This window comes from Schistocerca serialis, chromosome 4 (genome assembly GCF_023864345.2).
Source record: "Schistocerca serialis cubense isolate TAMUIC-IGC-003099 chromosome 4, iqSchSeri2.2, whole genome shotgun sequence".
Lineage (NCBI taxonomy): Eukaryota > Metazoa > Arthropoda > Insecta > Orthoptera > Acrididae > Schistocerca > Schistocerca serialis.
Genome location: NC_064641.1, coordinates 104,754,616 through 105,331,331, shown reverse-complemented (window position 1 = coordinate 105,331,331; position 576,716 = coordinate 104,754,616). Strand labels below are relative to the sequence as shown.

Below are 576,716 nucleotides of genomic sequence, written 5' to 3'. Positions count from 1 at the left end.
AGACATAAAGCATCAACAGCTTGAAGTCGTCCAATTTGTCTCAGTTCAGAAGGAAGGAGTTTAGCAATCAAGTCATTCACAAACAGTAAGCAGTAAGTGTAGTGCACACATCTGAACTTGTTTGATTTTAAAAGCAGTTGCAATGTGCAGGTTAAGCAAATCAGGCAACGGAGAGGAGTAATGCTGGGGAAGTGTGTGTTGTAGCGAGTGTCTGTCCTCACTGACCGTAGTTAGCTTTCTTATGAAAGAAGAAATTGTGGGTAGCACTTAACGATGCACCACAAAAATGGTTCATCATTCATTATAACACACACACACACACACACACACACACACACACACACTAAATATAATTCATCTTTCTCATCTTTCATCGTTTTAAAAATAAAACTGTTCTACAGCCTGATTGAGTGCCTTGCCACTTACAGTTGTTCCACTTTTATATTTTTAGTCACCAGCAAATTTTTTTTTTTTTGTATTTATACAGTGATATCCAGCAATATAAACTTGTACATGAATGTATAAACACCTGAGGATGGGCACAAGCCCGTAACCGGCCGTGTGACAAATAAATAATCTTTTATTGTGACTGGTAGCCGAAAGTTTTCTACACCCTGTTATCATATGATCTCTTATATTTTCCGCCATTAATTCCACTTTTCTTTGCATAGTAGGCCTTGACAGAGGCATGTAACTGATGGTTGCTGTTGCCTCTGACTTGTTTTTAAATGTGGAAAACTTAAACTAACTAGCCGCCAGAAAGCACTCATTAACAACTGTGCCATCGTCAAAAGGTTTTGCATGTTTTATCAGTACTTCTGATCCCCAGTATAATGCTATGTTATTGAATGACTTTTCTCTGTAGGCTTAAAAAAAAGACAGCTATCATTGGAATTCATTTTTAAGATTAGAAAGTTCCTTTCTCTTCAAGTCACTACCAATGACTAATTCCGATTCGAAGTCTTTGTCTGCAGTGGCGTTCGATATTTACCTTTTTACGTATGGCTGAAGCAGCATTACATATCAAACATATACACCTGTCTTTATGCATTGTAACAGACAACTTTTCTTTCCGCCCACCATGGAAGTGGTATGTTTTGCTGCCTTTAGCTGTTTTCAGAAACGCGTTAGTAGTGAGAACTATAACTTGGTGCTTGGACTGCCTAATTCTGGTAGGCACTCAGCAGCGGTCTACAGAGCGTAGTTGCATGCAGGTGTTGCTTGCCTACTGTGTAGGATACTATTCGCCGATGTGGACTGCATTATCGCTGAACTGTGCTGTCACTGTGGTGTGTGTTCTTGCGCCATTTTGATCGCGATTGTTTCGAAAATGAGTGATGAGGCGGTTGTTTGACATGTCAGTAGAAACACCTATCTCAGTGTCGATAACAATGATATCTGATGAATACCTCCGTCGAACACAAATGTTATTTCGTGAAAGCTGGAACAAACAGGTTTGTGTTGCTTGGTGGAGGCGGAGACGAATAGGCGGAAACAGTGTTGTCAGATTTACCGCCTACAAATAGCGTGCAAAACACTCGTTATCCACGAAATGATATTTTACAAAAAATAGCTCTTCTAAACAGATTTCGCTCCAAGGTTTTGAAAGGTCGAGTCATAAAGCAACGGCGATCGACCGGTCGATCACGACCGACGTGTTGAGCATCCCTGACCCACGGACTTAACTGACACAGCGATTTTTCGATGGGCGACACGAACCACGCGGACTCATTCAGAAACGTTCACCGACAGACTCCTATCAATTATCTGCTGTGAGATACAAATTATTTGTGCCTAATTCAGAGTTAACAGAAACAGATCATACATGTTACGCAATTATACATAATTATTGGGTCTACCACTCAAAAAAATCTTAGCTTTATTCTACAAAAAATGTTTTTACAAGAGAGATTAGTGGTGGCTTGCTATTTTTGCTGCAATTTCTAGGAACAGTATATTACTTAACTAGATTTCATTGAAGCAGGATATTGTTCCAAAGCCATGCAGACTCTATTTACTAACTCACCTAGTAGTAGTAGTGAGTTGTTGTTGTTATGTAACCTAACAGACATCAACTTACACAGCACTCTGACATACAAGACCGACATGAACAAATTGAGTTCTCCGGAAGAGGGATGTTCATGTGGATAATTACTAAAATGGGTAGCGCCACAAGCGGCGCTGGACTTCAAGTTGAATAACAAATCCTCTTCCCCAGGTGGTGTTGGTGAAGAGAGATCTATATCTACTCTTTCCTGTCTTCTTTTGTTCTCTTCTTAAATTATACCACAAATTTATAATTTACTACTTCCAAATTCTTCCTGCTCTTGCCTTCTTCCCAACTGCATGAACCCTGTTTTGCCTCGATTAACTTTGAGCCATACCTTCTGTGCACAATTGTCCGTTTTCTGGTACATTCTTTTCAACTCGTGCTTTGATTCACCTAGTAGTACTATGTCATCTGCTATGCGTGATAATTGAAGTTACCGTCCATCTCTACTCCAGCCCACTCCTGTTAGTCCAGTCAAATTGCAAAAATACTTTGCAAAAGGTGGGGTAGAAGAGTTTATTTTTTCAACTCGTTCATATGGTTGGAAATATTGGAAAACCGAGTTTTGCCAACAAAATTTCGCTTGGTAAAACTTTCTGCAGTCAAAATTTTGGAAAATTTCGGCCTTTTTTCCGTTTTTTTAAAATCTCAGTTTCATTTGCTCCTATCGCTTTAACGTCTATTTTCTCTTTTAAAGAGCACAAAATTCTCTATAAATTTGATTCTTGCCATTGTTTTCTACTCCCAATATCTAAGGCGCTACAGCGCCTCAAAAAATACCAATTTTTCAAATTTTGAGCATAGTGGCAAGATACCTTATTTTTGAACACTATTTTTTCAGTTTCTGTTTGTGTAGTATAAATACATTATACATCATGTTATATTATGGAATTTACCACCTCACTTTCAAGTATTCAATTTCTCTGTATGCAACATGAGGATTGCTGGGCGCCCAACTATTGTGATTCTTACATCACTACCTGAAGTTCACTATGGGCCACCTCAGCCCTGGTATTTGTAAAACTATAAATATAAAAATACATCATAAGAGACATAGACACACACACACACACACACACACACACACACACACACACACACACACACACAAAATAAATTGTCTCAGGAAACTGAACTATTATTAGCTGCAAAAGGCAACCTAATTAGGTAGGTAATTATTCTTGTGTATAAAAGCCACACAGTTGACGTTAAAAATAAGTAGCTTTATTACAATTAAAATGCATTGTCAGTTACTAAAAAATGTTGACAGTTCTGGGTGTGTAATACTTGTAATATCGCACATTAGCGCACTTGAGACAGATATGAGCATCACTTCCAACGTTCCCCCCAGGGGATCCACAACTCTTTTGTGGATACGTGCGTAGCGAGCACGGGGCCCCGAGCTAATGTGGCCTTCCTTCCTTTCCGGGCTGCATACCTTCCCTTTCCGCATCCTTCCCCATCCCCTGTCTTCACCCCCCCCCCCCCTCACCTCTTGCTCTTTCCTTCACTTTCTCCCCCTCTGGGAGTATGGTTTGCGCCTACGTCCGGAGACGGACGCTTGTAAATGTACCGCATTCTTCTTCTTCCTTGCTTGTATGTCTTCTTCCTTCCTTTGTCCATCTCCTTTCCTTACCTCTTCTCTTTACCCTTTTCTCCGCTGCGGCGTTTGAGACCCCCTCTTCTTTCCTTTCCCTTTCTCTTTCTTCCTCCCTGTGCGTGTCTGAAGGCCGACCCACGCACTTCCATGCGTAGCCGGTGACGGGGTAACGCGTAATTCCCCGCCCCGGGTAGACAGGTAGGACACGTACGTACCCCCTGGTAAAGGCCAGGCCCAGGGAGGGGTGATTACCCGAGCTGATACCTTCCGAAAGTGCCGATTGGTCCCTCCGTCCGTATGTCGGGAGGTGTGACCTGAGGTGTGAACAATCACCTAAGGCGGGTGTGCCCTCGGTGAGGGCCCCCACAAGGGAGGAGCGCGCCATCGGAGACGCCGGTAATCATGGGGGATTCTTCCGCAATGGTTTCCTCACCTTCCACTATGTCTGCTCACAAACGTAAGTTCACTGAGTCTCAGCCACAGACGGTTCTTCCATCGTTGCCACAGTTCCTTGTTGTTTCTCGGTCTGACGAAGGTCACGACTTTTCCACGGTCAACCCTTTCATTATTCAGAAAGGTGTCGACGCAATTGCGGGTCCTGTAAAGTCTTGTTCCAGATTACGGAATGGTACCCTGTTGTTAGAAACACACAGTGCCCTCCAGGCTCAAAAATTGCTGCGTACTTCTCTGCTCCACACCTTCCCTGTCCGGGTGGAACCGCACCGTACCTTAAATTCCTCGCGTGGAGTCGTTTATACACGCTCCCTCGATGGATTGTCTGACGAAGAAATTCAGCACTACCTGTCTGACCAGGGCGTCACCGCTGTTCATCGGGTTATGAAAAGGGTTGACTCGAACATCATTCCAACCCGCACTGTCTTCTTGACTTTTGACAAAGTTCAACTCCCATCAAAAATCAAAGCAGGCTATGAGATAATTTCCGTTCGCCCTTATGTCCCAAACCCTACGCGTTGCTATCGATGTCAGCGGTTTAATCACACCAGCCAGTCCTGTTCCAATCCGGCCAAATGTGTTACGTGTGGCAGGGATGCCCATGAGGGTGCTTGTCCACCTCCATCCCCTCGCTGCATCAACTGTATGGGTGACCACGCTGCTTCCTCTCGAGATTGCCCCGTTTTTAAGGGCGAAAAACTCATCCAGGAAATAAGAGTGAAGGAAAAGGTGTCGACCTTTGCTGCTCGAAAGTTACTCGCCAGTCGACAGCCCACCGTGCCTCAGAAAGGAAAATACAGCGCTGTCCTTGCTTCTTCTCGGCCAACAAAGGAGGCGGCCACGCAGACTTGCGACCTCACATTTAGTACCACGGTCGTCAGATCGGCCAGCGCAAAGATCGCCCGTTCAACCTCACCTCTTTCGCCTGCCCACTCTATGGCTCACCCTTCGTCGGGTTCTGCTAAATCTCGAGCCCAAAAGTCAGACGCCAAGACTACAAAAAAAGAGCATTCTCGTGAAGAGTTTTTACGTACTGCAACTTCACAACCATCGGTTCCTCCTTCATCTAAACATACCTCCAAGAAGGCTACGAAGAAACACAGTTCCTCTCCTTCTCCGCCAAGGCGTGTCCCATCTACAGCACCACCTGGCGGAAATCGCCCTCGGCCATCTTCTGTGTCGCCGAGGCGCACTGTTGGTGGCCGGTCAACTGGCCGATCGTTGGTGGCAGGAGCTGCTCCTGACCAACCTATGGATCAGGATCTTCTGCCTTCGACTGAATGCCATTCCATGCTGTCGGTCGCAAGCTCTGAGCAGTCGTTGAGTTGACAGCACCCTTGGTGCCGTTCCTCCATTTTCTGTTCACCCTATGTCCATTATCCACTGGAATATCCGCGGCATTCGCGCCAATCGGGAGGAATTGTCGATCCTCTTACGATCCTACTCGCCGGTCATCTTCTGTCTTCAGGAAACAAAGCTGCGTCCCCATGACCGCTTTGTTCTCCCTCATTTTCAGTCCGTCCGGTATGACCTCCCCTCAGTTGAAGGCACTCCAGCCCATGGAGGACTCATGATTCTGCTCCATGATACTCTCCATTATCACCCAATCCCCTTAAACACTTCCTTCCAAGCTGTCGCCGTCCGTCTTTCCCTTTCTGGATACACGTTCTCTCTTTGTACGGTATACATTCCATCGTCTACACCAATGGCACGAGCTGATCTCCTTCATCTTCTTGATCAGCTTCCACCCCCCTATTTGCTGGTTGGGGACTTCAATGCCCACCACCCGCTTTGGGGATCTCCACATCCTTGTCCACGTGGCTCACTATTGCTAGACGTCTTCCACCAAGCGGATCTAGTCTGCCTCAACACTGGGGTCCCTACATTTTTGTCTGCCTCCACGGCAAATTTATCCCATTTGGACCTTGCGGTCGGTACTGTTCCGCTAGCTCGGCGCTTCGAATGGTTCGCCCTTGATGATACACACTCGAGTGACCACTTTCCATGTGTTCTTCGACTGCAGCCTCAACTGCCATATATGCGCTCGCGACGCTGGAAGTTTGCCCAAGCCGATTGGACACTTTTTTCGTCTCTAGCGACATTCGATGACCGTCGCTTTCCCAGCGTCGACGATGAGGTCACACATTTTACCGACGTTATTCTCACAGCTGCGGAACGTTCAATACCACGCACCTCCGAATTGCCCCGGCGCCCTCCAGTTCCTTGGTGGAACGAGGCCTGCCGTGACGCAATACGTGAGCGGCGACGTGCTCTTCGCATTTTCCGTCACCATCCAACTTTGGCCAACTGTATCCGATATAAGCAGCTCCGTGCGCGATGCCGTCGCGTCATCCGCGATAGCAAGAAGGCAAGCTGGAAATTCTTTACTAGCTCATTTAACAACTTCACTCCCTCCTCGGAAGTTTGGAGTCGGCTTCGACGGTTCTCAGGCGCGCCTAGTTTCTCCCCGGTCTCTGGGCTCACTGTCGCGCATGATACCTTAGTGGACCCCGTCGCAATTTCTAACTCATTGGGTCAGCACTTTGCTGAGATTTCGAGCTCTTCAAATTACCCGCCAGCGTTTCTCCCGAAGAAACGTGCAGCAGAAGTGCGGCATCTTGCTTTCTCCTCTCAAAATCGCGAAAGCTACGATACTGTTTTCTCCATGCGCGAACTCCAACATGCACTCTCTACTTCTCGCTCCTCCGCCCCAGGACCGGATGGTATCCATGTCCAAATGTTGCTGCATTTATCAACCCATAGCCTGCGTCACCTCCTTCGCCTTTATAATCGAATTTGGACCGACAGTACCTTTCCCAGGCGATGGCGGGAAGCTATTGTCGTTCCCGTTCCGAAACCTGGAAAGGACAAACATCTCCCCTCTAGCTATCGCCCCATTTCTCTCACGAGTAGTGTCTGTAAGGTTTTGGAGCGTATGGTGAATTACCGTTTAGCTTGGTGGCTGGAATCCCGCAGTCTTTTAACACCAGCCCAATGCGGATTCCGAAAGCATCGTTCTGCTGTTGACCATCTTGTTGCTCTCTCCACTTATATCATGAACAATTTTCTCCGGAAACGCCAAACGGTAGCAATATTTTTTGATCTGGAGAGAGCGTACGATACCTGTTGGAGGACAGGCATCCTCCGCACACTGTTCTCTTGGGGCTTTCGAGGCCGGCTGCCCCTTTTTCTTCGCGAATTTATGGCAGAGCGCACATTTAGGGTGCGGGTGAACACTACTCTCTCCCGTACTTTCTCCCAAGAAAACGGGGTACCCCAGGGCTCCGTGCTGAGTGTTGTACTGTTTGCCATCGCCATTAATCCAATTATGGATTGTCTCCTTCCTGATGTCTCGGGCTCCCTCTTTGTGGACGATTTTGCGATCTACTACAGTTCTCAAAGGACCAGCCTTCTTGAAAGACGTCTTCAAGGATGTCTCGATCGCCTCTACTCGTGGAGCATCGAAACCGGCTTCCGTTTCTCACCCAGTAAGACCGTTTGTGTTAATTTTTGGCGACGTAAGGAGTTTCTTCCGCCCTCCTTACATCTAGGTCCTGTCAACCTTCCGTTTTCCGACGTCGCTAAATTCTTGGGTCTTATGTTTGACAGAAAACTGTGCTGGTCCTCCCACGTTTCCTATCTTTCGGCTCGCTGTCTGCGTTCCCTTAACACCCTCCGTGTCCTGAATGGTACCTCTTGGGGAGCGGACCGGGTGGTCCTTCTCCGCCTCTATCGCGCCTTAGTGCGCTCGAAATTGGATTATGGAAGCATAGTCTACTCCTCTGCTCGGCCGTCTATTCTTCGGCGTCTCGACTCTATCCACCACCGTGGATTACGTTTAGTGTCTGGAGCTTTTTACACCAGCCCTGTGGAAAGCCTTTATGCTGAGACTGCTGAACCTCCGCTGTCCAATCGGCGGGCAGTCCTTCTGAGTCGTTATGCTAGCCATCTGTCTTCCATGCCTGCTAATCCAGCCCATAACCTTTTTTTCGACGCCTCCTTTGATGTCGGGTATGCAGGCCGCTCCTCCTCCCTACTACCCCCGGGAGTCCGCTTCCGTCAACTGCTCCATTCTCTTTCCTTCCGCTTTCCTAAAACCTTCTTGACAACTTGGGGTACAGCACCGCCTTGGCACCGTCCCCGGATCGACTTGCTCAGAGACCTATGTCAATTTCCCAAAGATGGTACCCCTACACTTGTTTACCGTCGGGCATTTGCTGCTCTATGTGCACAAATGACGGAAGCCACATTTATTTACACCGATGGCTCGAAAACATCGTTAGGTGTAGGGAGTGCCTATATTGTTGGCGACACCCCAAATCACTTTCGGCTTCCCGACCAGTGTTCGGTTTATACTGCAGAGCTTTACGCTGTTCTCCAGGCTGTCCACTACATCCGCCGCCATCAGCGGATACAGTACGTAATCTGCTCAGATTCTCTCAGCTCTCTCCTAAGTCTCCAAGCTCTTTACCCTGTGCACCCTCTGGTCCACCGGATTCAGGACTGTCTGCGCTTGCTCCACCTGGGGGGCGTCTCAGTGGCGTTCCTCTGGCTCCCGGGACACGCTGGTATCTGTGGAAATGAGGCGGCCGATATAGCGGCCAAGGCTGCAGTCTCTCTTCCTCGGCCAGCTCTTCAGTCTCTTCCGTTTACCGATCTACGGAGCGGTTTATGTCGCCAAGTTACTCAATTATGGCATGCGCATTGGTCAACACTTCCCCACAATAAATTGCGGGAAGTGAAAGCCGTTCCTTGCGCTTGGACCTCTTCCTCCCGAACGCGTCGTCGGGAGGAGGTAATTTTAGCTCGACTCCGGATAGGGCACTGTCTTTTTAGTCATAGACATCTTTTAAGCGGTGATCCTCCCCCACTCTGTCCCCACTGCTCTCAGCTGTGGACGGTCAGACACCTTTTAATTGAATGCCCCTATTTTAATCCGTTACTCTCCCGTCTACAGCTATCGCCTGATCTATCGTCGATTTTAGCAGATGACACGCGCTCAGCTGACCGCGTTCTACAGTTTATTAGTGACAGTGAAATGACGTTAGTCATTTGAAGCTTTTTTTTTGTGGACAACCAACCCCTTTCTATAGTGGACTTTTAAGCATTCCTTCTGCCTTTAGTTTCTCCAATTTTCTGACTATGTTTCCATTGCTGCTGATTTTAAATTTCGTTTTTTTCCTGTTTTCTACGTCACGGGCTGGGCGCTAATGACCATAGAAGTTTTGCGCCCTAAAACCACAAACAAAAAAAAAAAAAAAACTTCCAACGTTTTGATGGGCCAGGTTCCTCAGTGTCACCAGAAATATCTTGAGTTACGGATTCAGGGTCTGTACCTACAGTTGCTCCCAGGTTGACCTCTTCTTTAAACAGCGAGTCAGCCTCAGCAAGTTCGTTGATATCTTCAGTGGTTTCCTCAACATCCTCCATAACATCTTCTTCACTGTCTTTATATAAAAATTTTTGCACGTTTTCGCAGTTGACCCCAATACATTTCTTGCAAATTGAAGAACATTTCAAACCCGTTTTTCTGCAGGAGCACGCTCCGCCACAGTTCAGCTTGCATGAGCATGAAACAATGTGAAGAAGTGCTTCAGGTGCTGGATCTTGGCTCATTATAACGGGTATTGGACCTTGGTCACTGTGATTCCAGCCCCATTTCTCAGGAGGTTTCCAGTTTCCCATCCAACTTTGGACTTGTTGGTAAGTCCGCAACGAATGATGGTGTGCAGCATCTAGTGTAGGTGTCAACCGTGCAAGATTCGGTTTGCTTTTTGTGGCAGACTTGGCGAATAGCTGGTACCGCAAATGGTCTAGTGTGTGGGAACTGCTGACACCTCCACTATACAATGCGATAGTAACCTGTTTTGTTGCTGTTATTATTTCTTCACGGGTAGCATGTGGTTTATTGAACGTGCAAAGTGCTGAGGTTAGGTGTTCATTTTTCGCAACAATATTGCAGCAGTTAATTTTTCCTTGACCAAAAAAAAACGGATGTTGTATCACATCCGCTAAAGGCGTGAGTGAGCAGAATATATTCACTGTAAAACTTGTAAGATGCAGTGGAAAACGACTTTTCTTCTGCATTTCCTCTTCCTCGCTTTAAGAAAAATAAGTTTTCAATGCCTTGCCCCAAACAGGTCATGAGCACAAGCAGGTCAACATCCTCTCCTACAATGACAACACTTCCAAAATCTTTTGTTCTTGAAATGGCAGATGTTACAATCATAACGTCAGCATCTTCTTGTGGCTGGTGCACTTCAACGCTACACTCCAGAAATTCCTTTTTAAGAAATGTGATCAAACGCATCTTGTTTCGTTCGTTGTACAAGAACTTGTCCTGAGGGACTTGGTTCACCATCTCTGATTCAACCACAACGTCAACCGAAGAATGTTTTTTGGACCTACGAATCCTCTCAGCACTCTTTGTGCTACATTTGTCTCCCTCACATGGATACCCATCAAATACAATAGCAAATTGAGATCCAAATTGACGTTGCAGGTAAGAAACATAGCTTTGGGCTATTGACTTAAAGCAAACATTTCGAGTCCAAGTCACTTTGTGGATAAGGTACCCTCCATCAAAATTTCGTTTGGCATATGGCAGTCTTAACTGCTTGGTTAAAAAGTCATCAGAATTCCCTTTTGCACATAAGAAGCATTTATCTTTGAACTTCTGACCTTTTTCCTGCGACCGACGTAGCATCTACATCTACATCTACATCTATACTCCGCGAGCCACCTTACGGTGTGTGGCGGAGGGTACTTATTGTACCACTATCTGATCCCCCCTTTCCTGTTCCATTCACGAATTGTGCGTGGGAAGAACGACTGCTTGTAAGTCTCCGTATTTGCTCTAATTTCTCGGATCTTTTCGTTGTGATCATTACGCGAGATATATGTGGGCGGTAGTAATATGTTGCCCATCTCTTCCCGGAATGTGCTCTCTCGTAATTTCGATAATAAACCTCTCCGTATTGCGTAACGCCTTTCTTGAAGTGTCCGCCACTGGAGCTTGTTCAGCATCTCCGTAACGCTCTCGCGCTGACTAAATGTCCCCATGACGAATCGCGCTGCTTTTCGCTGGATCATGTCTATCTCTTCTATTAATCCAACCTGGTAAGGGTCCCATACTGATGAGCAATACTCAAGAATCGGACGAACAAGCGTTTTGTAAGCTACTTCTTTCGTCGATGAGTCACATTTTCTTAGAATTCTTCCTATGAATCTCAACCTGGCGCCTGCTTTTCCCACTATTTGTTTTATGTGATCATTCCACTTCAGATCGCTCCGGATAGTAACTCCTAAGTATTTTACGGTCGTTACCGCTTCCAATGATTTACCACCTATGGCATAATCGTACTGAAATGGATTTCTGCCCCTATGTATGCGCATTATATTACATTTATCTACGTTTAGGGAAAGCTGCCAGCTGTCGCACCATGCATTAATCCTCTGCAGGTCCTCCTGGAGTACGTACGAGTCTTCTGATGTTGCTACTTTCTTGTAGACAACCGTGTCATCTGCAAATAGCCTCACGGAGCTACCGATGTTGTCAACTAAGTCATTTATGTATATTGTAAACAATAAAGGTCCTATCACGCTTCCCTGCGGTACTCCCGAAATTACCTCTACATCTGCAGATTTTGAACCGTTAAGAATGACATGTTGTGTTCTTTCTTCTAGGAAATCCTGAATCCAATCACAAACCTGGTCCGATATTCCGTAAGCTCGTATTTTTTTCACTAAACGTAAGTGCGGAACCGTATCAAATGCCTTCCTGAAGTCCAGGAATACGGCATCAATCTGCTCGCCAGTGTCTACGGCACTGTGAATTTCTCGGGCAAATAGGGCGAGCTGAGTTTCACATGATCTCTGTTTGCGGAATCCATGTTGGTTATGATGAAGGAGATTTGTATTATCTAAGAACGTCATAATACGAGAACACACAACATGTTCCATTATTCTACAACAGATTGACGTAAGCGAAATAGGCCTATAATTATTCGCATCTGATTTATGACCCTTCTTGAAAATGGGAACGACCTGCGCTTTCTTCCAGTCGCTAGGTACTTTACGTTCTTCCAGCGATCTACGATAAATTGCTGATAGAAAGGGGGCAAGTTCTTTAGCATAATCACTGTAGAATCTTAAGGGTATCTCGTCTGGTCCGGATGCTTTTCCGCTACTAAGTGATAGCAGTTGTTTTTCAATTCCGATATCGTTTATTTCAATATTTTCCATTTTGGCGTCCGTGCGACGGCTGAAGTCAGGGACCGTGTTACGATTTTCCGCAGTGAAACAGTTTCGGAACACTGAATTCAGTATTTCTGCCTTTCTTCGGTCGTCCTCTGTTTCGGTGCCATCGTGGTCAACGATGACTGTTGGTTCCTGAGGATGTCGAAGGCTAGCTGCTATCATTCTCTCATTAATGTACTTCTTGTAGCGTGCTTCATGCACCATCACTTCACTGAGCGTTTTCAAAAAACGGGTGCGAGCAGACTCCCTGCGTTTAGCAATACAATCGACAAGTGTGCTCAGTCCTTTCTTTTTCACATTGCATCCACCACTCACCACAGTTTTTTCGCAAATGAAACACAAATTCATGTCAGACATACTCATTTTCAGCACCACAACATATACTGAGTGGAAGCGACTCCAAACTGTAGGACCCTTATTATTGTGTGCTAATAGCTGTCAGCGCGCTGTGAACAATCACTAGAGATAATTGCTTTCCGCCCGCCAAAGAATAAATACGTTTTTGTCTGCTAAAGAACAATTCCTACATACTTTTTCTTATAACAGATCGTTAACGTCAATCAACTGTAGAAACTGTACGGCACCTGCATGCAATCGTATTACATATTGTAAGACAAATAAACTTCACGCAATCCGACGTTGAATGTGTTCGTACTTACTGAATATGATGCTGTTTGTCCTGGCCCTGCAGCAAAGTGAGATGGTAAATTCCAATGAATAACATGATGAGTAATATGTTGGTACCACACAAGTAGAAACTGAAATAACAGTGTTCAAAAATTAGGTAATTTATCACTTTGCTCGAAATTTGAAAAATTGGTATTTTTTGACGCGCTGTAGCGCCTTAGATATTGGAAGTAGAAAAAAATGCTAAAAATCAAATTTGTAGAGAATTTTGTGCTCTTTAAAAAAGAAAATAGACGTCAAAGCGATAGGAGCAAATGAAACTGAGATATTTTGAAAAAACTGAAAAAAGTCCGAAATTTTCGAAGTTTTTTGACTGCAGAAAGTTTTCCCAAGAGAAATTTTGTTGGCAAAACTTGGTTTTCTAACCTTTCCAACAATATGAACGAGTTAAAAAAATAAAATCTTCTACCCCACCTTTTGCATGGTACAGGCTTTTTTTCTGACAATTTCACTGGACTATGTTGCCTGCACTCTTTTATTACTTTCTCTAAGATGACATTGCCGGCCAGTGTGGCCGAGCGATTCTAGGCGCTACAGCCTGGAACCGCGCGACCGCTACGGTCGCAGGTTGGAATCCTGCCTCGGGCATGGATGTGTTTGATGTCCTTAGGTTAGTTAGGTTTAAGTAGTTCTACGTTCTAGGGGACTGATGACCTCAGATGTTGAGTCCCATAGTGCTCAGAGCCATTTGAACCATCTAAGATGACATTGAACAGAACACATGAGAGAGCATCCCCTTGTCTGCGGCCTGCATCATTCTCACTAGCGTCTCAGGGATTCTGAAGTCACGCATTGCATTGTCTAGGCTATTTCTGTGGATGCTGTCATATGTACATCGAAAATCGACGAATAGACCGTAGATATCTTTATCATATTCCCAGTGTTTTTCAAACAATTGTCTTGGTGTGAAAATGTGATCTATTGTCGATCGGTTCGATCGAAAGCCAGTTTGGTACTCCTGTGTGTTGTTCTCTATGAATGGTTGCAATTTTCTGAGGATAATGATGGACAGCACCTTATACGTTACATTCAACAAGCTGATTCCTCTGTAATTACCGCATTCCATTTTGCTTCCCTTCTTGTATATTGGACATATTATAGCCAATTTCCATTCTTCTGGCAGTGTCTCCTTCTCCCATATCAACTGGATCAGTTCATGTATCTGTAAGTGTAAGCTCTCACTGCCTCCTTGATTAATTCTGATGTTATTCTGTCCTCCCCTGGGGCTTTGTTGTTTCTGAGTCCTTTGATTGCAATCTTCACATCTCCTTCACTAACTTCCCATTCTTCTTCATCTTTCCTTTCCTCCGTAGTGTTTGCAGATAATATGTAATCTGGGTCTTGGCGATTCAACACCTCTGAGAAGTATTCTTTCCATCCTTCTACAATTCTTTCCTTGTCATTTATAAAGTTGCCGTTCTTATCTCTAATGAAAAAAGTTGGGCTCTGAAATCCACGTTTCCGATTTTTTATGTATTGGGAGAAATGCCGCGAGTTCTTGTTTTGGCTCTCTGCATCAACTTGTTCTAGCAGACTGGTTAGATATATTCTCTTCCCTGCTCGTAGGATTCGCTGCTTCTCTCTTTTGATGTTGATAAAATATTCCCTTTTCTGCTCATTCTCACTGTCAGCTAGCCATTCTCCCTCATCTTCCTTCTCTTTTCTGTAGCCTTCTGGCATGTCTCGTTGAACCATATCCTCTTCTTCATTATCTTCTTTCTTCCAATATATCCTCCGCTACACATACACCGTGGACTTTATTTCTTTCCACCTTTCCTCCACGTTCTCTCTTGGTTCCAGGGTCTCTAGGACCTCAAAACGGTTTTTGATTTCTATAGCATATTGTTCTTTAATGACACTTTCTCGTAGTTTCTCAACTTTCAAAGTAGGTTCTAGTGTCCCCTTCTTCTTATGTATGTAGGTGAGCATGAATTTAAGCCTGCAAACAACGAGGAAGTGGTCTAAAGCACAGTCGGTTCCTCTATACGACCTGACGTCCATGACTGTATGGCTATAGCGCTGGTCCACTAAGATTTCAATAAAATATGTATATGTGGTGTCTATTCTTTCGGAGAGTTGATCACCTCAGTGCGAATGCAGAGCATTCTCGATCGCCTAATACCACGATTAATGAGGCTAATGGGCATTGGGCACTGCATCGGTAGTTAGTGGAGAAGTTAAGAATTTGAGTCTGACGGGCGGCGTGCTCGGGTAGTCCATGCAGCTGTGATGAGGATCACTGTGTCCGCAGGGTGCAGTCGTTAAGGCATGTGCATGGTAAGCGGAAGACGCGGCTTCGAATGTCGGTCTGGCACAAATTTTCAACTTTCCCCACTGATTCAAATCATTGCCACAGGCAGCTGATGTTATTCATTCTTTTGTGTCTTAATAAAAATTGTATGATACTCTCACATGGTGTAAAGAGACTGTCGCAACATGTTTTATACCGTTGTAATGATGTCCTGTATGCGTAGCAAGTATGCGCATGGAGTTCATACATCTTCAGGAAACTGTTATCACAACGGAAGATAGCAGCAGTATGCTGTAATCGGTGATGTGAATATTTGTACTAATTAGGTGACCGTGACAAAATAAATTATAATTTGAACGTTTATAAAGTCGCATACTCCCATTTGATTGCGTATCAATCCTAAAAAAGGGTTAAAGTTATCACTGCTGAAATGTCAGTAATTGAAGTTGTTTATGCAGTTTATTTAGTGTTCTTGCGTCTTCCAAATATTATGCCAATAAAACGCTTTTTCTGTTTCACCTTCCCCGCAAAATTTTTATAATGATTATTCCAATTTAAGTTGAATTTAACTGGACTCCAAGACTCTCATTCGAGTCGACAACCGGTAAAGGCGTGTCATTTATTGCGTAACAGAAATTCAGTGGAATTCTGTCAGTGGTCGTGTGGAGGGCAACGTAGTAATTTAAAACATTCAAATTTAGTTGCCACTTTCCACACCATTCGGGTCTCATTCCTAAATCGTTTTATAATTAACCTTTGTGTGTCATTGTAGGGAGTCATCAGTCAAAAGCGGTAAATGTTTGATAAATCTTGCACCACCCATAGCTTCGTAATTCACTTATTGTACTCCTGAACTATACAGGCAAAGGCGCTCGCGTCTGCTTCCTTCGTGTATATGGAAGGTTGCGTGTTGATGATAGATTTTAGCACGTTTATTCCGAGTGTGTTGCGTGTTCATTCATCCCTGGCCGTCGTCAGATTGCGAAATATCACCTCGCGAGATGAGTCGCGGCGCTGATTACAGATGGCCTTCGCGACGCTGTAGGCGGAGCTACCGCGAAGTTGGTTCGTGCGTTGGCTGCCAGGTGGCTGCCGCGTTGCCTCGACGACAGGAATCGCCGGCCGCCGACAGATGGCCGCTGCAGATTTTCCGCCCAGCTGCTGTCGTCACTTCCGCATTCCGGCATCCTCTCGCGTTAAAACGCGCGCCTGTCAGCAGAACGCGTTAAATGACACACGTGTTTCAGCCGGCGGTTCTAGAGGGCGTTGTGCTCGCCTTCTACCGAGAAGAAACACAGTTTTTTCCTCATGAACTTTGGAGTTTTTCGGAATTAATAGTTGTAACAAGCCCTTCGAAGGATTGATCTAGATTCGCCCACTATGGTTGCGGTGCATTGCTGTGTTAATGAACTCGTGGGTTTTCACAAGTGTACATTATTCTAGACTTCATGACGGTACGTCTTCTGTGCCAGGGCTGCACCGAATTCGAGTCTTGTTTACATCTGAAGCCAGCCCCCCCCCCCCCCCCCTGTGTCTGGCTGGGAACGGTTGTTGAAAAGGAGATAGGAGGGAGATGAGCAACATGGGGTTGGAGGACTGATTTCCTGTATAGCTACTTCAGTGTAAAAAAAATGAAATACATGTATGTAGCTAAGCTTAGATTACGGTTAAAAAGAAAAGAAATGCTAGTGAAAAAACAGAAACCGAGAGACAATTCCAACACCGGCCTGACGATTGGTTAACACAACGCTTCGATTTAAATATTGTGGTTTCGTCTTGCCGTGCGGGTCTAACGTTGTTCGCCTCTGTTCTGAGTTTGTTTCAGTTCACGTCAGTCTGTTTCTTTGTCTACATCTACATATACGTATACGTCTACATCTACCTTTACATTTACATCTAGACCTGTATTTCGCGAGCCACGTTAAGATGTGTGGCGGAGTGTTCTTCTGGCATCACTATTTGCGGTGGACAGTAGCCTTAATGCACCTCCTCCGCGTCGTCCTTAATTTTGATGTTTGTGTGTTCACAGTTTCCACCCTTATACCTTCTTGCATGTTCATGTCGCCCTTATCATATGCCTGGTGTGTGGTCTCTCCCTCCCTCCCTTCCTCCCTCCCTCCCTCTCTCTCTCTCTCTCTCTCTCTCTCTCTCTCTCTCGCTCTCGCTCCCTCCCTCCCTCCCTCCTTGTGTCTCTGAGCGAGAGCTGTGTTCTTATGAGTGATGTATAGTCTCCTGTAAACTGAAGAACGAGCAGCTGCGTCACAAGAAGCGCCTACAGGTTTTTATCAAATTATTGTATAAACTCTTCCGCGCTGCGCCTTTTAAATTAGTGGTGACCGAATGCTGAGACATGCCTGGAAAGTATTCCATTTTTCACAAAATGTGTGAAATTTAGAAGGAATATAGTGTTTGTAACGAACATAACAAACACGTAAAATGCGCACGACCAGAAGCTACGTCGATCACTGCACGCCGCGCGACGCTGCTCCGTGGGAAATCCGTTCTCATCGCGTGCGGCAGCTGTAGCCGCTTCGCCCTCCGCATGCGCGGTTTCCTCTTCAGTCTACACACAGACTGCGTGTAGCGGCGCGACTGGAACGTGCCGTTCCTCTCAGGACGCCGGCGCTGCTCGCACTTCCCGCCACGGCAGCCTCTCAGCCTTTTCGGCCAGCACGTCTCCTGGGAAGTCTCTGTTTGTTCGTTTCCAACTGTCGTTCACGATAAAGATTCGTAAAAGTCGATGTCCACGAAGTTGCAGGAGAGACGGTAACGGAAGCAGAAAAAAAAATATATAGAAACACAGAAGCCGAAGTATGGTTGCGAAACTTCCTTTAGAAAGGTGAACGGGAACCGTAAAGGTCATACGGGGTCCCTTTCTCAAGTAACTCGTCAAGCCGAGCTAAAGTTTTTAGAGTCCAGAAGCGTGTAATAAGAATTACAATATTTGTGGTGTGAACTAAAAAACATCCTGGAGAGGCCTGGTTAAGGGGCCCACTGCTTCCCAATATCTTCATCCCGTAATAGAATTTGTCATAAATAGTACAGCTCTTTTTTGAAAACTAACGCCTCATTTCTTAGAATTAGTACTAGAAATATTGCTTATATTCACGTACATTTGAAGTGCTTTTCTTTCGTGCAGAAAGGTGTCCATTATCCATTCCGTAGAAATGATGGAACACGTGAGGCAATACTAACCTTACGACTTATCTTAGAAGAAAGATTAAGGAAAGGCAAACCTACGTTTCTAGCATTTGTAGACAACAACATCCAGGAACAGAGAATTTCAGTAATTTGCTAGCAGCCATAAAAAGTTTCATTATTAATAAAGTTTAGTTTAAGAGCAGCCTACGCGATTTGTTGGTGGCGATTTCCTGCTTCATTGACAAATTTATTCATGTGTTAGTAATAACATCAAATAATGCGGGTACTAGTACAGTCACCCTTCTTTACAAACTGAATGGAGTAACTGATCAGTTTGAATAAGTGTTGTAAACTGTTTTTGTATTTGATGGTGGGTAGCCATAATATCCTAAGCATTTGCACGTGCACCTCAGCGTATTACACATTTGCACGTTTTGTTACAAGTGTGTTATTAACTTTTTAATGTAAATACAGTTTGAAACTGTTTTGACTAATTTCATACCCACGTATCTGTGGAAGGTGGATTGGAATATATCATTTTCTTGTTAGGTATGTGTTATGTATTCCTGTTTTATTACGTGTTTTACATGCTTGAGGTGCCCTCACTATGGATCTTTGGCAAAAGTAGTACATGTAGTGTAATCTAAAGCCACATAATGTAGGTGGGCCTAACAGGGGGAGATGAGCGTGTACGGAGGGTGAGGGTGGTGGGAACGGTGAGAGGTTGGTCTGGCTGGCGAAAGGACTGTGACGGGACTGTGGAGAACGTCACCGTACACCTCACCAGCCACTTGCTGACTGTCACACAGAAATCTCACCAGTAAAATCTGGCAAATACGGATGTGTACAAGCATTTGATTTTTCCAAGCTCGATCCGTGAGTGAAAGGTGAAGAAACGTCACTATATGGTTGAATGAGTAGTAACTTCATCCACTTGTTCCCAGTAATTAGCTGGATACAGGTATCTGGGCTGTGTTCCAGGTTAAGGTTTTGAAGAAACGCTTGCGGAAGGCCACTTCGGGTTTTATGCTACTGTCGTTTTAGGACGGTTATTAGACTTTTGTGTGTCCTGTACTTGTGTCGTCGTGTGTGATGGTTTCGCAGGTATCAAGTAGTGGAAATCAGTATGAAGGCTTGCATATTTGTAGGAGAATTAACATTGTCGGTCGGAATAGTTGCGCATAGTGTTTATGTGTGGTATCACTTATCGATACCACCCTACTAGCGTACCGCAGTTGGCAACAGAATTGCAGGTTTCCGTCCAACGCCGCTAGCGGTCGCGAGGGATGTGGCAGACCCAATGCTACGCGCCCACTGACCACAGCTCCACCAGCTCTGTACTTTGAGCGCAGTGTAGGACGGCCGGCGGCAGCGACTCTGTCCCACTCGCACTTGCGGCTCCTCCCCTGTAACATCGAAAGCTGGACTCGTTTCGTGTTGCATCATTTGTAATGAGTCTTCATACGTTTGGAGTTATACAAGTAAATCTTCTGATAATATTCTTCTGGGTGTACAGCCGGATCATAACGTCATCTTGACACGCTATTTCAGCGCTCCAACTGGCCGCTATCTTTAGGTGAGAGTGCTGGTACATGATCTCGCCGGAACTGACTTCTCAGCGCGAGCGGCGGCCTCTACATAGGCCGCAGAAGGCCCACAATGCGTGCGCGAGAAGGTGCCGTAACTGCCCTCTAGCGCAAGTGAACATAGAGCGCCCCAGTGGTGGAAACAGGCGAAATCGAGATGCCGCTATCAAAAATTGAACATTATTCCGACGATCGAAACACAGACCGTTGTTTTTTAATGTCTGATAACACCGAGTTCCAAGTCTTACTTAAAAGGTAACCCTTGCCTTTATTAATAAGATTATCAGATAATCGAATCTCTATGGATTCTTTTAAAACACAGTCCCAGTAGCGAGATGCAGGTGCAACCATCTGTGTCTCGTCATACAGCATTCTATGTCCCTCGGTGAGACAGTGCTCTGCCCCTGCAGATTTCTCAGGCTGAAACAACCGTGTGTGCCGCTGGTGCTCAACACATCGGTCCTGAATGGTCCGGATTGTTTAACCAATATAAGCAAGGGGTCCCGCTTCTTCCGATCGTGAGTAATTTGGGTGCTCCTACCTATAATCTAGCCAAGTATTTAGCATCAGTTCTAGGCCCCCACGTCGGCAGATGTGAAAGTCATATTCCCAATTCTATGGTGTTCATTCAGAGATTGAAGTCTTTGTCTCTTAGTCCCTGTGATTTGCTTGTAAGTTTTGATGTCGTGTCGCTTTTTACCCGGGTTCCTGTGGAAATATCCTTGCAATTAATTGGTGAGAAACTGGATGAGGAAACAACCAAGCTTTGTTCGCTAATCGTTTCAACTCCTGACCAGCTTTCCTACGATGACAGTTGCGGCACCACTCTGTAGCCCACCTCATCTCACCACTGTGTTCGAAGTCGTACACATCTTCATTCAGTAGTATGAGATCCAGTATTCTGACAAATGCAGTCAAATGGTACAGCATTTGATGTCAGTAGTACAGTATATGATAAGACATAAATGATTCAGGTGTTGCAGGCTGGAAGTCTGTATAAAGGCAGTCAGCTCTGTGTGGTGAGAGTGTGCGTGTACGTACCTTTACTGCAGATATGAAACTGACATCATTGGCGACAGTGCGTGTTATGTACATGAACCACGCGGAGAACAGTTATCGTGTGATGAAAAAGCAAAAAGTCAGTGCGTACAAGGAAATGGGGCTCTCAAATCGTAGAATTGCCAAGAAGTTGAACTGCTGAAGTACAGTGACAGATAATTTCTCTAGATTGGGCGCACGATATGGCAGAACGGAAAATTATGGGTGAAGTAGAAAATTGCCAGAGGCATGGAAAGGGCTACTTTTACTCAAAGCAAGAGCTACAAACCGTTATTCTTCTCAGCTTGTTGCTGATTTGCAGATGGCAGTAACTACTAGACGTGTACGACAAATTTTGTGACACGACAGACATCTTGCATTCAAGAAACGACAGCAGAAACCTGCTGTAACACGCAAATATAAACAGGATGGATTGGACTTGGATGGAAAACATACGTCATGGACTTCAGAATTTGATAAAGTGATCTTCAGCAATGAGAAAAAGTTTCATTCAGCTGGGCCGAATGGGTTTCAGTATTATTAACATGATCTGAGAACAGAGAAACAGGTAAGCAGAAATTTTGGTGGCAGCCTTTGTGCACTAGTGGTAAATCGGACATTACTTGGCTGAACAATAGAATAAAGTCTAACATGTACGTTGAAATGCTAGAGAAAGAATTGATTAAAATGGATGAGGATCAAGGAAACAAAAGCCTAATGTCTCAACAAGATAATGCTTCTGTGTATGTTTCTGCTGCAACCAAAAATTGGTTTACACGTAAACATATCGTTGTCTTGCCGTGGCCTGCTCGCATCCCGGATATGAATCCCACGGAAAAAACATTCGGGAATTTGTGCAAGGTGTTTTCATCGCCGTGGAAGGCATTTTGAGTCTGTATATGAGCTGAGAAGTGCTGTGGGAGAACAGTGGGCGACAATTTCACTGCAGTAACTACAAACCCTAACAAAATAAATACAGAAGAGAATTTTTGAGGTAATTGGAATCAAAGGAGGTTGGACAAAGTCCTAACAATGCAATAACACAACAGGACAGTGAGTGCCTTTATACGAAATTCCGTCCAGGAAATGCAGATGCCTTATTTTGTTGCGTGTGGTATGAAAAAAACTATGTAATTCAGTCACGATTGTTTATGCCGTGAATGTATCGACTACTTTCATAATAAATTCGGTGCACGTATGCTTTCGCAGGAACACTTTATACTGATTTCCACTGCTGTGGGACTGTCGTTGTCCGTGTTAAACAGTCTTCTTTACAGACAAGCGTTCGCTTTCTGCTTTCCATTACGTGTACGTGTTACGACCTTTGTTTTCGTCACAGGCTGTTAACAAGTGTCGAGGTGGCGCAGTGGTCAGAGCAGTGAAGTAGACTGCATCCAGACCCGGGTGGTCCAAGTCGTCGTCGGTCTGGCTCACAGGGAAAACTTGCTCTCTCCCCCCCCCCCCCCCCCCCTCACAACTCTGCCCTGTTGCAGCTTGTTGCCACGTCTCTTGTGGCTTCCCTCGATGAAGAAACTGTGAAAAACACACAGGCGACACTCGTCTGCAAGGCAGGTTACAGAAGTGGTCCGTATAATTTCCATCCTATACCATTGACGTCAATGTCTTGGTAGAGTCGTATGATATGTACTGAACACAAACAAAATCAAGAATCTCTTCCGTCTCAACCAGCATGAATTCTGAAAACTCGCACCGTGTGAAAACCAGCTCGCATTTTTCTCCAAGCAAATAACGTCGTGGTAGTCACGGATCAAGTCAATTAATTCATTGGCTTCCAAAAAATATTGCACCGAGTACCACAAGGACGCGTATTAACGTAAGTATGATCATATGGCAGTTCAGATTGACATTCTCGTTGATCGAACATCTCTCGGTAGGCAGGAACAGCATGTTCTCTTGGATGGAGAATCATCGACAGATGCAGAAATAACTTCAGTGTTCCCCAGGTAAATGTGTTGAGACATCATATATCTTGTGTATTAATGACCTTGCATACTATCGATAGCAACCTCAGACGGCATTTGCGGGTAATGGAGTTGTGTATATCGAGGTTCAGTGTGAAAAAAGTTGCACAAGTATCCAGGCCGATGTTTATAAGATTTCGATGGGGTTCAAAGAGTGACGACTTGGTTAGAATGTTCAGAAATCTACGGGGTGAGTCACTAACTATTGCCAACTAGAATAACTCCGAAAGTATGATAGGAGCTGAAAGGTTTATGGGACAAAAGTTGCATGGGACAACGGGGGCCATAATATGACGTTGGTTTTTTGTTGCTAGGTGGGATCGCTTCGGAGATATGAAGGTCAACCTTGTTTTTTTTAGATGAGATGCTATAGTTTGGTGATTATTTTCTGATAGCGGATATCAACACGAATCCAATGATGTGTAAGAGTAAGGTCTTTGAAGGTCGACGAAGGTCACGAAGGTGGCATGAACGTCCATTTACTGAAGGTGTTTGCAGTGATGACTGTTGGTATCAGCGTAGTGTTGCAATCTTCTTATCGTGGATTGAGTGGTATTCCGTATCACATCGGCACTTATCGAAGCACATGCTCTGACAATTCTTTCTCGCTTATCTTCAGGTGTAGTTGTAACGTCTTTATAAACAGTGTCTTTTTCGAACCCCCACAAGAAATAATCCAGAGACGTCAAGTCTGGCGAACGAGCCGGCCACGACACATCTCCTCCGCGTCAAATCCAACGATTTGGCAATTGTCTCTGCAACTCATTCCTAGCCATCAGCAAAAAATGTACAGGACGTCCATCGTGTTGATACCACATTCTGTTTTTGTTCCTGAAGGTATTTCTTCCAATAACAAACCTAATGTTTTTTGCAGGAATCTGGTGTACTTCCTACCATTAAGATTTCCTTCGATGAAATAGGGGCCTATAATTCTGTCCTGCAGAATCCCACATCATACATTCACCGACCAGGGTTTTTGGTGTGCACCTTGGCCGCAGCCAACATGGATTTTCAGTTGCCCAGCGATGCATGTTACGCAAATTAACATTTCCATTGTTCGTGAAGGTAGCCTCGTCAGTAAATAAAATCAAATTAATAAATGTGTCATCCCTCTGAATCTGAAGTTGAGCCCATCGGCAGTATTCAATGCGACACATACAATCCGTACCAGTTAATTCTTGGTGGAGACTAATATGGTAAGACTTATGCCAGATTCCCTTGCGATTTGACGCGAACTAACACAAGGGTCTGAACCACAGTGGCAAGGTACCAATTTCCCTTTTCCTCGTTAGTAACTTTCTTTTGCCTGATATGTTTCCGATGCGTTGAAGATCCAGTTGTTCTCAATTTATCATACACATATTTAAATGTACGACGTGTGGGGTGAGTACGTTGAGGATATCTTTCAACTAATAAGTCTCCAGCTCTCACTGAATTTCATTGGAATCCACCGTAAATGAGAAGAATATCGACTTTTCTTCGAAGGAATACATCATTCACATTCGCTTGATTCGACGATACTATTCTTACTGTTACTGTTAATGTTGTATTGCGAAACCGTCGAATGGTGTTTACATGTCAATGGCACTTTAGATGAATACGCCGTATTCGGCAAATATTTACTATTTGCATGATATGCGAGAGAGAATTGTCAGCGCATGTGCTTCGATAAGTGCCGAAGTGATAAGGAATACCACTCAATCCATGATAAGAAGGTTGCAGCACTGCATTGATACAAATGGTCATCACTTCGAACACCTTCTGTAAATGGACGTTCATGCCACCTTTTTGACCTTCGTTGCTCATCTAAGACCTTACTGTTACACATAATTGGATTCGTACCGATAGCCGCTCTCAGAAAATAAACCGAACTATAGCATCCCATTTAAAAAAACAAAGTTGACTGCCATATCTGTGATGTGACCCCACCTAGCAGCAAGAAACCAACATCATATTGTGGCCCCCGTTGTCCCATGCATCTTCTGTACGACAAACTATTAAGCTACTATCATACTTTCGGAGTTATTCTAGGTGGCGATAGTTAGTGACTCACCCTGTATAACTGTGAGCATCAAAAAGTGTAGAAACGCAGTACTCTTCCTATAGTAACAGCATCAGGCAGTTACAGTGGGATTCTGTCGTCTTGTATAAATATGTAGGGTACGAATTTGGAAGATATGAAATGGATCGACCACATAGGTTCAGTCGTAGGTGAGATGCATGGTAGACTTGCTTGCCGTCACAGGATACTGGGGAAATGTAAAATAAGTAATGGGATATTGAAGTATGCAGAGAGGAGTGGCTCTAATGGTCACGGTTTTCTTTGACGCGTTAGAGAGCGTTACGGAAATGTTGATTAATCTGAACTGGCAGACACTCGGAGATGGAGGCCAGTGATCCCGCTACAGCCTGCTTACAACATTTTAAGAACTAGTGTTAAGAGAAAGATGTTGGACCTACTTGAGCCATACGCATATGGCGAGGGTGGGGACCGTGAAGACAAAAAGGGATTAGAGTAATTAAAGCTCTCACAGAGACATTCAAGCAGTTGTTCTTCCCTTGCTCCAGGCGCAATTGGATACTGTGTCTCCTACATGAATTTCACAGTGGTTTGCAGAGTGTAGGTGTAGGTGGAGATTGGGAGACGTTGCGCGTAGGTTTACTTGTAGCATACAATTGCGTCTATAGCCACACTTTACGAACAGAATTACGTCGGCCGCGGTGGTCTAGCGGTTCTGGCGCTGCAGTCCGGAACCGCGGGACTGCTACGGTCGCAGGTTCGAATCCTGCCTCGGGCATGGGTGTGTGTGACGTCCTTAGGTTAGTTAGGTTTAAGTAGTTCTAAGTTCTAGGGGACTTATGACCTAAGATGATGAGTCCCATAGTGCTCAGAGCCATTTTTGAACAGCCGTCGTTTCCCCCTTCTGTGTTCCACTCGCGAACTGAGTGTGGAAATAACGACTGTCTCTTATTTTGCCCGTCGTGCTCATTTCGCAAGGCGTATGCCGGAAGACGTAAATGTTTTGCGACGCTTCTTGGCACTTGTGCTGTTGGAATTTCAACCGTAAGCCCTCCCAGAATGTACAACGCGTCTCCTGCAGTGTCTGCGACAGAACGCCCCGCTCCTCGTTTCATCTTATCTACCTCTTATTTTGATCCAGCCTGATAAGCGACCGTTGCAGAACGAACAACTGTTCTGTAAGCAAGGAATTATGCGTCAACAGTGTGCATCTTCAGCTTTTCGCGGCGTTATGACGCGACTCACTCTGAGGATGGGCGGACGGTACGCGGCCCAAATATCGGTGGAAGAAATTTTATTTGCGCGGCTGCATGCCGGAAGTTTAATGGACTATTTTTTATTAGATTTGTTCAATTGTATGTCAGCCTGGCATGTGCTTTTCCTATAGTGAGTTTCCAGTCGTCATTACACTTTTAAGTTGCTCCGGACGATTATTCGCAGCTATTTTAGCGGATTGTTACAGGCTCTTCGTATTTCTTCCTACCTTCCTTCCATAGCCTCTGTCGTTCATCATACCTTTTTTCGAGCAGAGCGCTGCGAGCTGCGGAACAGTGCCCCGTACCTCCGTTAAGTTACTGCGTACCATGTGGTTGTCCTGGCGGCGTACGGCACGTACAGGCTGAACACGCACACACATCACCGTCGGCCCACATCATTGATTGTAGTTCGTGCTGTGCAGTGTCAGGTTTCTGATCCGTGTACATTTGCAAACTGCAATCCTAACATTTTGAATGAGTTAGTTTCGTCAAAAATGGTTCAAATGGCTCTGAGCACTATGGGACTTAACAGCTATGGTCATCAGTCCCCTAGAACTTAGAACTACTTAAACCTAACTAACCTAAGGACATCACACAACACCCAGTCATCACGAGGCAGAGAAAATCCCTGACCCCGCCGGGAATCGAACCCGGGAACCCGGGCGCGGGAAGCGCGAACGCTACCGCACGACCACGAGCTGCGGACTTAGTTTCGTCATGTGTACGCCCGCAGACTCGACGACCTCTATGAATGATAAAACCATTTTAAATGTCCATCATAGGCTGTCAGATACTACATGCAGATGAACTTTTGGTCGGTTTCGGCTTGTGGCCATTTTCGAATGCAGTTGCGTCGGTGAAATGTGTCGTATTCAAAAAAACTATTTACTGCTATGTACGAACAGATACTTGCAGTATTTGATGTTCAAGACGAAATATCAAAATTTTAGTCTTGTCGTTGTGGGCACATCTTACTGTTCCCAGCCAGCAGTGAATAGTTTTTAAATATAAACACGTTTCACCGAAGCAGGTGAATCGAAAAATACCCAATAATGTAATACATGATGCAATAAAGATCATCCGCATAAAAAGTTTGACAGTCTACAGTGCACATTTAAAATGGATTTAGCATTTATAAACTTTGAACAAAGGTTAACAGTTAACATTCTTGAAATGATATATTTGTCGAGTCTCATACTTTCCTTGACGATTGGTCAATAGGTAGGCTTATGACGATTACTCGGAAATGGCCAGAGTAAAGAAAATGATGTATTCAATAAATCACAAAGGGTGTTCTGTTACGTACATTAATTCCTTAAGATATCAAACAAGAAGGAATATTAACAAAGAAGAAATGAGCAGGTTGAGACGAAATTTACGGTGTATGCATACTCAAGTGTAGATTTTGCAACGTACAGATGCTATTAGCCGAAAGGCGTACTGCACGGCACGCGTTTATGCGATACCCACTGTGAACGGGAAATATCGGTTTGTTTCTCGTTTGAAAAAATGCTTTTTAGTTTGCAATTTTATGTATTCATTCCATCGTGTGGAATTTAATGTACCAATTCCATAGAGCGGCCTCGATTAAGCTATATCTTAATTCAGTGTGACGACGTGTCCTGCAGTCCTTTCTTCACTAGGACGTGTTCCCCTCTGTATCTGTCTCGTGCGTCGCGCTGTGTGTGTGCTACCGCTGTGCAGCCGCGGCGCCGAGTCGCTGATGGGGCCAGTACCGGCTATCTCCCGTGTTTTGCTGTCATTTGGTAATACCTATCGTTAAACTGTGTGTCGCACTGGACAAACGTTGGCGCGCTCTATCGACTGGACACGTAAGTCACCAATTTAAGGTGATTTTACTCGTAACGACAAAAAAACCGACGTTCCGGCGAGACTGGGCTTCATTTGGAACTCGTGACGAGTAGTATTTCTTTGGGCTGATTGGAAAAAGAAACTGAAGGTGCAGACGTGTGCTAAAATGTATGACACGGGCCCTCTTCCTAAACTAAACTACTCTGTCTTCTGAAGATGACCTCGAATGAACGTACTTACGAGAAGCGAAGAAAATACTAACAGTAGAAATGCACCAATACCTTGTGGAAGTTTCAGTTATTGTACGAGCATTCTAGAAAGACACCGGACGAGGCTGACTCGCCACAAATCTGAATACCTCCCCCAGTAATGACTGCTGTGGCTAGCTGACAACACGGACCTTACTGAGTCTAACAGGTCAGTGGATAAAACGAGAGTGCCAGAAAACTTGACAGGAGAATGAAGTGCAGTCTCTAAATGGTGATCAATTATTAAATTAAATCATAGAAATGAATGATAAGCTACACAACTCGCTTTTAGCACATAAACGCAAATTGCCGTCACCTAATAAATACAGAAATAATGCGCTTTTTTTGTCGCACGGATACAACAGTGACGTTGCCCTGCGTTCAGTTTCCGTTTGACGCAGCACATATTTTCTCACGGTGGAGGTTGCATGAACAAGAATACAGCAGTTTTAATCTGCCAGGAAGTTTCATATCAGCGCACACTCCGCTGCAGAGTGAAAATCTCATTCTATTCCCATAAGGTTCCAGAGCCAAAAAGAGACTTCATCTCAGAAAAGGTCTGCTTAAATGAAATGTGATTTGCTCGTCGTATTCACTTCAGACTCTCAGTAAATAGTAGGTGTATACGTTGTAGTATTAATGTCAGTGCAGCAATATGGTATTAATAATTTGGTTAAGTTGTAAGTAAAAAAGTATTTCGTTAACTAGGTATTTGTGAACAAGGTTTCTTGAGATGAAAAGTGAATACGATTTTATTCCAGTCGATGTTTTTTCAAATGGGTAGACACCGAAATCTCGCGCCACTCATTCTTTTCTGCAATGAAACAAAACTAGGGGGTACCAAAAAGAAACAATCAAACGTGGAAAATGAGTGTCTCTATAACAATGTCATGTTTTATATTTGGATGGAAGAAATGTGGAAATCGGAAGTTTTACATAAACTTTCTTGCAGTAAAATTAAAAAAATGAGTAAGTATCCTAAAAATTAGTCGTCAAACAAAGCATGTAAAAGTTAAAAAATCTACGAATAAAAAACCATTGCTGCTCGTTCTGCTTTGCCAAACAAAACAATTAGATGGATTGCGAGACGTTTGTATTCTACACAGCACACGAGAAAGAATGTGACCGACTGACGGCGACCGAGGCGGGAACGAGACCGATTGAAGTGAACATTGGACGAAACGACCGCCACTTAATTGAACGACTGTTCCTGAGAACTAGACCGACCCCGACCGAAGTTAACGGCTAACGATCGTTGCTTCGAAGTCACTTTAGTGAACCGTAGCTTTGGACCCGTTCGTTCGAACGGCCTACCTCTGGAGGACAGGCCAGCATTTCGCCGACGGCGTCGGTAGCAGACAGCTGGCTAGCGCGTAAACACGAGAGACAGAGGGCGACGCGGCTGACGGCCCATCTCTTATGCCGGACTGCTTTCGGTCGCCGGCGACTTTTGTCGACATGCGGTTCCTGGAAGCCGTGAGCCGCCGGTTGCGACGTCTGCAGGCGCCTGTTGCGAGGCGTCGAGGCTCAGTCGTGACTGACGGAACGGGCCCACCTCGCAGCGGGTACAGCCACCCAGTGTCTGGCAGGTAACGGCGTCCGTGGCGTAACGGGACAACGGCACAGGTGTACGCATGGAGACATTGTAATCTAGCGGGGAGGGTCGAACCCGACGAATCACGTTTCGACACACCGGTCGCGGACCGCTCAGACGTAACTACTCTCAGAGGATTTAGGCACCACTCTTAAGTACTCAGAGACCGTGACGCGGGACCCGTTTTGCATCACGGAGAACCGTTACGACACTCGACACTAAGGAACTTCCACTGATACGTATCGCTTGTTTCCAACAAATCGAAGAATTAGTGCTGTCAATCAGTTGCAGATATACTTGGAAGGGAAGGCACTTGGCAACTGGGGACTGCGTTTCACGGCACCGTTTCCTCTCTGTGCGCTCGGGTTGCAATAGCGCACTTGTTACAATATTTTGTGTGAGAATTTTCCTAGCGTTGTGTGCTACCATACTGTTTGACACAGTGCCAGCGTACGCATGGCGAGCATCGAAATTAACCGCCAAGACAAGCGTCATTATAAACACAAACCAAGTTTGCTTTCCGTCGCATGTCGGATTGAAAATATATGCGTGCAGAAAAATGTTTCTTATGCAGCGTGTATGGTGCGTAGGATACCTCTCCATTGCCTGGGTCCATAATGAGTACCATCTGACACATTGAAGGTTTCTCAAGGCAGGCAAAAGATGTTAGAGTTTCCGAGAAACAGAAAGGAACAGAGACACCAGCAAATGTTGCTTAACACTTGTGTGTGTGTGTGTGTGTGTGTGTGTGTGTGTGTGTGTGTGTGTGTGTGCGTTTTTAGTATCTCTTAGAGAAGACTTTAGTACATTCGTCTCAGACCAGGTTGCTAAGCGGCCAGAACCAATAAAACAACCAGCAACGTGACTGTAATGTGTAGACACCATCTCTGCTACCTTGACGACGGCAGACCTACACAGCTCCAGAAGCATCGGCGATCTGCGATGATTTCAGTACCGCTCACCGGCTATACTTCGCAGGACACCGATGACACCACCTGGAACGACATATCAGTGCGATCTTCTTTTTCTGTTGTATAAGCGGAAAACTGCGGCCTTTTTGGATCAACGGTGATGTTTGGGCGAGAGATCTTGTAAAAGCCATACACATTTGGTCGCCCATGAGGTCCAAAGGACCGTAGATTAATGGCTCTGACGTTGCTCCCGAGTTCCTTGGCTTCGGGCAAGCGTTCCAAAGGCTCCCCACTGTCGCTAAGCGAGCCGAAAATACGAGGTTTTAGAACGTTGGACCAACTCTCTGACTGCATGCATGACGCCCTAATGCGTACATCTCAACACGTCGTTCTTAAAAAGACGTTGTCATCAATGTAACTTCTAAGTGTACAAGTAGCTCTGGCAGTGTCGTACGGCCGTTACACCATGCAAATGATTTAGTGGATAGCTTCAGAAGCCTAAAGAGACTTCGCGACGAACGGTGTCATGTGTATCGTAGCAACAACGCCACACAATTTTCCTGTAATTTTACTGTAATTATCAGAAGATCATCTGGGGGGCGACGGTCGGTGTAGGGACCGGCTGTCTACCCACAACATACATAAGTGCAAGAAAACCACACAAAAAATAAATCCATAAATTATTATCTGGTCTTCCACAATGACATAAAAGGCTAGTAAGCACCAGGTATTTGTTTCAAGAATGAAAGAGATAGAAGTGGCTTAAATAATACTGAAAATTGTGACATATTTGCGAAAAATTTTCTTAAACAGTTAAATTACACAAAACCAAATCATAAATTAAAATTCTCACACTTCTGTCGAGAATCGAGGAACATATGTGCCAACAACCATCGAAGAAATCAGAACAACAATTGAAACTGTGAAAAGTAACGATTCCAGTGGGGAAGATTCTATAACAGCTAAACTTTTGAAATGGTCAGAAGCGAAGATTATAAAAGATTCAGAAATGTATTTTGAGAAAACGTGGAAAATCGCCTTATGCCTTTTCTTCATAAGGAAAGTGACAAAAAATATGTAAATAACTGCAGATGAATACCTCTGCTACCAGCTGCCAATAAAGTATATTCAGATATCCTACTCAGCAGAAGAGAACAAATTCGTGACCAACAATTAAACGAATATCACACCACTTTTAAAAAAGGCAGGTCCTATTCAGAACAAATAATCATTTTGATATTTATTATCTGTCACATACTACTGAACTGTAAACACTTGGGTGTTAACATTTGTGGATTTTAATAAGACTTTAGACTGTGTCGATAAGGAAACTCTATACAAAGTAACGGAAGAATTTGGTGAGGTTTAAGGCAGGGTGGCCGCGCGGGATTAGCCGAGCTGTCTACGGCGCTGCAGTCATGGACTGTGTGGCTGGTCCCGGCGGAGCTTCGAGTCCTCCCTCGGGCATAGGTGTGTGTGTTTGTTCTTAGGATACTTTAGGTTAAGTAGTGTGTAAGCTTAGGGACTGATGACCTTAGCTATTAAGTCCCATAAGATTTCACACACATTTGAACTTTATTGTTAAGGCAGGGTGATGGGAAATCTCCACTCCTCTTCAGCTGTGTGTTAGGAAATATAGTAAAAATTTGGAATGATAAATTGAAAGAATACCACCAATAAAACTGGGGAAGAAGAAACATTGTACACAGGTAAACTACCTCGCATTTTCAGACCATACTACTGCATTACCTGATAATCTTGCCGATACATAAATATAAGTCTGTTTCATATGACAGGTAGACAGTAGAGCAGGTTTAAGAATGCAGAGAAAACAAAATTTATCATTATCAAAAAAAGTGTACCAAAATGTTTACAGACAGATATTGGTCAAATAGAATAAGTTAAAAAAAAGTCGAATTATTTAGGAAGATAAACTAAGAAAACATGTTAGAAAAAATTGACAATTGAAATTATACACAAAATGGAAAGGGCATATGGAATAACAAAAAATGTTTACAATAAAAAGTGAGTGTACAAAAATAATGTATTACAACACGGCAGTGAAACCAGAATTCTTCTAGCTAGTGCTGATTTATAAATTAGACAAATGAGAGAAGAATCATAATGGAAATTTTAGATGCAGTAACAACCAGAGAAGCCTGGAAAATCAATAACGAAATGTGTCGAAATACTGAAAAATAAAGGAACAATAAGGAATGGGAGACTATTTTGGAGATTTATACACCAATAACGGTATGTGTACAAACCAGATCAAGGATCCCTGAGAAAGGAAGCTAACAACAAACTGGATCCGGAAAATTCAACAAAGATTTATAAATACACAACATAAAAGCGAAAGAAGCGGCAGAATGAGAAATTTGAAAAAGGAGCTGTTAAATTTGGAAGAATTGCAAGGCAGAAGCAGTAAGATATCAGGCGTGAAGGATCCTTTTTTCTCAAAGAGACAGAGACCATCGGGAGGAGATTAAAGCTTATTGGAGGAAAAGAAAGAGGAACAGAGAAAGAATTGAAATCGTCACGTGATTCCCAGTTGGCCGAATCGAAAGGGGGGAAAAGTATAGCGGAAAATTAAATTGTGAGGGATAAATCACTGGATCCAGTAACATCCGCAAATATCAAGGAGTAAGCCGCCAGAGCGACCTGTAGTTGAAGGTCGATGTGAAAGTAGTGTAGGAACAGTAAATTCCAGCGTGAAATTTATTTGAAGAGTTGATCTACAAAAGAGATGATTTACAGAACACCTCTTTCTTAAGTTAGTCTGAGACCCATACCGGCTCGGGTTAATACACTCCTGGAAATTGAAATAAGAACACCGTGAATTCATTGTCCCAGGAAGGGGAAACTTTATTGACACATTCCTGGGGTCAGATACATCACATGATCACACTGACAGAACCACAGGCACATAGACACAGGCAACAGAGCATGCACAATGTCGGCACTAGTACAGTGTATATCCACCTTTCGCAGCAATGCAGGCTGCTATTCTCCCATGGAGACGATCGTAGAGATGCTGGATGTAGTCCTGTGGAACGGCTTGCCATGCCATTTCCGCCTGGCGTCTCAGTTGGACCAGCGTTCGTGCTGGACGTGCAGACCGCGTGAGACGACGCTTCATCCAGTCCCAAACATGCTCAATGGGGGACAGATCCGGAGATCTTGCTGGCCAGGGTAGTTGACTTACACCTTCTAGAGCACGTTGGGTGGCACGGGATACATGCGGACGTGCATTGTCCTGTTGGAACAGCAAGTTCCCTTGCCGGTCTAGGAATGATAGAACGATGGGTTCGATGACGGTTTGGATGTACCGTGCACTATTCAGTGTCCCTCGACGATCACCAGTGGTGTACGGCCAGTGTAGGAGATCGCTCCCCACACCATGATGCCGGGTGTTGGCCCTATGTGCCTCGGTCGTATGCAGTCCTGATTGTGGCGCTCACCTGCACGGCGCCAAACACGCATACGACCATCATTGGCACCAAGGCAGAAGCGACTCTCATCGCTGAAGACGACACGTCTCCATTCGTCCCTCCATTCACGCCTGTCGCGACACCACTGGAGGCGGGCTGCACGATGTTGGGGCGTGAGCGGAAGACGGCCTAACGGTGTGCGGGACCGTAGCCCAGCTTCATGGAGACGGTTGCGAATGGTCCTCGCCGATACCCCAGGAGCAACAGTGTCCCTAATTTGCTGGGAAGTGGCGGTGCGGTCCCCTACGGCACTGCGTAGGATCCTACGGTCTTGGCGTGCATCCGTGCGTCGCTGCGGTCCGGTCCCAGGTCGACGGGCACGTGCACCTTCCGCCGACCACTGGCGACAACATCGATGTACTGTGGAGACCTCACGCCCCACGTGTTGAGCAATTCGGCGGTACGTCCACCCGGCCTCCCGCATGCCCACTATACGCCCTCGCTCAAAGTCCGTCAACTGCACATACGGTTCACGTCCACGCTGTCGCGGCATGCTACCAGTGTTAAAGACTGCGGTGGAGCTCCGTATGCCACGGCAAACTGGCTGACACTGACGGCGGCGGTGCACAAATGCTGCGCAGCTAGCGCCATTCGACGGCCAACACCGCGGTTCCTGGTGTGTCCGCTGTGCCGTGCGCGTGATCATTGCTTGTACAGCCCTCTCGCAGTGTCCGGAGCAAGTATGGTGGGTCTGACACACCGGTGTCAATGTGTTCTTTTTTCCATTTCCAGGAGTGTAGAAGAAATGAAGGGCACCCACAAAAGAGCGGTTCGTTTCGTGACGTGGTCGTTTAGCGAGCGCGAGAGAAGTACGCACATTCTGAAGAAATTACAGTGCCAGACGCTTGGAGATAGACTTTGTGCGTTAAGGAAGGGGCTACTGTTGATATGCGGAGAGCGCACGTTGCAAGAAGAGCATGGCGCCGTGTTATGTCCGACCACACAGTTCTCACGAAATGAGCGAGACGGGAAAATCGGGGAAATTAGAGCTTAGAGATGGCCTATCGGCAGTCGTTGTCCACAGGCAACATCTACCACGAATGGAACAGGAAAGGAGAGAATCTATAGTGGTACCAGAAACTTCCTTCGCCAAAAACAGTAACGTGACGTCTGGAGTACGAAGGTGGTTGTTACGTGCAGGTAGCAGAAGTACCATGGCGGAGAAATTAGAAGATAATTTTTGACTGCTGTGACAAAGTAACAAGTTGTTGTCGTATGTCTATTTACAGTATCGTTCGTGAATGCGGTTCTCGAGTAGTCCACTAGGAGGCTTGTGCGCTGTGAGCTCCGCCTCCTCGTCGTTGGTTTCTCAGGGTCGCAGCAGATAAACGCGTTTGAACCAATTGCTACATTTCAGGTCTGAAAGTAGCATTGTCGTCAGGCTAGAGGATGGGTACCAGTTACAATAGACTACAAAGGACACGCATAACGATCGACGTGTTAACTAATAAATTTCTCAAATGATTGCTAAGAGCGCGTGTCTTCACAGGTCCCGCGTATATTTATAATAATTCCCCAGTGTGTTATCACAGTGGCCGTTATCTGTTAGTACTGTGACATCTGTCATTGTAATTTAACACTGGCGCTATACGTGGCGAGCGAACACGTCTTACCGATGAAGAAGCGGTAACCTGCGTGTCTCCACTCTGCGCTGTCCGTGCAATAAATAATTCGTGCAGCCGCTACTGTGCTGTGCTTTCCTGACAAATGCAGCTTAACTGAATGCACTAGTGTAGAGTGAGCTGAATAACTAAACTACAGTGAATGACTGCAGATTCTAACTGTCTAATTAAAGTACTTCTGAAAGTGGGTGTAGTATGCATACGACACGGCCGCGGTCATACTATATCTTTTACTTTGCTGGTCTTGTCCTTGGTTGTCCTCGAGACGGCAGTGCAGTGTCTGATAAATGAGTCAGTCCGGAACCACGCGGCTGCTACGGTCGCAGGTTCGAATCCTGCCTCGGGCATGGATGTGTGTGATGTCCTTAGGTTAGTTAGGTTTAAGTAGTTCTAAGTCCAGGGGACCGATGACCTTAGATGTTCTGTCCCATAGTGCTTAGAGCCATTTGAACCATTTGATAAATGAGTCGCAGCCCATCCGCAGCTTAATACTTTGCCGGTACGGCAAGAGCGCCATCTCTCGAACATGGTGGCTGTCTTGTGTTTAGCTGTTCATCAGTGTACAGGAATGTACCTAAGGTGACTGAAACACATTGTTTGTGCTCGAATCTAGGCCTACGCATTGCCACTTGGCAGATATCTATACGATATAGAAACCACCACACAGTTTTTGGCCATCACGGACTAGAAGTAAGCTACGGGACGTTCTGTGTGGATGTAGAAGTGAACAGTTGGAGTGATGTGCTGGCGGTTCAGGTATGTTCTGCTGGCAGTGGGCGTCTCCATGCGGCAGTTTATAGGCTGTGCCGGATGGCCGTCGTCGCGATTGTAATATTCAGTTCATAATGAGGTGTAAATGCCTCATTAACAGAGAAGCCAGCAAATGGAAACTATTTCGTATCTCCAGCCCACGTACAGGGCTTCTTAATTATCGGTAGAACCTCGGACTTTTGTAAGGAAGGAAGATTGAAGTTTACCGCACGGTCGAAGACGAGGTGTTTAAACAGAGCCGCGAGCACGGAATGGGTGAAGGATTGATGAAGGAAATATACTGCGCAGCTATCAAAGGAACAGTTAGGGGAACTCGCCTTAATCGATTTGGGGAAGCAATGGGAAACACAAGTCTGGATGGTCGGACAGGCATTTGAATCCGACTGTGAGTCCAGCGTCATCTTAACATCGTGTTCGTCACCTCGCTCGGTTCATCAGTTTTGACTCAGGCTTTCGAATGCGTCGTAACTCTTACTTGTATGGTACGAATGTGCGGCAAGGCACAGACTGTTGTGTTATGTCTCATTTTGAGGGTGCTTCGCGTTAGTATTTATTGGGCTTCATTGGAGCATATGCTTATTTTGTATTTGTGTGTAAAATGATGAACAGTGGGAAACGTAATGAGTACTGGCGGAATACGGAGCATTTTCACTGGGCCTGGTAGCATGATGATGATGATGTTTGGTTTATGGGTTTCTCAACTGCGCGGTCATCAGCGCCCCTACAAAGTTCCAATTTTTACACAGTTCAATTTTTATTATCCAGTCGAATATAGCCACTGTATCGAGTGATGGTGATGGTGGTGGTGGTGGTGGTGGTGATGATGATGATGAAATGAGGAGGACAACACAAACGCCCAGTTCCCGGGCAGAGGAAATCCTCAACCCGGTCGGAAATCCTCAACCCGGTCGGAAATCGAACCTGGGACCCCGTGATCCAGAGGCTAGCCACTAGACGACGCGCTGTGGACGCCTGGTAACGTGAAAACTCTGCGGGCTAATGCGGTGCCGGTGGCCGCTGCGTGCTGTGTTCGGGATAAAGTGAGAGACTGTGAGTAGTAGCTGCACTAGTGTGTGTGTGTGTGTGTGTGTGTGTGTTGCACGGTGGCTGAATTTATAGCTGCGGCGCGCGCCGTATTGTCACTTGGGCAACGTTCCGGCCGGCCGGCCGGACGAATATCTGGTGTTTTATATCTGAACGGAAAATATCGGCGGCGAGGGCGATGCTCCTGGCCTGATGTATGGCTGGCTGGCGGAGCAGCGCCCTGTGTCGCAACGGCCGCGCCCCCACGCCCCGCTGCTGCCGCCGCACTGTGCGGAGACCCTACGCCGCAACCAGCCGTCTGGCTCCATCCAGGGCGGAGCGCCTCAGTTCAGTTCCCGGTACTACCGTGCTGGCGGTCCGAGCTCTGACAGCCGTCGGAAGATTGTTGATTGCGAGGCGCTTCATCTTTGTCGTTCTTGCAATCTCCAGCCCAAGTACCTGTTTGTCGCTGCAGCTTTCCATGCTGCTGTATCCTCTGCAAGCCTCTTCGTCTCTGCATAACTCTGCAACTTGCATCCATTTGAACCCGTTTATTCCACTGGAGCCTTGCTCTTCCTGCAAAATTCTTATCCTTCCCACTTTCCTGCGTTACAAAGTTGACCATTTCTCGATCTTCGCGATCTGTGTTGTTAACAAGTTCCTTATTTTAGTCAAATTCTGAAGTACAGTTTCCCCGAATTCGGTGCAGTATCTTCTCGTTACGTACGCGACCTACCCATATAATCTGCAAGATTCACCTGTAGCATCACATTTCAAAACCTTCTATTCTCTTCATATCGAAAATGTTTATCGTCCAGTTTGCACTCCGGTAGAAGGCTATACTTAACACAAATACCTTCAGAAAAGACTTCCCAACCCTTCGACTTACATTTGAGGGTAACATCTTTCTCATTTCCAGAGACGCCTCTCTTGCTATAGCCAGTCTGTATTTCCTATCCTCTCTGATTGTCAGTTATTTTGTTATCCAAATAGCAAGACTCGTCGACTACTTGTAGTATCTCGCTTCCTGATACATTTCCCTCAGCTACGCCTGAATTAATTCCAACAGATCCCATTATCCTTGTTACTTTCGTTGATGTTCATCTTGTAACGTCTTCTCAAGAAACTGTCCATTGCGCTCAACTGCTCTTCCAAGTCATTTGCTATGTCTGACAGTATTACAATGTCAAAAGCAAACCTCAGATTTTCTTATTTTTTCTCCCCCTTCTCCCTTCACAAAAGTCTGCTTGGCTTCTTTTACTGATGTATGATTTCTGAACAACGTGTGAATGACATTTAATGTCCCGTAACTTATCTCACCTGCCTTCTAAATTTCAAAGAGTATTTTTCAGTCAACAACTCGAAAAGCTTTCTCTAATCTACAAATCCTATGAACATAGTTTTACGTTTTTCCTACATTCCTCCGGAACCCAGATTGATCTTTCCCGGGTCTGCAGGTGCCAGTTTTTGCTCTTTCCTGTAAATACTTTGTGTCAGTATTTTTCATCACTGAGTTACGAAACTGGTAGCTCGATAATATTTTCTTGTGTCTACTTTGGAACTGGAACTGTTTCATTCTTCTTGCTTGTTTCACCTCTCTCATACGTCTTGCGTACCATGTGAAATACTTTTGTCGTGGCTGGCTCTCCCAAGGATCTCAGTAATTGTGGGCGAATGTCTTCAACCCCTTTCAGTGCTCTGTCAAATTCTTCTTGCACTGCCGTACAATCCATCTCATATTCAGCTACTTCATCTTCCCAGTGTATAATTTTGCCTTCTAGTTCATTTTCCTCATGTAGCACTTCTGTATATACTTTACAGCTTCCACCTTGCTCTCTTTTAGTTAATATTGTCTTATCGTCTGAGCTCTTGATAATCGTTCAACTGCTTCTCTTTTCTCCAAAGACGGATTTAATTTTCCGGTAGGCGGCATCTATCTTTCTCTCAGTCATGCATGTCTCTTCAGCTTTACAATTCTCTTCCAGCCATTCCTGTTAGCCATTTTGCCGGCCGCGGTGGTCTCGCGGTTCTAGGCGCGCAGTCCGGAACCGTGCGACTGCTACGGTCGCAGGTTCGAATCCTGCCTCGGGCATGGATGTGTGTGATGTCCTTAGGCTAGTTAGGTTTAAGTAGTTCTAAGTTCTAGGGGACTGATGACCACAGCTGTTATGTCCCATAGTGCTCAGAGCCATTTGTTAGCCATTTTGCGTTTTGTGTCTGTGTAATTTTTAGATGTTTGTATTCCCGCCTAATGTTTCTTTGAAACTGTGATGATGATGTTTGGTTTGTGGGACGCCCAACTGCACTGTCATTAGCGCCCGTACAAGTCCCAGTGTTTACACAGTCCAATCTAGTCTCTGTCACGAATGTTGATGATGAAATGAGGACAACACAAACACCCAGTCCCCGGGCACTTTGAAACTGTCAACTCCTGGTTCGTCCAATTTATCGAGACCCGTTCCTAATATACTACCTTTCCGCGCGTTATTCAATTTTAGTCTGCTGTTCATAACCAGTAAATTATTGCCAGAGTTCACATCTGCCTTTGAAAATATTGTGCAGTTTCAAATCTGGTCTCGAAAAATTTACGATACCATTGTGTAAGCTACGTGAAATCTTCTGGTGTCTGTAAGTTTCTTCTCTCATGACTCTTAACCAAGTGTTAGCAATGATGATATTATGCTTTGTGCAAAATTCTGCCGGTCAGCTTCCCCTTTCATTCCGTTCCCACAGTCCATGATTTGGCACCATTTATCCTTCTCTTCATTTTTCTACTATCGATTTCCGGTCCCTCATAGTAATTAAAGTTTCATATCCATTAACTATGGTGTATAAATAATTTCTGGTACATGTTGAATTGAGTGAACAGCCTATTGAGTGTAGACTATGGATTGACGGTAAACAGTATAAAGACGAAAGTATTGGTTTGTGTATATCTTCTTGGGCAGACCTTTGTAGTCCACTTTTAACTACAGCGGCCTCTGTAACAGGCTGGGTGATTCGATTGTCAGACGAGAACGAAAGAAGGCAAAACTCTTTAGCTCTGCGTGTTGCAGAGGAGTGTGGTGTTCTGGCGACCTTCCAGAAGACGATTGCGTTGCGTTACCTTTTATTTTGCGCACTTGAGGGGAATTGTTTCTTCTTTGCCTAGCATCCTGCTTTCATTTTTAATTTATTTGGTAAACCCTAAAAGTTCCGGTACTCGCATCAAGAAGTTCATTGACCCGAATGTTCATTAGTGCTTTGTCTCCAAAGGCTGGCGTGAGCAACATGTGTGTCAAACGTCGTGAAATTAAGGTGTTGTGATTACATTCGAGGGCAAACAGACAATTGCACTGCGTTTGGCTAAAAGCTGACCACAATTACAGTCCGTAATTCTGATTTGATTTTTGGAGTGTAATTCTAATATGATTTTAAGAGTGATTTTCACACTGCTTGCCGGCCGAAGTGGCCGTGCGGTTAAAGGCGCTGCAGTCTGGAACCGCAAGACCGCTACGGTTGCAGGTTCGAATCCTGCCTCGGGCATGGATGTTTGTAATGTCCTTAGGTTAGTTAGGTTTAACTAGTTCTAAGTTCTAGGGGACTAATGACCTCAGCAGTTGAGTCCCATAGTGCTCAGAGCCATTTGAACCACACTGCTTGTTGTTCAGATATGCCTGCCAATTACTAGTTTTGCAGTTGCTTGTAAGTGTGTTCTGCTGTGATTATTTCTTTCGATTAATTGTGATTACAGATTGCGTTACAAAATTGACTTTTGCTTCTTGGATATTCATTTACAATAGTCAGCTCTAGGTTTGAATGGCATCTTAAACGAACACTTCTGGCGGCTCCCACGCAAGCCACTGGTATTATTTACGAGCATCCTAAATTCAGCCAAGGGAAGCACCCCAGTTGCCATTGAAAGCGATTTTAAAATGTGGACATGTCTGTTTCCCCACCTGTAGGCGCCATTTACCTGTACAACTCTGCAATTGCGTGTATTCGAAAACTGAAGATTAATTGATGTCACAAGCACATGTCGCTGAGGGGAAAAGTAACGTGCAACAGAATAGTGGCCATAAGAATCAGTAGAGTTATAACTCAGGTGTTACTTGGTACAGTTGTAAACATTTGTCGGGAACAGTATGTGTCAGGACATAAAGTAGTTTCAGAGTCGCGTTTTGCAAAAAACAGTGGATATTGTAGTATAGTAACGTTCTACCCTTGTCCGTCATCGATGAGGAAATGTGGAGTTTCAGTGACGCGATTAAAGTAGAGCGGAATCTAACAATGTGCGAATTTGGCAGGAGCAATATATGAACAGACTACATCATTTCCACACTACAGTAGTGAGACCAAAAACAATGTTGACCGCGTTATTGAGATCTTTGCCACGAGCTATTCCTTTCCATTGTGTTTTAATCACCTCGTTGAAGGGAAGAGCGTACGGTAACACAACAACTTTTGTGTGGCTCTGTAGGTACTGCATGTGCTAATACACATTGTTTCAAGCAGATGTTAGCTTATTTCCACGTACGGCTCTCGTGATTCTGCCGAACGTCACTGTCTGTCACACTGCGACTCGAACTTCTGTAGTCGTTACATTCGTTGATCTTCAAACGCTGACTGTACGCAAATGGATGGAGAGCTTTGCAGTTAGATAATCCTGACAGCTGGTAGAACAGACACACATCCGCATTTTGGAATCATTTTCCTTTCTTTATCCGTTCGAACTGGGGTCGTTTTGTTGTCAATAATGAGAGCGTCACGCGTTCCAGTAGTCGTAGCCGGTACACCGCCGGCTGGTTCAGCAGCTGTGAGCTCTTAACGGGGCGGTGAAACCGTCGGTGACGAAATGAAGGGCTAGGTGTTTACGTCGAGCAGTGGTGAAAAGTTTTGACGGGAGTGGGATCTCGCGTTGTGTTGCGTAGTGTTTGGTGAGGCAGCTCCGGCGTCCCTGCTGCTGCTGGCTGCCTGTGTGTCGGCGGGTCGTCACTCACGCTGCCCGCCTCCCGGACCCAGGGCGGCAGTCAGAGCGACTGCCTCGCGTCCGGACGTTGCCTCGTCGTTAGCAGTCCAGTACCTGGTCCGGGACGGCGCCTGTCCTCCCGAGGGAAAGCCAACTTGAAGAATGTGACACGGCCGTTCCTCTTCTCCGTGAACATGCACTACCTGATCCCAGGTATCCGGGCGGGCCCGACCCTATCTACCAATGTCGTTAAACCCTAATCCTCGTTTCTTCCCTGTTCGTATTTTTGCCTTGACTAGTAAATCGCTGTGCGCTCTCTTGCGTATTTCTGCAGATCCTTCCTCTGCGATTCTTTGCAGAAATGAGTACTACTTTCACAAACTGGACAAATTCTCGTCCCTTTATCCGTTTATACGAGCGTTGTAACTTAACTAGTGGCAACTATTTATTCACAACCGATACAAAAGAGTTACATGTTTTCACCTGTTACTGTCGTTCAAAGTAGTCACCGGCGTTGTGTAGAACCTGTTGCCAGCGATGTGGAAGGCGTAGAATACCTTTAGCAGAGCCTGTTCTGTTGATGGTGCGAATGGAGCTGTCTTATATCTGTCAAATCTCTGGAACAGTTCTGACGCGAATGCCACGAAGTGGCGCCTTCATCTTCGGAATCAAATCAGAGTCACAAGGACTTAAGTCGGGGGTCCTATCGACCGAACAGATAAGCCACAGCTTGCGCAGTATGTGCCCGCGCATTGTCGTGCAAAATGATGGGTGGGTTGCGCAGAAAGTGTCGCCGCTTCTTTCGCAAAGCTAGCCGCAGGTGATGCTCCAAAAACGAACAGTATTACTGTGCATTGACGGTCTGCCGTGGAGGAACATAATGCGTTAGGATAACACCACCACAGTCATACACGAGAATCATACCGTTACGTTAGACCGCTCGCTCACAAGTGACTGTTTTTCCTTTTTCCCTCGATTGCGCGCACGCCGGTGCCGTGGGATGGGCGACTCCATTTGCTGGGAGGTACGGTTGGTATGTCAACAACGGGTGCTATCAACGACTATAGTAGATTCCATTGCATAGTGTCTCCACAGCAGTGTTGCCACTATTTAAGTTCCAACTTACGTAGACACGAATTCGTGGGCGGGGGTGAACTAGTTTCCCCAACAAGTATTGTGCTGACGCTTTGTGTTCTGTGTGTTGTCAGGCACCGATAATGGGTTCGCGTGGTTCGGGGTGGGGGGTCGGTGTTCGATGATTTGCAGAGTATATATTGTCATCGTCCTGTATCTAGAATTAGATTCAGGATTTCGTTATTGTTGATCATTAGATAGCTTAGTTTCATTGCCGATTCTCCGTGTCCGCAGCTGAACCCCTCCCCCTAGTTCTCCTTTTGCAAACAAAACTTACCGTCACTGCCGTCTTAAGGTGCCGAAAATATATAAAATATTTTAAGATAGTGGTAATGATAATTCGTATGCAACTAATGTAAGAATAGTAGTAGTAACAAACTTACAACTTTATACAGGATAAAATAGAAGTCTGCACAGTAGCACAACAGTCGAGTCCAAGACTCTCGGTGTTCCGCAGTGTTTCTGTCCAACCGCTGTTGAGCCGTCAGCTATGCCAGGTAGTGTCTCTCTCTCTCTCTCTCTGTGTGTGTGTGTGTGTGTGTGTGTGTGTGTGTGTGTGTGTGTGTCGCGCGCCATTACCGATCTGCAGAAGGGAAGGGCCGGCATCCCTGGGGAAGCTCTGTCTGCCACACGCCTCGCTTCGGCCCGTCTGGCGTCCTGCCACGCCAAACAAACGTCCCGACTCACAAAGGTTGAATACCGCGTCATTACTCGCCGTCCAGCACGAGTATGCGTTTTTAATGTGTGGCGCCGGAAACTAGAGTTGTTTTCGCTGTGGTAAGTACGATTTGCAGTCGCAAATAAATAATACAAAACACTCTCCGCGATAAAGTTTACTAGTTGGCACCTCGTTAAGGCGACGCGCTGTAGAGGTCGAGTGTTAGCGTCCGCAGACGGAAATCTGAATCGCCAATTTTACCAGAGGACCAGGAATTTAAAGCACCCTATGGTGGTTCGGGTCCATTCGGATTTCAATGAGTAACAAAATATGTAGAGAAGCACTTATTATCGACAATTGGCACACGCAAAAGGAAATGCACATGTTCGGCTTTTAGTGTAAGAGGCGCGGGGACCCTGACTGAGTCCTGATTCACAACTGTCGTCTCTCTCGCCGTCGCGAGTGTCCCGTTACCCGTCCTTTTACCCGTCCTTGGAGGGGTGACGCCCTGGCCGTTGCCCCTCAGGTACAAATAACTTGGGACAGGGCAGTACTCTCCAGTGACTCGTTCGAGGATAGGTCCAGCAGTCCCCCTGTCTCGGCGCCGCGACTTGCTTGGCGGGTGGACGAACCGAGGCCTTTGTACGCGGTGTTTCACTTTATTAACATCTGGTGAACAGCACTGGAGATCTTCCAACAACGACTGTATTAACTTGTCATTAATTATTTTATTTTCTGTTGGAGGCAATAAAATATGTCTTTTGCTTACGATCGGGTCTTCAGAGACTGCAAAGAAGACATTAAAGCCGACTTACAGACACGAATTTTAAAAATCGCATCTTTTGTACCTGGCAAAATGTAGTTTATCATAAACGTGAAACATGATCCATTCTTGCTCATCAACATATGAAACGTGTACTTGAGATGCGTTGCCGTACTAAGTAAAAGATCAGTGTTATGAATACACAGGTGACATTAGCTGTACATACGAATAGCTTCTCCTCCGTCTCGTAGCGCCTGCAGGCGCGCGTCTTTTACATGTCGCTTCAAAACGTGGAAACAATATTCTTTATAACTATGATTCTGCAGATCGTTGTGTCAAGTGGTATATGATAATTACGAAATGCGTATTAAGAGGTTCTTTAAAACAATAAGGAATGTATCGTTAAAAAAAGCTAATGCCACAACAAACAAGTTTTAAAGGTGACAATGCCTAACGTGATTTTTCTGCTTAATACAGAATGCGCATCATAGAAGACGGAAAGCAGGATTTCAATTTTGTAAAAAACTAGAAGCACTCTAGTGTTGGTACGTGAGGGGTGATACCGTACAACGCCTCGACGGCGCTGCCGATCACCTGCGACTCGGGCAGTGCTGTACAACACCTGAGTGCGGGCATACACGGTGCTGGGCCGCGAGTTCAGGGGCACCCAGTCTCCGGGAATACAGGGCGCAAATTGCACAGACCCTTGTGTGGGTGCAAGTTTCACTACGTGCATATTTCATACGTTCTGGTAACAGGCTGGACTCGCATTCGGGAGGGCGACGGTTTAGGACTAGTGCTGCCCTCCTGGCTTAGAGTTTCCGAGAATTCCATAAATCGAAAAAAAAAAATGGTTCAAATAGCTCTGAACACTATGGGACTTAACATCTGAGGTCATAATTCCCCTGGAACTTAGGACTACGTAAACCTAACTAACCTAAGGACACCACAAACTTCCATGCCCGAGGCAGGATTCGAACCTACGACCGTAGCGGTGGCGCGGTTCCAGAGTGAAGCGCTTAGAAGCGCTCGGTCACAATGACCGGCCCATAAATCGCTTAAGGCACACGCTAGCGTGGTTGCTTTTAAAACGAAGCGGCCCACATCCTTCTCCAGCCTTACTACATCGTATATAGTGCTATGTTGCCGATAGGACGTTAAACAGTAATCTTCCCCCTTCTTCCGTCTTTCCTAAAACGAAGTAGTGCGTAGGAATATGCTGTTTACATATCTACCTGAAGATCGAGATACTACCGAAAAATGACATGCAAGGAACAGTAGCGCAAAAGCGTTTTATCGTTGTTTATGAGCAACTGGAGCAGACGTAGCCAGCCAGTTGTATTCATCTGCCGACCCATCTGGAGGTGGAGGCCAGCGGCGGCGACGGCAGAGCGTACTGTGTGTTGTAACTCCCCCACACACAGATTCTCCCCCCCCCCCTCCCCTCGGCTGCCTCCTTTCCTCTGCTGAAGACCATGCTTTCCAGCCGAAGTAGTACTTCGTTTCCCAAGGCGAGAATACTGTAGTAATGAGAAATGGATAACTCTGTTTTCGGACAAACGTCCTTCCGTGGAACTGTCTTGTCAGAACAACTAAGTTGCATCTTCATATCCCAAGCTTGTACCCTTCGATCTGTGGGGCTCTAGGAAATGTCCCAGGATGCTATCCGCCTTCAAATCGTAATCTTGCAATTTGTCTACTCAGTCTGTCTAGATCTGCATCTACATTTATGTGATTGCTCTGCATTTCACAATTAAGTGCTGGCAGAGGGTTCATCGAACCTCCTTCGAGCTATTTCTCTGCCGTTCCTCTCTCGAATTACTCGCGGGAAAAACGAACACTTAAATATTTCCGTGCAAGCTGTGATTCCTCATATTTTATGATGATAATCATTTCTCCCTGCCTACGTATTTTCAGATCGTGAGGAGAAAGTTGCCGGTTGAAATTTCATGAGAAGTTCCTGTCGCAAAGAAAAACACCTTTGTTTGAAGAATTGCCACACCAATTCACGTATCGCATCCTTGGTACTCTCTCCACTATTTCGTGATAATGCAGGACAACTAGTCTTCCTTGGACTCCATCAGTCCTATCTGATCCGCAACCCACACCACAGACAAGTACTGCGGAAGAGGGCAGACAAGTATAGTGTAAGCAGTTCCTTTAGGAGGCCTGTTACATTCTGTGAGTGTTCCTCCAATAAGTCGCAGTCTTTGGTTTGCTTTCTCCTCAACGTTATCTGTGAGATAGTATCAACTTAATTCATTCGTAACAGTAATCGCTAAGAATTTTGATGAAATTACAGCGTTTAGAACGATTCGAGTTGGCTACGTCCTTGTGAAAATGTTTCTTATCCAGCTTCGCTGAGGAGCAGCATTTCATCGACTTAATGCGCGGGTTTGGCGGAGTAACATTTGATAAGCGTGCTGTGTTCAGTAACCTGTTAGACGAGGCTGAGCCCCAGTGGAGCACTCTTCAGATTATTCGTAAAAGAATAATTTCATTAACTACGTACGTTTCGTCAGAGTCACTGTGCGCACTCCTTTACGACGTGGCAACGGAGAATTTTTCGTTGGAGTACTGTCTTAGTGTTCGGTAGAAAGATTTGTTAATATTAAAGAAGTGGGTGTATGGCGTGGCAGGTTTCTACGGCTTAGTGACTTGCCTGAGTGGAAGCTCTGATTTTCCTCCCCTGTCATCTGTACTTGAGCAACGGAGTATTTTATGGTGGACGGTATAACTTGTGTTGGCGGAAAATGACCCGTCCTCCCGTTCGGGAACTTTTGGCGTCAATTACTCGAGCTTGCCTGTTGTGCGGGACTACCGGCTTGCAGGCGCAGCGGGACTGCCGGATTGCAGGCGCAACAGGTGCACCAAGGAGGTATGGCCGCTGTTCCCCGTATACTAGCTCAACTCGGAACCCCACCTGCATAAGTTTGGAGCTTATCCAGGGATACTTTCTGTATATTTTTCTGTAAGAGACCCGTGGTGTCCGGCGGCTTGTTACAGAGTTGTCATGTAAACGGAGTGCTTGTCAATCATGCGGTACTTGTGTGAACAACATAAAAGATAACGTATACGACGAGCAATTTCCAGTGAGAGGTCGAAGCTTTGTTCAGCACAGGAAGGAAATAACATTATAAGAAATCTTGATCAGACGTTTGAATTTTGAACGAGCAGTCTTCATACAAAGAAGAAAAAGGGTAAATATATGGTAGACATAATATCGGGGCATTCTATGTTAGAAAACAGAAGATACTAACTATCTTAAAACGAATAATGAACACAAGTCTTTAGTAATTATGGGCCATAGTATTAAAAAGAAAGGCATCTTGAGCACTGCCGATTTTGTAGTAATTCCTGTAATCGATGTGAGACTGGCCTAAATAACGATGTACGGCCCTTGTGCCTTCCCTGAATGTATCTTCACGATGAAAGGTCGTCATAAATATTTCTATTACGATTTACCCTGTTACCCTGAGGCATTGCGAATGTTCAGTCCAGAACGGTAGCTACCGGGAAACTGATGCATACTGCTAACTCGAGAAAAGCAGCACACGGCAGCGACTAGTAGAAATTCCAGTCACAATGTATTTCCATTGAAATTTGACAGACCCACGAGCCACTATTATGTAACGCCACTCTCCACCGGCTGGAGAACGTATAACGGACGAACCAGTGAGACTTGAGACACGGAAAGAGAGAAGAAAGGCAGGAGACATTTCTGGTAGAGTTGAGGTGGCCGGAAACCCAGTATGAGACTGGTTTTCCGCTGGAGCCGGTGCAGAAGTGGAGACGCCACCGCCGGCTGGTCCAGACGTTGTTTGCTTGCGTCGCATCGCAGAGTGTTCGGACGATAAGCGTCGCCACACATAGTGGATCGCCGCTGGCCGCATCCTTACCAGCTGTCGGCCGCTGCCCGGTTCCACCGGTCTCCTGTAAACCGCAGTCTATGTCTCCGAACTCTGCAACTTGCCCACAGCGAGAAGACCGGGCGGGTCTAACGTGCCGTTTTACTTTATTATAACGTCTAGTGAACAGGACTGCACATACTCGAAGAAGAACTGTTACACTAAAAATATTACAACCGTAAGTGATAATACATTCCTTTATCTGTCTGACGCAACAACAAATGTTTTTTGCTTAAGACTGGGTCTTCAGGAACTGCAGTGCAAAATATAAAAACTGAACACCTGCCTGAACGGGCCCATGGAATGGTTCCATGCAAAAGTAATCACCACACGCGTTCAGACATGTATCCCACTGGCACACGATGATGTTGATCATGATGATGTCAGGTTTGTGGGGCGCTTATCTGCGCGGTTATCAGTGTGTCCGTACAATGTCCCAGTTTTTACACAGTCCAATTTTTACACAGTCCAATCTAGCAACTGACACGAATGATGGTGGTGGTGGTGGTGGTGGTGGTGATGATGACAACACAAACATCCAGTCCCCGGGCAGAGAAAACCCCTACCCGGCCGGGAATCGAATCAGGGACCCCGTGATCGAGAGGCAGCAACGCTAGCCACTAGACCACGAGCTGCGGACACTGGAATACGAGACGATCAATACTTGTTCCGTAGAACGCGGTCGGCCACTGACGGATACACAATCACACCTACTCTTGCACTTCCTCGTCTCACTGATACCAACGTCCACGCACGTCTTTCTTCAGGTCGCCAAAGATATGAAAACCACGCGGTGAAAGGTACTGGCTGTAGGGAGGTTGTTGCAGTTTTTCCGCTCGCCTGATTGGCAGTGTGGGGACGGGCGTTATCGTATAACAAAGTCATTCCGTCCGACAGCATCCCTGAGCGTTTCGGATTCACAGCGCATCGCAGTTTCTGCAAAGTGTTTCCATAGTGCTCCGCAATGATTGTGGTTCACGCTCGACGAACTCTACGAGCAGAGGGTCACTGCAGTCGACGGAGCAGCTGATCATTAGCTTACCACACCTTGTCTGAGCAGCTATGGAGTTTTTCGATGGGGGAGATGTGCGATGTTTCTACGCTGTCTTTACCATTTGCCCTCGGGTGTCGGAATGCCGTCGGACAGAATCATCCAGTTACACCGACAAACCCCCCCCCCCCCCGCCCCTCCCCCATCATACAGCCAGTCGGACGAATGCTACGCTTCAAAGATTTTTCGAGAAAATCTGCAACATCCTCGGTAAAGCCGGGATCTTTCGCCGTATAATTTTCATATTTATGGCGATCTGTAAAAAGAAATGTTTGGACATGGGTTTCAGTCGGACGAGAAAGTGAGAGACTGTGTGTGGTTGTGGATCTGTGAGCGGCTAACCGCTTTCTACGAAACCGGAACTGACCGTCTCGTCTCCCAGTGAGATAAGTGTCTTACCGTTTGTGTTGATTGCTTTTGAATGGTCCCATTTTGGCGGTTTTTATTCGACTGCCCCACATACAAACACACAATATAAAAACACATACAAACACACAATATAAAAACACATACAAACACACAATATAAAAATCGTATGTCTTCTAGTTGATGAAGCATACTTTAAAATAAACATAAAATAAAATATGTTCCATGCCCGTGGATCAGCGTTTGGTACCTGTAATGTACGCAAGATGCTTCGGCATACTAACTAAAAGGCAGGGAATATGCCCGTGTGTAGGTAACGTAGGCTGCACGTAGCTGCTCCTCCCACTTCTGCGCTACATCCGTGTCCACTGTGTATGGCTTCAAAATATGAAAACAATTTTGCTTATAATTCTGCGTATCATTGTGAATAATGCCAAGGTGAAGATATATATGCATTATAAAACTGCATTAAGTAAGATAAAAGACAGAGGTATGTATCATAAAATAAGTAAAAGCAGGTATGGCAACGCTACGTTGATATGTGGTGGAGCTCTTGCTGTTTAGTGGCTGGTCGTTTGCACCGCTGCTCGCACAGGGCGACACGGCACGGCAACAGCAGGTGCCGGCACAAGTAAAGTGTGGCACCCATTCTCTCTGGCTGCTTTTCTTCTGCGAGATGGATCGCCAGTTCTTCACAAATGTCAAGCAGCCTGCCTTTTTCTGTTTTGTGCGTCATTTCCGTATGCTCTTCAGTGTTATCTATGGTAAATTTCTCAGTACCAAAATTCCGACCAGGTGCAGTTTTGTTGCTATTATAGATATCATTCTCCAGCCATCTGTCTACGAAGTAGTGGAAGAAGTCAGAAAGCTTGGCGACATCTGATGGTTGTGCATGTATCTTCAAGTTGAAGGAATGCCAGAGCAGCACAGGTGCGAATTCGCAGACTACTTTTCTGCATTCTTGAATGAGTCCAAAATCTTGCGGCGCTTTATTCCCTACATATTTAGAGGAAATGGCATCCATGCACTTCAACCGATAGAAGCACAACTTTTAGCGCAGAAATCTGTAGTAATACGAAATCGAGGATGACATTTTTAACATTCTATTCTGAAGCATTATCTATTACATTCCGTGAAAGACAGATATATGTCTCTTTGTTTGGTAATAAAGCCAGCGCCTTCGGATGTATGTTTGTTTCATTTTTTTAACTTCCAAAGTTTTCATTAATAGTATATGTTTTAGAAAATTGATTACTACGGTGTTTGAAGGTCCCATCCATAAAACAGTCTTGTTCACTTTTTATAGGCTTATTCCCGCTCTTCCACTTTGAACTATGATCCTTTATCCAAACTTGTAGTCATTTCAAAGAAAACTGCTACGCTTTTCGTAGTTACTACTCCTGTATCAAGATCAACTTCTTGCCGTGATTCTGGCTGTTTCTGATTTCCGCGTGATGTTGCATAGTGTTGTGGAACGTCCTCTTCGTTGCTCGCTGTTCTGAAATTTCAGTAACAAAATCGTAACCTCGATTTTGCAGGTAACCTAACTCTGCGGGAATGGTTTCAGAGGTCGAAGTCTCTTCCTCTATTGCTTTCGTCTTCGCCGGGTCTTGTGTACTTTAACCGGGCCTCATGCGAAGTTACGCATTTATGCTCGTTTGAATAAGTATCTTACAATCCTTGGTCTTAAGTATTGTTTGGCAGTACGTCATATCACAGCCTGTCTGCTTTCGTTGTCTTTACCACAAGAAGGTATCCTTCGTAGTGGCTGGAGGGCTTGCAGCGGACGGTCGTTGACACTTCCATATCGGACCTATACAGGTATCACACACAAGCCGCATAAGTTGAACACTGCTTGAAGTGGCGTCCACTGGCGCTGGACTGGCACTCTCAGCGTGCAGCTAGACCGCGACCTAGTGTGCGTCTGCGTCTACACACGTACTCCGAAAGCCATCGTACACACGGTGCGTGGCGGAGTCCGCCGCCGACCCGGTCGCTAAGTCCCGTCGTCTTGAAAAGCCTCGTCTCGTGACATACGGCGTCAGCGTATTTATGACGCAGTAAATTAATATCAGTACTTTATTTCAGCTTGTGATCCGGTGACTGTTCTGTCGTCAGTTAACGTGAAGCTCTGAATCTTGTAAACTTTCTTCTTTGTGTTGGCGTATTTTAACCGTTTCTGAGCTGTATTCTACGAGGCGGAGGTAGAGCACCAGCGTAAATGGGTGTGGAAAACCTCCTGAAAACCATACTGTCTGGCCACTGTACGAGACGAGCGGTCGTTAATCCGCCGGGTCTAGCTCACCTCCTGCTCTCGCACGCTAGCGCGCCCCACGTTAATCTTTAGGAGCCGATAACACGTGTGTCTCACGTGTCACCCTGGTAAAACGTCTCGGATGGATCTTGCTGTGTGAGCAGGTGGTAAACTTTTTCTTTTTGCTCAGACAGTCTTATGAATGTAAAGCTTTTGTCGTCTTGTTTATACTTATTTTCAGTGTTTCAATACGTGTACTTACACATGTTAATGTTCCATTAGTTGATATCCCGCATTGCTGTACAAGAGTGGCAGCACCTCTTTCTGGGTTGTATGTACTCTGTAACACGTCTTAACTGGCCTGTGATAACCACCCAGCCGCCCAACTCAGTGAATTAATTCAACACTTTAAGCAGAAACTAACCATGAAGAAAATTATTCTACAGATTAAAGAGTCAGTTTTCATTTGAGTAAATCAGAGTTGCAGGCAAAACATTTCGGTCCCCGAAACTTGGACCGAGGCCCAAGACGCCTTCACAGCCTCTGAAGTTTCTGATAGAAGTTGTGGTCCACCGTCTATACTACTGGTGATTCACGAGGCGAATAGTGCCCCCATATCTGTTGTGTCACTGTGTATTCGTAAGGCGATCATTATGTGACGTCCGAAAAAAAGTAAAAAAAAGACTTCCAAGTAGCTCCACACAGCGCTGGATACATCAGCCGTTTTGGCGGTGAGATGATGATCATTGTGGCCAAATAGACTTCAGACCTTAGGCGGCACGAAGCGGTGTCAGGAGAATGAACTCAGTGTAGCTTTCTTCTTGCAAAGCACCTTCAGTCCTAGTACTGATTTGATGAGCACGCCACGATACCCTGTCTGGTGTGAACATCTTCATCTCCGCATACGTGCTGCAACCTACATCGATTTTAACCTCCTTACTGTATTCACGCCTTCGTCGTCTCCTTCTACAATTCCTTCCCCGCTCTCCTCCCCCCCCCCCCCCCCCCCCTCTCTCTCTCTCTCTCTCTCTCTCTCTCTCTCTCTCTCTCCCCCTCCTCTCTCTCTCTCTCTCTCTCTCTCTCTCTCTCTCTCTCTCTCTCTCTCTCTCTCTCACACACACACACACACACACACCTTCCGTTCAATACGAAATTGATCATTCCTTCATGCCTCTGGATGTGTCCTGTCAGTCAATCTATTCTTTTGATCAACTTGTGCCACAAATTTCTTTTTTCCCTGGTTCGATAAAGTATCTCTTCATTACTTACGAGATCTGCCCACGTAATCTTCAGCATTCTTCTCTAGCATCACGTTTCAGAAGCCTCTGAGCTCTTCTGGCCTTCACTGCTTGTCGTCCGTGTTGCACGTCAGTACAAGGTTACACTCCTCGCAAATACCTCCAGAAGAGACTTCCGAAGCAGTTAGACTTGTATCTAGTGGTAACAGATTTCTTTTTTTCAGAAACCCTTACCATGCTACAGCGAGTCTGCGTTGTATATCCTATGTGTTTCGGTCATCGTCAGTTATTTTGTTATCCAAATAGCAAACCTCGTAGACTACTTCTACTGTCCCACTACCTAATATATTTCCCTCAGCTTTGCCCAAACTGATTCTGCTGTGTTCCGTTATCCTTATTACTTTCGCTGACGTTCATCTCATAACATCTTTTCGAGAGACTGTCATTGCGTTCGACTGCTCTTCCATACCATCTACTGTCTCTGCCAGAACTACACTCTCATCGGCAGACGTCGAAGTTTTTATTCCTTCTCCCTGAACTTTATTTTGCTTTTCGAATTTCTCTTTGGCTTTGCTTGTTGCTTGGTCTTGTGCAATTTGAATAACGGCTACAAGCGTTTCTGACTCCTTGTCAGTCATCGCTTCCGAATGACAACTTCGGCTGCACCTGTTGTTGGTAATTAGGTTCAAATATCGCTTTATTTCGCACCGAGTGGTTCGCAATTTCTCATATGTAGCCATTTTCGAGTGATAATATAATACAACTCATCACATATTGGATTACAGTCGAAGCATTGGTAAAGTCGCTGTTCATACAAAGTTAACAGCATACTGAAGTATGTGTTACGCAACGCCACTACCATTGAAGAAATACTTCGTGTCGTGTACTCAGTTGTGTATCCGACGATACCCTACAGTTTTTATAGTAGTGTGTCGTGATGAATGCTCAGAGTGTAACACAGGGGAATATTTACTTTTATGTGTATATGTATTTTATTAATTGCAGTATACAGTCACTTCACAACTGAAGCTCTGCAGTAGTGAAACCAAAATAAACTATTTTACTAGTCCGACCATTAAGAGCCAGAGCAGTAGTCAATCCAAAATAAACCATGTTCTTACACCGACCGTTAACAGCCAGTGTGGCGCATTTTCATCATTCATAAAACTGGTGGCGGCTGTGGATTAGAGCTGAAATACGGTGGAACGTGTCGCACAAGCGTTTTGCGTGTGATTTCCGTTAGAGGTTTCGCGCTTTTCCACAAAGCTTACAACAGGCTTTAGCCTACCGCTAGCACATACGAGGTGTGGCTAGAAAAAAACCGGACTAGTACTGGTGAAACAATAAAACGAATGCAATAAGGCTGAAAGTCGCGTGGCCTGTCACGTGACTCTCGCTCCGCCTAATGCTCGAGTTTCATCTGCCTCCTGCACTCAGTCTGCCCGTGGCGTCTGTTTTAAGTAGTTGACGTTTTGTCTGTGCCTCGGAAAATGTTGAGTGTACAGAAAGAACAGCGTGTTAACATCAAATTTTGTTTCAAACTAGGAAAATCTGCAAGTGAAACGTTTGTAATGTTACAACAAGTGTACGGCGATGATTGTTTATCGCGAACACAAGTGTTTGAGTGGTTTAAACGATTTAAAGATGGCCGCGAAGACACCAGTGATGACACTCGCACTGGCAGACCATTGTCAGCAAAAACTGATGCAAACATTGAAAAAATCGGTAAACTTGTTCGACAAGATTGCCGTTTAACAATCAGAGCAGTGTCTGAGTTAACAGGAGTTGACAAGGAAAGCGTCGAACAAGTTTACCGATTTTTTCAATGTTTGCATCAGTTTTTGCTGACAATGGTCTGCCAGTGCGAGTGTCATCATTGGTGTCTTCGCGGCCATCTTTAAATCGTTTAAACCACTCAAACACTTGTGTTCGCGATAAACAATCATCGCCGTACACTTGTTGTAACATTACAAACGTTTCACGTGCAGATTTTCCTAGTTTGAAACAAGATTTGATGTTAACACGCTGTTCTTTCTGTACACTCAACATTTTCCGACGCACAGACAAAACGTCAACTACTTAAAACAAACGCCACGGGCAGACTGAGTGCAGGAGGCAGATGAAACTCGAGCAGTAGGCGGAGCGAGTCACGTGACAGGCCACGCGACTTTCAGCCTTACTGCATTCGTTTTATTGTTTCACCAGTACTAGTCCGGTTTTTTTTCTAGCCACACCTCGTATTTTACTTGTTCGTGACGTTTCACATCGCTTCGTGGTGCTATTCGTGAGTGAATAATGCGACTTGCTCCAGATGTTGACCACTAGTTCGGGACATTGTGTCCACTACTGTTTCGAGAGCAGCAGAAGTGATGAATGCCGAATGTGTTTTGAGAGACGTGGAGATACGGCGGAGTTGCCCCGCGCGGACTGTCGGTCGGTGCTTTGAGTTTGTTTGGGTTGGGAGCAGAGAGAGGAAGACAGAGGCGGTTTGGCACGGGCTAGAGGCCTGTTTTTCGCTCTCGCGGCGGACCAGAATACTCGGATATCCCATTAGCCGCCGCGCGTCTTATAGATACACAGTTTATTGGGCGGGCGCCCGCCCGCTTTCGCGCTTTCCCTTTCCGCCCGCCGCCGCTGTCCCCGTGTCCCCGTGTGATGTAGCCGCCCACCTCGTTGGCATCGCACCGCCGCCGCTGCCAGGGAATGCGCCTCGCTTCGCCTCGCCACGTCTCCCCTGTCCGCAGGCGTCGCTACACGTGACAGTGGACAGCACTACAGCAGCAGCACGCAACTACGTAACGACTGCAGCGTGTTGCGCGCACATTGTCGGACGCACGCGCTACTGTTCCATTGCACTATTGGATACAGTAATAAACCGTAAAGTACTAAACAGTAATTGTCGTCTAAAGCGGGACGACTGCAGAAGACGAGATGTAGGAAAGGCAGAAGCTGGACTGAGGCTACTTTGCAGAATCCCAGAGAAACCTAATTCCTCCACGAGAGAAGTTAAAATGGCTCTGAGCACTATGGGACTTAACATCTGAGGTCATCAGTCCCCTAGAGTTAGAACTTCTTAAACCTAACTAACCTAAGGACGTCACACACATCCATACCCGAGGCAGGATTCGAACCTGCGACCGTAGCGGTCGCGTGGTTCCAGACTGAAGCGTCTAGAACCACTCAGCCACAGCGGCAGGCACGAGAGAAGTGCCTCGCAGTACACTACATTACTACTAATCAGTCTGCAGTGCCATGCCAAGACTGGAGAAAGCGCCGACAATCTCCATCGTGTGAAACTTGTTTCTTTAGGCCACAGTAATCTTCGGATACGTGGCGTAGCTAGATGTAGCCCGAAAATCATCGCGCGGGGACCTGTGTGAGCGTCTTCGTGACTTGGCGGATGGGAAGTTCGTGCGAAGGCATCGCTAGTCGGCCTTGCCCTCCCCTCCCCTCTCTCCCCCCTTTCTGCCCTTCCCTCCCCCCTCCAACTCTCCCTCTGGGCGGGCATCTTTCATTATGTGAACAGCCACTGTAGGCTGTTACCATTGGGTGGGGCTGCGTCGAACGGGGAATGCAGTCACCTACGGGGTATAACAGTAGCGTCCTCCAACTTCAAGTTGATGACAGATGAAAGGCAACGTCGTTCCTATACGGCGATATACATACATTAAAAAAAGTTTTGTATCAGTTCCGGAACCTGTTCAGAAAATTGAAATATAGATCAACATAAACATCATATCCACCCTTTTTATTGTTCATGAAAACCACACATTGCATGTTGTACCACCATACAGCGAGACCTTCTGGGATGGTGGTCCAGACTGCTGTGCACACCGATATCTCTGATACCCAGTAGCACGTCCTCTTGCATTGATGCACGCCTGTATTCGTCGTGGCATACTATCCACAAGTGTGGTGTCACCGCCAGACACCACACTTGCTAGGTGGTAGCTTTAAATCGGCCGCGGTCCATTAGTACATGTCGGACCCGCGTGTCGCCACTTCAGTGATGGCAGACCGAGCGCCACCACACGGCAGGTCTCGAGAGACTTACTAGCACTCGCCCCAGTTGTACGGACGACTTCGCTAGCGATGCACACTGACGAAGCCTCGCTCATTTGCAGAGCAGATAGTTAGAATAGCCTTAAGCTAAGTCAATGGCTACGACCTAGCAAGGCGCCATTAGTAACATTGCATGTATCTACAGAGTCTCACTTGTATCGTCAAGAGCGATGTACAACAATGATGGATTAAAGTTAAGTATTCCAGCAGCTACGTACTTTTCTTTATAGCATTCATTACGTATTCTGTTTCAGACCTATCTCTAGCCTGCGAGGGTTAACGCGTGCATATCGGCTTCCTCACTCAGGTAGTGTTCGTAGTGTTGGCTAACTGCTAACACTACACACAAGTTCATCAAGGCACTGTTGGTCCAGATTGTCCCACTCCTCAACAGCGATACGGCTTGGATCCCTCAGAGTAGTTGGTGGCTCACGTCGTCCATAAACAACCCTTTTCAGTCTAACTAGAGAACATGCTGGTCACCCTAGTCGAACGATGTAGTTATCCTATTGTTGTCCGTGAGGACGAATGCCTCGCCAATATGCTACCGATATGTTTGCACTATCGGGCGAATGATGGCAGTCACGTATCGTACAGCCGTTACGGCACCTTCCATGACCACCAGCAGCGTACGTCGGCCCCACGTAATGCCACCCCAAAACAGCAGGGAACCTCCACCTTGCTGTACTCGCTAGACAGTGTGTCTAAGGCGTTCAGGCTGACCGGGTTACCTCCTAGCACGTCTCTGACGATTGTCTGTTTGAAGGTGTATGTGACAGTCATCGGCGAAGAGAACGGGATGCCAATCCTGAACGGTCCACTCGGCATGTTGTTGGGCCCATTTGCACCGCGCTGCATGGTGTCGTGGTTGCAAAGATGGACATCGCCATGGACGTCGGGAGTGAAGTTGCGCATCATGCAGCCTATTGCGCACGGTTTGAGTCGTAACACGACTTCCTGTGGCTGCACGAAAAGTATTATTCAACATGGTGACGTTGTTGTCAGGGTTCCTCCGAGCCATAATCCGTAGATAGCGGTCATTCACTGCAGTAGTAGCACTTGGGTGGCCTGAGCGAGGCATGTCATCGACAGTTCCTGTCTCTCTGTATCTCCTCCATGTCCGAACAACATAGTTTTGGTTCACTCCGAGACTCCTGGACACTTACCGTGTTGAGAGTCCTTCCAGGCACAAAGCAACAGTGCAGATGCGATCGAACCGCGGTATTGACCGGTGGCATGACTGGAACTGTTGGCCTGTCGGACCTCCTCCGTCTAATAGGCGCTGCTCATGCATGGTTGTTTACACCTTTGGGCGGGTTTAGTGACATCTCTGAACAGTCAAAGGGACTGTGTCTGTGATACAATATCCACAGTCAACGTCTATATTCAGGAGTTCTGGGAACTGGGGTGATGCAAAACTTCTTTTGATGTGTGTATTTAAATTTGGTGGGAGTAAATGTAACAGTTTGCTACGAAGAATTTGTGTTCTACGGATAGGCAAAAATTAGTGAAAAATCAGTTCCGTAATTCCGTATCCTGATACTAACGAGGGCTGTGTACTGCAGAGAAAGTGAAGCGATTTCTGTTTTCCCTGCTAGCATATTCTTCGATGACGTTAATAGCCAGTATCCTTTGAAAATCGTCTCCCATCTCCACACTTTGTATGTTCGATCTGTCATTATGCTTCTTATAAATTTTTGCTTTATCGTTAGAATCAAGGAAATATTTCAGATCAGTAAAATGTAAAAGTCGAGTCCTTATCGAAGACAAATTACGCTGATGACGCAAATATATAAGCGAAGTAAGACAGATGGGGAATCATTCTAGGGATGATACAAGTAAGGAAAGCCTCTGACGTAAGCGACTTTGACGAAGGACAGATTGTTACTGATCGCCGCCGGGCAACCTTCATTCTTGAAACGGCTGAAGTAGCTGCTGGTCTCGTGAAAATCTACGGAAATTGGAGTACGATGAAACCACGAGTAGGAGACAGGGTGTTGGCTGCACACGCCTCATCACAGAACGTCGAGAGCAGACACGTGCGTGCTTCGTAAAGCGGGATAGCTGTCGCTTTGTGGCACTGCAACGCTGGTGCACAGACGGGAGTTTTGGAGCGCTCCGCTCAGTGCATTTTGCTGATTGTGGGCCTGTACGGCAGGCGACCCCTACATGTTCCCACGTTGACCGAAAGACATCGTCAGTAACTATTCCAGTGGGCACGGGATCGTCGATACCGGACGGGAAATCAGTGGAACTGTGTTGCCCGGTCGGAGAGATGACGTTTCGTCTCATACCACGTCGGGGGTCGTGTCCGGATAAACAGTCACCGGCTGCTCGGAAGACGCCCCGCGCCATTGACACAATACGGTGCGGGGGGACATCGTTCTGGGCTCGCCTGGGACTTACGGTAGAGATCGAAGGTACCGTGCCAGCAACGGACCACCTGCATCCCTCGATGCCTGCTGTCTTCCGGCAGAGTAACTTTCCGTGTAACAAGACCAGAATGGTGCTACAGTGGTTCGAGGGCCACGGTAGTGAACTCACGTTGCTGTTTTGATCACCAGATTCGCCTGATCTGAGCTTGTTGGTACGCACGTGGGACGCTATCGGGTGCCAGCTCCGCGGCCAGAAACCACAATCACCGTCCCGTAATTTACGGAAACCGCGTGACACCTACGTAGCCGTCTCGTGCCACGTACTCATAAAAGCCACCAGTGACCTGTGGCACCCGTGCCACTCAGTGCCGTTGCTGGGTGGCGTTCCGAAGGTGGAGGTAAACGACCACGCTACTGAGTAGGTGGCCGTCATGTTTTGGTCCGTCATTGTGGGTTCGACGTGTCATTGTGGCTCTGAAAGCTTTTTGTCGTACTGTGAGACACTACAAAATATTTTCCTGTACATACGTTTCAAGAGAATAGAATATACGAGGGTGAGTCAAATGAAAACCTTAAATATCTTTTTAAATATTATTTATTGTGCAGAAGTGGTACAAAGCTGTATCACTTTTCAACATAATCTCCCCCACGCTCAATGCAAGTCCTCCAGCGCTTACAAAGTGCATAAATTCCTTTAGAAAAAAATTCTTTTGGTAGTCCGCGCAACCACTCATGCACTGCGTGACGTACCTGTTCATCAGAACGGAACTTCTTTCCTCCCAGTTAGCACACTGGACTCGCATTCGGGAGGACGACGGTTCAATCCCGTCTCCGGCCATCCTGATTTAGGTTTTCCGTGATTTCCCGAAATCGTTTCAGGCAAATGCCGGGATGGTTCCTTTGAAAGGGCACGGCCGATTTCCTTCCCCATCCTTCCCTCATCCGAGCTTGCGCTCCGTCTCTAATGACCTCGTTGTCGACGGGACATTAAACACTAATCTCCTCCTCTCTCCTCTTTCCTCCCATTGCGTCTTTGAGTCGTCCAAACATACGGAAATCACTTGGGGCAAGGTGTGATGAGTATGGTAGATGAGGAAGACACTCAATATGCACGTCTGTGATTGTTGCAACTGTTGTACGGGCAGTGAGGGGCGGTACATTGTCATGTTGCAAAAGGACACCTGCTGACAGCAATCCACATCGCTTTGATTTGATTGCAGGCCGCAGATGATTTTTTAGGAGATCTGTGTATGATGCACTGGTGACAGTGGTCTCTCTAGGCATGTAATGCTACAAAATGACGCCTTTTTCGCCCCAAAAGAGAGTCAGCATAACCTTCGCTGCTAATGGTTCTGTTCGAAACTTCTTTGGTTTTTGGTGATGAGGAATGGCGCCATTCCTTGCTCGCTGTCTTCGTTTCCGGTTGGTGGAAGTGAATCCAGGTTGCGTCCCCAGTAATGATTCTTGCAAGGAAGCCATCACCTTCTCGCTCAAAGCGCCGAGGAAGTTCTCCACAAAACATCAACATGTCGTTCTCTCATTTCAGGGGTCAGCTGCCGTGGCACCCATCTTGCAGACACTGTGATACTGGAGTACATGATGCACAATGTAGTGTGCTGACCCATGACTAATCTGTAAACATGCGGCAATGTCATTCAGTGTCAGTCGGCGGTTTTCCTTCACTATTACTTCAACTGCTGCAATGTTCTGTGGAGTTAAAACTCGTTGTGCTTGACCTGGACGGGGAGCACCTTCCACTGAAGTCACACCGTTTGCGAACTTCCTACTCCATTCGTAGACTTGCTGCTGTGACAAACATGCGTCACCGTACTGAACCTTCATTCGTCGATGAATTTCAGTAGGTTTCACACCTTCACTACGCAAAAACCGAATAACAGAACGCTGTTCTTCCCTGGTGCAAGTCGCAAGTAGGCGGCCATCTTTATACTGATACTGCGACGGTATGTGTGCAACTGCAACGTGCTGCCACTTACAGGCCATTCTGCACGCTGTTTGAAGCACGCTTACCAACTTTACAGGATAACGGCGCGAAATTTCGATTTGTTATTACAAATTTAAGGTTTTCATTTGACTCACCCTCGTAAAAACCGAACGCTTATCGATGTTAAACAATGTGCAGTGGAATGACAAGACATGTAACAGTTCGGCGAGACGTACTGTATTTCCGTATAACAATTATGTACCACGTAATTGGCATTTGACAAGTTAAAAGAATCAACAACAGCGATACGAGAATGATGCTATCAGAAAGATACATGAGACAGGGAAAAACGCGACGCCGTAAGCTGTCAGTCAGTCATGAGCGCCATTAGTATTTCTCCCACACATTGTATAAATCTACGATCTAGAGAAACGGAGACAGCGTGACTCCAGCGTGGATTTCTGAAAGTTGCTCAGTGTTTCAACGTGTGCATCTGCATATACAAAAATCATTGTTCTACAAGTACAGACCGGGAGTACATTTACTAAATAAACCAGAGGATTGCGTTTAGTTGCAGGATACACCGTACTAAATGAAGTATTTGTATAATAATCACCAGTCCGAGTGCCGCATACTTGAACTTCATTACCAGCCTCGTTGGTCGGCGAAAAGATAGGGTGTTGCGAGGAGGGAGGTGCTTAGAAATGACCGACCGTTTCATTTCGATGTCATTTCACTACGTATCAACTCATTTACACACACGCAAGTATGTATGCACGCACGCACGCACACACACACACACACACACACACACACACACACACACACACACACACACACTATACGTCAAACTTGGCAGACAGTCTGCCAGTGAGCTCAGCAGGACAGAGGGAACACGTCAGCTTGTCGCTTGCGTCGAAGTCTGCTTCCCGCAGATTGACAACATACCTCTCTTGTCCGGCCGCTGCCAAATGCTCTGGCGGAAACATCTGCTTACAACCAGTTGAAGAACCTGATGGAAAATTAGTTCGAGGTAACACAAAACATTCCACTGAGAACAAGAAGGAACAGTGTCAGACTATCTTGTAAAACTAAAAACTATATACAAGAGGGTCCACAGCTGAAACTACTAAAATGTGTATGATAATGACAACGCCGATTATGATTGCGGGAGAATGGGCCAACAATGCAGGGAACTGCAGACTAGAACAAAATGGCACTTCGTCAAATTACTTTCGATTTCACCTTTTACCGAGCGAGGTGGCGCAGTGGTTAGACACTGGACTCGCATTCGGGAGGACGACGGTTCAATCCCGCGTCCGGCCATCCTGATTTAGGTTTTCCGTGATTTCCCTAAATCGCTCCAGGCAAATGCCGGGATGGTTCCTTTCAAAGGGCACTGCCAACTTCCTTCCCCATCCTTCCCTAATCCGATGAGACCGATGACCTCGCTGCCGGCCGTTGTGGCCATGCGGTTCTAGGCGCTGTAGTCCGGAACCGCGCGACTGCTACGGTCGCAGGTTCGAATCCTGCCTCGGGCATGGATGTGTGTGATGTCCTTAGGTTAGTTAGGTTTAAGTAGTTCTAAGTTCTACGGGACTGATGACCTCAGCAGTTAAGTCCCATAGTGCTCAGAGCCATTTGAACCATTTTTTTGACACACTTACATTGCTTTAAATCAGGTAGGGCGTATCAGTTCACGATGATGCTCATGAAGCGACATTGGAACTTTGGCTTCTCTGTGTGTCAGGGAATTTTCGTCTTGAAAAATGCAATCCCTTGGTCAGAAGCACGCCTCTACCATTGAATGAACATCACCTACGGCAGCTATCGGACACTTCACGCCACGGCTGGTAGCTAGGAAACCTGGCGACACAACGGCACGTCAGTGCATTCCACTGTGTCACCACTGTGATACAGTACCACGGTGCCGTTTTTCAACGTTTCAGTTCTTCTCCGCACGTGGTACATTTCTCTGTGAACTGTGTGGGTGATGTTGAGATACTCCAGTAGGCAGCAAGATCTTCAGATCTGTGCTCAATAGAACGTGCGTAGGACCGGCTCAGACGTTACTTCCTTCCTAGTGCCAATATCTAGTTTCTTCCAGTAGAGACGGTTTTATGACACCATTTCCAACAGACCAAGTGCATGCTTCCAGGCCAGAGAGAGGGCAACATCGCACTGATAAGTGGGCCCATACATACAAGTTTTCGTCATTTTGGCTGGAAAAAAATCAAACGCCCTCTAAATACGCTCTGAAGTTTCATTTCGTTTCCTTCTGAGTGCCCCCTCCACTTTTTTGTCAGGCAGCGTATTTTTATCCTCGACGTGTTCGTTCCGATTTTTACAGAATTTTACTAAATAGTAACCCCGACACTCATTTCAGTTGCAATTGTGTTATTATTAAAGGCTGTCTATGGAGTCGTCATGTCGATGTAATTTGACCAACTCCCAACCAAACAGTGATCTCTCTTCCAAACCTAGTCCTAAATGTGCGCTATGGATCGGTATTTAATCGCAACTTTCATAACAAGACAAAACATGTTGTCTGTTCTGTTTGCGCATATACGTCGAAACACGTCATATGTCTGCGTGACTAAGAAAGTCTTTCCGCCACTGATCTGTATGACTGAGTTACCTTGTCAATCCCATATGGTTAATGTAGAAGGTGCTAGACGTTGAAATGGAAAACAACCGCGCTTTCGACGGAGGTCATTACTGACAGCAGACATATGTGGAACCAGAGACTTCGTCGATTCTGTGACTTTCTAGATGGCAATTTGCCAGACTAGGGCCTTCGGATCGAGAGTGGTAGAGTTAGTCTCAACGGGGGAGAGGTGCACCGCACGCGAGATGCGGCTGCGAGTGTAGCTGATCACGTATGGGTAGCGTACAAGTTGAAGGTATGACTCAGGATAAACGTATCTACAGGGGCCCCCAGAAACACTAATATTGTCGGACTTTAAAAAAATCATTAAAAAGACGGAAGTATCAAGGTATTTGATTTAAATTGTAGAAGCATTCGAAAGAAGTGTCACACAGTTTGAAGCGCTAAACAAAACTTGAGGGACCACAGAATATTGGGCACCGAGATTTGACTAAAGCCGGAAACTAACAGCGGAGAGAGTTTCGCAACCGATCCAAGTCTTTTCCTCGTAGATGAGTCCCATGCGATGGGAGATTGTGTATTTGTAGTAGCAGTGTATTGTTGTTATTGTCGTTTTGTTGTTTCTGCTGCGATTTTCGGTCAGAAGACTGGTTTGGTGCAGCTCTGCCCACAGTGAAAGCGTCTCTGTATAACTGCTGCATCCTACATGCATTTGAACCTACTTGTACTGAGGGCTGGCTCCCGCTCTACTGTCTTCCCCCATGCCCCCCTGCCCCCCTTCCACCCCTCCCCCCCCCCCCCCCACAAACACACCGTCATGTGCCGGCCGGTGTGGCCGACCGGTTCTAGGCGCTTCGGTCTGGAACCGCGCGACCGCTACGGTCGCAGGTTCGAATCCTGCCTCGGGCATGGATGTGTGTGATGTCCTTAGGTTAGTTAGGTTTAAGTATTTCTAAATCTAGGGGACTGACGACCTCAGATGTTAAGTCCTGTAGTGCTCAGAGCCATTTGAACCATCTGAACACCGACATCTGCTTCGGTCAGTTGCCTCGAGATGTGCTCTATCAACTGGCCTGTTCCTTCAGTCAAGTTGTGCGATAAAGTTCTTTTCTCCACAGTTCGATTCAGTACCATGCAGTAGTTAATTTTACCTACCATCTGTTCTGCCTACTACAACCACCGGCGGTTAACTTCCTGTCCAAATAATTTTTAGTGTCTCGTTTCGTAATCTGTTTGAATTTCCTTATTTTAAATTACAGGCCGAAAACTTGTTGTCTTAATCCTTAACTGCACTCACAATTCGGTCCGACTTTAGTAAAATGGTTCAAATGGCTCTGAGCACTATGGGACTCAACTGCTGAGGTCATTAGTCCCCTAGAACTTAGAACTAGTTAAACCTAACTAACCTAAGGACATCACAAACATCCATGCCCGAGGCAGGATTCGAACTTGCGACCGTAGCGGTCTTGCGGTTCCAGACTGCAGCGCCTTTAACCGCACGGCCACTTCGGCCGGCCCGACTTTAGTAACTTCGTGGCGTATTTTTCGACCGGAAAAACAAAAACCATCCGAAACTTTTTTACTTCTATGTTTCGCTAAACTGTTGTTAAAGAATCAATAAAAGGAAGGCTTCTATTTAAGAAAAATCAATCTTTGTTTTAAAAAAAGGAAACACAATCTTCCCAACATTATGTCACAGTAAAGATGGCCTCTTAAACAGAGTTTTTGAATTAAATTAAAAAACGAAGAAAAGCTACATTCATGTTCAGAAACAGCAGAAAGAGCACAGGTAGATCCAGTTTTCAAGAAGGGTTGTCGAGCAGATGCGCAAAACTATGGGCCTATATCTCTGACATCGATCTGTTGTAGAATTTTAGAACATGTTTTTTGGAAACCCAGAAACTAATCTGTAGGAATCAGCATGGATTCCGGAAACAGCGATCGTGTGAGACCCAACGCGCTTTATTTGTTCATGAGACTCAGAAAATATTAGATACAGGCTCCCAGGTAGATGCCATTTTGCTTGACTTCTGGAAAGCGTTCGATACTATTCCGCACTGTCTCCTGATAAACAAAGTAAGAGCCTACCGAATATCAGACCAGGAGTGTGGCCGGATTGAAGAGTTTTTAGCAAACAGAACACAGCATGTTGTTCTCAATGGAGAGACGTCTACAGACGTTAAAGTAACCTCTGGCGTGCCACAGGGGAGTGTTATGGGACCACTGCTTTTCACAATATATATAAATGACCTAGTAGATAGTGTCGGAAGTTCCATGCGGCTTTTCGCGGATGATGCTGTAGTATACAGAGAAGTTGCAGCATTACAAAATTGCAGCGAATTGCAGGAAGATCGGCAGCGGATAGGCACTTGGTGCAGGGAGTGGCAACTGACCCTTAACGTAGACAAATGTAATGTATTGCGAATACATAGAAAGAAGGATCCTTTATTGTATGATTATATAATAGCGGGACAAACACTGGCAGCAGTTACTTCTGTAAAATACCTGGGAGTATGCGTAAGGAACGATTTGGAGTGGAATGATCATATAAAATTGTTGGTAAGGCGGGTGCCAGGTTGAGATTCATTGGGAGAGTCCTTCGAAAATGTAGTCCATCAACAAAGGAGGTGGCTTAAAAAGCACTCGTTCGTCCTATACTTGAGTATTGCTCATCAGTGTGGGATCCGTACCAGATCGGGTTGACGGAGGAGATAGAGAAGATCCAAAGAAGAGCGGCGCGTTTCGTAACAGGGTTATTTGGTAAGCATGATAGCGTTACGGAGATTTTTAGCAAACTCAAGTGGCAGACTCTGCAAGAGAGGCGCTCTGCATCGCGGTGTAGCTTGCTGTCCAGGTTTCGAGGGGGTGCGTTTCTGGATGAGGTATCGAATATATTGCTTCCCCCTACTTATACCTCCCGAGGAGATCACGAATGTAAATCAGAGAGATTCGAGCGCGCACTGAGGTTTTCCGGTAGTCGTTCTTCCCGCGAACCATACCCGACTGGAACAGGAAAGGGATGTAATGACAGTGGCACGTAAATTGCCCTCCGCCACACACCGTTGGGTGGCTTGCGGAGTATAAATGTAGATGTAGATTTAGTGTAGATGTAGAAAAAGCAGAACACCTTGAACGACTAGAGATAGGACGTTAATATTCACAGGACATGTGCGTTAATATACTCTGCAGAAATGATTAGCATTTGAACCATATCGGCCTGCGGATTCAACGTCAACACCGATATCGCTGCGCAACAACATGTACCGGTAAAATGGGCTTGCTGCTCTCGTCGCTATAAACCGAAGGTAATGAATCAGTGTGACTTGAGCAGACGTGCAGGATGCCTCGCAGACGTATACACGAACCGTACCGTCATATCTGTGTTTGAAAGAGGGCGCGTTATTGGCATGAGAGATTGTGATAAATCCATCCAGGAAACTGCTGCTCGTGTGGGACTAAGTGTTTCGGCAGTGGAACAAGCGTGAGCCGAACGGTTCACGGAAGGCGGTAGAACACGACTCCCCCGAGGAGATCGGGGCATTGCAGGACAGACCTGCGCCCTCCTCGGCTCTGGCGCAATAGTGGAACACCCTGTAAACTACCAGGGGTGAGAGTTCGTCGCCGTCTATCAAGGCTTGGGTTACGCGCGCGTCGTCCACTTCTCCGCCTACCTTTCACTTATGTGCAGAAACGTGTTAGAAGGCAATGGTGTATTGGTTCACGTCGTCACTGTGAACAGGAATGGCATCAGATAGTGTTTTCGTACGAATTCGGGTTCTGTCTGTCTGCAAATAATGGCCTCATTTTGGTTTGCCGCAGACAGGGGAGAGGCATCATAGTGACTACAGTCACACAAGACATACAGCGCCAGCTCAAGACCTTATAGTGTGAGGTGCAATCGGGTAAAACAACAAACCACAGTTGGTGCGAATTCAGAGCATTGTGACCAAAGTGATCTAGGTGAATGACATCTTGATACCCGTACCCATACACTTTCCGACCAACATCCCAGACGCCATTTTCAGCAAGACAATGCACGGTCACATGTTACTGCACGAACACGTGCCTTCTTGGTGGCAGAGCATGTCAGCCTTTTGCTCTGGCCCGCTAATAGCGAGACTTGTCGCCAACCGAAAGTGTGCGGGATTTGGTGAAACGACCGGTGCGGCACTGTGACCCAGTGCCAACCACCACAGACGAACTTTGGAACCGGATGAACGCAGCATGGATGGCTATGCCACAGGACGCCATTCGCGCCTTGTACGCATCGATGCCGACACGCATGGAACAATATATTAGGCCAATGGCAGACGCTGTGCCTACTAAGCAACAGGACACAGGCTGAATGTAGGTGACTGAAATGCTAATAATTTCTGCAGAACATACTAGTGTACATGTCCTGCGGATCTGAACGTCCTCTCTCTTGTCATTCTAGGTGGGATGTTTTTCCTGAACATGAGTGTACTTCAGCAATTTTCAGAAACCTATTTTGAGATAAAATATTGATCAATTAAGCAAACTACAAATAAGAAAATAAACGGTGACTTTCAGTTAAAAAGGTAGTAGATACACGAACGAACCAAATAAGCACTTGTTATCGTTCATCACAATCAAGATTTATCCTTTTGTCAATGGAATGCATTTTGCACACGAATGTTTGGCACTTAGAACATCTTTTGGGAGTTTTTGTGTCTTTAAGGCGTAGACATGTTATGTGGCATCCTGACACCTGACTTTTTTGCTGACTCTGTCCCGCTTGGCCTTGCACTGCAGATTCGTCGACCTTGCTGTCGTTTTCGCAATCTTTGCAAAGCCGGCCGGTGTGGCCGTGTGGTTCTAGGCGCTTCAGTCTGGAACCGCGTGACCGCTACGGTCGCAGGTTCGAATCCTGCCTCGGGCATGGATGTGTGTGATGTCCTTAGGTTAGTTAGGTTTAAGTAGTTCTAAGTTCTAGGGCACTGATGACCACAGATGTTGAGTCCCATAGTGCTCAGAGCCATTTGAGCCAATCTTTGCAAAGAACTTCGTCCATTGCACTTTGAAACTTTCTAGAAAAATTTTTGGAAGTAATTTTCCTCTCTTTAATATTTGCTTTGATCAGTGCGATACCGATTTGTTTTATAAAATCTCGAAGCACATCTTGCTGCTCTGATTTTTAACCACAAAACATCCAGAATGTGCTACTGTTTCTTGATTTCCTACGCGAACATTTTTTTTTCTGCACTTCATCGTCCTCTGTTTCACTGACGGTTTCATGATCAGATATTTTCTGTTTGATTGTAACTAAACACGGCTGCACGTTGAAAAGAATCTAGTTTATCCAGTGACTTAGCTGTCTTAAGTAGCTAACAATAAGTCTAAAAGTTGATCATCATTTAAACGTAGCTCCATTGTGTCTAAAAAAGTTAAAAATAATTTGTGAGGACAAATAAAGAAAGCAACATTTGTAACTTTCATTGGTATATTTCGACCCCAACTGGTAGGTACAAACGGAAATAATGTTCGCTGGTCAACAAGCGCCTACTCAGTGGAAAAGCATAATCCGTACTAAGATTGCATAGAGACGGAGTGGCATTGTTGCAATAGGAACGGAATTGTAAACGATAGGGTGACGCGAGAGGCAATAAATTACCCCATGAAAGTAGCTAAAGGTTGTTCTTTGTTTATTTTGCTGCCTGTCTTCGCTTTTTCTTTCTCCGATTTCCATGCAAAAATCGACTACATTCGTTTTTCGTGTGGTTTGATAGCGGTTACACTCATTACCAGCTTCATATTTTCTGACCAAAAAATCAACATTTTCTATGAAATACCACTATTGGCGAAAAAGCTAGTCGATAAAGGCGGAATAGTTAATTAAAAAGGTCATAAAGTAAGGCAGTCAGTTCGATGCAGTTGTCTGAATTTGCCTGGGCTTCCTAATCAAAAGGAGTAATTCGGGGACTGGTTGAAACGGCGTGGAACCGCGTGCAGCTTTCCTGTGGTGTCAGAGAACTAGTTCCGGATATGTGGCACGGATACTAGGGTTTTATTTATCGTCCAATCCTTATAAACCACTTGCTGTGGCAGGCTATGGTAATTTTTCGAGCTGCTGTAGCATTCGTGAGTGGATAGATTTTTATATTACAAAATGATGCTGTCCTTTCAACAATGTGCGAAAGAATAAAAACTTTGCTATAATCACCACCGCCGCCATGATCACATCCACCACTGCGACGAATTTCCGTGGATCCCGGTGAAGTACAGGACATCCGCAGAAGATCACCGATAGTTTCTGTTCGGATCTCTGATTGAGATTTCCGTGTCGTCGAGGGAAGGATGTGCAGAGCATAGTTTTTGGAACGGTACCCTGCAGGGATACGGCGAAAAGAAAGTGTAAGATAAACAGGTTGAGCGACGTGTTGTTGGCAGCGGGCAGATGTCGGAGTTTCTCTCTCTTTATTTTTTTTCACCCTTTTATATTTGGCGCGGGCCCTGCGGGAGGTGTGGAAGGTGACCGCTGGCAGAGCCTCTGTGGGCGTGGCGAGCCGCGCCGCGCCGGCCCAGGGACTGTTTGGCGGGTCTGCCGCGTGTTTACGGGCAGCAGCAAGGTTACACAAACACGGCCGGCCCACATAGCCGCCCGCCAGTGGGCGTAACTGCTGCTTGCTGCCGGCTGCAGCCACCGTCCCGACCTTCCGCGTCTCCGCGTCTATCGCAGGTATACAAGGCTCCCCGCCTGGCTAGCCGCGCGGTGTAACGGGAGGGCGTGGCGGTCCCCGGCACGAATCCACCCGGCGGATTAGTGTCGGGGTCCGGTGTGCCGGCCAGTCTGTGGATGGTTTTTAAGGCGGTTTTCCATCTGTCTCGGCGAATGCGGGCTGGTTCCCCTTATTCCGCTTCTTTTACACTATGTCGGCGATTGCTGCGCAAACACTGTCTCCACGTACGCGTATGCCATAATTACTCTACCACGCACCCGTCTGGTACGAGACGTTCCGGGGGAGGGGGCGGGGCGGCGGTCCACTGGGGGCCGAACCGTACAATAACCCTGGGTTCGGTGTGGGGCGGCGGTCGGGTGAGTGGACTGCTGTAGCCTGTCGTGGGGTTGTGAACCACTGAGGGCTACAGCGGGGACGAAGCCTCTCCGTCGTTTCTAGGTCGACAGTTCCTTACAATACAATACACTCGAGGCTCCACGACAGACGACCTGCGTCCAATGTCGGTAGAAGTCAGGTGCCACATACCTCCACGCCACGCAGAATCGCTGTCGTACTGCGTTGCAAAGGTGTACCAACTTGCTGTTACGTAGGTGGTGGCAGTGTTTTGTCTCATCAGAGTGTAGGCGCTGTTACACATCCGAATCTCTCTGTCTTCTTTCACTACGTAGCCCCAGGAGGAGAACAGGGGGTAGCACTGTGTTCGTTGTCCACTTACTGCTTTCGCACATGCTCAGAAATCCAGACCTCTGCTGTGTACGACAACCCCGGCAGCCAGTCGTCTGCTGACGAAGGCTGCAAACATTTTCGAAAGCTCGAGTTTTAACTAGAACGTGACGCGGCTTGAACATTTCGTACACCTCACCCTGTTACATGTACCGACCGACCACTGTGTGTTCCTCAGCCCACAGGCGTCACTGGATGCGGGAATTGAGAGGCATGTTGTGGTCAGCACATCGCTCTCCCGTTATCAGTTTTCGTGACCGGAGCCGGTACTCAACTGGCCTCACAAGGGTTGAGTGCAACCCGCTTGCCAGCACTCGGCAGACCCGGACGGTGACCCATCCGAGGCTAGCCAAGTCCGACAGCGCTTAACTTCAGTGATCCGACGTGAACCGGGGTCACCACTGCGGCAAGGCCGGTGGCCGGTCTTCACGAGGACATACTTAACCAGCTGGCGGAAGAATTGGAAAGGACCTTCCTCTAGTAGATACCATAAAAAGGAGTCCTTAATCCTTATTCAGACGAGACCTAATAGACTCCAGTTGTGCCACGCCTGAGTAGCACACCGGCGAGTAAATTTACCTCATTGTCGCGTGCACTGTGCCATCTATGGTCGTAGCTGCGTATGCAACTGGAAGAAATCGATTTATTGATAAATAGATAACTCGGGTTCAGGAAATACCGTACATGTGAAACAACCTGACTCTTTATTTTCACGAACTAGTGACTGCCACCGGCAGGTGATCTCAGATTGATTCCATAGTTCTACATTTCTAGAGGGCTTTTGACGGCGTTCATAACGCGACTTCTAATCAAATTCCGTGCGTATGGAGTATTATCGCTATAGTTGTGTCTGGATCTGTGGTTTCCTGTCAGGAAGGCCAGACTCCGTAGAAGTCGACGAAAAATCATGGAGTAAAACAGAAGTAATATCTGGCGTTCCCCAAGGAAGCGTTACTGGCTTTTTGCAGTTCGTGCTCTATACTGTATAGACGATTTGGAAGGCAATCTTAGCAGCCCTATTAGACTGTTTGCTGATGATGCTGTCATTTTACCGTCTAGTAAAGTCATAAGGAGATAAAAACCAATTGCAAAATGGTTTAGACAAGATATACGTACCGCGCACAAAATTGACAGTTAACTCTAAATGATGGAAAGTGTGAAGTCATCCACATGAGTACGAAAATAAATCCGTTAAATTTCGCGAGTACGATAAATAACATAAATATAAAGGCTGGCAGTACAACTAAATATGTAGGAATTGCTACTATGAACAAATTAAATTGGAAGAATGAAACAGATAATGTAATGGGGAAGGCAAACCAAAGACTGCGTTTGATCGGCAGTACACTTTAGAAGATGAAACAGTTCTGCTAGAGAGACTGACTACACTACGCTTTTCCGCTTGCTAGAGTATGGTATCCTTCTGTAGGTAGGATTGACAGCGGACATCGGAAAAGTTCAAAGAAGGCAGCTCGTCTTGTGTTATCGCGAAATAAAGCGAGACGGTGTCGATCCTCAAAACGAATGCGTTTTTAATGCGGCGAAGTCTTTTTGCGAAGTCTCAGTCACCAACTTTCTCCTCCCAATGCGAAAATATTTTGTTGACGCCCACCTACTTAGACAACGGAACTGCGATGGAAAGATTTAAGTGGTCTTTTATTCTAAAGTAGAACGGTCGAGAAAATAGACTGTAAGTGGTTCTGTGAATCGTCTGCCAGACACTTTAGTGTGAATGTTAGGGTGCAGATGTGACCAACGTGAATAAAAAAAAAAGTGGAGTGTTCGCCCACAAAACCCAGAATCCGCTGACGCTGTTCCCTTCGCAGAGAGACAGTGAAACTAAAAAAGTGTATACTCCGTTCATCATAAGAATAAACCTGACGTAAACACACACAAACGCAATGATTGGTGAGCAGCCGTTGCACACGTACACTGGTGTTGTTACGCTTTTGGAAGTATGTTCTACTTATGTATTAGATATCTTGTATTAGATATCTTATTACATAGTTTCGTAAAATGAAACCAAGATATTCCAATGCATTAACAGCCATCAAAGTTTTTATTAATCACGCTGTAACTATGTAGCTTTTATTGTAAAAATCGTGTGCAGTCACAGCCTGTGCACTCTTGTGCTCTAATTGCCGTGCTGTTATTGCGCAGTGTGAAAATGGCTGAGGCTGCTTCCTGCTCCGTAGTGAAACACGCGTGTGGAATACTGTTAAAAGTGCCGAGAAATGAGTCGTTCTTAATGTTTTTCAGAAATTTACAGAGATAAGTTTTTCCGAGTGACTGTATTCGATTCAGTTGAGGTGCGTATTCACAGTGCATGTGTAGCGGAATAGTAGACTAATAATGTGGTGCGGTTCATAGATCGCTGGTTCAAGTCTTCTCGCCTTGGTCATTTTTTGCGTTCGATTTGTAGTAATTACATCACGTTGTTATAAAATGCGTAATTTTTTTTGAATAATGGACGTCTTTTTGTTTCTAATTACATATTGCATGCGAAATTTCTGTTTTCATTTCAAATATAAATTCTTAGCTATCGATATTTTGTGAAAGATGGTTGGTAAAGGTTACTTAAATTAAGAAAAAATAACAATTTAATTTTTCAGGGCAAAAATGAAAGAAACAAATATTCCTTTAATTTTGACTATGTCCGTTGTTTTATAGCACAGTTGTAGTCTCACACGAACCAGAGTGGTAAGTGTCGTAGAAACAGAAAAAACAATCATTTTCACAATATCGAGCACACCATACACATGCTGCATTTTTATATTTATCACTGTACAATTACAGTATCAATCCAACAGAACTGATGCGGAGCCAAGTTAAGGTATTTGGCCCCAAGAAATAACAAGACTGTTAAGCTGCCAGACGTACTGGACTAACGCACACAGCTTTACCACATGTTACTGTCAAACGTTGGCGGGATATAGAAGGACACGTCATAAAAGGAGTGCTTCAACACTCAACAGTACGGTGAAATCCCTGCAGTAAGTTTTTGCATCACACACAGCTCGCTCAGAAAAATTGCCCTGTGTTTATGTTAGGAATTTTCATCACTCTTCTTTGTAATTAGAATGCTATGTCAGGTGAGAACGAGAGCATTTTGTACTTTCCGTTTGGTTACCTAAGAAGCGTGCGGTAGTGCTCCTGGAGTTTTGCCGAATATTATTTCATTCTCGGTAAAAATTAAATGACATTCGAAGCATGTTGTTTCGTTGCTCGTCTCTTTTTACATCTGAACTGCAACTGCTCACATCATTGCAGGTTAGTTGAACCAGCTGGCTGCCAGTGCTGCCCAAGTTAAATGCGTTACGAAAGCTATTGTCCCGCATTATTGGCTTAGTCTATGCACGTCTAAGACAGAATAAAAGGTACTCTTATGATCGTACTCGACTGCACTGGACACTGCTCTGCTTCCGCTCCGCGTGTAACGAAATCCAGTGAGATTCAAGGAGACGAGGAAGAATAAGCGATGTAATGTTCACATCATGTTTATTATTATGATGAACAGGATGTAGTACAGGTGAGTTGGGCCAGAGAGCGCTCCTGAGCAGGTGGCGGCTAGACGCTGGCCGCCCACACCGTGACGTGTGTCGGCCGTGTCGTCACAGCAGGTGAGGTGACGCGGCTCCGCAGCAGGCTTCCGTAACCCTGCTGTGCTCGCTCACCTGTTCATTTGTACTCTACAGGTGTGCTGTTCTGGCTAATGAGGCATAAAACGTCGACTGACACATGTTTTGTTAACATTGTTGTATCCATATATGTTGCTGAAAATAATAATACTACACTGAACCGTATTGAAGAAAATTTTTATTTTAGTATTCACATATTGTAAATTCGAAACAACTGACATTTTCAATGATGCATTTTTCTTAGAAATCATTACATTATTTTTCTTTTCTTACATTTTTTTGTTACTTTATTGATTGCAGTTTGGACACCCGCCAGGGTAGCCGAGAGCGCTAATGCGCTGCTTCCTGGACTCGGGTAGGCGCGCCAGCCCCGGATCGAATCCGCCCGGCGGATTAACGACGGCGGCCGGTGTGCCGGCCAGCCTGGATGTGGTTTTTAGGCGGTTTTCCACATCCCGCTCGGTGAATACCGGGCTGGTCCGCACGTTCCGCCTCAGTTACACAGCTCACAGACATTTGCAGACGTTTGCACTCTTCCGTGGCTTACACTAGACGCAGACATCTGGGGTGCACTACTTACACCCTTGGGAGGGGAGGGGGGGGGGGGGCGGCAGGAAGGGCATCTGGCCACCCTCGGCAACTACCAATACCAAATCAATAGTAACACAGCCGACCCGCGTGACGCGGGACACAGGTCCCACGAGAGACATTGATTGCAGTTTGGACACTAGCAGTCACATGAATATCAGTTGACCAACAACGTCTATGACTCTTCTCGTTGAATTATAATTCAAAATCAAGTTTCACTTCTTATCAACCCTGCTACTAACTTCATCATCATGGTCGACTGCGCTCATTAGCACAACATTCTTATTTCTCATAGGAATATAGTTCACCACAGTAGTGTCATTTGTGAAGTAAAATGAACAGCTACAAATCTCCTTCTTGGTCGTATTTTGTGGAAGCTCTGGCTTCTTTCTCTGTATAGTTTCGGACTTTTTAATGTCCTTTCCAGGGACAGATGTCCAAAATTGTGTAACGTAAAAAAAGTTGTCACGTGTGACAATCCGACCTCGCAACTCAGGAGTGAAATCTGCAGCGACCCTCACACCTTGACTTACTTTTCTTTTTTTTCCCCACTCTGCTCTCTGTTGCTGTATAAATTTGGGCTTTCATTACGTATGAAGATTTGTCGTCACACTGAGTGCATATTTTGATCCCGTATTTTGCTGCTTTGTTTGGTGTATACTGTTTGACTGGACAGAAACCTCTAGATGCCACTAACTGCTCGTCGACAGTAACATTTTCCCGTGGATTATGCACTTAAGCAAATACTTGTACCACCTTCTCCCAGATACTACAAATTGTATTAAGCTTATCACTATGTCATCTTTCCTTTTACTGGATTACTTATCAAATCGCGGGACATGCTTTACCTTAGAGGATGTTTCCTTGAACATGGCTCTAGGAATATGTTCCGCCCAGTGTCGTTATCCCACAAACTTTTTGTACATTTCCGAAATGATCAAAATACACCCGCAAGGAATAAGAGTCCTAAGTATGGGTGTAAAACACAATCATAAATGTTTCTCGACGTCTATTATTTCATTTTGAAGCGGCAAACAAAATATTACACGGACGAAAAAAAAAAATCGCAACACCGGAAAGGATTTGTACAACATTGTAAATCAGGTTTGCTTTAAATACACACTATAACGGTCGTGGGCGTTGGTAAACTTGGGGAGTGGACGTGATGAGTTGGTGTCAGCCAAGAATGCCTTTAAGGTGACAAAGACGTCATTATTAACACCTCTCTGAGTTTGGACGGCATCCTGTAATACGCTACGAGAATAATGATAAAATTAATAAAATATTCCCGGGTACCAAGCAGCGTCGAGTGGTTAAGCGCCCACGAGCTCTCGGCAGAGGTCTCCTCTACCATTGTCGAGCACTAAAAAGTGGCAGAGGAGATCTATAATAGATAGTGTCGGAAGTTCCATGCGGCTCTTCGCGGATGATGCTGTAGTATAAAGAGAAGTTGCAGCATTAGAAAATTGTAGCGAAATGCAGGAAGATCTGCAGCGGATAGGCACTTGGTGCAAGGAGTGGCAACTGACCCTTAACATAGACAAATGTAATGTATTGCGAATACATAGAAAGAAGGATTATGTGATAGCGGAACAAACACTGGTAGCAGTTACTTCTAAAATATCTGGGAGTATGCGTACGGAACGATTTAGAGTGGAATTATCATATAAAATTAATTGTTGGTAAGGCGGGTGCCAGGTTGAGATTCATTGGGAGAGTCCTTCGAAAATGTAGTCCATTAACAAAGGAGGTGACTTACAAAATACTCGTTCGTCCTATACTTGAGTATTGCTCATCAGTGTGGGATCTGTACCAGGTCGGGTTGACGGAGGAGATAGAGAAGATCCAAAGAAGAGCGGCGCGTTTCGTCACAGGGTTATTTGGTAACCGTGATAGCGTTACGAAGAAGTTTAGCAAACTCAAGTGGCAGACTTTGCAAGAGAGGCGCTCTGCATCGCGGTGTAGCTTGCTGTCCAGGTTTCGAGAGGGTGCATTTCTGGATGAGGTATCGAATATATTGCTTCCCCCTACTTATACCTCCCGAGGAGATCACGAATGTAAAATTAGAGAGATTAGAGCGCGCACGGGGGCTTTCAGACAGTCGTTCTTCCTGCGAACCATACGCGACTGGAACAGGAAAGGGATGTAATGACAGTGGCACGTAAAGTGCCCTCCGCCACACACCGTTGGGTGGCTTGCGGAGTATAAATGTAGATGTAGATGTAGATCTCTGCCGACAGCTCGTGGGCACTTAACCACTCGACGCAGCTCGATATCCGAGAATATTATTAATTCACTAAGACCATTTTTAGTTCTGAGAAAGGCAATCGCAGCGATTTGGGATTTTAGTTCACGAACTTTCTCCAGGCTGACTTGAAGCTACTCGGAATGCTAATCATGCCATCTGTATACATGTACTCCTTTATCGTTCAAAAAGAAATATCGCATGCACTCGGCACTAGACGAGGAAAACCATTTGCACTTGCATAGCACTTCCTGAAACTTTACACAGGAAACTGGGCACAATTTTGCAGTTTCCATTTTCTGTAGACTTGTAGCAGAACTGAAAATTATGAGTAATACTGCCGAGAATGAAAGGCGAAGTTGGGAAGCTTACTTGAGGCATACTCCATGTACCCTGTACAGGAGTTGCTCGTAGTAGCTTACAGGCTTGCCCTGTAAAGTAAGCTTATCGGGAAAAAGGTGCTGGTCGCCTACTTAGGAGAGCATAGTGGCCGCTATGGAGCGTTGCAGGTGGCTGAGAAGTCCCTGTGTGTCTGTGACAGGCGGTCGTACGGAATGAGGAGACTCGACAGAGCGGCAGAAAGGAGTCGCCGCCCTTCGGCGTTCCCGGGACCACACCGTGAATGAAGTTAGATGATACGTGTGAGTGCGGGCTGTCCAGGTTGTCTATAGGGGACGGTGTGCCACACGCAGCCATGCAACAAGGCGCAACAGTTATCGTAGACACACCCTCACTGACACGGACGGCACATGAGGGTCACGCCTTGCAAATGACAGTCGGTTTGAAACCCGACGAGAACTGCTGTTGTCAGTGATTGCTCTGTTCCGTCTCAACCAGTTTTCGAGCGAACGGCATGCAGTAGACATTTGTTGGCGAGTGCCTTGCAAAAGGCCATTTCTCACAGCGGCACGTAAGGGTTGCATTTCATGTGAGAGTTTTATGCTATCGGTATTACTCGCAGAATTGTGTACACTACAGGCGAATTCTCTCTGATAGTTACTGTCTGGTAGTTCTTTGCGAGTAGTTTCTGTAGATGTCTGAGAGTCTTGCGAGAGCAGATGTCGTAAGCGTATACACACAGTAGGATGAAAGTGTATGTGAGAAGCGAGATTTTTCTGTCGTATTTCTGTGCGTGGAGGAAGAGGTTGCCATGGAAGAGTGTCGGGCTGCAGATGCACTTTTAATACTTTTAGTGTCAAAGAAGAAAAGTAAACGAAAGTGTTCGTGTTGGTACAAGAGCGGGTTAGGCAGCGGGGTGATTTCGTAGCATGTAGAGTTTGCGATTGAAAATCCACAACAGTATCGAAACTTTTAGAGAATGACCGCGATAGAGATGGAAGAAATACCGTTTATAATTGGACCCAAAATTGCTACTCTAGACGCTGTTATGCTTAAATCCATTTATCTTAAAGACAATCTGCTTGCGACAGTAATATTTCTAGCATCAGCTACGTTTATTCTCTTTAATGTATTGGAAGGTAAAAATTAGGATGAAATAAAGTTACACCAATTTCATCTTTATATCCACGGACTTTTAAATCCCATATAGGGCGGATATCTGATACATGAAGCATTTCCGGAGCGTTTTTATTCGTATCGGCTTTAGAAACCGCTCGTAAATTCCGGAAGGTCTGTTCTTCAACTCTCTGTATAATAGGATAATCAGTAAATATCACTTCATATAAAATTATAGATACTGCTGTATTACTTGAAACTAAATGGCAATTTTCAGAGTTCCAGAACTATTACTGTGAAACACAACTCCATTTGTTTTTCTATCTTAATTAATCTGTGTTAAAAAACTGTTTTGTGGGATTCCTTGAATTGTGGAGGTTCTGGTAAATTTCTTTTGCGGAGGTGTTAAAAACTATAATCACTTCAGCTAACATAGTTTGCTTCTTATCTCAGTTCCTGTAGTCAGTTAGCGGTACATTCCGTACAGTGGAATTAAATGAAAAACTTCGTCCTGAGTCCACTTCCTGGCAACTTTCTTCATAACATTTGTTGCCGAAACATGGCTAACATTCACTCGCAGCGCGTATCTACCGGGCGGTACTCTCAACTATGCTCCCAGTGCCGGTACTCGTCTATAGAGCGACTCGTTGAAGTGGCGCAGTGGATTGCGCGATGGTCTGCCATTCATAGTTTCGGATTACCGTGGGGTCGAACGTCTTCAGTGACATTTTTTTCCGGTTGTTAATACTACATAATATGTCTATGATGTTTCTGTATGTTCTTTGCTGCGTATCACTGTTGATGTCTAGAATTTTCGAAATTCGTTAACTGCTCGTGCACCGAATAAGGTGGCGCAGTGGTTAGCACACTGGATTCCCATTCGGGAGGACGACGGGTCAATCCCGTGTCCGGCCATCCTGATTTAGGTTTTCCGTGATTTCCCTAAATCTCTTCAGGCAAATGCCGGGATGGTTCCTTTGAAAAGGGCACGGCCGACTTCCTTCCCCATCTTTCCATAATCGGATGAGACCGATGACCTCGCTGTTTGGTCTCCTCCCCCAAAACAACCCAACCCAACTGCTCGTGCTGCTCGTTTAGAAAGTGAAACAGACGATTTCCTCGCTCTTAAACACACCACGGGCACATAATGACTCAAAACACGCAGTTTCGTGGGTACGTCTGTGGAATGAGTGTAAGGGTACTGCAAAATACATTAGCAAGATGTGGTAGTGTACAAAGTGTGAAATACGGCTCAACTCTGGGACGCAGTACCGCTGCTCAGCTCTTTCCGAGTACTCTCAGCTCTCCCGACAGTGCCGGTATAGGTTTTTTTTTTTGAGAGCTACGGCGAGCAACTCTCGAGAGACGGAGGTTGCCTTCTACACGAGAGGTCTAAACTCGCAGAGAGCGAGTGTTCTGACAGTGAAATCCTCCCCCACCCTCGGACGCTGCTGGCGAGGCGTCTCTCGGCGCTGTTTGCACCACACGTACTAAAGCTCTCTGAGAGTGAGAAGCTGGACGTCTTCAGTGAGCCAAACGACGGAGAAACTGCACAGCTGTTGATTCAAATGGCTCTATACTATGGGACTTAACATCTGAGATCATCAGGCCTCTAGACTTAGAAATACTTAAGCCTAACTAACCTAAGGACGTCACTCACATCCATGCCCGAGCAGGATTCGAACCTGCGGCCGTAGCAGTCGCGCGGTTCCGGACTGAGCGCCGAGAACCGCTCGGCCACCGCGGCCGGCTGGCCTCTATCGATCTTCTGGCAACCTCTTTGCCACCTGCTGTGCTGGCGCCAGTTTACGATGGCACACTTACCATATTTTTTTCTAATATTTGTACTCCTTTTGCTCGTTAAATTCTATTATCAACATTTTGTCAATTATATAATACTTTGATCCACGATTGTGTAACTTTGTCTTTCAAGATACACAGTTCTTCATGAATTAAATACGTTCATTTTCGTCAGTTACAGATGTTACGTAAGTTCTGTACAGCATGTTCTGAGACATTTTAGAACAATGGGTGTTAGGGTCGCGTATGATATTAAAGTGTAAATAAGAATGCAACCAGGACTGCTGAGACATTACAGGGACACCGGCTTCCTTTGGCGAGTCGGTTAACTGCGCAACTGCGCCATATTTTACAGCCAGGCTTAAGTCGCTACCAGTGGAAATAAAGTTGCAAACGGAGTGCCGTGTTGATACATTCTAGCAGTGTGCTTTGAAAAGTCTTAGCGAGGCTGTCGAGATTGAGTTGGACAGGTTCTGGAAGAGCTGCCAGGACAACTCGAAAGCCAGCGGATGCGATCAACCAGTCTTGTGAGAGAGGGAGTGCAAATTCTGCTGGCGGGCTTAGAAAGTGCATCGCCCCCGACAAGTAAATATTTCTCCGTGCTCTCACTTGGCATTCCGAGAGGACTGCCGCGGAATTAATTGTCTGAGTCAGGGCAGCGCCGCCGCGAATATTAATAGCGAGCCACACTCCCCGAGTACAGTGCTGCGTTACGTCGCACTCTCTCCAGTGCTGCCGCCGGCGTGTCGCAGCTGTCCGCGCTACACCATCCTGTGCAGGCCTCTCAACTTCTGGATCGCTACCAGATTCATCTCAAGCTGCTCACTGTGTTAAGACCTTCCTCTTCCTATGCTACGTTAACCCCACTTCCCTACACTATTCCTCGATGCCTCAGGATGCATCCTACCGGCTTATATTTATTTTCCTCTAACTGGGACAGAAACGTTTCTTCCCTCCAATTCGACGCAGCAGCTGTTCATTAGTTATTCGAAGTACCCATCAGTTCTTCATTTCAACAGTCACTTTTCAAAATTTTACATTATCTCCTGCCTCTGCTGTTTGTCCTGCACATTTCACTTCGATATAACGCTACACAGCGGACAAATGCTTTCTGACAGCACCTTCTGATACATTTGTATTCGATTAAAATATATTTGTCTTTTTCAGACAGGTTTTTCTCGCTGTTGCCGGTCTGCATTTTATCCATTATACAGTTGCTGTCTTCAGTTTTTTGATGCACAAATAACAAGTGGTTCAAATGCCTCTGAGCACTATGGGACTTAACATCTATGGTCATCAGTCCCCTAGAACTTAGAACTACTTAAACCTAACTAACCTAAGGACATCACACAACACCCAGCCATCACGAGGCAGAGAAAATCCCTGACCCCGCCGGGAATCGCACCCGGGAACCCGGGCGTGGGAAGCGAGAACGCTACCGCACGACCACGAGATGCGGGCGCACAAATAACAAAAATCCTCCACTGCCTATTGTATCTCTTTTCCATCCGACCTCCTTTGGCATCGCATGCTTTAATTCCACTCCACTCTCTTACCATTGATTTATTTTTACTTAAGATTTTGTAGCCAGTTTTCCAGACACTGTCCATTCCATTCGACTCCTTTTTCAGTTCCTCTGCGGCCTCTGACGTAATTAAAATGTCATGGGTAAACGTTAAAGATTTTATTTCTTCCCCCTGAACTTTAACCCCCGTTTCTTACTCACACTTTTATGAGCTAATGACATCAGTTTGTGTAAAATGTGTTCTATACGGATTATTATATCGACAATATTAAATCAACTTTCAGACTTAGTACGGCAGTAATTAGTGGAACAAGTATTTTTAACGTGTGTTTGTTTTTTTTTTTTTACAGATGGACCAGAAGACCGAAGAGAGGTGACGCAGCAGTATCAGGTAGGCAACTCCGCGGCTAGCTGTACAGCGTGGTCAGCCGGTCGGAAACATTTTAGGGTACTGGTTAAAGAATTTTTATTTCAGTGGTACCAGGCGTATCGTTCATTTTCTCAGCGTAAGTTCTCAAAGTGACGCACACGCCTGGTGCAGCCCGTAATAGTGAGCACCACGCCACTCCTGCTGAATAAGTTGGCATCTGACAAAACGAGCTACTCGCGCTACCCAGAGAACGAACAGGGAACTAAGAGACGGCTCTCGCGCGTCGCTGGTGGTCGCTGGAGCACCTTGGAGGGCTGGACACAGCGTAGTCGCCCTCATCTGCTCTAGGGTAGGGATGGCGGGTGCCGCTGAAACAACCGGTTGTGGTTTATATAGTTTTTTCCATCAGTTTAACTTGACTGTAAAAACAGCTCAAAAAACAGTTTGAGATAACCGATTTTCCGTTTTTTGTTCGTACTATTTCCTGTAATAAACGTAGAAATCGAACAAAGACTGAAAAATGTTAACACTATAAGTTTCAGGATACATAGAATCAGAATATTAAATTAAAAAGCTAATGAAAGAAAACATAGTCTGTCCGCTATTCGCTGCTTTTCTCGAAAAGTGGTAAGTTTTTTTAAATAGTACAGAAGTCACCAGTATTCTATTGATTCTGATTTTTTGAAACTCTGCTCAAAAATCGTGTTGTAATCGGGGATCGTATCACTAATTGGGCATTACGAATAGTGAGTGCTAAGCGGTGGAAATTGAGGTTGAAGAACTCTATTTTTCGTCGTAATTTGTCCTTTTCCAAGGGATACAAGCAGATAAACACATATTATGTGGACACATACAGCAGATCAGCTATTTTGTATTTTTATTGTCTACTATGAATGAATTGTTGCTAAGTTTTTAATTTATTACTTTTACCATAATTTCCTTACTCTTTCATTCTTTCATAGAAATGTCAGATAAGTCTTTAATCTTCCGAAACACAGGAAGCATTGTACTTCATTGTTATATCACTTCGTCAAAATATTTCCTGACAGGGGTTGGTGCCATTCTTCAATACAACGGATATTCGGCGACGATAGCGAGAAACTACCGCATAGACCAGGTGGGGACCGAAGTCTTGCACACTGCATGTATACGCGTGCCTGAAACCACGACTCGCGGCAACAGGGACATCACAGTGTTGTCTCAGCAATGCTGTATCAATTTTTAGGCCCTGTGTTTGTTGCTCGTTTCTGTCTGCACTGTCATTAAAATAGCCCGGATTGCTTTTCCCATATACTACAATAACTGAATATTTAAAAGCCATGCAAATTTTACGAATAAAAATTACTCTTTTTTATAAAAAAACTTTACTTAAAAAAGAAAAACTTTAGCACTGCTGCTATGGCTAATTGGTATTTCGGTATTTTTCTCGGGTCTTAGTAAAAAGTAACTGTTACACTGCTCCACCCAGTAGCCTGAATACTGTGCCCCAGTATGACTACACAGTGTTCATACAAGGAAACTAGATATCCATGTGCATGAGCCAATGGGAACTATTACAGGCACACTAAAGTCCACACCCTTCCCTTGTTGGACACCATTAGTAACATTTCACCACGTGAACTGCTACGCCAAAAAGCAGCCAACGGAGACAGGAGGAAGCTGCATTTCCCAAGACCTTCCATTTCATACAGTCTTACATGAGCCTCCTCAAGACCACGTAATATCACGCACTCCACTGTGGCATAATGGAAGAAACAACAAGAAGTTTGGCGTGAGAGAAGAGGAGATGCAATGCTGCAAAAATAAGACATCATAGTTTTCAAGGTCCGTCTGCCAGTCTGCTAGGATTGGATCTGGAGAGAAGTGAGTGGACAAGACAGAACAGGTGTAATGCTGTTATCCACTAGTTGGGACTCCGAAACATTCCAGAGGAAGACTGTGGGGCCGAAGAACAAACTGTTCGGTAAACTGTCAGACACTGCCCTCTGAGAAAGTACTCTGTAGCCAGCCGTCGTGGCCAAGCGGTTCTAGGCGCTTCAGTCCGGAACCGCGCTGCTGCTACGGTCGCAGGTTCGAATCCTGCCTCGGGCATGGACGTGTGTGATGTCCTTAGGTTAGTTAGGTTTAGATAGTTCTAAGTCTAGGGGACTGATGACCTCAGATGTTAAGACCCATAGTGCTTAGAGCCATTTGAACCAAAGTACTCAGTACCATTCATTGACTTCATTAATTCCGTTCGCTCTTGGCTTCATTTACTACATACTGAACTCTGTTGAAGCATGGTTCTAATTTTATAGTTTAAATGTTCTACATTTAGTTTATTTGAATTGTTGATTTTTCAGAATTTAAGCATATTAGCTTTGTGCCTATATTCTTAAATGTACAATTGTAAACCGTATTATTCTTAGTATTCGCTGTTGTCACCATACGATATATAAATAAAGTAAAAAAAGCACCTGTTGTAACCGAGATCAAATAAATAATGAAAAATGCTTAGCTTTTTTAATCATGCAGAGTGCGTGTGCCGGCTGAATTTGGTTCGGGACAATTGCACCTGAAAAGCAGTTTGTGGTGCGTCATTCTTATAGCGACTTCGACAGTCTACACTGCTCTAATGCATTTTGAGAGCTTGTGTGCGAGTATCATTAGATTATTTGCCGGCCGGCCGCGGTGGTCTAGCGGTTCTAGTCGCGCAGTCCGGAACCGCGCGACTGCTACGGTCGCAGGTTCGAATCCTGCCTCGGACATGGATGTGTGTGATGTCCTTAGGTTAGTTAGGTTTAAGTAGTTCTAAGTTCTAGGGGACTGATGACCTCAGATGTTAAGTCCCATAGTGCTCAGAGCCATTTGAACCATTTGATTATTTGCCGGTTAGCTGTTGTTACTAATGTTTCGCTCTACACTTCGAATACACAGCCAAGCTGAAATATTTTTAAATGTTTCCTTCACTTCATGAGTCAAATCCTACTAATTTTGCCTTGAGTAAAGCCAACATGAGGAAGAAAAAAAATTTTTGTGCTCTAGTTTCAGTGATACACAAGAGGTAGAAGTATTTTTTTTTTTTTTTGACGGGTTAAGAGAAAACAATAAATTTTTATTACATATGCCAACAACGTGGGAAAACCATTTGACATTTACTTAATGACAGTTACATTCGAAAAGTCCTAAATTGATGAAAGACTGCCTAGCTGTTGGTTGCGTCTGAAGAGGACATTGTTATGGCCTTATGAGATGGTTGTCTCTTCGCTTGCATTTTCTGAATTTCGGAACACCCCTAGACACAGACCAGCTGTAATCCGCAAGTGGATTCATGTCAACGTATAACACTAACGTGCCGTGAAACACGCTAAGTTACCCTCTGAGAGGATTTCGATAATCGACCGCACGTGTGTGTAATGAAAAAGGGATCGAACTAAAATTTAGAATTTGGTGAAATTAACAGAAAAACCAAATGAGCTTTAATCTTGAAGGTTAACGAAAATGGTAAAATCATTAATGAATGAAAAAACTGAACGATCGCCAGTCCAATTAGGCACATTAATTTGGAAATATATATTTGAGAAAATTGAATGTTGGTTTTGAAGTTACTTTTATTGAGATTTCCCTTTGAATAGCGAACAGGATACAAACTGACAATGTGCACTCTGTACTGTATGTAGCAGCAGTTACCAATAACACACGCACGCGCGCGCGCGCACACACACACACACACACACACACACACACACACACCAGTAAGTTATGGGGAGCAAATTTGCACCAAGCTCATACTAATGACAGCCACACTCAAGAGCATTACTTATTCAAATACTGAAATGTCACTGTATGATGTGCAGAATTAACACGAGGGGCTTCTATCTTGACTGACATGAAAAACTCAAATAGAGATGAATAACATAAACACACTGCTTAAGCTCCTCTTTTCTTAATAGGTGGAGAATATGATGGGGACCCAGAAACTTGTATAGTTTCACTAGTCAAAGCTCTTTAATTATTACGATAGTAAAGACTAACTCTTAAATCTAATCATTCACTTAAGCTACTTTGCAAAACAGTAAAATCCAACACTGGGCTTAATTAACTTCAAGTACGGAACTTTTCATGATGGGTACCAAAGACACGACTTCTTTAAAATTGAGCACAATTTTTCTTCTATCAATACTACCGTAAATCTGTTCATTAAAGATTTATATGTACTTGAACTTCACTTTCTTATTAATTAATCTTTGAATTTTTGTACTTAAATTTCCTACCTTTACAATTTCACTGGGACTAGTTCATTAACGAAGCATCCAGTGTTACTCTAACTTTTACTACTCCTTTTACTTCAGACAAAAAATCGCTTTTAAAAACATGAATGCAAGAATTGTTCATTTAAATCAGGGTACTCGGTTTTAGTAGCACTTAGGTGAGGATCCTGCGTAGGTTCGTGATTAGGATTGAAAATATGGTTCTGGACACGAATTTATTTTTTATGTGATTACTATTGAAGCAACACACAAATTAACTGGTCCATGCCCATAGACATTACTTAACTGAATGTATGAAGTTTGTGAAGCAGTGGCGGGGATTGGTGGCAGGTGCAATGGCGGCTAACTGTACTCAAGGCTCTTGATGTGCGAATGCTCAATAAATTCTCTTCTTAGCGTCGGATTTTCAACATACTAGAGTCATTCTATTATTCCGTGTAACGCAGCTTCCAGTTGCCTCTCTCAGCACCGTCTGCTAAGGCTAGCCACATACTACGTGTCGTTCACACAAAGGAGCTGCTCAGTTCGACCGCCAAACCCCCCCTTTTACATCGCGCCATGCCACTTTCGTTGCGGAGGGACTTCCCTATAGCGTTTACATGTTACAAATACAAGTGCCCTAAGCATGAACAAGTTTTTAACAAACATACTCTTTTTCATAAAGAGATTCATATTATAATAATTTAAAATTTCAACATATTATTTTGCTTTTTTCATATATGCATTACAGAACTCTAATTTTCTTGCCACACATCAAGGAGTTTAAACAACACAAAATACTCACTTCATAAATTGTAAATACACAGTTACATAAAATAAACCTATTCCTAATCGATATAAGTGTTACAAACGGCCTTGATACCCTTGTTGTATTACAGAAATATCCTGCTGAAGTCTTTCTCCGTGTTCATCAAACAGCTGCACAACCGAATTGTAAACGTCTGGGTATGAGTGGAGAAATTGGATTTTACAGCACATGTTGTATACGAGTTGGTGGTATTTTTGCTGAAGTACTGTCACCAAGTGACTGTAGTTTTCATTTCATTTGTTGCCTAAAAATCCACAAATGACTATAGCTTTCCAAGCACCCTTTTGTTTCCACTCGAAAGTACAATCAAACGCAGATTCCTTACATGATGTCCAATTTGTGGCTCAACAAAAACTTTCCTTAACTTTTGTATTACTTTTTAACGTAGGAAATTTATCTCTTAAGTACTTAAAGGCCTGTCGTTCTCGGGTTATACTTTTGGCAAAATTTTTCATAATACCTAGCTTTATATGAAGGAATTGGAAAAGAACATCTTTTGGGCCCAGGAGAGGCTCGGCAATGATACTTTTCTCACCGGATTTAAAATTTCTTGCGGGTCAGTCTACTTGAATGTAATCTGATCTCCTATCGCTACTGCCCCACATACATAAGAAGCAGCGCTATTTACTGTAAACCAGTTGCATTCCTAGGACTACAATGATGACACTTAGGGTCATCACAGATTTTGCACTAGTGTTCAGCATATTCGATTGAGTCGAGGAAGGCTGCCAATGGACTGCCATGTTGACATTAGGAATAGAGGGGAGACGGTTGCCGTTGGGAAATGATACAACTTTTAGTCTAAGGTTGGAGGATTCCAGGGATAGCCTCCATTCAGTTGATTTCATTGCTGTAATCTTGAGCTTAGAAGTTTTGCCTTCTCCTTCGACAAATCTAGGTCTAGAATGAAATCGCTCAATTCTACTTGACTCAATCTTTGCGGCTTCTGAATTTATTCGTCAAAATCAAGGTCGTGGGATGTGCAAAGTTGTTGGTTTCTTCTTCTTCCACAATGACTTCATTTTCTACTTCAAACTCATAATTTTGCTTAATTGAGAAACCGACCCTAATAGGTGGAGTCAAGCAGAAATAGCAATTACCTGTAGGGTTTGTAGGCTTCCACTAAACCATAGACTCAGTAAAAAAGCCATAGATCGGCTTTTTTTTAAATTTTTCAGCCATTCTAGTAGTAATATAAGTGAACAAAAGTTGAATCATATACGCAGAGCACACGACTTATCCTGGTCCGCGACCTTCTTACCGAAGTAATGCAGATGGGCAGTCTCCACAATAAGCGCCCAATGACGTTTTTGTGATGAAAATGTTACTTCACCACACATGTAACAAAAATTTATACATTATCGTGGCATTTGAACAAATTTTACACTTCAAAAGCAGTCAAAAACCAGAAATTCTGCACTAATATGAAACTCACAGTCGCAGCAACAGTAATAATGTTTGTAAGCCGCAAACAGGTTGAGAATTTTTTTTTAATGCCAAAAATAAAACTACTCCAAACAAAGAAAGTACAGCGGGAAGAAATGAGATGTCATTGTACTTGCAAACCAAGAGCTGATCAGCCATTTTTATGGTGATTTTTGAATTCAACATGTGGAAATGTACGAGATGAGCTATTTTTCATTGTTTGGCAGTGATATTGTTACTGAGTAATTTAGTTTGTAGCTAATTGAGTTGGGCTTTGATGTACGCTTTTTGATGTACGAGGTCTGTTCAAAAGATTTCGGAACTTTGCCCACAAAATTTTTCTGCGTTCATCTTATTGTGCATGGTCTCCTTCGAAATACTCTCCTCCAGAATTTCTACACGTCTCCCAACGCCCTTTCCACTTTCGGAAGCAGTCTTGATGCGCCTCATGCTGGATCGCGCGAGCGCCGCTTGCGAATTTTCTTTTGTCTCGACTATCGTTGCAAATTTTCGACCTTTCAGTGGGATTTTTAACTTTGGAAATAGAGAGTCCGCATGGGCCAGGTCTGGGAAGTACGAAGGATGAGGCAGCACAGCGATTTCGTTTTGTTTGCAGTAGTCACGCACCAACAGGGACGAATGTGCGGGTGCGTTATGGTGATGCAAGCGCCGTGAATTGTCGTCACATTTTCTCGCAGACGTCTCGACATGTCCCGATAGTGCCATCGATTAACAGTTTGTCGCTGTGGCACGAATTCATGATGAACTAATTCTTCAAAGTAAAAAAAAAAAAAAAAAAAAAAAAAGTCAGCTTGGCTTTGACACTTGACTTGACCTGGCGAGCTTTTTTTGGTCTTCGAGAACCTTTCTCGATCCATCGTGAAAATTGAACTTTGGCCTCAACGTCATAACTGTAGACCCACTTCTCATCACCAGTTATGATTCTCTTAAGGAAAGTCTCGTTCTCATCTGCGCGACGCAAAAGCTCTTCATAGACTGCGAGGCGAAGGTCTTTCTGGTCTCGACTCATAAGCCGTGGGACGAACTTGGCAGCAACTCGACGCATTCACGATGCTGTGTCAGGATTTCATGACATGATCCAGATGAATTGTTACATTCTTCTGCATTCTCTCGGACAGTCAAGTCTTCGATTGGCACGCACAATTTCGTTGACATTCCTGATATGAGCTTCGCGGTAGACGTCGAACGGCGTCTTCAACGAGGGTCATCTTTAACTTCCGTCCGGCCATTTTTTAACCGTATGAACTATTCGTTAGACGGAGTACGGCTTAAGCATCATCACCGAAGGCTTCCTGCATCATTTGATGTGTCACTATAAAGATTTTGTTGAGTTTCACGCAAAATTTAATGTAGACAGGTTTCTCCTTTGACTCTGCCATCTCGAAATTCGCAAAGTGTAAGATACAGCGATCTACTCAGTACAGCACTGAACAATAACTAACAGACATACAAGAATGTAACTTCCAGCAGTTACACATTCAAATCCAGGCTTGTACAGGGATGCCAACCGCATTTCGCTCCAACACACCATTGGGGCGAAATTACGAATGTTCCGGAATTTTGTGAACAGACCTCGTATTTAGCTTTCTTCTTTGAGATCGTGTGTTCGATTAAGTTTTGATTCATCTTCGTCTAGAGACTGTACTTCCAAGAAAAAGATAATACGCGCCCTAGGGAAATTAAAGTGAGAGTGCTGTGGTGTCAGGCGAGTTGCCCGTGACCGCCCCAATTACCGCCAGGTCGTGGGCCAGCCGGTGTGGGTGGCGGTTACAGGCTTTCTGGGAGTATCGTGTCGGAATCGATGTGTGTGTTACTCGAATCTGGCCCAGAAGCTTTGGCGTGTCATACCAACACATTGCAGTGGGAACTCGTTACAGTTCGTCTTATAGATGCTAGGTTTGGAGGGTTTATTTGTACGTAGTCTGATAATCTACTGCGCAGTTTGTTGCCATAGAACAGTGAGAGTCTCCCATTGCCCAGCCGAAGTGAGGCAGAAGTTTCTATGCGTAAAGGTGTGCAGGCTTAGTTTTGTCGTACTTATTGCTTTTTTGAGATCTTTGTGTCTTTTAGAGCAGGCTAGAATCAGTTTACGACAGATGCTGGTTTGTGCGTTTCAGTTTCAGGCTGTCGCGTACTATCATCACTGCTGATTAGCCACGTCTGGTAATAAAACACCGCAGTATGTCGAGGTCAGTCGTCCCGCAGTGAGCGTTATAGCAATTCTGTTGGAGGCGCTGTGCCCAACCTGTGGTTGGCGCGTCGCCTGCGCGGGACAGGGGGCCTATCCGACATGACGGAAGCCTCAGCAGCTCCACCAGGAAAGCCCTGCTCCTCCTCCCCCCCCCCCTCCCACACACACACACAGACACGCGCTCCCTTTTCTACGTTAAGCATGAACGAGAACTGCCTTCTGCGAGGGTCGTTCTTTCTCTTTGCACTCTGGGATTTTGGAGTGGCCTATCGCGAACTAGTGTTTTTTGTAGAGACAGCAAGCACGTCGAGCCGCCGTGTTCTCTTAGAAATAGCTGCCCCAATCGGGTAGTTTCCGACCGACGCCCCAGTTGCCATGCGCTGATTTTCCGGGTTTGCGGTGAGGCGTGGTGGGCTATTTATTGCGTAGCACAATGTAGCCTCACTTTCTGCCGCCCTAACACGGCGTAGTTAATTGACTAAATTTTTGCGCGTGCATCGGGCACTGCGAGCCAAGTGGCGAGTGAATCAGGCGGCCGGCCGTGCCAGCGATCGCACCGCCAGGCTGAGGCCGGAGATTGGGTGGCGCGTTGCCAGGCAACACTGTGTGTGTGTGTGTGTGTGTGTGTGTGTGTGTGTGTGTGTGTGTGACTGGCGGCCACTCGTCACACAGCGAGCCTGCCGCCTGTAGGGAAGCACTTCTCGCCGTGGCGACACCGCTGTGCAGCGGGTAGCGAACCGCCACAGCGGCTGCAGCCAAGTTTGAACACACAGTTTGGCCGTTTCCTGTGCAGCAGTACGCCGAGGATACCTCCGTCTCCATAAACGTAAAGCTGCCCTTGCCCGATATAGGATCGTATTCAGTAGCTTCACAGTTTTACTCCACTGGCTCGCTGAATTTTTGACTAATAGAACCCCGCACGTTCTACTGGAATTTTCAGCGGAAATGGAAGTAACGTAGGGAAGCGCAACATCACCTTTAACCCCCTCAAAACACGTAAGAGACTTACGAAACAAGAGAAATAAGTTGGCTGTCTTCGTTAGTAATGCTCCAGCTAATCGGGTCCCCGCGATCTGCCCGCTTTGGAACTCTGTTAGGTCTTTCATTGCACGTCGACTTCAGCCTCTGAATGCAAAAACGAAGTGTGGACTATGAGCCGTAGTTGTGTCCGGCCCTTCGAAAAGCGCGCCAGGCGGAGTGCTTTCGGTTTGGCGGGCTGTTTGGATCGCTACCGCCCTTTGGCGGGAGGTGGAGCAAGTGTACGGTCGCGTGACGATCGAGGAGTACGTTCTCGGCCCGAGCGGGGCCCTGCTGTTGGGGGTCGTCGACTGCTCGCCACGTGCTTTGGCCGACCTCTTGGCTGTCAGGGGCTAAGTCTGCCTTACCCGCATGTACGTGGCTTATGAAGCTTAGAAGGCGTGGTGCAGGAGATCAGCGCGAGGGACCGTATGTCTTCTTATCGGCCGTTGAAACCACTGGCAGCGGTTGGCTCTGACGAGCATTTGGACGTGCGACGTGTTCCCGGCGCTGTGGTGGAGTGTGAGAAGTTGAGTACTGTTTTTATAAGAGAAGGCTTTCAAATTCTGGTGAAGTGTATGAGTTTCTTCACCAGTGGTTTTGTTGGGGTCTTCCCACCACAGTTTTCTTTTGCCTTCTTCGCGGGAATGTGGTAATTGCTTCTTGGTCGAGTCGTTTTCATTCACACCTCGATTGGGTGATTTAGTGTCGGGGTCGCGGGTCTCTGTGGTTCGGAGTCTGTGCAGGCACCGCCCTTGCTACATCTTCTGGTTTTGAGTAACTCTGGGAAGTTTCGGCTTGTAATGGAGGTTTTGGGGCTGATCTGCTATCGCCCTGTAGACCACCAGTAACTATTCCGCCTATTGCGATTTGGGCCCCTTTACACGTGTCACTCCTTCACAGAGCTAAGGAATTTTTTTTTTTTTTTTTTTGGGAACTGCCTTTAATGTGAAGGTTTGTGTCCTGGCTTATTCACATTTATCTTGTAACAAATATAAGTTATCTAACTGGCGAGAGATAGCCATTTTTGCTTAGTACAAGCTAGCTACTTAAAGTTGTTTTTGGAATTGTTCCCTTATTGATATAACAAGTTTAAAATCTTCTTATTGTTAACGTCAAACCTTGCAATATTCTTTACGTGGAGCTATTTTTAAAAGAGTTTTTTAACTGTTGTCTTATATGTATATGTCAAGTTTAAAATCTTATTATTGGGAAGTTGTTAACTTCATACCTTGCAATCTCCTTTTCATAAACAAAATTTGTCAGCTATTGGAAATTGTTTTTGAAATTGTTCTTTTAAAAAGGTTCCAGACTTAAAAATTTATTATTGAGAAGGTTTAAATAAAAAGGTATCTTTAGGAGTGCGTGTTATTTCACCAGCACCTGCTGGCCCCTACTTCCACGATAACGTTTTAGAATAACGTGTGTACTTGAGCTGTTGTTTGTGAACCGCCCTAACTGACGGTTCAGACTACTCGTAAACAAGCTGCACTGTTGCCTAGTCCGTACTGAACATGCAAAGTGCAACATGACACGTGCCTTACCTGCGTTGCTGACCGTCAAACACAATCATCCCATTACGTATTACTACCACTGTTCACATTATTTTGCCTATGCCCTCTATCGTCTTTGGACGGTTGTAAGTAAATTCTGAGAGACTTGGACTCAATTTGTATTTTCTGCAAAGAATGGTAGCCTCGAAACTTCCTGGCAGATTAAAACTGTGTGCCGGACGGAGACTCGAACTTGGGACCTTTGCCTTTCACGGGCAAGTGCTGTACCGACTGAGCTGCCCAAGCACGACTCACTATCCGTACTCACAGCTTCAAATCTGCCAGTACCTCGTCTCCTATCTTCCAAACTTCGCAGAAGCTCATAATGGCAGCCTTCTTTAAATGATCTCACACACACACACACACACACACACACACAGAGAGAGAGAGAGAGAGAGAGAGAGAGACCGATAGTGCACACGGAGTTGGCGCAGTGGTTGCCGCACTGTATACGCTTTTCGGACGAGGATGCGTCATATCTGTGTCTCCAACCATCCGCGATTTCTTTAAATCACTCAAGGGAAATGTTTATATGGTTCCTTTGGAAAGGTGCGGCCTATTTTCCTCCCCATCCTTGAAACAATGTGTGCTTGTACTCCATCTCTAATGATATCGTTGTCGATCGGACTTCAAACAGTGGTCTTCCTTCCTTACCACAGTATACGGTTTACAAGATTAGGGCTGAATATCTGGAGCCCGTGATATAGCACAGATACTTAGGGTACGTACTAAGAGACGATGTGAAATGGGACGACCATGTAAATCCAGTACTGAGACAGGTGAATGGAAGACTTGGTAGACGAATATATGTAGACCGAAGCGACGAATGAAAATTTGTACCAAGAATAGGATTCGAGCCCGACTCTCTTGCTCACTAGGCAGATGCGCCACCCTGGCAGAGTGGGTTTGCACAAGTGCAAGAGGCACCGAAGCACAATGTTCCAGTTTAGGGGAAATACGAAGTGGGCTGAGGCGTGAATGAGAATTTGAATTGAGGCGGGAGGCGTGCTAGGGTAGCCCGTGCTTTCGTGTGAAGCCACTGTGCCAGGGTGGCGTAGTGGCCAGCGCATCTGCACGACGAACATGAGACCCGGGTTGGAATTGCGGCTTGGTATAAATTTTCATTCATCGCTTCAATCTGCTATATACACCACGGATGTTTCAGGCCTGAAACGGTCTCTGAAACCATACCGTTTTATTTGATTGTTAGATGTGTTGGAGACCGCTAGAACACTGTATCTTGTCACTTGTTTTACGCATTATATTTTTTCATATGTGAGGTGTATGGGGACCTTACAGTGGATTTGCAGTAGTCTCTGTAGAGTAATAAAAATCCTGAAACAGTAGAGAAAAGATAAACTACCGGTACTATTCATAGGTCTTGGAACTTTTTGCATTATCCGTTATGTATCCTTGCGTGTGGGAAACTGAAAGAGGAGATACCGAGGCAAGTGGAGTATTTAGTAAAGTGTTCGGCATTATTGTATTTTTTTATTTTATAGAGGCGGTCACTAAGTGCAGTCGGATTTGGCAGGACGTTGCGACATTGGTACGTTCAGAAGTCCACGTGCAGCGACAGTGGAGCAGTCCGTCACTCGGAAATAGTTGAAGAGCTTACGTGAATCGTCTCCAGTTCTCGACCGAGAACGTAAAGCGTTAACTTTGCGCTCCCGAAATTTTTCGGTAAGATATGACCAACGTCTCTGTTTGGGGCAGTTGTTATGTGCTTTACTTACACGGGAGACGGCAGGCACTTGCAGTCGGTCTACTCGAGCACAGCGAGAGGAGCACCGGCGGGCTTCACGAGTCGGCGTGCTGCGTCGCCCGCCGAGCCTCTCGGCGCGGCCGCTGCCGCTGGCGACTTGCCCTCCCCTCGTCGGCGGCGCTCTCCACTCCGCCCCCTGCTGCGCCGCCCGCGTTTGGCTCAGCCTGTTCTCAGGGACTTCGTGACGAGTGCCCCGTCCAGTCGCCGCCTGCCCCGTGCTTTCATTCATATGCAGGCACACTAAGAGTCATTCTTCTCTCCTTCTTTTTCCTCTCCTCCTCCTCCTCCTCCTCCTCGCGCCTTCTCGTTGCAATGGTCTCCGCTTATTGAGTCAGTGCAAGTACACAGTAGTGCTCCTCAAAAAGTAGTCCTCCTTACAGCATGCGTGATAGTTTCAAATGATAATAAAAACAGCGAAAAATATCAGACATCAGTTCTTTTATCAACAACATCGAGGAGTACTTTCCAAAAGCGAGTTGTCAGTTACTCGTTACGAAAGATAACAACACTAATGTTAAAAGCAAGTCGGAGAAAAAAGCTATTTTCTACTTGAACATATGAAAAAACGTAGTTGCGTTTGTAAATGTGATCTGAACTAAATTCCTGGTACATTGCCAAGGTCTACAGGCGCGTGTAATCAGTATTTTATTGTGGAAACAAAAGATATTTAACGATAAAAAATTAAAGCGCGGTTAGCGGTGTGTGAAAAAATTATGATATCATTTGCGGTGTGATTATCCTGTGGTGCCACCTTGCGACGCACGGCAGGGCGCGCAAACTCGCATACAGCTGGCAGATCGCTTGAAGACGTGACTGCATACCCCGCAACATCAGGAAGGCGGTGGTACTGACAGGCGGCATGCCCCACATCTCGGTCTGAGCCACGGTGTGCTGTAACACTTCCCCATATTCGCGCACTTTATACATTTTCGTGGTGCATTTCGTACTCTACTGCATTTTCAGTATTTATTTTTACTTATTGTTTTAAGAGTTTTGTTTGGTGTCGATCTGTTAATCTATTGACTCAATAATCAATTGCATTTATTGCCACTGGGACGCAAATGACGGCATTATTTATGTCGTAAGTGCATCCAGGCCAGCTGCTCGTAGAAAAAACGACACCGGCAACAGAGTCGCACGCTTAGCTAGCGGTCTGAATTCCCACCTGTTGTTGAGCTCTGTCGGCAACTGCACACTCTGTTACTTTTGCTCCTGAGTACCTGGCGATTTCGGCGACATATCTCGCATACGCTAACTTCCGCACATCGGCCACGACAGACCTCTTCACGTCTGTCGTCGTTACCGTGACTGCAGTTGTGTTTGTTGCTCATAGCCACTGCTGAGACAGACGCGCTCTCATTGTGCTGCTGTTTGTTATCATTGTGACAGCCGCGTTTGCGGTCGTCCTCATCGCCTCTCGAATAGGCACAGCGCCGCTCGTCTTGCTGCTACCCCCCATTGCGCCTTCCTTGCAGCACTAGCTACTGCTCGGCACTGCTGTGCTCTCCTGGTTAAAAAAAAATTGTGACTGTTTCGTCAGGTTATAAGAAGGTGTGACAGTGTGTAATGGGCGGCAGCACTTGTTGCAGTTGTTTAAATTTTTGGCTGTTTCCACAGTTCACCGCGGCGGTTGAGCCGCTTCTGTCGTTACATAACATACGATAAAGTAGCACAACACGCACGCGGCTACTTCACACCTAGAGTGAATCGCTGCCGCCTGCACAGGCTGCCCTATGTTTCTTCCTGTTGCACGCCTTATTGCTGATCGGATGCGTTTTCCACGTTTTTCGTGAGGAACGTTTATCTGCTCGGCTGAACGGCGTCGGATATACATTTTTCACTGTCGAAATTAAACATTGTTCTACTGCCCAAGACTCTGCTAATAAGGATCACGCGAATAAAATAGGAAAATGTAATGCTTGGCAGCAGCCACGTGAAAAGCCCTCATGAAAACACTAGACTGACTTCCTACAGTAGCTAACAAAGTTTGACGAGAATGAGATTTTCACTCTACAGCGGAGTGTGCGCTGATATGAAACTTCCTGGCAAATTAAAACTGTGTGCCGCACCGAGACTCGATCTCGGGACCTTTGCCTTTCGCGGGCAAGTGCTCTACCAACTGAGCTACCCAAGCGCGTCTCACGACCCGTCCTCAGAGCTTCAATTCTGCCAGTACCTCGTCTCCTACCTTCCAAACTTCACACAAGCTCTTTTGCATACCTTGCAGAACTAGCACTAATGGAAGAAAGGATATTGCGGAGACATGGCTTAGTCACAGCCTGGGGGATATTTTCAGAATGAGATTTTCACTCTGCAGCGGAGTGCGCGCTGATACGAAACTTCCCGGCAAATTAAAACTGTATGCTGGACCTTTCTTCCAGGACTGCTAGTTCTGCAAGGTATGCAGAAGAGCTTCTGTGAAGTTTGGAAGGTAGGAGACGAGGTACTGGCGGGGCTGAAGCTGTGAGGACGGGTCATGAGTCGTACTTGGGTAGCTGAGTTGGTAGAGCACTTGCCCGCGAAAGGTAAAGGTCCCGAGTTCGAGTCTCGGTCACAGCACACAGTTTTAATTTGCCAGGAAGTTTCAAAGTTTGACGAGTTTACAAAGTGTGAAGGAAAGTGTGAGCTATTTTGACTATCTCTTGTGCGTTGGATGGATGCAGTAACGTGTTAACACTGTCGGGGTCTGTATTTTGTTTTCAGTAATTTGGTGCGGAAGGACTAGGCGGAGAATTCTCCCAGCAGGGCGTGTGGGCTGGAAGCGTTAATATGAGCGCCCACTAAACAGATGCGGTGTGTTCCCGCCTACGTGGCCTGCACCGGAGCCGGTGCAGCGCAGGTTGGCGAGATTGGCCGGCCGCCGTGTCCCCAAGGCCAGAGAGAGAGACGGGCAGAGAGCAGCGCGCTATTTCAGGGCGGCGAACGGCGGTCCGGCCCGTAAAAATAGTCCGGGGGTGCCGCCAAGGTCCGCGAGTGAGGGCGCACGGCGAGCCACCCGCAGGTGCGTGCGTGCGTGTTTGTCCACAGCTGGAGAGTCTGGAGAGCCCAGGCCGCGCGGTGGCCGCTGGCTGGCGATCTCCCAGGGGCGGTGCGGAGGCGTTCCGGAACTTGGCGTCGGCCAGGTGACCCGCGCGGTCACACCGGCAGCCGGATAGCTCTGACCAGCTGTCAGCTTTTAGCCTGCCGGCCAGCTCACCTACCGACGAAGACGTCCTCCTGCGTGTTGCGTGCCACGCGTCGTTCTCCGTCCCACTTGCAGCCGTCCATCGAACACCCAGTTCGCACCCTACTTAACCGACCCTGGCGCTTCCTCGACGTTGTGCGAAGTCTGACCCGCGGCCGGTCACGGCGCGCGAGGCAAACTGCTCGGAAGGTTCAGCAGGAAACATTAGTTGCCGGACCTGCCTCTGTTTTCTGCACTGCTGCATTACCTCTTTAATACCTCTCATTCGGTACTCTTAAAATTGGGCGCGCTGTCAGAGTTCAAATGGCTCTGAGCACTATGGGACTTAACAAAAAATGTTCAAATGCGTGTGAAATCTTATGGGACTTAACTGCTAAGGTCATCAGACCCTAAGCTTACACACTACTTAACCTAAATTATCCTAAGGATTAACACATACACCATGCCTGAGGGAGGACTCGAACCTCCGCCGGGATCAGCCGCACAGTCCATGACTGCAGCGCCTGAGACCACTCGGCTAATCCCGCGCGGCGGGACTTAACATCTGAGGTCATCAGTCCCCTAGACTTACAACTACTTAAACCTAACTAACCTAAGGACATCACACACATCCATGCCCGAGGCAGGTTTCGAACCTGCGACCGTAGCAGTAGCGCGGTTCTGGACTGAAGCACCTAGAACCGCTCTGCCACACCGGTTGGCGCTGTCAGAGTAAAGATCCGTTGGATAGTCACAGACTTCGCCGCCGAATACAATACTAGACAAGCTGTTAGTGAAGTCTACGGAGTTTCAATTAGAATTTAATGGGTGGCGGTAATGAGTTGCGATATTTGTCTTATAACCGAGCGAAACCAGCGGAAAAAACCTTACGCCGGCCGGTGTGGCCGTGCGGTTAAAGGCGCTTCAGTCTGGAACCGCGTGATCGCTACGGTCGCAGGTTCGAATCCTGCTTCGGGCATGGATGTGTGTGATGTCCTTAGGTTAGTTAGGTTTAAGTAGTTCTAAGTTCTAGGGGACTGATGACAGATGTAAAGTCCCATAGTGCTCCGAGCCATTTGAACCATTTTTGAAAAACCTTGGTCACAACTGCAGCTTGAGAACTACTTTTAGGTTACTTCTGCGGTATCCTATCCCACACAAAAAATCTGGAAGCTTAGTGTGTGTGTGTGTGTGTTTTGCTCTATACGTGTAGGAAGTTGACGGTCTGCTTCACGTGTGCAGTGTACCTATCCCTCTGAGTTCCACCGTATTAAAACCAATCTACCTGAGGGTCGCTAGCCTGGCTGTGTTCCGCGAGACAGCGTTAATCTTGTCAGTTGTTCAAAGCCAACAACTAGTGCCCTGAAGCTGTCTCGCACCGTTCAGGAATATCCCCGAGATCGTATCGCTGGACTGCATAACTTACACCGCGAACAGTAAGTATACCAATGCCTGCTGATGCCTGTTGAATTCGACGTAAAATTTGCACAAAAACGAAACAGAATAATAGTTTGAAATCAGTGCGTTGCAAGTCACAAAAAACACTACTCTTCATGTCTCCACGGAAACAAACGGCGTCTACAGGCCTCAGTTAGACCAAACCGAGTCCTTCTTTATTTACAACGGCACTTCGGGATGATTAAAGACTCCACAATCTCAAACTGGCCTCTTCCTACCAATGTTATGCGCACACCCTAAACGGCAACATTCCTTAATAATAATAATAATAATAATAATAAAGCCAGTGCACACGGGAAACGGACTTGCTGATTGGAAAATGTACTTGATGGGTCACTTGAGGAAGACTGCCAATCGACACCTCAGTTGCGCAAGCTCCGGTCAGCTCCCGAAGTTGTTGTAGGAGCTGTATTTCCCACGGGTAGTATACTGCATCTTCCTATCAGAACGTGTGGCAAGTTTGTGTTACATCGCTCCACACCGTAACACCTCAACCAGTAAAACATTTTCGACAGTGTTCCTGATTGCATCACGTGTTCCCAGCTCTCGCCATATGATGGTAAATATGGCGTTCTTGAACATGTCCAGTTCGGTGGTCCGTGTGTTACAGTGTTGGGAGGCATTATACAGGGTGATTCAAAAAGAATACCACAACTTTAAAAATGTGTATTTAATGAAAGAAACATAATATAACCTTCTGTTATACATCATTACAAAGAGTATTTAAAAAGGTTTTTTTTCACTCAAAAACAAGTTCAGAGATGTTCAATATGGCCCCCTCCAGACACACGAGCAATATCAACCCGATACTCCAACTCGTTCCACACTCTCTGTAGCATATCAGGCGTAACAGTTTGGATAGCTGCTGTTATTTCTCGTTTCAAATCATCAATGGTGGCTGGGAGAGGTGGCCGAAACACCATATCCTTAACATACCCCCATAAGAAAAAATCGCAGGGGGTAAGATCAGGGCTTCTTGGAGGCCAGTGATGAAGTGCTCTGTCACGGGCTGCCTGGCGGCCGATCCATCGCCTCGGGTAGTTGACGTTCAGGTAGTTACGGACAGATAAGTGCCAATGTGGTGGCGCTCCATCCTGCTGAAATTGTGGAATTTGCAGCTCTCTGCTAGCTCTGCGAGTCGATTTTCCTGGGCTGCGAACAAATGCTTGCTGGATGCGTGCTACATTTTCATCACTCGTTCTCGGCCGTCCAGAACTTTTCCCTTTGCACAAACACCCATTCTCTGTAAACTGTTTATACCAACGTTTAACACACCACCTATCAGGAGGTTTAACACCATACTTCGTTCGAAATGTACGCTGAACAACTGTCGTCGATTCACTTCTGCCGTACTCAATAACACAAAAAGCTTTCTGTTGAGCGGTCGCCATCTTAGCATCAACTGACGCTGACGCCTAGTCAACAGCGCCTCAAGCGAACAAATGTACAACTAAATGAAACTTTATAGCTCCCTTAATTCGCCGACAGATAGTGCTTAGCTCTGCCTTTTGTCGTTGCAGAGTTTTAAATTCCTAAAGTTGTGGTATTCTTTTTGAATCACCCTGTATTTCGTGGGCGTACTGACCTCCAAGACTTTGAACAAGATGCACTCGTCTGTGAACGCTATCGTGCCACGGGACTCTTTCTCCGTGTGCGTCATTTCAGTGGTGCATTGGTCCCGGCTTCATTTTTATGGGTGACAATGCGCGCCGGCGTCGAACTGCGCAACTGGGGGAGCTCTGGGAACGAGAGGACATTCGGCGAACGGAGCAGCTTGCCCGTTCCCGCGTCGTAAATCCCATCGAGCGCGAGGTGCGTTGGAGAGCATATAGTAACGACCACCTGGCAGTTCTCAGCGCCGCCGGTGGCTACCACAAGAGCTCCTGAGGTTCGTCTGAGCAGTTGCCAGCGGGCTCGCGCGCATGCGCAGAGCCTCTTACGAGCAGCGTCTGATCCAGTTTCTGGCTGCTTGCTGCGTGGCTGTTGGCTCTATGAGCTGTAGCAGCAAGCGGCCAGATGCTACCCGGAAAAATTGTTCTGGCCCGCCCAAGCTCCCAGATACGCGCGTGCGCAGAGCTGTCAGAGTTGTAGTGAGGGTAACTCCGTCGTGATTTTGCTCTTAGTTTACAACTTTCACGTGAGGCGAAAACGGATTTTTGTGCTAGGGAGCAATTAAGTGAAATGAAACGTATTCACGTAATCACGGAAAACTCAAGTATGTTATTAGTTTAGGTTTTCTGATTTTATTTTATTTCCACGTTGTTAGTAATCTGTGAGCGACATGCCACTGTGCTGCAGATGGTCACGTGATGTCTCAGTACACACGAAATTCCAAACGAAAATGCGCCGAGAAGCGTACGAACAGAGCAAACACCGAGCACGGATTCCATACGTCATCGTAACTGCGCATGCGCAGTAACGTGTTTTCTGGCCTCTGACAACTGCTCAAAGAAACTTGTTTCCAACTACATGACTAGTATGGGAGCACGTTGCAAAGTATACATTGCCGTCCGTGATCATCACACGCACTATTGAAGAACATGTCCCGCCTTTTATAATGTTCATGGGATCGCTATAAATCGCGGTAGCTTACGTATAATGTACGAGGCGTGCTAAAATATCTCAATAATTTTATTTTTACATGAAAGCCTGTTCCTTAATCTACTTTTCTACATAATTTCGGTCAATATTGAGGCACTTGTCATAACGTTGTACCAGTTTTTGAATACCCTCCTCATAGGAGTCTGCCGCGTGTCTTGTTAACCACTGCATCACCACTGTTTTGACTTCGTCATGAAGACGCTGACCGGCCAGGTGTTTCTTCAAGTGCAGGAACAGATGGTAGTCCCTGGGCGCAAGATCGACGCTGTACGGAGGATGATCTAGAGTTTCCCATCGAAAAGATGTGATGAGATCTTTGGTCTGATTCGCCACATGCGGACGGGCATTGTCTTGCAGCAAAACGATGCCCTTGCTCAGCTTGCCACGTCTTTTGTTCTGAATTGAACGGCACAGATTGTGAAATGTCTTACAGTAAGCTGCTGCATTGATTGTCACATTACGAGGCAGAAATTCCACAAGCAACACTCCTTTTCTGTCCCAAAAAACTGTGCATATGATTTTCCGAGCAGAAATTGTGTGCTCGAACTTAACTTTTCTGGGTGAATCTGAATGCCGCCATTCCATGGACTGTTGCTTTGATTCTGGTGTGACGTAGGGAACCCATGTTTCATCTTGAAGAAACACCGGGGCGGTCAGCGCTTCAAGCCGATAACGAAGTCAAACCAGTGGTGATGCGACAGACTTCTATGAGGAAGGTATTCAAAAACTGGTACAACATTATGACAAGTGCCTCAATATTGAGGGAAATTAAGTAGAAAAGTAGATTAAGGTACAGGCTTTCATGTAAAAATAAAATTATTGAGATATCTTAGCACGTCTTTTTTTTTTAATTTCAAAACGGTTCTTACTTAAAAAACACGCGTCGTATTATTACGTTCCAAGTTTCATCCAGGTTTGTTACTTGTCAATGACACGTCATCCGAAAGTTACTTTCGTCTTTAAGTTCCGCACACTGGTGTAGTTCAAAAATGTTCAAATGTGTGTGAAATCTTATGGGGCTTAACTGCTAAGGTCATGAGTCCCTAAGCTTACACACTACTTAACCTAAATTATCCCAAGGACAAACACACACACCCATCCCCGGCCGGGACCAGCAGCACAGTCCACGACTACAGCGCTCTGGACCGCTCGGCTTATCCCGCGCGGCGACTGGTTTATTGTTCTTCAAAAAAAAAAAAAATGGTTCAAATGGCTCTGAGCACTATGGGACTTAACAGCTGTGGTCATCAGTCCCCTAGAACTTAGAACTACATAAACCTAACGAACCTAAGGACATCACACACATCCATGCCCAAGGCAGGATTCGAACCTGCGACCGTAGCAGTCGCACGGTATTGTTCTTCCTCGACTCAGCCACCGCTCTTAGGTTCACAGCTGTAACTGGACGTGGTGCGGGTCTGTGTGCACACTGTGTCACTGTCGGCGACACGTGGTTCACAAGTGCTTACAGGACTGAGAGTTTTTTTTACTGTATGTTGCTAACGCTGGCTGATGCAAATTAGGACGTTGGCGTATCATGTTGATACATCGGCGAGAGAGATATATTTGTAGATCTCTAGGTTCTTCACTGTCGTGTTGAATGTTTGACTTTTTTCCCGTATTTTGTGAACAGGACGCGGAGAAGCAACGGTTTTTGACTTCCTACGGGGAACAGCACGTGATGATCGGAATATTTTTCTCACTGATGATCTTTGAACTGTTATCCAGTATTTTCATCTTGGGGATCATCTCTGGAATTAGCAAAGAACCGGTCATATTGCATTGACTTTCAGCGGTGCGCATTTTCCTATGCAGTGGTCGGATATCGGAATGTTTCGTGGACTGCATGTACACAAATGATTTGTTATTGATTTCGGGCCGGCCACAATTTCAGCCAGTCTAATGGGTCAGAGCGAGTGCGGCGGTCCTCATTAAGAGTATTTTGTGAGTGTAGCAGTGCAGCAAAGTGATCAGAATGATCGTAGAAAGCCTCTTCTCTAGAATCAGCGCAACGGTACGTCGCACAGTGTTGACTCGGCCGCCGGCCGGGGTGGCCGTGCGGTTCTAGGCGCTGCAGTCCGGAACCGCGGGACTGCTACGGTCGCAGGTTCGAATCCTGCCTCGTGCATGGATGTGTGTGATGTCCTTAGGTTAGTTAGGTTTAAGTAGTTCTAAGTTCTAGGGGACTGATGACATAAGATGTTAAGTCCCATAGTGCTCAGAGCCACTTGAACCATTTGACTCGGCCGCCGCATATCGCTGTAGTGGTGTATGAGGGAGAAGGTGGCTGGCAGGTGCCTTCCAGGCAGACGCGATGGGGTACTTGTGCGACGTTGCCAGTGGCTGTGCTCTCTGTTCCACATAACTTGCTCAGCTCTGTTGTCTATCCTGATAAGTGGCAACGTTGGGGTAAGGGCCACATGGGCCACTATTTCTGCTTCGAACTCTGTCTAGGAAAAATTTCCATGTGCTGTGATCACTGCCACTTCGTAACGTATTACCTGATGTGTACGCTGTATGCCACCCATAGCAAATACTACATTGGCTAAATACCTTCGCCATACTTTGTTGACATCGCTAAAGGCTGCTTCACACACATCAGTCACTCGCCTGCCGTGACCAGTTCCTTATATCGGCGACTTGTTTGAAGGCGTTGTTCTAGGAATTTAAAGTGCAGTGTTCCCGCTAGACCGTGGCGTGACGGTGCAAACCGTGCTTCCGTCGAGGACGGGCCGTGATCGCCGTATTTCTCGCGGCCAAAATTTCGTCACCTCGTGGCTGTGCACGGCAAAATTGTTGTGTTGTCGTGCAGTGGTTTATCATCAGAAGCATTAATGACGAAAAATTTATTGATCTAGTGCGCAGCTATTCTGTGTTGTATCATCTCTCCAATCCCACATACAGACACAGAGCTGAAGAATACTCTCTGGAATGAAATAGGAGCAGAAATAAAAACAACTAGTAAGTTTATGATTTTACATCATTGAATACAACCAGGTAGGTGAAAGATTGAGAGAATTGTCTAGAACTGTAACATTTTCTTCCCATATGCGCCGACGCAGCAACAGTGTAGTTACATTGAGCGTCTAGGTTGGTTGGTTGTTTTGGGGAAGAGACCAAACTGCGAGGTCATCGGTCTCATCGGATTAGGGAAGGATGGGGAAGGAAGTCGGCCGTGCCCTTTCAATGGAACCATCCCAGCATTTGCCTGGAGCGATTTAGAGAAATCACGGAAAACCTATATCAGGATGGCCGGACGCGGGATTGAACCGTCGTCCTCCCGAATGCGAGTCCAGTGTGCTAACCACTGCGCCACCTCGCTCGGTGAGCGTCTAGCAGAGACAACAAAGTTACAGAGAATGCCTGTGTATATTTAAAGAACAGTGACTTGGTATTCGAAGGAGCCTGAATAGAAACGTGTTTCGCATCCAGAGCTCCTATACAGTTGGGAAAGTTCCACATTTCATTAAAAAATTTCTTTGCCATTTTCTTCCACATTTCTTCTGTCGAGTAGGCATCGATTCGTCCGTCATATGTTGTCTGTAATTGTCTTGCAGGTTTCTCGTACAATCTGAACCATGTTATGTCCCATGCGATAACTAAAGGAAATCGCTCCTGTGAACGGGAACGCGTTATGCAGATCTTGGTGTCACTCGCCACTCGCGTCCATCTAGAAAAGTTTTTACTGAGTTGAACGAAGCCTGATATATTCGACGATGCCCTGTGGCTACACTGACTAAAGGATCCTTCTAAGAAATACCAAATTAAGATAACCTGAAGATGCCTAAATAAGGCGAAACGTGTAGTTGAAAAATAAAAAACTAAAATTGCAGCCAAGACTATTTTTAACCAATACTGAAATCGTCTTTAGCGTATCTCCAGTGGCGATATGTCTGGAAAAGGTAGACAGTCGGGATATAAGAAACGAAGATTTCACAGGTGGTCTTAGGTGTAGCGAATGAGTGTCGCGCGGAAAAGTAGAAAAAAACTGAAGAGGGTACAACAAAAGCCTATAATGGTGAATGTTGATTTCATATATTTGATTACCAATAGACTGTGAAAGTGAGTGTTTATTAGATAATACCAACTAACTGCAAGCAAACGGCGAGCGCTTTCCTGTGCGTAATGGCTTTCTTCCTGTGTATTCCACTTTTTCATTCGACCTTCCAGCTTGTTCAGTACTAAGACGTGCGAATTTTCTCACATTCTCAAATATTCATAAAACTTTGCTCCGCCGTCCGTCTGTTCACTGCTCACAGTGACAAATTCTCCTTCTGTTTCTCTATCTTCCCAGGCCTGATGTAACCGCTTCCGTCTTTTCACTCCTTTTACCCCCTCTTCATCCAAAATCACAGCTATCAGCATGAGATCGTCGTGCGAGAACTTGGCCACCCCGCCGTTCGAGTGCACTGCGACACGCCGAAAGAAACATTGGCCGGTGCAATCAGGGATCGGTCGCGGCGCTGTTGCGTCACTAGAATATGTGTGTGTATGTGTGTGTGTGTGTGTGTGTGTGTGTGTGAAGCGGCCTTAACCCTCTGTACGCCGACCGCGGCTGCTGCGCGCCGCCCCGCGACCCGCCCTCTCACGTGCACAGCGCACAGTGGCGGACTCGAGGTTGACGCGGGAGGGACGCCTCGGCCCTTTGGAAGCCAGACTCGGTTCGGCGGCGGAAGGGCGCGGGGTATTTGTGGCGGACGCGGCGCGTCCATTAGCGTCCTGCTGCCGTTGTCGCCCGTCCCTTGTTTTATCTGGCCGGCTCTCAGATCGGCTCTGCCCTTCGAGGTGAAATACTGGCGCCGCTCGGGCACGCGCACCGGACCGCCGCTCGGAGGAAAAACAAAAAGCGCCCGTTTTACTTTTACTCCGGCAACGAGAGCAGCCACAGCCAAGTCGCACCCCAAACAGAGCGGCCAGTGCGGGGATTAAGAGCTCTTTGATCGGGGCTGCAGGAAAATAAAAATAAAAGCGCCGCACTGAGCCAGAATAGCGCAGTACGGAGACACGGGCGCGTATTAATGTTCCGCTCTTACGAAACACTCTGCAGAAATACGGAGTCGGAATCCGCGGCAGTCGGAGCTGCGTGAGGGTTTATCGCCGAAGTAGCGAAAATATTTTCGGAAGGCCCCGTGAGAAGTGGCACTGCAGTTAACACGGCGTGTGTCGCAGGCGAGTGTGTTAACACATAGCGAACTCGAGACGCAAATTACGACGTTCGTGTCGCTATTTTCCCGGAATTTATACCCCGCCCGCCGCCTTAGGTTGTATGGCGGAGGGTATGTAGTGGACCGCAACATTTTGTTTCCTGTAGCACTCCCCCCCCCCCCCCCCCCCCCCCCTTAGTGGTTCGCGGTATGAACGGCTGTAGATAAGCCTTCTTATACGATTTCTCCTCCGGGGCAGTCCGCGAGATGTGTCTGGGAGGATTGAATGTGTTTCATACTCCTCTTGGAATGATTGCTTTCGAAGTTTTATCAGAGAAGCTCTTTAAGTGAATCACGTGGCCTCTCTTGCAGCGTGTGGTGTATACACCTCCCTCATCAGGGAGTGTCGCGGCAGGTTATGTTGTTTCGTGATCATATTTTTCGAGTAGGGCGCTATCTTAGATCAGTTGTATTGCCGCTGCCGCTTCATTCTTGTGTACTATGGGGATGACTTAGTCGATTTCCGTTTTCTGGACGTCATACCAGAAGGACGCATTAATATTTCGAGGCGGTAGAACGCCGTATTCTAAACTGTAACTTTATCTGTCAATAAATAGGCGAGTTCTTAATATAAATACTGCCTTACCGATTCTTTATTTCTATTAATCAAATCCAGCAACTTTTGCTGTTGTACAAAAATGTACGGATGAATCTTTAGCACGTGCTTGAAGCGGCACCATTTTCCTGGTGCTAAGCAAACAATCTGATGACGCCGTTTCAAAGTAAAAAGGAACAAATGTTACAATCTGGACGACGGGGAAGAACAATGAAACGAAACGAGGAATTCGCAAACGCACCTCGGGTGACTCCGTTGTTCTGCAATGGAGGTGAGTACCGGATGACGAACGGCAGCCATTGGCCGATAAATGTCGAGAAATCGTGAGCGGACTCAACTACTGACATAAGAGGAAGCGGGAGAACCATGGATAATGATGTTAACTGTCGTAATTTCTCATAATGTATTGTACTTTACTTCCACTTCTTGCAGAGAATACGTCAGAAATCAGTTTTACTTTCCAAATTTGTGTACTGTAACCAGATGTATGCATGACATCATAATGATGAAATGGAATTTAATTGTAGAGCAGCTATCCAAGTTTTCGTGTCCTGATTCTACCAGGTTTCAATACAGCGTGACTGAATCGACACAGTCTCTTATATTAATTTTTGAATATTCTGCTAAGTGCCAATTTCATAGATGTGCAGTATTCAACAGTAGCACACTATCTCACGATACTAAAAAAGGTGCTGTAACAAGGAAGAACTGTTGCCTCATTAAGTCCGATGTACATTAAGTACAATTTAGATCTTGCTATGTTTCATTGTCCTTTTAAATATAAAAATTTTAGTTTTGTGTCACTATTCTTGTGAATGGTATAAGCTGTGCTGTATCCCACTTTGAGGATTTAAAGGGAGGAATTTTTTTCAGAAAAGAACATTTTAATAAATGGTTCAAATGGTTCTGAGCACTATGGGACTTAACTTCTGAGGTCATCAGTCCCCTAGAACTTAGAACTACTTAAACCTAACTAACCTAAGGACATGACACACAGTGCGGCTGCTACGGTCGCAGGTTCGAATCCTGCCTCGGGCATGGATGTGTGTGATGTCCTTAGGTTAGTTAGGTTTATGTAGTTCTAAGTTCCAGGGGACTGATGACCACAGCTGTTAAGTCCCATAGTGCTCAGAGCCATTTGACATGACACACATCCATGCCAGAGGCAGGATTCGAACCTGCGACCGTAGCGGTCGCGCGGTTCCAGACTGAAGCGCCTAGAACCGCTCGGCCACTCCGGCCGGCGAACATTTTAATATAAGATACGTTAGTTAGCGATAGAAATATAGACTAACTCTGGAGTGGCGCACTGTTTGTGTATTGGTACGTGTGTCGTGTAGTTATGTTCAATTCTTTTACCACTGTGTATCAAGTTTTCCATTACAATAGGTGAACGAACATCAGTAAATTATACGATATACGGTTTACCACTGGAATTTGCTCTGCATCTCGGTGACGTGTACTTAACAGACCAATGACGAAAAGCGCAGCTTTTCTTTGTATCTTGTCCACTTCCTATATTAATCCTATCTTGCAAACTTTCCACATTGACGACTTATACTAAAGAAATGGTCAAATACTCATTTCTGTAAGCGATCTTTCTTCTTGGATCAGCTACATTCCCATTCAATGCACGTCTAGGGCTTCTACATCTATTACCGCGACAAAACTGCTCCCTGAGAGTCGTAGCTTTCCACACTGACTAGTAATTCTTTCATGTGGTACATCCACTTTCTGCTTTTCTCTGCACTCGTAACATTTTTTCTTATCAGGAAACTACCGCTGACCGTACACCGCTACAGCTGGTTGGGGCCGTGTACGCGTGGTGCACACATTGTCGGAGAGTGCGTACAACGCGAGTTCCGCGTCACAGGGCGTAAAGGAGTGACCGACTGAGGGAGCTGTCTTGTCTGTGGCGATCGCAGAGCTCTGGACGGTGTTGACGCACTGGACGAGAGCTGGCACGGTGCCCGGCTCGGGTGCCGTTTGGCCAATTACTGGTGTCACGCGCTTAGCAGCGGCTGTCCGGCGTAGTTACACGCTCAGAAGTGTGTCGCTGCCCCCCACAGCGGTGCGGGCGGCTGATTGGCGGGGCACGGAGGTGCCCAGCCACACCCCAGTAGAATCTCGCAACATAAAGCTGTTGTAGGAGAAGCGGATGCCTCGCTGAGATTTATTGGGAGAATCTCAAAGAGAAGTAATTCATCCACAAAAGCAGTGGCGTAGAAGGCGCTTGTTCGACCGACTCAGTGTGGAACCATTACCAGTTGGGATAAGTAGAAGAGATAGACAAGATACAACGGAGGGCGGCGCGTTTCATTACAAATGCGCATAGTAAAGATGAGAGCTTTGCTGTTCAACAAACCCCTGTGGCAGACGCTGCAACAGAGGCGCTGGAGTCCTCCATCACCGAGAGGTGCACTGATGTTGTTGCCGTGTTCAGTCAGAAGGCTGGCTTTGGTGCAGCTCTCCATTTGAACCTGCTTACGCTCCCCCCCGCCCCCCCCCCCGTTCATTTCTTTAGCAAAGTGACTATTTATTGATGCCTCATTGTCTATCCTATAAACCGAACCCTTGTCTTACTCGAGTTGTCCAATAAATTTATTTTTTCCTCAGTTCTATGCAGTACTTCCTCATTAGCTACTCGATCTACCCATATAACCCTCAGCATTCTATTGTAGCACCAAGTTTTAAAAAAAAATTACTATTCTCTTCTTGTCCAAACTATTTATTGTCCACGTTTCACTTCCTTACAAGACAACGTTCCAGACATATACAGGGTTATTCTAAAGGATGGACCCATTTTCAAAACTGCCTGTTTGTTCAAGTAAAAATGCAAAATGAACAAGCTTTATACCAATGAAAAGAAGAAGTTTCAAAGCTTTTTTCATAATGGTTGATATCAATTTAATAAATGTAATAATTTGTAATTAATAAGTTTTTAATAATTGTTTAATAATTAGAAATGCCATAAATGTTGTACACGTTCATTGTGGCCACCGTTGGCTGCACGGGAAACATCTACGCGGTAGCTAAACTCGTCCCACACACGCGAAAACGTATCTGCTGTTCCTGAGTGCGCACAGCGGTTCCTCAGATCGTTCAGAGTGGTCGGTAGAGGCGGACGTGAACAGCTTCCTTCACATAACCCCATAGTAAATAGTCGCAGGGTGTGAGATCTGGAGATCTAGGTGGCCAGAAGTGCAGAGGCAGGTCCTCAAGACCCATGCGACCGATCCAGTGTTGAGGAAGGGAGTCATTCAAAAAGTCTCGTACATCACGGTGCCAATGGGGCGGAGCTCCGTTCTGTTGGAAAATGAAGTGCTGGGAATCTTCCATATCTTGAGGGAATAGCGATTGTTCCAACATGTCCAGGTAAGTGATTCGCGTTACAGTTCTTTCCGTAAAGAAATGTGGCGCATAAACCTTTGTACGGGGTATGGCAAAGAACACATTGATCTTCGGTGAGTTCCTTTCGTGTTGCAATGGTGAATGAAGATTTTCCAAACCCCATATGCTAACGTTTTTCCACTAAGGTGGAACGTAGCTGCAGAAATGCATCATCTTCCATCTTTGCTAGCACATAACCACAAAATGCGAGACGCTTCTCTTTGTCATTGGAATTGAGAGCCTGCGCAAGTTGTAACCCCCCCCCCCCCCCCCCAGAGGGCTCGGCACTCTTTGACGGGTTCGTGCGTGGCTACCACAGGGCCTCAGCCTTTGCAGCGTTTTTTCTGTTCCGTGCTGCATGTCTATCCTCTTGCTATTCTTCTCCCACTCCCTTGGGGAACATGTCTAGGATGTTATTGGGAATGTCCTGCATTGTCTGTCGCTGTTGTAAGAACAGTCTCACCTTTGCTTTTCGCTCCCTTTTCCTTTCTTAGTTTCCTTTCTCCTCTCGTCCCTCCGCTTAGGCCTTTAAGGTTCAAATGGCTCTGAGTACTATGGGACTTAACTGCTGAGGTCATCAGTCCCCTAGAACTTAGAACTACTTAAAACTAACTAACCTAAGGACATCACACACATCCATGCCCGAGGCAGGAGTCGAACCTGCGACCGTAGCGGTCGCGCGATTCCAGACTGTAGCGCCTAGAACTGCTCGGCCACTCTGGCCGGCGGCCTTTAAGGTTCCTCATTTTCTTCTTCCTCTCTGTGCGCTCCTTAAAGCCGGCCTAAGCGTCTGACGCGTTACAGGTGACTGGGTGACGTGTAATTCCCAGTCCCGGGTGGACAGGTAGGGTTCGCACGTACCCCCTGGTTCAGGCCAGGCAAGGGAGTGGTGATTGCCTGAGCTGCAACCTTCCCAAATTGCCGATTGGTCCCTCTGCTAGGTGTTCAGGAGGTGTGATCTGAGGTGTTCACAATCACCAAAGGCGGGTGCGCCCCCTTGTGAAGGGAGCCCCCAGTTGGAAGGAGTGCGCCATCGCAGATACTGGCAATCATGGGGGATTTTCTTGCAATGAGTCAGTCATCTTCCCAATCAGCGTCTACGAAACGTAAACGTAATGAGGCTAATGGTTCGAAGACCCTCCCCTCTGCACCACAGTTCCTCGTGGTCTCACGTACTGAAAACGGTCAGTCCTTCGCAACGGTAAATTTGTTTATTATTCAGAAAGGTGCTGATGCAGTTGCTGGCCGTTTGAAATCCTGCTCTCGTTTACGGAATGGCACTTTGTTTTTGGAGACTGCTTCTGGTTCTCACGCACAGAAACTGCTTGCTGCCTCGCATCTCCACGGCTACCTTGTTCTTGTCGAGGCCCATAGAACTTTGAATTCGTCCCATGGCGTAATTTACACCAGGCTACTCGACAGTCTAACCGAAGCCGAAATCCAATCTTACCTCTCTGATCAGGGTTTTATTGCCATCCATCGTGTAATGAAAAAGGGAGATTCCTCCTTAGTGCCCACCCGCACTCTTTTCTCACCTTTGATAAAGTGGTGCTGCCGTCCAAGATCAAAGCAGACTATTAATTTACCACAGCCCGGCCATACATTCCGAACCCGATGCGCTGCTACCAGTGTTATCGTTTCAACCGCATTAGAATGTCTTGTCGACACCCAGCCAAATGTGTAACCTGTGGTAGGGATACACACGAGGGCAATTGTCCGCCTCCTCCTCCCCGCTGTATCAAGTGCAATGGCAGCCATGCCGCCGCCTCTCGGGATTGTCCCGTGTATCTTGATGAGTGGGCTGTCCAAGAGATTCGGGTGAAGGAAAAAGTGCCTTACGCAGTAGCTCGCAATTTACTGGCTAGTTGCAGACTCTGCGTTCTCCCGTCTGGCACCTATAGTTCTGTTCTCGTTACCCCTCGCTCCATGAAGGGCATGGCCACACTCACATGCGACTCAAATTCAACTCTGAGGTTGTGATATCGCCCAGTCTCAAGGTAGCATCGCTGTCCCCTCATCCCGCTGTGGAACAAACCGTCAAACTTTTCGTCTCAAGGGGTAAAGCCACCAGCTACACAACCAGGGCACGAGCAGTGTTACAAACAATTAACGGCTGAATGCCGGAATTACAAGTGGGGAAGGCAATAAAATGTTAAAACATTAGGGTAAATTTTAGACAATCTACATCTATACTACATCTATACTCCGCGAGCCACCTTACGGTGTGTGGCGGACAACTTGTCCAAATAAGACGGAGTGATCCACAGATAGTGCTCCCTGGATCGACCTGAGTAAGGTGACTACATCTGTGTAAGCGGTGAGACAGGCAGCCAAGAGTTGTACTACGTAAGAGGACGGCAACTCACACTACGGGCAGCTTAAACGCCGACCGACCGACCGACTAACCAATCCGCCTAACGTCCGATCACCGGTACAACGATGGAATATTTTTAGGCAAGGGCGAAGAGATGGACAGCACCACGTCTTCAGGAACACACCCAAGGCCGAAGGAAACACTAGAACCAAGGTGGACCGCCCAAAACATATGCACAGTACAATTCAAGAGGTTGTCGAACTACACGCTGTGTCGGACAGCATCAACACAACGAGGAAAGGTATACTGCCGGAAAAGTACGCTAACCTCCTGCAGGTAACTGGAGCGTTAGCGGCCACAAGGCAGAAAATACCACTGGTTGCACTTCACTAATAAGAATAATACTAAATCCAAACTAACATCAAGGAGTAGAAGGCGGCTAATAGCTTCCGCCAACCTGACAGACTCCACTTGTTGCGGTTGGTCACACCGACCCTGGGAGCAGCAACACGCAAACAACAGCGAGATCTCAAACAGTGGAGGTTTCAATACTGGACATGGTTCACTCAACTTCAAACGTCCTGGGTTCGGTCGTAGGCTACAGCCCCTCGGTCCGACAGTGCCTGCACGCCGCCAGCGGTTCTGGCCTGGCCCCGCGCTGCGGACCTCCTTCGTGCTCCGTCGGAAGAGATTAGCGGCATAACTGACTTTCTAATGAGGGATCGCATAGACGAAGAAAGAAAGAAAGAAAGAAAGAGAGAGAGAGAGAGAGAGAGAGAGAGAGAGAGAGAGAGAGAGGGGGGTTACTAGTATCAAACGTTAGTCTTGACTTCAGAAGGAAATGTATATGTCTGGAGCATAGCATAGTATGCAAGTGAATCGCACTCTGCAGAGAACTGTAAAAGAAGAGAATCAAAGCATTCGAAATGATGTGTTACAGAAGGATACTGAAAAGATAAGTAGGGGGGGGGGGGGAGGAGGAGGAGGAAGGTTCTTTGCAGAATCGGTCAGAAAAGGAATGTGTGCAAAATACCTCACTAGGAGAAGGCACAATATAACGGGACGTCAGGGAATAACTACCAGCACTATAGGGAGTCACAGGCAAGAGAAAACTGCGTTATATACATTAAATAATTCAGGACGTTACATTTAAGTGCTGCTGTAATAATAACATAAGATGACGAGAAAGGATATGATAGTGGGTCGCATCAAACCGGTTAGAATATTGATGATGTAGACAAAAATAAAAAAGTATTTTAAAAAGTACTTGAGTCGTTCAGTACCGAGAATGTGGCCCAAGTTTTCGGTGGGAGTGGACTTTGGCTTCTGGCTATGCAAACGTGGACTCTTAAGCAAGTGCGACTTAATTTCAACAGTATGCACCATACTGTTACCAGAGTGCGTGCGTAAGACAAAACACACGAGGACTCCGCGCTCAGTTTTCCATATGACTATGCAAATGAATATAGAATCAGAAAATAATTTCCTAATATATGTGTACCGTCTAATGCAGAGTGTCGTATCAAGAATGGTCAATATTCAGGCATATAACAGGAACAATCAAGTGAAGAGGATGTTGACAACTCGGGTCCATGGCTTCGTGGGATCTGCGCCACACTCGAACCTTACTATCAGCTGTTACTAATTGAAATTGGGACTCATCTGACCAGGCCACGGTTTTCCCGTCGTGTAGCGTCCGACCGATACGGTTGTGAGACCAGGACAGGCGCTACGGGCGATGTCGTGCTGTTAGCAAAGGTACTCTCGTCGGTCGTCTGCTGCCACAGCCTATTAACGTCAAATTTCGCCTCAGTCTACGCAAACGCCTCTACTGTCGGTCGTTAAGTGAAGGCCGTCTGCGTTGGCAGTGGTGAGAAGTAATGCCAGAAATTTGGTAATCTCGGCACACTCGTGACACTGTGGATCTCGGAATACTAAATTCCCTAACAGTTTCCGAAACGAAATGTCTCATGTGTCTAGCCCTTGTACCATTCCGCTCTCAGACAGTGTGTTAATTCGTCGTGTGGCCATAATGACGTCCGAAACCTTTTCACACGAACCACCTGAGCACAAATGACGGTTCCGCCCTTTTATACCTTGTATAGGCTATGCTACCGCCATCTGTGTATAAGCGTATCGATGTACTGTGACTTTTGTCACCAGAAAACAGTGAAATATTAAACAAAATTTAAACATTTATCTAAACGTATATTCAGATAGCAATTTACTTTTTATTAAAATTCAGAATTTATTTCAATATTTCGCAATAGAATTGAAACCTTTTCGCTGTCCCCCAACCAGTAAATTATTACTCGAGCGTTTGTTAATATTTGACAGCATTTGTTAGGATAAATTACACTTGGATGATGTGCTTCCGGGTGATTTGCCGAGTTGTCCTTTCCATTTCGTGCGCAATATCGGCGACCGACGCAGCCGTCCCCTCGAGGTGTCGCGAGTTTCGCTGTTACGTGGACTCGCTACCTGGACTGTACCCAGACTGTCAGCTGGTGTCGGTGTTTACAGCCGAGTCTGACGCCTGACGCTCCCTGCGTCCTTTAATGCTCTTCTGTTTTCAGAGCTCGCGCTGGTATTCCGTGAAACGTAAATTCCCCAGCGCTTTCCTGCTCTGTTGGGTATGATGGACAGCGAGATTTTAATAAACTGAGAGATCGCTTAAACTACACATTGTTTCTTTATAATTATGGCGCTAAGGTATAATGACAGGACAATTTCTGAGACATCAAGGAATCGTCAGTTTAGTTTTGCTCGGAAGTGTGGGGACGTGAAAATTGCAGGGATAAACCGAGAGAGGAGTACAGTAATCAACTCCAAATGGACGTGTGTTGCTGTAGTTATTCGGAGGTGAAGAGGTCTGAACAGGACAGAGTTGCATGACGAGCTGCATCAAATCAGTCTGCCTACTGAAGACGACAACAACAACAACAACAACAACAACAACGTATCGGACCAGAATCCTATTACAGATAATGAGTTCTGTGAAACACTTTCTAACATTTGTCTATACATTCACTAGATGACTTGCAATGAACACGAGGGTGTTTTTGTTTTAGGCCTTTTTTTGTAAACGTAGAGCGGCGTCATCTTTGCTCCTTGCTGCTTTCGCTTCCAGTGATTGTTCTGCACAGCTAGAACTTTGTCGTGCCGTTTCTTTTGTCAGAATCGCAATATGAGAGCAATAGGGACCGTCATCTGTTGCGCAACGCATTATAATCAAGCTTCTCACAGCAGACAACGTAGAACCGTCCGAATTGTTGAGAAGAATTGTTGCACACTTCGTGGACAACGCCTTGAGAAAGATTCAAGTGTACATATGGTAGGAACGGTTTTTGTGAGGACGAGAAGCAGCTCACCGACGTCTCTCGACGACGGGCATGACTGAGGAGAATACTCATATTCCCAGCCAGCGTATTGAAGACGGTCGCCGAGTAGCAGTTGCAGAAATTGCTTGGCGTAAGCTACGGTAATGATCAGACAACCATTACTGACAACCTCGGACTTCGGCAAGTGTTCGCTAGGTGCGTGCCTTATCTTCTTGCCGCATCGTGTCGAGGTGTGTAAACGGCTACTGACGCGTTACCAAACTGGAGGGGAACATTTTGTGCACAGGGTTGTGACCTGCGATGAAACGTGGGTGCCCCGTTCCACCACAGAATCAAAAAAAGCGGCGTAGATTGGTGCAAGAAGTCGAATCTGCACCCGTCAAAGCTAAAAACTTCTCCGCGGGGAAGGTTCTTGCAACAGTTTCTTTTGATTTTAAAGGAGTTCTGATCGATTTTCTCCACGAACGTATTATTGTGAACAATTCATACTATTGCCAACTTCTGAACCAAACAAAATATGGATATTGTGGGGAAAAAAGGTGGGTGTTCAGAACCTGGGATGCGATCGTGCTTCATGAGAACGCTGAGCTATACACAGCTTCCCGAACTCAACAAAAGACTGAGGAAATGTTGTGGACCATATGAGACCCTACTTCGTACAATTCGCTCTTATCTCCCTGCGATTTTCCTTTGTCTGGATCTCTAAAGGAAGCGGTCGGAGGACACAGATTTGACGACGTTCGCATGTGGCTGTTGTCACAGCCACGTACGTTTTACGAAAACGGGCCCGAGAAACTGCCTGTCCGCAGGAAGAAATGTGTTTCCTGTTCAGGAGGTTGGTACTGCTTAGACTTCGCGGCATCCGCTACCGTGTAACAACGGTACTAACCCGCTTCACTCCGCGGTGCGCCTAGATGGTGGCAAAGGCAACACCTGGGATGAATCCTGAATCATTAGCACGGCGTGCGGTCTCTGCTCACTTGTATTCGGCTGAGCCCGTTTGGACGCAGTTGAAACTCGCAGTGCGTCATCACAGACTCCCTCCTCGCACGCTTTATGACGACCGTTGAAGAGTGCGACAGGTTTGGCCAGCGGCATGTTGACCTTCCTACGGGCAGCATTCCAAGGAGTATGCAAGCAGGTTACAGTGTATGGCGCGCAGCAACACTGTACTGAATGTTAGCCAGCAGAAGATTTTGATTTCACAGATATGCAGAGTTTACTGTCGAATAGACCGCCTTTGTCTCGGCTATCAGTTTTATTTTTATAGTTTTATAAACTTTACCGTTTCATTCCGTGTGCCCCTCGAGTTTAAGGTTCAAGACGGTCGCTGTAACACAGGTGATGCGCAGTTTTTTAAATTACGTTGTGAACAGTAACGACTGCGGATTGAGTGGAATGTCGTACGAAAGCTTAAAGAGACAGCGAGTCGGAGTTGAAGTGAAGCCTGTAACACACGTGTGTAGGGTTTGCATCGGAGTGCTAATGGCGTCCCGTCGCGCTGTACACACTTTTGTGACACCAGCCCTTTGCCTATAGCCTTATATGACAGAGGAGAATTTAATACCTGTTAGGAATAACTTATGAGTTAAATGCTTGTAGTAACGCTTTCTAGTAGACATAGAAAAATTAACGATTACAGCCAGTTGCCTTGAAGGAGCTTGGCCTTCAGCCTGCTAATTTGTTTCGTATTCCGTTACTCGCTCTTTGTGTTAACGCTTTGCGCTACAGCCTTTCTTTAACAATACTTTCAGAAGATAAACGTTTCACATATGGATTTATCGAGTGAATGATTGGGGTTTCTCTCTTTGTTCGTTTGTGTAAGGCCATGTGGCATTATTGAGCCCACGTTATTGCCATGCGTTTCGTGAATTATTATGGAGTCCTTTAAGTGAAATTTTATGTACATTTCTCTCATTTTAAGTATTGGAGAGCACACTAAGGAACCCTTTGTCTCGGTGGCCTGTGTTTAAGAAGATTTCGCCGCGCGGGTAGCCGCGCGGTCTAGGCGTCTTGCCATAGTTCGCGCGGCTCCCCCCTCAGGAGTTTGGTCCCATAGGAACTTACCAGAAATTAGCAAATAAGCTGATCTAGAGAAGTCTAATATAGATGGAAAAATGGACACACCCTTGGAATGCATAAGAATTTTTCGTTGCTTGTAAGTTAATCTCTGGATTATATTAATGATTGATGCTGGGAAAATAGAGTTTTCTTCGCCCCCAAATGCGTAGGTGGCAGCTGAATTTTGGAGTGAGTCTATTACCAACACGCTGTAATTGTGTAATTCCGTGGGATAGAAAGTTTGCAGGCATGTATGTCATTAGCATTCTACAATTTTGAGGTAACCATCTCTCGCGTGTTCTATTTACATTGTTTCTGTGGTATACATTTCAGAACATATTGTCATCATTATCATCATCATCATCATAATTTAAGACTGATTATGCCTTTCAGCGTTCAGTCTGGAGCATAGTCCCCCTTATCAAATTCCTCCATGATCCCCTATTCAGTGCTAACAAAGGTGTCTCTTCTGATGTTAAGCCTATTACTTCAAAATCACTTAACCGAATCCGGGTACATTCTCCTTGGTCTACCCCGTCTCCTCCTACCTTCTACTGCTGAACCCAGAAGTCTCTTGGGTAACCTTGTTTCTCCCTTGCGTGTAACATGACCCCATCATCTAAGCCTGTTCGCCCTGACTGCTACATCTATAGAGTTCATTCCCAGTTTTTCTTTGATTTTCTCATTGTGGACACCCTCCTGCCATTGTTCCCATCTACTAGTACCTGCAATCATCCTAGCTACTTTCATATCCGTAACCTCAACCTTATTGATAAGGTAACCTGAATCCACCCAGCTTTCGCTCCCATACAACAAAGTTGGTCGAAAGATTGAACGATGCACAGATAACTTAGTCTTGGTACTGACTTCCTTCTTGCAGAAGAGAGTAGATCGTAGCTGACCGCTCACTGCATTAGCTTTGCTACACCTTGCTTCCAGTTCTTTCACTATGTTACCATACTGTGAGAATATGCATCCTAAGTACTTGAAACCGTCCACCTGCTCTAACTTTGTTCCTCCTATTTGGCACTCAATCCATTTATATTTCTTTCCCACTGGCATTGTTTTCGTTTTGCAGATGCTCAAAAATGGCTCTGAGCACTATGGGACTCAACATCTTAGGTCATAAGTCCCCTTGGAGATGCTAATCTTCATACCATAGTCCTTACATTTCTGATCTAGCTCTGAAATATTACTTTGCAAACTTTCAATCGAATCTGACATCACAACTAAGTCATCTGCATATGCAAGATTGCTTATTTTGTGTTCACATATCTTAATCTCACCCAGCCAGTCTATTGTTTTCAACATATGATCCATAAATAATATGAACAACAGTGGAGACAGGTTGCAGCCTTGTCTTACCCCTGAAACTACTCTGAACCATGTACTCAATTTACCGTCAACTCTAACTGCTGCCTGACTATCTATGTAAAGACCTTTAATTGCTTGCAAAAGTTTGCCTCCTATTCCATAAACTCGTAGAACAGGCAATAACTTCCTCCTAGGAACCCGGTCATATGCCTTTTCTAGATCTATAAAGGATAATTACAATTCCCTGTTCCACTCGTAACACTTCTCCATTATTTGCCGTAAGCTAAAGATCTGCTCATGACAACTTCTAAGAGGCCTAAACCCACACTGATTTTCATCCAATTTGTCCTCAACTAATACTCGCACTTTCCTTTCAACAATACCTGAGAAGATTTTACCCACAACGCTTATTAAAGAGATACCTGTGTAGTTGTTACAATCTTTCCTGTTTCCATGTTTAAAGATTGGTGTGATTACTGCTTTCGTGCAGTCTGATGGAACCTGTCCCGACTCCCACGCCATTTCAGTTATCCTGTGTAGCCATTTAAGACCTGACATTCAACTGTATTTGATGGGTTCCGACTTAATTTCATCCACCCCAGCCGCTTTATTGCATTGCAATCTATTGACCATTTTCTCCACTTCCTCAAATGTGTTCCTATTTCCATCATCATTCCTATCCCATTGTACATCGAAATCTGAAACATTACTGATTCTATTTTCACCTACATTGAGCAACTCTTCAAAAAATTCCCTCCATCTGCCCAAGGCATCAACAGGATTCAACAGCAGTTTTCCTGACCTGTCCAAAATACCTGTCATTTCCTTCTTACCTCCCTTTCGAAGACTGCTAATTACACTCCAGAATGGTTTTCCAGCAGCTTGACCCAAAGTCTCCAACCTGTTTCCAAAGTCTTCCCAAGATCTTCTTGGATGCTGCAATTATCTGTTTGGCTTTGTTTCTTTCTTCAACATAACTTTCTCTGTCTACCTGAGTTCTAGTATGTAGCCATTTTTGATACGCCTTCTTTTTCTTTTTACAGGCTGCCTTGACTGTATCATTCCATCAAGCTGTTTGCTTCATCCTACCTTTACAGACTACTGTTCCAAGACATTATTTAGCCACTTCTAGTACTGTGTCCCTGTACCTCGTCCATTCCTTATCCAATGACTGTAATTGACTACATTCAACTAACTGGTACTTTTCTGAGATCACTGTTACGTACTTGTCTCATTTCCTTATCCTGAAGTTTCTCCTCTCTTATCCTCCTACATATGGACCTGTCCTCCTGCACTTTCGGCCTCACAATACCAATTTCACTGCTGATTAAATAGCGATCAGTGTTATCAAAGAATCCCCTGAATACACGTGTGTCCCTCTCAGTCTTCCTGAATTCCTGATCTGTTATTATATAGTCAATGACAGATCTGGTTCCCCTGCCTTCCCAAGTATACCGGTGAATGTTCTTATGTTTAAGAAGGAGTTTGTGATTACTAAGCACATACTGGCACAGAAATCCAAGAGTTGTTTCCCGTTCCTGTTGACCTCCATATCCTCTCCAAATTTACCCATAACCTTTTTATACCCTTCTATTCGATTTCCAATCCTGGCATTAAAATCACCCATGAGCAGAACACTGTCCTTGTCCTTTACTCTAACAACCACATCACTGAGTGCGTCATAAAGACTATCCATCTTATCTTGATCTGTCCATTCACAATGCGAATGTACTGACACAATCCTAATTTTCTTGCTAGACACTGTCAAATCTATCCACATCAGTCGTTCGTTTGCATACCTTATTGCAACTACGCTGGGTTCTATTTCTTTCCTGATGTAAAGCCCTACACCCCATTGTGCTATTCCTGCTTTCACTCCTGACAGGTAGACCTTGTATTCTGCCACTTCCTCTTCTTTCTCACCCCTTACCCGAATGTCACTAACAGCTAAAACGTCCAACCCCATCTTACTTGCAGCCTCTGCCAGGTCTACCTTCTTCCCAGAGTAGCCCCCATTGATATTAATAGCTCCCCATCTTGTTACTATTCGTTTGCCGAGTCGTATCTTAGGAGTCCCTGGTTTGTCAGTTAGAGGTGGGACTCCGTCACCTCCAGAGGTCCGAGGCATTTTGCTCTGATTGTTGCCAGCATCATATTTAAAGTACCAGGGAAGTAGGTTGCTAGCCTTACTTGCCCCGAGTCCCATTGGGTTTTCCCCCTAACGGCTGAGAGACTAACCGATGGATTTGGTAGTCTTTGCCGTGTGAGCACAAAGGTGACCACGACTCAGAATATGTCCGAGATGCCCAGCCTTATTCCACAGTAACTGGTATCCCGACTGTCGGGACCACTTACTTGGCCACTCATACGTTGCCTGTGGTTCATGAACTAGGACATGACAACAAGAACCCAAACCATGAACCACATATTGTCATTGTCAAGAGAATTTTGACTAACGTATTTAGTGTCTGAGCATTCTCTTGTTGCTGAATGTCTCTGTACGCGTCTGGCACATGTGGTCAGGACGGTGGTTGTCTGTAGCACGACCATTTACTGGCAAGTATTGCACATTACCACTTCTATTTCAATCTACTGTTTCAGCGAAGGTGCTCTACTAACAATATTGCAAGTGAATAACTGCCGTGTTGTTCTGCATGGCTGTAATGACGGGCACTCGTGTGTAAGTACGGAACAGTGAAGTCAGAAACATCACCCGGCGCACGTTTTTTGTCAAAGAATGTGGTAAAATAAAGTTGTAATTCATGATTTTGTCCTGAGTCGTTTCCGATGAGACTACGACTCGGAAAACATACCTCTTCAGGTTGTTAGAAGCTGATCTTCATTCCTTTTTATTTCTTTTCATTCGGCTATTGAGCGGTTCCGTCGTCTTCGAAGAAGGTGTGTACTTTAAAGTCTTCAGCGCATATTCACAGTTTTTGAAGCCTGTCTGTTACGTCAGTAGAGGAGGCAGGCTCACAGCTCAAAAATGGTTCAAATGGCTCCGAGCACTATGGGACTCAACTGCTGAGGTCATTAGTCCTCTAGAACTTAGAACTAGTTAAACCTAACTAACCTAAAGACATCACAAACATCCATGCCCGAGGCAGGATTCGCACCTGCGACCGTAGCGGTCTTGCGGTTCCAGACTGCAGCGCCTTTAACCGCACGGCCACTTCGGCCGGCCAGGCTCACAGCTAGGGTACGTTTAAACAGCGGGGCTGTAGTATGGACCTGCTTCGAGGCGGCTTGCGCGTGTACCATCGTGAGCCGCATGCCTGCGGCGTTTAATGTAGTTGCTCCGTGCTCGTTAGCGGCATTCGCGAGACAGGTTAGGGTTAGGAGGAACAAGGTGACTTTTGGGAAGGCGTGTGTCGCGCTGTTTTACGTTCCCCTTGTGGCGGCTGTGCAGTTGGGCGGCGTGCCTGAAATGTGTGGCGGCATGGCGGCATTAAGACTGTTTACGCGACGGCCTGACTTGCGGACACCTGGCGGGCATTTTTCTGACGCCGCGGGCAGCGCGCCAGACCAGGCCGACTGAGAGGGGGGAGGAGACAGGGAATGAGGGAGGGAGGGAGGGAGGGTCAGTGACGTCTGAAAGTGACCGTCAGTCACTCTCGTGGTATTTGTAAAAGCCTTGCTTGTGCTTTCCAGCGCGCTCAATGTCTGTCTCTTTAAAGTATGTAGACTCTGCCGCGCGGCGTAGCTGCGCGGTTTGAGGCGCCATGTCACGGACTGCATGGCCCGTCCCGCCAGAGGTTCGAGTCGTCCCTCGGGCATGTGTGTGTGTGTGTGTGTGTGTGTGTGGTGTTCTTATCATAGTTAGTTTAAGTAATGTGTCAGACTAGGGACCCATGACCCCAGCAGTTTGGCCCCTTAGGACCTAACACACATTTGGACATTCTTAAAGTCGACTTCGTCAAGAATGTTTGGGAGTTGCATCGAAGTGCTTTGGTAGATCGATATATGAGTTCTTAACTTCACGTACCTTAAATATAAACAACTACAAAAATTCGATTGCCAGGTTGTCTCGTTGTAAGTCAACGATTTTGTAGTGACGATAACTTTTCACGGCGTAAGAGCCGTGACATCGAACGAATTAAAGCCGAATGAGAGCAGATCCACCGGTCTATCGCCCAGTGAACGAAGACTAAAACAGGGCGACCAGGGGCAAAAATTCGCTTAGTAACAAATTTTGGTACTGTGGTAGGGAGGACTGTCATGAACTACGTACTGAAAATCCCCACCTTTGGGGCCGTTTAAAGCTCACTTTTTAGGTTTTTTCTGAATGACTAGAACCGCGGCTTCTAGCGAAAATGTTTATCAGTTCAAAGTTAAACTACATTAAATTTCCTACAAAAGAAGTCCGATTCATTTTTTCTGTAGAACTAATAGTTTCTGCATTGCAGAGGACCGAAAAATCGCAAATTATTAAAAATCGTCTTTTAATGGTATGAAATTAATGTTAATTGTTAATTAAACTGACTGTACCGTATCTATGTGCAGTAGAACCATATTGAGCGACAAATTGTGTTCTGGCGGTGTGACTGGTGGTATTTGGGGTGTGTGGGAGGGGGGGGGGGGGGGATTTAAGTGTGAAGGAAGGCAGGTCGGAGATAGAGGCCACTCAATTCATTCATTTGAGCGTCTGCAAAACGAAGAGCGAGCAAGTGAGTCGCCACTCTCTCTACGCCACTACGTCGCTGGAAACAACTACGCAGTTATAGCGCCCCTTCCGCAGCACGCCTTGTCAATCACTGGTGACGCAGCGGGGAGACGCGCCTGGACAGAGTTTATTTTCCACAAAATGCCTTGTGCTAAGCATGTTTGGGAAGCGTTATTTTCCTCAAAATGCGTTAACGTTAATTGAAATACAGATATTAGTTACTAATGAAACTACACGTACAAAGAGAATCTACATAAGTCTCTGCACACCGCCTTGCCCTGCTAGCAGGGAAATTGAGTGACAATCATTCCGGACGACTCTTGTGGCTTTCTTCTGGGTAAAGATCAGTTCTCCCACCACACGAGAAATGACCGTTTTTCAGTTTACATACACAATAATCGACTACATACTGCCCAGCATTTGCTGTACAGTTCTCTTTTGCGTGTAGACAAAATAACTTCACTTTGCTCCTTTTTAAATAGTGGAGTGACTTTCAATTTGTTCAGTGAGTAGTTAATTGCCGTAATTAAAAGAGTTTTTGTATAAAATATGTTCATATAAACAATGACAGAAGTGTTTGATGTGTGAGTGTGATTTCAGTGCCTTATGCAGTGTTGGTGAGAAAGGAGTACGTGGGTTGGTAAATGCTGATTCTTTGACAAAATATGACAAAGCTGATAGTTTCAGGAACAAGAAACTCGATGTTTTTCATGCATCTTGCAGAAAAGAGTACAACAGAGCTAGGGCAGTTAAAAGATTTCTAAGAGAGGCTTGATTTCAAAACTAGCTGCCTATTATGTGCAGAAGTTATTGATGATGAATTTTTTGATAAACAGAAGGAAAAAGCCCGAAAACGGAGACGAAAAGTTGACAGTGTTAGATCCTTCAGTTACGATAATACAATTACAGTTCGTGCAGAGGAGAAGATGGATGAATGGGGAGACCATGCGAAGACGTACCTACTGGGTTGGGGATCTACACGATGCAGATGCAAGATATCACGAGGACTGCTGTAAAAAGTTCTTTACAGGTTCAGCACCTAAATCTAGAAAAAGGTAGACGCCCTGACGATGAAGGAATTAATGCGTCAATTACATAGAGGGGTATGACGACTGCCAGTTCACCTTAGATGAGTTTTTGGGGCAAGTTTCGGGAACATTACCTTATATAAAGACAGTCAAGGACAGACTGAGAGAAAAATTTGAGGACCGCATTCTTTTCGGCACAATCTGCACCAGGAAAACTGTTGTGTGCATTCGTAGTTCAGGTGAAATTTTTTTTTGATGGAGCGTTGTATTCCTCAAAAAGTGAAGACGACGAACAAGCAGAACGGGAAAGAATTGTTAAAACTGCTGCCACTATAATCTTAGAAGATGAGTCAGTGGCGTACGACGGTTCAGTTTTTCCACTTTCTGACAAATTATGTAGTGGGACTCGGGAAATGGTACGTTGTGCACTTCGTGTATTCATGAGTTGCATTTCAGCTAAGAAAAGGGGCTAAGAAAATTTAAAAGAAGCTGACACCTATATCTCACGCCCTCGACCATTCACATCACCTATAATATTACGCTGTAGCCCTCTTCATCCACAGGAAGTTTGAATCAAAAATTGTGATCAATCTACTGGCTGGTTTGGGATTAAGTGAAACGTATTACGCAGCACTACCGCTGAAGGTGTCAACTGTCTACCACAATGAAGAGCGTGCCCCAAAGTGGAACACTTTGTCAGTATAGATTCAAAGTGTCGATTTCAACGTCTGCACTACCGACAGATGGAATACTGCTCACATGGTAGGGGCATCGAACGCATCACCCCAGCCTCAGCTCTCCCACTATCTGAAGAGATCTAGAAGCCTGAGTCGGCTCCCTCTGCCGTAGAGGTCGGTACATGATTAGTTCAGATCCACCTGATATATTAACACCCTCCATGCCAGCCAGATATGTTATGGATGTGTGGGTGAGTGCCTCCGTTCCATACAGCCCACTCTACAAGTGCCAGCTGTTTGTAAGTGGAAGGGATTTATGAAGTCTGCCAGTAAAACAATAAGAGGTGAAAGAAGTGTAGTAAATTTCCTACCATTCATTAATTCATCACCAGGTGACTGCAATACAGTGTACTCAGCTTTACAATACGCCGCTAACGATAGCTGGCAGCAAGGTGCCGTAATTTGTTTTGTTACTTTCGACCAACAGCTGCACATAAAGGCTCCAGAAATCCAGTCTGGGATTATTTCCGTGAGATCGGGGCGATTTCATATACTCATGTCGTACATCGTCTGTGTTGGTCACATAATGGCGCCATCTGGGATTACAGAAGTGTTAAGTTTAGTTTGTGTTGCAAATTCAGTTGACAAGATGTTAACTAGACACGCTTACAGCAGAGGCGTTCGAACACGTTCTTGGCCAAGGTGTTTCAGTTCATATCATTCTGGAAAGCGCCAGTGTCTCAGGAGAACAAGAGAAGAGTGTTATCAACATTTTGAGCAATGTAGAAGATATAATCGTACATAGATATAAAAGATATTATTGTGCAAAAAATTGAGGGAGATACTTGTTTGACATTATTTTTAAATAAATTTAAGAATGCGTTGGTTCGTCTAAGGGATAATGGGACAAAGTAGCGATGGACGAGACCGTGAAAAGATTTGTGAGTGGTTCATTGGCCATCCTCCTTTTCCGAAAATGAATTCACGTATGTCTCTGTCGACAGGGATAATGGGAAACTCGAAAAGAAAAAAAAAATACGCACCAAGCCCTAGAAATTGGTACCAGAATCAATCAAAGTTATATTGGTTGTAATTTTGGCGACACAATACAGTCACAGAAGAATGTGTTGCTGTCTTTTGCCAGTATGAACAACGCCATAAAAATGCACTGTGTAACAGTAACTGTAGACCCTCTGACAATTTTCCCAAGAAAAGTTGTTGCAAAAAACAGTGATGAGGATATTGTAAAGCTTATGGGAGACGAATTAGCTGTATTCTACTTTGCTCTTTTTAATAAAGAGGGAATGAGGAGAGGAAAGGAATCTTCTCTTTGCGATACTTTTCCAGAGGACAGTTATGCCATTCGTGACTTAACAACAAGCGCCAATGTAGTTGATAGAGGCATTCTTTTTCACCACGTGAGATGGAATGTCGGCCCCAAGTTTCCTGTGCTTTGCAATCAGTAAATAGCCTGTTTACTCAAACATTATGGTCAAAATTGTACTGTGGTTTTTGATGGTTGTTATGACGTCAACGGTGCAGAATGAGCACAGCAAAAGAGAAGGGTACTCACAAAAAACTTCAGTTGACATCAATTTTAATGAAAGCATGACTGTCACTGTTCGACAGGAGCATTTTCTCGCAAACGAAAAGAACAAAACCAGGCTTATAGAACTACTCGGTGACAAAATGACAGCGAGGGTAATGCACACGTCAAAAAAAGTTTTGCATCACCCCGGTTCCCAGAACTCCAGAAGATGGACGTTGACTGTGGTTGGTGTATCACAGACACAGTCCCTTTTAATGTTCAGAGATGTCACTAAACCCGCCCAAAGATGAAAACAACCATGCTCGAGCAGCGCGTATTAGACGGAGGGGGTCCGACAGCCGATAAGTTCCAGTCATTCCATTAGGAAGGAGGTGCACGGCTCGTGTTGTTTGTAGTTCAACCATGCCTAGACTGTCAATACAGCGGTTCGATCGCATCCGCATTGTTACTTTGTCAGACGTGCCAACTCTCCCGATTTAAGCGGGAGACTCCCGAGTTTTCCTTCTTCCTCCCGATCTCCCGACAGTGAACACCGATCTCCCGATTTTCAGAGCAGTTTCAATACTTTCCTTACTATTTGAAAATCCTGCGCCTTCGATATATTGGTGGATGACAAGGTATGTCTGCTACTCGTCTATGTTAACTTGGTAGATAGCGGCAGTAGGCGTAGCTCTCGCTTCGTATCTACAAGGAAGTAAGGAACTTATCGTTGGCAGCGTTCGGAGACAAATGAATATCTTTCAACTTGTGCCAATTTCCTCCGCTTCTGGTAGCACCAGCGCAGTCGTAAATTTATCGTGGACAAGGAGTAATGCGGAATGTGAGAGAATTTTTAGCACAGTTACAAAGACCAAAACTCAGTTCAGGTCCATGCTTTCAGAAACGTCTTTGGAGAAATTTTTGATTTTAAAATCAGTTCAAAAAGGCAAGTGCTTTGAGCAGAAATTTAGTTCACAGTTTTTGAAGAAGCCTAAGTCAGCTACGGGTGTGCTGAATAAGTAACTACCGTAATCAGACAAATTCAGACTGATAAACTATTCAGATTATTTGCTAAGCCTAAGATGTACATCCTGTATAAAATTGATTTAAATTTGGGAAAGATGTATTACGGATATAAGATGCCATGCAAATAAGGGTTGCATTATGAAATGAAAACGTGTGATCATTTAACAGTGATTTACTCATGCAAAAACTGTGCTAATGTCAAAACAGAAATCTAATATACGTTAATTTGTTTCCTTGGATCGTAATTTAGAACTGTAGTTCTCTCAAGAGTGCTTCATTTGAATGTGTGTGAATCCAAAGAAACATGAAGAGCTCATCATTCATATTGTTCAGCATGTTGAATGATAAATTATACAGTCCGAAGGCTCAGGGATGTCCATTATTTAGTATTTACATGTAAATAATAAAACAAATGTAATTGAATTGTTACAGTTATTGAATACAGTTATTGAATTATTACAACTTTAATCGTCAGGGATGTGTTGTAATTCACAATAGTACACCGCTAAAATTCTCCTGATTTTTCACTTTTGAAAGTTGGCATGTCTGCTTTGTGCCAGGAAGGGCTCTCAACAAGGGAAGTGACCAGGCGTCTCGGAGTGAACAAAAGCGATGTTGTTCGGACATGGAGGAGATACAAAGAGACAGGTACTGTTGGTGACATGCTTCGCTCAGTCCGGCCAAGGGCTACTACTGCAATGGATGACCGCTACCTACGGATTGTGGCTCGGAAGAACTTTGAGAGCAACGCCAACATGTTGAATAATGCTTTTCGTGCAGCCAAAGGATGGCGTGTTACGACTCAAACTGTGCGCAATAGGCTGCATGATGCCCAACTTCACTCCCGACGTCCATGGCGAGGCCCATCTTTGCAACCACCCACGATGCAGCGCGGTACAGATGGACCCAACAACATGCCGAATGGACCGCTCAGGATTGGCCTCATGTTCTCTTCACCGATGAGTGTCGCATATGCCTTCAACCAGACAATCGTCGGAGACGTGCTTGGAGGCAACCCGGTCAGACTGAACTGTCCAGCGAGTGCAGCAAGGTGGAGGTTCCTTGCTGTTTTGGGGTGGCATTATGTTGGGCCGGCGTACGCTGGTGGTGGTGATGGAAGGCGCCGTAACGGCTGTACGATACGTGAACGCTATCCTCCGATTGGTAGTGCAACCATATTGGCAGCATATTGGCAAGGCATTCGTCTTCGTGGATGACAGTTCGCGTCCCCATTTTTACACATCTTGTCAATGACGTCCTTCAGGATAACGACATCGCTCGACTAGAGTGGCCAGCATGTTCTCCAGACATGAATCCTATCGAACATGCCTAGGATAGATTGAAACGGGGGTTTATGGACGACGTGATCCATCAACCAGTCTGTGGAATCTACGCCGAATCGCCATTGAGGAGTGGGACAATCTGGACCAACAGCGCCTTGATGAACTTGTGATAGTATGCCACGACGAATACAGGCAGGCGTCAATGCAAGAGGACTTCAAGAGGACGTCCTACTGGGTATTAGAGGTACCGTTGTGTACAGCAGTCTGAACCCCATCCCCCGACGGTCTCGTTGTGCGGTGGTACGACATGCAATATGTGGTTTTCATGAGCAATAAAAAGGGAAATGATGTTTATGTTGATATCTGTTCCAGTTTTCTGTACAGGTTCCGGAACTCTCGGAACCGAGGTGATGCAAAACCTTTTTTTGATGTTTGTAGAAACAGTTGTTATTAGAGGCGATGCTGACTGTACTATTGTGAGATGTGCGTTAGAAGAGCTGCCTTGCACCCCACTATCACGGTAATAGGGGGGGGGGAGGGGGGGAGACGTCGACTTGATTGTTCTACGCAATGCTTTGTCACGACCAGGCGCTAACACATACTTCGCGAAGCCTGGAAGAGCAAGGTTGAATCCGAAATCCATGCATTTAGCGTCTATGACACGATCTCCGGCATTTGCAACAAAATCAATCGAGGAATGGTTAAGCTGTTCAGTAAAATTTCTGGGCAAATGGAGGCAATATTCGACATATTCGCTAACCCCTCGACACCAGCAGAGAAGGTGGCACAGGCTGGTGAAAAAATGTTTCCAGAAATTCACCAAGCGCCTGATATCAGCGGGATCTGATTAAACTCCGGCATGGTACCTTGTCAAAAGCATCAGCAAAGCCAAATACAGTCCTCGCCTCACTGCCGCCAACCACAGGAGCTGCGCATCAGCACTCTTTTAGAGTTTGTTTACAGGTTTTTGTTTTTATATAACAATTTTTACAACGCCATTTCTTGTTAAGTTACAGGTGTTTGGTTACTTATTTACAGATACAGTAATGGCTCAACAAACGCCAACCGCAGACGGACTGGGGATGGAACCAAGGGGACTATACATTGCTCTAGCCAGCGACAGTCAAAGACGCATTATCCCTCAAATTATACTGAACAACATCTTTTGCTGATGTTTTTCTGGGTGTGCGGGACGATGTGAATTACATGTTCCACGGCTTCCGGTACGTGCCGTGGTATGTGCACCACTACTCGATCTGCAAGTTGATAACGATGAAGATTCAATTGTTGATTTTTGAAATCTACCCATACAAGATAAAATGTTATTTTCTAATAAATTACGTAAATTTTGTGTTATTTCCAAGTTCAGTGAGCAGTAAACATTAATTTTATCCCATTAAAACACTGTTTATTATGAACTGAGATTTTTCCATCCCCTGGAACCCGAAAACTGTTAGCTCTAAAGGAAAAAATGAATAGGATCTTTTTTGTTGTAAATTTAATGTTGTTTCATTTTCTATTGCGAAACATTTTCGCTAGAAGCCAGAGTTTTCCAATTATTACGGAAAATCCTAAAAAATGATCTTTAAAAGCCCCCTCCTCCACTCTCCGATCCCAACGCCCACCCCCACACAGGTGGGGATTTTCAGTATGTTTTTCACGACACTCCGCCCTAACACTGTAAAAAATTTGCGAGTACTTAATATTTTTCCGTTAATTTTTCTTCTTTGACTGGGCTCCTAATGGTAGATGCTGAAGCCCTTAGGCGATGGTGAAGGAAGCGACTTAGTGGAAAAAAGTTAAACGCCTTTTAACTTTGGTAACCCACGTCTAAGTTAGCGTGACAGTGTGCAGGCATGGTGTTTCGACGTGTATGCTGCCTTTCGCAAGTGGTGGTGGGGTCATGCATGCGAGAACCCTCCTTAATACGGCCCGGGATTTGCCGACCGATCAGGGGCAGAGAGCACTCAGGTCGGTTAGAGGCGACCACTCACAGGCTGCCCGTACCTCCTGACAACAACCAACCGAGCGCCGTCAACAAGTGGAACTGGCAGTCCGCGGGAAGTTGAGTAAGGCCAGACGAAAAGGGGAAGAGAAAAATTACAAGCAATGTCTTTCCTGGACGTTGGAGGAAGCAACCGAAAGGAACAGCGCCCCCTCCCCGCCATTCCCCCCCCCCCCCCCATTTACACGCTTGCATAACCACAGTATTCTAACTTGTGTTCACAGTCGTAGTACTATGTGATGTCACACTTCTTGTTAAATAGTCTAAATTATTATTGTTGCAAGTTGTACTAAATCTATTAAAAAGATTGCTAAAGAGCTTACACATATTAATGTTATTGTTATAAAATCCCAGTAGACCATGCTGTGTGGAAGTGACAGCAAGTTGTGTCTTTGAGAGGGAGGGGGATGAAGGGAGGAAGTAAGCAACCGGGACAGCCTCTTCCAGAACGGCCTGGATCCAGCGAGGCCAGTGACCGCTGTCACCACCTGAGCGCCGCATACTAGAATTTCGAAATAAAAAGCGTGCGTGTGCCGGCTGGGGAACGCGTGACCGTCAGACGGCGGTCGCCGCGGCAGCCAATTGCCAGAGTCGTCGGCCCGCCGGCCACAGTCGGTTATTTCGCACGCCGCGAGAGTGAGTGTCAAGGTCTGGCCGCGGTCTATTGATAGCGGCTGGCGCGGTCCCGCCCCAGCGGTTGCCGTTTATCCGCTGCCCACCTGCCGGTGTCTCGCCACCGCTCTGTCTGACGTCTCTGCAAACTCCACTTCATTCCATTCATGTAGCGTCACGAGACGCTCTCCTCAGCTCACGCTGTGCGCCATTAGTTCTTTCAGTGAGCGCTAGAGCGTAACGGAGATGCCGATCAAATTCCAGTTGCGTATGCTACGAGAGAGACATTGTGCTTTACAGACAGGATTACTGTTAAGATTATCAGAGCGTGAGACATTGGGGATACGAAAGGAGCATGCAACATCCTAGAAAGGATAGCTGAATCGTAAAGAGGTGACTGTTGCAACACAGTACCACACCTGCTGCCACTCAGCCAACTGAGAGATTATGGCAGATACCTTAATTCAGGGGTGAATGCAGAACTGCTAAAGAGGAAAGAAGAATTAGGTGTAGCAGGCAGCTTCTGATTCCAGTTAAAGATAATTTTTTTGTTCGTCATTACAAATTTTCTGTTTGTTGACGCAACAAACAAGCACCTCACTATACTGATGAGTTGTTGATCTCTTCCTGAGGAATATCGCCCCAAATTCTGTCCAGTTGGCGCGTTAGATCGTCAAAATCCCGAGCTGATTTGTAGGATCCTGCTCATGAAGCTACAAACGTTCTCAATTGGGGAGAGATCCGTCGATCTTGCTGACCAAGGGGTGTGGCAAACACGAAGACAAGCAGTAGCCCAGGATGGCTTGGCATGAAGGGCAACAAAACGGGGCGTGGAACATCGTCGACGTACCGTTGTGCTGTAAGGGTGCCGTCGGTGGCAGCCCAGGGGGCTCTGCTCTGAAAAGGAATGGCACCGCAAAACCATAACTCCTGGTTGTCGTGCCATATTATGAGCGACAATCAGGTTGGTGTCCTGCCGCTGCCCAGGACGTCTCCAGACACTTCTTCGTTGACAAAAGTTGATGGTGTTGGGACAGCAACCAGCCACAAATTTACTTTCAGTTCCTTTATTCAAAGGATACCGTTACCGGTTTCAAATCGTTGTGATTCATCCTCGGACGGTTTACACGCTTTCTTTATGACATATAAATAATACGTAATTATAAACACGCCACACACAGATGGTTGCGTTACAGATTTTCGTTGCATGTGACTTACGTGAATGTCCGTTTGGATTTTTTGTTTTCATAACATTCGTCCAACAGATGTGAATACATCCCCACTGCATTCTTATCGTAGCACACGTAAAATTTTTCTCACTGAACACTTTAGATTTGTCACTGAGAAGATTTCTACCACACACCACATGTTTTGATACATACAAAGAGCTTACAAACATGAGTATCAATGATGCAATGGTATATCGTAACATTTGGCGATGATGTCCTATGTTTGGAAAGAATCATATATTAATTTACGCAACTGTAATGCCTTTTACAGTAGTACAGAGATATTGATTTTTTTAGTTGATATTGTTACATTAATTATAAAGTTGTTATATATATATAGTACTATTTTACCTATACGGTACTATATATATATATATATATATATATATATATATATATATATATATATATATATATATATATATATACTCCTGGAAATGGAAAAAAGAACACATTGACACCGGTGTGTCAGACCCACCATACTTGCTCCGGACACTGCGAGAGGGCTGTACAAGCAATGATCACACGCACGGCACAGCGGACACACCAGGAACCGCGGTGTTGGCCGTCGAATGGCGCTAGCTGCGCAGCATTTGTGCACCGCCGCCGTCAGTGTCGGCCAGTTTGCCGTGGCATACGGAGCTCCATCGCAGTCTTTAACACTGGTAGCATGCCGCGACAGCGTGGACGTGAACCGTATGTGCAGTTGACGGACTTTGAGCGAGGGCGTATAGTGGGCATGCGGGAGGCTGGGTGGACGTACCGCCGAATTGCTCAACACGTGGGGCGTGAGGTCTCCACAGTACATCGATGTTGTCGCCAGTGGTCGGCGGAAGGTGCACGTGCCCGTCGACCTGGGACCGGACCGCAGCGACGCACGGATGCACGCCAAGACCGTAGGATCCTACGCAGTGCCGTAGGGGACCGCACCGCCACTTCCCAGCAAATTAGGGACACTGTTGCTCCTGGGGTATCGGCGAGGACCATTCGCAACCGTCTCCATGAAGCTGGGCTACGGTCCCGCACACCGTTAGGCCGTCTTCCGCTCACGCCCCAACATCGTGCAGCCCGCCTCCAGTGGTGTCGCGACAGGCGTGAATGGAGGGACGAATGGAGACGTGTCGTCTTCAGCGATGAGAGTCGCTTCTGCCTTGGTGCCAATGATGGTCGTATGCGTGTTTGGCGCCGTGCAGGTGAGCGCCACAATCAGGACTGCATACGACCGAGGCACACAGGGCCAACACCCGGCATCATGGTGTGGGGAGCGATCTCCTACACTGGCCGTACACCACTGTTGATCGTCGAGGGGACACTGAATAGTGCACGGTACATCCAAACCGTCATCGAACCCATCGTTCTACCATTCCTAGACCGGCAAGGGAACTTGCTGTTCCAACAGGACAATGCACGTCCGCATGTATCCCGTGCCACCCAACGTGCTCTAGAAGGTGTAAGTCAACTACCCTGGCCAGCAAGATCTCCGGATCTGTCCCCCATTGAGCATGTTTGGGACTGGATGAAGCGTCGTCTCACGCGGTCTGCACGTCCAGCACGAACGCTGGTCCAACTGAGGCGCCAGGTGGAAATGGCATGGCAAGCCGTTCCACAGGACTACATCCAGCATCTCTACGATCGTCTCCATGGGAGAATAGCAGCCTGCATTGCTGCGAAAGGTGGATATACACTGTACTAGTGCCGACATTGTGCATGCTCTGTTGCCTGTGTCTATGTGCCTGTGGTTCTGTCAGTGTGATCATGTGATGTATCTGACCCCAGGAATGTGTCAATAAAGTTTCCCCTTCCTGGGACAATGAATTCACGGTGTTCTTATTTCAATTTCCAGGAGTATATATATATACACTCCTGGAAATTGAAATAAGAACACCGTGAATTCATTGTCCCAGGAAGGGGAAACTTTATTGACACATTCCTGGGGTCAGATACATCACATGATCACACTGACAGAACCACAGGCACATAGACACAGGCAACAGAGCATGCACAATGTCGGCACTAGTACAGTGTATATCATCCTTTCGCAGCAATGCAGGCTGCTATTCTCCCATGGAGACGATCGTAGAGATGCTGGATGTAGTCCTGTGGAACGGCTTGCCATCCCATTTCCACCTGGCGCCTCAGTTGCACCAGCGTTCGTGCTGGACGTGCAGACCGCGTGAGACGACGCTTCATCCAGTCCCAAACATACTCAATGGGGGACAGATCCGGAGATCTTGCTGGCCAGGGTAGTTGACTTACACCTTCTAGAGCACGTTGGGTGGCACGGGATACATGCGGACGTGCATTGTCCTGTTGGAACAGCAAGTTCCCTTGCCGGTCTAGGAATGGTAGAACGATGGGTTCGATGACGGTTTGGATGTACCGTGCACTATTCAGTGTCCCCTCGACGATCACCAGTGGTGTACGGCCAGTGTAGGAGATCGCTCCCCACACCATGATGCCGGGTGTTGACCCTGTGTGCCTCGGTCGTATGCAGTCCTGATTGTGGCGCTCACCTGCACGGTGCCAAACACACATACGACCATCATTGGCACCAAGGCAGAAGCGACTCTCATCGCTGAAGACGACACGTCTCCATTCGTCCCTCCATTCACGCCTGTCGCGACACCACTGGAGGCGGGCTGCACGATGTTGGGGCGTGAGCGGAAGACGGCCTAACGGTGTGCGGGACCGTAGCCCAGCTTCATGGAGACGGTTGCGAATGGTCCTCGCCGATACCCCAGGAGCAACAGTGTCCCTAATTTGCTGGGAAGTGGCGGTGCGGCCCCCTACAGCACTGCGTAGGATCCTACGGTCTTGGCGTGCATCCGTGCGTCGCTGCGGTCCGGTCCCAGGTCGACCAGCACGTGCACCTTCCGCCGACCACTGGCGACAACATCGATGTACTGTGGAGACCTCACGCCCCACGTGTTGAGCAATTCGGCGGTACGTCCACCCGGCCTCCCGCATGCCCACTATACGCCCTCGCTCAAAGTCCGTCAACTGCACATACGGTTCACGTCCACGCTGTCGCGGCATGCTACCAGTGTTAAAGACTGCGATGGAGCTCCGTATGCCACGGCAAACTGGCTGACACTGACGGCGGCGGTGCACAAATGCTGCGCAGCTAGCGCCATTCGACGGGCAACACCGCGGTTCCTGGCGTGTCCGCTGTGCCGTGCGTGTGATCATTGCTTGTACAGCCCTCTCGCAGTGTCCGGAGCAAGTATGGTGGGTCTGACACACCGGTGTCAATGTGTTCTTTTTTCCATTTCCAGGAGTGTATATATATATATATGTATGTATGTATAAAAAACAACCCACCCTTGGGTAGACAACCAGGAGTGATGGTTTGGGGATGCCATTTCTTTTCATAGCAGGACCGCTTTGTTCGTAACCCGTGGTGCATTTACAGCACAGATTTTATTCAAAATAATTAGTTATTAAAATAAAATTAATTAGTTAATCAGCTGCTTCAGTGCAGTAATTCATGAGGTAAAGAGTAAATGAGATTTTTACGCTATTTTTCACTCTCTTTTTCAAATGCGTAGGCCTAGGCGCATGGCTGCCCCTTCGCAATGGATACCACACTTCACCCAAAGTCTTTTTTCGTGCAGTGGAACTATACTAGGGGCAGGAGAAAGAAAAAAAAATCAAAGTTGAAGAACAAGAGCCACTATACTGTTTATGTTGTGCAGAACAGCTGACTGACGCATCGCTCTTGGTATAGCGGAGTGGGTTTGTGTAGGTGCCAGAACGCCAACTCCTGGTTGCGGGTTGGCGTGATTTGTAAGCACACGAACTGCGGGCATCTACTGTACTGCTCTGTCTCCAGGACTGCTCGTTTAAGGCTCGCCTACTTGTCTCGCTAGCTAGGATATCATCACCATTGAAGGTACGCTGACCTCGTAGTGAGCAGTTTCTTGCGCCACTCTGCGAAGCTTAATTCCATTTGATTGTAACATTTGCAGTGACTAGTAAATAAAATGATTAGGTGTCCTAACGGCAGGAGTAAAATTGGCGTATGGTACAGTTATTTTCAGTCCACAGAATTGTTATGGACCATAGCTAGATTGATTGTATTTATTCGGTACAAAACTTATGCTGATGCAATAATTTTCTTTTCATGCCACGCACAATTTAGAGAGTAACATGCTTGTTGTATTTATGATTATGTCAGGGTCACTTTCTTGGATGTTACTTTGAGACAAACGGAACAGTAACATAGGCGAAATTTCTCTTTTATTCAGTGATAGTTATTCGCAATGTGACGCGTCCCAAGGACGTAGCAAAACGGAGGTCCGAATCCCCCCCGACCCATCACCTAACTGCGACACGACCTGGTTGCATTTGCCGTGTTGTGAAAGTGAAAGATTTTTGATTTTAAATCATACGACCAAAAAGGTATAAGCACTATCGATAGTCAGCGAAGTCATAGATAATTTCAACTATCGATATCGCTATCGGTTATCGCCCATCCCTACTTGAGGCAAGACGAACTCTTTACATTGTTGGCCGTACTTTAGCTCAGTTATTGTTTTGCTAATCTGTTCAGATCTTACTTGGAGTTGAATGTAATATAGGTGCTGCCGCTTTTTTTTTTTTTTTTTCATGCTGTGTTCTGTTAGGACAGTTTCTAATTTTGGATAAGTTTGTAACAAGAAAGAAGAGGGAAGCCGATTCTGAATCGTCCACTAGGATTATTCTAAGTTAAAAATACGTACGCACCACTATAACAGCCTAGTTACCTACCTACCACCTACAGCTGTTTAATGTTGGCACTGTAGTCGTTATTTGGAGACTGGTAGAACTTCGAGGTTGCAATATTATAGCATTTCAGACGGCAGCGGAACGTTAAATACAATTACGAATAACGTTATATTAAAGTCAGTGCACAAAGATACACTTGGATTTGTCCTTGCCGCCCAAAAATCTCATTGAACAACAAAAACATCACCCAAACGTCTACGGTTCTATGCCAGATGGCAAAATATCGTCCCTGGTCACCGAGCGGTACCCGGTTATGGAAAACCTGTTCCAATACGAAACGATGGGGAGAGGTCTGTAGAGAGTACGATAGAAGGGGTTTGTAATGACAGCACCGTCTGTAGTTCGTTCGTTTCTATAAGATTTGATTTCGTTAGAGTCGACTGTGTTCTTTCGTCCGAAGTCTATTTATGCCCTTGTAAAGCTATAATAACTGAAGACATGAGGACATGCACAATTAAATCTAAAAATGAGCCTGCGTTTCATGCATGCTGAAAGGAAAAATATGCCATATCAGAATTCTTTCTTTTGTCTTATTTTATTTTAAAACATGTGCGGCAACGAGTACTTCCTAAACCTCCACCCACCGGAGTTGCTCTGAGCTTTCGGGCACTGAGCTACAATCCCTGGATTCGGAAGGTGAGGTGGTTCGAATCCATTCGTCTGGAACCTTGAATCTGGGTTTCTGTGGTATGCCATTTACAGTTTAGGCGCATGCCGGTGTTGATCCAGTACTGTAGGACACAGACAGTTCCTTCCGAATTCCTTTCTTTTCTGACTGACTCCAGTTCTCGTAAAGATGCAGCTTGACTGCTTATATGGAAGGAGTTGCATCGAAGACGAGCTGAATATCTTGTGGAAGACTTCCAGTACTGAAAGCCAGACCATAAATAAATAATAATCCAAATTCTCCTCATTTAGGCTGATCTGTTTATCTGCTCGGACATTCTTTGATGCATAAAATCATCGTCCTATATTGCAAGAAGTGACAAATGAATACTTTAATAGGGAAATTTGGGGAAGAGTAAAGTTGAATACTTTCATATCACTTGCATTTTCGCCACCAAAAACTATATACTAGCTTCTCTGTCGAACAGAACAATATTACATCTGTTTTTTCTAACAACACTGTCGGTAATAGTGATGGTGTCCCAAAATATTCACGCTCGTTCCTTCCTGATCACTTCAGTGGTTTGCCGAATTACAGCACCCTTAAGTAACCAGTTTATACCTTTGCTTGATGAAAATTGCAAGATCATTGTCGAATAAAATGGTTTATCGTTCATCATGGAAATTTCATATTTTACCGGCAAAATTGAGAAAATGCACTATTTTGCACAATGACGTAGTATTATGCACTGTTGTTGTTTTCAGTCCTGAGACTGGTTTGATGCAACTCTCCATGCTGCTCTATCCTGTGCAAGCTTCTTCATCTCCCAGTACCTACTGCAACCTACATCCTTATAAATCTGCTTAGTGTATTCATCTTTTGGTCTCTATGATTTTTACCCCCCACGCTGCCCTCCAATACTAAATTGGGGATCCCTTGATGCCTCAGACCATATCCTAGCAACCGATCCCTTCTTCTAGTCAAGTTATGCTACAAATTCCTCTTCTCCCCAATTCTATTCAGTATCTCCTCATTAGTTACATGATCTACCCATCTAATCTTCAGCATTCTTCTGTATCACCACATTTCGAAAGCCTCTATTCTCTTCTTGTCCAAACTATTTATCGTCCAGGTTTCACTTCCATACATGGCTACCCTTCATACAAATACTTTCAGAAACGACTTCCTGACACTTAAATCTATACTCGATGTTAACAAATTTCTCTTCTTCAGAAACGCTTTCCTTGCCATTGCCAGTCTACATTTTATATCCTCTCTACTTCGACCATCATCAGTTATTTTTCTCCCCAAATAGCAAAACTCCTTTACTACTTTAAGTGTCTCATTTCCTAATCACCCGATTTAATTCGACTTCATTCCATTATCCTCGTTTTGCTTTTGTTGATGTTCATCTTATATCCTCCTTTCAAGACACTGTCCATTCCGTTCAACTGCTCTTCCAAGTCCTTTGCTGTCTCTGACAGAATTACAATGTCATCGGCGAACCTCAAAGTTTTTATTTCTTCTCCATGGATTTTAATACTTAGTCCGAATTTTTCTTTTGTTTCCTTTACTGCTTCCTCAATATACAGATTGAATAACATCGGGGAGAGGCTACAACCCTGTCTCACTCCCTTCCCAACCGCTGCTTCCCTTTCATGCCCTTCGACTCTTATAACTGCCACCTGGTTTCTGTATAAATTGTAAATAGCCTTTCGCTCCCTGCATTTTACCGCTGCCACCTTCAGAATTTGAAAGAGAGTATTCCAGTCAACATTGTCAAAAGCTTTCTCTAAGTCTACAAATGCTAGGAACGTAGGTTTGCCTTTCCTTAATCTTCCTTCTAAGGTGAGTCGTAAGGTCAGTATTGCCTCACGTGTCCAATATTTCTACGGAATCCAAACTGATTATGCACTAAAGAGAGAAAAAAGTGATTAATATGCAGGATTAAAGTGTAAAATACGACATATTAAGTATAAGAAATTAAAGTTATACCTTACTTCATATAACGTCAAAATATGCCCCAGGAAACCCTGAGGCTGGCTGTTGCTGTGACGTGGCTCAAGTCGTATTGATTTGTTTAAAATTACTGAAATTTTACCCGACACGCATGGATAGCCGCACCCGTTGGCATGCCGCTTCCGGGATTCGGGGAGGCGATAGTCAACATTATATTAGAAGAGTGAGCTGTGTTTTGGTAGCAAAGAGATAATACATTATATTAGAATTATTATTCGTTTGGATATAGAATGAAGTTATCCCATTGCTAAATAAAGAAATATTCAAGTGTGCATTAGGGTATTTCTTACGTACTGTTAAGACTGTAGGTTCTGCTTTTTTGAGAAAAGCTTCTCATGCTTCATTTTGTAGACCGAATGCTATTAGTATGAAGGCCTTTCGAATCCAAATTATGCAAATAAAATTTAAAAAAATAAATAAATGTGTTACCTGAATAAATGTAAACATGAACCTTCTGCAGTCGACCGCCCCCCCCTCCCCTCCCCTCCCCCCCCTCCACTCCACCACTTCCTTTGACAAAATCTCGACTACATCCTTACGCGACGCTACTTTTGTGTTAAATGGGACTATGTGGACTCACTGCTTATCGTTATGACTGTGGGGAGACCTGTTTTGCTCACAATGCCTCTTGGAAGACTCTGCAACAGTAGCTGAACAGTTTGACACAGAAGTGCGTCACGATAGGGGAGCATCCTCCTCTATGACCTTTCTCTATTGACGCAGTGGAAAATTTGGTTTGCGCGTGCCCACCCGTCTAATTGGCTAGTTCTGAATCCGCTGCCTCTATGTCCCTCAAGTCTGGCTAAGGTTGCTCACACTGGCGTCTGTCTCCGTTGTGTATTACGCAGGCCGACGACGAACTTGGGTTTGTGCGCACCCGCAGTAGCCGTCGGTACCACTCCTGACTCTTTGGGGCACACTGCGAGCTGAACTAACAGACTTGAAGTCTCTGTATCCAAATATTGAGAATAGCGATGCAGTTTCCTGCGCAATCCAGTCCTAGCTACCCTTGAATAACCTAGTACGAGGTGCGACAATAAAGTAATGAGACTGATGTGAAAAAAATGTAGCTTACCGTTTTAGTCACGTTTAGTGTTGTCTCCTTCAAAGTGGTTCCCTTCTGATTGCACACACTTTTTCCAGCGCTTCTGCCATTGATGGTAAAATTTCTGGAACTCATCTTCTGTAATATCCTCCAAGACCCTTGTCACAGCTTTTTGCACATCTTGTGTTGTTTGAAAATGGTGTCCCTTGACCGCCGTTTTGACTCTTGGAAATAGAAAAAAGTCGCACGGAGCGATATCTGGTGAATAAGGTGCCTGTGGTAGTACTGAAATTTGTTTTGACGTTAAAAATTGCTGTACTGACAGAGCGGTATGGGATGGCGCATTATCGTGATGCAGAATCCAATTATCAGCAATGTAGACACGGACACGAAGAACTCTTTTACGAAGTCTTTCTCAAATTTCTTTGTAGTAATATTGGTTAACTGTTTGTCCAGGAGGCACCCACTCGTTATGAACAATTCCCTTGGAATCAATGAAGCACGCAATCATGCATTTCACTTTTGACTTTGACCTACGAGTTTTTTTGGTCTGGGTGATCCCTTTGAGCACCATTGCGAACTTTGGCGTTTTGTCTCTGGATCGTACTGAAAAAACCAAAGTTCATCACCAGTGATAACACGGCTCAACAATTCTAGATTGATTTCCGTTTGCGCTAACAGATCGGCTGTCACGTTTTTCCGTGTTTCTCTTTGTTGTGGTGTGAGATTTTTGGGGACCATTTTTGCATAAATCTTTCTCATACCAAGATCTTCAGTTATTATTAGAAGACGAACCGTTTTTCGATTGATGTTCAGTTCGATCAGATCGTAAGAGTTCACGCACCATGGCCAAGTTGACATCCGTCCGTGAGGTTGATGGTCGTCCACTGCGGTCTTCATCTTCAACATTCGTTCTGCCTCCACTAAACATTTTATGCCAACGAAAAACGTGAGCTCTTGACATAACCTCCTCTCCAAAAGCCTTCTGAAGCTTTAGTAACTTGTCGCCTCGTTTTCACCCAATTTAACGCAAAAAGAAATGACATACCCTTGCGCAATATTATGCAGTTCCATTTCCGTGACGAGAGACACAAACACGTGTTAACTTATTATGCACAACTCACGACTAAGCAGTTGCATTGAAGTGCCGCTTGGACTAAAAGCAGCTTCTAGACACGGTCAAAGATATTGTGCCAACGCAAGCCTGCAGGGTTGCCACATCTTGCAAGGAAAATCAGTCTCATTACTTTATTGTCGCACCTCGTTTGATTTCCACACAGCACACACGATACTTTCTCAGGAACAATGCGCCACACATCCTCGTCTGACGCAGTAATCATCTTCGACATGGCTAGCTGGTGGTATGAATCGTCTCCTGTATGGCTTCTGTTGTCCCTTCGTCCTTCTCACGCCTTCGAGCAGGTGTTATAAAATCGTCGAGAAACAGCATCAATGACATATGGCTCTGAGCACTATGGGACTTAACTTCTGAGGTCATCAGTCCCCTAGAACTTAGAACTACTTAAATCTAACTAACCTAAGGACATCCCACACATCCATGCCTGAGGCGGTATTCGAACCTGCGAGCGTAGTGGTCGCGCTGTTCCAGACTGTAGCCCTTAGAACCGCTTGGCCACTCCGGCCGGCAGCATCAATGACAGTGCGCGCGAAAAAGTCTTCACTACTTTTCCGGAAAAGCAGTTCCACAGCTAAACTTTATTGTTTATATGTTATTTACTTCTATTTCTTTCTTTGTGACTTGTCTTGAGGCCCAGTCCGATTCTCGAGTGCTTATCCGTGTAATCAGCCAAGCTGTGAAGCTGGGACCAGGCACTGTCACTGGCAACAGTTGTTGTTGTTGGTGATGATGTTGTTGATGATGACGGTGATGATGTTGTTGTTGGTGGTGGTGGTGGTGGTGGTGGTGGTGGTGGTGGTGATGGTGATGATGACTATGCTGATGCTGATGCTGATGCTATGGTCTTCAGTCCGAAAAGTGATTTGATGCAGCTCTCCGTACTAATCTATCTAATGCAAAACACTTCATCAGCTCACTCGATTCGCTTTTGGGAGGACCACGGTTCAAATCGGCATACAGCCATCCAGATCTGGGTTTCCAGTGATTTCTGTAAATCGCTCCAGGGAAATGGCGGGATGGCACCTTTGAAAAGACAAGTCTGAGCTTACGCTGACCTTGCTGTTGACAGGACATTAAACACTGCTCTTCATTCTTCCGATACCAACACCCACCTGCACCGGCTGTCTGTATTCATCCTGTGCCATTCCTGTGTAATATTAACCTCCCACACTGCCCTTCATTATCAGTTTTACGACTGCATCATGCCGTGGGATGCGACGTATCAACAGATCTCTTCTTTTAGTGTTGCCACAAATTCATTGTTTCCACAGTTCGATTCACAAACAGGGAGGTGTAGCTGTTGAACTGCTTTTTCCAGAAACAATTCTGCGAGCTTGGGACCCACAATAACGAAATAGGTTCAAAAATGGTTCAAATGGCTCTGAGCACTATGGGACTTAACTTCTGAGGTCATCAGTCCCCTAGAACTTAGAACTACTTAAACCTAACTAACCTAAGGACGTCACACACATCCATGCCCGGGGCAGGATTCGAACCTGCGACCGCAGCGGTCGCGCGGTTCCAGACTGCAGTGCCTAGAACCGCTGGGCATGAAATAGGTAATGCATTTATTTACCTGTCATACTAATGCATTCAAACCATTATCTGATGTGTCCAATCGAATAAACGCTATGTGCATGTTCCATCTCGTACCTGGCCGTGTTCTCCGAGTCACAACTGCAGAAGATCTTCATACGCAGACCGCCGTCCGTGTGAGGCGATACGGCCCCCTCGTGTCCAAACAGGGCAAAGTGCTCAGAACACGAACCCTAGTCAGTCTAAATTACTGCCCAGTGTGCTGGGGCAGAAGAACGTACTGTTGCGGCTTGGCTAATGGACAGATGGTTTTGCAGACCTGTTATTCCGCACTGACTTTTCTTAGACTTAAACGCCGCTCGTTTCATCTACTTCGTCACAGAGAAGAAAACGAATGCTCCGTCTGAGGTAATAGTTTCACCATTACAGGCGCTACGACTACACAGTTGCCTTCACTTAAGTTCTTTTCTGCTTGCTTCATCCTCTGACGCTTTCAGGCTCGCTGTGTTTCGGAGAAAAGTGTTCCTGTTGTTCTTGCTTTTTCATCGGAGAGATCCACCGCTTTCGCTATTTATTCCTTGAACCTCTCTCTGTTTCCTATATCGGCCTCTTCTGGTAAGCCAGTATCTTGTTTTAAACCGTTTCTTGTTTCATTTTTTTAATGTATCTATACAAAGCCATCCTTCTGCCGTGGCTGAGATCTTTTCAAACTTTGATCTGAAGTGAAATGTGAACTCATCTGATTTTAATCCCCCAATTCCTCCCCACCCCCCCTCGCCTCGCCGATGATGTGCCATAGAACTTTGTTTTTGCTGTATTTCTGAGAGTCCCTCTCTGGCAGTTGTGTTTGCTTGACATAAATGTTCTGGTTTGACTGAGGTACATTAGTGTAACAATTTGGCATTTGGCGTTTGGATTTGCCAGTGTTCTGATATAATCTGAATGCCGTCTCCATCTTTCTGGGTTTTTCTTCTGTTGCTCCGTTGTCATTGAGGTTCTGGCTGAAAATTATTAATGTATTTGTACATGGCTTCTAGCTGTTGAAGTATTTATACGTAACTAAAGTGGTGTTTAATGTGTTCACAGATCACGTAATTATTTGATACTTTCAAAGTGAATTATTAATTATGTATTGTCATTTTAAATAACACAAGTGTATTAATTTTCGTAGTTTTTCTTTTTCAACAAGTGAAAATATATAATGTGCTGAAGATGTTCGTAATTGACAATCATTTCGCAGTCTTAGGCATGAGAAGGACGAAGGGAGAACAGAAGCCATACAGGAGACGACTCAGACCACCAGCTAGTCATGTATAAGATGATTACTGCGACAGACGAGGATATGTGGCGCATTGTTCCTGAGAAAGTATCGTGTGTGCTGTGTGGAAGTCAAACGAGGTGCGACAATAAAGTAATGAGACTGATTTTCTTTGCAAGATGTGGCAACCCTGCAGGCTTGCGTTGGCACAATATCTTTGACCGTGGTATATAAGCTGCTTCTAGTCCAAGCAGCACATCGATGCAACTGTTCAGTCGTGAGTTGTGCTGTGATAAGTTAACATGTGTTGGTGTCTCTCGTCACGGAAATGGAACCGCATAATATTGCGAAACGGTATGCCATTTCTTTTTGCATTAAATTGGGTGAAAATGCGACGACAACTTACGGTAAGCTTCAGAAGGCTTTTGGAGAGGAGGTTATGTCAAGAGCTGACGTTTTTTGTTAGCATAAAATGTTTAGTGGAGGCAGAACGAATGTTGAAGATGAAGTCCGCAGTGGACAACCATCAACCTCACGGACGGATGTTAACTTGGCCAGGGTGCGTGATCAAAGATTATCTGTGTAAATGATTGCAGAAGAACTGAACATCAATCGAGAAACGGTTCGTCTAATAAGAAGTGAAGATCTTGTATGAGAAAGATTTGTGCAAAAATGGTGCCCAAAAATCTGACACCACAACAGTGAGAAGCACGGAAAAATGTGGCAGCCGATCTGTTAGAGCAAACCACAGGCACCTTATTCACCAGATATCGCTCCGTGCGACTTTTTTCTATTTCCAAGAGTCAAAACGGCGGTCAAGGGACACCATTTTCAAACAACACAAGATGTCCAAAAAGCTGTGACGAGGGTCTTGGAGGATATTACAGAAGATGAGTTCCAGAAATGTTACCATCAATGGCAGAAGCGCTGGAAAAAGTGTGTGCAATCAGTCTCATTACTTTATTGTCGCACCTTGTATGACCAAGCCTCATCCAGTTCGTGAACAAACGTCTCTCTCTCTCTCTCTCTCTCTCTCTCTCTCTCTCTCTCTCTCTCTCTCTCTCTCCCTCCCCCCCTCCCTCCGTCTCTCCCCCTCCCTCCCTACATCTCGCCCTCCCTACCTCCATTTGCTCCTCATTTACATGTACATGTGCACTCTGCAGGTGTGGTGAAGAGTTTTTCTGGTACAATTATCACTTCCACATTTGTTTCTGCTTTTCGTAAATGCTGTACTGGGAAGAACGACTCCCGGTAACCCTCTGTATGGGCTCTGTAATTTCTCAGATTTTCTCGTCTGTGTCTTTTGGAGGTAATGTGTTGCCCGACACCTATTGTAACGTGCGCTCACAGTACTTTGAGTTCCCTCCCTGGCACACAGCGCCTCTCTTCTATGTGTGCCACTGGGATTTTTTGAACGTCTCCGTAACGCTCGCGTGCTTGTTAAATTATTCTTGACGAAACGTTTCAGTCATCGGAAGAAACTACATATGCCTCTTCAGGTACTCAGACGACGAGGAATAATCTTCAATCGGCTTAATGAATGTTTTGTAAGGTACTTCATTCATGAACGAATTACGTGTACTTAATATTGTGCCAGTAGTTGACACTCCGGCGTCTTGGTTTTGCTGCAGCTAGTTTCAAGGTGGTAGGTCTCTCCAGTCAGTTATATATAGATGTCTTACAGCAGTTATTGTTTCCAGTGATTCATCGCTAGTGGCGTAATCAAAGAGTAGTGGATTTACCCGCCGTACGTTACATTTACGTTGACTCAGGTACAGGGTCCAGTGCCGGACCTTGTACCAGTCGTCGATAGTTGCCAGTTAACACTGTAGTATTCTGACTTTGCAACCGCCCTACAGGCAGCTGCGTCGCTCGCGGAAATCTGCAGTACAGGTTTCCCCCGTCACCTGTGTCACTTACTTACATTCTGGGAAGAAGCGGCCTACAGCACTGGATTGGGACATCCTATCGATTCCGTCCTGTTTAAAACAGCGTGAAAAGTTGTACACGATACAGACGGGCGCCTCAGTGACATCGGTGATGTCTCCGAACCAGGGGCGTCCGCCGGTCAGTGCCTGCTTTGATAACGAGTGGGCCAGCCACTCTCGTGGTCGGAGAGTGCGGCCACGCGGCAGGTCCGAGGCGACTTTTATTTTAGAGCTCTTCTTTCCGGCCTGTTTCTCACGCGCAAGGAGACGAGGGAAGACACCCGAATAGAAAGCTAATTCCGAGTGTCAAGCCGAACGCCGCGGCGTCGCTTTGAACGCCGTCCAAACGGTGTCTGGCGACTACAGCCGGCGGGGTAACCGGCGCGGTGCATCGCTGCTGTCCGTCGGTCACACCTGGACACGACTTCACCGTGCTCGAACTGCTGCTGGCGCGTACCTAACAATGTGCTGTACAACGCAGCGGCGCAGTGGCCTAACGTGTGCTCTGCTGACACCGGAGTTTGTGGTTTTAGATTTGTTCGTCTAGTTAGGGACAAATTAAAACTGTATGGAGAAACAGCTCATAAGAATTAGCTGCTTCCGTAGCCAGAGGCGTTCATCCACGCGTGTGTCACGGCGCTCGAGATTCAGGCAGCCGGTTAGAATGCGGTCGAGGAAGACGTTTTCACCGCCAGTATTTGCGAGGTGGCGACGCACAGTTCCTCACGAGCAGGGAAGTGTTCTCAGCTAGTCCTGACTGCTCTCTGAGTAATCCGTCTCGCACTAACTGCATTCCTGTGTACTGAGTCTAATCAGGTCTCTCTATAACTTTTCAGCTTGTTGTATGGCGTCCTGCTTTTAGGGATACAGATATGAATACAGCTACGATACATTGAATCCTACTCTCAGCCACCTCCGCTGAACTCAGTACCGTAGGTGAGGCTGTTACGCCGCTCGGCTGTCGTAGTGGGATTGGTGTTGGGTACCAGCAGAAAAGCCGCGTTGGCGATTTGTGGGTTCGCCTCACGGAGTGAAGCAGTACCAGTCGCGGCGCCTTCCCGTTGACGCGAACAGGAGTTATTCGATTATCATCATTGTGTAGTATGGAGTTGTATATTTTCTGTGTATGGTGAGTGAACGGTATCTTCGAGGACAACGGCTATTTCAAGTGAAAATGTGGTTGTGTGCGTATTCCTGTACTCTTGAGTACGTAGGGACATTTTTCAAGAACTCGAGACATAATAAACTCAAGTGTTGATCATAAATTTCTTAGTTTCGAGATCCCTTTATTGAGTCTATTATATCGAACAGTGACAGTACCAGATTGAGAGTACACTTGTTACATGGGCATACTGTTACGGAAGTTACTACAGTGATACGCGTAAGTCGGGAGTACAACGTCTGTCCAAAAATTCACGACGCTGATTTTATTCCTGGCGTATAGGCAACGTCAGTGCAGTAACTACGGGGCAGCCTGCACTGTTGTGAACAGGCAGTGTTAAGTAGTGGGCGTGTGACTATAGTCGTGTCACAAGTCACACTGGAGCGACATGACGTTTTGAAGAAGAGAAAAGTGTGTGTAATGTTTGTGCTGCACACCTTGACTCCCGAACAAGAGAACTAAGTACGGACGCCTGCTGCGACTTGAACTGCAAAACACCGACCATTTTTTTCGGGAAGCCCCTGTTCTCCACTGCGCTTAACGGCCTCTGCAGAGTTGTCGTGGAAACGCCAGACTCCCCCGAATACTGCCCGGACAATCTCACATTTCCCTGTGTACTTGGACGCTCTGTAGTGTCGTTGGACGACACGGGTTGCTATCCCCAATTGCTCCCTCAAACTAGCCGCTCTGCACGGCCACCTCGAAGTTCGTCAGTTGTCAGTGTATATATAGTGATTAAAAAAAAAGTTTACAAACTCACATGGCACATCGGGCTTAGAATAAGGATTAGTAATAACATAAGAACCGAGGGTCGCAAACGGCACGAGAGATCGCTGCTATACAGAATGGATGGAGCGCACGGAGACAAGTCGCCACTCACACCGTGGGAGCGGCGGGAGTAACACGGTTAGCCGACTACACGTACTGCGAAATGGCTGAGATGCATGTGATTTACGGCGCGGCCATTTGCAGTGGTGGCGAGTGTATCCTGCGAAATATCCCGATAGAGGGGTGCCGTGCCACACGCTATTCGCCACTCTGCATCGCCGTTTGTGCGAAACCGGTTCGTTCCGTGTCCACAAGCCGGTCGCCAGCGAACAACACGGTCAGCTGCGGCGGAAGAGAGCGTTCTCGAAATGGTGCAGCGTGCACCGTCAACAAGTTCACGAGTTCTACCCCACGCCACTGATGTCCCACAACACTCCGTCTGGCGCATTGTACACGGCGGAGGCCTGCATTCGTTTCATTTCCAACGCGTCCAGGCGTTGCAACTGGTGGACTACAACAAGCGCAAAGCACCTGCACGGTGGTTTCTGCACGAATCCGCTGCTGACCGAAGCTTCAAAGCGGGTGTCGTCTTCACCGATGAGGGTGCGTTCTCGCTCGAGGGTGTGATAAATGTTCGCAACCTCCATACGTGGGCGGATGTGAACCCACATGGCACACGTAAACATGCCTCACAACGCAAATTTACCCTTAACCTGTGCGCTGGGGTAGTCGGAGACTGTTTAACTGGGGCGTATAGTTTCCTGGACCGACTTGATGGTCGCACGTATCGTGTATTCCTGCGACAGGTTGTGCCTGACATGCTGCATGATGTTCTCGTGTCTGTTCGTCGCCGCATTCGATTTCATCCGACAAGTGAGGGCACATCTGCAGACAACCGTTACCGGCCGCTTGATCGGTCGCGGTGGGCCAGTCCCATAGCCACCACCGTCACCCGATCTGTCCCCAACAGAATTTTTTCCTGTGGAGGTATGTCAAGGACCTTCTGCATGAAACACCTGTTACATCACCGGAGGACATAGTGGGCAAGGCTGTTGCAGCAGCAGGATGTGTTCAAGATGCACCAAATGTCTTTGAGAGGGTGCGTCATTCAATGCAGCGGTGATGTCAGGCCTGTCTCGATGCATCTGGACAAATCTCTGAGCGTCTCCTGTAGTGGGCGTCCGTTTGTAGTATGTGACTAAGTAACTGCAATGCCATTTAGTTGCTCCGGATGGCCTTTGCGACACCCAGTTCGTATGTGACTACTGATCCTTGTTGTATGCCCTATGTGCCATGTCAGTTTGTAAACGCTTTTCTGAATCGCCCTTTAGATCAACGTGCAGCGCTCGAGATACGGGGGAGGTGAGCCAGAGTCCACGCGACGGGATAACGAACGCTGGTGTGGTACACCGACCGTCCCGGGTGTAGTTTTTAGACAGTTTTCAACGCTACTTTAAGCTAATGCTGCGCTGGCCCCCCTCTTCGTCTCAGAAACATTTCTGCCTCAAGGCACCCGCTACATAACCTGTTGAAGTTGGCGGTGTATTTTTGTGTGGCGTTGTATGTGTAAACGAACACGCAACAAGGTTAACACGATTCAGTACCTCAGAGATCGGTTCACACGATTCCGACAGGTGGCCAAATGCCTCGTCATTACCTGAAGAATGCGGTGCCGTAAACAGCATCCGCCCACCATCCCATACGATGAGATACGCCAGGAAAGATATGTAGACTGGGTTTCCGCAAGACAGCTCCAGTAGATCTTCGGATAAATCGCTAACGTGGCAGTTCCGCCTGATGAGGTAGCGACGGAGATATGTATTAGGAAAGTGGTGCATTCCGCGGGGGCTGCTTCCCGCCTCCGGGACGTGTTGATTGGCTGTGGCTCCAGCGCTGGAGCGGTGCCACCTGGTGGCGGCTAATGAGGCGAGCAGCCGGCTGGCGCCAGCGATGTGGCGGCTGCGGTAAACAGCTCGCTTATAGCTGCCGCCAATTAATGCGGCACGCGACGGCAGGAGGCGCTTAGGGGGGGGGGGAGTGACATAGCGGGGCAGCGGATCCGCGACCGGGCGAGTTGATGCTGACGCTGTAGCTCATTAGGAGAAGGTAATACAGACATCAAAGCAAGTGTATCAGGAGGTAGAACCAGAGGTGAGGAAAGCAGGATAGCATTATGAGTAAACGATACACTGGTAACAGATGTGCGCAACGTAGCAAACCTTTTTAACAAGCATTTCATGACCGTTACTGAAAAGAAGCGGTTGTCAGGGTTAGTAGACGCTGCCGTCGAATATGTGAGATCAGCCATCACAGTCTTCAGTAATGTAAGACTCTCATAACACCAGCGTAAGTAATGCCCACCGTAAGATATGTAAGATAGAAGAAAACATAGTATTTATTAAATTTCAACAAAATTAATTAATGCATTTCTTAGTTTAGTAACATATTAGGTTATTTGTGTAAATAATTATTTATCACTCGAATGTTTCCCGATTGACTGAAATATGCTGAATTTGAAGCCTCTATGAGAAGGGAGGGACAGAAGTTTCAAATTACTATCACATTTCGCTTTCTACAGCACTCTCGAAAATTTCAGGAACAGTGACATATGTGATACAAATTGAATGTCTTTCACACATACAGCGAGAATCTCGTAGTTAATTGCAGGCAACTGGCATGTTCTGTGGGCTGTATAAGGCATTTGACTGCGTAAATTACTATACATTTTAAAATGAACTGAAATATTATGGTAAAATGCATCTTTTTAAATAAATTGAAATATTATGATGTAACAGAAAACGCTGCAAAGTTGTTCATATCGTACCTCCAGGTAGGGTGGCCGAGCGGTTCTGGCGCTACAGTCTGGAACCGCGCGACCGCTACGGTCGCAGGTTCGAATCCTGCCTCGGGCATGGATGTGTGTGTTGTCCTTAGGTTAGTTAGGTTTAAGTAGTTCTAAGTTCTAGGGGACTTATGACCTCAGCAGTTGAGTCCCATAGTGCTCAGAGCCATTTGAACCATTTGAACCTCCAGGTAGGCAACAAAGGGTGTCACTCAGAGAGATTCCTGTATTAAACGATCACTGAGCAACCAACTGGGAGCTGATTACATGTGGTGAGGCCCGTGGTTTCATTTTAGGACGCTTACTTGTGTATGGTAATGACCTTTCATGAGTAGCATTATGAGGTAGCAAGTTTTTCAGGAAGTTTGTGGTAAGGTCTTACGGGACCAAACTGCTAATGTCATCGGTCTCTAGGTAGCAAGTTTATTTAGTTTGCATTGCTACGATCATTGTAATACGTAGTAAAGCAAGTATAGTTGATCGATTAAAAAAATTATATTCACGAGCATTAACATTCCTATCTGGTCGCCCAATCGTTGATATTCCTATATTCGCACTATATCACACCAGTATACGAAGCTTGTTACCACTTCATGTAGAGAATTGGGTTGGCGCCGTTAAATTGTATTGTAGTAGTTGCTGCTGCTGCTGGCTGGTTCACTGCTGTATCTTGATGTTAATGTTGGCTCTATATGTATTCGTCTAGGGGTAAAAAGATGAGGTCCCGTGTTGTTGATGTGCTTGTTGATAAATAATGAACGACAGCATAAGTGAACGTCAACTATTTATTGGCATGGTAGCCGTCTTAACTCCGCTGACCGCCCAAAGGCGTAGTCACAGTACAGAGTAACACTTCTTTTACGACATCTTTGCATTGTTTTTCCACGTAAGACAATAGCATACACACTTTACAGAAGTTCTATCAAGACTGAGCTGACGAGGCTTCTTGCTGCTTGTATTTATAACCTCTTCAAATAACTACTAAAAAGAGATGTGGTTCTTAAGTCAGGCATCCATCTGTTATCGTAATTTGTGCAAAAGAAGTTATTAATTTACATCGAGCTACATAATTTAACAGGTCATTAAAATGACAGACAGATTTGTCAACTTGTCAGAACAATACTTTGTTGCAAAAAGGCCGTTTTTCAAAGGTACATCTATTGACTTCTCTCATTGCATACATAAGTAAATAACGTGAATTATTAAAAATTACAGTGGTTCTCGTTTAAAATAGTTGTGTTTACGTGAATAATGAGTGAAAACAGTCCTAGTGAATAAATAGGTTTCACTGGGTAATTTTTATTTAAGGAGATCCAAAATACGTAAGTTGACCACTATTATTCGCATTTCATATTAATAATTTCAGTTGAATATAGTGTTTTTACATAATGACATCTGCTGTATCAGTGTTCAAGTGATGTTAACTTTTGTGTGGGTCAGTTATTAATTATATTTTAATGGGTTGACTGTTTATGTAGACATATTATGCAATCATTGCTAACATACACAATTACTTTTCTATTATCATAATTGCTAGTTAAACTGGTTAAATTAGGAGGGCATCGCATACTTCTTTATAATAAAGCCTTTAATAGGTTCCGTTACACTAGGTAGCAAGTTTGTTTAGTTTGCAGTGCTACGAACATTGTAATACGTAGTAAAGCAAGTATAGTTGACCGATTAAAAAAAAAATCATGACCATTAACATTCCTTGTTTGTTTTCGTTTGCGTAGGATAGAGCGCTAGTGTGCCTTATGTAAGTAAACTAAATGAGCCTGATTTAGAAGCCAAAAAACAGATTTTTAGCAGAGTGTCGTGTACGAAACGGCCTTGTGACATGTGTCCTCATATTCTACTTTATGGCAGGTAGGTTAATACATGGTACTTTGCCAGCTCTTTGTCACTGACTTTCATAAGATACGGTACATGTAGCTCAGAAGCTGTAAGAGGTTCTCAGTTTTGCAGTATTGTGATAGCAATTTGATAATAACTGGAGTTAAAATCTTCTGGGCTATTAGGTCGCGTCATGTTTCTTCTAAAATGATCGACGTTTCGACCCCTCTGCTGGGATCTTCTGGTGTCCACTACTGCTAGAAGTGTTCTAGCAGTAGTGGACACCAGAAGAGCCTGAGGATGATCCCAGCAGAGGTGTCGAAACGTCGATCATTTTAGAAGAAACATGACGCGGCCTAATAACCCAGAAGATTTTAACTCCAGTGACAACGGCCACGAAAGCTTACAGACTTACATAATTTGATAATAACTTCAATTGTCAGCGGCATGTCACAGAACTGCTTAGGTAACTAAACAACTGTTTATTTGTAACGCCGATGTTGTTCGACACAGCTTACATAAAAATAAGAAAGCTTGCCTGCACACTTTCATTCCCCAGTGCTAAACGGGATCATTATTTGGGCTTGTAGACGCGTGGAACAGCATTTAAGTAGCTTCGCAGCACCACGCCCGACGCTGGTCCTGGGGAAGTGCATGGCGTTGCGTGGCGCCCGGAGACAGTGCACGCACACGCACACGCAGTGTGCGGGCAGGCGGCGACTGCGTCAGCGGAATGGGGTGGCGCAACCGGCCTCTAACAATAGTCTCCTGCTGCTGCTGCTGCACCTAGCGCGCAGGCTCGCCTACCCGTGACGTGGCGCAGCCGTGGTTGCTCGCAGGGAGAGCCCGTCTCACCACACACGACTGCTACCCCACATGCATGAGGCCTGTTTGGTGTGGCTTCATTACAGAGAATAAGTCACACAGTAGATAGTCAGTCTGTACAGTACATTTGTCTGACTCCACTATGTTCGTAATTCTGTCTAAATAAATGTTCCTCTCACTTATTATATTGTAAGGTGCAAAGAAAAACACCTTGTATCTATACACATAGGAACTTTCACAATCCCTGTACCATGCTTCTAGGGACAGCAGAGTGGACTTACTAAATTGTTGACAAGGAACCCATGCCCGAAACATTTCCTTTTGGATATAAAACGCGTTTGAAGATGGCATCATCTCCGAATCTGCCGTTTCACTGTACGGCATATAATTATAGATTTCCATAACGTACGTATCAACCGAGCGAGGTAATGCAGTGGTTAGCACGCTGGACTCGCATTCGGGAGGACGACGGCTCAAACCCGCTTCCGGCCATCCTGATTCAGGTTTTCCGTGGTTTCCCTAAATCGCTACAGGTACATACCGGGATGGTTCCTTCGAAAGGTCACGGCCGACTTCTTTCCCCATCCTTCTCTAATCCGATGTGACCGATGGCTTCGCTGCTTGGTCCCCTCTCCCAAATGAACCAACCAACCGTATGTATCTAGAACATTTCCTCAATCCGTTCAGCCCACTACATGAAATGGGAAATACATTTGGCAATAAACCTATTCATGGAACCAGAAGCCACTCTAACAAAACAGTAACCATTTTAATTGTATGAACTGTGGGTTCTTTGTGAAACATCGTAAATTAACTAACCAAAAACTGTTTTTTGCCTTATTTCCCAAATTTTATTATGGTTACTGCACAACGTAGGGTTCGGGTTATAAGCCCATTTTCAAGTACATTACTGCTTCCAAAGATGCTAATGCAAAGATAAACGTGATGATAAGGCAAAGATAGTCATCTCAACTTCTTAATCTATCTATCCTTGGCTTAATGTCAGTCTTCAGCACAATTTCAACAGATTACGGAATACAGGACCGGCTGCGCGACTGGGTTTAGGGCTTCCTAGTAAGTACTACTAGCCAGCGCGTGGGAAAGGCTGGCGTGCGAAAGTAACTTCCGGACGGTGTTGTTGTGTTATTGTCGAAGTGACGTGTAACTACAGTAGTGGATAACGCTGGAAGCGTTTGCAAGTGCGAAATTTGCAGCAAAAAATGGTTCAAATGGTTCTGAACACTACCGGACTTAACATCGCAGGTCATCAGTCCCCTAGACTTAGAACTACTTAAACCTAACTAATCTAAGGACATCATCCACATCCATGCCCGAGGCAGGACTCGAACCTGCGACCGTAGCAGCAGCGCGGTTCCGGAGAAGCGTCTAGAACCGCTCGGCCACAGCGGCCGGCGGGAGAAGCAGAAATGGAATTGGCGACGAATTTACCTTCATATCAGATAGTATACGAAGTGAAGGTATCCTGCTATTTTAGAAGCAAAATAACGATCGACGCACAAAGCAAAGAGGACGTGAGAAGGAGACTGGGACACTTGTCACCAAAAGAAGTCGAAACTTCTGGGAGTCTTCGTCCGGAGCACAGTTCCGTGTGGAAATGAACCATCGATTTTCCACAACTGAGTATCTAACATTTGAGGTGTGACGTTACAGGAGGATGCTGCAAATGAAGTGAACTGATGAGATAAGAAAAGAGGAGGAGGAGGTTCTGAGCAGAATCGATGGAAAAACGAATGTTCGGTGAATACTGACTGCAGGAATGGACAGCGTGGCAGGACGTGTGCTAGGATATTGGTGAACAGCTTCCACAGCTTTAGTGGGACTCATAGGGGGCATGACGGGTAGCGGAAGGCAGAGATGAGAGTGTATTGTGACGATGGTTGACTGGTGTTCTCCAGCACACTCGCGCCTGCACCAGCGTTGTGCTCTGCCACAGGTCGCCGCCTACTGATCTGTACAAAGCGAGAAAGTGTTCGACCACCAAGTTCTGTTACGAAGGAAGGAAGATTAGGGTAAATTTCTCTATTCACGTCCATAGTCACAAATTTTTTGACATCAGATTACCAGTTTTGGTCCATAATGACCATGATCAGATCATGTTTTATAAAAACATGAGTAGCGACGTCTGGTGAACCTACAATACAAACATTTTGTGGCTACTGTATGGCAGTTTGTTTTGAACAGTAGTGCTGCTCACAAGATGACTCTTGCATACGCTGTTATTTATATATACACTCATGCTCATAAGTTAAGGATAATGCTGATACAAGGTGAAACAACACTCTGGTGGGCGGTTTGCGGGTTTAAATCACCTCGGGGTATGACCATGCGGTGGATTTGACCTGCGATAGTCGCACGGTGGCGCTGGCAGCAGTCCACATACGCAGAGGTGTGTTGGTGCATGTCAGAGTACGGTGCAGCGAGTAAGTGTGCAGATACCCCCTGCGGGTCCGGGGTAAGAATAGGCCCGAGGTATTCCTGCCTGTCGTAAGAGGCGACTAAAAGGAGTTTCAACCGTTTCGGCCTTCCATGTGATGGTCCCCCTTGGGGTTTTACCTCCATTTTTCAAAATTCTTCAGAAGTACGAGCCTTTTGGGGAAGGACACCTTACGTGGTGTACCACTGGTCCTCAGTGCACTAAGACCTTGGGACTCAGCATTGTACCGGCGTTGTAACCATACCCACTATTCCTCAAATTGGGCCTAAACGCCTTATGGGATGTACAAGTTACGCCCATAGTGCGTCCCCATCTGCACCTACATTCATTATGGACTTTCCATGGCACCAGAAATCCAGCACGGTAGCCATCCCGTTGTGGTGGGGTCGTCATGTACCCTCTAGGTTGTAGCCCCCTGACAACACAGGGATCGTACTGCCGATACCTGAGCTGCACCCTCCCCACGTCGGCCAAGGAGTATATGCCTGTCTCCTTGGGGCATCAGGACCCCCGGCAATGGTCATCCTGCCAGGTGGCCCTTGCTGAGGCTGGGTGGCGCCCGTGGGGAGAGCCTCTGGTCGGAGTGGGTGGTATCGGGGCGGACGTTTCGCAGATGAAACGTCAACACGTATCAGGTCGCTCTGCGGCCGAGTCTTTCAAAAGGAAAGGTACTGTCTCTAGTTCTGGTTCTCCTGCCCTTTCCCCCTTGGCCACTCCCTGGGAGGAGGGACAGGACCGCCGGCTTGGGGCGAAGTACTTCCCCCGCTATTTGGTCTGTTGTCGAACCGATGGGGGGACGTTCGCCACCTCCAAGCCCATGTTCTTTGTTCAGCACATTGAGGACATCTTCGGGGAAATCGAGGCTCTCAGTAAGATGCGTTCGGGGTCCGTTCTTATAAAGACCACCTCCGCCACACAGTCGGCGGCGCTCCAGGCGTGCGACCGCCTAGGGGATATCCCAGTGTCCATTGTCCCGCATCTGGCACTAAATAGGACTCGGGGGGGGGGGGGGGGGGGGTTATTTTTCATCGGGACCTCCTGCTGCAATCTGATGAGGAGCTCAGGGCCAACCTGGAGCGCCGAGGCGTGCATTGCGTCCGGCGAGTCCAGCGCGGCCCCAAAGACCGTCGCATCGACACCGGGGCCTTTATCCTCGCCTTCGAGGGGGACGTTCTCTCGGAGAAGGTAAAGGTGATGTGCTACCGGTGTGACGTGCGACCTTACGTCCCGCCTCCTATGCGCTGTTTTCGGTGTTTGCGCTTTGGGCACATGTCGTCACGGTGTGAGGCTGAGCCCCTTTGTGGCGATTGTGGACGTCCTCTTCGTGAGGAACATACATGCACCCCACCACCTCGGTGCGTTAATTGTCCTGGCATCCACTCGCCTAGATCCTCAGACTGCCCCGCATATCAGAAGGAGAAGAAGATACAAGAACTCAAAACTTTGGATCGTCTCTCTTATTATGAGGCCAGGAAGAAGTATGACAGCCTCCATCCCGTGCCGTTGACCACTTCGTTTGCCTCAGTTGTGTCCCCTCCTTCCGCGGTATCCTCACCCCTATCCTGTCCCCCCTCCGCCTCCTCCCCCCATCCGGGGTCTCTGCCTCTGCCTCCCAAATCCCTCCCTTCCAAATCCTCCTCCCCCGTGGCCCCCGCCCCCTCTGCCCCAGGGGCCACCCTTCCTCCTCCTCCTCCCCCCCCCCCCCCCGCCGCCTGAGAAGCGATCCTCTTCTCAGGCGTCCATCGGGGAAACGTTCCGGACCCCAGCTTCCGAGGTCCGGCGTTCCAAAACGGACCCCGCGCGTGAGGACCTTCTTCGGGTCCAGCCCACCACCCCTGTGCCTCCTCGGACTTCCAAGAAGGCCTCCAAGAAGAAGTCTCTATCCCCCTCTCTACCCCGGCGCGTTTCGTCTGACGCTCCATCCTTGAGTCGCTGCTCCCGGCCGTCCTGAGTTTCGCCGGGACGCTCTGCTGCCAGGCGCTCAGCTGGCCTCTCGTCGGCAAATGATGCTGCCCCTCCTACACCACCAGGGACAGCGGCCGCAGCTGGCGACGACTCGATGGAACAGGATCCGCCTCCCGCCGGTTGTAGCGTTGTTCCCTCGAAACCTGGCCCTCCGCGGCCGTCGAGGTGACCAGCTCTTCCCCCGTCTCGTTCCCTCTCTTTTTTGACTAGCGATGGCCTTGTTACGTTGGAACATAAGAGGTATTCGATCTAATCGGGAGGAATTACAACTGCTCCTCCACCTGCACTGTCCGCTCGTCCTTGGTCTCCAGGAAACCAAGTTGCGCCCGACTGACCGTATTGCCTTTACCCACTATACCTCGGAGTGGTATGACCTCACCCCTGTGGACGGTATCCCAGCTCATGGTGGGGTCATGTTGCTCGTTCGGGACGATGTCTATTACCACCCCATCCCATTGACCACCCCACTCCAAGCAATAGCTGTCCGTGTTACTCTTTCTGCTTTTACTTTTTCAGTTTGTACCATCTACACTCCATCGTCATCTGCTGTTAGTCGGGCTGACATGATGCACCTGATTGTTCAGCTTCCCCCGCCGTTTTTATTGTTTGGCAACTTCAATGCCCATCATCCCCTTTGGGGCTCTCCTGCATCCTGTCAAAGAGGCTCACTCTTGGCGGATGTCTTCAACCATCTCAATCTTGTCTGCCTCAATACTGGCGCCCCGACTTTCCTCTCGGACTCTACTCATACCTACTCCCACTTGGACCTCTCGATCTGTTCTACCACTCTTGCCCGTCGGTTCGAGTGGTATGTCCTTTCTGACACCTATTCGAGCGACCACTTCCCCTGTGTCGTTCGTCTCCTGCACCACACCCCATCCCCACGTCCTTCGAGCTGGAACATACCGAAAGCTGACTGGGGACTTTACTCCTCCCTGGCGACCTTTCCGGACCACGATTTTCTCAGTTGTGACAGTCAGGTCGAATACCTCACAGCTGTTATCATCAATGCTGCCGAACGTTCCATTCCTCGTACTACCTCTTCTTCACGTCGCGTTTCCGTCCCCTGGTGGAACGAGGCTTGTAGAGACACTATCCGTGCTCGACGACGTGCTTTACGCACCTTTCGCCGCCATCCTACGTTGGTGAATTGTATTGGATACAAACGACTCCGAGCGCAATGCCGTAAAGTCATCAAAGACAGCAAAAAGCTTGTTGGGCCTCTTTCACCAGCTCCTTTAACAGTTTTACTCCCTCTTCTGTCGTATGGGGTGGCCTGCGCCGGCTGTCGGGCATTAAGGCCCACTCCTCGGTACCTGGCCTGACCTCAGGTAATGAGGTCCTCGTTGATCCTGTGGCTGTCTCCAACGCCTTCGGCCGGTTTTTCGCGGAGGTTTCAAGCTCCGCCCATTACCGCCCTGCCTTCCTTCCCAGGAAAGAGGCAGAAGAGGCTCGGCGACCTTCCATCCACTCGCTGAATCTGGAAACTTATAATGCCCCCTTTACTCTGCGGGAACTCGAACGTGCGCTTGCACTGTCCCGGTCCTCTGCTCCGGGGCCAGATGCCACACCTTTCTCTGGCGGGCAAAAGCTTCCTTCTTCGTACCTACAATCGCGTCTGGACCGAAGGTCAGGTCCCCATGCGTTGGCGTGACGCCGTCGTTGTTCCTATACCCAAACCCGGGAAGGATAGACACCTTCCTTCTAGTTACCGCCCCATTTCGCTTACAAGCTGTGTCTGTAAGGTGATGGAGCGTATGGTTCATGCTCGGTTAGTTTGTATTCTTGAATCTCGACGGCTACTTACCAATGTCCAATGCGGCTTTCGTCGCCGCCGCTCCGCTGTTGACCACCTTGTGACCTTGTCGACATTCATCATGAACAACTTTTTGCGAAGGCGCCAAACGGTAGCTGTGTTCTTCGATTTGGAGAAGGCTTATGATACCTGTTGGAGAGGAGGTATCCTCCGCACTATGCACAGGTGGGGCCTACGAGGTCGCCTGGCCCTTTTTATTGATTCCTTTTTAACGGATCGAAAGTTTAGGGTACGTGTGGGTTCCGTATTGTCCGACGTCTTCCTCCAGGAGAACGGAGTGCCTCAGGGCTCCGTCTTGAGCGTAGCCCTTTTTGCCATCGCGATCAATCCAATTATGGATTGCATTCCACCTAATGTCTCAGGCTCTCTCTTTGTCGATGACTTCGCGATCTACTGCAGTGCCCAGAGGACATGCCTCCTGGAGCGCTGCCTTCAGTGTTGTCTAGACAGCCTATACTCATGGAGCGTGGCAAATGGCTTCCGGTTCTCTGAAGAGAAGACGGTTTGTATCAACTTTTGGCGATATAAAGCGTTCCTTCCGCCATCCTTACATCTCGGTCCCGTTGTTCTCCCATTCGTGGAAACAACTAAGTTTGTAGGGCTCACGTTGGACAGGAAACTGTGTTGGTCTCCGCATGTCTCTTATTTGGCGGCCCGTTGTACACGTTCCCTTAATGTCCTCAGAGTTCTTAGTGGTTCATCGTGGGGAGCGGATCGCACTGTCCTGCTTCGCTTGTATCGGTCCATAGTCCGATCGAAGCTGGATTATGGGAGCTTCGTCTACTCGTCTGCTCGGCCATCCCTCTTACGCCGTCTCAACTCCATCCACCATCGGGGGTTACGTCTTGCGAACGGAGCCTTCTGCACTAGTCCTGTCGAGAGTCTTTATGCTGAAGCTGCCGAATTACCATTGACCTACCGGCGCGACGTACTGCTGTGTCGGTATGCCTGCCGGCTGTTGTTTATGCCCGACCACCCCTCTTACCAGTCCTTCTTCGCCGATTCTCTCGACCGTCAGTACGGGTTGTATGTGTCTGCCCTGCTGCCCCCCGGAGTCCGCTTGCGTCGCCTGCTTCGACAATTGGATTTTGCCCTCCCTACCACCTTCAGAGAGGGTGAGAGCCCGACACCACCTTGGCTAAAGGCTCCGGTTCATATTTATCTCGACCTCAGCTCACTCCCGAAGGAGGGTATACCGGCTGCAGTGTATTGCTCACGGTTTGTCGAACTTCGTGCTCGACTTGCCGGTCACACCTTTATTTACACCGATGGCTCCAAAACTGACGATGGTGTCGGCTGTGCCTTTGTCGTCGGGGCCGCCACCTTTAAATACCGGCTCCTCGACCAATTTTCCAGCTTTACGGCCGAGCTTTTTGCTCTCCATCAGGCCGTTCTGTATGCCCGCCGCCACCGCCATTCATCGTGTGTACTATGCTCCGACTCACTCAGTGCTCTGCAGAGCCTTGGAGCTCCCTATCCGGTCCATCCCTTGGTTCAACGGATACAGCAGTCCCTCCATTCTTTCGCTGATAATGGTTCTCCTGTCAGCTTTCTGTGGGTTCCCGGACATGTAGGAGTGCCTGGGAATGAGGCTGCGGATGCTGCAGCCAAGGCTGCAGTCCTCCTGCCTCGGCCAGCCACCCATTGTGTCCCGTCATCTGACGTTCGTGGGGATGTATGTAAGAGGCTTGTGTCGTTGTGGTGGGATGCTTGGTCATCCCTCCAAGGAAACAAGCTCCGGGCAGTAAAACCGCTCCCAACTGCTTGGACAACCTCCTCTCGACCATCTCGGCGAGAGGAGGTCCTTCGGACCAGGTTTCGGATTGGGCATTGCCGGTTTAGTCACCGCTACCTGCTCTCCGGTGACCCAGCCCCGCAGTGCCCTTGTGGTCAGGCATTAACAGTGCGCCATGTTTTGTTGTCGTGTCCCCGCTTTAGTCAATCTCGTGTTGTCCTGTCCCTGCCATCTACTTTACCGGATATTTTAGCTGATGGCGCTCGAGCAGCTGCTCGTGTTCTGCGTTTTATAACTTTGACTGGCTTGTCCAAAGACATCTAACCTTTTTACTTATTTTATCTCCATCTTTGTCAGGTCTTTCTGGTGTCCCCCCTCCCCTTGAGTTTTACTAGATTCCATGTGCTCTAACAACAGTGACTGGGCGCTAATGACCTCAGTAGTTGAGCGCCCTTAAACCCCACCAAAAAAAAAAAGTGTGCAGACGATTTCAGACGTGCTAATGGTGACTGTGTGTTGGAAATGGCTCAAAGAACACATATTGACGACGTTATGAGGGGTAGAATACTAGGGCGACTGGAGGCTGGTCAAACACAGAAGGTCGTAGCACGGGTCCTCCGTGTGCCACAAAGTGTGATCTCAAGATTATGGCAACGACTCCAGCAGACAGGAAACGTGTCCAGGCGCTACAGTACGGGGCGTCCACAGTGTACAACACCACAAGAAGACCGATATTTCACCATCAGTGCCCACAGACGGCCACGCAGTACTGCAGGTAGCCTTGCTCGGGACCTTACTGCAGCCACTGGAACAGTTATCTCCAGACACACAGTCTACAGACGACTGAACAGACATGGTTTATTCGCCCAGAGACCTGCAAGGTGCATTCCACTGACCCCTGGTCACAGGAGAGCCCGTAAAGCCTGGTGTCAAGAACACAGTACGTGGTCATTGGAACAAAGGTCCCAGGTTATGTTCACGGACGAGTCCAGGTATAGTCTGAATAGTGATTCTCGCCGGGTTTTCATCTGGCGTGAACCAGGAACCAGATACCAACCCCTTAATGTCCGCGAAAGGGACCTGTATGGAGGTCGTGGTTTGATGGTGTGGGGTGGGATTATGATTGGTGCACGTACACCACTGTAACAAGTCAAGTGTATCGGGGCGTCATTTTGCACCAGTATGTCCGCCTTTTCAGGGGTGCATTGGGTCCCACCTTCTTCCTGATGGATGATAACGCACGGCCCCACCGAGCTGCCATCGTGGAGGAGTACGTTGAAACAGAGGATATCAGGCGAATGGAGTGGCCTGCCTGTTCTTCAGACCTAAACCCCATCGAGCACATCTGGGATGCCCTCAGTCGACGTATCGCTGCACGTCTTCAAACCCCTAGGACACTTCAGGAACTCCGACAGGCACTGGTACAAGAACGGGATGCTGTACCCGAGCAGCTTCTCGACCACCTGATCCAGAGTATGCCAACCCGTTGTGTGGCCTGTGTGCGTGTGCATGTTGGTCATATTCCATATTGATGTCGCCGTACATGCGCAGGAAACAGTGGCGTTTTGTTGCACATGTGTTTCGGGACGGTTTTCTCAACTCATCACCAATACCGTGGACTTAAAGATCTGTGTCGTGTGTGTTCCCTATGTGCCTATGCTATTAGCGCCAGTTTTGTGTAGTGCCACGTTGTGTGGCACCATATTCTGCGATTATCCTTAATTTATGAGCATGAATGTAGATGTCAGGTAGAGACTAATTTTAAGAATGCTCAGGAGCTGTACAATATCATGGTTCACAAAACACCCGTTGCACAGATTCTTGAGTATTGCTGATCAGCCTGGGATAGTTACCATGTAGGATTAACAGAGGAGGTAGAGAACGTCAAAAGAAGGGCGGGACGTTTCGCCACGGGTTCGTTTAGTAAAGAGTGAAAGCGCGGAGACGTTCATCAGACCGCAGTGGCAAACGCTGCAAAAGTAGCATCGTGCATCACGGAGATTTTTCCTGTTGAAATTTGGAGATCATACTTTGCTAGAATAGGTGCTGCAACCTGTTGCATGTGCTGCTGCGGCGTTCCTTGCGGAGGAATGGTCTGACGCAGCTCCGCCCTCTGTAAGCCTCTTCATTCCCGAGCAGCCAGTGTAAAGCTTACATCGATTTGAACCTGCTCACTGTAGTCCCTCTCCATTGTATTCTGGAATCGTTGATCATATTAAATGTGGTTGGAAATGGGCTGATTGGACACCGTTTTAAAACCTCAATAAATAAAAATAAAAAATAGAGGGATCGCAGGATAGTGCTGATCTGGAATGACAGAAGTTAGCCACCGATAATATTTGGTGCTCCCCATTCGCCGAGTCTTTGTTAGAACTAGACTGCAACTGGGCACTATGTAACCAGAAGTCGCGACAGCGTGGCGCTTGCAGAATTCGTCAGGGTGAAAGAACAGTGGCTTATAGGGAAGAGGTGTTTTGTTTGCGTTACGCTCTCCTGAAACGTTAAGCGGTTTCTGCCGTCAAGGAAGATTTATTTACGTGGCTGCTGCGTTAGCGCGCTTCGCCGAGTGGTCGTGTTGCCGAATGGCGCGGGACGGCTGCTCGTGCGCGACCGCGGACCTGGAACTGAGTTGGCGCGCGAAATTTTTTTTAGGCCTCCCGATCACCCTCGTCCCGTGTGACGTGTTCCCTCTCGTGTTTCCGTCCGACCTCTCTTTTCTCGCACGTATGCTGCAAACTCCCTACTTGCTAGTTGCTTATTCAGCTATTTGTGAAAGCTGCATGCACGCAGTGGGTTATACCCCGTTTTGAGAAACTGCTTCACCACCCGTCACTTTTCAAGGCCTGGAAAACGTGAGCGATACGTGTTTCCTTCATCTGTTTAGTAGTGATTGGTATACTTAACACCTCCTCTCGTGTATCAGATAGTTATATCAATTCTGTAACTGCAGTTCAGGATCTGATACCTCAAGTGTCTTGGCTGTACCTATGGGTAACACTAAATATTCATATGTGTGTGTGTGTGTGTGTGTGTGTTTGTTGTCCATAGTGTGAGTTAGTTTAAGTACTGTTTAGGCTTAGGGACCGATGACCTCTGCAGTTTTGTCCCATAAGACCTTACCACAAATTTCCAACACTAAATATTTCTCCCCGTCAGCTGTACCACCCTGGAACAAAGCGTCCAGTAAGTGTCCAGTAAGTTGCGCCCGATACTTAAACCGCTCTTTGTTCAAGCTGTACTTGCCATAACCGCCGCAGTCTCCCACTCGACCTTAGGCCAACTGTGTCTTTACGTTCATCAGGGAACCAGTAATGCTAACTCTACCCATGTCTTTCTCATCCCTATCTAGTTCGCTTTTCTTTCGCCCATCTGATCTGCCAATTTTGCCGTATCATTTCTCTCTCACTCCGTCGGGTCAGTTAACTTCTTTCCAGATTTCCTTTTTTCCTTACTACCTCCATATATCTCGCTGTTCGCAAGCAGTTGTTCCCGTTCCGCAGAAACAATGTGATGAAATTATTATTGTTGTTATTAAATCTAGGTCGTGTACTACGCTTACTGTAACGTTACGTCGCTAAGGACGTCTGCTTAGCGCTGATCGCGAGGCGCTGATTTTGCCAGGTGAAACAAGTACACAAGTAAATCTGTCTGCCTGAAAAGCGAGTTGGCTTGCCGGCAGCAGAGACTTAGCGTGGTCGCTCAGCATGTGCAGCAGAATGCACGTGGCGCGTGAGCGGTACGTGTCAGCGGTTAAAAGCGGCGCGCACCACTCACTCGTTTGCGGCGGCGTTGCGTCGCGTCGCCTTCCCGCGCTTTCCCGCCACCCTCTCACGGGAGAGCAGTCGGCTCTCCGTCTGAACCCGTGAGGCTGCGGTGCGTGGGCGGTGCCGAGGTGAGGTGTCCGGGTGAGGCGGTCGCTCACTCAGCGGAACAGCCCCGCCTGCTCACTGCTCACTCACACGACAGCAGACTGGCTGCACCGCAAGTACGGGGTGTTCAAAAGTCTCTCCACAGTGCCATATGATTATAAGCCGCGCGTGCCGTATGCCGCAGTGAATATACCGAAATGAAACTCACTGAAATACAAGTTATTAATTTATTGAATATTCATTTTTACTGAGATAAACGAAACAGTGGAATGTTGGGAGAGTCCATTTGAAGGGAAGTCACCCAGGCACGCGATAATACGGCACGCGCGGCTAACAATCATACAGCACTGCGGATAGACTTTTTGAAGCAGCAGTCCCCTACTGTCACTAGGCGGCCAATGCGCGCCCGCGCACTCACACACACACACACACACACACACACACACACACACACACACATACATTTACGTTGATGAGCCAAAACTTTGTGACTGATCACCGGCGTAATAGTGTTTTGCTCCACTTTTGAATCGCAGCACAGCAGCGATTCCGCGTGCTGTGGATTCCACACCTCCTTTTTAGGTTTCCAGAGCTACGTGGCACAAGATGGCACACGTCTTCAATGCCCGTAAATTACAAATCAGTGGACTGTGGGCTTGCAGGTGGGTCCCGATAACATCCCAGGTGCGTTACATCGGTTTCAGATCTTGGTGGCCAACACGTTAACTTGAGTTTCCTGTCATGCTTCTCAAACCACAGTATCACGATTGTGGCCTTGTGACACGTACAGTTACCGAGCGAGATGGCGCAGTGGTTAGACACTGGACTCGCATTCGGGAGGACGATGGTTCAATCCCGCGTCCGGCCATCATGATTTAGGTTTTCCGTGATTTCCCTAAATCGTTCCAGGCAAATGCCGGGATGGTTCCTTTGAAAGGGCACGGCCGACTTCCTCCCCCATCCTCCCCTACTCCAATGAGACCGATGACCTCTCTGTCTGGTCTCCTTCCCCAAAACCAACCAACCGACACGTACAGTTATTCCGCTGGAAGATGTCGCCGCCATCGAGGAAGACGTCAGAAGGGTGAGCGGACGCAAGTGGTCCGCAGTATAGATGCGCAAACTCGTTCATCTCTAGGAACTAGTTCGCTGGTGGCCTGCCCTTTCTGAGATATGTTCATTTCACCTCATTCACCGTTCCTTTTTTATCTACTCTACGGCGTGTTCAAAAAGTCTCTCCGCAGTGCCATATGATTGTTAGCCGCGCGTGCCGTATCGATTGTTCGCCTGCCTGGGGTACTTCCCTTCAAGTGGACTCTCCCAACATTCTAATGTTTCGTTTACCTTCGCCACCGTCAGTAGTATCGTTGGTGTGTGTCGTTATGGGTTGACGTGAATTTTAAATTTAGTTCCCTTGTTCGTTTGTTTCATTTTTGTCACTGTTAAAATGCTAACAATTGAAAAACGTGTGCTTTTAGTCGAACAAGTGTTCAAAGCTGGCGGTAAATACACAGTTTCAGTTCGTCAAACATTTAATTCAGTTTTCCCGGAGACAACACTCCCACATCGCGATACTGTGCGAGATTTGGTTAACAAAGTTCGAAGTACGGCTTCAGTGACAGATGCACCGAGAAGTGGTCATCCTAGCGTTTTGTCTGAGGATAAACTAATCGATATTTACAATAAAATGTCAATGAGTCCGAACAAGTCAGTAAGAAAACTCGCCCAGGAAATCGATGTTAGTGTCGGAACGGCCCACACAGCTGTAAGGAGAAAATTAGAATTTTTTTCCGTACAAAGTGACAGTCGTGCAAGAACTGAAAAATACTGAGCATTGCAAGAGACTGCATTATGTTCAACAAAATGGAAGGGATATTCTTAATGAAACGTTTTTCACTGATGGGTCGTGGTTTCATTTATCCGGGTACATGAACTCGCAGAATTCTCGTATGTGGAGTACTGCAAATCCATTGTGTATTCATGAGGAACAACTTCATTCCGTGAAAATAGGACTTTGGATTGCAATTTCTAGACGTCGGATTGTGGGTCCCATATTTTTCAGTGAAACAATAAACGCAAAACGATTCTACAGTGATATTCTGTAGCCATTCATAGGAAAACTTGTGTTAAGTGAAATACTGAATGGTTATTTTCAACAATATGGTGCAACCGCGCATACAGCTCCCGTTCCAATGTCACTGCTTGATGATGTTTCTGGTGATCGCATAATTTCACATGGACTTTGGCCTCCACGATCGCCTGACGTAACACCACCTGACTTTTTCTTCTGGGGTGCAGCGAAAGCAACTGTCTATAAAAACCGTCCAAAATCCATCGATGAATTGAAAACTGCAGTATCCACTTCCACTGCTTCTGTTACAGCTTGTGCTTGGAAACATGATTAGACGAATTGAATTGTGTATTCAACAACAGGGGTGACACTTTCAACATTTAATGTGAAAATCTGTAAGTAAAAATGAATACTCAATAAATTAATAACTTGTATTTCACTGAGTTTCATTTCGGTATATTCACTGTGGCATACGGCACGCGCGGCTAACAATCATATGGCAGTACGGAGAGACTTTTTGAAAACCCCATATAAATTTGTATGGGCTTAACCCTTGAAATAACAACACATAACAATGGCAATACATCTCACTATATATTCTTCAGGAATAGTAATGAAAAGGTGCTCAATTAAAGGGATGGTAAATATTCATTCCAGTGTATCAGGTAATTCCAGTTGTTTACCAGTGGTAAATATATTTACCATTGTTCCTTAAACAGTTAAAGGAGGTCAAAATGGAAAACCAGAAGTACTGTACCTAATAACAATACAGGGATCAGCGCTGTGGAAGCGGGCTTCTATAGTTTCATAGAGAATGGTGAGTAATTTTGGGATTTCACGAGAAATAGTTCTGGATACACTTTCTGCTGGTTAATATCCATAAGACGATCCGATCCGCCTTCTTTCAGTGCGATACTGAATTGATACAGAACATGCGCACGCGCTTCTCCCCCCCCCCCCCCTCTCTCTCTCTCTCTGTATGTGGGTGGGGGTGTTGGGGAGGGGGTGGCCACGCATGATATAAGTTCATTTTGTGATGATCACCTTTCAGTAGAGAGGGAGACAGCTGTGTACGCCAGTGCCCTGTAATCACATTGTAGAATGTTATCTTAAAAGACATTACTGGCTTGGAACCGGTCGTCGTTCAGTACTTTGCACGATATTTGGACTCGGTACCTGCCAGTTGCCGCGCGGTATTAGACGAGCGGTCTATGGCGCTGCAGTCGTGGACTGTGCAGCTGATCCCGGCGGAGGTTCGAGTCCTTCCTCGGGCATGGGTGTGTGTGTTTGTCCTTAGGACAATTTAGGTTAAGTAGTGTGTAAGCTTAGGGACTGATGACCTTAACAGTTAAGTCACTTAGGATTTCACACACATTTGAACATTTGAACGTGCCAGTTATCCTCAAGTGAGCCATCGCAGACCGACAAAGACGTCTCCAGTTCCACAGTTTATTAGTGTCTTGCCAGTATTCTGCACGTGCGTCAAGTTTATGGCGACAGACTGACCACACCACGTGGCAAGCGGCGCCTTCTCTGGTGGACTGCGTGACTCTTCTGTTCTCAGGTTTGGCGCTCGCCGCGGCCGTCGTCTTCCATTTGAGCAAGTTAGCGACAGTGGACGCTGAATGGGGTGTGCAAAGAACTAGAAGTCCAGATTTCGAGAAAGGCTTTCAGTTGAACTAGAACTGACATACGCCGAGAACAAAACGAACTACAGCCGAAGGACGGTGGAGCTGGAACGAGAAACGAGTGACCGCCACGTCTAGCGCGCGCTATCAGAACCAGAGCTTTATCGCAGGCTGTTGCTGGTGTCTGCGGGCCTGGCCTGTGTCCGGCGCGAGGTCGGCTCTTCCACCTCTGCGGAGGAGGTAAGCGCGTGCCGGACAGCCAGACGCGGCAGCGGTAGCCCGTGCCCGTGCGTGGATGCCCTGTCGCTAGCGCCGTCGGCCGTATTTTGACAGCAGCGGCCGTTTATTTACGCCCGCGCGGCGCGGCCCAGTCGCCCCACAAATAGAACGGCCCCAGTCCAGTCCCCCCCCCCCCATCCCCACCCCCTCGCTGATGTAGCAACATGGCTTGACTGACGCCGCCTCCACACAACAATACTGTTATTACTGACGGGCAGAAGCACCCGCCGAAATGTGCCGTCCGTTCCTCCGAGCCGAGCAAGGGAAGGGAAGGGAAGGGAAGGGAAGGGAAGGGAAGGGGAGGGGAGGGGAGGGGAGGGAGGGGGAAAAGCACAAAAATAACAGCTCTTCACCGACCCCCCCCCCCTTCCGACATTTCGGCACCACGCCGTAAACAAGGACCTACCATCAATCACCGAGAAGCAGAAATATCTGCTATTACAATAGCGTGTATTCAAAACGTATTTTGTAAAGCTGTTCCGATAAAACACAACCTAAATCGTAAACGTAAATATATACTCCGTACGCGCTAACATCACAGAACTGTTCATCATAATTTTACTCGACACGTTAAACAATAAATATCTTGTAGATATCTGATTTTTAACAAATTAGTAGTAACTATGTCGCATTTAAAAAATATGAATACCGGGTTTCTTCCTGCTGAAGACTTGTTCACAGGACACAAGACCCATTTTCCGGAGTTCGCTTTGATCCAGATCCATGTGATACTTATCGAATTCTGCAGTTGATCGAGAATTTTGATAATATTGTAAGGCGTCCGGATTCTGCAGACCTTACATGAACTTGTTCCATATAGACAGTACGATACAGTATGAGATCAAATGGCTCTGAGCTGCCTCGTGATGACTAGGTGTTGTGTGATGTCCTTAGCTTAGTTAGGTTTAAGTAGTTCTAAGTTCTAGGGGACTGATGACCATAGATGTTAAGTCCCATAGTGCTCAGAGCCATTTGAACCATTTGGCTCTGAGCACTATGGGACTTAATATCTGAGGTCATCAGTCCCCTAGAACTTAGAACTACTTAAACCTAACCAACCTAAGGACATCACACACATCCATGCCCGAGGCAGGATTCGAACCTGCGACCGTAGCGGTCACGCGGTTCCAGACTGAAGCGCCTAGAACCGCACGGCCACACCGGCCGGCCAGTATGAGATCCTCAGAAAATAATAATTATATTATATCAACAAAAGGCAATTGCAGTAATCTCACGTACGGAAAACTAACAAAACAATATCTACCAATGTGGATAGGGGCATGAATAAATAAGTTAAAGTGAAACGCATTTTGGAGACGAACCGAGCAGGTGGTCAATGGCATCGGAAAACCCCACTTAACAAGGGAACAGCGAGCTTCAGCGCATAAGGGATAAGATCAGAACAATACATTATTCCTTTTAACGTAAATATGGCCGGGACTGAGGGTAAGTGGCTGGACGGCTTTAACAGGGCTAAGCTGCGACCCGACAAGAAAAATAAAAAATGGCTCTGAGCACTATGCGACTTAACTTCTGAGGTCATCAGTCGCCTAGAACTTAGAACTAATTAAACCTAACTAACCTAAGGACATCACACACATCCATGCCCGAGGCAGGATTCGAACCTGCGACCGTAGCGGTCGCTCGGCTCCAGACTGTAGCGCCCAGAACCGCACGGCCACTCCGGCCGGCCGACAAGAAAAACAAAATTCATCTCTAACAAGACGGCGATTCGCTGAAGCCATACTGGGCTACACAGACGTGGCACGGTGGGGAGATCCCCATTACATATAAGCATTTTGGGAACTAAAATTTCTAGAAATATCTCTCTCGTCTTGCGGCGTACCGCACAAGTGTGTGGACGATACGTTTGACGTATCATGGCGACAGATAGCAAAGAGGTAGTTAATTATTCCTGAGGGAATTTTTGCGGCCAAAGAAATAGTGCACATCGCTCCAACCCTTAGCGAGTGTGCAATAGCCATTGTTTTGACTAGGGAAATATTAACTTTCTACGGAACGCAGGAAAGTTGAGACTGAGTGAATTCAGTCAAGGCCAGAATAGGGGATTAGCGTTTCGGATCCAGCACGGAGACAACGCTGTTGCAGATGCCGCTTAGTAAAGTACCATCATGCATTAGGCCACAGTAAATGTTGAGTCGAGATTTTGCTCACTCCAACTTGCGTACGCTTTGAACATTGAATATCAAAAGCTAGGATACTAACCTACTCTTACATTGAGCACATGAGTTTTTTCAGTGGTTTGTAAAGTAAATTTATTCTCCACCAACTCAGTGCATTGACCAGCTATGACATTGTAGATGTAAATGAGCTAATGAAGATTTTAATCATTCTTTCCTGGGATAACAATTTTTCGTACGTAGAGTTAACGATTTTAATAATAATCAATTCAATATGTCCAAGAGTTAAATATTTTATTGAGTGTTGAAAGTAATTCAACGCGATTGTTGTGTATCACTTGACCCCTGAAAGCACAGTTGATCAATAATATGTAGAATAAAAAAGGGAATAGCTGTTTTGTCTTTCTAGAATAGACCCCAAACTTTCACTTTTATTAATTCATGCATTCTAGGTAACTGACAGCAGATAACTACGATCTGCACATGATATTAGCTGATTTACAGGGTCAGGTTCATATTCATATAGAATGTCTGTTTAGCACGCTGGGCTTGGGAAGACATTTCATATGCTTTGTCCACTTGCGCGCTAAGTGGTAAGGTATGTTTGTACACATTAGTACACTCGCTGTGCAGATACAAAGTGCGGACAATCTCACAATATGATCGCGTTTCCTTGTTATCTTTGCTTTCTTAATTTAGTGTATTACTGTTGTGTGAGTCCATGGGCCTTGCATAACAAATCGGAAGCTCCAGTCCCCAATCCTCGATCGGTCCTGGGATTTTTTAAAATCTTTTCTTGGTATTTCAGCTCTATCAGTGGATTGTTAATGTTAAAATCGAGAGCTGCGCTATCAGTTAGAGTTCACATTAAACTGTTTGTCGCTCTATAACTGGTTAAAAGGCCGCAGGAAAGTGAAGTCTTACCACTCACAGCACATCAGGTACTAGTAAAGTTCTGTGGTTTCCAGTCCAGTTTTTGCGTTCCACTAGTCCACTTCTGTGCTGCAGGCAGAATCAGAAATATTCTTCCTACCATGTACAACACCTCCTAATACTCTCGTAAACGAGTAGGAGGTGTGTATTCTAGTATTGCCTTGCAACAAACAACTGCAGAGCTCTTGACTGTGTGTCCCGGCGGACCCGGCACGGGTGGCGGCGCTGCGGCCCACAGTGTCGAGTCCCGACCGTGGGGCTTGCTGTTGGGTAGAAGCGTCCAGACAGCTAGAGGAGCAGCTGTTAGACCTACATAGGTCCCTTTTCCAGGCAAGTCAGCTTGCGACCGTACCTGACGGTTACTGCAAGTGTAGCTGCTCTTCGGAAACAGCATCGCACACGAGCAAACCACCTGCTTATTTAGCTGCGGTTACTCGCACTTTAGGTACTTGGGCTGTCCACGGTTCTATTTAGAAACATAGCTCGATTTAGTCATAGGATCCATCCGCGCACGTCTGCTTTCATGCCCCGCAGCTAAGCAAATAATAACGCATAAACGTGATCCTGCAGTCAAATAGTGTATGCATGACTAGAATTGCGCAGTAATAAAAATCTCCAGAAATAAAAGTTAAATGAATAATTTAATAACAACGATTCTATTCTGACGCCTGTAATTTGTGTAGACGACAGAGAATTGGGTTGAATAATGTTTATTCAAGAAAGGACATCTCAAATAAACGGGAAGTGGCCCTACGATAGTCAGTTAAAATTCAGACAGAAAATACCATTACCAAATGCAGTAAAGCTACGTTGAGAGCGTTGCGAGAACGGCTGCAAAATCCCCAAACTAAATAGTAATCAAAGACTCACGAAAACTAAGTGATCACAATACACAAAAGATTCACCAGCTCGAAATAGTTCAGACTTCAAAATGATCTGCAGACTAGCAGAAACTTCGTCCATCCTCAGTTCCGTAATACAAGCGGAAATAACTGACAGTGCTAATCTGCAGCACTTTCAGACCTTTAGAAGTATGAAGTCGCTTCAAAAGCTGTAGTATTGTAGCAGTCACTCAGCGCCCGAGTCTGTTACCGACACGAACCAATATCACACGTTATTACAGGCTGGTCCATCTTCGAAAACGAACAGAATCGCTCCCTTGAGCTCTTCACAACAAAAGTTCCAGTCCCCACTTGTCTCCCGTACTGTTCAACTACTGTCTGGTTTTCCATTGGCTGAGGGCTGTTCCTAGCAAAAATATATCATTACTAAATTCTATAGACATGATTTAACTCGACCACTTCGCGGTCTAAACTAATACATTATAGAATATATAAGTAAAGAAATGTTATCAATATTTGCTCACTCAGACCATTCACAGTAACTACAAATAAAGGTTTACTCATAAATATATAAGCTAGTATTCTTACGCAGCTGTACTGACGCCGACAAGGAATTGATATTAAAAATTATTAAAACAATTATTTATGCTTTCTTGAGAGAAGGAACTTTGGTTCTCTTTTCACTTGTGGTGTCCACTAACGCATGCAATTGACGACTTTTCAACTAGCAGAGTTTTTTTACTAGCACTTGCGATCAACATTTAAATAAAGTTACTATTGAAAATATTGTTCTGCCATTGGATGCGCCTCTCTCTCTCTCTCTCTCTCTCTCTCTCTCTCTCTCTCTCTCTCTCTCCCCCTTTTTTTATTTTTTTTTTTTTTTGAGCTCATAACTTAATTCACATTTCACTTTATACTTGAGTATAAATTATTGCGGATTCTCAAAGATCTGTAAGGAGCCATCTTTCAGCTCGTCTGACGCTTCGCTATTTTCGGTGCGTTTCCTGCACGAAGGCCGTGCGAGCAACAGCCGTCCAGATTCCGTCTTGGGATTCACTCATTTCTGGCGACGCTGCTCGCCTTTGTATCTGGACTCGCTCGTACTGGTCACCTTGGCGGATCTGCCGCGGAACCCCCGCTAAGGTTCGGCTGAACAACAGTTTCACCTCACCTCGTACCAATACTGGTGGCCGATTAACTCGCCTAACGATACAGGCTGGCAGATTAACATAGCCTCATTGAAATTTGAGCAGTATTTATACGAGACTGCCCCATGTCAGCACAGTGGTTACCGTGTTCCACCTCACAGCATCGCTGCGGCGTGGACAGGAGAATTCCGGTCATCCTAGTCGTAGTGGTTCCGTCTCTTTGCCGCGTCCGTAGTTCGGCGCTGGGGTGCCCGCCTCGTCTACGGTGTGAGCTCGTGGTGCACCTGTAGTACTGGCGGTATCGGAGGTCTTCCCTTGTCGAAATTCCATCCAAGCTATTACGCCTTGACCCGCTTTCCTCTGCTTCTTGCCTCGCCAAGGAAGGTGTCCGAATTTTTCTTCGCTTACGCCGAGTAGATTACTTCGCGGTACAACATGTACGTGTCAGAAGTAATGGTTTGGTGCAAAAAGATCAATCCAGTTATTCGTGTCACACTAAGTGCACAGTACTCTACTATTTCCACATCGTGCAGAGGGCGATGGTGAGGAAATTAACGACTTGAACATCAATTATTATGCAAATTGACATTCCCCACTAAATGCAGCCACGCGTCCTCAGAAAGACAGTGGAGCTCTACGTCTCCATTACGCAAAGAGTGCAACAGCCAGCCGCAGTCCAGACGTCGAGGAGCAGTATCTGAATAGGTCAGTCGGCGCACTGCCGTTACTCTGCAAGATTTGAGTTCGTATACTGTGCTGTGATCAGATGCTGCCGACCACGCACCACTGTGCACTGCAAAAGGCTCAACACTGTTTCCGGACTACTGCTTCGAAAGGCCACCTGCCACAGTCAGAGGAACGGTCCGTAACGTTGTCCTCCCCCTGCCCCAGACCATCTCTTGGTTCCTGCGCAACGATTGCGTCGTACGTGAAGCACCATCTATTTAAAGGCCTGTGATTGTGAGTGAGTGTCTGTACATCAGTGACGGACTCGCAGCTACATTGTATCTCGTAGAAGCGTTCTCGAATAGTCGGCCAACGCCATGTCGGAGGTTCCGCGTTCCTGTTTGGTAGCACAGCGCATCGTACAGTGTGCGTCTGACCGCTGACACGGCGCCTCAGAACCTCTTTGCCTACAGTGTTGCGCAAGTGGCCACGCGCGCCATCTAGCGTCCGTTCAAAAACAGACTGCTGGCGAACTTTCATGGGTTGTTACTGTTGGTCCATCATGGCCAGGGGACATCCGCTGGTTACATAATTGACAATGTCAATAAAATTCACCAACAGCAGTGTACTTTAAGATACCATTTTATTGTGAAGGCTATCAGTTTCGGCATTTCATTATGCCATCTTCAGGCCCCATACGCATTCATCCAAATAAACGAACTTGTATAGCGCCATAAACCTCTGTATATCGTGAATCAATCTTTACATTCGAAGGCGTGATAGCAACTGAGCAGCTCAGTATATGGTATATTCATATGCACGTAAGTGGTTTCGCAGGTAGCAGTGCGCGCATCTGAGCATTCTTCGAGAGCTGCAAGATCACCAATGGTATCTGTTCTTTCGGACATGACCAATCTTCGGTGCGGATGCACTCACATTGCTCAAACTCTTACGGGAATCGGTAGATGACTGCCGCGAGTAATGAGAATAGTGGGCAGGGGCGCTACAAATGTAGTGTGTGGACAGTAAATTGGAAATGTGAGCCTTACGGGGAGCGTGCCAGAGATAAATCCCTGCAGTCGCACTATCCTCGTGTGTTCTCGGTGGCTCAGTCGGATAGAGCGTCTGCCATGTAAGCAGGAGATCCCGGGTTCGAGTCCCGCTCGGGACACAGATTTTCAACTGTCCTCTTTTATATTTATCAACGCCTGTAAGCAGATAATGGTCTGGATTTCATTGTAATTTGATTCTTCGAGAGCTGCAGGATCACCAATTGTATCTATTCTTTCGGACATAATATTCGTATAGTAATACTGGTGAGTCAAAGCTGGGATTTGTAAACGCATAGCCGGCCGGGGTGACCAAGCGGCTCTAGGCGCTACAGTCTGGAACCGCGCGACCGCTAGGTAGCAGGTTCGAATCCTGCCTCGGGCATGGATGTGTGTGTGTTGTCCTTAGGTTAGTTAGGTTTAAGTAGTTCTAAGTTCTAGGAGACTGATGACCTCAGAAGTTTAGTCCCATAGTGCTCAGAGCCATTTGAACCATTTTTTGTAACACTGATTAGGGGCATGAAGTGGAACGAGCCCTGAGTCGTGGATAAGGCAGGTAGGAGACTTCGGGTTATTGGTAGAATACTAGGGAAATGCAGTCAGACTAGAAAGGAAATTGCTTACAAATGACTCGTGCGATCCATCCTAGAATATTGCTAAACTGTGCGGGGCCAGTACCAAATAGGATTGAAAGGGAGTATTGAACATATACAGAGAAAGGCAGCACGAATTGTCACAGATTTGTTTGATCCTTTGGAGCCCGTCAGAGTGATACTGAAAGAAATGAATATCCGGAGAAAGTCCACTTACAAAGTTAGAAAGAACTTCTTTAAATGACGACTCTGGGAATATACTGCAGCCACCTATGTATTGCTGCCGTGGCGCTCGTGACGACGATATCAGGTTAATTAGATTGCCCACCGACGTGTTAAGAGTGTCATTCTTCCCGCGCTCCATCCGTGAGTGGAACGGGAAAAAGCATTAATAACTGGTACAGTGGCACGTAGCGTCTGCCGTGCATTGCACAGTGGCTCGCAGGCTACGAATGAAGGTGCACGCATGTCTTTCGCTCGACATGCGAATGGAGTGGGACGGGGAATCGTTAAGTGCCGTGTGTTGCGAGATGAGTGGTCGCTCGCTTCCCTTCGCGTCGCCTCTCCCTGCATCGCGGGCACGGCGCCACGCGCTTCCAGGAAAGAGGAACGACCCGCCGTATGGCGACACCGGCGGTCCGACCCGGCCGCTAATAGAAGGCACGCGTGTCTCCTCATCCCGCGCTTTGCCGTCCTCACCCAGCCCCCCGCCTTCCTATCCTACTCGCTCCCGGCGGCTGGAGTCTCTCTCAATCACTGAACATCGCTGCCTCACCGGATATACGCTACAAGTAGCTGCGCCGTTCCAGTGTAATAGTTAAGATACATGGATGGACCACGCAAAGTCCTTTTGACTCTAATCGATGGCACCCTATCAGATGCTGCACCAGACTCGTGCGTTAAATGCTGTGCTCACTGTCTGACCGAGCGCTGCTGTTGGAGGAGAACAGAAGTTCATATCCTGTCACCGGGCTCTGCCATCCACATGCGCGCCGAGCTACGGTGTGTAAGACAGCGTAGCCCTGTTACCACCAGTAGTTCCCCTGCCCCTTTTCCGTTCGCGAATACAGGCTTACCTTAAGTGAGTGACTCACTGGCTATGAAAGCTTTGGTTATTTACAGGCATACGACATACAAAGACCGGTGTCACATTCGACAAATGTTCGAAGTCTTTGCCATCCGTCATCTGACACACATGCAGTTCCGTCCATACGTTGACTAGCATGTTTTTGTCAATGTCCATCGCAGCAGCGGTGATGCATTCCTGCGGTTCTTGCAGCGTTCTCGGCCCCGGGGGGAGGGGGGGGGGGGTGCATAAACTTTCTGCGTCGCATAACCCCCAGGAAAAAACGACACAGTGCGAGATCTGGCGATCAGGAGGGGGGGAGGGGCGCAGCGATGTGGCAGTTCTCCGTCGTGAAAGGCGTGGAGGTTGCGCTCCAGTGAGGTGCAGCACCGTCCTGTGTATGATAGGAGTCGAGCGGTCAGCATTCAGCAACAACTACAACTGCAGCACGTCCAGCTGGACACGACCCGGACCGGGTCATGTTCCACTGTTGAGATGTCCACCCAAAGTCGCGACGTCTCGCACCGTGTCGCATCTTCCTGTACGCTTAAGGACGAAGTTTATGTACCTCCAATGCCGAGAACGCTACAAGGACTTCATCACTGCTGCTGTGATGGACATTGACAGAAACATGCTAGCGAACGTATTTACAGAACTGGCAGCTCCAACGTTAGGCGCTTTATGGGGTCTCTTAGGGACATGGCTGCCAAGAAGGGCAAGAAAACCAATGTGCACGTCTGCATACCGGGTGGAGTCATTCCAGCCATGGAACGGGTCCTTCCGGATGCTATGAAGAGTACAGGGTGCATCCAACTGCACGTACCAGTGATGTGTGTCACTTCTACATCTACATATATACTCCGCTAGCCACCAAGCGGTGTGTGGCGGAGGGTACAATTGGCGCCAAAGTCATATTTGCCCCCCGCTGTTCCACTCGCGGACCGCGCGAGGGAAAAACGACTGTCTGAACGCCTCAGTACGAGCTCTTATTTCCCTTGTCTTTGAATGATGATCATTATGCGATTTGAAAGTTGGTGGTAATAATATATCCTCTACATCCTCGGTGAAGATTGGATTTCGGAATTTAGTGAGCAGCCCCTTCTGTTTAGCGCGTCGTCTATCATCAAGTGTGTCCCACTTCAAACTTTCTATGAAATTTGTAACGCTCTCGCGATGGCTAAATATACCAGTCACGAATCTTGCCGCTCTTCTTTGGACCTTCTCTTGAATTAGACCCAACTGGTAAGGGTCCCATACAGATGAACAGTACTCTAAGACTGGACGAACTAACGTATTGTAAGCTATTTCCTTTGTTGAAGGACTGCATCGCTTAAGGATTCTACCAATAATCCGCAATCTAGAGTTCGCTTTACCCGTTACTTGTGTAACTTTGGATCGGAAGAGCTTCCCTATGGTTTCGAGCGGCTAACAGTAGTGGTAAAGGCTGCCAGTCTTTCTTGCGAGATGAAAGCAGAGCCGACCATTTGCAGCATAGTCGACAGGACCGATTGCGGACCTGTAGTACAGAGGCGAGTGGAGAGTCCGAATCAGAAGCCCGGACGGTTCTGCGACCGTCTACGCTGTAGATTCCTCGACTTGCGCCATAGGGTGGTTGTGTTTCGGGTTCCGCTGTATAGGTCAGCACTCCACTACAGGCAGGAGGCGGCTGCATGGGTAGCAGGGGCTGTGTGACTTCGCGGATTTTTTAGGTTAGAGGGTCTCGGGAAAACACAAAAAGGTCTACAGTCACAAAGGGTCCAGGTTGAACACAGGAAGAACTTAAATTCAGGAACCATTTGTTTAACAGTCATAAATTGTCGTAGTTGTGTTGGGAAAATACCAGAGCTCCAAGCGCTAATAGAAAGCACTGACACTCAAATCGTTATAGGCACGAAAATTGGCTAAAGCCGGAGATAAGTGCAGCCGAAATTTTTACGATGAATCTAACGGTGTTCCGAAGGAATAGGGTAAACACAGTTGGCGGTGGCGTGTTTGTTGCTGTTAGAAATAGTTTATCTTGTTGCGAAATTGAAGTAGATAGTTCTTGTGAGATAGTATAGGCAGAGGTCGTTCAAATGGTTCAAATGGCTCTGAGCACTATGGGACTCAACTGCTGTGGTCATAAGTCCCCCAGAACTTAGAACTACTTAAACCTAACTAACGTAAGGACAGCACACAACACCCAGCCATCATGAGGCAGAGAAAATCCCTGACCCCGCCGGGAATCGAACCCGGGAACCCGGGCGTGGGAAGCGAGAACGCTACCGCACGACCACGAGATGCGGGCACAGAGGTCGTTGTTACCAACCGGAATAAAATAATAATTGGATCCTTTTACCGATCTCCCAGCTCAGATGATACAATTGCTGAAAGGTTCAAATAAAACTTGAATTTGATTTCAAACACGTAACCGACTCACACAATTATAGTTGGTGGCGACTTTAATTTACCCTCGACATCTTGGCGAAAATGCATGTTTAATTCCGAAGGTACACATAAAACATCATCCGAAATTGTCCTAAACGCATTCTCTGAAAATTATTTCGAGCAGTTGGTTCATGAGCCCACGCGAATAGTAAACGGTTGTGAAACCACACTTGACTTCTTAGCAACAAATAATCGTGAGTTAATAACGACCATCAAAACGGATACAGGGATTAGTGAACACAGGACTGTCGTAGCGAGAGTGAATATTGTAACCCCCAAATCCTCCAAAAATAAACGAAAAATATACCCATTCAAAAAAAGCAGATAAAAATGCACCTGACGCTCCCTGAGAGACAATCTCCACTCCTTCCAAATTAACGATGTAAGTTTAGACCAGATGTGGCTTGAATTCAAAGAAATAGTATCGGCTGCAGTTGAGAGATTTATACCAAATAAATTAACAAACGACGGAGGTTATTATTGATGCAACGACACGTTGGCTCCGACGCCGGCCATTAGAGTAGTATCGTGCGGGCATACAGGCCTTACTAGTAAGGTGGCGTAAGGCCGTCGCATTCAGCAGAAATATGTTGCAAAATACGGTTTTGCAGCTAAAAGAGTGCAGAATAGTATGGTGTATTGGAATCCTGAATAAAGCCAACCTGCGTTCAGAAAAAAATTCTTGCAGTACTTACTGAACGCCCCTCGTAGTTAACTCTCACTTACGAGCTGTTACAGTGCGGACGACGAGTGTGTGCAGCGAATGTACCACGAAAGGCGAGCGACCGATGTGACCTGTGTCGTGCTCTGGTTAGATATAACGAACATACAACTGCGCTACGTACATTTAATTTCGTAATGCGTCATTTACGGGTGTAGTGTGTTCTAACGGAACAATACCAATACACAACGAATGGCGCTTGTAAGGTGGCTTGTCTCCTGGACTGTGGTGGTTGCTTGCTGTCCAGCAGAGCAGAAGATGTTAACTGTAGGTGAGATTGGGGGGGGGGGGGGGGCGTGGGGCAGACAGATACGGCGGCGAACGGTCGCCTGACTGCGCCGGTACATTGGAGTTCGTCTTAAATTGAAGGGTCAGAGTAGGAAAGAAGGGCTGATCTGACGACGAAGGCGACGACGTCATGGCGGGCGGAACAGAACTTATCTTTGGGAAAGGATAGGGAAGCGAATGGGGCGGAGTATCCTCGACAATAGAAGCAGCTGCTTTTGGGCATGAACGTTTTAGCCTTGCTACTTTCAGAGGATAAAAAGAAACGCCGGTGAGAATAGGTGAGGCCGTGGACACGGCACGCGCCGAACGAGTGGTTTGTGCCGCCTAGAAGTGGCCGGAGGTGACGGTTCGTGGCGTGGGCGCCCCGGCGGATTTATCTGTTGTGACGGCTGCGGGCTGGGGTGGGGGCGCTCGTTGCCGCCGTCATCGCGAGGGCGGCCGCAGCAGCAGCAGCAGCAGCCGTGACGTCGTGGCGGCGGGCAGCGCCTAATTTAAGCGCCGCCGCCATTGTGGCAGTGCGGCACGCGTGCCCGCCGGGGCGCCGCCACCGCCGGCTGTCCGTCAGTCTCTGTCTCTGCAAAACTACCCACCTCTCCACAGCCGCACCTGCTGGGGCTGGACGAACATGTGGAAACACCTAAAACGCTACACGTTACCGCTCCTAATATGGCGTAGGCAACCCATTGGCATTCGAGAGCTTCTCGAGTCATCTTGGAATGCAGTAATACAGGCCCCGTATATTTGAGAAGGAAATCTTATACCATTCTTCCCGGAAAATAGTGGTACGTTAGGGTAATGACGATGGAGTCGGATAGCGATCACGCACCCTTCTCTCCAAAGTTATCCACAAAGGCTCGATAATATTGAGATCTGATGGTTGTGGTCGTCAGGGGAGATGCGAAAGTTCACCCTCACAAAACATGCCCTGGGCTATGCGCGCTGTGTGAGCAGCGACCCTGTCATCTGGCACACTGCATCGTCATTCCAGACTGACGTCATAGCATGGGATGGACTTGATCAGTGAGAATGGTCACGTAATATTTGGCAGTTATGCGACGTTGCAGAGTAACCATGATATCCACGGAACATCACGAGATAGCTCCCCAGATTAGCACCGAATCCCCGCCGTGTTTCACTCCTGTGACGCAAACAGTATGCAGCGAGACTCACCTCACCATCGACTTTGTTCCGTTGCTCCGTAGTCCACGATTTACTGCCTTATCACGTTCTTCTGCCACGAGCATCTGCAACACTGATGAGTGTTTTTGACTTTCCAGCCCACCCTGCAGTTCTCTGCTTCTGGAGCTCCAGCCATGTTCTTTTGGTGCAGAAAGTGTTCAAGATCACGTCATTCAGTTCTGCAGTGACTTATGAAGCTGTTGTCCTCTTATTTATCTTCAGTCCGGAACCGCGCTGCTGCTACGGTCGCAGGTTCGAATCCTGCCTCGGGCATGGATGTGTGTGATGTCCTTAGGTTAGTTAGGTTTAAGTAGTTCTAAGTTCTAGGGGACTGATGACCTCAGATGTCAATTCCCATAGTGCTCAGAGCCATGTTTGAACCTGTTATTTTATCGTCGCAGTCGCCTTCAGTAAACGTCTGTCACGATCATTCCACGCACACTCTTTCGTCCGCGTTGTGACGTAGCTGGATGATGTTTTACGGATTTTGCTGTATGCTGTATAAATCCTCGATATGGAACCTCTTGAATCACGAAAGGCTTGTGCTCCCTCGGTTACGGAAACACCCACCATACGAGCACCAACAGTTTGCCCAGGTTCGAATTCACTTAGACGTAATGCGCTCTCAAGTGCACAGAACACGGTTCTGACCGCATCTGACACTTCCAGCGTATTGAGGGCATTACAGAGATGCTGTGCGTGGTCAAATATGACAGAGCAACCTGTACTCCTGGCGTGCATCTGCATTCATGTTGAAGCATGAATTTCTCGCCGTGTTTCCGTAGCTTCGTCCAACTCCTGTACATCTACTTACATAATCCGCAAGCCAAACAGGTTACGATGTATGGCGGAGGGTACTTGTGGTGACACTATAATTTTCTCCCTCTATGCTTGCCCCAATCGCGAATGGTGCTCGGGGGGAACCACTGTCAGTCTCGGCTCTGATTTCTCGTATTTTGTTGTCCGTGTCATTTCGCGAAACGTATGCGGGAAGAACTTCTCGCAACGCGTGCTCGCGGAATTCCATCAGTATATCTCTCCGTGAGACTTAACGCCTCTCCTGTAGCGTCTATCACTGCGATATACACTGAAGAGCTGGTACACCTGCGTAATATCGCGTAGGCCCCCTGCAAGCGCGTAGAAGTGCCGCAACACGACGTTGCATGAACTCAACTACTGTCAGAAGTAGTGCTGGAGGGAATTGACACCATGAATCCTGCGGGTCTGTCCATAAATCAGTAAGAGTACGAGGGGGTGGAGATCTTTTCTGAACACCACGCTCCAAGGCATCCCAGATATCCTCAATAATGTTCATGGCTCTGGAGTTTGCTGGCCAGCGGAAGTATTTAAATTCAGACGAGTGTTCCTGGAGCCACTCTGTAGCAATCCTGGACGTGTGGGTGTCGCATTGTCCTGCTGGAATTGCCGAAGTTCGTCGGAATGCACCATAGACATGAATGGATGCAGGTGATCAGACAGGTATCATACGTACGTGTCACCTGTCAGAGTCGTATCTACACGTATCAGGGGTCCCATATTACTCCTACTACACGCGCCCCACACCATTACAGAGTCTCCACCAGCTTGAACATTCCCCTATCGACATGCAGGGTCCATGGTTTCATGAGGTTGTCTCCATCCGCTCGATACAATTTGAAACGAGACTCGTCCGACCAGGCAACATGTTTGCCATCAACAGTCCAATGTCAGTGTTGATGGGCGCAGACGAGGTGTAAAGCTTTGTGTCGTGCAATCATCAAGCGTACATGAGTGGGCCTTCAGCTCCGAAAGCGCATATCGATGATGTTTCGTTGAACGGTTCGCTCACTGACACTCGTTGATGCCCCAACACTGAAACCTACAGCAGTTTGCGGAAGGGTTGAACTTCCGTCATGTTGAACGATTCTCTTTAATCGTCGTTGGTCCCGTTCTTGCAGGATCTTTTTCCGGCCATGGCGATGTCGCAGATTTGATGTTTTACCGGATTGCTGATATTATGGCACACTCGTGAAATGGTCGTTCGGGGAAATCCTCACTTCATCACTACCTCGGAGATGCTGTGTCCCATCGCTTGTGCGGCGACTATTAACACCACGTCCAAACTCACTTAAATCTTGATAACCTGCCATTGTAGTAGCAGTTACCTATCTAACAACTGCGACAGAGACGTGTAGTCTTACACAGGCGCTGCCGACCGCAGCGCCGTATTCTGCCAGTTTCTTTGGCGCTTCAGTGTATGTAGGTCAACGCCGTAACGCACCCGCGCCGACTGAACGATCCCATGCCGGAAAGCGGTGCTCTTCGTTGGATGTTCTCTGTCTCTTCCTCTGATCCAATCTGGTAACGATTCCAGGTTGGTAAGCAATACTCGACAGTCGGTTTGCGTGCTCCGTTAGCCACACCTTTAGGGGATGAACTGCATTTCCTTAACATTCTTCCAGTTAATCTGAGCCTGGCTTCTGCTCTTCCTACTGTTACTTTTATGTCGTTATCCCACTTTACTTCGCTCTGGATGCTTACTACAGCGTAGTTCGCGCAAGTTACTGTTTACCGTCATTTGTAGCCGATATGGTAGTCGAACAGTGATCGGCCTTACCGCCTATTTATGAAGAGTATGCTACGTTTATTTACATCGATGGCCAAGTTTCAATTCTCGTCACGATCTTCGTTCGCCCGCAGGTATTTGATCAGCCACGAAACAAGTAGGTTGTAAAAACTTCCGTTTGGTCGATTCTTAACTAATGCTTCTTAGGCAGCAATGAATTTCGACAGAGGAAATAAGGAAGTTACCTATAAAAACCGGGGCCTTCCGTTTTGCTTTCGTTTAGTAATGGCGAGAGCGTGACTGAGACGATAGGAGGCAGGCACAGTGCATCACGCAGAGATTCCACTTCGCAATTCCGGGAGAATCCATTACGGAAAGAGGCGTACGACGTATTACCTCCTACCAGTCATATCTCGCGAAATGGCGTTGACGGGGAAAACCAGACCAATTACAGTTCTCACAGAGACTCACCGTTCTCCAAGGTATTATCCGCCAATTGAACAGGGTAGGAAGGGGGGGAGTGTCTTTAAGCAGTCACCGTGATCTGCATGCGGTGTATCGGTGTAGACGTAGACACAGGAGGACGCTCTCACACAAAACAGCGGTACAGTAATCGAGTAGCAGCCGTTCAGGTGACACAGCTTAGAATGAATCGTGATGTATGTACAGAATGACCAGTGGTCAAGCTCAGACGATCTCTTGTTTGGCCTTTCACGCTTTATTTATTTTGAACAGTTAGCTGATTCCTAATACGAGGCTGTCAGCGATACAATTTGGTCTGGAGATGGTTATTTAATCGAATGCGGTTAATCAGTGTAGGTACGTGGACTGTTTTAAGAACAGATCTAGTGACTTCTGGTCGTTCCTAGGTTCGCAGTTACGGTGTGCTGTCAGACGTAGGCGAGTGTCGCGACACGCTTGATAGTTGGACTTTGTGGGACTGTGTGGAGACCAGGGGCCGTATTCTCTTATCGTTCACACCCGGCGCCGTAGGTTATCCTCGGTAGTGACGTCATTTTCGGTTCTTTATCCGAAGTTGCTATTCTGTAAGCTCCTGAGACCTGTTACCGATCGGTCCTACCGCCGATTTTGCGACAACTGAACCGACAGCTGGTTAGGTTTCGGTATCGTCACTCGCTCGATTCGGTGTGATTTGTTTACAGCTAGAATTTGTTATTTTAGAATTATTGAGTGGTTTCAGTTTCGGATTTAGTGATTATGTTTCACTGAAGAACCACCAGGGCGTATCCCAGTGGAAAGTGAGTTCATAATAGACTGTTTTCCTTTGTTAGAAACATGGTTTATATTGTTGTTACTGTGAATGATTATAACATCAAGAAAGACATTTTCGGTCAATATTCTCACAAAATACTTGTTATTTTTACGTGATTAAGAGTTTAAAAATCACCAAATTACGTATACGACATGAGTGTTACTTGAAATTACTAGTGACTTCTCGTACATTTTCCCGGAAATGGTTTACTTATTAACCATCGAAAAGCGTCTAAAACTTTTAAGTAAAAATGGAAAGGATTTTTGTGAAACCCGATAGCGGAAACTTTCCAAAATTTCATGCATTTACGGCTTACGCCCGCATCATTCGGCAACGAAGTCGGCCTGCGTCTCTTTCGACTATATTAGCAGGAACAAGGTGCAGGCTGCATGTGAGTTGCAGTAGCGAAGCGGTTAAGGCAACGAGCTGCAGTATTTAAGGTTACAGGTTCGCATACCACTGGGTAAAAAGATTAGTTTTTCCTTTTCGCGTTTGTAACACATTCTGAGACTTCGTTATTCGTGAAAGTTAAGTGTTTTTCTGAACTATTCGTTTTTATTTACACGTAAGAGTGCGCTTGCTCAGTAATGACTATCTTCGACTTCGTACTTCGATATGTTTAACAAATGAAATTGCTGTGCGTGAAAAAACTGTGACATTTATATTTTTTCTTGTCACAAGTAAGTCTCATTTTTGTCCGAATACGTAGCGATTTTCGAGTGTATGGTCAAAGAGGAATCTAAGAGCACAACTTAAATTACTGCGAATGAAAATAGCAGCAGTTATTTATCTGCTATCGAATACTTAACTACAGTAGTCTGAGAAGTAAGGTCCCCGCTATAATATTTTTAGACTGTGCCGCCATATATGAAACATTTTGATTCATCAGATGAAAGTTATAAACAACGACGAACTTTAACAGCTGCACTCGCCATACGCTCTCGAAAAGGCGTTTTTTAAATTTGGTTTTTAAGACCCAAATCGTTGATGTATAATATAGGGAAGTAGGCTACATCATTATTTGGATCTCTAGGAGCGAGTTACAACCACATTCTGTGCATCTTCTTATTCTTTGACATTTTCTTAAAAAAATTTTCGAGTACATCGAGGTATGTTCCGTCTATCCAACTAATTGAAGCCAGTTTGTTTATTGCCATATGCGTTTCGCTTGTTTTATTTGTGAAACATCTCCACAAATAAAAGAAGCGAAAGGCGTATGGCACTCAACAAACTGCCTTCAGTTAATTGTATAGATGGAACTTACCTCCATTAATTTTGAAGCAACTATGGAACGACGGAAAACAGAAAAAATTACGTATTTTTCGGCTGCTTTTGTAGATATATTTGTGTAATGTGGTACTAGACAACATTCCCAACTCATATTCCGAAACGCAAAATTCGAAACACGACGTCGATGCAAGTGAGAATAAAATGACTTAATGTGACATTTATGACAGTTTGCAGTACACAGTCAAATAGCGTATCGTTATTATGCGTGGAAACTCATAGTCAGCGAAATTTGAACAGTACTACGTACTTTCAACACACTTTTTTGTACTGTGAAGAATAGTGTGCCTGTGTCGGCCGCTGTGGCCCTGCTGTGCGCATGCGCGGCTCTGAGGCAGATTGCTTTTGATCGGTTGGCGGAGGAGAACTGACAACAGCGTTTCGGTTCGCTAGGACCATTCGGCATCGCTCCCGCCGGCCGTGCTGGCCGAGCGGTTGTAGGCGCTTCAGTCTGGAACCGCGTGACCCTTACGGTCGCAGGTTCGAATCCTGCCTCGGACATGGATGTGTGTGACGTCCTTAGGTTAGTTAGGTTTAAGTAGTTCTAAGTCTAGGGGACTGATGACTTCAGATGATAAGTCCCATAGTGCTCAGAGCCATTTGAACCATTTGAGCATCGCTCCCGAAATGCTTACAGACTTGATGTTGGGGCTTTCGTTCGAAAACAACGCCGCTCGATGCGCTCGCCTACTGATCTGATCGGCAGAGCGGCCGAAAGATACAGAATAGGGGCCACCAGGAATGACGGCGTCGGCTCGCAGAGACGGCGGGCTTAAGCCCGGAGGGCGCCGCTCAGAAGCGCGCCTGTCAGGTTGCGCGGCGTCGGTGCGCCGTGTTTGCAGAGAAAACATGCTGCGTGGTGCGGCGTGCAGTAAACTCCGCATCCCCGCACAGCTAGCGGGCCCGTCGTGCGGAGTCGAGTTCTCTGACTCACGCATCGCGAATAGCACGCGGCCCGTCGTATCGAAGCAGCTGCTCCCTTTGTACCTCGCCGTACTCGCTGGGCTCTTGTCCCGTGGGTATTTCCTGTGGAAATACTGAACGTGCCCGTACCACCCGTGTGCATCCATCCTCTGCGTCATCAAAGTGGCCAAAATCTAGAATGCGTAAAGTAGGCGCTGCAATAAGATTTACAGCTGTTCTCGTGACATCACAACCAAACTGTCATCGTGCAGCCTAACCTGCATCTCGGGCACTGTTACAGATCAGTAATCGTGACAAATTACAGTCAAAACAAATATACAAGCCAAATAAACATTGCCAGTGTTTTGTTGTACCTGTCAGTAAGGGCATAGCTGCACTCTATTCTATAGCATGCCCACACTCGTACAAAATACACAGACTTCACACGTACACATTTTAATTTTTGTTTGGGATAACGTTCTCATCGTAGGAGGTTGTCCCAGAAACAAATTAATGTTTCCAACCCCACGGTTCCGGCCGTGGTTTTCGGGAGGTTTGCCTCGGTTGCAAGGCGTATGTCGGACCTGGTAAACCCCTTCCATGTATTTGCAGTTGGGATCCGCCTTTTGCCTCTCTTATTTGGCTGAAGAGAACAGCGACTCTCCAGTGGGACGGATCTGAAGTAGTCTGCTGCGCTCCTAGCAGTTGAGAACGAAAAATAGAGTTCTACTTGCTGTCTAGAAATGTCCCGTCAGATGCCGCACCATCACAATGTTGCTGATCAAACAATACACGGTGTTGAGTAAATATGTCTTTTTCATCTCCGTAATTACGCTGTGCAGGTTTTTTTTCTAAAATGTTGATATATCGACTTTTCGATAAATCGTCTGACTAATTCCATGCTGACGATAAGCTGAAGGTAAAATCTCGATATCTTCGATATACCAGAATTTCGACAAGCATTCTTGTACGACAAAGTTGTTAGTTTTAAAAGAGGTGTAAGGCGTTTCGATTTCTTTGTGTGACTGGTCTGTAATTTTTGATGTACACTCAAGTTATCTCAAGATGGTTGTTTAACTGCGCACGTAAAAATCTTGCATTTTTGCTAGTTACGAAATAAAGAATTTTCATAGACCTGGTCAGTTACACTAAACCTACATTACTTTGCGTACAGAGAAGAAATAATTTTTCTAAATTGCAAATGATATTGGGGAATCGGTGACATTATCGTTGTTCGAAAAATGGTTCAAATGGCTCTGAGCACTAAGGGACTTAACATCTGAGGTCATCAGTCGCCCAGAACTCAGAACTACTTAAACCTAACTAACCTAAGAACATCACACACATCCATGCCCGAGGCAGGATTCGAACCTGCGACCGGTGCGGCCGCGCGGCTCCAGACTGAAGCGCCTAGAACCGCTCGGCCACACTGGCCGGCTATCGTTGTTCGATTTAGGATTTTAGTTAAATGATTTCTCAAACGAATGGTGCTCAAAAGTTGTGCCATTTTAAATACTAGCAAAAAAAGTCAATTTAAGAATAGACTCAGCCTTAAAAAAACCGCTCTGCTACTAACAGTTGGGTTTTACTAGCGTAAACGTGAGACAAATGCAACCCAGTTTTCTTTATTGTCTCGAGTGTGAGGTGTTCTGATATCACCTTATATCACAAGTGTCTATTATTGTGTTCATTTCTCTATAATTCCAACTATCATACGTTTATAACAGCGCTGGGAATAGTTTTTGATCTCTTTTTTTTGGTGGATCCAGAAATATTTCATGTTGTAAGTTGCGTCGAAAAATGCAGGCCGAGCAAATAAGTGTGTCTGAAGCGTGTTCATAAACTTCCTGTCACATTCCTCCAGCCTAACAACTGTCAAGTTAATCGTGTCTCATGTGGGAGGATCTGCAGTTCGGCGCTCACATCACTAATTACTGCCAGAGGTGGAGGAGACGAGTGGGAGGAGAAAGTCCTGGGATCGGCGGTGGATTGCGTTTGCCGTCTGCGGCCCCTCCGCCCAGGCACCGGGCCACGCGTGGAAGCTGAACAAGCGCTAATGTGCAAACTGTTCTCTTCTGAACAGTGTCTTCCGTACTTCTGCTCAACCAGTTGGTCAGTTGGTTGGTAGGGGGAGGGGACCAAACAGCGAGGTTATCAGTGCCTTCGGATTACGGAAGGATGGGGGAAGGAAATCAGCCATGCCCTTTCAAAGGGACCGTCCCGGCATTTGCCCGAAGCGGTTTAGGGAAATCACGGAAAACCCAAATCAGGATGGCTGGACGCGGGTTTAACCATCGTCCTCCCGAATGCGAGTCCATTGTGCTAACCACTACTCAACCAGTTTCGGCGCTGTTTATACGTATGTGTTTCTTTCATAATCATTTGAGCTCGCCACTTTGAGAAAGATGGAAACAGTTTTTTTTCTTATTCTTTGTCCAAGAGAAGTTCGATACTGTTCTAACATTGTTATTTGTCTCTCTCATTTCTGTGGACTCCATCTTGACCCAAGAGTTCGGGGTATAACGACAGTAGCTTTTGCACTGGATATTTGAAGTTTATTGCTTTCTTGTACAATAAATGTCTGGTGGAGAGGAAGACAATGAAATGTGTTTTGTTCATAGTACTTACCTCAAAGTATTGCATTGCACTAAATAAAGCCATACAATCATATTTATTTTGCTCAGAAAAAATGGAAGTGGAGTTTGTGTGGAAGGAACTGGTATTAACAGGACTCAACTTTCCAGTGCAAGTCCTCATTGTGCCGGTGTGAACGGATGTCCGTATCATGCAGGAAGTCCGTGGACTGGCCACGCAGTGAAGATGCGACCTGAACCAGAATGCCAGGCCACAGCCGTCCGAAACTCGCTAACCTTTATAGGGCCACACAGCTCACTTTGTTTGACATTGGGCGTGCGTTAAGGTTCTAGTCAAATAACCATTCCCAGTCTGTGGCTAACTGCCCCACGTGGGATTTCTGAGCGGTAAAAGCAGAAAGGGATTCGATTACGGTTTATTCATTTTTTCTAAAAATATTTATTTATTTATTGTAAGACATACATTAATAGTTTTTGAATTGCAACAATTTATAGCTATATGTATACACAAAGAAGAAATAAAAACATTGAGGTTTGCTGATGACATTGTAATTCTGTCAGAGACAGCAAAGGACTTGGAACAACAGTTGAACGGAATGGACAGTGTCTTGAAAGGGGGATATAAGACGAACATCAACAAAAGCTAAACGAGGAATTAAGTCGGGTGAGGGAATTAGATTAGGAAATGAGACACTTAAAGTGGTAAAGGAGTTTTGCTATTTGGGGAGCAAAATAACTGATGATGGTCGAAGTAGGAGGATATAAAATGTAGACTGGCAATGGCAAGCAAAGCGTTCCTGAAGAAGAGAAATTTGTTAACGTGGAATATAGATTTAATTGATAGGAAGTCGCTTCTGAAAGTATTTATAAGGACTTAGCCATGTTTGGAAGTGAAACATGGACGATAAATAGTTTGGACAAGAAGAGAACAGAAGCTTTCGAGAAGTGGTGCTACGGAAGAATGCTGAAGATTAGATGGGTAGATCACATAACTAATGAGGAAGTATTGAATGGGATTGGGGAGAAGAGGAGTTTGTGGCACAACTTGACTAGAAAAAGGGATCGGTTGGTAGGACATGTTCTGAGGCATCAAGGGATCACCAAATTAGTGTTGGAGGGCAGCGTGGAGGGGAAAAATCGTAGAGGGAGACCAATAGATGAATACACTAAACATACTCAGAAGGATGTAGGTTGCAGTAGGTACTGGGAGATTAAGAAACTTGCCCAGGAATGAGTAGCATGGAGAGCTGCATCAAACCAGTCTCAGGACTGAAGACCACAACAACAACAACACACAAAGACTGCTACATATTGACACTTCAGCACAGGTTTCTGACGTAGTATCAATACTGGTGTGACAGCTCTTGATAAGTCCAGAAAAGTTCTTCTGAAAAGAATCGCTTGTGCGCACATCTTGTGACTAATTATCTGTAGCCAGCAGGCCTTCGAGATTATCTGACTGCCTCTGCTTCTCGTCTTTAGATATTTTCCCCGAATTCTCTCTCTTATCACTATTTCGTTAGACTGTGATACATACGTACCATGTCGATTATAGATCTTTGGACGTCCACCGCCACTTCCAGACGCCACAGTTCACCACACATCCGCCTCACTTCTGCATTCCACCTTCTGCCCACCTCAGTCTCGGAATTCAGGAATAACTGCCTTGCTCCGTCTGCCATACATTCACATGGCTGTATGTCCTGTGACTCCTCCATCTCGTATTAATTAGAGCCAGTGTTACACACTCCGCACCCGTCAACTCCCTGATCGTTTTGTTAATCTTGCTGTCGTTCCTGGCAATTACCGCCAGGCATCTCTTCACTGCTGACTGGGCAGTCCTAAATGCTTGAATGACTTGCCGTTTGAAGTCCCTATCACTTTGTGGCCCTTTTATTCCGCTGTTCCTTTATTTTGCTGTTCATTCAATCGTAGTATCCAGCACCTGTCGCCATTAATAAATTCTGTCGCCATTAATAAATTCTGTCGCCATTAATAAATTGTATCAGAAACTATTTCCCTAATTTAGAAAGTCGACGCAGAAATGCTTCGGTTCTAAGACAATTTCCAGATAATGAAAAATATATTTTGACAGTGAAATTTGAGCAAAACTGCAGTTTATTGAACTTCACAAAGGTAACGCATTGGAAACAGCTTTTAATAATATAGAAGTGACAAAGATGAGTGCTGAACATCCATTGCTATCGTAGAAGCCCTTAAGAAGACCGAATCCATCCGTTACAGCTTGCAGAAGTGAAACTAGATTTCGCACTGTGCTAACATTAAAAACGGAGAGGAAGAATTGAATGTATTAGCAGCATGACTTACAGAGAACTTCCACCGAAACGAAACCGAATATAAAAAGTTTTAGTAATAAACACTCTGAAGTAATAAATATTTGTTGATTTACTAATACAGCTACACGAGCTCGTGACTTTCATTTGTTTGAACATTAACAAAATGTTATGTATATTTCCTTAGTTTATAAATAGACGTATTAATTTTCTTACAATCTGAAGTTTGGACAGTTTCCTAATTTTGCTAGGATATCGCGTGGCGCCTGCGGTAGTGGAACCACTGGTAACCACCTGTGTGGAACTGGCTATGTGGCTGTGGAAACACGCTGCTAGCGACGTGTTGGTAATGTAGCAGTCGCTTCCACGTTTGTCGGTTATCAAGCGAAGAGGAATCTTGAAATTTCGAGAAAATTTATTCTCAGAGGTCATGTTACTGTTTAGTCCACGCATGTCGCACGGGAGGCGAAGTGATGAACCGAGACACGTGAGTGAGACAGTAAACGGCTGCTTAATTTTATCCATTGTTTTTCAGTGTTTCGTCCGCGACTGTTTTACTTTCGTAAAATGAAGAACAAACCGCCTTCAGTCACATGTTGCGTTTATTTACTGCACTATGCATGTAGAGTCCTGGAGGCTCATCTTCAGGTGCTTCTTAGTAAATCACTAAAAAGCACCTGAAGATGAGCCTCCAGGACTCGAAACGCATAGTGCAGTAAATAAACGCAACTTGTGACCGAAGGTGGTTTTTTTCTTCATTTTACGAAACGGCTGCTTTTCTAGCGCAACGTTGTGGGCGCAAATCTCAGCGCACTAGCCAGACGCGACTGCCTTGAACTACAGACGTATAATTTCATTAAGGTTTCACATGTCCCATTAATGCAGCTGATATTCTTTGTAGTGTCTCGACCAACGAAAATTTTTGGCAAACTTGGAATCGAACTCCGATTTTGTGCTTTTTGTGAGCAGTCGCCAAAACCACTACACTATCTGACAAGACCTCGAGGCCCAACTCCAACTTTCATTGTCACTTGTGAGGAAGCAAGCGCTTTTGCAGCCTGGTAACAGTGGTGATTTTAGCCCGAGAGAGGGGCTTCCCCTGAGCATCTACCCAGTCTCAAGGTCAGGACAAGCGCAGCAGCTGCGTGTACTTGTGGTAGACAAACATTTACGCAGTTGTGTAATACAAAAATAAATACTGTTGTAATTTTATGATAAGTTCACAGAGTAGTGTAGAATGATGTAGATGTGAGAAATACTAAGTTTGAGTAAATTCCAGTAACTAATTTTTTAAAAAAAAGATCGCCGTGTTTCGTAATTTGACATCGGACTGTGGAAGAGATACAAAGCTGAAATTTTGAGAAAGTATGTGTTTTACATATAATTAGGAAGTGGAAGTAATGGTAAAGTTATTTTTAATGATTTTGAGATTTAAAATAAAGATAGATTTTAAATTCGAAAAAAAACCATAGATATAAGATAAGAGTGTAGGAAATATACCACTATATGCTATACAGGAAATAATGGATTTCACAAGGGTACAGTGTTTACAAGTACAATTCAGTGGGTAGGGCCTACTCAAGTTTTCACTCAAAAAGTCGTAAGAGTTGCAATTAGCAAGATATGAAAGGAAAATTAAAATGAAATGTTCTGTGAGTATAATTTAGTACGCTTAGAGGGAGCTCTTTTAGAACAAAAGCTGGGACGGTGGCGTTTTAGTAGAGATCGTTTTGTTTCCCTGTCGGGACTTGACGAAGCCGAGGTTACGATTACACTACGGCCCATTACAATTGCTACACCAAGAAGAAGTGCAGTTGATAAACGGGTATTCATTGGACAAATACATTATACTAGAACTGACATGTGGTTACATTTTCACGCAATTTGGGTGCATAGATCCTGAGAAATCAGTACCCAGAACAACCACCTCTGGCCGTAATAACGGCCTTGATACGCCTGGGCATTGAGTCAAACAAAACTTGGATGGCGTGTACACGTACAGCTGCCCATGCAGCTTCAACACGATACCACAGTTCATCAAGAGTAGTGACTGGCGTATTGTGAAGAGCCAGTTGCTCGGCCACCATTGACCAGACGTTTTCAATTTGTGAGAGATCTGGAGAATATGCTGGCCAGGGCAGCAGTCGAACATTTTCTGTATCCAGAAAGGCCCGTGCAGGAACTGCAACATGCGGTCGTGCATTATCCTGCTGAAATGTAGGGTTTCGCAGGGATCGAATGAAGGGTAGAGCCACTGGTCGTAACACATCTGAAATGTAACGTCCACTGTTCAAAGTGCCGTCAGTGCGAACAAGAGGTGACCGAGACGTGTAACCAATGGCACCCAATACCGTCACGCCGGGTGATACGACAGTATGGCGATACGAATACACGCTTCCAATGTGCGTTCACCGCGATGTCGCGAAACACGGATGCGACCATCAAGTGCTGTAAACAGAACTTAGATTCATCCGAAAAAATGACGTTTCGCCATTCGCGCACCCATGTTCGTCGTTGAGTGCACCATCGCAGGCGCACCTGCCTGTGGTGCAGCGTCAAGGGTAATCGCAGCCATGGTCTTCGGGCTGATAGTCCATGCTGCTGTAAACGTCGTCGAACTGTTCGTGCAGGTGGTTGTTGTCTTGCAAACGACCCCATCTGTTGACTCAGGGATCGAGACATGGCTGCACGATCCGTTTCAGCCATGCGGATAATATGCCTGTCATCTCGACTTTTAGTGATACGAGGCCGTTGGGATCCAGCACGGCGTTCCGTATTACCCTCCTGAACCCACCGATTCCATATTCTGCTACCAGTCATTGGATCTCGACCAACGCGAGCAGAAATGTCGCGATACGATAAACCGCAATCGCCATAGGATACAATCCGACCTTTATCAAAGTCGGAAACGTGATGGTACGCATTTCTTCTCCTTACACGAGGCATCACAACAACGTTTCACCAGGCAACGCCGGTGAACTGCTGTTTGTGTACGAGAAGTCGGTTGGAAACTTTCCTCTTGTCAGCACGTTGTAGGTGTCGCCACCGGCGCCAACCTTGTGTGAATGCTCTGAAAAACTAATCATTTGCATATCACAGCATCTTCTTCCTGTCGGTTAACTATCGCGTCTGTAGCACGTCATTTTCGTGGTGTAGCAATTTTAATGGCAAGTAGTGTATATAAGACACCGCGGAACTGCCTCGAGGATTCAGCATCTGTGGAGAGGCCATCCCAAAAGCACTCTTACGCCTCTCTGTTGCGCAATACTTTACGTATTGGAGCAGAAGCTGCTCTTAAGTTGTGTTCTGCGCGCAAAACAGCAAATTGTCGTGTTTTTTTCTGTTCTATAAGCGGAAACAAATTGTCATTGTTAAAAGAGCGGTCAGCATGGGACAGAGCAACTGCAATAAGGACAAGAAGACAGCGGTACGGCCGAAAATGCTCCACGCTGAAGAACCGGAGGGACAGGGCCGCAGGCAAGATAACATCAAAAAGAAGTGGTAGTTCGATGTCGTGAAAGGAATCTGGTGTTCATCCGTTACACTAGAGGCGACTGGATAGAGACATACAAAGATTTGACTGAAGGACCTCAATATTGCCCAAGTTCACAGCGCAGACATTCAGAATGGGTCTGGACAATGTAAGCAGTGCTGTATTCCTAAAACTGTTTTATCCAAACAACAGCAGTGATGTTGCTGCTCTTCGCGAGTTTCGACACATTAAAGAAATGTGGAGGTCCTCTTTCCGCGCCGCTGTTAAAGAACATGATCCGGAAGTTCGAATTAACTAGCGATTCGCCGGCCGGAGTGGCCGTGCGGTTCTAGGCGCTACAGTCGGTGACCGCGCGACCACTACGGTCGCGGGTTCGAATCCTGCCTCGGGCATGGATGTGTGTGATGTCCTTAGGTTAGTTAGATTTAATTAGTTCTAAGTTCTAGGCGACTGATGACCTCAGAAGTTAAGTCGCATAGTGCTCAGAGCCATTTGATCCATTTTTTTGAACTAGCGATTCGGGAATTACTCCTGGAAGGGTCCGACGGCCAATTGGGCCATACATTGCTGATGAAGGTACTTTTGCCATGGCTCAGAATGCTGGCCGCAACGTGCAATCTCCGTGCAGTGCACACGCTGTGTCACTACAGCTGAACATTTCTTGGTCGAGCGTTCGAAACGTGCTGCTATCGATTGTGAAATTGTACCTATAGTGTGGTTCAAGGCTATCGTGGATGAGGATGGTTGTCGCAGTGAACAACGTAGGTAACCTGGAATGTAAACATGGAACGCAATTAAAAAAATGTTACCGTATCTTGTGGAAATTAACATGTGTTCCTTCCAGTAGTTTATTCGGTATTTATCTTCCGCATGCCCTTACAAATGTTTTCACGAAGTTTGATTTTCCTACGGTTACGCGTTTTACTTGGGGTTCCCTAAAGTAGCGAAAGTTTAATTATAACCAGCCTGTAGACGGATCCATCGTCTTGCATATTTTTATGTTGGTCAGTAAGTACACAAATTGACATTCCATTGCACTCTTCAGCGCACTGTCCTCAAACAGACGACTGAATTAGATGATGTTCGTTTTCATAAGAATACAGTGATGTTACGTACAAGTTAGGATAACAGATTGTAACTTCGTCAAAGATACATAACTTATAATATCAATTTCCTTGCTTGTGGACGATGAATAAAACTTCTAAAACGGAGAAAGCCACATGAACTGTCCAGCTTGTATTTTTAACTGTTTCATTTAGATTCTGCAAGTGATGATCATTGTGTACTTGATGCCAAGGAATCTTTCTTTAAGAGGAAGTAATTGTGTCCGTGAATATGTGCTGTATTTTGTTGATAAGTGGTAGACTTGAGCGAAACTGTTTGTCCGTGATTATATACAATTTGCAGCAGCTTTTGGTGGATTCGTGATGACATTCTTCAGTTATATTCGTTACATCATACACTGAGCTTTTACTCTGCCCTCGATGACGTCTAACTGAGCTTCTCTTCTGATTGCCAGGTAAGCTGGGAGCCGGAGCCTGCCCCGCAGCGACTGCTGCCCGGCGCGCGCGTGGTGAGTAGGCGCGTCGCGGTGCGGCCTATTGCGCAGGGGCGGCGCAGCTCTGCACTGACACCCGCTGGCTCTACGCTGCTACTTACCGACCGCGTTGCTAGGGGTTGCGGCCCGCACCGATCTCCTCTCGATTTGTCACGACCTGAGGCGAGTCCGCTGCAGGTGTTGTCTCACTGGTCAGCGCCCACCACTCCTGCTTCACCAGCAGCGGGCGACACGGATGTGGAGCATAAATGGATAAAACCCAAAAGCATTGTGCAGTATGCTGTGGAACTGTATGTACCGAGACCAGATAGCAGTGGTTCAACGGCCGTGTTAAAAAGTTACAGAGGGAACTCCGTCGCAGGTTTAAGCCAAGTCAAGACAAATCAAAGTCTAGTTGACAAACAAAAGCTGATTCAATCCAAGGTGAAAACAGTGGGAGCTGTGGAAGTAGCGTTCAGTGAATTAGAAGGTAAAACCGATCGGAGCAAAAACACTAAATAGTTCGTATTACGTAAAGTCAGTTAACGATTCACAACAATCTGTTCAGCCACTCAGTTACCATTCTCGCAATGAAACAGAATATAACATACAGAATGCCTAAATATTGAATTCAGTCTTGCAAAGGAGAAAAACGTAATGCAGTCTCGCCTTCCAGTCATTGGAGAGACGATAACATGACAGATGTCGAGATATGTTATCGCGCAGTAGAGACTAATAAAATTGCTCGACAGTGGAAAATTATGTGGACCTCACGCGATACCGTAAATATTCCACACAATTGATGTAAAAGAACTTCCTCACTTCCCACGAACAGTTCAGGCAGAACGCAAAACGTTATTAACGGGACGAAATCGAGTGATGTAAACGTAATTTTGGGGATATCCGATGCAGTGTAACACGGTCGTTACAACAGATGTAACTGATCTGGCGGATAATGTCACACCTTATGTGAAGCTGACGTCACTGCTGTGTAGAGTAAGAAAGCTGCAGTTGCAGCGCCAGAAGTCTGTAGAGAAGTGCAGGAAGACGAGCGCAGTATCGACGAATGATGCAGCGACTGGCAGCTGACCCTGAACGTAAATAAATGTATCGCACTGCGCACAAATAGGCGAAGAAAGCCACTGCCATTGAGGTAGCCTATTAAATCATAGGAAACAGCAAATACCGTAAAATGCCTTTGAGTAACCTCCCGCAGTGGCCTGAAGAGGAATGACTACTCAAAACTAATTGTAGGAATTGCAGAGCCCAGACCGAGACTCAAAGGAAGAATCTTAATTAAATTGAATTCATCCACGAGAGAAGTGGCTTACAAAAACACTGGTACGACCGATACTTGGTTATTGCTCGCCTGCTTAGGGATCTAACAGGTTAGACTAATAGAAAACATACAAAGGATCCAGTGAATAATGACGTGTTTTGTCACAGTGGGAGAGATTTTTTTTGAGATGCTGAACAAACTCTAGTGGCAGACGCTTCAAGAGAATTGTTTTGCCTCACTGAGACGCGGGTCGAAAGTCCTAACAACACAAGTTCCATGAAGTGTCTCCCAAATAGTTACTTTGTCCCGTAGACGACTCGCTAAATGGCCGCGACGAGAAATCAGACAAATGGGAGTTGTTACCACCAGTAGTTCGCCCAATCACTATTCGAGAATGGGGATGAATTATGGTGGAACCAAAAGTACCCTCTGCCACATAGCGCGAGGTGCGTCGTAAAATTTGGATCTGTGTGCTGAGAGCCTTTTAGGGCCCTGTTGAACTAGAACAGAGACACTGTGTTGTGTAGGCAGTCGGTGATACGGTGTCTTCAATTTGTAGAGGGCAATAAATGTTTGTGTATAATCACGTGTGATGTGCGCGTCTTATCGCACTTGACGGTAACAGTCATTCGGCTTTGACTTAGTCTGGGATCTTAATGGACAGTGCTGTTTACGAGTGAAACACCACAGAACCGGCCGGTGTGGCCGAGCTGTTCTAGCGTTACAGTCTGGAACCGCGCGACCGCTACGATCGCAGGCTCGAATCCTGCATCGGGCATGGACGTGTGTGATGTCTTTAGGTTAGTTAGGTTTAAGTAGCTCTAAGTTCTAGGGGACTGATGACCTCAGATGTTAAGTCCCACAGTGCTCAGAGCCATTTTTTGGAACACCAGACATCAATCTTTACGCGATTAACAGGCAGACGGATATGCTGCCGACAGATTTCGTTGACTTTCGGTGTCAGGAATGGCAGCCAGCCACACAAAGAAGCGGCAGGAGCAGATCCAGCGAGTTCGCAGGAAGCTTTGTGTTTTCGTCCGTGCGACACAGCAGGCAAAACGGAGAAATGAAGCTGACTGCGACACTCTACAGACTATTTTTGCGGAGAGAATTTGAGAGCAGAAAGTATGCACAGTGCGTACAGCAAAAATGAACTCCAGTCACTTAATGACGGCATATCTTTCAGTTTAACTCTATTTTTCCGGGGTGCCATTTCTAAAGTGGAAGCACTCATTGAACAGGTTAAGCGAAGGGCTGTGGCGAGGACTGGCAGAGACTTCTATTTTTTAGCGTGAGCGGATACGTCGGTGCGAACTGTTAGTGCTTGGGTAACAGTAATAACTTCATCTCCATTTGACCTAATTATTCAACTCTCTCTAATCCTGTTGCCACTATCGACATGTGCCGCTACTTTTCAACGACGATCTCTTATTTCTTTTTGTTTCTCTGTAGGCCATAAAGCTGTTTGTTTCTGAGACTGTGTACGGTAAGGTTACATTTGTCTAAAAAATTTACTTAGTAAAATTAAAATCTAAAAATAGATGCAGGAAATGTATCGTATTAGTGGATAACAATTGATAATGTAAAATTAACTGTTCTAAAACTAGAGTTTACCGATTTTCATACAGCCCACATGCCTAGAAAATGTGATTTGTAACACCTATTGTTACTATATCATATCCGGGGTAAGGATCATTTTGTAAATGTATTTCGGGAAGATTCGTGATCAAATCTACTGCAGGCTGTATACAGTGCTTCCAGTGTTAGTGGACCTGTATTTGTGCTTAATATTTCCCAGTACTGCGATTCCATTACTGGATATTCGTCTTCCTCTTGGCTCCTTGCTTTTCCACGTAAAATGTTCCGTAGGTGTGGTGGTGGTGGTGGTAATATAGCATAGCCTACGTTAAGTGTGCTTGTCCAACTTATAGACTATTTCACTACATTTATCGTTAGCCTGTCCTTTCATGGACATAAAATTTACCTCTTTCACGAAACTGTTGTTTTCATGTCTGCAATCTGAGATAATAGAAAGCTGTGACCTCTGCAGAGAAACTACACGTCTCAGTGCAAAGCGAAATCAGCCCTGCAATGAAGGCGTCTGTGTGTACGGCGTATCGCGGCCCCCTGCTGGTCCGACTACCCGCTACTCACAGCCTCACCTGCTGCTCCGCTTGCGTGCCCTCCTCCCACATCTCCTCTCCCTTCCTACACTATTTGCCACTCCTCCCCGTTGTTTCCCCTTCTATTCTCCTCTGTCTTCTCCCTCTCTGTTAAGAGTACTTGATTCCTTCTCTCTTCTCAACTTTGGTTGATGTGGTCGGTAGGGCGTGCATCAACTCGGATATCTTTAAGAAGTGCAGTTTGCTTTATACAGCAACTCGGGCAGAATCCAACCTGACCTCGTGGCATTTTCTTCGCAATATTAGGTCAGTTTTTCTCCTTATGCTTCACGTTTCACTAACTGTCAAGTTATTTGCGCACATGTCTTATATGTTCCTGGAGCAAAACGAGCTGCTCGATCCGCACGGATTGAGGGAAGATCAACGTTGTAAACTACAGCTTGCTCGGTTCACAGACGACATATTGCAGACAGTACCTACAGGTTGTGTACAAACCACAAGTGCGACCGATTCAAGACCAGTGTTTGCAGTGCTTATCAAGGAGGAGCGGTAGCAGACAACGTTCACATTCAAAGGTGCGTGTAACATGTCCGTATAGTCCATACGAAAGTGGAACAGAGATGCTCAAATGGAGATCGTCGGAATGAAGGCCACGTAATCTTAGCCAAACTGCGTTTGATAATATTGGAGATCAAGTGCAAGAAGACTGTGTGATGATTCTGCTGCCATCATCAAACACTGTAGTGGCAAAGAAACTGTTACACCTCCTTATATCGTGTAGGGCCCCCGCGAGCACGCTGAAGTGCCGCAACACGTTGTGGCATGGACTCGACTGATGTCTGAAGTAGTTCTGGAGGGAAGTGACACCATGAATCCTGCAGGGCTGTCCATAAGTCCGTAAGAGTACGAGGGGGTGGAGATCTCTTCTGAACAGCACGTTGCAAGGCGTCCCATATATTCTCTATAATGTCCACGTCTGGGGAGCTTGGTGGCCAGCTGAAGTAACTCAGAAGAGTGTTCCTGGAGCCACTCTATTGCAATTCTGGATATGTGGGGTGTCGTACTGTCCTGTTGGAATTGCCCAAGACCGCCGAAATGTGTAATGGACATGAATGGACGCAGATGATCAGACAGGATGCTTACGTACGTGTCACCTGTCAAAGTCGTATCCAGACGTATCAGGGGTCCCATGTCACTCCAACTGCATACGCCCCACACCATTACAGAGCGTCCACCTGCTTGAACTGCCCGCTGCAGGACCTATGGATTCATGAGGTTGTCTTCATACCAGTACACGTCCATCCGCTCAATAAAATTTGAAACGAGACCCGTACGACCAGGTAACATGTATCCAATCATCAACAGTCGAGTGTCGGTGTTGACTGGCCCAGGCGATGCGTAAAGCTTTGTGTCGTGCAGTCATCAAGGGTACACGACTGGGCTTCCGGCTTCGAAACCCATATCGATGATGTTTCGTTGAATGGTTCGCACGCTGGCACATGCTGATGGCTCAGCACTGAAATCTGCGGCAGTTTACGGACGGGGTGCACTTCTGTCACGATAAACGATTCTCTTCAGTCGTCGTTGGTCTCGTTCTGATCTTTTTCCGGCCGCAGCGATGTCGCAAATTTGATGTTTTGCCGGATTCCAGATATTCACGGTACACTCGTGAAATGGTCGTACTGGAAAATCCCCACTTCATAGCTACCTCGGGAGATGCTGCCGACAATAACACCACGTTCAAACCCGCTTAAATCTTGATAACCTGCCTTTGCAGCAGCAGTAACCGATCTAACAACTGCGCCAGACACTTTTTTGTCTTATATAGGCGTTGCTGACCGCAGCACCGTATTCTGCTGTTTACATATCTCTGTATTTGAATACGCATGTGTATAGCATTTTCTTTCTCGATTCAGTGCATATCTCGCTTAGGGAGCGCGAGAACCAAACGATAAGAGAGATTACGACGCGTAGAGGCAGACGTACGGTGGTTTTCCCTCGCTCAGTAGGCGATTGGCCTTAGGCAGAAAGTCGACAATATTTGTAGGATGTACGCGCCGTACACTTGTTTGCGGAGTATATATGCAGAGGTATATGTAGAGGTACAGAATCCTCCATACTAAACAATCTTCGGAGGCAGTGGCACGGCACTGGACTCGTGTTGGGGGTGTCGATGGCCATTCAGATCAAATTTCCATGATTTGAGTAAAGGCTTATTCCTTTGGAATTGGTACGGCCCAGTTCGTTGTCAATGTTTGTCCAACCTGCAATGGCCTCACCCCTTTTCCGGCGCTGCGCCAACAGCCGTCCACCGACCGCCGCTCCGCCCTGTCAGCCGAGCTGTACATCTCCGTCAGCCAGCTGCAGCACTTTCTCCTCACCTGTCTACTGTGCCGCCCACCATTGTGTGGGCTGTCTCCTCTGCTGTTTAAACTTGGACCTTCAGTAGTCTTCTGTTCGAAAGAGTCGACGGCCGCTGTAAATTTCTCAAAAGATGTTTTAGTTTGATTTTAAAATAAATAATTAATTTCATTATTAGCGAAAAGCTAATTTCGCTTCCTTGGATATTCAACTACGTCACGCCAACAATTATGCTTATAGCATGCAATGATCTACCCAACAATGTGGAAAAAGCCACCTGTAATGCCGTCCCCTAAAACAGGTCAGTGCAACCATTGTTGGTATGGGCACAAGTCTCACAGGCATGGAGGTCATACGCTACAATGATAAAAAAAAATGCAACGCATGTTTGGGATTTGTAACCCTACCAGCTTACAGTAGAAGAAGAATGGGTAGCTTTGAGGGATGAAGTAGCGAAGGCAGCAGAGGATCAAGTAGGTAAAAAGACGAGGGCTAGTAGAAATCCTTGGATAACAGAAGAAATATTGAATTTAATTGATGAAAGGAGAAAATATAAAAATGCAGTAAATGAAGCAGGCAAAAAGGAATACAAACGTCTAAAAAATGAGATCGACAGGAAGTGCAAAATGGCTAAGCAGGAATGGCTAGAGGACAAATGTAAGGATGTAGAGGCCTATCTCACTAGGGGTAAGATAGATACTGCCTACAGGAAAATTAAAGACACCTTTGGAGATAAGAGAACGACTTGTATGAATATCAAGAGCTCAGATGGAAACCCAGTCCTAGGCAAAGAAGGGAAAGCAGAAAGGTGGAAGGAGTATATAGAGGGTCTATACAAGGGCGATGTACTTGATGACAATATTATGGAAATGGAAGAGGATGTAGATGAAGATGAAATGGGAGATATGATACTGCGTGAAGAGTTTGACAGAGCACTGAAAGACCTGAGTCGAAACAAGGCCCCCGGAGTAGACAACATTCCATTGGAACTACTGACGGCCTTGGGAGAGCCAGTCCTGACAAAACTCTACCATCTGGTGAGCAAGATGTATGAAACAGGCGAAATACCCTCAGACTTCAAGAAGAATATAATAATTCCAATCCCAAAGAAAGCAGGTGTTGACAGATGTGAAAATAATCGAACTATCAGTTTAATAAGTCACAGCTGCAAAATACTAACACGAATTCTTTACAGACGAATGGAAAAACTAGGAGAAGCCAACCTCGGGGAAGATCAGTTTGGATTCCGTAGAAACATTGGAACACGTGAGGCAATACTGACCTTACGACTTATCTTAGAAGAAAGATTAAGGAAAGGCAAACCTACGTTTCTAACATTTGTAGACTTAGAGAAAGCTTTTGACAATGTTGACTGGAATACTCTCTTTCAAATTCTAAAGGTGGCAGGGGTAAAATACAGGGAGCGAAAGGCTATTTACAGTTTGTACAGAAACCAAATGGCAGTTATAATCGAGGGACATGAAAGGGAAGCAGTGGTTGGGAAGGGAGTAAGACAGGGTTGTAGCCTCTCCCCGATGTTATTCAATCTGTATATTGAGGAAGCAGTAAAGGAAACAAAAGAAAAATTCGGACTAAGTATTAAAATCCATGGAGAAAAAATAAAAACTTTGAGGTTCGCCGATGACATCCTAACTGTCAGAGACGGCGAGGGACTTGGAAGAGCAGTTGAACGGAATGGACAGTGTCTTGAAGGGAAGATATAAGATGAACATCAACAACAGCAAAACGAGGGTAATGGAATGTAGTCAAATTAAGTCGGGTGATGCTGAGGGAATAAGATTAGGAAATGAGGCACTTAAAGTAGTAAAGGAGTTTTGCTATTTGGGGAGCAAAATAACTAATGATGGTCGAAGTAGAGAGGATATAAAATGTAGACTGGCAATGGCAAGGAAAGCGTTTCTGAAGAAGAGAAATTTGTTAACATGCAGTATTGATTTAAGTGTCAGGAAGTCATTTCTGAAAGTATTCGTATGGAGTGTAGCCATGTATGGAAGTGAAACATGGACGATAAATAGTTTGGACAAGAAGAGAATAGAAGCTTTCGAAATGTGGTGCTACAGAAGAATGCTGAAGATTAGATGGGTAGATCACATAACTAATGAGGAAGTATTGAATAGGATTGGGGAGAAGAGAAGTTTGTGGCACAACTTGACCAGACGAAGGGATCGGTTGGTAGGACATGTTCTGAGGCATCAAGGGATCACCAATTTAGTATTGGAGGGCAGCGTGGAGAGTAAAAATCGTAGAGGGAGACCAATAGATGAATACACTAAGCAGATTCAGAAGGATGTAGGTTGCAGTAGGTACTGGGAGATGAAGAAGCTTGCACAGGATAGAGTAGCATGGAGAGCTGCATCAAACCAGTCTCAGGACTGAAGACCACAACAACAACAACAACCAGCGTACATAACACAGTAACAAAACTCGCATATGTGTTGTGTATTTTTAGCGGTCTTTAGCGTACGAGCCTCATGTCTGTGAGACTTGTGACAGTACCTACTATGGTTGTGTCACCAGACTGTGAATTTGACTCTGTCAAGTCTATACTATTATACTTGCATGATGCCAACTTGACCCACGCAGCCGACTTTTAAGGGTGCTAAAGATGTGTCTTTCCACGTTGCTAGTTACATCTGTCTCAAGTGTGTATAGGCTATATGTGAATCTTAAACGAGGATAAATGTTACTGCGATCACGTACTCCTGGCAGCAAGAAATCAAGAACCGCTGTTAATTATTTCGTCTTGGAATTATTCTTCACAAAACGGAGAAAGAAAAGTTAACCACGTACGAGACCCTGAAGTACCTCGAGGTTTAGACGTGTTGTCCTATCAATTTGTATCTGCCAGCGGTAGCAGGATACGAAAGAACACCCATCCCATTATAAGGACACGCTCACTCGTGGAAAAATTTGTGACTTAAGTGTTGGCGGCAGTGACAGAGAGTAAATACAGCCTCGCGCTGCGTGGAGCTGGATAGATTATCCTATGGTAGAGGAAGAAGAAACGTGTTCTCAACGTGGTCGACTTGTGCGCTCTCTCCATACGTTCTTCGTGGTTTGTGTAGACGCACAGCAACCAAGTTCGCTTCCCACTTCTCGATGTTAGAAAATTCAGTTACCTTGCCACTTATTGACATAGGAACATTCTCCTCGAATATCACTGACGCACTGTACGGTTTAGGGTGGAGCCTGATGAGGGAAATGTCACCTCACGTTAGGATAAGTACATCTACATCAACACGATCACTCTGCAATTCACAATTAGATGCATGGTAGAGGATTCATCGAACTACCTTCAAACTATTTCTGTACCGTTCCACTCCCGAACGGCGCGCGATAGAAACAACCACTTAAATCTTTCTGTGCGAGCTCACATTTCTCTTATTTTACCATGATCATTTCTCCCTATGTAGGTGGGCGGAAACGGTATATTTTCGCAATCTGAGGATAAAATATGTGATTGAAATTTCTAGAGAAGATCTTGCCACAACAAAAAACGACATTGTTCAAATTAACACGACCCGAATGAACTGTCATGTCCGTGGATCTCTCTTCCCTACTTCGCGATATTACAAAACGACCTGCCCTTCTTTCAACGTTTTCGATGTCTCTCGTAAGTCCCATCTAAAGTGGATCCCACACCGCACAGCAATACTCCAGAAGAGGGTGGACGAGCGTGGTGTAAGCAGTCTCTTTAGCAGATCTGCAGCCACTAAATCGCATTTTTTGGTATGCTTTCCCCACAGAGTATCTATGTAATGGTTCCAATTTATTTGTTATTGTAATCCCTGGGTATTTTGTTCAGTATGCAGCCTTTAGACTTGCATGATTTATCGCGTAACCGATTTTTAGCGAAGTTCTTTTAGTAGTCAATGAATGAATGACTTCACAGCCGGCCTCTGTGGCCGAGCGGTTCTAGGCGCTTCAGTCCGGAACCACGCTGCTGCTACGGTCACAGGTTCGAATCCTGCCTCGGGCATGGGTGTGTGTGATGTCCTTAGGTTTAAGTAGTTCTAAGCCTAGGGGACTGATGACCTCAGATGTTAAGTCCCATAGTGCTTAGAGCCATTTGAATGACTTCACGCTTTTCGTTATTTGGAGTACCCGAGTTTTACACCTGCTGATCAGTGTTTGTTTTCGATGCCGAGTTTTGGATCACATCCGCTTGTGAGTCAAGCATTCTCGGCCTGTTATTGACAGGCGCCGTAGTCAATCGTATATTTGCTCTGTACTAGCCCTCGCGTTTTCCTGCTCCCAGTCGGATTATCTGAGCGCCAGGCTACAGGAGGAAGACGGCATTGCGGGCGCTCGCCCTACCCCGTGCAACAAGTGGCAGTGGGGAGGGCTTAAGTTAGCCGATCGGACAGCTGAGTGGCGATTCGGCTGAAGTGGCCCCGCGTCTCCGGCCTGCGTGTTTACAGCCGACGGCGGGCACCACTCAGCAGGCACGCACCTAGCAGCCACGCACCTGCTGCTGCTAGCGATGATATCGGCCGCGGCTGGCGCCCGGCCAGCGCGCTCCCGCCACACAACTCTGCCAAATGTATGAGGAGCTGTCGCCTTTCCGGACGAGTGAGACCGCCTAAATGGCGCGACGATTCGACGAGTGTCACTCTTGTCGTCTGCGTCGTATTTTTATGTAGGCTTCGTCGGGGGCGGCGGGGGGAGAATCGGACTCGAGTCCCGACAGAGAAATGGCTACAGTGGTACACAACTTAGAGGCGATGGGAGCAACGTGCAGCGCTGAAGTATCGCAGGAACACTGTGCCAACGACTGGCGTTTCTGCCGCCGGAAACTCGCGTCGTGCCGAGCCTTAACAAAAATTCGAAACTGTCTTACTGCCCCTGTAACGAATTAGAGATCTAACTGACTCGGACGAGCATCTAGACACATCGAGTTCAGAACATTCAGTATGCATCTATCTTCATATACTCTAGAGACAAGAAGTCAAAGTTACATAGTAAACCAAACAAAACAAACTTTAATGTGTTGGTTGGCACCACCGATTGTAAAATATTCATGAATAAATTACTTTATATTTACACATTGTTGCAGGCCATGTATCATATACGATACATCGGGTTGCTAACAAGACAATCTGCCACACAGTGAAGAAATAAATGTTACTTTATTTTTGCTTATTTGCATAACATACATTCCTTCTCATGCTAAAAAATGAACAAAACTGTTACAGTTGTCTCATTACATGTTCTTGTTGAAATATAAATTGTTAAAAACATAATTAATAAAAAATTACAAAAACTATTTACAAATTTTTAAAAATGTTGCAGGATATTCTTATGAAGTATGAAACTTTTGAAACAGTTTCTTTCTGAAGTAAAGCTCCAAAAACACCGTACATTCAGAACATCTCACATTCTTTAGCTTTGAACAACCAGTTCCTCTGCATCTTGATCTTTTCTTTTTTTTCGGTACTCATTTCTGGCATGTGCAATGCAAATTTGTATCTTTTTGCCATTGGTGGTATTGGCTGAACTAATCTTCTCTTCATTGTCCTCTTCACTTTCTTCACTTTCCTCTTCGTTACCTTCCTTTTCATATCTATCTGGGTTGTTTGTTTTGATGTTGACGTCATGGCAGTTGTGATACTGGGCAAAAATCTAAAATAGAAAAAATAATATTGCTTAAAAACGTTTGTTTTGCAATAATTAACATTCATGCGTATTAAAACTAGTAAAATCATTATTTACTCTGTTCTGTGTCACCAGCATTGTGTTGGATCTCTAGGTGATGGTCTTTGATGAGCTTGTGTAGGCACTACTGAACTTTCACTGTCTGAAACCTCATCTTCTTCGTCAGATGCTGTCTGTTGCGATCCCTGAACGTGAACTTCAGCACCACCACCACCACCACCACCACCACCACCACCACCACCAGTTTCAATATCAGAACAAATAGTGTCAAAGAAGCTGACCTATTTCTGAATCAGACAGACCTGTCAGTAATATTTGGATTTTCATTTTTAAATCACATTAGCGTAGTTTTATTTGTATAGAAACATTAGAAATGCCTATCCCATTATTAAAGTTGTGGAATGTGCACTAAAAATAATAGAATAACGTTGAAACAACAAATGAACAATATAAAATGCAGTCGACTGCCATTTGCTCACATGCATATAAAATGTAGTCACAGAGACCCAATGTATCAAATATGATACATCTAATAAAATACGATTTTTCAGAAATAAAATCGCCTTTCATGTCACTTTCCTTCATAGAATTATAGTCAGGGAACTGTTAACAATATTTTAGTACTGCTTTAGAAGTAAATAAACAATGAATTAACCATACTAACCTTTCTTTCTAGAAGCCATGCTTAATCATCCAAAACACACTTGTTTCTGACTGCTCCTGATACCTAGTCGTCATTCTGAGAATTATGACTAGGCTGCCTGCTTGTTCTGTGTGGAGTGTATCGCATATGGTACAGTTGGTGCTTTTACAAAAAACGGCACATATTGTGTAAGAACATCATTTGAATGGATGTATCACATATGATACAAGGGGTAGCTAGAGGATACCAATTCAGTGTTTGCCCTGTTCTCTTAGCCACTGCATGCGGCCACTTTCTCGTGATCCGGAATCCGACCCCCGTTTACCATCGTGAAGGCGAGCCTCTTATCTTCATTTGGGGGTTAATATTTCTTGTTTTAATAAATCAAAAGGAATGTGCACCTACAGAAAACCTGTAATTAAACAAAATTATTTAAATAGGAAGAATATAGCAAACAGAGGTTGGAACTCTATAGGAGATTCGCGCCATCATGTCCCGAAAGGGGAGATACCTCAGAAAGGAAAAGACATCGACCCATGTGCCCACCCAACTGGGCATACTTGTGTACTTATCTGTTCTAGTGAATTCTGCATTATTGGTTTCCCATTATTCTTCGTATAACGACATCTGTTTGAGGTTTCGTCGATATTCTATCCGTCATTCTCCTCTGTGTAGTCATTCTCGTTGTTTTCTTCTGAGGTGTTCGTCATGTCGTTCGATCACCTGTAGTGTCATGTGCTGACACCCAGCTCTGCAGCCCCTCTCGCCCTCTCCCTCTCGCCTTGCTTTTCCTACTACACCCCTTCGTTTCTTCGGTTTTATACTGCCATCGTCTTGAGTGGGAGGCGTCCGCACTTTGGTGCGAGAAACTCGGATAACTCTGGAGAAATTTCAGCGGAACATGGTACGTGTATGACCTAATGTGTGGGAAAAGAAAATACTTCTGGGTAAGATACGCCTACTGAGATGCTGGGGCGGCTAAGAGGTTCTGACCCGTCAGCTTCATTGAACTATTTAATAAATGTTCAAAAATTATTATTGATGACAATTGTTCCAAGCCACGCGACAGCTATGTTTATCTTGGAGTCGGAAACCGTTCACCTGTGGTAAGAATGAACCCGAGAGTAATTAGGAGAGTTAATTATCTTCAGTAATTATAATAAAAATGTTGATTATCCCCCTTTGTTTTTTGACGATCGTCGTATATTCTCATTCTTGTTTGTGGCACAGTAGTCTTAGTGGATGATTCCTTTATGTGGGGCTACTAAGAGGTGTCCATGTTTTCTGTCTCCAAACAATAATTAAGTAATAAGTCGTTGGAGGATTGTATATCCCTTTCAAAATACATTTACTCTACACCTGGTGAATTCCACAAAGCACTTTCAACACGACACGGCCCTTGCAACTCACTACTGAAACTGACGACTTACAACTATGAGTGCACCTCTGTCGCTCCAACTCCTTACACACTTTGCTTGTTGACATGAATAGAGATACAACAATTTTAGTTCAAAGATTTGCACATATAATCAGTATAAACAAACAGTTCCATCCTGGATTTTTTCGTAGTATGAACAAACAGTTACATTTGATTAACATTCCACGGAGAAAACTTATCTGTTAATAATAATAAACATATATATTAATTTATCTTTCAGAATAATACAAAGAGTAAGTATGATCATAATTCGAATTTTAAATATTCGTGACTTCGAATATCAGCATGAGTGAAATACATCGAAAATATGAAATTCATTATGTTTGTCATAAAATAATTAACGTTATATCAGCTTCATGCATTATTTATAAAGCGTATGAACATTCTGGTTGTAACATCAAAATTATGGTAAATGCAGAATTTCAATTTCGATCGCATTTGATCGTGTTGTGAAGTAATTTGTATCGGATTGTCCTATACGTCACGAAAATAGAGGTACACTGGCCAATTCCATTATAAAGTGGCATGTAAAAGTGGAAAACGAACTTTATACAATGCAAACTGTCGCTTTCGTTGCCGTGATTGACTGGCTCGACCTCAAAATACATGTCGCGAAATTATCCTCGACGGTAACTACATATGCGTCAATACAAGCTCTACACGAAAAAGAATTATAGTGCAATTTTTAAACTAAATGGAGTTTTCACTGTTACTTATTCGTATGTATTTGAAAAGGAAACTTTACAATCAGTGTATAGTACCCGTTTTTACGTAAAACGTTGACTTTCAGTGCGAAAACTATTAAGAAGCTGAGGGAAGAATTAGTAAGAGAGACAGGAAAAGAAGTAAATGGCTGTGGTGGGGGGTGAGGGGCTGGAATGAAAATGTAACGGGAGGTGTGGGAGACGTGTAAAAAAGATGGATGGACGGCATATTGAGAGACGAGAGTAGACGGAGACGACGTGCTGATGGAGAGTAGTTACGTGACGTTGGAAAGCATACAGGAGCGTCGTGTAGTAACAAACTATCAGGTAGCAGGCAGTTACGGAAGACTTGATCTGTGTATAGAAAGAACGGAGGGTCTGGCAGGCAACACGGAGTTGACCCAACACCACTCTTAACACCAGCAGATATACACCAGCTGCAGGCGGAAATTCACGTCGATTCAAACAACACCCCTACCGCACCAAGGTCACACTACCACCTCTGTAAGACTGCGGTGGAGAGGAAGACCTAAAGCAAATTACCTTTGGCTGCACGTCTACCAGAAGGACACGTTTGCAGGACCACAAGCCCTGTGAAGCTCCGCAACAGACGAGCCCTACAAGTTTCCGTGTTCACCCAGCGACATCGTCAGTTACAGTGCAGTAGCAACGGGATCATCGAGATGGGGCCGCGGCCCAATGGAAACTGTCGGTTGACTCATTCTTCTTGATACACGAACTCGATGGTCGCGCAGGCTGGTGGGGGCGGTATTATGTTACGGGGATATTCACCACCACAGCCTCCAGCTGCTGAATACCAGCATGCTGCATATCTTTCCCGATTTCGATGGCAGCTTCCAACAGGATAACTGCCTGTCAGAATGCCAGGAGCCCTATTCTGTAACGTTCATTCCGATTGGTGCAGTAGCTTAGCCTCGGTAGTGACGTTATTTTCGGTTCTTTATCTGAAGTTGCTATTCTGTAAGCTTCTGAGAGCTGTTACCGATCGGTCCTCCCGCCGATTTTTCGATAACTGTACTGAGAGGTTTTAGCTTTCGGTAAGACCCACTCGTTCAGTTTGGCGGGATTTATTTACACCTAGAATCTGTTATTTCAGACATATTGAGCGGTTTTAGCTTCAGATTTAGTGATTGTGTTACTGAAGAATCACCAGGACGCATCTGGGTGGAAAATGAGTTCATAATAGACTGTTTTCCTTTGTTAGAAATATGGTTTGTGTTGTTGTTATTGTGAACGATTATAACATCAAAAAACAGTTCGGTAAATTTTCTCACAAAATATTTTTTATGTAATTAAAGACTTTAAAAAATCATTAAATTCGAAAGGGAAACAGAAAAAATGTCGAATTTTTCGAGTGTTTTAATAGATGTATTTGTGCAGTGTGGTACTACACACCATTCCGAACTCATATTCCGAAACGTAAAATTCAAAACAAGACGTCGATGTGAATGAGAATAAAATGACATCATATGACATTTATGACAGTTTGCAGAACGCAGTGAAATATCCTATCGTTATTATGCATGCATGGAAAGACATGGTCAGCGAAACTTGAACAGTACTATGTACTTTAAACACACTTTTTTGTACTGTGAAGAATATCGTGCCTGTGTCGGCTGCTAGCCGCTTCAGGTTCGTGCCGCTGTGGCTCTGCAGTCCGTATGCGCGGATGTGAGGCAGATTGTTTTTGATTGGTTGGCCTCGCGTACCGAACCGATCGGGAAAGTGGCGGAAAGATACAGAATAGGGCCGCAGAATGGTGCTACAATAGTTTGAACAGCACGATCTGAACTGAAAGTTTGTGTCTTGGCCACCAAATTCGCCTCATCCGAACACGATGGAGCGCATCTGGGAGACAGGCGGGTGAGCTCCTCACTGACAAACAACCTCTCCCTCCCCGCCCCTCCCCCGGGAATTTACAGGAATTGTGTGAACGTTTGCGTTCCATCCCACGTAGAATCACCGCCGTATTGCGTCCCAAATATGAACCAGCCAGCACATTATTAAGCAGCTGCTTATGAAGTTTTGTCTCATCGGTGTATTTACCTGTTACATATCACCAGGCTTATTATATATGAAGATGGCTGAATGACGTCACTCGACAGTGAGCAAAAAAATTAAACAGAAACACTGTAATCCATGAACAAGTATAGGCGGTCTTTCATCCAGCAGTGGGTGTCAGATGACTGATGGAGAGATTTAGAACGATAATGCAGCTTAGATAAAGACATCGAACCAATGCAGAGGCAGGCTGCTAGATGTGTTACTAGTAGGTTTGAGCAATACACAGGTATTATGGAAATGCTAGAGGACTCAAATGGGAATCCGTGGAAGGTGACATTCTTGTCGAGGAAAACTATTGAGAAAATATCTAGAGAATAGGCGTCGGAAGCTGACTACAGAGCGATTCTACTGCCGCCGACGATTATTTCGCTTAAGAAACACGAAGACAAGATACCAGAAATTAGGGCTCGTGCGGAGGCGTACGGACAGTCGTTTTTCTCTCGCTCCATATGTAGAAAGGGCAATGGCGATGAAAAGGTGTATGTATGACGCCTATTTAACGTATTTATTAACAATTTTTGGAGCTTTTATTTCTTTACTTTCGAATAGGTTGTACGCTCCGTCCAGTGGATAGCCGAACAGTTGGTCTGCAGCAGACAGAGGAGTACGCGCAGCTCTGGAGGGCGCCATAAATCTGCTGCGGTCAGTTCCGGATGGTGGTCTGCGCGTGTGGCCCACGTCTCGGTGCGGTGTCAGCGGAGGCGCCGCCCGGCCGGTATTGGTGTTGGCAGGCGGCGAGAAAAGAGCCAGCCCTCTGCGGGCGGGGTGGCCCGGCCACTGATCCCGACTGTCAGTGTGTTGCCAAGTGCCCTACCAGAGTGTCAGCATCGTAACTTCCCGAGATATCAAGTAACTGCTGCACTTGACACTTACGCTCCATAAACGCGGCCTTTACTGCAGAAGAACAGCGAAAAATTTTTTTTTCGTGTCATTGCAGGTAACTGAAGGACTTTAGCGTTTTGCAGAAGGCTAGAAGCTTTGTAGAAGGATAGAAGCCTGGTGGAGTGGAGATCGGCAGATGAGATATACGTAGGTCACTGATCAGCCAAGTGATGAAGAGACTGCTATATCTGGAACTGTAAAAGGGACTGGTGAAGAGTGAGACTGCACGCAGAAACATTATTTCGTGTTATTTCGATTAATTCTCGATAGAAAAAAAAACATATTACTTATCTTAATGACTGTCGTCCGTGTCGACATCATCTTGTCTATGTGATGCTGCTGCAAAAACTCATATTCATTATCATGACAGTGCAAAATAAATAATTATTCAAAAATTTCGCTGAGTAGGACACTGTTTCTCTACACTCGAAGTTACGCCAGAGTTTCAGATGTTAAGTCCCATAGTGCTTAGAGCCATTTGAACCATTTTGAAAAAAAAAAAAAATTGTGAAGATCGTATCACAAGCGTAATCAGTTGCATCTCCCTACTGCTGACTTCTTACTGTCGATAAAACGTGGTCCCACTGTACGACAAGACGGTTAATACCTTAATGGAAAACTGATCGTGGTTGCCTGTGCAACCATAATTATACCAAGGCGTGCATTGGGAGAGATCGGTACTGTAAGGAAGGTGTGTAAGGGCTTCCCAGCGAAGCTTTTGCAGCGTCGTCGAGACCACCTTGGCTTCGCGTGGGCCCGCCCACTACAGCGTCTGAAGCTGGCCTGACGTCACTAGCAGCCGAGAGGATAGCGCTCCTCGCCATCCCCTCTCCTGCTGGGTGCGACCAGGAATGGTCTGCTACAAGGTGTCAGCGAGATAATCGTTCAGTGGCACCAGGTATTATTCTGATGGAATCAGCAGTCAGTGTTTCTACATATAACGTTACCTGCCGCCATTGGTGAAAGTCGCGAATTTACCCGTGCTTGGCTGTTAACAGCGTTAAATCAACGAACAGGACGAGATCGGTAGACCACACGATCCGCGCTGAAGGACTGATCACCTCATCAACATGCCGGTAGGGGGCTCGAGTGACAACCAGTGGGTGACGAAAGCAACAATTCCGAGACATTTTTCCAGAACAAAAACCGATAAACTAACGGGGCCACTAGGGGAAGAGCTAAGATTTTTAGTTTTTCTGGGTTGGGGGGGGGGGGGGGAGTCTGTTCTCGTCTTTAACACCACAAGAAAAACATGAAAATATGATACGAAAGTTCGCAAACAATCTGCATTAGACTTACATAGATCTACTATGCAGCACTGTTGTAAGCGGAACTCGAGAGACGTAAATGACATATTATAAACAAAGTACATGAATGACATCTGCAGCGAAAGCATAAAACGAAAACATTGCAGACGCTATCTACGTAATGCATTACACGAATTTGTAAAGGGTATACAAAAGCACCTCGTCGTTCGTTAGACGCCAGCGAAAACCACACTTAAGCTCTTTGCTTACCATGGCGCTACATACTTTGTAGCTGATACCTGCCGAATGAAAGTGCGAGAATATATATTGATGCTTGGGAAGGATGTACTGAACAATTATTTGCAAACTGTGCATGGTATTTCAGTCTGTAAGGCAAATTATACAGCTCTAATGCTTCAATATGATCCGCACTGCAGTTGCCACGGTCACCCCTTAAAAATGAAGTACCTGAAACACGTTTGTTTATTTCTTTGAGTTTCTGGAGGGAGAGCAATATAACTAGATTTCGTTAGTTTGTAAAATGTGATAAAGAAATGTATTTTTCGGTGCATGGAAATATTCATATTATCATATATTGAAATTTAGACGTTGTTGTTGAGTGACTCGGTGGTGTACAGAATCACCAGGAAAACCATATAATTTCGCAAGATTCGCGATAGTAATTACGCCCTACCAAGATGTTATCATTTTAAAGAAATACAACAGAAAAGGTAAAACCACAGCCATAGCCGAAAGAACACGGTCAAACAGATGTTCATGGGCTATAAAGAATACGCGCCTATAGACTCCAGTCACAAAGAGGGTAAAGAAGATGCATAACATGTTAACAAAAGAAATAAATTCCTTAAATTAGTTGGTACTGTCATAGGAGTCCTTGAAATTGAGACTGAGATTTGTTTGACGAGTTTTAAGTTTTAGTCTCAAGACAGCATTATTACGAGTGGAAGGTGTGCTCTCGCAATTTCCATATTGAAGACTGAATTGTAATTGTAGTGAAACGTAATCACTATGTTCAAATTGAATTTGTACTGTGGTGCAATTGAGTGAATTTTTGTGTGTTTGATAAAATGGTGAAGGGAAACAAGAGGTGAACTTGCAGACCATATCTGGAGTAGTGCAGGATTCGTCTTCCTTTGGATCTTAGCGTGATATTGGAACCTAAAACGACAATACGAAAGATTTTTGCCTGGCAGGGGTTCGAAGCGGGCACCTTTCGCTATTGTCTTATAACTACGAATTGACTTGAAATATTATTTGTTTCTTCGCCTGTAAAGAGGTGCCCGTTTTCGACGAAACGTTGTACCGTAATTCTCCTTCCTTCCTTTTAACCTCAGTTTGACTACCGAAGGTAAGTGTTGCATGAAGGTTAATTGGTCGTCACATTTGCTGATTATCAGATGCACTGTCATTGATCATAGTAGTTGATCGCATGTTTGTCTTCCTGAATGGGGTGATTAATTTATTTCAAAACGATCGTACTTGAAGCAATACAACGTGAATTTCCCAATAGCACGCCCTATGCAGGGCACAGGCTTTTCAAATTGCCTCCACTGCTTTGACCCTTTTCTGAAACACAAACTGAACACAGTGCCACGAATGTTAGGCTTTACTCAGTTTTAGACTCCGTTTTCTAAAACATAAACGGCGCTCCTCATAACGTCAAAAATGAGAAATATTTAAGTTATTATGGCACGAGCTGTACTAAAAACTTGAACAAAATAAGACCATAGTTAGCTATGCTTATAGCTACAGGTCATACAAAATCGCCACAGGCACGCTGAAACATAGTATTGTATCATACGCAACGTTACATAATGTTATACTTGCTACTTCGAGCGCAGAAAAACCTGCTGGAGATCACAGGTCCTATGCTCGATGTGTCATGATCACTTGGGTGGGCGCTGGTCTGTCTGAGGAGGCCGCTGGCTGATGGAACTGAAATTGGTCTTACCGTGACAGACACCCACGAATCCTAGCACAAACATGTTTCCACAAGATTTTTGTTTAACTGGCTGGTTAGAAAATGAACGAAACTGTCTCTGACCTCCTATATGACTCATGGCCTTAGCAGCCAGACAGAATACTGCTTAAAAAAGAAAGGTCTGAGATCACGGCTTGACGTTGACTACTGGACAGCTTATTCACAACTACAACTCAGGTGGTAGTCAATACTTCTCGTACCGTGTGCTGCGTACCCCATAATGGCAAAAACATGATGCTAATGCATGTGAAATTTGGTGGTTGTTGGACTGAGGCTAGCTTGTAATGGCTAAGGTATGAGTTCGATTCCCGCTGGAAAAACTAGTTTTTAACAGCCACCAGCATACCCTCCTCACCTCCAGTAACGCCAGGTAAAGAAATTCTAGTAAGCTTTCTTGCACTAATAATGTTATTTTAGTTCATGAACCACTTGTCATGTAAGGTCATAGGACCTTCATTTCTTTTTCTAAGTGAGCTTGAGATTTTGAAAGTATTTGTACTGGACGGCGATTCGAGCTCCGATTCTAATTTTCCTCTGGATTTGAACCCTTCGAGATGATACTGTCCAATCAATACGTTGTTTCCTCACGATGCCAAACTCCTTCAGATCTCTACGAATGGCGCGATCCTAACTACTCGTGAGAGAGAATTTTACAGTTGACATCTCTTTGTCTGGGCTCAACAACGACCACATGCGTGGGGTTGGAGTCGCAGGCAGCACAGAACTATTCGATGCGTTACCTTTAGCTGAACATGTGCACAATAAATATTTCATGTCTCATTCGTAGTTTTAAGACAGTAGCGAAAGGTACCGAGTTCGAATCCCTGACAGGTAAAAATCATTTGTTTCGTCGTTTCATGATATTGGTGAACATATTTAGTATATGACATCTGACAGTGCTTAGTTAACAATTCATATAGATACTGGGTTCTACTCCCCATCAGTCACCACATCACAGTTCACGGCGTTTCAAATTTGTGCGTTCCACTTCATTACGTACCTTTTGGTTACTTCGCAGGGGTAATATGAGTTTCATGGGGTTCCGAATGCAGTGCTAAACGTGTCGTCATTTATTTCCAGGTTCGGACATTCGACCTAGTAAAATGATAACTGGTGAACGCTTCGATATATTTATGCCTACTCGAGTCTCGACTAAACACGCAAGCTTTGTTTGATTAAAAGTACGTTGAAATTCGGATCACGAACAGCAACTCATGTCATTTAATGAGCGTGATAAGCCTTTTGCAGTGCCACTTATTGTAATGAAGTTTAATTTAAAAGCGTTCGGGGCCGTCTCATCTCTAATAACGTGTTTTCTAATATTTGTAGTAGACGGTATTGCTTTATATCTGGGCTGACTGCCATAGAAAGCAGTGTTCTCTAGCGGTCTCTTGTGGTACCCATTATCTGTAGTCAGACGACTGTATTGCAGAGGGTTTAGAGGACCTGCGACACAGCTATGCTATGTTGGTTGTATACTGTCAAGTTCGGCCTACACATTGGAATTCAGAGGCTGTCCGCTTTTTGTGTTGTCGAGCGTACGTGTGAAAATTTGAGTTGCACTTAATTCGGTTCCCATGTTAAACTGTAGATTCTCCTGTAACGGGGTGGCCAAGGCATTTCGTAGATCGGGTGAAGGCCACGGCAGAGGACCTCCAGTAGGATCGTACGTAGTAAAGCAGTGCGGAATTCAAAATAACCGTCGGATTGATGGTTAGTTTCACTTTCTGCGTTATGTTTGCTGAAAGATGAGGCTGCAAACAGAGTGAGCAGTCATGATGTAACCATGCGCAAATACTGACACTCTGAGAAATATAGTAGAGGTGTTGAACAAAAATGGGAAATCTGAGTGGCAAACCTGTGGGTTGCGTTATGGGGTTTGCTCCTCCTGTTCTGAAAAGTCGCCCTTGTGGACAGCCAACCCCCCCCCCCCCCCCCCGCCCCCCACTTTGTGAGCACTTAACGGGTGTCCAAGTTCAGTGCCCACACTTCGGTTTCCCGAAGCAGTACGACGCAGTTCTCAAAAATATTCGAAAACGTCACCTTGTAAGATTTGAGGATGTCGTAAGTAAGTACACAACATATCAAATCGTCGGCAGCCGAACGCGTAGCGTCTTAGTCTCGTAATCCCCGCTTTCCTTTCTGCTTCGATTTTTGCTAGTAGCAACCTTTTTTTACTTTTAATGAAAATCTCCATTTATTTTCAAAAGGAACTGTTAATCAACGAATATTAAATCATTATTTTTAAATAAAAGTATCTTAATTTTTAATTAGTAATTATGTAAAAGTAAAGTGTGATAGAGACATAGGAAACGAACAAATATACATACATCCTGTCTAATTTCTAGAATTAAAAAAGTATATCTCTTTTTTACGTTTCGTATTTTGGTACCAAACGTTAACTTAATGTGAATACGTGTATTTTCATGCGATTAGTAAACCGAAATAAAAATGTTATTTTTATTAAGAATTTGCTAACCAACTTTTGTTCCATTTGATAATAAATACAGCATTAAGTAACTTAACCAAGGACTTGTCAAATAAAGGCTGAAGAAAACGTGCTGCACTTGACGGTCGGCATGCGATTCCTCACCTCACCTCAACGCAAAAGTGTACCTGGTAGAACCTAGTTCCGCCAATAGGTACAACAGAAATGCGATATAAAAGAGAGGCTCTGACAACGCTGTCACTGCGTGTCTTGTGGCCAACAACAGGTTAGCGTGAAGTCTGCGCTGTGTCGGAGCTGTCAAATAAAATGGTTCAAATGTCTCTGAGCACTATGGGACTCAACTGCTGAGGTCATTAGTCCCCTAGAACTTAGAACTAGTTAAACCTAACTAACCTAAGGACATCACAAACATCCATGCCCGTGGCAGGATTCGAACCTGCGACCGTAGCGGTCGCGCGGTTCCAGACTGCAGCGCCTTTAACCGCACGGCCACTTCCGCCGGCTGTCGGAGCTGTCGCGTTAGCTCATTGAGACGAGGCGATGCCGGGGTAGGGGAGGGGGGGGGGGAATGGGTATGCAGACTCGCCGATGTTAGAGTCGCATTCGTTCCACTCATTTCTCTTTCCAGTTGAAGCGTCAAATTGTATTCAGTTTACACCTCCACAATGCGGTATGATGGGTATTTCGTTCTGTCACTGTTACCTCTATTTAAACATTAAGGCGTAACATGAAGTTCTTACAGATGTAGACGACCAGTTAGTTCCGTCCATAGTGGATACAGTAACATTGTCTTTATCCAATTTGGTACAAAAAACGCAGTAGGTAGGCAACACTAGATTGCACGTTACGCTACGGACAGGAATTGCGTTGTCGGAACCGCGCTGCTGCTACGGTCGCAGGTTCGAATCCTGCCTAGGGCATGGATGTGTGTGATGTCCTTAGGTTAGTTAGTTTGAAGTAGTTCTAAGTCTAGGGGACTGAAGACCTCAGATGTTAAGTCCCATAGTGCTAAGAGCCATTTGAACCAATTGCATTGTGTACGTTTGACGTCCAGGCTTATATCCGCAGAGCCAGTACGGACACGTACGACCAACGTTCACTCTAGAAAAGATCTTCAAAGCGATCATCTTGCATTTACAAACACTTCGCGACTCGCTGGACCCTACACAACACACCTGCATTCACCACTGCCGAGGCGGCGTGCACACGAGCTAGTAGGTCGTGTAGATCCGTAGGTGCAGTACTACAAACTTGTTCCTTTAAGTATCCTCACAAATAAAAATCTGGTGGGTTAAGGTCAGGGTAACGTGGAGCCCACAGTATTTTACCTCCACGAACAATCCACATCCCTGGAATGCTTGATATTAGTAATTACGTATATTCATTCAAAGTGTGGCGGTGAACCGTCATGCCGAAGTCATAGCTATCGCCGAACACAAAGTTGAACGTTTTCTAATGCGCTAGGCATAGTACTGCAAAGAATCGTACAGCACCGGAGCGCAATCAGCTTGTCCGGCGACAGCTAAGGGCCCAAAACACTCCTCCCACCACTCCAGCCCATAGTTTTATGCCAAAGCATGCCTGAAAGCCACGTTCGTGGGTGAGATGTGTGTTACGTTCAGACCTATAATGACTGTTGTGGAGGTTGAAAATATCTTCACGAATGAAGCTAGATTCCTCAGTTCGTATCACGTTACTTATAAAATGTTCGTTATCTTCCCCTTGGTTTAAAAGCCAGTTACAAAACTACTCGTCCAAAGCGGTCTTCTAGCCACAGGTGTTAAATTAACGTGTAATGGTACGCTTCAACAATCAGTACAATATCTCGGGTACTTCGGCGAGGTGACTGTTGAACACTTTCGAGAGTCGCGTCCTGTGTGGAGTACGTCTAGACCTCTGACGACCTATGTGCATTACTGGTGGATGAAGATTACCGGTTTCCCGAAGGTGTTGCTCCAGACGACGAAAATCATTCGTATCGGGATGACGCCTTTGAGGGTACGAGCAGCAGCAGCAGCAGCTTGGTTATCGGATGCAGCCAGCACAACAAGCATATCGACGTATTCGTCGCTTTTGTACTCCATCGGGAAGCCACACTGCATAAACCTGACACCCTACAGGAACCTGACAGGACCAGTTATGGTTATGCACTCTACGGGTAGTAGACACATGCATGTAATTTAATGGATCTGTCATATGACGTGCTGTTGTCGTGTGGCAAAATGTCGTCCTGCTTATAAACCACGAGAAATAGGGAACGGACATCTAAAAAATGATAAAAGAGATTTGATGGGGATTCGGACCATAGTTCTATGGCGGATGTGAGTTTGATGTCCCAGGAGTCTACTAGATAGCCGTGACGACTGGTAATGTAGTGCGGGGTGATACACGTTCCACGGTACATCCCGATGCAGTGACAGTGTTGTCTGCTCCTCGTTTTCATACATGTGCTTTCAAAAATAGACCCGATGTGATTTTGCTACATAAACTTTTGTCTCGAATCTTGGTGAGGACTCGCAGACCGACCTCCAAGTGCGGCATTTTTTTCTTAGCCTTGTATAAGACTTCTGCTGTACAGACTCAGCTAGCAACGGTAATGGTAAATTGGTCGTTTTTTCTGGTGCTTCACAGAGCTCCGATAGATTCAAATCTTCAAGGCGATTTTTTTCGACAGTTTTTGTGAACTCCGTTGTACTGCGTTAATTGACTCTTACGTCGGTTTTTGGTGAGTATTTGATACATTAAGGATTGAAGAACTAGAGGATATATATTTTACAATATTACATGCGTAATATTGTAGAATATATTACAGGAATCACAACATATAGAATATTAGACCAACGTTGTCTGGTTTTTCGTTCATAATGCATTGCATTGCTGTAGGAAATTTGTATTGGGCACTGACCTTAAAATTCTGGATCTATGAAAGAAATCGAAGACGGCCAATCCGCAAGATCCCATTGCCTGTAGTTTCGAGACTTCCAGTGGTATCTGTCGGTGTATGCTGCGCCAAAATTACACGTTTCTCTTGTGAGGATGTGACCTGAGGGCGCGTTGCTGGTAAATGTTTGGTGGGAGCGTTTGTTTTCGAGACGGCAGCCCGCCATCGCACAGCGGCCATTCTGGCGCGGTGTTTACGCTGGGACTCAGTCAAGGCAGCGCCGCTTACCGGCCGGGACGCGGCGTGACGTGGGCGCCGTGTTTGTGGGCCAGCGGGTGGCTAGCTAGCTGTCTGCCGGCAGGGCAGGCGTCTGAGAGGCTGGAGGCGAAGCGTACACTCTCAGAAATTTCCTCCTCAAATTAAGGCCGATGTCTGAAGCTAGTAAACTGCTGTTGGCCAGGAATGAACTCTTTGCCTGTCATAGTCTGCTTTTTATGTCCTTCCTTTGTACGCGTTTGTTCTTTTCCTTCCAAAGTATCAGAATCCATTAACTTCGTATACTTTGTGTTCGCCAGTTTTGATGTTAAGTTTACCTCTGATCTAATTGCTGCTTCTTCTTACTTTCTTCGGTTTACTCAATTCGTATTCTATACTCATCACATTAATCTTTCACGTTAATCTAGCACTATCATTTACCCCGCATCCTACTCCCCCCACAGATGGTACACAGCGTGAAGGTTTTCTTACCTCTCCGCACGGACCGGAATTTCTCGAAGATTAGCGTCACTGCCACTACCGGACACGATTACGTGTTGGTGAGGGTGGAATATTCCCTGTCTCTTTCTGGGCGTGTGCTCTCTGGAAAGTTTGTGAGCGCACGGTGTCTTTCTTGTAACGGTTGCCACCGCATTCCTGCAGCGCCGCCACGCTGAACTAAACTTTGACGCATCGTGCAGAAAACTTTACAACTTCCCGTCCGTTCTGCTGATTCCAACTCGGTGAGAGTCTGAGGCGGTGGTATAGCGAGCGTTTTGTGAACGACGTCCTCGGCGCCTCCCTTCCGGTCCCACCTGGCGTTTGCCTACCCCACGGCTAGATCTCGTATACTGTCGTTCCAGCCAGGAACTGCTGTACACTACAAGGCTGTCGCTCGTTCCAGTGACTGATCGACGATAGTGAAATGACTGTCCCATGTCCTCTCGTCTATATTACATTCTTTTACGTATAAGAGGCAGCAGCCCATGTTTACACCAGACACTGACCGTTTGCAACTACCATCGCATTCCGCAACGAGTTTTTAAAGCTGTCATTTCACTGTGTACAACAGCGTCGTCTCCGAACAGCATCATACCGCTACAAACGGATGTTATCTGCCAGGTCGGTGTATTTCCATGGTTATTCGTAAGTACCTCTGTGATTTCAGAACACGACTCTGCGAAAACCACAAGACATGCAGAAATAGATTAATATGAGTGGACAGAGCATCTCTGCAAGTTTTGAACTCAAGTTACATGCTTTTAGTATGGGCAGCATTTGTGATGAGGTAAACGTCAATACATGTCGCAGAAGTCGCTGACACGAACTACCAGGGAAGGCGCGAGCGCATTCCGCTTTTGGGAATCTGTTCATTGTGTAGTCTATCCGCAGGCGCGAACTAGCTCGATGCGGGGGTGATGGGCGGACGATTCTCCTCCATGTTCTTACACGCGCTGTCTACGAGTGCAACTACACCGTGGCACGTATTGGAGACATGCTCTGTCATCCACTGACATGTGTCTGTTTTCTGTACGTCTTGCCACTCTCGTCTCCTGAAACCGTGGAAGTACAGGGCTATTACAAATGGATTGAAGCCATTTCATACATTCACTGTAGCTCCATTCATTGACATATGGTCACGACACACTACAGATACGTAGAAAAACTCATAAAGTTTTGTTCGGCTGAAGCCGCACTTCAGGTTTCTGCCGCCAGAGCGCTCGAGAGCGCACTGAGACAAAATGGCGACATCAGTCAGTCATAACAGTGCAACGACACTTCAGGACGAAGTTCAACAAAGATCCACCAACTGCTAACTCCATTCGGCGATGGTATGCGCAGTTTATAGCTTCTGGATGCCTCTGTAAGGGGAAATCAACGGGTCGGCCTGCAGTGAGCGAAGAAACGGTTGAACGCGTGCGGGCAAGTTTCACGCGTAGCCCGCGGAAGTCGACGAATAAAGCGAGCAGGGAGCTAAACGTACCACAGCCGACGGTTTGGAAAATCTTACGGAAAAGGCTAAAGCAGAAGCATTTCTTAAACAGGAGATTGGAAAACCGATGAATCGGTCGTGGTGGAGATCATAATCAACAATTCATGTCACGGCCTCCACGCTCTCCCGACTTCACGCCATGCGATTTCTTTCTGTGGGGTTATGTGAAAGATTCAGTGTTTAAACCTCATCTACCAAGAAACGTGCCAGAACTGCGAGCTCGAATCAACGATGCTTTCGAACTCATTGATGGGGACATGCTGCGCCGAATGTGGGAGGAACTTGATTATCGGCTTGATGTCTGCCGAATCACTAAAGGGGCACATATCGAACATTTGTGAATGCCTAAAAAAACTTTTTGAGTTTTTGTATGTGTGTGCAAAGCATTGTGAAAATATCTCAAATAATAAAGTTATTGTAGAGCTGTGAAATCGCTTCAATCATTTGTGATAACCCTTTACTTACGAATAATCCTGTGTATCGGACAGCAGTATTAGAGGACTTGCCTGTACGTTAAGTCAGCACACTTCGTCTTCCATCCTTATTGGGAAACAAGACAATACCCCAAAACACTCAGATTAAGAGATATTGAAGCATCCAGGGTTACCCCAAGGGACACACACACACACACACACACACACACACACACACACACACACACTTCTTCAGGTACACCATCTCCACGGTAGCCTAGGTTAGGTACTACACCGTGCCGTCATGCAGTCCTCGTTTGTGAATAATCGACAACAAAGAATTTCTCGTGTGCAATTGAACTTTAAGAATAATAGCGTTATTCAGAATGACGGCGTAGTTGTAAAGATACATCCCTGATATATTGAAGGTTGAGACTTCGAATGTTGGGAAGTGGTTTTAAATTTTTCTTTTTAAATCTCTATCCAAAAGACTAGTAATTATTTTTATTTAGCAAATTTCTTTAAATATGATTTTTTTCGTAATTCTTTCCGGCATAATTTTAATCATTCTATTAACTTTGCTCTCATTTTTTTCTGTAATTCAATTTTCATTTGGAATCTTACTCCTTATTGTTTTGGCTATTTTTATCTCTTAATTTAGATTTAATTTCTTCCGTTTTGTCATATTATATATTCGTCCATGTTATTGCATTCATTACTTCTATTGCTCATTTTCCTTGAGTTTCGTTTTGTTTGTAATCTCTTCTTTCGTTAAACGCTTCACTTGCGATATTTTGTCCATTGCATGACAAGGATTTATGTTTTAAATATTTGTATGACGATTACTATCCAAAAAATGTACATCTTGTAACGAAATTTACATTTTTTGCGCCTTTGAACAGCCAATATAAATGGATTATTCCGTCATTTGTTCTGTAACCGATACAGTGGCATTTTTAATCGTTTAAATATTGTAATAGATCAATAAAAATAATTAAAATCACATGCACACCGTTTGGAAATGAAGAATAGGAAGAAAAAATAAGACCGTATAAAAAAGTTAATACGATGATTAATAGGACGAGGCAAATGATGAGATAATTACATTTAAACAGGTTAATTGAATAAAAATAATGAACAAAGACATTTTGATGAAGATTTAAAAATAGAAATTTAAAAGCACATCACAGGATTCGAACCGACAGGGTTCAGCATGTGAGGACTATAACTTAACTACTGCGCTACGCCGCTGCTCTGCGTACAGCTATTATTTTTAAGGCTCTAGAGCGTTACGCGAAATTTCTTTTCGCGGAGTACTCGCAAACAAGGGCCCTTTGGTATCAATGGCTGCAGAGAGTCTTACCTTGGGCTCTAAGCTGCGCCGTCGTACAGATGGTTTCGTACAGTCGATCTCACCGCTCAGTATCTCTTTTTGTTAGTAGCCTAGGACATTGTTGTATATTGTACAAACGATCGCTAAATGACCCTGCTTAGATGTGTTATCACTGTTGTTCTAAAGTAGTCATCTGTTATTGTTACAGCAATGGCAGATCTTAGATTGACCGAGTACTTTGTGTACAGTGAGTATTTAAAAAAAAAAAAAAAATGTTTAGAATGAAGCAGAAATTTCACCTGGAAGTTACCACTGGATGATTTTCTGCGATCTTCGAGTAGTTTAATTCAACAACAGTTGCTCGAATCAGTTTGTTCAGGTATTGACAATCGGTCGACTGCGGGTAAGAATGTTAGCAACTAGATTGCAGAATATAGTCGCGTTCGTACTTCGGTCAGCGATGAATTTCTTGGAAGTCGATTAAATTTGGTGGTTGTTCCAAAAGACATCGACGCAGAACACGATGAAAGGGGACCGGCGTGTGAGGTGGCGCGACGGAGAGACGGCCTGGATGCTCAGCTGGTAAAAAGATGTGTTCCCCATTGATTCCGCACAGTTTGTCTGAAACCCTGAACCAAGCTGGTGTCGTCTGGTATAAGGAAACGCTTAAAAAGGAATTGACAGCATGATAACAGGAAAGGAAACATGGACACATTCGTACAGGCCGGTAACTAAGTAGCAATCAACTGTTTGATTGAACCAGGACCGGGGAAAGTGGGTCGCTCACGAAGCATCTACATCTACATCATACTCCGCAAGCCACCTAATGGTGTGTGGCGGAGATTACTTTCGGTATCACTATCTGATCCCTCCGACCCTGTTCCACTCGCGAATAGTGCATGGGTGTCGGTAAGCCTTTGCATTGGCTCTAATTTCTCGAATTTTCTCCTGGTCAATACGCGAGATGTGTGCGGAGGGAAGTAATATGTTGCCCGACTCCTCCTGAAAGGTGCTGTCCCGAAATTTCAATAGTAAATCTCCGCGTGATCCACAACGTCTCTCTTGTAACTTATGGCAGTGGAGTTTGTTTAGCATCTCCCTAACGCTCTCTAGCCAGCTAAACGATCTCGTGACAAAACGCGCCGCTCTTCATTGGATCTTCTCTATCTCCTCTATCAGTCCGACCTGATAGGGATCCCAGATAGATGAACAATGCTCGAGAATCGGACGAACAAAGCGACTTATAAGCCACTTCTTTTGTGAATGAGCTACATTTCCTTAAGATTCTGGTGTCTGCTTTTCCCACTACCTGTTTTATATGGTCATTGCACTTAAGGTCGCTCTGGATAATTACGCCTCGATATTTTACGGCAGACGCTGTCACCAGCTGTCTGTCATCAATAGTGTAGCTGTACAGTAGTGGATTTCTTTTCCTATGTATGCGCAATATGTTACGTTTATTTATGTTCAGGGTCAACTTCCAGAGTCTGCACCATTCATCAATTCTCTGAGGGTCTATCCTCTAACGTTTCTACTTTGGTATAAACAACTGCATCATCTGGGAATAACCTTAAAGAGCATCCGACGCTTTCTACTAGATCATTTATGTTTGTTGTGAACAGCAACGGTCCTATCACACTTCCCTGTGGTACTCCGGATTACCGTTAAGTCTGTCGATGTAGTACACTGTTGAGTTCTATCCGCAAGAAAGTCTTGAATCCAATCGCAGGTCTGCTCCGATACTCCGTAAGCTCGTATTTGTTTCATTAAACGGCAATGCGGGACGATGTCAAATGCCTCACTGAAATCAAGGAATACGGCATCAACCTGAGCGCCGTTGTCCACTCCGCTGTGGATCTTATGCAGGAACAGAGCAAACTGATTTTCGCAGGTTCTCTGTTTGCGGAATCCATGTTGATTTATATAGAGGAGCTGTTAATTTTCCAAGAACGTCGTAATTCTTGAACTTAAAACATGTTCCATAATTATACAACTGACTGACGTCAACGATGTATGTCTATAATTGTGTGAATCTTACAGCCTTTCTTAAAAACGGGAATGACTTGAGCTTTTTCCCAGTCGTTAGGTACCTTTCGTTGCTCAAGCGATCTATGATAAATTACTGATAGAAGGGGAGCAAGTTCTTTCGCATAATCTTTGTAGAATCTTGTAGGTATCTCATCTGGCCCTGAAGCCTTTCCACCACTAAGCGATTGTAGGTGCTTTTCAATTCCGCGATCGGTTATCTCAATATCTGCCGTTTTACGTTCGCACGGCGATTGTAACGAGGGACAGTGTTACGAACTTCCTCGGTGAAACAACTTCAAGAGAAGTGTCGCTTATTTCTGTATTTACACTTGACATGTCGAGACTGTGCAGAATAGCATACAGTAATTTGTTTTTCACAAACCATTGTTGAAATCAGGGGAAACGTCGCATCAGTTATAATTGTGGCAGTGACATGTGTCTCACAACTCGCCACACACTTGATTGTTTGCTGGAGGAAAACTTCCGGTTAAAATCTCACTGCCCAAATTTACCTAATTTACCGCCTAAGAAGTTCCTTCTTTACCCTAATTTCAAACAAAAAATGCGGGAACGACAATTTTTCGTGCCTCAGAGCGGTGTTGAATATTTCTGAAACCGTCTTTTCGATGTACCAACATCAGAGTGGAAAATGTTGCCGCAATTTGTTTGCACGCTTGGAAGTATATATACATTGCGAAGGTGAAAATTTTGAGAAACAGTAAAACGTTTTCAGAATATATAAGCGACAAACTGCAGGGACGGATTTTTGACTGTTCTGACTGGAATTGTAGGAAAGAGGTCCTATGGACATGTGTCCGAGATGCGTCGTTGCCACGGTAGATGGCGCTGAAGATGTTCCATGTGTGTTGCAGGCTGTGTGACTCACGCAGCGTACTGTAAGCAGCAGAAAGGTCCGGCATTCGCTTCGGGGAAAGCCGAGGTGGTGTCTGTGCACGACCAAGCACATGAAAACGGTCGAGGGACAGAACCCGATTCTCCAAGCCTGGTGTACGCACAGTCCGTTGTCTCCTGCACGTTCGTCTGTCTGGAAGGACCCACGATCACGCAAACGCCCGAAAAAGGACTTGAAATGCTGTGTGATGTGGTCGGTGCCTGTGAAGGTACTCGTTTTGGTATAGGCGTGTTGCAAAAATGGTTCAAATAGCTCGGAGCACTATGAGACTTAACATCTGAGGTCATCAGTCCCCTGTAACTTAGAAATACTTAATCCTAACTAACCTAAGGACATCACACACATCCATGCCCGAGTCAGGATTCGAACCTGCTACTGTAGCGGTCGCGCGGTTCCAGACTGAAGCGCCTAGAACCGCTCGGCCACTGTGGCCGGCAGGCATGTTGCCTTTCCATCTGCTCGGCCGCACACAAACATCACCTCGGCTCGCTGCCGACAACCTGTAACATACGAGGAACACACAAGACACTCGGTCAGCGGAACTTTCGTTCGTCAGCGCCGTCTACCGCGGCAACGATTCGTTCCCGGGTACGTGTTATTCGGACCTTTTTTTGTCCCGTGCGGCTGTCGCCTGGCCGCTTGTTTACCTGGCGGCGCTCGCAGCGGCTGTCTCCGCGGCGGCGGGCCGCGGGTTTCGCAGCGGCGTTGCGAAACTCCGCGCGCGCGGTTTTTACGAGAGGCGCTGGACCGCCTCCAGGGCGGCGCACGCGCGGTGCGTTGGCCAACACGCACCCTGCCCCCGCCACTACTCCTGCTGCTGCCAGAGCGCCTCTGGAATGTCGGCCGCCACGCACGCTCCGTACTGGTCAGGCTGCAGGGAAGCGTCCTCCGTTCGCTGCCGCTACTCTCCCCACTCACAGGGTGCAACAACGCCTGCGGCACGTAGCTCACTGCGGTACAAGCGGGAAAAACAGCGTGTCTGCACGCGCTCCCCTCACCCCTATCGTGAGCAATCCTTTTTCTGGCGCGAGGCGACCAGAATGTCACAAAACGGCGATGACCGTGAACTGTTTAGGTGCCGTTGTTGTCGGAAGATATCAGAGGGGACTAATGTAGTGGCCTCCGTAGAACCTGAGGATGTACGATGATGGAGCCGGGCGAATTCCTGGAGTGAAACGGCTCTTCGTACAAAAAAAAGAAAGAAAGAAAGGAGGGAACAAAGCTTAGGCTTCGGCATATCGTCGGGGACGGCATCATTCTGTTGCAGGATAATGACCGCCACAGGTTGCCGAGATTGTTCCGAGTACGCTGCAGAAGTTTTGCTGGGACGCCCTTACACATCTTCCGTATTGTCACGATTTCTCCCGTTTAGATTTCCATATTTTTCGAGACACGAAGAAAGACACTGCTGGCGGTCGCTTTGCTTCGGACGAAGAGGTGCACGCTCGGGTTCAATCGTAGATCCATAGGCAATCACAAAAATCTTTCTGTGAAGGCATTGACTGCTTTGTCTCACAGCGGGATAAATGTACTAACATTCATGGCGATTATATTTCAAATAGTAAACAGTTCACTTGCTTTTTATCGATCTGCCTCGTTATTATTTCGCTGCCCCTTGCAGTATCTTACAGTATCAGGAATGCATGGTGCATATGGACTTAGTGTACAGCACCACGCACGCGCGCGCGCACACACACACACACACACACACACACACACACACACACACACACACACACACACACACACACACAGAGAGAGAGAGAGAGAGAGAGAGAGAGAGAGAGAGAGAGAGATTACCTTCATATTAAGATAAATTAGAAAGGCTCATAACAGGGGTGGTATATACATTCAGTAGAAAATTGGCTGTTCGACGTATTGAAGCTACGGTCGCAGGTTCGAATCCTGCCTCGGGCATGGATGTGTGTGATGTGCTTACGTTAGTTAGGTTTAAGTAGTTCTAAGTTCTAGGCGACTGATGATCTCAGAAGTTAAGTCGCATTGTGCTCAGAGCCATTTGAACCATTGACGTATTGAATGTTTGATGGAGTACATTCTGGCTACACGAGAAATGGTTAGAATGCGTAATGTAACATACCGTATATTTAAAATAGCAAATAGATACGAACGCCAAAACTACTATGGAAAATCTCTACTTATAAACATTTTTGGAAGGTGACTACCAATAGCCATCAAGTAATGTATGAAATTCATGTTTGACCACCAGCTGCTTTTATTTGAAACCAAGTATCGAGCGGTTTCAGTCATGGACCATCTTCAGGGATAAAGATTAAAATGGTTTAAGCCACATCATCACATTTGTCATTACTTAAGTAATTATTTAAGTAATCTTGACGCATGAGGATTAAACCATTTTACCCCTTATCTGCGAAGGTTGTCCATGACTGAAACCGCTCGATATTTGGGTTTAAAATAAAAGCATTTGATGGTCAAACATGCATTTTATACAGCTTTGCTTGTCGCTGCTTGCAGAGGCCAACAATAGTAGAGAAACTTCCTGGCAGAGTAAAACTATGTACCGGACCGAGTTAGAGTCTCGGTCCGGCACACAATTTTAATCTGGCAGGAAGTTTCATATCAGCGCAGACTCCGCTGCAGAGTGAAAATCTCATTCTGGAAACATTCCCCAGGCTGTGGCTAAGCCATGTCTCCGCAATATCCTTTCTTTCAGGAGTGCTAGTTCTGGAAGGTCCGCAGGAGAGCTTCTGTGAAGTTTGGAAAGTAGGAGACGAGGTACTGGCGGAAGTAAAGCTGTGAGGACGGGGCGTGAGTCGTGCTTGGGTACCTTAGATGGCAGAGCATTTGCCTGCGGAAGGCATAGGTCCCGAGTTCGAGTCTCGATCCGGCACACAGTTTTAATCTGCCAGGAAGTTTCACATCAGCGCACACTCCGCTGCAGAGTGAATATCTCATTCTGGAATAGTACAGAAAATTTAATTTTGCGCTCTTCCTAGTTGTACGTTATTGGTGATTCTCATTATGGCTTCCGTGGTCATCTGAGGGAATTGTTTTCCCTTCATCCCGACAACATGACGGCGTTTCTTTATCCATACTGATGGGCTGCGTTTTAACCAGGGATGTGGAACTTCTAATATCGCTTTTGCATATTAGCAGAGTTACCTAGACCATCATTCTCAAGTAAAGGTCCTGCAAAACTTACAGGAATTTCAGCGCCAACAGATATTATGACGAAGTAAAACACAAAATCGAAGAAAGCACATGAGCCGGAATTGGGGAAGAATGTACAAGTAGTGGCTCGCTCCTCTGATGTGACGGCCGAGGCGACACCTTTCAATGGGAATGCTCCGCGGAGACGGTGACGTGTGGGAGGGTGAGTGGCCCCAGCTACGCGAGATGGCGTGTGACCTCTGACCGACAAATCTGTCGAGGATGGAAGCCAGGCAGATAATAGTCACTCTGCTGAACTTGGCGGCTGTGGGTACAGCGGGAGTGGACCATCTCGCCGATTTGAGAAGCCCGTGTTAGAAAAATCACGAATTCCGAAACTCGGATGGGGAAAAGCAACTGAAGTAGCAGTAAAGGGAAAGGAGAGCCGTTTCCGGGGCAGAGTGGGGCGCGCGACGGCAGACAGCAGCGGACGCCCTAGCCGCGTCACGGGGGCCGCCGGCGGACGCGGCCAGCGCCCTCACGACGCCATCCGTCCCGACACGTCACCTGCTCTCCCCACCCCCACAGCTGCTTCCTAACTTCCCTCGCTCAGACACGTATGTGACGAGACCAACTGCGTCGCATTCGCACTATTACGCCTTCCTTTAGCAGTACTTCCCCGTATCTGCATCCTTGCTGTTCACGTCTTATGAGTTACGTCCTTCCTGTACAATGTTTGATACACCACCAGTTCTTTATTGTTACATTTACTCACACTTGACAAGTAACACTATTTATCCCATCTGAAGCGCATGGTGAGAAATTCGTGTTTGGTCCATACGTATGCGGAACTTCCCCTTTGCACATTATCTGCAGTGGGTCTCCTTTTTCTTTCGCTGACACTCTTTCCGATGACGCAGGACTGTATCTGCTTCGTACTTTTACACATCACGTGGTCTTGACTTCAGAAAGATCCAGAGAAGATTGTCGAGTGCTCTGTACGACTGTAGTTTCGAGGTGTAATTTCCACTTCCGACCGAGCGAGGTGGCGCAGTGGTTAGCTCACCGGACTCGCATTCGGGAGGACGACGGTTCAATCGCGCCGTCCGGCCATCCTTATTTAGGCTTTCCGTGATTTTCCTAAATCGCTTCAGGCAAATGCCGGGATGGTTCCTTTGAAAGGGCAGGGCCGATTTCCTTCCCCGCCCTTCTCTCATCCGATGAGACCGATGACCTCGCTGTTTGGTCTCTTCCCCCCGAACAACCCAACCCTCCACTTCCGTCACTCCTGTTCGACTAGTACATCTTCATTTTGTCACAAGGCTGAAGTGCAGCTCACGAGTGCGCCGTGCCACCGTGGGTAAAACCCAGGTTTGCAGCGAGAGGAACAAGTATTAGCAGAGTCGGCACTGAGAGCACGGCTGAGTAAATCTAGAGCTGCCCTTTTGTTCAGCTATCTAACGCCTATTTCTTGGTGGCAGTTCCACGCCGTAGGTGTAACTACTGGAACACCAGGCACTCCTCCTCCTCCTCCCCATTATGTTGAGGTACATACACGCCTTTGGAACAGAGGTAGAGTCGCTCGACGTGATGTTAGACGATTCTGATCTTGGTGGTGGAAAAGTTTTACGTGAACACAACTCTACCGGGAAGAGGTGGGCCCACAGGCTTCCCGATCGTAAGCTTTACCGCAAATATTCCGAATTAAAACGTTACCCTCACTACCTCTCTGAAGTGAACACCTCGGTGCTGTAGCAGAGGAGTGGCCCGTTTGTTGTAACTGCAGTTCACACCCTCGATCCTTCCCAACCAACCAGTAGTCGAGCTGCCCAAACATCGAACCATACGTCCAGCAAATAAAGCGCCTGCGTACGAGCAAACCCATCGACCAACCGTTACCACTTCCGCCCCTACATCTGACTGTCCCTTTCTACCTTTGTCCCTGACCTTCCCTCTTGCCTTTAGCGTACTCCCCTCCGTCACCCTGCCTTCGTCCGTCCTTCCCCCTCGGCGTCCCTCTCCACCTCACCATCGCTCTCTTCCCCTCACCGTTTACTGTTCCCCTGTCTCTGACCGTCTTAAACAACGCGGACGCGGTACTGCTCTCTCGCTTACCTTCCATGCGCCTATCGGAAGAGACGGATGCGCCTGGACGTGGACGTGGGCGTCGCGGCGTCGGCAGCGCCCCCGGCGGGCACGGCGCCAGGCGTCGGCAGAGAGCCAGGCGCTGCGGAGCGGCTGCTCAGTCGCCTGCGCGCCGCCGCCCCGCCCCGACACGCAGACACTCCCGACCGCACGAACCCGCCCCGCCCCGCCTCACCTCGGCTGGACTGCTCTTCCCTCGCGCGAAGACACACGACAGCGGGGTGACCGGACGCCAGCGATCCGAGAGCCGCGCCAGCCGCAGCCGGCAACTTGCATTCAGAAGGGGACCAATCCTGCGATGGGCGGCGCCGCGCCGGTTCCGGCCGCCACCGCCGCCTCCCCGCGCGCGGGCGGTGCGCAGCTGCGTGTGCGAGTGCGTGCGTGCGCGTGCGAGTGCGAACCGGCGGGCGAGTGGTGAGCGCCGGGCGAGTGCGCGGCCGCCATGTGATGCGCCGCGGCCACGGCCGGCCCCGCCGCCCCGAAGATGCCCGTCAGCACCGCCGCCGCCGCCCCAGCCGCCGCCGCAGCAGCGCAGCACCCGCCGCCGCCGCCTCACGCCGCCCCGGGCGCGCAGCCCGCCCTCAAGCGCTGCAGGCACTGCGAAGGTAAGCGCCGGGGCGGCCGCGCGGGCAGCCGGTGTGTGTCCGTGTGCACTGTTGTGTCGTGTCGTGTTGCGTTGTCGTCGGTCCGAGGAGGGGAGGGCGTGAAACGCAGTGCCGCCGGGCTTCGCAGTCCATGCGACGGACGGATCACCGAAGCGTCACGTTCCCCCAAACACGACGGGGACGTTTGACGTTTTAACGCCGGACATAAACGTCGAGTCCAGTTACGACGAACTTCACACCAATGGCTCTCCTCCCTTCCCGGCTAAATACTGCCGACGAAACGTTCTTCCACAACCAGCGTTCGGTCCGTTTACGGCAGACTTCAGCGCCATTGTGCTGTCTTATGCTCATAGAGACTATGTTCCAGTAGTGTCCAGGGACACCTCATAAACTTCTAATCGCGTTACTTCATCGCAACACGTGTACGCGACTTGACAAATCTCTCCGTCACAAAAATGCGCACCTGGAGATACAACATACACAGTAACGTACGAAATGCTACACAGTTGCTTTGTACGCAGTTTTGGTGGAACTGCTCAAGTTGTGCGCAATCTAGGAGCGTTCCTGTTTTACAGATTCCATTCCCTACGTCCCCCGTGTGATGCTACACCGACTTGAGAATTGGTTGGTTCAAATGGCTCTGAGCACTACGCGACTTAACTTCTGACGTCATTAGTCGCCTAGAACTTAGACCTAATTAAATCTAACTAACCTAAGGACATCACACACATCCATGCCTCAGGCAGGATTCGAACCTGCGACCGTAGCGGTCGCTCGGCTCCAGACTGTAGCGCCTAGAACCGCATGGCCACTCCGTCCGGCCTTGAGAATTAATTTATTTGCTATTAACGAGCTACGAGCAGTGAAGGAGTGAAATAGGGTGCGCTCACTGTGTGTGTGTGTGTGTGTGTGTGTGTGTGTGTGTGTGTGTGTGTGTGTTTCCGGGCACGTGACGTTTGCCGACTCCGCGCCTGAGGCGAGAGCACGTGGCGCTCCCGGCTGGGCAGCCACGTACCAGGCTTGTGCTCTCCTGCAAGGCACGGGCTGTAAACTTTCTGCCGTACACGTTTCTCCGCGCTTCCGGATACGGCGATGGTTTAGTCGCCCGCTTGCACTATAGGTGGACGGCAGATTAATGACTGACAACTATTTCACACACTCAAAAATGGTTCAAATGGCTCTGAGCACTATGGGACTCAACTGCTGAGGTCATTAGTCCCCTAGAACTTAGAACTAGTTAAACCTAACTAACCTAAGGACATCACAAACATCCATGCCCGAGGCAGGATTCGAACCTGCAACCGTAGCGGTCTCGCGGTTCCAGACTGCAGCGCCTTTAACCGCACGGCCACTTCGGCCGGCTCACACACTCATGTGATACAAATAAGTTGTTGTGATAAGATCTTATGGGACCAAACTGCTTAGGTCATCGGTTCCTAAGCTTACACACTACTTAAGCTAAACTAACTTACGCTAAGGACAACACACACACCTATGCCAGAGGGAGGACTCGAACCTCCGGCGAGAGGAGCCGCGCGGGTCGTGACAAGACGCCCAAGACCTCGCGGCTGATACAAATATTTTCGAGACGAAATACCACAGAGTTGCACGTAAAGCAAGTGCCAGGCTACGATTAGTGGCTGGGGTTACGAGCAAACGGCAGTCTTTCTGCAAAACGTATTGCGTACAACATGTTTGGACGGCCGCTACTCGAATACTGCTCAACTGTATGGGACTCACATCGGGCCGTATTAGCGGAGCGTGTCGTGCGTATGCATGGAAAAGCAGTGGGAATGATCACAAGCGTGTTTCACTGGCGAGAGAGTGTAACAGGAACGTTGAGGAGGAGACTCGAGAAGGATGCGGTACCGCTCGCAAGAACCTGTTCAGAAAAAGTGAAGAGCCTTCATTCAGTGCAGAAACTGGGAATTCCCGTCAGCTCCTAAGTGTCCGTGCCGTAGAGACGGTGCATATAACGCCAAACAGATGACAGCACGCACGGAGGCCCTCAGAAGGTGAATGCTTCGACGCTGCGTCTGCCGCACGTTTGTCGGTGACGCGCAGCGGAGTGCAGGCGTGGACAGGGGCCCCTGAGTCATTTTCCTCGACGTCGCTCTCTTATTTATCATTCCATTACTTTCGCCATTACAACTTTATGCACTCGCGTCGAGGGCACAGCAGGAAATTCTTTGTTATTGTGAACCCTGTCTAGATTTACCATTCAGCCGGGCCTCCAACAAGGTAATGGAGTGAACGTAAAACCTTCTGCGAACTTGCTAGTCTAGACCGTTACTGTTCGAATATCAGTTACAAAATTAATTACAATTAAATGCTCACATTTTTGTATTTTATTCCTAGCCTGTTCACATTCGACCAACACACGGCGATAAATAAGTAAAGCTCATCTATGCAGCCGAGACAGACACTACGGGATAAGCGCTGGACTATCTATTGACAAGCAGTTGATTTCCAAATGCTAAAATTCGGACACAGTAATTTAGTTGCAAATAAACCCACATTATCGTGAAATAGGGGAGATAGTGCCGCAGACATGATACGTGAATTGGAGTGGCAATCATTAAAACAAAGGCGTTTTTCGTTGCGACGGGATCTTCTCATGAAATTTCAATTACCAGTTTTCTCCTACGATTGCGAAAACATTCTGTTGGCACCCACTCACATAGGGAGAAATGATCACCACAATAAAATAAATCAGGGCTCGCACAGAAAAATTCAAGTGCCCGTTTTTCCCGCGCGCCATTCGAGAGTGGAGCGGTAGAGAGACAGCTTGAAGGTGGTTCATTGAACCTTCTGCCAGGCACTTAATTGTGAATAGCAGACTACATGTAGATGTACATGTAGATGTATAAGTAGATGTAGAAGTAGAACAATACATTTGTGTTTGGAATGATAATATTGCAGTTGGTGACTTCTTGAGTGATCCAAGTTCAAAAATGGTTCAAATGGCTCTGAGCACTATGGGACTTAACATCTGAGGTCATCAGTCCCCTAGAACTTAGAACTACTTCAACTAACCTAAGGACATCACATACATCCATGCTCGAGGTAGGATTCGAACCTGCGACCGTAGCGGTCGCACGCTTCCAGACTGAAGCGCCTAGAACCGCTTGGTCACACCGGCCGGCAGTGATCCAAGTGTTTAAGCTTTCGCTAGTATCCCATTCTTCACGCACTTTGAGTAGAAAGGCCAAGGAGTGAGAATCAGAAGGCAAATAAGACCGAACATGAATAGTAGTAATAGCAGGAGGAGAAACACGATTAGAGTTGAAGGATCCGTCGAAGACAGTGTCATTAAACAGGGCTCATGATCTGGGTTTCTGAATAGACGGCGAATGAAATAGGCCGTGGCGTTTCCGCCTGAAGTGGTCCACGTTAACCACGGATAAAACTGAAACTGACTGAACTCTGAACGGCGCACTACCTCTGATAGTATGTCGATCAGTCTGCCACCTCCAGCCAGCCGTGTCTGATGTCCAGGGAAAACGGTTTGCAGCTGTTCTGTTCTGAGGTTCTATAAACGCTGGTGTGTCGCGTAGTTAGCACGCACGCTCTTCCCTTTCCCAACTCTCTTGTTGAGATTAGGTCATTTCTGTGCTGAATAGCGTCACTTCGGTCTTATACGGTCTCTTCGTCTCGTTCTTTGAGACTGGGTGCCGTAACCGGTGTAAGCCCCAGCCGCCTTCAGCTGTTTGCTGTCTGCCATCACTTGTGTTTCCTGACAGGGTTGTCTTTCCTACACAGTGCTTTCCTACGAGGTGAAATGCCCTTGCCTTCCAGGGACCTCCCGACGGATTCTTCAAGTCAGTTTAACGTGAACTCCTATCCATGGTACAGCTTGATGTTTTTAACTTGTACCAATTTCCAGAGGTGAAGAAAGCGGTAAGTGACAAAAACTTTTACGACTAATGACAAATAATACAGGGTGGCACAAACAAAAGTAGCGAGTGTAAGTATAAAGGAAACGCAGTGACATTACAGGAACGAAGAGCTGAAATAGACTTACCATTTATTTATGATGAAAAATACAGTGAAAAGTACATTCATAGAAGATGTTGAAAGTGGCCTCTAAGCATATTCGGATACATTCGGCGTAAATTTCGGGTATCAGTGGCTACAACTTCACGGCTGATGATGTGTTTCAGTTCCTGGATAGTATGCGGATTTATTTCATAGACCTTGCTCTTCATGTGTGTCAACAGGAAAAAATCATATGTTGTTAGATTTGACTAATGTGATGGCCATGAATGTTTGCTGACAGTTCATCAGTGAAGACATGTGGACTCGTTTCAGGGATACCTTAGTCGTGTAGCATGTTGCTCCATCTTTCTGGAAGAAGCGGTAATGTCTTTCATATTCAATGAGTTGAATACAAAATTTCCTATATGCAACAATGTTCAGGGTAGTGTCGAAAATTATCGGTCCAACGATGCGGGCTCCTGTTACATCGCACCAAACGGCGATTTTTTCATCGTGGAGTGGTTCCTAGTACACAGTGTTAGGCTTCTCCGTTGCCCAGTACCTTGTGTCAATTCACATGACCGGAAAGATGAAACCACGCTTCATCGCTCATGACGCAATGCAAAGAGTCTAACAAACCATCGTTGATGTTATTCAGAATCCACCTGCAGTAATCTTTAAACGTTTGTGACTGTCATCGTCCCGTAATTGCTGCTTCACAGTCACACGATGTGGCTTCAGATTAAGACTTCCCAATATCTGCTGGCAACTCCTCCTACTGACATGCGACCGTTGGGCCAATTTACGTGCAGACTTCTTTGGGCTCTGAAAAATTCTGCGGCGAATGTCTCCATAATTTCTGATGTGCGAACTGAAGAAGTTTTTTCTCTTTTGACTTTCGCACAGATCCGTAGGTGAGCCAATTTTCATACAGACTCTGTATTGCTCTCTTTGCTGGTAGTCCTTAATCCGGATACTTGACCGCGAAAATTCCGCGAGTTTCCTTAATCGAACATGTTTTCACATATGCGTCCAACGTTTCAATTCTTTCTTCGCCGAGAAAGTCATTTTGCTGACCGCAAAGAGAAACTTTTAACTTGACCGATGAAATGAACTGAAATTCGTACAGGAGAATGCTACCAATCGATTATTGTATTGGTTCAAATGGCTCTGAGCACTATGGGACTTAACATCTCAGGCCATCAGTCCCCTAGAACTTAGAACTACTTAAACCCAACTAACCTAAGGACATCACACACATCCTTGCTCGAGGCAGGATTCCAAACTGCAACCGTAGCGTTCACGCGGTCCCAGACTGAAGCGCCTAGAACCGCTTGGCCACACCGGCCGGCGATTATTGTATTGTCCATTGTTGTACCTGTGAACTCTATTTCAGAAGTCGAAATATTGTATTCACAATCAAAGGGGAGGCGGGCTACATTTAACTGCACCATTAAGGTAATGGTTATTAGGAGCTGTTTTACGCTCTGTGTGTACGATAACTACAGAAAAATAATTTATCAGCAAACTATTTATGATATAGAGGTAATGTTTTGAAACGCAAAAGATAACCACGGTACGTGTTTTTTGGAGCGTGATATGTGCTATCGCAAGTGTGCCGACCGAGTTTTAAATCTTTAGACGGGAGCGGAATCCCGCATCACGGGGCAGGGCACAGTGGCGTGTTCGCTCACTCCTCAGCACGGTTGTTCCCTCACGTCTCGAACGCTGACAGAAGCTAAACATCAGCACCGCAAGAGAAACAGTTTAACGTCCTTGATATCTGGGTATTAGACGCGCACATTCTGGAGCTGAGAGCGCTTGACGCAAGTGGCTGTAGCGAAGCCGGAAATGTGTGTGTGTGTGTGTGTGTGTGAGAGAGAGAGAGAGAGAGAGAGAGAGAGAGAGAGAGAGAGAGAGAGAGAGAGAGGTGTGGGGGTGGGGGAGGGGCGGCAGTATTTTGGACCGCCTGCCGGGGGCGGCAGGGGCGTAATTGAAGGCCATGTGGCGTGGCTGGCTAGCCAGGGCAGAGCCAGAGCGGTGCGGCGTGCCCTGCGCGGCGCACGGCGCTGCTAGGAAGGAATTTAGCGCCGGCGTTGCCACGTCTGCGGCCGCTGGACGCCGGCCAAGAATAAGGCGGCGGCGGCGCTGGTGCGGGAGTCGGGACGCCTCTGCCGCTGCACCTGTCTGCCGCAGGACCCTGGCTGCGGGCAATTCCTGCTTCCAATCCAGCTCGTGCTTCGCTCGTTAAGGTTGCGCCGTAGTTTGCGTCACCGACCGATGGCATAGGGACACAGAAATCGTAACGTGTATTGTTACCACTGGATGAAATGGCAGACTCTTACTGTACCACTGCGTCGACGGGAGGACGATAATGCATTTACGTCAGAGCACGAACACCGCTTAAATCGAGTGGTGACCTCAGTAACGCAAGTAAAGACAAACACTTGGGTCTATCAGCAGAGATTGACATCAACAATAAATTAATTCTTTTATGTATGTATCGATTACCTGATGCTAGTGTGGATACTAGACAAAGGCTGTAGATAACAATCTCGTGTACAAAAATCCATATTACTTTGTGTCGAGACATTTTTGTTGTTGTGGTCTTCAGTCCTGAGACTGGTTTGATGCAGCTCTCCATGCTACCCTATCCTGTGCAAGCTTCTTCATCTCCCAGTACCTGCTGCAACCTACATCCTTCTGAATCTGCTTAGTGTATTCATCTCTTGGTCTCCCTCTACGATTTTTACCCACCACGCTGCCCTTCAATGCTAAATTTGTGATCCCTTGATGCCTCAGAACATGACCTACCAACCAGTCCCTTCTTCTTGTCAAGTTGTGCCACAAACTCCTCTTCTCCCCAATTCTATTCAATACCTCCTCATTGGTTATGTGATCTACCCTTCTAATCTTCAGCATTGTTCTGTAGCACCACATTTCGAAAGCTTCTATACTCTTCTTGTCTAAACTGTTTATCGTCCACGTTTCACTTCCATACATGGCTACACTCCATACAAATACTTTCAGAAACGACTTCCTGACACTTAAATCTATACTCGATGTTAACAAATTTCTCTTCTTCAGAAACGCTTTCCTTGCCATTGCCAGTCTACATTTTATATCCTCTCTACTTCGACCATCATCAGTTATTTTTCTCCCCAAATAGCCAAACTCCTTTACTACTTTAAGTGTCTCATTTCCTAATCACCCGATTTAATTCGACTACATTCCATTATCCTCGTTTTCCTTTTGTTGATGTTCATCTTATATCCTCCTTTCAAGACAATGTCCATTCCGTTCAACTGCTCTTCCAAGTCCTTTGCTGTCTCTGACAGAATTACAATGTCATCGGCGAACCTCAAAGTTTTTATTTCTTCTCCATGGATTTTAATACTTAGTCCGAATTTTTCTTTTGTTTCCTTTACTGCTTCCTCAATATACAGATTGAATAACATCGGGGAGAGTCTACAACCCTGTCTCACTCCCTTCCCAACCACTGCTTCCCTTTCATGCCCCTCGACTCTTATAACTGCCATCTGGTTTCTGTATACATTGTAAATAGCCTTTCGCTCCCTGCATTTTACCGCTGCCACCTTTAGAATTTGAAAGAGAGTATTCCAGTCAACATTGTCAAAAGCTTTCTCTAAGTCTACAAATGCTAGAAATGTAGGTTTGCCTTTCCTTAATCTTTCTTCTAATATAAGTCGTAGTGTTAGTATTGCCTCACGTGTTCCAATATTTGCTCTTCATACTCTTGCGGCATTTTCTGTCACTTTTTGGTTTTGGTTCGCATATGAAGTCCATGACCTTCATAAACCTGTAGCACCAACCAACTCGACACTTACGGTCTGTCAAGTTCCACTGTCGAGACATATACGTAATTAAAAACTTCAGTGTAAAATGTGTGACACCCTCATACACATCGTTCACTGTTTTCGCACGCCCGGGTTGTCCAACAGTGCACCGAGGGTAACTTCAGTAACAGCGTTGGTAAACGACTATATGGCTGCCACAAATATGGACACACACAAGTTTGACGTAGCTGTAAAATAGCTTCGAATCTCACACCATTCTTGCCAAATAATAACAGTAAAATCATGTGTGTAAAGAAAATTGCTGCTGTATTTTACGGACTATGAGGCGCACTTTTTTCTTCGAAAAATTTCCTCCAAAATTCTGGTGCGTCGTATACTCGAAACTAATTTAAAAGTGCCCAATGTTTGATGGAAAAGTCTCCACAGTCTTAAAACTGACCGTATATTCGATGCGGAAAACCTATCTCTGTCTGGCAACGCTGGATTCAACTGGCAGCGGCAGTGCAGCAACGTGACGAATATGAGATGCGGGGTTTCACAAGCTTGCTAACGCTGTCTCCCTTCCGCCCCGCCGTCATAAACCCAGTAAATAGTCTACCCTATGATATGTCATTGCAGTCTACGGTGTCAGTGAACGTGAATTGAAAGTGATTTATGTTATCGATAACAGAACAGTATTTTTGTTAGTAGCTAGTTCCGCAATGGAAAAAAAATGAAAGGTATTCGTATGATGCGCGCTATAAATTGAAAGTAATAAGGTATGCGGAAGAACATGGCAACAGAGCAGCTGAGCGGCATTTCGGCCCTCCTCCAACAGAAAAACCATTCGCGATCGGCGCGCTAGAAAAGAAGAAATGAAAAAATGAGGAAAACTAAATGTGCAAATAGAGGACTGAATGCAAAATGGGCAAAACTGGAAGATGATATGTTGAAATGGATTCAAGGGCTCCGCAAAAATGGCATTAGAATTAATACAAGAATGATTCAAATACATGCTCGTAAGCTAGCGCTACAGTGGAGCTTGACAGACGTTAAGTGTCGAGGTGGATGGTGCTACAGGTTTATGAAGGTCATGGACTTAACATGCGAACCAAAACCAAAAAATGGCAGAAAATGCCATAAGAGTATGAAGAGCAAATATTATTTTTCCATCGCTTTATTATTTAACGTCGTAAGAAAACCAGTGTGGAACTAAGCCAAACAGGGAATACGGACCAAACTCCTCGTGATGTTTGATGTGCCGAATTCAAATGGTTCAAATGGCTCTGAGCACTATGGGACTTAACTTCTGAGGTCATCAGTCCCCTAGAGATTAGAACTACTTAAACCTAACTAACCTAAGGATATCACGCACATCCATGCCCGAGGCAGGATTCGAACCTGCGACCGTAGCGTTCCCGCGGTTCCAGACTGTAGCGCCTAGAACCGCTCGCCCAGCCCGGCCGGCGATGTGCCGAGTAACAGAACGGTTGCCACGAAAGGTGCTACAACTGTAACTATGAAAACAAGCAGACATGAAGAAATGCACTACACTGATGTCCTTTCATGTTGCACTGACGGTACTAAACTTAATCCAGTGATACTTTTCAAGCGCAAGACAACGTCAAAACCTTCTGAAATACCGCCAGGCGTTTTTGTTCACGTACATGACAAGAGTTGGATGGGTGAGGCTGGTATGAAATTATGGATCAACAGAGTGTGGAAGAGAATGGAAGGTGCTTCATTGAAGAAGAGTTCTTTTCTTATGCTAGATCAGTATTGCAGTCATGTGAAAAATTCTGTGAAAGAGAAATTGAAACATGGAAATAGAGAGCTTGCTGTTATTCCAGGAGGACTTCAGAATTGCAACATCTTGATGTCTCGATAAATGAATCATTTAAAATTTATGTAAGACAGGAATGGAAGAAGTGGGTGATAGATGAAACCCAACGTGAATTCACACCGAAGGGAGCTTTAAAACGACCTACAATCAAATAAGCGTGTCAGTGGATAAAACTGTCGTCGTCTAGAGTGAGAAAAGACATTGTTGTTAAATCTTTCAACAACAGTGACATAAGTAACGCTTTCCTTTTCAAGCCTTTTATGACAATATTAATCATTACAATATACTGAGCACTATTTCGGTTTATTTGCTGTGCAGATAACTTAAAAATTGAAATTGTGTAGAAACAGGTTCCGCATATGGTCTACTCGATAGCAGTGAAGATCATCTTATACATGAAGAGGAACATGGAGAATGTTCAGATGACGATTTTTAGGGATTTTAAAGATCAGTTCCTTTCTATAAACGAAGAATTTTTTAGTTTGGTTTTGCAGTCCAATAATAAAAATGGTAAAAATGTTATTTTTTAAAAACTGCTTAAGAATTAGGGTACGTCTTATAGTGCCGTAGCGTCCATAGTACGGTAAATTGCTCGTGTATGAAAGACGTTTTTCAAGAGAACTTGCAAACCAAAGTTATGATGTTTGCAGAAATCAATATAAATTCGAAATCTGTAATTTCTAAACATTATTTAAAATGAATTTCGAAAATACAATTCAGAAAGTAGCCATATCAGTAGCAATGTCTCAAAAAAAGCTAACGGTTAGCAGAAGGTTTTAGAAAGTCCTCCCCGTGAAGTATGTACCTCAAATTCATAATAAGCAAGAGTTTTTAATTTTTACCGCAAGTGGGAAAGTATTTACAGGAAGGTACTGATTACTAAAAAAAGTCATCTAGGGATAAAACAACATACAATGTACAGAATGAAAGCAAAGCAGTCTGAGATGCGATGGAAAAGGAGAGAGAGAGACACAAACAAAAGAATAATAACGTACACGTACAGGGTAGAAATAAATTTTAATAAATGATCCTCACCGTGTAGCAATCTTGGTAAACGAAGTTTTTTTTTTTTCGGGCGTTGCAGAGCAATTACAACAAAAATTACCAAAAAGAGGTATAACGCCAGGAAATAATTATGCACTAAGTAGAATGATGTAACTCCCAACCATGCGTTGTATCATTAAAACTATACAAAGATTAAAAGTAAGCTGAGGACAGGCAACCTTAACACACGTAAGAAATGAGTCATTCGCATCCCGGAAGCTGATTTGGGTGGTGATTGTCTAAACACTGCCCGGACGTTGCAGATGTCGAAGGTCGTCCGCTTCTTTTCTCGTTTTCAGTTCTACCAGTGTGTAAAAAATTACAATCCTCTTCCTGTGAGTTGCTCCGAACCTTCGATGCACTGTGATTGGAGATTTCGAAACAGCCGGCCACCCTGTAAGCTCTGCCGAGCGGCTGGGCGACTTCCTCACGACGGCCGGCCTGGCTGAGGCGATGCGGACTGCCGTGGAGTGTGTGTGTGGCGTCGTGTTGCAAGTGCTGGGAGGCGAGGCTTGAGAGAGCGCTGTGCGGGTAGCCGGGCCGCAGGGGCAGCGGCTGCGCCGGCGACACGGGGGTCGCAGGATGTCAAACATAGCGCCACAAGCTCGCCCTACTTCCAGTACTTAGCTACAAATGCGCATGTTTAATAAAACAAGATACGGTCCGTAGTAGGTCGTAATGTAGACGACCTTAATTTACACTGCTGGCCATTAAAATTGCTACACCGAGAAGAAATGCAGATGATAAACGGGTATTCATTGGACAAAAATATGTTATACTAGAACTGACATGTGATTACATTTTCACGCAATTTGGGTGGACACATCCTGAGAAATCAGTACCCAGAACAACCACCTCTGGCGTAATAACTGCCTTGATACGCCTGGGCATTGAGTCAAACAGAGCTTGGATGGCGTGTACGGGTACAGCTGCCCATGCAGCTTCAACACGATACCACAATTCATCAAGAGTAGTGACTGGCGTATTGTGACGAGCCAGTTGCTCGGCCACCATTGATCAGACGTTTTCAATTGGTGAGGGATCTGGAGAATGTGCTGGCCAGGGCAGCAGTCGAATATTTTCTGTATCCAGAAAGGCCCGAACAGGACCTGCAACGTGCGGTCCAGCATTATCCTGCTGAAATGTAGGGTTTCGCAGGGATCGAATGAAGGGTAGAGCCACGGGTCGTAACACATCTGAAATGTAACGTCCACTGTTCAATGTGCCGTCAGTGCGAGCAAGAGGTGACCGAGACGTGTAACCAATGGCACCCCATACCATTACGCCGGGTGATACTCCAGTATGGCGATGACGAACACACGCTTCGAATGTGCGTTCACCGCGATGTCGCCAAACACGGATGCGACCATCATGATGCTGTAAACAGAACCTGGATTCATCCGAAAAAATGACGTTTTGCCATTCGTGCACCCAGGTTCGTCGTTGAGTACACCATCGCAGGCGCTCCTGTCTGTGATGCAGCGTCAAGAGTAACCGCAGCCATGGTCTCCGAGCTGATAGTCCATGCTGCTGCAAACGTCGAACTGTTAGTGTAGATGGTTGTTGAAGTGTTGGCAAAAGAGCCAACACTGTGTTGCTAGAGGAGGCCGAAATGCACGCGTTTAATTTCACGCTGACTGGCGCGAGGTCTGGAACAGTCAAGGGAATTAATAGTAGCAAATAAAGTACGTAGTTGATATAATACTTAACTTTAATCCACAATTGGTGTACATCGCTCTTGACGGTACATGTTATAATCTCAATATCAAATGCTATGGCGCCTTGCTAGGTCGTAGCAAATGACGTAGCTGAAGGCTATGCTAACTATCGTCTCGGCAACTGAGAGCGTAATTGTCAGTGAACCTTTCCTAGCAAAGTCGGCTGTACAACTGGGGCGAGAGCTAGTAAGTCTATCGAGACCTGCCGTGTGGCGGCGCTCGTTCTGCAATCACTGACAGTGGCGACACGCGGGTCCAACGTATACTAATGGACCGCGGCCGATTTAAAGGCTACCACCTAGCAAGTGTGGTGTCTGGCGGTGACACCACAGTTGTTGTCTTGCAAACGTCCCCATCTGTTTACTCAGGGATCGAGACGTGGCTGCCCGATCCATTGCAGCCATGAGGATAAGATGCCTGTCATCTCGACTGCTAGTGATACCAGGCCGTTGGGATCCAGCTAACGTTCCGTATTACCCTCCTGAACCCACCGATTCCATATTCTGCTAACAGTCATTGGATCTCGACCAACGCGAGCAGCAATGTCGCGATACGATAAACAGCAATCGCGATAGGCTACAATCCGACCTTTATCAAAGACGGAAAAGCGATGGTACGCATTTCTCTCCCTTACACGAGGCATCAGAACAACGTTTCACCAGGCAACGCCGGTCAACTGCTGTTTATGTATGAGAAATCGGTTGAGCCGCGTGCGATTAGCCGAGCGGTGTAAGGCGCTGCAGTCATGGACTGTGCGGCTGATCCCGACGGAGGTTCGAGTCCTCCCTCGGGCATGGGGGTGTGTGTTTGTCCTTAGGATAATTGAGGTTAAGTAGTGTGTAAGCTTAGGGACTGATGACCTCAGCAGTTAAGTCCCATAACATTTGACACACATTTGAACATTTTTGAGAAATAGGTTGGAAACTTTCCTCATGTCAGCACGTTGTAGGTGTCGCCACCGGCGCCAACCTTTTGTGAATGAAAAGCTAATCATTTTCATATCATAGCATCTTCTCTCTGTCGGTTAAATTTCGCTTCTGTAGCCCGTCATCTTCGTCGTGTAGCAATTTTAATGGCCAGTAGTGTAAATCGTGCGATAGGCTAATTTCGACGACTTGTCATTTTCAAGCACGTGTCTAATATTACCTACTGACATGTGTTTGAAAATGTCAAGTCGCCGAGAATACAACTTTTTACTGACCGCCATTTCTTTTATTAAGCATTTAGAGGCTGTGGATCCCCACAAAGTAAACTGAAGACAGACGTGCTACGGTCGATGACATTTGTGTCGTACTTACGATAAAAGCCCCAACATTTCATAAACTGACGGATGAACGAGACCAGAAAAGCTGCCGACCACTGTCGTATTAAGTCAGTTGTCGTGATTTTATGGAACTGATACATTACCCGAATTAAAGAAGACTCGGGTACTGAATGTGTTGCTCGGTATCTGTGAGAGCGCAAGTGAAACTGTGTACGCGCCACGCTGACGTACTACGTGACGAAGAGCGACAGGCAGCGAGGCAGCAGGATCCGTCCCAGCGGAAGTGTCCGTCACTCCGACGTACGCACTCACGCGCTCTGTCAGAGTCGCGGAAGGCTCTCGCCGTTAGTGGAAGGGAGCGGCGAAGTGTGGTGGGCGCCTGGGGTGGGGCTGTCTGCTAGCGAGGAACGGCGGCGAGGTGGAGGCGCTCTTGTCCACACGGGGATACATGTATACCTGGGGCTGTTCCAGACCGCGCCGTTCGTAAACGTGTTTCAAACATGAAGTCACGAGTTGGATAGCATAAATTCTTTTTGTAATTCCGTCACACTTGAGTTTCACTATTCTGGCTACTAGTTCCCAACTAACGAGCTCAGTTTCGAGCCAGGCCTATTAAAGCTAAAATACAAAAACTTATAAGAACAGAGCAAGTAAAAACTATAGTACTGTTATTGTTCTCTGAATTGTAACATACATGCAGTTCTAGTGCTTCGTTAGCCGACATTCAATTCGCACACAGGTAATATGCGCGTAATACATAGTCTCATGGAACGTCAAACCAATCTCGCAATGTGTATCTATTGGTGAAGTGCAGCTGAACTAGACTAAGGACTAGCGCTGAAGACTGTATAGCGAACGATGATAGTGTCTCTCTTAGTATCCGCGCGCGCGCCAGTAGCCAGTGGCGCGTCGCATCTCAGATGCAAACTATCTATACAGCGCGTCGTACGTATAAAAAGCAGGTATGCAAAATTCGTGTTAACCAGCCCTCCTTAACACAATTCCGATTACATAATTTACAGTGACATTTACTAATCACTAACAGTACGTTCGTTAAAATGACAAACATATAATTCAGTGTTTACATCCTCAGAAGAGGAATAACACAAATAAAAATAAAACCAGTTTGACGTATGTGTCAATAACACTGGCCCACAGCAGCCATTGTCGGTGGTACAGCGGCTTCCTTTTCATAGGGCGACCATGTCCAAGTCCCGGGACGTTCATTTAACAAAACACAGAGATGAGTCAGGCATATAACATGTCCTGTGTCATAAACAGTACGCTACAAGTGAGGATGAACTGCGTCATCAAATAATAAAGTACACATCCGAGTTGTACTCAAGTTACCTTAATCTGCTACCATACGGCCGTATACCTTGTAGATTAACCAGTAACACAGTTCACAAAAAGCAGAATAAAAAAGTCATAAAATGACAGTACGTAGCCTGGCAGAGTATTTTCTATAATCCAACGTCATGCGACCAGTTCAAGTCCTGTGCATCGAGAGAGCAGACATGTAACTGTTTATTCAGAAGAGTCATTCATGTGCTTGGATAACTTTAACACATTCACACACTGCATGCATCGTATAACTAAGAAATAATGCTTCCAGTACATCACGCGACTGCATCTGCCCTAGAACAAGGAACAAAACTGCAGGGCACTCAAGTATCCGGTTGTAGCCTTAATGTGACCAATGCATGTAACAATTTCATTTTCTATTCTGAAAATTACAGCCACAGGTACACATGGAGTGCTATGGCACATTGGCATGTGGTATCGTAACCAGGTGTACATTACAGTCGTAGGTTGTATACGTTACACTGACAGATAATGCGCCCATTACAACAACATGGTGTCGGTGGTGTCATGAACGTGTACCGACACCCATAACACCATTAGGAGACAGGATGCTAACACGAACGAACAATATCATCAAATCCGCATTCGTTGAATACTGGGTGACAGATTCTTGTGCTCATAACATTAACGTGTGAATTATTCAGTTTATAAACCTTGTTTCACTGCCGGCCATGCAAGTTGTTTACAGCTGATGGTTCGCTGTTGTCGCCGAAACTAGTTTGCGGAAAATAGACATTGTGACTGCATAGAGGCGGACCAATAGATCCCGTATTGTTTTCCTGCACACGCGGATCAGTCAGCAGAAGGTCTTAACTGTATAGCGATCTGCACCACGGTTTCCAAAACTATATTTCGCTGGAATTGAAGCAAGTCCTCCGTAAAAAACTAATAATAACATGATGGTTTTTCCGACATTTGACGATTTTAATTTCTTAAAATTTTGTTGTAATTTCTATATTATTTATTACTTATGGTTTAAAATTGAAATTTAATATAACACGTTTTTCTCTTTTTTATAACTTTATTAACCTTCGAAAGAAACAAGGTTTTCCATTATAATACCTGGATTCTCAGTGTTCCGTCAGAGAGAATGTTGGGAACTTGTGATCTACATTCAAGTCAACAATGAACAAGACACGCAGGGGTGACATTTTCTTCACATTTATTCATATATTAACCCCTTTCTAGAAACTATGACGGGTCGTAACGATTACCTAAACAACAGCTACTTTTTTACATTATAATCTAGTTGTTTATTATATGTCTTTAGTATTAGGTGTATTATTACATTAGCAGTAGGTTTCTGCGTCTTAGCACGACATTACCTAATGTGCTGAGGTGCGTGCTCTGCTATTCGTGCACTTTCGTGCATTGTCGGTTTCCTAACATTTCCACATTACTGACTACAGCACAACGTACAACAATCACTTCTGGGTTGCGCTTTTATATGTATAATAATTGTTTACTGGTTTCAGAGATTGTGAGGGAGCGTTCAAGTTGTTGCCTCTTCGCGGACTATCCCTAAACTACGAGGGCTATTCAGAAAGTAGGGAACGTTTCCGTCTGACGCCGCTATATGCGCGCCCATCGCATATATTTTGATATGTACTTGCTCGGCAGCTCAGTCGGAATCCATTCGTGACAGCGGGAACGTCTCTGCGCGTCTGGTTTTTTCGATATTCGAATTTGAAATGTGCGCTGCAATCGTAAATCTCACCAGTTGTGAGGGGCGGTCTGTGGTTGGTTGGTTTTGGGGAAGCAGACCAGACAGCGTGGTCATCGGTCTCATCGGATTAGGGAAGGATGGGGAAGGAAGTCGGCCGTGCCCTTTCAGAGGAACCATCCCGGCATTTGCCTGGAGTGATTTAGGGAAATCACGGAAAACCTAAATCAGGATGGCCGGACGCGGGATTGAACCGTCGTCCTCCCGAATGCGAGTCCAGTGTCTTACCACTGCGCCACCTCGCTCGGTGGGCGGTCTGTGATACGGTTTTTGTTGGCAAAAAACCTAAAACCTAAAGCCTATAGAAATTTATCGTGAACTGTGCGAATTGTACGGAAACAACGTAATGAGTGAATGTTCCTCAGGAAATGGTGCATTCGGTTTAAAAATGGCGGAACCAACGTTCATGATGAAGAGAAGAGTGGACGCCCGGGCATTGTGACTGACGATCTTGTCGCTAAAGTTGAGATTCGTGAAAACGGTCGCTTCACAATAACGGAGCTTTCGCTTTCTTTTCCACAAGTTTCACGGACTTTGTTGTTTGAAATTGTCACTCAAAAGCTAGGCTACCACAAATTTTGTGCACGATGGCTGCCCAAAATGCTTACGGAGCACCATAAAGAACAGCGAATGGAGGCAACGTTGACATTTCTGGAGGCCTACCACAAACGTGGTGATTCATTACTGGATCGAATCGATACTGGTGACGAGACTTGGGTGAAACACGTCAATTGCGAGACAAAATTACAAATGGTTCAAACGGCTCTGAGCACTATGGGACTCTACATCTTAGGTCATAAGTCCCCTAGAACTTAGAACTACTTAAACCTAACTAACCTAAGGTCATCACACACACCCATGCCCGAGGCAGGATTCGAACCTGCGACCGTAGCAGTCCCGCGCCAGAACCGCACGGCCACCGCGGCCGGCACACAATTACACGTCTATGGAGAGGGGGCACACAAGGTCCACCCAAAAACCAAGAAAATGTGTGCAAACCTTGTCAGCAAGGAAGTTGATGGCGACAGTATTTCGGGATAGGCAAGATGTGTTTCTTATTGATTTTCTCGAACGTTGAGCAACCATAAATTCTGACCGGCACTGTCAAAATTTGCACAGCCTTAGAGGAGCAGCTCAAAACAAACGCCGAGGAAAGCTGACGTCCAAAATTTTGTTTTTGCACGACAATGCCCGACGTCACACGGAAAACCGCACTAAAGAACTACTTAATTCATTCAAATGAGAAATCTTCCCTCATCCGCCCTAGAGCCCCGATCTTGCACCAAGGGACTTCCACGTGTTTCCCAAGCTGAAGAACTGGCTTGCAACGCAACGCTTTGATAATGACGCGGAACTGCAGGCGAGCGCGACTCACTGGCTGAAGTCTCAGGCTACATAATTTCACGACGAAGGTATTTCAAATGTAGTCCACCGCTATAATAAGTGCCTCAATGTGTTTGGTGACTATGTGGAAAAGTAGTATGGCAGTCGCTCTTTCAGATGTATATAATAAAATGTATTTCTTGTACTTAGATTTTTTTAACGCCAAAAGTTTTCCTACTTTCTGAATAGCCCTCGTACCTTTCGATAGGTAGGGGCGTAAATGCTGTAACGGTGATTAGAATGCTCGATCGACATGAAAACCTACGAAGCTACAGCATCTAGGCGACAAACAAGGCGGTGGCTTGTTCACTCAGGTCGACGGCACTCGCACGCGAACGTCGGTAGAAAAGTATAGATGTCGGAATATCCCCGCCAGCGTGGAACGCGTGGTGGTAGTGTACTGTGCTGTACTTGTAACTCAACTGCAGATCCACACTTCCTTAGACTTCCTCCAAACACTTGCTCGTATGTCGGTAGATAATTTCCGCTGGGTTCTCATTGCCGTTGAGAGAGAAATTTAAAATCAGGACAGCGTGTTACAGATGAGCGACGTAACGTGGCGATGAAAGGCGTTTACAATTCCGTTCTTACCGAGCGAGGTGGCAAAGGCAGTGGTCAGCACACTGGACTTGCATTCTGGAGGACAGCGGTTTAAATCGCCGTGCGGCCATCCAGATTGAGATTTTCCGCGATTTGACCGAATTGCTCCAGACAAATGCCGGCACGGTTCCTCCGAGAAGGCACGGCTGGTTTCCTTCCCCATTCTCGAAACATTCCGAGCTTGCACTCCGTCTTTAATGATCTCGATGTCGACGGGTGTAAAACCCTCATCTTCCTTCTTTTTTTTTCTTTTTTTTTTTTTTAAATTCTGTTCTTGCCAACTGGAGACACTTACAGCAGTGTTTTTTCGCTTTTCAGTGGGTGCTATAACTGAGACACTGTTGGCGCCGAGTTGACAGTGCGCGCAGCAGCATTCCAAAAAACAATTTTTTTACTGTCGCCACAAAAGCGCGAATTTCAAAGAAAACCCAGTCGAGAGAGAGAGCCCCGTTTAACCTTACAATTTTATTACTTCAACGTAAAGCAGCCCCAATTTACGATGATAAAATAACACGAGATAAACCCAATAGGTGGTTAAAGTATTTATAAAATTTTTAAATTTTTAGTATTAAAACGAATAACTTAGAAATCGTGAGCATCTTCAGCTACATTCCCTTTTAAAAGACCATCAGTATTAAAAATTTCACGTATATTTTCCACTCAGGCTGGCAGTTATACTAAACCAACCTCAAAACGTATCCACTTAAGATGAGAGGGAACACTGTAGTTTGAACTGGGCCCGCAGAATATACGGTAGTCAAACGAGGGGCACAAAACAGTGACCAGTAATCAGTCGTTCTCGCAAGAACCCACAGCGACGGTCATTCAGTAGGCCACATAGAATCTCTCACTCTCGGGTAGTGATGAATGTAGCAGACTCGATTACTTTTTTTTTTTTCTTAAGTCCGTCAGGGTGCGTAACCTGTTGCATCCTGGCACGAAACAGCTTTCCAGTGAGCCAAAAGTCCGATACACTCAAGAGCTAAAGAGATCAAACCACAGCTCGGAATCTGCCCGTAAGGCGCAGGTTGCCCGTCACACGTCTGCAGCAGCCCCCTCAGCAGCTGCGGCGCGGCGGAGCCGATGGGCTTGTGTTCACAGTGCGGTCCGCACACGTGCGGCGCCCAGCCGTCAGAGCACTGTAAGGCCAAAAATTACGATGTCGCTCAGTGGAAACAGAGACCCACGAGAAAGACAGGCCGCGGCGCGTACGTCACGAAGGTAGTCCTGAACTCGCTCGCTCGCTCAAAATGGTTCAAATGGCTCTGAGCACTATGGGACTTAACTTCTGAGATCATCAGTCCGCTAGAACTTAGAACAACTTAAACCTAACTAACCTAAGAACATCACACACATCCATGCACGAGGCAGGATTCCAACCTGCGACCGTAGCGGTCACGCGGTTCCAGACTGAAGCGCCTACAAACGCTCGGCCACACTGGCCGGCTCGCTCGCTCAGCTCAGCAGACAAAATGCGTTTCTAAACCTGTTGACTCGCAGCTGGGCTTCTAAGTACTAACGAGAATTGCATCCTCCACTGCAATCTGCTATTATGAAGTCTTACTGATTAACAGTACTACAGAAAAATTTAATTTAAGATCAGTACTCGATATAAATGGGCCGGCCGATGTGGCCAAGCGGTTAAAGGCGCTATAGTCTGGAACCGCGTGACCGCTACGGTCGCAGGTTCGAATCCTGCCTCGTGCATGGATGTGTGTGACGTCCTTAGGTTAGTTAGGTTTAAGTAGTTCTAAGTTCTAGGGGACTGATGACCTTAGAAGTTAAGTCCCATAGTGCTCAGAGCCATTTGAACCATTTGATATAAATGGTATAACGGCTTGTTTATAGCATTTCGTCTCTTCTGCTTAACAGTACTCATTACATGCTGGAAGTGGTGCCTTATATAACTGATAATGATTTTAGCATGATTTTATTTTATTGTACGCCAGTACAGCCGTAACAAATTATAAGTAGGCCCATGAACTTCCCATCGTTATAGGATTAATAACAGTATGATTCCATAATAGCGGATTCCAGAAGAAGATTCAGTTTTCGTTTGTACGGACACGCCTGGTTAAGAGTTAACTGGTGTAGAAACGTAGTTTGTCTGCTGATTTGAGCGAGCGAGCGCAGGACTACCTTCGTGACGTACGCACCGCGGCCTGTCTTTCTCGTAGGACCCTAACAGTTCGGTACAGCCCGTACGGAAGTATAGCAGAAGGGCTCGCAACACTTTAAGGGACCCGGTCGCGAGCGTATCTCTTGTTACAGCTTTTAGCTTGCTGACTGACCCGTCGTTGAAACAATACTGCGTCCACGGCACCAGTCCGTATTGTTATGAGGCCGTCAGTACTATGCCAGACAAGCATTTCGATACACAGTTATTGAAACTTTCGTTGGGATTTTGAGTTCTCCTATAGATGCACTTAGCACAACTTTTTGCACGCTAAGTCTCTATAAATGGGTTTTATAACACCTGCTATAGGATTGGTACGGGACGGGTGTGTCTTTATGCATCGCCAGGTACACTAGCTCTGATATTTATACCGTGTCCTGGGGCCCCTGGGGCAGATACAATGACAAGAGTCTTCATTTGCAGCAGTACTGCGAAAGAAAGTGGCCCATGCAGCTCTTCTCATTTCTTCTAAATTATTAGCATTTCTCCGTCTGATTCTGCATATACTAACGATCTATACGGATAAAATGGAACTATAAACACAATAAAATTACTTTTTGAAGTCAGGCATCTCCTGCAAATCACTAGCACGAGTAAAATGTAAATAGGGGGTGTCCCACATAAAACCGGAACACCTTACACCCGAGATTCAACTAACAGTGACAATGACATTGAAAGCCATGTAGTTAACTGTTTATAAGAGATGCCGGAAGCGGTGGCTGTGGGTACCCAGGCGCGCTGACTTTGCGTGATGGCGTTACGAGCAACACGCTGTAGTTCTGCAGGCGTGATGTTGTCAACTTCTCCAGTAATAAACGATTAAAGCTCGTCTATTATGCGAGGATTGTCAACGTACTCTGTGCTTGTTAGTGTGTCGCATAAATAAAAATCACAAGGTCTTGGATATGGGGACCTGACAAATCTGTGTACAGGGAACACGTTGGTGATGTGTACCATACTTTGTTTGGATGTGTGAGCGGTTGCTCCATGTTGTTGGAACACTGGTTACAGCTTCTATACCTCTGTTAATTGTGCATACAGAGAAAGATCCGTATATATCTAGGACTGTTTAAGGTGTAATTGAAAAACACGGTGCCAGTAATGCGCATGCCAGACAACGCACGCCAAACAAACTTCTTCTCCGAGTGGAGAATATGTGGGTTTTCCTGCAACCAGTATCTGCAGTTCTCGGAGTTGTCGTAACCTGATGAATGAAACCAGGCCTCATCTTACATAAAGGGGTCCAAATGATCGTTTGCAATTGATGTTAACAGCCAGTTACAGTTTTTTCTTTGTTCTCAAATTTCAACCCTAATACCACTCACAGACGATAGGCTTTTAATTTCATAACTTTTAGTACACGATGTAAAAGATACAGCAACTTGCTGCGAAAACCTCCTTACCAGCCTACGGGACTTCTCGTAATGTCCGTGCGAATTCTGCCTATAGTCAGGGCTCCTCGCTCTTCCTCTCCACATTCTGAACGGGTCCTGCAGTCCTCCATTTCTTGTATAGATCCTGAATACTGCTGGTCACAGGGAGTTTCCTACCAGGACACTTTGCTTCAAACATTTCTTTACGATCATTGGTGGACCTTGTCTGTATGTAACATTTCACAATATCAATTCGCTGTTGTAATGCAAACTGCCCCATTTCTGTACTAACTCAATAACACGAGATTCTCGCAACAACTGACGCACGAATACACAATTGCACTCAAAATCCCGATAAAATGCGGAGTAGCCAAATTTCTGGACAGTGTAACCACTTCACAAGCAATTGCACTGGGGCTGATTAACTGGTACGTGATGCGTACCGGTTTTATGTGGGACACTCTGTAGTAAGCTGAACTGATGTTGAGGTGTTACCTACATTCGCTTAAGACCATCTTGCAAAACAGTAACCATAGAATAAATAAAGACAGAGAAAGTCTACTGCATCCGGGATAAATACCACTTAATTGACCAAAGGGAGTGTGTCTCTTTATTATCAATATACACCAAACATACGAAACCATATGTATTCTTGTTCAGGAAGGACTAGGCTATAACCCAAGACCGTAAAAAAATTCCTTATTTTGACGTATTTTAACTTCGTGGTTCCCTTAAACGGGAACATTTGGAAGAAAGGCAGTGTAGTTCTCGCGAAACACTGTTGAGGAAATTAGAAGAACCTATTTGAAGAAGTCTGTGCCACTGTTGAGCTGCTACCACCTGGTATCTTAAGTAGAAAACATGACGAGAGAGTTAGGGAATGATGCACTCACCATCACGTACTGTACAGTGGCTGATGCAGTATTTATAGCGGATATGCAAAATAATACGAACACCTATATTTACTTGGGAATGGTTTATTAGTAAGGGGTTGTACCACCATTTCCCGTAATGTAGCTGCGACGAGGGAGGCGGAAATCTGCTCCGGAGTCTGCGCTCCAACACCGCCTACACGGGTTCGATAATGTTCACGTCCGGGGACTGTACTGGCCAGGTAAGACACTGCACTTCAGTTGCATGGGTGCATTATTGTCTTGAAATATGGCATCATTGTTGGGGAACAAGATTTGAATCATGGGGTGCACTTGATCACCTAAAATGTTCACATAATTGTTGGCTGTAACACGGCCTATGAAAGTAATGCTGGGACAAGCAGAATACCATGATATGGCTGCCCACACCATCCCATTTCCATGCTTAACCGTTGGACAGAACAGCCATCCAGGATGTATGCTGCTGACACCATGTTTTAGCTTCTTTGCGTTGTTTGTCGTCACTAATGTTTTCGGAACAGCAGGTTGTCTATGAATATTTGCTTCATGGAGTTCTCGGCGGACAGTGTCTATAGATACGGGGTCTCGAAGATGGCTATTGAGGTCTGCAGTCACTTTAGCCGCCGTAGTTTTGTGTTGTTTTGGCACAATTCGTGTTAGCGTACGACGATCTCTGTCATTTAGTTTTGATTTGCGCTCAGTATTACGTTTGCGCGATGATGTCTTTCCATGTTTTGTGTAGGCTGCCATGACTGTTGAAATAGTTTCTCTTCAAACATTCAATAAGTTGGCTGTCTCTGGTACTGATGCTCCAGCTAATCGGTCCCCTACAATCTGCCCTCTTTGAAACTCTTGTTAGGTCTTTCATTGCACGTCGACATCGGCCTCTGAATGCAAATACGGAGTGTGCACAACTCGTAAACAACCAGCACTGATGCCTAGTCCTTACTGAAAACGCGGAGTCCAGCGCGACACCTGCCTTACCTGCGTTGTTGACCGTCAAACACAACCATCCCATTACTACCACTGTTCACGTTATTTTTCCTATCCCCTATATGTAGATGTAGAGGGAGCGGGCGTGGGTATCTCAGTCGGTAGAGCACTCGCGGGCTCGAGTCGCTGCCCGGCGTATAGCTATAACGTGCCACAAAGTTTCAGGACCGGCGTTGTTGGCAGAGGCTTGGGCGAGGCAGCTGTACAGCTGTTTACCTGGTGCTGCGGAGTGAGGAGAGCCAGGCGTGTGTGTCACTTCCGGAAGGCAGGGGCAGCCGCTGACCAGCGAGCGCGCCGCGCTGCGCTGTACCGCTCTATCTTTAGCGGCTGCGTGACGCACGGACATGGCCCATCAGCCCGCTGCCCTGGTACCCGGCTGCAGGTGGGGCCTACGTCACTCCAGCACTCGAGTACCGCCTCTCCCAGCTCACTACTCGAGCGAGGCTCCAGTCAGGCACACCTGCACACGAGTCGGCTGTATTGTATCTACCGATACTGCGCGTCCACTGTGCCCTCGCAGGGTCGTCCAACAAGTACTTCAGTTGTAGATCTACAATGTGTCGCTGCCATGAACTGTAGTAGAAGTGTGGAATATGTGTTACGTTCACGCAGAAGCAAAATCAACTCCATAAAAATCGACATGGATTCCGCAAACAGAGAGGTCGGAAAACTCGGCTCGATCTGTTCGTCCACGAGATCGGAAGCTCTGCAGACAACGGCACCCGTGTCGGTGCCGTGTTCCACGACTCCTGGAAGGCGTTTGAGACAGTCCCGCACTGTCATTCAGTTTACGAAATAGGAGCTTACCGACTACCGCACTACATTTGTGACTGGATTCAAGACTTCGTTTCGAATAGAACACGATGTTCTTGATGAGAGGAGATCGACAAACGTAAAGGCACTTTCGGAAATACTCGAAGGGGCTTTCGTATGGCCGTTACTGCTTACAACATTTACAGCGTTTTTCACAGTTGCTGTTACAGGCTTCTAGGAGTAGTAGAGGGGACAGAGGGGACTTTATTTACTAGTAAAGTTTTTAATACAGAACCCATGCCCGAAAGTGTAGCATTCGGATATAAAACAGGTTTGATGATCGGATCACTTTTAAACTCACGGTACGGTACGTAACGATACAGCACCACAACGCATGCATCGAGAGCTTTTTGCGACCCGTGTGTGCGGCGAGCACCAGAGTCGCCACGTGGAGTACACAGGTGAGAGTTCACTGTTTCCGCTGTATGCGGGAAACCTGAAAGTGATCCTGTCTTCAAAGTTATGATACATCCGAACGGTACTTTTCCGAACACGGGTTACTCATCTAAACTTCGTCTACTTCGTCCCGACTACAACACCTAGAAGCCTACAATGGGAAGTGTGAAAGGGCGGATGACGTCGGAAGCTCCTCGAGGCTTTTCACGAAAGATGCTCTTGCCTTGTCTGTAGAAAGGCTGTGACGCCGGACGGGGTGCAGACAGTATCGGCTCTTTGTTCAGGGAGTGGCAGTTAGACCCTGGCTGAATGCAGAGCAAGATTTTGCTACGATTAGAAATTTACACTACTGGCCATTAAAATTGCTACACCAAGAAGAAATGCAGATGATAAACGGATATTCGTTGGACAAATATATTATACTAGAACTGACATGTGATTACATTTTCACGCAATTTGGGTGCATAGATCCTGAGAAATCAGTACACAGAACAACCACCTCTGGCCGTAATAACGGCCTTGATACGCCTGGGTATTGAGTCATACAGAGCTCGGATGGCGTGTACAGGTACAGCTGCCCATGCAGCTTCAACACGGTACTACAGTTCATCAAGAGTAGTTACTGGCGTATTGTGACGAGCCAGTTGCTCGGCCACCATTGACCAGACGTTTTCAATTGGTGAGGGATCTGGAGAATGTGCTGGCCAGGGCAGCAGTCGAACATTTTCTGTATCCAGAAAGGCTCGTACAGGATCTGCAACATGCGGTCGTGCATTATCCTGCTGAAATGTAGGGTTTCGCAGGGATCGAATGAAGGATAGAGCCACGGGTCGTAACACATCTGAAATGTAACGTCCACTGTTCAAAGTGCCGTCAGTGTGAACAAGAGGTGGCCGAGACGTGTAACCAATGGCAGGCACCCCATACCGTCACGCCGGGTGATACGCCAGTATGGCGATGACGAATACATGCTTCCAATATGCGTTCACCGCGAGTCGCCAAACACGGATGCGACCATCATGATGCTGTAAACAGAACCTGGATTCATCCGAAAAAATGACATTTTGCCATTCGTGCACCCAGGTTTGTCGTTGAGTACACCATCGCAGGAGCTCCTGTCTGTGATGCAGCTTCAAGGGTAACCGCAGCCATGGTCTCCGAACTGATAGTCCATGCTGCTGCAAACTGTACGTGCAGATACTTGTTGTCTTGCAAACGTCCCCATCTGTTGACTCAGGGATCGAGACGTGGCTGCACGATCCGTTACAGCCATGCGGATAAGATGCCTGTCATCTCGACTGCTAGTGATACGAGGCCATTGGGATTCAGCACGGCGTTCCGTATTACCCTCCTGAACCCACCGATTCCATATTCTGCTAACAGTCATTGGATCTCTATCAACGCGAGCAGCAATGTCACGATACGATAAACCGCAATCGCGATATGCTACAATCCGACCTTTATCAAAGTAGGAAACGTGATGGTACGCATTTCTCCTCCTTACACGAGGCATCACAACAACGTTTCACCAGGCAACGCCGGTGAACTGCTGTTTGTGTATGAGAAATCGGTTGGAAACTTTCCTCATGTCATCTCGTTGTAGGTGTCGTCACCGGCACCAACCTTGTGTGAATGCTCTGAAAAGCTAATCATTTGCATATCACGGCATCTTCTTCCTGTCGGTTAAATTTCGCGTCTCTAGCACGTCATCTTCGTGGTGTAGCAATTTTAATGGCCAGTAGTGTAATACGGGTGCAAATACAAGCGCGTTTGTTATTTCCCAGTAAATGAAACTGCAAGCGCATGAACTATTCAGTCCACACGTCCTATCTTGGACGCACATCGTGTAGAAGCAGTTTTCTTATAGTAGTTTGAATAACTGGTTATTATCTGCAATTAATAATTTGTTAATATTTGCAAGAAATTCGATGAGAAAATAAACGTTTTACGAGTCTACGCCACACAACAAAAACGTCATCTACATACAAAAGTACAAGAACAAAACAAATTTCTTGGATTTCAGTGAGTTTTATATCGCAAGTAAAGTACGGAACCTTATACAAAACACTGCCGTGTTCGGCATTATTTGTACTACGAGGGTGAGTCAAATGAAAACCTTAAATATTTTTTAAAATATTATTTATTGTGCAGAAGTGGTACAACGTTGTATCGCTTTTCAGCATAATCTCCCCACGCCCAGTGCAAGTCCTACCTTTAGAAAAAAATTCTTTTGGTAGTCCGCGCAACCACTCATGCACCGCATGGCCTACCTCTTCATCAGAACGGAACTTCTTTCCTCCCATTGCGCCTTTGAGTGGTCCAAACGTATGGAAATCACTTGGGGCAAGGTCTTGTGAGTATGGTGAATGAGGAAGACACTCAAAAGTGCAGGTCTGTATTTGTTGCAACTGTTGTACGGGCAGTGTGGGGCCTTGCATTGTCACGTTGCAAAAGGACACGTGCTGACAGCAATCCACGTCGCTTTGATTTGATTGCAGGCCGCAGATGATTTTTTAGGAGATCTGCGTATGATGCACTGGTGACAGTGGACCCTCTAGGCATGTAATGCTCCAAAATGACGCCTTCTTCGTCCAAAAAGAGACAGCATACCCTTCCCTGCTGATGGTTCTGCTCGAAACTTCTTTGGTTTTGGTGATTAGGAATGGCGCCATTCCTTGCTAGCTCTCTTCGTTTCCGGTTGGTGGAAGTGAACCCAGGTTTCGTCCCCAGTAACGATTCTTGCAAGGAAGCCATCACCTTCTCGTTCAAAGCGCTGAAGAAGTTCTTCACAAACATCAACACTTCGTTCTCTCATTTCAGGGGTCAGCTGCCGTGGGACCCATCTTGCAGACACTTTGTGAAACTGGAGCACATCATGCACAATGTGGTGTGCTGACCCATGACTAATCTGTAAACATGCTGCAATTTCATTCAGTGTCACTCGGCAGTTTTCCTTCACTATGGGTTCAACTGCTGCAATGTTCTGTGGAGTCACAACTCCTTGTGCCTGGCCTGGACAAGGAGCCTCTTCCACTGAAGTCACACCATTTGCGAACTTCCTACTCCATTCGTAGACTTGCTGCTGTGACAAACATGCATCACCGTACTGAACCTTCATTCGTCGATGAATTTCAATGGGTTTCACACCTTCATTACGCAAAAACCGAATAACAGAACGCTGTTCTTCCCTGGTGCAAGTCGCAAGTGGGGCGGCCATCTTTATACTGATACCGCGACGGTGTGTGTGCATCTGCACTATGCTGCCACCTATAGGCAATTATACACGCTGTTTGTAGCACGCTTACCAACTTACAGGGTAACGACGCGAAATTTCGATTTGTTGTTACAAATTTAAGGTTTTCATTTGACTCACCGTCGTATCAGCACTGCTCATTAGTAAGGCCGTGTAGTGGAAAACCAAATGCTCGAGTGACAGTGTCACTTGTTTGAGTAAGTTTACTTAGATCTGTTGCTAGAGTGTCAATGCTGGGTCTGTTGAACGGTGCTGAGGAGTGCTCCGAGGACAAATGACTTTCATTATACTTTACAATTACTGAAGCAGACCAGTTGTTGGTTTCACACTTCCATCACTGTAACAGTTCGGTAAACTCTAGCCTCGGTCTGCGTAATGGGATCTGGAAGGAGTTTTGTCGCCGTCACAGCCACGGTTTTGAAGAATAGATCTACTTACATCCTTTGTGGTGGTGGTGGTGGTGGTGGTGGTTGTGGCTTCGACAGCTCTTCTGGACAGTTTTTAAAGTGGAGTGTGTCTTCTTTGTTCTCATTTCTCATTCAAATATTTTTGATCGGTAGATGCTGGAGTGTGGTTAAAAGACATGGTTTCGATGTGTGCTGAGATTCGCGGGAAAGTGATTACACTGATTTGTTTCTGAATGGTTATCGTCGATGTCGGTGCAGAGGACATTGTTGGGTTCCGCCGACGCTTATATTCCTTTGATCGTCCACACATTCTAGAAATCTCAATCTGTCCCAGTAGCTGTCTCTCCTCTTTTTTTTTACCTCAAACATTTTTACATTTTTTTGTTCTTTTCTCTGTATATTCGGCAGTGATCACGGATACTCTTTCTCCGCTTCTGGCGCTCATTTACTAGAACGCAGCGTACAACTAGTTAGTTTGCCCCGCCTAATGTAAAGCGTTGGCGCATTACGCACTGCTCTCGTTTGGGAAATGCCTCAACTGTTTTGTGACTGTCGAGTGGACGACGCAGTGCGCTGGCCGCGTCATGTACTAGCGGTGCAAAATTCCTGCTACTAGGAAAACCCGTCTTAGATGAATATAACTACAGCGCGTAAGTAGGCAAAGGAATCACTGAAAACAGTGACTTACCTGTAACAGCCCAGAGCGACCTAAATGTGGAATGAGACCATAAAATCTAGACGACAGGCTGAGATTCATTGGAAGCAGTGTAATTCAGTGAAAGCAGTTGTTTATAGAATATATGTCCGATCGATTCTTAAGTATTGCCCGTCAATCTGGGACCATTACCAGATTCGATTAGTGGAAGATACTGAGAATTTCCCCTCGTTCGACCACGGGGTCGTTTGGTCGGCACTCGAGCGTTGTGGCAGACGCCACAAGAGAGGCGTTGTGCATCACAGGAAGTTCACTGTCGCAATCCAGAAAGAGCGAGTGCCAAGAAGAGTGCGTCTCGCCAAAGTGCCGCGCCGAGATACGCTGAGAGATGAGAGGCGCCGCGGTTGCTGACCTACCGACTGCCGCCGTCACCGAATGGAGGAGGATAGGGGCGGAGCAGTAATGTGTGGAGAGCTGGTGTTGTGGCGTAGCAAGACAGCCACGCCACGGAAGTAGCCGAAAGGCACGCGTTTCGTTCACGCAGGCAAGAGATAGGTCTGTAACAGGGTACGTAATGAATGCTATAAAGAAAAGTACGTAGCTTCTGGAATACTTAACTTTAATCCATCCTTGGTACATCGCTATTGACGATATAAGTGAGACTCCATAGATACATGCAATGTTACTAATGGCGCCTTGCTAGGTCGTAGCCATTGACTTAGCTGAAGGCTATTCTAACTATTGGCTCGGCTAATGAGCAATGCTTCGTCCATGTAGTCGCTAGCAAAGTCGTCCGTACCACTGGGGCGAGTGCTAGTCCGTATCTCGAGACCTGCCTTGTGGTGGCGCTCGGTATGCGATCACACAGTGGCGACACGCGGGTCCGACATGTACTAATGGACCGCGGCCGATTTAAAACTACCACCCAGCAAGTGTGGTGTCTGGCGGTGACACCACAGCTGGGGAGTTAACTATCGAGTTACAATACCTTAACAACCACTAACTGCAACAACCAAATGGGCGGCCTGAACCGACAACCCACTTGGGCCAATGGAGCACACTCTAATCGCAGAAAATCGATGCTGAAGTATATGTTTGTTTCACAGCGTTCTAAAAGTGTCATCATTCACGCCTTACGTCGCAAACGGAATTAAATCCGCTAATAACGGACAATTCCGTAATCGCTGAAGAATAACCTCCGTGGAGTCCAGCGCCTACTACTGGGGCCAGGACAGAAACGGCAAATATCGGCAATAGCTCCCTTCAGTTCAATGGCTCTGAGCACTATGAGACTTAACTTCTGAAGTCATCAGTCCCCTAGAACCGTAACGGTCGCGCGGTTCCAGACTGTAGCGCCTAGAACCGCTCGGCCACCCCGGCCGGCGCTCCCTTCAGTTCACGACTGCCGTGACGCCAACTTGCAGCCTCACTAATCGACTAGACTGAGCTGTGCAGCAATTAAATCCACGTTAATATATGATGAGCGAAATCTGCAGCTACATCAACCGTCCCAACAGCTGCCAGGCTAATTTAAGAACTCACGAAAATTCAATCGACAATTCGAATGAACTAAACGGCTGCTCAGCTGTTCTGAGGAGCTTCTAAAACCGCTGGTAAATTTAAACAACAGAATACTACAAAGCTAACGAACACAATGGCTACCCAGTTGATCTGTGCAGCACTTAAAACCACATGAAAATTTAGTCACAACTGTAACAACCCAAACCAATTCAATAACTGCCCAGCCGATCCGTGCAACACTTAAAACCTCATTAACATTTGAGCGAAAGTCCAAAATCACTCGAGACAGCCGTCAAACAGTACCCATCGAGGAACGGAGAGGCCAGCACACCCACCTCGAGCCGGCCCACAGCAGAGCACAGCACGCCCCACCGACGCACTCTCACCAACCACCGTGGGCCTCCGTGCCGTCGTCGGAGCTCCACGCGTCCCGTGCCCTACGCGAGGTGACACATGGAACCAGCGGATCTTTCAGCCAAACATATAGACGACGCGAGCCGAAAGGCGAGAGTTACGTTAGCGGCGAGTGGCGCACGGAAGAAATGCTACCAGAGTTAGCCTCCTTTGTACTGCTTAACGTGCCCCGCTGAGTAATAATGAAGACGTGAAAGCGTTGTGACGTACTGTGCCACGCAGATAGAACACGACACAAATAATATTTCTTTTTGTATATTATTTTCAGGAACTCAGATTGTGGTGTCAGACTGACCTGTAACCGTGCCATACGTATAGGCTCCATCGGAAGTTGACAATTTGTAAGTTGATGTCGTGTGGATACCTATACTTTTTGTTATCCGCCACATGATGACATAACGCGCGGAAGCAGGTGGCATCTGCAGGTTGCGTATTTCCCACTAGTCTTTGAACCGAGGCGCTCGCCTGTCTGTTTCTGAAGCCGTTCTCACATGTGAAGTGAGAGGCTACATCGACCATAGCGGTTGGTGAGCGATCGGGAACCGTCACCGTGGTGTAGGAACGAGCATCGCGTGCTTCGCACCAAACCTCGATTATCACGTGACTTCATTGTGACATTGTTTGCGCTACGGCCTGTTGTTGTTTAAACATTTAATTATTAGTAATAGCTGTGGTGAATAATTGTCGCAACTGCGGATGAAAGCGACGTACGTGACAGAAGCAGCAATTGCTTTTCGTAAGTAAAGTAACACAATGTGAGGCATTGTGTTTTGGCAATAGAAAGTCCCTTGTGTTCACCTGGATGGCCGCTCCACACGGGACTCAGAGCGCTCGCCACCGCGTCCTAGGCAGCAGCCCTGGGTTAACGATTCGCGACGATGTATCGGACAAATTCTGAAGAGCATTCTGCATGCGTCTGTTAATTCAAAGACACTTAAGGCGATGAAAAATGATTTTAAAAATACTGCTGTCCTCGTCCACGAAATGTCGTCGAATACACAGTTGACGAAACAGTTTGGAACGTTTGTTGGTGTCGACCAAGATGTGGAACATAGACTCCTGATTGACGTAGCAGTACTACACTAAACATGCTACATGTTATTATAGTTTATACTTCTTGTACTTTTAATCCTGCCATCTTTTAAATGTGTCTTACGTTTTCTTTTAGTGTAAGAGGCTGTTGAGAATAAGCTCCGAGTCTGCAACAATATTTTTAATGCATCATGGACTCGGGACAGTGGCTGACTACCAAGTACGTAGAACTAAAACCGGATAGCAGCCGTATTACAATCAGTTCTTTTTTTTTTTTCTTTCTTTCTTTAAGCTATTATGGTCAGACAACAACTGTCAAGCAGTCAGCTGTTGGGGTACTCAGGTCAGAGAAATATTGACGGAATCCAGATTTATTTGATTTCTCCTCTTGTACTGCACCAAGCTTTGTGGTACATCCGTTCACTGTGTGCATAGGGGCCGGAGGATGGCACCAGCGAAGTGCGGAAACTAAAGTACGGCTTTATTTGGTTTTTGTTCTTCATACTAAGGCTGAAACATGTTCCGAACTTTGATATAAAATAAATAAGCTGTAGTGGAGAGCTGAGGATGGCATTGTTCAGTAAACATTTTGTCTGTGGAGGCGAGAAAGGGCTACGTTATCCTACGTCTACGAATATGCTACCTACTGCAGGAAGGTCTTGTATCCCGTGTACACCCTCACTGGCGAAAATTTGCTGGACACGGTGAGTAACTTGGCGTGCAATGTCACAGCGCGAACGCGAGTGTGCCAAACGCGCTCGAGTTGGCGCTGTGGCTGTAGCTGCGGAATTTCGGGTTGCGTGATGTAAGAGAGGTCAACGTTCAGCGGCAGTAAAAGTCAGCCGAGAGTAAGTTGTGCCCAGCCCTGGCAGACGCCGGCCTTGCGCAACGCTCCCACAGTGTGGCCCACGTGGACGCTGTCGGGACAGTTGCACGTTTCTCACCAGCTACAGAAGCCGTACATACCGGGTGGTATGCTACGAACTAATCGAGTACTGCAGACCCCTGCCTCCTCGTAACCCCATGTCGGCAGCGGCTGCGCCTGGCGTTGCGGCTGCCCGCGACACACGCTTGTGCGCCGGGACCAACCGCGACAGCGGGGCAGGCGTTATTGCACGAGGCCGCAGAAGCAGTGTAGAGCAAACCAAGTCATATGTTTTATAAGGGACAGCCAAGTGAAAATGATACAGATCGAAAACAATAAGTAGACCGTTTATTGTTTTAAAAGTAATCGCCATAACTGTTAATACATTTATCCCACTATGAGACAAGATTGTCAAAGCATTCGTAAAAAAGTGTTCGCTGTTGCTTACGCAACCACGGTTGTACCGAGCGTGCACCTCTTCGACCGAAGCAAATCGATGGCTGGGACGGCTCGGGACTGTATGGAGGATGTGTAAGGGTTCCCAGCAAGCGTAGTGGAAACAATTTGCACGTACACTGACGAGCCAAAATATTGTGACCTCTCCCCAGCGCGATACTACTTTGAATTTTTGTTTAACTACTTTCCTGTGAACTAGGGTAGCTACATACCCTTTTTGTTGTTCCTTATTCATAGTTGACCAGAATGTATAAAACATTTGATTACAGTTCACATCAGATATTGAATAATACAGTCACGTGTTCTTTGATTTGCAACAGAATTTCGACGAGCAGAATGGACCCATTTTCCTAGGTTCTCTTACTATTTCAATTTGTTTTTCCTTTCTCTTACCCCCAGTACTTTTACATTCTTTAACCTTTTATTCTACATTTTAGCTCCATTTCATTTCCAAACAGAAGGATCTGTTTTGCTTTCCTTAGCACAGCTTTCCTGCCAGTTCAGTACCTTCATTCGTAAGTTCTGTTTCTCAGCATTATTCAGTATGATCACTTTTCAGTTTGTCTTTTCCTTTGATTCTGGTTGTCTAACACCACTTCATTCTCTATAGCTACAAGTGGTTGTAAATTATCTTTTTTCTATTTTCTGATTTCTTACATCTTATTCTTTGTCGAACTTTAGGGACCAACTTTCTTCTTCCGTTTTCTTGTTTGGTTTGGATCATGTACTTCTGACCCTCACAATTCTCTGCTGTCGTAGGTTCATAATTTGTACCCGAATCTATAAAATCTCATCCTTTTGAAGTACTTACATTTAACTTAGTGAATACAGAAGGATCGTGTTATGGTGAGAATGATGCTTGCGGTACACTTGGAACTTCTGAACGGTGAGTTCCAGATAGTTGAGGACCATCTTCAATATTCTACTTCCCCGTGATTCATAATTTTTTACTTCTATTTGAGTTTCCAGCAATACGAAGAGAAACCTCCAGAAAATTCGGCGATTCGATGTAAAATTTATATAATACGCTCTTCTAGGCCACTCTGTGTAATTATTAAAGGCCTGTCGCAAGAGATTACCATCTGCAAACTGAATGTTAAGCTTTGGTAAGATGGAGAAATCCGAATCTAAGCTTTTTGTCCTCCAATTTTGTTTTGTATTAGACCTACGCTGGATTATTTTCTGACAGAAAGCAGTGTATTTTATTATTTGTGTACTTGTAGTTTTTGATATTCTTTCACACGCATTAACTAATCACTTAAACAATTATTAATTTATTGTGCATTAATCATTGCGCTACAAAACTGAGAAATTGCACAAAAGACGTTATACATATCGCCTGCAAATTCTAAATAATTATTACATGGCGCAATGAAAGAAACACGGTAAATTTCCAAGCAGAAATATCTTCGCATATACGAGGCTTCATAACTTCAGATTTGAATGTTGCAAGATACGATATTTAGCTAAGAAAGAGCTAAGCATACCTGTGTTAGGATACGGGATTTTTTTTTTATCTTATGTAGGAGTTATTTCTTAAAGTGTAGAAACATTTAACCAAAAAACTGACAATTTTCTGAGTTAAGTATGAGGTTTTGCTACCTTATCGACTATAAGCGACTTTCACCCGCTACCTTAGCCGAGGTCACCAACGCACGCTTATGCGGCGGTGGTTCGAATCATGGTAGTGAAAAACATTCAGTGTCAGAGTTTGGCTTGCAAGAGAGGAAGGAGAGTTGTTGGCGTAAATTTCCTAATCGGCATACTTCGCGCAGTGTCCTGGATTCAATTCCAAACCTCTCCGCAGTGAATGTGAATGTCGTGTGACTATGGCCTGCCGTCGGGTAGACCATTCGCCGGGTGCAAGTCTTTCGGTTGGTCGCCACTTCGGCGACTTGCTTGTCGATGGGGATGAAATGACCATGATTAGGGCAACACAACACCCAGTCCCTGAGCGGAGGAAATCTCCGACCCAGCCGGGAAACGAACCCGGGCCCTTAGGATTGACACTCAATCTGTCGCGCTGACCACTCAACTACCGGGAGCGGACACCTCTCCGCAGTGTCTCACGAAGTGAGGGCAGGGGACACAATAGATGATGATCCACCCATCAGTCGGATGGGAAAGTTCAGCTCTGCGGCCGCCTCGGTACCTTTCACGAGGAGCAGGTTATGTGTCGGCAACGGGTTTCACTCTCTCTCTTTCCTTCATCGTTAACACAAACACGACAATACACTATAAAACCAGTCATCACAGTCGTCCACACGTCACGGATACACACTTGAGACTTCATAACAGGTCGGTGAAAGGCAATGGAAAACAGTCTGAACTAGGACCTTGCCTAGTACGACGGTGCAGGATTCCTACACCTGCTCCCCTACGCTCTTTCCCTGAGTTTGGGACTACTATGACAAGGAAGTGATTTTCAGAAAGGACATATTGTTGTGGCCCCACGACCGGGAACGAACGTCGCGGAAACGGCGAAGCTACTAGCTATTAGAATGCTACTGTCATGAGCATGTACGTATAGTGGTCGATGAGCGGTGAAAGCACTAGTAGGGACAAGGTTTGGAACGCCCGCTTCTCACCGTGGAACGTGGAGGTCGGAGGCTTTCGTTCTTTGTAAAGCAAGACATGCGGCGATCTAGGCAGGTCTGACGGCAGGCTACAGTGTTGGTGCAGGCAATGAGGGACGGTGACCTGGCCTCCCACAGGACCCGCAGTAACAGACGAACGCGTCTAACTACGTGAACATTATTGCCAATTACCTGCATCCCTTCTTGCTCGATATCTTCTCCGACGGAGATTGCGTCTTCGATCAATATAACTGGACGTGTCACAGGGCCAAGATCGTGTTACGGTGGTTTGAGAGGCGTGACAGTTGACTCACGATGATGAATCGGCCACCACAGTCCCACGGAACACACCACGGACGCCGTCGGGCTCCAGCTCCCAGCCCGCAAACCACCGTCCCGTAGTTTACTGGAACTGCCTCACCTGTGCGACGTCAGACACCTGGCGGTGCCACACACATCCGGAAACACTGCAGGGTCTTGCCGTACCCGGGCCATGCAAGGTCGGCACTGTATTATGTTCCAAAGCTGGATCGTAAAAGTTTGGCTCATCACACGGTCCGCCAGCCGCTGTTTGGTGAATGGCGGAGGGCACCCTGTAGCGTGGCCGGTGACTGCCTTTGCCGTTGCCTGTGCGCGACGGGCGGCCGCGTGCTTTGGGGAGGACAGGTGGCGTGGTGTCCACTTGGCCGAGCTCCACGGCCAGGAAGCGGTGTTGCGCCGCGCGGAGGCAGCAGGCAGCAGGCGGCAGGCGGCGAGCACAAATAGACACGGCACGGCACGACACGACACGACACGGCGCGGCCAGTGCTCGCACCGGCACGCCCTGTCTCCAGCAGCATCGCCTGGCCTTGTACAGGAGTGGAACAAACTGGCGGGAAGCTCAGCACGGAAGCGAAATGCAGGAAGATCTGCAGCGGATAGGCACTTGGTGCAGGGAGTGGCAACTGACCCTTAACATAGACAAATGTAATGTATTGCGAATACATAGGAAGAAGGATCCTTTATTGTATGATTATATGATAGCGGAACACACACTGGTAGCAGTTACTTCTGTAAAATATCTGGGAGTATGCGTACGGCACGATTTGAAGCGGAATGATCATATACGAGGGCAGTTCAATAAGTAATGCAACACATTTTTTTTCTGAAACAGGGGTTGTTTTATTCAGCATTGAAATACACCAGGTTATTCCCCAATCTTTTAGCTACACAACACTATTTTTCAACGTAATCTCCATTCAATGCTACGGCCTTACGCCACCTTGAAATGAGGGCCTGTATGCCTGCACGGTACCATTCCACTGGTCGATGTCGGAGCCAACGTCGTACTGCATCAATAACTTCTTCATCATCCGCGTAGTGCATCCCACGGATTGCGTCCTTCATTGGGCCAAACATATGGAAATCCGACGGTGCGAGATCGGGGCTGTAGGGTGCATGAGGAAGAACAGTCCACTGAAGTTTTGTGAGCTCCTCTCGGGTGCGAAGACTTGTGTGAGGTCTTGCGTTGTCATGAAGAAGGAGAAGTTCGTTCAGATTTTTGTGCCTACGAACACGCTGAAGTCGTTTCTTCAATTTCTGAAGAGTAGCACAATACACTTCAGAGTTGATCGTTTGACCATGGGGAAGGACATCGAACAGAATAACCCCTTCAGCGTCCCAGAAGACTGTAACCATGACTTTACCGGCTGAGGGTATGGCTTTAAACTTTTTCTTGGTAGGGGAGTGGGTGTGGCGCCACTCCATTGATTGCCGTTTTGTTTCAGGTTCGAAGTGATGAATCCATGTTTCATCGCCTGTAACAATCTTTGACAAGAAATTGTCACCCTCAGCCACATGACGAGCAAGCAATTCCGCACAGATGGTTCTCCTTTGCTCTTTATGGTGTTCGGTTAGACAACGAGGGACCCAGCGGGAACAAACCTTTGAATATCCCAACTGGTGAACAATTGTGACAGCACTACCAACAGAGATGTCAAGTTGAGCACTGAGTTGTTTGATGGTGATCCGTCGATCATCTCGAACGAGTGTGTTCGCACGCTCCACCATTGCAGGAGTCACAGCTGTGCACGGCCGGCCCGCACGCGGGAGATCAGACAGTCTTGCTTGACCTTGCGGCGATGATGACACACGCTTTGCCCAACGACTCACCGTACTTTTGTCCACTGCCAGATCACCGTAGACATTCTGCAAGCGCCTATGAATATCTGAGATGCCCTGGTTTTCCGCCAAAAGAAACTCGATCACTGCCCGTTGTTTGCAACGCACATCCGTTACAGACGCCATTTTAACAGCTCCGTACAGCGCTGCCACCTGTCGGAAGTCAATGAAACTATACGAGACGAAGCGGGAATGTTTGAAAATATTCCACAAGAAATTTCCGGTTTTTTCAACCAAAATTGGCCGAGAAAAAAAATGTGTTGCATTACTTATTGAACTGCCCTCGTAAAATTAATTGTTGGTAAGGCGGGTGCCAGGTTGAAATTCATTGGGAGAGTCCTTAGAAAATGTAGTCCATCAACAAAGGAGGTGGCTTACAAAACACTCGTTCGACCTATACTTGAGTATCGCTCGCCAGTGTGGGATCCGTACCAGGTCGGGTTGACAGAGAGAGAAGATTCAAAGAAGGGCGGCGCGTTTCGTCACAGGGTTATTTGGTAAGCGTGATAGTGTTACGGAGATGTTTAGCAAACTCAAGTGGCAGACTCTGCAAGAGAGGCACTCTGCATCGCGGTGTAGCTTGCTGTACAGGTTTCGAGAGGGTGCGATTCTGGATGAGGTATAGAATGTATTGCTTCCCCCTACTTGTACCTCCCGAGGAGATCACGAATGTAAAATTAGAGAGATTCGGGCGCGCACGGAGGCTTTCCGGCAGTCGTTCTTCCCGCGAACCATACGCGACTGGAACAGGAAAGGGAAGTAAAGACAGTCGCACGTAAAGTGCCCTCCGCCACAAACCGTTGGGTGGCTTGCGGAGTATAGATGTAGATGGACGGATGAAACCGAGAACGTGGAGATGCGCCTGTTCCACCACCTATCTGTACGCATGTGTACAATCTATCTGAAGGTTAACGGAGATAGAGTGCAGGGCTCTGACGAAACAATGGCGTGTAACAGTTACGACCAGAAGGCTCCCTACAGGTGTTATTCGATACTAAGCTAAACATTTGCATGACACGGTGTGTGTTAAGACATGCGGTAAATGAGAGTCGTATTTCCGAAAACGCACGTTTGCTATGTTGCGGTCATTCTTCTCTTGTACATCACTAAAGTCGAAATGTGGAGTTCCAGTCAGTAAACTGAAATACATGTGCATTTACACACGGTATATTATTTACATATCATCCCATCAGCCCCCCTCCCTCTCCCTCCCCCGCCAACCCCCCCCCCCCCTTTCCATCTTCACCAGAGAGAAGGTAGCCTTTCCGAAACACCAGTCTCATATTGCCGTCTTATGCGGCAAGAAACACGTGAAGGTTTTATTATTGCATACAAACGCCGCGAACACCTTCATAGCCGCAACCCACAGTTTTGAAATGCGGGCACCACAGCCTTAATAGCTAGAGTGAATAATCTAATTTCTTCATTAATTCTACTTCGGGAGACAAAATTTTCTAATGTGTGAGTTCTTAAGGGACCAAACTGCAGAGGTCATCGGTCCCTAGACTTACACGCTACATAAACCAACTTACGCTACACGCATCCATGCCCGAGGGAGGACTCGAACTTCCGGCGGGAGGGGCCGCGCAGTCAGTGACATGGCGCCTCTAACCGCGCGGCCACTCCGCGCAACAATTCGAGTCGAATGAATGTTATTAATTACACCTAGTTTGTAAGTCCGTATTAAGTTTCGACTGCACAAATTGATTCTGAAATAATTAGGCTTTGTAACGCTGTCTGACGTACTCACTATTCTACACAAATTCACCCTCACCGTTGTTCATACACTGCAGTGTACTAGCACCTAAGATGCCATGTTAACGTTAACCACAAAGTCATCCTAGTTCGCAAGAAACTTAAATTCTGTTTCCGTTCGCTGGCTTCGAATGTTCCTCGCAACATTGGAGCCTCTCGTTTTTCATAATCCCTGGCGGAAGCGCGAAATCTGCTGACTTGCTTGAACGGACCGGTGTAAAATTTGGAAATGGCTGTTCACTTACACTGTGGATAATAATTACGTTACGCTCACTAAACAGCTTTTTCGTCTTTTCACGCCGACCATTTTGAGACTTTACAGTCGCTTCTACATCTGTTGTTTCTCTTTCAAACACAAAATCTATCAAATACATCAAATAAAAAGAAACATATCTGAATATTATTCTGCTGATTAATATGGCATTCCATCTTGATTGACTTTTTATGCAGTTTTTGTCGGTGTTTTCAGACTTCATGTATAGTACACCTCTTCTAAATTACAGTCAATTTCAATAGTATATCTTTCAAATACATGCTTATCTTACGATGAACTAAGGCGTACATCTACAGCCTTTCTAGAAAGGAAAAGTGTAATTGTCTCGCTAGGTGTACATGCGTGAGTTGCAGCGTGCTGGCTAAATTTGCATTCTGCTTCCTTTCAGTTCGTGTTAAAGAGCTGCCTCGTGATGAATCGCCGATATGCGGCTGTCAGATGTGTCTTTTGTCAGCGTCTGTCGCTTGAGTTAGGGTACGTCTCTGTAGGTGTATCGATGTTTAGAGTTTGATTGATGTATCGGTGTATTTAGCCTGTACGCCATAGCTGTGCCAGTTTTCATCGTACACACTCATACGAAGTGTATGACCTCATCTCTTCGATACGAACACAAACATATGCTCGATGTTTCGTAGCATTAATTGTTCATACATAACTGCATTCTCCCCGGATGCAATGGCCAGTCCTTCTGCAAGCCGTAGGCTCCAATGATCGAAGTCACCCGAGAGTATTTACACAGAACATGTGTGCAGCACTCCACCTCCTCCACGCAGAAAGGCCCAGATTGACATACAAATATCAGAACTTCGACTCAGGAATCTCGCTGCTGAGTAGACCTTATCGTCGGAAAAGCGTTTGCCCGTGCGGTGTTCCGCCGATTGAACTGTCTCACCGAACGTGTGAACGCCGAATCTCAATGTGCGTTTCGAGATAGCGTTCTACTGCTGACACAATCTTCGAACTTCGTCATGTTCACGAAAACTGCCGCGAGCAGAGGACCCCACTGTTCGTTGCTTTCATCGACATAAATAATGTATCTGACACAGTCGGCAGGCAGAGATTGTATATTTTACTATTGCAAACAGAATCCCCCAAAACTCCGGAAGATGATCGGAACTCTTCATGACGATATCGAGGGTGCTGTGATATTTGACGGAAGCACATCTAATCCGTTTGCGCTGCAAAGATGTTGTGTACGGGCATCTACCAAGTATACTCTTCCCGATACTTCACAAAACCACTTTTGGCGAAACGAACATCGGCACCTCCTTACAAAGTAGGGCTGACACAGAAATTTTTCATCATCTCCTGCTCAGACCCAAGTGCTATCTTGCCCACCTCGTATTCGCTGGCGATGCAGCATTCGCAGCACATACTCGAGACGACCATCACGTGTTTATATACACTCATGCTCATAAATTAAGGATAATGCTGATACATGGTGAAACAACGCTCGGGTGGGCGGTTTTCGGATCTTAATCACATTAGGGTATGACCATGCTGTGCATTTGACCTGTGGTCATAGCACGGGGGCGTTGGCTGCAGTCCACATACGCAGAGGTGTGTTGGTGCATGTCAGAGTACGGTGCAGCGAGTAAGTGTGCCGACATTTTCAGACGTGCTAATGGTGACTGTGTGTAGAAAATGGCTCAAGGAACACACATCGATGAATGACGTTATGAGGGAAAGAATACTAGGGCGACTGGAGGCTGGTCAAACACAGCAGGTCGTAGCACAGGCCCTCCGTGTGCCACAAAGTGTGATCTCAAGATTATGGCAACGATTACAGCAGACAGGAAACGTGTCCAGGCGCTACAGTCGGGACGTCCACAGTGCACAACACCACAAGAAGACCGATATCTCACCGTCAGTGCCCGCAGACGGCCACGGAGTACTGCAGGTAGCCTTGCTCGGGACCTTACCGCGGCCACTTGGACAGTTGTCTGCAGACACACAGTCTACAGACGACTGAACAGACATGGTTTATTTGCCCGGAGACCTCCAAGGTGCATTCCACTGACCTCTGGTCACAGGAGAGCCCGCAAAGCCTGGTGTCAAGAACACAGTACAGTGTCATTGGAACAGTGGTCCCAGGTTATGTTCACGGACGAGTCCAGGTATAGTCTGAACAGTGATTCTCGCCGGGTTTTCATCTGGCGTGAACCATGAACCAGATGCCAACCCCTTAATGTCCTTGAAAAGGACCTGTATCGAGGTCGTGGTTTGATGGTGTGGGGTGGGATTATGATTGGTGCACGTACACCCCTGCATGTCTTTGACAGAGGAACTCTAATAGGTCAGGTGTATCAGGACGTCATTTTGCACCAGTATGTCCGCCTTTTCAGGATTACAGTGGGGCCCACCTTCCTCCTGATGGATGAGAACACATGGCCCCACCGAGCTGCTATTGTGGAAGAGTACCTTGAAACAGAAGATATCAGGCGAACGGAGTGGCCTGCCTGTTCTTCAGACCTAAACCGCATCGAGTACGTCTGGGATGCTCTCAGTGGACGTATCGCTGACGTTTTCAAACCATTATGACACTTCAGGAGCTCCGACAGGCACTGGTGCAATAATGGGAGGCTATACCCCAGCAGCTGCTCGACCACCTGATCCAGAGTATGCCAACCCGTTGTGCGGCCTGTGTACTTATTCATGGTGATCATCTCCCATACTGATGTCGGGGTACATGCGCAGGAAACAGTGGAGTTTCGTAGCACATGTGTTTCGGGACGGTTTTTTCAACTTATCACCAATACCGTGGACTTACAGATCTGTGTCGTGTGTGTTCCCTATGTGCCTATGCCATTAGCACCAGTTTTGTGTGGTACCACGTTGTGTGGCACCACATTCTGCATTTATCCTTAATTCATGAGCATGAGTGTATATGTTTGCTACTGCGTGCAAGCCCTTCGCTAAGTCCCCGAGTGTAAAGAAGGTTGTAGTTATGGCGCAGAATAAACGGATTTGCCTGCCTTAAGAATGGATGGTTCATGTCGAATGTGGTCGACAAATCCTGCTACCTAGGCTTGCTAGCGTCAGAACATCTCTTTTTGGGTCACGAGTTAATGCCCGGATGCTTTTGATGAGACAGTGCAAAGCCAAAGCGGCCAACACCTTCGGGAATCTCCGCACAAGAGTTTAGGATAACAACTGTGACGACAAAAATATCGTGTATCAAGCATGTGTGCTAAGCACCGTGACTTTGATATCGTATGCCTCGTTCACTGTCTCATCAAAAGCATTCAGGCGCCTACTAATATGTCCGCCCTTCACCTCTATGATGAGTTTTATTCCGCTGCGAGGTGTCTGTATGTCTGTGTAGGAACGGTAGCCCTTTCTTCATCACGAGCCGAAGCCGGAGAAGATAGTCATGTTGGAAGCTGGGGTCTGGAGCGAGGTCTGTGTTCGAACTCATCCAAACGTGTTCCATTACCTTACTGTAGGGGCTGTGCGCGGGCAAGTCCATTTAGAAATGTCACTGTTCACAAACCATTGCCTCCCACATGCTGCTTTATGGCATGGTACACTACCACGCTGTTACAGGTATCGTCTCCGAACTGTTCCTCCGCTGCACTCAGCACAAAACGCTGTAAGATGTGTTCGTATCCTTCCTTATTAGCGTTATCTGAAGTGCGGTTAGGGAACCACTCCCTCATAGCGAAAAACACCGCATACCCTAGCACCACCTCCTCCACCCTTCACTGTTGGCGCTGCACTCTATGGCAGGTACCATCCTTGAGGCACTCGACAAACCCAAATCCCTCCATCACGTTGTTCAGGTTATAGTGTGATTCGTAAGGCCAAATTACTCGATTCTGATCATGTCCTGTGTCATCGCTCTTTACACGACCTTAAACGTCGCTTAACAGAAATGTGTGGCGTACGTGGAGTTCCTCGACCGGTGTACTTGATTCTTTGTAATTCCCTACACACACACACACAGTCGTTGTGCTAGGTGAACTGCTGGCGGCACTTTGGAACTCCACAGTTAAACGAAAAAACGGTAGCAGCATGCTTATAATTGTATTTATTAATCTATGTCATTGTTTATTCCGATATATACTATTCATGAAGAAATTGCTTAAATATTTACTGTGTTTTAGAAAGCACAGAGACATTAGGCTACTTGCCAACCTTTTGTTGCTATTCCTTTGATATACGTTTATTTAATTTGTTTATGTATTTAATAATGTGTGTTAGAGCGTGTTTATGGTCCAGTCGTAGGTATATTTATTTAATTTCAAGTTATTTCGAAAGCGTTTCATTATGTTTGTGAATGTGCGTTGGCTTGAAGATACGGCAGGAGCGCTCTAGCCAATCACAGCGCTCGTGAATGGGGAGACTGGATGGAGCTGGGAGAAGAGCATCGTTTCGAGAGGGAACACAGAGGGTTGGGAACAGGGCGGCGCGAGAGGAGTCGCAGAAGACACGAGAGAGGGCTGGTCGTGACGGAGCGACGGACGCAGAGTCGCGGGAAAGACTTGGAGTGGAGCAGTTTGCGCGTGGTCGCGAGAGATAGAAAATTTCGCAGTGCCGACTTGTGAGATTTCTGTGGCTTCAACAGTGAAGACGTAGTGTGTGTTTGGAAGTGAATATCTCGCGAGCTATGTTGTCGTACATAACTAATTACGTGCAGTAGGTATCTATTGTTTCCCTGTTATTCAACATAGGTTTTATTTAATTGCTGGACCATCGACACCAATAAGTGTTTTGCAGAAATATACCGCATTCTCAAAAGTACTTTTACTATCGTGCTCATCATTTAAAGTCGTTAAAATAGTACCTGCAGATTTTATTTAATTGTAGTCTTTCATTTATAAATTTCTATATTAATTCGCAGTTGCCTTGTGATAAGAACCTTTGACCATTCGATTCATGTGTGTATTCATATTGTGTACTGTAGACTCAGGAGTATTTGTCTTGTAATGCGGCAACTACGTATCCCAGCCCATAGACAACGAAACCAGCCAAAACTTTTAATATTTCAACTCTGAGTCGGAGCATACGTAGTTGGGGCCACCATCATCATTTAATTGCAAAGCCCGCAACGTGCTGCAAGTTGTCGCCTCCTCGTGGTTTCACCGTCCTCCAACCACTTTCCAGCTGCTCACGGCAGTAGCTCGCTAACAACCTACCTGCTTCGCCCTTTAACGAGGCGCTCGTTCTCCAGGGCCTGCCCATAACAATCTGCCCTTCGCCAAAGTCGCATCATTGGATTCGTCCGTGTCGAGAATGATTCGCCCATAAAAGGTGTCTCATATCTTTTGGGTCAAATGGAAACAGGTGATAGTAGGTCCACAACCAATTACATTGAGATAGGCAACCAGTGGTCGAAAATGCATATTTATTGTGTTATGGACATATACAGCATACACCGCGTAACAACAACATAGCTCGTAGTAACTGTTCAAAGTGACGACCACAGGTCACAACGCATGCAGGGGAATGGCACATGCAGTTCTGCCACACTCTCGCCAAGATCCTCGGTGTCTGTTGTACACTGGAACAGGCAGCGCGTGAAAAACCAGCGTATACCACTGACCACCAAAATGTCCGCGAGCACCCACCTGAATAACACTTAACCTCATCGTTGTATTGGAAGACGAGGTCTTGTCTCATGGCCAGCGTAATTGCCAGATTTCACACCTCTAGACTTCTTCCTCTGCCGTTACGTCAAAACGTTGGTGTACGAAACCCCCGTAGAAACGGATGAAGACCTCCTTATTAGAGTCCAAGCTGCCTCTCTTCCGCGTACAGCAGGCACCAGGATCTTTGAGAGAGTGCGGCACAACTTCATGCGCCATTCCCACGCATGTATTGAGACTGCCGGCCGTCACTTTGAATACTTACTATGAGCTACCATTGGTTCCATCCTTCAACATAATCGTTTATGGACCCACCATCACCTGCCGAGACACCCTGTGTGTGTACTGTCCTTAATGCACAACGTGGCCACAGCGCCACCGGGCGGCGTCCAGTCTTCTGGCGGGCAGCGGTCACAAATTTTGGCTCTTCTGTGTAAATCTGGCGGGAACACCTATGTGAATGTTTGCTTTTACAATCAAGTATTTCATTTGCACAGTGAAATATTGTAACTGTTGAATTTCGTGCAGTGTCAGCTGAACAGTACTACAAGCTTCTTGAGGACATTCGTTTGACCAGTAGGATAGAAACAGTATGTATAAATGATGATGACGAGGTCCCATACTCCTAGGAGCGTAGGGGACGATGCGGGAGACCCGCACCGCCGACTAGGCAAGGTGCTAGCGGAGATGGTTTGCCATTGCCTTCCTCCGACCATAATGGGGATGAATGATGGTGATGAAGACGACACCGGTCATCTCGAGGGAGGGAAAATCCCTGAACCCGCCGGGAATCGAACCTGGGACCCCGTGCGCGGGAAGCGAGGACGCTACTGCAAGACCAAAATATCTAAAAATGCACTCAAACAGCTGATGTGTCCCCAGAAGAAACAGTCCCTTGTGTAGAGCGAGGCGGCGGCAAACCACACGGCTGCGCCACGGCGACCCGTCCCCGCCCACCCGCACCTTTTCGACGGGGTCCTCGCTTTGCGCTTGCGATAGTGTTTGGAGTCGGCTGCAGTGTGTGTTAGGCAACTGCTGTGTGCGCTTACGTGGGATATTGCTTAACATGTCTTCATCTCATCATAGACTTACTCTCACGGCAGGTGCTGGCAAAAGACAACGGGACGCGACCATAGAGAAGGAGTACCTGTGGAATGTGCATCCTGGGGCGCAGAACAACATCGGCTCCAAAACTCACTTGACAGTGGCGTGGCGTTCTGCAGATTCTGAATATCGTTACGTCACTGGTGCAGACAGATCCCGTTCCAAGCACCGTGGATTTTGTACACACGCTTCGTAGGCCCTTTAATAATTTACTTTCCTATCTGGGATGAACTCGGTTTGTTGTTGTTGTGGTAGTCTTCACTCGGAAAACTGCTTTGATGCAGCTCTCCATGCTACCCTATCCTGTGCGAGCCTCATCATCAAGAATAATTTTCTGCAACCTACATCTTTCTGAATCTTTTGACTGTATTCATTTCTTGGTCCCCTGTACGATTGTAACTCCCCCATTCTTCCCTCCAATACTACATTGGTGATGCCTTGATGTCTCAGATTATGTCCTATCAACCGATCCCTTCTTTTGGTCTTGTCTCCCATACTCTTTTCAGTACCTTTTCGTTAGTTATGTGATCTACCCATCTAATCTTCAGCATTCTTCTGTAGTACCACACTTCGAAAGCACCTATTTTCTTTTTGTCCAAACTGTTTACCGTCCGTGTTTCACCTCCGTACATGGCTACACTCCAAACAAATACCTTCAAAAAGAACTTTCTGACACTTAAATCTATACTCGATGTTAACAGATTTCTCTTGATCAGAAACACTTTTCTTCCCACTGCCACTCTACCTTTTGTATCCTCTTTACTACGGCAACCATCCATTACTTTGCTGCCCAAATAGCATCACTGAGCTTATATTCTAAGAGCCTCGTTCCCTAATGTAATACCGGTAGCATCACCTGATTTCATTCGACTACATTCCATTATCCTCCATTGTTGATTTTCATCTTATATCCTCCTTTCAAGACACTGTACATTCCGTTCAACTGCTGTTCCAAGTACTTTGTCGTTTCTGACAGAATTTCAGTGTCATTGGCAAACGTTAAAGTTTTTTATTTCTTCTTCCCGAACCTTAATTTGTACTCCTGAATTTTCTTTTGTTTCCTTTACTGCTTGTTAAATGTACAGATTGAATAACATCGGAGATAGGCTACTACCCTACCTCACTCCTTCTGAACTCCTGCGTCTCTCTCATGCCCCTCGACCATTGTAACTGCCATTTGGTTCCTGTACAAGTTGTGAATAGCCTTTCGCTCCCGGTATTTTACCCCTGTTGCCTTCAGAATTTCAAAGAGAGTATTGCACTCAACACTGTCAAAAGATTTGTGTCTACAAAGGCTAGAAACGTAGGTTTGCCTTTCCTTAATCTGTCTTGTAAGATAATTCGAAGGGTCGGGATTGCTTCACGTGTTCCAACATTTCTACGGAATCCAAACTGATCGTCCCTGAGGTCGACTTCCACCAGTTTTTTCTATTCTCCTGTAAAGAATTCATGTTAATACTTTGCAACCATGGATTATGAAACTGATAGTTCAGTAATTTTCACACCTGTCAGAACTCGGCGTACAGAAGAAATAAATGCAAGGACATTTCGTTTCTTTGTGACAACTGTCCCATCTGAGATGTCACTATTTTTGTTTGTTATAGAAAAAGAAGGGTATACGATCAGTATTTTGGACTGCACCTACTCGTATCGTCGAGTCTATGCTTTAATAAATTATTCTTCATCCGAATTTCGAAATGACGCGCTAGTACGCCAAAGTGAAAGCGTCTACAAAATTAGCAATTAATCACACTATGAAATACCTTTATGGTCGAAATTCTTGCGCTTTTACTTTCTGGTACCATATGCTTCGTCTTCATTCGTCGGTGCTGATCTAAATAGAGATTCTGCATGACGTAGTTACTGTTACTACAGCTTCCTTTGTGACAGCATTAAAATAAGCACACTAAGCCATCTGTGCAGTCCTGCTGTAATGACTCTCACTGTCGTATATAAAGTACGTCGAAGTGTATGTGCATTCAGCTGACTACCACAGTGTCATTTATTTTGCGCTTGTCTCACAGACATAGTATCATACGGTTCCATAATTAGCCCTTTGGTATTGTTTCTTTGTTATACTATGTCTCGATATTTTTCAACACACAAAGTACCTGTTACTATTATGAATAGCATAATTAGACCTCTGCAGTAGTTATCTACGGAAAGCAACTTTTGCTCGTCTATTTTCATTTGTTGCAAGCAACAATTTAGCACTATTGCTGTCAATAATAAACAGGGTGTATCATAATAAATGGTGTTGAAGCATACAGTTGGAAGTACATGATTCTTTCTTTCTTCCCTCTTTTGCCGGTGACTTTGCCCTGCGGTTTCGCAGGGTCGGCGTGGTTAGAATCGGATCTGGCAAGGTTACTTTTTCAAGGGGTGGCCGGATGCCCTTCCTACCGCCAGCCCGTACCCCCCAGGACGGAATTAGTGTACCCCAGCTGTCTGCGTCTAGTGTAAATCGTGAAATAGTGCGAACGTGTGAAGATGTCTGCGAGTCGTGTAACTGAGACGGAATGCGGGGACTAGCCAGGTATTCACCTATTGGGATGTGGAAAACCGCCTAAAAACCACATCCAGGCTGGCCGGCACACCGGCCGACGTCGGTAATCCGCCGGGCGGATTCGAACCGGGGCCGGCGCGCCGGTCCGAGTGCAGGAAACAGCACATGAGCGCTCTCGGCTAACCTGGCGGGTCAGTTGGAAGTACATGATACTAGAACCAAAAAGGTCTCCGTAAAGTTCGGTCGACAAACGGACCGTTTGCGAGATAATTTTGACCTTGTAGCTATAAGCCCCTAGGGATGTGAGTCAGTGTAAACACCCTTGCCGATCCGTGACGTGATCTCTGTGTACGTTTTCGAGACGTGGAGTTGTAAACAGGATGGATGCGACAGTACAGTACACAGAGTGCCACTCGTGTCAGTTGTTTGCAGAGCCTCAGTTGTGTTGTACGAGTGTTAGTGGTAACCTTGAACTTTAGAATAACGAGGAGTATGCGTATATGAATTTCACGTATGGTAGGGCTAACGGTAATGCTTCGAAGGTTGTGTAGCAAGAAGCATACACTGTCTAGAGGCACCCCAAGAGTCGAACATTCGCGAGGGCGCATCGAGGCCTCAGAGAAACTGGTGGCCTTGTATGTGCTGCGAGAGTGGGTAGTCCTGCTCAGATTACATCTGTTATTGAAGATGTTGTGCTGGAAACAGTCGAACACTCCAGGAATCTCGACAAGGAGAGTTGCCACACAAATACAGTACATGGAATGAGCTACTGTAATGTTCGGAAAACATTGCATTGCAGTGTAATGTGCCCGTACTACCTCCAATGAGTTCAGTGTCTCAGCGATGGGGACTTCGGTCCTAGACTAACGATCTGTCAGTAGATGTAACGACAAGCTGCAGGCTCGCTACGTTCCACAGTGATATTCTTTTTACAGGGGAAGCAAGGTTCATCGTGGTGGTACGTTCAGTTATCACAATTCTCGCATTTGGAGTCATCTAGGCTCCAACCCAGACGCTATGCGTGAGTCTGCACATCAGCGACGTTTCTCATGGAATGTGTGAATTGGGGTACCAGGTGATCGTCTTATTGGGCTGGACATGTTACCAAAAAACCTCAATAGGCGGAATTATCTTCCGTTTCTGTGGCATCATCTTGCAGGATTGCTCACGGCGTTCCCTCAGACGACGTAGGAGGATGTGGTAGACGCATGACGGAGCACCGGGGCGTTTCGCTACTGTGGTGGGGCGGCACCTGATGCGCCCATATGGCCAAAGACGGACTGGACGAGGAGGATCTGTACCGTGGCCGCCAGGATCCCCTGATCTCAACCCTGAACCCCAACGATTTCTGTGTTTGGGACCACCTCAAAGGTGTAGTGTACGCCAGTGCGGTTAACACGGTTGAAGAATGGGACCAGTAGTTTCGAAATGGTCCAGGCGTGTTTGAAAGGATTCTAAACTCATTGTGGCGACGGGAACAGGCCTGCATCCGGGCACAAGGACGAACATTGAACACCTGCTTCAACTGCGAGTACAGTGATGCAGCTGTCGACGTGTTCATTCAGAACTCCTGCACTTCCTATCAAAGTATCTCTGATAACTTTTCTTAATGTTGCACAGTTTTGTTACCCTTTCCTAACTGGGATGACGTTTACACAGAATCAAGTCAGTGGTGACTGGTAAACACAAAGTAGCAGTTGTATCGCAGGCGAACGTTTACTGAGAGTTTTTTTCATTCTAGGATCGCGTACTTTCAACTGTATGCGTTTTCACCATTAATTGCGATACACCCTGTATAAATGTGTAAAAACAGGGAATATGCGTAATATTACAGTGTCGGTCTTAGTGTGAAATGTGAAAAGACCATTATACCTGTGTCATGTGATATTTTGATTTGATGTTTGCGACGTGTTCTGTACGCTGGGGTCACTCCATATGTATCCCTACTGTAGGGACACTGTACTCGAATGCCGGTACCATCTGCAGCTTTTATGGAGCATATATAGGAGCTATGGCGCGTACGCTTGTATGAACGATGGTACTAAACCGAATATGTATTTAATAATGTTATTAGGATGTAATTATGATTAGATAGGTCATCTATTCAGTCGAAGTAGTCTTCATTACACAACCTTTTTCAGTGCATATCGATTATGCGCACTTAAATGTTTAGTTTTATTTATGCTATCTGCCTTACGTGTATATTTCAGACTTAAACGGGTTGCATAACAGAGATTATTTCGCGTGATACAATGATGACATTTTTTAATGGAAAGTATAGTCAGAATGTTCGTTTCGATGTTGCGAACCGTTCACAAAAATGAACCGTTCACAAAAATGCGGAGGGTTTATCTTATGTGACTCGCCCTGCATAATCCCAGGAAATAGCACCCTGAGGTGAGGCAATTTGTTACTGCTCCTTTTTCATCAGCCCTGATCTGATTAACCCCGCCCACACACCCACACACACCACACACGGAGGGAGAGAGAGAGAGAATGAGAATGAGAATGATTTGGCCACCCAGATGGCCCGACATGAATGCCATCACACGTTTATAGGAGATAATCGAGAGGTCAGTTCGTGCACAAAATCCTGCGCCGGCGACACTTTTCGCTATTACGGGTGGCTGTAGAGGCGGCATCTGGCTCAATATTTCTGCAGGCGACTTGTTCAGTCCGTGCCACGTCGAGATGCTTCAGTATGTCGGGCAGTTGGAGGTCCGACACAATATTAGCGGGATTAGCCGAGCGGTCTATGGCGCTGCAGTCATGGACTGTGTGGCTGGTCCCGGCGGAGGTTCGAGTCCTCCCTTGAGCATGGGTGTGTGTGTTTCTCCTTAGGATCATTTAGGTTAAGTAGTGTGAAAGCTTAGGGACTGATGACCTTAGCAGTTAAGTCCCATAAGATTTCACACACATTTGAACATTTTTTTGAACAATATTAGCAGACATCCCCTGACTTTTGTCACGTCAGCGTAGCTTAGAATAATATACTTCGAACTGGTTAGATGCTATTGTACTAATGAAAATGGAGAAAATTTAAGAAAAAATATAAAAAGTTTTTATTTGGTGTAAGCGAGGTGATTAGTCGCGTATTTCGTCCAGTTCGTGGTAGTGGAATATCGGCACGAGTTGCAGAATTGTTGGATTGGATTGTTTTGGGCAGGAGACCAGACAGCGAGGTCATCGGTCTCATCGGATTAGGGAGCGACGGGGAAGGAAGTCGGCCGTGCCCTTTCAAAGGAACCATCCCGGCGTTTGCCTGGAGCGATTTAGGGAAATCACGCAAAACCTAAATCAGGATGGCCGGACGCGGGATTGAACCGTCGTCCTCCCGAATGCAAGTCCAGTGTTGCAGTGTTGCAGAATTGTTGCATTAGGTGTGTGGGGGCGTGGCGAGTCGCTTCCTATCTCTTCTCGATTCAATTCTCCTGCTTCCTTCTTTCTAAATATTTAATTTCGTTTTGTTTATTAATATCTCACTTGATTTTGTATTAGTTATAAGTTTTTCTAATGCTGCACAAAAAAAGATATCAAATGGATGTAAACAAATAGAGCCCGCCTCCACGTGGCGGAACACGGGCAACGGTGTGAGTGGGGACGGGAGCCGGGGTGGTGTCACTCTCAGTCACACCGGACCCCGGACCCAGTCACAGCGGCTAAGTGGCAACATACGAGCCACCATAAGAAATTAGACGGTGGGCCATAAACAATAAGCAGCTAGTGAAAAAAAAAAGTCGCTTCCTGTCACAGGATTCAAATTTCCCCTTGGCGACCGTGCGGTGATACCTGGCGGGAGCAGTGGAGGGCAGGGCAGGGTGTGATGCTGGGGGGAAAAGCCAGGTGCCGGCCCCGGTGTGCGGACCCGCCTCCACACCAGGGCTGCCGGTGGTACCTGCGGTGCATGTGCAGCTGGCGCAGGCCGGCCGGCCGGTCCCCGGGCACGCGGCTGCCAGCTAGCCGCCGCTATTTCTGTCCCTGCGGCCGAGGCGCCGCTACAGTGTACCACCGCACCGCACCGCACTACACGGCGGCACGGCACCACCGTCTGTCGTCGCCCACCTGCCATCGCCTCCCCCTGCACCTCTTCAGCAGCCCAGTGATCGCGGCCACGGGCACCCTTACCTACACAGGGCTGCGACGACGCCCAAGCGGCCTCGCATTCCCCGCATGCCGTCTCCTGACACGCCGCAAAGTGACTCGCCTGCAAAATAATTTTAAATACCTGTCTCCAGTGTCACTTATTACGTCGGTTGTGATGTTGCTGTCCTAAATTTACTTGTAAACGAAACATATTCGTGAGTAACTTTCGTTAAAAAAAGTGCAAACCTATTTTCTTGCAATATCTCGTCGAGCGCATTTATAAACGTTCTGTTCACTGACGACTTCTACGGCGTCACCCGCACCAAGACTCACGACCGGCGCCTCGATATGGCGAGCTCCAGGACGCTCCACGAAATTTTTCCGCATCCACGCCTGTCGGCCAATCAGGATCACGAGCAGAACGTAGGCACTGCCGTCAGCCGTTCCCCTGCTCCTGCATACAACACTTCTAGAATGAGATTTTCACTCTGCAGCGGAGTGTGCGCTGATATGGAACTTTCTGGCAGATTTAAACTGTGTGCCGGACCGAGACTCGAACTCGGGACCTATTGCCTTTCGCGGGCAAGTGCTCTACCAACTGAGCTACCCAAGCACGACTCACGCCCCGCCCTCACAGCTTTACTTCTGCCAGTCCCGAGTTCGAGTCTCGCTCTGGCACACAGTTTTAATCTGCCAGGAAGTTTTACAACACTTCCGTCAGGCGATACCGGAACGGCCGTCCTGGGGAAATCTCTTTCCCTGTACGACAGCCTAGTGAGCTCCGACCGGCAGTTTAGGAATAGTACAGCCCCTTCACCTTCAGGCTGAACAAAAACATCTTTCAATGACCATTGGAAAGTGGTTGAGGGGATTACAATATCGCAACAGAGCTAAAACACCTGGAGTGCTGGGAAATTAGGTGTTACACGCTGCGTAACGTAGAGAGCTGGTTGTCCGCGCTACTTCCACCTTTTGTTCTAGTTCGTCAAGAGACGTTGCCAGTAACGCAGACCGCTGAAGGCGCCTTGACGGACCACTCTGTCTGCGACTGAGAAGCAATAGGAGACGGTGGAGGCCGCCGCAGGCTGCTCTGACACTGCAGGGCCGGCTGCTGCTGCTGCTGCTGGATGGGGTTGCCGAGGGTCACGGCACGCTGTGGCTCCCGAAACCGAGCTGATAACACTTCCTCGTGCGTGTCGTGAGCTGATGGGCCTTGCCACTTCCCGTTCGATTGCCGACAACGACCCAGACTGACGTCAAGGGAGATGCTGGTGTCACCATTAAATGCCAACCACCGACCTAGGCAGACATGCGGGGTGTACATCCTCTTCGTCTTTTCCGGAGAGGATTGTTCAGTTTGGATATAACGGTCCAGCGTTTCCGCAGCCCTTCTGTATGAATGTGGTCGCGGTCGGCTAAGCTGCCGCAAAACGCTCGTGACTCCCCTCACGATACAGGGTGTGTCCTAGCACACACTGGAAGCGCCACATTACAGAATGGTATCCGGTGTGGGGGCAGAAAATGCTCGATTGGGATGCCCGTATTCAGCTCGTGAAGCTGACTGGCAGGAAGGCTTGAACGTTACGAGAATTTCGTGAAGCGGTATTACAGTTGGCGAAATTGAAGATCGGCTAGCAGCGCACGCTGAGCGTACCGGACACGCCGGCTGCCCGTATCGGCGGACTTGCTGTTCGGAACTTATACTTCCAATGTCCGTAGTTAGTGGCACACTGTGATCGAGGAATTAATTTTTTAAAATACGAAAAGGATGGAAGAATCGTAAGTGCGCGGGCGTCAGATTCTGATCGATTCATTTCCAGTTTATTGCGCGAATGGCGCGATTTAAGGACCACGCACGTGCTCCGTAACCACATGGCGAGGCGGTTGTAGCTGCAGTTGGAGGGACGGGACTTGGAGAGGTTTAAACTGAAGCCAATAAATTGCGTACTCTTCTATGGAAATTTGAGTGGGGTTTTTTTGTGCGACCTTTTCCTTTTTGACTTTGAATTACATTCCTGCCGTATGGTTGTGGAGATCATCCTCTGAAGATGCTAGAAGGCAGCTGAAGGAGGTGTATGAGGCGTTAGCGGTGTGCATGTCCCAGTGCAGTGGTCGGCATCTTTGTGGGTAAAGCACTTAGATTGCTGAGTAGTTTAGACAGCCAAACGGATTTTCGATGACTGTAGAGCAGGGGCAAGTTGAAACGTATCTCGCAAGTCAGAGCGATGCTGGGCAACCTCGTTTCGACTGATGGGAGCAATGGGGTGTGGCAGCGCAGAGGGTGAACCGCGGACCGCCAGCGACTGGTTCTGACTACCTCTGCGGAACAGCGTGTCCTCTGGCTTCTGACTGTGAGTGGGACTTGAGGCCGACGGCAGGGAGGTTGAGATTGGGGTTCAGATGGCTCTGAGCACTTAGCATCTGAGGTCATCAGTCCCCTAGAACTTAGAACTACGTAAACCTAAAAAAAGGACATCACACACATCCATGCTCGAGGCAGGATTCGAACCTGCGACAATAGCGGTCGCGCGGTTCCAGACTGAAGCGCCTAGAACCGCTCGGCTACAGCGGCTGGCGATGGCAGGGAGGGCGGCGGGAACACAGATGTCGCCCCCTCTACGAGTTAATGTGTGACGTATACGATTCATCTGAAGATGAGTCGGCAACTAGTCCAAACCAGTTACGATACCATTTCTGAGAACGTGCAGTGAAATATTTTGGTAGAAGCACCTTAGTATTTTTAAGATTTATTGTTGTACCAATTAAATGTATAAGTGTAATGTCATTACAACGTGCGATGTATGCAGATTTTAACAGTGCCACTAAAGCTATGTATTCGCACTATAATTGACAAGTACAGATACGTTGTTCCGCTGTAAGGAGCACGGCGCCGCGCAGCGCAGCCGTGAATGACCGTCCGGCAGCCGCTCTCGGCAACAGGCCGGTGATGTACTGCTGCAGCTCCGGCCGCGGCCCGCGCCGCCCCTTCCCCGCCCCCGCCAACGCTGCCTCCTCCTTGCCGGAGAGGAGCGCCCAGCCTGCAGCCTGCCCGCTGTTTGCGGCCCGGACAAGCAGTTTTAGGCGGCGGGGGTAAACAGTTTACACGGCTGAGCGCCGGCGCGGCCGCCACGGCGTGTAAGCAGGGCGGAGCCCCCACCCCCCTCCCGGCACTGTGCGGCGGCCGCCTTCCTGCCGACCAGCTGTTGTCGCGCTGGCAACGCTCCAACGCGCGAGGGCCGCACGTCCGCCACGGGTCGCTGCGCGATGCAGAGGGACAGTCGGTAAAGCCAGCGACGCCGTGCCCTACCGAACCCGTCCACTGCTGGGCAAAGGCGCAGAAATTGGGTATTTTCGGGACACAGTTGACACTGTGGATCTCGGAATATGGAATTCCCTAACGATTCCCGAAATGTAATGTCCCACGCGTCTAGTTTAAACTACCATTGTGCTTTCAAAGTCGGTTAATTCCTTTTTCACGCGAATCATCTGTGTACAAATGCCAGCTCCACTAATGCACTGACCATTTATACCTCGTCTAAGCGATACTACCGCCATCTGTGTATGTGCACAACGCTATCCGATGACTTTTCTCGCCTCAGTGTACCAGGAGATCAAAAAGTCAGTATAAATTAGAAAACTTAATAAACCACGGAATAATGTAGATAGAGAGGTAAAAATTGACACATATGCTTGGAATGACATGGGGTTTTATTAGGAAAAAAAAACAAAGTTCACAAAATGTCCGACAGATGGCGCTGGACATCAAAACGTCAGTGACTGCGCATGACAATCGTGTATAAAAGGAGCTGTAATGAGAGAGTCAGATGCGCCAGCAGTCGCAACATGTTGACGTTACCTGGAAAGGCGCTTTTAGTGAAGCTGTATTATCAGAATGGGGAATGTTCAAAAATGGTTCAAATGGCTCTGAGCACTATGGGACTTAACATCTATGGTCATCAGTCCCCTAGAACTTAAAACTACTTAAACCTAACCAACCTAAGGACATCAAGCAACACCCAGTCATCACGAGGAAATGGGGAATGTGCTAGTTCAGCGTTACGATCCTATCGCCATAGGAAGGGGATTTGAACGGGTAAAGCTGTGGCGAGAATGATTTCGAAGTTCGAAGCCACGGGTTGTTTAGACGATAGACCCCGTAGTGGCCGACAGAGCACAAGGCGTAATGCTGCTGCGCGTCGTTTGGTGATGATCGTGTACTCAGCCGCCACTTCCGTCATGCTTGGCCTCCCAGGTCCCCAGACCTCAGTCCGTCCGATTATTGGCTTTGGGGTTACCTGAAGTCGCAAGTGTATCGTGATCGACCGACATCTCTAGGGATGCTGAAAGACAACATCCGACGCCAATGCCTCACCATAACTCCGGACATGCTTTACAGTACTGTTCACAACATTATTCCTCGACTACAGCTATTGTTGAGTAATGATAGTGGACATATTGAGCATTTCCTGTAAAGAACATCATCTTTGCTTTGTATTACTTTGTTACGCTAATTATTGCTATTCTGATCAGATGAAGCGCCATCTGTCGGACATTTTTTGAACTTTTATATTTTTTTGGTTCAAATAAAACCCCATGTCATTCCAAGCATGTGTGTCAATTTGTACCTCTCTATCTACATTATTCCGTGATTTATTCAGTTTTCAAATTTATACTGACGTTTTGATCACCCGGTATATTCGGTGTTTTGCTTTCGGGTCTGAATTCGAATGAGTTGTGTGGTTGTCCAACTCAGCAAACACTCAGTATAGTTTCCCTATCGAAAGACAGGATTTCTCTTAAATTGACTCCTCAAATTTGGAATGTTTCCCCTCGTTATTTATTGACATCAGTTCTGCACGCTGATCTTACCGCAAATCAGAGGCTTGAAGTTTGCGGAATTCATGCTATAATACCGATACGCGTTTGTATTTTCCGCTTATTATTTCCGCTTCTACGACGTTGTTCAAATGGCTCTGAGCACTATGGGACTCAACTGCTGTGGTCATAAGTCCCCTAGAACTTAGAACTACTTAAACCTAACTAACCTAAGGACAGCACACAACACCCAGCCATCACGAGGCAGAGAAAATCCCTGACCCCGTCTACGACGTTGTTTCGAAGTTTTTTTTTTTTGCGAGGGTTTTTGGGAACGTAGAGCTGCTTTAGGCATTATGTTGTGAATTTCACACGTTCGTCTTGGCTCATCACTGTAGGAACATATATAGAGACTTTTTATTCCACTGGTGCCATGTTCTATGTTCGTTGGATTGTTTGTCGGACTGAGTCATTGTCTGTTCATTAGACTGTTCGCTCACGCAGTGATCCTTCATTTATGTAGTTTATCTATCTTTACTAAGGTGGACAACTCACAGGTTAAGACGATTTGCCGGAGTGTGGATCTGTGCTATATGTGGCGATTCGTAGTTGTAGAACATTTGAGAATATTGGAGAATGTTCGTAAAAGCTCGAGAGTGTTGCGGAACCTAGAATTTTTCCCTTCGAAAAATACATCTACGCGAAAGATACAGAGGATGCCCCGATGACACCAGGATGTGATGGTGACCACTTGAAACGTTCGTTCCTCCGCAACTGCAATACTTGCGTGAGCAAAACCACTTTAGAGCACGAAGGATAGCACCAGGCAGAGAAACCACTTACTGGCAGTGTCGAAACGTGTGATTAGTAAATAACGTTTACGCGCCCTGTTCGTTGAACTTGTACTTATATGCAGTAAGGTCGCAGGGTCATATTTGCAGTTACTTTCGTCTATTAAAAGTCGGAGCGTAACTGCCGTATTTTTCCTGTGTCGGCCGCCAGCCCCCGTGAGAACAGATGCTCTTGGGGGGGGGGGGGGGGGGGGGCTTTAGATTTTTGCCTGTGGGGATGGTTGAAAGGCCGAGTCTGCAGTCGGCCATTGTGACCGAGCGGTTCTAAGCGCTTCAGTCTGGAACTGCGCTGCTGCTACGGTCGCAGGTTCGAATCCTGCCTCGGGCATGGATGTGTGTGATGTCCTTAGGTTAGTTAGGTTCTAAATCTAGGTGATTGATGACCTCAGATGTTAAGTCCCATAGTGCTCAGAGCCATTTGATTTTTTAACCAAGTCTGCAGAGGAAAAACAAACACAAGAGATGAATTTACACTGCAGGTTGTGAATAGTACCGTCACCATAAAAGAGCCCCAAGACGACCACAGAAGAGCTGCACGTGATGTTGCCGAGAGGATTGGCAGATGTGTTGCAGTCGATGGCAGATTTTATGAAAATCAGTTTTGAACTTAATCGTTTCCCATTGCTTAACACATTCTGTTAGTACTTGTTTGGCTTTACATTCTAACTGCTGTATCTCTGTAACCTGTTGGACACATGTTATATGGAATGTTTTATTTGAATTATTCTGTACAAACACCTCCTAAAACAGTTACTGTTCATCCTAAAGCGCTCTTTAATACATAGAAATAGTTCTCTTGCAGTTTCTGTTCCCAAGAAAAAAAGAATGGAAGAAGGGGGACGCTAATAGGACGTCAAAACAGTGATAGGAACTCATGTAAAAGCCACACACCGTCGTGGAGTACTGGACCTGCTTCTGACATGGACCCGAATTTGATAGCCGTTGTTTGCTATCCCAGCCTGCTGCCGTTGCTGTTGCCATCATCTGGCTATCAGTGAAGAGTGCGTCAACTGCGTCGCTGTCTTGGCTACGAGCGTCCTTCATGTCTCTGCCAAGCCAGAGCTGGGACGACGCAAAAATGGTCCATAGATGTTTTGAAAGAACTGAATATGAGAACAACACAGCATCCAAAATGTCTGTAACACGTCTGTCTCCGTATTCCACTCGCACACCACAGTCTTATATAAGAGATAATTAATTTCGGTGTGTGATGACCAGCGTCAACGCCTAAGAAATGAGACACAGGCTTCCTGCCGCTGAACATGGCCTAGTACAAAGTGCACCAAAATTACTAAATGTGGCAGTCGCGTGTAATAACTAACCGTTTGTACTCAGGTAGGACGACATGTTATTTACGTATAAATTACGATTTGTGATTGTCTTATTTTGTAATTTTTTGTGCACTTTGTAGTAGGCCATGTTCAACGGGTGGATGCCTGCACCTCAGCCGGCCGTGGTTCTAGGCTCTTCAGTCCGGAACCACGTGACTGCTGCAGACGTAGTTCGAATCCTGCCTCGGGCACGGATGTGTGTGATGTCCTTAGGTTAGTTAGGTTTAAGTAGTTCTAGGGGACTGATGGCCTCAGATGTTAAGAGCCAAAATCCTCAGAACCATTTGAACCAACCTGCGTCTCACTTTTAGAATTCCTTACCTCAATCGGTAAACGGAACCCTTGTAGAGTCGTTTTATTGTTCTTCTTCTTCTCTGTGTCTGACATTTTTTACTGTAACTGCTAGACTAACAAGTTGAAATTTATGTCACATACTGAGGCCTACGGTCCCTTGGCGGTATTAAAAATTGGAGCTTCTAAGTCAATGCAGTCAAAAGATGCGTCTATTTGTGTCACATATTCTGACACTCGGAAATTCACTCATCACAACCTATAGAGTACTTACCGTTGGCCTAGAATCGTGACATTTCTCAAGAAGAAAGGCGCCAAAGTAAAGGTAAAGAATCGAAATTCTTCGTTTCCAATTACATCGTACAAAAAAATTTTTGTGCCATTAGTCATCCGACTTCAAAATTAAAACGTTCCTGGGACCGATAACTTGTCAGTATCAATGTTGATAGCAAGCAGAAATCGTCGAGATTTTCAACTCTCGGCGTAGATGAACTGTCTATATACATAACTAAGCTTGTGCGGAACCTCCTGGCCGATGTTTGTAGGTGTTGAAGGTGGGCATCATAGTTAAAATCTGTGGTGGAAGCCCGTGACTGGGGCACTGGCCTGACCGAAGTTACAGTGGGAACTTTCTCGATCGCAGCACTAGGAGGGGAACTGTGACAGGCCCGTCGCCCCGGCCACCTTTTATCCTCGGTGCTCATTTGTTAGCGGGCTGAGTGCACCTGGGACCGTTCTGGAGGAACGGCCGCGCGGAATTAGCCGAGCAGTACAGGGCGCTGCAGTCATGGACTGTGCGGCTGGTCCCGGCTGAGGTTCGAGTCCTCCCTCTGGCATGGGTGTGTGTGTTTTTCCTTAGGATAATTTAGGTTAAGTAGTGTGTAAGCTTAGGGACTGATGACCTTAGCAGTTAAGTCTCATGAGACTTCACACACATTTGAACATTTTTTGGAGGAACGGAACGAGGAAATATCCGCGGCCCTACCCTCGTCTGATTCCGGAAGCTGCAGAGCCGGACTAGTCGTCACAGACCGAAATTAATTTTCTGTAACTGCAATAAAGATATGAATGGTTCCTTGGACGGCTGTATAATTTGGTCCGACTGTGTCGCAGTTGGTGGTAGGACACTTTTCAGATGTGGTCTGTGCTGCGGTACATTCGCTAGCGTGTTTTCCAACAGAGCACTGGACTCGGTATGAAGCTGGAATCTTGCCACAAGCGATATTACGGCGAAGCTAATAGTGTCGCTGAGTTGTATTGACGACCGTACTGCTGCTTTCCGAACGATAACGTTCGAGAAAAATGGAAATAGTGGTGAAATGAAATGAAATGTCGTGTGACGAGGGCCTCCCGTCGGGTAGACCGTTCGCCTGGTGCAAGTCTTTCGATTTGACGCCACTTCGACGACTTGCGCGTAGATGGGGATGAAATGATGATGATTAGGACAACACAACACCCAGTCCCAGAGCGGAGAAAATCTCCGACCCAGCCGGGAATCGAACTCGGGCCCTTTGGATTGACAGTCTGTCGCGCTGACCACTCAGCTACCGGGGGCGGACGGAAATTGTGGTATTCGTCGTCACGTGGGTGGAGTGAAGTAAGTTGGGAAGGTCAAGAAGTGACTTGTTATTAGGAGCAGGCGTCCTGAGTGCCGAGAAGCGAAGAGCCGCAGTGGCAGAGGGGAGGGGCAGAGGGGAGCCACTAATGAGGCAGCCGCGGCCGCGGCCGGGAGGTGGACCCCTGGCGCCGCCGCCTCCGCCTCCACTGGCAATTTGTCCGCCAAATGGCGCGCGCCGCGCTGCCGACAGAAATAACGCCGCTATCTGGGACAGCACCTGCCACCTGTACCGGGGAACGGCACAGTAGCCGCAGAGTATGTATCAAAACGTAGTTTGAAGGAGGCTTGAATCTTATTAGAGACAGTGGTTGCGACACACGGAATAACCTCACTGAGCTCGCAGACGTCGCTAACATTTCGTCAGCGATGCGCGGTACCTGCACACTGTTTGTCATAGTTGACAGTGGCCCGACACTTGTCAGTGTCAGCTGTAAAATTAGTCGTTGAAACACTGCGGAAATTCGTTAAATGTTAATCTGAAACGTATCGCCGTTCCACAGGTGCTGAAACTGCCCAAAGCCTTCGCAGTCGGTTCCCGCCTGTAACACATTTCCGCGCTTTTTATGGAATTTTCCATCGCTAGTTGTAAGAGCATAGACTCAATACACCGTAGTGACGTTCCACAAATGTCGAACGTTAAAACTGCTTGTTTCACGTTTCAAATTTTCTCCCTTTTTTTGTATCGTCATGTCTTATATCGCTATCACCTCATGAGCTCTCGCGTAGCGTTACAAGTATTAAATCGTCACGTTTAAAACATCTACACCTTGGTTAGAGAATGACTGTGAATTTGACTGAAGAGTGCAATTTTTACTGAAGTGCATATTAGCGTTTCTTCCCTTTCCGTGGTGGAGATTCGGAAGAGTACGACCGTGTGCGAGTCGGCTGATTCCATCTGCACGATGTCCGCGGCGTAGGTGTCTCCGGAGAGGCCTCGACAGGGTCCCTAGGTGTTCGCGTCTTTAGTCGAACGTCTGCCAGTGCAGACTTATCAGACTTTGTGTCACACTCTCTCGCGGGGCAAACGACCTTGTGACCATCCGCACGGATTGTTCTCCGTGATCGCTCAGTACCGCCTTGTGTAGTGGTGCTACTGTTGCTCCGCAAATACAGAGGGGTCAAAAAATGTATCCACTGTTTAAAAGTCCATAACTGGCAAACTGATTGACGGAGTTGTCTCATTTTTGGTGAAAGTGTAGCTTAAAGTCCAACTTAAAGATATCACTGTAGGCGTTCGAAATTGTCACTATTAACATCCACACACAAACGATGCCGCCGAACTGCAGCACGAACTACTGACTGCAACGTGTTCAGTTGGATATTTGCATATGAATGTACGATGGATTCTCGACGTTCATCCAATGTACGTGGCTTTTGTCGATAAACGACGTACTTTAGTGTTCCCCACAGGTAAAAAGTCCAGAGGAGTCAGGTCTGGGGAACGCGGTGGATACTCCACAGCACCTCTACGGCCTATCCATATTCCATCGGCACAGTTACCGGTGAGGTGTACCTTCAGAAGCTTCAGACATCCATTTTACCTGCTATCCGAGACTTGCATGGAGACGGAAGAGTTTACTTTCAACAAGATGGTGCCCCAGCCCACTACCAAAATCGCGTTAGGGTGTATCTCGACGAAAATCTACCAGGAAGATGGATAGGCCGTAGAGGTGCTGTGGAGTATCCACCACGTTCCCCAGACCTCCGGACGTTTACCTATGGGGAACACTAAAGGACGTCGTTTATCGACAAAAGCCACGCACAATGGATGAACTTCGAGAATCCGTCGTACATTCATGTGAAAATATCCAACTGAACACGTTGCAGTCAGTAGTCCGTGCTGGTTCGGCGGCATCGTTTGTGTGTGGATGTTAATGGTGACCATTTCGAACACCTACAGTGATATCTTTAGGTTGGGCTTTAAGCTAGACTTTCACCAAAAATGAGACAACTCCGTCAATTAATTTTCAAGTTATGGACTTTTAAAGAGTGGATACATTTTTTTGGACCCCTCTGTAGTTCACTGGGCACCGTTGAGCGAAACTTCTACAGGTAATGCCAGAGTTCACGGAGGCGGGTCAGTTTGGGCCGGCCGGGCGAACTTACATTGAGGGGCCACCCGACGGTACGACAGTCGTCTGCAAGGCGTTTACCAGACGCTGTAGCCCGGCAGAGGCGTAATACATAGATTTACCGCTGCAGCTTCAAGGCCTAGCCTCGGTTGTGTTGCGGACTGCGTTATAGGAGCCGAGGCTTCAGCGGCGCCCACGCGAACGCTGCTCACTTCAGCAGTCTGGCATCCAGCGGCCTCCACTCGCGGCCCTGCTGCGTGTCGCGCCGCCTCGTACGCTTCTGCGACTCTGCGCACCCGGACACGCGGCCTCCGGCCTGCTCCGCGGTCCGCAACGTCGGGGAGTGGCCGCCGCCGTCATTCAACCTCAACCTCCACCGGCCGTGCGACTCTGTACGCTGACAGCGACACCTCATCACAGACCGCGTGCACTTTACGCCGTGGAGACCTCACCTACTCCGGCCGCCGTCGCGACTCTTGTACAAGGGTCACTCCAAAACAAATGCACACTATTTTTTTAAATCCATCTTTTATTCTACGTGTTTGAGAGTTTTAAAGTCTGTAGATACATCCTTTAGGATCAGTATTTTCATTTCTCCACATAACTTCCATCCCTATCAACTGCCTTACGTCATCTTGGGGCCAGCGCCTGTATACCCGCACGGTAAAATTCTGGGCCAACCTCTTGGAGTTCGGGACAGGTGTGCCGCCGGCACCCGTCTGAAAGCGTTCACCTGTGTGGCGCGCCCCACCTTACCGACAATGTCGGCGGGCCCCCACGAGAGGCGAGCGATAAATCTGCGTGCCTGGCCCGCGTGCAGGAGCGTGTGCGTGCCGCTGGCGCTGGACGCGGTCCACCTGGCAGGTGGCGCGCCCCGCCCCTCCGCCATGTACACGGGAGTCGCCCCCGCGGTTGAGCCGATGCTCCCAGAGTAATGCTCTGTATAGGGAAAGTGCGACCAACTTGCCAGTGACCGCCATTTTGGGCCCACTGAGCCGCTGCTGACACGAGGGTAATCCCGTGAGGTCTCCTATTTTTTATAAGTACTTTTTTTTTCATCAGTCTACTGACTGGTTTGATGCGGTCCGCCACGAATTCCTTTCCTGTGCTAACCTCTTCATCTCAGAGTAGCACTTGCAACCTACGTCCTCAATTATTTGCTTGACGTATTCCAATATCTGTCTTCCTCTACAGTTTTTGCCCTCTACAGCCCCCTCTAGTACCATGGAAGTCATTCCCTCATGTCTTAGCAGATGTCCTATCATCCTGTCCCTTCTCCTTATCAGTGTTTTCCACATATTCCTTTCCTCTCCGATTCTGCGTAGAACCTCCTCATTCCTTACCTTATCAGTCCACCTAATTTTCAACATTCGTCTGTAGCACCACATCTCAAATGCTTCGATTCTCTTCTGTTCCGGTTTTCCCACAGTCCATGTTTCACTACCATACAATTCTGTACTCCAGACGTACATCCTCAGAAATTTCTTCCTCAAATTAAGGCCGGTATTTGATATTAGTAGACTTCTCTTGGCCAGAAATGCCTTTTTTGCCATAGCGAGTCTGCTTTTGATGTCCTCATTGCTCCGTCCGTCATTGGTTATTTTACTGCCTAGGTAGCAGAATTCCTTAACTTCATTGACTTCGTGACCATCAATCCTGATGTTAAGTTTCTCGCTGTTCTCATTTCTACTACTTCTCATTACCTTCGTCTTTCTCCGATTTACTCTCAAACCATACTGTGTACTCATTAGACTGTTCATTCCGTTCAGCAGATCATTTAATTCTTCTTCACTTTCACTCAGGATAACAATGTCATCAGCGAATCGTATCATTGATATCCTTTCACCTTGTATTTTAATTCCACCCCTGAACCTTTCTTTTATTTCCATCATTGCTTCCTCGATGTACAGATTGAAGAGTAGGGGCGAAAGGCTACAGCCTTGTCTTACACCCTTCTTAATACGAGCACTTCGTTCTTGATCGTCGACTCTTATTATTCCCTCTCGGTTGTTGTACATATTGTATATGACCCGTCTCTCCCTATAGCTTACCCCTACTCTTTTCAGAATCTCGAACAGCTTGCACCATTTTATATTGTCGAACGCTTTTTCCAGATCGACAAATCCTATGAAAGTGTCTTGATTTTTCTTTAGCCTTGCTTCCATTATTAGCCGTAACGTCAGAATTGCCTCTCTAGTCCCTTTACTTTTCCTGAAGCCAAACTGATCGTCACCTAGCGCATTCTCAATTTTCTTTTCCATTCTTCTGTATATTATTCTTGTAAGCAGCTTCGATGCATGAGCTGTTAAGCTGATTGTGCGATAATTCTCGCATTTGTCAGCTCTTGCCGTCTTCGGAATTGTGTGGATGATGCATTTCCTAAAGTCAGATGGTATATCGCCAGACTCATATATTCTACACACCAACGTGAATAGTCGTTTTGTTGCCACTTCCCCCAATTATTTTAGAAATTTTGATGGAATGTTATCTGTCCCTTCAGCCTTATTTGACCGTAAGTCCTCCAAAGCTCTTTTAAATTCCGATTCTGATACTGGATCCCCTATCTCTTCTAAATCGACTCCTGTTTCTTCTTCTATCACATCAGACAAATCGTCACCCTCATAGAGGCTTTCAATGTATTCTTTCCACCTATGTGCTCTCTCCTCTGCATTTAACAGTGGAATTCCCGTTGCACTCTTAATGTTACCACCGTTGCATTTAATGTCACCAAAGGTTGTTTTGACTTTCCTGTATGCTGAGTCTGTCCTTCCGACAATCATATCTTTTTCGATGTCTTCACATTTTTCCTGCAGCCATTTTGTCTTAGCTTCCCTGCACTTCCTATTTACTTCATTCCTCAGCGACTTGTATTTCTGTATTCCTGATTTTCCGGAACATGTTTGTACTTCCTCCTTTCATCAATCAACTGAAGTATTTCTTCTGTTACCCACGGTTTCTTCGCAGCTACCTTCTTTGTACCTATGTTTTCCTTCCCAACTTCTGTGATGGCCCTTTTTAGAAATGTCTATTCCTCTTCAACTCTACTGCCTACTGCGCTATTCCTTATTGCTGTATCTATAGCGTTAGAGAACTTCAAACGTATCTCGTCATTCCTTAGTACTTCCGTATCCCACTTCTTTGCGTATTGATTCTTCCTGACTAATGTCTTGAACTTCAGCCTACTCTTCATCACTACTATATTGTGATCTGAGTCTATATCTGCTCCTGGGTACGCCTTACAATCCAGTATCTGATTTCGGAATCTCTGTCTGACCATGATGTAATCTAATTGAAATTGTGGTGTCACCGCCAGACACCACACTCGCTAGGTGGTAGCCTTTAAATCGGCCGCGGTCCGTTAGTATACGTCGGACCCGGGTGTCGACACTATCAGTGATTGCAGACCGAGCGCCGCCACACGGCAGGTCTAGAGAGACTTCCTAGCACTCGCCCCAGTTCTACAGCCGACTTTGCTAGCGATGGTTCACTGACAAATTACGCTCTCATTTGCCGAGACGATAGTTAGCATAGCTTTCAGCTACGTCATTTGCTACGACCTAGCAAGGCGCCATTATCATTTGCTATTTATCTTGTGATGCATGTACCGTCAGACCGATGTTCACCAATTATGGATTAAAGTTAAGTATTCCGGCAGCTACGTACTTTTCTTGCTAGTATAATTACTTTAACTGTTCGAGACCTCACGCCAGCCTGCGTGAGCTTAAACGCGTGCCTTTCGGCTATCTCATAGTGGCTTGGCTGTCTTGCCAAGTCATAACAGAAATCTTCCCGTATCTCCCGGCCTTTTCCAAGTATACCTCCTCCTCTTGTGATTCTTGAACAGGGTATTCGCTATTACTAGCTGAAACTTGTTACAGAACTCAATTAGTCTTTCTCCTCTTTCATTCCTTGTCCCAAGCCCATATTCTCCTGTAACCTTTTCTTCTACTCCTTCCCCTACAACTGCATTCCAGTCGCCCATGACTATTAGATTTTCGTTCCCCTTTACATACTGCATTACCCTTTCAATATCCTCATACACTTTCTCTATCTGTTCATCTTCAGCTTGCGACGTCGGCATGTATACCTGAACTATCGTTGTCGGTGTTGGTCTGCTGTCGATTCTGATTAGAACAACCCGGTCACTGAACGGTTCACGGTAACACACCCTCTGCCCTGCCTTCCTATTCATAACGAATCCTACACCTATTATACCATTTTCTGCTGCTCTTGATATTACCCGATAATCATCTGACCAGAAATCCTTGTCTTCCTTCCACTTCACTTCACTGACCGCTACTGTATCTAGATTGAGCCTTTGCATTTCCCTTTTCAGATTTTCTAGTTTCCCAATACGTTCGAGCTTCTGACATTCCACGCCCCGACTCGTAGAACGTTATCCTTTCGTTGATTATTCAATATTTTCCTCATGGTAACCTCCCCCTTGGCAGTCCCCTCCCGGAGATCCGAATGGGGGACTATTCCGGAATCTTTTGCCAATGGAGAGATCATCATGACACTTCTTCAATTACAGGCCACATGTCCTCTGGATACACGTTACGTGTCTTTAATGCAGTGGTTTCCATTGCCTTCTGCATCCTCATGTCGTTGATCATTGCTGATTCTTCCGCCTTTGGGGGCAATTTCCCACCCCTAGGACAAGAGAGTGCCCTGAACCTCTATCCGCTCCTCCGCCCTCTTTGACAAGGCCGTTGGCAGAATGAGGCTGACTTCTTATGCCTGAAGTCTTCGGCCGCCAATGCTGATTATTTATCAAAACTTAGGCAGTGGCGGGGATCGAACCCGGGACCGAAGGCGTTTTGATTATGAATCAAAGAAGCTACCCCTAGACCACGGGTACATAGACCTGTTTATTTCATGTTTTACATCAGTTTACATCTTGAACATTTAGCTATTTTTCGACATTATCACCATTTCTGTCGATGCATTTTTGTAGACGCTGTGGCAGTTTTTGTATGCCCATGTCATACCAGCCGGCCGCCATGCTGTTCACGAAGTTATGAACCTCTTCTTTCACCTCGTCGTCAGCGCTGAATCGCTGGGACCACAATTAGCGCTGACAGGTACTGTGAGACTATGAAAAAACTCAAACGGGCAATTCTGAACTGGAGAAGAGGATTGTTGAGCAAGGGCGTACACATTCTCCATGACAGTGCTCGCCCACACATCGCCCGGCACACCGTTGCCCTCTTTCAACAGTTTCAGCGGAACATAATCACCCACCCACCCTACAGTCCTGACTTGGCGCTCAGTGACTTGTTACCTGTTCCCTAGGTTAAAAGGATATTTGGCCGGAAAGCGACGACGAGGTGAAAGAAGAGGTTCATAACTTTCTGAACAGCATGGCGGCGAGCTGGTATGACATGAGCATACAAAAACTGCCACAGCGTCTACAAAATGCATCGACAGAAATGGTGATTATGTCGAAAAATAGCGAAATGTTCAAGCTGTAAACTGATTAAACCATTATAGGACCCCCCCCCCCCTGATGGAATTAGTGTACCCCAACTGTCTGCGACTAGTGTAATCGATGGAAGAGTGCGAAAGTGTTCAGATGTCGGCGAGCCGTGTAACTCAGGCGGGACTTGGGGACCAGCCCGGTATTCACCTAGGGGATGTGGAAAACCGCCTAAAAACCACATCCAGGCTGGCCGGCACACCGGCCTTCGTCGTTAATCCGCCGGACGGATTCGATCCGGGCCGGCGCGCCTACCCGAGTCCAGGAAGCAGCGCGTTAGCGCGCTCGGCTAACCTGGCGGGTTTGTAGAAATAAATAGGTCTATGTACTTGTAAAAAATAGAAGACCTTACTTTTGGGATTACGTTCGTTCATTGACTTCTGCAGCATATTAAACCGTTTGTATTAAAGAAGTGCACTCAACCGTCTAATGCACTGCTAAAACTGACCAGTGGCTTCAGACGGAACATGTCGGATATCTAGCAACCAAAAATATCAACAAATTTAAGCTAAATGAGTCGAAAAACATTTGTTGTGGCGAGCATGAAAAACAGTTTTTTTCCCTGCTATCTTTTATTAATAGCGAAAGCAGATTTCGCAGTTCTTGTTGCGGTATCGAGTTTGAACACCTGTTTTCACAATTCTCGTTAAACTGGTCCTATCCAATAGTCAGCAGGGCAAAAAGAGAACCACAAAATTTGTGTGCAAATTGTTCTATGACAGTAGGAGAATGATTATGAAAGTACAAGAGAATAAAATATTTTTAAAATGTGTTCGAATAAAACTAGGCCTACGATCAAAAGTAAGCTTTAGCAAACAGTAACAACTGTATTCGTATTAATACAATGTATGAGGATTGACCGAAAAGTAATGCCTCCACCTTCAGTTGGCAGCATTGGTATGTGGCAAGTACTCACTTGTTCCGTCGCCTCTTCTCTATAGGTCCAGTTGATGGGAAGCCTTAGCATTTAACCATTGTGTTGTTACAGTGTAAAGTATGGAACCCTGCGCAGACGGTCGGTCAATGTAATTTAAGGGGGGTAGGACGTCAAACGGGCCGACTTGGAACAGGAGAGGCACCACAAGACATTTTAAATTCCACTGTCTATACTTTTACAAGTAAATTCATAAAACTTTGTCAGCATGACCAGGAAGGATTCAGAATTCACACTCGTAGCGGAAGTTCAAAAACATAACAAAATAATTTTTTTTACATGTGAAATTTCATCATTTTTTCACTTACTATTGGCTGTATTTGTTGCTATAGGTACACTTTTCTTCATAAGTAAGAGAGGCTGTTCGATGAATTTTGCACAGCATACAAACCATACTTACAGGTGTCTGAAACTCTAGAATCTATTTAATTTATGAAAAAATGAATGATCTGTTACGTTTCAATTTTATGTTTAGAAAAAAAATCAAATTTTGTAGTTAATTATCTCAATTTTTACCACAGTTTTTAATAGATTTGGAAAATTCTGGAGTTTCATACACCTGTAAGTATGGTTTGTATGCTGTGCAAAATTCATCAAAGAATCTCTCGTACTTGTGAAGAAAAATGTACCTATAGCAACAAATGCAGCCAACAGTAAGTGAAAAAAATGATGAAATTTCATATCTAAAAAAAATTTATTTTGTTATGTTTTTGCACTTCCACTGCAATGAGTGAGAATCCTGAATCCTTCCTGGTCATGCTGACAAAGTTTTATGAATTTATTTGTAAAAGTATAGACAGTAGAAAATAAAATGTCCTGTGGTGCTTCTCCTGCTCCAAGTCGGCCCCCTTAAGTAACGTGCATTCATTGAATTCTTGACAGTAGATGATGTCACCTCAAAGGAGACTCATCAGAGAATGAAAGCAGTTTATGGTGATTGTGTTGATGTGAGTAATGTGCGTCGTTGGGCGACAAAGTTTAAAGATGTTGTCGCGGGAACATGTGACGTGGGTGACAGTTGGGCGTCCTGTGACAGCAACCACCGAGTTTCGCAAGCAGAATGTTGACAGATTAGTTCAGGACGGTCGTCGTATCACTCAGAGAGAAATTGCAAGCACACTCAGCATTTCTTGACTATCGGAAGATCTGTGCACACATCACGTGCCACGACAGCAGAACTTGAGAGACTGAATCTCACCACCGTACGGCATCCTCCATACAGTCCAGATTTAGCACCGTCTGACTTCCATCTGTTCCTGATAATGAAAGACGATCTGAGGGGACATCATTATGATTCTGATGAAGACGTTGACAGAACTGTGAGACTGTGGTTGCGGAAACAGAGTGTCGACTTCTTGCGTGACGGTTTAAGAAAACTTGTTCATTGTTGTCAGAAATGTATCCAATTGGCTGCTGATATATGGAAAAGTGAAGATTGGTAATTAAAGATCACACTCTAAGGATTATTTCTGCGTTTGATTTATTAAAATATTCCCATCAAAACCCAATTAACGAAGGTGGAGGCATTACTTTTCATTCAACCCTCGTAGATTAGCGCCCGGGTTGCAATAGTAATAATAGTTTCCCGGTAACTTCGGTCAGGCCAGAGCCCCAGTCACAGGCTTCCGCCACAGTGGCCAGGGGGTTCCGCACAAACTTAGTTATGTATATAGACAGTTCATCCATACCGAGAGTAGAAAATCTCTACGATATCTGCTTGCTGTCAACATTGATACTGACAAGTTATCGGTCCCAGGAACGTTTTAATTTTGAAGTCGGACAACTAATGGTACAAAAGTTTTGTCGTACGATGTAAATGTAAGCGAACAATTTCGATTCTTTCCCTTTACTTGTACTATGACGCCTTTCTTCTTGAGGAATGTCACGATTCTAGGCCAACGGCAAGTACTCTATAGGTTGTGATGAGAGAGTTTGCGAGTGTCAGAATATGTGACATAGATGGGCACATCTTGTGACTGCATTGACTTAGAAGCTCCATGGTTACTGAATGAAATGTCGTAGCTTCGGTACTTAAATATGTAAAACTTGTTTTTCTTTTTGTACATTATGTTGTGTGGAACGAAGTACACTCCTGCTCATAAATTAAGGATAATTGCAGAATGTAGTGCCACACAACGTGGCACTACACAAAGCTCGCGCTAATAGGATAGGCACATAGGGAACACACACGACACAGATCTGTAAGTCCACGATGTTGGTGATAAGTTGGGAAAACCGTCCCGAAACACAAGTGCTACAAAACGGCGCTGTTTCCTGCGCTTGTACCCAGAGATCAATATGGGATATGGCTCTGAGCACTATGGGACTTAACTTCTGAGGTCATCAGTCCCCTACAACTTGCACTACTTAAACCTCAGTAACCTAAGGACATCACACACATCCACACCCGAGGCAGGATTCGAACCTGCGACCGTAGCAGTCGCGCAGTTCCGGACTGAAGCGCATAGAACCGCTCGGCCGCCGCTGCCGGCCCATCAGGAGGAAAGTGGGACCCACTGCACCCCTGAAAAGGTGGCCATACAGGTCCCTTTCAAGGACATTAAGGGGTTGGTATCTGGCTTCTGGTTCACGTCAGATGAAAATCCGGTGAGAATCACTGTTCACACTATACCTGAACTCGTCCGTGAGCATAACCTGGGACCACTGTTCCAATGACTATGTACTGTGTTTTTGACACCAGGCTTTACGGTCTCTCCTGTGACCAGGGGTCAGTCGAATGCACCTTGCAGGTCTCCGAGCGAATAAACCATGTGTGTTCAGTCGTCTGTAGAATGCGTGTCTTGGAGACACTGTTCCAGTGACCGCATTAAGGCCCGAGCAAGGCTACCTGCAGTACTCCGTGGCCGTCTGCGGACACTGATGGTGAGATATCGGTCTTGTTGTGGTGTTGTGCACTGTGAACGTCCCGTACTGCAGCACCTGTACGCGTTTCCTGTCTGCTGGAATCGTTGCCATAATCTTGAAACCACACTGTAGCACATGGATGGCCCGTGCTACGACCTGCTGTGTTTGACCAGCCTCCAGTCGCCCTAGTATTCTACCCCTCATAACGTCATCCATATGTATTCTTTGAGCCATTTTTAACACACAGTCACCATTAGCACGTCTGAAAACGTCTGCACAATTACTCGCAGCACTGTACTCTGACATGCACCAACACAGCTCTGCGTATGTGGACTGCTGCCAGCTCCCCCGTGCGACGACCGCAGGTCAAATGCACCGCACGTTCATACCCCGAGGTGATTTAAACCCGCAAACCGCCCACCAGAGCATTGTTTCACCATGTATCAGCATTACGCTTAATTTATGAGCATGAGTGTATAATTTATTATTATGAACATCCTAAATATAAGTTTAACCCATGCTGTACAGTCAGTCAGGTCAAGTCTTTTTGCCGGTCATGATAACTTTGTACGGTACCACTCACTATTTTTAGTTTTATGTGCTAACAGTGGCAGTGTTATCTCTAAGATTGCTATCTAACTTCGGAAATACACAACACTTCCTATGCTTCACACGTAACGCTTGGGCCCACAATGGCTGCTAATGTCACGTGAAGCGGTTTCAGGCAGTCCTGAACCGCGGACAGAGGCAAACACAGTGGAGTAGGATAGCCATACTTTCCTTTATACAGAACTTTATCTTCCCGGAGGTGGCGGTCGCGCCATCTGCACGGCGCTGGCTGGAGTCACCCGATCAATGCGGCCTCCTCTCAGATGCAGCGCCACACACTATGGTAGATAAAGCCTAGTTTACACGACGACATTAGGTTGCGCCATTCATTCGGTGGAATGAGTTGCACGCTAGTGGTTTCATATTTGACTGTAGACACGGCGACACCAGTATTCACCTCAGTTTCGTCGTTTTGTGAGCCCCTGAGACGTGTCTGAAATGAATGTTTTGGCAGCTGCAAGTCGCGCGAGTTGTCGTGGAGTTAAAGCTTGTTGCGTGGAATCGCTGCATAAGAAAAAAATTAGAAATTTATTTCGATTCGTGACTGGATGAAGAAAAGACGTCAGCGCGGTTGCTCAGCATCGTTGCTGAAATAATTTATAACGGAAGATCCAAGAAGTTGTTTCAATTACCTTAAATGTCACCAGAACTGTTCACGGTTCTTCTAAATACAGTTAATTATGCGGTAAGGAATAAAGGTACTGTAATGCATGAAGCATTGTCGCCAGAGCTGAAATTACGTATCATATTGCTTGCATTACAATGAAGAACACTCGGCATGCTATAAGATGCGGTTTGAGTTGGTGATGACGCTTTTTCATTAACACCAACAATTATTAACAGTAATAATTATTAACATTAACAGCAGTAATTATTCGAAGCAGGCCGCATTAAGAAGAGTGGTTTGTAAACTACTCTCTTGAAGATAGCACTGAACAGTGGCAATATTTCAAAATTCTAACATGTGTGAATGGGGATCGCTGTAGCGACGTTTTAAATAGATGAATACTGAATAAAGAATGCAGCTTTTTTAATCTGTATAGCCTTCCCTCCTGTCAACAATATTGCTTAAGAAAGAGTTGGACAAATTGAACGATGGGATTTCAATCTTGTAGGCGAGAGCATTGCCACAGCTAGAATTACACTTGCTTGTATTTTTCTTAATTCAGTTGTATATGTGCTCCTAGCTCAATAAATTTTGCCCTGCAGCTCAGATATTGTCAAACCATCTATGTTATGATCGCACATGACAGTCTTAGCGGCAGCAGTATGTTCCTTATTTTTGTAATCAGCATCACTGAAATCCCACAACACCTATGCAAAGCATAGATATCCAAAAAGCGAACATTATTCTCCGTTCCCCACTTCATATTTCAGTTTGTCTACACTCTACGTACACACACAACCTCAAAAACTCATGCAACTAGTGTCGCCAAAGTTGGAACACGTCGAAAGTGCTTAGTTTCACCAACCAGTTGCTTAAACGCGCGGTGCGCATGCGCAGTGACTGGTAGCGCACTTGCCTGCGACCTAGTGTCTTCGTGTAAACTAGGCTTAACGATACTGTCGCTACCACTCGAGAGTGTCTCTAACATTCGTACGTAGTCGAAACCGTAAAAAGTGCTTATCACATCATTTTACTTCGGCGCTCGTCACAGGTGAAGCAAATAAACCGTCATCTGCAAACCTGTTGCAAATAAAGTCGCTGTTCTGAAACGAAATGAAAGAGCGTTGTAGGAAGTATGTGTTAACACATTAATAAATCCTGAAGATGGCTGTTACGGTAGTGTTTAATTGTTTCTTCGCAGCTTCTTGTAGTTTAAAACTTGCGTGCCGGTCCGGGACTCGAATCTGCGAGATTCGCCCGTGGCGGGCGGCCGCTCTAGCGACTGACCTGCCCGAGCACGACTCTCGACCCGCCGTCGCTGCTTTGAGAATCGTACGGAGTCTACACTGATCGTGCAAATTGTTTATTCGATTTCCTGTTATGGTATTCCCGAACTGAGGTCCTAAGAATGCCTAGTCACAAATCGATGTTATGCAACACGTAAACACCTTGAATGATACCGTCAAGTTTGTAAACGTTGCTACTCAATTCTTCATTAATAGTCCCTAAATTTATGTTAACATACCAAATGCGCATTTTTCCGATTTTTGTCCTCTTAAAAACCTGCTATTGATTATTCCTCGCTCCTTTATAAAACGAATCCGACGAGACTAATTTCATTTTATGTGTGCAAAGAGAGAACGCCTCATTGTCAAGCAATAGAAACGACCGTTGTGGTTCACACCTAGTAATGGAATTGCTTATGGTTAATGATGGTGTTCTTGCTGCAAAGCTCGTCCAAAATTAACGCTGTTAACTGCTTGTCTATCGATGATATGTCCATATTCACCTGTTTGCACTATCAGAAATAGAGTATCGTTGCGAGGCGACTATTGCTATTATGAATGTTGTTATAACAATTCGCTATATTACTTCATTTCATTCACCATTATCGATGTTTTGGGAAAGCTCGCAGCTTTGTTATTGTCGATTTAAATAATGAAACACTCCACCAATTAAGTATTTTTTCATGCTTAGCACGATGTGTTTCGAGAATTTATTCTTATTGTGAAGTGATTTTCGTATGTTTGCCTGTGTGTTGTTCTGCCTTCCTTATACTGTAGTCATATTGTCAGGTTATACTACAGTCGTAAATCTGCCAAAACAAATCTTTCTTTCTTTTTTTTTACATTTTAAGGTTAGAAAATAGTATTTTTGTCCGTCTGCTTACAGGTACGGAGAAATCCACACACACGCGCCAAACCATTTCTCACTCTGTTTGCCTGTGAAATCGAAATATGTTACAAAGGCGTTATCACAGTGTGGTGACGTATTACTGTGATATGAGAATGGTGGAGAGTCGACAGTAGTCTAGAGGCTGTTCTCGGGTGGCCATGCAGTTCAGAGCTCTCATTTATCCTTCGTATTTTACTGGTTGTCGAGACTGTGATGTGGTTTTTCAAGAGAAAATAAATGTAAAATTTTTGTTCGGTGCGAACTAATAGTCTAGTTATTATAGAATATACAGAACTGCTATAACAGTAAGCATACAGTCAGAGATGTTACATTTTCTGTGGAATACATTCGTTGCGCAACGACTTGTTTATCGTAGTTTTAGGAAACAGACAAAAAGCTAGTTGTTAAGATTAACATGTAAAAAAATCAAGTTATATTTTATACGGTTTGCCGATTGCATTATAAAAAACCGACTACCGTGCAAAAGAGGCAGAACAGCTGACATGCTGACATCTGACAAAGTACTTAAGTAAGAATTTGCACTGGACGGTGAGAATAAATTCTCGAAACGAGTGCTGGTAAGCATAAAAAATACGTAACTAGTGTACTGTTTCGTTATTTAAACCACGAATAAAAAAATTCCAACCCACCAGTCTCTGCGATTGCAGCAGATTGAGTAAAATGCTAGTCTATTTATAAACCGCCATTTTTAGAGCTACGAGATATTTTTCCAGATGTGACTGAGATTTATCATAAGAAAACGACTACAAATAAACATCTTAGTCAAAATAAACTAATATTCCATTCAGACCGTCTATTTTTGTCCCCTGCCCCAAACACGATGAAAGTACAAGAATTTCAGCTGAGCTGCTGCTAGCCAAAATTAACTTGCCAAAACACGGAACAAAAGCCAACTTCATAATCTGAGAACAACAAGCCACAAATGTTGCTTCACAAAGTGCAAAATGTAACATTTATGTCTGGTAGCTGACTGTACTAGAATTACAAAAATTTATGTCTCATTGTTAATAAAATAGAGGAAAAGAGCTGCGAGTACACTGGAGGAAGTGACGTGGCCTCTAGGTGGCTAGCCATAACAAGTTTCACTGTCTGCATCTGCGAATGCTCACAACGCGTCTAAAAGAGTGAGATATATTTCGTTAAGGCATCGCACAACACAGAAACACTTTCCAAACATCGTGTAAACAAACATTTGTTGCGACCATTTCCAGTATAATACGTTCTCCACTGCTGGACATCCACTAGTTGCGAAATGTCGAGTGCGTCACTGCCTGGCGCCTTTGGCTCCAGCGTGTACGCAGTACGACCGCCTCGCGCGTCCAGCCAGTTTGCTCGCGCGCCGCACCTGGAACGCCGTGCTTGTCGCGGTCCCTGCTGTCCAGCGACCGCCTGCCACGCCTCCTATGCCATCCTCTGACGTGGCCACTCGCGGCAGTCCGAGTGGCGCACAGCTAGCTGTGTAAACGGGGCGCCACCTCGCACAACTGCGTGCGGCCCTCCGTTTCCCAAACCCTGTCCTCCTCTTTCTAAAAGCCTTAACTAGTGCGATACTGCCAGTGGCAGTAATGCACGAGTGGCGAATACGAATCAAATAACTGAGTAAAAATGTCTCATCGCTGGGGTCACAAACTGTAACTGGATTAATTGAAAATACACAACTGGCCATTAAAATTGCTACACCAAGTAGACGACGTGCTACACACGCGAAATTTAACCGATAGGAAGAAGATGCTGTGATACGCAAATGCTTAGCTTTTCAGAGCACTCACACAAGCTTGGCGCCGGTGGCGACACCTACAACGAGCTGACATGAGGAAAGTTTTCAACCGATTTCTCATACACAAACAGCAGTTGACCGGCGTTGCCTGGTGAAACGTTGTTGTGATGCCTCGTGTAAGGGGGAGAAATGCGTACCATCACGTTTCCGACTTTGATAAAGGTCGGATTGCCGGGCGGTGTGGCCGTGCGGTTAAAGGCGGTTCAGTTTGGAACCGCGTGACCGCTACGGTCGCAGGTTCGAATCTTGCCTCGGGCATGGATGTGCGTGATGTCCTTAGGTTAGTTAGGTTTAATTAGTTCTAAGTTCTAGGCGACTGATGACCTCCGAAGTTAAGTCGCATGGTGCTCAGAACCAAAGGTCGGATTGTAGCCCATCGCGATTGCTGTTTATCGTATCGCGACAATGCTGCTCGCGTTGGTTGAGATCCAATGACTGTTAGCAGAATATGGAATTGGTGCGTTCAGGAGGGTAATACGGAACGCCGTGCTGGATCCCAACGGCCTCGTATCACTAGCAGTCGAGATGACAGGCATGTTATCCGCATGGCTGTAACGGATCGTGCAGCCACGTCTCGATCCCTGAGTCAACAGATGGGGACGTTTGCAAGACTAGAACCATCTGCACATACAGTTCGACGACGTTTGCAGCCGCATGGACTATCAGCTCGGAGACCGTGGCTGCGGTTACCCTTGACGCTACATCACAGACAGGAGCGCCAGCGATTGTGTACTCGACGACGAACCTGGGTGCACGAATGGAAAAACGTCATTTTTCCGGACGAATCCTGGTTCTGTTTACAGCATCATGATGGTCAGATCCGTGTTTGGCGACATCGCGGTGAACGCACATTGCAAGCGTGTCTTCGTCATCGCCATACTGGCGTATCACCCGGCGTGATGGTATGGGGTGCCTGCCATTGGTTACACGTCTCGGTCACCTTTTGTTCACACTGACGGCACTTTGAACAGTGGACGTTACATTTCAGATGTGTTACGACCCGTGGCTCTATCCTTCATTCGATCCCTGCGAAACCCTACATTTCAGCAGGATAATGCACGACCGCATGTTGCAGGTCCTGTACGGGCCTTTCTGGATACAGAAAATGTTCGACTGCTGCCCTGGCCAGCACATTCTCCAGATCTCTCACCAATTGAAAACGTGTGGTCAATGGTGGCCGAGCAACTGGCTCGTCACGATACGCCAGTCACTACTCTTGATGAACTGTGGTATCGTGTTGAAGGTGCATGGGCAGCTGTACGTGTACACGCCATCCAAGCTCTGTTTGACTCAATGCCCAGGCGTATGAAGGCCGTTATTACGGCCAGAGGTGGTTGTTCTGGGTACTGATTTCTCAGGATCTATGCACCCAAATTGCGTGAAAATTTAATCGCATGTCAGTTCTAGTATAATATATTTGTCCAATGAATACCCGTTTATCATCTTCATTTCTTTTTGGTGTAGCAATTTTAATGGCCAGTAGCGTAGAATGTCCTAATGCAAACCGTTCAGAAGTTATGACGGTTTTATTTCATATAGTTCAATAATTCCCACCCTGTGCGTGGTGGTCAGCTCGGTTTGTCGTAGCCACTAGGTGGGCAACGTCCCGTACGGTACGCTTCTGCCGGGCTTTGGGCCGCCGGGCAGTGGCAGCCAGCCTGTCCCTGCCGCCTGCCGCCTGCCGCCTGCCCAGGGCCACGGCCGCGGAGTTGTCCGTGGTCCCAGTGAGCCCAGCTGATCTCAGCTGCTCCGCGTCCACAGCCAGCCAGACAGACACCAGCGCCGCGTCTCGCGCCCGCCGTGCGCTCTGCGATCGCGCCAGCCAGCATCACCCGCGGGCGGCGCACAGCGGGATCGCTCGCTCCCTCACTCGACAGCTCGAGCTGTACTCCTGTAGACCGTAGTGGCGAAGAGTTGTGGCCGGAGCTGATCTGCTTACACTGATAACTGTGGGCTATCACTTCTGCACAGCTTTGTATTTCTGTACAAAAAACAGCCACTTTTCCCCTCATCTGGACCCTACTTATCAAATACTTCATTCGAGCATTTATGTAACTTTACGCACCACACTGCCAGCTCTGTGTGTGCCTGTAGTGGCTGTCAGATCAGCGGATTTTACATCTTTAGTTCATACATTCTCACACATTTGTGGATGATGGCCGGCCGGTGTGGCCGAGCGGTTCTAGGCGCTTCAGTCTGGAACCGCGCGAGCGCTACGGTCGCAGGTTCGAATCCTACTTCGGGCATGGATATGTGTGATGTCCTTAGGTTAGTTAGGTTTAAGTAGTTCTAAGTTCTAGGGGACTGACGATCTCAGATGTTAAGTCCCATAGTGGTCAGAGTCATTTGAACCATTTTGTGGATGATGACGTAAACTTTTACCTTGTTTATGGCTCTCGGGATTTTCATTTTACCCGATAGAAGGAGAAGTATTCGAAGCAGTGATATTCATTAACTGTCTGGGAATGTATCAAAGTGAAACGACCGCATAGAACTAATCGCAGGTGAGGCAGGCGGCAGAATTGAATTCACTGGAAAGATGCTCGGGAAGTGTAGTTCACAGGGGAGGAAGCTTACAAAACTATCGTTCGACCGGTACTTCCGTCTCGCTTGTCAGTCTGCGGTTTTACCTGCCCCGAGATGACTGGGTGTTTTTATTGTCCTCGTCATTTCATTATGATTCCTGAAAGTGGCGATGTTTGACTGAGCAAAGATCGGGAATTTGTACAGGCGCTGATAACCGTGCAGTTGAGCGCCCCACGAACCAAACATCATCGTCAGTCCGCGACCAGTGCCGGACAGAACGGATACAGAAAACAGAGAAAATGCGAAGTAGAGCACCGAGAATCGATACAGGTTCACTTAGTTTGCGCGAAAGCGTTACCGAAGTGGTGAGCCAACTCCAGTGGCAGGCGATGTGTGAGAGGCATTCTGCATCACGGTCTGCCTTACCCTGAAAATTCCGTCCGTATATCTATCAAAAAGATCATCAGGGAAATATTTCAGGTATTCGAGCTCACACGCAACCTTACCAACTTCGCGACTGGAACCTAAAAGGGGGGGAAAGTACATCAGAAGGTGACTTACGGAGAATAGGTTCAGGTGTAGACGGCGGTTCGCAGTGGAGCGGTTCTGCACAGTGGTGGCGGTCTAGGGAGAGGAGGCGCCGTAAGGCGCGGCTTCCCAGCCGGCAGGCCGCCGCCGCCCTCTGGCATCTCGCGGCCGACCCGCCTGCAGCCGTAGCGCTGCCGCATCGCATCAGATGCGGCCCGAGCGCGTTTACAGCACCACTCTCGCACTGTAGCTGCCTAGCCTCGCGCTGGCAAATATTTAGTCTGTCGGCGCGCGGCTGCACTTTCGTTATTTGCACCGCGGGCCGAGTCGCCGGCACATGTTCCCGAGGCGACTGCTTCAAAGCACCGGCGAACAAAGAGTGGACAGGACTGGCCAGTGGGAGTGTTTGCGCCGCGGCGGCGGCCGGCGCGCGTGTTTAAAAGCGCGCGTGACGTCGCGCGTGGGCAGCCGGCAGCCGGCGGCGGCGGCCGCTGTTTAGCCCAGAAACCGCCCCGCCTACGGCGGCGGCCCGGCCGAACCGGCCGCGGGTGGAGGCGGTCACGCTCTGCCTTCCCTCGCGTCGCGCTCGGCTCCACAAATACAGTGGGAGACACCAGTTTTCGGACAGGTACACCGCCGGAAAGAAAATGGACGAGGTGACAGCTGGAGTACGAGGTAACAGATTCAAACCGAATGAGACGCACGTGTCCTACCCGCTAAAGAATGACCAAATGGTCACATCGGTACACAGTGTAACCCCCATGTCGGCAACGCAGGCGTGTATTCTCGCACGCGAACGATCGTAAAGGTGCCGGATGCCAAACGGCGTCCTCCGATACACCGTCCCGAGCACCTTGCACCTTTTTCTGAAATTCGCCAATGGTTCTTGCGGGCCCTAGAGAACGAGTAAGTTCCCACTTCTTCATATCCCGCACGTGTTCAAATGGCATGAGACTTCATCTTCTTGCCCAGGGCAGATGTTTTACACTGCGAGGAAGACGTATGTGGACGTGAACCGTCCTGCTGAGGAAGCTTGTCACCTTCCTGTCGAACGTATGGCAGCAGCACGGGCATGACAGCGGGCACCGGTCACTTTACGCTGCAGAAACACCAGATGTGACCGCCAGTTGTAACTGGTGCCCCTACACGTCGTGAAGCCTGCCGTGGGACCGGTCTGGCGTGGGCGAATGCACTCTGCAGCAGGCAGCTCACCAGGTGTATGTACGTCTATCACTCGCGTACAGCCTCAGCTGGGAGACACACGAGCACACGCCCTCCAGTCCTGATAATACCCTCGTTCTCTTAAAACGGCCTCGAAGGGTCGACGATTCCTCTCGGACGAGAACGTGCAGCACGAAGTTACGGAGTGCTTCACGCGGAGAACACGGGTCTTTTACCAGACGGGCAACTTCAAAAATGGTTCAAATGGCTCTGAGCACTATGGGACTTAACATCTGTGGTCATCAGTCCCCTAGAACTTAGAACTACTTACACCTAAGTAACCTAAGGACATCACACACATCCATGCCCGAGGCAGTATTCGAACCTGCGACCATATCAGTCGCGCGGTTCCGGACTGAGCGCCTAGAACCGCGAGACCACCGCGGCCGGCCGGGCAACTTCAATCTGGTGCTTCGGTGGGATCACTGACTCACTGCTTGTGGCGATTTTGCCAGATTGACATACTGCTTCTGGACTGTACGGGAAACTTTTTTATCGTCCCTTATAGATGATCTGGAAATTTGTGGTAATTTCCTCTGAGACCAAACTGCTGAGGTCATCGGTCCCTAGGCTCACACTCTACTTAATCTAACTTCCGCTAAGGACAAAACACACACACACACACACACACCACACACACACACACCACACACACACACACACACACACACACACACACACACATACATACACACACACAATGCCCAGGGAGGACTCCAACCTCCGACGGGGGGAGCCGCGCGCACCGTGGCAAGGTGCTGCAGACCGCGTGACTACCCCGTGCGGCTCGTTATAAATTAGTAAAAGCAGACAGCCTGTAACAGTTCCTTGAGGATCGGCAGATATCACTTATATTTCACACCATGACGGCCCGTCAGTCACTACGAACAGGACCTTTATGACAAGAAATCACGAATACAGTTATACAACTGAGATTTGACTCCACAGGCAAGGAGTTTAATTAGGGGTCTTTGTTTTGTAAATAAAAACTGCGTTTTCTCGCTGCAACGTATTTTATTTCTACCAGACGTGTTTCGCTTTTACTTTAAGGCATCGTCAGTGGAATGTAGAATGATAAACTTTTGTTTTGTTTTAATATATTTGTAGGTTCTAGATGCCACTGACAATGGCTTAAAAGTAAAAGGCAAAACGCGTCTGCAAGAAATGAAATACGTTGCAGCGAAATAAGGCGGTTTTTATATACAAAACGAATATTTCTGTGCTTGTTGCGGATGATGGGAACTTAAAAAAACTTCTGCTGAGAAATCGCTTCTGAGGAACCGTGTCGAAAGCCTTCTGGAAATCTAAAAGTATGGAATCAATTTGAAATCCCCTATCGATGGCGCTCATTTCTTCGTGTGAATAAACAGCTATCTGTGTTTCACAAGAACGATATTTTCTGGATGCAGACTCATCATTTGTCAATAGATCGTTTTGTTCGAGGTAATTCATAATGTCCGAATACAGTATATATTCCAAAATCCTGCTGGCAGTGTACATCAGTGATATGGATCTGTAATTCAGCTGATTACACGTATTTCCTTTCTTGAATATTGGTGTGGCTTGTGCGACTTTTCAGCATTTAGGTACTGATATTTAGCCGAGCGACCGTTTTGTATGATTGCTGAGTGTGGAGATGTTCGGTCGGTCACCGCTGCTCGTAGAATGCGTCAATCTTGAGTTCGTGTGTACTAGGCGGGCGACCAAAACTTGGTCTACAGATGTGGGAATGTCGCACAGAGCGCTGTTGAAAGCCGAGACACACCACCAACTCACACGTCCATCGACCCGACGATACGTCCATCTAGCTTCGTGCAGATACACAGTGCGACTCCGTTCAAATGGCTGAAGATGTTCGAGAAGAGCACGTACTCGTCGGTGGGACATGTGGAATGAAGATTACGAACACTGTTCGACGCTAAACTCAGGGCAGTTACTATCTGCAGCGTCAAAACAGATTGGCCTCCTGACCGTCATCTCATCGCAGGTGATGGTGACAAATGAATCACTGGCGCTAGAAGTCCTCAGTATGCACACATTTTATAGCCTGGTGCTGCTGAACACAGCCCTTGGGGGTTTTGCATTTTTTTCCGGCAATGAGCTTCATTGTTTCTTAGAATATACGCCTATGAAATCTTAGCACTTTTGCATGCGTTCGAAGCAATTGTGGAAACGTGTTTCCCGCTCTGACTTTGGTTCCACTAGGAACACGGTTTCAACAACCTCTTGGGTTCTTGTTGACTTACTTGCCACGTCAAATTTGGCGAAACTTTCGAGTTTTCGTCGGAGTCCTCCATCGTCTTCGTGACGAACAACTTTCAGGCGTGCCTGCTGCTGCAGAGATGGGAAGACAGCGAGATACAGGAACCGCGTTCTGATTTACCCGTAGCTGGTTATGTGTATTCAGAGCGACGATTAGTAGTGCTTATTAGGCATTTAAGCGTAATGGCGAACCCGGCAAAAGTTGCTGGCAGAATGACGCGATTGTCATCCTGAGCACAAGAGTGTCAATTTCTTGTGACCAGGAAAAAATGCAAGTAACGTATAAGTTTGTGTTATTGAGAGTGACGATATGTAATTAAAAATTGTAATAACCGTATGTCGAAAAGTCACTGTAAACGCGTCAAATAATTATGTAGTTTATAAGCAAAATAACAGTGCATATGTGTTATTAGCTGAACAACAAGAGCACGTGTAAATTATAAAATACGTACACGAAGAAAAGTACACTACTGGCCATTAAAATTGCTACACCACGAAGATGACGTGCTTCAGACGCGAAATTAAACCGACAGGAAGACGAATCCTTGATATGCAAGTGATTAGCTTTTCAGAGCATTCACACAAGGTTGTCGCCGGTGGCGACACCTACAACGTGCTGACATGAGGAAAGTTTCCAACCGATTTCTCATACAAAAACAGCAGTTGACTGGCGTTACCTGGTGAAATGGCTCTGAGCACTATGGGACTTAACATCTGAGGTTATCAGTCCCCTAGAACTTAGAACTACTTAAACCTAACTAACCTAAGGACATCACACACATCCACGCCCGAGCCAGGATTCGAACCTGCTATCGTAGCGGTCGCGCGGTTCCAGACTGTAGCGCCTAGTACCGCTCGGCCACTCCGGCCGGCGTTGCCTGGTGAAACATTGTTGTGATGCCTCGTGTAAGGAGGAGAAATGCGTACCATCACGTTTCCGACTTCGATAAAGGTCGGATTGTAGGCTATCGCGATTGCGGTTTATCGTATCGCGACATTGCTGCTCGCGTTGGTCGAGATCCAATGACTGTTATCAGAATATGGAATCAGTGGATTCAGGAAGGTAATACGGAATGCCGTGCTGGATCCCAAAGGCCTCGTATCACTAGCAGTCGAGATGACAGGCATCTTATGCGGATAAGCAAGGCTGTAACGGATCGTGCAGCCACGTCTCGATCTTTGAGTCAACAGTTCGGGACGTTTGCAAGACAACAACCATCTGCACGAACAATTCGACGACGTTTGCAGCAGCACGGACTATCAGCTCGGAGACCATGGCTGCGGTTACTCTTGAAGCTGCAACACAGACAGGAGCGCCTGCGATGGTGTACTCAACGACGAACCTGGGTGCTCGAATGGCAAAACGTCATTTTTTCGGATGAATCGAGGTTCTGTTTATAGCATCATGATGGTCGCATCCGTGTTTGGCGTTTGGCGACATCGCGGTGAACGCACATTGCAAGTGTGTATTCATCATCGCCATACTGCCGTATCACCCGGCGTGATGGTATGGGGTGCCATTGGTTACACGTCTGGGTCACCTCTTGTTCGCATTGACGGCGCTTTGAACAGTGGACGTTACATTTCAGATGTGTTACGACCCGTGGCTCTACCCTTCATTCGATCCCTACGATACCCTACATTTCAGCAGGATAATGTACGACCGCATGTTGCAGGTCCTGTACGGGCCTTTCTGGATACAGAAAATGTTCGTCTGCTGCCCTGGCCAGCACATTCTCCAGATCTCTCCCCAATTGAAAACGCGTGGTCAGTGGTGGCCTAGCAACTGGCTCGTCACGATACGCCAGTCACTACTCTTGATGAACTGTGGTATCGTGTTGAAGCTGGATGGGCAGCTGTACCTGTACATGCCATTCGAGCTCTGTTTGACTCAATGCCCAGGCGTCTGAAGGCCGTTATCACGGCCAGAGGTACTGATTTCTCAGGCTCTATGCACCCAAATTGCGTGAAAATGTAATCACATGTCAGTTCTAGTATAATGTATTTGTCCAATTAATACCCGTTTATCATCTGCATTTCTTCTTGGTGTAGCAATATTAATGACCAGTAGTGTAATTGTAACGCTGTATAGTACTGCGTAGTGGGTGGATGACCTGGAGCTGCGGTGATGTGGATCGGTCGCAGTGTGGCTGGCCAGCCAGGCGTCAGCGGGCGCTGGCTGGTGTGGTCTGGCCAGGTGCGGCGCGGCCTCCAAAATGGGTCGCCGCGACGCTGTGGCCGCTGCCAGCCTGTAAGTGGGCCGCAGGTGCACGTCGGTGGCGGGCTCGTTATTTTCTCACCGGCTGGCGGTTCGTCTGCGAGTTTGTTCTCTGTTCTGGACGGCGACTTGGAACGACACTGAGACTTTGGTTTGACTCTCCACCTCTCGTGTTAGGTTGAAACGCTTCTTGTGTTCATCAGGCTGGTTCAAACACGAGGGCGTACCGGCAGAGCGGCAGGGGAGGGAGCGTCACCCCGCCCCTCCCACCTTAGAAAAAAAATGAAGGTTTTGGCGTACCGTGCCGCACTAGGCAGACAGACAGGCGTAGCCTATTAATTCAGTGTCAGTTTGAAAAAAGCGAGGCCATCTAATATATACTGACTAGTGTCAAGTGCATGCAGTAGTTGTGAAATCTCAAAACTATTCCGTGTTTAGCAACGGGACCAGTGACGTAAAGTGTTTGTCTTAATTGGGTCACTTCTTTGTCCTCCATTAATCTTACCTGCAAAGGGTCCAGACAGACTAGCAGCACTCGAGAATCAGGGGAACGTTCCAAATTAAGCTGTTCGTAATTGTAATACCTAGGTACTTAGTTGAATTTACGGTTTATAGATTAGACTGATTTATCGTGTAACCCAAGTTTAACGAGTTCCTTCTAGCACTCATGTGGATGATGTCACACTTTTCGTTATTTAGGGTCAACTGCCACTTTTCGCACCATTCAGATATCTTTTCTAAATCGTTTTGCAGTTTGTTTTGATCTTCTGATGACTTTATTAGTCGATAAACGAAAGCGTCATCTGCAAACAACCGAAGACGGCTGCTAAGATTGTCTCCAAAATCGTTTATACAGATAAGGAACAGCAAAGGGCCTATAACACTACCTTGGCGAACGCCTGAAATCACTTCTGTTTTACTCGATGACTTTCCGTCAATTACTACGAACTGTGACCTCTCTGATAGGAAATCGCAAATCCAGTCACATAACTGAGACGATATTCCATAAGCACGCAATTTCACTACGAGCCGCTTCTGTGGTACAGTGTCAAAAGCCTTCCTGAAATCCAGAAATACGGAATCGATCTGAAATCCCTTGTCAATAGCATTCAACACTTCATGTGAATAAAGAGCTAGTTGTGTTTCACAGTAACGATGTTTTCTAAACCCATGTTGACTGTGTGTCAGTAGACGGGTTTCTTCGAGGTAATTCATAATGTTCGAATACAATATATGTTCCAAAATCGTGCTGCATATCGACGTTAACGATATGGGCCTGTAATTTAGTGGACTACTACTACTACCTTTCTTGAATATTGTTGTCACCTGTGCAACTTTCCAGTCTTTCGGTACGGATATTTCGTCGAGCGATCGGTTGTATGTGATTGCTAAGTATGGAGCTAATGCATCAGCATACTCCGAAAGGAACCTAATTGGTATACAGTCTGGACCAGAAGACTTGCTTTTATTAGGTGATTTAAGTTGCTTCACTGCTCCGAGGATATTTGGTTCTACGTTACTCACGTTGGCAGCTGTTCTCGATTCGAATTCTGGAATATTTACTTCGTCCTCTTTTGTGAAGGCATTTCGGAAGGCTGTGTTTAGTAACTCTGCTTTAGCAGCACTGCCTTCGATAGTATCTCTATTGCTATCGTGCAGAGAAGACATTGATTGTTTCTTGTCGCTAACGACCAGAATCTCTTTGGATTTTCTGCAACGTTTCGAGACAAAGTTTTGTTGTGGAAACATAAGCATCTCGCATTGAAGACCGCGCTAAATTTCTAGCTTCTGTAAAAGATCGCCAATATTGGGGATTTTGCGTCTGTTTAAATTTGGCATGTTTGTTTCGTTTTTTCTGCAAGTGTGTTCTAACCCGTTTTGTGTACCAAGGAGAATCAGCTCTGTCGTTTGTTAATTTATTTGATATAAATCTCTCAATTGCTGCCGATACTATTTCTTTGAATTTAAGCCACATCTGGTCTATACTTATATTATTAATTTGTAATGAGTGGAGACTGTCTCTTAGGAAGGCGTCAAGTGAATTTTTATGTGCTTTTTTGAATAGGTATATTTTTCGCTTTTTTCGAGGATTTGGGGATTACAATATTCAATCTTGTTACGACAGCCCTGTGTTCACTAATCCCTGAATCGGTTTTGATGCTCGTTATTAACTCAGGATTATTTGTTGCTAAGAGGTCAAGTGTGTTTTCACAACCGTTTACTATTCGCGTGGGGTCATGAACTAATTGCTAGAGATTATTTTCAGCGAATGCGTTTAGCACAATTTCGGATGATATTTTATGCGTACCTCCAGAATTAAATATGTATTTTCGTCAACATATCGAGGGTAAATTAAAGTCACCACCAACTATTATCGTATGAGTCGGGTACGTGATTGAAAATCAAACTTAAATTTATTTTGAACCTTTTAGCAACTGTGTCATCTAAATTGGGAGGTCGGTAAAAGGACCCAATTATTATTTTATTCCGACTGCCAAGGTGTTACTCAGGTGACATCCAGTGACGAGTCGACGTTCGCAGTCGCTCACCTCTCCAGACCGACTCGTTCTGCTGTTACTGGATGCGTATTTTCGATAGTACATTCTGCCCCCCCCCCCTTTTGCACAGGTGGGTCCGCCTTTCGTCACTTGAAGTACAGTGTTCAGTTCCGCAGTAAACAGGGGTCCCCACAGATCAGATCGCGTACATCTGTTCCCCGCAAGTAGCCTTCTCTTGTGTGGCGGAGGGCACTTCAGGTACCGCTATCAGTTTCCCCTTCAGCTGTTCCGGCAGCGAATGCTGCGTGGGAAGAATGACGATCGGGAAATCTCTGCAGGAACTGTAATTTCTACGGTTTTCCCGTCATGGTCATTTCGCACGAGGTATTTACCATGAAGTAATAGATTGTCCGACTCTTGTGGGAACGTATCCTTTCGGAATTTGTACGGTACATCTATCCGTGATGCATAACGCCTCTCTTGTAGTATCTGCCACTGCAATTTGACAAGCATCTGTATGACGCTTGGCGATACGCAGTGCTCTTCGTTGGATCTCCTCTATTAATCCAGGTTGATAAGTTTTGCAGAGTAGTGAGCAAAACTCAAGAATCAGTCATAAGCAATTTCCGTCCTGGACAAATTAAGTTTCAGTAAAATTCTTCCCGCTCAGCGTCGGCTGGTCTTCCTACTTTTGCCTGCTCTCCTCCGGCGTCGCAGCCTCCCTAGGGACGACAGCTCAGTCTGCGAACCTCCTGGCCGGACTTACGACGCAATCCGCTAGATCACTGACATGGGTGGCAGACAGAAACGGCCCTGTCTCACTCCTTTATCATACCTCCGGAAATACCTCTACATTTGTCGACTTTTTCCCGTTAAGAAAAACCTGTTGAGATCAGAATCCAATTACAACAGAAAATGTTGTGGGGAAGGCTAACCAAAGGCTGCGTTTTATTGTCAGGACACTTAGAAAATGTAACAGACCTACTAAAGATACTGCCTACACTACGCTTGTCCGTTCTCTTTTAGAATAGTGCTGTTCTTACCAGATAGGACTGACGGAGTACATCGATAAAGTTCAAAGAAAGGCAGCACGTATTGTATTATCGCGAAATATGGGGGAGAGTGTCACAGAAATTATACAGGATTTGGGCTGGACATCATTAAAAGAAAGGCGTTTTTCGTTGCGACGGAATCTTCTCACGAAATTCCAATCACCAACTTTCTCCTCCGAATGCGAAGATATTTTGTTGACACCGACCTGCATAGGGAGGAACGATCACCACGAGAAAATGAGGGAAATCAGAGCTTGTACGGAAAGATGTTCATTCTTTCCGCGTTCTATACGAGATTGGAATAACAGAGAATTGTGAAGGTGGTTCGATGAACACTCTGCCGGTCGAAGTGGCCGTGCGGTTAAAGGCGCTGCAGTCTGGAACCGCAAGATCGCTACGGTCGCAGGTTCGAATCCTGCCTCGGGCATGGATGTTTGTGATGTCCTTAGGTTAGTTAGGTTTAACTAGTTCTAAGTTCTAGGGGACTAATGACCTCAGCAGTTGAATCCCATAGTGCTCAGAGCCATTTGATGAACTCTCTGCCAGGCACTTGAATGTGACTTGCAGAGTATTCACGTATATGTAGGTGTAGACCAGGCAGATCTGTCCCACAGGTGGACAGGTATCGTCGAGCATTGCGGAGGGAGGTTGTAAAAAAATCGCGCAAAATCAGCGGAAAGAAACACTCGTGCGTTACGAAGTGCTGCTAGCAGTGTAGGTAGCACAGTGATTGGGTGTAGAGCGTTAAAAGCAAAGGGGTACAATGGTCCAGCGGCTCCCTATAAGCGAAATATTTCCGTAGTCAACGCCGGAGTGTCAAATAACGCTGTGCCCTGTGGCCATCCGGGGGAACGGTATGGATCCAGCAAATGGCTACAGTGAATTATGGAGGACTTTGTTTTACGGTATGGTGTTTTCCTTGGTCAGGGTGCGGTCCCCGTACTGCGCTTAAGGAAACGGTTAAATATGGAGAGACTGGGACCACAGTATTGTGTACTGCCCGCAGTAGAGGAGACGATGATTACTTGTATCAGCATCACGATGCACCCTGTCACAAAGCAGCGTCTGTGAGGCAACGGCTTTTGAACAGTAACACTCCTGAAACGGAGTGGCCTGCCCTGGGTGCGGACGTCAACCCGATGGAGCAACTTTGGAATGAGTCAGAACGTCGACTGGGCTCCAGACTCCAGCAGCACTATCTTCTCTGGTTCCTGCTCTTCGCTGCCATTTCTCCACAGACACTTCAGACACCTCACTAGCTGGCAGTCTCCCAGCTGAGATGAAACCATGAGGAAGGCGAAAGACGGACGTGCCCCACACCACATTAACGTGTCCATTAATAGGCGTCCGGATACGTTTGGTCTGGTACCGTAGATGTACGCGTGTTCCGCCGCCATCGACAGCAGTGGTGTCAGAGGACCAGCTCAGCAAGACGAAGGAGGGAAGACACGCCCGCACCTCTCTCTCTCTCTCTCTCTCTCTCTCTCTCTCTCTGCTCTGCTGCCAATAAACAAGACGTCAGCCGCAGCCATTTGCGCAGCCGCTCTGCTGCGGCGTGAAGACGCACCGCCGGAGATGATGTCGAAAGGGACGCAAAATAGGACGGTGACGTCACACTCCGGCAGCGTGCCTGCCCGCTGAGTGTGACTCAGAGAGAGAGAGAGAGAGAGAGAGAGAGAGAGAGAGAGAGAGAGAGAGACTTCTTCTTCAAAGTGCCCCTGCGCTCCGCCCAGCCAGGCAACCAGAAATACGCGGCCCGCGTTGCATAAAGGGGGGTAATTTTAGTGCCATTGAATGTCAGTTTGCGAGCGTGCCAGCGCCGTCGCCCGCTCGGTGCTCGCCCAGAGCGTCCGCGAGCACGCGGCCGCCGCTCATTCGTTTGCGCATTGCGCGCGAGACGTGCCACTTGTGCGTCTCAGCGTCAGCCCAGTCTATCATCGTTGGTTGTCGATACGTCTTTTACAGGTTGCGCTCCACAAGAAGACACGGCCGCCCGGAAGCAGCAGTATGACTGTTCGTCCACTGCTTTTGTTTGCACTGTCAGCGTAATTCAGACATACTCGCTAACTGTCGCGAGTCATTGTCATAATGGGCCACGAATCACGAAACGTTGAAAGCAGTTGTGCATATCCTTCGAAATTTGCGAAATTTACTATAAACGTGTTAATTTAAAAAAATCAAGATAGCGATTGAAGTTACAAAATGTATACAGAGAATATGCTGTTTGGTTCCAGGCAGCATCATTCTGCATCAAGTTTTTTTATATTTTTTTTATTTTCTATTTTTTAATGAAAAACTGTTAAAGTTTACAAACTTGATACGCTGTGCTGACAACTCGCTGACTCAGTGGTAAAATGCCATACACCGGATGCAGAGGTCTGAGTTTTGATCCCCGGTCACTCCTAGGATTATGATCTCTCATTTCTGCATCCTTTTACCTCTGACGTTGTTTGTGGATGCGGATAATGCCTAGATGCGCTTCGGCTCAGAGTCCCCCGTAAGCTGTAGGTCCGCTCATAAGTGGCTGGGAAGGTCTACATCTACATGATTACTCTGCAATTCACACTTAAGTGCCTGGCAGAGGATTCATCGAACCATTTTCATACTACTTGTCTACCATTCCACTCTCGAATGGCGCGTGGGAAAAAGGAACACCTAAATTTTTCCGTTAAAGCTCTGATTTCTCTTATTTTAGTATGATGATCATTTCTCCCTTCGTAGGTGGGTGTCAACAAAATATTTTCGCATTCGGAAGAGAAAGTTGGTGATTGAAATTTCGTAAATAGATCTCGCCGCAAAGAAAACCGCCTTTGTTTCAGTGACTGCCACCCCAACTCGCGTATCATATCAGTGACACCTCACCCCTATTGCGCGATAACGCGAAACGAACTGCCCTTCTTTACACTTTTTCGATGTCCTCCGTCAATCCTACCTGGTAAGGATCCCACCCCGTGCAGCAATATTCCAGCAGAGGACGGACAAGTGTTATGTAGGCTGTCTCTTTAGTGGGTTTGTCACATCTTCTAAGAGTTCTGCCAACAAACGCAGTCTCTGTTTCGCCTTCCCCACAATGTTATCTAAGTAGTCTTTCCAATTTAAGTTGCTCGTAATTATAATTCCTAGGTATTTAGTCGAATTGATAGCCCTTAGATTTGTGCGATTTATAGTATACCCAAAATTTATCGGAATCCTTTAGTACCCATGTGGATGAGCTCACACTTTTCTTTGTTTAGTGCCAACTGCCACTTTTCGCACCATACAGAAATTCTCTCTAGATCATTTTGTAATTGGAATTGACCGTCTGATGATTTTACTAGCCGGTAAATTACCATTCAGAGGGTGGGAGAAGGCAGCGACACGGCGCCTCTGGTGGGGCTATGCCTAGTAATAAAACACTCTGCTGTTCGCACTCACTCCGGCTTGATGACGGCTTTACCTTTTGTGTACTCGTTGCTGCAGGAGAACTCCACTGCTACTGCTCGCCAATGTTTGCTAGTATGATTAAGTTACGTTGACGAAATGGAGATTATGATGATGATGTCGAAACTAGACGTTGATTAAGGTAGAGTCATGCTGGAACCTGCGGGCGGGCATTTCTTCCGTTTTAAAGTAGTAACTGTGCCAGTAGGTAGCTACAATTTAAAATTGCAAAACCAGTGGTTGTGAGTGATGGTCGTATTCCTGTCTCTCTCTCTCTCTCTCTCTCTCTCTCTCTCTCTCTCTCTCTCTCTCTCTCTCTCTTATATATATACCGGATGAACAAAAAGTTAGTATAGCAAGCGCGCATTCTGTAACTGGGAGTCGGAGCTGAATTCCTTATAGGAGACACTGAAGGCTAAGCCGATGGCTGTGATAGTTTCTCCATATAGGGCCTTCAAGCCAAGTAGAATTAAATATCCTAATAAGAAGAACGAGGAAGTGTCTTCTCACTCTGCAAGATTACCGTGCGTTTCTAGAGTTACTGACTGCACAAGAAAAAATCCTCACATAAATGGTATAAATTTTTCTGTTGTCGAATAAAAAAACTTTCTTCGACGCATAACGGACGCGCCTGACCGTGTCCACACTGGAGGCGTGCGGTTGTGGCAAAGTGTACACACGCAAAACCGGTAACAGTGTAAAAGAACAGATTAAAGAGCGCGAACGCCACACGATTTTAACCCTTTGTTGCCTGACGGTACTTAAAAGTACCAATAAGTTTTGACTCTCATTATTTTCTCGTGGTGCAGTTTCGTGATCTGAGAGCCTGTCGGTACGTAACAGTAACTCTGCTCTACTGTTTCATAGATGTTATTGTGCAATACATAGACCTCTCTGGCGGTCAGAGCTTGAAATTGTTTTTCGCGTGCTGCTGTGAAAACAGAAGATTGTGTGTGCTTGTTTCCAACGTGTTGCCTGAATTTGTGCGCAATTTATGAAAACTTCCGTTGAGTTTTCCATTGTACGTACTTGCCTTCTTTGTTTTTTTATAATAGTTTGAAGCATTACGTTACAAGTGAATGAGATAAAGTGGAAACTGTAAGGCGGACTTATTAGTACCGTCAGTTTGTGCGAACACTTTATCGTAGCAACAATGCGTTACCTCTCACTAGTTGTTCTGTCCACTTTTTCTCACACAGAAATCCGTAAATACATTTGCCTGTGGAACAATTATAACAAACAGGAAAAGTATACCAGGGAATTTACCTAAAGAAAAATGTCTAAATCAAATCACAGAGAGTCATCTTTAGACCTAACAGTATTTCAATGGAAGGAAAATAAAGTAGTGTATTTTGCGTCAAACTTCCATATCACTGAACAGAGCGTAGTGACAAGAAAACAGAAAGATGGAACTAGTATGACCATACCACATCCAGTTATTGTATGTGATTACAATAAAAACATGGGTGGTGTGGATCATGCAGACAGATTACGTTCAACTTATGGTCTTGACAAGCGATCAAAGAAATGGTGGCACCGTCTCTTCTGGGGAGCAATAGAAATTGCTTTTGTCAATGCTTACGTCATTTTCAGTGATCTACATGGGGCACTGCCACTGCTGGAATTCAGGTGTGCTGTGGCACTAGGGCTAATGAATGAATGAACAGCAAGTGCCAAATCTCAAAAAGAGAAACTCTGGTAAAGATGAAATAACTTTCCCAAAGAGAAGGAAGGATAGCTTTTCTGTTCCGAAGGATGTACGTCTTGGCAACCGAGGGAACCATTTTGCAGTGTTCAGTTGTAAAAGAGGACGATGCGAAATGTGTGCGAAAAATAAAATTCAGTCGAGACCACATTTTCAATGTAGTACATGTAAAGTGCATTTGTGCTGCAATGAGGAAAAGAACTGTTTGCTACAATTTCATGAGGTATCACTAACTACGTGATATGTATATACTGTCAAAAATGTATAGCTAAGTTACTATGTATTGTGAAATTGCTCTAGAATAAATTTATGCGAAATTTAAAAAAAAAAAAATTCAGAAATATCATATTTCTGTTAATTAATTTTCTAATGTAAAAATATTTAATATTTATGTGGCATAAAGTACAAGTTATAAAAATTGGAGCATTTTTCTGCGCATGTTGTGATTCTGTCCATGGAGTCTGACGGTACTTCTGAGTTCCAGGAGAGAAAAAAGTTTTGAAAAATAAAATAAAATTTTACAAAAAATCCTACCACCATTTGAGGCCACAATAGCATAAATTCTGCAATGAAAACGTTAAAAAGTAAATTTTGTCTTATGTCAGGAAACAAAGGGTTAAAGCAAAGTATGAAATACGTGGTAGTTAAGGTAAGATTTCAATAACGTGCGGTTGCGAGCAAAAGGATGTAACAGTTGTACAAGGAAAATCCGAGAACCTATTGAGAAGAACTAAAGTAATTTCAGTAGCGACGACAGCTGTAGGCTTGCGTCTTCGAGACATCCCACCTCGGAGGAAGTGGATAGTCGGACACGGTGCGCGAAGAACGCAGACGACGAACAGGGAGGACATCCCCTCTATTTCTTCCCCCTGTTCTGATCGCTACCTGTCACATGACGACTGCTTACGAATCAATTGCGCGATCCATCCTGGAATATTCCTCAGATGTGTGGGTCCCGTAACAGGTAAGACAAAGACGGGATATTCAGCATGTACAGAGAAGCGGGTGGTCACAGGTTTGATCCGTGTGTGTGTGCCACAGAGATGCTGAAGAAACTGAACTGGCAGGTTCTAAAAGACAGACATTAACTATCGCGGGAGAGCTTACTTACAAAGTTTGAAGAACCGGCTTTAAATGATGATTGTAGGAATATACTACAACCTCCTTCGCATCGCTCTTTTAAGGATCGTGAAGACAATATCAGATTAATTACAGCGCGCACTGGAGCATTCTTCCCGCGTTTCGTGCGTGAATGGAATGGGGAAAAGCTCTAATAACTGCTGCATTGGTAAGTACCTTGTGCGGTGAACTTAACAGTGGTTTCAGAGTACGGATGTACCCCAACCTACAGAAGTAGCTCGAAGAATTTCACCCGATGACTCCACTCTTTAGAACTAGCGAGGGAAAACTCCCTTTTATAAGTGAACGCGACGCTGCTCGTCCACACGTTTCAGGGACTCCAGATGATTCTGAAGAAGACTCCAGCAGACGGGAGGAAACATCAGTTTATTAAGAAGTAATCTGAGGAGCAACGCAACGTAACTAGAAGATTTTACCTTTAGTGAAGCACGTGCATTGTGGAGGAGAGAGTAATAACAGTTTGTTACTGGTGACTTTCAGTATCGCCGACGTACGAGCCCTTTTCCATATTACCTAAGGCGAACGATGTTTGTCAGATCTAAATTACGGGGGTGGGAACTTTAATAGTGGCAACTATTTATTTACAGCTCGTACAAAATAGATACGTGTTTCAAAGTTTTGCTGACCTTCAAAGTAGTCCCCAGCATTGTGTACAACCCGTCGCCAGAGACTTGGAAGTCGTAGGATACTCTTGGCAGTGCCAGATGTGTTGAGAGTTGGAAAATGGCTCTGAGCACTATGGGACTTAACATCTATGGTCATCAGTAGACAACGGATTTTTAGGTCGTAAAAAAGTGTGTTTTAGGCACCTAAAATAGGCTCCTTCAGTAGTTCATTTAGGCTCTATAAAACCTAAAATAGGCTCTAATAAAAATGATGCAGAGAAAATAAAAATAAATTAAAATACACAGTGTTGACAGTATGAACATCTTATTAGTCATTAAAACAAGAAGAACGAATATTTACACAGTTACAGAGCACAGCAATCTACAACATTAATGTTGAACATAACTCCAAATATTTTTGAATTCCTGCAAGATAAAGATCTCCGTAAAAAAGATTTGGCAATGCTTTAATTAAAACATTCGTAGTTTCACATATTCTGACCATAGTTGGCTTCACAATAAATAACCAAAATCTTTTCTAGGTTTTCTAGTGAAAAACTGTGGCGCTTGTCAGTCAGAATCAATTTATTCGCTGAAAAAGAACGTTCTACATCAGCAGATGTGACAGGGGCGTACTTCATTTTCGGCACATGTTGGACAGGAATGCTGCAGTCAGGAGTGCTGGATTCTCCACTAAGTATGTCGGCAGCTGCACACAACTCTTGCAGGCCAGTGTTGTTCTGCAAAACCGTTTGTGTTTTTGCCCGTACTTTTTTCCCCTACTTAACCTGGCGCTTCATTAATTTTCATTTTGACTTCTTCAAGCAAAGAAATATTGTCGTAGATACAGGGTGTTTCAAAAATGACCGGTATATTTGAAACGGCAATAAAAACTAAACGAGCAGCGATAGAAATACACCATTTGTTGCAATATGCTTGGGACAACAGTACATTTTCAGGCGGACAAACTTTCGAAATTACAGTAGTTACAATTTTCAACAACAGATGGCGCTGCAAGTGATGTGAAAGATATAGAAGACAACGCAGTCTGTGGGTGCGCCATTCTGTACGTCGTCTTTCTGCTGTAAGCGTGTGCTGTTCACAACGTGCAAGTGTGCTGTAGACAACATGGTTTATTGCTTAGAACAGAGGATTTTTCTGGTGTTGGAATTCCACCGCCTAGAACACAGTGTTGTTGCAACAAGACGAAGCTTTCAACGGAGGTTTAATGTAACCAAAGGACCGAAAAGCGATACAATAAAGGATCTGTTTGAAAAATTTCAACGGACTGGGAACGTGACGGATGAACGTGCTGGAAAGGTAGGGCGACCGCGTATGGCAACCACAGAGGGCAACGCGCAGCTAGTGCAGCAGGTGATCCAACAGCGGCCTCGGGCTTCCGTTCGCCGTGTTGCAGCTGCGGTCCAAATGACGCCAACGTCCACGTATCGTCTCATGCGCCAGAGTTTACACCTCTATCCATACAAAATTCAAACGCGGCAACCCCTCAGCGCCGCTACCATTGCTGCACGAGAGACATTCGCTAACGATATAGTGCACAGGATTGATGACGGCGATATGCATGTGGGCAGCATTTGGTTTACTGACGAAGCTTATTTTTACCTGGACGGCTTCGTCAATAAACAGAACTGGCGCATATGGGGAACCGAAAAGCCCCATGTTGCAGTCCCATCGTCCCTGTATCCTCAGAAAGTACTGGTCTGGGCCGCCATTTCTTCCAAAGGAATCATTGGCCCATTTTTCAGATCCGAAACGATTACTGCATTACGCTCTCTGGACATTCTTCGTGAATTTGTGGCGGTACAAACTGCCTTAGACGACACTGCGAACACCTCGTGGTTTATGCAAGATGGTGCCCGGCCACATCGCACGGCCGACGTCTTTAATTTCCTGAATGAATATTTCGATGATCGTGTGATTGCTTTGGGCTATCCGAAACATACAGGAGGCGGCGTGGATTGGCCTCCCTATTCGCCAGACATGAACCCCTGTGACTTCTTTCTGTGGGGACACTTGAAAGACCAGGTGTACCGCCAGAATCCAGAAACAATTGAACAGCTGAAGCAGTACATCTCATCTGCATGTGAAGCCATTCCGCCAGACACGTTGTCAAAGGTTTCGGGTAATTTCATTCAGAGACTACGCCATATTATTGCTACGCATGGTGAATATGTGGAAAATATCGTACTATAGAGTTTCCCAGACCGCAGCGCCATCTGTTGTTGAAAATTGTAACTACTGTAATTTCGAAAGTTTGTCCGCCTGCAAGTGTACTGTTGTCCCAAGCATATTGCAACAAACGGTGTATTTCTATCGCTGCTCGTTTAGTTTTTATTGCCGTTTCAAATATACCGGTCATTTTTGAAACACCCTGTAGGTCTCCCTGAGCCTTCTAATTGTGAAATTATTCTTGCCATAAATGTGTAGTGGGCTCTAATGTAAGTCCCGTTTTAAAGAAGAATCTCTGGGTAACTCCATTGCTGCAGTTACGGATGCAGCATCCTCCGATATACTTTCAACCCCTTCTGGACAACTGAGAGATGCGTACTGTAGTATTCTGCTGCTATCAGCCACGTGCCCCAGCGGGTGACAACAGGCTCTGGCGGCAATGGGACATCTGGAAGCTGTTCTTTGAATGCCTGTATTCTTGATGGTGCCTTAACAAAAATTTTCTTCACCATAGATATTACTTTATTTACTTTAGGAAATTGTAGCCTTACTTGCTCTGCTATGCGGTTGAGCCCATGCACTACACAAGTTACGCGCAGCATCAATGGGTAGAATACTTTTAATAGTTGAAACGCTGCTATCATATATGCAGCAGCATCAGTGACGGCCAGAAGCCTCTTATTCTCATCCACTCCGTTTGGGTACAGCACCTTAAGCCCATTGTTCACAAACTGTGCTATTGTTTGTTGGTTAGTTTTTGCAAGCTGTTTTGAGTAAATCTAATGAGCCCTGGATGGAGCATCTGGATCTAGCTTGAAAATAATCAGGTTTGCAATGTAACGGCCAAGACTGACAGTAGTTTCATCCACAGAAATCCATGTACAATATTCTCCAACATCTTCTCGGATTCTGTGCAATGCAGCATTGTAAGCTGAATCCACATAATTCTTACGTAAACTTGACTCTGCAGGAACAGACTGATGGCAGTACTTCTCAAGAAAACCTCTGAAAATAGGGTTTCCGAAAGGGGATGTTTGCTGCCACAAGTGCATGACACAAATCTCTGCAGAACTTTTTTTTTTTTTTTTTCGGGGGGTTCATCAGATTTATTGGTTAAAAGAGTTTGCTTCAATTTTGACTTTCTTTCAACATTAGCTTTATGTGCGATTCCATCTGCATGCTGAGTTAAGTGAGATTTCTTAGCCGGCCGAAGTGGCTGTGCGGTTAAAGGCGCTGCAGTCTGGAACCGCAGGACCGCTACGGTCGCAGGTTCGAATCCTGCCTCGGGCATGGATGTTTGTGATGTCCTTAGGTAAGTTAGGTTTAACTAGTTCTAAGTTCTAGGGGACTAATGACCTCAGCAGTTGAGTCCCATAGTGCTCAGAGCCATTTGAACCATTTTTTTGAGATTTCTTAACACTCGAAACCTGATACGAGAGAAAAGGGAAATTCAGTTTAGAATCGCATATAAACAGTATTCCGTATTACTAAAGGATAGCGATAAAAAAGAATCCTAAGTGACAGGAAAATAAGAAGTCTAAGAAAACATCAACTAACCTCCTTGTTGCATGCTTGGCAGAAAATAATTTTCCCATCTGTTGTGGAATGCGGAAAATCTTGCAGCCACTGCCTTATATGAGCAGACTTAGAACTAGCTGTTTTCGGCTTGGCGTAGTATTCTCACGCAGAAACTAGAATTTATTTTGCACTTAGAACGTCAGTAACACTTAACACGTCGGTCGCTACACAATGAACTGATTTGTTCTCGCTGGGAAAAGTGAACGATGACCTGTTTTTTTTTTTTTTTTTTTTTTTTTTTTTCCTGCAGTGAATGGGAGCGGTAGGGGAAGTACCGTACTCCTTGCTGGACATATGGCACCTGACAGATGGTCACCCCTTCTGAACAAGCGAATGGAATCTACCGGTGCTTCAGATGAAAACATCTCACTACTGGCAAATTATTTTTCGAACCGGAAAATTCACGTATAATACCTTTCACGAAACAGAGTAGTTTGGTAGGACTGCTTGTAGACAGCAGCGAGAAAATGCGCGAAGGGCAATAATTTAGGTATAGAGGGCGTCTATGATTAACATTCTGATTTTTTAATCCGTGCTCAGCTTAAGGCCTATGAAACAGTTTCTTTGCGAAAATACACAGCTGGCCAGAATCCTACGAACGAAATATTTTCAGATGTAACATTTAGAACTCCCACTTTCGATTCTAATGGGTAACTCAAATCTTTGACCGGTTCCCATTCGCTCACCGAAGTTAAGCACTGTCGCGCTCGGCGCATACTTGGATGGATGACCATTCAACCGTGCCGAGTCCTGTTGGTAGTAAGGCAAGTAAAGGAATTGTAAACAGTCTCTGAAGACCTTCGCCTTCGACGAGACGTAAAGCCCTAAGTTTACTCCCTTTTTTAATCTTTGAAAACACAAGAACTCTGTCAGATTAACGAAATAGGTACTTTTTAGGATTTTGATGCCGAAATAGGCAAAATTAGGCGTCAACGTCGAACTACGCAAGTTTAGGCCCTATAGAACTAACAGTATTCAGTTTAGTTAGTCATGAAACGCATAAGTACCAACTTATATGGAAATTGGAGCTTAGGAAAAAAAATAGGTTTTAACCTAAAGATCCGTGATCTATTTTTTTACATACGAATAATAAAACGCCTATAAAGAGTATTTGGTATTAACAGGGATAGCGATATAAAAAAAATAAAAAAAGACCGACGTGTTAGGCAGATACGAAGCATGAGCGCATATCAACTAGCCACCTTGCTGCACGCTGGGCAGAAAATATTTTTTTTCCATCTGTCGTATAGTGTGGAAAAACTTGGAGCCACTGTCTTATATGATGAAATAGGCACTTTAATATCCTAAAAAGCCGAAATAGGCAAAAATAGGCACTAACGTCGAAATAGTCTTTTTTAGGTCCTATAGAATTAACGCTATTAAGTGTAAATAGTCATGAAACGCATAAGTACAAATTTTTATGCAAATAGGAACTCAGGAACAAAATAGGTTTTTGCCTAAAATCCGCGGTCTAGTTATCAGTCCCCTAGAACTTAGAACTACTTAAACCTAACTAACCTAAGGACATCACACAACACCCAGTCATCACGAGGCAGAGAAAATCCCTGACCCCGCCGGGAATCGAACCCGGGAACCCGGGCGTGGGAAGCGAGAACGCTATCGCACGACCACGAGTTGCGGACTGAGAGTTGGAGCGGCGTGGTGTATTGCCCGACGAATTTGTAGCAGTTCTGAAGCGAATGCCTTGAAGTGTTTCCTTCAGATTAGAAATCGAGTTGAACTCACGAGGGCTTAAGTCAGGAGAGTGCAGTAGATGGTATAGCTCTTAGCAGCCCCATCAGTGAAACAAATCAGTAACAGCTTGGACTGTACTTGCTTGAGCTTTGTCCTGCACTTTGACGGTCAGTAAAACTTTGAAACACGTATCTATTTGTACGAACTGTAAATAAATAGTTGCCACTATTAAAGATCCAACCCTCGTATATTGAAGGAATGGGTGAAGTAAACGAGGGCAAGAAAGTAGTAAACAATGGCAAAGAATTGTAAGAGCAGGCCTTGGAGAGATCTGCTGGTGTGGGGGCGACTGGGAATGAGCGGAAGACTGCAGGGTCAAACGGTCGCGAGTAGGTCGGCCGGCAGCAGAGGAGAGCTCGTCGGGCGCCGGCCGGCCCGGGCCGTTAGCCGCGCCGCTTCCGGAGAGCGGCTCACGCGCACCACGCACGCGCGTACACACACGCACACACGCATACACGCACACGAGCACGCGTGCCGTCCGGAAGGAAGGCCGGGCGCCGACAGACGCACGCTGCTCCGCCTGGTCGCCGACCCCGGCGCGGCAAAACACGGACAGTGTGTGTGGGCGCGCGCGCCTGTGTGTGTGTGTGTGTGTGTGTGTGTGTGTGTGTGTGTGTGTTACACGAAAAATCCCCGGCGCACCACAGACACCTGCCGACGTTGTGAAATCGCCACCGAGGGCTGCACCGTCTGGGAAATTGTCACTAGACGAGATGCCAAGTCCACGGCCAGAGGCGCCGTCGGTAACGAGGCGTTCTACGGCGCAACGAGCACCTGTGGCGCAGGCTGATCGCAGCCTACCGAAACTACGCACTGCAGGCCTGACACAGGCTGGAAGAAGCCACACACAGTGGCAGCGAAACACAACGGCCGAGCACAGCGTACTTCCGGAAGCAGCGAGGACCGGGACACTCTGACTGATGTCCCGATTCTCAAAACCGTTCAGTCTAGTAAGAACGAGGTGCATTTCTTAGCGCGCCGACACTCCCAAACTGGAGCATTAGCGACTTTTGATTCTGGCTCTCTGTTCACTCGCCTAGCTTTGTGTAGTATTATAAACAATAAATTATGGGCTGTAGCAATTGAGAATAACCCACCAGCGTGTAGAGTGCCATCCGCATTTCGGATTGGTATATATCTGCATGCCCAGGGTCAGACGGTAGTATGTACAAGTAATCTTTTCTCCTAACGTATAATCAGTCCTACATATCTCTCTCTCTCCCTCCTTCTCTCTCTCTCTCTCTCTCTCTCTCTCTCTCTCTCTCTCTCTCTCTTTCATATTTACACTACTGGCCATTAAAATTGCTACACCATGAAGATGACGTGCTACAGACGCGAAATTTAACCGACAGGAAGAAGATGCTGTGATACGCAAATGATTAGTTTTTCAGAGAATTCACACAAGGTTGGCACCGGTGGCGACACCTACAACGTGCTGACATGAGGAATGTTTCCAACCGATTTCTCATACACAAACAGCAGTTGTCCGGCGTTGCCTGGTGAAACGTCGTTGTGATGCTTCGTGTAAGGAGGAGAAATGCGTACCATCACGTTACCGACTTTGATAAAGGTCGGATTGTAGGCTATCGCGATTGCGTTTTATCGTATCACGACATTGCTGCTCGCGTTGGTCGAGATCCAATGACTGTTAGCAGAATATGCAATCGGTGGGTTCAGGAGGGTAAAACGGAACACCGTGCTGGATCCCAACGGCCTCGTATCACAAGCAGTCGAGATGACAGGCGTCTTATCCGCATGGCTGTAACTGATCGTGCAGCGACGTCTCGATTCCTGAGTCAACAGTTGGGGATGTTTGCAAGACAACAACCATCTGCACGAACAGTTCGACGACGTTTGCAACAGCACGGACTATCAGCTGGGAGACCATGGCTGCAGTTACCCCCGACGCTGCATCACAGACAGGAGCGCCTGCGATGGTGTACTCAACGACGAACCTGGGTGCACGAATGGCAAAACGTCATTTTTTCGGATGAATCCAGGTTCTGTTTACAGCATCATGATGGTCGCATCCGTGTTTGGCGACATCGCGATCAACGCACATTGGAAGCGTGTATTCATCATCGCCATACTGGCGTATCACCCGGCGTGATGGTATGGGTGCCATTGGTTACACGTCTCGGTCACCTCTTGTTCGCATTGACGGCACTTCGAACAGTGGACGTTACATTTCAGATGTTTTACGACCCGTGGCTCTACCTTTCAATCGATCCCTGCGAACCCCTACATTTCAGCAAGATAATGCACGACCGCATGTTGCAGGTCCTGTACGGGCCTTTCTGGATACAGAAAATGTTCAATTGCTGCGCGGCCAGCACATTCTCCGGATTTCTCACCAAATGAAAACGTCTGGTCAATGGTGGCCGAGCAACTGGCTCGTCACAATACGCCAGTCACTACTCTTGATGAACAGTGGTATCGTGTTGAAGCTGCATGGGCAGCTGTACCTGTACACGCCATCCAAGCTTTGTTGTGTGAATGCCCAGGCGTATCAAGGCCGTTATTACGGCCAGAGGTAGTTGTTCTGGGTACTGATTTCTCAGAATCTATGCACCCAAATTGCGTGAAAATGTAATCTCAGTTCTAGTATAATATATTTGTCCAATGAATACCCATTTATCATCTGCATTTCTTGGCTCTGAGCCAAGAACTAGTTAAACCTAACTAACCTAAGGACATCACAAACATCCATGCCCGAGGCAGGATTCGAACCTGCGACCGTAGCGGTCTTGCGGTTCCAGGCTGCAGCGCCTTTAACCTCACGGCCACTTCGGCCGGCTCTGCATTTCTTCTTGGTGTGGCAATTTTAATGGTCAGCGGTGTATTATACTTTTCTTCGTTCAGTATATTAATGATAAAATATACACTTCTAATTTTTCGTTAAATACGTTATGCGCTATAGATACAATTAAATAACAGTATATAAGACAACGGCAAATAAATAAACACGCTCGCTATTACGGCGTTCATGATTCTCAACTACTTCGCATATGCTCTCTTAAGCGTTGCTTAGACACGAGTGTGCGGCTCGACTCCTCCAAGAACTGTTTTGTTAGAGAATTTACCCTCTGGTCTTTTTATCCCACATCGTTGTCTTGCAGTCCACAGTTAAATGCTCGGTAAGGCATGCAAGACATCACTTATGAGCTTCAGCGCACATCCAAATCTTTCCGCGGGAGCTCTGGAATGTGTAATCTTTGTGCGAACCTGTTTAATTTTGTGGCGACACAGGAGACGAATGATTGTACCGAAAATAATACGAAGTGAAAAAGCACTCTAGAGTCAAAAGTAGAAAAGCACTCTAGAGTCACTGAACCGGAAAGGTCAGTAAATCTACCCCCAAAGCGAAGCTTGATCTGGACGCCGCATTGCCTTCCCTGGCCCCCCTCCGATCTTCGGTATGACTAGCCGAGCCACGACGTATTACACTTTAACGTGGACTCCAAACTACAGTCCAGTCTGACGTTTTTCCTACGAACCGAGCAATGTGACAATTGTAAGAACTGACGAATGACAGAGCAGTACGCTGGTAGGAACCACTGGGGATGACGTCAGCGTGGGATGGCTCTCGCAGGGTGCTAGCTGGCCCACGGACACCGCTGCGGCCTGCCGGCGCTGCCCGAAGAAGGCCGCGGTACTCTACACTACACTAAAAACTGACATCCTTTCGATAATGTCGCTATTTTAGGTTTCTCTCCCTCAGAGGGGAACAGTTTTATAACCTACTAAAATGTTAGCCTTTCCCGACTTGTCTTCAATGGCGAACTAACTGGTCACTGCCTCAGATCCATGTACTTCGCGATTCTGCAATTCACGCCGAAGTTGTCGGCAGAGGGTGCAAGGCCTCTCCACCGATGCACTCTCGAGTAGCGCGCGGAAACCGCGAACGCCTAAATCTTAGCTCTTATGTATCGTACGACATGGTCGTTCCCCCTATATAGTTGGGAGGCATCAGAATATTTTTACGTTCCGAGGAGAAAGTTAGTTGATATTTCGCCTTAACGAAAGCGACATCCCTAGTCACTTATCATACCCTTGCATTCCGTACCGCATTAGTTGTATTTCTTTCAAGATGTTCTACGTCTGCCGGCCGGTGCAGCCGAGCGGTTGTAGGCGATACAGTCTGGAACCGCGCGACCGCTACGGTCGCAGGTTCGAATCCTGCCTCAGGCATGGATGTGTGTGATGTCCTTAGTATAGTTCTAAGTTCTAGGGGACTGATGACCACAGCAGTTAAGTCCCATAGTGCTCAGAGCCATTTGAACCATTTTTTATTACGAAATATTTACCAACTGCTGTGTATTCCTGTTTCCTTGAACTGATCAGACTATGTTGCCGCGCAGCGAGCTCGTCACCTTATCTATTCGCCTTTCTTCTCTCTGCATTCGCGAAGAAAATTGGTATCGAAATTGGGCGTTTTCCGCGAAACACTATTAATTTATTTTGTGACCCTTGAGGAGAGTTCCCACAGCTGGCTGTGCCGATACCCAGCTGTTACCCACGTCTCGTCTCAGTTCGACGATTCGCAAGCATTTAGAAAACGGTGGCGCACTTTTATAATGCAGAAATACTAGACGCTGACAGTTCCGCGGGAGAGAGGGGGTGGGGGAGGGGCGAGAACGATATAGGGCCACCCTTTACCACTGACACTGCGAACTCTAGTATAACTAACATGCCGATCCTGTAGGCTGTTTAGGTTTTTATGTTGGTAACGCCACGTAGCGCTCTGTATGAAAATCACTGCTGTGTGCAGTCTGTGGCTGGTTTGCATTGTTGGAATATTTGCTATTGTAGTGTTGGGCAGTTGGATGTGAACAGCACGTAGCGTTGCGCAGTTGGAGGTGAGCCGCCAGCAGTGGTGGATGTGGGGAGAGAGATGGCAGAGTTTTTGAGAGCGGACGATCTGGACGTGTGTCCGCCAGAAAAAGGAAATTTGTAAGACTGGATGTCATGAACTGATATATATAATGACTTTTGAACACTATTAAGGTAAATACATTGTTTGTTCTCCATGAAAATCTTTCATTTGCTAACTATGCCTATGAGTAGTTAGTGCCTTCAGTAGTTAGAATCTTCTATTTAGCTGGCAGTATTGGCGCTCGCTTTATTGCAGTAGTTTGAGTAACGAAGATTTTTGTGAGGTAAGTGATTCATGAAAGGTATAGGCTATTGTCAGTCAGGGCCATTCTTTTGTAGGGATTATTGAAAGTCAGATTGCGTTGCGCTAAAAAAAATATTGTGTGTCAGTTTAGTGTTGATCAGAATAAGTAAAGAGAGAAATGTCTGAGTACGTTCAGTTTTGCTCAGCCGTTTGAAAATCAAATAACGTAGAAGCTTTCCAGCACTGTCATTGATAAATTTTTCTAAGTGGACGATTCAAAAGATACGGGATAAGGGCCAGGAAAAAGGAGAAACGAAGAAGGCGAATTTTTTTTTTTTTTCTCGCATTAATGTTTCTACGTATTATCTGATTTCAACCATGGGTATTACATCCATTTCTCTGTATGAATAGTAATAGCCTTTGCACTTGTTCATATCGTAAGGCTTAATACTGTTTCTGTAAAAAAAGATAACATTTGTGGGTAATGTCCGAAAACGTTTGCGAGGTACGGTAGTCGTCGGCGGTGCGGTAGGGGGCATTCTGAGGAAGTAGGGTGACTATCGGTGCGAGCGAGGGCAAGCCTGCAAGTCAACCTGCCGCCACCCCGCACTCGCGCGATTTCCCAGGCTTACGGCCGGGGTGGCGGGAACAAACCATATTATAATTTCACGTTTTCTTTTATTATTTATTGTTAACTGGGACTGCTGATCCACGTAAGTTACTGAACTTCATTGCAGACAACATACCTAAGACTGAACTAAAGGAGTTCAGAGCAGTGATGGAGCTAGGACGACAGGCGTGAGAGATGTTTACAGAGCGGTGGGGGGTGGGGGACGGCAGTGATGGGGAGCTGCGGGTGGACGCCGCCAGCGCCGTGACGTCACGTGACTTCACTTATAAACACCCTGTATATCCTTATTGTTAAGTTTATGATATGAAGTAATGTTTTTACTATTGCATTCTTAAAGTAAAAAAGTACTGTTATGTCGAGAATTCTGTATTGTACGAGCTGCTTTAGACACACGGCAGAGCAGCTTTTCACAGTTTAGTAAATACATAAAACATTCTTCGAACTTACGGTTCGTATAAAGCTTAGTAGCACATTCTGTTGTTCCCACGATGACGTAGTAAAGCAGCAGCAGACGTAAGCAAGTTGATGTCACTCGGTCGACTACAGGAAACCAGGCAGTGGGTCTCCGGTAGCAACGAGCGAGTCCAGGCTACGTTCTCACACTCCAGGCGAGCGGCCCCAAAGTATTGCGGTCCACCGTCGAACCGTCCCTACACGCCTCGAGCAGTTTTCCACAGACACGGGTGCGACGAAGAGGTCCGCTAAAGTTTCTTCCGACGCAATTCACAATTCATTACCTATGGAATTCTACCTAGGAGAGTCCCTAAGGGACAAAGTCTGACGTAGAAAACTAGTTGTCCTGAAGATTCCCAGTAGACATGTTCATGAACTGAGATGTTGAAAATTTCTAACTCGTAAAAACGGTGTATCGACGGGTGGAGCGAGACTTCTGTAAAAAATCGCCACGAAATATAAACGCTTGCGAGCACAGTGCAGTTTCACGCTCCTTCATGTTTAGTTTTTATGTCGCAGAACAGTTTCGCTGAAATTCCAATCCAGTCCTTGGCACGCGCTACATAATCTAACTGTCCTTTCCACGTGATGTCCAACGCCAACAAAGACAAAAAAAATTTAATTTTTCAAGTAGCTACTTCAACATTTCAGCTGCTAAAAATCTCCGCCGCATGTTATCATTTCTTTAAATCTGATTTCAGTGTCGTCCCTTGTTACATGGGACACTGTGTGTGTGTGTGTGTGTGTGTGTGTGTGTGTAGAGCCTCTCCTCAGGGAGATGTGTGAACGTGCGTGCTGATGGCGCCGTTTGTATTGTTTCAGGTACGTGGAGCGTTGCGAATTGCCTGCACATTGTCTCTGGCAGAGCAGCGGTAAGTACGGCAATTTCTCTGTCGGCTTGAAATGTGCCAGCATAAAAATAGTGGTGGGTAGGCGTGTGTCGGTTAAGTGGCCCATTGTGCCGGCGTCTCTGGAAAGAGGCACTCGGCCAGAGCGGGGTGACTTTTGTACTGCCGGCCAGCAGCAGCAGCGCAAGTAGTGGGGCAAAGCGGGCGTCGGGACAATTCGTTAGTGCAGGTTCCCTACACCAGGGGAAGCACACATTCAGGGTCACACCTACTGTTCAGTTGATGTCAACCCTTAACCTATTGTTTTCTTTTGAATGACAGGTCTTTAACCTATTGTTTTACACTACTTATGATATCAAATTGACATGGAAATTAAATAAATTTTGACTACTTAAGCTACTGTTTTGCTAAGTGGTTTATAACCCCCCGTTCTTGACTTATGCCCCCCTGTGGATAATGTCCTCCTCAAAATCCTACCTCTGCCCCCCCCCCCTCCTCACCAATCCCTCTGGAAACCTCCAACACTCATCACCCTCCCCCTCGCCAATACAAGTACACTTTGAGGCCCCTCTCCAACTCTATCAATTTATTGACTAATTAATTAAATTGATCTATTAAATAGCCCATCCCCCCACTAGGAAATCCCACAGCCCAGCTCTCCCCTCCACCTGTAAATCGGCGGCTCTGTGCTGGAGAGGAGAGATCTCACGGCAGGAAATTCAACTACACAGCAAAGGGTATATTATTTATTTACAAATAATTCAACTTGCAGTGGTAGGATCTCTGTTGCTCACCATTCTCTGCTTTTTGGGAAGATGCAAGTCTTGTAAAATTCATCGAAAGGAATTAATGAAACCGATCGCTATTTTTTATTCCGTTCATGCAAGGAATACAGTCATGAAATACTCATCACACGTAATTACGCTCTTAACAATCGATCGCGAAGCACGTGCTGTCCACCGTGTGCCGGGCCAGCCCTTCGCGTATTCCCAGACGCGCAGGCCGCTCGGGGTCCCGCGAAGCGACGCGTCCACCAGTGGCCTCTCCACGTGTCGGAGGAGGAGGAGGAGGAGATGGGACGTTAAGTCCCATCGACAACGAGGTCATTAGAGACGGAGCACAAGCTCGGGTTAGGGAAGGATGGGGAAGGAAATCGGCCGTGCCCTTTCAAAGGAACCATCCGGGCATTTGCCTGAAGTGATATAGGGAAATCACGGAAAATCTAAATCAGGATGGCCGGACGCGGGATTGAACCGTCGTCCTTCCGAATGCGAGTCCAGTGTGCTAACCACTCCACGTGTCAACCACCTCGAGCAGCGCAGCGCACAGACCGGATGTTACACTAATCCCCTGAACAAAAGCTTCAGGTCGCTGCTACTTTTTTTATATTTGATACCTGGGGAAATTGCTTGAAGTTCGTCACCTCTTAATTTTACCACACATGGTTTTATCAACTACAAATGCCGCAATGCACTGAACTGTAGCAATATCCTGTCTTCTGCGTATCACCTTACCCTTATCAGATAAAATTCGATCTGTGGCATGACATCCTGGCAAATCTTTATGTTATGCAATGTCATGTTAATCCCCTTAGCACCATGAGCCAAACGTTTGTGATGTTTTGTACCAGGCCCACAGTAATTATAACCCGGAATATGTAATTCCATTGACAGTTTGTCGAGAATACCACTGCCTCCTATAATGCATCTCCTATTACGCATGTTATGCTACTGTGCTGGTTGTGCCCTGTGCACCCCATTATACGGGGTGGTCCATTGATCGTGACCGGGACAAATATTCACCAAATAAGCGTTAAACGAAAAAACTACAAAGAACGAAACTTGTCTAGCTTGAAGGGGGAAACCAGATGGCGTTATGGTTTGCCCGCTAGATGGCACTGCCATAGGTCAAACGGATATCAACTGCGTTTTTTAAAATAGGAACCCCCATTTTTTATTACATACTCGTGTAGTACGTAAAGAAATATGAATGTTTTAGTTGGACCACTTTTTTCGCTTGTGGTTGTATATTTCTAGTTCTTTAACCCTAGTATCTAATTCGCTGATCAGTCCCAGAAGGGTCTGGGCATACGTCTATAGCTCCATAGTGTGATGTATACTAATATACTCATCAATGTTTTCTTCACTATATGTATAGAAACTCCTGGAACTTCTGTCTACACCTATCATCATTCAGTTTCCTTGATTTGTCAATAACAAGAAACCTGTATGTGTGTGATTCCAGCAATCTGCACATCTTTACAAAATCATTGAATGACATGTTAGTTTCTACATGTGCCGGGTAAATGTGTTCTAGATTCAGATTGTCTTGTCTGAAAGCTATAATGAGATTTGCATTATCCCTCACCAACTGTTTCGTGATTCTGGAATATGTCTGACTCAAAGAAAACACGTCAGTACCCATATGACGACCAAAACAGAAACATCGTAGAATTTGATCTTGGTTTTCCACAATCAATCGTCAAATATAAACACTTTTTCTGGTTGGGGAATCTGACTGCTTTGACTGAATGTCATACATGTTACACCATCAACACACTGCAGTATTTTTTGCAGTGGCTGGTACTTCGGTTGAAACAGCATTTTAAAACGCACATACATGCTCAAAGCGAACTACATCTAGATGTGTTAGTAGAGGCATGAGAACATTTGTCTTGCCAAAGTTGGATGGACCTACAATCATCGCTCTTATGTTACTGGGTAGGAGCACCCCATTTTTCTTCTTCCTCCTCTTCTTCTCCTCCTCCTCCTCCTCCTCCTGCTCCTCCTTCTTCTTCGTATGTTCTTCTCCCACACCATCACAGGACCAGTCACAACAAAGTCCTCATGCTTCACTCACCCAGCCACAAAAACCACTGTTTCCTTTTTTTATAGTATTTCCCAAATAACTCTTTCCTGTATGCAGTAAATTGAGCATGTATCTCTCTCAAACTGACGGGTGTTCCTTTAGCTGCTTCTTTTGACACCATATTGATGCACTGTTCTGAGTCACCTGCTTGCACACAATATGTACAGAGATAATTCATGGTGTCTATATACAGTCTGAACACAATGGCAGCCCACGTTTCAGTCTTTTCAGCACAAGGAATAGCACCATCCACAGGCCGAACAAGTCTGAATTGCTGGAGTATTGCAGATGAATGGATGGACCTCCAGATCTCAACATTAGTGTCACTCCGTCGTCCAATGATGTTATAGATAGCATCAGAGCAACACAATAAATGTACGGAGATGGAGAATACTCGGAGTTCATCTGCTGGCTGATGTAGTGTTCTGCATGACAGATTTCATCCCATTCCAACTCCGTAAACCGCACTTTAATGCTTCTCGATGCATTTTCAGCCTCTAACACAACAAGCCAGTCCTGCGCACTGATGATTTCATGCCAGTATTTGAGCGCTTTGAACCACTTTCTGTTATAAGTTCAAGTGAAAAGCCGTAGAGCAATGGTAGGAATCGTCAGCTTCTCGTCCACCACATCAACACTGTGCTCCCGGGGTGGTGAATTTGTCAGAGACCAGCACTGACGCTCGCTGTGTGGTGTAGGGAACCAGCACAGTTCTACTGAGAGACAGGGACTTGCTGGGTGTCCTGATCAGGGGGCAGAATGGATAATAGCAACTGATAGGGTGTAGAAAAACTTCCGCTTCCAGTCACAATAAAAGGTTATTTATTTGTCACACGGGTAACGGGCTTGCCGCAGTGGATACACCTGCTCCCGTCAGATCACCGAAGTTAAGCGCTGTCGGGCGTGGCCGGCACTTGGATGGATGACCATCCAGCCGCCATGTGCTGTTGCCATTTTTCGGGGTGCACTCAGCCTCGTGATGCCAATTGAGGAGCTACTCGACCGAATACTAGCGGCACCGGTCAAAGAAAACCATCATAACGACCGGGAGAGCGGTGTTCTGACCACACGCCCCTCCTATCCGCATCCTCAACTGAGGATGACACGGCGGTTGGATGGTCCCAATGGGCCACTTGTGGCCTGAAGACGGAGTGCTTTATTTGTCACACGACCGGTTTCGGGCTTGCGCCCATCCTCAAATGTTTGTACATTCATTTACGTATTTATATTGCTGGAGGTCATTGTATAAATACAAAAAACTTATTTGCTGGTGACTAAACAGATACAAGTGGGATAATTAGAGTCACGGGGTTCAACAGTATCGACTATGGATAAAATTCATTTAATAACTGCTTGTCGTCCTGCTCAGGTGCTGCTACTGCTGCTGATCCTGGCAGGCCAAGTTTGCTTCAAGTCTCAGCGAGCTGATGGTAGCTGTTGCTGGTCCAGACACACTGGATGTCGTTGAACTAAGAAGAAGGAGAAGGAGAAGAAGAAGAAGAAGAAGCAGAAGCAGCAGCAGCAATAAGCATTCACAGGCGATGACATCGCGTTGAACAAAGAAAGGGAACTTCACAAAGAGGAGGAGGAACTGCTACATGCGGTAATGGTAGCAACAACATATAATGAGTACTTACTTTTACACTTCTTCTGCGATGGGGAGGCATGAGAGGATGTTGACTGCTGTTGTTGACACTTCGTGGTTCTTCTCCTTCAGACACTTACTGTGACTGGAACTGGTGAACTACCGCACCTGCCTTACATCCCCTACATCACGAGCATGTGACCGGAAATTTATTAGTCAGTCAATTTATTCATTTCAACAGTGTTTCTGGATCAATCCCCTTTCAGGCATTTGTCTTGGAAGGAGTTCCCGCGTGCGCCGGTGTCCCACAGGGGAAGCCCTGGGGGTTTCCCAGGTATCAGAGGGTTGCCACCACGTGAAGCTTTTGTTCAGGAGTTTAGTGTGACATCCAATCTGTACGCTGCTTGCGACGGTTGGTATGTGGTGCGGCTGCTGCTTCGCGGGACCCCGAGCGGACTGCATATCCGGGAATACGCAAAGCGGCCAGCCCGACAGTTGCTACGTGCTGTGCAATCGAAAGATTTTTAACCAACATGTGATAAGTGTTTCATGACGGCATTCCTTGTCGATCGGAATTTAAAAAAAAAAAAGCGGCCGGCCGGTGTGGCCGTGCGGTTAAAGGCGCTTCAGTCTGGAACCGCGTGACCGCTACGGTCGCAGGTTCGAATCCTGCCTCGGGCATGGATGTGTGTGATGTCCTTAGGTTAGTTAGGTTTAATTAGTTCTAAGTTCTAGGCGACTGATGACCTCAGAAGTTAAGTCGCATAGTGCTCAGAACCATTTGAACCATTTTTTAAAAAAAGCGACCCATTTTATTAATTATTTTCGATGACCTGCATCTTCCCAAACAGCAGAGAATGATGAGCAACAGAGATCCTACCACTGCAAAACGATATACCCTTTGCTGTGTAGTTGAATTCCCTGTCGTGAGATCATTTCTCTGCAGTACAGAGCCGCCAATTTGCAGGTGGAGGGGAGGGGCGGGCTGTGGGATTCCCGGTGCGAGGAGGGGTTATTTAATTGATCAATTTGATTAATTAGTCAATAAATTGATAGAGTTGGATGAGGCTATTGGAATAACTCAGGCCTGAAAGTGTACTTGCATCGGCGAGAGGGAGGGGGGTGAGTGTTGAAGGTTTCCAGAGGGGTTGGTGAGGGGGTGCAGGAGGCGAGGGGTAGGTTTTTGAGGACAGATTACCCCCAGGGGGTCATAAATCGACCGCAGAGAGGTATAAACCACTTAGAAAAACAGTAGGTTAAGGTGATAAATCAATCAGCCATCGTAATTTAATTAATTTGCAAGTAAATTTGATATCAAAAGTGGTGTAAAATGGCTCTGAGCACTATGTGACTTAACAGCTGAGGTCATCAGTCCCCTAGAACTTAGAACTACTTAAACCTAACCAACCTAAGGACATCACACACATCCATGCCCGAGGCAGGATTCGAACCTGCGACCGTAGCGGTCGCGCGGTTCCAGGCTGAAGGGCCTAGAACCGCTCGGCCACTCCGGCCGGAGAAAGTGGTGTAGAACAATAGGTTAAGGACCCGTCAATCAAAAGAGAACAGTAGATTAAGGGCTGACATGAAGCTCAAGACTAGGTTTGCCCCTGAATGCATGCTTGACCCTGATATTAGGGAACCCGTACTAACAAATAGTCCTGACGCCTGCTTTGCCACACTGCTAGCATTATCGCGTGACGGCCTCCCTTACATTATTACCACGTGTGCCTCGTGAGCTAACATTACAGTGTAGATAAATCACCCCAGGAGACGTGTCGCTAACACCTCCAGCCTTTATAATGGCCTCTGTGAGGCTAAGAAGACAGTCTCTGAGTTTCTCCTGGTTTGCCGCATCCAGCTGAAGCCCCTCAGATCCCGTAGAGCCAGCAGGTGTCGGGGATGTTTCAACCGCCGTTCCAAATTTTTCCGGACATTCTATGTGTGATTCAATCGCCATCTCGGGAGACGGGAGGGTCCGCAGCACACCTATCATGAAGGGTAGAATGGAGGGCAACACTTGGTCACCGAGAATATTGAAATGAACATTCTGGTTTACGTTCACTGCAACCTGACGGAATTGGCCCAAATCGTGTTAAGAAAAACATCCCCAAAACACCACAGAAACAACTCTGACCGGGACAACACAGTTCGAGCAAAACGCCTCGTTGGAGCATGGATGTACACGACGCCTCGCACCATTTGAAGAGAGATGAAGTCACGACTCGCGGTCTACCACTGTCCAGTTTCCGTCTTGTTTTGATCATCGAAAACGTGCAGCCTTACTTATCGCTGTGAGCAGCGGCATTTTGCGACATGCTCAGCATGCAGTTCCCTTCGCAGTGTTCGCTCGAAGACTACGATGGATGCCCAGAAAGTAATGCCCCGCATTTTTTTTCTCAGCCGAAAACAATGCTATGAATCCGAAACGTTGCGTACGTATTATTTGAAATCTCCTGAGTGAGCGCGCCAAGTTTCCGTCACTTCGGACAGATAGCGTAGCTGCAGGACAGTTTCAAAATGGCGTCTGTAGGTGATGTACGTTACAAGCAACGTGCCGTGATTGAATTTCTCACTGCATAGAAAGAAACTGTGGGGAATATTCACAAACGCTTGTGCAAAGGTCTATGGAACATGTGCTGTCGACAGAAGTACAGTCAGTCGCTGGGCACGGAGGGTGAGGCCATCAGAAGGCGGTTCGGCGGAGCTCCACGATTTGCAGCAGTCGGGGAGGCCAGCCACGGCTATCACACCTGATATGTTGCAGCGAGCTGATGTTGTCATTAGCGAGGACAGATGGAAAATTTGGAAATTTGTGGTAAGTTTTATGGGACCAAACTGCTGAGGTCAACATACATACGCATCTCCGAGGGAGGGCACGAACCTCCGACGGTGAGAGAGGGGGGGGGGGGGGGGGGGGGGAGCCGCGCGAATCGCGACTAGACCCCTCATCAGACTGGCCCGCTACGCCGCGCGTCAAAGACAGACGCACTACGACTCGGCAGTTGCCGCTGCATCTGTCAGTCAGCGAGTGTGGATGCAATTATCCGCACTCTTGGATATTCAAAAGTGTGTACAAAATGGGTCCCGCGGTATCCAACGGTGGATCACAAATGGCACAGAAAAACATTTGTCTCGATTTGTTGCAAAGTTTTGAAGCGGAGGGGGAGGTCTTCTTGTCTCGGATTGTCACGACGAAATCTGAGTTCACCATATTGAGCCCGAAAAAAAAAACGACAGTCGTTGGAATAGCGCCATTCCCACTTCCCATAGAATAAAAAAATTCAAAGCAACTGCTTCCGCAGGTAAGGTCAAGATCACAGTGTTCTGGGACGTTGAAGGTGTGATTCTCATTGATGTGATGCCAAGAGGCAGTACCATTAATTCAGAAGCGTATATCAACACATTAACAAAACTCAAGACGCGCTTCCGGCGACTTCGGCGCCACAGCAACCCAGGAGATGTTTTGCTGCAACGCGATAACGCTCATCAGCACACAAGTCTGAGGACTGCTGAATACATCGCTAAACAGGGTTAGGCAGTGTTACCCCATCCACCCTACAGCTCTGACCCAGCCGCCTCGGGCTTCCACTTGTTTCGGCCATTAAAGGATGTTATTCTTGAAGACATTTTGAGGACGGCGAGGAGATGATTTCACACAGTGAAGCACTGGCTCCGCCACCAGGACAACGATTGGCTCCGACAGGGAATACACGGCCCTGCTTCGCGCTGTAGGAAGGTTTAATGCGATTCTGTCTGTTTTAATTATTCGGGAGTTGACCGTCTGGTTTTAAACTTTCTTTGCTTTTTGCGTTTAATTTGATTGGGAAACCGTTGAGATTGAACTTAACATATACATGGATGGACATGAGCAATGAAAGGTTGCAATAAATTTTTCATCTGTGATTATTACTTTACGTATGAAATATTCTGTTGCAGATTAATAAAAATGAATTTATTTGAATATTCCAAAATAATTATTCAAGTTTTACTTTTATTCAAGTACTAAAGCTGTTTGTGCAAGAATGAAAATATTATTGTCCATCGAACTTAGCAAACATTTCCACGTTGCAGTGGATTTTTGTTTAACTGGATATACCCCGATTAGCTTTGAAGCATAAGACTATCTTTACCATACGAAAATGTTTTCTTTTTTATATTGCTAAGCTCTTATGAAAATTATCCAGTTTTAAATACACTTTACGATATGTTCAGAATTTATCACTTTTTTGAATGAAAATTTACAAAAGCTGCAGCTTGTATCCACCTGTGAATGCACAAGATAAAATCTATTATCTCCTTTTATTCTGCCTCTGGAATGCTGTGAAAAGAAACACTTCATTATTTTCGTTCACCTGTACCTGTACCCTTTTTAGGATGTGGTCGTTATTGCGATTGTACAGGGTGTCCGAAAAGTCTTTCCCTAATTACATAAATTGATAACTCAGGCTAGAAGTAAGATACAAATATGAAACTGGTGTCTAATTGTTTAGAAACTATCAAAGTTTTTTTCGCACATCAGTAAACTTGCACATGAGCACCCTTGGTAGCACGTAGCACATCTAGGCAATATTCAATTTCCGTCCACACATTAGCCAACATCACTGGAGGGATCGATTCAACGACTGTGGTTATCCGTTGCCGCAGGGTTTCAAGATCTGGTACACGTGTTCGGTTGACCTCGTCCTTGACATAATCCCATAAAAAGAAGTCTAATGGGGTTATGTCAGGAGAGCGTGGAGGCCAAACCGTTGGCCCATCACGACCCAGGAAAGGTCATATTGAGATAGGCACCGACGTCCAAACCCCAATGAGGCGGTGCACCGTCTTGCTGAAACAAGACATCGGGGTGATACTGAAGCAGCTGAGGAACAGCATACAGTTGCAACATGTCCAGATACATTGCAGATGAGATGGTAGCCTCAGCGAAGAAGAATGGCCCGATAATTCGATCGTGCAATAGCGCGCACCAATCATTCACCTTTGGACTGCCTCTGGTGCACTCCATGACCTCGCCAGGGGGTTGTGAACCCCAAATGCGCACATTATGGCGATTCACTACTCCACTGACAAAAAAGGTCGCTTCGTCGTAAAAGGCAATTCGTCTGAGATAACCATCATCGTCCTCAATACGTTATAGCATTTCGACCGCAAAGTCATATCGACGTGAACTGTCATTGGGCAACAATGGAAGTGGAAGTTTACTGATGTGTGAAAAAAAACTTTGATAGTTTGTAAACAATTAGACACCAGTTTGGTATTTGTATCTTACTTCTAGCCTGAGTTATCAATTTATGTAATCAGGGAAAGACTTTTCCGACACGCTGTATATTTAAATGGGCCGCTGCTGCAGACTGCTCGCTCGCGGCGCAGCTCCGCACCGCCAGCGATATCCAATAAAATGCTGAAATTTCTTAAATAAAATGGGTAATGTCCGGTGCGAAATTTGCAGTAATTGTAACAAACAGATTTTACTAGATAAATATATTTTAACAGAAACAATTAAAATCTTTACACACCTTTTACAATCCCAGCTATAAATGGCGTCGATCATCGACTTACGACAAATGAAGACTACTTAAGAGCCTAATGCAATTTCACAGGTTCCTCTCCCATTCAGTCCGTGCAGAAGACAAGCGATTCTATTACAATATATTGCCTATTTATATCTTAACTAATTCTTGTACAGTCTTTGTCATTTTGATTACATATCGTTCCTTCTGTGGCGGTTGTCACATCCTCCGCCACAGATAGCGTTTCACACTCTTTGAATAATCATTTATAACAGCAAAATTCATAATTATCTTTTTCCTCACAAAATTGTGTCCTTTTGAAATTCAATTAACAGAAATACATATAAATAATTTGTTACAGTGAGTATTATACATGGAAATGTTCTTTTAACTTTCACTTTGGATGCGTGCTGCCAGAGAACGTTACAAAGGTCATCGAACGGGATGGAGATTACGTGGAAAAATAGGGTGTGTAGATAAAACACCATTCATTCATGTGTGTAATTCTCATTATGTTCAATAAAGAATTGTTGAAGAAAAAAATGCAGTGCATTACTTTACGGGCAACTCTCGTAGTTGAGACGGACGTTCGTTTACTGGTAGCTGCGGCGCATGTCGGAGTTGAGGCCGACTGTCTTTGGCGGAACGTGTCAGCTGTCTCCGGCCTCTATCTTGTGTTAGCATATTTTTACGACTACTGTTGTTATGCCCTGATATATGACTGCGTGTGTTACAGCATTCCTTGTAGACACTTTGGAAAGCCCGTGTTGATACACAAACAGATCGACCAGCTTCACTCACAGAACAGTAACTGCCATGTCGAAATACTCGTACGTTTACTCCTTTGTGCGATTCTGTCACGCCTCCAACTAGCCCATGTTACTGCGCTGATTCCTTACAACTGACACACACACACACACACACCACTTCACTGCCCTAACTTGTCACGTGACCGGCTGGTAGCAGTTCTGCACCAGCGGCATTAGTGTTCCAAAGCGACAGGCGTGTTCTTTACTAGTATTCTCTCCGGTGAACTTACCCGAACTGTAAATAATAATAATAATAATAATAATGATGATGATGATGATACTGATGGGGAAACGCAGGGGGCAGTGCCGAAGCTATCAGGTCTGGAGAACAAACAGGCTGGTGACAGGAAGAGCGATAAATAATAGTGTAACGGTACCAGATGAGGTGAAAGAAATGACATTGAAATAGACAGAGATGACAAATGCGTGAAGAGAGTTGACGGTGTGACAGTAATATTGGTTCCCTGTAGAAGAGAAGGAAGCAGATGGGATTCGGTAGTATGTACAGCTTTTATCTCCTCGGGAAAACGAAATGGTTTTGGGTCAGAGGTTAGTGTATTCCAGAGTCGTATGCTGAAATGGAGAATGATGTAGAGGAAGAGTTAGTTTCATCAATAGGCTCAGCCAAGGTCATGGACGTAGCACATCTTGTATTGCAGTTATGGAATGATGATCGGTATTTGATATGCCAGGAGAATTATTGTGGCTACAAATGTTTAAATGGCTCATATGGCTCTGAGGACTATGGAACTTAACATCTGAGGCCATCAGACCCCTAGAACTTAGAACTACTTAAACCTAACTAACCTAAGGACATAACACACATCCATGCCCGAGGCAGGATTCGAACCTGGAACCGTAGCGGTCGCCCGGTTCCAGATTGAAGCGCCTAGAACCGCTCGGCCAAAACGGCCGGCAACGAATGTTTAACAAACTTATGAATAAAGGAAACGTGTCATTATCTCTCCGCATCCACCCTACCTGACGTGATCAAAAAACATATCGTTATACACTTACGACAAGCATTCGTGGCTAACTCGAGTGGTTTGGAATTTTCAGTGTTCGTCACGTGTCGAACTATATCGCAGTACTAAAGATTTGACAGAACTAGACGCTGACCTAGTGAGTGTCTCATTTGAAGTCGAAATAAAGCAGCTGGGGTGGATGAAATTAAGTCGGAACTCATCAAATATAGTGGAATGTCAGGTCTTAAATGGCTACACCGGATAATTGAAATGGCCTGGGAGGGTTCCATCAGACTGGACAAAAGCAGTAATCACACCAATCTTTAAACATGGAAACAGAAAAGATTGTAACAGCTGCAGAGGTATCTCTTTAATCAGCGTTGTGGGTATTGTTGAAAGGAAAGTGCGAGTATTAGTTGAGGACCAATTGGATGTAAATCAGTGTGGGTTTAGGCCTCTTAGAGGTTGTCAGGACCAGATCTTTAGCTTACGGCAAATAATGGAGAAATGTTATGAGTGGAACAGGGAATTGTATCTATGCTTTATAGATCTAGAAAAGGCGTATGACCGGGTTCCTAGGAGGAAGTTATTGTCTGTTGTACGAGATTATGGAATAGGAGGCAAACTTTTGCAAGTAGTTAAAGGTCTTTACATGGATAGTCAGGCAGCAGTTAGAGTTGACGGTAAATTGAGTTCATGGTTTATAGTAGTTTCAGGGGTAAGACAAGGCTGCAACCTGTCTCCACTGTTGTTCATATTATTTATGGATCATATGTTGAAAACAATAGACTGGCTGGGTGAGATTAAGATATGTGAACACAAAATAAGCAATCTTGCATATGCGGATGACTTAGTTGTGATGTCAGATTCGATTGAAAGTTTGCAAAGTAATATTTCAGAGCTAGATCAGAAATGTAAGGACTATGGTATGAAGATTAGCATCTCCAAAACGAAAGTAATGTCAGTGGGAAAGAGATTTAAGCGGATTGAGTGCCAAATAGGAGGAACAAAGTTAGAACAGGTGGACGGTTTCAAGCACTTAGGATGCATATTCTCACAGGATGGTAACATAGTGAAAGAACTGGAAGCGAGGTGTAGCAAAGCTATTGCAGTGAGCGCTCAGCTGTGATCTACTCTCTTCTGCAAGAAGGAAGTCAGTACCAAGACTACGTTATCTGTGCATCGTTCAATCTTTCGACCAACTTTGTTGTATGGGAGCGAAAGCTGGGTGGATTCAGGTTACCTTATCAACAAGATTGAGGTTACGGATATGAAAGTAGCTAGGATGATTGCAGGTACTAGTAGATGGGAACAATGGCAGGAGGGTGTCCACAATGAGGAAATCAAAGAAAAACTGGGAATGAACTCTATAGATGTAGCAGTCAGGGTGAACAGGCTTAGATGGTGGGGTCATGTTACACGCATGGGAGAAGCAAGGTTACCCAAGAGACTCGTGGGTTCAGCAGTAGAGGGTAGGAGCAGTCGGGGCAGACCAAGGAGAAGGTACCTGGATTCGGTTAAGAATGATTTTGAAGTAATAGGTTTAACATCAGAAGAGGCACCAATGTTAGCACTGAATAGGGGATCATGGAGGAATTTTATAAGGGGGCTATGCTCCAGACTGAACGCTGAAAGGCACAATCAGTCTTAAATGATGATGATGATACTTTTCTAGACTTCTGAATTGCATATAGGAAAGAGGCAGTTTTCCTGGGTATGGGAACATGATGACCGTATGCGGGGTAGTCTTTTATATCATGCGTAGAAAATCAACCAGGTAGAGAAAAAGCTTTCTTCCCACTTGGGGAAAAACGGTCACAGATCGTGTAGGAGGCTGTTAAAATGCCACAGTATTGACACAGTGTTTCAACCGAAAAGAAATTTGCGTGGGTATTTGAATGCTGCAGAGGACCTACACGTGCTGCTTGCACTAGCGGTTAAGTGTACTTAGGGACTACCGAAAGAAGTACTAATACACGGCTTAAAGAACGCAAGGGTAGTTGTAGCGTAGGAAACACGGGTAAGTCGGCAGTGGCAAAAGACACTGGGCCCAGGGGACCACCAAATACGTTTTTACGATATTGTCGTGTTATGAAGGCGGTATCATTACAAGCCGTAGAAATTCAGAAGCACGAAAACAACTTTACAGAAAAGAAGGGCTGAAATTAGACAAGTTATGGACGGCAGCGCTAAACAAAGCAAATAGCGCCGACTCTTCCCCCCTCACGGGCTCCGTAGGGCACGTCGCCGCGACACGGTGATCTTAGAAAAGCCGTGTCTAATGATATCACAGCCTGATCGTTGAGTGAATGAGTGTAAACAGTTGGGCTCGCTGAGTTTGTTTGAGTCTGGAGCTGCTGTCTCAGTGTTTATAGCTTCTGATGACGATTGCAGCGTTAGGAGGGTAACGTTAAGGCGTGTGTCCACTAGCAGGTAAACTCCCACAAGTCGCTCGCTAAGCTACTGCTGCAAGTTACGTCAGTTTGCAGAAGTTAGTAGAAACAGTTTCTTGTATCTTGATGCGAGTACCTGCCGAAATTGCCACCCTTGTTTCTCCAACTTGCAGAAGTTCCTTGTGTTCAGTACCGATACGAAACTGTCAGTGTCGGAAAGGACAGTGGCGCAAAAACTGAAGGGCCAAAACAGTGTACCACTAGAACCCCTGAAGATATATAACTGACTACCACAGTCAAGGAAGTGCGAAATTAATTTACAGATTACTTTACTTCACCAGAAGGGGAAGTAGAGCGGCAGTTCAAAAATGTGTGTGAAATCTTATGGGACTTAACTGCTAGGGTCATCAGTCCCTAAGCTTACACACTACTTAACCTAAATTATCCTAAAGACACACACACACACACACACACACACACACACACACACACACACACACACACGCCCGAGGGAGGACTCGAACCTCCGCCGGGACCAGCCGCACAGTCCATGTCTGCAGCGCCCTAGACAGCTCTGCTAATCCCGTGCGGCGGAGCGGCAGTATATGCGTATTTAAATTATAGTGCTTCACCGGAAGGGGGAAGGAGAACAGCAATACATATGTATTTAAATTATAGGAGATTTTTTAATTTTGGAAAAAACGACATTTTGTCTATGGAGTGCGTAATTGATTATTTTGTAAATTTGTTTTGTTTACTTATAGACGCAGTCTCGGGCATACAATGACCATCTTCAGATTCTAAAACAATGCAAAAGAAAATTTATATTAAAACCTAAAAATAAGTTCAATATTTAACGAGGTTTATTAGTAATCTAACTGAATTTATGCGAAGTACATATAGTTCAAATGTAAAGGCGGCATACACTGAACACAGGTTCATGCGTTGTCAAACTAGCTATAAAATGTAAAACATCGGTCTTATATAGATATAAAAATTTGTTAGATTTCGTGCACCCTCTTTGCGCTAGATGCGCGCGTCCTCTATGAGATAGCCTTAATTTTTCAAAAGCCTAAAATATACAAATTTACTATTAATATTTAGGTCAAATGTACATAAAATTGAAGATTACAGAACAGATCGTTAAATCAGTAAAATAACATTTCAGAACAAGGAGAAAACATTGCTATAGATGAAAATAGCAGAAGCACTTGTAGAGTGTATTTCTGACGCCCGATGGCGTTGTATTTCCGGCTATTGCCGGGTTACTAATAAGCCTGGTTAAATATGGCACATTTATTTTTAGGTTTTAATATAAATTTTCTTTTGTATTGTTTTAGAATCTGAAGATGGTCATTGTATGGCCGAAACCGGTTATGACTGTGTCATAGACATGTGTCAGCGTCTATAAATAAACAAAAAAATTTCACAAGATTTTTTAATGGAGCATAAACATAAGTGCATTGCATTTGGAATACAAGTAATAAAAAATGTTTGCAAAACTCGAAGGGTAATTAGAAAAGAATCTTGTGGTGGTATTGCTTGCCGCATGTTAGTACCGGTATCCTGTTTTCGAATGTTTGATCGCACAGTTCGAAACTAACATACGACATTCTCAGAAAGTTTTTAATTAGACCGAAGTCTTCTAATTGCATTTCATACGCCTCTGCATCTGTTTCTTCACCCAAACATCTGTTTCTTCCTTATTGATTTTCTACTACAGTAATAATGTAACAAGGGTGGCGACTGCTTGTTTCCAACTACAATACTGTACAGTTCGACTTGCATACCTCAGGACGCAACTCGAGTAGAGACACTTTTGAAGTATTTGCAGCAAGTTAATGAAATTAGCTTGCCGAAGCTAGTTGCAGAAGCAAACTTCCGCAAGTTTTTGTTCTAGCGCAACATTTTAGCAGGTGTTTGCAGAAGGTTCTTGCAGAAGTTACTTGCTAGTGGACACACGCATTTAGGCAAATAAATATGCCTTTCACCGCGGTTTCATTCCCATGTAACGAAATTCCCTAAGGAGGCAAATACCGGCCGTGAAAGCGAACTCGGTATCTGTTCTCAACGCAAAGCATAAGAGTGAAAGATGGGGACCTGTGAACCGTAATGTTCCATTCGACTTGGCGGAAAAAGGCGCATTGTTCTTCACGAGTCACACTGCCTGATGGCATGACTTAATGTACAGCGTCCGTGAAACGCCGCTAGCTGATGTAAAGGCCGCGAGTAGGCAGCAGCAATGTTTAATTTAAACCGAGTGGGACGCAGTAGGAAGTGGAGAGAGTGCGCGTGTGGTTTTAAATGCCGGCTGCCCGTTGTGTTCTGGCAGGTACGAGGCGGAAGGCGAAGGCGAGCAGACGTTTGGCAACCGGGGCCGGCGTCTGGGTAGGGGTGGGGGAGAGGGGAGGGGCGCCCAAGCAGCCTGTGGACGCGGCTGGACCGGAGTAGACCAGGGCGATAGGCGCAGGGCAGCGTGCGGCGAGCTCTCTCTCTCTCTCTCTCTCTCACTCTCTCTCTCTCTCTCTCTCTCTCCCTCCCTCTCCCTCTCCCTCTGTGCCTGTCCCGTGAGTGCAGCCTAGCCGGTGTAAGCTGGGGTGAACTGCGGTGCCCGCCACGTGAGATTAGCTAGCGTCTCCAGATCCGCCCGACCGTAACGAGGCATGGATTTCTGTCACGGGTGGCACCAGAACAGCGCTTGTAAGACAGTGTCTTCCAAAGAGCTTCGTTCGTTTCCACAAGACTACGTTGTCTACACCAATCAACTCCGAAATTTTGAGTACATTTTAACTTGCTGCATATGAAGATAGTATCTGTTCCCAAAAGAACAGATACCATTGATGACCGTGCAGCTTCTCTAGAATGAAATAATTAAATCTACACCGTAGCTGCAAACAGGCGTTGATATACATCATTGGGGACATTTTGAAAAAGTATGCACCGACCGAGTCTCGAACCCGGGATCTGCAACGAATTGACGCATGGGGCAGGGAATGGCAATTGAATCTCAATGTAGACAGGTGTAATGTGCTGCGAATACATAGAAAGAAAGATCCTTTATCATTTAGCTACAGTATAGCAGGTCAGCAACTGGAAGCAGTTAATTTCATAAATTATCTGGGAGTATGCATTAGGAGTGATTTAAAATGGAATGACCATATATAATTAATCGTCGATAAAGCAGATACCAGACTGAGAATCATTGGAAGAATCCTAAGGAAATGCAATCCGAAAACAAAGGAAGTAGGTTACAGTACGCTTGTTCTCCCACTGCCCGAATACTGCTCAGCAGTGTGGGATCCGTACCAGATAGGGTTGATAGAAGAGATAGAGAAGATCCAACGGAGAGCAGCACGCTTCGTTACAGGATCGTTTAGAAATCGCGATAGCGTTACGGAGATGATAGGTAAACTCCAGTGGAAGACTCTGCAAGAGAGACGCTCAGTAGCTCGGTACGGGCTTTTGCTGAAATTTCTAGAACATACCTTCACCGAGGAGTCAAGCAGTATATTGTTCCCTCCTACGTATATCTCGCGAAGAGACCATGAGGATATAATCAGAGAGATTAGAGCCCACACAGAGGCATACCGACAATTTTTCTTTCCACGAACAATACGAGACTGGAACAGAAGGGAGAACCGATAGAGGTACTCAAAGTACCCTCCGGCACACACCGTCAGGTGGTTTGCGGAGTATGGATGTAGATGTAGATGTAGATCTCCTGCTTACATGGCAGTTGCTCTCTCCATCTGAGCCACCGAGGGCACAGAGGATAGTGCGCCTGCAAGGACTTATCCGTTGCATGCTCCCCGTGACACCCACATTCCCAACATGTCCACACCACTAAATTTGCAGTGCGCCAAATAGATGTTCGCCCATCACACTCATTACTCGTGGCAGATTAATTTACCAAGTCCCGTACGAGTTGGGGCACGGTGTGTGCGTTTGCACAAGAAGGTCAGTGGCTTCTTTAGAGGAGCTGCACGGTCATCAATGGTGTCTGTTTTATCGGGAACAGATATTACCTTCATATATAGTTAAAATATGGCTTCTCCTGCCATTGACCTTCTGGTACGAACGCACACACCGTGCCCCAATTCGTACGGGACTTGGTAGATTAATCTGCCACGAGTAATGAGTGTGATGGGCGAACATCTATTTGGCGCACTGCAAATTTAGTGGTGTGGACATGTTGGGAATGTGGGTCTCACGGGGAACGTGCAGGGGATAAGTCCCTGCAGCGCACTATCCTCTGTGCCCTCGGTGGCTCAGATGGATAGAGCGTCTGCCATGTAAGCAGGAGATCCCGGGTTCGAGTCCCGGTCGGGGCACACATTTTCAACACGTCCTTAATTTTGTATATCGACGCTTGTTTGCAGCTAGAGTGTCGATTTAATTATCATTTCATTTTAACTTACGTCTAAGAGTGCAACGCTTGTATTTTCAAACGGACCATCGAATTTAACAGAGGTGTATATATTTTCTACGTGCATGCACAGACAACCTTAGGTTTGGGGTCAGAGCTTCGAGTGATTCACGATAAACATCCAGATTGTAGACGAATGTTTTCCGTGCTTAATCTGGTCGTGTTTGGAGTTACTGCACTTCAGCCACGGCTGTTATAAGGGGACGCACACAGCCGGAGTCTTTCACAAATTCCCACAAAAGTAATGTCGTGCACCTTGAGATGAGGCCAGCTTTGGAAGCCAGTGCAGCGGTGCGAGAACCGTACGACACCGCAAGACAGCCCGTTGTTAAGAAATGCTCTTTACATACAGCTACCACTGCGTTGGTGCTCTGTCCCGTTCAAAGAAATGAAATTATGGGCATGTTCTCGCATTTGTGGACAAAGCCGGATGTCCATCATATGTAATTTCTGTAACAATTTTCCCGCAAAAAAGAACGGCCCGTACCCTTAAGAGGCAGGGGGATTGGACGCATGGTTCAAATGGTTCTGAGCACTATGGGACTTAACATCTGAGGTCATCAGTCCCCTAGACTTAGAACTACTTAAACCTAACTAACCTAAGGACATCACACACATCTATGGCCTAGGCAGGATTCGAACCTGCGACCGTAGCGGTCTCGCGATTCCAGACTGTAGCACCTAGAACCGCTCGGCCACTCCGGCCGGCGGCAGGATTCGAACCTGCGACCGTAGCAGCAGCGCGGTTCCGGACTGAAGCGCCTAGAACCGCTCGTCCACAACGGCCGGCTTGGGCGCCTGCCACTGGTTTGAAATTCTCCACGGAAAAAAACTATACGTGTGTATTTTACTCGTTCATCAATGCTTTCCTTATCCTGAACTCAGTCTGAGTCGAACCGACTCAGATTTTAAGATCTCAGTGAAATTTTTGGCCCTCATCTTATCGTGGCTGCCGCACGTGCATGACCTGTAATGTAAACGTCTAAATGCACTAAATATCTTAAACTGTCTCAGCGGTAAGAACTAGGGAGCAGGTCGATCGAGCATGCACCAGCATCGTGCTGATTCCGCATTTAACATATGACGATGCTACTATGGCTGCAGTACATTAGGGTTCTCGCTTCCCACGCCCGGGTTCCCGGGTTCGATTCCCGGCGGGGTCAGGGATTTTCTCTGCCTCGTGATGACTGGGTGTTGTGTGCTGTCCTTAGGTTAGTTAGGTTTAAGTAGTTCTAAGTTCTAGGGGACTGATGACCATAGATGTTAAGTTCCATAGTGCTCAGTCCCCTAGACTTAGAACTACTTAAACCTAACTAACCTAAGGACATCACTGCTGCCATACCCCATTAACGCCAAATTTCGCCTCAGTCTACGCAAATTCCGCTGTTCTCGGTCGCTAAGTGAAGGCCGTCGGCTACAGCGTTGTCCGTGGTGAGAGGTAACGCCTGAAATTTGATACTCCCGGCACGCTCTTGACACTGTGGCTCTTGGATTGTTGAATCCGGCACACAGTTTTAATCTGACAGGAAATTTCATGAAACTGCTACTGTGAAATAATCAGCCCACCCGGTTAGCCGTGCGGTCGGTCAGAGAGCTGGCTGGCCTCTGCAATAAAAAAAAAAAAAAATTAAAGAAAAGTGAAAAGATGAGCATCGAACTTCAGCGGATGCCAAGTGACGTCCGCTACGACGAAATACAACGAGACACAACGAACAAAACGAAAAAAAGTAGCTCAGCGGTAGCGTTACCGCGTTCTACGCTAGGGGCCCGGGTTCGATTCACGCCAGGGGACTGGGTGTTGTGTGTCCATCATCATTTTAATCATCATTGACACGCAAGTCGCCGAAGTGGCGTCAACTAAAAAGACTTGCAATGCGGCGGCCGAACCCCGAAGGGGATATCTCGGCCAATAAATACTATACGATCATTTCATTTCATACCTGAGTACAAATGACAGATCCGCCAATACACTGCTCTTGTATACCTCATGTACACCATACTACCTCTGTATCGCTATTCCATGACTTTTGTCGCCCCATTGTAAAAGCCTCGAGCCACGCCCGACCCGCGCCAATAATGATATTTTCTCTAAACCGCTAACCATCTGAGCCCCCACTTCCGTCACTTTTGTTTCTTGGCAGGCCCTGCACGCACCATAAGTTTGGATGAACTCGAATATGACGAGCACAGACGCGGTCGCTCTGTTAGTGCGCGAATGTAACGAGACAGACATGGGTAGGAGGTACCCTCTGCCACGCACCGCGCGTGTGTCCGCCGGGCGCAGGGCGGGCCGCCGCTGACAGCGCCCACACACACACACACACACACACACACACACACACACACACACACCTCTGGCCTCCACTCCACCTCTCTGGCTGTGTCCCCCCTTCCCCGTGCTGCGGCCGCGCACACCGCGCCCTGCCGCTACCTCGAGGTCAGCTGCGCCGCCTCCGCGGTGCCCAGCTGCCAGCTGTCCTCCAGCACGCGTCGGCCATTCCGCCCCGGGAGGAGTACTCATTTGTCAGACTGAAAGTAAACACGAGCTCACATAGGAGAACGGGACAGGAAATGCTAGGGAGGTGTAGTGTGTCTGCAGAATGACAATCGACGTTCCCTTTCCCGGAAGAGAGCTACTGCTGCCGCACAGGATGACGAAGTATCAGTTTCCACTCTGCTGCCACTGGCCGTTTGTTAGCGATGCGCGCGCTGCCAGAGGGGCCCGTTTACTTCGTGTCGTTAGTGTGGTCGCTGTCCAAGTCTCTCTGGCGTTCGTGGCAAGACAAAATTAATCAGAGGAAAATAGCTGCCAGCCGCTGTGGCCGAGCGGTTCTAGGCGCCTCAGTCCGGAACCGCGCTGCTGCTACCGTCGCAGGTTCGAATCCTGCCTCGGGCATGGATGTGTGTGATGTCCTTAGGTTAGGTAGGTATAAATAATTTTAAGTCTAGGGGACTGATGATCTCAGATGTTAAGTCCCATAGTGCTTAGAGCCATTTGAACAAATCTCAACGACTCTTCCTGTTTCCCAAACAGCCTCATTCACGGGGAGGTCTGCAGGCCCGTCGAAGGAATGGCGAACGACATGCAAACGCAACGGAAAAATAAGAATAAAGATTTAGTTTATTTTCCTTTTTGGCTTTGGATGAAAGTGTGGATGTTGCTCAGATTGCTGTATTTGTGAGAGGTGTTGACGTAGAGTTCAATAGCATGGAGAAATTCCTCAATTTACTCAATGCTCGATAAAACTGCAGTTGACGACGTATTTTCTCGCTCAGGAAACATTATTGACAAGTATCACCTTTGTTGCCAAAAACTTTAGTCAATTGCAACATTGGAGCTCCTGCAGTGATTGGTCAAGTCTGACGACGTTGGTTCAGTAACGGAAAAGGTGAAAGACGTTAGTATCCAGCAGGGATACACTGCATCCTACATCGCGTTAATCTCAAATGGTTCAAATGGCTCTGAACACTGAGGTCATCAGTCCCCTGGAACTTAGAACTACTTAAACCTAACTAACCTAAGGACATCACACACATCCATGTCCGAGGCAGGATTCGAACCTGCGACCATAACGGTCGCGCGGTTCCAGACTGTAGTGCCTATAACTGCGCGGCCACTCCGGCCGGCACACTTTTGCAGTGTAGATTTAAGTTAATTACCAGTGTCTCTCACAGCGACTTTTGGTCTTAAACAAAATTGCTGTTGCGCATAAAGCAACTTTCAGAAAGGACACTTGCGCACTTTTCGAATGTTCATTTAGTTATAAATGAAATAAATCTTGAAAGGAGGCACTGAACGAACATTTTGATGAATTTGTTACAGTGCTACAGACTTTTTTTTACAAAACTTTGATGGCAAATTTACTGACTTAAATCGATTTGAACTCGACTTAAGTGTTTTTGCAACTCCTTTTGCCGTGGGCGTTGAAAGTGGGCTCCTGAAATCTGGCTGGAGTTCACTCACATTCACACAGTCGTGTGCTCATGTACAGGTTCCGCCCTGCAGACAGGAAAAGCTGAAATGTTTTACAAGACCCTCCCTGGATTACAGTTCCGCATTTGTTTCCAATAGCTGCTCGACTCTGTAGTATGTTCGTGACCGCATATTTGTGTCTAACTGATTTTTCAGCAGTGAAATTATAAAAACGAATACTTGGAGAGTCTGACTGACGTTCATCTGAACGCACGATCCGTTGTCTCCCTCCTAAAAAATAGAGATGCAAGCGAAAGAAAAATACAATAGTAGAGTGATGATAATAAAGTCTCTTTCTTTTTCGTAAGTAGTAGGCCATCCCCGAACAGCACACTTCTCAATGAGATTACCTTTGTTAAGTTAATAGACGTTTAATAAAAAACAAATCACGTGTTCTTTGCTTATTACGTTTGTGCTGTAACTGTGACAAAGAAATTAAGTCGGTGAGAGCCGTATAACGGCCTGTCCTGTAATTGCTGCCAGCGTGGGCGGTGTATCACTTTGCGGCGCTACAGCACTCATTACGGCATTGTGCAGTGAAATGATTTTCCTGATTTCCTTCTTTGACGTAAGGCCTCTATCCAACAGCAGACGGTCAACGGCATTTCTGTCGTCATCTTAACGCGTGTACCTTCCTTTAGTTTTTCGGACGAAGGTAAGCCGGCCGTGGTTCTAGGCGCTTCAGTCTGGAACCGCACGACTGCTACTGTCGCAGGTTCGAATCCTGCCTCGGGCATGGATGTTTGTAATGTCCTTCGGTTAGTTAGGTTTAAGTAGTTCTAAGTTCTAGGGGACTGATGACCTCAGATGTTAAGTCCCATTTTTTTCGAAGGTGGAAAGATATATTCGCGATCAAAAGAAAGTGGAACACGAAGTACGAGCTGTTAGCACAGCATAAAATCTACGCACGTGTCTTATTATATTGCTTCGTAAGTATTCGTTGCGCTGTCGTACTGCAACAATTACGACAATGCAAAGAACACTTCTCGAGCTCCAGCTTTCGTCGTGTATTGTAAGGCAGTCTTCAGCCCTGTTCGCGTATCGGGGCATGCGAACTGAACGCGCATCGTTCCCGCACGCGACACACTACCAGCCCTGATGCACATTCTGTCCATGTGTATTTCTGCGTTAGTCTTATGTTAACGCGCCTTGTGGAAAATAAACGAGCCCAGGGCATACTAGCTCACTACATCGCCAGTGATTAATTAGGCGCTGAGGAGTTTTGGTAAAACTTTGCGAAAACCCCCTGTAGTTGCTTCTTGTGACGTAGTAGGGTACATAGAGTGCGAGGAATCTCTTGCTCGCCCTTCAGTGTACAGACCTATGAAGGTGGGAAGTGCATGACCACAGTTCGGCGAATGGAGCGGTCTACTGCCTGTCTAATCTCTGGAACAGTTCCTTCATCTTCGGAATCAAATCAAAGACACAAGGACTTAAGTCCGGAGTCCGGGGAGTATGGTGGATGGTACAGCACTTCCCAGTCCCACAACCAAACAGAGCAGCCACATCTTGCGCTGTATGCGCCCGCGCGTTGTCGTGCAAAATGATGGGTGGATTGCGCAGGAAGTGTCGCCGCATCTTTCGCAAAGCTGGTCTCAGGTGATGCTCCAAAAACGAAAAGTAATAGCGTACATTGACGGTCTGCGTGGAGGGACGTAATGCGTTAGGATAACACCATTACAGTCGTACACGAGATTCACCATAACTTTAGACCGCTCCATTCGCATCATCAACAGGACAGGCTCTGCTAACGGTATACTACGCCTTCCACATCGCTGGCAGCGAGTTCTACACCACGCTGGTGACTACTTTGAAAGATAGTAAACGGTGCAAACATGTAACTCTTTTGTATCGGTTGTGAATAAATAGTTGCCACTATTTAAGTTCCAACCCTCGTAAGAGAAACGTTAATTTTATACCGTTAAAACACAATTTTTAATTTGCGATTTTTTCATCACTTGTAACAAGAAACTATTAGTCTTAGAACAAAAATGAATAGGACCTTTTTGTAGGAGATTTTTGTAGTTTTGTTCTGGGCAACATATTCGCGAGAAGCGGCAGCATTAAAAAGTGGCCTTTAAACGCCCATTGCATCTACTCGCCCACACCCCACCGTTGGGGATTTATAGAATGATGTTCGTGACACTCTCTCCCACCAACATACGAAACTTTGCAACTACACGATTGTTTCATTTATTCGACCTTTTTTTGACCTTCTTTGACTGGACTACTTTCAGTTTTTCAGCGTTTCTTTTGCACTCTCTCCGCCTCCTCGTTTGTACGAGGATGGTTTGGTAACTCTGGTAAATTTCCGCGCAGGAATAGAACATTTTTGTTCCGCGTTCCTGGTTGATAAGCTCCATAATTCCGAGGATCGTATAAGGAAGATCAGCAGTTTATTGCTTACAGTTCGTTGTCGACAGTCGTCTGAATTGGTCATTGTGTTAAAGTTGTTGACAGTGGAGAAAACAGAGTTTCGTGCTATTATTAAACATTTTTATTCTAAGGGTTCGACTGCCGCACAAATCGAAACAGAACTGTGTGGAGTTCGTGAGGACTCTGCACCACCATTTAGTTTTGGATTAATGAATTTAACTCTGTTAGGACAAGCACCGAAGATGAAGGGCGTCCTTGCCGTCCAGTTGAGGTCAGCAAAGGAAACCACTGACAAAATACACGATACAGAAACCGCTGAATAAAAATTCGTGAAATTGCTGAGACTGTAGGCACGTCAAGTGAGCGAGTGCGCAACATCCTGCACGGAGAATTGGCTACGGAGGAACTGCGTCGTAGGCGGGTGCCGCGACTGCTCGCAGCCGACCAAAAGCGCATCCGACATAACATTTCAACACAGTGCCTAGCGATGTTTAGTCGCAGTCCGCAACACTTTTAGCGCCGATCTGCGACTGTTGAGGAAACCTGAATCCATCGTTACACACCGTTGTTGCTCACCGGGATCAGAACGGCTGTGAAAACAATGGACCAACGCAGGCGAAAGTGCACTGAAGAAGGCAAGAACTATTTTCTAGGCTGATAAAGTGATGACCACTGTTATTTGGGATTCACAAGGAATAACCGTTTGAAGCTTGTGTTTGCTGAAAACAGACCAAGATGGCGCGCTTGCGCTGGCTGAAAAAAGATAAAAAAATGTTCAAATGGCTCTGTTAACAATGGGACTTAACATCTGAGGTCATCAGTCCCCTAGAACTTAGAACTACTTAAACCTAACTAACCTAAGGACATCAGCCGGCCGCTGTGGCCGTGCGGTTCTAGGCGCTACAGCGTGGCACCGCGTGACCGCTACGGTCGCAGGTTCGAATCCTGCCTCGGGCATAGATGTATGTGATGTCCTTAGGTTAGTTAGGTTTAAGTAGTTCCAAGTTCTAGGGGACTGATGACCACAGCAGTTAAGTCCCATAGTGCTCAGAGCCATTTGAACCCAAGGACATCACACACATCCATGCCCGAGGCAGGATTCGAACCTGCGACCGTAGCGGTCGCGCGGTTCCAGGCTGATGGGCGTAGAACCGTTCGGCCCCACTGGCCGGCGAAAAAAGACCAAGATTGGCACGCAAAACATGCTCATTCGCCAGGATAATGCGCCATCCTACACATCACCAATAACAATGACGAAATTGCACGAATTGCGCTTTGAAAAGATTCCTCATCCATCCTGTTCACCATAGGCAGCCCCAAAGTGACTTCCTCGTGTTCCTTAAATAGAAACTTCGGCTTGCTGGAAAGAAATTTTCATCAAATGAGGAAGTGATCGTTGCAGTCAACGAGTATTTTGCAGAGTTTGACAGAACTTATTTTTCCGATGAGATGATGAAACTGGAGGACCACTGGAACAAGTGTAAAACCCTCAAAGGAGACTATGTCGAGAAGTAAGGTGAGTTGTTTACGAAACACACATTTTTCTTGCTTTATTTGGTAGACTCATCAAATCACCCTCGTATACACTCGGCGTCACCTGCTAGTCCGACGTGACACGCGTCTCATACACGTGAGCAAATTTTTAGGCAAACAAAAGTTTCTCACTGTACTGCCGATAAGTGTTTGCTTTACCTGCAGCTGAGCCATGCGGTCGTTACACTTCGGAACTCAAGACATCGTTACTCCGAGATATTTATATTACATCTCTTGAGCTAGTTGATCCTGTGTGGCCAGAAGATACCGCGCACTTACGTTGCTTGATGTGCACAGCTTTGCAGTTCACTTGATTAAGAAGAGGTTGTCAGTTTTGGAACTATGTTGGTAATACAATATCGCCAGCTAACTGAATATTACTGCAGCTTGCACCTGATAGTATATTCCCACAACACCTGGGAAAATTCTGAGACTGTAAATAACATAATCCAGAATTGTAAATAACATAGTCCGCTGGGTCATCGCTAGATATTATAAAAGTCCCTCGCCGCGTTTTTTTCGTCTGCATGTGAGGGCTGATCTCAGGAACTATTATAGGGATTTTGATACTGTTTTCATTAAGAGAGATATTGATTCACGTAGAAGGTTTGTTTATATAATTTGTTACCGCTACGCCGGACGGGTCGCCCGGTTGTAGACACTTAATGCTACCAGTGCGAAGCAGTCCAGGTCGCTGTCACACGGACAGCCACGGCCCTGTTACACACGTCTGGGACACACCCGATATCACTTGAGTGTGTGTAGAAGGCACCCCATCGAAGATGAAGTGTTGACTGCTGCAATTTCGGGAACCCTATTTAGATACAGGACCACGGAAAACATCCACATAGTTTTCGCAATCTGTGGTAATGGATCCATTATTTCAGCGCCCTGACGTACACTCAGCGAGGCAGTTGAAATATTTCCACCCATCGTTGCCACACACAAAGTAACCGCTTGTTACGCCTATGTGAATGTAAGGCACGGCAGTGACACGCCATCTCTCGAGGAACGCTACTGGTAGCTCCTACCCTTTCTGGGGACGTGCGTAACAGTGATGGCGCGTGCTTCGCAGAACTGTGACACTCTTCAGTCTCACGACAGACGCCTACCGAGTGGTTTGCGACGCACCCAGCGGATCCACCTGCTGCTCTCCACGCAATACTCGTCACGCCGTCGCATGCTGTGTGCCAGAGGCTGTTTCGTGGTGTTGTTCTGCAACCCGTCATTCGCGAGGAGATGGAATTAATGAAAATCTGCTCTGAACTTAATCATTTGCCTTTAATTTAACACCTTCTGTCAGTACCTGCTTGGGTTCCATTCCAACTGCTGCATCTTAGTAATCAATAAAAATCTGACATACGTCATATTGGGCTCATGTTATACGGAATGTTTTATTCGAATTATTCTACATCAAATGGTTCAAATGGCTCTGAGCACTATGGGACTTAACATCTCGGAGGTCATCAGTCCCCTAGAACTTAGAGCTACTTAAACCTAACAAACCTAAGGACATCACACACATCCATGCCAGAGGGAGGATTCGAACCTGCGACCGTAGCGGTCGCGTGGTTCCAGACTGAAGCGCCTAGAACGCTCGGCCACACCGGCCGGCTATTCTACATCAACATCTCCTAAAATACACTGGGGTGAAAAACTTTAGGATGAAAGTAACTTTCGCATGATGTACCACTGCCAAGTAAAGTAGCTCGATGAAACTTGAACCGCACGTAGAAAAAACTGCTACAGCATACTATAGTAGGTCACTGATAGAAATACAGAAATGATACATTTTTGAAAGAAAATAACAACACCGAAGTCACCGCGATTCCCCTTCTTGTGGTCATTACAAAGTCCGTCCGTCGAATATCCTCTCTTTCCGACAGCTGCTCCACCTGCGCTGTTTGATGCTTCGAATAAAGGTGTCATTTCTTTGGGTTTCTGCACTGCACTGTGCTGTAGCAGCTCTTTCTACGTACGGTCCAAGTTAAATCAAGCTAGGTGACGTGGCAGTTACACATCATGCGAAATTTACTTCCGTCCGTAAGTTTTGCATACCAGTGTATTTACTATTCCCCTGAAGCAGTCCGCAGCTCGTGGTCGTGCGGTAGCGTTCCCGCTTCCCACGCCTGGGTTCCCGGGTTCGATTCACGGCGGAGTCAGGGATTTTCTCTGCCTCGTGATGACTGGGTGTTGTGTGATGTCCTTAGGTTGGTTAGGTTTAAGTAGTTCTAAGTTCTATCTGGAGCCGAGCGACCGCTCCGGTCGCAGGTTCGAATCCTGCCTCGGGCATGGATGTGTGTGATGTCCTTAGGTTAGGTTTAATTAATTCTAAGTTCTAGGCGACTCATTACCTCAGAAGTTAAGTCGCATAGTGCTCAGAGCCATTTGAACCATTTTTGAACCCTGAAGCACACTGCATACTCGGCAAGCTTAGGATTGAAGACCGAAGATACAACACGTACCGTCTTGACACTAACGGTACGAAAGCGGGTAGAGAAGAATAATGAAATGTGCTTGCGCCTTTTTTGGCCCCAAGTCCCCTTGTTTGGAGTTCGGCCTTGTGGTGCAAGTAATTTTTATTTGGCATCACTTCGGCGACTTGCGTGTGTGCGATGAAATTATGACGAGGACAACACAGACACCCAGCCCCGAGAGGAGGAAATCCCCGATCCGATCGGGACTCGAACCCGGGACCACCTGACGGAGTGTCAGCAGCGCTGACGGTAAGACCGCGAGTATAGGAGAGGAGGCACTTATTAATGAAGCGAGTGTGAGGAGAGCGCGCGCGTGGGCGGCGGCCCGTGGGCAGGGCAGGTAGCGAGCAGCAGCAGCGCAGCCCCGGCGGCCAGCATCCCGCGGCAGCGGCAGTGCGGCGTGAGGCCCCGGCGCGGCAGGTCGGCTGCGCTGCGTGTGTCTGCGTGTGTGTCTGCGTGTGTCCTGCGACCGCGAGTGCCGGTGCTGCCGCGAGGTTCGCCGCTCTGCGGGCGCTGGCCGTGCTCTTCCCGCGTGTGTGTGTGACCGCCGCAGCAGCAGGTACGCCTTTGTTTACTCGCCGGGGGACGGCCAGAGGACGGCAGCGAGCGGCCTGCTGGCGACGCGGCGCCGCCGAGGCTGACGTCACCTCTCTCCAGAGTCCTTCCCACCTCCACAGTGGGGCCTCCGTCCTCCCTCCGCTTTGCCACACCTCTGCCAGCTCCCTCGTGTGACGTCACTACTGACCGGAGGTAAACAGTGGACTGACGCGCTCGCTGCCACAGCCGCTGGGTCGTTACAGCTCCTCAGAAAGCGCCAGAGACGCGTGCGCCTGTGGCAGATTCCTTGCCCACTCTTACGTAACGTGGTTGTTTCGTACGGCGAAAGCGGCGACTCTGCCGTCGAGTCCGACACGAGGGCGGGGCGTCATATTGCCAGTCTGCAACCGTCGCCGTGTCTGCAAATGCTTGTGTGCCTGCCACGATCTCCATGTCTCAACTGCTTTCGTCTGCGTAGTTAGTAGGTAGGACCCACTCATACTACAAACTTCTGTACCTTCCATGCAGGTCAGGTAGCACGTTCTTTCTGTTAATGTGGTACTTAAAAAATATACACAACACAGATTTAAAATTGTCACCCGATATGTTCTTAAATTAGATTTTTAAAATGTAATTAATACCGAATGTAGTATTTCTTATGTAATTGGAGCAGCTTGTCCGCTCGCCCAGACGGCAGGTCGAATTCTTTTTCTTACTCGACGTGAGCTAGTTCGGAACTGGTGCAAATTCAACGGCGCTTGCTCACCAACTTGTGTCTCCGACAATGACGCGTAGGTAGCTTTCACGTAATCGAAAGCAGTCACAGGCGTTCGACTGAGTGCTCAACGGAAAGATTCCTGACCCAGTGTTAAGCGTGATGTCAGAAGGGCTGTACGTATAAGACGCTGTAATGATTGCTCTTTTTTTGTATTGGGGGTCAGAAAGTTTTCAAAGTTACAGTGTATGAAAAAGAGTGTACTGCTCCGATTCCAGTTAAATCACTGGTCGTTGGCAATCGTCTAAAGTGGCTCACAGCGTCTGTGGCGAATGTAAGTCGGGATATCCAGACGAGATTTGAACTCCGATGTTGCTCACAATCCACTGTCTTAACGGGTAGACCACCTGGCTCCGTCGTAATTGCGGGATTCGACCCTAAAGAGATTCATGTACATGGATTGCTCTGTCATCCTTCGTAGGTGAACAACTTCTGTTCTAGAATTTTCCAGCGATACGCGAGCAGCCCCTTCTCATCCGGTTACTGATAGTGTTTACATATTTACGTCAGCAATATGGCAAACAAACCCTTTCTGCAGTATCTCTAACACTAGTGACTGTATTTGTGTGTGTGTCATGGTTGGAAGAGAAGAGTGGAAGCAAGTGTGCGTGTGCTTTATGAAGCCTAATATTTTAATTCGTTGGCTATCTTTAATATGCTATCACTTTTAAAGATACTCGTCTCTTTATTATGAGCGCTGAAATCCTCGAAATTACAAGTGTAGGAGAAGTCAGGCCGACTATTCCGGACGTCCCAGCGAAGCTGCTACAGCACGAATAATTCGTCTGTCAAATGGTTGGCCAAAGTACTCCAAACAGCTTAATTCTAAATGGAAATTCACTTACTTTATTAAGTTCATATTGAACAAATTGGACAGCAGGGAAGATTCGCGTCTTCTCGGGGGGATGGTCAGACATAAAATGAGTGAAGTATACCAGGAGTTCAATGTACCGTAGGCTGTTCGTCACACTTCCCGTGAGGTGAATGCTTCCCTAATCGATCTCTTAGTGAGACACTAATCGTCTGAAATGCGTGTCTGTACGGAATGGTACCTCTCGAAGTGAATCGGGAGACACATTTAACGGTCGGTCTAGTGTTAAACACAGCCGCTTTCCGTTCGATGCAGCTGGACTTGCGATGCGTGTTCCTGTACGTGAAGGTATTTTCGTGCGAGTGGTTGTCAAGCTGGCTGTGAAGGCAGCGACGTGCGGTGCGTGGAAGACAGAGAGCGCTGACGGGGGACCAGCTCAGCTCAGCTCCGGCTGCGCGTGTCGCAACGCAGCGCCACGTGCAGCGTGACGTCACAGCGGCCCGCGTCGCCCCACACCTGTAGGCGCCTACCGCCACCGAGGCGCCGCCGCGCTGCGCACCCCCCCCCCCCCCAAATTACTCAGCACTTTACGCACGAGTGCTTCGCACAAGGCGCACACACCACTTCCGAACTACTTCGCTAGCATATATGCGATTGCAGTCTTTCTCGGCGTATTCCACTGATGAATTCTTCTCGGGTTATCAGCCGAGTGGTGGCGTCGTCTTGTCGCAACGTTTCAGTGAGTTTCGTACCCATCATCTTCTGGCGTATTGAAACGTTGCGACAAGACGACGCCACCACTCGGCTGATAACCTGTGAAGAATTCATCCGTAATTCGCTAGCGTTACGGACAGTGGCGGGCGGTGCGGGGAGAACGGGCACCCCAACCCGCCCGTGCCATCTCTGAGTCAATTGATCTCGGTGGTCTTTTCTCCCTGTGCGAGTATGAGGAGACAAAGCATTCTGAAAGCTGCCGATCGATGATTCGAGAAAAGACTTCGCCGCTGAGGAGAACGCCTTTCTATTAATGACCACCATTCCATTTCACTTATCGTAGCTGTGACACTAGCTTCCTTATTTTGTGATAACACAAAACGAGGTCCCCTCCTTTCAACTTTTTCGATGTTTCTGTCAGTAAAATACTGCGCAGAAATACTCCACAAGATGACCGACAAGCGTAGTGTAAGCAGCATCTTTAGCGGGTGTTCCGCCAATAAAATTGGTGTTTCGTCCGTTTTCTGTACAACATCTGTATTTTCATTGAAATTGAAAAATTCCTAACTTCTGTCTCTTTTTCGCACCATTCATATACCTTTTATAAATAATTTTGTTATTCCTTTTGACTTGCCGGCCGATTTGGCCGAGCGGTTCTAGGCGCTTCGTCGGGAACCGCGCTGCTGCTACGGTCGCAGGTTCGAATCCTGCCTCGGGCATGGATGTGTGTGACGTCCTTAGGTTAGTTAGATTTGAGTAGATCTAAGTCTAGGGGACTGATGAGCTCAGATGTTAAGTCCTATAGTGCTTAGAGACATTTTGAACCTTTTGACTTCGTTAGACAGCATATAGGGGCATTATCTGGCAACAAACAATACTGTCATGTGGAACTTGCCTTTCTCTAGACGAGTTATCGTCAGTTACTACACACGGTGACCTGTGACCGTTCTGGCAGGAAAACACCTAGCTTCTGGCGAATTTATACGTACAGTGTGTCCCAGGACGAATGATCAGTATTCAGGGATATGACACGAACGATCATTCGAAGGAGAAAAGTCTAGTAAAAGTACACTCTAAAACTTACACCTGAAGAGCTGTGAGGACTTGTTGGGCAGACGAGAGGTACCTCACAGTAGCGAAGATGAACAAGTGCTCATACCTTTTCAGTTATGCACTTTAAGAGTTCACGTTTAACGTACTATTTCTTTTTCTAATTTTGGTCCGTACTGCCACCTCCACAGTACGGAAAGCAAAGAGCTTGCAGTATAAGAAATTTGTTTCACAGTATCGAGTGTGAAGAAGTGCTCACAGCTCTTAAGGTATGGACTTTAGAGCCCATGTTTGGTTCAAATGGCTCTGAGCACTATGGGACTTAACTTCTGAGGTCATCAGTCCCCTAGAACTTAGAACTACTTAAACCTAACTAACCTAAGGACATCACACACATCCATGCCCGAGGCAGGATTCGAACCTGCGGCCGTAGCGGTCGCGCGGTTCCAGACTGTAGCGCCTAGAACCGCTCGGCCACTCCGGCCGGCAGCCCATGTTTGCTAGCCATTTTTGCTGCGAATGATCGATCGAGTCATAACTCTGAATATTAGCCATTCCTACTGGGACACCGTGTATTCATATGACGCGGAATACGTCAAATTTCAGCCTGAGAGCCCCAGAAAAACTGAAACGGAGCATTGAAAACAAAAGGAGGGCAATGCTGACGACGATAGCGGAGGGCGTGCTGCACGGCAGCGCCCGTCCTCACTCAGCCCCAGCCTCTGCCACCGAGGTGTTCTCGGACTCGCTTGTTTGGGATGTTTTGAATCACACCCTATATTCCCCTGCCTTGGCGCTTTCCAGATTAGCATCTTTTCACCTACTTGAAGGGACACGTGAGTAGGCTTAAATTTTCAACCGACGAGCAGGTGCAGAAAGAAGCAGGGGAAGGAGCCGACAGGAGCATAAAGAAGCTTGTGCCACGGTTCACCTCACGTACTGAACTGGAAAAATAGTTAACAAGTGTGTGAGCAACATCCTGTACGATTTTTCAAGTACAGTTCCCTAAACAAATATATAGAAATCTAATACACTTTCTTTCGGATCATGCCTAGAATATACGTTGTTTCTTCCAAATATTTGTACGGCGTGACTGGCTGTAGTAATGACTAATTACGTCTGTAGCCAGAAGAAATCACGTGCCTTTCTTGGAGAGTGCAAAATTGCATTTCCTTACATATACAATAAGCTGGCGGTCTGTGCTGATATTTTGTGAGGATGTGATTGGATTACTGCAAGTTTTACCGGATAGGATATCATCGCTTCTCTGCATGTTTGCACAGTCAGAACCGAAATATTGCAGTCAGCCAGATAGTTTCGATCCGTCTGTGCGCTGTTGGGGATTATTTACGTATTTCCGGTTATATAGCAGTGTCTGAAGGAGGAAGCTATCATATCAGCCCAAGACTGCTGTAGTTCACTGCAAGTTTCTTGTTTCACGTAAGTTACAAATTTTACGATCTCTATTGTGCTTTGTTCCCGCAAATGGCAACATAACCTTGTAACAAACTTGTTACATTCATCGTGTGATGTATCTGTTACCTTATACATGCGTCTTTGTTGTCAAAATAACTAGCACCTAAAAATGCAATTTATCTTGCTGAAAAGGTGGCATGTAGCCTCTCGCTGAGAGAAATACGTCGTCACATTTGGAGTATGTATCTCTGTGACATTGTGTGGCAACATAAATGCTGGCAGCTGGTACATCACCTCGGCTATTAGGTATCTCAAAATGATGTATCTCTCTTCAGATTGAGAATTAGGTCCCTTTGGACAAGTCGGTATCAGTAATGGCTTGTGGAAGCTGACGACGCCAGCTGTGTGGGGCACTTGTTTCTGCGAATAACACGCACTTACAGGTGTCGCTAGTATAGTACCAAATTTATCGCTTTCTATTGCGCCCTACGATGGTGTTAAGCACAACATAGCGTGCGAGTTAAGTGTAAGCCGTATAAAGCAGAATTAATTTTTTGATAGGCTCGTCAATTTGCTGATCGCACGTGAGGTTTGCAGCGATTCTGGAAGTGTTTTCTTTTGCGTTCTAGCGGCACTACGTGGACGCCACGGTGTTGTAACACGGGAAAAGAAATACGGAGAGCCCCACGTACCACTACTCCGACTGAGCACCCAGGATAACTAACTGCCCGTCGGCACATGTTGAGACTTCCCATAGGGACTCTACATTTATTTTATTCTGCAACCGGATGTCGCAATTCGCTATAGCATTTATCCATTTGAGTCTGTCACAATTTTTAAACTTTGCTTATCTGCGGATTCTTGATGTTAACTCCTCCGTGAAAGCAATGTTTCTGCCACTATTGTCACGAGAAGCAATGTTTGTGTCTTAGCTCCAGTGGCTGTGGCCCAGAGTAGAAATGTGTGATAAAAATTTTTGTCGTTTGTAGTTCAACGTTTTACGCGTCACCTTACGTGACAGGTTCTCAGTCTCTATCGTATTGACGAAAACTAGGTGCTCGTTACTGTGCGAACGCTGTAAACAGTAGACTGTATATTAGAGTCATTGAAGTGGAATAAGTACAGCAATGAGGATGAAATCTGTGAAGATGATATCACTGCAACCGGTTCAGGACTGCCGAATTTGCAGTGTAATGAAAATGTCGTTAGCGGCAGCGTTAGCAGTCAGACAGTGTGAGGCCCGACTGAGGGTCTGACTGTGACTGCGTCTGGTGCTGATCCCGCATCCCAGGCGTTCTCATACACTACAGCAGCAACGCTGGGGGAAAGGCGTTTCTTCCCAGTAGCGGTAGTTACCAGCAGAATTAGATTCGCTGAAATGAAATTACGTGTCTACAAACTGTCTGTAACGTGTGATTGAATCAAGTGCAAACTGATTGGTGGGGCGATATCTTGAAGGTTAACAGCATTCCGTATCGCCTGTTATATTGTATTTGTATCTACTGCATTTTTCACGATTGACCGAACGCTGTCTACAAGCCGAAAAACCAAATCACAAGTGTTGAAAATTTTATGAAATACAGAGGGGTTCATAAAATGTATCCCCTGTTCAAAAGTCCATAACTTGCAAACTAATTGACGGAGTTGTCTCATTTTTGGTGAAAGTGTAGCTTAAAGGCCAACTTACACCTACAACTGTAGGTGTTCGAAATGGTCACCATTAACATTCACACACAAACGATGCCGCCGAACTGCAGCACGAACTACTGACTGCAACGTGTTCAGTTGGATATTTGCGCATGAATGTACGACGGATTCTCGAAGTTCATCCAATGTGCGTAGCTTTTGTCGATAAACGACGTCCTTTAGTGTTCCCCACAGGTAAAAGTCCAGAACAGTTAGGTCTGGGGAACGTGGCGGATACTCCACAGCACCTCTACGGCCTATCCATCTTCTCGGTAGATTTTCGTCGAGATACGTCCTAACACGATTTTGGTAGTGGGCTGGGGCACCATCTTGTTGAAAGTAAACTCTTCCGTCTCCATACAAGTCTCGGATGGCAGGTAAAATGGATGTCTGAAGCTTCTGAAGGTACACCTCACCCGTAACTGTGCCGTCAAAGGAGAATGGCCCAATCAAGCCCCGGTAAAAAACAACCCACACCATACATTTACTCCTGGCAAGTTCACGGCTTTGCCTACTTGGGCGTTCGGATTTACGGCGCCCCAGTAGATGCAATTGTGGCGATTTACTGTACCATTGAGTTTGAACTATGCCTCATCAGACCACACAATCATTTCTGGAAACTCTCCATCGTTGCGCACCATGTTAGTAAACCACTCGCAGTACTCCATTCTACGATCTGGGTCGTCCTCGTTCATTGCGTGTAGCGATCGTGGGATGTAGCACTTCCACTTTGCTGTCTTCAAAATTCGCCGAACACTTGAGCGATTCACTCCAGTTTCACGGGGACACTGTTTCACAGACTTCTGTGGTGAGCGAGTGAATTGTAGCACACGACGGGAGTTAGCTGGACTTGATACTGTTACAGGTCGTCCAGATCGTTGTTTGTGTCGATCTTTAACACAACCTTCGGCTTCAAATTTGTCTCAAATGCGACAAATCGTTAAACGTGTCGGTGGCTCTGTTTCATACTCATTTCGCCATTGCCATTTATCCTCATTAATGTTTTCGTACTTAAAATACCACTTCAAAACTGACTTCCTTTCATCGAATGTAAGCCTTGCGTCAGCCATGTTTGCTCGAGTAACTAGGTGCAACTAAGAACAAAACACTCACTATCTGGCGACTGTCATCTGACAAAACAAACAACACAATACAACGCTTGTGTGGCGATTGCCGGAGCTCCGAACGATTACACTACCAAAGATGAGACAACTCCGTCAATTAGTTTGCCAGTTATGGACTTTTAAATAGTGGATACATTTTTTGGACCCCTCTGTATGTTTGATTGCGTGACACAGAAAATATTGTTACTTAAGACGGCTTATAAGTTTGCGCTTGCAGGTATCAAAACGGCGACAGCACGTAAGCGTAGTGTTACCATATCTTCCAATATCCGTGATGGCAGGTGGAAGCACGAACATCAGTGTAAGCGCCAGACTCTGTTCCTTCGGAAGCGAGAGCATTAACGAGCAAGTGCCAAATTAATAATAGTTATCGCAATACAGTTACTATTGTTTTTAAACATAACCAAACACTCTATGAGCTCCTTTACGTGCTGACAAACTATCGATGCTATTCTTGGGGGAAGCATACTGAGCGAAGATACAGTACTGTAAGCCGTAGATTGCACATCGATATGAGAGCCGCCGATGTATAAATCTACTGATATATTCGACGAGCACAGTCACGTTGAGTAATCAGACTTGGTGTGAATAGTGCGGATAGAAACACGTTTGTAGAGTTAAATAAAATGGGAAACGGGAAAAGGGAATTTATTTATGAGGAATGAAAGCCGAATAATTAATTACAGATATAGCTTTCTCTAACAGTGTGTGAAGATAAAATCTGTATAAAGCACCGACAGTATATGAGCAGCAGTAGGAGACGATAAGGTGAAGAATATAGGTAGCCACACAACGTGCAACAGGCGATACGAAGCGTAGCGACAGTGGGGGACCGGGGCGGTGGGCGGCAATAATGCGGAAGTGCGGCGCTAGCTTCCGCGCCACCTGTTGCTGGCGGCGGCCGGCGCGCGCGGCGTGCGACGCCAGGGGCGAGGTTTGAGGGGTGCCGGGGGTGGCGTCGCGGCGGGGCGGCGTCTGTGTGGGCGGGCTGCCCCCGGGGGCGGCACCGGTCGGCAGGTGTGACCCGCGCTGAGTCAGCGGCCGGTGTCGCAAGCGCCGTCGACCGGTCGCCCCCACTCCGCCGCCGCCGCCGCCGCACGTGGCCCAGCTCAGCTCAGCTCAGCTCTGCTCTGCCTGCAGCCACCGGCTACTGGATGGGCTGAGCTTGTTAAGCCTAGAGGCCGAGGCCAGTTTTTCGTTCGCTTTGTAAGGCCTTAGTTTTTTTAACCGTACAGCTATAGTAAAATACAAAATTCCCTCTTGCTCAGCACCCGTAAACATTTGTGAAAATGTGAAACCGCGTACCCAGCTGTGTGGCTTGGAACGGGCGCTACCCTAATACCTGTCCTGACCATGCTCTTGGCGTCGAATTTATCTCGTACTACAGGCGTGAATTTTTTTAAAATTTCTGATTAGTTCTTATGGGACCAAACTGCTGAGGTCATCGGTCCCTAGGCTTACACACTACTTAATCTAACTTAAACTGACTTACTCTGGGGACAACACACACACACACACACACACACACACACACACACACACACACGCTGAGGGACTACTCGAACCTCTTGGGTGGGGGGGGGAGGGAGGGGGGAGGAGAAGGAACCGCGCGTACCGTGGCAAGGCGCCGTAGACCGTGCGGCGTTACAGGCGTAATTCGATCGTATCTTCACACTCAGAGTGTAAGAGTGAACTAAATCGTCCACGATGAGAGGTTAAGGACGGAAGGGGGTAAAAACTCGACGTAAATAAGAGTGGTCTACAGGCTCAGACATGTATATTTTGATTAAAGACGCGCAAATACATTACTAACAACTCACACGTTTGAACAAGTTTAAAAAGCTTTAAAATAGGTTACCTCAGTGACTGGATACGAGGTAATTATTAGGGGACCAGGAGACAACATTCAGCCGATCAAGAAAAACATAAATAATCGGAGGACACGTACAAAACTAGAGAATAAAACGTGTAACTGAGAGCGAGCTAGAGAGAACCGGCTAGTGATTGCGGGTAACCAACCATAGCGGCGGCAGGCAGGCTGGCAGGCGCCGGGATCCGCGATGCATTTGCCACCGTGATCCCAGATGACCTGATTGTCGCAACTAGCGAGCAACGACGGTGTTTGCAGTATCTTCGAGTAACGAGGAGTCTTTTATCGTCCTTTTGGTGCGTGTAGCAGCCACTTAAAATGCCTGGACAAGAAACGACGATACTCTCTGGCGCCTAACTGTACCGGCCACGGAATCGCGTGCAGGCGCCAAAACAACTCCAATGCCAGCGAAGAGGAGCTCTCGGTGTGGCAGGTATTTAAAACCTCTGGTTCCGAAGAAAACAGCCTACTTCGCAGAGGGCTCAAGCGCACAGCTTGGGACGGACTGCAGTGTAACGCGAAACTGTCGCCGTGGCGCCTGTCGGCCGTATTCGCGTGGTGTGTACCGCTTAAACTTGGCACAGAGGGCTCCATTACAACGAAAACCGCCAACTTACTGAAAATTAGAAACTTCCGAATTAACTGCAATTACGACTCGGAAAAAAATGGTTCAAATGGCTCTGAGCACTATGGGACTCAACTGCTGAGGTCGTAAGTCCCCTAGAACTTAGAACTACTTAAACCTAACTAACCTAAGGACATCACACACATCCATGCCCGAAGCAGGATTCGAACCTGCGACCGTAGCGGCCACGCGGCTCCAGACTGTAGCGCCCAGAACCGCACGGTCACTCCGGCCGGCTACGACTCGGAAAACTCACGGGTGAGACCCGGGTACCGGGGCATCACTACCGTGTGTTCGGCAGCTCTCATTCGCCCTCGCAACACACACAGGATCTCGAGTCGAATTAAGTCAAAATTAGCTATACCACTGATAGCCTCGAAGGCTTTTAAAGCTGTATAATTAATCTAATTTTAGTGTGGCGATAATAATTTGACACCCCTGAAGTGTGTGTTGTGTCACACGTTCTACGCTTTACACACGTGTAGGGATATTCAGACACTTCACAGAAGGACATCAAAGCAGTGGTAAGAACACTGCAAGTAATTTGGCCTGGTTGCACGTGCCACATTCGAGAGTCTTTTTTGCTAGCCGACACGAGGCCAGTTCTGCATCCATTAAATCGTGCAGTCTTTTCTGTAGTAACTGATCTTTTCTGAAGCACGTCCTTCTGACCTTATATTGAAAAATATTGTTGAGAAATTTTGCGATTTTTAAAGATTTTTCAAACCATTCGTTGCCAAAAGGTAGCAGTGACCGTGAAGAGGCTTTCGACGCCGGAAGTCCCCAGCTGTTTTAGTACAGTGTCTATACGTCTTTTCCCCACTGGGCTGCCAGAAACAAGACTGGTAATAACTCCACGTTCCAGGATTCACAGTTCGGGCTGCTTGTTCGGACAATTCTGCACAAATCCTGTTGGGACTAGCCACGGCTATACTTCATCCGCGTGGCTATTCTATATAACATTCTTGAATCGCAACTGTTCGTGTAGCAGTGTTCGTCCAGATAGTTCCGGATGTGTATGTTCTTACTCCCCGAAATAAACAGCAAATAATAACCTTCTTTTTATCATCTCCGTAGTCGGCAACACCAAACCGACTTCAAGCTCAGTTCGCATTCGGTGTAGAAACATTATCGTGTTAACACACTCCTTTCAGAATAATATTAACATGTCTGTACGTCAAATCATCAGTTTTATGCGTAATAAAGGGCGGTTGTATTACGTCCGTATTTTTTAAAGAAGTAATCGCTATAAACGATACTGTGAAGCCGCGATAACATTAACAGTTACTTGTAAGTGAGAGGTTACCGATATAAACGATGTAAACAGTTTAGTTATTTGCGTGTTGCGTGGTTCATAATTGATAATCTCTTTTCGATGTGGAGTGGGTCAGAGAGTTCATTATTATTACGAAACACTTTGCCAGCAAAAATTGACAGTATTAATCTCAAGCTGTCTTAATGTTTTCTTCGTTAGACTGTATACATCGATGCGTAAATAAATTATGAAAGACTTCTGTCTGAATCCCTGGCGTATTTAGAACCACCTTAAGACTGGAAGTGAAGTGTAGTGAAGTCATTTCTCCTTCTAGTATTGTGTTTATGAATGTTTTCTGAGACTGATGTTTTCTGAGACTGATGTTGGCTTCGTAAGGGAGCAAATGTGCTACGAGGCTGTCGTAAAGAGCCCTGCACGAGAGGTGCTGGGCGGCCACACACACACACACACACACACACACACACACACACACACACACACACACCAGTGTTACCCCTCGTACACGCTTCTGTGCAACAGACACTTGTATCGCCAATGAAGAGTTGCTATAGAACACAATAACATGAGATATTATGGAGTGAAAAGAGGAAAAATTGTGAACCTTAATTTATAAAAGTGGTATTCGGGAGGGCGACGGTTCAATCCTGTCTCCAGCCATCCTGATTTAGGTTTTCCGTGATTTCCCTAAATCGTTTCAGGCATATGCCGTGGTGGTTCCTTTGAAAGGGCACGGCCGATTTCCTTCCCCATCCTTCCCTAACCCGAGCTTGCGCTCCGTCTCTCATGACCTCGTTGTCGACGGGACGTTAAACAACACTAACCTAACCTATAAAAATGGTTCAACTGGCTCTGAGTACTATGGGACTTAACTTATGAGCTCATCAGTCCCCTAGAACTTAGAACTACTTAAAGCTAACTAACCTAAGGACATCACACAACACCCAGTCATCACGAGGCAGAGAAAATCCCTGACCTCGCGGGGAATCGAACCCGGGAACCCGGGCGTGGGAAGCGAGAACGCTACCGCACGACCACGAGCTGCGGACAGACGGAGTGTACAGAGCGAGTGAAACACGTGTGTGTGTCTGTGTGTGTGTGTGTGTGTGTGTGTGTGTGTGTGAAACGGTGAGGTGTGGTAGTGTGTGGGCGACCGCCGCCTACCTGTCACGAACGTACTGTGCAGGCGACCGCTTTGTGTGTGTACTCGGGTGAAGTGTTTCGCATTGGAGCGCAGGACCACAGCTGCAGCAGACTGTCCGGAGCAAGCTTAAGCTGGTGACACCGCAGTGATAACCGCGACTAATAAATCCTCAATCATGCGAGAAGTTTTATGTCCTCTGTATTAGGCTAACAGAGTGATTGCGATCTTGCGCCTTTTTTAAATAGATGGCTGACAAGAATACAGCTGTAATTCTACTGTATAGTGTTAGACGGAAGCCTCATTCTCTCTTTGTCACAGGTGAAGTGGATAATTCGCCACATGCGTTTTATTACCATAGAAATATTTGTAGATTAAGTGCGTCTCTCGCCTCGCAGAATGAGCTGAAGGCTTGATGCTACAGGACATCTGTATAAATGGTAGGAAAATGTGCTTGGTTGAGTTTAGTTCGCCCATTTTCATCACGTGGATTGTTTTAACATCTGAAATATTGCTGCAACTTCTGCTTTATATTCGAAACTGAACGAACCCGGCAAAACGTACACGTCACGTGTGGTGCAGTACAGAATTAGCAGTATTTCCCTTATGTGCACACACACATACCAGTGTTACCCCTCGTACACGCTTCTGTGCAACAGACACTTGTATCACCAATGAAGAGTTGCTGCAGAACACAATAACATGAGATATTATGGAGTGAAAAGAGGAAAAATTGTGAACCTTAATTTATAAAAATGGTATTCGGGAGGACGACGGTGTGTGCCTCACTGTGTGGGAGGCAGGAACGCCACTGCCCGTTGAAATGAAATGAAATGTCGTGTGTCTAGGGCCTCCCTTCGGGTAGACCGTTCGCCTGGTGCAAGTCTTTTTAGTTGACGCCACTTCGGCGACCTGCGCGTCAATGGAGATGAAATGATGATGATTAGGACAACACAACACCCAGTCCCTGAGCGGAGAAAATCTCCGACCCAGCCGGGAATCGAACCCGGACCCTTAGGATTGACAGTCTGTCACGCTGACCACTCAGCTACCCGTTAATGCACTTAGAATGATACCACATGCGTTATTCAATATACGAAGGTCAGTCCAAAAGAAATGCACACTATTTTTATAAAAATACAGTTTTCATTCTGCATGTGTGAAAGTTTTACAGTGTGTAGATACATCCTTCCCGCTTGTTTTCAATTTTAGTTCAACCTGTTCCCGTGAGTGGCGCCGTCACAGCATGTCTTCAGGATGGCTGCTGCACTTGACGTTCGTCAGAAGCAACGTGCTGTCATAGAATTCCTGTGCTGTGAAAACGAGACAATGGGAAACATCCACAAGAGGTTGAAAAAGGTGTATGGAGATGCTGCTGTCGATCGCAGTACAGTTAGTCGGCGGGCAAGCAGGTTACATGATGAAACCGGGCACGGCAATATTGAGGATTGTCCTCGCAGCGGCAGGCCTCGTACTGCACACATTCCAGACAATGTGCAGAGAGTTAGCGAATTGGTGACTGCTGACAGACGCATCACAGTGAACGAATTGTCACGCTACATTGGGATAGGGGAAGGAAGTGTTTGAAGAATACTGGAAGCGTTGGCGTTAAAAAAGGTTTGTGCCAAGTGGGTTCCGAGGATGTTGATAGTGGCTCACAAAGAAACGGTATGCAGCGAACTTTTGGAACAGTACGAGAATGGTGGAGATGATTTCTAGGAAGAATTGTGACAGGTGATGAGACATGGCTCCATCATTTTTCACCAGAGACGAAGAGGCAATCAGTGGAGTGGCATTATGCAAATTCAAGCAAGAAAAACAAATTCAAAATCACACTTTCTGCTGTAAAAGTTATGGCTACGGTGTTTTTCGATTCCGAAGGACTCTTGGTTGTGGACATCATGCCAAGTGGAACCACCATAAATTCTGATGCATATATGACGACACTGAAGAAACTTCAAGCTCGACTGAGTCGTGTTCGACCACATCGGCAAAAGCAGGATGTTTTGCTGTTGCACGGCAATGCACGCCCATATGTCAGTCAAAAAACCATGGAAGTGATTACAAAACTTGGATGGACAACACTGAAACACCCGCCTTACAGTTCTGACCTGACTCCATGTGACTATGGTCTCTTTGGGAAACTGAAAGACTCTCTACGTGGAGCAAGGTTTGAAGATGATGACTCCCTTCTGCACGCTGCCAAACAGTGGCTCCAACAGGTTGGTCCAGAATTTTACCGTGCGGGTATACAGGTGCTGGTTCCAAGATGACGTAAGGCAGTTGAGAGGGATGGAAATTATATGGAGAAATAAAAATATTGTTCCTAAAAGATGTGTCTACGCACTGTAAAACTTCCAAAGATGTAGAATAAAAGATGGATTAAAAAAAAAATTGTCTGCGTTTCTATTGGAGTGACCCTCGTACGTATATAGCCGTAGCAGCTAATTACAGGTTTCATCCAATTCTATCTTCTTTATACGGCCTGTAGGTTTCGTTGGTGCCTGTGCCTCAAGCTGGCTAATGTCCAACTCTGTGTGGCGTGCAGTAGGTGCAGCAGGGGTGGTAGGAGGGACTTTATGCGGCACTGGAAACACCACAGCACTTCTGCTAACGTGACCCATTCTTATTTTCTATTCCTCCCCGTTAGTCCTGTCAAGGACACAGACCACACGTGTTACTCACTGCTGCAACGGAGCAGTTGCGAAATCTAAAACCCTGCAACCGTCCGTGCACGGGTGAAAGCGGCGATTCAGTCTGACACTTGAAGCAACGCAATAACAGAAGCGGGCGTTACTAAGACCCTACGTCACAGTCCTGCTTGCTAACAGGAAATGTATGAATCTTAGTTTTCGTTCCAGGGAAAGACTGGATTCCATGGAAAAACCGCTATCGATGCTGCGATATTAGAGCAAATAACACGTCTGATACCTTCAGTCCAATGTTACGTACAACTGCTGACCGAAACGTGGAATGAAGGTGCACTGTATTATAGTTCAAGCATTCTGTGACGGCTTAAAGTTGAATTATCTGAAAACAAGAAAATATATGCGTATCAAAAATTAAGTTTTAGATATTTTTTTTTTCGTAAAACTCGATCCAAGATGGCGAACATGGTAAAAAAAAACTGCAAATTTGCAAAAACCACTTTTATTAACTAGATAAAACACTATACCTTCAATCGAAAAATGTCAAATCAGAAAGTTGCAGGGCGTATAAATGTAAATCTATTGCTTTCTCACATCGAAAAAACCGCTGGAAATCGTGTTCTCTATAACTCATTGGCGTTCACGTTCCCATACTTGATATTTGCTTAAAGTATAGCGTACGTGTTTGAAAAATTAAAAATATAGTAATTATTTTTCGAGATATCCATTTTTTGAAAAAAGGAGCTGTCGATAGTTGGCAACATCGTCTCAGCGGTTGACCATGCATAACGATTTCAGGCAGATTTTTTCGCAAAAATTTGTGGTAACATGCTACTGAATATTTTTTACGATTTTAATAATTGTAAAGATTAAAAAATGACTTCGAAAAACTTGCAATTTTGTTGGGCGAATATTTAACTAACTATTGCATTTTTTATTTTATGAAAGTAAGTTGTGGAGAAAGAAATTTCTGACATTTTTTCTGGAATTACAAAAAAAAAAAAATCTACGACCTACTGGAGCCGAGATAACTTTTTTTTTAATCTAGGGGACTCAACTAACATATTACAGTGAAGCGCTTGAATGGAGATTAATATTGAATGCTTATATTTCCAAGAGAAAAGTAGTAGGATATGTTTAATTGATTTTTAGTGTCAGTAAGTGATTAGTAATAAGTGGAGCGTGCAAGGGCGGAATGCGTCTGTTAGAGCGGGCGGCGAAGTGGGGGGAACTTTGACACTTCACCCCTTCCCCCGTCCCCCAGCAGCGAAACAAACTCCGTTGCTTGCGAAAAACTTCTTAACGAAGATGATGCTGAGTCATAACGTGCAAATGTTGAAGTTCCTCTTGATCCACGAAAATGTGGAAAAGGAAGAACAAGAAAATGAATCAGAAGACTATCCAACAAAGAAACTGAGGATTCATTCGATAAATAATTTCATCACTGTCGGACACGTGTATGACATGGTTTTCATAATAAAGATTTTATACATATTTTATAGACAGTTGTATATTTAATATTTGTGTAAATAAATAAAACACTCTAACTTCTCCTGGTATCAGTGAAAAGCCGCTTCAGTAGCTTTTCTAAAAATCTTAAAATTGGTTTCGTTCCCTTTCACTGGCCTGATGTGATAAAAATAAACTTTTTAAAAAAATGTGATGTACAAATCGCACATTAAATCTCAACCATCACTTTTGAGACTTAATTCATGCCATGACGTATACCAAAACCGTGGCGTATACAAAATTCACTGCTCTGACCGTAAGGCGAACTATATCGGGCAAACCGGAAGAAATTTCAAACGGGGTACAAGGAACACAAGGGAAAAAATACCCTTAGGTAGCAAACCGCATTCGCAGATCACTTTATACAAGGTAGTCACAAGGTCTACAGTATCTAAATCAATCTTGTACTACCTCGTACAACGAAGAACGGGTACTTTAAAGACATTTATGAAGAGAGAGAAATTTACGCTCGCCAGGAAAGATCAAGGAAGCTTAACGACTAATGCAAATGAAGGATCACCAATTTCTTGGATATCTGCCGCACTGTTATGACAGTTTGCTTTTAAGATATTCCGCAGGTTCGCAGCCGTAGCTAGTTGTTTGTAAACATACGTCTGTAAGCAGGCGACGGTGCGTTGAAGCTAGGCTGCAGCCCTCAACAGTTCCTGGTGGTTCAAATTTTACTCGTTAGGGGTCGTACCTTTACGCTCGACTTGGGCACCTCTTTCATTGCAACTGTTTTATACTTTCATTAATTCCAAATAAATACTTTCAGCTTTTATTTGAAAGGCATGCAATTGTAATTCTGAAACACGTCAGAATGTTGTCGTCGTCGTCGTCGCCGCCGTCGTTGTTGTTGTTGTTGTTGTTGTTGTTGTTGTAGTCTTCAGTCCGAAGACTGGTTTGATGCAGTTCTCCATCTACTCTATCCTGCGCAGACCTCTTTATCTCCGAGTAACTACTGCAACCTACTTCCTTCTGAATCTGCTTACTGTTTTCATCTCTTTGTCTACTTCTACGATTTCCCTCCACTACTAAGTTCGTGATACCTTGATGCCTCAGAATGCTTACCACCAACCGATTGTTCGTCTAATCAGGTTGTGCCACAAATTTCTTTGCTCCTCATTTCTATTCAGGATCTCCTCGTTACTTACGTGATCTCCCCGTTTAATCTTCAGCATTCTTCTGTAGCACCGCAATGCAAAAGCGTCTATTCTCTTCTTGTCTAAATTGTTTATCGTTCATGTTTCACTCCCACACATGGCCACACGTTGGAATATAACTCTTAAAAGGTAAAGCATGTTAACAGTCGTTCGGATTGTACGTTTTTATAGTTATGAAAAGCCCATTTCTCGTGACCTGATTGCGCGAAAAGTATTTCTAATCTGCTTGACTTTTGCTGTTCTATCATTTAGTATTAACAGTTTATTTGAAAAACAAGCACTGTAATTTTGAAAAACATCCGATAACTCTTTGTACGGTAGACCATGGTAACAGTTTTAATGTATCGAATCGCACAGTTGTTGTAAGTACGACACGCCCATTTTTCTCATGATGGCCGGCCGGGGTGGCCGAGCGGTTCTGCGGTTCTAGGCGCTTCAGTCCGGAACCGCGCGACCGCTACGGTTGCAGGTTCGAATCCTGCCTCGGGCATGGATGTGTGTGATAGGTTAGTTAGGTTTAAGTAGTTCTAAGTTCTAGAAGACTGATGACGTCAGATGTTAAGTCCCATAGTGCTCAGAGCCATTTGAACCATTTTTTTCTCATGATGTCATTGGGCGCAAAACTGTGTTTTTTCATCCACTTGACTTCTATCGTTTTTGTCAGTTGACGTAGCTCTTCACTACTGCGTAACATTAAGTTGTAAATTGTTTGCACTTTTACTGTATATGTATATGCATTGTCTCTCATCTCCTGTTATAACAAACAAAAATATCAATACGGCCGTCGTATTATGTATTACAATTTTCTGCTTCAGACACACTTTATAATGGCCAAAACCGTACGTGCGAACTTAACAAAAGTTCTAAAAAAGCAACTGGAACGGCTTTCCACTGAGTGAACAAAAGTTGCAGAAGCAGCGTGAACCAGACACGGAGAAACTGTTAACTATCCTGATATGTTGCATTTGTTTAACTTTGTACCAAAAATAATTAAGTAATAAAGTAAGTTTCACAGAAACAGCAACAAGGATAATGTAATTATCGTAATTAAGCAAAACATTTAAGGTATTACGTGAACAATACCTTTTGAATAATGCAAAATTATTAAAATGACGATAAAAGCAAAAAAATGTAAATTAAAAAAAATTAGATATTTATGGGGCTATTTTGCTTCTAAGGCGAAAATGACTGCAACATTCGTGTTTACCACGTGAAGCTACCCCAGAGTCAGTACAGAAGGACTTCTATGCGTGGTCCAGGGGCCGAGGTGGCAGACGTTAGGTGAGCGCGGGCCGCTTAAAGCATGCGTCCACAGCGAGCCGCCTCCCACAACGGAAATTCCCCATCGCTCCCTCCTCACATCCAGTGCTAAAAGGCTCATTGGATAGCCCGTCAAAAACTGAACACAGATCAAGCATGAAAACGGGAAGAGGGCATACTGAACTATGAAAGAAGCAGCAAAATAGGTGCAGTGAACGGTACAAGCTCAATATGTGCAACACCGAGTGAACTGCCAGAACCACGACCTCGTGATTGTGTGGTCACGGTGTTGGACTGCAGATCCGTATTCAAATCTCCACCGTGCCCCGTTATTTTCCTTTTTCTTCACAGAATTATGAACTTTCCGTCCAGTCATTGAAGTACTTGTTCTCCTTCTGTAGTCTTGGCAATTGTCATACTACACATTGGTTATAGAATACGAGCCGTGTTGTAAGAACATATTAACGTCTTAAGTAAATGTGATGAATAGTGAGAGCACGTTTGATACTGCACAGACCTCTCACAGAAATGAAAACGACAAATAAACGGGTGTGAACTGTGTTACAACAAAGAAATTCAAGAGTCAACAATTCCAAAACGGAACGAAGGAGCCATCAAAACATGTGGTACTTCTGCAGAACAAAGAGGATGTACGTACGTCTGGAGGTCCCTTCTTTACAAATGTTAAAATGTGTGTGAATTTCTAAGGGACCAAACTGCTGAGGTCATCGGTCCCTAGACTTACACACTACTGAAGCTAACTTAAACTAACTTATGCTAAGAACAACATACACACACACACACACACACACACACACACACACACACACACATATGCCCGAGGGAGGACTCGAACCTCCGACGGGAGGGGCTGCGCAGTCAGTGACAAGGCGCCTCTAACCGTGCGGCCACTCCGCGCGGCCCCTTCCTTATTCCTCACTGTTGATTGTAATATGGCGAGCAAACACGTCAGTGACCGCACATACAATTCATAATTTTCTGGAAAAAAAGGCGTGGCACCGGAGGGGATTTGAACGCAGGTCTCCCCCTTCGTACTCCAACACCGTGATCATGTAACTAAGACGCCGCGCATATTGAAATTCGCTCGATGTTGCGCATGTTGATCTTCGACTGTTCACTGTTTCTATTTTGCTTCTTTTTTTTACAGTTCAGTATACCTTCTTCCTGTTTTCATGCTTGATCTGTGTCCAGTTTTTGACGAACTGCCCACTGCGCCGTCTTAACACTAAACCTGAGGGGGGGTGCGATGGGGAATTTCCTTTGTCAGTTACTAATACTACAAATCAGTGCAATCGTAGTACTTTGTCTTGAAAATATAAGTACTCAACATTAACCTCCATCAAGCGCATCACTATAAAATGTTAATTGCGTCCACTAGATTAAAAAAAGTTATCTCAGCTCCAAAAGACAGTAGAAATGTTTTTTTTTTTAATCGTGAGAAAGTATCTGGAATTTCTTACTTCACCAGTTACATTCATAAAATAAAAATTGTTATAGTTCCTTAAAAACCGAGCTCAACAAAAGGGCAACTTTTCTAAGCCATTTTTTTGACCTTCAAAACTAATAAAATCGTAAAAAATGTGTAATAGCATGATAGTACAACTCTTTGCGAAGAAAATAAGACTAAAATCGTCACCGTAGGGCCATCTGCTTAGAAGATCTAGCCAGTTATTGAAGGCACCTTTTTTTCGAAAACATCGATATATCTCGAAGTAATTATTTATTTATTTTTTGAAACGAGTACTTTTTTAACTTATCGCGAGCTATACTTGCAGTAAGTAGCAAGCTTGGGAATGTAAATGTAGAACTGTACGGAACCGAGTTTTACCGTTTTTTTCGATATATCTCGAAACGTAATAAAACAATTGATATTTGTAAAAAGAAAAACAACCGAGAGATCTTTTTGAGCGCTACAGCTTCCTTATTTTACATTTCGTTTTTTTCTTATTTAAAGAACCGTTTCTTGCAACTTTGCGGATTTTTTTGGGGCGTTATCGACGTCTTGGATCGAGTTTCATGAAAAAAAACTATATTTAAAATTCAATTTCCTATTCGGTCATTTTTTGTTTTAAGTAGACTAACAGTTTTTGCAGTAATTTCTCCAAAATATTTGGACTGTTATGGATGGCACCAGTGACCTCCATATGTAAGTAAACTCTAAAATTCCCAACCATGGTGACATTTAAATGTGGTTGAAGAGAAAATGTATAGTTTACCTGTAAATCCGAAACCGTTTCTCTCTTCAAGTAAATCAATGTATCACTGTGTCCGCCTGCTTAGATAGGCGGTAACGTGCTTGCCTCCCATGCACTGGGCCCAGGTTCGATTCCCGGCCGGGTTGGAGATTTTTCTCCGCTCGGGGACTGGGTGTTGTGTTGTCCTCATCATCATTTCATCCTCATCTTCGGCAAGACGCCCAATGTGGCGCCGACTGAAATAACACTTGCACTTGGCGGTCGAAGCCGGATGGGACCTCCCGGTCGACAATGCCACACGATCATTTCACTTCCTTTTTTTTTTCAATATTTTACTAACACTACGAATTCTGTAGATTATTGACGCAGGTGTCGAAAATAAGAATATATTTTTTTGTAAAGTGTGTGGCACATAGTAGTAGGCCAGTACGGAAGCGCAGAAAAGAAAACACAAATAACATTCGGCGAAACATTGGCTGTGCCTGTTCTATTGGACGGGAGCGATGCATACACGACAACATGGGTTGCGTTTCACATCGCAGAAAAGTGTGAAGCCTGCGAAGGATCGACTAAATCTGTCCTGGATGGTGCTCAATGACGTTTTATCCATTTCATCGCGAACCATCTGTTGCCGTTTGTTAAGCTATGCTGGCGAAGGGAAGAGTGCTTTTAATTGTGTAGCCAAAACAACCCATAGTCGCTTGATAATATTAAAATTCAACGATTTTTGAGGCCATTTCAAAAAACGCGTTATCTCACTCCCGTTCTCATAAAAACCAATGTCGGGCAGACACTCATGTATGTTATAATAGCTATACGGCCGTGCTTCGCAACGGAAGTTAAAGAAGGGCCTTTGCATACAGTTACCTGTGTCTTTGTCGATAAATTCTTTATTCCTTGCCATGAAGCCAAATATAAGCAAAACTATCGAAAGACGGAGAGCAATTTTATAAAGTTTTTAGTACACAAAGCGAAATCCGTATATCCTAGCCATTTACATTCGATGTTAGTTTGTAATCTTAAAAATAAGACTGCGCCGCTTAATTCTGTCACTGACGTAAACTTCCGAAAATACTTCTGTCACTGGGTAAAAAAACCTAAAAGCGCCATCTATTGGTTCTTCGGTACTACGCCGTGACTAACATAAGCGTCCGACTACTAATCTGATCAGACTCCTAAAACTGTAAATCACGATATGTCTTTTTTTCTATTCGTTACTCGATTTTGATGTTGCCCCAAGTTCCTCTCCAGTTGCCTGTGAAAACTCCATGAAAATTCGTCTAGTTGTTTTGGAGATTAGCGTGTTCAAACAAAGAAACAGACAGTCGCGACGGCTTTATAGTTTTATTACTAGTACAGGGTCGATGCGTTATCACATTGGAAGATTTAATTCCTGCTAGAAAGAGGACCTGTGTCATTGAGTGGACATATCTGTTGGAATTGATGTCTAGGCATTCCCGGTTACTCTTCCTTTCAGTGTGCCCAGACGCGACAATACCGTGCCGTAGAAAAACAGGACCTCCACAAGTGGTAGAAAATAGTCCATGCGCAAACAATTTCTGCGGTAAGTAGTCCAGGCAGGTGGTTCAAAAATGATTCAAATGGCTCTGAGCACTATGGGACTTAACTTCAGAGGTCATCAGTCCCCTAAAACGTAGAACTACTTAAACCTAACTAACCTATCACACACATCCATGCCCGAGGCAGGATTCGAACCTGGGACCGTAGCGGTCGCGCGGTTGCAGACTGTAGCGCCTAGAACTGCTCGGCCACTCCGGCCCTGCCCAGGCAGGTGGTGATTTTACCTGATGGTATCCACAAATGTTATGGTAACGTATACATGAAAGCTTGGAACGTCAATGTTTACTTGCTGAGATATCTCGGAGCTTTAGATACAAAGGCTGATCAACTGTTTACCACATAAGATTTCTGACGCTATTATTCAGTCTCTTCCACTGCATACAACATAGTTGTGTACACAATGGGTGACTTGTGAGAAAACATTCGCCGACTGCAGGCACAGGTATTGGTATCTTTATTAATTCGGAAGTTTTCTAACCATTTAGAATATCCGAAATGTTGTAGAACAATCGTGATCCACCAGTGATCGCTTTCCAGTCTTTTTACCCGCAACATGCGCGATGTAGGTTGGTTATAGCCAGACTCGGACGTGGATAAGGTTTTTGAAAATCTGTTCTCGAATAACCTTCTCCTGCCTTTCCTTACCAGTTCACTGACATACGCAAGAAGATCGTTCTGTCTTTTTACGGAGAAATTCCGAAGTTACTGATAACTTCACTTACTGCACTGTCGGAAATGGAACTTACCCCTGATCGCGTTAACAAAGTGGATTCAGACCTAAGATATATACACGGCAGCGAAAGTCTGTTTCCGAAATTCGGTTTCCGTCTTGTGTCGCGTGTGAACGTGTTAAGTATGTGGACAGACACCGACTCTGAAGAGTTGCAAATCTATTGCCAACACGAGCGGACGGTTATCGGGAATGTTTGTTCTCGAGAAGGAAAACTGTGGTCCGTGTGTGTGTGTGTGTGTGTGTGTGTGTGTGTGTGTGTGTGTGTGTGTTTTGTGTGCGCGCTCGCGTTAGTGTGCGTGCGCATGGTGACGCAGTGTGCTGCGCATTTCCTGTCGGAGGCAGTTTTCTCGCGCCTTTCCTACGCCTCACTTTTCCAGTGATGAGGAATGTGTAAGGAAGGCTTTGACGGCGGGCGCTGTCCTCTGGCCGTCCAGCGTGTTTGGCTGCCGCGCGCATATTCATGAGGCGAGCAGCCGCGGCGCGTGGGCCTCTTTACTGCGCGCTCTGCACTCACCCTGCCCAGACTCCTGTCTTCCTGTGTGACAGGTTAATTACAGACTCGTCTTGCACATTTTGCGGAAAAATTGTCGTGGGTGGAGATGCTGGAAAGGTTTCGAAGAGTTTTGTATGTGGTGCATTCACGTCATTATGGTCGTGCAACGGAATTCCATTGTCGAATTAAAGTAGTAGAGTATAGCGTTCGTTCGAGAAGGGTATTGATACAGCCGAAACTGTTTACTTACGCTTAATCTTTTCAACTCGGAATACGCAGGCAGATGGCCGATCACTTACGTAACGTTCTCCGGCTGTTATAGCCACCAACGCGGTGAGGCGTCCACATTCACGGAGAGCGTCGACTGACACAGAGTCCTGTCATAGTTGCGCCAAGAACTACGGCTGCCATTCGGTAGACTCAGTTGTTATGACTCAGAGGTTTAGCTCACCAAGTCCAGAACGCCGTGACACAGGCGTCCATGTTACAGCCGCCTTCCATGACTTCCGGGAACCGTACTGTTCCACTCCGTACTGTCTTATAGTATAGAAATCACGCACCTACCGAGTATTCAGATTTCTGAATGGATTCGGGAATTTCTAGCAGATGTACCTCAGTACTTTGTTTTCAGCAAAATGAAATCGACAGAACTAAAGGTAATTTCGAGTGTTATAGGGCTGTTTCTGCTTGTAATAAATATAAATGATGATCTGGAGACTTTCCGCAGACGATGATGATGTTTGTGAGAAGGTTGCAGCGCCAGAAGACTGTAGCGAAATGCACGAATACTTGCCGAGAATCGACGATTTTTGTAGGGACTGGTAACTGACCGTGTACCAAAATAAATGTAACGTATTGCACAGGAACAGACCAAGAAACCAGTGAAAAATCCTGTCATTTCAATCGTCGCCAAGATGAGAGACGGGAGCTAGACGAAGTACTGTATTCTGTAGTCTATTCTTCACCGAAGATTGCAGTTGACCTGTCACGGTCGCCAGGATGAAACACTGTCGATTAATATTAAGTCGATTGTTATTAACCGAAATGGCAGCCTAGCTTTAGTTTTAATGTGACCGTGAGCTGATAGATAAGCGCTAACCGGATTTAGCTGCTTCAGGAGTCGTTTCTAATCAGAATGCGGCTGCTCAACAATGTTCAAGGCAATGATAAATGGCTTTTGCAGTCAAGGCAATGATAAATGGATTTTGCAGAACCAGTGCCAAGATGTTTTACACTGTTGACTGATGTATTCTGTGTAGACACAATATGAGGCAAGACACTACTTTCGTCTCATGCGTGTAATTACGTCAGCATTTTCGGTGTTACGTCATACGCTGTAACAATGGTCAGCATACACAGTCCTCACTCAATTAAATGTGTTGCCGACCACTTAAATGTGTAGCGTCCACAGTTTTCTCCTCTTCCCCCTCCCCTCGCTAAGACAGCATGGCGTGATGGCAGGGAAAGCGCGCAGGCAGGCGAGAGAGCAATACCACTTATGCCAGCGCATAGCTCGCGTACCGAAATCTTCGCCGTCCTGCTGTGCAGATTGAATAACATCGGGAATAGGCTACAACCCTGCCTTACTCCCTTCTCAACCATTGCTTCCCTTTCATATCCTTCGACTGTTAAACTTGCGGTCTGATTTCTGTACAACCTTTGAATAACCTTTCGCTACCTGTATTTTATTCCTCCTACCTTCAAAATTTCAGCATTGGTGAAAGATACCCCCAAATCTACAAATGCTATAAGTGTAGGGTTGCCTTTCCTTAACCTATTGTATCCAAATTGATATTCCATGAGGTCAACTTCTACCAGTTTTTTCATTCTTCTTTAATTAATATGTGCTAATATTTTGCAACCAGGACTTATTAAACTGGTCATTCGGTAATATTTATACCTGTCAGCATCTGCTTTTCTTGGAATTATAATTTTTACATTCTTATTGAAGTTTGAGGGTATTTCGCCTGTCTCATACATCCTGCGCAACAGGTGGAGTAGTTTGTCATGGATGGCCGTCACAACTTAGGTCTTTCAGTGTTCTGTTACATTCTTCTCACAGTATCATATCTTCTATTTCATATTCATCTACATCCTGTTCCAATTCTTTAATATTGCCTTATAGCTCATTTTTGTTGTACAGCCCCTCTGTATACTCCTTCCACCTTTGAGCTTTCCCTTCTTTGATTAGTACTACCTTGCCATTTGAGTTTTTCATACTCATACAGTTGCTACTCATTTCAAAGGCCTCTTTAATCTTCCTGTAGGAAGTACCTACCTATTAGCAGTTATACATGCTTCTGTAATACTACATTTGCCTCCTCACCATTCCTGCATACCCATTTTTCACTTCCAGTCTATCTCAGTTTCTAAACTCTGTATTCCCTTTCGCCTGCATTATTCCCTGATTTTTTGTAAGTTTTATCATTTAGTCAGTTAAATTAAGGTATGGTTATATCAGGGATTGATATTACGCTTTGTCTTTTTACCGCCGGCCGAAGTGGCCGTGCGGTTAAAGGCGCTGCAGTCTGGAACCGCAAGACCGCTACGGTCGCAGGTTCGAATCCTGCCTCGGGCATGGATGTTTGTGATGTCCTTAGGTTAGTTAGGTTTAACTAGTTCTAAGTTCTAGGGGACTAATGACCTCAGCAGTTGAGTCCCATAGTGCTCAGAGCCATTTTTTTTGTCTTTTTACCTATTTGACCCTCTACTGCCGTGACTATTTCATCTTTCAGTACTGCCCTTTCAACTTCTACTGTGTTCCTTGCCCATTCAGTTGGACGTTGCCTAATGCTTCCTTTGAAACAATGAATAGCCAGGTTCTATGTCCTTAATTGCCTATCGTATTGCAATTTCTTCCGTTTAAACCGGCAGTAACTTATGGTCAGAGTCCGCACTTGTCCCTGCAAATGTCTTACAGTTATAAATCTGTTTCCGAAACCTCTGTTTTACCGTCATATAATCTATCTGAAACCTTCCAGTGTATCCAGGTTCTTTCCACGTTGAAACCTAGTTTATGATGATTAAATTATGTTTTGTGCTAAATTGTACCAGGCAGGTTCCTCTTTCATTCCTGCCCCAAGTATATATTCTCCTGCCATTCTCCCTTCTTTTACAGTGCACCATCACTATTAAATTTTCGTCTTCCTTAACTGTCAGAATAATTTCTTTTGTGTCATTGTACTTTCTTTCAATCTCTTCGTCACCTGCAAAGGTAGTAGGGATATAAACTTGTATTACTATGGTGGGTGTAGGTTTCGTGCCTGTGTTGGTTACGATAATGTGTTCGCTATGCTGTTCACACTAGCTTACCCGCATTCCTATTTTCTTATTCATTATTAGACCTGCTCCTGTATTACCCCTATTTGGTTTTGTATTTATAAACCTTTACTGACCTGACCAGAAGTCTGCTTTTCCTACCAACACACTTAACTAATTCCCACTGTATCTAATTTCAACCTATCCATTTCCCTTTTTAAATTCTGAAACATCCCTCTCCAGTTAACAGATCTAACATTCCATGCTCCGACCCATATGATGCCAGTTCCGTTTTTCCTAATGACATCATCGTGCGTAGTCCACACCAAGAGATGCAAGTGGAGAATTTTACCTCTGGAATATTTTGCCCGGAGGATGCCATCATTGTTAAGTCATACAGTAGAGCTGTATCCCCTCGGGGAAAAAATAACAGCTGTAGTTTTCCCTTGCCTTCAGCCGTTCGCGTTACCAGATCACGCAAGTTGGCTAAAATTACAAGTCCAGACCAGTGAGTTATCCAGCCTGTTGCCCCTGCAACTACTGAAAATGCTGCTGCCCCTCTTCCAAGTACCACGAGTCAGTATGACCTTCCCCCGCCCGCTAACGCCCTCCATTTGCCACTCTATCACTCCTTGGCAAGATCCATTATCATGCGAGGGAGGGGTCAATAACAGAATAATTCATGAATAACGCTTTTCGATGACTTGCGGTTCTTCCTGTCAAATCAGACGTAAATAGGTCTAAAAAAAAAAGCAATTTCAGCAAGTTATTCTCCGTACATAATTGTTAGATTAGAAACAAACAAAATATGCGATAAAAGTATCAAGAAATAATTGACTGCGGTACTATCACATAAAAAAATAGGAAAAAAGAGTGCGTAAAAGTGAGAAGTGATGTATGTAAGTGTCCATCGACACTCATATTGTAGCCACAACTTCAAGGTGTTGGACATTCAGATTGCATCATTCCGATACAACTATATATTCGCCAATGAAATGCGGTCATAATAGACAATCGCAGTGTGAGAAGACTAGCAATGACAATTACGATGCTAGAAGAAAAATTTATATTCATTGCTAACTACTGAACATGTCAGTGGGTGGGAAAGAAGTTGACTATACAGTTACAAACATCTTTGATCATTAGCCCAATAGCATAAAATGTCTGATTGGTAGCGAAGCAAATTTTAAATTTAATCTCAAATCGTTTCTTTTCTACAGGTACTTTCATAGACAAGTGTTTAGTTGAAAGTGGTAAAATACGCAATATAGAAGACAAAAGTGTTGAATTTAGTCTTTAATGTGTTTCATTAGTAACATGGGCAGTGGATGACTGTAATTATGTTCTTATTCACTCATTTTCACCCACTGTGCGCTTCAGTAACTTGTAAATGGCATGCTGCCATACTTAGAGATAAATCGTGTTGAGGAAACGTGTGAACCAAATCGTCCAGCTGATCTACGAAACTCTGAAGAAATTAATAGCAGAGGTCGTGAGGGCGAACCATGGTTTGGTATTCTCCGCTGTCGCAGAGAGAGGGCTCACAAGTGAGATATCTGACACCGTAGATCTGAGTGTGTTAAAGGATTTCCGTGTGGATAGTATCTCTCTATTTCCTGGTGGGTATTTTCAGATGAAGAACTGGTCTTCCAGTACATTGTCCTCCGGGATGATGGAGAATGCTCGTACAGAGGCATTCAGAGAACCATGCTTTCCTCGATTCATGTGTGGGTGTCACAAGAAAGAAAGTGACTAGCACTTGTACAAAGTGTCCACTGTTATGCACTGTAGTGTGGTTTGCGGACCATGTTTGTAGCTGCAGACGCCTGCGTTAGTTTTGCCGTTTATGGTGTGTCACGATCCCCCAGTTGCCTGACAGTAGTATACACTCATGCTCGTAAATTAAGGATAATTGCAGAATGTGGAGCCACACAACGTGGCACTACATATAGGGAACACACACGACACAGATCTGCAAGTCCACGGTATTGGTGATAAGTTCAGAAAACCGTCCCGAAACACATGTGCTACAAAACGCCACTGTTTCCTGCGCATGTACCCCGACATCAATATGGGATATGATCACCAAGCACACGTACACAGGCCGCACAACGGGTTGTCATACTCTGGATCAGGTGGTCGAGCGGCTGCTGGGGTATAGCCTCCCATTCTTGCGCCAGTGCCTGACTGAGCTCCTGAAGTGTCCTAGGGGTTTGAAGACGTGCAGCGATGCGTCGACCGAGAGCATCCCAGACGTGCTCAATGGGGTTTAGGTCTGGAGAACAGGCAGGCCACTCCATTCGCCTGATATCTTCTGTTTCAAGGTACTCCTCCACGATGGCAGCTCGGTGGGGCCCACTGCACCCCTGAAAAGGCGGACATACTGGTGCAAAATGACGTCCCGGTACACCTTTTTACAGTTCCTCTGTCAAAGACATGCAGGTGTGTACGTGCGCCAATCATAATCCCACCCCACACCATCAAACCACGGCCTCCATACAGGTCCCTTTCAAGGACATTAAGGGGCTGGTATCTGGTTCATGGCTCACGCAAGATGAAAACCACACCATCAAACCACGACCTCCATACAGGTCCCTTTCAAGGACATTAAGGGCTTGGTATCTGGTTCCTGGTTCACGACAGATGAAAACCCGGTGAGAATCACTGTTCAGACTATACCTGGACTCGTCCGAAGACGACACATACAGCAACTCCCAGTCGTTTCATTGGCACCACTACTGTCCACTTGAACTGAGGAATAATGCTTGCGAATCATACGTAAATTTCACACAGTTCCATGTTCTTGAGGAAAAAAAGTAGTTGCAGAATTTATTAACGCCATCACTGCTTCTTGAAGTACAACTACTCGTTGGAGCAAATTGCAACTTTGAAATACCAGATAAAGAGTACGTAATAGAAATGCCGGTTGTGACAGCTTGTCTCGGAGGCGAACGATTCAAAGATTGTTATCGTTGTGGAACGCACAGACCAGTTTTCACGCAGAAACAGCGTAAGATAAGAGGAAGCCCTGCTCGCTGCACATGTTAATCTCTCCACTTGAATACCGAACTACAGACGCTGAAGCATCTTCGGTATCGGACGATCAGACTTAATAGTCTTGAAGTCGGTGTACACAATTTGAGCATCAAAATAAATTTTGTGATGTAGTACCGTGCAGAAACTAACGTTGTTAGTGAAATAAATTAAATAAAAGCTGAAAGAATCCCATATGGAAGTTATACTTTCAGTAGAGTCCATGAAAGAAAAAGGAAGAAAAAAGACATAAATGAATTACACGAAACTCGTACCGTGATATGCGAGTAACAGCACTTGATGGACGCCGGAGGAACGTTCTGCTATTCGTCGTGATAGTCGCCGCTGAATTTTATGTCGCTCAACTTAAGGATTAACAAAAAAAATTGCTATGACAAATATTGGTGTGGCGTGGTAAGTAGCCAATTATTTTCGTAAACAGCGCAAATGTCTTGTTGCAAAAATGGTTCAAATGGCTCTGAGCACTATGGGACTTAACATCTGAGCTCTTCAGTCCCCTAGAACTTAGAGCTACTTAAATCTAACTAACCTAAGGACACCACACACATCCATGCCCGAGGCAGGATTCGAACCTGCGACCGTAGCAGTCACGCGGTTCCGGACTGAAGCGCCTAGAACCGCTCGGCCACCGCGGCCGGCTCTTGTTGCAGTACGACCCACACACTAGATCATCATGCCAGATCAGCAAGCAAGTCCCACACTTTCGATTGAAAGTCAGTAGGCAGCACACACATACGCGTGTGTGTAGCTGCAAATGTCGCTGTACCAGCTCTGCCGAGGGCCACACACACACACACACACACACACACACACACACACACACACACACACAGAGAGAGAGAGAGAGAGAGAGAGAGAGAGAGAGAGAGAATTAGCGTAGGGTATGCGTCTAGAATAAGTCAAGCTCGAATACCCACATAAAAATAAATATGCCAAAGATCGATGCTGCACTTTCATTTATCGGAAGAATGCTGTTGAGGGCTGTGTCAGCTCCTATAGGGGACTTCTACAAAATCTTGTTCTGAGTGACTCTTCAGTAATGTTTTTCAGTCTCTGACCATTACTAAGTTCACGAGAGAGAGAGTATATTGAGAGGAGAGAAAAGCTGCACATTTGGCGTACGTTTTTTCAGTCAGAAACGCTCAACAATCGTCATTTGGAAAAGGACGTCGTGCATCAGGATAAGGCTTACATTTACGGTAGCGGAGTTCAGAGCCTAGATGAGAAACACGTTGCTACCAAAGCGTTCTCCGCTCGTGAATGGGACAGGAGGGAAGATTGTTTTGACTTCTACCCCCGCCCACCCCACGTGTTGTGAGACAAGACGTCGGGCTTGCCGGTTCGCGTGCGGCAGAGCGCCGTCCCCGCCTGGGTGTGCGCCACTGGCTGCAGGAGGCCCTTCTTCCGTTTGCCGCGCGCTGGTGGCCGAGGCTGTGCTGATGAGACTGGCTGGACTCGCATTCGCTAAGACTGCCGCTAGAATTCCTGTCTGGCCATCCAGATTTCGATTTTCCGTTGTTTGCCGTAGGAGATCGCTCATCGTCAATGCCGAGATGGTTCGTTTGAAAAGGACACGGACGCTTTCCTTCCCCAATCCTGTGTTATCCAGGATGGAGCTTCGCGTGTAATGACTTGATCGTCTTTCTGTAAGATACCGAATTTTTTCGACTGGTCGTAACGCGGGATGTATGTAGGAGGAAGTGACTCATATTTGACCGTGCGCTCTAGGAATTTTCTGACTAAGGCTTTCTGCAAAGCACAACTTTCTTTGAACGTCACCTACTGCAGTCGGTTCAAGATTGCCGTGACACTCCTACGCTGACTAAAGATACCCGCCAAGTGCCGCGCAGTTCGTCCTTGGCGGTGTGCATAAAACTCGAGAACACAGTTCAAAGCCAATAAGGGAAGGGTCAGACAGAAAACAGCGCACTGAGATTTTCACGGAAACGAATTTAATTGATTGGCTTCAGAGAAGGCGTCGCCAAGTCCGCCTCGTTCAGCAGACGCCACTGTGAAGCCGGCTACTTGTGTCCACAACGCAGGTTGAGGCCTCTGCCTGCTGAACGTCTGCACACTCACTAAATGGCAAGAATCGCCTACGAAACCAGAGCGACTCAACTCTTAAGTCCATGCCTGCAACCGAGCGAGGTGGCGCAGTGGTTAGCACACTGGACTCGCATTCGGGAGGACGACGGTTCAATCCCGTCTCCGGCCATCCTGATTTAGGTTTTCCGTGATTTCCCTAAATCGTTTCAGGCAAATGCCGGGATGGTTCCTTTGAAAGGGCACGGCCGATTTCCTTCCCAATCCTTCCCTAACCCGAGCTTGCGCTCCGTCTCTAATGACCTCGTTGTCGACGGGACGTTAAACACTAACCACCACCACCACCACCACCATGCCTGCAGTTTCTGATTTAATTTTCCATATTGAATGAAATAGCCCGGTCGGTGACGACGTATAACCTTCACCATATCTCTTTAACACAATACGAAAACAGCTCGTCCACGCCAGAGGGCACAGAGCACCGCCGGTCGACTTCTCAGTGTCGTGTGCTCCGAACGTTATTTTAACATTGAGGATGTCACGCTAGTCAGAATGAGGAGCAGAGTGTACGCATTTTCATAGGGCAGTTCCTGTCCCCTCGTATGGCGCACTGTAAAGTGCTCTTTCCACCCAGGACTTTAATACATTTCTCTGTTACGGGACTGACCGTTTAGGAGGACCAAGTCGAGACTGAATAAATCCCCCTTCCCCAAGCTACTGCAAAATATACTACAGCACAAATGTCCCACACAAAGGAACGGAAATGAAGAATTGCTCGAACGAGGCTTTTTTAACATACGAGGGTGAGTCAAATGAAAACCTTAAATTTGTAATAACAAATCGAAATTTCGCGCCGTTATCCTGTAAGTTGGTAAGTGTGCTACAAACAGCGTGCAGAATGGACTGTAGGTGGCAGCATAGTGCAGATGCACACATACCGTCGCAGTATCAGTATAAAGATGGCCGTCCCACTTGTGACTTGCACCAGGGAAGAACAGCGTTCTGTTATTCGGTTTTTGCGTAATGAAGGTGTGAAACCTATTGAAATTCATCGACGAATGAAGGTTCAGTACGGTGATGCATGTTTGTCACAGCAGCAAGTCTACGAATGGAGTAGGAAGTTCGCAAATGGTGTGACTTCAGTGGAAGATGCTCCTCGTTCAGGTCAGGCACAACGAGTTGTGACTCCACAGAACACTGCAGCAGTTGAAGCCATACTGAAGGAAAACCGCCGAGTGACACTGAATGACATTGCAGCATGTTTACAGATTAGTTATGGGTCAGCACACCACATTGTGCATGATGTGCTCCAGTTTCACAAAGTGTCTGCAAGATGGGTGCCGCGGCAGCTGACTCCTGAAATGAGAGAACGACGTATTGATGCTTGTGAAGAACTTCTTCGGCGCTTTGAAAGAGAAGGTGATGACTTCCTTGCAAGAATCCTTACTGGGGACGAAACCTGGGTTCACTTCCACCAACCGGAAACGAAGAGAGCGAGCAAGGAATGGCGCCATTCCTCATCACCAAAACCAAAGAAATTTCGGACACAACCATCAGCAGGGAAGGTTATGCTGACTCTCTTTTGGGACGAAAAAGGGGTCATTTCGGAGCGTTACATGCCTAGAGGGACCACTGTCACCAGTGCATCATACACAGATCTCCTAAAAAATCATCTGCGGCCTGCAATCAAATCAAAGCGACGTGGATTGCTGTCAGCAGGTGTCCTTTTGCAACATGACAATGCAAGGCCCCACACTGCCCATACAACAGTTGCAACAAATACAGACCTGCATTTTGAGTGTCTTCCTCATCCACCCTACACACCAGACCTTGTCCCAAGTGATTTCCATATGTTTGGACCACTCAAAGACGCAATGGGAGGAAAGAAGTTCCGTTCGGATGAAAAGGCACGCGATGCGGTGCATGAGAGGTTGCGCGGACTACCAAAAGAATTTTTTTCTAGAGGAATTTGTGCACTTTGTAAGCGCTGGAGGACTTGCATTGAGCTTGGGGGAGATTATGTTGAAAAGTGATACAGCTTTGTACCACTTCTGGACAATAAATAATATTTTAAAAAACATTTAAGATTTTCCTTTGACTCATCCTCGTACTTGTTTCGCGTGTGAATTTTATCAACATTGATTAGTCCGGAGCAGCGTGAGTCAGTCTTGGCACTCGGTTTAGGTGGTCGGTGCGTTGCTCTCAGATGGCGTGGTCGAAACATCCCAGGCCTCTTCGTTTGTCCACGCGCTTTACGTTACAGCGGTTTGTGTTGAGGGTCGGCTGCCAATCTTTGCTAGAGGTGGCGGTCAGCTGGACGTGTGTCGTGTAACGCGCTTCTAGTGACGTCACCAGCCGGTAGACGGATGCGTCGCCTGCGAACAGCCCAGCCTCAGGCGGCTGCAGGCGCTAGCCGACGCCGTGACCGGCAGCGGCCCATTCTGGCCCGCATGTTCGCGAGGACCAGTGGGCCGCAGAGAACAGACGCAACGAGCTGCCTGGGCCGGGAGCGTCCGCAGGCCACGAAAGAGAGGGAGAGGACGGAGTGGCAGAGAAGGAGCCGCGTGTGGGCGGCAGCGAGCAGCGGCGGCAAGGCCGGCGCCGCCCACGCGCCCGCCGCGTCCCCAGGCAAATCTCTACCTGCTGCGGCTGTAGGAACACCAGTCCCAGGTACCGACGCCGATTGCAGCTTCTAGCGTACGACTGAACCCTCGCCGATCATCTGTATACGGGCAGTTCGAGGGAAACAGTCAATACTTTAAGAGAGCGTAGTATACGCTAAGTCGAATAAAATATTCCACATAACACGAGTCCAGGTTTTACCGGTTACAGAAATACAACTGGCTACAGAGGTAAGTTTACATAAGTAGTGATACTCCAGTCGCTATTCGTATTACTATCGATTGTTGTTTTCGTCTTGAAGTCGAAATTCCTAAGTTGCAACTAAATTTACGTAATTGGATTTAATAACTCTCACTGTGATTGTCGTTTTTGGCCAATTATACTGTAGCGTTTAAGTGTGCGGCACGTACTTACAGATACTGAGCACGTCGAAATGAAGTGTTCGTGCGGCTTTTGTAATGGAAACGCTGCTGCCGCTGCTTGTAAGTAAGGCAGACGATTTCCCAACTGCAGAGCACCAGATACAACTTTGTTTACTCGTATTTTCACTAAAGTGCCTGACGCTGGCCAAGTGCCCAGCAGTCGTTTATCGTGAGACCGTGCATACGAACAGTACTTCGATGACGTAGAATACGTTATTCAGTTGGTAACACTTAGTCGTTCGGCAAGCAGGTGCAGAATTTCTGCACACGTCGGTGTTCCACATACGAGAAGAATACGACGGACATTACGTATCCACGGCTTGTATCTCTATCATTTACAGCTGATTCAACACCTTCGAGAAGAAGATAAACGTAGACGATTGTTGGCTATCTGCAAGCCACCGAGTAACCCCATTAACACTGTTTCCTCGGTATCAAAAATACTTTGAGCTTGCATCGATCGTCCAAGGAAAACACACATGCGTTTGCAGAGACACAGTTTGTAGAACGCTTCTCTGTAAATGTGCTGTGTGCCCTTTAGACTTTTGCCTGTGTGCATTTCTTCAGGGAAAGAGTAAACTCGAGGGACGAATGGATCGTAGTGCTGCCCTCAAATAAGCACGCCGAAACGACTCTAGAACTAGACGTGGTGTCATCAAAACAGTTCGATAGTGCATCCAACTCGGGGGAGGAATTTATGAAAATCGACTTTGAATTTAATCATTTGCCTTAGCTTAAAACCACCTCTGCGTATCTGCATGGATTAGATTCTAGCTGTCGTATGTCTGTAAGCAATAAAATTTTGACCCATGTTACGCCTGAAAGTAATGAAATTTGGACTCATGTTATATGGAATGTTTTATTCGAATCAGTCTATACTACTGCCTCCTAAAATGTTGACTATTCCTCCAGAAACAGCCTATACATACTCTCCACAAGCCACTGTGCTGTGGAATCGGACACTGTTTTCATAAACACGCGGAAATCAAATGTGCCTAGTTCCTTATAATAAATTAACACAACAGTTGTTTTACAAAAATTTCGTACTAGCATTATAGAATTTCTATCCGATTGCATTCGCTACTGATCGAAGGAATATTTGCTGTGCGTCTGAGCGCCCTAATCTCTCTCGTCTCCTCCCCGAAGGGCGAGACGTATTATTGTCGCAGCGGGTCTGTCGCCTACTCTCCGTTGAACACATTTCATTCAGTTACCCATCACATTTTCATGAGTACGACTCCTTTCTTCCAACGATTCCCATTCAGATTGCTGGGCATGTGCTGTCGTGCCCAGTTGACGGTGAGGACCTGAAACGCTGAAGCAGTGACCTAGAACTATTGTGCTCTCACCTTTTTACACTCGTTGAGTGCTTCGAAGAAATATTAGCCTAGTTAGTAACCTAATGTCCGTAGTGCAGGAATGGTAGTTCGGCGCAGGCGATGAGTATGTTACTTAGTTAGGTAAACTGTAGGACACCGCAATAAATGTAAGACTTCCATACATAATGATCCTTCTCTACTTTTTCCTCAGCCGTTAAGCAAATGCAGAATTCAGTTACGCAGAAAAAACAGAAAAAATATAACAATTGTAATGAAATTGGAAAATGATCCACCAGCAGTGGATTCTTAACGTCATATATGTACAGTGCCGCAACAAACCTTCCCAATCAGGGCTGAACAGGTCTCTTCGCTGTTCTAAACGGGGGCCACCACCCATCAAGATGTACTGCCGTTAATAAAAAAAATCCTAGCTTCTTGCAAACAGTTTTCTATACAGATCTATCGCAATTTCGCATAACAATTCCAATAAACGTAAGTCTTCCATTCGAGTTTCCTGTTACAGGTTCATAAGTTCTTCCCATTTCACACCGCTTCCTTCTGATAAATCGTTTGGACAAATTGACAATATTAGGGGCCCCATTACTCACTCTTCCTTGCGGTTCAAGCGGTATTGACATTCGCTTCTCATGAACGTAACTACTGCGTTCCGTCAGTCGAAATACTATCGACCTAGTCGTTTGTTTGTGAAGATACCCCTCACTAATGGTTCATATGGTTCTGAGCACTATGGGACTTAACAGCTGAGGTCATCAGTCCCCTAGAACTTAGAACTACTTAAACCTAACTAGCCTAGGGACATCACACAGATCCATGACCGAGGCAGGATTCGAACCTGCGACCGTAGCGGTCGCGCGGTTCCGGACTGAAGCGCCTAGAACCGCTCGGACACTCCGGCCGGCACCCCTCACTATCCTATTATTTTGGTTATTGTAGTGGGCAGTGAAGTAGAGTGTGGAACATCTTTCGGCAGTCTAGTGCGACAGAATGTAGCAGTTCACAAGCTCCCTGACGTGTCCCGCATGTACACGTGGCGAAGACTTTTGCTTAGACTAATCGCATTAAGAAACCAAGCAGGTAACAAGTAGAAATTCATTTTATCAGTAAAGATCAATTGCGAAGTCCAATGAACTTATAAATACAGTTACAGTCTCGATACTTCAAAGAACTTGGAACTAATTGGAGTGAAAAGTAATCAACACTGTTGAAAACTTCGCGTAGTGTTTTCGTTCGCTTATCTTATAGACCTCTTTGAAAAAGGTGCGGCGCTTTTTTAAAGTTCACAGTAATTGTGTTTTGGAGATGCTAATAACTACAAAAGGTTCTTGGTTTTGTTGGCAGCCACGTGGTGCACCGTCGTCTTAGCCGATTAATAGTGACAATTTTCTTTCCCTTAAGGGAGGAAGTAAGTAAGAAATAGTGGCGTATGAGGTATGCTGTTGGATATCCCAGTACCAAGTTCGTTAGAAGCGTGACTGTTCTACCTTTGACTCAACAGCTAGCATCCGTTAATAGTCAGAGTGTGGGAGAGCGATATCTGTCCTGTTTTTCTCCGCTTTCGCTGAGCTACATTTTTTTGCCAGCTGAGCTGACGGCGACGCCGTAGCATGGCTCGCTCGGCATCTACTTGGGTTCGGAGAACAGCGAAGCCGTGGTGGGAGGGACCACGTAAGCCGTTCTCCTTCCAACCGTCATTTTATGCGTTTAGCTTTTTGTCTATGTAGGACGAGAAAAATCGAACCCGGTGGTCTCGTGATAAAGCGCGTCCCTGGAAATCCAGAGGTTGCAGGATAAAAATAAAAAAAAAAATAAAAAAAAAATGTTCAGATGTGTGTGAAATCTTACGGGACTTAACTGAACTGCTAAGATCATCAGTCCCTAAGATTACTCACTACTTAACCTAAATTATCGTAAGGACAAACACACACATCCATCCCCGAGGGAGGACTCGAACCTCCGCCGGGACCAGCCGTTGCTGGATTAGACCACGGAAATTTTCACTTTGCCGTAATGTAGCCTTCACCTCTCAACGATGTGAGAAGACGTTTGGAACGACATATGGTTCGTTAAACTGTAGGTCCCCTTTCTCCGGGCCGATAACTGGAGTAGTTTAGCGACGTGCAAGTCGCCAAGCGGCGTCTGATTGAAATGCTTGCACCGGCCACTGGGCCACACGACATTATGGGTACGAGAGAAATGCCTCCTTCGATGCCAGAACTGCCTCCATCTTCTCATAGTGTGACAAAATTCTCCACTCGTTGTCTGTACTGTAAACTGTTCGTTAGACAAGAAATACTGCTGCCACTGAACCGTATAAATTTTCAGTGTCGGTGTGGCATCTTCTCTTCTGTGTGAGACATTAGATAGCAACATTACTGCCGCCAGCAGGGCAACCAAAATGCGCTCTCATTGGCTGGCCAGTCGGTCCGGGCCAGAAAACTGCGAGTACAGAGTTTCGACCAGCCACTGGCAGGCGAGCGCAACCCGGCCAGGCATCCTCGGCGCACGCAGTCTGCTGTGGAGCAGCGTCCAGGCAGCGCGGCGCGTCGTGTGCCTCTCTGGAGAGCCGGCTGGAGCGCGTAGGCGCTGGAGCGGCGTGGGCAGCAGCGGCGGCGGCCGACGCCCTGCTACGTCACAAGGCCGGCGTTGGTCCGCCTGTTGCTGCACCCCGCCCCACAGACAGTCGGCTGTTTTACGTACCGTGCCAACATCTGGCACTGCCACGCGATTAACAATGCGCCGATGTTTTCGCCTCTTTTTCCTTACGTGATCGGTTACTTGTTGGAAACAAATTGTTGTAGTCCATTCAGCAGCATCAACTTTTCGCCCCTCTAAAGCAATGATCGCGACATGTCCGTGGAAACCAAAGTACCGAACGATGATTTTCTTGGAAGAGCTTCGCGTGCGAAACACTTCTGTTGGCTTGGAACTATCTTGGAACAACCAAACAGTTTGGCCGGCCAGAGAGGCCGAGCGGTTCTAGACGCTCTAGTCTGGAACCGCGCGATGGCTACGGTCGCAGGTTCGAATCCTGTCTCGGGCATGGATGTGTGTGATGTCCTTAGATTAGTTGCGTTTTAAGTAGTTCTAAATTCTAGGGGACTGATGACCTCAGATGTTAAGTCCCATAGTGCTCAGAGCCATTTGTGTTGCGCCCACCGCCAATGTTTATTGGAACACTATCCGATTTTGGTCGACCTTCACGAGATTCGCCGCAGACGGAAGCTCGGCCACGAAGAAATATAGAAAATTAGTTGTAAATAGTCTTTTCTGAACGTGAGCGTTTACTAAAAATTGAACGAAGCAATTTCAGCTATTATCGTTGAATTAGGCCTTTACGAAAATCGTATAAATGTCATCCGACGATAACGTTAGAGTCAAATTTCTCTTTTTTTAAATGTTCTCTGTAAACAAAGTACTCAGTCAATTTTTGACCCGCCATTACTTCAAGAATTACAAATGACAAATTTTAAAACAATAGCGATGTCACATCTGAGATACGAGAAATTTTTATGCTGTTTAGAGAATGGGGAGTTGTGATATTGCTACCACTGCACATCTTCACAGCGCAAGTCTGCGTGCCCTGGACACTCGCACCTATGTCATTACGCGTCTCCACGACGTAGCCCTGCGCGAAAAGGCGAATGTTCCTCTCGTAGCTGTTTATCCGCTGACATTTCGTGCATAAAATTTCGATGATTAATTTCCATTGTCAAAAGGAAGATCCGATAGCAAACGATTGCAAAATTAATGGCTTACATCTGGAGCGCGCTACACCGCATAAGTATCTAGACGAACGGAAGGCGAACGGGAGTGTTCAGGGAAGGCACGGCGCGTCTGTAAAGGAGTCACATACGAAGCGGTATTGCTCCAGCATTTGGGACCCCTTTAACGAGGCGATATGACTGTAGACAAACAAATTCTGTGACGCACTGCTAGGACAGTAGCAGGTCAATATAGTTCATACGGAAGTACAAAAGAGGTGCTCGGGGAATTGAAATGGGAATCTTTGGAAGAAAGGCAACGCTGCTATAGCAAAACCCTGTTGGCTAAATTTAGAGGACCTGTGTGCGATGAACACTAAGAGCTTTTCTGCTACCACCACTGTATATTTGTCGTAGTCATCGACATTGAAAGAAAAATCGTGGCGCGTAGAGAGACTGAGGTACAGTAGCTCTTCGCCCGCTCAGTACGCTCGGGCATAGGACAGAAAATCGCTTATTTCACTGCTCCCAAATCCCATCCGCCACAGTTGCTTTCGCAGTATATATGTAGATGTAAGTATTGGATGCAAGTTGTACTACTGTCTTATACGCAGTGAAGACTAGTAACAGCTGACATAGAGGTACGTTGTCAGTTTTTCCGCGCTCAGTCCGTAAAACTTTAACATGCAGTGCAGTAAACCCTGCAGACTTGCTCAGTTGCTCGCCAGACAATGTTGCCAACGCACCGCATTCGTCACTATCATACCCTCCACGTTGCCGCATCCTGTTACGCTTACGTCTATACTCTGTGATTGCCGCATCTCTCGCAAAACTGTTATTTCCACGATTTTAGCTTAGCTCTATGGTATAAATATGATTATCCGCCTGCAGGAGACCTCTACAATGAAGCTACTATTTTTCGAAGGCCTTAACTGTACTGGGGTGCAGACCTGCGAGCCGTTCCTCACTGCCCTCTCATTTCGAGAGCACACGGTTCAGGGTCAGGAGGAATCCATGAAAACTGCGCCCAGTGAAATTTGCGCCCAACCACAAATCTGTCAAGTCTGCGCCCACCGCCTGCTTCTTTTGTGTCATGGCTTACCTGCTCCCTAGACACTGCCGAACTGCACGCCGATAGACTTCCTCTAGCACAGCAGCCGACTATCTGAACAAAAAGCCTTATTACCGCTCTAGCTGTCGTACAATCGACGTCGTGCCACATGAATATTTCTGTCACAATAGTTCCGATATGAAAGTTTCAACGACCATTCAGACTGACGTCTACGCAGTGGTAAAGCTACATAGTTTTGTATCTGGTGCAGACTTTTAATTTTCACACCTACCCCTCTCTCTCCGCACACCCGCATTGCCAACCTCATAAAAGCATAAAATACAACATTTGTGTTCAGGAGTTTTTCATATGCGTGACTACTAAGTAATCAAAGTATAACGTTAAATACTTCGCAAGCAGCTTTTATAGATGAAAACAAATAAGTAAAACACGTTTAAAAATAAACACACACACACACACACACACACAGTTGAACTGATTATTAAGGAAGCAGAACAAGTAAACGAAGATCTTAGCGACAGGTGACTAGCACGTAGGTTAGAATTTCTTCCTTCTTTTTCGGCTACAAATTTTGGAACTGCCTCCTGAGTATTGATATCTTTAACTATCCCATTTTTTATTGACTAACTGCCGGCCGAAGTGGCCGAGCGGTTCTAGGCGTTACAGTCTGGAACCGCGCGGCCGCTACGGTCGCAGGTTCGAATCCTGCCTCGGGCATGGATGTGTGTGATGTCTTTAGGTTAGTTGGGTTTAAGTAGTTCTAAGTTCTAGGCGACTGATGACCTCAGAAGTTAAGTCCCATAGTGCTCAGAGCCATTTGAACCATATTGACTAACTGCTAAATTAGACAGTCGTGCTTGACTCATAGTGGCCCCGAGATAATTCGTAATTAATCTGACTTGCAAAAAAAGAATTCTCTTACATAAAGCTATCGAAACACAAATCGCAGCGACAAAATAAAGTTGGGAACATTTAAGGAGAAAATCTTCTTAGTCGTGAAATTTGTGCTAGGATACCGTCTTCAGGAATCTCGTGATAATTTTCAACTGATTTTTGTGTAATCGCGAGAAGTTTCGTTTCTGGATTTTGAATGATATACGTTCCATGGTTTTGCAGCGTGTAGCTATTTCTTCTAGAAAGCTGTCGGTGCACTCGTTAATTGAGCTCCTCAGCTCGCAGCATCTGTATGGTATGGCTTCAAAATGCGACCTCGGAAACTTCCAGGGAGCATCCCTCAGCTCTTCTACCTGTTGTCAAGGGTATTAGTGGACCCTTCCTCGACCCTTTCTGGACGCAGATTTCAATGGGCGCAAATTTTAGTGTGCGCAGTTTTCAGTACACTGTCGAGAGACCGCATACGGCAGAGATTTCATTCGTTCATCTTATATCTCCGTATCGAGCGACGAAGCGTGCTGGTCAGGCGCCGGACGCGGCTCCGGAAGAGTGTCGGTTCAAATCTCTCCTCTGCCCAGCAGCTGTAGATTTTTGGCTGATGCTATTATTGTTGCTTTGAAAAGAATGCTGTCGGTTTCTTTCCGTATCCTTCCTCGACTGGAACTTGCGCTCCATTGAGCACGACGTTAATCTCTAATCTTCCTTCCTGCCCCCGTTGCTTCCTACCATATCTGCGTCTTTTAATCTTTCGCGTCCTTCAATGCGTCTAATTTTCTGCCTCTGGCTGTTACACTTGGAGTCTTAAAAAAAAAACGCATTTTTTTCTGGTCATTACTAGACGAGACAGTCAAATGAAAACGAGACAGATGGAAAAGAAGTAAGTAAACTGTTTATTATTTCAAATGTAATCGCCGCAATTGTTATCATGTTTATGCCACTGCGAGACAAGACGGTCAGTGCATTCGTGGAAAAATGTTTTGCGGTTGCCTGCGGAACCGTGATTGTAACCTGGCGTTCACCTCTTCGTTCAAATCAAATGACTCTAAGCACTGTGGGACTTAACTTCTGAGGTCATCAGTCCCCTAGAACTCGGAACTACTTAAACCTAACTAACCTAAGGACATCACACACATGCATGCCCGAGGCAGGATTCGAACCTGCGACCGTAGCGGTAGCGCGGTTCCAGACTGTAGCGCCTAGAACCGCTCGGCCACTCAGGCCGGATCACCTCTTCGTCCGAAATAAATCGACAGCAACTCTCATCAGGGCTGCGAAAATATCGCATGGGGAGAGATGGGGACTGTGTCGACGTGGCGTTGAAGGGCTCCCCAGCGAAACTTGGGCAGCGTAGTCGAAACACCCTTGGCAACATGTGGGCGGGCAGGTATTACCCTGTTTCCAAGTTCGATTTCGACTACGCTGCCCAAGTTTCGCTGGGCAACCCTTACACATCCTCCAGTCACTGATCGTCTTATGTCACAGTTGGTTAAATGTATAAACAGTTATGGCGATTATTTCGAAAATAATAAACAATTCACTCATTATTTAGTGTTCCGTACCTCAGTCGGTAAAAACGGAGCTCCTATGGGTCACTTCGTTGTCTGTCTGTCCGACTGTTCAGAACCCTACTTCTCACGTATGGGTAGGCGTACGAAGCAGAAATTTTACATAAATAAGGTCAGCGGTCCCTTGGCGGTGTAAAACAGTGAAACTCGTAAGTCACTGTAATAAAAAGATTGGCCATTTACGAAACTCTCTCATCAAAATCCACAGGGTACTTTCCGTTGGCCGAAAATCATGAAATTTGGAAAGAAGCAAGGTTTCACGCTACAGCCAAAGGAAAAGATTCCGAAAAGTCTTAATTTGTAATTATATTACCCTAAAAATATATTTCTTTTGCCATTTGTCATCCGAATTCAAACTAGAAGTTAAACCACACTCGAAAGTCTTGGAGTACTTGGAACCGATAACATGGCAGTATCAGTGTCAATAACAGAGAAAAATTCTATTCCTGGAATGGGTGAACTCTCTACATACGTAAGAAGCCGTCAGTGAGCTTGTCCTCCTCCCACCCGCCTGTTTATTTTTTCCACCTGTCCCGCGTTCATTCGATTGCTTCGTGTAGCTCTGATCTAACTTCTGGGTTCCTGTAGTCACCACTCTGTTTTGAAGGTCCATATATTTTTCTCGGAATTTACGTCCCTCTCTTGTCCACATTTTATAGTTATCTTGTCTTAGACAGATTTAATATTCAGATTCGTATAAATATTTCGTGTATATATACAGGGCTATTACAAATGATTGAAGCGATTTCATAAATTCACTGTAGCTCCATTCATTGACATATGGTCACGACACACTACAGATACGTAGAAAAACTCATCAAGTTTTGTTCGGCTGAAGCCGCATTTCAGGTTTCTGCCGCCAGAGTACTCGAGAGCGCAGTGAGACAAAATGGCGACAGGAGCCGAGAAAGCGTATGTCGTGCTTGAAATGCACTCACATCAGTCAGTCATAACAGTGCAACGACACTTCAGGACGAAGTTCAACAAAGATCCACCAACTCCTAACTCCATTCGGCGATGGTATGCGCTGTTTAAAGCTTCTGGATGCCTGTGTAAGGGGAAATCAACGGGTCGGCCTGCAGTGAGCGAAGAAACGGTTGAACGCGTGCGGGCAAGTTTCACGCGTAGCCCGCGGAAGTCGACAAATAAAGCAAGCAGGGAGCTAAACGTACCACAGCCGACGGTTTGGAAAATCTTACGGATAAGGCTAAAGCAGAAGCTTTATCGTTTACAATTGCTACAAGCCCTGACACCTGATGACAAAGTCAAACGCTTTGAATTTTCGGCGCGGTTGCAACAGCTCATGGAAGAGGATGCGTTCAGTGCGAAACTTGTTTTCAGTGATGAAGCAACATTTTTTCTTAATGGTGAAGTGAACAGACACAATGTGCGAATCTGGGCGGTAGAGAATCCTCACGCATTCGTGCAGCAAATTCGCAATTCACCAAAACTTAACGTGTTTTGTGCAATCTCACGGTTTAAAGTTTACGGCCCCTTTTTCTTCTGCGAAAAAAACGTTACAGGACACGTGTATCTGGACATGCTGGAAAATTGGCTCATCCCACAACTGGAGACTGACAGCGCCGACTTCATCTTTCAACAGGATGGTGCTCCACCGCACTTCCATCATGATGTTCGGCATTTCGTAAACAGGAGATTGGAAAACCGATGGATCGGTCGTGGTGGAGATCATGATCAGCAATTCATGTCATGGCTCCACTCTCTCCCAACTTAACCCCTTGCGATTTCTTTCTGTGGGGTTATGTGAAAGATTCAGTGTTTAAACCTCCTCTACCAAGAAACGTGCTAGAAGTGCGAGCTCGCATCAACGATGCTTTCGAACTCATTGATGGGGACATGCTGCGCCGAGTGTGGGAGGAACTTGATTATTGGCTTGATGTCTGCTGGATCACTAAAGGGGCACATATCGAACATTTGTGAATGCCTAATGTGTGTGCAAACCATTGTGAAAATATCTCAAATAATAAAGTTATTGTAGAGCTGTGAAATCGCTTCAATCATTTGTGTATATATATATATATATATATAGAGAGAGAGAGAGAGAGAGAGAGAGAGAGAGAGTAATTAATATACAGTGCAATAATAGTGCCCTCTGCCACACAAGTAGGTGCTTTATTACTTTATTGTACGTTATCATTATTGTTTATCATTATTATTATTTGAATAAGAAGGACTGCTGAGACTGTTTGAAATAGTTATTTAAAGACACGCCTGGTTTCTCAGTCTATATTCGCATCATCAGATGTTTATCTGTTTACAAATGTATAAAACAACTTGACAATGGCAGGTAATGGAAAATGAAAGCGACTACGTTTGTGTCTGCTTACAGTCAGTTCATAACAGCGAGCTGTTTTAAAGCAGGAAAAAGCACATTCCCCATCATTGTAGTTGAGGTATTTAAAATTTTTAACTAGGAAATGTGCGAACGTCCATTAATAAAAAGTAGGGTCTAAGACTATCCTGAAGCTGAAGCCTAAAAAAGAATTCTGTAAAAACGTCATAAGCAGGAACGTAGTGGATATTATACAAATAATTTATAAAGAATTCTGCAAAAGAACCGCGTTTGAAACGGCGCTGCAGAAATAACTGTTAGAATATGTAGAATTTTACCTCCAATGGGGAGGAAGCACTACTGTTGCCAGTATTAAACTAACTGTAGGCTGCAGCGTGGCCTACTTGGAGTGTTGAGGAATGTGCTTTCTCCGGCTTTTAAACAGGCGGCCTTGATGGATTGACTGTAAGTAAACGCAACCATTACCTGCATTTTCAAAATTCTAACGAGTTGTTTTGTGCATTCTTATACAGAAAAACACCTGATGATGCAAATACAGTTTGTCAAACCGGTCGTGTCTTTAAATAAAGATTTTAGACAGTCGCAGCAGTCCTTCTTATTCAATATGGAATATTTCGACTGCGGATGCCCTACGTACAAAGTGCTCCATATTATTGTTGTTTATTATTATTATTATTGCCATTACATAGCTCTGATTATTACAGTGTAATGTTGATTGCGTTTGCACAAAAAAGCAGATTTTGACTTTATCGTTGTAATAATAATGCGCCGTTACGCAGTGATTCTAGAACTTAGAGTGGTCCATTTTGGTGTCAGTGCTGCGTGCAAACTGTTTTACAGTGCTACAGCAGCGTCTGCCTTTCTGTTTCAGAATCTGGGCACAGGTTGGACAGCGGCAACAGCAACCTGTTCTGGAGAATCCAGTTGGACCAAGATCTCTTCGACACCATCATCGCCATTTACCCGGAGTGGTTCAAGGTGAGTTCTTCTTGCTTCCCGGAGTGACGATCGGGCGTGGGTCCTGGGGGAAGGGGGTGGGGTAGTTTCTCACTTTCTCCTCCCTCTTCCCAAATATAGTTTGCTGTCATTCACAGTTTTAAAGTGCCGCAGTTGGCTAGTATCTGATAATAGCAATACATGTAAAATGTTTTGTTGTAATTGCAGTAATTTACACTATATAGAATCGAAATGTGCAATCGCCATTGTCGGTGCTACACGTGGCACTACGATCCTGAGCACAGGTCTGCAGGCTGTGACTGTGTGACAGTCGTTTCCCCCTACGGTCAGGTTGGTCAGTGTTTTTTTTTTTCCTGTCTTTGATGACTCGAGACTCTGTGGTTTGCCAGACCTACCTGATGATGAATAATGAGCGTATGGCATTGGTGGCCGGGAGACCCCTCGCGGGGCGGTTCGGCCGCCACTCCCAAAGTTCTTTAACGCCACTACGGCGACTTGCGAGTGAATGAGGATGAAATGATGATGAAAGACACACAACACCCAGTTATCTCGAGGCAGAGAAAATCCCTGACCCCGCCGGAAATCGAACCCGGGAACCCCGTGTGCGGGAAGCGAGAACGCTACCGCAAGACCACGAGACGCGGACACCTACCTGATGACCGCGGGACGCTGGACGGTTTGTTGTCGGCAGCAGGTGTGGTCAGCCTGGCTGGAATGCTTGCCTGAAGTCGGCCAGTCCCGGAGCGACCGACTCGAAAGTATCCTGTCTTCAACCACAGCTTGTAATTTTAGAAAATACCGCGTCATTTTTAGACCCTTCTGTTGCTTCTTTATTTTCCAAAAGTTACCTGAGAAACTTGAGCATTAATACACGTAAAAATATAACTGGTCTTACAAGGGAACCTCCCCATCGCACCCCTCTCAGATTTAGTTATAAGTTGGGACAGTGGATAGGCCTTGAAAAACTGAACACAGATCAATCGAGAAAACAGGAAGAAGTTGTGTGGAACTATGAAAAAAATTAGTAAAATATACAAACTGAGTAGTCCATGCGGAGATAGGCAACATCAAGGACACTGGCAGTCTAGGAGCGCCGTGGTCCCGTGGTTAGCGAGAGCATCTACGGAACGAGAAGTCCTAGCTAGATTCATGTCTTCCCTGGAGTGAAAAGTTTAATTTTTTATTTTCAGTTTATGTGACAGTCTCTTATGTTTTCATCACTTTTTTGGGAGTGATTATCACATCCACAAGAAAACCTAAATCGAGCAAGGTAGAAGAATCTTTTTTACCCATTCGCCAAGTGTACAAGTTAGGTGGGTCGACAACATATTCCTGTCATGTGACGCACATGCCGTCACCAGTGTCGTATAGAATATATCAGACGTGTTTTCCCGTGGAGGAATCGGTTGACCTATGACCTTGCGATCAAATGTTTTCGGTTCCCGTTGGAGAGGCACGTCCTTTCGTCTACTAATCGCACGGTTTTGCGGTGCGGTCGCAAAACACAGACACTAAACTTATTGCAGTGAACAGGGACGTCAATGAACGAACGGACAGATCATAACTTTGCGAAAATAAAGAAAGTAAACTTTTCACTCGAGGGAAGACTTGAACCAAGGACCTCTCGTTCTGTAGCTACTCACGCTAACCACGGGACCACGGCGTTCCTGGGCTCAGATTCTCCTTGATGTTACCTATCTTTCGCATGGACTACTCAGTTTGTATATTTTACTAATTTTTTTCACGGTTCCACACATTTTTCCTGTTTTCTCGATTGATATGTGTTCAGTTTTTCAAGGCCTATCCATTGTGCCAACTTATAAATAAATCTGAGGGGGGTGCGATGGGGAGGTTCCCTTGTTAGCAAGATATTCTTTGGTGGAGAGGGGGGGGGGATGTTGATACTGACCACTACCCTACCCGCCCCCTCTCGCCGCTAGATCCGCGCTTGCGTTCCGTGTGCTGGCAAGGCATTCTGGTAGCCGAGAGCTGCTCGGTGGTCGGTGCTGCTGGGTGCGGGCACGTCGTTTATCCTCGTGTGCCGCTGTTGCCGGTAATGCGTTTCTCAGGTGCGGTAGTTAGCACTTGACTGAGAGTACTCCTGAAGCCGTCGGCACACGGACCGTGCAACCGAACGTTGGACGTGCCGAGTTTCTGACGTCATAGCATGGAATAGAACGTTCGGGAGTCTTTCTGAACGTGCCGAGCAATATCTAGGATATGAGATATTCTGAGCGTGAGTCTGAGCAGTGACCAATGAGATGGCACAACGTCACCTACGTCACATGCACGCCGTCTTCCTTCAGTACAGAGTTCTGAGGCGCCATATTGGCATTCATTTCAAGCCTATATGTATATATGCCGTTTCTGAGCACCAGCAAATTGAGAATCACTCGAAAACCCGTTGTTACCTGTGTGATTCGTTCCAATAAAATAATGAGAAACATCACATTCGTGGCAAAATAATTATTGTAACTTGCGTATTGTGAGAGTATGTTATTTGAAGGCAGCGACACACTGAAGATCACCCAAAACGCATGTTCATCGTACAATTTATTATAATTAAATTTCAATTAGTAACATATCTACGATAAGGTTTTTAGCAAGTGTTAACTTGCTATGATTGAGGGTTAAAAGCGTGTTGACGGTTTAGCTGAGTGTGTAGCGTCACTGATCCGTATGTAGTTTCAAATTTGGGCAGTGGTTCGTGACTCGACGCTTCAAAATTCTTTTCCTAACATTTGCCTTTTTATTAGGTTCAGATGCTTTATGATTAGTTTAATATAAGTATATACTATAATATTTGATGTTATCTAAATAGTTAACCTTTTTTTGAAGGGTGACTTTGCTCGATTGGCTTAATCTATAGGACAGCATGCGCTACTTGTATAAAGATATTTTGCTCCTTTTTCTTTTACCCTTCGTAATTCACATGTTGCATACATTCTGCCACTGGGTAGGAACAGTGATCAAGTCAGGTTGACCTTAGGGTTTCACTAAAATGTGGAAATGATGAAATAATATTTATCTTATGTGGAGAAGTATTGCAAATTTGTATCGCACTGTTTGTAGTGGAACTTTCATAAGCCTGTGCCCTTATTGATTGAACATGATACTTTCCTTCTCGTGGACGATGGAGGAAATGTGCGTTTTAATAGAGCTAATGTGGGAATTTTATGCGCGCCCTTTTCGTAAACAGTGTGATTTACGAACTAGAAGCATCCCGCAACTGCCGCTGGAGTGTGTTGCGATCTCGTATACCACGTTGGGGCCCACGTACCGTATGCACAAGTCGCGTCATTTCTGAGCGTACAGCAGCACGTTGAACTTAGCACGCTCAACGTTGACGTTCGACAGCGCGGCCCGTGTTCCGACGGCGTTAGACACAGCCAAGGGCCGGAGAAAGCTGCACGAACGCAAACAGTGCTTCATCGCAGGTCTGAGCGAAATCGAAGCCCAAAAGCTAAACTAAGTCAATAGGAACGTAAAGCGACCAATGCGAAACGCGTACATTGGATTCGAAGGCGAAACTTTGCAATCAGAACCGACGAAAAAGTTTAAAAAATTTTAACACAACGTAAAGTCAGTAAACTGTTTAAAATTGTCTGTACAGTCGTCCAGGAATCATATAGGCACCGGAAAAGGTGACAGCAAGGCAGGAGGCCGAAATACTGAATTCCGTCTTCCCGAATTGTCTCACCACGAAAGATCATAATTCGGTTCCTCCATTAGATCGTGGCGCTGTCGCCGAAAGGACAAGTGTGTTAGGTAAATTTTTGCGGAATGGAACATCAGCTGCAACAGCTCAACAGAGTAGAGGCAAATGGATCTGAGGAGACAGCTGTACACTTAACTCGTGCGGCGCTTGCATTCTAACTATCCAAAAATATCTGTAACAAAATTCCTTCGCTTACGTATTTCCAGTAGAAAATGGACGTCAAGTTTGATCACACGTATGGCGGGTACCTATGTAGCTCTACTGCACACTTAATGCAGTAGAACGGGTTTTGCGTTGAGCTACTCGAGTTCGATTCCGGTTCTAGGTGTAATTTTATTTTTCTTTGCTAATTTTGATCTGACCAAAAATGCTCTGGTATACGTATTCTGCGACTACAAAGTTTTAAACGGTTAACATGGCAGTTATTGGTTAGACATGTCAGAAATATTCGTGAAGATTAATACCAAGTTATAAATAAAGTGCCTGTCGTAGGACAGAAACAACTACACAACGTATGAATTTGGAGATGTTACACGTGTATGCTACATTCAGTAAGAGCGGTCAGTTGTAATATGTTAAGTATAAAGCTTCTCCGAATTCTTCGCAGCATAACTGCATCTACAGTTACAAGAGCAATGTGGACCAGCGCTAACAATTTTTCTGCATTCATCAGCGGAGTAGAATAAACGTGTTCCTTTCAATATAACCACACGAAGAATTCCAGGGGATGCAGGCTGGCGAACGCTCAGATCGTAAAACAGATACTCCACCACCGCTCCATTTCCCAGGAAACACGCTTGCTTAAATACCGTTGCAAATTTCATCCAGAGTGTGCAGGTGCACCATCGTGATGGAACATAACGAGTGCCAAGCATGAACTGGAATAACTTCTGGTGTTTCCGGTAAATTGTTGGTGCGAAATTCGTTATACGAGGGTAATCCCAAAAGTAAGGTCTCCTGCCTTTTTTTTTAAGCAAATAGACCTATTTATTTCTACAATGGTTTACTTCAGTTTACAGCATGAACATTTACCTATTTTTCGGCATAATCACCATTTGTGTCGACACATTTTTGCAGACGCTGTGGCAGTTTTAGTATGCCCATGCCATACCAGCTCGTCGCCATGCTGTTCAGAGAGTTATGAACCTCTTCTTGCACCTCGTCGTCGGAGATGAATCGCTTTCCGGCCAAATGTTCTTTTATCCTAGGGAACAGGTGATAGTCACTGGACGCCAAGCCAGGACTATAGGGTGGGTGGGTGATTATGTTCCACTGAAACTGTTGCAGGAGAGCAACGGTTTGCCGAGCGATGTGTGCGCGAGCGTTGTCATGGAGAATGTGTACGCCCGTGCTCAACAATCCTCTTCTCCAGTTCTGAATTGCCCGTTTGACTTTTTTCAGAGCCTCGCAGTACCTGTCAGCGTTAATTGTGGTTCCAGCGATTCAGCTCCGACGAGGAGGTGAAAGAAGAGGTTCATAACTTTCTGAACAGCATGGCGGCGAGGTGGTATGACATGGGCATACAAAAACTGCCGCAGCGTCTACAAAAATGCTTCGTCAGAAATGGTGATACGTCAAAAAATAGCTAAATGTTCAAGATGGAAACTGATGTAAACCATAGTAGAAATAAACAGGTCTATTTACTTATAAAAGAGTAGGAGACCTTACTTTTGATATTACTCTCGTATCTTCGCTCGGTGAGCCGTTCCGACGCCGTGTAGGGATCCACGATACTGTTTCCCACTATTCCCGGCCATACTTTAGTGCTTTACCGGACCTGTTATCCACAGTCTCAGGCGACGGCCTAACTTCTTTCCAGTGGTGGCCATTGTGCGTATTGGAGATACACTCGCGTACTAACGCAGGTTTATCAGATCATATCACAGTCTTTAAGAAGTCATCGTTGGCTTTTTGCTGTTGTTGATACCATTCACAAAAAATGCATCCGTAGGAAGCGGTCTGTAGGATGCTGGTGTTTGCGCTAGCGAGTAATGATGCAGGTGTAGCCCTCCATCGCGCAACACTTCGACGACCACATTTTGCTAGGCGTACAGCTGCCTCACTACCTGAGTTCTGCTTCGCTGAGGTTTCTCGTGCACCAGTTTGTAGAATTGACTTCTTCGTTAGCTGCAGCAGGCATAGTCCGCGGACGACCGCTGTTCAGAGATTACGGCTGGAGACACCCTTCTCTCGAAGGCGAAGCTCCCGACGACGGAACACATTTTTGTTTGGACGACGTCGACCGAGATACCTAGCAGCATATTCACGAGCAGCAACTTCAGTCCTGGTACCAGAGTGCACCAGAGGCCAAAAGGACGTACTATGTGTGTACGACTGCACAGTGGAGGACGTAAATTGTGCGTTAGGTCGCTCGCAGCTGTTCCTTGTATGTGGAAACCTGCACGTAAACACCTCATTCGTTGACTTGGCGTGTTGTCCGTGATGCGCATCAATCCACTTACAGATTTTTGTAGCTGCCTTACGTACGTATGGAAGTCAACTTTGAATTTTATTTTAACTTAACTTCAAGTAGCAGCTAATTTTTCGGCAAAGTCGTTCATCCTTGGGAACTAGTCGCTCTTTTTTTGGGAACCGTTCATTTGTACTTGTTCACCGTTCATTGTGCTTGGTATGTGGTTATGAAAAACTGAAAATTAGTAGCATAGGTGGCTGAAGGTGGAGGGCGCCCAGAGGGGCCACTATCCTCCCCCCTGGAGTACAGAGTTTCTATCCATAACAGAATTCTCACACACTTGTAATTTTCGTGATTCTGCAAAACGTCTCGTTTAGCCAACTCTAGCGTTATGTGGCTGATCGCAGGCGCACGAAAAACCGACCCCGAGTACAGACTTGCTCGCCAATTACGCACGATTTGTTGACCGCTACGAGCAGAATAGATAAACATGTAATAATCAGGCAGTGAGGAAATAACAAATAAGCTAATGCAAACAACTTCGAAAGAATAGATGACGATTGGTAAGCGACAGTGTGCAGTATAGTACGAGGTGCATTCAAGTTCTAAGGCCTCCGATTTTTTTCTCCGGACTGGAAAGAGATAGAAACATGCGCATTGTTTTAAAATGAGGCCGCGTTCATTGTCAATACGTTCCAGAGATGGCAGCACCGTACGGCAGATGGAGTTTTACCGCCAGCGGCGAGAATTAGAACTGTTTTAAATACTTAAAATGACAACGTTTTCCTTACTTGAACAGCGTGCACTCATTCGTTTTCTGAATTTGCGTGGTGTGAAACCAATTGAAATTCATCGACAGGTGAAGGAGACATGTGGTGATGGAGTTATGGATGTGTCGAAAGTGCGTTCGTGGGTGCGACAGTTTAATGAAGGCAGAACATCGTGTGACAACAAACCGAAACAACCTCGGGCTCGCACGAGCCGGTCTGACGACATGATCGAGAAAGTGGAGAGAATTGTTTTGGGGGATCGCCGAATGACTGTTCAACAGATTGCCTCCAGAGTTGGCATTTCTGTGGGTTCTGTGCACACAATCCTGCATGACGACCTGAAAATGCGAAAAGTGTCATCCAGGTGGGTGCCACGAATGCTGACGGACGACCACACGGCTGCCCGTGTGGTATGTTGCCGAGCAATGTTGACGCGCAACGACAGCACGAATGGGACTTTCTTTTCGTCGGTTGTGACAATGGATGAGGCGTGGATGCCATTTTTCAATCCAGAAACAAAGCGCCAGTCAGCTCAATGGACGCACACAGGTTCACCGCCACCAAAAAAATTTCGGGTAACCGCCAGTGCTGAAAAAATGATGGTGTCCATGTTCTGGGACAGCGAGGGCGTAATCCTTACCCATTGCGTTCCGAAGGGCACTACGGTAACAGGTGCATCCTCCGAAAATGTTTTGAAGAACAAATCCCTTCCTGCACTGCAACAAAAACGTCCCGGAAGGGCTGCGCGTGTGCTGTTTCACCAAGACAACGCACCCGCACATCGTGCTAACGTTACGCAACAGTTTCTTCGTGATAACAACTTTTAAGTGATTCCTCATGCTCCCTACTCACCTGACCTGGCTCCTAGTGACTTTTGGCTTTTTCCAACAATGAAAGACACTCTCCGTGGCAGCACATTCACCAGCCGTGCTGCTATTGCCTCAGCGATTTTCCAGTGGTCAAAACAGACTCCTAAAGATGCCTTCGCCGCTGCCATGGAATCATGGCGTCAGCTTTGTGAAAAATGTGTACGTCTGCAGGGCGATTACGTCGAGAAGTAACGCCAGTTTCATCGATTTCGGGTGAGTAGTTAATCAGAAAAAAAAAAATCGGAGGCCTTAGAACTTGAATGCACCTCGTACTCGGGGCTGACCTTTCTTACGCCACCCTGCACTACTCAAATAATACTGTAGGAGTTATCATATTTTTTGTACAAAATGTGACACCATACACTCGATTACGAAGCGCGGGCTACATTCGGTTGTAAGTCGGTCTGCCTTCCATAACAATGAACATGCTCTTTTACCTTGGATAAAAAAAAAAGACAGAAAATGGCCACTCGTGTGTGCCGTGCCGACGTCCTTTGCATGTGTAATAACAAACGAGTATTTCTTCTGCTGTTTATCGAAATAGTGAAGTAATGTGATACGATGTTTTGTTACCTGGAAAGTTGTATGTATTAGATACCATATAATTTTTATGTATTTTACTTAATTATAAAATACAGTTTAATTACCGGTCTTGGACGCTGAATAGAATGCGAAAAGTACCTGAAGTCCAGAGTTCAAAAAAGGTTTGAAACAGATCTGGAATGGGCGTGCAAAGCGAACGAAACGAACATCATCTCGATACTGAACTATGAGCAGTCGGCAGTGGAACTGCGACGAGTGGCCACGCGAAGAAGGACGAGTCCGGCCGAGCGAGATCGAGACCAGACGGGAACGAGACCGAGGCGGGAACGAGACCAGCCGATGTGCCTTTGCGGGAACGAGATCGGCCGTTTACCGTTCCCGGGAACTATAAGTAGAAAGCCGCGACCGAAGTGAACTATGAAAGACCGTTCCTTAGAATTCGTTCCTCGCTCGTTCCGTTCATCTTGGTGAACCGTTCCTGTGGACCCGTTAGTTCGCGAACGACCCATCTCTGGCGTGTAGATTTTCGAAACACTTTGGGAGTGCACGGGTAGAAACAGAACGATGCAAACTGCCAGGAGCCAGTATGTTACCATGGCTCTCCCCTACTGTCAAAAATCAGCCTTCCGTCTTGTCGTCGGTATCGTAATACAGTTGCTGTCCTTCCAGTAATCTCCTATTTCATATTAAAAAGAAGGTGGCCACCAGCACGCGCTGTCCTCTTTTAACTATTTGCGTTCGAAACAACGTATTTCGCGTATGTTGTTTCTATGAAACAGAACGTGACCAAAGATGTTTCACAAATTTAGAGTGCGTCACTCCAAACTGCGATTTCAGCTGCAGACAATAGAAACAAGTAAAGCTACCGAACCGGTGTCTGCGAAACCTTAGTAGTGAGTATTTAAGGAGTGCCTGATAGTTACTTTTTTGCAGCTGCAAACCTTTCCTTTTCAACTGTACCCACTGTCCACCTGAGACGTTCCTCGCAACAAGGCACAGATTAACATTGTACCGCAGACATAAGGTAGCATGCGTCGTTATATGACTGTCTTCATTTGTTTATGTATTACACTTTCTGCAGAAAGCGAGATCCACGTACGGGAATTGACTATAACGACACGTTTCTGCGGTGCCTTTGCAACCGAGGCGCCTGTCTGCGAGGAAATTCGATCCATTTGGGTTGTAGGACGTATCTCACGTTTTGAAACTAAACGTCAGTGAACACTAAATGTTCCCCCTCAACCACTAGTTGGCGAGCCGGCACGAGTTGCCATTTTCTCCGCCGAAGTCAGTCTCTGCGTGTTATCAGAGACTGGTTCGCTTTCTCGTGGCCCCCGACAGTCAGAGTGCGAGATGACCTCGGCGTACGTTCCGCCTCTTCCCCAGAGCAGCTGATCGTCGCGTCTCGTCTGAAATCCCTGGGCTAGCAGGACAGAGCGGATGAGGTTATATTTATGCATAAGGGACCAAGATAAGTTACTGTCAGTTGCACTCTGCATATAAACTTATTTCTTAAGACAGACAATCACACAGACAAGAATCAAAAACTCTCAAGGTTTTAACGAAGGCCTCCTTTGATTTAATGTAGATCGGCTGAAGGCCTCATCGAAAATCCGAGGCACAACGCCTAAGCAAGGAATTGAGGTACAAGAGTTCTTCTGGAGGTTTCACTTCTTCAATATAAATAGGTTGAAAGCCTTAGCTTAAATTTTTCCCATAGAACCCGGCTGAAGGCCTCACATTAATCAAGAACAGTGCTACGGCTTAAGGCCGAGACAAAAATTTTCAGTGTTTAATCTAAATAGGCTGAAAACTCGGCTGAAGGCCGCGTATCAACAAAACAATTTAACGGCTTAAGGCCTAGGAAGAAGAGCTTTCAATTTCAAAAGGCTGAAGGCCTATTCTTAAAATATTTCGTGTAAAACTCGGCTGAAGGCTTCATACTAAAGACTAACAATCTTATGACTTAAGGGCAAGATAAGGTTTTGAATTTTTAATTTAAGAGAGATTAAAACTCGGCTGAAGGTCACACACCAAGCAGAAAACAATTTTACGGCTTAAGGCCTAAAGGGAAGAGCTTCTAAAATTCAACTAAAATAGGCTAAAGGCTTTATCCTAAAATGCTTCACATAAAACTCGGCTGAAGGCCACATACGAAACCCAAACAATCTCACGGTTTAAAGCCTAGACAAGGAAATTTCCAATTTTTAATTTAAGCTGGAAAACTCGGTTGAAGGCCACATACAAACTAGAAAATATTTCTTACGGCTTAAGGCCTAGCCAAAATGTTTCAACTTTTCATTTGAGAAGGTTGAAAACTCGGTTGAAGGCCACGTACCAACTTGAAACAAATTTACGGCTCAAGGTCTAGGCACAAGGAATTTTCAATTTTAATTTTGAAAGGCTGAAACTCGGCTGAAGGCCACAAATCAAACAAGAAACAATTTTTTTACGGCTTAAGGCCTAAGGAGAAAAGCCTTGCAATTTTAATAAGCTAAAACTCGGCTAAAGGCCATACAGAGTACTTACGACTAAAACGGAAATCACTATGTAAAACACAAGGAGGGGCGCTCAGAAGGTTCCGAGGTTCGGCCTGGGAAGCTAACACTAGCGCACGTTTAGGTGAGACAGGCAGCCAGACCGACAACCTCTTAATCGGAAGGTAAGCCAGTCGACAAACCAACCAACAAGATCAGTTCTGCTCCACCTAACCAGCGAAACGACAATAAGATGTCAGTAGCACATGCCGTCAGCGGCACCGGCCTGGCCACGCACCGCGGAGACTTCCTCGCTGCTTTGGGCCAACCGACCCGCTGCGTAGGCCCGAAAACGGTCAGAGGACCAAATACACATCGGCCGATGAGATGACCGACCGAACGACCAACCAACGGGCGCTCCCGCTCCAGTTTCCTTCCGTCGGACAGTTCAAGTGTGTCGCCAGCGGTTGGCGAACACTGGTTATCCGCGCCTCACCGACGCTCCGTCCACGACTTCACTGCTGTTGCGTCCCGACCGAACTCCAGACACACGACGACCCGGAAATACTATCGGTCGCTCCAGAGATGGTACGACGGTGCACTTATCGATAAGCGCTGCTGCTGCTGCCACTCACGGCAAGTAAGGCAGGAAGTTAGTGACGCCAGTAAATGGAATAAGAAAACGAGGCGGCAGTACCGTAAGAGAAGATGACAAACAATAAACAGCAAGAACACGAGCCGCGCACGGCTCACCGTGCTCTACGCGCATTCCTGTGTCAGCGCCTCTAGTTCGCGTGCACAGTGGTCTCTGAAAGGCGACCTTGTGGGGTGAAGCCCGCCGGCGACAATGTGCCGGCGCTGCGGCCGGTGCCAGCGGACGAGAATAGCGTCGCCTTGGGAATCCGTGTGACGGCTGTCGCCCGTCCGCGCTGCTGCGGTCGCTCTTGATTAACGGAAACCCCCGTCATCCTCCCACTACCACCTGTGCCGTTCCGTTCTTTGTGAGTAGCAGTGTAATCACGTAGATGTAGAAATTGCAACACGTACAGTGACCCTCTTTTCGAGTTGTAGAACTGTGCGTTTTGGTATCTAACAAATACAAGAGGTCCGAATTAGATTTGAAGACAAAGTTGGGTAGTCATGTTTTCATTGCACTTGTCAGGTTAATTCTCCACGAAAATTCGAGCTTTCGACAGTAACCGCGTTTGTCAGGAAAGCAAGTGACTGTCGAAGAAGTAACGGATTGACAGATGTAAATGATGTAGCGGTGCTCATCGCGAACATTGGCACCGACAGTGAAGCGAAGCATCATTCGCAGCGTCGTTTGTTTCCAACACGGGACATATTCCGACACATAAACAAATGCGCTTGCGTACACACTGGCCGCACCGAAGAACGTACTGTTTTGATGCGTGATAGCACAGCGTCCGACGTCCTGCTAAGAGGAAACCCATCGTCTCTATCAAATTATCCGCCAACGTAATTTCAGTTGCCTCTTTATGAACACTTGCGAAAACCGGAACTGTTGGCAACGATGGCAGCTTCGCCAAAGTTCATACCGTGTCCCTTGTTTAAGCAATGTGTTCTGCTAACGCCGATTTTTCCGGCTGTTGAAAACTCTTATGACGGCGATGTTCCACGCACCGGTCACGAACTGTGTGGATTGAACGGCCGATGTTAGCCCTTCCACATTGAAACGGAATTTTGTATGTACAGGCTTCCTAAACCACCAAATCGTCTTTCACAGAGGCCAGTAGTGCAGGCCAGTAGTGCCCTAATCTTGGAAGGTGGACGGACCACACTCTTAATGTTAACACTCTTTAAAATTCTTCTCCTAGCATAATGAATAAAGGCCGCCGATCTTTGCTCTTCTTCATACACCTCCGATGTTGGTCCAAACTCCATGGCCCGACGAATCTCCTTCTACGAAGTCACTCAGATGAACGGTAGTTTCAGCAGGAAGTGCAGGTCCAGGCTCTGTGAGTATAAAATGGTAGAAGCTGTTTTTGGGTCATCAGTCTTCTGACTGGTTTGATGCGGCTCGCCACGAATTCCTCTCCTATGCCAACCTCTTCATCTCAGAGTAGCACTTGCAACCTAGGTCTTCAACTATTTGCTGGGTGTAGTCCAATCTCTGTCTTCTTCTACAGTTTTTGCCCTCTACGGCTCCCTGTAGTACCATGGAAGTCATTCACTCGTCTTAACAGATGTGTAAATAAATAATAATAAGTAGGACGTCAAGTTTCGTAGGACTAAATTGAGGAGCAAATCTCCAAGGTCATGGAACGTGTCAGTAAATCATCCTGTCTCGTCTTCTTATCAGTGTTTTCCACATATTCCCTTCCTTTCCGATTCTGCGCAGAACCTCCTCATTCCTCACCTTATCAGGCCACCTAACTTCAATATTCGTCAGTAGCACCACATCTCAAATGCTTCGATTCTCTTCTGTTCCGGTTTTCCCACAGTCCTTCTTTCACTACCATACAATGCTGCACTCCAGACGTACATTCTCAGAAATTTCTTCCTCAAATTAAGGCCTATATTTGATACTAATAGACTTCTCTTGGTCAGGAATGCCCTTTTTGCCATTGCTAGTCTTCTTTTGATGTCCTCCTTACTCCGTCCGCCATTGGTTGTTTTATTGCCTAAATAGCTGAATTCCTTAATGCCATCTATTTCGTGACCATCAATCCTGATATTAAGTTCCTCGCTGTTCTCATTTTTGATACTTCTCATTACATTCGTGTTTCTTTGATTTACTCTCAATCTATATTCTGTATTCATTAGATTGTTCATTTCATTCAACAGATCATGTAATTCTTCTTCACTTTTGACTCAGGCTAGCAATGTCACAGCGAATCGTATCATTCATATCCTTTCGCCTTGAAATTTAATTCTACTCCTGAATCTTTCTTTTGTTTCTATCATTAGTGCTTCGATGTAGAGATTGAACAGTAGCGGCGAAAGAGTACAGAAGTTTCCCACACGTGATACTGTACATCGAATGGATGAACAGTAGAAGAGAAGGTTTGCACTACCCATGCAAATCTCGTTGAACGGTGCTAGCTGTCTGAAGTACTGTATTGTCGTAGTGGAACTCAGCCTCACACTCACAAAACAGCTTGTGTTCGGCCTTCTAGAACCTCCTCAAAATTGAGTATGGCGAGTACCGGGGCCCACTTTTAGCAGTGAGAAGTTCATATGGGCGTGCCGCCCTAGTGTGGAAAGCGGAGAGACGGTGAATCACAGAAGCACGTGAAGTGGCCCTCTCCCAGCCGTCAGTGGTCCCGGGATCGAATGCCTCTTCTTACAACACGTTCTCTGTGTATCGATCATTGTGCTGCGGTTTGCGCTCTCCGGTTTTGGTTATGTTAGCTAACAGTAATTCCATGCTGCCATACGTGCTTAGAATGTAACTACTGAATAGAGATGATCAATTCAGAGACTCAAAAGACAATAGCATTGTTTGCGACTGGCCAAGTTTAGGTTAGATGCGCTTTTTGTTCCACAGATCCACAGTTTGGGGGGGGGGGGGGGGAGGGTATTCAGGGGAATAGAATAGGCCATACAAGAAGAATATGTATTTACAAGAGAAAAGCTATGTTAATGTCCCTTTCACGGATCCTAAGTGAAATTGTACTCGCCGCTGTGGAATAACCAAGTTATCACACAACATGTAAATGTACAGTACAGCGAGGTGCATGTGATAATTCTCAGGCTCGCAGACTCACGTCATCGAAGTTCGATTTACAACCTTATGTACACTCATGACGTACTTCTCTGTAGCCGCAAGGTATTAGCCGAGCGGTCTAAGGCGCTGCAGTCATGGACTGTGCGGCTGGTCCCGGCGGAGGTTCGAGTCCTCCCTCGGGCATGAGTGTGTTTGTGTTTGTCCTTAGGATAATTTAGGTTCAGTAGTGTGTAAGATTAGGGACTGATGACCTTAGCAGTTAAGTCCCATAAGATATCACACACACATTTCTCTGTACACGTGCAGAAATCCGATTTTGTGTAAGTCTTGCATAAGAGTTGGAGCACGACCTGGGCGATAATTTGTCATTCGTGAGCGACAGTTTGAGATTCTATGAGACTTTCTACCACAACGGCTCCGCATTACTGCAGGTCTGTGTGAGCTCCAGGTGTTGCGGACGAACTCGTTGAAGTTACAGGTCCCAAAGCTTTTGGGCAGTCACAGCACTGCGAATCACGTCGCGGACAGCATGAAAAAGGAGATGTGTCAGTCACGGCATCTTTGCAATTACGGTACGACGTCTCACTTACAAGATCTTGACTACACACGAGCTGTGATGAACAACTCTGAACGAGACGCGCCCACAGTGAAGAAGAGGCCTGCACGTGGCCCTTCGCCTCAGTTGTAGAGGCGACCACATCGTGCATAGTGGCCCTCAGGCGATATTAAATGCCCTGAGACGAGCAGTGCCCGGGAGAAGTGATGGTGCGCCAGCGGTAGCGGAGGAACCTTGGTCCCCTCACGAGACCACGCTACTCCGCTCCACACGTCGGCTGCCGCACCGCACGTGACTGTCGGAGTGCGCTGCCAGACTTTCAACTAAACGTCACTTGGATCACACACTGACTGGTTTGCGTTTATTTGTTGCCATTTTTCGTAGGGCAACTTTAACATTGCTACATTACCAGGGAAATATCATATCATGTTATGGAGTGAGTAATGATTAAATACGTTAGTGATGATGATAATAATAATATAATGACACATGCCGTATTAAAGCTCCGGACAAAACATGAAAAATCACAAAGAATAAAATTTGAAATATATATATAGGGAAAATGACCATGAAAAACTGTTTTAACTAAGAAGCACGAATATCGCTCCCTCGTACAAATATACCGACTTCGGAAAGTAAGTTACACACGTCATCCCACGCTAAGACAGTTACGCAATAAGAGTCTCTCTTTGCAGTCCCCCAGAACTTAGAACTACTAAAACTTAACTAACCTAAGGACGTCACACACATCCATGCCCGAGGCAGGATTCGAACCTGCGACCGAAGGGCTCGCGCGATTCCAGACTGAAGCGCCCAGAACCGCTCGGCCACACTGGCCGGCAGTACAGATACCAGGTGCACCAAAATGGGGAGTGAAATAGCGCGGAAACTGGAAACGTACTCCAAAGTTGAAGTGCGCTGGACAGTACGATTCTTGTGGGCAAAAGAGCTAAATTGTACAGAGATACTCCGTGAAATGCACAATGGTCGCGAATAGATGCAGGGGATTAGACAGGATGTTTACGGACGTGCCAACGTGTCATCCCCGTCAGAGTCGTATCTAAACGTATCAGGGGACCCATATCACTCCAACTGCACACGCCCCACACCATTACAGAGCCTCCACCAGCTTGAACAGTCCCCTGCTGACATGCAGGGTCCATGGATTCATGAGGTTGTCTCCATACCCGTACACGGCCATCCGCTCGATACAATTTGAAACGAGACTTGTCCGACCAGGCAACATGTTTCCAGTCATCAACAGTCCAATGCCGGTGTTGATGAAACCAGGTGATGGATAAAGCTTTGTGTCGTGCAGTCATCAAAGGGTACACGAGTGGGGCTTCGGCACCGAAAGCCCATATCGACGATGTTTCGTTGAATACTTCACGCGCTGACACTTGCTGATGGCCCAGAATTGAAATCTGCAGCAGTTTGCGGAAAGGTTGCACTTCTGTCGAGTTGAATGATTCTCTTCAGTCGTAGTTGGTCCCGTTCTTGGAGGATCTTTTGTCGACCGCAGCGATGTCGAAGATTTACCGGAATCATGATATTCAAGCTTCACTCGTGAAGTGGTCTTACGAGAAAATCCCCATTTCATCGCTACCTCGGAGACGCTGTGTCCCATCGCTCGTGCGCCGACTATAACACTACGTCCATACGTTCAGACTCACTTAAATCTTGATAGCCTGCCATGGTAGCAGCAGTAACCGATCTAACAACTGCTTCTGACACTTGTTTTATATAGGCGTTACCTACCGCAGCGCCGTACTCTGCCTGTTTACATATCTCTGTATTTGAATGCGCATGCCTATACAACTTTTTTTGGCGCTTCAGTGTAGATCAAATGCAGTGTCCGCCGAGCCGTAGTGGAATCCTTCAAACAATTTGACCGGAGCCGCACAGAAATGAGTGACGTAGACCGTGAAGTGCAGATTTTGCACCATGTGATTTCCATCTTTTCCGAAAGTTGAAAGAACGTCTAGGACGAAAGTGATTTTCCAACGGTAAGGATGTACAAATAGCGATTCTGGAACGGCTCCGTGACCGAGCAGCGGGTTTCTATCGTCCAGGAACCTAATGATGGGTTGAACGTTTTGGCTTTGTGACTGTCGAGAAAAGAATGTCGTGTATGTGAGTCACTTGAGTCACTTTAGAAGTATAGTGCAAAGTGTAACATATTTTGAAGTCCCCTCGTACATCTCGCGAAAAGTAGAGAGATGCGAGCTTGTACCGACGCTTAGCAGTAGTGAGTCCTTCTCGCGTACCTTACGCTAGTGGAATACGGAAGAGGTAGCAAAGAGATTTAAAACAAATACAAAAAAGACACAGAAAAGATTCTCAAAAGACGGGCGCGATTTTAAGGTCACCTCATACCAGTCGACGGAAAGAGGCTGACTTTTTCGGCACAAAGCTCGAAACAGCAATGCATCTGTGCACAAGCTCCAAAGAAAACATTCAGACATTAGAAATCAGGCCCAAAGATTGTTCACCGAATGTGTGCCATACTTTCGAATGAGACCATATTATTAACCTCATGAACATTAATCTGAACCAAGCTCGAAGCTCCCGCTTTCGAAATCGAGCGGCATACATATCGAGAAATTACCGAACGTGTGTCAAGTTTCGCGGATAACACGTCTTCATAGACGACCACATCATATGCGTAAAGTAAAAATTGTGAGCGGTGTTGGTTCCACACATAAGATGTCCCAACAAACGTGGCACCCCAGTAGCATGAAGGCAGTGTAAACTGAGAGAAAACTGCAACAGATCAATTTCATTTTCCTTGTTTAGTGACCCGGTACCGGTTTCGAGTCAGTTTGGCGCATCTCAACATACCTGTGCTGTTTACGGAGCAGAGATAGACATGACACCCGAGTTGCCGCTATTGTGCACAAAAAGAGTAGTGATCCTTTGCTACCTACAATACCAGGTAATTTACAATTGCACATGCATCTGAAGAAGTGCGAGATAGGTTTGAAATCGGTAGCGCTACGTTAAATGTAGAAAACACAAAGTGGCCGGTAACGTTTTTCTTTCATTTCATATTGCTTTAAACTGACATTCGTGGAGTTACAACATAAGGACGATAACATGAAAGGTGCAACATACTGCAACGTTAATCTCAGTTTTCCTCGTTAACAATAAAATTTATTTTATTTAACATAACAACAAATAATTAAGCTTATCCGTAATGGATATTCTAGAAACCCGTAACTGTATGTTAAGTGTAAAGTGAGTACAGTTAGCTGCGGCCTGTCGCTTTTGGAATATTTCTTAGTTCGGCACAACTCGCCAGCTATTCATCTCACAAGGCATTGCTGTAAAGCGTTTCTTATGTTCTTGTCACAGCGAAGCAATCTCCAGTGCCCACCATCGTGCCACAACTATGAATGTGTAAACTTTTGCATGCCTTACGTGAAGATGATCCTGATGAACCTCCAAAACTGATTCGCAAAAATAAATAAATATTTCATAAGTCGCTGATCGCAGCTAAGTGTAGCTTGATTTCACCAAAAAATATACAAATTTCGCGATAGCATTCATTCTCCTGTCAACTAATATAAAAATATTGCAAAAAGTGCTATTCGAACCCACGCACGCACTCGTCTGAACGGTGGTGTTAAACGACTTGGCCACCGACCCCGATCCTCTAGTTAGCTTCCCTTCTCACGTATACTTGTAACGGATCGAAACCACAAATCCCTCGACTTCTCGGAAAATACTAGGTTGCGGGTGTGATATGTAGCAATAAAATGTCCTTCGTCGATTGTGTTCTAAGGATTCCACCCAGTCCAACCGAATCCAATGCTGTCACCTTTGACGCTAACTTTGTCGAAAACGGAAACATATTGACGTAAATCTTTTGATTGCAGTCGCTTTCGATTTTCCCGCCTAGTCCCGAAGTTTGCCGAAATCGGCGTGGCGCTGATCTCGCGTCAAAGACTTCACGTCCAGAATAACTTGTAGGTTTCTGTCTGTCGGTCTAATCACAAAAGTGGCTAATTATTACTTACGAACGTGCTTTCTTTATTTATTTATTGCCAAATTATAGACCTGTTACCAGATGTTTTAAAACATGTCGTACAACTTTCTGTAGCTGAAATCGTTGCTGTATTTAATAAAATGTGTTTAGAAAGCCAAGAGAGGTGTTCTTTGCCGGCCACGGTGGCCGAGCGGTTCTAGCGACCGCTACGGTCGCAGGTTCGAATCCTGCCTCGGGCATGGATGTGTGTGATGTCCTTAGGTTAGTTAGGTTTAAGTAGTTCTAAGTTCTAGGGGACTGAATACCTCAGATATTAAGTCCCATAGTGCTCAGAGCCGTTTGAACCAGAGGTGTTCTGTAGTGTGTCTGCTGAAGGGGCACCAGCCGGCCAGAGACACCGGAGGGCAGACAGCTCGTTCGCTAGGCAACACCTCACTGTACGAGAGCTCTGCAGGTGCGTTCCAAGAGGCCGCCGTGGTTGCGGGTCACGGGCTTCCAGCCCGAGGCTCGCTGTTACCGAGCCTGTAGTGCAGCGGGCACACTGCTGAAGACTCGTGACGCACCGACAAGACGAGGAGGTTGGCGCAAACTAGGCAGTACTCAGCGTTATGTGGGAATGTAGGTGGGTGCGTTCTATACGGGCGGATAAACAGCCGTTATGACAAAGGCATGAAAGTTGTCAACAAATAATTATATTGGCGAGGTAACGGGTGTGACCTGGCCAACCAGATGTGTGCACACGCCCGTAGCAGTTTTTGCAGAACGTCAGCACAGTGTACGGCATTTCGGCGCTAGGCTCGATGTGAGGAACTCGAGTTCGCCATGCTGCGCTGCGCGTGAGCTGGCGGGCCCAGTCCCACCTGACAGCTGCAAGCCCTTTTCCGGGATGCGGCATCATCACTCGCTGGAAATAAACTGGAACCCACCGATGGCGACCCTCATATAACTGTCCCGTATTTTTTTTAACTATCTTGTATGATGCTAAGATACTGAGTCCGAGTAATTGTTGAAAGGAGTAATTGCGATCTATCTACCTGTGGGCCAAAACAGCTGTAGTTCGTAGAAATAAAACAATTGTAATTTACGGTGTCTATGTTCGTGCAGCTAGGGCACCTTCTGTCTTTATTTGTTATTAACTCCAACTGTAGCACAAAAATTGGCTTTCCAGTATGGGGCGTTTACTTTAACTGTATCTGTGCTCTAGGACTACCAGCTGCAGCTGCAGCAGCAGCAGCAGCAGCAGCAGTCGGCTAGCGGCCAGGGCGACGCCGCCCCCAGCATGGCGGAGGCGGAGGGCCCCGGCTGTGGCTCGGCCGACGCGCCGCCCCCGCCCGGCCCCGGCTCCGGCGCCGCCCCCGCCGCCAGCGCCGCCGCCGGCCGGCCCACCTCGCCGCCCAAGTGCGAAGTCGACGACTCGCCGCTACACAAATCCATGGACAAGAATAAGGAGTGTGAGTTCTCTCTCTCTCTCTCTCTCTCTCTCTCTCTCTCTCTCTCTGCCCCCCCTCTCCCTCTCCTTCCCCCCCTCTCATTCTCCCTCCACAAGACCGTGGCGCTATGTACGGGAGCTTCGCAAGTGCCACTTACTTAATGTTGTTCTGTGCATGTACATAGTGACGGGACGCACAGCTTTAGCTTCATTGCACAAATAAAAATAATATTCCTCGGTCTGTAATAATTAAAATTTACGCTTTACAGTTCACCCTTGTGCAACACCATTTCACTGGATTACGAACCGGCACAGAAATTTTCGAAATACCCTACGGTAACACTTTCGTGTAGATCAGACTGCTTCTTTGCAGACTGTTGCAAGCAGTGTCCTGTCATGGTCGCCACTCTCGTGCGAGGCCCTAGTTATATTCGTTCTCCTACTGATCCTCATCAGATCGGCGACTGCTCTACAGTGAATGGAATTATGAAGGCTCCAAGATGTTGTCAGTGACAACTAGGATCGTGAACAGTGTTTTGTTAGTTCACCTTCTAGGGCCCAACCAAGTTCACAAAAAGCACTATAGACTGTGCGCCAACCATTTTTCACCAAAATTAAAGTTCGCTTGTTGGTTCCCAACGCTGACGTGCGACTTCATTTTGCAATCCCATTCTCTTATATTTTGTTCAGCTATTACTCGAATCTTCTGCTCAGGGTTTTCTAGAACTACACAGCACCGCGTCGTACAGGGTCACTTTTTTAATAGTAGTTTTAAGGTGTCATTTCCAGCCGCATGTGTTGTCACTGTAAACTGTGAAGCAGTAGCTTTGGTAGGTAGAAGAGTAGTGAGCTGATAAATGTCAAACAAAAGGAGAGCTGCGAACGCTACTGTGCCCGAGAACTGGAAAAAAAGTTGAGAAAACTATTTCATCATTTCCTTTTCTCCACTGAAACTCGACCGCCCCCCCCCCCCCCCCCCCCCACCCTCCAACTCAGCGCATACATCCTGGCACTTGTTTCTCTTAGAGGCGCAGATCCATGGTTAATTTTGATGTTCTGATGGTGTTTCGATGTTGAACAATAAATAACAAAAAATATTTACGCAACTTTTGTTTACTTTGCGCTGGAAATAAAGGAAATAAATATGGTAACACATGCATTGGTTAAACATTTAACATGGCTGGCACAGTAAAGTTACGACAAACGAATACACTGACGTGACATACGTAGCACACGATTGCTACATTTACTTGCAACTCAACTTCCGAATCACGAAAAGGGAATGTCTGAAACCGATTTCAGCTGATAGAGTCTGCATGTTAAATGATTAAGATCTGCATCGATTCTGTTAGTCCGGTCAGATATAGGTTTTCCTCTCGTCTGTTGTCCTACACGATTTTTTTTATTTATTTACAACGTGCTCCATTACAATATTTGTACTACTACATGTATGTAATTTGTGTGTGTGTGTGTGTGTGTGTGTGTGTGTGTGTGTGTGTGTTGTATGGTGATGAGGATAGAAGGGAGATTATGACACCCTGTGCCGGCACAGAGCCTGCGCCTTGCGAAGAGCCTCAAGGGGGCCACCAAGCTTAAGGGGACCTGGACGTGAAAGGACTACATTTTTATACCTCGCCCTCAGTGCACATTACTCATGATCTACAATGCGGAGGAAGTTGTGGTTTTTTACCAACAATGAATGACGTTAACTCAAGCCGTAAAAGGAAATTTATTGAAATATCTGTTATAGTTTAAGAATTACAGTATTCTGCCTAATAGATGTTTTTATAATACACGTTCCTATTCTGGTACCATTTTCTGGTCCATCATCAGTCTAATAGCATTCAAATTGTGGTAGGCTGCTGTCAACATTCATAGGAACACATTTTAATGAGGAAATAGAAAAACCCTTATTATAACACATTACTATTTTGTCTAAAAAATACCGCTAAAATTATATACAGAATGACAAACATAGATCATTTCTGCGATGTATTAGGCATAATACAAAGATACTATCCAGTTCTTCACTTGAGAGAAATTTGGTGAAAATGGATAAAATCGTTGTGAAGTTATATGTACCAAATGGCCGGCCGAAGTGGCCGTGCGGTTAAAGGCGCTGCAGTCTGGAGCCGCAAGACCGCTACGGTCGCAGGTTCGAATCCTGCCTCGGGCCTGGATGTTTGTGATGTCCTTAGGTTAGTTAGGTTTAATTAGTTCTAAGTTCTAGGGGACTAATGACCTCAGCAGTTGAGTCCCATAGTGCTCAGAGCCATTTGTACCTAATGTTCTGAAAATGTAGTTTCGAGAAAATGAGAAAAGAATGTTCACAGTGTTTTTGACTCATCGTATGCCTCTTTCTGAACATTCCAGCAGCATAATATTGCTGTTCAGTTGCTTCTTTATCCTATGTAGACTTCTTCAGGAGCCTTTTCCTTACTCTGGACTCGTTAGTGGTGGCTTCCCCAGCCCTTTTAGCTTCAACTAGTCACTGACGATGTATGGAAGTCAGAGCAGCTATCACATTATTTCCTGGCTGGATGCCTAATTTGTCCATTACTTTTGTCCTGCTGATTACACCATTATTGAAACAGATGACAGCATCCATCAAACCCATTTTGAGTACTGTCCATCCAAAAACACTGTGTTTAGTACTCGTTGCCACACGCAGCTGTTGAAACTCTCATTAGGGTTTTGTGTACGGCCGCGTAGACATTTGCTAAGTAATTTTGTTGTGCCTGCAACGTCCCTGTATCTTGGTTTTACTGTTTCTATGACTGTGGCAGGCAAGAAATGTTGATGGCGATATTCCTTGCCTGTTGCATGAGCGAGGCTGGTTTGCAGACATTTGTCCAAAGAGCGTTTAAGACCAAATTAACAACTGAAAAGTAGATAAAAATACATTTTTTGAAACGGTATAAAATTGTCTTTAAGATGGTGACAAAAAATGTTTTCGAAAATTTCAGTCATTTGACGACCAGGTCCCCTTAACGTCCCAATCCTACGGAGGGAACACCATCATCAGAGTCGCGTGTCCTCTCTTCACGAGACACTGCGGAGAGGTTTGGTATTTAAACCAGGAAGCTGGCGCAAAGTCTAGTGATCAGTAACTTTACGCCACCACCTCTCCTTCCCTTGCTGGGCAGATACTGGCAGTGACAGTGTTTTCCTACCACCAGGATTCGAATCGGCTTATCCGCGGGTCGAACGCCACGGCACCAGCGTGACTTGGCGACATCGGGCACGGAGGCGCGTGTCCTACACGAATTGCCTCGCGAAATCAGCTATTGTGTTTTCGTCAGCTCGATGCTGTTTCTCTCAATTAAATATGCCAGGTGGCTCACGTCATGCTGAGCCTCTTCTCCTCCGCAGCACAAACGGTCACTCCGCGTCGATTAGCCGAAATTATTATAAGCAAGTGGGAACCTGCATAGGCGTTCAACTGTGGCAGTCAGGAGTGCAGAGTTTGTAACAAATACTGAGTGGATAGTAACCAGTTCTTTGTAATACAAAAAGTATTTTGTGTCATGACACGTCTCGATACTGACCAACTCCCTTACGGTACTTACAAATGGAAACGCTTCGGAAACGGCAGAGAGTTTACGTTGCAGTGAATATCGATCGCGGAAGAAGGATCCCGGAAGCTAGAGCCGCATTTTCAGTTTCGATGTTAAGAGTATTTACGTGGTCGACAAGATATGTTCTAGTACCTCGTATACTTGGAAGCCTCCTGTAATGGTGACGCTTGTGCGTCGACGTCCCCCGAACACTGACTGCCAAAGTGCCCCCTCCCATTTCGACTTCTTTTGATAATGGGGCTCGTGACGTCATTGTTACAGCGTCAGCAGAGCCGTACTTCATAATCACGAGATGCGTCTTAATTTAATTTTACATAACGTTAATTGAAGCTGAGACGAATTTTCTCTCTGAATCGGAGTATCATAATACTTTATGACCGGAAGTCCCTCACACACTGGCGTTTCTATTCGCGTACAAATCTTGTTTATTATATTGTTTTGATTGAGAGGAGGATAGAAGTAATACGAACATAAAAAACAAAATGAACCATAAAATTTGCAAAATAAAGATGGAATGGAATATTATTGTGTGGGAATTAAAGGGGAGCATTTGATTTGAGGAGTACGAATCCTTAACCAGATATTAAAGTGCAATGCATTTGGGAAGTAATCTGTATAGTGTTGTGTTAATTAAATAGTAATCTCTTAACTGAAATATCTTTTTATGAGAAGCAAGTTGGCTGACTCGAGATATTTTCGTCTCCTGCTTCGACTGAGATAACTCAGTCGTTGCAAAAGGCTGTTTTGTAAAAGTATCATACAATACTTTTGGAGGAGTACTTTCATGTCAGGATTGGCGAGAGTAACAGATGGAAGCTATCCCACAACAACAGTAAGGCAGTTATGATTTTCAATAAGTGTTAGCCACTGTAAGCATAATTTTCGGAAAGAAAACTAAAAGCGAAAACTTGAATCGCATGATATAAGCGAAAAATAATTGATATGAAAATTCACGGATAATTCGAGCAATCTTGTAAGTAGTAACTGAAAGTGTATGTTTTGTTGCACGAGAAGCAAGTTTTAATGTGCGAAAATTTATGTTAAAGAAGCAACAGTCGAAAGCAAGTGTGCTTGCTAACGATCTTTAACTGTTAAGGAGTGGGCGAATTCGACAGAATCGTATCTACACTGTCCATTGCCTTTTCCGGCTAGTGGTACCATAATCAGTAAGTTCGTTCGAAAGGGGGAAATCAGGATTTGGTTGTTCGAAGTTGACTGAGAAGTGAAGAAGTCAGGTGCACTCGAGCGCAGTTTGGTTTGTGTGGTGGCTCCAGATCACTTAACAGTTTAGTTATCTTAATGTAGGTCGAGATGGATTTTTTTTTCAGGGGTTTGTTTTCGTGCGCATGGGATTCGCATAGGAAGAGGAAAAGGCAACAAGCGCAGGCGCGCATCCTCTTCTCTGTGACAGCCAAGGACACGCGTGGCCACCATGGACACCGGATTGCCTCTTTTTCACGCTTTAGGCACCGCACCGCACCGAAACACGCCTCGGAGACGGACACAATGCTTCGCGACTCTCGGTGTTCCAGGAGGAATAGTAAATGCTATAGGTCGTGCTATTATTGACTAATTCGAATAAAATATTCCGAATAACATGGCTCCAAATTTATTTGATTACAGAGATACAGCTGTTTGTAACCCAAACGAATACATAATATATTAAGCAAAGGCAAATAATTAAGTTCAAAGTTGACTTTCATTAATGCAACCTCCTACATCAACGCACTTTGGAATTCTCTTTGCAACAACACGTGGAGCCCTTCTGATATCGACTTAGAGCTCCTTTACGGAGACTACACTATTTATAAACCGAACGATCAGTTCATTCCTGCAGTTCACTTTTTATTTGTAGGCTTCGCCTCTCAACAATCTCCACGGGCAAAAATCTAAAGGGGTGAGGGTGTGAGACCTTGGTGATCAACAGACGTGACCGTGTCTGCCGATCCGTCTTCCGAGGAATGTTAGGTTTAGGCCTAGAATGTGCAAGAGACCCGTCGTAATGAAAGAACGTACCTATTCTCCTAGGACTTCTGTTGACAGTGCTGGAAGCTCGTCTTCAAGAAAGGGTGGATAACTGGGTCCTGAAAACGATGCACAACAGTGCCCAGTGAAGTACTTGTCTGTCGTGCCTCACTACACATTTGCGGAGAAGCGTTCGAAAATGTGTCTCCACAAATCCATATGGAGTTTTGTCGGGCCATCGATGTGTTTGTTATTAATACCACCATGAGTGACATCGAGTTCATCAATAGACGCCACATGGGATTACAGGGCAAATTGCAATTGGCCAACGACGAAATTCCAGTCGTCTACCTTCATATCCTTCGCAAAGGTGTTGAATAAGCTCTAAATGGTAACTATAGATTTCCGCCATATTCTTGTTTGTAGAACTCCGATTCGTGTAGAAATTCTGCGTATATTTGTTGATGGACCACGTCTCCTACTTGAGCCACACACTGTTCGTCTACACGCTCGGATGATATGTGGGTCTCTGGGCACTGCATCAAGTCTCACGCAATTTGTTACAAACGCGAATAAACACTCTCGGATCTGGTACTTGTCGGTTAGGAAATCGTCCACTGTGTTACCATACTCAGCATTTCAAAATAGGTATGGCACAGTTAAAAGATACAGTGGAATTGGCTAACAAATTACGATCATAGTTGAAAAATTCAGTTATTTAAACTCAAACGCAACTATTCAACTCCCAAGTTCAAAACAAAAATGAGAATCGATAAACAAAGGCATGGCAACTGAAGGACCAATATGCAAAATGAAAACTTATCTCTGTAACTCTGTTAAAAAACCAGGAATCAATTGGGGTCTCTGACGATTGACAGACGTTGTGTGCTTATGGTACGATAGGCGTTCAATAAGAAAGGCAACTCATTGTTTTCTCAAAGCAGGTTGGTTTTATTCAAGATTCCAATACATCGTATTATTTCCCATTCTTTTGGTTACAAAATCCTGTTTTTCAACATAATCTCCTTCAATGCCACGAGCGTACGCTGCCTTATTGGGCGGGTATTTATGCCCGTATGGTACCACTCTAGTGGTCGACGTCGGAGCCAACTTCTCACTGCATCACAAACCTCTTCATCGTCGACGTACTGCTTCCTGCGAAGTGTATCCTTCATTGTGCCAAACATATTTACGTCGGAAGGTATGAGACCCAGGCTGTAGAGTGGATGACGAAGAACAGTGCAATCAAGCTTTGTGAGCTTCTCGGTTGGGTTGTTTGGGAGAAGAGACCAAACAGCGAGGTCATCGGTCTCATCAGGTTAGGGAAGGATGGGGAAGGAAGTCGGCCGTGCCCTTTCAAAGGAACCATCCCGGCATTTGCCTGGAGTGATTTAGGGAAATCACGGAAAACCTAAAATAAGGATGGCCGGACACGGGATTGAACCGTCGTCCTACCGAATGCGAGTTTGTTAGCTTCTCTCGGGTGCTCTAACTTATGTGAGTCCTTATGTTACCACGGAGGAGAAGAAGTTCGTTTGTATTTTTGTGACGACGATCATGCTTTAATCATTTCGTCAGTTTCTTTAGGGTACCACGATACAATTTAGAGTTGATCGTTGCACCACGATCGAGAACATCGAGCAGAATAACGGCCTCTCCCGGAAGACCGTCGCCATGACGTTGCGGCTTTAAACTTTTTCTTTCTAATGAGGGTGTCCGCACGTTCCAACATTGCATGAGATAACAGCCGTGTGCGGCCGGACGGCAAGAGGGAGATCGGACAGGTTTGCGTGAACTTCTTGCGTCCGTGGCAGACGCCCCGCCCGACGACTCAACGTACTTTTGTTCACTGCCATGTCTCCGTAATCATTCTGCAAATGCTTATGGTTATCTGCGATGCTCTTGTTTTCCGCCAAAAGAAACTCGATGACAGCTCTCTGCTTGGAATGGACGCCATTTTGAAGGCTACGTATGACACCACCACTTCATGAAACTATAGGGGCTGAAAGGGGAGGATATTCCACTGTGTCCCAAAACAAATTCTGCATTTTTTCAACCGAATTTGGCCAAGAAAAATGATGGTTGCGCTACTTATTGATGTCCATTGCAGTTTTGTTAACGTGTTTACATAGAGGCAGCCAGTTATCGTACGGTGTTAGTGGAATAGGAGCGCGCGATTAGGTACATTAATCGTGGCAGCGCAGTGCTTATGACTCGGCACTCGCATTCAGGAGGCACGGGGTCGAATACCTGTCGTCCGATGTGCTTTTCTGTGAGACTTTCACTTTCGGGTAAAAAAAGCTTGTGACGGATCTCTTTCTCCTGTTAAGGATCCCAGACGAACGGACAGTGTTCAATAGCCGGTGGAACAAGGGATTTGTAAGCGACCAATTTCGGCCTAAGTTACGCTTTCTCGGGATTCTTCCAATAAATATGGCCCTGGTATCTTGCCTTCCCCTGGGCGAAATTTATGTGATTTTTTTCACCTTAAATCGCTCTGGGATGAAACTCATAGCTGCTAATGACTTCGCCGTCTATCGTGCAGTCAGACGATATCGGATCTTTGCGCCTATGTATGCACATTGCACTTCATTTCTACATCTACATGGACACTCTGCAAATCACATTTAAGTAAGTGGCCCAGGGTTCATCGAACCACCTTCACAATTCTCTATTATTCCAATCTCGTAGAGCGCGGAAAGAACGAACACCTCTATCTTTCCGTACGAACTCTGATTTCACGTATTTTATCGTGGTGATCGTTTCTCCCTATGTAGGTCGGTGCCAACAAAATATTTCGTATTCGGAGGAGAAAGTTGGTGATTCGAATTTCGTGAGAAGATTCCTTCGCAACGAAAAACGTCTTTCTTTTGATGATGTGTAGTCCAAATCTTGTATCACTTCAGTGACACTCTCTCCCATATTTCACGATAATACAAAATGTGCTGACCTTCTTTGAACTTTTTCGATGTACTCCGTCAGTGCTATCCTATCTGGTAAGGATCCCACACCGCGCAGCAGTATTCTAAAAGAGGACGGACAAGCGTAGTGTAGGCAGTCTCCTTAGTAGATCTGTTACATTTTCTAAGTGTCCTGCCAATAAAATGCAGTCTGTGGTTAGCCTTCCTCACAACATTTTCTGTGTGTTCCTTCCAATTTAAGTTGTTCATAACTGAAATTCCTGGGTAATTAGTTGATTTTACGGTCTTTAGATTTGACTGATTTATCGTGTAACCGAACGGATTACTTTTGTCACCCATGTGGATGACCTCGCACTTTTCGTTATTTAGACTCAACTGCCGATTTTTACACCATTCAGATATCTTTTCTAAATCGTTTTGCAGTTTGTTTTGATCTTCTGAAGACTTTACTAGTCGATAAACGACAGCTTCATCTCCAAACAACCTAAGACGCCTTTCCAGATTATCTCCCAAATTGTTTATATAGGTAAGTAATAGCAAAGGTCCTATAACACTACCTTGGGGAACGCCAGAAATCATTTCTGTTTTACTCGATGGCTTTCCGTCAATTACTACGAACTGTGACCTCTCTGACAGAAAATCGCATATCCAGTCACACAACTGAGACGATATTCCATACGCACGCAACTTTATTATAAAGCGCTTGTGTGGCACAGTGTCAAAAGCTTTCTGGAAATCCAGAAATACGGAATCTGAAATCCGTTGTCCATAGCACTCAACACTTCATGCGAATAAAGAGCTAGTTGTGATTCACAAGAACGATGTTTCCTAAATGCATGTAGATTGTATGTCAATAGACCGTGTTCTTCGAGGTAATTCCTAATCTTCGAACACAATGTATGTTACAGAATCCTGCTGCATATCGACGTTAATGATATGGGCCTGTAATTAAGTGGATTACTCCTACTACCTTTCTTGAATGTTGTTGTGACCTGTGCAACTTTCCAGTCTTTGGGTACGGATCTTTCGTCGAGCGAATTGTTAAGTATGGAGCTGATGCATCAGCATAACAAATTGGTATACGGTCTGGACCAGAAGACTTGCTTTTGTTAAGTGATTTAAGTTGCTTCACTACTCCGAGGGTATTTACTTCTACGTTACTCATGTTGGCAGCTATTCTCGATTCTAATTCTGGAATATTTACTACGTCTTCTTTTGTGAAGGCATTTCGGAAGGCTATGTTTAGTAACTCTGCTTTGGCAGCACTATCTTCGATAGTATGTTCATTGCTATTATGTTTTATTTTTTTATGTTTTTTATGTTTAGTCAGCTGCCAGCCTTCGTACCAGGCGCTGATTATGTTCTAAGAGTCTCTGCAATTCGCTAGAAATTTCGGAGGAAGCCACCTCCCTGCATACGAAATTCCGTGTCGCCTCGGAACGGCCACACAAAGTTACAGGCGTTATCCGCCACACCGTGTGAGTATACAACATACACACTGGCCATTAAATTTGCTACACCAAGAAGAAATGCTGATGATAAACGGTATTCATTGGACAAATATATTATACTAGAACTGACATGTGATTACATTTTCACGCAATTTGGGTGCGTAGATCCTGAGAAATCAGTACCCAGAACAACCACCTCTGGCCGTAATAACGGCCTTAATAGGCCTGGGCATTGAGTCAAACAGAGCTTGGATGGCGTGTACAGGTACAGGTGCCCACGTAGCTTCAACACGATACCACATCGCATCAAGAGTAGTGACTGGTGTGTTGTGTCGATCCAGTTGCTCGGCCACCATTGACCAGACGTTTTCAATTAGTGAGAGATCTGGAGAATGTGCTGGCCAGGGCAGCACTCGTAACATTTTCTGTATCCAGAAAGGCCCGTACAGGATCTGCAACATGCGGTCGTGCATTATCCTGCTGAAATGTAGGGTTTCGCAGGGATCGAATGAAGGGTAAAGCCACGGGTCGTAACACATCTGAAATGTAACGTCCACTGTTCAAAGTGCCGTCAATACGTACAAGAGGTGACCGAGACGTGTAGCCAATGGCACCCCATACCATCACGCCGGGTGATACGCCAGTATGGCCTACAATCCGACCTTTATCAAAGTCGGAAACGTGATGGTACGCATTTCTACTCCTTACACGAGGCATCACAACAACGTTTCACCAGGCAACGCCGGTCAGCTGCTATTTGTGTATGAGAAAGGGGTTGGAAACTTTCCTCGTGTGAGCACGTGGTAGATGTCGCCACCGGCGCCAACCTTGTGTGAATGCTCTGGAAAGCTAATCATTTGCATACCACAGCATCTTCTTGCTGTCGGTTAAATTTTGCGTCTGCAGCACGTCCTCTTCGTGTTGTAGCAATTTTAATGGCCAGTAGTGTATGTGGTGAGCAGCAGCGGCGCCCCTGCGATACTCCTGAGGAGCGCGTGCCGCTGCCTCGGCTTATGACGGCGCCTCCACGACACACCCAGCCTTCTCGAATGGTTTTGAACAGTTCTCCTCCCTGTCATCAGTCTGCCTGTGAACGGTGCATAATCGTGCGAACTGTCCTCGCTTCGCTGTGTGGAGAAACATTTTTGTTTGTCGCTGAGGATTATTTACTGTCTCGAAACGTCGTACTTTCCGACAAGCTCGCTGAAAATTCCTCGACCCCACGAAAAAGAACGAGAAAAGGACAAGAGTTCTTTCTTTTTTAATATGCGGATAAATCGTAAAACCGGCGGTCGGCAGCTCTTGGAACAGATCCCACACTTATATTTAGCGGCTTCCTCGCGTGATACACCGCCGGTCGTTCCGGAAAGCCGTACGTACATTTGTATCCTGGTCTGAAAGTCTTTTCTCTGGGATTGAGAATTATGGCGATATTTCCTAGTTATTTTTGAATGTTAATTAAATCACACGTCGTCGCAGTGACTTGTTTGTGTTTGTGCCCAGGCCAGCGGGTAGAGCAGGGACGGAAGCTAGGCAGTGTCCCACACCGGAGTCTGCGCAGTGGTGGGCTTCCAGGGGAGCAGACCGGTCACCGAGAGACCGACGCCAGCGGGGGGTCGTTAGCGGACGAAATGGCGCACTTCTGAAAACACTCCACTCATATTCAGGAGCAGCGGGAATCTACTCCTAAACTGACTGATATTTTCTTTTCCCTCTCCGTTAATGTCGACAGGAGACTTGTACAACGCCGTGCTCCGTTGCGCTGCCACTCCGCGCAATTGATGTCTGTGTCACCTTACTTCTTGCAGTCTGTTGTGGGCGGCCTTCCAGTGCTGGGTGAAAAACTGGGAATCCCGGAGCAGGGCTCGGCTTGTTTTCTCCCTGTCAGCACAGTACACGAACAGGTGGGTTGTGATAGGCGGCCTTTTGGTGTTTCGAGCAAGATAACACTGACGAAACAAGGCCCCGGGAGTAGACAACATTCCATTAGAACTACTGACGGCCTTGGGACAGCCAGTCCTGACAAAACTCTGCCATCTGGTGAGCAAGATGTATGAGACAGGCGAAATACCCTCAGACTTCAAGAAGAATATAATAATTCTAATCTCAAACAAAGCAGGTGTTGACAGATGTGAAAATTACCGGACTAACAGTTTATTAAGTCACAGCTGCAAAATACTAACGCGAATTCTTTACAGACGAATGAAAAAACTGCTAGAACCCGACCTCGGGGAAGATCAATTTGGATTCCGTAGAAATGTTGGAACACGTGAGGCAATACTGACCTTACGATTTATCTTAGAAGAAAGATTAAGGAAAGGCAAACCTACGTTTCTAGCATTTGTAGAATTACAGAAAGCTTTTGACAATGTTGACTGGAATACTCTCTTTCAAATTTTGAAGGTGGCAGCGGTAAAATGCAGGGAGCGAAAGGCTATTTACAATTTGTACAGAAACCAGATGGCAGTTATAAGAATCGAGGGGCATGAAAGGGAAGGAGTGGTTGGGAAGGAAGTGAGACAGGGTTGTAGCCTCTCCCCGATGTTATTCAGTCTATATATTGAGCAAGCAGTAAAGGAAACAAAAGAAAAATTCGGTGTAGGTATTAAAATCCATGGAGAAGAAATAAAAACTTTGAGGTTCGCCGATGGCATTGTAAATCTATCAGAGACAGCAAAGGATTTGGAAGAGCAGTTGAACGGAATGGACAGTGTCTTGAAAGGAGGATATAAGATGAACATCAACAAAAGCAAAACGAGGATAATGGAATGTAGTCGAGTTAAGTCGGGTGATGCTGAGGGAATTAGATTAGGAAATGAGACACTTAAAGTAGTAAAGGAGTTTTGCTATTTGGGGAGCAAAATAACTGATGATGGTCGAAGTAGAGAGGATATAAAATGTAGACTGGCAATGGGAAGGAAAGCTTTTCTGAAGAAGAGAAATTTGTTAACATCGAGTATAGATTTAAGTGTCAGGAAATCATTTCTGAAAGTATTTGTATGGAGTGTAGCCATGTATGGAAGTGAAACATGGACGATAAATAGTTTGGACAAGAAGAGAATAGAAGCAATCGAAATGTGGTGCTACAGAAGAATGCTGAAGATTAGATGGGTAGATCACATAACTAATGAGGAAGTATTGAAAAGGATTGGGGAGAAGAGAAGTTTGTGGCACAACTTGACCAGAAGCCGGGATCGGTTGGTAGGACATGTTCTGAGGCATCAAGGGATCACCAATTTAGTATTGGAGGGCAGCGTGGAGGGTAAAAATCGTAGAGGGAGTCCAAGAGATGAATACACTAAGCAGATTCAGAAGGATGTAGATTGCAGTAGGTACTGGGGGATGAAGAAGCTTGCACAGGATAGAGTAGCATGGAGAGCTGCATCAAACCAGTCTCAGGACTGAAGACCACAACAACAACAACAACAACAACAACTCGGGCATGGGTGTGTGTGTGTTGTCCTTAGCGTAAGTTGTTGAAGTTAGATTAAGTAGTGTGTAAGCCTAGGGACCGACGACCTCAGCTCTTTGGTTCCATAGGAACTTACCACAAAAACTGTATGCACGGCGCTTCATTTCGGATCCGCGCTGCTGCTACGGTCGCATGATCGAATCCTACCTCGGGCATGGATTTTTGTGGTGTCCTTTGGTTAGTTAGGTTTAAGTAGTTTTAAGCCTAGGGGACTGATGACCTCAGATATTAAGTCCCATAGTGCTCAGAGCCATTTGAACCATATCTTCAAATGCCAACAAATACTTACAGCGCACGTGACAGAGGAGGAGAACCCGAAAGGGTCCCATAACCAGATTATTAGCGCTCATCTGAAGCGTGTCATACATTTTAAATATTGAACGGTAATACCCATAACGGAGGTACACACACGCAAAATAACTAATAGGGAAGGCGACTAGAAGACAGACTTGGCAGTTAGTCCGAGTAGTTGTACAGTTCCGCTCAAACAGTTTGTCCTTGTTCAGTCAAGGCAGCGCAGCAAATATCTAACAAGCTCAGAGACACGTTACTGGAGACCTAACAGGTCGCTGTGGAGAGATGCTCGGACAATTTAACTGAAAGTAATAAGCTCGTTGGCATCCGCAGCAACTATATTCTTTCTTTCTTTTACTGGTTCCATGTCCCGCGCTGAGGCAGGGTCGGCATTGTTAGGAACGGAGTTGGCAAGGTTAGTGGAAAGGGGTGGCCGGATGCCCTTCCTGCCGCCACCCCATACCCCCCGGGATGGAATTAGTGTACCCCAGCTGTCTGCGTCGAGTGTAATTCCTGGAATAATGCGAGCGTGTGCAGATGTCTGCGAGTCGTGTAACTGAGACGGAACGTTGGGACCAGCCCGGTATTCACCTAGCGGGATGTGGAAAACCGCCTAAAAACCACTTCCAGGCTGGCCGGCACACCGACCGACGACGTTAATCCGCCGCGCGGATTCGATCCGGGGCCAGTGCGCCTACCTGAGTCCAGCAAGCAGCGCATTAGCAAGTATATAAAAATCTCTTTTATAAAATATCGTTAAAAAGCAAGGCGCTTAATTTCTGAAATAAATATTTAAACGAGAATCCGTGCTACAGCGCTAGGACATTGTTCTCGGGAAACTCCACTGGATAAATTTAGAGGACCGATATTCGAGGAAGAGTGTGCTGGCACAGTTGTGTGTCTCGCTTAGTGATGGGAAAGCACCATGAGAGAGATTAGGGCGCCTACCGAGGCGGCCAATGCGGGACGGATTAGATTGGATATTCGCCAACATAGTTACGAAGTACCCTCTCCACGTACTGTACAGTGGCTTACGGTGCATGTGTGTAGACGACGATGCCAGACTGGTATACAATTTATGTGACAGAGTTCCAGAACAGGCGGTCTGAATCGGCTCAGTATCTGGGATCAGGACAAGCATGGCGAAGGAAGTGAGGCAGGGAACCGCCCCTGCATTCGCCTCGTGTGGTGGTGGGAAAGTATGGAAGAGGATGACTGAGCGAGGAGCTTTTAGAACTAGGGGCGCTGGAGAACGTCATGCATAGGGTCGGAGATTTCGTTTTGGACAAGACTTGGAAGCGATTTCTCTATTATTAAGGTGTCCGTCAATCTAAAATCCTCGGAAACAAACACTCAGCAATCGACGAGCTTTGTAACTTAACCCGAAAGTTGGTTTCCGGGATCAGGTGCTAGCGGAATCTGCCTACTCGGGATACGGTCGGTGAGTGTTTCCGTAGTCCTGAGAAGAGGATTATAGGTTCCACTAGCTCTGCTGGTGACTTCCCATGGCGCCAGACGTTTTCCGTCACCTGTTGGGAGTAAGTTTTTGAAAAGTCTTGGACAAAAGCTGCAGTTTGCGGATGAATTCTACTAGCAGGGGCAAGAATTGATCGATGGAAATGCCCGATTTCTACTCCCGAATGTGACTGGCCGAAATAACACGACAGTTTTCGTGGAGCTGCTTGGAGAAATTGGTTGGCAAATGGTGTGCCCTCTGGGGCGAAAGCGGTGTTTCAAAGGGTTTGACATTTCGGCAGTTCAGACCGTTCATGATCAGCAAAGTTTCTTTTCCAACACGGAAACTTACAAGAATTCCAGAGTGCGTTGCCTTGTGCGGGCGTGGAATTCTGCAGGTATTTTCCGGTTTACTAAGCGAGTGTTACTGTTTAGTGCACCCAGCAAGAAGATGTCAGAATCGGAACGTGGAGTCATTAGCTAGTCGGAGGTGGCGTTTAGCGCTAGAGGTGGACTTGATAAGGTCTAATGGTTGTAGCCTCTCCCCGATGTTATTCAATCTGCAAATTGAGCAAGCAGTAAAGGAAACAAAAGAAAAATTCGGAGTAGGTATTAAAATCCATGGAGAAGAAATAAAAACTTTGAGATTCGCCGATGACGTTGTAATTCTGTCAGAGACAGCAAAGGACTTGGAAGAGCAGTTGAACGGAATGGACAGTGTCTTGAAATGAGGATATAAGATGAAGATCAACAAAAGCAGAACGAGGATAATGAAATGTAGTCGAATTAAGTCGGGTGATGCTGAGGGAATTAGATTAGGAAATGAGACACTTAAAGTAGGAAAGCGTTTCTGGAGAAGGGAAATTTGTTAACATCGAGTATAGATTTAAGTGTCAGGAAGTCGTTTCTGAAAGTATTTGTATGAAGTGTAGCCATGTATGGAAGTGATACATGGACGATAAATAGTTTGGACAAGAAAGGAATAGAAGCTTTCGAAATGTGGTGCTACAGAAGAATGCTGAAGATTAGATGGGTAGATCACATAAGTAATGAGGAGATATTGATTAGAATTGGGGAGAAGAGGAGTTTGTGACACAACTTGACTAGAAGAAGGTTATGTTAGGTTAGTGTTGTTTAACGTCCCGTCGACAACGAGGTCATTAGAGACGGAGCGCAAGCTCGGGTTAGGGAAGGATGGGGAAGGAAATCGGCCGTGTCCTTTCAAAGGAACCATCCCAGCATTTGCCTGAAACGATATAGGGAAATCACGGAAAACCTAAATCAGGATGACTGGAGACGGGATAGAACCGTCGTCCTCCCGAATGCGAGTGCAGTGTGCTAACCACTGCGCCACCTCGCTCGGTTTGACTAGAAGAAGGGATCGGTTGGTAGGACATGTTCTGAGTTATCAAGGGATCACCAATTTAGTACTGGAGGGCAGCGTGGAGGCTAAAAATCGTAGAGGGAGACCAAGAGATGAATACACTAAGCAGATTCAGAAGGATGTAGATTGCAGTAAGTACTGGGAGATGAAGTAGCTTGCACAGGATAGAGTAGCACGGAGAGCTGCATCAAACCAGTCTCCGGACTGAAGACCACAACAAAAACACGTAAGGTTCCAAATGATTGGAAAAGAGCACAGGTAGTCCCAGTCTTCAAGAAGGGTCGCCGAGCAGATGCGCAGAACTATAGACCTATATCTTTGACGTCGATCTGTTGTAGAATATTAGAACATGTTTTTTGCTCGCGTATCATGTCGTTTTTGGAAACCCAGAATCTACTCTGTAGGAATCAACATGGATTCCGGAAACAGCGATCGTGTGAGACCCAACTCGCTTTATTTGTTCATCAGACCCAGAAAATATTAGATACAGGCTCCCAGGTAGATGCCTCAACTTCCAGAAGGCGTTTGATACAGTTCCACACTGTTGCCTAATAAACGAAGTAAGAGCCTGCGGAATATCAGACCAGCTGTGTGGCTGGATTGAAGAGTTTTTAGCAAACAGAACACAGCATGTTGTTATCAATGAAGAGACGTCTACAGATGTTAAGGTAACCTCTGGCGTGCCACAGGGGAGTGTTATGGGACCATTGCTTTTCACAATATATATAAATGACCTAGTAGATAGTGTCGGAAGTTCCATGCGGCTTTTTGCGGATGATGCTGTAGTATACAGAGAAGGTGCAGCATTAGAAAATTGTAGCGAAATGCAGGAAGTTCTGCAGCGGATAGGCACTTGGTGCAGGGAGTGGCAACTGACCCTTAACATAGACAAATGTAATGTAGTGCGAATACACAGAAAGAAGGATCCTTTATTGTATGATTATATGATAGCGGAACAAACACTGGTAGCAGTTACTTCTGTAAAATATCTGGGAGTATGCGTGCGGAACGGTTTGAAGTGGAGTGATCATATAAAATTAATTGTTGGTAAGGCGGGTACCAGGTTGAGATTCATTGGGAAAGTCCTTAGAAAATGTAGTCCATCAACAAAGGAGGTGGCTTACAAAACACTCGTTCGACCTATACTTGAGTATTGCCCATGAGTGTGGGATCTGTACCATATCGGGTTGACGGAGGAGATAGAGAAGATCCAAAGAAGAGCAGCGCGTTTCGAATGGCTCTGAGCACTATGGGACTAATCTTCTGAGGTCATCAGTCCCCTAGAACAGAACTACTTAAACCTAACCAACCTAAGGACATCACACACACCCGTGCCCGAGGCAGGATTCGAACCTGCGACCGTAGCGGTCGTGCGGTTCCAGACTGTAGCGCATAGAACCGCTCGGCCACCCCGGCCGGCGGCGCGTTTCGTCACAGGGTTATTTGGTAACCGTGATAGCGTTTTTAGCAAACTCAAGTGGCAGACTCTGCAAGAGAGGCGCTCTGCATCGCGGTGTAGCTTGCTCGCCAGGTTTCGAGAGGGTGCGTTTCTGGATGAGGTATCGAATATATTGCTTCCCCCTACTTATACCTCCCGAGGAGATCACGAATGTAAAATTAGAGAGATTCGAGCGAGCACGGAGGCTTTCAGACAGTCCTTCTTCCCGCGAACCATTCGCGACTGGAACAGAAAAGGGAGTTAATGACAGTGGCACGTTAAGTGCCCTCCGCCACACACCGTTGGGTGGCTTGCGGAGTATAAATGTAGATGTAGATGTAGAACAATGTAAACCGATAAGTCACGTTTGCGTCTTTGGAAACTTGAAGTGTGGTGTTTCTTTGTGGGCTTTTATCAATCGACTTTGATGCAATATCCTGTTTTGTCTCCTCTGGAATTACCAGCGTAAGTTGCGGGGGAAAACCTGGAGACGTTGCACGGTGTACGTTTTTCAGCCCAGCGGCGGAATCTCTGACTCTATCTTAATAGAATTAAATAACTACGCAGGATTAAAGAACGGGAGTGCTCATAGCACTTCGGTGCGCACTTTAGAGCCCACGTTTACTACACTTATGCGCTTCGAGTGACCGTTTCTGTCATATCACTGAATACTGACCGTGCCTCCTGGGACATGCTGTCTCTGCTATACATTCGTTTAATTGTTGAATGACAATCGCAGTAGACATCTCGTCGTCTTTCGTCCGCCATTTCTGACGAGAATGTGAAGTTGTTTTGTGACTTTTTGACAACAGTCCACTTTTAGTGAGGCGGAAACCTTTACGAAACAACTGACGGAATATCCACGGGTGGTTCAGTTGTGCAGGCGTGGCCTCCGAGTTGTTTACGTTGCGGCGGGCGCCGCTAGCGTCACAGACGTCGACACGATACGTGGCAGCCGCTTCCGACCGAGACAGTGGAGTTTACTGTCGGCAGCTGGAGGTTATTGTCGGGTATAAGAGAAGCGAGTGTATGTCACGGCAGAGCCGGCGCTCAGACTGCCACCGGTGATCCACATAGGCAGGTGGCGGGTTCGTCGTCCCCCGGCCGCGTGCTGACTCAGCGGACGTCCACAGTTCCGGCGTCGCCGCCGCCGCACATCACAACGAGGCGGACACCGGCGCGCAGCACACGGCGGCGCACCGGCCTCTCTCCCCGTCCTGCAACGCCTTTGGAACTCACTATATCGTGGCCACAATACTCTCCCTAGCTGCTGCTTTCTGAGCGCGGCAGGCTAACATCCTCATATTTCGATTCCTGACTAACTAAAACGTGGCAGTATTACGCAAAACCAAGTATTTTCCCTTTAGTCGATTGCATCCTATGCTCCAGAGTTCTAGAACTAAGTGACGGTTCTTCTGCATCATTTCAAAACGCTGTTGTGATTCATCTGAACAGGATGCTGATTCGCGTTTATATAACACCCAAGGAGAGGTTCCCAGTGGCGGGGTCGAGTTTTTGGAACCATCTATACCGTTATGTTGGTTAAGGTCCCAGGTATCACACACTGCAGCCACTCACCCTGGTGGGGCACTAATAAACTAATAAGCGAATAATTGACGAAAAAAAATTTCGGAATTTTGTGTGAACTCAACATATACATGCGTGGTGTAATGCATAGGAAAATAGCTTCACGAGCAGGATCTTGTCAGTTCGAATTTTGTCCGGTGCAGTAATTTTTTTTAAAAATCTTCATCGAAATGATTTTGAACATCATTTTTATTCATTTCATCGATTTAAATGTAATTTTTTTAATTTCCATTCCTTCGCGTATCATTTTATCGCAATATCAATGACATAAAAAATATTAGGAAAACGTTTGATGCACCTCATTTTCTGTTCATGACTTCGAGCATTATTCAAAGGCACTGAAAAGTTTCTGTGGTCTATTTATTTCTTTTACACAAAATATTTGACCAATTTCTTTGTTTTTTATTTTCGAGTTTTATTCAGAAATCATGATCTTACTGACTCCTCGTTTGCTTTCCTAACGTCTTCTGTTCTCGAAAATCCTAGCTTTGGTACTTGATTCGAAGGAATCCTTTTTAACATTTAAATACCGCACCAATGTATGTTTTTATGTGCAAAATAGCTAGGCCTTGAAGACATCAACTTTTTGACACTTCATTTACTCAGCTTGGCGACAGCATTTAGTGAAAGATTCCAATTTTTCCTCAACTCGTTAATTAAGTTTTCCTTAATAACCCTGATTTCTTTCAAGCAGTTAAATATTTTCAAGCAAAAATAGACCTCACGCTGGTCACTTTGATACCCCGTTTGCTTCCTTCTCTCTCTTTGTTTCGCTATGAAAATTCAAACAAAACCTCATATCTTTATAGGGGGTCTTGTTTTTGCTCTGCTCACGCGTTCACAAAAACGTATCGGGTGTTAATCGTACGACAAAATAGTCCGTTCTGCGTGCTGTCATTTCCAAAAAACGTCGTTTCAATATCTTGAACCGTATATGGGATACGACGATCTTTACGACCACTTGATTCCCGAAGCCCAGAAAAGCGACCCGTCCGCGGATATAACAGCCAATATCTCAAGAATGAGAAGCGGTATCATTCCGGTCTCAACTTTAAATACAATTGAGATTTATAGATTACATTTCATACTCAATAATGTATGGCTTTAAATGAACTATAGGGAAGTCTACGCAATGTGATTTTATCTCCGCAAATTCTTAAAAATTTCGTGCGTTCATGTATTCAGTTTCGTGCAGCACAATAACTATGACGAATAGCGAAAGTAAATTCAGACCTTTATCGAGCAAAGATATTAAGCTACAAGATGCGGAAGAATCACATTTTTTTCACCGAATAGTTTACTTAAAATCGGATAATAAGTTTTCCATAGCTGCCGTCGCGTCCGCTCCACTGCTTTGCCGAGAAGACACGTGGCCTGGCCCTTTCGCTGTCGCGCAGCGAAAAGATTCAAACACGTTTGAATTGAAACACCGAGAACAGGCAGCGCCACGGAAGTCGCTCACGTAGGACACTTCCGTAACTATACCTGTGGTGGTGTTTTTTCGCCTGAAGGTGTCGCGCGCAGTCGGTCGCTTCTGTCGCTCACGTAGGACTCGGCCTAAGTCTGAAGTCCCAGGCTCTGCCCCTTCAAGATTAACGAATTGTAAAGTACTGATGACGCGTTAAAAAGTTGTCACCTGCTGCATGAAACTTACAACGACGAAAACCAAGCAAAGGTTCGAGAAATATCTTACGAATTATCGAATAACTAACTTGTTGTAGACTGTTTGAATAAATATCATCACCACACTCATACAGTGCAATTAAACTTTCGTTAACGATGTTACATGCATCACCAGCGGCGCAATGGGCGCAAAATGGCAGCCACTGGCAAGTTGGCCGTACTTTCCCTATACACAGCTTTAGACAGGCCATTATCAGCGCTGGAGGCGACGGTGCAGGGTACTAGCGCGGTGTCTCCGGGCGCTAATTTTTCAGGCCGGGGTGCGTGTTTAGAGAGCCTCGCTTTCGGGAAGCCTTTGGTTCAAGCCCATGTCTAGCAGTCCGGATTTAGAGTTTGTCTGCATTCCCTAGATCGCATAAATTATGCGCGTTATGGGACGCTTCTCTTGGAAAAGACCCGCTCGTTTTCCTTCCCAATACTCCCCAACTCGAACTCATTTTCCATCAGCAATAACGTCAGTCTCGACCGACCGTTAAAAAGCACCAATCTTGCATTTTTTGGCGCCCTTCCTAAGAGGAAAACCAGTATTCTGCAAACCCATTTGGCAGAAGAACTGCATTAGCAAAAGTTAAGCACACGCAGAAGCGCACACACACATCTGATCTCGATAGTATACGATTAAAAGAGTACACGCAAACATAGTTTGAATAAGTAGGACGTGCTCTAGGATTGTAGCTTAACAGTTCACTATAGCTCCTACGACAATGTAGCAGAAATGCTCGGAGAAGAATCTTTGGAGAAATGGTGCAGTTGTTATCGCAAAATCCTGTTTGCTAAATCTGGAGAACGGGTATTGCAGGAAGGTTCGCGAACATGTGTATCACAACCGTGGTACTCGTATATCTCCGTTAAGGATTAGGAAAACAAGACGTTACAGATGACGCCGCTTACGTCGACTCGTACAGTCAGTCACTTCCTCTCATTCAATAGAGAAGTCATTAGAAATGTAGAAGGCCTGCAGAGAATCGATGTGTGATGCTCGGCTGGGAATTGTCTGTTAAGCTAAACGAACGTAACTTATTGCGTACAAACAATGGGGAATGCCCGTCACTGTTAGATCACTCTGTAAAAGCACAATCATTGCAAACATTGACGTCCCTCAATCTGAGAGATACGTACAGAGCGGTGCGAAGTGGAACGATCACATAAAACTAATCGCGGAAAAGAATAGAGTCTACCGACGAAGGAGGCAACTTACAAGACTCTCATTCGACCAATAATTGACTATGCTCCTCACTCTGCGACCCATACCAGGGAGGATTGCTGGAGGAAGCAGAGGATATCCAAAGGACGGCACGGCGTTTCGTCGCCGGCCCGTTTAGTCGACGCGACAGCTTCACAGAGATTCCTATGAAACTTCAGTGATAGACGCTACTACACAGGCGTAGTGTGGTTTATTGTTCATATTCGGGCAGCGTAAGCCTCTAGAAGAATCCCATCAACATATTATTTCCTCACGTATGTATCTCGCCACGAATGTAAAGTTAGAGAATTTCCATATCGTACGGAGGTTTACAAACAGTCGTTTCCTAGAATGAGATGTTCACTCTGCAGCAGGGTGTGCGCTGATATGAAACTTCCTGGCAGATTAAAACTGTGTGCCAGACCGAGACTCGAACTCGGAACCTTTGCCTTTCGCGGGTAAGTGCCCTACCGTCTGAGCTACCCAAGCACGACTCACGCCCCGTCCTCACAGCTTTACTTCTGCCAGTATCTCGTCTCCTACCTTCCGGTAGAGCGCTTGCCTACGAAAGGCCATAGGTCCCGAGTTCGAGTCTCGGTTTGGCACACATTTTTAATCTGCCAGGAAGTTTCAGTCGTTTCTTAGTCGCACCATTCCCTTCCGCAACAGGAAAGGGGCCAGTTACAGCGGTATATCGGTACGAAATATCCTCCACCCGGTCATGTACGAGGGTCACTCCAAAAGAAATGCACACTATTTTTGTAAACATACAGTTTACATTCTGCATGTGTGAGAGTCTTACAGTGTGTAGATACATCCTTCCCGCGTGTTTTCAAACTTAGTTCAACCTGTTCCCGTTGAGTGGCGTCGTCACAGCAGTCTTCAAAATGGCTGCTACACTTGACGTTCGTCAGAAGCAGCATACTGTCATAGAATTCCTGCGCTGTGAGAACGAGACAGTGGGAAACATCCACAAGAGGATGAAAAAGGTGTATGGACATGCTACTGCAGATCGCAGTACAGTTAGTCGGTGGCAATCAGGTTACGTGTTGAAAGCGTGCACGGCAATATTGAGGATCGTCCTCGCAGCGGCAGGCCTCGTACTGCACACATTCCAGACAATGTGCAGAGAGTTAGCGAATTGGTGACTGCTGACAGACGCATCACAGTGAACGAATTGTCACGCTACATTGGGATAGGGGAAGGAAGTGTTTGAAGAATACTGGAAGCGTTGGCGTTAAAAAAGGTTTGTGCCAAGTGGGTTCCCAGGATGTTGATAGTGGCTCACAAAGAAACGGTATGCAGCGAACTTTTGGAACAGTACGAGAATGGTGGAGATGATTTCTAGGAAGAATTGTGACAGGTGATGAAACATGGCTCCATCATTTTTCACCAGAGACGAAGAGGCAATCAGTGGAGTGGCATTATGCAAATTCAAGCAAGAAAAACAAATTCAAAATCACACTTTCTGCTGTAAAAGTTATGGCTACGGTGTTTTTCGATTCCGAAGGACTCTTGGTTGTGGACATCATGCCAAGTGGAACCACCATAAATTCTGATGCATATGTGACGACACTGAAGAAACTTCAAGCTCGACTGAGTCGTGTTCTACCACATCGGCAAAAGCAAGATGTTTTGCTGTTGCACGACAATACACGGCCGCATGTTAGTCAAAAAACGGTGGAAGCGATCACAAAACTCGGATGCATAACACTGAAACACCCGCCTTACAGTCCTGACCTGGCTCCATGTGACTATCATCTCTTTGGGAAACTGAAAGACTCTCTTCGTGGAACAAGGTTCGAAGATGATGACTCCTTTGTGCACGCTGCCAAACAGAGGCTCCGACAGGTTGGTGCAGAATTTTACCGTGCGGGTATACAGGCGCCGGTTCCAAGATCGCGTAAGGCAGTTGAGAAGGATGGAAATTATGTGGAGAGATGAAAATATTGTTCCTAAAGGATGTGTCTACACACTGTAAAACTTTCAAACATGTAGAATAAAAGATGTATTTTAAAAAATGGTGTGCGTTTCTTTTGGAGTGACCCTCGCACATTGGCTCGCGGAGTATCTGTGTATACGGTACGGATTCGGATGTCAAGAGGTTTCGGACGGAGGGAGACGCAGACTGGCAGCGGGCGCCGGCCGCCGCGCTCGCCTCGTGCGGCGATAAACAGCGCGACCGCATCGATGCAACTTCCTGCTGTTGCTTCGCTTCCGGTCGTCCGCTCGCCGGCCACGTCTCGAGCAGCGCCTGTCGGCAGTGAGCGGAGAATGCCCGCCGCCTCGTGTCGGCAGCGCTGCGCACGCCCGCGGACGTAAGTCGGAGTTTCGTTTCGGCGCTCTCTGAACGCCTGCCTCTGCTGTTGTCCTCCGACTCTGCACGCTGCTGGACTCTGTCGCCTGCGAGCCTCTCCATCTCTGCTTAGCTGCGGCAGCCTAGATCTGCTTATTGCGTTCGATCCTTCGCCTCCCCCTGCAAGTTCCCCTTCCCCTCTCACCCAAGGGCAGTGTCCTAAGAACATATTGTGGCACAAAGCTGTTTCGTTTCCGATTACATTCAATAGCTGTTAATTAATTGTCCGATCCAGTCTCCAGCAATCTTTTGTACTACCACACTTCCAAAGCTCGTAGCCTCTTCTTGTCTGTTCCATGTCTTACTTCCATATATCTGTACTCTCCGGACAAATACTTTCAAAGAATTCGTAAGACTTAACGTATACAGGGTGGTCCATTGATCGCGACCGGCCCAAATAGCTCACGAAATAAGCGTCAAACGAAAAAACTACAAAGAACAAAACTTGTCTACCAGAATGAGATTTTCACTCTGCAGCGGAGTGTGCCCGCGAAAGGCAAAGGTCCCGAGTTCGAGTCTCGGTCGGGCACACAGTTTTAATCTGCCAGGAAGTTTCAAAACTTGTCTAGCTTGAAGCGGGAAACCAGATGGCGCTATGATTGACCCGCTAGATGGCGCTGCCATAGGTCAAACGGATATCAACAGCGTTTTTTAAATAGGAACCCCCCTTTTTTTTTTACACATTCGTGTAGTACGTAAAGAAATATGATGATTTAGTTGGACCACTTTTTTCGCCTTGTGATAGATGGCGCTGTAATAGTCACATACATATGGCTCACAATTTTAGACGAACAGTTGGTAACAGGTAGGTTTTTAAATTAAAATACAGAACGTAGCTACGTTTGAACATTTTATTTCGGTTGTTCCAATGTGACACATGTAACTTTGTGAACTTATCATATCTGAAAACGCATGCTGTTACAGCGTGATCACCTGTAAATGCCACATTAATGCAATAAATGCTCAAAATGATGTCCGTCAACCTCAATGCATTTGGCAATACGTGTAACGACATTCCTCTCAACAGCGAATAGTTCGCCTTCCGTAATGTTCGCACATGCATTGACACATGTTGTCAGGCGTTGTCGGTGGATCACGATGGCAAATATCCTTCAACTTTCCCCACAGAAAGAAATCCGGGGTCGTCAGATCCGGTGAACGTGCGGGCCACGGTATGGTGCTTCGACGACCAATCCACCTGTCATGAAATATGCTAATCAGTACCGCTTCAACCGCACGCGACCTATATGTGCCGGACATCCATCATGTTGGAAGTACATTGCCATTCTGTCATGTAGTGAAACATCTTCTAGTAACATAGGTAGAACATTACGTAGAAAATCAGCATACATTGCACCATTTAGATTGCCATCGATAAAATGGGGGCCAATTATCCTTCCTCACATAATGTCGCACCATACATTAACCCGCCAAGGTCGCTGATGTTCCACTTGTCGCAGCCGTCCCGGATTTTCCGTTGCCCAATAGTGCATATTATGCCGCTTTCGTTACCGCTATTTGTGAATGACGTTTCGTCGCTAAATAGAACGCGTGCAAAAAATCTGTCATCGTCCCGTAATTTTTCTTGTGCCCAGTGGCAGAACTGTACACGATGTTCAAAGCCGTCGCCATGCAATTCCTGGTGCATAGAAATATGGTACGGGTACAATCGATGTTGATCTAGCATTCTCAACACCGACGCTTTTGAGATTCCCGATTCTCGCGCAATTTGTCTGCTACTGATGTGCGGATTAGCCGCGACAGCAGCTAAAACACCTACTTGGGCATCATCATTTGTTGCAGGTCGTGGTTGACGTTTCACATGTGGCTGAACACTTCCTGTTTCCTTAAATAACATAACTATCCGGCGAACGGTCCGGACTCTTGGATGATGTCGTCCAGGATACCGAGCAGCATACGTAGCACACGCCCGTTGGGCGTTTTGATCACAATAGCCATACATCAACACGATATCGACCTTTTTCGCAATTGGTAAACGGTCCATTTTAACACGGGTAATGTATCACGAAACAAATACCGTCCACACTGGCGGAATGTTACGTGATACCACGTACTTATACGTTTGTGACTATTACAGCGCCATCCATCACAAAGCGAAAAGAGTGGTCCAACTAAAACATTCATATTTCATTACGTACTACACGAATATGTAATAAAAATGGGTGTTCCCATTTTTAAAAAACGCTGTTGATATCCGTTTGACCTATGGCAGCGCCATCTAGCGGGTCAACCATAATGCCATCTGGTTTTCCCCATTCAAGATAGACGAGTTTCGTTCTTTGTAGTTTTTTCGTTTGATGCTTATTTCGTGAGATATTTGGCCCTGTCACTTTCAATGGACCACCCTGTATAGTGGATGTTTTTCAGAGAAGCGTGTCTTACGTTTACTAGTCTAGATTATATCCCCTTTACTTCTGTTGTCAGTTATTCCTGTACTACGTTTAGCATCTCATTTTCGTACGTAGTGCCACCAATGTCAGCGGATTAATTATATTACACTGCCCGGTTTATAAGTGGCGTTTTTAGGACACGAGACATTCCGCTGAACTAACCTTCCAAGTCGCTTGCCATCTCCGACAGAATTACAATGTCATCGACAAACCTCAGATTTGAAATTTTTCTTCTCGCTAAACTTTAAATGTATCATAGTTTGCTTCAGTACTCAATCTTTGAACAGGCTAATTGACACGCTACGCTCCTGCATTGTTCCTTTTCCGACTGCTGGCTTCCCTTTCATGTATTTCGACTGATAAACGCTTCATCTCAGTTGAAAGTAAAGCGAGATCCGGAATGCCTGCAGCGGCAAGTGAAGCGCAGTTGTGGCTCTTGTGTTAGACACACTGCACTGGGATAGTACTCCTGCGTGAGAGATGTCTAAGAGATTGACTTAATGGAGCTCGTAATGGGTTACAAGTCGAAACAGCGGTGACGGTACGACGCTCATCCCCCTTCACAGTATCAGCTTTCGTTTCAAGTTGGCAGCTGCTCACCTTAGATATACTTTGGTTTGTACTAGGCAAGAGAGCGCGCCCTGTATGATTGGCGGAAAAGGAAGGGTTCGGCATGGCTGGCAAACTTGGCAGCCAAGAAGTAACAAGTGTCGTACTTAAGCAGCACTTTGTGATGACTGTGAGGGGATCTTACTTTGATGTGTCACCATAGTTTATCATCATATATACCAAAGTTTCTTTTATTTTTACAGCTTTGATTTAAACTCATACACCTCTTAATCTGGCCTCTACTGCAGACCGTATTGTTTGTCTAGTCTTCTTACTAAGTAACTACTGTGTTTGTAAAGGTTAAGATTTTCCGAGCTATAAACGTAATGGAAGTGAAACGTGGACGATAAATAGTTTGGACAAGAAGAGAATAGAAGCTTTCGAAATGTGGTGCTACAGAAGAATGTTGAAGATTTGATGGGTAGATCACATAACTAATGAGGAGGTATTGAATAGGATTGGGGAGAAGAGGGGTTTGTGGCACAACTTGACGAGAAGAAGGGATCGGTAGGTAGGACATGTTCTGAGGCATCACGGTATCACCAATTTAGTATTGAAGGGCAGCGTGGAGGGTAAAAATCGTAGAGGGAGACCAAGAGATGAATACACTAAGCAGATTCAGAAGGGTGTAGGTTGCAGTAGGTACTGGGAGAAGAAGAAGCTTGCACAGGATAGAGTAGCATGGAGAGCTGCATCAAGCCAGTCTCAGGACTGAAGACCACAACAACAGCAACAACAACAACAACAAACGTAATAAGTTTTTGCATAACTATTCCATGCGGGTGTGGGTAGCCTCCCAGCCGCGCAAGGCAGTGCGCTGCGCGTTACGCTACACGAGCGGGACTCGGCCCGAATCCTGAGTTGTTTTCCTGCCATTGCCTTTATGTTTGCGGAAGTGATGCATGATTCGCCCTTTCCAGTCGGAACTTCGGCAGTAGACGACTGCGCGCTGCACAGCGCCTCTCCTGAGGCGCCTGCCACTGGGACGTGTCATCTGCGTAAGGTGTCCGCGGTTCCTTAACGAACTCGTGACGAAACGCGCTGCTCTTCCTTGCATCTTTCCTCTCTTCTGTGTCAGTCCTACTCGGTAACGATCCCGTCCTTTTCCTGATGGTAACTCCATCCGTCAAACTACGATTTTGTCACTGAACATGACTTCTGCTTCCCCTGCAACTGTCTGCATTTCGTGGTCTTGCGGTAGCGTTCTCGCTTCACGGAGTCTCGGGTTCGATTCCCGGCGGGGTCAGAGATTTTTCCTGCCTCGAGATGACTGGGTGTCGTTGCGTCGTCTTCATCCTCATTACGGTCGGAGGAAGGCAATGGCAAACCACCTCCGCTAGGATCTTGCCTAGTACGGCGGTGCGGGTCTATCGCATCGTCCCCTACACTCCTCGGAGTATGGGACCTCATCATCATCCCCCGCAACTAATTTTATGTGCTGAAATCACTACGCATAAGTATTCTGAGATATATTTAACGGTTTCAATTGTCTCCAGGAATCGTTGTAAGTAGTGTAATCAGACAATAACGGGGCTTTCCACATACACGTGAAACTCTAACCTTTCGACCTGACGCGGCCCCTCCCGCCGGAGGTTCGAGTCATCCCACGGGCATGGGTGGGTGTGTTGTTCTTAGCGTAAGTTAGTTAAAGTAGCGTGTAAGTCTAGGGACCGATGACCTCAGCAGCCTGGTCCCTTAGGTGCCGCGCGGAATTAGCCGTGCGGTCTCAGGCGCTGCAGTCATGGACTGTGCGGCTGGTCCCGGCGGAGGTTCGAATCCTCCCTCGGGCATGGATGTGTGTGTGTTTGTCCTTAGGATAATTTAGGTTAAATAGTGTGTAGGCTTAGGGACTGATGACCTTAGCAGTTAAGTCCCGTAAGATTTCACACACATTTCCCTTAGGAATTCACAGACATCTGAACATTCTTTCGATCTGCCTTTTTGCGCGTTATTAACTAAACATCTATAATTTTCAGCCATTTTTCCGGGACAAGACTCCCCTTAACTTAGACTGATACATTTATCGTCTTCCATCATTCCAATAATTTGGTATCGTGGTAGCAGAACTGGTAGACTAAGCTGTCTGTAGCGATTTCGCCCAGAAATTTCGCAGGTAATGAAAATAGCTGGCCGCTGTGGCTGAGGTTCTAGGCGCTTCAGTCTGGAACCGCGCGACCGCTACGGTCGCAGATTCGAATCCTGCCTGGGGCATGGATGTGTGTGATGTCCTTAGGTTAGTTAGTTTTAAGAAGTTCTAAGTTCTGGGGGACTGATGACCTTAGAAGTTAAGTCCCATACTGCTCAGAGCCGTTTGAACCATTTGTGGGCCCTCTGCCGGCGTCCCTGCCCCCCACCCCCGCCACCCCCCTGCAGTCGAGCCTCTCCTGGGGCACTCCACTCCGCGCGCCCAATAAATAAAACCCGAGGCGAATCGTGCCGCTCCTATTTGGATCTTTTCTGTCTCTTCCGCTAATTCATCTTCGTACGTCAACGATGCTACGTAATTGACGTAAGGAGCTTTTTGTAAGCGATCTATGTCGTACGTGAATTACATTTCCTCGAAAGTCTTCCGATAAATGTGTTTCTGTCATTTGTCTTTCCCACGGCTAGACTTACGTCTTCGTTCTACCTTAAATCAGTAGGACACAAAATTGTAGGTACGTGGAGGTTGCGACTGATGCCATCGATTGGCCATCGATTGCATAATCAAACGATACCCGATGTCATAACTTACAGGAACGCAGCAGGGCGACAATCTCCGCTATTTCGACAGGTTTGATCATTCTTCGGTGTTCCAAAAAGATGTGATCGCGACGTTTCGGTTTGTTGGATTAGTATTATTTTGATCAGCTGCGAAATAGAACAAGTGCTCTCGTGTGTTACAGGCCAAAGTGTGTCGTGGGGATACTGGATTAATGCTGCCACCTTTATCGCGGAGTTTGCAAAGATGGGTTTTGACAGAAAACCATTGAAGTTTTTGTTCGTAAGAGAGAAACTAGTCGGTTTGAGTTGCGTGAACAACCGTCCGCTTCATTCGCGTGGTGGAACTCACGTTTCGCGAAGTCAGTCGGCACGAAAAGCTCTCCTTGTAGGGGCGTTTGGGCCGGCTGTGTTTGCAGCCCTGCGTATAAGGGCCGGCCGCTCCCCCACTGTAAACAAGAGCGTGCGAGCGGCGTGTTGTGACGCGGCGGCTGCCTGCCCCCCCCCCCCCCCCCCCCCCCCCCCTCACGGCTATCCAGTACTACGGCTGCTAGCCGGTCAGCAGTGAGTAGCGGCAGTGTCGGTGCCGCCCGCCTGCCATGTGCACGGCCACCGCCTGCTGCCGGCCGCCGCCGCCGCCGCCGACGCTGCCGCGGGCCGCGCACGGTCAGTGCCGCCCACGCGCACAGTCGCCGCCGCGCTTCACGTCTCCGCGGCAGTCAAAGTGTCAGCACGTCTCCTCGCAGCCGCGCGTTTATTTCCTCCGCGACTTTCGCCTAAACTGCCTCGACCTCCGCCTCCAAATCTGTGTAGATCGGGGTCGTTTGCTGATTCGACGCAGTGAACCCTCTATCTTAATTAGTAGTCCGTCCCGTTTGTTACCCCTGTTACCTTCGTGTGAACTCCAGTGACCACCAGTGCGAGTGCGTCTGCTACGAACTGTGTATCGCGGCTGGGAGCCCCCTCACGTCCCGTGACTGGTGTTGTTCGTTGCTGATTACACTCTTGCATGTAGGTCCGAGCCTCGAACTGTGACAACGTTGGGCCACTATCGTCTTTACAGGAACACCACTCACAACCACCCCCTCGAGTGCGAGGTCGCAACTTTGGTCTTTATCTGGGAGTGTTGTGTTAACAGTTAATACACGCAAGATATTAGCTGCTGCTGAAGCACCGTGTGTATCTGGAGGGCGACAGGAAATGAGTGTCCGGAAGGTGCAGAGATCAGTCTTCTGTGGGATGTACGTACAACGCTTCACAAAATGGACATCGTCGACATTTGAGTAATTTTCAAAACAAGCCATTAACTTGCACCACGAATACCGAATGAAAAATGGCACGTCACAGTGATCATGAAGGTTCGCATCATCAACATCGGAGGCGAACTTCTTGGGAGTTCAGGATGTTCCACTAGGTATCCAATCTCAAAGAATGCGCGTAGAATCATATTTGTGTACCAGAGTGAAGATAACTGATGCAAAATGATAGCATGCAACCGAATCTGAAACAATCTGTGTTGGAAATATTTACTATCAAAAACAGTCTTGAAATTACAATGAAATGAACACCCTTAGCTGCTTACAGGCGTTGACATACGTCAACGGGGACAGATGAAAATGTGTGTCCCGACCGGGACTCGAACCCGGGATCTCCTGCTTACATGGCAGACGCTCTATCCTTTTTTTTCTTTCATTTTGTTCAGTATAGTTCGTTCCGTTTGGTTTGTGCGGACGTCACATGGCGCCCGTTCAAGTTGATCGTTGATTCTTTTACTCAGTTTTTTTGTTACAGAGGACAATCGGCCCTCTGACCGAACACGCTGAGCTACCGTGCCGGCGGGGGCCGTGCTTATCTTCTCTGTATCGTTCCAATTTTAGTATATGTACTGCCGAAGCAAGTACTCCATGTAAGCCACCGAGGACACAGAGGATAGCGCGACTGCAGGGATTTATCTCTGGCACGCCTCCCGCGAAACTCACATTCTCAATGTATCGTCCCGCACTACATTCGTAGTGCCCCCGCCCATTATACTCATTACTCGCGGCGCGTTGCCGATTCCCGTAAGAGTTCGGGCTCTGTTTGTGCATTCGCACAGAAGTAGAAGATGGTCAAGTGGCCGGTGAGCCTTTTATATATATATACTAAGATGGTATCTGTTCTTTCGGACATGTCTTGATAACAATTTATTTATTACGGTCACCGGTTTCGACCACCCCTGTGGTCATCTTCAGACCTACAAGTCGTATACAAAGCTTTAATTAGAGGGCTACATACATTAAAGAAAATACATACAGTTATAAAGCTATAAAACGATGAATTACCAATGAGGAAGTAAGGACCTCCTCCTGCCGGAGAATCACTACTGGAGAAACCAATGCACGTCTTACTATATATAATGGAGGCTCCGCCCACTTCTGACGGAATGATGTCATTACTAACCAATGGGTTATAGGTCGAATAAGAATGTAAAATTTCTCAGTAAAAAGAACATTGTCAAGAAAGGAAAATAAACACACATTAAACTTAGCTTATTTAACAATTATTGTCAATTAAGAAGCGTTAAAATATTTAAACGTGTAGGATAAATGAACTTCGTTTTGACAGTACATTGGTTGCCTTCTCAAGGCCTGTTAGTGAATCATTTGGAACCACTGGTTGCCATGGTGAAGTTGGACGCCGTTCCAAAGATGTGGCAGCAGGCTTCTCTATAACGAAGTTGTTGCGAAAGTGGAATGGCATAGACTGTCACTACAGGCGATGTACTATTGAGCAGCAACATGTCTTTATTGAAACGATTTTCAATGAATAGGCTGCAATAATTGTTAACTGATATGTATAGTACATGCTGCACAGTTACGATTTACTGGTGTAAGAAGAGACTTCCATTTACATAGATTACATAATAAATCTTACAGATCAATACTAACAGAAAAAAAAATCGAGACGGCACACTAGTTGTGCATATTTATGAAATATTGCCTAAGGAATTCATATGTAGATTCCATTTTTTTTACATGTGACAGTTTTTAAGAGGCATTGCTATGACTTATGTTGCATGCCAGTCTTATAAACAAATAAAAATAGTGAAAATGGAAGGAATTTAAATAGTAAATATTTGTAACACTTTGATCACTGTTCACTCCCACAATGTATTCAAAAGTAATTAATCTGTGTTGGAGCTTATCGTGAAACTGGCTATCCTTTTAAGTCGTAGGTGCAGATAGTGCAAGAATGTTTTATAGGCACAGAAAAAACAAACATCCAGAGGCAGAATTTATCCAGTGGTTCCAGATGGTACGAATTGCAATGTCACACACTTTCCGAGAGGGGTAGATTTCTCTAAAGGAGAATGGTTTTTAAATACAGACCAGGGATCAAGCAGAAGTAAGTTGTTTTGACGAGCCATTGACCAAAAGCAATACTCATATCATAGTTGTAGTTTTCCCACTCTTGCTTGCTGTGACGTAAATATTCCCTACTGACCTTGCAGGATCACGCACACGAGAAAGAACACCTCCAACTTCTCGCTGCGCAATAAATAATTTTCCAGCCAATTCACCATCCAGATTAACCGTTGGCATAGTTGTATACGAGTGTGTTAAGGCATTGATATAAGTTCATGTTGATACTACTCTCTTGGTACCTCTAATTTCCGGAGTTCTTTTCATACCCGTTTCCTCTTCAAAACCCGATTGGTCGGAGTTGAAAACAAATTCCATACTGATAGACAGGATAAGTTTGTTTACCTCATCTACAAATTTTCTGGCCGATTCCGCTTGTAAATTGTATCGAGCATCCTTGAAAGGCGCAACTTCAGTTTTTATGACAAGTGCGCCTTGTCCTGTATCCGTAGTTTTTCTTATGCGCCCATACTGCTTTCTTTACTATGCAGCAGATGATTTTCCACATACGTAACTGTTTAGTCCTCCCTCCTTGGACAACGATTATCCTTTATTACGTTTCATTGGAGACAGGGTTTGTTGCTCCCTGTACGATAAGGACGACGAACTACACGGCTCTACACTTATTTCAGTATCACTTTCATTTGTTAAGCACGTATCGTCGTCATTGTACTACTCATGTAAATTGTCCGTACAGGGCATACGACACCACGCATTCCACTGACTCACCTTTCAGAAACGCTAGTATTTCGTCTGCTTCTGATTTCTCTCTCTCTCTCTCTCTCTCTCTCTCTCTCTCGCTCGCTCTCTCTCTCTCTCTCTCTCTCTCTCTCTCTCTCTCTCTCTCTCTCTGCGAAATTCGTTGCGTTTCTTTTTGACGAAATTTCAACTTCGGCAACCGTCGTTGTAGATGTGATGAAATGTTTGCTTTGTTTATCGTTGCCATTGCTCTGCTTTGTATCAACAAAACTAGTACTGTTGCACTGTTGTGAGTTACTTGTGTACTAAGCAGTTCAGCTACGCTCCGTAGCCTCTTGCTGTGCTCACCGTTGGATACCTCCAGTACAGCCGCCTGTTGCCATTAGCAGCCAATATTGTGGTTACATGGTAGGTAGTATGAGGGGCATCGTATGACGTAGACATAGTTGGCCTTTTGTGACCTCACACTTAAGGGGTTCGTTGTCAGTGTTCCCATAATTCCGGCAGCCATTCAAATCTTCTACTTGTGTACTCAACAGTGGTTGGCGGAGGGTCCGTACTAGGGATGTGCTATGCTGGCGAATTGTCGACGGTGCTTTCGGTGTCATCATGGACGATTAAACATAGATAATAATCGACGTCAAAATGTCAGTGTTTTATCAGTGTTTTAACAACGATGTTAAATGATGAATTTATTAGAATGGCGCGAAAAACATCTTACAAGGGTGAGTCAAATGAGAACCTTAAATATTTTTTAAATATTATTTATTGTGCAGAAGTGGTACAAAGCTGTATCACTTTTCAACATAATCTCCCCCACGCTCAATGCAAGTCCTCCAACGCTTACAAAGTGCATAAATTCCTTTAGAAAAGAATTCTTTTGGTAGTCCGCGCAACCATTTATGCACCGCGTGGCGTACCTCTTCATAAGAACGGAACTTCTTTCCTCCCATTGCGTCTTTGAGTGTTGCAAACATATGGAAATCACTTGGGGCAAGGTCTTGTGAGTATGGTGGATGAGGAAGACACTCAAAATGCAGGTCTGTGATTGTTGCAACTGTTGTACGGGCGGTGTGGGGCCTTGCATGTCATGTTGCAAAAGGACACGTGCTGACAGCAATCCACGTCGCTTTGATTTGATTGCAGGCCGCAGATGATTTTTTAGGAGATCTGTGTATGATGCCCTGGTGACAGTGGTCCCTCTAGGCATGTAATGCTCCAAAATGACGCCTTTTTCGTCCCAAAAGAGAGTGAGCATAACCTTCCATGCTGATGGTTCTGTTCGAAACTTCTTTGGTCTTGATGATGAGCAATGGGGCCATTCCTTGCTCGCTCTCTTCGTTTCCGGTTGGTGGAAGTGAACCCAGGTTTCGTCTCCAGTAACGATTCTTGCAGGGAAGCCATCACCTTCTCTTTCAAAGCGCCGAAGAAGTTCTTCACAAGCATCAACACGTCGTTCTCTCATTTCAGGAGTCAGCTGCCGTGGTACCCAACTTGTAGACACTTTGTGAAACTGGAGCACATCAAGCGCAATGTGGCGTGCTGACCCATGACTAATCTGTAAACATGCTGCAATGTCATTCAGTGTCACTCGGCGGTTTTCCTTCACTTTGGCTTCAACTGCTGCAATGTTATGTTGAGTCACAACTCGTTGTGCCTGACCTGGACGAGGAGCATCTTCCATTGAAGTCACACCATTTGCGAACTTCCTACACCATTCGTAGACTTGCTGCTGTGACAAACATGCATCACCATACTGAACCTTCATTCGTCGATGAATTTCAATAGGTTTGACACCTTCACCACGCAAAAACCGAATAACAGAACGCTGTTCTTCCCTGGTGGAAGGCGCAAGTGGGGCGGTCACTTTATACTGATACTGCGACGGTATGTGTGCATCTGCACTATGCTGCCACCTACAGGCCATTCTGCACGCTGTTTGTAGCACACTTACCGACTTACAGGATAACGGCGCGAAATTTAGATTTATTATTACAAATTTAAGGTTTTCATTTGACTCACCGTCGTATAAATACATAGTGCCATAAATATTAATCAGTAAATACAGCAATAAGTAACAACTTTTTCTGTACAAATTGTAAGAAACTACATTATTGAGACAAAGTTTCCCTTTCGGTCTACTGCGTTATTGAGAGCATATTTTGCATTTGAGATCAGTGTTTCAGTAATAGTTTCCTATATCTTCGAATAGGCTGTACCGGCGATGTTATTCCGTATTTCTAGTGGACTTTGTTTAAGATCTAGAAAACGATCTTTCAGAAAATAACTGAACTGTAATGGCAAGTCCGTGCCTGCTGCAGTTTACAAGTTATTCTTTTCTTGTGGTACTTTGTAATAAGCGCTCCGCACGTCATATTTGTTTATCTGCTATCCTGTAGCGTATCAGTGTGTTTCCCATCCTCACTGACAGTCGTCACAGCTGCTGTAAAAAAATCCTTGGCGGTTTTGATTGCCTTCGAACACGTTAAAACACCTTGAAAATGTATTGTCTTGGATCGAGTATCGATTGACTTTGATATGGATAGTATGTTAACATGTTAAGTTCGTAGTAACCGCTTTTTGGTTTCCGTTATGATTTCCCTCTTCAGATCCTGTCCAACAGGTGGTAGTTGTTGCATGCCAGATATTTTCGTATTCAACATAGTAATCAGGATTACTTCACTGCTTGCAACGTACTTTTCTACTCACATTTTAGAATAGCCACTTCTGTAATCCACAGAATGTCACACCCGTTTACTGGATCTGCGGCGGTTAGCACGGGTGATACATAAGGACTGATCACTACACTCAGGAGCGAAAACCTTTCAGTCTTCTAGAACGTTGAATTCCACCTAGTGGGTGCTTCTTGCAGTAGTTTAGGTCTGATGGTTTTCTCAGTTCATCACTTGCTACGACACTGTTTAAACTACCTCGCAGTACTTTTCACTCAATGATCAGCCGAAGCAATCTGTCAGTCTTTCCATTAGATATTTTTTTCCTACCAAATTCAGCAGTCGGGCAAGACATGTTATGACTTTTCTTCCAAACGCTACTTCTGCTCTCTTAACGGACAAACTGACACTTTTACGAGACGTGTACAGAAATAGACTCGTTCAAGTGACGAAAAATTTATTGTCAGTGGTAACAAGTAGCCTTGTTTTCTTTTACCAATATATTTTGTCTTCAACATCGCTGTTACTGTGTCTGAAAGACTTTCGTATATTTAATCTCCAGCATTGGTATTGTGTGAATATGGACGACATCGAACAACTCTGGTACATACGATCCTTCCGCCCGCCCTCCTTGTTCGGTTTACGGAGGTACGCAGAAAGAAAGACGGAATAACTAAATTGGGGACGTCGTATGAAAAATATTGTGGAGAAGTCGATCCAAAGATTGCGTTTCATTGGCAGAACACTTAGAAGGTACAACAAATCTACTAAATAGACTGCCTAGACTTCTTTTGGATTATTGCTGTGCGCTATGGGATCCTTACAAGAGAGCATCGACCAATTTCAAAGAGAAGCAGCGCGTTTTGTATGGTCACAAAGTACGGGAGAGATAGTAACGAATATGATAAGTGAGCTGGGGTGGAAATAATTGAAACAAAGGCATTTTTCGTTAGGGTGAAGTCTTTTCACAAAATTTCACTGACCAGCTTTTCTAAAGTATTGTGTCGACTCCCACCTACGTAGCACGAAACGATCGTATTGCCGTGACCCGCCCCTCCCCGCCAAAGGGGCTGTGCGCACCCTCTGCCAGCATTTACGTGAGAAGTGCAGAGTAACCAGGTAGACGTAGGCCGGCGGTCTGACTGCGCAACCGCGGTCACTACGCGAGGCGTGTTTCTCACAAGGGAACCTCCCCATCGCACCCCCCTCAGATTTAGTTATATGTTGGCACAGTGGATAGGCCTTGAAAAACTGAACACAGATCAATCGAGAAAACTGGAAGACGTTGTGTGGAACTACGAAAAAAATAAGCAAAATATACAAACTGAGTAGTCCATGCGCAATATAGGCAACTTCAAGGTTAGTGTGAGCTCAGGAGCGCCGTGGTCCCGTGGTTAGCGTGAGCAGCTGCACAACGAGAGGTCCTTGGTTCAAGTCTTCCCTCGAGTGAAAAGTTTACTTTCTTTATTTCCACAAAGTTATGATCTGTCCGTTCGTTCATTGATGTCTCTGTTCACTGTAATAAGTTTAGTGTCTGTGTTTTGCGACCGCACCGCAAAACCGTGCGATTAGTAGACGAAAGGACGTGCCTCTCCAATGGGAAGCGAAAACACTTGATCGCAAGGTCATAGGTCAACCGATTCCTCCACAGGAAATCACGTCTGATATATTCTATACGACACTGATGACGGCATGTGCGTCACATGACAGGAATATGTTGTCGACCCACCTAACTTGTACAGTTGGCGAATGGGTAAAAAGATTCTACCTTGCCCGATTTAGATTTTCTTGTGTATGTGATAATCACTCCCAAAAAAGTGATGAAAACATAGAGTTTGTCACATAAACTGCAACAAATAATGCAACAGTTTCACAGTTTCACAGTCGCACAGTTTTCCCTGTGCTCTGTCAAAACATATGTTTTTAACGTTTTCAAATTTTTCCGTGTGTAGACCGTCACCCTGCATATGTCCAAGCAAATCTGAAAATGTCCTGGAATTTTGGAGTGCGAAGTTGATTATCTGTGGGTGCCTGAACTTTGATAATTGTCTGAAAATAAAAAATTAAACTTTTCACTCGAGGGAAGCCTTGAACCAAGGACCTCTCATTCCGTAGCTGCTCACGCTAACCACGGTACCACGGACCTCCTGAGCTCACACTCTCCTTGATGTTGCCTATATTGCGCATGGACTACTCAGTTTGTATATTTTGCTTATTTTTTTTCGTAGTTCCACACAACTTCTTCCTGTTTTCTCTATTGATCTGTGTTCAGTTTTTCAAGGCCTATCCACTGTGCCAAATTACAACTAAATCTGAGGGGGGTGCGATGGAGAGTTTCCCTTGTCAGTAGGAAGCCCTGAGTTTCCGCGAGTGTGGCCGGCCCTGTGACACACAGTGGCGTCGTGTGGGCCCTCGCCCCCCCCCCCCCCTCCCACGCCCCCATCACCCTGCAGTCTAACTTCTTCTGGGGCACTCCACTCCGCACGCCCACTCAATAAAACCCGAGGCGAATCGTGCCGCTCCTATTTGGATCTTTTCTCTCTCTTCCTCTAATTCATATTCGTACGTCAACGATGCTAGATAATTAACGTAAAGAGCTTTTTATAAGCGATCTATGTAGTACGTGAATTACATTTCATCGAGATTCTTCCGATAAATGTGTTTGTCATTTGTCTTTCCCACGGCTAGACTTCCGTTTTCGTTCTACCTTAAATCACTCTGGACACAAAATTGTAGATACGTGGAGGTTGCGACTGGTGCCATCGATTGGCCATCGATTGCATAATCAAATGATACCTGATGTCATAACTTATAGGAACGTAGCAGGGAGAAAATCGCCGTTATTTCGACAGGTTTTCACCTTGTCATTGTCAGGGGACGGGTGCAGCAAGAGAATACTGTGTCAGTAAATTTAGAATCTCGCTACGCAAAGCATATCCGGAAAGATACCACGCAGAGTCACTTTAAACACTAGCTCCACCAACCAAGCAGACATGACCGACGTCAGAAGTTACCGATAGCGAAGATTGATAACCACCAGGAGAGGCAGCTTGAACTCTGTCTGTGTGTTTTTTGGCAAAGGAGAGAGCATTCCTCGCAAAATTTAAGTAAAAGCCTGCATCTCTGTTATAAGGTTACTTGTTAATTTAATTTCAACTGGTTCCTTAATAAAGCCGCTCCAATAGCTGAAAGTACATGCCATAATCTCCGTGTTGTTATACTCCGTAGGATGAGGGGTACTGAGGAAAATGTTGTGATATAGTATATTTAGTCGGATGTTGTAAGCGTGTGTGACGCTTACGCCCAATGTACCGGTCCTCCACGGCCCTGATGGTATGACCAGCATACGACTTACCCGAGGTGGAAGGAATACGGTGGACACCCGCCTTATGAAAACCGAGGTCCCGAAAGGGCCCTAATTAGAGATGATGGTCGAAAATACATTTCACATCATGTTTCCGCAGAATGCGGCCAATCCTGTGGGAAATGCCGTAGATTTTGGCGGCTCCTCGTTGTTAGCATCTCTCACCCGATTCGTGGTTGGTCGATAGCACAACGAGCAAGACGCAGGTGTCAGTGATGCCGACGCATGTTACTCGAAGTCTGCCATAAGCAATTTGGCAGTAGTAAGTGACAACGGGCTTCCCATCACAACTCCATCTGTCTGTTCATAGTACTAGCTATTTAACAAAAAGTAAGTGAAAGTCCAATTCAGCACCAAACGTATCCTCAGTCAACCGTAGTGAACCAGACAGAGGGACACAAGTGAAGAGAGAGATCACATAAAATCTTAAGTAAAATACAAGGATCATTCAGACGCAATCGTTCTAATCGACGTAAGAAATCCGCCGAGTTCTTAATGTAATGCACACAGCGACCCACTAGTGAGATCAACAGTGTGGCAAAGTGATTTGCTACACGATATGTCGGAGCACCAGTGTCACAGTCGGGCGGAGAGGAACCTCTTCATTGTGGATCTTTGGAAGGCCATGTAATCTAGGCGGGACGGCACAGTAAGAATTAAGAATTGTGATAGTCCCCCTGCAACAATAAACTTTTCTTCAGGAGGCTGTTAGGCTTTCTCTCAAGAGTAACTCTGCGATATCATGAGTCACATAGTAACCACCGTATCTTTTGAATCTAATCCTGCTCGTCCAATACAACCGTAGCATTGCAGCTTGTCAGAAAGCAAAATAACAGTATCCGGGTCCACTCAGAGAGAACGTAAAGTAGCCCTCGCAGCTGCTGTTATATCACTCTTAAGTGAATGTTTCCTCAGTCAATACACAACATGCTTCTCTCCTAACCTCCTCGATAGCATTAGGAGGTAGTTGCTGCGTGTTGGGCAGAACTTATAAGATCAACGACCGATAAACGCTTAGGAATCAGTGCAAAATTTAAACCTTCCCCTAGCACGGATAAAGCTGGGCCGTCAACAGCTTTCTCCGTGTAATTAATCACACAACTTCGAGATACAGTATTGGACTCCGAGCCACGGAAACGTTCAGACTTTGCCGAATGCAGAGCAATTACAGAATGAAATTCCCAATCAGACTACGACCATGTAACACCGTCCAGCTAATCCAAAAAAAAGCCGAAATTTTTGAAGCAGTCATTAAATTAGCCGCAATAATTCCTTCGTGACAGAATGCAACTGTCGGCGATTATAATGGACCCTCCTGAGAGGGGACGGAAGTTGGGGGCAGCAGAAATACGTTTTAACGTGGGATCGGCACCGCTTGTCGTTCCAGGTGTGAGGTTTCGATGTTTACTCACATGGGCCTGAAACGGATTTTGCAGCATTTATCTTGTGGGTGAAGGAAGCCGTCCCACACAAAAAGTGCCCACGTCACGGACAGCAGCTGCAATGACGTTTGTCTTACATAGTGATTAGTCTCGTTGTTTTCACACTTCTGTTTGTTAAAGGTATATTTGTGTATTGGTAATGAGATATCTTAAAGAAATTTCAGCAAGTGAAGCTGGTTATCACAATACAGAGGTCGTGACGAAACACATCGAGTGAGTCTTTAGATGGCCTAGCGATAGAGCTTTCGCGTCAGAATAAGACTACGTATCGGAAATGAAAACCTCACATACACAATCGACGGACTGTCATTCGTACAATATAAACTCTACCAGCATTGTTGTTACCTTAATGCTGGTGCTACATTCTGACCTTTTGTAAGACGGACGGTTGCTCATAACGTGACTTTCACCGTTCAGTACAGGGCTGAGTGATAGCGCTTTGCGTTGACTTTCCGTGACAGTTAAACACTTGCTTGCGACATTCCGTTGACCTGTGTGAATCGACATCAAGTCGGAAACTAAGCGATTCTGGTTCAAATGGCTCTGAGCACTATGCGACTCAACTGCTGAGGTCGTCAGTCGCCTAGAACTTAGCACTAATTAAACCTAACTAACCTAAGGACATCACACACATCCATGCCCGAGGCAGGATTCGAACCTGCGACCGTAGCGGCCACGCGGTTCCAGACTGAAGCGCCTTTAACCGCACGGCCACACCGGCCGGCTAAGCGATTCTGGACTCTCGCTTTACACAGTATGCTCAGAAACACTCTGAAAAGCTTCCAAGTGTCTTGCAGGGTAGGATTTGCTGAGAAATAACTGTTGCCAGTTAATTAGCACTGAAGTCAGCCAATCGGGTCGTTGCGCGCGCAAATTCGAGAGGCCCGACAGATACAGTTAGTGTCAGTGTTATCACAGCGCACGAGAATGCTCAGCCTTCGGCTCGGGTTCGATCCTTACTACTGCCCCGTGTCGAATTTTTATATCGCTCTCTTGTTCGGTTTTAGGAAACCACACGAAGAACAGGTTTGGCGATACCGGCTCTGATAGGCCGCTTGAATTTGCGCCCGAAATGGTCTGACAGGCTAATTTCAACGCTAATTAACTCAGAAACGGCGGAACGTCTCGAAATTTTCTCTTTTTCCTGTTTTTTAGAGTAAATAACTACTGATGCCTGTGAAATACGTCATCTTCTCCGCTATTGACTGTAATGTTTTGTTTTTGAATACGAGATTGTAATTTGGTCTTGTAGGCTATCGGCAAGTGCTTGTGTAGCAGTTGTCAAAGATTTTAAAATGTGTAAAACTGGAAACAGTACATACAGCGATCGAATCAACAGTACCTCACCGTAAATAATAAATATTCGGCCATTGTGCAAACGAAGGGATATTCGAGGTTGTTCTCCTACGAATAATTCTAATATCTCTGTTTATAATGGCCGGATATTTATTATTTATGCTGAGGCACTATTCGTTCGAATACTGTACAATCGGTTGTTTAAACAGTAAACGTTGCAGTGAACGCCGGAAAGATTGCCCTTCAGAAAATTTGCTGCATTAGTCACAGGTTGCAGAAATAAGTATTCATACAGTAGGTGGTGACAAACTACGATGGTGTGTTGGGATAGTAAATCACCCACACCGCCGATACGATTAAGTACGATGATGTAGTGTCAGATAACCATGTTCTTGGTAATGAAGCTTACCGTATGCCATGAATCTATTTTGGGAAAATAAAATATGTTCCACTCCGCGCGGTCTACGACAGGGCAAAATGTATTCATACAGCGGACTACTTTCAACCAACCAAACAAACGGCTGACGCAGCCCAGGAGTGCATGCCACACTTGTGTAGTCGTGTGGCGGCCGTGAAGCAACAACACGTCGGACGTGGGTACCGTGGAACAGCAGAATGGGCCGCAAGGGGAAGGAAACAGCCATTGAGGAACGAAACATCGTTGTCACCCAATATCTTCAACACAAGTCGTATGCCGAAATTGCGAACATCATAGGACGAAGCCGAGCGACTGTGCAATCTATCATTAAGCGATATAAGGACAGGCATGTAGTAATAAACAGTGAACGACACAGTCGTCCACAGAAGCTTACAACAAGAGAGACCAGAATGCTTCTAAGAATCGTCAAGAAAAACCCGAAAACGACAGCGTCGGCACTGTCCTCATATGTACCTGACCACTTCCGAAAGGACATCACTCCAAGGGCGGTTCGTACCATTTTCAGTCGTTCGGGCAACAGAGGCAGGGTCCCGAGACGAAAGCCCTACATCAGCTTTAGAACAGGAAGTGGCGGATGGAATTCGCGAAACAGCATGTATCCAAGACAACAGACTTCTGGGATACTGTATTGTTTAGTGATCAAAGCAAATTTAATATCGTGCACAATGATGGTAGGATCTTGGTCTGGAGAAGACCGAATACAGACCTCGACCGAAACAACATTCAACCCACGGTGAAGCACGGAGGTGGTGGAGTGATGGTATGGGGCTGTATGTCAGCCTCCGGTGTCGGAAAATTAGCGTTTGTGGAGTGTACCATGGACAGATTTGTGTATACGAACATTCTCAAACAGAACTCACAACAGAGTGTTGACGCCTTGGGTCTTCCTAGAAATTATTACTTCCAACAGGACAATGATTCCAAATATAGGGCGCAAATTGTCCGGCTGTGGTTGCTCTACAACACTCCACACGCTCTTAAAACACCAGCTCAGAGTCCGGACCTGAATCCCATGGAACACTTGTGGAGTGAGCTGGAAACACGGGTGAGAAAACACGACATCCGTAGTAAGGCCTCTTTGAAAGAGGCTCTCCTTCGAGAATGGGAAGGTATCACGTCGGAAACTACAAGAAAATTGGTCCATTCCATGCCACGGAGGTTGCGAGAAGTAATACATCGGAAGGGTATGCATACGAAGTATTAAACATGTTGTGGCTTTGTTAGAAGTGTCATTTTTCTTGGTGTATGAATACTTAATTCCCAGCGCAGTAGAGAACTTGGCAGACATTTTTGTATTTTGTTTTGTTAAGGCTTGTTCATTCTCGTTTTATATACCAGCATAGCTGCAGTGACAACTGGCCAGTGTGTATAGTACATATCCAATTAGTGTTTTTGGTTTCGTATTGTCAATAAAGGCAGTTTACTTTTCCACGCTCTAGTGTAAGAATACTTATTTCCATTACTGTCTGTGCATCGTCATCATAAGTTATCCTTTGCCTCTCCATTTTCTGCGATCCATTGCTTCCTTCTTAAGGCTGGTGTATGTTGTACCGTCCGTCATGTCCTCCAGTATCTGGAATCTCTTCCTTCCTCGCTTCCTTTTCCCTTCTACATAACCTTCTAAAACTGTTTTTATCAGTCCGTCATTCTTTCTTAATATATGCCCAGTCCAATTTCTTTTTCTTCTCTTTATTACATCTAGTAACTGTGTTTTCTCTCCCACTCTTCTCAGTACCTCTTCAGTTTTTACTCTGTCCATCCACCTTATTCTTTCCATCCTCCGCCATGTCCAGATCTCAAAAGCCTCCAACCTTTCTCTGTGTTTCTTCCTCATAGTCCATGTTTCAGCACCATATGGAAGAACACTCCATACAAGACATTTTATGAGTCTCTTCCTGAGTTCTCTGTCCAGACCGCTGCAGAAAATTCTCCTTTTCTTATAAAACGCCTTTTTTGCCATTGCTATCCTTGTTTTAATTTCTGTGCTGCACTTCCAGTCAGTGTCTATCCTGCTTCCAAGATACTTAAAATTTTACACCTGTTCTAGTATTTCTCCATTCACCATAATTTTTATTTCCTTATTTCCTCCTAGTGCCAATAGTTTTGTTTTATTTGTGTTAATTTTCATTCCATATTTTTTTCCGTTAGTTTCAATGGTGTCCACCAAATCTTGTAATTCTTTTTCCCCTGTGGTTAGAAGGACTATGTCGCCAGCAAACCTCAAACAAACTACTCTTCTTCCTCCAATTTCTACACCTTTGTCATCTAATGAGCGTTGGTCAATCATGTTTTCCAAGTAGAGGTTGAAAAGAATAGGTGATAGACAGCATCCTCGTATTACTCCTTTTCCTAGTCCGATCCAGTTTGTACTTTCTCCTCTCACTTCAATTGAAACTTTTTGATTAAGATGTAATGAGTTTACAAGTCTTTTGGTTTTCCAGTCCACTCTCTTTCCCGTCATTATAGTCACCACCTTGTCCCAAACCACATTGTCAAATGTCTTTTCTAGATCGATGAAGCACATCTATAGGTCTCTTCCTTTTTTCAATAAACTTTTCTCCCAAGATTCGTAGGAGCCCTACTGCATCTCTGGTGCCCGTATTCCATCTAAAGGCAAACTGCTCCTCGCCAAGATTCTCCTCCATTACGTTTTCAAGTCCTTTATTAATTATTCTTAACATGACTTTGGCTGCATGTATGTGCGTACTATTCGCGAAAGCGAAGGTGAAGTGGGTGAGACGGCAGTGTTGAGCGGAATACTGCCTCGGGCATGGATGTGTGTGATGTCCTTAGGTTAGTTAGGTTTAAGTAGTTCTAAGTTCTAGGGGACTGATGACCTCAAATGTTAAGTCCCATAGTGCTCAGAGCCATTTACCAGTGTTGAGCGAAATGCAGCCGCCACAATGGCCACCAAGTGTGGTGTAGACGCGGGTGCACTTCCCTCGAGACGCGGCTCGCCTGTTGGCCGACGTTCACTGGTTCCTCCTCGATGCTGCTGAGGAGGGGAGCTGGCAGGCGCGTCGATCGCTGTGGCGTGGCGTGGCTTGATGTGTTCCGTTCTGTTCTGTTGCAGCACTGAAGGTGAAGCTGATGCTGCGGAGGCCCATCAACCAGCTGGTTGCACAGGGAATCATGCCACGTGAGTACCTACTTCTCTCTCTCTCTCTCTCTCTTGTATAGTGGTGGCGTGCCCATATCGCTGCAAAGACAGGAGCCGGAGGCTGTAAAGGGAAAACAAGACCGCTGAAGCGGTCGTAATGCCATTTAATCGTAGAATGCAGGCATTGACGTCCGGTATTTGCGATATTACTGATATTTGTCGTAAACGTATAAGGTCTTGGTCCGAGGCATAATTCTCTGCCTAACGTTTCCTCTTCCAGTGCAGGAGACAGTCGTCACAGTCTCAGACAACCTTAGCAAACCGGGGACGGTCGGCCTATGCCTGTCTACATCGCGGACTCGCGCCGTCGCGGCTGTGGAGCTTGTAGGGGCAACAATTGGCTCTCTTATTTACCAACGGGGCCCACAACTTGTGTAATTTTAATCTTCCTCCTTTTCTGTTAAAGTTCTTGTTGTGAAACTTCCTGGCAGATTAAAACTGTGTGCAGGACCGAGACTCGAACTCGGGAGTTCCAGTGTCGGTCCGGCACACAGTTTTAATCTGACAGGAAGTTTCATATCAGCGCACACTCCGGTGCAGAGTGAAAATCTCATTCTGGAAAGTTCTTGTTGTGCTTTTGAATTTCTGTGCCCCCTCTGAATATCCTAGAACGGTAATTGATTAGATCTTGCTAAAATCACAGGATATATAAAGATACCATAAAAATTCAAAAGCACAAAAAGAACTTTAAAAGAAAAGAAGGATTGAAATTAGAGAAGTTGTGGGCCTCGTTGCTAAGTAAAAGTAATAGGGTCGACTCTTCCCCCCTATAAGTTCCCACAAGTATACGTCGGTACGACACCGCGATCTAGACAGTGGTCTGATGACGTCACTAACCGACCGCTGCGCGGACACGTACAGACTGTTCCGTTTGCTGCGGTTGTTTGAGACTGTGACGACTTTCTGATGACGTCTCCGGCATTGGAAGACGAAACGTCAGGCAGAGAATTAGGCGTCGGACCAAGGCCTTACGCGTATAAAACAAATATCAGCAATAACGTAAATGCCGTTGCCTGCTTAAGACGAGAGCGCCGAGGCTCCAAAGCCGCCAGTAGAATAGAGGGACACGCGGGCGCAAGGGCACGCGACGGCAGGGCGAGCACCGGCTCCCGCAGGTGTCCGTCCTTGGTACCCCAGTCCCTTGGACTCGTATTGCGAAGTACCCTGGACCAACGCCTCACCTGGCGCCCCCACATCGATGACGTGCGTCGAAAGGCGATAGGGCGGCTATGCTGCCCCCACCCACCTCCGCCGACTCCAAACCGTCCAAAATCGGGCTCTCCGGCGTGCCCTCCACCTCCCTTTCGACTTCTCTACCCAAGAACTCCACATCCTGGCCGAGGTGCCACTCCTTCACTTTCGCATCCTTTCCGCAGCCGCTTCCTTCTACCAGCAAACCCGTCACTCTCCCAATCCTTTAATCCTTTCCCTGGGCACCCGTGTCCACCGCCTGGCCACCACCCGCTGTCCTGACCTTCTCTTCCGCCCCCCATGACCCCCCATTCACTAGCCACCTTCATTTCATGTCACTTTATCTTCTCATATTATCGCTCCATCTCATCACCACGTCATGACATGCAGCCCCCCCCCCCCCCCCCCACGCTCCCCAATGTCGGCCTAATCCTTACAGGCCCTTCCCTTCTCACTTCTCCATCTGCCACTCTCTGACTTCTTTCTCTCTCTCCCCCCCCCCCTCCTCCCCCGCCCCACTTCACCCTCTCATGACTGTCTGCCACTGCCGTCACCGACGCCGCCACGAAGATGAGGCCAGGACAATTGCCTTTCGTTTTCATTCAACTCTTACTGTCCCTCCACCTTTCCTTTAATCTGTTGTTTACTTGTAAGTTACCCGCTAGCCAACGGACCGTTCGTTTTCCTCACCCTCTCACTGTCCCTTCTACTGTCCTTTCATCTGTCATTTTTAAATACTACGCCGGCCAGTAAATTGGGCCTTCCGTTTTCCTGCTTCTTCTACTATCCCTCTAACTATTCTTTCATCTAAAAAAAAAAAAAGAAAAAAAAAACCAGCATAAAGCCAAGTCCCACTCAGCACCATCATGTAATTTCCCCCACAACACATCAAGCCAGAAGGAGAAGCGCCCTAGAGCAACACCGACTTAAAGGCAGGCCTCGGCGCTTGGTGGTGACGTCACGTTAGTTAGGCACGGCGAACGCCAGGTCTGTTGCAGGCAGAACGCCTGGGCGTGCTTATTACTATAAATCTCTTATTTTTGGACAAAATGTTTGATATTGTTTTGGATTCTGCAGTTTTATTTAGGTGAAAGATTTTCTTACTATCGTAAAGCTACAAATGAAGATCATAGTTCTGAATTACTGAATCCTGTTAAAACAAACGTAGATCAATATGAGAAGATGCTTTGCCCCATTGCAAGCTTCGGAAATTTTACATTCAAGTAACTGTATGTACTTGATCCATTTTGTTATCGAAACTTACCCCAAAGCCCTCACAATTAACTCGTTTCTTTTATTTATTTATTTTCGTTTGATATCGTCACTGAAAATGTGAACGAATTTACGTGTGTAAATGCCCAACTGTTGCCAGTCATTAGATTACAGTCTTTTTCAACGAAAGGAATTCTAAACAGGAAACAAAATAGCTTCATACATCGAAAATACTACTGAGCTTCAACTTTTTTAAACATGCACATTAGAAAAGATAAATGTTTCCCTCTTGCAACTGAAAGGAGAAACTTTATAAGATAAAAAAATTTTATTTGATAAAACAAGTATCTCTCTTTTGCCTCTTCTTCTGTCCCCCACCCCCTCCCCCAACGTGTACAATCGCAAGATATTTCATTAATATTCAGTGCTCCTCACCGCATTGTCAACCAAGACACCTAAAGATGAGCGCCAATATGTTCACAGTTTCTTGTAAAAGCAACCCAGTACAAACGTAACTTCCTGAGATTTACAAATAAGGTAAAGAAGCACGAATTCTGTTGCTGCTGAACCATGAAGTTGTTTTTGTATGTCAATCCTTAAAACAGGTGGAAATTTAAGTTCAGGAGTACGTAATTTGTTAAGAAGTGTAATGAATTGCACAATTAATTGATTGCAGAAATCTCTCAGAAGAATGTGTGTTGGTCAACTACTGCCAATAGTTTCACATTTTCCTGTGTCAGAGAGAGAGAGAGAGAGAGAGAGAGAGAGAGAGAGAGAGAGAGAGAGAGAGAGAGACACCACCATTATGAGTATGCCTGCAACAGACCTGGCGTTCGCCGTGCCTAGCTGACGTGAAGTCACCAACAAGCGCCGAGGCCTTCCTTTGAGTCGGTGTTGCGTAGAGGCGCTAGAACTTCACCACCTGCCGAGGTTCAACCCTCAGTTATGTGCGTCTGCGTCTTCAGGGCGAGCACGCGCGCGCGTCCACCGTCCACTGCAGCCGGTCGCGCCGAAAGCACCGAAGTGGGGAAAGAAGGGCAGCAGTGGCGCGTAGTGCGGGGGGCGCAAAATCGTCAGATACTCGCACAGCTGCACGGGTAGCACTGCACGGTCGTTGTGAGGGTCAAGCGTGGCACGGGCGTTCACCGGCGGCCGGATGCCGCTGGTCAATCACGCACACATTGCGCTGCCGATAACAGGAGCCGGCAGGTGGGTGTCCTCGTTATAGAAGACCGACGAGCTGCGGTGGCAGCCGTTTCTCCGGAGGTCGGTCTGAGTGTCCGATTTGCAACGGACGTGCAGTGCTCTTCATACACTTGTACCGTTCTTCGACGAATTTCCGCTCCCCGCACTCCTTCCGTTCTGAGGGCAGGCACCACTTCTCTTTACTCTCGTTTCGAAGCATCCACTTGCTCTCTCTGCTGTCACGCGGGTGCGGGCCTCAGCAGTGTAATTGGGATCACTTCGTCTCCCCATTTGGCGTTAATATGACACTTCTGTCTTTTCCTGTTGTCATTGTTTTCGTCTTCTTTGTGTTTATTTGAACTGTAGTAGATTCGATCTCTAGTGCCACTCCGTGCAGCTCTTTTCCATGTGTGCCTAAAAGAACGTATCTCGGACACCGTATTCTTCGACCACCGACCCCTCCTCCCCACCCCCTCCTCTTGACCATTAGTAACCAGAAGCAGTACTCTACATCTCCTAAAGGTTGAAGAATGTTGGTGTTAGCCCGCCCGGTTGGCCGTGCGCTCTAACACACGGCTTTCCGGGCGGGAAGCAGCGCCTGGTCCCCGGCACGAATCCACCCGGCGGGTTTGTGTCGAGGTCCGGTGAACCGGCCAGTCTGTGGATGGTTTTTAGGCAGTTTTCCATCTGCCTCGGCGAATGCGGGCTGGTTCCCCGTATTCCGCTTCAGTTACACTATGTCGGCGATTGCTGCGCAAACAAGTTCTCCACGTACGCGTGCACCACCATTACTCAACCACGCAAACATAGGGGTTACACTCGTCTGGTGTGAGACGTTCCCTGTGGGGTCCACCGGGGGCCGAACCGCACAATAACCCTGGGTTCGGTGTGGGGCGGCGGAGGGGTAAAGTGGACTGCTGCAGTCGTTGTGGGGTTGTGGACCACTGCGGCTGTGGCGGGGACGGAGCCTCTCCGTCGTTTATAGGTCCCCGGTTAACATACAATACAGGGTTATTACAAATGATTGAAGCGATTTCACAGCTCTACAATAACTTTATTATTTGAGATATTTTCACAATGCTTTGCACACACATACAAAAACTCAAAAAGCTTTTTTAGGCATTCACAAATGTTCGATATGTGCCCCTTTAGAGATTCGGCAGACATCAAGCCGATAATCAAGTTCCTCCCACACTCGGCGCAGCATGTCCCCATCAATGAGTTCGAAACAATTGTTGATGCGAGCTCGCAGTTCTGGCACGTTTCTTGGTAGAGGGGATTTAAACACTGAATCTTTCACATAACCCCACAGAAAGGAATCGCATGGGGTTAAGTCGGGAGAGCGTGGAGGCCATGACATGAATTGCTGATCATGATCTCCACCACGACCGATCCATCGGTTTTCCAATCTCCTGTTTAAGAAATGCCGAACATCATGATGGAAGTGCGGTGGAGCACCATCCTGTTGAAAGATAAAGTCGGCGCTGTCGTCTCCAGTTGTGGCATGAGCCAATTTTCCAGCATGTCCAGATACACGTGTCCTGTAACGTTTTTTTCGCAGAAGAAAAAGGGGCCGTAAACTTTAAACCGTGAGATTGCAAAAAACACGTTAACTTTTGGTGAATTGCGAATTTGCTGCACGAATGCGTGGGGATTCTCTACCGCTCAGATTCGCACATTGTGTCTGTTCACTTCACCATTAAGAAAAAATGTTGCTTCATCACTGAAAACAAGTTTCGCACTGAACGCATCCTCTTCCATGAGCTGTTGCAACCGCGCCGAAAATTCCAAGCGTTTGACTTTGTCATCAGGTGTCAGGGCTTGTAGCAATTGTAAGCGGTAAGGCTTCTGCTTTAGCCTTTTCCGTAAGATTTTCCAAACCGTCGGCTGTGGTACGTTTAGCTCCCTGCTTGCTTTATTAGTCGACTTCCGCGGGCTAACCGTGAAACTTGCCCGCACGCGTTCAACCGTTTCTTCGCTCACTGCAGGCCGACCCGTTGATTTCCCCTTACAGAGGCATCCAGAAGCTTTAAACTGCGCATACTATCGCCGAATGGAGTTAGCAGTTGGTGGATCTTTGTTGAACTTCGTCCTGAAAGTGTCGTTGCACTGTTATGACTGACTGATGTGAGTGCATTTCAAGCACGACATACGCTTTCTCGGCTCCTGTCGCCATTTTGTCTCACTGCGCTCTCGAGCACTCTGGCGGCAGAAACCTGAAGTGCGGCTTCAGCCGAACAAAACTTGATGAGTTTTTCTACGTATCTGTAGTGTGTCGTGACCGTATGTCAATGAATGGAGCTACAGTGAATTTATAAAATCGCTTCAATCATTTGTAATAGCCCTGTATATACAATACAATGTTGGTGTTACCTTTTTCTGCACTTTCCACTAATTCTGTCTACTCGGTATTCGCTCCTTTTAGTCTTACCGAAGCCACTCGGTTGAGCTATCGCGACTTTACAAGCCATTCGGCTTTCCACTCAGTTCGTGTTTTCTTCAGTATACAGTGTGTTTCAAAAAGGACTGTACAACTTTAAAAATTTATATAAATTTATTGAAAGAATGTTTGTAGGGAAACGCATAAAGTTCTTTTACCTTAAGCTAAAGACGTTATATGTGGCTTACTTTGAGTGTCTTGCACACATCCTCTTGGAAGTCAGTTTCTTCCCAAACTCGCTGTAGCATTACAGGTGTTACTTGAATCCCCATTTTAAAAAATCGAGTGGTGTCAGGTCAGGGGAACGTGGGGACCATGCAATTCGCGCATGACGGCCAATCCATTGACCTGGAAAGCGGTCACTGAGAAAACCCCGGACGTCAACCAGATAGTCGGGTGGTGCACCATTTTGTATGAAGTAAATAAACATTTCGTTCTTGGTCATCCTCATCGATCTGTGATATCACAAATTGTTGTAACGTATCCAGGTACACTATCCCGTTGATGGTTCTCTTACGGAAGAAAGGGGCCGTCAGATGTGCTTGGACGACCTGATGATTTCCCACGTCTTATCGAGCACCCTGTTTGTACAAAACATTCATGCCTGTCGTAAATTATTGGCCTACTAAGAGGATCTTTAGCGTACCTGGTACGGAAATTACGCTAAACTGTTGTCGCCGACTTCGATTCTTTAGCCCGCATCTCGTGGTCGTGCGGTAGCGTTCTCGCTTCCCACGCCCGGGTTCCCGGGTTCGATTCCCGGCGGGGTCAGGGATTTTCTCTGCCTCGTGATGGCTGGGTGTTGTGTGCTGTCCTTAGGTTAGTTAGGTTTAAGTAGTTCTAAGTTCTAAGGGACTGATGACCATAGATGTTAAGTCCCATAGTGCTCAGAGCCATTTGAACCATTTGAACTTCGATTCTTTAAACCAAAACACAAAGCTGGGCTCGGATCCAGTGAAGGCAGCCTTCTTTAACGCAACTGTCGCTAGCGCTCCGTACGGTTCGATTCGGCATTAGGCAACTACGTGGGACAAAACTTGATGTATTTCCCCACAAATTGACACTACAACCACCTCTGTAGGTACTATGAATTAATTTTTATGAATTTTGAAAGTTTTAAAGTCCTTTTTGAAAGACCCTCACCTCGTGATGACTGGGTGTTGTGTGATGTCCTTAGGTCAGTTAGGTTTAAGTAGTTCTAAGTTCTAGGGGACTGATGACCATAGATGTTAAGTCCCATAGTGCTCAGAGCCATTTGAACCATTTTTTGAAAGACCCTCTATTTGTGTGCTCTTCCCGGTTGACGTTGCGGAAAGCTTTCTTCAAACCTATGAAACACAAATGGGAGCTCTTTTCTTTGTCGACAAATCTCTCTTTTGTGTCGGATCCCTTGTCCCTACGTTTCTGCTAAATCCAGTTCAGTCCTGAGCCAATTTTCTTTTTCTTTTGGAATAGGTAGTGTCATTGTGTTTCTGTGGATTATAAAATGTTTTATACCTTTAAGACAGAGTAGAAGGTGGTAGTGGGGTCAGAGGCACGCTGCCCATTTCGCGGCGTCTGTTGCAGCGCTGAAGACGCCGCCGGCGTTCCACGAGCAGCGGCAGAAGCTGGAGCGCGCCAAGATGGGCGACCTGCTGAAGGCGAAGATCCAGCAGCGGCCGGCGCGCCACGAGCTGGTGCGCCAGCACATCCTCGAGGCCGACGTCGGCCACGTCGACCCCTCGCTGGCCGAGCGCCAGCGCATGCTCAAGAAGGCGCGCCTCGCAGACTCCCTCAACGACCAGCTGTCGCACCGGCCGGGGCCGCTCGAGCTCATCAAGAAGAACATCCTGCACACCGACGAGCCCATCGAGAGGGCCGTCAAGGGTGAGCACCGAGCGCTGCCACTGGCTTGGCAGTGCGAAAATAATAAACAAAACTTCATATATTAGCATCGAGTCCACAGTTTCCAGAGATTCCTGGGCTCAGTGTCGGCACTCTTGTTTGCATTTAAGCTTTATAGAGGTGGGGTAACGATGGACAGAGGTAATTTGTAAAATGTGACTCTGAAACACCTGCAACAAATGGACCAAATTCGATATATCTGTCTCGTGGCTCAGGAAGTAATGTCCACGGACCAACGTGATCACTTCCCCTGTATAGAAGGACAAACACCATCTTGGTCACATTAATATTCCATTGGAGACCGGTTTCGCCCATCGCTCAAGTTAGTTAGTTAGTTGGTGGCGTGTTCCATTGATCAATCGCACGGTACGGTAGCCATTATGTGGAACGTGTCAAGTGCACAAGAAATGCTTATATGAAACAAGATTTTTTATTATGCATACATTACAATACAGAATTAAGGATTAATATTTCTATTCCGTGGCTATGCAATGTCGCTTCAGTTGTGCGACTGGACCCCTAGATTTCCTCTCAGAAAGGTCACACAGTACGTAGTAATCGAAGGAAAATCGGACTATCGAAACCAATTGCAAAGGAGTTAGACACGATATCTGAACGGTGCGAAAAGTGGCAACTATCTCACAGTAATGAAACGTGTGAAGTCATCCACATGAGTACAAATCAGAATACATTAAATTTCGATTAAATGATAAATCACACAAATTTAGAGGCTGTCAATTCGGCTACATACCTAGGAACTACAATTGTGAACAACTTAAATTGGAATGATCATGTAGATAATATTGTGGCGAAGGCAAACAAAAGACTGCGGTTTATTGGCAGAACACTTAGATGATGCGACAGGTTTACTAAAGAGACCGCCTACACTACGCTTGTTCGTCCTTTGAAACAGTATTTAGGTTAGATTAATTATTCATTCCATAGACCCATAAAAGAGGGAATCCTCCTGGGTGTCGAACATGTCAGATAAACACATTACAAAATTGTAATCTCAGATCATCTTGAGATCCGTTAATCACAAATTATTGTGGTCATCAGTTGGCGCCAACTAAAAATAAAATAAAAGCTGACCTAGTGATGCTTGTCTTTTTATATACACATGACATAACTACTTTCTGAAAAAAAAAGCACTGTGGGACTAGAAGACTTACAGGTGGGAAGAGGAAAGGGGTGACATTGTGTGTGTGAATTCACGTGCGTGATTTATGGGTGTGAATGTTATGACACGTGACAGTAATCGAAAATAAGCAATGTTCGTGCCGAATTCGCAATGATGTTACGGGGTTGATTCGTTACAGATCGAATGACATTTCATCTCGTGGCGTGGCGTGGACTTAGGTGTTGAAAGGGAGTGACCTAAAAATAAATGGGAATGACTTGTCAGTAGCCAGACAGTGCTGAGCAATCAGCCAGGTTCACATAGTTGTTTATAATAACGCGTCATCTACATACTTGGCAAACGATACCACCGTCGGTATTGAATACAGCACCGAAGAAAACTGCTCTGCAGTCTACAAGGAGCTTGGACTGTATTCCTGTTGGCAGTATTTTTACCTGCAGTTATTAGAGTAACTGTCTGTTAACTTAGTAGCAGGGGAGGGGGCAAAGTCTCAGACTCATTGTCAGGAAACAACAATGCATTTGCAGCATTACTATTAACAGAAGACAGCAGTTTTACGAATTTAACTGCCACGAAAATGATTGCCTAAGGTTTCCACGAAATAATCATTCTTAATATGAAGTCCAAATTCCAGTAATGCTCGTTGACACTCTGCCGCCTTGTCAGTGGGTGAGAGCAGGACCTGCGCAATGAATTGAGGATACGAGGTACACGATATTTAGGGGAAAAAAGATATGCAATTCCTAATGAAGCGAGAGCGAGCGATACGCTGATGTAAACCTGAAGTGACAGACGCGGAGACAGGACCAGGCGGCCACGTGGCGTGGCTCGCTCTCATTGTATTGTTAGTCTGCGTCTCACTCTACGTACCAGCAAGACCTGCACTGGGAGCAGCGAGGGTGGGGGCCGTGGCAGCTTAATACTCTTACTGGTCACTGTTCTGGCTACGTTCAAACGCGGAAAAGCTGCTACTAAACTACAATGCACTGCACTGAAACCCATCTTTGGTGACGCTGCGTAAAAGAAAATACATGAGCTACTGCTACACAGAAGGTGTGCAGGCAGCCACCTGTGTATCACTCCTGGGTCATTCCGCGTCAAGTCGCCTGATTTCGAGACATTTTCCTGCTCGATGACCACGGATTTCGATGAAATTTTATGGGAGCAGTGACAAAGTTTGACTTTCGTCAAAGCAGTACTGGCCGAGATGTAGGCATTTGTCTCACTCCGTGCACGACTTTGCGCAGAGCGAGGGTGAATTTCTGGCGACTTTGAGCTGCTATATCTCGGGCAATATTTTGTTAAAACAAATGAAATTTTTGCCATCTTGTATAGCTTTATTCGTTCGCTTTAGAATAATAATGAAAAGAATATAAGCAAAATCGGTACCCGAAAAAATGTCAACATTTTGTTTCTTATATCTCAGAGGCTAAAGGTGTGACGAACGCGAAACTTGGCATGTTTCAAGGTTCCAGATATAAAGTGTCTTTAGTGTACCACTCAAATTAAGTGCAAAGTTGAAGTTTTTGTAAAAAGGTCACAACTGTATTTTCCACCTGGTTTTGCAAAAGACTGTGTGTTCTGTAAAGCTTTCCAAACTACGCTCATAAGAAAGATCATGGTTTGAATCGCAAGACAAATTGTATGTGATTATCCAAGGCGGGATAACAAATCTAGATAATCTTGAATCGAAGTTGGACGCGAAAATGGCGGCACAAGAAAATGTATACTTCTGATTCTTGCGTGTCGTGAACTAAACGCATGCCGAAAATGGAACTTAATACGCAAAAGCTCGGTAGCACAGGGTTGTGGAAAACAAAATTTCATTCACTTACTATTTCCCAGTTACCTACAAATCCGTCGAAAAGATGATAATTTTTGTGAAACGGTCAAAATAGGGTATATGTGACACTTCCTTTACAGATATGTTGGAGAGTAAACCACCATTCCACCAGTAATGGGGGGGGGGGGGGGGGGGGTGTAAGAGGGGCATAAAGCACGTTGTTTCCAGTGACACTGATTTCAAAGCTTCGATACAAAACGGCATTTGCAAAACAAGTGTCACATATACGCTATTTTGACCGTTTCACAAAAATTATCATCTTTTCGACGGATTTGTAGATTATTGGAAAATAGTAATTGAATGAAATTTTGTTTTCCACAACACTGTGCCACAGAGCTTTTGCGTATTAAGTTCCATGTTTGGCATGCGTTTAGTCCAAGGGATACAAGAATCTGAAGTTTACATTTTTTCGTGCCGCCATTTTCGCACCCAACTTCGATTCAAATTATCTAGACTTGTTACTCCGCCTTGGATAATCATATACACTTTGTCTTGCTGTTCAAACCACGGTCTTTCTAATGAACGCAGTTTGGAAAGTTTTATATAACATAGTTTTTTGCAAAACCAGTTCGAAAATACCGCAGTAGCGGCCTTATTACAAAATCTTCAACTTTGCAATTAATTTATTCGGTATTTGAAAGTGGTACATTAATGACACTTTATATTCGGTACATTGTGTCGTTACGTTACTACAAGCCAAGTTTCGCATTCTTCATATCTTTAGTCCCTGAGATATAAGAAACAAAATGTTGACATTTTTCGGGCGATTTAGCTTAAAATTTTATGTCCGAATACGGCTCGTCAAACCCTTTTCACTATTATTCTGAAGCGAACGCCTAAAGTTGTACAAGATGGCGAAAATTTCATTTCTTTCAACAGAATATTGCCCGAGATTTAACAGCTCAAAGTCACCAGAAATTCACGCTCGCTGTGTGCAAAGTCGTGCATGGAGAGAAACAAATGACTACATCTCAGCCAGTATTTCTTCGACGAACGTTAAGCTGTATCAGTGTTCGTTGTGGACATTTGCCAATGTTCTCATAAAATTTCATCGAGATCTGAGTTGGCCGAGCAGGGAACCCTCGATGAGTTGACATAGAATGGCTCTCTCTGATGACAGCTATTCTGTTTCTCAGTAGACTGAGGTGTGCCACAACTTCTCTGTAACGCTGCAAATGATAACAGTATAGACTGCCACTGGTCCTAAGTGTTGGTCCACATGTTAGCGTCTGACAAGCAAGGACCACACCCTGACGAATAGCGATTGCGACGAGCTTCTTCACACTAGTCGGGCCCACTCGAAAGTGACACCTGTCAAACAAGGTTAAAGGTCTTGGCATAGAACTCGTTTTGAACCATATAAGATTTCATAACATAAATTAAATTTTAGTTATAAAACTTATTCCCAAGAAACTGATGGAATGATTTTGATTCACCACAGATATGGCAGAGGAGAAAAAGTCACTGGTAACAGGGCAATGATCAAGTGGTAGAAGGCCTGTGTTAAGAACACAGTAAATTTCCGTGAGCATTTTTGCAATTGCAATTTCTGCTTAGTCTTTGGCAAGAGATTGAAAAGGATCATGGCTTTTTATTATTGTGAATGTTGAGAAACACAGTGATAAGCATACGTGCCTACGAAACTTTGATGATATGTCTTTGATAGTCCCTTGTTCACAGCAAATTTAATTTTAACAATGTAAAAATTTTGTGACCGGTTTCATTCACTTGACAAAAAGCAAATAATGTTCCATACCTGTGATTGGAAGCCACACGCACGTTTAATTGACTGTTATCTGTCCATTTCACTTAGGAAGAGCTTATCTCCTTAAGTTTATTTGGAGTGGAAACGAGAAACAAACCAAAATAAAAATGCACCTCCATGTTACGGCCTAGAGGGCCACGCAATTGCACCCTCTAACACAAGGCATTATTTGATGCGATACAGAAGGACATGGGCTCAGCATACTGCCCTCCCGACCATTGTCAGCTTTCTAGGCCTTGGAGCCACTACTTATCAATCGAGAACCTCTTCAGCTGGACTCGAGGAATGAGTGAACCCCTTTCCAAAGACTCCCACTAAGGAAATATGACTTGCAGCACCATATATGAAATCTGGGCCCTTTGCATGACTGTCAGACATGCTGCACACTCAGCTACAGAGAAGGTCGTAGTGTATCTTGAATGGATGCAAATCACAAATTCTTTGCTTTCTTGGAAAATGTTTTGCTAAACAACATTTATTTGATTTTGAGTGGTTTGATGATTCCAGCTGGTCTGAGGCAGATCCTACATCACATTTGAATTCAGTCCTTTTTAGGTAACGGAAGTGTAGTTACATACGCCAATTGACAAGGGTTACTTTCGAATGGCTCTGGAGTAGTGTGCCAGAGAGCATCGATTGGGTGATCAAAATGAAAAACAGCCACCGAGGGTGCACACATCTCGTGGCTAACCCATCACGTCTTGTCACTTTGCAGAGGGCGTGATCCCATTCAAGGCGACATGCGAGGGCCAGCTGACACGGCCACAGCACCCCAACCGCTACGTCACGTTCGACGATGACTCGCAGAGCTCCGAGGGCGGGCAGTCGCCGCCACAACCGCCCCCACAAGGGCCCTCGCTACACGCGGCACACGATGTACTGGAGGCAGCGGCAGCCTCGGCGGGCATCGTGACGGTAGTGACGGCGCCTGCCTCCGCCGCCGCGACCATAACCCTGGCCGACCTGTGCGTGACCAGTCCGCTGTCGTTGGGCTCCACCACGTCAAGCCTCAGCCCGCTCAGCTCGGTGGCGTCACCGGCACCCGCCTCTGCCGCTGCTGTGCCGCCCCCGCCACCTCCTCCACCCCCACCTCCCGCCCCCGCACCCACTGTCGTGGCAGCACTGACACCCCCACAGACTCCGCAGCCGTCACCGGCGCCGTCGCTGGCCTCGGTGCTGTCACAGGCAGCACGCTCCGATGCGCCGGGAAAGGACAAGAACCGCAAGAAGTCGAAGAGCAAGACGCAGCCCAAGACGCGGCCCATCAAGTTCCACGAGTACAAGGGCCCGCCCAATGCACACAAAAGTGCTCACGCCAGCTCCTCACCTGTTGAGACCTCCTATGAGCTCCTGCTCCAGCAGCAGCAGCTGTTCCTTCAGTGGCAGCTCGAGTGGCAACACAAGGTATGGACAGTAGAGATCAGGGACAGAGCTAGTGTGAGTCCAGTGTTGAGGGTTGTGTACATTAGGAGTAGAGTTACACTGTAATGTCACTGCTATACTGGCTTCCTTCCTTCCCGCTACAGTGTTGCAAGTACGACTAGTCTGAGAACAGTAGCGTCACTGTCGCTACATATGTGTTGATTCGTTCCCTCTTACTGGAGAGTGCAGCAGTGTAAGAATACCTGTTAGTTAGTACAGAAGTCATACTATATCTCTGATGGGGAAAAATGACTGATTTTCAGGATCAGATGCCATGTATGTAGAGGAGCTAGTGGAAGGTGGGTTACAGAGTTATGAGTGAGCAGGCAGGCAATATGTCTACTCATTAGAGATGAGAAATTAAGTCTGTATACTCACTTTAAACTCCCCTTTGGGTTTTGTGGTGTCACCTCCAAACTTGCCACTTCTTTACACTTGGAGACTGACCTTGCCAGTCTCTTTCTCTGGTCATTTAGCTGAAAACTTGTCACTTGCATCTGTTGTTAAGTACAAGTGGAATTCCAGATTTATAAGGGCTCTAGGATCTTGAGAGAGAGCAAACAAACAAGTGTGCATTGGGATGAGAAGAGGAAAGAAAAAAGTGACCCTAAGTGAATAACCAATCCAGTAGTGACTGTCAGTTTGCGACGGCTGAAGGCTTCATTGCAAGGAACATCACAGTAGTCGATCACTTAACAACATGGGATACTACTCTTTGTTACTTAAATCTTTTCTGAAACTCAAGTTGTCACACAGGGAACATCACTCTACTGTCATTTTCTGCAAAATTTGCTGTAGATGTTTCCTCACATGTGATTGACAATCAGATTATTCACTAGAAACTTGCCATCACTTAATGCCTCCTTTTGTGACACTAAAACATTCACACTAGCCCACTCATAATGATAATCACACTGATCAGAATTACTTCACATGCTGTATTTTCGAAATTATTGTTATTTCTTATTGTAATTTATGCTTTGATGTATGTATAATGTAATTAGTTTTACTGAACAATTTTTATTTTAAATAAAAGTTTGATATTTAACATTTTTTAGTACTTATACTATAAAAATTTCAATACTACCAAGATACTTTTGCTATAATGTTGACATGTACTTATTGAAAATACTGAGCTTAGGCTGATTATAGAAATGTTTGATTTCACCTTTTTATTATTTTACTTGTGTCAGAAACATACATAAAACATAGTTTATGCAAGTTTTGACAGATCAACACAGTTTATATAATTTTTGACCAAAATTTGGTCCCTTTCAGTGCATTTTATGTTGCCTAGGTCTTCTTCTGTGCAGGTAGCTGGAAACAGTCAACACTGAAGCATATGTTGAACAGTCTATTCTTGCCCACAGTCACATTTGGTTTTGTTTTCTTCAATGAATCTCTATTTTGCCAGGTTAGCCCGCGATCTGCCCACTCCTTACCTCTGCCTTTCAAGAACTTCCAGACTGGCCAATTCTTACCATGACCAGGGGGTAAAGATCCTGACAATTTTTCCAACCAGGAGGTGGTTGTTAGGTTTTCTGATGTTCTGAGGAAACTATTCCTTGACCTTAGTCATTGTGGGTAGAGTTGTTGCCCATGCATGGGATGTTTTTTCTCCTGCTCCAGTTTTGTTCATTCCCTATTTGCTGCTATTTCTCTTCGAATAGGAAGTGGTCCAATTCCTGTAAGGTGGTAGAGCAATTCAACTGGAGTTGACTTCAAGCAGCCTGTTATAATTCTGTATGCATCACTTAGGGCAATATCCACCTGTTTGGCATGTGTTGACTGATGCCGAACAGAACAGGCATGCTCTGCAGTGGAGTAGCATAATGCCACTGCAGAAGTTTGGATGGTTTCAGTTTGGCTGTCTCACTGTGACCTGGCCAGTTTTCTCAGTATGTTTTTCCTGGTGGAGACTTTTGATTTGAAAATCATGCAGTGTTTTTTGAATGTTATAAGTCTGTCAAGTGTTATTTGTAGGTATTTTGGAGTGTCACAGTGTTCCAGTTAAATACCTGACCATTCTGTCTTTAACTTGCAGGTGGTTTACCTATTTCTCAGATGGAAAGTACACACTTGTGTCTTTGATGGGTTTGGTTTAAGCTGTGTTATTCTGTAGTATTTTGACAGATCTTCAAGAGCACTCTTTAGGGTGATTTCTGTTGAATTGAAGCTTGTGCTTTTGGTTTCCAGAGGAAGATCATCATCGTACAAGAAGCTCCTGCACTTGGGGACTACAAGTTGGTCATTAATATATATATTGAACAGAACTGGGGCCAACACACTTCCCTTGGGAAAGGCCATTTGTCTGTAGCCTCCATCAGCTGCACTATCCTTGAAGGTCAACAAAATATCTTCAGTTTTGCAGAAGATTGGTGATGAGCCTGGTGAGGCTGAAATCTTTGTTTAATAGTAATTGGTGGTTGATGTTATACACTACTGTCCACAAATACCACTCCTCTCACCTTACAGGTTTCAAAGCCATCTTCTATGAACTGCGTAAGACTGAGTAATTGTCCTGTGCTGTTTTTACCTGGGTAGAATCCAGCTTGCTGAGGTATACACAAGGGATCAATAACATGTGAGAGACAGTTTAAAATCTTTCTGCCTAGCAGTTTGTAAAGGTGATGCAGTAGTGCTATTGGTTTAAAATTCTTTGGACTCTTTCGTTTTTTAACAGGTTTCAGTAAAGCAATTACTCAGCTCTTTCGCCATATCTCTGGAATTTGATATCTCTCAGCACACTTGTTAAAGAGTTGGAGAATCAATTCCTTTGTTGCTAATCCAAAATGCTTGATTTGCTCAGTTTGTGCATCATCCAACTAGCTAACTTACCAGTTTTACTCTGTTTGATAGCCTCCTGTAATTCATCCATCATGAATGGGAGTGAAAAGTTGTTCCTATCCTCTTGCTGAGTTTTTTTGGATCTATGGCTGGGCATTAGCAGTAGCTGGTGTGCTGTTTGGTTGGCAGTGTTATTTTGGTGGGCAGTGGTCTTAGTTGGATCGTGGCACAGGCATCACAGAAGTCTCCAGGCCTTATGACTGTCTCTTTTCAGATCCAGGTGTTCTATTGTTTTTCCTTTTTGACTCTCTTCTAAAGCAAATGAGTTTGTTTCCTGTTTCTATAGTTGTTTCATTGAAAGGGTTTTCTCTAAATAAGGTGCTGTATTCTGTACATAAGGCTGCCTGATCTGATGTGAGACCAGGGATGTAAGATTTTCGACAGCCATGATGGATAGATATTTAGGAACATCTTTTTACAGCTGTAGTGAAGGTGTTGTACTGTTCTGGTGTTGGTTCTATAGAAGACACTTTAGCATCCAGTAAATCTGCAAATCTTGACCAGTCAGAATTTATAAACCTCCTGTGAAATGGTTTTTTTGAGGTCTAACAGCAGCAGATATTTAGCACATTATAGGTCTATATTGGCTAATGCTTTTGGTGGTGAATATGAGGTCAGGATTGTACACTCACCTCCAAGTGCTACTGTTCCATGATGCAGCTAGTTTTGCATCATGGATTAAGGGCAGGTGATTCATTTCCGCCCACTCTTGTACTGCTACCCAATTTTCATCTTCATTATCATAGCCCCAAATGTTACCATGACTATTGAAATCACCAATCGCAGTCTGCACATATTTATTTTGGAAATTTCTTGGTTTGTTAACTGTGAATTCTTCACCAGGTGGTTTGTAGAGAGACGGAATGGTGCAATTACCTGTTTATGTAGTAAGGATTTCAATGTTATTTTCCTCTGTGAGTGCTGTGGATGGAATTTGGATGTCTGAATGAACAAAGATAGTGCTTCCGTATTCTTAGTGTGCTCTTTCGATAGCAAGGTGCATTCCATTTATATTTGGTCTACGCTTGTCACAGCTCCTGTGTGTTTCTTGTATGCACAGTACATGATGCTGGTGCTGTCTGCAAAGTTCTTGTAGCAGTTCTTCCTTGTCTGATGTTATACCTTCTATGCTGATTGAGATAATGCTTAGCTGTGGCCCTGAACAGGACTTTTGTATGGATGTTTCCGGTGTGAAAGGATCTGCTGTCATTTCTAGGCACTCGGGGTACACATGACTGCTTTTCTCAATGACTATCTTTGGGGAGGTTCCTTTCATGCTTTCACTTAATATCCAATAATTTGGAATTTATTTTATTGCAAAGATTTTGTTGTTTACATAACAATGTAATAATGTATGTTTAACTATAACTGTTCCAGTGTGTTGGGTTTCAGGTAGTCATATGATGATTTGCTACTTAATGAATAAATACCAGTAAAAGGCATGGGTTATCAAACATTTAAGTTATTACTGGTACTTATGAGGTCCTTAATTGCAACCTGTGATATTTATTGCAATCATTAAATTTGAGCAGTAATTGACACTATGATAGGTCAGAACATTAAATGATTATAAGCGAAATATGTTTCTTGGGTGTTTTCATCTGTGTCCATTCTTCTTGCTATCATAATTTTAATACTTGGCTCTTAATACTAATCTGCCTCCATAGCTGAGTGGTCAGCACAGATGGCTGCCACGAGGAGTACCGGGCTATGATTCTCGGTACTGCCAGCAGTTTTTACTTGGTGTGATGACTGGACTGGGGTCCACTCAGCCTCGTGGTAGTAGTTAAGGAGCTATTTGATTGAGAAGTGGCCTCTAAGGTCTGCAAAGCTGGCAATGGCTGGGAGAGCAGTGTGCTGACACCATGCCCCTCAGTACCTTGTCTGAATGATGCCGTTGGCCGAAGATGACACGGCAGTTGGTCGCTCCTGATTGGCCCATCTGTGGCAAGGGCAGCAGAGCTTCACTTTGCTCTTTTAAATTGATTCTAAGAAGTGAATTAACTTCTCAGTGTAGCCTTAAAACCAAACATAGTCACAGTAGTTTTCAATTGGACTTGTGCCTATTTAAAGAAGTATTTGGAATCTGATTGAGAAATAAAATCTGTGGTGCCATTAATGCTCTTAACTAGTGAGCAGTTGTGGCATTAATGTCTGATAAAGCGAGTACAATTCAAGTAGCAGAACTGAGCCTGCCACTTTCTGAATGCTCCACCATTTGCAAACAGTACCCACAGATCATCCTGCCGGCCTCTCACAAGTCGTCGTCAGACGGTGGCCCGACACAAATGGTGGCGGTGGCCTCGCCCTCACCCTCACCATCACAGGCCGCCCCCACGAGTCCGCCACCCCCTGCGGTGCAAGCATTGACACCTGCACCGTCCGACTCCGGCAGCATCATGCGCTCCCTGTCCAGGCTCGACGATTGGAAGGGTGAGTCTGCAGTGCCTATATATCTCTCATTAGCGGGTTCCACTAATGGTTTTGAACAGAATGTAATTTTTTGAAAGTATTTTGCAAAAAATCTTGAAGGAGTGAGTAAAAATCTGGAAATTATTAGATTTTCAGATATACATACATACTACTAATTTATTTGGTCAAAATACTAAATTGATAATGTTATTAGTCACATAACAAACATCATCACAAATAATGCAAATTATGAATTGAGGGTAATGGAGACCTAAGATATGTACAAACTGCACATTTAACGTTCTCGCCCTGTCCTGTCCTTTATGAGCAGTAAGTATTGTACTAATTTACTGTTTACTTTGCAATCATAGGAAATATTACAGCTTCACTTATCAAAGGCATACCTGCAACTGTAACATAGAACAAAACACAATATGGCTGAAGTGTAAAAGCCTTACGTTGTTCATGGATCAGCATCCTCTGCAAGTTTCTTATAAAATAAATGCTAGAACTAGAAGCTTGACACAGCTTAATATTTTGAATGTACAAAGTGCAAAGCCTACAGACCTCAAATCTGTACAGTAATTGAAAGAACGCAAGAGTGATTTGTCCAATATTTTACAAGAAAGTGCCACCTATGGTTGGGTGATTAGTTTAAAAATCAAAATTGAAAGGCCTGTTACATAAGATGAAAGTCTCAGACATTTGCTGACACTAAAGAATGTAGATATGAATGTAGATGTAGGTAGCAGAGCAACTTGTCAAAAATAGAGACTGTAACAGAAAAATCAGGACTGATGATAATTAGAGATGGGCAATATCATGCATTTCTTGATACCAGTTCACTGCTTACTGGTCCTTTTTGGGACAAATTTACTTTTATTTATTCCCTGTGCTCTTTTTTATGTATTTATATACTGCTGTATGGGTTTTATAAAACTCACGATACAAAACTAGAAGTACAGCACCATATAACAAAAGCGTAACCAGGACCCAGAACTGTGGGTCAGGGGAGACTTACCGTACGGGATGAGAAGGAAAGACTCCTTGCTTCGTTCTCTTTCTTTCTCACCCCATATGGTAAGTCTCCCCTGCCCCATGGTTCTGGGTGACTTTCCCAAAATCTACCCGTTTTCCTAGACCTCTCCAATCCTTTTCCTTCACCCTTCTTCCTTCCCCTTCAACCCTTTTGCTTGAAGAAGGAGCCACTAGCCCCGAAAGCTTGCCAATCACAACAATCTTTTATGTGTGTGTTCAGCCATGTCGCAGGGTGAGTAGATTTTTTTATCTATCCAGTTAAATAATATAATCTGAATATTGTATAATACTCCATTTACAGTACCATAGGTACTTTCTATACAAAGAAACATGAATTTTGGAAATCATTGTTGATGAACACCTGTCAAAATGGATGATATCTGTAAGAAAATCAGGTCTCAGTCTTCCTAAAACATGATACCTTAAGGCTTAAGGCAAACATATTTCTGATTGATAAGTACAAATCTGCAGTAGATTTACATTGACATGACTACTCTGCAAGTCACAGTTAAGTGCCTGGTAGAGGATTCATCGAACCACCTTCAAGCTATTTCTGTACAGCCCACAGGAAATAAATCTTCCTGTGCAAGCTCTGATTTCTCTTTATTAAAATAATATACAATATCAATATCCATTCCACTATATAAAGACAAGTCATTGTTTAATGTTGTCAAGTTAGTGATAAATTTATTTCAAATTTTTACATGACATAATAACAAATGTTTGTGTGGACATATAGGCTACATTTAAAAAAAAAATGTATGATATTTAAATAAGTATCTGCTATATTAAGGGGGAACATCAAAAAGCTCTTGGCCAATTTACTTTAAATATTTACACAATAGTTCAATAAACATTCAGACAGTCATAGGCTGTATATTATTTTAATATATATGGTATATAAAAATACAGACAATACATACAAAGGTGAAATGTTTTTGCAAACTTTTCAAAAAGTTCATGACCAATTTAGTTCAGATTTGTATACTATACTCTAGTAGACATCCAGACAGACATAAGCTACATGTTATTTTAATAAATGGTATATAAAAATACATATAGTGTATATAAAGGGAAACATTGTTAGCAAAAATCTCGAAAAGTTCTTAACCAGTTTATTTAAAATTTGTGCGTGATACCTAATAAGCATTGGACAAAGATGAGCTGTATATTTTTTAATATATATTGTAAATAAATGTGGGTTTACACACACACACACACACACACACACACACAAGTATGTGATTTCGCTTTCCATCTCACAGACAGTTTTTTCTACGATAGGAGGGCATTTGATCTGTTAGACAAATTATTTCTTCCTTATATATTCTTCCTCCTTATACAGTTTAAAACAAAAATTGTATATACAGCTATGTCTTTTTCTTTTCTTCCTCACATTCAGTTTAACAGAAAACAAGGTAATTGTATTTATGCATTATCAGCTTGTAACTAGAATATTACTGCAGAAAGTGAATCATCCGAAACTTTATAATCCTATCCATTTGCAGATTAAAAATATGTGAAATACTGTCACAGATGCTCCTGTCCTTGCAGACCCAGCAGCTGGGGAGGCCTCTCTCATAACAGATGCACCAATGATCCCAACCGACTTTAAGTGACTGCAGTTACCTGTTGAGGTTTTGTTCACAGTAACAATAAACGAGGCTCGCAGTGGGAATGAGAGGGGTAGAAGGTAGACAGAGCAGGGCGGGGCGGGGGGGGGGGGGCGAATGGACATAGAGAGGGGGAAGGAGAAGATAGACAGAGAAAAGAGCGAGGAGGATGTGGGTGGAGAGAGTGGTGAAGAGGGGATGACCAAAGAAGGAGGTGATCGACAAAGAGAGGGGGAGGAGGGACGGACAGAGAGAGGCGAGAGAAGGAGATTAGGGCGTACATCGAATTCCCATCCGTATTTAGCAGTTGTGAAACATTGACGGGATCACTAGAAAAATATAAAATAATTAAAACGTGATGATCATTTCTCCTTATCTGATTAATGTATCGAGATCTGAAGTGGATACCAGTGGTCTATACAGAAAGGACTGCGGAAAAGGAAGTAAGAGTGGTAGCTGGGGTAAGCAAGAGAGAGCCTTGTAAGAGATATTTTCAGAAAATATAAAATTAATCCAGAATAATGCAATGAACAGTAATGTGTGTAACTAAAAGTCTCAGGGAGGGAAAATTTTTTCTCAAAGTTACAAGTAATAAAAAGGCTGCAGATTGCAGTCCACGTGTGACTGGGACAATTTTTTACAATTGACTACAATATGATTTTAAGATAGTTAATGTAAATATTGTAAAGAATAAACTGAATATGCCTGTCAGTAGAGAAATGCTTCTATTTGATAGAAGTTTTAAATTTTAGTGTCCCCCTTTAAAACTGGTAGTGTGTGTAAATCATCAGCGCATTTTGGTAACAGAAAATGATAATTTTTGATGCTCAGGTTTTATATCAATGTATGCATTTATCCTTTACTAGTAAGAGAAGTACAATTAGTACAGTCTCATATTTCATCATATATGTAAACTAAAACTATGACAGTGTCTAAAAATTAGTTGTTAAAGAGGCAGCAAATAAACAAGTAAATAAATAAAAGAAATAGATCTCAAAACAAAATTCCCAACATGTAGTCAGGTCCACTGGCAAAAGGAAAACACAATGTTTCTATCTTTATAAATCTTTGTTATGACTTCAAGAGGAGGAAAGGTGAGTCAGGTTTCAAGAGGAAGGATCTGTGACTCAGCTAGCTGTGTCCCTATGTGAGAGGCAGTGCACAGACAGTCCCACTTCCTGTGCATCTTTCACAGAGTGGCAAAAGAAAGGGGGAAGAGATAGGGTAGGCTCTGCCGCAAGGTGCAAGGTGATTTTCGGAGTGCAGCTTAGATGCACAGGAGTGACTGTCCTTCCCCTTAGCTGAGCAGTTGGGGCGCCTGGCTGCCATACGCAGGACCAGGGTTCAGATTCTGGTACTGCCAGTGATTTTCCTCTGGTGGAAGGACTGGAACAGGGTGCACTCAGCCTCATGGGGCCAGCTGAGGAACTGCCTGACTGAATAGTGGCTCCAGGTCACGAAAACTGACAGCAGCCGGGAGAGTGCCTCTGTGCTACATCCAACGGTGCCACTGCCGGAAAACAACACGGCGGGGTCGGTCTTTGCTGGTGGGTGTGCCAGGACTTGTGGCAGAGCTTATGTTACAAAAGTAACCAGGTTACTTGTGAAAGGCTGAGTGACAGGTTGTGGGCATTCTGTAAGCTGATATTTCAATGTTACACACTGATACTATGAGGGATTTTGCAGCTGGTGCTCTCTTCTGGTAGAACACCAAGTGTGAGGGGCTATGATTGATGTATAAAATTACCCGCTGGTGTGTTTTGGCCCCACCATTGGGGGACATATTCAGAGATGAAACACTGGCAATACATTTTATACACTGTCACATATATTATACTTATTAAATTTTAAGTAAAGTCTTTCAAAACATTAGAAAATGCTGCCCACTGGATTTGATAAGGGTCAGTGTGCCACCCAGCAATCAGGATATGGCTTTTAGGCAGATTCCCACACTTCACTAGGTGAATGTTGCAGTCCCACATCAGCTACATGGTTTGCAAACATTTAGATAGCTTTCACTCATTTTCTCCTGGAGAAATTCTATGCAGACAGTTGGGCTACACATATTTTACCCCAGGGGGGTAACGGGTTCCACCAGGAAGGGCATCTGGCCACTCCTTCAGTCAACCGTGCCAAATCCGTACATAACCATCCTGACCCTGTGCTGATGCGAGAGAAAGGCATAAGAAAAAGATGATGATATCACCTTTGTACCCATCATTTACCAGATTCAGTGCCTTGTTACCAAAAACACTAGATGTACACTGTGTTCACAGATAAACAAATATCTTTGCCAAATTTGAATGAAAGATGCCACCCCTTCCTTCCCTCTCCCCAAGCAAAAACCTACAGTAATATTCCATGTATGGACTTTTGCCTGCTTGTTACAATGTGAAGTAACATTACAGTTTTTCTTAAGCACTGACAAATTGGTAACTATCTACACCCATTCTGGAAAATGAATAGAATGCAATCATAACTCAGCACTCAGACATTTACTGGTTATATGAAAAGAGAGAGAGAGAGAGAGAGAGAGAGAGAGAGAGAGAGATTACAAATGGAAAAAAATCACTAAATTCCTGTGTTATCATACTAATATGAATGTAGCACATTACTTGTGTCTCATGTAAATGCTCGCACTTGATCCTGCTTTGATATGCTTATCTTTAGATGTGTCATTCTCTGTTTAGTAACAGCACCATCTCAAATGTTTGGCGGTTCAAGCATGCTACTTTTGTTTCATCTGTTAACATAACGTCTTTATGCACCATTTAGCTCTCTTGAGAGTGCGTGGGAAAACGGGGGGAGTTGGAGTGGGAGAGAGAGAGAGAGAGAGAGAGAGAGAGAGAGAGAGAGAGAGAGAGAGAAGATACGTAAATATATGTAAGTTATGATTTCTCAGGTAATTCTCGTATCCTCAAACTGGGCAAGAACCACGAAGAAACTGGTGGGCACATGCTGCATTATGTTTTTAGTGTACTGTTTATTTATAGTGGTTAATGATACTTGTTAAATTGCATTGTGTGACCAATTAGTAGCATATACCCATAAAATTACAGGTTTAATGACAATAGTCATAAAGTTGTACACTTAATGGCTGTAGTTTCACCATAAATAGGGAATAGTTAATTAAGTATTCACAGTGTCTGTGACTGAAATGAATTTTTGATCTGGTTGAGTTGTTACTCCCAAAGTGTGGAATACAGAGCAGTCTGTAAACTGCCACATTGAGAATACTATGGTGTAGGGTAATGGTACTTTCCAACTCTGACATTGTACCAGACATTCAGTATCGCATACATCCAATGAGAATAATGTAGAGTACGTTAACTGTAAGCTGTCTCACAGCTTCCTGATCCTGAATTGGTGAACGTCAACAGAAGTCACAAGGCTTCAGCCAGTGGTAATTTGTTTCTGGTTCCAGTTAACATTACTCAAGTATAGCTAACAATTCACAGGAAGTTGTACCATTTTATTGTGGTGTTGAAGTTGTTTTGCTGTCACAATGTTGTGAACCTTTGCAGAACACTACAGAAAAAGAGCACCTGATCTTTTTTCTGTTGTTTCCTTGTACAGCACAGGGTCAATTCCAACACTAGCTAAGCACAAACATGGCTGAATTATATCTTCCGACATTTGTCCCAAATTCCCACATGAATATCCCTGTGTGCTGCACATCTTAATCCCAATAGTAGGTATGTGTTTGACCCATGAAGACTTGCCGAGACTTGATGCAGTTTCAAACTGTAGAGAAATTGTAATAGAGTGAGAAGAATATGGCCACACTATACTGTCGGTGAATTCATATCACAATGCACAAGAAACACCAATTTCTGCACTGGAAGTGAGGAAAAAATAGCAAAATACACTATGTGATCAAAAGAATCTGGACACTCACAAAACCGTACATTTTTGATATTAGGTGCATTGTGTTGCCACCTACTGCCAGGTACTCCATATCAGTGACCTCAGTAGTCATTAGACATCGTGAGAGAGCAGAATGAGGCGCTCCGCAGAACTCACGGACTTTGAACGTGGTCAGGTCACTGTGTCATACTTCTGTACGCGAGATTTCCACACTCCTAAACATCCCTAGGTCCACTGTTTCTGACGTGGTAGTGAAGTGAAAACATGAAGTGACACGTGCAGCACAAAAGCGTACAGGCCGACCTCATGTGTTGACTGACAGAGACCGCTGACAGTTGAAGAGGGTCATAATGTGTAATAGGCAGACATATACCCAGACCATCACACAGGAATTCCAGACTGCATAGGATTCCACTGCAAGTACTATGACAGTTAGGTGGGAGGTGAGATAACTTGGATTTCATGGTCAAGGAGCTGCTCATAAGCCACACATCATGCCGGTAAATGCACACCTTGTGTGGTGTAAGGAGTGTTAACATTCGACGATTGAACAGTGGAAAAATGTTGTGTGGAGAGACAAATCACAGTACACAGTGTGGCGATCCGGTGGCAGGATGTGGGTATGGCGAATGCCTGGCGAACATCATCTGCCAGCGTCTAGTGCCAGCAGTAAAATCTGGAGGTGACGGTGTTATGGTGTGGTTGTGTTTTTCATGGAGGGGACTTACATGCCTTGTTGTTTTGCATGGCACTATCACAGCACAGGCCTACAATGATGTTTTAAGCACCTTCTTAATTCCCACTGTTGAAGAGCAATTCAGGGATGGCGATTGCATCTTTCAACACGATCGAGCACCTGTTCATAACGCACGGCCTGTGGCGGAGTGGTTACATGACAATAACATCCCTGTAATGGACTGGCCTGCACAGAGTCGTGACCTGAATCCTATAGAACACCTTTGGAATGTTTTGGAACGCCGACTCATCCCAGGCCTCACCGACCGACATCGATACCTCTCCTCAGTGCAGCACTCCATGAAGAATGGGCAGCCATTCCCCAAGAAACCTTCCAGCACCTGATTGAATGTGTGCTGCGAAAGTGGAAGCTGTCATCAAGGCTAAGGGTGGGCCAACACCATACTGAATTCCAGGGTGCTACTACGAACTTGTAAGTAATTTTCAGCCAGGTGTCTGGATACTTTTGATCACTTAGTGTACAAAGGTCAAAAAGGTGTTTGACCCTCTTAAACTGTGTGGGGTGCAACCCAGTGCAGCATCCAATTATAGAGTTATGAATTGTGTAACCTGCTGTCGTGTCTACACAATAATGCGCCAAACCAGGGAGACAAAGATAATTTTTGTTGAGTCTAGGTTGTCAAGACATGGTTCTACTGACCAATGTGATGGTTGTTTTTGAAGTTTTTCTGTGCCCATATTCGTTTTAACAATATAAAAAGATATGCTGTAATACAGTAATGAAATTGCTTACCTGTAAAGTACAGCAATAATCTATCTCCAATCAAACTATCAATCATTTTAGATATAACAAACTTTGAGTATAGCCAGTTAAATTTATTTCTGGGGCACAAGACATTCTCAAATTCATCTGATCTCTTGTATCAGAAATGGCACTTTCAGAATCTTACCCTCTATTGGATAAATTTCTGAGAACACCCGTGAAGTAGAGTGAGGCAGCTTTGTTACATATTCCCCATATTCTTCAGTTTGCACATTGAGGAAGCTACAAAGGATACTGAAAATAAATCTGGAAAATGAATTAAAGTTGATGGTTAAGAAATAAAAATTTTAAGATATGCCAACAACATTGTGATTGTGGCAGAGGCAGCAAAGACCTTGGAAGGGCAATTGAACATAATGAACATTGTCTTAAGAATCGTTGTAAGATGAATTAGCTAAATCTAACAAAAGAATAATGGAGTGTAGTGGTGGAACTGAGTAATGTGATGCTAAGGAAATGGAATTACAAAATGAGATGCTGAAAATGGTAGATGTGTTTTGCTATCTAGACAGCAAAATACCTGATGGTGTGTGATGTTTACATGCTATAAAAATATAGACTAGCAATAATAAGAAAGTATTTGCCTGGAGTGTAGCTTTATGTGGAAGTGAAATGTGGAGACTAAACAGTACACAGCAAAAGAGAACAGAAGCTTTTGATATCTGTGAATGCTGAAGATTAGAGGGCGAGATCAAGTCACTAATGGTGGTGGTGGTGGTGGTGGTGGTGGTGGTGGTTAGTGTTTAACGTCCCGTCGACAACGAGGTCATTAGAGACGGAGCGCAAGCTCGGGTTAGGGAAGGAAATCGGCCGTGCCCTTTCAAAGGAACCATCTCGGCATTCGCCTGAAACAATTTAGGGAAATCACGGAAAACCTAAATCAGGATGGCCGGAGACGGGATTGAACCGTCGTCCTCCCGAATGCGAGTCCAGTGTTCAAGTCACTAATGACTGGATACAGTTATGTCACTATTTGCCCAGGATGGGCAAACTATAACAGTTCATTTGTTTGAGGCTATCTATTGTCCAATAAATTATACAAAAACTTGGGTATAATAATTTCGAATGACTAGCACACTGCAGTTACTTACCTTATCTAGCCAATAAGCGGTTTCCTTGGGTTTGGACTCTCCACAATCGCCCCAGCTGTAACACGTAATCAACTGATATTCAAGATGCTATCTTACAGATTATATCTTAGCAGATATTCATTTGAATGTTATACTGAACAGTAAATGTTTAACAAAGTGAAAGTAACATCTGGTGTGCCCCAGGGAAGCACAATAATACCTCTGATGTCCTCAATATAAGTAAATAATTTATTTTATCTAGCAAGCAGCACTGTCAGTTTGCTTACAAAAGACGGTGTTGTCTGCAGGAAAGTATTGCTTTCATGATCATAAGAATGTGCTAAGGGACTTATGTGAAACTTCCATATTGTTTGATGAAAAGGACTTGTGTGAAACTTCCACATTGTGTGATGAATAACAGCTGTCTTTAAATGCGGATTAATTTAAGATGATGACTATAATATAGACTGAGTATCCAGTACTCTTCAATTACAAGATGAGTGGAGAACACCTGGAGTAATGTACATCATTTAAATATTTAGGGGCTATACTAAGATGCAACATGAAATGGGATGATGAAAGCAAGACTTGGATTTATTGGAAGGGTTCTGAGGAAGTGTGGTGCTTTTGGAATGGAAATCACGTAAAAATACTAATGTAACCATTTCTAGTGTGTTACTCCAGTGTTTGGCGTCGTCATTAAGTAGTCGTGACATGAAACATCAAACAAATTCAGTTATGTGATTCTAGGATTGTGTGAGGTTAATGTAGCTCATACAGAAGTGTAACAGAGATGTCTGATAAATTTATAAAATTGTATTTGAGGATGATTGTGCATCAATTGGCTGTCTCGGCCTTATGTCTCATATAGGGTACATAAAAATATGGTACGGGAGATTAGGCCACGTACAGATGCATATAGACCATAATTTTTCCCCACACTGATTACTCAAATGACAAAAATTGCTAATATTGAGACAATGTACCCTCCACAGGGCACTGAACGATATATGTGTAAATGTAAATTAAGTAACAGTGTGATGATGAAATGAAACACATGGTGCATGAGTAAGCAATCATTTCTAATCCAGGCATTAGTAAAGTTTTGGCTCAGTGCATAGATTGCAATTTAGATTATTTTGGGAAGAAATATTGCGCAATGCTGTTTGAGATGTGTTCTTTCCCCATATTGTGTACTCGTCAAGTCATGGTGCTGCTGTTCATTAAACAGGATATGGCCTGCATTACACTGCATATCTAACCCTTGCATTTCAAACAATGGAAACTTCAGGTAGGAATATCAACAATGTAGGAAAAGATAGATTGCTACTTACCATAAAGAAGACACGTCAAGTTGCAGACAGGCACTAATAAAATACACTCACATGTAGCTTTTGGCCCAGCCTTCATCAGTAAAAGACACACACACACACACACACACACACACACACACACACACACACACACACACACACACACACACACCTATGCCAACTCCAGCATCTCAGGCTGGAATGCAACATCATGTCGAATGCAATCAGCAGTCTGGAGGGGGTGGGGAAGGGGAATTGATAATAGTGTATGGGTGGCAGAGTGTGCAGGGACTAGACTGCCAAGAGGTGCAGTGTCAGAAGGTTTTGGGACAGGGATGTGGGGAAAAAAGGAACAAAAAAGGAGAGGAGCTGGCAAAGACAGGCAGACAAGTTGGCGGAGAACTGCAAATAAACAGGGTGGGAGACAAGAATGGGGAGGAGGTGACAGGACAGAGGGGGTGAAAACTGTTGGGTGGAGGGTGTGGGGACAGTATGTTACTGTAGGTTGAGGCTGGGATAATCACAGGAATGGAGAATGTGTTGTAAGGATAACTTGCATCTGTGCAGTTCAGAAAAGCTGGTGGTGGAGGGGAGCATCCAGATGGCTTAGGTAGTGAAGCAGTAATTGAAATCAAGGGAACTTCCCCATCGCACCCCCCTCAGATTTAGTTATGAGTTGGCACAGTGGATAGGCCTTGAAAAACTGAACACAGATCAATCTAGAAAACAGGAAGAAGTTGTGTGGAACTATGAAAAAATAAGCAAAATATACAAACTGAGTAGTCCATGTGCAAGATAGGCAACATCAAGGAGAATATGAGCTCAGTAGTGCCGTGGTCCCGTGGTTAGTGTGAGCAGCTGCCGAATGAGAGGTCCTTGGTTCAAGTCTTCCCTCGAGTGAAAAGTTTATTTTCTTTATTTCCGCAAAGTTATGATCTGTCCGTTCGTTCATTGACGTCTCTGATCACTGTAATAAATTTAGTGTCTGTGTTTTGCGACCGCACCGCAAAACCGTGTGATTAGTAGATGAAAGGACCTGCGTCTCCAATGGGAACCGAAAACATTTGATCGCAAGGTCATAGGTCAACCGATTCCTCCACAGGAAATCATGTCTGATATATTCTATATGACACTGGTGACGGCATGTGCTTCACATGACAGTAATATGTTGTTGACCCACCTAACTTGTACACTTGGCGAATGGGTAAAAAGATTCTTCTACCTTGCCCGATTTAGCTTTTCTTGTGGATGTGATAATCACTCCCAAAAAAGTGATGAAAACATAACAGTTTGTCACATAAAGTGAAAATAAAAAAATTAAACTTTTCACTTGAGGGAAGACTTGAACCAAGGACCTCTCGTTCGGCAGCTGCTCACGCTAACCACAGGACCATGGCACTACTGAGCTCACACGCTGCTTGATGTTGCCTATCTTGCACATGGACTACTCTGTTTGTATATTTTGCTTATTTTTTCATAGTTCCACACAACTTCTTCCTTTTTTCTACATTGATCTGTGTTCAGTTTTTCAAGGCCTATCCACTGTGCCATTTTATAACTAAATCTGAGGGGGGTGCGATGGGGAGGTTCCCTTGTCACCTGCATGCTGTGCCACGGGGTGGTCTACTTTGCTCTTGGCCACAATTTGGCAGTGGCCATTCATCCTGGTGGACAGCTGGGTGGTAGTCATACCAATGTAAAAAGATGTTCAATGATTGCAGCATATCTGGTAAATGATACAGCTGCTTTCGCAGGTGGCCTGGCTCCTTATAGGATAGGACAGACCTGCGACAGGACTGGAATATGAAGTTCAGGATGGAGTAGGATGTTGTGGAGGTTGGATGGCTGATTGAACACCATTGTAGGAAGGGTGGGAAGCATCTCGAGCAGGATGTCCCTCTTTTCAGGGTATGCTGATAGGTAACAAAAGCCCTGATGAAGGATGTGGTTCAGTTGTTCCTGTCCAGGTTGGCACAGTTTAACAAAGGGGACACTCCTTTGTGGCTGGTTTTTGGGGGTGTTGAGAGGATTGGGCGTGTGAGGGGAAGGGAAATCTGCCTGCAGACTAGATCTGGGGTATAGTGCCTGTATGTGAAGGCCTTGGTGTGTGTGTGTGTGTGTGTGTGTGTGTGTGTGTGTGTGTGTGTGTGTGTGTGTGTGTGTTGTTTGTTTTAATTGTGCCTGTTTGCAACTTGATGTTTGTTCTTTACGGTAAGTAACATTCTGTTTTTTCCTACATTGTTAAGTCTTATATTTGATCTGTCAGTGTATTGTCAAAATATAGTAGCTATTTCCTCTCTTACACATGATTTACACCCATCAGTGTGTGTCATGAGTGTGTAAACACACCTGTAACTGAATAAATATTAGCTCTCACTTTGCCATAATCCATTCACAGCTGGCAACCTGGTGTTGTAAAGTACTTGTGAACCTATCCACTCTGCGTGTGTGTTTAATTTTGTTTTTCTCATGTGCCCCGTCCTCCCATTTACTGTCTCTACTAGCACTCTGCACGTTACTAATACAACTCACTCCGTCACTCCAGTGAGCGACCTGAAGGCGGAGCTGAAGCGCCGCAACCTCCCCGTGTCGGGGTCAAAGCCTCAACTGATCGACCGGCTCCGGCCATATGTGGCCGAGCTGTGTGCTTCTCCAGGCCCTGCTCCCAGCTTCGCCGGTGATGAGTCGCAGTCACTTTCGGGTAAGGTGTCTAGTGTCAGGGGATGCAACGGTGGATGGGATGTTTTGTTAGTATGTGCAGGTACTATTTTTTTTGCTAGTAATACATTAGATGAGTTCGTAGCTTATTGTTGAAATTTTAAACCCTGGGAAATATGCGAGCAATGAGTCGAAAGTTATTAAGCGGGGCTCATTTGCTGCAGGTAGCTTTAAGCAGAGCCGTTTTTGCTCGTCATCCCTACCCACCAGTTACTTTGCTTTCTCTTACGAATGTTTCTCAAGAGTTCTGCACGAGTTGTGCCCGACAGTGATGTAAAGGTGGTAACAGGACTAATGAAGTATGATCCAATCACTTGTAAAAACATGAAAAAGATTACACACACATGAATTATCCTGTAAATTTGATCATCAAGATAACCTGCTGCTTGAAAAAGCAAGCCTGTGTATTTGACTTAAGTAACACTATGATGTCATTAATAGAATAAAAACTGAGTGGGGAGACAATGGGGCTCATAAAATGTACTCCTTGACGAACACGTACGAGCATAGTGTCCATATGCAGAGCGCTCGTGTTGCAGATGTAATTATTGAAAATTTGTACAACCTCTGCAAGGGGCACACTTTTATGAGCCTTCATCATTTCTTACTTGGGTCCGATGTCTTTTGCCATAACATCTATGATGACATACAATTTTCTACCAGTGGATATGATAATAAAAGAGTTGCTCAAATTATTCTTTACTGTTGACACAATAGTGTTAGCCTAAGTGAGTACATTGGCTTCATTTTTTATTTGCTTGATGGTGACCTGTGTGATTAAAAGTGGTAGCCAGTAAAGTTTGTTTTAAAGGAGCGATTTTAAATATTTACAGACTGTGAGGCACCAGCTACGTAAAACTGACAGGACTGAGCATAATGCTAATTTCAAGCTGAGTAAGTTGATCACTCCTGAAAGAGATACAGTTCAGCTGACTTGTTGGTGTCATTCACTGGTGTGTACAAGGGTATGATTACCACCTGTGTTTACTCCATTGCCTCCCCCACACCACACCTCTCCATTGTATATTGCTAGTATTCTTTCAGCTCTGATTTTTCAAGATTAAAGCCTTTTCCTGCTTTAATTTTTGACAAATAGTGTTTTGAGAGAAAATTATAGCTGATCATATGTGACATCATTTCTCTGTGATTTGCTGTATCCACAATGAAGATGTGTTTTTTGTACACTATGCAGAAATATAACTTTTGAAACCTGCTGTGGTAGAAAAACTGTTGTAGAGCCATCAAATAGTAATTTATCCACTGTTAGATTTGTATTCGTTTTGATACAGCATAGTGACCCAGAATAGTATTTAACAGTTTTTCATACAGAGTTTTTTCAGTTGTGAATTATAAATTTTTGTCCAGTGAATTACAACCTCGTAGGAAAAATGATTTTGTTTATAAATTAAGCAGTAATTACTCCTTTTTCCACATCTTTACCAAAAAAGGGAAGACTGTTCTTTAGCTGCCCACATCTACACAGTTTACACACCTTAATTCTTCAATCAGAATTTGTCCTCTTCATTGCTTGCACTTTCTGTCTTTGGCCATAAGTGCCTCTTCCAGCTGCAGTCTACATCCCCTTGTTAAGTCTTTTTATTTATTTTTCTGTTTAATACAGAAGTAGTTTCAAAATTGTCATGTAACATGAAATTTAGTTACGAGCAGTTTTTATTGGTGACTTAAAGGGTGAGTGTTGAGGTCTTGACTCGTGAGGACACAGACAGTTCCTTCTCCATCTTTGACCAGGTTTATAACTCATGTTCAGCTGATGCCCTAGTCATCTGTCACAATGTCCTCAGTCGAGTTCAGCAAAGTGAACATTCAAAGTACCTTGTTTAAAAGTCTCAGGGAGCACCTGTGGTTCTCACACTAAGACAAATTCATAATTATCTAGTATGTTGTGTGTGCTTGAAAATGACTAATCTGTGTCCTAGTTTTGTGTTGCAGACTATTTTGTTAAACATTAACATAGCTTTGATATAGTTAATTTAATGAGTTTAACCATCTTTATAGATCTTTGTGTAACAGATAATATCCTCTGCTTACTAAGTGTTAATTTCCCTCTTATACTGTACTTCCATAAATCCGGAGTCCTGGCTGACTTTCCTCTTTAATCCTGAAATGACTTATTTTCCACATCTCTTTCATCACTTTTGAGTGATTAAGGAACATCTGCTCCCAAAAACTGGGATTTATTTTTCTTGTTCTTTGTGTCTATATGTGCTGCAATTTAGTAAGTATTATATTTTTCTCTTTAGTGTGACTCAGGTACATATTGGAATTTATTTTTCTTGTCAAAGTTCTTTGAGCTTAGGAGTAACTGTAAAGTTATTTATTACGATAAAGTATATTGTCATTGAGCAAAGTGATACAACAGTAATTTTCTTTTCGAATCTTCTTGGGAGATTTCTTTCTACATGTCAGACCAGGAATCAAATCTAGAACTATATTTTTGCAGGGAATACTCTTAACTACTGCACTATCTGGGCATGACTCTTCATTAGTGGGATACTGAACTTTGGCCTGTCCACATCGAATTAGTGATAAAGCACGAGTCAAATGATGCATTTGGAGAAGTGAGTTTGCATCCTTGGCTTAAGTGTACAAGGTTCTTTGCAGTATTAAAAGTGAACATAAATAGTAAAACCTAAACTTGGGGCTGCCCTCACAACTTCAGCTGTTCCAGTACCTCACACGTATATTCCAAATATCACAGAGGCTCTCCTCCACTAACTCTCCTGGAAGAAAGGATATTCCTTATAAATGTCATATCTGCAGTGTAGGGCCTATTGTGTCCAAAGAACAGGTCACGAGTTACGTGGGGGCAGCTCAGTTAGCAGGATCATTGCCTGAAATTACGAGAATCTGGCTGAGAGCCACAGTTTTGATCTGTAAGGACATTTCAAAACAGTACACATCCTGTTGCAGAGTGAAAGATTCATTCTGGGATTTTCTGGTTCTTTCTTTCCCCAGTTCGCATTTTCTCATATAGCTCGTGGCAGTTCCTTATTTCTGACACAGCAAAACGATTTTATTTTTGATAATCCAAAGCTTTGAAGAGAACTTGTGTAATTGAGATTACATTCAGTAGAAAAGTGTGTAGTAATACTGTGTCAAGAGGTGTTCATAAACTGACGTGACACATTTTTGAAAACAATTAATAATTACTGCTTACCAGGACTTAATGCAGACTTCAAGTTCCAGTCACATAAGATGGTATTAGATGCAAATAACAGTGGGTGTGCCCTGGTGTGACCAGTTCAAACCCTGTCTACTAAGTGGAAAAGGAGAGAGGAAGTTCTGGAAGTGCATTTCTGGTCTACAGCCAACAAAACCATCCACCGATATGAATTGGGCATCTACTGTCTGATACAGTACATAATCACAAGTATGAGAACTAAATGATAAAGTACAAAATTTAATTATTTTACATAATAAAGCTTTAGTCACACATAATGGAATAAATGCATGACCAGTACTTAGCTTCTGGTGATGAGGTACTAAGTACTGCCGATAAAAGATTTCATAGTAGTTTCCTCAAACGAATTCTCTTTTTGATACAATTAATAAACACATGGGAAAGATAAAAATCTTATTTTTTTTTTGTCTGACCAGCTGCCTATTTCCATCCATTTCTACTCTGTTATAAGCAAGAAAAATTTAAAATTATTGGCAACTGTGTTAAAAATTAAAACTAGAGAGATTTTGTGTACTTTTCAGGCATGTAGTGAAAGAGAGGGAAGAGAAACCTCTCATTAAGTGTACAAGACATAGTCCGAATTTGTCGTTTCTAAGTTAACACCTACCTTACGCAGGCCTCTCGACAGCTGATGCGCCATCTTCACCGGCGGACACAGAGTCGACGGCCGCACCCAGCCCACCCGGAGTCAGTGCGACCGGCGGTGCACCGTCGCCCGCGCCGTCTGCTGACATCGAGATGGAGGCGTGCGGCAGTCCCGCTACGCCGGCAACACCCGCCGCCACGGAGGACATCATCCGTGACCAGCAGCGGCGCATCGAGGAGCTGCAACGCCAGCTGCACCAGTCACAGATGCAGTTGCAGCTGCAGAAGATGCGCAGCAAAGCAGCCGCGGCGGCGGCTGCGGCGCAGACGCAGACCCGGGCGGCCGGCGCAGCGGGTACTGTTGCGGCACCTACCGCCGTATCGCAGCCGCAGAAGCTCATCCTGCAGCAGCACCTCCAGCACAAGAAGGCCCAGCAGCAGCTGCAGCAGCAACTGCAGCAGCTGCAGCAGCAGCAGCAGCAGCAGCAGCAGAGGCAGCAGCAGGCTCAGCAGCAGCAGCAACAGCATGCTGCCTTTCAGCAGCAGCAGCAGCAGCAGCAGCAGCAGCAGCAGCAACAACAACAACAACAACAGCAGCAGCAGCAGCAGCAGCAGGTATGTGAACGAAGTTACAGTAGCCCATGAAGTGTGCAGTCGACGTCAGTGTAAAATGGTGAAATATTGATTGTAATTTTTTCATGTGTCAGTGTAAAATTTTTAACCATATTTAAAGGTGAGAGGCAAAGATGCTCTGTTTTGTTCTGCAATATTTATTTATTAGTAACCAGTTTTAGCTTATTGGTCTATATGACCTGACAGACAGGGTGAGGAGCAATCTGCAGCTGCTTGCTGATGACACTCTTGGTGTATTGGAAGGTGTCGTTGTTGAGTGTCTGTGGGAGGATACAAGATAACTTAGACAAAATTTTTAGTTGATGTGGTGAATGGCACCTAACTCTAAATGTAGGGGGGAGAAAAAAATTCCTGTAATGTTTGAATACAGCATTAGTAGTGTGCTGCTCAACATAGTCACATCGATTAAATATCTAGGCATAATGTTGCAAAGCGATACGAAATGGAATGAGCAAGTAAGGATGATACTAGTGAGAATTTTAAGAAAGTGTGGTTCATCGGTAAAGGAGACCGCATGTAGAATACTAGTGTGACCCATTCTTGTGTACTGCTTGAGTGTTTGGGATTCCTACCAGGTCACACAGAAGGAAACATCGAAGTGATTCAGAGGTGGGCTACAAGACTTTTTACCGGTACATTCAATCAACACTGTTTTGTGAACTCAGTGGGAATCCCTGTAGGAGAGGCAACATTCTTTTTGGTGGACAATGTTGAGAAAAGTTAGAGAAGCAGCATTTGAAACTGACTGTAGAATGATTTTACTGTCACAATTGTACATTTTGTTTAAGGACATGAAAGATAAGATAAAATAAATTAGGGTTTGTATGGAGGCATATAGGCAGTTATTTTTCCTTTGCTGTACTTGCAAGTGGAGCAGGAAAGGAAATGACTAATAGTCATGCCCGGTAGCCTCTACTGTGCACCGTACGGTGGCTCATGGAGTATGTATGTAGGTGTAGTCAAGTAACAGCTGACTAGTGTCCACAAAGGCACAAGTGTGCACAAAAACCAAAGTTGAAATTCCGTGTTTTTCAAATTTTGATTTCTTGTGCACTGGTGCTTTGCAGATGCTAGCCAGTTATTACCTGATGATGGCGTAGTAAGCTAATGAGTGGTTATTAATAAACAAACACAAGTGGAATGAAACTATATCTGTGAATATAAACTTGTCATACCAAGAGCCGGCATAAATATCCATTAACATCATTTTCAAATCATTTGAATTCTTGTACAGAAGATACCTCAAAATTTACAACAAAACTGTTTTTAATAACAGTCATTTAGAAGTTTTACGTATTTTACTCACATTACCATGGTATATTTACAAAATACTCACTGTAGTTCACATGCTCTACAGAACAGTATAGTTGAGTTTTCTTGTTCAAACTGTGAAATTGTCATCCATGAATATTTAGCGCTTTTCAACTGGCAGGGTAAAGTGAGTCAAATTTCCGTGCTGAATATTTTCATGCCCTTTATGTTTATCATAAATTTTAAAAGCCATATGTTTTATTGTCTGTGCATAGAATATTAATTGACATTTTGAGACCATAGAATTTTTTGTGATGGATGCTGCAATTGTGTAAAAAATGGAAAGCATCAAGTGTATATTGGTTTTCGTAGAAGATCTCTTAAAGGTTCTAGAATTTTTAAATTTTTTAACATAGGGTGGCACGTGTTCCTTTTTATTGAGGTCATAGAAACTGTGACAGTTTACTAAAGGATAGTGCTTATGCATTTGGAAGCTGAAAGACAAATTGCATTGCTGCTTGCAAGGATGTTTGATGACCAGGTGAGCTATATTTTCTTTGCCACACACAATTTTCGTAATTCTTGGAGCTAGCAACATAATGGTCCTCATACAAATAGTTACCGGGTACACTCTGGAACAGGTTATTATGTCATGCGCACTGTTGTGGACGTATACACCTGCTGGAAATGCTGCCAGTGCTTTTACAGCTTGTGCAAAAACCTCGTTGATCAAGCTATTCTTTGAGATGGAGAAAAAATGATAATTGCTGAGTAACAGATCCTGCTACAACTTTCTTTTTTTTTTTGGGGGGGGGGGGGGGGATTAAAATGTTTTCACCTAAGAGTGGTTACCAAATATTGCAGTGTGTGGGTGTGTATTGTTCTGGTGAAAGGCAGCTTTGCATATTGTTCGTTCTGAATGACATGCCTGTTTGCCTGTTAAGTGTTTTGAGGATAGACCTTAGATATTAACCACAATCTCTGCACAGTAACATTCACTATTACTGTGCCTCTTATACCTGCTTGCTCACAGAAGACAGTTGCCTTCATTTTTTTCTTGCGTATTGACCTTTTTGGAAAGATTGCAGCTTTGAAATTTTGAATGATACAACTGTACTGTTTGTTGCTTAATCTTCGCACACACACAAGGCAGCCATGTTTCATTCTTAAATCATTATGGGAGGGCAGTGGGGGTTGGAATGAATTCTCTCTCTCTCTTCCTGGCATCAATAAAAAGTGTGCGTGTAGATATAATTCTGTGTGGACGTATCTTTTGAAATTTTCAGCCTTGCTCAGTTTCTGATAATTCAGTTTCTCTTTATAATTCAGCCCATTGCTCCCAGTTGTTAATTCATTCATTTCATTCACTGTTTCATTGACCCATTCTTTCACTCACATTGTTCCATGTACACCTGCAAGAATCAGAACCTTCAAGAACTTGGAACGAGTCAAGGTATTCGTGAACAGAAGTGAAGCAATTCTTCAAAAAATGAATCTGTAAACTGTATTGCCAGTGAACTGTCACTGTAATGTTTTGTACTATGTAGGATGAGTGTAGCAGAAAAGCTGCTACTCTAGAAATAGCTGTTGTCTAAACAAACAATGGAAAATACAGGATGGATTGTATTGTTGTACTAAACAGCCACTCCTCTTTCCTGTTAGTAGCTTAATATTTGCTTGATTGCATTGGCATTTTTCCATAGAAAATAATTACTTACATCAGTGGCAACAGAAGTCTGTTTACATTACAACAAACTTTGTTGATTTGTAGAAGGTGTGAGTATTGAAATACATTTTTAACTTTCTTTTAGGTGTGTTTTTAACTTTCTTTTCAATTGAAAAATGTAGGAGCAGTGTAAGTATGAGCAGTTGTGAAGATAGGCCTGATGCTCCTCTCATCATCTCGCACTTTGATACGTGTGGTATCTGTGGATGATTCAGAGCCCCCAGCTAACTCAAGTATCGATACAGAGAATCCGTCAGAGATATTAGAGTTCTAGGTGACAGCCACAGCTCATGATTATGCCAGGTGCAGCATCTGCAGCAAGTATGAGAGATGGCGTTACCCTCTGTTGAGTGTTTACTGGTATACCACAGCCCAGTTATTGTAGCCAGTCTTTTAGTAGTCACTGAAGCCTTATGCACATACCATTGGATAGCAGAAATCAAACAATGGAAAATGCAGAATGCAATGTAATAATTTTATGAAAATGAAAGTTGTCACTCACCATATAACGGAGATGCTAAGTCGCACATAGGCACAACAAAAAGACTGTCACAAATAAAGCTTTCAGCCCATAAGACCTTCATCAAAAAATAGATGACACACACACACACACACACACACACACACACACACACGCCCACACACACGCGCGCGCGTGCGGAACGGCAACTCACACACACATGACTGCAGTCTCAGGCAACTGTAGCCAAACTGCCTGAGGCTGCACTTGTGTGTGTGTGTGTGTGTGTGTGTGTGTGTGTGTGTGTGCGTGCGCCATCTATTTTTGGTGAAGGCCTTACTGGCTGAAAACTTTGTTTGTGACAGTCCTTTTGTTGTGCGTATCTGCGACTCAGCATCTCCACCATTAAATAGCATAATACCTTGACCTTGACTGGGTAATGTTTTGTGATATGGCCTTATCCCTGGATTGTGATATATGCTTAGACAACTCGGCTACGCTCTGGACTTATGTTGTTTATTAATTTACCTTGTGATCTCCACTGTCAGTTATCATCAGAACCATCTCTTTTGTTCCACTGGTGTAAGATTTCTGAAATATGTGAAACTTAGTTCACTCGTGAAGACCCATAAATGCTGGGAAAGAAGCTTCTTAGTGTTACTTTATAACATCCTCAATAGATTTTAATATTTTATAAAAGCTTGCAGCCCCAGCAAGACCACAGTTTTAACATAAACACGTTCACACCGACTGCCACCCAAGTGCAGTTAATCATTCCTATCGAAAGTGTTTGTTGATAGAGGTGTTAAATCTGGAGGTGGGCTTTTAACTGCTGCAGTCACATTGTATTTATTATGATTGTAATTCAAATAATAATTCAGCTCATCTAAATAATAATTCAGCTCCAAATTTCCTCTGAGTAAAACAGTGTTATTTGTATTTAGTCACTAGAAATTATTTCATACTCTATCACCATTTGCCATGTTGCTACAACTAATTTCATCATTAAATTCATACAGATCATGTCACAGCTGCTTTCAACTGTATTGCTCACTTACTTAACTTTGAAAAATGCCTACTCTTCTATAGATGTGTGGTACAGTGGTATTCATCACACTGCATTGTACCAGTTATTTTTTTCTATTACTTGCAGTTCACATGATACGGCATTTACAAAATTATAAATGTGTTTCTGCTTGTACAGTGTTTAGTAATGAGCTTAAAAATTTAAGAATTCTTTTAAACAAATACGTGTTTTAAGATTTTTTGACTTATTCTGCATCCAATAGGTCCATTTCACTTAGGATCTCGAGAAGTAACTTCAGCGTATTTATCGTTTTTTGCAAATATGTATTACGTTTTCTTGTTTTATGACACGTTCTACATTGGTGAGACTCAGCATCTCCGCCATTAGATAGCGTAATACTTTGACCTTGCCTGGGTAATGTTTTGTGATATGGCCTTACCCCTGGATTGTGATATATGCTTAGACAACTTGGCTATGCTCTGGACTTATATTGTTTATTAATTTACCTTGTGATCTCCACTGTGTGTCAAAAATTATATCTAATATGATCCAAAGAAACATATTGAAATCTACTGTTCCAGTACATGTTAACAACAATGTCTGAAATTTCCTTTTTGAGTTATGGAAATGTGAATTTCTTTTACAAAACTATGACCCATGCACTAAGTGTTTTGTTTTTGTCTTTAGCTACTAGACAGCACTGCATGTTTCACAAAGGTAGTAAACAAAACACATACATTTTGTATTAATTCACATAAATCTACCTTACGATGGAGGTTTAGACCTCTGAAATGTGTAGTGGAAATAAAATAAAATGTGACAAGTAACAGTAAACTTGTCCCAATCACTATCAATAACAGTCACAGCAAAGCCTAACTTAAAATGTTTGCATTTAAAGGCTTAATAATTTCCAAAATAAAATCTTCATCTCAAATATATAGTTTTGAAGCTACTGTAGACAAAAGAAATGCTTATTTATAATTTTGTAACCATCATTTTTGCTGCTACAGTAACTTTGACCAGAAATCGTAGTTAGAAATACCATAGCCTTCCAATTACATACACTTAGTCCATCCAAAGACAGATTCAAGAATAAAGTATAGTTATGTATGTCACAACTGAAATAGAAAGCTGCTCTTCAAGAGAAATCTTTAAGACAATTCGTATTTGTTTTAACAGGTCATTAATGCCAAGGCAAGCCTTGCAGCCTTCCTCCAGAGTCAGAACAGCCATCACCAGCAACAGCAACAACAGCAGAACAACAACAACAGTAACCATAACAGCAGCAGCAGCAGCAGCAGTAGCAACAACAACAACAACAACAACAACAACAATCAAAACAGTAACACGAACAACATGCTTGTCGGTAGCAACTCTAGCAGTACAGCAAATGGCCAGAGTGGCCACCCACTCATCCGCCGCAGCATCGTGCTGGACCAGCAGCAGGCAGCGCTTGTCCTCAACCACATCAACCTGCAGAAGGTCGCTGCTGCGGCTGCCGCCGCAAGTGTCAATGGGCTCACGCAGCCTGGCCACCACAGGTATGGCACGTAACGAGTTCTGCTCACTTTGTAGCTTTTTTCTTTATTTATTTAGCAGCTAATTAACTGGCACTACCCAGGTGCATATGTATCGTGAACTTCCAGCGTGCTGGAATAATTGCAGGTCAGCAACTTCTGTTAATCAGTACAACAGAAAACCAACCAAAGTTGCAAATTTCACTTTTTTTATTTACTCGATGACTTGTTTTGGGCTGGGAGCCGTACTAGTTTTGGGCTGGGAGCCATTTTCAAATCATCCAGATAGTTGATACGGTATTTCTAAAAATACAAGACCCGTGTCAAGAAAAATATACACATATTATGAACTGCAAATGAACAGTTACGATGCATACAGAATTATCTGTATTTTTGGAAACACCATTTTGACTATCTGGATAATTTGAAAATGGGAAAAAAGTGAAATTTCCAACTTTGGCTGATGGTTCCCCATTGTACTTGTATTTATACCATCTTATATTAGATAGGAGAAGGAACAAAATCTATATACTATTTGCTTTCAATTATTTTTACGTATTGCCCCAGGCATGCCTTTACCCCTCCTTAATAGTGACATACTTTCCGTAGATTGTGGGACATGTTATACCAAGTTTGAAAGTTTTCCACGCATTCCAGAGTTGGATGGCTCAGGATTATAGGTACGTAACCCACATTTCTCTGGAAAAATGTGAGAGATAACAAACATGTATTTCTTTTATTGCGTATATAAATAAATAACAGACATATAAATCATTCAAATAATTGAACTACTAAACATTTTAATAATAATTACAGAGGGTTATGTATGTCTTGCGTAATAAAACTTCTTGATTAAGGTTTGTTGGCGCTGGTAAGTTACAAATGATACACTTACCAAGAACAAAAACCATTTATCCAAATCTGTCATTTTTGTAGAGTCCAGTAACAGTATTATTTTCAACCCTTGTTGCTGTTGTTGTTGTCTTCAGTCCTGAGACTGGTTTGTTGCAGCTCTCCATGCTACTCTATCCTGTGCAAGCTGCTTCATCTCCCAGTACTTACTGCAACGTACATTCTTCTGAATCTGCTTAGTGTATTCATCTCTTGGTCTCCCTCTACGATTTTTACACAGCACGCTGCCCTCCAATGCTAAATTTGTGATCCCTTGATGCCTCAGAACATGACCTACCAACCAGTCCCTTCTTCTTGTCAAGTTGTGCCACAAACTCTTCTTCTCCCCAATTCTGTTCAATGCCTCCTCATTAGTTATGTGATCTACCCATCTAATCTTCAGCATTCTTCTGTAGCACCACATTTTGAAAGCTTCTATTCTCTTCTTGTCCAAACTATTTATCGTCCGTGTTTCACTTCCATACAATCCTACACTCCATACAAATACTTTCAGAAACGACTTCCTGACACTTAAATCTATACTCGATGTTAACAAATTTCTCTTCTTCAGAAATGCTTTCCTTGCCATTGCCAGTCTACATTTTATATCCTCTCTACTTCGACCGTCATCAGTTATTTTGCTCCCCAAATAGCAAAACTCCTTTACTACTTTAAGTGTCTCATTTCCCAATCTAATTCCCTCAGCATCACCCGACTTAATTCGACTACATTCCATTATCCTCGTTTTGCTTTTGTTGATGTTCATCTTATATCCTCCTCTCAAGACACTGTCCATTCCGTTCAACTGCTCTTCCAAGTCATTTGCTGTCTCTGACAGAATTACAATGTCATCGGCGAACCTCAACGTTTTTATTTCCTCTCCATGGACTTTAATACCTACTCCGAATTTTTCTTTTGTTTCCTTTATTGCTTGCTCAATATACAGATTGAATAACATCGGGGAGAGGCTACAACCCTGTCTCACTCCCTTCCCAACTGCTGCATCCCTTTCATGCCCCTCGATTCTTATAACTGCCATCTGCTTTCTGTACAAATTGTAAATAGCCTTTCGCTCCCGTTATTTTACCCCTGCCACCTTTAGAATTTGAAAGAGAGTATTCCAGTCAACATTGTCAAAAGCTGTCTCTAAGTCTACAAATGCTAGAAATGTAGGTTTGCCTTTCCTTAATCTATTTTCTAAGATAAGTCGTAGGGTCAGTATTGCCTCACGTGTTCCAACATTTCTGCGGAATCCAAACTGATCTTCTCCGAGGGTGGCTTCTACCAGTTTTTCCATTCGTCTGTAAAGAATTCGCGTTAGTATTTTGCAGCTGTGATTCATTAAACTGTTAGTTCGGTAATTTTCACATCTGCCAACACCTGCTTTCTTTGGGATTGGAATTATTATATTCTTCTTGAAGTCTGAGGGTATTTCGCCTGTCTCATACCCTTAGGTTGCTAATAATGGTGCACAGGTGACATATACTATAAGAAAGCCTTCTTTTCTTTTGTATTTCCTTTGCTTTATTGGTAAAGTGTTGGTACGGATTCCAGTTCAGAGCTTTGTGACTTTTCTCTGTTTGGTTTTTGCTTATTTATTTCTATTAAGGGAGAAACTTCTTTGAAATTATATTCAGATAAATGGCTCTTTGTTTTCTTATTTTGCAGCTACAGCCAACAAATGTTGAGCCTATGTACTTTTTCCCCATTTGCAGACTTCATTTGGTTTGTGATGTGTTTTTCCAAAACTGAACATGAGAAAAAGTGCCATTAAGTCTTTTATTAACCACAAGTGTGGCTTCTTTTTCTTTGTTGACTGCATCACAGCTTACAGTCATCTGTGTGGTACCTATACAGGTAATCACCTTGAACTTTGGAGGGTAAATGACAGGAGCAAAATTACTTTAATACTTATGTTTTGCCCTCCACAGGAATCACTGTCCAAATTAAGTATTCATTTAGTTTTAGAAAGGTAGCTTATCTGTCTCTATAAACTTGATGCTATTTCTGGGCCACCAGTGGGTACAATACCTTCATCTAAGACATACATGTATCCCATATTCAAAATATCACGAATCCCAAGGTTATGCACCCAGAACTGGCATTTATAATAAAGCATACCTCTTGTTAGTACTGGAGAAGGTATAGTCCTCTCAAAGTGAAACATCAATACCGGGTGAGTACCACTGCTTGATTCCCTTGCCTGGACATCTCTTGACTTATCTGATTGTGATTGCTGCAACTGGATATTATGCTCTTGTTTCTGAACCTTCTGACAAGGAATTCTGTTAATAATGAAGCTTATCACATCACTGACTTATACCTTTTACTGGGTGATGAAAATATACATTGAACTAAGTATTAAAACTGTGCTGATATAGATAACAGTGATACAGGAGTAGTGTTCACAGATTTACAGTCAGGTTGATAAATGTTGCATGTCTTAGACATATTCAGATGTGGTACAAGGTACTACTGACAAGTATCTTTTCAGCAGTAATGTAATTGTATGCAGGAAATTTCTTTATGAAACTGCCAACAGTAACTTCTTGTTCTTGACTTGTCTCTTCAGTTCAATGCCAGGATTATAGTTATACCAGAAATTTACAGTGCGCCCTTGAAGAACTTACTATGTACATCACGATCTGCCCGCCTCCATTTCATCTTGCAGAAAGCAAGTTTGTATCATCACCTTAGGAGATGGATTTCCTTTTATGTATTTATTTTCATCTCTGACACTTTTGTTCAACCCATTATTAAGACTTTTTCATCACCCAACCCGTTTTGCAATAGCTAGAAAATACTAGCTCTCAATTTTTGTAACATATTCTATCATTGTAATTTTTAGGACAAATGTGGGACACTTTTAAATATGACTGTACTGGAATGACCTTAATAATTGTCAGCATATGCACCTCATCACTTTGGTGCTTCAGATTCCTCATGTACTTTTTTCACTGACTGAATTTGGTACTCTTTTACTTCTTCCTGTGATGAACTACTCTCCCCTAATGGCTCATAATCCCTGGCTGTCTGAATAATCAATATTTCTGTCACCAAAGTTTATGTTTGTATCTGAAACTCCAAACATAACATAAAAAAAGGAAATGCATAATATGCATGACCCATATAATGATTTATATGATTATGTAACAAACTAATGATTGCATCCACTTGGAGTTTTCAAGCATCAAATTTGTGCTGTACTTTCTTTGGAGTTTGGTCTCGTCTCGTGCCAGTTCCATTTGAGTCCGACAACTTTCTTATGATGGTATCCCCACTAGATGGCACAGCAGTCTAACTTTTTAATGTTGTGGGTTAGGACCTATTGCTCTGAGCTATACAGTTGCACATGCCTGTCTTCTGCTTCACTCCCAGTTTCCTGACAAATGACCAGGGAAACGAGTCTTATATTTTAATGTTCTGTGTCTTTTACATTATACATTCTGATATGTTCCACATCATGAGAATCATCTCATTTTTCTGTCTATTAAATGAAAACTGAATCTAATCTAAGTCTCAGTCCCTTAATACTTTTTTCCAGATACTGAGCAATACATGTATAGGTGCGGGTGAATCATGAGCTACTGTGTCAGCACATGCACCAGCTCTGCACTGATTTTGTATGGTTGGGGAAGGAGCCAGTTTGGACATATAGTTACTGCCCCTGCGGACACACCCCTCGTTTGACACAGTTCAGAAGATATCAAGTGAGCTGTGGGTGCCCTATTTGGTGATGAAGAAAGTAGGTGGTAAGAAACTTCTGACCCGTCGGAGCCATAAAATTGTGTGGAACATACACAAGTTTGTCAAGGACGAGGCTGATCTAAAGCAACCCATAAATTTGAGATGTGTTCTGTCATGTGTTGCCAAATGTGTGATTGACAAGAGAAACCTACATCACTTATCACACCAAATAAGAACAATCATAGAGAAAAACTGAAAGCAAAGTTGATGATTCATGAGTTATTTGGAATATGATATAAGGCTTCTACAAATTGGTTGCTGAATGCCTAACAATGAGCACTTTACTTACAGTGTTAAAATAAGATAAACAACTGGGAGCTTCTGTGTTCTACAAAGAGAGTCTTGACTCATGCGTCAACATACTGGGACTCAGTCATAAAAGAGGTGGCTGAGATTAGAATGAACAGCAACAATTTCAACAGAGACCAGGGCTACACACTGAGTAGGGTGTGGGGGCAGGCTTTGGATGTCAAAATGAAGGAACATTGGACGCTTAACGCTTGTAGGAGGCAGGAGCGGCAGCTTCAGATGTGGCACTGGCCCTTTGTGCCACCTGACCTCACTCAGTCTCGCGGTGGGCTGGAGCTGACCAACTTGCCTTCCGCGCATGCATCGTTTCGGCCCTTTCTGATTGGTGCCAGCAGCTGTAATTGTAGGTATGTAAGTGGGAAATAGTGGCAGTCCCAGCAGTCAGTGGTTTTACTCCTGACGATGATGGTGGAGCTATCCATCGAAAGCTCAAGAATTTTATTGGAATTGACACGACTTGAAAACCGAGAAGATTTTATCCAGTCATGCCACCATAAAATACTCCGAGGACACGTGTGGTTTTCTTTTTATTATGTATGTCAGTGGCCTATTTCAACCTTTAATGATTTTCAAGCAATTGAAAACAATATTATAAACAACAACAGCAACAATATTATAAAACAATATTATAAAAAGGATAAGGATAATTGCTACTCGCCATATAGTGAAGATACTGTGTCACAGATAGACACAACAAAATGAGATTTCATCCAACAGGGCGTTTGTAAAAAATAGACCCCCCCCTCCCCCTTACCCCCCCCCCCCCCCCCCCCCCCCCCCCCACACACACACACTCACACACAAATGCAACTCTCTCGTACACGTGACCACAGTCTCTGGGAGCTGAAACCAGTCTGAAAATGACTAAAAGTTGAAATAGGCCATCCACATAGATAATAAAAAGAATACAGCCTACCTGGACCATGACTTGATTCTCAAATCTCTTGCACTAGCACCACATGAATCAATGTCATGTATTGTTCGCACTTCAGCGTATCTTGAGGCTGTTGGAAAACAAGTATTGTTAATGGAGCCCTGCCCTTCTCAATTCTTCAAAATAAATCGTGACCTAAATTGTCAATGCTTCATCTCTAAATGTAAGACAACCCCTATACACTCTAGTGAACAACATAAAAATGTTGACCTCAGCAGCAATAATTTAATCTGCAAATATAAGACAACCCTATATTTTTTAAATGACGAATATGGGAAAAAGATCTTGTCTTATAATTGGTTAAATATGGTATTTACAAAGTGGAACTATTTACCTTATTAAAATAAAAAAACTAAAGCAAAATGCCAGTTTTCAGTTCTTTGAGCCCCATCATGCCGCTGAGCTTTGATGTACAGTGCAAGAACTTTTACAAAAGAAGTACGTTATTTCACATTGGCCGATTCAAATAAATCATAGAAGAAAAGTTTCATAGGAAAGGTGAAGAAGAGTGTGCTTCACAGTGCCATCACATTTTTAAATCAGATGAGGATTATCTTCCAGTGGAACAAACTATTGACGCAGTGTACAAACTGATGGTTCTAATAGCAATGAGAACAATGGTGGAAGCAGCAGTGATGCTGAAAATTACTGCCAGACCACTTATACAGATGACACTCACATGTGTGGCCCCAATGGGCACATTTCAGGTGTGTGCTGCCTGACAATGTAATACTTTTGAGATGGGTAGTACGAGCCCTTACACACATTGTCAGCCCCATGTGGATACTTTTTTCTCCTGATGTGCAGTTTGTAGCACATGCTGCACCTCACTAACTGTAAGAAATTTGTTTGAAATTCCGTCAGTATTAGCAGGACATTCGTATATCTTTGCTGGATCCCAAGATATAAGGAATGACCTAGATAACAACCTGGTGGAACGTGGGCAGAGGATATAGAAACATGCAAGAGAGACATGGATGGCTATAAATGAAGACAGTATAATGTGTGGAAAAGTCTAGAGGACGCTGTTATCCGGAAGTGGATGCCAGCCAATTGGCTATTTTTCCTCCTCCTCCTCCTGCTGCTGCTGCTGCTATGATGATGATAATGATGATAACAATGATAATGATAATGATGATGATGATGATTACAGTCATCAACTGATTTCATCTTTATGAAATTGCTCTTAACATACCACTGATCTGGTTCCAGAATATTGGAATTATTTATTAATACTCATTTCAAGCACTAAAGTTCATTAGTTAAAAGTAGATCCCAATATTGCTGACAGTATTTTCATGGTATACCTGACCATGTCAACAGTGGATGTAAATGCTGGCGTAAAATTACTATGATTGTCTGTCCTTAGTCTTTCATTTTTATGCACTATTTTGTTCTCAGGATCTTTAGAAAATGCTGTGCTAATACAAAGCAGAGGCAGTATTTACACAACTCAACATTTTTCTAAAACTGATGCTTTATCTTTTTACAGGACTGCATCATTACCGAACTTCTTGGGCTCGTTTGTGACACAGCAATCATCTATGGCTGATGGAAGTGTCAAAGTAAGTGTGACACAGGCACCACCTACAGAAGCCACAACAGCCGCTTTCATCATTCCAAAGGTCCCACCGCCACATTATGACGAAGCAACGAAACATATCGAGGTATGTGTTTGCTACAGATACAAAACTGTACCATCTCTTTTGGTGTCTCTACATATGTGTACGTACTCCACAAGCTACTGCAGAGCACATGACAGAGTGTACTGTTGCTAACCATTCCCTTCCGTCCCTTTTCTGTTGCACTAGCAAATGGAGCACAGGAAATCTTATTGCCTGTTGGCCAGTGTATGAGCTGTAACCTCTATTATTTTGTCCCTGTTATCCTTTTGTGAGGTGAATTTCAGAGGCAGTATAATCATTCTGTAGTCTGCTGCAAATGCTGATTCTCTAAACGTTCATAATACCTTTTCATAACACTCTAGTACCATCTGAATCGACTTGTAACGAATCTAGCAGCTTGCCTCTGAACTGCTTCAGTGTGTTCCTCTTTAATCCAACCTGGTCTGATCTGCACAACATTCTGTACCTGGTCTTCTCTATAGAAACACTACATTTTTCCAGAATACTCCCAATAAACTTTAGTTAGCCATTTTCCATTCCTACAACTGACCTTATGTGCCCGTCCCATTTCCTGTCATTTTGATACTTTACACCTAGATATTTAATTGAGCACCATACTGTTAATACTGTATTTGCTCATTGGATGAATGTTTCTATTACATCAACTTACATTTATCCACATTCAAACTGGGCTGCCAGTCATTGAGCCAAATATAAATTCTATCCAGGTCTTCCTGAGGCTCCTCTGCAGTAACTCAGTGGTACACAACAGCTTCAGCAGCAAGCAGTCCCATGATGCTGCACACCCTGGCTGGCCAACTGGCTCCTTTCACTAGAAGGGGCACAGATGCATTTGCAGTAATGGGAAAAGTTGGAGGTTTACTTGCTTTAGTGTTGAATTATGGCTTGTGTCCATAAGACCACAGACTTAAACCTGGGACACCTAGCATTTATGTCAGTCGGATGTAACAACCACAATAGAGTTCAGATCCAAAGGCAGGATCGTCAGTGAAGTACAGGTCTTAGAACTGAAAGGATATTTGTTATGACATCAGTGTAAAGCCAGAACAGACCTGACCTCCTGGTCATACACTGCAGCTGTTTGTTATACAAACACAGGCTATTCCAGAATGCTGATATTTATACAAACATCAACTATTCAAGAATATACCAACATTACAAACATAAGATATTTCAAGAAACTTTCAGCAATGGTAAATACTAAATAACAAATAATTTCTGGCAGATGCATTCAAACTGTCCTCCCACAGCATGCCAGCTAGCAAGCTAACCGCAGTGCTGTGCTGCAGGTGTTAGCTCACAAGAGTTTTGTCCTGCGGCATTTGGGAGTACACCATCTGTCACATTATTAGCAATACTTGGATGCATTCATTGGACTTAGTAATTAGACAGCAAGCTGCAGATCTTTTAGAGTACAAAATATAACTTTTATACAGAGTGCAGCGTGGGAACTTCATTATTTGAAGCACTCGGCACACAGTGGCCGTTACACATTGCTGCGTGGGTTTCAGTTCAATCAAAAGTGTGAGACTTAACGTTTTCTTTAAGGTTAGTGTAGTGGGGATCGTGCAATGGGCAAGAGAGGAGTGCGCGTTCACCATTGTGGCCTACTTTTCGAATGGACATTCCATCATCAGAACTCAGCGTGCATTCAGAAAACAGTTCAACATAGTGCCTGCAGGTCATGTTCCTGATAGGAAATCAATTGTTATGTGGGTAGACACCTTTATGGATACCGTAAGTGTGCAGGAAAAGAAACCAGGACCTTCAAGAACCACCAGACTGCCTGAAAACATTGAGAGGGTACAGATGTTGATTTTGAATTCCCCCAAGCGATCTGCACGCATACGTGCAGCTACCCTTGCAGTTTCTGAACACACAGTGAGACAAATTCTTCATGATGAGTTGAAATTTCATCTGCATAAACTGCCAGTGGTGCACACACTTCATGCACGTGATTTTGTTTCACGAAAAAATGCGTGTGAAGCGTTGATCGATGAGCTGCCTCATGATGCCTTAGTGTCCTTCAGCAATGAGGCACTTTTTCATTTGTCTGGCTGCATGAATAAACAGAATACACAGTACTAGAGTGGCACGAACCCCTGAGAACATCATGAGCAGCCCCTGAATACTGAACCTGTGACTATTTGGTGTGCACTGTCTAAAGATGGCATTATTGGCCCACGGTTTTTCGAAGAGAGCGATAAGGCAGTGAGCATTATGTTCAGATGATTGAACAGTTGTTACTTCCAGAACTTGAAGAAATGGATGTGGATGATGTCTGGTTCCAACAAGATGGCGCCACGGCACACATGGCATGAACATTGATGACCGTGTTGCGCGAATTCTTCTCCGATCATCTCACCTCTTTGAGGGGCGATCTCCAGCGGCCAGCACGCTCATCGGATTCAGCGCCGTGAACTTTTTCTTATGGGGATGTCTTAAATCTTTGGTGTATACCAATCGTCCACAGACCCTGCCTGAGCTACAGAACAATATTCGTGTTGCTATTGCCGACATCGACAGAGATGTCTTGGAAAAAGTGGACTGAAACTTCAGATTTTGACTCTCCAAATGCATTGAGCAGAACGGAGGCCGCATTCAAGATATCATTTTCATAACTTAATGGAACAAAACTTTAGATGTTACTCTTTGGAAATAAAAAATAATTAAAATGATGCGTCTAATACTTTCTGATTTATGATTTTTTTAAAATAGGGAAGTCCCTGTGCCGCATCCTGTAGTACGAAAGTTCTAGTAGAATGTAAATACTTTAAGAGTAAAGGGAACCCATTCACCGAAAGGCACAAGTCTTCAGTCAGCAACACGTACACACACAAAAGAAAAGAAAGAAAACTTGCTAGATTTTGGGAGTCCCAGCACTGCAGCTTTGCAGGTGAACTAGGGTATTGTGGGGGTTGTGCTGGAGAGGGTGGGTAAAGGGAGGGAGGTGCAGAAAGCAGGGAGTGGGTAACTAACAGCTCAGGGGGAGGCAGTCAGTTTGCTGGCTAGGAATGTGAGAGGGAGGGAAGGCAGGCGCACAGGCCAGACACATGATGCACGGGTGTTGGAGCTGGTGGGTTGTGGCACACAGTGAAGCTGATGTGGAGAAGTGAATTGGGAGGGTATGGTGAGACAGAGAAAAGGGAAACTAGTGTGTGGAGGGTATGGGGACGATGGGGTAATGGAGATTGAGGCCTGGAGGGTTACGGGAGCAAAGGATGTGTTGCAAGTCCCATCTGTTTAATTCAGAAAAGCTGATGCTGAAAAAGTAATGATCTGGATGGTCCAGGTTATGAATCAGCCATTGAAATCAACCATGTTGTGCTCCGCTATGTGTTATGCTACCTTTGTGGTCAACTTTGTTCTTAGTCACTGTTTGGTGATGGCCATTAATTCTGGTGGACATAAAAAGCACTGCAGTGATTGCAGCACAGTTGGCTGCTTTCACAGGTGGCCCTGCCACTGATGGGATAGGATAAACCTGAAAGAACTGTAGTGCTGGGTGGATGGCTTCTACAGGTCTTGCACCTGGATGACACCTGTGGCAAGGGATTGGGATTGGGAGTGGAATAGGGGCACACCAGGATGTTGAGTAGGTTGGGTGAGTGACAGAACATAACTTTAGGAGCGGTTGTAGGAATCTTGGGTAGGATGTCCCTCATTTCAGGGCATGATGTATAGATAACGCCTTAGTGAATGGTATGGTTCAGTTGTTCTAGTCCGGGGTGATAGATAAAGCCTTGGTGAAGGGTGTGGTTCAGTTGTTCCTGTCCATGGTGATACTGGGTGACAAGAGGGGCGCTCCTTCCTTGGTGATTCTTGGGTGTGGGAGGATATGGCACAGGAAATCCATTTGTGGACTAGGTTTTGGGGAGTAGTGCTTGCCAGTGAAGCTGGTATGTGAAATTCGGCTTACTAGGCAAGGGAATTCTCATTGCTGTAATTACGTCGCCCACAGGTGGCCAGACTGTATTGGAGGGATTTTTTGGTGTAGCTGTCAAAATGCAGGTACTGTTGATGATTATTGGGTTTAATTAGGGTATCTTGGCCCCAAGTCCAGATCACAAAGATATCATCAATGCGCCTGAACTAGACAAGGTGCTTAGGGTTTTGGGAGGCTAGGAAGGCTTCCTCAAGAGGCCTCAAAAGAGGTTACTGAAGGCAATGGCTTTTGTTCACAGTTTCTGATCACTATCAGCTGTGCTCATGGCCATCTAGGAAGAATGCACACCACTTGGAGACATTGCTGGGGTCCATACAGTCATCCCCATCCACACCACATGTGCCCCTGTGAATTTCACTTGATTTATGCCCTTTGGCCCAGAAATATCTAACTATACTTCGCTGCTCTACACAAGTTGATGACAGTGACATGTATGCCATGTATTTATCGAAGTTCAGGCTTCTGTTGCTAAGAGCTGCACATGAAAACAAAGTACCCTCTGTTTTATTGCACAAACTTCGAACAATATCACTGTGAAATTTCAACATTCCATTCCAGCTGCAATAGCAAGGAGGGGGGGGGGGATTATTGTGTGTCACTTTCTGATTCCCTCTTGTATTCAGACAGCAGGCCTTCTGTCATCTTCAGGTGATACCCATAGAATGAGCATCTTTGCTGCATTGCTCTGCTGCCCTTCCTTGACTACCGTGGAGGTATTGTTATGACATTGCATACTTGGATGTCAGTTGCCCCAAAACTTAGATTCTGGTGTAAGTGTTTTGGCCAAAAATGCCAACTTGCTTCATTCTGATTGTAGTCTAAAGTGTAAAGGAGTCACATTTCATTGTGAGGTACTTGCGAGTTGTGGTACCATGGAAATATTATATGTTCGGAATTGGGGCAGCCGCACAGGACGCTCGTCAAAGTCGGGGCCCGGCAACAAACACGTGGTGGCAAACATTAGCCGGATGAGAGGGGTAGCCCCTGCACCTGGTCCAGCTGCATGGCTGGGAATTTTGCTGTGACGAGGACGGTGCTTTGTGTTGATGAAGGAGACACGCTGGGAGTGCCAAAGATGGCGGACTTTGTGAAGCCTTAATGGCAGACATTTCACAGTTCATATAGAAATTAGTAGTAGCCAGATGAATCATGATACCTCAAAAAGAAACATTTTTCTGTTCCCAGCAACAAAATCTTCACTGAAAAGAACAAGACATGAGACAACTGAAATTGTGAAAGAAAAAGCAACTGAGATGATGAGCATGCTATCGGAAGAGAACTTCAAACACAGCATTGAGCAGAGCAAAATTTACAAGGAGCAGTATAAATGTAGTAGAGAGGAATATTTGGAAGGGGATAATGTAAAACTTCTGAAGAAGTAAAAATAAAGAATGTTGTATATTTCAGCCATGCCTTGTACATAGCACACCATCATTTTGTGAACGATAATGGCAACTGGAGCTGTGGAGAAACAAATCAGTGTGGCTTTTCTGCACACACAGTGTTCCATGGTGCAGTCTGCTGTGCACTTGACTAGGATGTCCAAAAACTGGAGTTCACCACTCTCTTACACATTGGTAGCAAATCTGATACTGTAGGCACAGAGATTCTAGATGTTGGAAAAACTCATAAAGCCTTTCACTCAGCTGTGGCTACATACAAATTTGTGATCACCATATTTGAATATGTAAATGTTTGCATCTGGCTGGACATCTGAGAACAATACAGACAGTTGATTCACCAGGAAAGCTGAAGATCACACGTCTACCCTTTGACCTTGTAGCTCCCCATTTGTAGCACTGCCTAGCGTGCTGTAGGAAAGAACTCAGCTTCTTTGTGTAGAAATAAATGATGTGCATTCTCCTCACATAGTAAAAAAGTAAAGCAGTCGTCAATCTGAAGATTGTTTCGAACACCACATTGCTGTACTAGGCACAGTCCTGATGGAGATAGTATGCTGTTGCCTTCCTATACTCAGAGATGAATACTTTTAAAAATTATACCAGTATTTTGTTTAATTGTGCTGCTATGTAATGAATTATCTTAATGTTTGTGAGTTGACTGCAGCTGAGTGTGGCTCTAAGCCATTTTACCTGCTCGTACTAACTTACTGTTTAATATTTCCGTTGTATGTGAATCACTATGTGCCTCACTTATTTCCAACACTTTATTTACTGTGTAGTATAATGTGTTCAAGATTCTAGGCAGCACCAGCTCCACATGTTGCTGTGCTACCTGTTAGTTTATGGTCACCGCTAAGTTGGAACGACGAGCCAGTTACCTGCTGTCGTCGCGGATACTTCCTCCTCCTAGTCTTGTGCCAGGCAGGAGAAAGCAAGCTTTGCAAGTGACTCCATTAATTACAAGTAACTCCGTGTTACTGTCACCTCCACCCCTAGAGGTTACATGTCATCAGGACCGCTACCAGTCACCCTACTGACCAGGAAAAAAATTAATTCCACCATAATTTTGTCCACTTCTTATTATTTTTACTTTCACATGCAAATCTCACCCCAAAGTGTGCAAGGGAGTGTCTTACCTTATCTCCAGCAGTACTTTTTTCACACAATAAGTCATATCTGTACCATGTTTTGTTGAAATTACTCTAGACATTCCATAAATTTGCAGTGCACCTCATGTGTACACACATACATTCTCTCTCTCTCTCTCTCTCTCTCTGATTGATTAACATAAAAAGTAAATGTTTTGTGTCCCACCTGATTTACTACACTCTGTGTTGAAATTCAATGATATCAAATTTTGATAAAAATATTGGCAGCTTCATCAGGTGAGCAGAGGTGTGTGTGTGTGTGTGTGTGTGTGTGTGTGTGTGTGTGTGTGTGTTGTTTTATTCTTTTATTATACTTTATGCGATAGTCATAATGTTTTGGAGGACTGTCAATAAAATGAATTCTGAATGTATTGGTACAGGATGAGCACCAGGCTGCCAAGCAGAGGCACGTGAAGAGCCAGATTGTGGACGACGTGTTGGAGATACTCATCAAGAATGGAGAGCTGCCCCCTAGTGCGGCCCAGGACCCAGCCACGCCAACTTCGGGACCTGCTGGAGCCTCTTCAGAGTCCCCCCAGTTCCTTTCTGTTATCGACACAGCTTCGCCTCCACCACCACCTCCACCCCCGCCGCCACCGCCACCGCCTCCGCCACCACCTCCGCTGCCGCACGTGTCCGGTGATGCGGCAGACTTCCGTGATGAAGATCTGGATTTCCTGCTGGAGGAAGTGGCGAGGCCCTCAGGTGTCGTGGACTCGGATGGTGTGGAAGCTGACCTGGGCCTGGCCCTTGACCTGAGTGTCCTCGATCCTACAGACTTTGGCGCACTCGATTCTGATGCTGAGATGGAGGTGGCTCACCCTCCAGATGCCAGGTCCATTTCTTCAGCCGTCCCAACTGCCGACGAGCTCATGGATGTAGACGTCCCGGTGGACATGGACGTGACCGATGTGGACTGGTTGGATGGTCTAGTGCCACCTGCACCTGCCGATACAGACGTCCCATCACCGCCACACGTCCCGACTCCCGTCACCACACTTTTCCCGGGTCCCTCGACTGTGTGCGGGAGCACAGGGTACGATCCGCTGCTGTCGGATACGCGGGACCCGTTTGACCTGTTTGGGACGGAGGATGTGGACTTCAGAGTCACGGGCGAGCTTGGATCAAACCTGTCGTGGGACCGCCTCGACTTTGCCACGTAATCGTTGCGCAGATAGTACCGTAGTCTGCTAGCTGCAAAACAAAATACCACAGTAATTTGGCAATAATGGATGGTGTCTAAATTGTTAAATTATTTTCTTGTTCTGTGCCACTAGATTGTAGGTTGAGGTTTGAAAGTGTTTGAATTTGTTCTTTTTCCCAGAGCTTCCCAGTTTGTCATATGCTCACTCCTTGCCTGTACCAATTTCCCATGTTTGTATGATGGCAGGAATGTGTGGTGCCTAAGCCATTGTGATTTGTAGGTGCATTTGATTTGACAGAAGATTCCTGAGTAAGTGGGTGCAACAGTAGAAGGTGCCTAAACATTTTTTTCAGGCTGTTGAGGCTGAAGTGCAGTGACAGTGGATGTTATTTCTTGATCAGTGTGGCGAAATTTGGGTGGTAAAGATGTTTTTGTGCTTCACATGTTCCTGCACAATGTGTGTTAAGTAGATTATCAGTGTAGAGAACAATTGTGGAGCAATTGAGACTTTTTGTGTACTTAACATGTTGATATAGAAGTAGCAGTGTTACAACTACTGCTGCCCATGTAAAGCGTTGTGTGCACTTTGCATTACTTGTTATTTTTAATTTTTTTGTATTTGTTGAAGGTGCAAGCTTGTGTGTGTGTGTGTGTGTGTGTGTGTGTGTGTGTGTGTGTGTGTGTGTGTGCGCGCGCGCGCGCATCCACATACGATAGTACTCGTGTGCACATCTGTATGCATAAGGTTGTACATATCCAAATGTTTGTTTTGTAATACTGTAAACAACCGTAATATCGTGTGTTCCTATTTGTAAATGAATTTGGTGCTTATTGTACAGTGTGTATGTGCATATACGGTAGAAGAAATTAGCCTCATGGCATTTAAAATGTGCTCACTTTTCTATAAATGTGACTATTTCATAAATATGAAATATTATTTAGTATTTATTCTTTATGACCAAGTCACAGATAAAGATATATATAAATCTTACTCCAGTCTGTTACCCTGATTGGATTGTGTATATCAATGAAAGCTGAAAAAATTGTTGGGTTATGTAGATTTATTTCTGAATATCTTTTTTGTTAGTTTTGCAAGTGAGAGTGAAATAACAAATGTTCACTGATAACGGTTTTCAAGTGTAATGCTATTTATATTCTCGTGTTGCCATTCTAAAAGCCTTTGTGATCCAAGTACAGCGGCTGTCTCAATCACAGTTTCTTCACAAATGCGCAGCAGAATTTCTTCACACTCAGCTCTGCCATGTGCTGAAGCAAACGGCATTTGGAAGCCATTACGAGAAAATAAGTGTCGCCATCTGTGAGTGACTTGAGTTCAGCAGTACTTTATATATATATATACATACGTATATATGTATATACATACACACACAGCTCTGTGGCATGTACTGGTTGCATTCCTAATGCAAGAGCATTGCTCACATTATAATTTTTTAATCAAGATGGAAACTTAACTCTGCGTTGTGATGCTGTCTTGATACATACTTAATGTTTCCTGTGGTTTTTAGTGACATTCCATGTAAAAAAAATTTAAAGTTGTTTTCCCCAGGCCTAGTTTCCTTCATTCTATCATTTAAAATGTGTGTCAGTAGGGACAGACTGTGGACAAATTACAAATCATGCTATGCAATTTATAAAGTATTTCTGCAAAATACTACTTTGTTTACTACATCCATTATTTTTATTTGTCAAGTTTTATGAAATGTATCTTCGAGTGACACTCACCCTCTTTATTGTTACATTTTCAGTGTTATATTTTTAAGAATTTGACAGCAACTTCATTCACTGAAGTGTGCTTGTGTAGTTCCATTGCATGACTAATTAAATCCAAACCATTCGTTACACATTCCAGAAAGTCTGAACATATCCGGAAAAGGATTGTAGGGTCTGCATGGAGACACATGATGTGGACCAATTTTAGGGCAATATTGCAGCCTGTACGTTAATTTTGGATTTGTCCAAATTGTCTCAAATTTTTATTTGTTTCCGACTACCAAAAATATTTTGTCATGCTAATATACTACAAAGTGTGCCATGTCGTCAGTCTGTCCAAAAATGTGTGTTGAGAAGAGCAGTTGTATTCATTTGTAGATAACAACTCTTAAAAAGTGAAAGAAAGAAAGTCCAGTTACATGGGGAAAGAGTTCTTGTGATGCAGACTAGCTAGTTTTGATTCAATACAATTATCTGGGCTTCCTGTGTTTAATGTTCCTGAGGAATGATATGTTGGGATGCAGTTCTCACGGTCACAAAGACTGGATGGTGACAATGTATACACACAGAAGTGAACAATACATTTCCCACAAACTAGTGGCATAGTTCATATCTTTTCAGTTTTTATTTTTTTAAATTTAGAGACTATAGGTAATAGAGAATTTTTACATGCAAGCTCACCATTCGGTCATGAAAGATTTCACATTATTCATTTTTATTTTTGTGAATCTTCAGCATGTGTATTTGCCTTTCCTTCTGTGATTAGCTTTTTACAATGTGTTGGCTATGTCAGTATGTTTGTTCATTTGTAAAAGAACAGGGAAAACTGACTTTATTATTTTCTTTTTTTCCCTTTCAAAATCCACAGCTAATGTATTCTTAACATGTAGTTAAGTGCTAACTACAAAGTTAGTTGTACAGAATGGTCTGCGAGAATCACTTTTATGTTTCCCTCACCCCTAATTAGAGCATTCAGTTTCACAAAGTACTTTTGCAACATTAGCAGATTGGTTTGAGACTGTCTGAACAGACTTGAAGCACAAAATATAAATTTGTGGACTGCATATTTTCAGTATCCAAATTTTTGAATTGGGACCATGCAGAGGAGTTAAGACAGAGTTGTTATTTAAAATGTTCTTTATTTCAGTGCTTGAAAAAAGCTTTATTTATGAATATAGTGTGGTGTGATGAAATAGTTGCAGATTAGAGTTTATTTTCAGTAAGTAGCTGTGAGAATGTGAAGAGAAGTCGAATGTGTGATACCCATTTTCTGAGTGAGGAGTATGTTCGGGTTTCACAAATTTTTCCAGTAAATTTGCTTTAGATTACTGCATACTTTTTTGTTTTTTCTCCTTCTCCTAGCAAGAAGTTACAACTAACTCTTGCCTCGTAGGAGGAGACTGGGCTGATTTCTTTCCTTTATACAATACATATGTTTTTAAAATGTAAATATGTTAATATTAATAACCCTTGTAACTAGGGTTCATTATGGTCAGTTCAAATAAAACTGTGTATTGATTTGGTCTGCTTTTCATTTGTGGTTTCAGTTATTTCATGTAAGCTGTAACCTATTGATTTTTAATAATGCTGAATGTTCACCATGAACTTGTATTATTTACAGCACACACATTTATTTATAAACTGTTATTTATTTTTTCCATCTTAAAAATGCTGTAATTTAAGGCTGTTTTACACTACTTACATTTCACTTTTATTTACAAAGAATCATCAGTGATAATTGATGTTCATTGCTCTCTTTTAATGTTCTGAGTTCAAAGGGTTTTCCCTCATCATTACCAGACACTAAAGCTGAAAAAACTTGGTTGCCCTTTCACCCTTTCCTATAGTTTTGGTTTTTAGGAACCTGCATTTTCTTTTTCATCTGTGTAAATCTTCACAAAAGTTGTCTCCATAGAAAAGTTTACAATGATTTTACCATTCAGCTCTTTGTATTGTGTGTTCATTTCAATGGTCATCCTTGCAGTATGCTTAAGATGGGAAAAAATAATTCATATATAACAGCTGCTGTGGTAGATAGTCTAGCAAAAAAATATATTACACATTTATTTATTTTGTGTTTCATAAATCTTTGTCTTTAACAGATCAGGATGTGGAACAACTCAGTTTTATAAGTTTGTGGTGGTTATTACAATACAACATTCCATAAAACTAAGTAAATAGTGGCAACCAATTTTTTAAACCTTAAATTTGTACATGTTAGGTAGGTTCCTTTATAAAAAATTACAGTATTGAGAAGCACCTATGAAGATACACACTCATACATGTAAGGATTTGAGGATGAATGTAAATTTGCAAGTGTTGGATAGTATACAGTATGATTCAGTAAATCTTTCAGAGTGTAAGGTGATCCTTGAAACAAGCAAAGTCATAAGCCTTGCATAAGTATTAAAGGAGCTCGTTATCCACAACACATTCAATTTGTGGAAGGAGAGCATTAAAAAACCTACCAGCCATTGAATTTCTGCACTATACTGAAGTTTGTAAGCTGTAAGTGGACATCTGCTTTTCTTCTAATGTGACGACTGTGACATATGTTTTGAGTTTAAAACAGGGATTTAATTTTTCATTATAAAACACAGCAGGAGAATATATATTGTACAATAAGTATGAGGATTTTGAATTCCTTAAAAGTGTACAAGCATATTTAAAAATATTTGTTGAAACTGATCTAATTTTATCAGAGGAGTTCTTTGTCGACATGTCCCACGTAGAGGCTGGTGACAGCATAGAAAATATGTTCCTCTATCCTCAAGGTCCCAGAATTAACAGAGAACATATGTTATAAATGATAATCAAATACGTGGAAATATATATCTATATAATAGAGGGAAACATTCCACACGGGAAAAATATATTTAAAAACAAAGATGATGCGACTTACCATATGTAAGCGCTGGCAGGTCGATAAAAACACAGACAGACACATACATATACACAAAATTCAAGCTTTCGCAACAAACTGTTGCCTCATCAGGAAAGAGGGAAGGAGAGGGAAAGATGAAAGGAAGTGGGTTTTAAGGGAGAGGGTAAGGAGCCATTCCAATCCCGGGAGCGGAGAGACTTACCTTAGGGGGAAAAAAGGACGGGTATACACTCGCACACACACACATATCCGTCCACACATATACAGACAAAGAGTTTTCTTTTTGTCTTTAAATATGTCTGCTTGTGTCTGTATATGTGTGGATGGATATGTGTGTGTGTGTGCGAGTGTATACCCGTCCTTTTTTCCCCCTAAGGTTAAGTCTTTCCGCTCCCGGGATTGGAATGGCTCCTTACCCTCTCCCTTAAAACCCACTTCCTTTCGTCTTTCCCTCTCCTTCCCTCTTTCCTGATGAGGCAACAGTTTGTTGCAAAAGCTTGAATTTTGTGTGTATGTATGTGTCTGTTTGTGTTTCTATCGACCTGCCAGCGCTTTCATATGGTAAGTCACATCATCTTTGTTTTTAGAAATATATATCTACTTATGCAACTGTTTGAGAGACAGGCAAAGATTTACGCTTTTGTTATTTGTTGTGAAGATTCGAACTGCACTGCAGTATGTGAGCCTCTTGTTAAGAAAGGTGTTGTCAGGGTAAACCTCATTCCACTCTTTTCTTTTTTTAACTGAATTTAGTTTTCATATTAAAACTAAAATGTAAGCTTTTTGCTGCTGTTTTTCTTGACATTCAAAAATGGAAACATTATAATTTTTGTTGGTTTCTATTTTTCAGTGGAAGTTACTGCTTACAGAACTCAAAATAATTTCATAAAACATCACACTCTTTTCTACAAATAACTCCGGTAGATGTTTATCTTGACCATCACACAAAGCGTAGCTGACAGTATATTCTGATATTCTTTCATCACTTACTTATTTGACGTGTGGAGGATGAAGTTGAAAACACTAAACTGAAACACCTGTAAAACATAAATAGAAAAACAGTCCAATTACTATGCAACAGCACACACACAAACACATTCACTTTTTTTACGAATGGCGTGGCTTTGAATGATGCTCAAAATCATGTACAGCAGATGAGACTGTGTTGTCTACATAATCCACCACACAGATATCCTCTAGTGCTCTTAAAATTCTCTGAGTTTAACATACTCATTTTAAATTCTCAATTGGCACCTCATTTGCTGTACATGATTTCAACTGTCATTCAAAGATGTGTCGGATGTTTCTTTTATCTGCTTTTATTGTCTTTTAGACAAATCATTTTACAAAAATTTTACAATTGTTGTTTATTCAACTTTTTTTATTGACAGTTAAATATCACACTAATGTAACTTTTTATGCACAAAATAGCTAGGCCTTGAAGAGGTGAACTTTGTAGTACTTCATTGACATAGCTAGCGGCAGCTAATTGTGAAATATTTCAAATTACCCTCAAATCACTAATTAACTTTTTCTAAATTACTCTGATTACTTCCAAGCAATCAAATTTTTTTTGCTTGCAAAACTAGATGTAATGCTGGTTAATTTGGTACCCCTTTTGTTTTGCTATGAAAAATTTACAAAAGGCATTGTGGAATGTTTTTACTCCTCTCAAACATTTGACGAAAAAGAACTACATCAAACTAAAACAGTCAGAGATTACACAAAATTTGATAAGCTATATTAGCAACTAAATGACACTCTCAATCATTTGTTAAACAGTGTACACAGAAATATAAAACTATGAAATAATGAATTAAACACATCACATAGAAATGTACTTTATATCACATGTCTTACAAATAATGCAGAGAACATAGCCTAATTTGAAAAGTTCAGAATGGCTGTTAAAGTAGGCCTACAGTTTAGGAAAAGAAGTGAAATTTTGTTTATGATCCTGAGACTCAGGGAACTCCCCACCCTGCCCCTGCTAAATCTCTCAGAAGTTTTAAGAACAGTAATTAGACAACATCACAGTCTTCATAGCCATCTTAAGGCATTGAAAAGCTGCCTCACTGGCCACTCTTTTGTAACATGTTTGTTGTCACTAGGCCCATCCAAAGAGCCATGAGGGCCTCAGTCCTCTGTGACTCTGGCAGTCATTTCATGATCCCTCAATACTTGATGGCCACGGTCGACATTAGATTCCAACATATCCCTGACTGCTTTCTACCTGTCTTGAACATACTTTAGTCAGCCCTGCCGATTAGGATACAAGTTGGCTGTTTGGCTGCCAACTGAAATGCTTTTGGTTATTCGTTGTTTAGTTGACTGGAATTTGGATAATCAGTACTCTACTGCATTTCCATTTAGAAGAAAATAACCTGTTGCTGTTGCTCCATTTACACCTCTGGGCAGCTGTTTATATAAGACAGATAGCATGATTTATGGGAAATGAGAACAAATCTCGGGAAGCTGGAGAAATTCTCAACGCATTTCTCAATGAGTGCACCTCACTAAACTCTTGAGAACTCAAACATGCTGGATATGTCATTATTATGTGACACTCTATACACAGTGAGTATTGATCGAGCTCAATGTTCAATTGACATGAACAGGAAAAAGTGAAACAGAATACTGCAGCCTAGATGTTGGTGTTCTCATCTACTGATGTGAGAGTTTGATGTCAGTGGTTTTGATAATCTTAAGGCTCTACTCCTGGTGATAGCTGTACATTTTTCTGACTTGGAAAAGTCAGGAACAGAATCAATGCAGGCCTCAACATAATATTACAATATCACAATAATCATATTCCACAATAATAGATTTAACCCTATATAAATGCAGAGGAACGCCTTAAACTTTTTTTTTTTTCAGGCATTGTATAAAATGTGTAATGTATCCAGAGGAGATTTAATTTGAGAAAACTGTAAAAATATGGGAAGACAGAATTGGTGGCCAGCAATTACCTTACAGAGGCAAAATTCCATAACTGCCAATGTAGAAGTTAAAAGTGGGGAGAACTCTGATCTAGTTTGAGGAGCCATTAGCTACTTATTCAGGGGGAACACGGCTCGGCGCAGCACCCACACTGAGAGGCCCCTCTCCAGCCTGGGGACTGAAAGACAATGTGGCACTATCACCAGGACAGATAACTACTGTGTATCGGCAGTGTGACCTACGTACCAGCAGACAAATGTGAAAGCATGTGAGTTGAATTTAAAGCACTTCACTAATGATTCACATACGTTTTCTTGAATCACTGCAACATATCTCATCACATATTACATTACATTAATTCTTCACAACTTCAATGAAGTTGAATTTTTAATTTTTAGATTCTACACTACATTTCGTCACATTGCCACGAAATTATGTACAGTGTCTTGGAACTGTAAATTTGGGATACACCAATTAATTTTTTTTATTTCAGCATACAATAAATATTGGATTAAGATTCTTTCTGGTACTGCGGCAGTAGTGCAACAGGTGGGGGTAGCTCACAATATCTCATCTCAGGACATTTCTGTTCTAGTGTCTGGTGTTCTCACAAAAATATTTTGGGGCAGAATCAGGAGAGACAAGAAGTTACTTAGAATTGAATGTGACATTGGCAGAACCTGAGGACGACAGAAAACATATATAGCGAACTATTGGACACCTGTAACAAGAGAATACACATACTAATAGCTTTCAAAGAATTGTCTGATGTATTGTGTAGTCCACCTAATGAAATAGAAATTTAGGTGATGGATTTCAAGAAAAAATCTGCTCACAAAACATTACTGAAAGGGAATAAAACTGTTCCACACATGGAAAAAATTGGGAATTTTATAACAATACAGACAATAAAAAAAAGATGTAAAATTGTGAAAATGAAACTTACAGACATACAGGGTGTATCCAGAAGATTCTTCTGATTTTACAAGAGTGTATCTAGGAGGTTTACAGCTTCATCTTCAGTCATGTACTTCTTCACGAATGAAGATAGAAGCTATAAACCTCCTAGATACACTCTTGTAAAATCAGAAGAATCATCTGGATACATCCTGTACGTCTGTAAGTTTCACAGCACAAATTTAAAACTTTTTTTTTCTTAAAAAGCAAATATCAAGCATTTTGTATAAAATGCTACACAACTAGGACATTACAACTCCTATCTTAAGTCATGTACTTCTACATGACTGACGATAGAAGCTGTAAACATCCTAGTTGTGTAGAATTTTATACAAAATGCTTGACATTTGCTTTTTAAGAAAAATATGTTTTAAATTTGTGCTGTTTTACCTCATTTAACCCTAAAAGAAAAATCAAAGCTTCTGGTATCCAGTTTCTTTATTGCAAAGAAATTTTTTATGTTTGTGTACTTTCCTTCCATAATAGTTCAAATTTTAATGGAGCATATACACAGAAAAATCTGTTATGGTTCTATCTTAACTTAAACAAAAAATGAAAAGAATTGTAAACTTGTGTAGTATTAACACAAGTGAAAATTTCTTAAAAATAAGATATTTCTGGATACTTTTAAATTACACAACTTTTTTTGCCTTAATGATAAACCAATCAGACAGAATACCTATTTAGATTATGTCATTCCAAGAAGCTGTGAACTTTATACTCTGTGTCCAAGATGGCATTCTCCTGAGGCTATCTAGAGTTCACAAATATGAGAGTGGAACTGAGTTGGAGAATCTACTGATGGCTATATATATAACAAGTCTTGTAGCTTGACTCATCTATAGTGATTGAAGTTCCACCTTCAGTCATTGTGGGTCTCCTTGTGAAACACTTGAAAATTTTTTACATACCACATAAACTATCTCTAATGACAGCTGTCCTGTCAAAAATATTGAGACACAATGTGCAGAAAAAAACAGAAAAGGAGGCAGAACTAAATGGTGATATAAAGTTGAAATACTACTGAATCTATCCAATAAAAGGTGTTGTGCTGATATTAATTATATGCAAATATGTGTAAAACTGAAAATATATTACAGAAGGGAAATAAGTGATGCCCAAAAGAAGCCAATGACGAATTCATTCTTATGACTACACCAATAATACACTTGTTAACTTAGAAACACGTTTCAGAGAAATTGTTTGTTTTTTGACAATTCAAAAACAAATAAGTTCCAGCATATGGTTCAGCCTCGGTCAACACAAAGCAGGTAAGGTATTCGGTGCACACTATTACCCATTTATTTCCATTTGTTGATTTTGGAACCTCCCACAGTGGTCTGTCCAGTCTGGCAAAATAGAGCAATCACAGGAGGAGTTCATACCAGGAGTTGTGGGAGGGGATAACTGAGACACACACTTCTGTCATCAGCATTGCTGTAGCGTATTACATGATGACAGATTGGCGGAGATGTAGTTATTTACCTGCTTCTGATTCTATCGCAGGTCTGGGCAACTTGTGGATAACTTTATGTCAAAGTGTAATGAAAATACTTTAGTACAGCTAGCTGCAAATGAGGTGGGGTGATGAGTAACGATTTCTATTCTGCTGGACCAGAATTCTGTTATAATGTTCCACTTACTAAACTGAATTCTTCTTTGACAGCTCTTTCCTCCTCTAAGGCCTCAGAGATGTTTAGTAAAGCTGGACCTTCCCACTGTTCGGCCATAATGTTCAGTAGCAGAGTGATAACTGGGATAACATGAGTTCTGTAATGTTTCTTCAAAGAATTCCATAAAAGATAGTTGGTATTTATGTGTTTGTGTACTTTTGCATATTACTGTGACATCACGTTCCTGAAGCAATGGCATTGCAGCCCATATTGCCAGTTGTTTTGATGGAACATTCAGGATTGTTTCCCAGCATAAAAAATGGTTGGCACTCACAACAGTGAGTGGTCTACTCACTAAACAGGATCAAATGGGATCAGAAATTGCTGACTGCCCAAAGAACAGAAATACAGCCTTACACAGTCATAAAATAGTTCTTCTCGAATTCTGAGAGTACCCTGGAGAACGACAGCAGATTCCTGGGTTTGCACTATTAACTGCACCTACCCCGTAACCAGCGACATCAGTGTGTAGCTTCATCTCAGCACTCTCCTTACAAAGTGCATGACTGGTGAAGATGTCAACAGCTTTATAAGTATACAGAAAGACCTTTCTTGCTTCTCACTTCTCTCTGCATAAGTTCTTGTAGCAGCTGTGCCTTCCAACTGAAGTTCTTTATGAAGCATATGCAGAAAGAGCACAATCAAAGGAAGCCTCTCACATCAGAAAACCTGCCAGGGTTCATTGTTTTTCTGGATCAGAATGGGTTACTTACCTGTTAACTAGACATCTCAAGACATTCATTTCGTGGGTGACAAGAAAGAACTTTCTCAGTTTCAGGTGAAGACCTTGTGGTAAATCAAGAATGTTGTGTGATATCACACAGCGTGCAAATTGCCAGTAAGATCACCCAACATTGGGCACCAAAAATATAGTACACTGAGAATTATTTTGATCTCCTGCATAAACTGACATGCAGATTACTGATTATATTGTCCCATGTTGGGTGCCAAAAATGTAGTGAACTGAGAATTCTTCATGATATCACACAGCATGCAAATTAACAATGAGATTGGGAGCTAATAATTAAGTGATGTCAAACACAAAAGGTTATAAGATTAGGGGATTGATAAGCAAACGGAACAGATTGTCCGTGGGGAGAAGCTATGCCACAGTTGAATAGCAGACCCTTGCAGCATTGATACTGTACAGTAACTATGAGAAAAAGTAAGAGAAGCAAGAAACCTAGCAAAACACGAAAGTTACCAATCGACTATGGAACTGCTTTGATGGCCCATTCCTAACATCCCCATTAGGGAAGTAAGGACCAAGAAAACATTCCATGCGGTGACCTTGGTGAAGGATGTGAAGAGAAGGTGTGAAGAAAGAGACAAAAAGGAAGCTTTTATAAAAAAGAAAAAATATATATATTTCACAGAAATATCCAAGAATACTTGGTGTTGCCAAGGACAATGGGAGTCAACAGCAGAATGTCTAGCAGTACACACGCTAGGTAGTTGCATTCAAAGACACCTGTGTGTGTTGAAGAGAGAAAAGGAACAAATTTGTGCAGAATTGGAGAATATAAAATGCTGCTGTCTTTACTTATGGAATCAACTGGTATTTTATTGTGCTTCTTTATGAAAGAGTACACAAGTCATGCACATTCAATTTAACTTGCAACACAGCAGAGTTTACGTTGGGCTCAGAGAAGAAGATTAACAATGCCTCAGCAGCTGACTGATATAGCGAGGGCAGTTCAACCTGGTGAACGGTTTATGGCACCACACCATTACATGTCACCAGCCACACTGTAGCAGTTCCAGTGGCAGCTTGCTATAGCCAAATGGTGCAAAATGTTCCACAGTGAATTAGCAGACTGACTGTGGTTCACTGCAGCATTCAGTAACAATGTATGGTGACCTGTACAGTTACGAAATTGTGACACAATTATATCGTATGTGTGTCTGTAATTGATGTTGTTATGGAGTGATATAGATGAACTGCTGAGTAGTGGCAAACTCTGAATTATAATTTAGTAATATCCTATACCTGTACGGTGGCAGCTGAGGCACAGGAAGTAGATATAACAGCTTTACTGGCTAAATTTCAGGAGGATACGTTTAAAACATCCAGGAAGCTTTAAAAGCTTAAGGGGATGGTATGAAGGCAGAAGCAGCTAATATTATATTAAACACGAGGAAATTCTTAATGCAGAAGTAGCTAATATTAACACTAAAGAAGAGGAAACTATTAAAGCAGAACTAGCTAATATAAATACTGAACTAGAAGAAGCTCTTCAAGCACACGAGGATAGAATTAATGCAAAACAAGAGAAAGCACTTTGGGCTCAAGGGGATAGAATAATTATGAAACAAGATGAAATACTGAGTGTAATATCAACACAGTGAAATAGAATATCTACCTTAGAAAATGTAATCATTAATTTACCCCAGGAGTTATGAAAGGAAATAAATAATCAGTGTACTGTAATCTGCAATGAAGTTGATGAATGTTTTAAAAATATTCTTAAAAATTTGAGAACAGTTAACAAGGAAATCTCTAATACTAAAGAAAGGGTAGAGATACTCGAGTGAGGTAGGATATTCAGTGAATTTTGAGTCCTCATACCAACTTACCTGCCTTGGAGAGACGATTGCAGGAGTTTGTAGAAAAATTGTACAGGAAAGAACTGATTCCTCTTTTACACCTACTTTGACTGGTGAGTCTAATTCTAATCAACAAGAGTTGCAGAAAATCTGGGAGGAGCTATGGAAAAAAAGAGTACAGTATCCAGGTGTTCATTAGAAGATGCTAGGCTGTTAATGGAAGAGGCCATACCTATGCAATTTGATACAATTGAAATCTCACCCACTTCTCCCTCTGAAATTAGGAAAATAATAAACTTGCTTAAAAGCAAAAACTCACATGGAATTGATGGCATTTCCAGCAAAATACTAAAAGCTTGTTCTCAGCAGATAAGTAAGATTCTCAGCCACCTGTGTAATAGCTCTGTGGAACAGGGCATTTTCCCTGATAGACTGAAATATGCTATTGTTATACCTTTGCATAAAAAGGGGGATAGATCTGATGTCAACAATTACCGTCCAATCTCCCTTCTAACAGCTTTATCCAAAATTTTTGAGAAAGTAATGTATTCAAGAGTAGCTTCACATATCTGTAAAAATGAAGTACTAACAAAATGTCAGTTTGGTTTCCAGAAAGGTTTTTCAACAGAAAATGCCATATATGCTTTCACCAGTCAAATTTTGAATGATCTGAATAACCGAACACCACCCATTGGGATTTTTTGTGATCTCTCAAAGGCTTTTGATTGCGTAAATCATGAAATTCTGCTAGACAAGCTCAAGTATTGTGGCATGAGTGGGACAGTGCACAAATGGTTTAATTTGTACCTAACTGGAAGAGTGCAGAAAGTTGAAATAAGTAGTTCTCGTAACATGCAAAGATCAGCACATTCCTCAAACTGGGGAACTATCAAGAATGGGGTTCCACAAGGGTCAGTCTTGGGTCCTTTGTTGTTCTTATTGTATATTAATGACTTGCCATTCTATATTCATGAAGAGGCAAAGTTAGTTCTCTTCGCTGATGATACAAGTATAGTAATCACACCTGAGAAACAAGAATTAACTGATGAAATTGTCAATACTGTCTTTCAGAAAATTACTAAGTGGTTCCTGGTAAACGGACTCTCACTGAATTTTGATAAGACACAGTACATACAGTTCCGTACAGTGAATGGTATGACGCCATTAATAAATATAGACCTTAATCAGAAGCATATAGCTAAGGTAGAATATTCCAAATTTTTAGGTATGTCCATTGATGAGAGATTAAATTGGAAGAAACACATTGATGATCTGCTGAAACGTTTGAGTTCAGCTACTTATGCAATAAGGGTCATTGCAAATTTTGGCGATAAACATCTTAGTAAATTAGCTTACTACGCCTATTTTCACTCATTGCTTGCATGTGGCATCATATTTTGGGGTAATTCATCACTGAGGAATAAAGTATTTATTGCACAAAAGCGTGTAATCAGAATAATAGCTGGAGTCCACCCAAGATCATCCTGCAGACATTTATTTAAGGATCTAGGGATATTCACAGTAGCTTCTCAGTATATATACTCTCTTATGAAATTTGTTATTAACAACCAAACCCAATTCAAAAGTAATAGCAGTGTGCACAACTACAATACTAGGAGAAAGGACGATCTTCACTATTCAAGATTAAATCTAACTTTGGCACAGAAAGGGGTGAATTATACTGGCACTAAAGTCTTTGGTCACTTACCAAATAGTATCAAAAGTCTGACAGATAACCAACAAGTATTTAAGAAGAAATTAAAAGAATTTCTGAATGACAACTCCTTCTACTCCATAGAGGAATTTTTAGATATAAATTAAGGAAAAAAAAAAAAATAATTAAATAAATAAATAAATAAAATAAAAAATAAAGAAAAACAAAAAAACACAAAAAAATAAAGTTGTTATATTAACTTAAGTATGTTGTTAAATTAACCTAATTATGTCATGTATTGGAAAATTCGACTCGTTCCACATCATTACGAAATATCATATTCATGATCCATGGAACTAGTATTAATCTAATCTAATCTAATCTAATCTAAAATAGTACATGAAAACCAACAGAATGGTTAGAATAACTTCAATCAAGGATAGAAATGAGCTTGGTAAAGCAATTTCTAAAGTTTAAACCAGATGGAGAAGTACATCCTACGTATTTCTTATATCTTTTTGAGGACTTTACCAAATAACTGGGAAGACCAAAGAAAGATAGATTTTGCGCTCAATTATTTAGCCGGGAACACGGTATCATGGGAAACAGCCCATTCCAAGGACATTAAATCATGAGACGATTTTAGAGAACAGTTTAAAGGCAAATATCAGTTGACAAGTAAATGGGAAATGTTGATGCTACAACCGTTAGACCCTAAGTGTTATAATAATTTTTGGGGAGGCTCTAAAAAATACACCGAATGGTATTTAATCCAGTTAAAGTATTTAAAAAACCCTTTAGAAGGAAACTGTTTAGCAATAGTTGTTGTTCGAAGTTGTCTATACCATGTATGAAAGGAGGTTTTGGACAGAGGATGGAAGGATGTTAAGGAACTATTGACCTTTATAGAGGCCTAGAGTCCTTAAACGAGATGCGTGTGTAATCAAAGAGGTATTGACACTAACAAAACTAGTGGCAATAATAGGTATAGAAATATTAGATGAAATGAAAGTAATTATTGTAGTATTCCATGAAATAACAGCAACAAAAACAATACAAGTAATCAAACCACACAACAAGTAAGTACACAGGATTCGCTCCAAATACTGTTAGCGTTGTAGATGCTAGTGAGAATCAGAGTGTATTGACTGTAATCAGCATGTGATTCAAATTAAAAACCCCAATATAATGAAGGGACATGGGGAACATCCTGGAGGGAGGGCCAAAATCCAGCATGTGACATTTCAGCAGTAGGCCCAAAGACAGCAAAACTGGTTATATTTAATCAAATCTTATCAACAAGGCACTGGCTGGTAGAAGAAAAATGACTGTCAGAAGAGGTACATGGAAGGTAAAGCAGTAGACATTTATGTAGCTTTGGGAAGTGAAATCCCATTGGTATCACTGTTAGTATCTATCAAAAAATAATGTTACTGTCCAATGTTGCCAGTGACGGAGGTGCACATCATTGGAATAGTTGTTGTGTAGTTGTGGTCTTCAGTCCTGAGACTGGTTTGATGCAGCTCTCCATGCTACTCTACCCTGTGCAAGCCTCTTCATCTCCCAGTATCTACTGCAGTCTACATCCTTCTGAATCTGCTTAGTGTATTCATCCCTTGGTCTCCCTCTATGATTTTTACCCTCCACACTGCCCTCCAGTACTAAATTGGTGATCCCTTGATTCCTCAAAACATGTCCTACCAACCGATCCCTTCTTCTAGTCAACTTGTGCCACAAACTCCTCTTCTCCTCAATTCTATTCAACATCTCCTCATTAATTATGTGATCTACCCATCTAATCTTCAGCATTCTTCTGTAGCACCACATTTCGAAAGCTTCTATTCTCTTCTTGCCTAAACTATTTATCGTCCATGTTTCACTTCCATACATGGCTACACTCCATAGAAATACTTCCAGAAATGATTTCCTGACACTTAAATCAATACTTAATGTTGAGAACCTTGATTAACCTCAAGTATAAGTAATTTTAAGTTCATGCAAACAATGTTGGTAATACCAAATGTAAATTTAGTGATATTGTTGGGGATCGACTGATTAGTAAAATATAAAGGAAAGCTGGATTTTGATAGCTAAATTTTATACTGGCAGCAAGAAAAATATCTCTATGAGATACTATTCAAAGTTAATAATCTGATGCAAGCTTAAGGGGAATATGTTATTGTGTGTTTAGTAATGAACATTCATGTGATAAGTAATGAAGTCAATGAAGGATAAGGTATAGTGGGAGACAACTTATTACATGATGAGGCTTACAGATCTACTCTACTAACTAAAGACCAGAAGAAAGAACTATATAATATCTTACAAAAGTATAGGTATGTGTTTTGCAAAAAACCAGGAGAAATAGGAGGCTGTGAGTGCCATTTCAGAGTTAAGGTAAACCATATCCAATGCCTTCACTTTTACAAGCAGTAGTGCAGGAAGAAATAAATAAAATGGTAGATAATAAGATTATAGAAAGAAGCCTGAGCATTGACAACAATCCACTGCTAATAGTAAGGAAGTCTACTGGTGAGGATGCATTTGATGTTAGATGACCACACATTAATTAAACAAGTAGAAATGGAAAGAGGTTGACCTGTATGTATAGTCAATTTGCTACCCAAATTCAAAGAAAAAGATTTTTCTGTTCAGTGCACTTATTAGCAGGAAAATTAATATAAAAATTCAAGAAAATATACAGTATTTTTATGTGACAAGAAGTCATATCAGCTTCAAGTTTTACCATTCAATTTTAACATCACAGATGCAGTGTTTATAAAGGTGATTGTCAAAGCATTAGGGAAAGAATTACTACAAGAATTGATTGTATATGTAAAGGACACTTTAATAGTATTTAAGACTTGGGAAGAACATTGTAGAACATTAATTAAAGCCTTACAAAAATTTCAAGAAAAAGGAATTACAATTGAAGTCACAAAATCACATTTCACGCAAGAGATTAGATTAGATTAGATTAGATTGGACTCAGTTTTTGTTCCATATACCCAAAAAATGAGATGATTTTTGTGGGTGTGGAACATGTCAGAAATATAACATAAAAACATAAAACATTTGAATATAATACTTACTACCCTGATCATTTGTCAGTAAATTGTCAAAATAGGTGAATACAATGTGGTAAACTGGAACAGCTAATATTTACAGAATTAACATGCTGTCAGACTGAAACAATGTTATGCACAATTAACAAATTTATCATACACAAAATACCTAAACCTGACTGTTGCGTCCAGGTGATGTCAAAACTGAAATCAAACAGATATTTTTACTGAAGCCTGCTTAACAGTCTCTGTTAAGATATTCATCTACGGACTAGAGGAGTTGCATATCAAAAAGTCTTTCAAACTCTGTTCAAACTGTGCTTTATCTAAAATCAAGGTTTTAATGGTTGCTGGCAATTTATTGAAAATGTTCGTTCCTGAATATTGGACCTCTTTTTGGACCAAGGTAAGTGATTTTAGGTCTTATGTAGATTGTTCTTATTCCTAGTATTGATGTATTGAGCTATTGGTTGGAAATAGAGATGTATTACTTGCAACAAATTCCATTAAGGAATAAATGTACTGAGAAGTTGTGGTTAGGATACAAAGTTCCTTGAACAGGTTTCTGCATGATGTTCTTGAATTTACACTACAAATGATTCTTATCACATGCTTTTGCATCCTAAAAACTTTTGCTCGGTTTGATGAGTTGCCCCAGAATATGAACCCATATGACACAATGGAATGAAAGTAAGCAAAGTATGCAAGTTTTTTAAGATATTTTTATCTCCTACATCTGACATCATTCTCACAGCAATTACAGACTTGTTTAGGTGCTTAAGCAATTTCTGTGGTTTGCCCTTCCCAACTGAATTTATTATCGAGTTGTAATCCCAGAAATTTAACGCTGTCAACCTCTTCGATCTGCAGGTCTTTATATGTTATACACATGCTGGAAGGAAATCTCTTACAAGTCCTGAACTGCATATAGTGGGTCTTCTCAAAGTTTGATGACAGTGAATTAGCTTTAAACCACTTATTAATGTCAGTGAAAATTTGAGTAGCAGCTATTTCTAAATCTGTACTTGACTTGCTACTTAATGCAATGTTTGTATCACCTGTAAACAAAATAAACTTAGCATCGGGCAGTGTAACAGATGAAAGGTCATTAATGTGAACAAGAAAAAGCAATGGGCCCAAGATGGAACCTTGAGGAACACCATATGTAATTAATTCCCAGTCAGATGAAGATTCACTGCTTACTGTACAGGTATTTTGCAATGACACCCTTTGTTTCCTGTTAGATAGACAAGACTCAAACCATTTCGCAGCATCGCCAATGACACCATAATATTCTAATTTACTTAAGACGATGCTGTGATTCACAGAGTCAAAAGCTTTTGACAGGTCACAGAAAATGCCAGTAGCCACTAATTTACTATCTAATGAATTAAATACATTCTCACTGTCAAGTGTAAATATCTGTCTCCATATCAGAACCGTTAAGAAATCCAAACTGTCACTTGGACAATATATTATTTGCAGTCAGATGCTTAAGGAGAGGCTAGAACACAACCTTTTCAAATATTTTTGAGAAGGCCAGCAAAGGTGAAATTGGTCGATAGTTTGATGGTATCTCTTTATCCCCCTTCTTGTAAAGAGGCTTAACTTCAGCATATTTTAGCCAGTCTGGAAATGTTCTGCTGATAAGAGATTGATTACAGAAATAACTTTCTGACATGTTCCACATACTGGAGGACCAACTCACTATGGATCAATTGGAATTAAAGTAAATCTAATCTAATCTAATCTTAAGATAGAACTCAACTCGCATGAGCACTCTTTGATCAATTTTGTTGATATGTTATCATACCCACAGGAATACTTAGATTTTAAGGATTTTATGATGGATGCTACTTCTTTGGGAGATGTGAGTGTCATTTCCATTCTATTGAAGTTATTTTTAAAGTCTGGTCTCAGATACTCCATTGCACTGTTCACCGAACCTGACAACAAGAAGCTGTCAGTAACAGAAATGAAATACTTGTTTAAGAGGTTTCCAACACTACATGTACTTGTTACCAAAGTCTCATTTATTTTTGGAGCTATCTGTTCATCTTCCTTTTTGGCCCCACCTGTCTCTGTCTTCACTATATCTCATACAGTTTTTATTTTGTTGCCTGATGTAATTATCTTTTCCTCATAATAAAGCTGCTTCGATTTCTAGGTTACTTGCTTCAATATTTTGCTATATTCTCTGTAATACATTACAATTCTAACATCAGAGCTGTTCCTAGATAGTAGATACAGTCTCCTTTTTGTCCCACATGATATCTTTATTCCATTTGTAATCCACAGTTTATTTTTTGACTTCTGGGTGATTTGAGTTACCTTTAGAGGAAAATAATTTTCAGAAGTGGAGGTAACTTTATTAATGAATGCTTTGTATTTTCCATTTGAGTCAGAAGTATTGTAAACATCTATCCAGTTAATGTCTTTGAGCAATTTCCTGAATTTCTCAATTTTTGACTTATTTATTACCCACCGGTACTCAGATTTAATAGATTTTTTTATCCTGACAAGTCTCAACATTTAACACAAGATGCTGCATGTCATGATCAGATAGTCCCCTTACTATTGATTTTGTGATATGACTTTTTTCCCTAGATTTGTCTTCAAAGATATTATCAATAGCAGTCTCAGAGCATTTACATATCCTAGTAGCAAAATTCACAGTAGGAACTAAATTGAAAGATAGTGTTACTGACTGCAATAAGTGTTCACTGACAGAGCTTATCAATAAATCCACGTTAAAATCACTAGCAACCACTATTTCCTTGTTTTTTACTATGAGATGGGACAGCAGAACTTCCAGATTTTTTATGAAGAGGTTAAAATTTCCTGAAGGTGATCTGTATATACCTACTATTATAAAGGACTTATTATGAAGCCTCAAATTGCTGCACTGACTGAACTTTATTAATATCAATATTGATGAACTCAAAACAATGACAAATATGGCAACTCCTACTTTCTCCATATTTTCTCTACAGAAATAAGAAGCTAACTTGAATCCTGTAACATTTAACATATCTGTACCAGTGGTCACATGATGTTCAGAGAGGCATATTATATCAACTGGTTTGCTCAACTCTAATTCTTCAACACAAATAAGCAACTCATTAAGCTTATCCCTTAGTCCTCAGATATTCTGATGCAGTAATGATAACTGAAGAACTTAAGTTTCTAGACCATCTGGTAGAAGTGAATGGGATCAAACCTCACCTGGAATGCAGAAGAGCAGTTAAGGAGTGTCCCAAACTGAGAAATATAAAATGATCATGTTCATTTCTTGGTTTAGCCAGATTTTATTATAGGTAGATACAAGAAAAATAAATGAATGGCACAAGAGTATTATCCTTGTTGAAGCAAAATGAGGAATGAGGGAACATAAGAAGCTTTTCATAACATCAAGCTGTCTTTAGTAAATGCACCAATATTCCAACACCCCAAGTTGAAGAAATTGTTCAAACTAGTGACAGATGCATCCAAACATAGGACAGTAGGTGAACTCTATCAGGAGGAATGAGGTCCAAATAGAGGAGAGCATAACACCATTGCTTTTGCAAGTCATAATTTAAATAAACGTGAACCAAATTACACAGTTAAGGGAAAATAATTAGCCATGATTGTATGGAGCATTAAGAAGTTTCAAAAATTAATTTGGAGATTAAAAAAAAAACAGTTACTTATACTGACTACCAAGCATTATGATTTTTAATGGAAATCTGCCTTTTGCATAACTATTTAACATGATGGGCATTATCGTTACAAGAATGGCTCAAATGGTTCAAATGGCTCTGAGCACTATGGGACTTAACATCTGAGGTCATCAGTCCCCTAGAACTTAGAACTACTTAAACCTAACTAACCTAAGGACATCACACACATCCATGCCCAAGGCAGGATTCAAACCTGCGACCGTAGCGGTTGCACGGTTCCAGACTGAAGTGCCTAGAACCGCTCGGCCACACTGTCCGATGTTACAAAAATATAATATAGTAATTGTTTACAGTAAAGGATCACAAAATGTTGTTTTGGATACTTTATCATGATTATCTTTAGGTATGGATAACATG

The 576,716-nt window shown here is 45.1% G+C and overlaps 2 protein-coding genes, 2 non-coding genes and 1 pseudogene across 7 annotated transcripts; 4 read left to right on the top strand and 1 right to left on the bottom strand.

Annotated features, from left to right (window-relative positions):
* The first annotated feature begins 180,999 nt into the window (after nucleotides 1-180,999).
* Trnat-ugu (transfer RNA threonine (anticodon UGU)) lies at nucleotides 181,000-181,074 on the top strand. Its single transcript has one exon. It is a non-coding gene; the product is annotated as a tRNA-Thr (tRNA).
* Nucleotides 181,075-202,835: 21,761 nt separating this feature from the next.
* LOC126474294 (uncharacterized) lies at nucleotides 202,836-450,132 on the top strand (the record flags this gene model as incomplete). The annotated part of the gene is made up of 6 exons (XM_050101759.1): nucleotides 202,836-202,851; nucleotides 203,140-203,188; nucleotides 352,913-352,962; nucleotides 429,638-429,744; nucleotides 449,953-450,083; nucleotides 450,126-450,132. Coding segments are annotated over exons 1-6 (360 nt in total), but the record flags the coding sequence as incomplete, so codon positions are not given.
* Nucleotides 371,328-371,402, top strand: Trnat-ugu (transfer RNA threonine (anticodon UGU)). The gene has a single exon. It is a non-coding gene; the product is annotated as a tRNA-Thr (tRNA).
* Nucleotides 450,092-558,451, top strand: LOC126475181 (myocardin-related transcription factor A-like). 4 transcript variants are annotated; one of them, XM_050102820.1, is made up of 10 exons: nucleotides 450,092-450,199; nucleotides 497,051-497,116; nucleotides 504,732-505,031; nucleotides 510,514-511,202; nucleotides 516,296-516,500; nucleotides 529,445-529,600; nucleotides 533,448-534,019; nucleotides 539,681-540,042; nucleotides 547,392-547,566; nucleotides 554,423-558,451. In XM_050102820.1, exons 1-10 carry the CDS (start codon nucleotides 450,181-450,183, stop codon nucleotides 555,203-555,205), a joined length of 3,327 nt encoding a protein of 1,108 aa, XP_049958777.1. In that variant the 5' UTR covers nucleotides 450,092-450,180; the 3' UTR covers nucleotides 555,206-558,451. The 4 variants fall into 4 exon arrangements, with proteins under 4 accessions (XP_049958777.1, XP_049958776.1, XP_049958779.1 ...); XM_050102819.1 differs by having other exon boundaries at nucleotides 533,436-534,019; XM_050102822.1 differs by lacking the exon at nucleotides 529,445-529,600.
* On the bottom strand, nucleotides 482,500-482,565 carry LOC126476743 (U6 spliceosomal RNA; annotated as a pseudogene).
* Nucleotides 558,452-576,716: the final 18,265 nt, after the last annotated feature.

Coding starts and splice junctions, on each gene's coding strand:
- LOC126475181 (XM_050102819.1), top strand. Junction 505,032..510,513: donor CATCGAGAGGGCCGTCAAGG/GTGAGCACCGAG, acceptor GTCACTTTGCAG/AGGGCGTGATCCCATTCAAG. Junction 547,567..554,422: donor AAGCAACGAAACATATCGAG/GTATGTGTTTGC, acceptor GTATTGGTACAG/GATGAGCACCAGGCTGCCAA.